This window comes from Colletotrichum scovillei (genome assembly GCF_011075155.1).
Source record: "Colletotrichum scovillei strain TJNH1 chromosome Unknown Contig00011, whole genome shotgun sequence".
In the NCBI taxonomy this organism is placed as follows: Eukaryota; Fungi; Ascomycota; class Sordariomycetes; order Glomerellales; family Glomerellaceae; genus Colletotrichum; species Colletotrichum scovillei.
Window position 1 is genome coordinate 587,750 of NW_023336269.1, and position 441,605 is coordinate 1,029,354.

At 51.8% G+C, this 441,605-nt stretch overlaps 138 protein-coding genes and 2 further genes across 138 annotated transcripts; 66 read left to right on the forward strand and 74 right to left on the reverse strand.

Annotated features, from left to right (window-relative positions):
* Positions 1-8,345: 8,345 nt before the first annotated feature.
* HER10_EVM0012578 (fungal specific transcription factor domain-containing protein) lies at positions 8,346-12,981 on the forward strand. The gene is made up of 3 exons (XM_035481971.1): positions 8,346-9,602; positions 10,298-10,450; positions 10,768-12,981. Exons 1-3 carry the CDS (start codon positions 9,298-9,300, stop codon positions 12,425-12,427), a joined length of 2,118 nt encoding a protein of 705 aa, XP_035327412.1. The 5' UTR covers positions 8,346-9,297; the 3' UTR covers positions 12,428-12,981.
* Positions 12,982-13,642: 661 nt separating this feature from the next.
* HER10_EVM0013213 (uncharacterized protein) lies at positions 13,643-16,744 on the forward strand. The gene is made up of 4 exons (XM_035482577.1): positions 13,643-15,015; positions 15,115-15,369; positions 15,453-15,745; positions 15,830-16,744. Exons 1-4 carry the CDS (start codon positions 14,186-14,188, stop codon positions 16,450-16,452), a joined length of 2,001 nt encoding a protein of 666 aa, XP_035327461.1. The 5' UTR covers positions 13,643-14,185; the 3' UTR covers positions 16,453-16,744.
* Positions 16,745-18,592: 1,848 nt separating this feature from the next.
* Positions 18,593-22,656, forward strand: HER10_EVM0000998 (high-affinity methionine permease; the record flags this gene model as incomplete). Its single annotated transcript, XM_035470762.1, has 8 exons — positions 18,593-18,869; positions 18,969-19,068; positions 20,862-21,082; positions 21,141-21,312; positions 21,372-21,830; positions 21,886-22,022; positions 22,088-22,340; positions 22,413-22,656. 8 exons carry the CDS (start codon positions 18,593-18,595, stop codon positions 22,654-22,656), a joined length of 1,863 nt encoding a protein of 620 aa, XP_035326515.1.
* Positions 22,657-23,130: 474 nt separating this feature from the next.
* HER10_EVM0008637 (uncharacterized protein) lies at positions 23,131-25,684 on the reverse strand. Its single transcript, XM_035478152.1, has 7 exons — positions 24,530-25,684; positions 24,224-24,458; positions 24,021-24,161; positions 23,850-23,967; positions 23,726-23,794; positions 23,646-23,672; positions 23,131-23,585 (listed from the first exon to the last, which is right to left on the reverse strand). The coding sequence occupies exons 1-7, from the start codon at positions 24,716-24,718 to the stop codon at positions 23,153-23,155; spliced, it is 1,212 nt and encodes a 403-aa protein (XP_035327072.1). The 5' UTR covers positions 24,719-25,684; the 3' UTR covers positions 23,131-23,152.
* Positions 25,685-26,815: 1,131 nt separating this feature from the next.
* On the forward strand, positions 26,816-28,438 carry HER10_EVM0004239 (uncharacterized protein). The gene is made up of 5 exons (XM_035473891.1): positions 26,816-27,184; positions 27,246-27,408; positions 27,465-27,551; positions 27,614-27,795; positions 27,852-28,438. The coding sequence occupies exons 1-5, from the start codon at positions 26,997-26,999 to the stop codon at positions 28,381-28,383; spliced, it is 1,152 nt and encodes a 383-aa protein (XP_035326763.1). The 5' UTR covers positions 26,816-26,996; the 3' UTR covers positions 28,384-28,438.
* A 666-nt stretch (positions 28,439-29,104) lies between these two features.
* On the reverse strand, positions 29,105-30,792 carry HER10_EVM0002891 (transferase; the record flags this gene model as incomplete). The annotated part of the gene is made up of 1 exon (XM_035472584.1): positions 29,105-30,792. The coding sequence occupies exon 1, from the start codon at positions 30,779-30,781 to the stop codon at positions 29,105-29,107; it is 1,677 nt and encodes a 558-aa protein (XP_035326654.1). The 5' UTR covers positions 30,782-30,792.
* A 2,394-nt stretch (positions 30,793-33,186) lies between these two features.
* Positions 33,187-35,331, forward strand: HER10_EVM0006392 (uncharacterized protein; the record flags this gene model as incomplete). Its single annotated transcript, XM_035475978.1, has 1 exon — positions 33,187-35,331. The coding sequence occupies one exon, from the start codon at positions 33,187-33,189 to the stop codon at positions 35,329-35,331; it is 2,145 nt and encodes a 714-aa protein (XP_035326912.1).
* Positions 35,332-36,128: 797 nt separating this feature from the next.
* Positions 36,129-37,693, forward strand: HER10_EVM0009559 (CCCH zinc finger DNA binding protein; the record flags this gene model as incomplete). Its single annotated transcript, XM_035479044.1, has 5 exons — positions 36,129-36,221; positions 36,287-36,430; positions 36,481-36,528; positions 36,606-36,903; positions 36,954-37,693. The coding sequence occupies 5 exons, from the start codon at positions 36,129-36,131 to the stop codon at positions 37,691-37,693; spliced, it is 1,323 nt and encodes a 440-aa protein (XP_035327167.1).
* A 136-nt stretch (positions 37,694-37,829) lies between these two features.
* Positions 37,830-38,714, reverse strand: HER10_EVM0007418 (acetyltransferase). The gene has a single exon (XM_035476975.1). The coding sequence runs from the start codon at positions 38,638-38,640 to the stop codon at positions 37,879-37,881; it is 762 nt and encodes a 253-aa protein (XP_035326990.1). The 5' UTR covers positions 38,641-38,714; the 3' UTR covers positions 37,830-37,878.
* A 440-nt stretch (positions 38,715-39,154) lies between these two features.
* On the reverse strand, positions 39,155-41,289 carry HER10_EVM0009318 (major facilitator superfamily transporter). Its single transcript, XM_035478808.1, has 5 exons — positions 40,737-41,289; positions 40,423-40,625; positions 40,089-40,347; positions 39,507-39,933; positions 39,155-39,444 (listed from the first exon to the last, which is right to left on the reverse strand). The coding sequence occupies exons 1-5, from the start codon at positions 41,127-41,129 to the stop codon at positions 39,248-39,250; spliced, it is 1,479 nt and encodes a 492-aa protein (XP_035327146.1). The 5' UTR covers positions 41,130-41,289; the 3' UTR covers positions 39,155-39,247.
* A 1,054-nt stretch (positions 41,290-42,343) lies between these two features.
* On the reverse strand, positions 42,344-44,062 carry HER10_EVM0002495 (amidase; the record flags this gene model as incomplete). The annotated part of the gene is made up of 3 exons (XM_035472203.1): positions 42,344-43,555; positions 43,613-43,836; positions 43,894-44,062. 3 exons carry the CDS (start codon positions 44,060-44,062, stop codon positions 42,344-42,346), a joined length of 1,605 nt encoding a protein of 534 aa, XP_035326623.1.
* Positions 44,063-44,614: 552 nt separating this feature from the next.
* On the forward strand, positions 44,615-48,581 carry HER10_EVM0010967 (chitin deacetylase 1; the record flags this gene model as incomplete). The annotated part of the gene is made up of 6 exons (XM_035480411.1): positions 44,615-44,722; positions 44,778-44,853; positions 44,906-45,768; positions 46,530-46,578; positions 46,655-47,270; positions 47,337-48,581. The coding sequence occupies exons 1-6, from the start codon at positions 44,677-44,679 to the stop codon at positions 48,579-48,581; spliced, it is 2,895 nt and encodes a 964-aa protein (XP_035327268.1). The 5' UTR covers positions 44,615-44,676.
* Positions 48,582-48,874: 293 nt separating this feature from the next.
* Positions 48,875-50,832, reverse strand: HER10_EVM0007306 (allantoin transport; the record flags this gene model as incomplete). The annotated part of the gene is made up of 5 exons (XM_035476865.1): positions 48,875-49,351; positions 49,410-49,631; positions 49,684-50,481; positions 50,544-50,647; positions 50,706-50,832. 5 exons carry the CDS (start codon positions 50,830-50,832, stop codon positions 48,875-48,877), a joined length of 1,728 nt encoding a protein of 575 aa, XP_035326976.1.
* Positions 50,833-51,313: 481 nt separating this feature from the next.
* On the forward strand, positions 51,314-53,504 carry HER10_EVM0007237 (uncharacterized protein). The gene is made up of 4 exons (XM_035476799.1): positions 51,314-52,332; positions 52,391-52,510; positions 52,563-52,818; positions 52,881-53,504. Exons 1-4 carry the CDS (start codon positions 51,615-51,617, stop codon positions 53,467-53,469), a joined length of 1,683 nt encoding a protein of 560 aa, XP_035326969.1. The 5' UTR covers positions 51,314-51,614; the 3' UTR covers positions 53,470-53,504.
* A 3,070-nt stretch (positions 53,505-56,574) lies between these two features.
* Positions 56,575-57,896, forward strand: HER10_EVM0009141 (galactonate dehydratase; the record flags this gene model as incomplete). Its single annotated transcript, XM_035478640.1, has 4 exons — positions 56,575-56,750; positions 56,801-56,910; positions 56,980-57,091; positions 57,143-57,896. 4 exons carry the CDS (start codon positions 56,575-56,577, stop codon positions 57,894-57,896), a joined length of 1,152 nt encoding a protein of 383 aa, XP_035327124.1.
* A 604-nt stretch (positions 57,897-58,500) lies between these two features.
* HER10_EVM0004896 (2-deoxy-D-gluconate 3-dehydrogenase) lies at positions 58,501-59,343 on the reverse strand (the record flags this gene model as incomplete). The annotated part of the gene is made up of 2 exons (XM_035474524.1): positions 58,501-59,160; positions 59,212-59,343. 2 exons carry the CDS (start codon positions 59,341-59,343, stop codon positions 58,501-58,503), a joined length of 792 nt encoding a protein of 263 aa, XP_035326815.1.
* Positions 59,344-60,726: 1,383 nt separating this feature from the next.
* Positions 60,727-61,499, forward strand: HER10_EVM0004992 (acetyltransferase; the record flags this gene model as incomplete). Its single annotated transcript, XM_035474618.1, has 2 exons — positions 60,727-61,183; positions 61,246-61,499. The coding sequence occupies 2 exons, from the start codon at positions 60,727-60,729 to the stop codon at positions 61,497-61,499; spliced, it is 711 nt and encodes a 236-aa protein (XP_035326823.1).
* Positions 61,500-61,837: 338 nt separating this feature from the next.
* Positions 61,838-63,012, reverse strand: HER10_EVM0008671 (dihydrodipicolinate synthetase; the record flags this gene model as incomplete). The annotated part of the gene is made up of 1 exon (XM_035478184.1): positions 61,838-63,012. The coding sequence occupies exon 1, from the start codon at positions 62,843-62,845 to the stop codon at positions 61,838-61,840; it is 1,008 nt and encodes a 335-aa protein (XP_035327078.1). The 5' UTR covers positions 62,846-63,012.
* Positions 63,013-66,308: 3,296 nt separating this feature from the next.
* Positions 66,309-67,489, forward strand: HER10_EVM0012370 (2-dehydropantoate 2-reductase; the record flags this gene model as incomplete). Its single annotated transcript, XM_035481766.1, has 4 exons — positions 66,309-66,358; positions 66,415-66,563; positions 66,654-66,856; positions 66,914-67,489. 4 exons carry the CDS (start codon positions 66,309-66,311, stop codon positions 67,487-67,489), a joined length of 978 nt encoding a protein of 325 aa, XP_035327393.1.
* Positions 67,490-69,536: 2,047 nt separating this feature from the next.
* Positions 69,537-69,920, forward strand: HER10_EVM0010133 (uncharacterized protein; the record flags this gene model as incomplete). The annotated part of the gene is made up of 1 exon (XM_035479602.1): positions 69,537-69,920. The coding sequence occupies one exon, from the start codon at positions 69,537-69,539 to the stop codon at positions 69,918-69,920; it is 384 nt and encodes a 127-aa protein (XP_035327214.1).
* A 185-nt stretch (positions 69,921-70,105) lies between these two features.
* On the reverse strand, positions 70,106-71,442 carry HER10_EVM0012465 (AkeP protein; the record flags this gene model as incomplete). The annotated part of the gene is made up of 3 exons (XM_035481860.1): positions 70,106-70,627; positions 70,700-71,174; positions 71,228-71,442. The coding sequence occupies 3 exons, from the start codon at positions 71,440-71,442 to the stop codon at positions 70,106-70,108; spliced, it is 1,212 nt and encodes a 403-aa protein (XP_035327400.1).
* A 3,327-nt stretch (positions 71,443-74,769) lies between these two features.
* On the forward strand, positions 74,770-76,467 carry HER10_EVM0010908 (uncharacterized protein; the record flags this gene model as incomplete). The annotated part of the gene is made up of 3 exons (XM_035480353.1): positions 74,770-75,056; positions 75,116-75,572; positions 75,634-76,467. The coding sequence occupies 3 exons, from the start codon at positions 74,770-74,772 to the stop codon at positions 76,465-76,467; spliced, it is 1,578 nt and encodes a 525-aa protein (XP_035327258.1).
* A 953-nt stretch (positions 76,468-77,420) lies between these two features.
* On the forward strand, positions 77,421-78,559 carry HER10_EVM0001658 (uncharacterized protein). The gene is made up of 2 exons (XM_035482867.1): positions 77,421-78,041; positions 78,091-78,559. Exons 1-2 carry the CDS (start codon positions 77,822-77,824, stop codon positions 78,486-78,488), a joined length of 618 nt encoding a protein of 205 aa, XP_035326550.1. The 5' UTR covers positions 77,421-77,821; the 3' UTR covers positions 78,489-78,559.
* Positions 78,560-86,777: 8,218 nt separating this feature from the next.
* HER10_EVM0004150 (uncharacterized protein) lies at positions 86,778-90,832 on the reverse strand (the record flags this gene model as incomplete). Its single annotated transcript, XM_035473802.1, has 9 exons — positions 86,778-87,833; positions 87,909-88,218; positions 88,283-88,924; positions 88,989-89,247; positions 89,280-89,408; positions 89,499-90,247; positions 90,303-90,403; positions 90,461-90,541; positions 90,575-90,832. The coding sequence occupies 9 exons, from the start codon at positions 90,830-90,832 to the stop codon at positions 86,778-86,780; spliced, it is 3,585 nt and encodes a 1,194-aa protein (XP_035326757.1).
* A 3,044-nt stretch (positions 90,833-93,876) lies between these two features.
* HER10_EVM0004020 (uncharacterized protein) lies at positions 93,877-95,052 on the reverse strand (the record flags this gene model as incomplete). The annotated part of the gene is made up of 1 exon (XM_035473680.1): positions 93,877-95,052. One exon carries the CDS (start codon positions 95,050-95,052, stop codon positions 93,877-93,879), a length of 1,176 nt encoding a protein of 391 aa, XP_035326744.1.
* Positions 95,053-95,614: 562 nt separating this feature from the next.
* On the reverse strand, positions 95,615-97,657 carry HER10_EVM0012755 (uncharacterized protein). Its single transcript, XM_035482141.1, has 9 exons — positions 97,462-97,657; positions 97,260-97,398; positions 97,011-97,195; positions 96,911-96,947; positions 96,775-96,842; positions 96,676-96,713; positions 96,278-96,613; positions 96,146-96,213; positions 95,615-96,075 (listed from the first exon to the last, which is right to left on the reverse strand). The coding sequence occupies exons 1-9, from the start codon at positions 97,588-97,590 to the stop codon at positions 95,624-95,626; spliced, it is 1,452 nt and encodes a 483-aa protein (XP_035327421.1). The 5' UTR covers positions 97,591-97,657; the 3' UTR covers positions 95,615-95,623.
* A 4,046-nt stretch (positions 97,658-101,703) lies between these two features.
* HER10_EVM0007259 (short chain dehydrogenase) lies at positions 101,704-102,802 on the forward strand. The gene has a single exon (XM_035476818.1). It carries the CDS (start codon positions 101,844-101,846, stop codon positions 102,621-102,623), a length of 780 nt encoding a protein of 259 aa, XP_035326970.1. The 5' UTR covers positions 101,704-101,843; the 3' UTR covers positions 102,624-102,802.
* A 1,097-nt stretch (positions 102,803-103,899) lies between these two features.
* On the forward strand, positions 103,900-106,213 carry HER10_EVM0008695 (H+ symporter family protein; the record flags this gene model as incomplete). Its single annotated transcript, XM_035478207.1, has 4 exons — positions 103,900-104,349; positions 104,415-104,627; positions 104,946-105,101; positions 105,215-106,213. Exons 1-4 carry the CDS (start codon positions 104,137-104,139, stop codon positions 106,211-106,213), a joined length of 1,581 nt encoding a protein of 526 aa, XP_035327082.1. The 5' UTR covers positions 103,900-104,136.
* A 1,490-nt stretch (positions 106,214-107,703) lies between these two features.
* HER10_EVM0008788 (serine endopeptidase) lies at positions 107,704-111,264 on the forward strand (the record flags this gene model as incomplete). The annotated part of the gene is made up of 16 exons (XM_035478297.1): positions 107,704-107,871; positions 107,931-108,263; positions 108,322-108,385; positions 108,438-108,494; positions 108,550-108,589; positions 108,649-108,706; positions 108,760-108,816; positions 108,871-109,131; positions 109,182-109,661; positions 109,717-109,837; positions 109,896-110,331; positions 110,388-110,503; positions 110,558-110,633; positions 110,685-110,775; positions 110,833-111,092; positions 111,153-111,264. The coding sequence occupies exons 1-16, from the start codon at positions 107,722-107,724 to the stop codon at positions 111,262-111,264; spliced, it is 2,712 nt and encodes a 903-aa protein (XP_035327089.1). The 5' UTR covers positions 107,704-107,721.
* A 63-nt stretch (positions 111,265-111,327) lies between these two features.
* Positions 111,328-111,856, reverse strand: HER10_EVM0003033 (cupin domain-containing protein). Its single transcript, XM_035472721.1, has one exon. The coding sequence runs from the start codon at positions 111,819-111,821 to the stop codon at positions 111,432-111,434; it is 390 nt and encodes a 129-aa protein (XP_035326664.1). The 5' UTR covers positions 111,822-111,856; the 3' UTR covers positions 111,328-111,431.
* Positions 111,857-112,592: 736 nt separating this feature from the next.
* Positions 112,593-114,147, reverse strand: HER10_EVM0007587 (amidohydrolase; the record flags this gene model as incomplete). Its single annotated transcript, XM_035477140.1, has 2 exons — positions 112,593-113,683; positions 113,736-114,147. 2 exons carry the CDS (start codon positions 114,145-114,147, stop codon positions 112,593-112,595), a joined length of 1,503 nt encoding a protein of 500 aa, XP_035327007.1.
* A 1,424-nt stretch (positions 114,148-115,571) lies between these two features.
* HER10_EVM0000906 (uncharacterized protein) lies at positions 115,572-116,380 on the forward strand (the record flags this gene model as incomplete). Its single annotated transcript, XM_035470673.1, has 1 exon — positions 115,572-116,380. The coding sequence occupies exon 1, from the start codon at positions 115,742-115,744 to the stop codon at positions 116,378-116,380; it is 639 nt and encodes a 212-aa protein (XP_035326506.1). The 5' UTR covers positions 115,572-115,741.
* A 1,915-nt stretch (positions 116,381-118,295) lies between these two features.
* HER10_EVM0002619 (uncharacterized protein) lies at positions 118,296-119,267 on the reverse strand. The gene is made up of 2 exons (XM_035472325.1): positions 118,877-119,267; positions 118,296-118,818 (listed from the first exon to the last, which is right to left on the reverse strand). Exons 1-2 carry the CDS (start codon positions 119,200-119,202, stop codon positions 118,338-118,340), a joined length of 807 nt encoding a protein of 268 aa, XP_035326630.1. The 5' UTR covers positions 119,203-119,267; the 3' UTR covers positions 118,296-118,337.
* A 1,651-nt stretch (positions 119,268-120,918) lies between these two features.
* Positions 120,919-121,367, forward strand: HER10_EVM0009179.
* A 223-nt stretch (positions 121,368-121,590) lies between these two features.
* HER10_EVM0013085 (uncharacterized protein) lies at positions 121,591-122,409 on the forward strand (the record flags this gene model as incomplete). The annotated part of the gene is made up of 2 exons (XM_035482454.1): positions 121,591-121,879; positions 121,943-122,409. 2 exons carry the CDS (start codon positions 121,591-121,593, stop codon positions 122,407-122,409), a joined length of 756 nt encoding a protein of 251 aa, XP_035327450.1.
* Positions 122,410-123,129: 720 nt separating this feature from the next.
* On the forward strand, positions 123,130-123,459 carry HER10_EVM0000285 (uncharacterized protein; the record flags this gene model as incomplete). Its single annotated transcript, XM_035470073.1, has 1 exon — positions 123,130-123,459. One exon carries the CDS (start codon positions 123,130-123,132, stop codon positions 123,457-123,459), a length of 330 nt encoding a protein of 109 aa, XP_035326435.1.
* A 1,028-nt stretch (positions 123,460-124,487) lies between these two features.
* HER10_EVM0009784 (HET domain-containing protein) lies at positions 124,488-126,188 on the forward strand (the record flags this gene model as incomplete). The annotated part of the gene is made up of 2 exons (XM_035479259.1): positions 124,488-125,464; positions 125,532-126,188. The coding sequence occupies exons 1-2, from the start codon at positions 124,568-124,570 to the stop codon at positions 126,186-126,188; spliced, it is 1,554 nt and encodes a 517-aa protein (XP_035327185.1). The 5' UTR covers positions 124,488-124,567.
* Positions 126,189-126,754: 566 nt separating this feature from the next.
* On the reverse strand, positions 126,755-127,509 carry HER10_EVM0002875 (uncharacterized protein; the record flags this gene model as incomplete). Its single annotated transcript, XM_035472568.1, has 2 exons — positions 126,755-127,010; positions 127,067-127,509. 2 exons carry the CDS (start codon positions 127,507-127,509, stop codon positions 126,755-126,757), a joined length of 699 nt encoding a protein of 232 aa, XP_035326651.1.
* A 1,733-nt stretch (positions 127,510-129,242) lies between these two features.
* HER10_EVM0008814 (potassium ion channel Yvc1) lies at positions 129,243-132,742 on the reverse strand. Its single transcript, XM_035478323.1, has 4 exons — positions 132,334-132,742; positions 131,866-132,193; positions 130,876-131,803; positions 129,243-130,823 (listed from the first exon to the last, which is right to left on the reverse strand). The coding sequence occupies exons 1-4, from the start codon at positions 132,434-132,436 to the stop codon at positions 130,122-130,124; spliced, it is 2,061 nt and encodes a 686-aa protein (XP_035327090.1). The 5' UTR covers positions 132,437-132,742; the 3' UTR covers positions 129,243-130,121.
* A 368-nt stretch (positions 132,743-133,110) lies between these two features.
* On the reverse strand, positions 133,111-134,792 carry HER10_EVM0009817 (oxidoreductase). Its single transcript, XM_035479290.1, has one exon. It carries the CDS (start codon positions 134,343-134,345, stop codon positions 133,668-133,670), a length of 678 nt encoding a protein of 225 aa, XP_035327189.1. The 5' UTR covers positions 134,346-134,792; the 3' UTR covers positions 133,111-133,667.
* A 271-nt stretch (positions 134,793-135,063) lies between these two features.
* HER10_EVM0001950 (uncharacterized protein) lies at positions 135,064-136,614 on the reverse strand (the record flags this gene model as incomplete). The annotated part of the gene is made up of 1 exon (XM_035471682.1): positions 135,064-136,614. One exon carries the CDS (start codon positions 136,612-136,614, stop codon positions 135,064-135,066), a length of 1,551 nt encoding a protein of 516 aa, XP_035326577.1.
* Positions 136,615-137,126: 512 nt separating this feature from the next.
* HER10_EVM0009308 (uncharacterized protein) lies at positions 137,127-138,311 on the reverse strand (the record flags this gene model as incomplete). The annotated part of the gene is made up of 2 exons (XM_035478798.1): positions 137,127-138,053; positions 138,120-138,311. 2 exons carry the CDS (start codon positions 138,309-138,311, stop codon positions 137,127-137,129), a joined length of 1,119 nt encoding a protein of 372 aa, XP_035327143.1.
* Positions 138,312-139,020: 709 nt separating this feature from the next.
* On the reverse strand, positions 139,021-141,321 carry HER10_EVM0007341 (urea active transporter; the record flags this gene model as incomplete). The annotated part of the gene is made up of 4 exons (XM_035476900.1): positions 139,021-140,322; positions 140,376-140,653; positions 140,714-140,975; positions 141,034-141,321. 4 exons carry the CDS (start codon positions 141,319-141,321, stop codon positions 139,021-139,023), a joined length of 2,130 nt encoding a protein of 709 aa, XP_035326981.1.
* A 661-nt stretch (positions 141,322-141,982) lies between these two features.
* On the forward strand, positions 141,983-143,455 carry HER10_EVM0009323 (alkanesulfonate monooxygenase; the record flags this gene model as incomplete). Its single annotated transcript, XM_035478813.1, has 1 exon — positions 141,983-143,455. The coding sequence occupies one exon, from the start codon at positions 141,983-141,985 to the stop codon at positions 143,453-143,455; it is 1,473 nt and encodes a 490-aa protein (XP_035327147.1).
* A 109-nt stretch (positions 143,456-143,564) lies between these two features.
* On the reverse strand, positions 143,565-145,699 carry HER10_EVM0011237 (uncharacterized protein; the record flags this gene model as incomplete). Its single annotated transcript, XM_035480674.1, has 9 exons — positions 143,565-143,679; positions 143,742-143,987; positions 144,049-144,179; positions 144,239-144,822; positions 144,878-144,944; positions 144,996-145,057; positions 145,128-145,271; positions 145,323-145,468; positions 145,518-145,699. The coding sequence occupies 9 exons, from the start codon at positions 145,697-145,699 to the stop codon at positions 143,565-143,567; spliced, it is 1,677 nt and encodes a 558-aa protein (XP_035327292.1).
* Positions 145,700-146,647: 948 nt separating this feature from the next.
* HER10_EVM0005543 (peroxidase) lies at positions 146,648-147,802 on the reverse strand (the record flags this gene model as incomplete). The annotated part of the gene is made up of 2 exons (XM_035475156.1): positions 146,648-146,755; positions 146,810-147,802. 2 exons carry the CDS (start codon positions 147,800-147,802, stop codon positions 146,648-146,650), a joined length of 1,101 nt encoding a protein of 366 aa, XP_035326863.1.
* A 2,646-nt stretch (positions 147,803-150,448) lies between these two features.
* Positions 150,449-152,299, forward strand: HER10_EVM0008942 (LPXTG-domain-containing protein; the record flags this gene model as incomplete). The annotated part of the gene is made up of 6 exons (XM_035478447.1): positions 150,449-150,580; positions 150,634-150,818; positions 150,877-150,956; positions 151,022-151,426; positions 151,494-151,813; positions 151,874-152,299. 6 exons carry the CDS (start codon positions 150,449-150,451, stop codon positions 152,297-152,299), a joined length of 1,548 nt encoding a protein of 515 aa, XP_035327108.1.
* Positions 152,300-152,531: 232 nt separating this feature from the next.
* Positions 152,532-153,035, reverse strand: HER10_EVM0004054 (uncharacterized protein; the record flags this gene model as incomplete). Its single annotated transcript, XM_035473711.1, has 1 exon — positions 152,532-153,035. The coding sequence occupies one exon, from the start codon at positions 153,033-153,035 to the stop codon at positions 152,532-152,534; it is 504 nt and encodes a 167-aa protein (XP_035326747.1).
* Positions 153,036-154,787: 1,752 nt separating this feature from the next.
* HER10_EVM0007546 (ATPase) lies at positions 154,788-158,431 on the forward strand (the record flags this gene model as incomplete). The annotated part of the gene is made up of 7 exons (XM_035477099.1): positions 154,788-156,211; positions 156,267-156,434; positions 156,488-156,671; positions 156,730-157,515; positions 157,571-157,649; positions 157,706-158,016; positions 158,084-158,431. Exons 1-7 carry the CDS (start codon positions 155,211-155,213, stop codon positions 158,429-158,431), a joined length of 2,877 nt encoding a protein of 958 aa, XP_035327001.1. The 5' UTR covers positions 154,788-155,210.
* Positions 158,432-158,979: 548 nt separating this feature from the next.
* On the reverse strand, positions 158,980-160,116 carry HER10_EVM0008848 (uncharacterized protein; the record flags this gene model as incomplete). Its single annotated transcript, XM_035478356.1, has 3 exons — positions 159,706-160,116; positions 159,246-159,638; positions 158,980-159,189 (listed from the first exon to the last, which is right to left on the reverse strand). The coding sequence occupies exons 1-3, from the start codon at positions 159,856-159,858 to the stop codon at positions 158,980-158,982; spliced, it is 756 nt and encodes a 251-aa protein (XP_035327097.1). The 5' UTR covers positions 159,859-160,116.
* A 3,471-nt stretch (positions 160,117-163,587) lies between these two features.
* HER10_EVM0005684 (uncharacterized protein) lies at positions 163,588-164,693 on the forward strand. Its single transcript, XM_035475290.1, has 2 exons — positions 163,588-164,207; positions 164,266-164,693. The coding sequence occupies exons 1-2, from the start codon at positions 163,712-163,714 to the stop codon at positions 164,508-164,510; spliced, it is 741 nt and encodes a 246-aa protein (XP_035326869.1). The 5' UTR covers positions 163,588-163,711; the 3' UTR covers positions 164,511-164,693.
* Positions 164,694-164,755: 62 nt separating this feature from the next.
* On the forward strand, positions 164,756-166,385 carry HER10_EVM0005333 (transposase; the record flags this gene model as incomplete). The annotated part of the gene is made up of 4 exons (XM_035474954.1): positions 164,756-165,365; positions 165,398-165,555; positions 165,722-165,949; positions 165,987-166,385. The coding sequence occupies 4 exons, from the start codon at positions 164,756-164,758 to the stop codon at positions 166,383-166,385; spliced, it is 1,395 nt and encodes a 464-aa protein (XP_035326851.1).
* Positions 166,386-166,829: 444 nt separating this feature from the next.
* On the reverse strand, positions 166,830-167,599 carry HER10_EVM0000877 (acetyltransferase). Its single transcript, XM_035470644.1, has one exon. It carries the CDS (start codon positions 167,370-167,372, stop codon positions 166,857-166,859), a length of 516 nt encoding a protein of 171 aa, XP_035326499.1. The 5' UTR covers positions 167,373-167,599; the 3' UTR covers positions 166,830-166,856.
* Positions 167,600-168,588: 989 nt separating this feature from the next.
* Positions 168,589-170,174, reverse strand: HER10_EVM0000567 (FAD binding domain-containing protein; the record flags this gene model as incomplete). Its single annotated transcript, XM_035470342.1, has 2 exons — positions 168,589-170,016; positions 170,079-170,174. The coding sequence occupies 2 exons, from the start codon at positions 170,172-170,174 to the stop codon at positions 168,589-168,591; spliced, it is 1,524 nt and encodes a 507-aa protein (XP_035326467.1).
* Positions 170,175-172,263: 2,089 nt separating this feature from the next.
* HER10_EVM0008961 (uncharacterized protein) lies at positions 172,264-173,405 on the reverse strand. The gene has a single exon (XM_035478466.1). It carries the CDS (start codon positions 173,314-173,316, stop codon positions 172,351-172,353), a length of 966 nt encoding a protein of 321 aa, XP_035327109.1. The 5' UTR covers positions 173,317-173,405; the 3' UTR covers positions 172,264-172,350.
* Positions 173,406-177,777: 4,372 nt separating this feature from the next.
* On the forward strand, positions 177,778-180,225 carry HER10_EVM0009296 (WSC domain-containing protein; the record flags this gene model as incomplete). Its single annotated transcript, XM_035478787.1, has 1 exon — positions 177,778-180,225. One exon carries the CDS (start codon positions 177,778-177,780, stop codon positions 180,223-180,225), a length of 2,448 nt encoding a protein of 815 aa, XP_035327141.1.
* Positions 180,226-180,602: 377 nt separating this feature from the next.
* On the reverse strand, positions 180,603-182,270 carry HER10_EVM0004101 (MFS multidrug transporter; the record flags this gene model as incomplete). Its single annotated transcript, XM_035473755.1, has 3 exons — positions 180,603-181,601; positions 181,667-182,053; positions 182,118-182,270. The coding sequence occupies 3 exons, from the start codon at positions 182,268-182,270 to the stop codon at positions 180,603-180,605; spliced, it is 1,539 nt and encodes a 512-aa protein (XP_035326750.1).
* A 781-nt stretch (positions 182,271-183,051) lies between these two features.
* Positions 183,052-184,914, reverse strand: HER10_EVM0001588 (HET domain-containing protein; the record flags this gene model as incomplete). The annotated part of the gene is made up of 1 exon (XM_035471332.1): positions 183,052-184,914. One exon carries the CDS (start codon positions 184,912-184,914, stop codon positions 183,052-183,054), a length of 1,863 nt encoding a protein of 620 aa, XP_035326546.1.
* A 1,094-nt stretch (positions 184,915-186,008) lies between these two features.
* Positions 186,009-190,392, reverse strand: HER10_EVM0004172 (uncharacterized protein; the record flags this gene model as incomplete). Its single annotated transcript, XM_035473824.1, has 4 exons — positions 190,210-190,392; positions 188,203-190,135; positions 187,979-188,145; positions 186,009-186,068 (listed from the first exon to the last, which is right to left on the reverse strand). The coding sequence occupies exons 1-4, from the start codon at positions 190,342-190,344 to the stop codon at positions 186,009-186,011; spliced, it is 2,295 nt and encodes a 764-aa protein (XP_035326759.1). The 5' UTR covers positions 190,345-190,392.
* Positions 190,393-191,481: 1,089 nt separating this feature from the next.
* HER10_EVM0004924 (TPR repeat-containing protein) lies at positions 191,482-194,539 on the reverse strand (the record flags this gene model as incomplete). Its single annotated transcript, XM_035474551.1, has 4 exons — positions 191,482-191,599; positions 192,423-192,718; positions 192,905-193,229; positions 193,521-194,539. The coding sequence occupies 4 exons, from the start codon at positions 194,537-194,539 to the stop codon at positions 191,482-191,484; spliced, it is 1,758 nt and encodes a 585-aa protein (XP_035326817.1).
* A 672-nt stretch (positions 194,540-195,211) lies between these two features.
* On the reverse strand, positions 195,212-200,516 carry HER10_EVM0000032 (GYF domain-containing protein). Its single transcript, XM_035469829.1, has 4 exons — positions 199,917-200,516; positions 199,270-199,678; positions 195,681-199,215; positions 195,212-195,626 (listed from the first exon to the last, which is right to left on the reverse strand). The coding sequence occupies exons 1-4, from the start codon at positions 200,024-200,026 to the stop codon at positions 195,301-195,303; spliced, it is 4,380 nt and encodes a 1,459-aa protein (XP_035326407.1). The 5' UTR covers positions 200,027-200,516; the 3' UTR covers positions 195,212-195,300.
* A 1,683-nt stretch (positions 200,517-202,199) lies between these two features.
* Positions 202,200-203,267, forward strand: HER10_EVM0005255 (uncharacterized protein; the record flags this gene model as incomplete). Its single annotated transcript, XM_035474877.1, has 1 exon — positions 202,200-203,267. The coding sequence occupies one exon, from the start codon at positions 202,200-202,202 to the stop codon at positions 203,265-203,267; it is 1,068 nt and encodes a 355-aa protein (XP_035326844.1).
* A 263-nt stretch (positions 203,268-203,530) lies between these two features.
* On the reverse strand, positions 203,531-203,896 carry HER10_EVM0011212 (uncharacterized protein; the record flags this gene model as incomplete). The annotated part of the gene is made up of 1 exon (XM_035480649.1): positions 203,531-203,896. The coding sequence occupies one exon, from the start codon at positions 203,894-203,896 to the stop codon at positions 203,531-203,533; it is 366 nt and encodes a 121-aa protein (XP_035327291.1).
* An 869-nt stretch (positions 203,897-204,765) lies between these two features.
* On the forward strand, positions 204,766-208,828 carry HER10_EVM0001889 (uncharacterized protein). Its single transcript, XM_035471623.1, has 3 exons — positions 204,766-207,007; positions 207,058-207,454; positions 207,505-208,828. Exons 1-3 carry the CDS (start codon positions 205,104-205,106, stop codon positions 208,009-208,011), a joined length of 2,808 nt encoding a protein of 935 aa, XP_035326571.1. The 5' UTR covers positions 204,766-205,103; the 3' UTR covers positions 208,012-208,828.
* Positions 208,829-210,720: 1,892 nt separating this feature from the next.
* HER10_EVM0006560 (penicillin-binding protein) lies at positions 210,721-212,517 on the forward strand (the record flags this gene model as incomplete). The annotated part of the gene is made up of 3 exons (XM_035476143.1): positions 210,721-210,939; positions 211,040-212,007; positions 212,058-212,517. The coding sequence occupies 3 exons, from the start codon at positions 210,721-210,723 to the stop codon at positions 212,515-212,517; spliced, it is 1,647 nt and encodes a 548-aa protein (XP_035326921.1).
* Positions 212,518-212,933: 416 nt separating this feature from the next.
* Positions 212,934-214,631, forward strand: HER10_EVM0005536 (uncharacterized protein; the record flags this gene model as incomplete). The annotated part of the gene is made up of 4 exons (XM_035475149.1): positions 212,934-213,001; positions 213,086-213,504; positions 213,558-213,828; positions 213,890-214,631. The coding sequence occupies 4 exons, from the start codon at positions 212,934-212,936 to the stop codon at positions 214,629-214,631; spliced, it is 1,500 nt and encodes a 499-aa protein (XP_035326862.1).
* Positions 214,632-215,062: 431 nt separating this feature from the next.
* HER10_EVM0008241 (beta-eliminating lyase) lies at positions 215,063-216,151 on the forward strand (the record flags this gene model as incomplete). The annotated part of the gene is made up of 2 exons (XM_035477771.1): positions 215,063-215,621; positions 215,682-216,151. The coding sequence occupies 2 exons, from the start codon at positions 215,063-215,065 to the stop codon at positions 216,149-216,151; spliced, it is 1,029 nt and encodes a 342-aa protein (XP_035327045.1).
* On the reverse strand, positions 216,101-216,912 carry HER10_EVM0000842 (uncharacterized protein). Its single transcript, XM_035470609.1, has 2 exons — positions 216,684-216,912; positions 216,101-216,604 (listed from the first exon to the last, which is right to left on the reverse strand). The coding sequence occupies exons 1-2, from the start codon at positions 216,847-216,849 to the stop codon at positions 216,189-216,191; spliced, it is 582 nt and encodes a 193-aa protein (XP_035326493.1). The 5' UTR covers positions 216,850-216,912; the 3' UTR covers positions 216,101-216,188.
* A 1,743-nt stretch (positions 216,913-218,655) lies between these two features.
* Positions 218,656-220,532, reverse strand: HER10_EVM0010952 (putative cytochrome b5-like Heme/Steroid binding domain-containing protein; the record flags this gene model as incomplete). The annotated part of the gene is made up of 3 exons (XM_035480396.1): positions 218,656-218,921; positions 218,982-219,254; positions 219,308-220,532. 3 exons carry the CDS (start codon positions 220,530-220,532, stop codon positions 218,656-218,658), a joined length of 1,764 nt encoding a protein of 587 aa, XP_035327265.1.
* A 1,274-nt stretch (positions 220,533-221,806) lies between these two features.
* Positions 221,807-222,319, reverse strand: HER10_EVM0003104 (cytochrome b5-like Heme/Steroid binding domain-containing protein; the record flags this gene model as incomplete). Its single annotated transcript, XM_035472790.1, has 1 exon — positions 221,807-222,319. One exon carries the CDS (start codon positions 222,317-222,319, stop codon positions 221,807-221,809), a length of 513 nt encoding a protein of 170 aa, XP_035326670.1.
* Positions 222,320-223,277: 958 nt separating this feature from the next.
* On the reverse strand, positions 223,278-226,144 carry HER10_EVM0011050 (cytochrome b5-like Heme/Steroid binding domain-containing protein; the record flags this gene model as incomplete). The annotated part of the gene is made up of 5 exons (XM_035480492.1): positions 223,278-223,888; positions 223,942-224,220; positions 224,302-224,529; positions 224,586-224,861; positions 224,926-226,144. The coding sequence occupies 5 exons, from the start codon at positions 226,142-226,144 to the stop codon at positions 223,278-223,280; spliced, it is 2,613 nt and encodes an 870-aa protein (XP_035327274.1).
* Positions 226,145-226,818: 674 nt separating this feature from the next.
* Positions 226,819-227,839, reverse strand: HER10_EVM0010613 (uncharacterized protein; the record flags this gene model as incomplete). The annotated part of the gene is made up of 2 exons (XM_035480066.1): positions 226,819-227,130; positions 227,333-227,839. The coding sequence occupies 2 exons, from the start codon at positions 227,837-227,839 to the stop codon at positions 226,819-226,821; spliced, it is 819 nt and encodes a 272-aa protein (XP_035327241.1).
* Positions 227,840-234,070: 6,231 nt separating this feature from the next.
* HER10_EVM0013400 (ABC transporter) lies at positions 234,071-238,293 on the forward strand. Its single transcript, XM_035482761.1, has 3 exons — positions 234,071-234,663; positions 234,949-237,905; positions 237,968-238,293. Exons 1-3 carry the CDS (start codon positions 234,512-234,514, stop codon positions 238,024-238,026), a joined length of 3,168 nt encoding a protein of 1,055 aa, XP_035327473.1. The 5' UTR covers positions 234,071-234,511; the 3' UTR covers positions 238,027-238,293.
* A 903-nt stretch (positions 238,294-239,196) lies between these two features.
* HER10_EVM0010759 (uncharacterized protein) lies at positions 239,197-243,905 on the forward strand (the record flags this gene model as incomplete). Its single annotated transcript, XM_035480209.1, has 6 exons — positions 239,197-240,000; positions 240,067-240,134; positions 240,215-240,311; positions 240,376-240,867; positions 240,944-241,144; positions 241,278-243,905. The coding sequence occupies 6 exons, from the start codon at positions 239,197-239,199 to the stop codon at positions 243,903-243,905; spliced, it is 4,290 nt and encodes a 1,429-aa protein (XP_035327248.1).
* A 684-nt stretch (positions 243,906-244,589) lies between these two features.
* On the reverse strand, positions 244,590-246,455 carry HER10_EVM0002211 (ent-kaurene oxidase; the record flags this gene model as incomplete). Its single annotated transcript, XM_035471932.1, has 4 exons — positions 244,590-245,023; positions 245,105-245,707; positions 245,791-245,859; positions 245,972-246,455. The coding sequence occupies 4 exons, from the start codon at positions 246,453-246,455 to the stop codon at positions 244,590-244,592; spliced, it is 1,590 nt and encodes a 529-aa protein (XP_035326598.1).
* Positions 246,456-248,574: 2,119 nt separating this feature from the next.
* Positions 248,575-249,656, forward strand: HER10_EVM0009973 (protocatechuate 3; the record flags this gene model as incomplete). Its single annotated transcript, XM_035479443.1, has 2 exons — positions 248,575-249,226; positions 249,280-249,656. The coding sequence occupies 2 exons, from the start codon at positions 248,575-248,577 to the stop codon at positions 249,654-249,656; spliced, it is 1,029 nt and encodes a 342-aa protein (XP_035327198.1).
* Positions 249,657-250,275: 619 nt separating this feature from the next.
* HER10_EVM0002282 (uncharacterized protein) lies at positions 250,276-252,000 on the reverse strand (the record flags this gene model as incomplete). Its single annotated transcript, XM_035472001.1, has 1 exon — positions 250,276-252,000. One exon carries the CDS (start codon positions 251,998-252,000, stop codon positions 250,276-250,278), a length of 1,725 nt encoding a protein of 574 aa, XP_035326602.1.
* Positions 252,001-254,316: 2,316 nt separating this feature from the next.
* HER10_EVM0002673 (glycoside hydrolase family 5 protein) lies at positions 254,317-256,716 on the reverse strand (the record flags this gene model as incomplete). The annotated part of the gene is made up of 3 exons (XM_035472375.1): positions 254,317-255,903; positions 256,000-256,465; positions 256,499-256,716. 3 exons carry the CDS (start codon positions 256,714-256,716, stop codon positions 254,317-254,319), a joined length of 2,271 nt encoding a protein of 756 aa, XP_035326634.1.
* Positions 256,717-257,218: 502 nt separating this feature from the next.
* Positions 257,219-258,942, reverse strand: HER10_EVM0002206 (aldo/keto reductase). Its single transcript, XM_035471927.1, has 4 exons — positions 258,584-258,942; positions 258,160-258,439; positions 257,757-258,071; positions 257,219-257,697 (listed from the first exon to the last, which is right to left on the reverse strand). Exons 1-4 carry the CDS (start codon positions 258,628-258,630, stop codon positions 257,359-257,361), a joined length of 981 nt encoding a protein of 326 aa, XP_035326597.1. The 5' UTR covers positions 258,631-258,942; the 3' UTR covers positions 257,219-257,358.
* A 1,927-nt stretch (positions 258,943-260,869) lies between these two features.
* HER10_EVM0011836 lies at positions 260,870-263,405 on the forward strand.
* A 332-nt stretch (positions 263,406-263,737) lies between these two features.
* On the reverse strand, positions 263,738-265,633 carry HER10_EVM0008828 (pentachlorophenol 4-monooxygenase; the record flags this gene model as incomplete). Its single annotated transcript, XM_035478337.1, has 5 exons — positions 263,738-264,248; positions 264,363-264,617; positions 264,670-265,020; positions 265,078-265,477; positions 265,531-265,633. 5 exons carry the CDS (start codon positions 265,631-265,633, stop codon positions 263,738-263,740), a joined length of 1,620 nt encoding a protein of 539 aa, XP_035327091.1.
* A 747-nt stretch (positions 265,634-266,380) lies between these two features.
* HER10_EVM0012167 (glycosyl hydrolase family 47) lies at positions 266,381-268,759 on the forward strand. Its single transcript, XM_035481568.1, has 2 exons — positions 266,381-268,396; positions 268,581-268,759. The coding sequence occupies exons 1-2, from the start codon at positions 266,741-266,743 to the stop codon at positions 268,698-268,700; spliced, it is 1,776 nt and encodes a 591-aa protein (XP_035327370.1). The 5' UTR covers positions 266,381-266,740; the 3' UTR covers positions 268,701-268,759.
* A 2,790-nt stretch (positions 268,760-271,549) lies between these two features.
* HER10_EVM0002018 (uncharacterized protein) lies at positions 271,550-271,735 on the forward strand (the record flags this gene model as incomplete). Its single annotated transcript, XM_035471747.1, has 2 exons — positions 271,550-271,675; positions 271,706-271,735. The coding sequence occupies 2 exons, from the start codon at positions 271,550-271,552 to the stop codon at positions 271,733-271,735; spliced, it is 156 nt and encodes a 51-aa protein (XP_035326581.1).
* Positions 271,736-273,250: 1,515 nt separating this feature from the next.
* Positions 273,251-277,327, reverse strand: HER10_EVM0010287 (uncharacterized protein; the record flags this gene model as incomplete). Its single annotated transcript, XM_035479751.1, has 1 exon — positions 273,251-277,327. The coding sequence occupies one exon, from the start codon at positions 277,325-277,327 to the stop codon at positions 273,251-273,253; it is 4,077 nt and encodes a 1,358-aa protein (XP_035327222.1).
* A 2,133-nt stretch (positions 277,328-279,460) lies between these two features.
* Positions 279,461-281,747, reverse strand: HER10_EVM0010578 (uncharacterized protein). The gene is made up of 2 exons (XM_035480034.1): positions 281,127-281,747; positions 279,461-281,071 (listed from the first exon to the last, which is right to left on the reverse strand). Exons 1-2 carry the CDS (start codon positions 281,610-281,612, stop codon positions 280,949-280,951), a joined length of 609 nt encoding a protein of 202 aa, XP_035327239.1. The 5' UTR covers positions 281,613-281,747; the 3' UTR covers positions 279,461-280,948.
* A 4,731-nt stretch (positions 281,748-286,478) lies between these two features.
* On the reverse strand, positions 286,479-288,923 carry HER10_EVM0004342 (glutaminyl-tRNA synthetase). The gene is made up of 4 exons (XM_035473991.1): positions 288,362-288,923; positions 288,049-288,308; positions 286,747-287,987; positions 286,479-286,688 (listed from the first exon to the last, which is right to left on the reverse strand). Exons 1-4 carry the CDS (start codon positions 288,703-288,705, stop codon positions 286,608-286,610), a joined length of 1,926 nt encoding a protein of 641 aa, XP_035326773.1. The 5' UTR covers positions 288,706-288,923; the 3' UTR covers positions 286,479-286,607.
* Positions 288,924-289,330: 407 nt separating this feature from the next.
* Positions 289,331-290,473, forward strand: HER10_EVM0002877 (macro domain-containing protein). The gene is made up of 2 exons (XM_035472570.1): positions 289,331-290,096; positions 290,159-290,473. The coding sequence occupies exons 1-2, from the start codon at positions 289,459-289,461 to the stop codon at positions 290,292-290,294; spliced, it is 774 nt and encodes a 257-aa protein (XP_035326652.1). The 5' UTR covers positions 289,331-289,458; the 3' UTR covers positions 290,295-290,473.
* Positions 290,474-292,568: 2,095 nt separating this feature from the next.
* On the forward strand, positions 292,569-295,000 carry HER10_EVM0008444 (uncharacterized protein; the record flags this gene model as incomplete). The annotated part of the gene is made up of 5 exons (XM_035477967.1): positions 292,569-292,728; positions 292,790-292,906; positions 292,968-293,246; positions 293,303-293,504; positions 293,563-295,000. Exons 1-5 carry the CDS (start codon positions 292,572-292,574, stop codon positions 294,998-295,000), a joined length of 2,193 nt encoding a protein of 730 aa, XP_035327057.1. The 5' UTR covers positions 292,569-292,571.
* A 158-nt stretch (positions 295,001-295,158) lies between these two features.
* HER10_EVM0012285 (uncharacterized protein) lies at positions 295,159-298,157 on the reverse strand (the record flags this gene model as incomplete). Its single annotated transcript, XM_035481683.1, has 2 exons — positions 297,666-298,157; positions 295,159-297,616 (listed from the first exon to the last, which is right to left on the reverse strand). Exons 1-2 carry the CDS (start codon positions 298,091-298,093, stop codon positions 295,159-295,161), a joined length of 2,886 nt encoding a protein of 961 aa, XP_035327384.1. The 5' UTR covers positions 298,094-298,157.
* A 757-nt stretch (positions 298,158-298,914) lies between these two features.
* HER10_EVM0010181 (uncharacterized protein) lies at positions 298,915-299,460 on the reverse strand (the record flags this gene model as incomplete). Its single annotated transcript, XM_035479649.1, has 2 exons — positions 298,915-299,329; positions 299,399-299,460. The coding sequence occupies 2 exons, from the start codon at positions 299,458-299,460 to the stop codon at positions 298,915-298,917; spliced, it is 477 nt and encodes a 158-aa protein (XP_035327217.1).
* A 2,243-nt stretch (positions 299,461-301,703) lies between these two features.
* Positions 301,704-302,586, forward strand: HER10_EVM0009079 (uncharacterized protein; the record flags this gene model as incomplete). The annotated part of the gene is made up of 2 exons (XM_035478578.1): positions 301,704-301,915; positions 302,022-302,586. The coding sequence occupies 2 exons, from the start codon at positions 301,704-301,706 to the stop codon at positions 302,584-302,586; spliced, it is 777 nt and encodes a 258-aa protein (XP_035327117.1).
* A 1,693-nt stretch (positions 302,587-304,279) lies between these two features.
* Positions 304,280-304,717, forward strand: HER10_EVM0001243 (uncharacterized protein; the record flags this gene model as incomplete). Its single annotated transcript, XM_035470998.1, has 3 exons — positions 304,280-304,449; positions 304,508-304,535; positions 304,595-304,717. 3 exons carry the CDS (start codon positions 304,280-304,282, stop codon positions 304,715-304,717), a joined length of 321 nt encoding a protein of 106 aa, XP_035326529.1.
* Positions 304,718-305,742: 1,025 nt separating this feature from the next.
* On the forward strand, positions 305,743-307,511 carry HER10_EVM0012496 (carboxypeptidase; the record flags this gene model as incomplete). Its single annotated transcript, XM_035481890.1, has 2 exons — positions 305,743-306,038; positions 306,103-307,511. The coding sequence occupies exons 1-2, from the start codon at positions 305,804-305,806 to the stop codon at positions 307,509-307,511; spliced, it is 1,644 nt and encodes a 547-aa protein (XP_035327402.1). The 5' UTR covers positions 305,743-305,803.
* A 533-nt stretch (positions 307,512-308,044) lies between these two features.
* On the forward strand, positions 308,045-309,749 carry HER10_EVM0000971 (uncharacterized protein; the record flags this gene model as incomplete). Its single annotated transcript, XM_035470735.1, has 2 exons — positions 308,045-308,210; positions 308,269-309,749. The coding sequence occupies 2 exons, from the start codon at positions 308,045-308,047 to the stop codon at positions 309,747-309,749; spliced, it is 1,647 nt and encodes a 548-aa protein (XP_035326510.1).
* A 777-nt stretch (positions 309,750-310,526) lies between these two features.
* On the reverse strand, positions 310,527-312,854 carry HER10_EVM0012090 (adenylosuccinate synthetase). Its single transcript, XM_035481493.1, has 9 exons — positions 312,694-312,854; positions 312,356-312,385; positions 312,265-312,301; positions 312,201-312,213; positions 312,096-312,137; positions 311,602-312,032; positions 311,450-311,546; positions 311,338-311,399; positions 310,527-311,284 (listed from the first exon to the last, which is right to left on the reverse strand). Exons 1-9 carry the CDS (start codon positions 312,729-312,731, stop codon positions 310,751-310,753), a joined length of 1,284 nt encoding a protein of 427 aa, XP_035327363.1. The 5' UTR covers positions 312,732-312,854; the 3' UTR covers positions 310,527-310,750.
* Positions 312,855-314,753: 1,899 nt separating this feature from the next.
* HER10_EVM0010982 (uncharacterized protein) lies at positions 314,754-315,618 on the forward strand. Its single transcript, XM_035480425.1, has 2 exons — positions 314,754-315,074; positions 315,182-315,618. The coding sequence occupies exons 1-2, from the start codon at positions 314,840-314,842 to the stop codon at positions 315,496-315,498; spliced, it is 552 nt and encodes a 183-aa protein (XP_035327271.1). The 5' UTR covers positions 314,754-314,839; the 3' UTR covers positions 315,499-315,618.
* A 3,017-nt stretch (positions 315,619-318,635) lies between these two features.
* HER10_EVM0010914 (uncharacterized protein) lies at positions 318,636-320,531 on the forward strand (the record flags this gene model as incomplete). The annotated part of the gene is made up of 6 exons (XM_035480358.1): positions 318,636-318,746; positions 318,777-319,060; positions 319,129-319,616; positions 319,681-320,074; positions 320,125-320,255; positions 320,323-320,531. 6 exons carry the CDS (start codon positions 318,636-318,638, stop codon positions 320,529-320,531), a joined length of 1,617 nt encoding a protein of 538 aa, XP_035327260.1.
* A 71-nt stretch (positions 320,532-320,602) lies between these two features.
* Positions 320,603-321,606, reverse strand: HER10_EVM0011421 (short chain dehydrogenase; the record flags this gene model as incomplete). Its single annotated transcript, XM_035480854.1, has 3 exons — positions 320,895-321,606; positions 320,745-320,833; positions 320,603-320,686 (listed from the first exon to the last, which is right to left on the reverse strand). Exons 1-3 carry the CDS (start codon positions 321,517-321,519, stop codon positions 320,603-320,605), a joined length of 798 nt encoding a protein of 265 aa, XP_035327308.1. The 5' UTR covers positions 321,520-321,606.
* A 1,077-nt stretch (positions 321,607-322,683) lies between these two features.
* On the forward strand, positions 322,684-324,424 carry HER10_EVM0012414 (uncharacterized protein; the record flags this gene model as incomplete). Its single annotated transcript, XM_035481810.1, has 2 exons — positions 322,684-323,140; positions 323,217-324,424. The coding sequence occupies 2 exons, from the start codon at positions 322,684-322,686 to the stop codon at positions 324,422-324,424; spliced, it is 1,665 nt and encodes a 554-aa protein (XP_035327394.1).
* A 2,362-nt stretch (positions 324,425-326,786) lies between these two features.
* Positions 326,787-327,637, reverse strand: HER10_EVM0006713 (glycosyl hydrolase family 61; the record flags this gene model as incomplete). The annotated part of the gene is made up of 2 exons (XM_035476292.1): positions 326,787-326,842; positions 327,001-327,637. 2 exons carry the CDS (start codon positions 327,635-327,637, stop codon positions 326,787-326,789), a joined length of 693 nt encoding a protein of 230 aa, XP_035326932.1.
* A 3,156-nt stretch (positions 327,638-330,793) lies between these two features.
* Positions 330,794-331,952, forward strand: HER10_EVM0002420 (uncharacterized protein). Its single transcript, XM_035472132.1, has 2 exons — positions 330,794-331,383; positions 331,459-331,952. The coding sequence occupies exons 1-2, from the start codon at positions 331,028-331,030 to the stop codon at positions 331,823-331,825; spliced, it is 723 nt and encodes a 240-aa protein (XP_035326615.1). The 5' UTR covers positions 330,794-331,027; the 3' UTR covers positions 331,826-331,952.
* A 393-nt stretch (positions 331,953-332,345) lies between these two features.
* On the reverse strand, positions 332,346-333,291 carry HER10_EVM0006467 (uncharacterized protein; the record flags this gene model as incomplete). Its single annotated transcript, XM_035476050.1, has 3 exons — positions 332,346-332,525; positions 332,611-332,922; positions 333,025-333,291. The coding sequence occupies 3 exons, from the start codon at positions 333,289-333,291 to the stop codon at positions 332,346-332,348; spliced, it is 759 nt and encodes a 252-aa protein (XP_035326918.1).
* Positions 333,292-334,949: 1,658 nt separating this feature from the next.
* Positions 334,950-335,868, forward strand: HER10_EVM0001906 (transcription factor; the record flags this gene model as incomplete). Its single annotated transcript, XM_035471639.1, has 3 exons — positions 334,950-335,132; positions 335,191-335,314; positions 335,381-335,868. 3 exons carry the CDS (start codon positions 334,950-334,952, stop codon positions 335,866-335,868), a joined length of 795 nt encoding a protein of 264 aa, XP_035326572.1.
* Positions 335,869-336,721: 853 nt separating this feature from the next.
* On the reverse strand, positions 336,722-337,021 carry HER10_EVM0004862 (uncharacterized protein; the record flags this gene model as incomplete). The annotated part of the gene is made up of 1 exon (XM_035474491.1): positions 336,722-337,021. The coding sequence occupies one exon, from the start codon at positions 337,019-337,021 to the stop codon at positions 336,722-336,724; it is 300 nt and encodes a 99-aa protein (XP_035326814.1).
* A 2,770-nt stretch (positions 337,022-339,791) lies between these two features.
* HER10_EVM0006719 (ipa protein) lies at positions 339,792-341,699 on the reverse strand (the record flags this gene model as incomplete). The annotated part of the gene is made up of 3 exons (XM_035476297.1): positions 339,792-340,211; positions 340,257-341,345; positions 341,379-341,699. The coding sequence occupies 3 exons, from the start codon at positions 341,697-341,699 to the stop codon at positions 339,792-339,794; spliced, it is 1,830 nt and encodes a 609-aa protein (XP_035326933.1).
* A 1,906-nt stretch (positions 341,700-343,605) lies between these two features.
* On the reverse strand, positions 343,606-345,528 carry HER10_EVM0000145 (uncharacterized protein). Its single transcript, XM_035469939.1, has 4 exons — positions 345,042-345,528; positions 344,227-344,906; positions 343,999-344,174; positions 343,606-343,941 (listed from the first exon to the last, which is right to left on the reverse strand). Exons 1-4 carry the CDS (start codon positions 345,123-345,125, stop codon positions 343,808-343,810), a joined length of 1,074 nt encoding a protein of 357 aa, XP_035326418.1. The 5' UTR covers positions 345,126-345,528; the 3' UTR covers positions 343,606-343,807.
* Positions 345,529-345,886: 358 nt separating this feature from the next.
* On the reverse strand, positions 345,887-347,127 carry HER10_EVM0004230 (uncharacterized protein). The gene is made up of 2 exons (XM_035473882.1): positions 346,265-347,127; positions 345,887-346,186 (listed from the first exon to the last, which is right to left on the reverse strand). Exons 1-2 carry the CDS (start codon positions 346,950-346,952, stop codon positions 346,116-346,118), a joined length of 759 nt encoding a protein of 252 aa, XP_035326762.1. The 5' UTR covers positions 346,953-347,127; the 3' UTR covers positions 345,887-346,115.
* A 1,055-nt stretch (positions 347,128-348,182) lies between these two features.
* Positions 348,183-348,876, forward strand: HER10_EVM0009842 (uncharacterized protein). The gene has a single exon (XM_035479315.1). The coding sequence runs from the start codon at positions 348,235-348,237 to the stop codon at positions 348,595-348,597; it is 363 nt and encodes a 120-aa protein (XP_035327192.1). The 5' UTR covers positions 348,183-348,234; the 3' UTR covers positions 348,598-348,876.
* A 281-nt stretch (positions 348,877-349,157) lies between these two features.
* On the reverse strand, positions 349,158-350,366 carry HER10_EVM0010351 (3-methylitaconate isomerase; the record flags this gene model as incomplete). The annotated part of the gene is made up of 2 exons (XM_035479814.1): positions 349,158-349,772; positions 349,833-350,366. The coding sequence occupies 2 exons, from the start codon at positions 350,364-350,366 to the stop codon at positions 349,158-349,160; spliced, it is 1,149 nt and encodes a 382-aa protein (XP_035327224.1).
* A 972-nt stretch (positions 350,367-351,338) lies between these two features.
* HER10_EVM0008678 (PhlG protein) lies at positions 351,339-354,250 on the forward strand (the record flags this gene model as incomplete). Its single annotated transcript, XM_035478191.1, has 3 exons — positions 351,339-351,759; positions 353,538-354,041; positions 354,078-354,250. The coding sequence occupies 3 exons, from the start codon at positions 351,339-351,341 to the stop codon at positions 354,248-354,250; spliced, it is 1,098 nt and encodes a 365-aa protein (XP_035327080.1).
* A 1,231-nt stretch (positions 354,251-355,481) lies between these two features.
* HER10_EVM0008778 (uncharacterized protein) lies at positions 355,482-356,723 on the forward strand (the record flags this gene model as incomplete). Its single annotated transcript, XM_035478287.1, has 3 exons — positions 355,482-355,679; positions 355,731-356,298; positions 356,365-356,723. 3 exons carry the CDS (start codon positions 355,482-355,484, stop codon positions 356,721-356,723), a joined length of 1,125 nt encoding a protein of 374 aa, XP_035327088.1.
* Positions 356,724-356,852: 129 nt separating this feature from the next.
* Positions 356,853-357,620, reverse strand: HER10_EVM0011299 (uncharacterized protein; the record flags this gene model as incomplete). Its single annotated transcript, XM_035480734.1, has 2 exons — positions 356,853-357,143; positions 357,189-357,620. 2 exons carry the CDS (start codon positions 357,618-357,620, stop codon positions 356,853-356,855), a joined length of 723 nt encoding a protein of 240 aa, XP_035327295.1.
* Positions 357,621-358,936: 1,316 nt separating this feature from the next.
* Positions 358,937-359,590, reverse strand: HER10_EVM0004543 (uncharacterized protein; the record flags this gene model as incomplete). The annotated part of the gene is made up of 2 exons (XM_035474184.1): positions 358,937-359,251; positions 359,303-359,590. The coding sequence occupies 2 exons, from the start codon at positions 359,588-359,590 to the stop codon at positions 358,937-358,939; spliced, it is 603 nt and encodes a 200-aa protein (XP_035326788.1).
* Positions 359,591-360,792: 1,202 nt separating this feature from the next.
* HER10_EVM0001992 (glutathione-dependent formaldehyde-activating enzyme) lies at positions 360,793-362,005 on the forward strand (the record flags this gene model as incomplete). The annotated part of the gene is made up of 4 exons (XM_035471723.1): positions 360,793-361,140; positions 361,211-361,389; positions 361,442-361,625; positions 361,691-362,005. The coding sequence occupies exons 1-4, from the start codon at positions 360,910-360,912 to the stop codon at positions 362,003-362,005; spliced, it is 909 nt and encodes a 302-aa protein (XP_035326580.1). The 5' UTR covers positions 360,793-360,909.
* HER10_EVM0004830 (oligopeptide transporter) lies at positions 361,981-365,385 on the reverse strand. The gene is made up of 8 exons (XM_035474461.1): positions 364,788-365,385; positions 364,508-364,639; positions 364,072-364,450; positions 363,948-364,014; positions 363,763-363,884; positions 363,588-363,703; positions 362,529-363,533; positions 361,981-362,467 (listed from the first exon to the last, which is right to left on the reverse strand). The coding sequence occupies exons 1-8, from the start codon at positions 365,103-365,105 to the stop codon at positions 362,330-362,332; spliced, it is 2,277 nt and encodes a 758-aa protein (XP_035326810.1). The 5' UTR covers positions 365,106-365,385; the 3' UTR covers positions 361,981-362,329.
* A 4,064-nt stretch (positions 365,386-369,449) lies between these two features.
* On the reverse strand, positions 369,450-371,711 carry HER10_EVM0002019 (uncharacterized protein; the record flags this gene model as incomplete). Its single annotated transcript, XM_035471748.1, has 1 exon — positions 369,450-371,711. The coding sequence occupies one exon, from the start codon at positions 371,709-371,711 to the stop codon at positions 369,450-369,452; it is 2,262 nt and encodes a 753-aa protein (XP_035326582.1).
* A 729-nt stretch (positions 371,712-372,440) lies between these two features.
* Positions 372,441-373,934, reverse strand: HER10_EVM0000490 (uncharacterized protein; the record flags this gene model as incomplete). Its single annotated transcript, XM_035470270.1, has 2 exons — positions 372,441-373,470; positions 373,522-373,934. The coding sequence occupies 2 exons, from the start codon at positions 373,932-373,934 to the stop codon at positions 372,441-372,443; spliced, it is 1,443 nt and encodes a 480-aa protein (XP_035326460.1).
* A 1,760-nt stretch (positions 373,935-375,694) lies between these two features.
* On the forward strand, positions 375,695-378,066 carry HER10_EVM0011345 (glycosyl hydrolase family 76). The gene is made up of 3 exons (XM_035480778.1): positions 375,695-376,473; positions 376,547-377,277; positions 377,327-378,066. The coding sequence occupies exons 1-3, from the start codon at positions 376,383-376,385 to the stop codon at positions 378,005-378,007; spliced, it is 1,503 nt and encodes a 500-aa protein (XP_035327302.1). The 5' UTR covers positions 375,695-376,382; the 3' UTR covers positions 378,008-378,066.
* A 353-nt stretch (positions 378,067-378,419) lies between these two features.
* Positions 378,420-379,180, reverse strand: HER10_EVM0000569 (uncharacterized protein). Its single transcript, XM_035470344.1, has one exon. It carries the CDS (start codon positions 378,984-378,986, stop codon positions 378,501-378,503), a length of 486 nt encoding a protein of 161 aa, XP_035326469.1. The 5' UTR covers positions 378,987-379,180; the 3' UTR covers positions 378,420-378,500.
* A 1,937-nt stretch (positions 379,181-381,117) lies between these two features.
* Positions 381,118-382,902, forward strand: HER10_EVM0009069 (uncharacterized protein; the record flags this gene model as incomplete). The annotated part of the gene is made up of 3 exons (XM_035478568.1): positions 381,118-381,413; positions 381,570-381,834; positions 381,991-382,902. 3 exons carry the CDS (start codon positions 381,118-381,120, stop codon positions 382,900-382,902), a joined length of 1,473 nt encoding a protein of 490 aa, XP_035327116.1.
* A 919-nt stretch (positions 382,903-383,821) lies between these two features.
* On the forward strand, positions 383,822-385,896 carry HER10_EVM0004246 (NCS1 nucleoside transporter; the record flags this gene model as incomplete). The annotated part of the gene is made up of 4 exons (XM_035473898.1): positions 383,822-384,158; positions 384,232-384,399; positions 384,471-384,702; positions 384,757-385,896. Exons 1-4 carry the CDS (start codon positions 384,004-384,006, stop codon positions 385,894-385,896), a joined length of 1,695 nt encoding a protein of 564 aa, XP_035326764.1. The 5' UTR covers positions 383,822-384,003.
* Positions 385,897-386,069: 173 nt separating this feature from the next.
* HER10_EVM0000088 (uncharacterized protein) lies at positions 386,070-387,943 on the reverse strand (the record flags this gene model as incomplete). The annotated part of the gene is made up of 6 exons (XM_035469883.1): positions 386,070-386,132; positions 386,194-386,972; positions 387,026-387,117; positions 387,176-387,497; positions 387,572-387,751; positions 387,805-387,943. The coding sequence occupies 6 exons, from the start codon at positions 387,941-387,943 to the stop codon at positions 386,070-386,072; spliced, it is 1,575 nt and encodes a 524-aa protein (XP_035326411.1).
* A 483-nt stretch (positions 387,944-388,426) lies between these two features.
* On the forward strand, positions 388,427-390,176 carry HER10_EVM0000540 (uncharacterized protein; the record flags this gene model as incomplete). Its single annotated transcript, XM_035470316.1, has 3 exons — positions 388,427-389,630; positions 389,686-389,872; positions 389,957-390,176. The coding sequence occupies 3 exons, from the start codon at positions 388,427-388,429 to the stop codon at positions 390,174-390,176; spliced, it is 1,611 nt and encodes a 536-aa protein (XP_035326464.1).
* A 479-nt stretch (positions 390,177-390,655) lies between these two features.
* HER10_EVM0007887 (uncharacterized protein) lies at positions 390,656-392,815 on the forward strand (the record flags this gene model as incomplete). Its single annotated transcript, XM_035477427.1, has 2 exons — positions 390,656-391,017; positions 391,084-392,815. The coding sequence occupies exons 1-2, from the start codon at positions 390,686-390,688 to the stop codon at positions 392,813-392,815; spliced, it is 2,064 nt and encodes a 687-aa protein (XP_035327018.1). The 5' UTR covers positions 390,656-390,685.
* Positions 392,816-392,895: 80 nt separating this feature from the next.
* HER10_EVM0008967 (major facilitator superfamily transporter) lies at positions 392,896-394,718 on the reverse strand (the record flags this gene model as incomplete). Its single annotated transcript, XM_035478472.1, has 6 exons — positions 392,896-393,035; positions 393,099-393,308; positions 393,371-393,505; positions 393,562-393,768; positions 393,828-394,035; positions 394,092-394,718. The coding sequence occupies 6 exons, from the start codon at positions 394,716-394,718 to the stop codon at positions 392,896-392,898; spliced, it is 1,527 nt and encodes a 508-aa protein (XP_035327110.1).
* Positions 394,719-395,248: 530 nt separating this feature from the next.
* Positions 395,249-396,422, forward strand: HER10_EVM0005067 (HpcH/HpaI aldolase/citrate lyase family protein; the record flags this gene model as incomplete). The annotated part of the gene is made up of 2 exons (XM_035474692.1): positions 395,249-395,743; positions 395,823-396,422. Exons 1-2 carry the CDS (start codon positions 395,627-395,629, stop codon positions 396,420-396,422), a joined length of 717 nt encoding a protein of 238 aa, XP_035326833.1. The 5' UTR covers positions 395,249-395,626.
* A 43-nt stretch (positions 396,423-396,465) lies between these two features.
* HER10_EVM0011521 (uncharacterized protein) lies at positions 396,466-397,422 on the reverse strand (the record flags this gene model as incomplete). The annotated part of the gene is made up of 2 exons (XM_035480951.1): positions 396,466-397,170; positions 397,300-397,422. 2 exons carry the CDS (start codon positions 397,420-397,422, stop codon positions 396,466-396,468), a joined length of 828 nt encoding a protein of 275 aa, XP_035327315.1.
* Positions 397,423-397,756: 334 nt separating this feature from the next.
* On the reverse strand, positions 397,757-400,260 carry HER10_EVM0010108 (uncharacterized protein; the record flags this gene model as incomplete). Its single annotated transcript, XM_035479578.1, has 5 exons — positions 397,757-398,191; positions 398,265-398,450; positions 398,509-398,943; positions 399,016-399,786; positions 399,848-400,260. 5 exons carry the CDS (start codon positions 400,258-400,260, stop codon positions 397,816-397,818), a joined length of 2,181 nt encoding a protein of 726 aa, XP_035327210.1. The 3' UTR covers positions 397,757-397,815.
* Positions 400,261-404,102: 3,842 nt separating this feature from the next.
* On the forward strand, positions 404,103-405,810 carry HER10_EVM0009787 (protein kinase; the record flags this gene model as incomplete). Its single annotated transcript, XM_035479261.1, has 3 exons — positions 404,103-404,480; positions 404,560-405,378; positions 405,445-405,810. The coding sequence occupies 3 exons, from the start codon at positions 404,103-404,105 to the stop codon at positions 405,808-405,810; spliced, it is 1,563 nt and encodes a 520-aa protein (XP_035327186.1).
* Positions 405,811-406,608: 798 nt separating this feature from the next.
* HER10_EVM0000169 (tol-like protein) lies at positions 406,609-410,957 on the forward strand (the record flags this gene model as incomplete). Its single annotated transcript, XM_035469963.1, has 7 exons — positions 406,609-407,253; positions 407,311-408,481; positions 408,713-408,736; positions 408,885-408,895; positions 408,958-409,288; positions 409,362-410,133; positions 410,204-410,957. 7 exons carry the CDS (start codon positions 406,609-406,611, stop codon positions 410,955-410,957), a joined length of 3,708 nt encoding a protein of 1,235 aa, XP_035326420.1.
* A 216-nt stretch (positions 410,958-411,173) lies between these two features.
* On the forward strand, positions 411,174-413,358 carry HER10_EVM0011518 (tryptophanyl-tRNA synthetase; the record flags this gene model as incomplete). The annotated part of the gene is made up of 10 exons (XM_035480948.1): positions 411,174-411,497; positions 411,557-411,595; positions 411,656-411,833; positions 411,919-412,013; positions 412,068-412,083; positions 412,140-412,215; positions 412,264-412,338; positions 412,394-412,599; positions 412,656-412,901; positions 412,961-413,358. The coding sequence occupies exons 1-10, from the start codon at positions 411,387-411,389 to the stop codon at positions 413,356-413,358; spliced, it is 1,440 nt and encodes a 479-aa protein (XP_035327314.1). The 5' UTR covers positions 411,174-411,386.
* Positions 413,359-413,574: 216 nt separating this feature from the next.
* Positions 413,575-414,469, reverse strand: HER10_EVM0009425 (3-oxoacyl-(acyl-carrier-protein) reductase). The gene is made up of 2 exons (XM_035478912.1): positions 414,334-414,469; positions 413,575-414,278 (listed from the first exon to the last, which is right to left on the reverse strand). Exons 1-2 carry the CDS (start codon positions 414,427-414,429, stop codon positions 413,604-413,606), a joined length of 771 nt encoding a protein of 256 aa, XP_035327155.1. The 5' UTR covers positions 414,430-414,469; the 3' UTR covers positions 413,575-413,603.
* An 864-nt stretch (positions 414,470-415,333) lies between these two features.
* On the reverse strand, positions 415,334-416,704 carry HER10_EVM0000835 (uncharacterized protein; the record flags this gene model as incomplete). The annotated part of the gene is made up of 2 exons (XM_035470602.1): positions 415,334-415,622; positions 415,683-416,704. The coding sequence occupies 2 exons, from the start codon at positions 416,702-416,704 to the stop codon at positions 415,334-415,336; spliced, it is 1,311 nt and encodes a 436-aa protein (XP_035326492.1).
* A 1,268-nt stretch (positions 416,705-417,972) lies between these two features.
* HER10_EVM0000305 (ribonuclease P protein subunit p29) lies at positions 417,973-418,659 on the reverse strand (the record flags this gene model as incomplete). Its single annotated transcript, XM_035470093.1, has 1 exon — positions 417,973-418,659. The coding sequence occupies one exon, from the start codon at positions 418,657-418,659 to the stop codon at positions 417,973-417,975; it is 687 nt and encodes a 228-aa protein (XP_035326437.1).
* A 429-nt stretch (positions 418,660-419,088) lies between these two features.
* HER10_EVM0004840 (acyltransferase) lies at positions 419,089-422,066 on the forward strand (the record flags this gene model as incomplete). The annotated part of the gene is made up of 3 exons (XM_035474471.1): positions 419,089-419,603; positions 419,696-421,550; positions 421,605-422,066. The coding sequence occupies exons 1-3, from the start codon at positions 419,446-419,448 to the stop codon at positions 422,064-422,066; spliced, it is 2,475 nt and encodes an 824-aa protein (XP_035326812.1). The 5' UTR covers positions 419,089-419,445.
* A 172-nt stretch (positions 422,067-422,238) lies between these two features.
* On the reverse strand, positions 422,239-423,439 carry HER10_EVM0004523 (pantoate-beta-alanine ligase; the record flags this gene model as incomplete). The annotated part of the gene is made up of 2 exons (XM_035474165.1): positions 422,500-423,439; positions 422,239-422,466 (listed from the first exon to the last, which is right to left on the reverse strand). The coding sequence occupies exons 1-2, from the start codon at positions 423,385-423,387 to the stop codon at positions 422,239-422,241; spliced, it is 1,116 nt and encodes a 371-aa protein (XP_035326787.1). The 5' UTR covers positions 423,388-423,439.
* Positions 423,440-431,158: 7,719 nt separating this feature from the next.
* Positions 431,159-432,739, forward strand: HER10_EVM0008680 (uncharacterized protein; the record flags this gene model as incomplete). Its single annotated transcript, XM_035478193.1, has 6 exons — positions 431,159-431,245; positions 431,291-431,500; positions 431,531-431,903; positions 431,936-432,039; positions 432,125-432,517; positions 432,626-432,739. 6 exons carry the CDS (start codon positions 431,159-431,161, stop codon positions 432,737-432,739), a joined length of 1,281 nt encoding a protein of 426 aa, XP_035327081.1.
* Positions 432,740-433,836: 1,097 nt separating this feature from the next.
* On the reverse strand, positions 433,837-434,826 carry HER10_EVM0002921 (haloacid dehalogenase-like hydrolase; the record flags this gene model as incomplete). The annotated part of the gene is made up of 2 exons (XM_035472612.1): positions 433,837-434,749; positions 434,810-434,826. 2 exons carry the CDS (start codon positions 434,824-434,826, stop codon positions 433,837-433,839), a joined length of 930 nt encoding a protein of 309 aa, XP_035326657.1.
* Positions 434,827-435,553: 727 nt separating this feature from the next.
* On the forward strand, positions 435,554-437,140 carry HER10_EVM0000414 (uncharacterized protein). Its single transcript, XM_035470197.1, has 3 exons — positions 435,554-435,955; positions 436,170-436,802; positions 436,873-437,140. The coding sequence occupies exons 1-3, from the start codon at positions 435,848-435,850 to the stop codon at positions 436,978-436,980; spliced, it is 849 nt and encodes a 282-aa protein (XP_035326451.1). The 5' UTR covers positions 435,554-435,847; the 3' UTR covers positions 436,981-437,140.
* A 22-nt stretch (positions 437,141-437,162) lies between these two features.
* HER10_EVM0005887 (uncharacterized protein) lies at positions 437,163-440,635 on the reverse strand. Its single transcript, XM_035475489.1, has 3 exons — positions 439,949-440,635; positions 437,668-439,861; positions 437,163-437,609 (listed from the first exon to the last, which is right to left on the reverse strand). The coding sequence occupies exons 1-3, from the start codon at positions 440,132-440,134 to the stop codon at positions 437,395-437,397; spliced, it is 2,595 nt and encodes an 864-aa protein (XP_035326878.1). The 5' UTR covers positions 440,135-440,635; the 3' UTR covers positions 437,163-437,394.
* Between the last annotated feature and the right edge of the window lie 970 nt (positions 440,636-441,605).

A 441,605-nucleotide genomic window follows, 5' to 3' on the forward strand; every position in this document is an offset into this window, starting at 1 on the left:
ACTTGCACTGATAAAGCATAATGGAACTGGATATAGAATGCATTTGGTGGTGTATTTGAGCCTTGAAGGTTTTCCGCCCCTCAGGGGATGGCATCTTGCACGCATGTTCATCAATAAATTTCAGTCCAATTAGTCATCTTAGCACAGAAAGTACTCATGGGGATCCTCGCCCGCCAAAGCCATCATTGCAAGGTCTTGAAGGTACGCCCGAAACCCTAAATGCAACTTGACCTTTGGCGACCAATGATAGAACTGCATGACAGAAAACCGGAGCTCCCTCATCGCCTCCACACTACCATGCGTTTCCAAGACGGCTCTATCGAGCTTTTTCTTCTCATCCTCTGTGAGCGTAGGATAGATCTCATCGAACCGCCGAAGAAGAAGCGCCAGCTCCGCCGGACCAAACATCCAGAGACTCCCTTCGTCGCCAGCCGGGCCTAAGTCGACACCTACCCCGCTGTCCCAGTCGAACTTCTTCCAAATATCTCTAGATGGCGCATGCAGAAGGGGATTCGCTCCGAATAGGTCAAAGTCCACGTGTTCCTCCTTATCAACTCGAGCCGCATTGTAAAGAAGGCCACTCAGGTCATCTCCCGAGTCCTCCTGCTCCGGTCCTTGAAGCTTGGATCCGTCGCTGACTGTGAGGAACGTCACGTAGTCTGGGTCTAGGGCGCAGTGACCATTTTTGTCAATTACTCGTTTCTTGAGCGCTTCTATGTCCTCTGGAGATGCGGGAGGACAAATGTACGTTGCTCCAGGCAGGCTTTCCGCCGAAGAGAGCAGAGCCTCATTCAAAATCCCGGCGAGCTCCGCTATAGTCTTGCTCGCTAGATTTTGAGCTTGGTCTCGTCGATGAGGGCCGGGGGTGGCCATTGTCAGGAGCAGTACAGGTGATGAAGATGATGATCTGGAAGACGTTGCCGTGTTCCCTCGCGGTTTGTGCTTTTAGCCTTCTCGAGACAATGAAACTAGCTTAGGTTTGTAAGCAAGACACTCATAGGGTTTAGTGGGTTTTGAACTGGCACTCAAGTACTATTATAAGTAGGCCGCACTAGTCTCCGTCATCAGCCCATTGGCGCAGCCTGGAGCTGAATATCCTGAAGCGGGCAAGAAGGCGAACGCTCACAACTGTATAGCGCATGGCGCACAGTAGAAGGGGACTAACAAGGCGCACGCGTACGGAGAATAGGGAAGGAACTGGTGATAGGCGTACGGGATGCAATCAAAGGAACTAGGTCAGACGAAGAACGATAAAAGAGGTAAGAAGGAGAACACACTAGGTATTGGCGATGAGTTATGGGAGAAGCTTGTAGCCACTACTTCAATCATCGATACCAACGGTGCCTGGCTATAGCCTCACCTTTTACTACTACTCTATTCTTTGTTTTATTCTTCGGCCCTTCCATAATACTGTCTAGGTTAGGGGAAATCATTTTCTTCTTACCGTAAACTCTGTCTGTATTGACGTTGCTCTGGACACGGAGCTAGACTCAGCCGAAGTTCGATTTGGGTTATGCGCTTGGTACAATAAGTTTTATAGTAAAACAATCCTATCAAGTTGAGTAGGGACCGAGAGTATATTCTATAGATTTTATAGTTAAATACTGCACCATATCAGACAATTATCTTTTTGTTTCAAAAAGATTCATCCTATCTACGGTAAGTCGAATTCTTTACTCTCTCCAAACTCACGAACGTACTCAAGAGTCCGTTTATATAATACGAGGGTACAGGGAAGATTCTCGTAGATAGACGGAACGTCGGTACTTATATCGCCGGCTCAACCCGGATATCCCGGAGCGCTGTTCCTCATCTGATGTTTAATGGTATTGGGTACATCTCAAGTAGAAAGATTGCAGCTCCCACTTTCTATCTCTGGGCGTGGCACGTGTCTGGTGGTAATAGTCAAAGTGCTTCTGCCCCAGCTTTTATAGGTAATTTGGCGGAACGCATTGCGAGTCGGTCTATGTCACGATTAGGGTGTGGGAAGTCTTCCAGTTGAGGATGTGAGGCGATGGGAGGTAAGCTGGGGAGCCCGCTGTCGGCCGAAAGATGTGGTGTACGGAGTTTATTCGACCGAATCGGATGATCGTTGCTGACATTCTCCGTAGAGATAGGCTGTGAGACGGAGACCAGCCGCCGATTCAATGGTGTTTAATCAGCCGTTAGTGAAGTATGCTACGGTAACGATTGCTGATAGTGCCGGTATTGTCGGAGAACGGAGGTCAGCAGGATCCCGCTGACATATCCGGGCGGGTGCCGGAGGGGCCGAGCAATCTTAACCTCTGGATGGCCCCACATAAGGTAGTCCACTATCGGCCTTGGTGTTTATCGCCGATCAGCTAGTTAATTCTGAGGCTTGGGATCATGGTCTGGTGCAATACTCTCACAAGCAGCTCCTCCATTGATGGCCTGAGTATCCTCTAACACGCTGGACCTACATTTCATGGCTGCACTTTTGATGCCGTTCCAGCGGCCAAAGTTGCAGCCGGAACAGCCAAAAGCGACGAGAGTTTCCAGTAATCAAAGTTGCGGGGGACAGAGCCACTCTATACGTCACAGATCAGCCGAGTACGACATCCGCTTCAGAGTGCGATTGGCAGGGGTGCGAAAAACAAGAATGCCGTTCAAACTCCGAGATTCTCTTGGCCGTCGTTGGTTGTTGGCTGTTGCTTTCAAGGTCCTAGGAGGGCGGCAGCGGATGGTGCCACACACGGGAACGGGAGTTTCTTCGGCCGTACATTGTGGAACCAATCCCGAGGTCGCGAGTGAGGTGATGTGAGGTCTTGCCATGCCGCGCCGTGGCCTTGATTTCCCTGTTACCGATACTCATCTGAGTCCATCACCAAAGATTTACTGGAAAAACAAAACAGGAGACAAATCGAACCAGAACGTCGCTTGCTGCCGTCACGCGCTGTGGTCCCGCGGACTTGAGCGACTTTGATTGCTCGGCTGCGGGGGATCGGTGTAGCCTCTCAGGCGTCTCAGCTTCACCGAGTGGATCTCGCCAGGCGCCGGTGGTCCGGAAACCGGCGGAAGTGATTCCGGAAGAAGGCTCCACCCTTCCAATGTGCCGCAAGGCCGTAAGGCCAAAACGCCACCCACCCTGGTCGGTGCACTGATCGCCGGTCGTGTGAGAGACAGAGAAATGCCATTGTTTCGTCTGGTTTGATTCACCAGCTTTGGTAATGGTAATCAGCCCAGTAGATCTGACCGCGGCGGACCGTCGATGGTCTTCCGGGGTGTATGTATGCGCTGCCCTCGGCTCCCATTCCACCAAGCGACCCGGTTCAACGGTTGATCCATTCTTTCCAACTTTTGTTCTGATGCCCACAAGACAGAGGTGACAGCGTTTACAGGAGGCTGGGTACCATCATGTCAATCCTGTGAAAGACCTACCGGTACCACACTCAGTTGCCCGTGGCCGTTTGCGAGACTCGGGGGACAGAAGAGACAAGGGAGCAGAAGCGCCGGACCAACGTGCATCTCTTCAAGACAATACGGCGCAGAAGAGCGACACCAAGGCGGAGGTGTGGTGCGAAATGACATCAACTCCGGGCATGGTAGCGCTGGGCAGAGGTTCCGGTAGGAGACGACAGGGGCAGGAAAAGTGGACGCAACCTCCGGATTTCACGGAGAAAACAGCCTGGCGTCGTCAGCGACATCAGCTTACACTGTACGGAGCACAGTCTGTTGAATTCTCGAAGCCTTGACCCGTTCGCCTCGCAGTGCTTCAGCCGGTGGAAAATAGCGCACTGTAGCGAGCTGCTCGCGCGCGCTCTCTTTTTCACTCTCTGGAACTGGGCTTTGGGGCCTTAGCCATGGCATGACGATAAAATCAGCAGACCATCAATAAGACAGTGCTACGCTGCAGCAAACGTTCGTTTGTTTCTGGAGAGAGACTTTGAGGTCACACAATTGCGTGCAGTGTGTCGGATGTTGGGTTTCAGATCAGGCTGCTTCGGTAACAGATCGTACCTTATGGAGCAAGTGTTCAAAATTCGTTTTGTTTGTGCCGCGGACCGGCACGCTGGGCTGAAGTGAACTGGCACGCGCCGGGTCGGGGGTGCGTAGCGAGGGAACCATCCGCACTGGGCAGGTTTGCCGGCAACACTACGGCGAGTCGGCGCCAGAGAGGAAGACCACCCCCCAGAAGTTCGGCCGCGAGCTCACAGAACCATGTCCGAAGTCGCACGAATGAAGCATCTCGCCAAGGAACGGGGGGATACAGATGCTCCAGAGAATGCAATCAAGAACCGGTATCCAATGTCGCGTCTCTCGTCAACCGAGGAATAAATCGGAACAAGACGCGCGAAAGGGTGGATATCAACGGCAGCCGCCAGCCCCGTCTGGATATCTGCCGAGAAGTCTGGATTAGGCTTTTCTTCGGTCACCGGGAGAGGAGTGTTCAGACGCTCCGCAGAACAAATGCGACATAACGCGCTTCCCCAGCCGAAAGAGAGGAACGTAGCGAGATCCAATGCAGTGCTCTAGAGACATCAGGCTGTTTCCTTTTGCGCGTAGAGCGCTGCAGAGCCTGACCAGCCCTGAAGAGAGGCCCCATGAACCAGAGCATGCACTGGGAAAGGTTTCGCGACCCGCCCACCGGCTATACCACACTGTGTTCTTTGATTTTTGCGCCCCCTACGGCAGCGAGGAAGCAGATGTCGCGTGTTTGTACGACGTATACCTGACGACTGTGAAAAGGCATCAGAGATCCGGCTTGGCCGCGTAGTCGGCATAGTGACCACTGACAGTGCACAAGGGCATTGTATCCGTACCTGATGTCACAGAAAGAGGTAGTGTCAACTGATTGACCCTCTGTACCTGGCTCGGTGGCTCCCAGACGTACGGTAGCCAACGTCGGTTTTGTGCCGTGCATATCCTGATATCCATTCCCTGACGTAGTGGCAACCTGATGTAAGACACAGTGGGCATGCCGTAATATGCCTTTGCTGCAGAAAATGTTGGTGATACGGACAGAAACGAAGAAACGGCCGGGTGGGGCGGGGCGTCGACTGTGCAAGTCCGCTTCAGCACGGGGAACGAGCGAGGGAAAAGGGCCCAGGTGCAGGCCCGGGCAGGTCGAGTTTGATTAAACAGAAATTTGGCGCGTCGCCGGAACGAGATGGCGCTGGACTTCCTCGGGATTGCTGCTCCATGGCGAAAACTGGGGGCGAGGGCGTGCTGGGTGGGATGCCACCGGAGCGAAGACGGAACAGCTTGCAAGTGCAGCAGACCCGGACGAGGCGGCAGCTTTTGCTGGCACAGTCTTTCGTGCACATTGCAGTGATTGCACAGAAGCAACAGCCGAGTCGACCCTCGGCCAGCGTGCCAGTCGTGTGTTCCAGGCCAGCCCGATGGCCGGGACGAGCCGTGGACTGGCTATCCCACATACCAGAGACGTACTGCAGCATCATCTTGATCATGTGCAGAGGTACGGTGTCTGGACTTGCAAATCGGCAGAGTATTGACGACGACATGGACGAGTTGGCATTGGAGGGACTCAACCGGAAAATGCGCCTTTGGAGAACTGCTATAGTCGGGAGGACCACGCCTACGTGCTCCCTAAATCATAATAAGAAGCGCATCGGCTCCGCGCAGCAGAGCGTATAGCGTCGGTTCAGTTAGAAGCCCATCGAGCAAATTACAGTTTTGCTGCTGCATCTCCGGCCCCTCTTCATCTCGATCGCTAGAGGCCGTGCCGTCAAAGAAGTGTCCAAAGGCACGAGCGCAGCGTCCAACGAAAGCGCCCTGCCGCGCCGTCACGCCGTGTCTGCGAAAATCAAATTCGGGATGGGGTCAATCTTCCGTTGGAAGTTGGCGGCGCGATGATCATGGTCAGAGACGGACAAGCTGGCGTGGCCCTGTAGCCGCCGGTTGGTTTTTGGCGCTCCGTGGAATTTGGGGACAAGCACCAAGGAGAGGAAGAAAGGTACTCCGTACTTGGAAGAGGGTGCGATACCGACTCTAGGACCAGGGGGGCGCGGCGATTCCAGGCCCACCCGGCGGTGTTTGTCGCCCACACCCCCGTGGGCCATGGACCATGGCATTCTGTGCCTCGCCATCATTCTCGTCCGCGGTCCTCTTGCCCTGTGGCCTGTACTCCGTAGGCTGTGGCTACCTCTGTTGCTGAAAGGTGCAAGTCAGGCCAGGTGGACATGGCCCGATTGCGCTGGCCGTCCCTTCTCATTGCGGTGTGGGCCAATGCCCGGCGTGCCGCGGGTCTGGCAGGGTTCGTGACTCTGTGCTGCCGAGGCGAAAGCGCTGTAGCAATCGGCGGGCCCGGCTTAATCGCAGGGCAGTGTGATGAAGGCTCGTTGGGACTGGTCGGGTCCGAAAGGCAAGCTCGGAGGAGGGGGACGCAGTGTCAGCCAAGACTATTGTCGTGTTGGTCGTGGTATCAGTACAGGAGTAGAGTCGTCTTTTGAAGGTATCCGACTTAAGCTTGCGGGAGATGGGCGCATTGCTTGTCGTAGAATTGGCGGCGCAGGTCGCAAGGGAACATGGTGAGACGGAGGAACGGTCTGCCCACAAGACGGACGGTGATGAAATTCGCTGGGCTTGCAAACAAACGGGATTGCGACCGGTCGGCGGCGGAGGCAGAGGACGGATGGATGCGAGACGCGAAATGTGTCGGGGAAGTATGCCGCAGGCACTGTGTCGAGACTGTACGAAGTATGCGCATCGTTTTGGCTTTCGGGCGACAGCCGGGCTGGGGTTGGGCGGACTTCATTTGCGCCTCTGTGGATTGGGCAGAAATATCGGAAATGTCATGATCTTTGAGTGAAGCTTCTCAAAGGTTTGAGAAGAGATAGGGAAAAAGAGGCAAACGATGGATAGCAAAGAAGGGGAGGAACACAATTACACATTCATTGTCGCTCCTTCTCATCAAGATCGAATGGAAGAATGGAAGCACAGGGGGGAGGCTCGAGGCAGGTGCCTGCCGCGGGGGTGCAGGTGTCGGCAGGGCAGCGAAGCGTGTCAGGCAACGCAAGCGCGCAGACGCTGAGGCAGGTACCGATTCGACGGAAGTTGGAGGGAAGGCAGACACTCACACGGGCAACCTGGAACCTGGAAGGAGAGAGCCGAAGAGAGGGCAGAGGGCGGTACTTGAGTTTTGGGGAGTGCGTGTCTGGGCTGGTGAGTACCGGACATGTACCTCCCTGAGGTGATGTGCGACGGACATTGACGCGGAAGGCAGAATGGGCAGAGTGGGTCCCCTCGCTCCTGGTTTCCTTCCGTCTCTCCTCATTCAGCTCCGGCACCACCAGCCGATCCGCCCGTAAAACCTCAGCAAAGGAGGAACCTCAGGCCCGCCCGTGTGTGGGCGAGGCAGGTGGCCCAGGCAGCTCCTGCTTTCTCATTTTCTGTCCTGTCCTGTCCTCCCCTCCCTTCTTGCCTGTTCATTGTGCAGTGTCTCTGTCACTCTGCCTCTGCCTCTGCCTTTTTCCCGAACGCTGTTTTTTCGCGCCTGCCTCCGAGGTTGTGGAAATGCCAGGTACCTGTGTCCCCGTACTGTTCCATTTCCCCTCGGATTGTTCTCTACGCACACACCCCCTATCCTCAGCCCTCCTCACTCTTTAGTCTTTCACCTTTTTCATTTTGGCACTTTCCACCACCCTGTCCCTTCCCAAAAAAGTCCGCCGACTGCTCCCGCTTCCGCAGGCCGTGACTTCCTAACCCGCACCGAGCTTGGCCAGCCCTCAGTGGGGACGACCATCTGGCGACATCCGTCCGTTTCGTTCGGGGCGCAAGGCATCGTCCTTCAGTTTTGTTCCGTCTCCTCCACTTGTGTTCGGGTCAAGGCAATGAAAGGAGCAGTTGGAACGGGATGATAAAATAATCAGAATATATGGCGAGAATAAAGAGGCAGAGAGAGGAAGGATGGAAGTCAGGGAGTCGAGTGCGCTGTTGCAACGAATGCGAGGCCGAGGCCCGCCCGCTTTCCTTACCTTGGGCACGCCGTGTGTGCCTCCTTCCCCCGTGTCCACGTCCCGTAACCCGTGTGCCGGTTCCCTCTTGCTCTTTCCTCAGGTCGTCCACCTCCGCCTGCCTTTCCACCACTTTGTGCTTTTCGCCCGAGTTGGTCCCTTCCTGATTCTGCTCCTGCTGTCTTTAAATCAGATGTCCAGTCTGATATTTCCTCTTTTCTTGGTAGGTACCTAAGGTAAGGTAAGGTGACTGAAGGTACGGACACTTCCTTCCCCCGCTTGCCCTCCGTGCGGCGTGCCCTCCTCCCGTCCTCACATTATCCACGGAGTAGGTACCTGCCTGAAGGTACGGTAGAGTACGGGAATACGTACTGTACAGGTCACACCCCCTCCCCCATCCTCTCCCCACCCCTCCCCTCCCTCGTACTCCACTCCTTCCTTCCTCCTCTTCCAACCACCGAAACCTGAGGACCACCGCCCGGATTTTTCGCCCACCACCGAGAAATCGCGGCCGACCCGTGCCCTCCGATTCTTCTCTTTTTTTTCGTTTTCCACTGTCCACCGCGTCCAGCACAACTTCCAACGCTCAACATCACCGCAACTCTCACATCTTTCAACACAAAAATCAAACATCACCAACCGCTTCCGACACCGTCCCGGCATCAATTCTGACCGTCGTCTCATCGGCCGCTGTGGGCATCTTCCCGCAAGCTCCCCCCGTCGCGTTCTGCCCCCCCTTCCTGGGGCCTTGACGCCGCCGCCCGCCCTCGCCCGCTACCTCCTGCCTGGGGGTCTCGCCTTTCTGGAGCCACCCTTCTCCATAATCTCGGCGCGACGGGTCGTCTTTTCTCTGCGTCACCCGGCCCCAAAACCCTCTTCTCTTCCGGAGCCCCCCTCAACAAAACACTCTTCCTCCCGCGACCCTGACACCCCCGAACTCTCCCTTCTTTTTCCTCCTTTCTTCAACTTCACCTCGTCGACTCTCCGGCTTTCTGACGCCGACCATCGCCGTGTGACTTTTGCGGACGTCACAAGTCGCCTCACTGGGATCACGACATCATCCCATAAACCAAGCAAGATTCTTCTACTTCTACCTACCTTGGGTGGATCAAGAAGCTCATCGCGTCGCGTCTTTTCATCCACCTCCGGCTGAACACACGCGCATCCGGGTTTCACCACACAAACCCTACCTACCGCCCTCATCTTGTCGTCGGCGCACTCTCTGCTCTGCAGGAAAAAAAAAAAAAGAGAGAAAAGTTCCATCATCCAGCGACACGCCGCTACTGATCATCAGCACTGGTTCGCATCTCATCCACTTGACACCAACGTCCACCTCACACACAACCTCACACACAACCGCACCATGTCGGCCAGCGTTGTGCGGTCTACCGCCCTCCGAGCCGGCGGCGCCTGCGTGCGCTGTCGCAAGGGCAAAACCAAGTGCGTCTACGAAAACGGCCGCGCTCCTTGCAAGAACTGTGCCAAGGGCATGCACGAGTGCTATTTGCCCTCCGAGTCCATGGCCCATCACCATGGCCAGTCGCCTGCCCGTCATACCGCCGCTCATCGCCCTGCGCGTGAGAGCCTTCCTGCCTCGGTCCCGGCCGGCGATGTGCGCGCCGCCAACCCGGCTTCTACCACGTCTCGTCACGTTCAGACTCCCGAGAAGTAAGTTTCACAATTTGTTCTTCACATTCTAGCATCTTCATCTTCTTCCCCTTCACTGCCTCCGCCGCCTTGTCTCGAACCTCGCGCGGCGCACACCTTTTGCGCTTGGCACTCAGTTGCCTTCTGCGCGCGCGCGCGCGCCGTGTGCCGGGTGTGCTATTCTCGTCTTTCGGCTGTGTCGCCGCCCACCGCCGCCGACCAGGGAGGGGGAGCTCGGCCCCCTACTGCATGCGGCCTGGGCGCGGTGGCTTGTTCCCCTTCTCATCCATCACACACGCGCGGTCATCTCTTGTTCTTCCTCGCCCCCCTTTTGTTCCGTCTGCCCAAGTGCCCTCCCCCTTGTTTCTTTTTTCCCCAAGATTTGGCTGCCATTGCTTCGATCTCCCGAAGACGGCGTTTCGTCTCCAACCGACGGCATCTCCCACCGCCGCTAGCCTAACCCTCGGAGCCGCCATCTGACGGCGGGCTTTCCCTTGGATCCCACAAGCTTTCCAATATCCCTTTTGGTGTACCCGTACTACTCGCTCTGCCCCCTCCCCATTCTCATTTCCCGAGTCACATCCCCGTCCTCCGCCACTTTTCACTCCACTTCTTCTCACCCGGGCCAGTCGCCGGGATGGATATCTCGTTCCACGCCCCCCGAACGCAAACACGGGCGCAAAAAGAAACACGAATGCTGACCTCATCCCCGCCAGACTTACACCGGAGCTGATCCAAGAATGCGAACGCGTCATTTCCAAGACGTACCCGGCCTGTGTTGCTTTCCACAAGCCTTCGTTCATCCAGCAGCTCAAGAACGCCTCTCTGGACCCGGCCCTCATTTACGCGCTGCTCACCTGCGCCGCTCGGTACGTACCTCTGCCTTTCGGGTCTTCCGATCCCCGATCCCAATTTCCCTCCTGATTTTGGTGTTTCACTACCTTACCCCCCGCAATGTCCGGCTTTTTTTTGTGGGTGGCGCGGCCTTCCGTTCGGAAGTCTCGTGTCGGCTCGCTTAGCCACAAATGTCCGGACTTGGGCCGAAGTGTCACCACTTTGTTTCTATTGTGGTCATTGTCATGTCTCTAAGGCCCGACTCAGTCCGCCGCCTTGCACAGGCTGGCTCTGCACAGTGGTGAACTTTACTGGACGAACACACCCGGCTAACTCCATTGTCCTCCTGCAGAAGCTCCCCCACCTTGATTAGACGCTATGGCGGGCAGTCCGGTGCGACTGGTGCTGCTGAGCACTTTGCAGCCAAGGCCATGGGCATCATCAACCAGAACCTCGACACTCCCAGCCTCGCTGAGATCCAGGCCATCTGCCTGATCATCATCCACGAGTGGGGTTCCCGCAATGCTGTTCGTGCCTACATCTACCTGGGCCAGGCCAGTCGCATGGTCCAGATGTACCGCATTCTCCACAGCCACCATGCGGCCGTCAGTGATGCCGATAGGTTCCTTCAGGACGAGTCGTTCCGCCGTGTGTTGTGGCTGTTGTACATCCTCGACTGCCTGCTTACCAGCACGCCCGGCCGCCAGCCGGCTTTGTCTGCCAACGACACGGCTGACGTCTCTCTGCCCTGCTCCGACATGAACTTTGCCTTTGGCAATGCTGTCTACGTTCAGACCATCAACCTCAGCGACCCCTCTCGGATGCCTTCTGGCTCCCGTACCGACGAGGTTGGTGAGTTTGGCCAAATTGTCATGGCCACTCGCATCTGGCGCGACGTTGTCCAGATGTTGATGACCACGACCACTGAGACCTTCAACGATAATGTCTGCACTGGTCTCATGGGCGAAATCGAGCGCCTTCGTGCTTCTCTGTCGATGCAGTACGTCGACAAGCCGGGCCAGATTAACCTTCACATCACCATGGGCTCTGGCTTCACGTATGCCATGCTGCACTGCATGCTCCACTGCGCATCCATCTTCATCAACCGCCGCCGCCTGCTGCAGTATGTGACTGCGCCTGGCTTCAACCTGGAGAGCTGGCGCCTGACCCCCCAGTGCCACGATATTATCGATAGGCTCTTTACGTCGTGCCACAGCACCATCGCCATGCTCACTGCTCTCGAGACTGGCTTTGACAAGGAGGGCATCATCTGCTTCCCCATCTTCATGCTGTTCTCGTCCTTCACTGCCAGTGCCACCGTGGCGTACCTGTCTCTCAAAGGCCTCACTCCCCCTAATGCGGTCGAGACTGCCGGGCATATCGTGCGCGACGGTCTCCACTTCATGCAGGATGGCGTTGACACCTGGCCTCTGATCAGCTCTTGGCTGCGTCACCTCGCCGTTATGCATAGAGTCCTCGGCAACGATGCTGTCGCTGGTAGCCCCAGTGTTGCAGGCACCTCCGTCCCCCCCACCAGCGCCCCGCCCGCGGACCAGGCCTCTGTTAAGGACGAAGCCGCCTCGAACCCAGACACCAACCCCGACGCGATGGACTACGACCAGACCTCCAACTCCAACGCTGGCACTGGAGCTCCCGTTCCCCCGGCTCCTGCCAACAACCACACTGCCTCTGTGAGCGAGAGTGGCCGAGAGAGCGGCCGCGAGAGCGAGCCTCCCGCTCCTCTGCCGCGTCGCCCCGGTGTCACTACTATTAACGGTGGCTCCGGCGGTGTTGGTACCCCGGCTTCCGTCAGCCCTCCTCCTCCCCAGCCGGCCGAGATCAAGCAGTCCACCGAGATGCTTCCTCAACCTCCCATTGGCAACGGCGTGGCGTCTGCCGAGCCTGCTGCTCCTGTGCCTCAGGACATGACGGCTAGCGAACTCTGCTCCGCATTCGAGCGACAGCTGCTTGAGCTTGACGATCTCGCTGCCTTCATGGGTGGCGGAGTTTGACTCACCTCTTGATCAAACTTGACCTTTATGGAGAGACTTCCAATTCTTTGAACGAAACACTGCGACGCCTCGGCACAGTCTCAGACCGACATATTGTACAGTACGACAAAAATACCCTGCGGATGCTTCTTTTTTTTGATCTTGCGTCGGCCAGTCTCTCGAACCTGTTCCAGAATGGGATAATTGTGCTTTGGCACCTAGGCGGAGTGGGTGTTGCAGAGGCCGTCGTAAGCACGCGACGACTTGGGCACTACGGTTTTCAGGGGGACCACTTTCACGAGCACCCTTTCACAGGGAGCAACTGATGTGCTTCTCCTGTGGGAAGGAAAGTAATGAGTTCTCGTTTCGGCGTTGGAGGTGGTTCGTCAACGGTAGGCTGCGGCCAGCTCTACGGAGTCGTTGATCTTTATGTCTTTGTCCCGCGATAAGGCAACATTCGAGGATTTTTTGATTGCCTCATTTGAGGCCATGCTGCGTTAGTAAAAAGCAGCCATTAAGGCGTTAGGTCCCAAGTTGCATGGTAACTTTTAATCGAATACCCATGGCACACTTCATCACTTTGTCTTTCAACCCACCTCATGTGAACATGTGCTCCTTTCTTTGCTTTCTGGCCATGTGTCGTCTGCAGCGTGCATTGCAGTTGTCGTTGTGAACCTTCTTTTCTTTGTGACATTTGGCAGTAGTCTTGCATAGGTGGTTTGGAAGAAGTGGGATAAGAATTGGGTCAGCCTGATCTCGATACCAGCAAGGCTCAAGATAATCCTCTCCCCAGATATACCACATGATCAATATGTTCGTCTCGGACTATTGACACCTAAAGTGTCTCCAAAGTTCCTGCTCGCTGCCAATAAGGCAGAGATCAAAACTTACAATCCTCCGTCATGTCAGAAGATCTAGGCTGATGTAAGATGTTTCTATGCGAACGGTTAAAGTATTCCTAGCGGGCGGCCTTGCGTTTGTTAGTGGATGAGACTTGGGGCGGGGCCGGGAGCGGGAGCGGAGTTCGGTATTCGGCACAACACATACCCCTGTCCCCGCCCACGCGCCACACGCAAGCCACACGTAAGCCTCAGGCTCACCTCCATCAGCCGCGACCACATCTGAGGCTGACATCAGTAGAACCGGCCGGACTTCAACATTTTCAACTTCAACTCCGCCTCTCGACGTACATATGCCGCAAGGTCCTCGACATCGCCCACACCACCCACGTCCCAAACCCGGCGGGTTTCGAAGCCAATCCTCCTCCAGCTCACTCCATCGCTCATTGTTCCCCCTTCCCACTTCCTAAGTTCCCTTTCTCGTTGGTCTCACACTTCCTGCACTCCATCCAAACGGCATTTGCGATACCAAACGGACATCTGAAGCCCGTTCAAAGCTGGCGGGTGTTTCGTTGGCTGCAAATATCGTGAGACACAGAGTACAGACAGAGAGATACCTACACACAAGAGACTGAGAGAGAAAGGGAGAGATTGATCGCCTGCAGCCAAAAAGCTTAGCAGGGCGATTTTTGGCCCGCCACCAACCCCGGGACCTGGCACCACCGTAACCATCACGCAACTCACACACACACGCCACTGCTCAACCAAGTCCGCTCGCCGCCCACAACCCCGGAGGAAGGGGGACTTCCGGATTCTCGGCCCGCTTACCAAAGAAAGCGAAGCCTTGCACATTGACGGATTGTACCTTTTTTACCACCTTTTTCTTCCTGTTCTTTGAACTTAAACGACAGGGGCATCCGCCTCCAGGTCTGAATCCCGGATGCCGACGGGGATCGAAACCCGCGACGCGGGGGCCGCCGAGTCGGTCAACGGCGGCATCGCCGCACCCTACGGCCGGGCCTGCACCAACTGCTCCCGCGCAAAGTGCAAATGCATCCTCCGCCCCGTCGGTGGGGCCTGCGAGCGGTGTCACCGGCTCGGCAAGTCGTGCCAGCCGAGCAACCCTATCCGGAAACGCTCCAAGAAGCCGCCGTCCAGCCGGACCGCGCAGCTGGAGGAGAAGCTTGATGGGCTTGTTACGCTGCTGAGGCAGTCGGGGAGGCCGACCTTGTCGGCTGATTTGGGGGTTGATATTCACTTGTCTGGGGGGTCTGGTTCCTCTTCGTCGACGACGGCTGCTGCTGCTGCTGCTGCGGAGGCGGCGAGGAGGCAGTCTTCTGAGATGGGAGATGTGCATGGTGCTGGCGGCGGCGGTGGTGGAGGTTTTGACTCGGCGCAGCATTTCGGTAAAGGTGATCGCAGAGACCGTGGGGCGTCGTTGCCGACGCCGACGCAGACGGCTAGCCCCGAGGAACCCGGGTACGGCGACGAGCTGCCCTCACCAGACGAGGCGGAGGCGCTCTTTGAGGCGTTCCGCGGTCAGAATCTCAAATACTTCCCGTTTCTCAACTTCAAGGCTACGATGACGGCTGAGGAGCTGCGCGGCGAGAGGCCGTTTTTGTGGATCTGCGTCATGACCGTTGCCTCGAGGGTATCAAGTCAGCAGCTTGCGCTGGGCCAGCGGGTGCGACAGATCGTGAGCCACAAGCTGCTTGTCGAGAACGAGAGGAGTATTGATTACCTCCTCGGGCTGTTGGTGATTTTGGGATGGTCAGTACAAGTCACGTTCGTGATTCTGCTCTTTTTTTCTCTTAGTGAAATCGTTTACACATGTTGCCGGTGTCGCTGACATTCTAGGTGTCTTTTCAGGGCAAATCACCAGCTTGGTAACAAGCCGTTCATGTGCTTGTTCTGCCAGATTGCTATCGGTCTCATCTTTGATCTGGGAATGTCCCGCGACCCCTTGGACAACCTGAACCCTTTCCTCTGCTGGAAGGCTGCTCAGGAGAGGGCCGACCGCGAGAAGACTGGAGCTGTGGGGCAAACTTTGTATGTCAAGTCACAGATGCCGCGGACGATGGAGCAGAGGAGGGCTGTGGTCGCTTGCTACCTCATCTCATCGGCGTGAGTACCCTCGATCTACTCAACCAGCTTATCGATTCTAGGCGTTGGCAATGACTGAGATAACAATGCTAACATCCGTCTAGCGTCGCGAGTTTCTTAGGCAAGATGGACCCCTTGCGTTGGACACCACACATGGATGAATGTCTGCAAGTTCTCGACGAGCAGCCCGAGTCGCCCTCAGACCGCACCCTCGTCGCACTGGTCAGGATGCAGCTACTCAAGGAGGAGGCCGGGAAGATGTCCGCGGCATGGCGTCCCGAAACCACGTTCGACATCGTCGATTCGCACAGGACGCCGCCTGCCATGTATGTCAAGCTGCTACAGAGGCAGCTCCAGCAGCATATTCAGAGCCTGCCGTCAGAGCTCCAAAGCACAGGTTAGTCTCCTTCCTTCGTCCTTCTTTCTCCTACCGCACTTCTGCCTTTCATATCTCAACAACTCATCTCTAACCTTTAACCAGACACAATCATCGCCCAACTTCACTGCACAGAACTCTCCATCCAGGAAATCGCCCTCTCCAACAAGACAGGCACCTGCGTGCCCGCCAACCTCCCGGACGTGGCCCGCCTCGACATCTACTACGCCTGTCTACACGCCGTCAAGGCGTGGTTTGACCATTTCCTCACCCTGCCGCCCGCAGCCTACTACACGACCCCCTTCCTCACCTTCTCGCAGCTGTCCCACTGCACGATTGCGCTCTACCGCCTCTCGGTGCTCGAGGACCCCGTATGGGACCGGGCGAGCGTGCGGTCGACGATTGATCTTATTGCGACGCTCGACGAGATTGGGGACCGGTTCATGAGGGTTTGCAGCGAGGCTGGGTTGAATGTCGATGTTGAGGAGGGAAATGCGTTTGCGAAAGCTGTCAAGACTATCAAGGGGCTCAAGGGGACGTGGGAGGCTTCTATGGCGCCGTTGGCCAAGGTTGATGCCCCTGCTGCTGCGGGAGTTGATGGGACTGGTGTCCTCGGGGCTGGGATGGGTGGTGGTGCTGGGGTTGGGGAGGTTGAGCTGGGGCAGTTTGGGTTGGATTTGATGGACAATCGGTGGTTTACGGATATCTTTACGCCGTTTGACTTTTAGGGGTTTGTTGATTTTGGTGTGTTTAGGGTGCACTGGATAGATTATGGATGGAATATATCATGGGTATATCACGGGATGGAATGGGTTAGGTTAGGTTGGGTTTGGATTGTCGAGTCTGGCGTTGGTAGTGGGGTGTGTTGGACTTGGGTTTGCATCACCGCTCCTCGATTAGTTGGGACGAGTACTTGATGTACTCTTGGGACAAAAGTAGGAGACTGGGTGTACGAGTTTGTGTACGTCTGCTGCGTAACATAATGAGATTGGATACCTTGAAGGAGTTGTTACTGAAATCTGGTGACTGTGCTTGAGTGATAGTAAAGACCGCACGATGTCGTTTGAGATCACGATGAGTAGAGAGATGTACGTGGCCTAGCCGGACTTTTATTCACCCGCCTGATGTACTCCCATCTTTCCATCAAACTTTGTTACAACGCTATTATGTCCATGTGTGGTCTCGGCAGGCCGATTAGATGATTCCCCCGAAGGTTTCCCATCGAATGCTTGGCGGGGCGTTGGCCAAGGCGCGTACTGCCCGGGGTTCTTCGATGGCGCTATTGAGCGGCCCGATGTCGACATGAAATCCCACCCCCAAGCCGGCAGGGAGACCGAACAGTCCCACGCTTCTTTTCGTGTTCTCACGGCTGGCATATGGATCAATTGCCCCAATTAGTGCTCTCGGATTGAGCTGCATTTAAGATCGCTCAACGGTAGCGGACTCTTTCGTTGCCCTTGCCAAGCTTTTCCTTGACGCGATGAAATGACAGCGTTCTGCTCGTGGCAGGTGCCGTGGGATGGGATGATTGAACGAATAGCGCCATGGATTACGTGATTTCTTGGTAAGACCGTTTGGAGATGCTATATCAAGGGGATGTTCGGCCAAGTCTTGTCTCACGCAACGGTCTTCCCGTGTTCGAGGCTTGGCCCTCCCATCTTGGGACCATAATCCGGTGGAAGGGACGTCAAGAGGGGATTGGAGTGACACGTTGGTACCAGACCATAATTATAAAGAATACCTGTCAATTGAGGCGTGGTTGAGATCGAAAGCACAGTTGTCAGATTACGCCTACGGTCCTTCAAGATCGCAAGAACTTCGACTACATTAATTATCGCAGACAAGTTCCCCGCCTGGAGAATCTTATCTCCCTGTGTATATCAGATTCTGATGCTTCAGCTGATTTACGGCTCACTGAACATCGTAGAGCACTTCAAGGCGCGGACATCCAGCTCTCCTCAATTGCCGTTCTAGAACGTTTGGTACCGGCTACCGGATGTCGTCATTTACCCTCGGTGTTACTCCATCGCCAACCTATCAACATAATCCACAAAATCAGTGGGACCACGCCCGCGCGGGGGTGGATTCGGCGCGGGTAACACCACATACTTGCACATCCGATTTGAGCGAATCCACGGACGTTCGAGTACACTATGTACAAGTAAGAGAAGGGAGAGAAAGAGACTAGGGACAAGCCGCGGTGGAAACGCACTCTCCGCGGTGGTCCCTGGAACCCGTCCGTTCCTCTTTCCGTCCCATGTTTTCTTTCTCCATTGCTGTTGGGACGTTACAATCGCGCGTCTCGGCATGTAGTGAAGGACGGGGGTGGCGACGGTTGTAAACTCGTGCTAACTTCAGCTCTGGCCCAGCCGCGCGCGCCCTGGTCGGCTTGACCGGTTGGATTTCACTCAATTGAGTTCGAGGGAACTGATCTGACCCTCCATTGCGTGCTTCTGTGCCTCTTACTGTGGAAAGGTTTTCGAGTGCCAAGATGGTTGGTGTTGACTTGTCGAGCAACTGAAGCTAGCTTGGAGGCATGGGTAAGGAATATAATGCCAAGGGATAATCGATTGTGTGATTCGGTACCCCCAGTTATAGTGCCTGTCGCCTGCGAACATGAGTCGGGGACGGAGGGTGGGAGGGTGTCACTCGCAGTCTTGAAGAACGACGTGGGAACCCATCTGTATATATGTATCCTCGCGCGACCATGGCGCTCATCTAGAACTCTCCTCGAGATCGTGCCGTCACCGCTTTGGCCTCTTCCAACTCACCCGGGTCCCCATCCACGTGCCACCTGTGGCCCCCCTCATACCTGACCGGCCGGTGAAACCTGCTCTCCACAGAAGATAAGGCACGACCACCTCGACAATGGTCTTTTCGAGGATCTTCCCGAGCGAGAAGTCGGGCGGCGCGGATTCGACTGTCCGCGCCGACCCTGAGGCCAGCGACTCTGAGCCGTCCATCATTCACGATGGCGATCTCGCGTATACCAGGGTCAAGGGAGGCAATGGCTCCAAGCCGTCGTATCAGGAGGCTGTCGGTGCGCCTGTTGAAGCTGATTCGCCGTTGGGGTACCATGTTAATTGGGTGGCTATCATTTTCTTGAATATCAATATGATGGTTGGGACTGGTGTTTTCTCTACTCGTAAGTTAGCCTGAGCTCTTTATGCTTGTGTGACAAGATGGTCAAGGCCAGACTTTGCCTTCTTGAGAGGTACTGGATACTGATATTATCCCGGTGTAGCTGCTAGTATCCTCAACAGAACGGGCTCAATTGGTCTGGCATTGATGTACTGGGTGATTGGCTTCCTCATGGCCTCGGCCGGTTTCAGTGTCTATCTTGAGTTGGCCAGTTAAGTCAAACCCCCCACTTCCTGGCACCCCCCTGTTTCTGGCACCCACAAAAACGATGGGATCACAACCCAACCTCCTCATTACTATTAACTATTGATCCTCAACCACACCCACTACAATACAACTGCCAGCCTCACTAGGGCATTCAGAGTCGCTGGATTCAGCCGTAATAACCTCCTTTTCACCCGCTTCGATTTGAGCCCGATGGATATCCCTGATGTTCGCAAACTTCGTGTTGGGATCGATCTGAACAGTCTTCCTCTTCCTAACTGCAGCGTTGGTAACTTGAGCCCTCAGGTGAGCCAGCTGCTGCTGGGCAACTGCCAGTTGCCAGGCCTGCTCTGTGAAGCCTTTTTCACCTTCCTGAACAGCAGCCGTTGAGTGCTGGTATCATTGTCGAGTTGGGTGTATAAGTGCAGTTGACCGCTGAGCTCTGCCAGCTTCCTGGGTGTCGACCAGACCACTGCAGAGGAAGCAGAATCCCATGGCTCAACAGGGTAGTTTGTTGACCATTATGGCATCGCTTTTGCCCCGACTGGTTGGTTTGGGTGTGGTGGGCAGCAGAAGGCTCAGGTAATACCATAGGGTTCATCAGGGCTTAACCATCGCTACAGGGTGTAGACCAGTCCACTTCCAACCACTTCTGATGTTCGAGACTGATAGACCAGCAAGTCGAGCCTTCTGGTAACAGTCCAGGAAGTTCCTTTTACCTATAATGGTAGAGTCGTTCCATTGAGACAAGTAACCGAGCTCCTTCCGATAGGCTGACTTAACAGGGCTGAAGACAGACTGGTCAAGTGGCTGGAGGACATGAGAGGAGTGTGGTGGTAAGAACAGTAAATGGATATTGTTAATATAGCAATTCCACATGAAGTCTGTCGTCGTATGACTCCCATGCCCATCCACAATCAACAGTCGAGCCTCGCCCTCAGCCTCGGGCATAGTCTGTGGGATAAACACCTTCTCTAACCATTCAATGGCAGTTAAGTCTGTAGTCCAGCCATTATCTGTTGCTGTAAACTCCCACCCATCGTATGGAACCAGATGTAATGGAAACCACTGTTGTTGGACCGTCTTCCCTTGAAAATGATAAGAGGACGAAGTGCCCTACCCAAGGCTGAGATACACTCAATGATAGAGACCCATGCCCTCGACCCAGGTTGTTTCTTGCGAACAGACGTCGTCTCAGCCATGCCCAGCACTAACCCATTAGCTCCTGACCCTCGAGGATGCCAGTCTCATCCATATTATATCTGTTGGCTGGTTTGATGTCCTTGATCTCAGGGATAGCAAGGAACTTAAACCAGTTCCTAATGACCTCAGTAGATGCCCCATTAACGCGTCTAGAATCGATGGAACGACTTCTCTGAACCTTAATGATAGGGTCCTTCTCACGAAGGCATAGATCCAGCCTTTCCTAATGGTTTGGTATCCCCAGCAGCAGCCAGAACTCGCTCTGCGAATTCCTTCACCTGTTGGTGCGTTGGTGCGAGGCCCAGCGAAGCCTGAATGCGAACCCATTGTGCCAGCTACTCTCCTGGTCAGGAGACAGCCTCTGCCAGTCAGCAAAGCCACTTTCCTAGTCTGACCACCTTGGAGACGTAGTTGGAGGGTTGATCGTGGTATCCCATACTCCAATGAGGCTCTCTTTGACTCTTGCCGTTTGAGATGTCCTCGAGCCTGACGAAGCTGATCTTCGGTATATTGAGGCATTAGATATAGAAGAAGGTATGTGCAAAAAATGAGCCCATTTGGACTCGAATTGAAAATGTTGTGATAAAAGGAGGTTGGGGGTGGGCATTGCGTTGTGGTGGATTTTCGCGTTTTTGTGGGTGCCAGAAACAGGGGGGTGCCGGGAAGTGGGGGGTTTGACTTACTTCCCCAACCGCAGCGGTTCGGAAGTCGTCTACTTGGAGCAGCAGTACCCTCGACCCAAGCACTTCTTTCCTGTTGCTTTTGCTGTCCAGTCTGTGATCCTGTCATTCAGCAGCAGTAATGCAGTCGGTGAGTAAAAGAGAGCATCAACGCCAGAGCTGGAGGAAATCGCTAACACGTGTGGCAGTTCTGTCTCGATACCTGTGGAGAATGGCTGATATTACGCCGTCGGAATGGCAGATGCGAGGCGTCGCTATCGCAGCTTACACCTTGGCCGTCATCTGCGTCCTCGCACACAACAGATACTCCCTTTGGCTCGTGAACTTCATTGGCGTCCTGAAGCTTCTCACTCTCGTCTTGTTAGTTGCCTACCCAATCCAAACCAAACTTTCCATCGCAGCTAACACTCATCCTCCAGCATCTCCATAGCAGGTCTCGTAGTCCTAGGCGGCAACGTCAAACACATCCCGGACCCAAAAGCAAACTTCCGCAACGCCTTCGAGGGCACAACCAGCAACGGAAACGACCTCTCGAACGCCCTCGTCAGCATCATCTTCTCGTACGCGGGCTACTACAACGCCTTCAACATGACCAACGAGATCAAGAACCCGATCCCCACGCTCAAGAAGAACGGCATCATTTCGCTGCTGACGGTCGCCATCCTCTACATGCTCTGCAACATTGCCTACTTCGCCGCCGTGCCGAAGGCCGAGTTCAAGGGCGCGAGCGAGATTGCGGCCGCCGTGTTCTTTTCAAAGTTGTTCGGCGGGAGCAAGGCTGCTGCGAATGTTTTGAATTTCTTGGTCTTGTTGAGTGCTTTTGGGAATTTGTTGGCTGTCTTGATTGGATCTTCGCGTATGATTCGTGAGATTGGCCGGTTAGTAGACTTTTCGTTTCGATTTGATGGAATATTTGCTGACTTTAGGACTTAGACAAGGTGTCCTTCCATTCACCAACTTTTGGGTCTCGACTAAACCCTTTGGAACTCCATTGGGTCCGTACATGTTGAAGTGGACAATGACCTTCATCATGATTGTTGCGCCCCCTGCTGGCGATGCCTTCTCTTTCGGTATGACCTCATCCCCAGGGATCTGCTGATCCATGCTTTGAACCCACCACTAACACCAGATGCAGTCGTTGACCTGGCCAGCTACCCCAGCGCAATCTTCAACTTCGCCATGACCTTCGGCGTCTTCGTCCTCAGACGACGTCGTCAGCGCTCCGGCATCAGCCGCTCCGAGTTCCGCGCCTGGGACTTTGTCGTCCTCTTCTTCCTCGCCATCCAGGTCTTTGTGCTGGCGATGCCGTGGTGGCCGCCAAAAGGTGGCCCGTACGCAGGAAGTGTCAGCTTTTGGTACGCCACGTACTGTGTCGTGGGTATCGGCATGTGAGTAACCCCTTGTTCAATTGTGAACCTGAAGTATAAAGAAAGCCGCTGACATATTCTGCGGTCTGCTAGCATCCTTCTCTGCATTCTGTACTACGTCTTCTGGATGTACGTCCTCCCCCGCTGGTTGGGATATGAGATCCGCACGGAGATTGTCGAGGTCGATTCCAACGGTGCCAACACGCATCGCCTGGTCAGAGTTCCCAAAGCCGAGGTTGCTGCATGGGACGAGGTGCATGACGAGGCTGGCAATTTGAGGCGGCGACACGTTACTACCGAGCTTGATTCCGGCAACTCCAACGAAAAGGGGCTTTGAGCCTGTTTTTGGGACACAAGGACGTTTGGCTAGCCTGAGGATGGAGGATCTTTCTATCTAGGTTTGCTTAGGGTCTACCCAACCAGGGCTCCAGGGAAAGGGGATGATATTATTGGTGGTTATGTAGCTTAGTCGTGGAGGGTTGACTCTATATATTGATGACACTCATCTGAGTGCCACCTAGCACACAACCCAGTTCAGAGTCCGCATAAACTTGCTCTTATTGTGCATCAAGGGGGTCACTACACTTACAAACATGATCTTACTCTTCATGCCAATGATACCACCTTTCGGACCACGAGTAGGCCCACATTTGAAGTGTAAGTATTGGAGGATGTCAGCAAAAAGAAATGCCAAAGGCTGAGCATACCTTACTTAAGTCAAGAAAGGGGCCAAACGCAATCGCTTCAAATGGAGTCAATCGTATATTCTCATTTCACCATTGTTGGGCATCGTAGCGAAAGAGAACCGGTCGTGCTGCCCTAACCGCAGGTCTTCAACGCTGGATATGAACTTCCGTCGTCCTCATGATACCCTTATTATCTCCAAACCCATGCCCGGTCTCCAGGATCAACTCTTCACTCCCCGACCTGTCGCCAAAGCTGTTCTTCTTCTGATACACAGCCACTGCCGCCGGAGTATTGTTTCCACCTTTTATGGTCGTACGGTAGAACTCTGGGCTTGGTGAAAACGGCCCATCCTCAAGTTCATAGTCTGGTGCCCCCTGACTTCCCTGTTCCCTGTAGCCCTGCCTTCGAGCAGTGCCAGTGGTGATGTTCCCCGTTCTACCGGATCGTCCAGTCGGGTATCGGTTTTCGTAGAGGTTATCGCTGTTGTAGTGGCGGCTCGATGAGATCTTGAGGGCGCGGCCGACGAGGGGTTTCAATGCTGGCGCGCAGGCGGCGATGATGCCGAGGTTGAGTTGGAGGCTGTAGAAAGGATTGTTAGTTCAACTTCGCTTTAGTCCGTGTAACATACGGATAACTTACAAACCCCAGAATTGGATACTTTGGTAACTAGAATCACTCGTCAGTAATGTTTTTTGTCGGCAATACCTCTGAGGACCTACAAGGTTCCGTCTTTGCTGCTTGGTTGCGCAATTTGATAGATGGCCTTGATGATGCCCATGATAACAGCCCTGAGATGAATCAGCCCCGGTACGCAGCCTTTATGTCGACTGGAACAAAACTTACAAGTATCCTAGACTAAGTACAACAATTAAATACACCCGTGTGCGCAACTTCATCTGCAAGACCCAAATGATGGGAATAGGCAGAGATGCGAAACAGACGTCGGTAAAGATGTTGAACGCTGAGCTGAATTAGCTTCTAAAGCGATGCAAAAGGTTAAGTATGTCGGCTCACCAGTATTGACTAGCGCAAAGTTGACGAACAATTTGATGTTGTAGCACTTTGGCTTGAGGCTCTTGTCCCAATATCCTTCCATCGGGCTGCAATACAAAAAGAAACTAAGCCATGCCATGATCGTATAAAGCACCACGAACACTAATGATATGTTAGAAAGATCCAGACGGTCACAGTGAGTGTAGGCCGGATAGGTATCGTACCGATCAAAGCCCATAGCGACCTTGAGTACCACTTGTTCTTGCTTAGACGCAGCAGCGATAGTGCAATTGAGATCTTCAGAAACGCCAGAGCAGCGATGGCGGATATGATCGATTGAAAGAAGCCAACCTTGGAAAAGAACACTTGATCTGGCTTGCTGATTGTGTCTTTGTGTCTGCCGAGTCCGTAAAACGCCTGAATAATGAAGATTACCATACCCCCACCTAGCGCACAGAGCTGTTAAAAGTCAGCATGGTCACCCTTATCTTGGTGTAATGGCAACCTTGGTAGTAATATGGATGGCTTACGGCAGACATGATCATCATGTAATCGTCGATACCTATCGTCTTCACAATAGCGGCGCGGGTATACGTTCGGAGGACGACGAAGACGAGCGCGAGCGCGTGGAAAGTCCCCGTCACGGCCAGGATCATGGCCGTATTGCTTTCCTTGGCACGCTCCGGGTCGACGGCCGTTGTGCTGGACGTCGAAGACATTGCGGCGGATGACGCGGCTGCGCGGCGTCAAGCAGACGCACAGATGGTGAGAGGGGAGTCGAAGAAAGTCACAAAACTTCAGGAGGGTGGACACATTGAGTAGCGAGAGGATCAGCGGATTCTTTTAAGCATCTTGCTGTTCCAATTTAGTACTCCAGATTGGGGGCTCATAATCTATTCTGTACCTAGGAAGAAAGGAACTGGATAGATGAAACCCGATCCACGGGGGCCACACTGCAGTAACCACGCACGCGGTACGGACGGGGCTTTCGGGAGGGATATGGATACATGGACCTCAATCATCACGCAACGAGGAGTTGGGAACTGTGAAAGGGAGCATCATTGGATGACGGGATCGGACTCCGTCAAAAGGGGAATATTCGTGCTGCCACTCCAGTCTGCCTCGGGAAGGTGATGCGCTGTGCCTTTCTAGACTGCGTTCCAGAGCAGGGAGGTTGATCCATTCCTATCAGCCCACACGGCCTAGAAGTTAGCACCGAGGTAGCGAAGTGACCGCACCATTGACTGTTTTCTTCGAGAATTCTGTACCGGAGTTTTCCTTGTAGAGAAGTGGATCGACGGATTCAATGTGCTGCACAGTCTGCACCTGCAGGATCGCCTAAGCAGGTGGTGGGCAGGATGTGGAATGAAAAGAGTGTTCAGGATCTCCTAGGGGCCACATGGATGCCTCCCACATTACGTGCCACCTTGCTGCAGTGCCGCGAGCGTCACTAGGTGCTTGAACGCAGCAGCAAGCGACCAAACGCTGCGGTAAGTCTGCCCCTGAATTGTCAATACGGAAAAGATTGATACAACGAAGCTTGTGAACACAGATATCTTTAGCAATTTGCTCGAAATTGTTTGTTGGTGAGGAGCGGCGTCAAGGAGCGATATTGATCCTGCCACCCCAATCGGGCAGTAGCAATTCGTAAGTCCTCCAAGCCACCCTGGAAAAGTGTATCGCGCTTTCGGCACGGAAGAAAAAGGGGAGAAAATACTGGGTTTCGGAGTCGGCCATCGAACCGAAGAGGGAATCTCTGCATGATACCCGGTTGAAGAACTTAGCGGCACAGGAAAAAAAAAGGAAGAAATCAGCCACCAGGCACACCAGGTCATTGTTGTTGGCGGCATCGGGTGGGAGACAGGGAGGGTGTCACCGACCCATGAAAGGATCTAGTGGCCTGCCAGTCGGAAGACATGGCATGCATGCCAAGATTAAAATGGGACAGTGGAAACCACATACACTGGAGATGTTGAACAAAACACCATACGATCTATCCGGATCGGTTGGTCACCCTCGAGATGGGGAGCGGAACTCTGTGGAGTCGGACGGTGGCCGACCAGCTGGACACTGACTGTTACAATTTACTGTTGCATGCGGGCAGTTGGGACGAACATGTTGTTGTCTGATCCTTTTTTGACTTTTAAGCTTATTGAGCTCTAAGAGCGTGTATGATGCCGCACAGATTCGGCCCACGGAACAAGGTGATTACAGTTTGTCTTAGTCCACGTACTAAGTCTTTGGCTCATTATTATCGTAAAACCATTCTGGGTCAACAAATCTTATCTTTAACTTGCCGTCTTCCCGAAGCCAGTTGCCGTTTAATATCCGCCACTTTGAACTTGTGGCGAGTTGGCGACCGATGGCAACGCATCTCCCCTGTCACCCGTCCACCGGCCGGCTCCGCGCTTGACCTAAAGAAGGTTACATTCTTCATCCCAGCATCGTGGGCCCCGGATCTGGGCTGTTGAGTCTTCGACTTTTCCGGTTTCTTGCTGCCCTATCCACAGTGTCACAGCATAAAAACCGTTCGATTAGTGACCCCTCTTCATAATTCTCCTCGATAATTCTTTGCCCCCGGCAATGGATACTAGTACCATGCTTCCCGCCAACAGCGGCGGCGTTGTTGGAATATTCCCGCTGCCCAGTGCGGTTACCATCTCCGTCCCGCGGATCCGAAGCCCTGCAGGCCGCCACGGTCGGGGGCACTAGTGCAGACAACGGGAGTTTTAATTTATTCCCAACGTCGAACAGGCATCTATCTATATAGCTAACGAGATCTGTCTGGTGGTTGATTCTCTTGTGACTGTTCCGGACCGTCCTGTCCGCTCCCACTTCCCACTTGACCTTGCGCACCTCTAGTGGAAATCCTGTCCAGTTCTCTCTGACTGTTGACGTGCCTTGGACCACAGCTCTCTCCCTCTCGGTTCCTTGCTTGCGCACGCGGCGCCCCTGCATTTTACTTATTCCATCTTGAATAAACAAGAACTTTCAGCAATGCTTCCCCTCACCATTGCGGCTGCGGCCGTGGGCATGCTGGTGGCGCCGGTCATGGCCTCGCCCATCGAGAATGGCGATGTTCTCGCCGAACTCCAGGATAAGGCTATGAGTGCTCTGACCGCATCGAGCGCGGGCAACAAGCGCAGTAGCTGCAACATCTTCAATGCTCGTTACCGTCGGGACTGGTTCGTCACTCCCACACCATTGCAGTGCCGATCTCGAATTGGAAGCTGACCCGTCTTCAAGGGAGGCGTTTTCTTCCCAGGAGAGAAAAGACTACATCAGTGCCGTCCAATGTCTCTTGACCTCGCCTTCCAAGTCGGACCCCGAATTTGCTCCCGGTGCTCGCAACCGTTACGATGACTTTGTCGCCGTCCACATCAACCAGACAACCAAGATCCACGGAACCGTGAGTAATACCAACACTCAAGCCAAATCGTTTTTCGGTCTGACATGACAATTCAGGGCAACTTCTTGACATGGCACCGCTACTTCGTCTGGGCATACGAAGAGGCTCTGCGGAACGAATGCGGCTACAAGGGCTCCCAGCCAGTAAGTGGATTCCATTGCCATGAACGGGAGATCTTCCAATGGGTCTGACAATTATATTACAGTACTGGAACTGGTTGAAGTACCAGGACGATCTCCGGAAATCCCCTGTCTTTGATGGCAGTGATACCAGCTTGAGCGGCGACGGCGCCTTTGTTCAGCACAACGGCAGCGTCAGCGGTGCAGGTGCCATTGTCCTGCCTTCTGGCGATGGTGGTGGCTGTGTCACAAGCGGTCCTTTCAAGAAGTAAGCTTTCCTTATAGATCTTTGCACCGTTGAATTGGTGACTAACATCCATCTAGCATGACCGTCAACCTTGGCCCGGTCAACCCCGGCATGGACGGCCTCGAGGCCAGCCCGACCGGCAAGCTTGGCTATAACCCTCGTTGCCTTAGTCGCGATCTGAGCAACTACACCGCCTCAACATGGTTCACGAACGAGAACATGCTCAACATCACGGTAGGCGCGGCCTCCAAGAGCATAGAGCTTTTCCAGAACGAGCTCCAGGGCCGTTTCTCTGACGGCTTCCTCGGCATGCACGCGTCCGGCCACTTCTCCGTCAACGGCGAAGCTAGCGATCTGTACTCCTCCCCGGTCGACCCCAGCTTCTTTCTGCACCATGCCATGGTTGACCGCGTATATTGGCTGTGGCAGGCCCTCCACCTGTGGGACGCTTTCAACATTGCTGGTACGATTACCATCAACAACAAGCCGGCCAGCAGGGACGCTTTGAAGACTGATATTCTTGACCTTGGCGTCAATGCTGAAAACCGCACTATTGACGAGGTCTTGAACACTATCGGCGGTTCCCCTCTTTGCTACGTCTACGCATGAGTCTAGGGACGATTCCCGTTTGGAGGTTGGGCTGCATGTGGTCAAGAGATGCCCATAAGTACCATGATAATAGCTAGACTAGGTCCAGTGCATTGCCAACCAGGACCATTGTACATACAAGGCTCTTCTATGTAATAATTGCATCATCTGTTCAAAACCGAATTTGGGGATTGGCCGCCGTAGCGTTGTAATTCTCAAAAGAGCTCTTACCGAGATTCCAAAGAGACGTCTCTCTTGAGCACGTCTTAATTCAATACATTGGTGAAACCACATAATGTTTCTTGTCTATTTGTCGATGAGTCGAGTTGAAATCATGGTTCTTCGTGAACTCTGACTCTTGGACGGAGTGTGGAAGCCGCTAGTGATGTTATGGGTGGAGTCTCGACATGGCTTAGCCCTCAATGATCCACGCACAACTCACGATGCGGCATCTTGGACCTCCAGCCGCTGGCAACTATCGCACACCTTCAATAGCCTGCCCGGCTAGCTCAATCGGTAGAGCGTGAGACTCTTAATCTCAAGGTTGTGGGTTCGACCCGTAAGTCTATCTAAACACTCAGGAACTGATCCGAGTTCAGTGTCTAACACCTCATAGCCACGTCGGGCTCAATTCCCGTCAGCGATTGACTTAAACAATTCTTTTTTGTCTATATTCTATTTCAGGTTTCATCTCTGTCCATGTTGACGCTAATTTACCGTTGCGATTGGCTCTCTAGCTTGCCTACGCGTATTGATGCAGCGAATGGTCCTTCAATAGCCGGTCCATGGCACTTCGTTGCATACATACACTCACATCAAAGTCACCGGTGTCGGCAACATCCATGATCTGAACCAGGCCGTCAATCTTTGGCATGACGCCCTGGACATACCGAGCCAACTCCCCCGTGCCCAGGAAGTCAAGGTCATAGGTTTTGGCTCTCACCCAGGATGTCACGAGGGTATGGTGAGTTCCCAAGAAGCCTTGCCATAAACGTTGAGGGCTAACCTCGTGTGCGGCGTCGTGGATGTAGGCTGCCACCACATCTGGCGTGAAGCGAGACATCATCTGCCTGATAGCGCCGGCGATGGGCCCAAGCTGAATTGAGCTCGCTTCGTTGGCGGTTTTCTCAACATATCCTAAGAGGAGAGGAGATCCAACAAACGTGTCTGGTAAGGGTGGATCGACGCGATTTCGTAGACCCAAGGTGATGTTCAGATATGCTTGTTCAAGTTTTCCTTCATGGCCGCGCGCACGGTTCATAAGAGTCCAGATATGAGCCAGGACTGCATCAAGCCTGGAAACTCGAAGTAATTGCATGTCGTCTAGCAAGCTTGCTTGCGCAGCCTCCTTCATCCGTGTCAACTCGGCTGCCGCGAAACGTATTTGAACGTGTTCGACTGGCGCACTCATATCCCAAGTCGGCCACGGAGGATATGTTGACGGACTGAGTTTGGTTGTTCTCAATTCGTCCGGTGGTGGCATGGTGGCTAGTGAAGCTGGTCTGACACCTGGAGGATATCCTGGTGCATCTTCTGCCCACCAGTCAAACCGGTGCATCGGCAATGCTCGAGCCTTTGCAACTATTGATGCGTCCGGGAGACCTCCTGGTGTGAGCCCTGCAACTTGGTCAAGCTGGGCCGGATCAAAGACAGGTTTGAATACGCTTAGACCGTCGTTTGCAGCAACGTTGCCCAGTAGAGCCCTCGACCTTGTTGCCCAAGAGTACATGAAGTTCATCAAGCACACAGCATCTGCGAGAGGATGCGAGACCATTGCGCTGATTCCAAAGCCCCCGCACTTGAACGACGTCAGCTGAACGGCCATGGCAGGCAGCCCGTCGATAGCATTCAAAGACATGAGCGCAATCTTGGTTTTTGGCAAGAACTCGCTTTGATGGAAGTTTGAGGCGTTCCACTCTTTCAAATTCGTCGCCCTCTCAGCCCGGCTGGGGACTATGTCGCTGAGCTTTGAGTCATGAGTGGCGATGGACAACTCAACTCCGGGATCTTCGGCCGAGCCATACGCAACTACTAGCCGGCCAAGGTGTCGCGGCACTGCATCCTCTTTGACCTGCTCGGGTGTAGCCCATTGGAGCTGCCCTGAAAAGTGCGGATAATAGTTTAGTGTTTGACTGAGTGAGTGGCCGAGGTTCTCGAAGAATTCAGTGCGTGACAACTGTGACGTTTTCGGCTTGTCGTAAAGCCATATCGCAGCCGTAGGTGTGAAACGGGCGACTGTTGAATCAAGTAATGAGAGTTTGGAGACGACGGGCCCGGTGGAAGGTGAGTTGGGTAATATCCTCCGAGTTGCGTCGATGTTGCAACGTTGTGCAGCGCTTGTGGTTGCTGACATTCTTATTGACTCTCGTTGGCAATGGCTGTGAAAGGCTTCGAATGTTGCAATGTCTCGCTGTGACATAGAGTGAGCTCTAACATGAACCAAGGTGCCAAGTAAGCCAGCGGGCAAGACGCTGCGTGTTTAATAGGTCCAAGTCTTTAACGCGCACAGACAAGACGCTAGAGGCGAGAGATGACATGGGTGCCCGTTCGAGGTTCGGCGAGCAGTTGATCTGGGTCCGGTATGATTCATTCTGCATCATGCCTGAAGTTGACTAGCTCATCGCTTGTTGATTGGGCGTTGAGTCTGATATGGCGCGCGGGAGGGCCCTGACCCCTGTTGATCTCGCTGCGACATGACTAACAAAGTGTTCTAGCGTCTAAGCGAGCTTCTGGTTGATGCATGTCAGATCACGAGTCCCCGTTCAAGATGCTGTGCCTCACGTAGCTTGTTGATGACGAGCTGGATGAGAGGAGAACGCTTGTTGTTATCTGTGCTACTACTAGATTGTGCTCGCTTCTCTATGCTCGCTGATTCATGAAGGTGAAGTTTGAGGATGACTTGGGCATGACATGGCAGAAATGCGAGTGCACCGATTTTGTACCGGCCCAGCTGGGCCTGATAGTGATGTGGCTATGTGCTCGACTGTGGTTTGCAGCGGAATGAGGGCCTCTAATAATGAATGAAAATGTGTGAGAGCAGTGCTAGAGGATCGTCTGAAACTCGAAAGCTATGTTCAGTTTCCAAATGCTACTCAAAATATCACTAGAGTGATGTGGAAGCTAGCTGGATCGTAGGTTCACCAATACTTCTGAAAAGATCTCCTGGCATAGAATTCACGTCTATGAAATAGAACAGCTGAGGTATATTCTGGAATAAGCAACACAGATACTTCCTCGGAATCCTTCGCCCGAGGCATGGTCAGATGGTCGGGCTTAATGTGCCGCGAATTGAAGCCAGCTTTCTCACACCTGTCTAAGCTGGCAGGAGCTCCCATGTCGAGTTTTGCCTATTGACTTGTCCAAGATATGTACACGTACATTACCATAATCGAAAGCTCATTGGAAACTTAGACGCACCCTCAGCCGCAGAGAGTGTTTCAGCGGCTGCGCTAAAGAAATCAGTCAGATGTCTTGTACTTTGAGGGAAGAAGGCGGACCAGCAACCGCGGATGTTATCATTGGAGCGAGCGGCTGGATACTGCCGAGATCGTGTGGGCTGTGGTCCTGGGACTTGTTAGTGGTGGCTGAGTACGGCACAGAGACTAGAGCTCATGGACAACGAGGTTGCTGAGACATCAGCTCTCATATCTTGTGCCCAACTCGAACAAAGGAAAGCACTGAATGGAAGTGGGAAGGACATGGACGCGGTGAGAGTGATACACGTAGCTTCTCGATGCAACCCTATGCCAAGTTTATTATATGCGATGTGATGTGTTCATCAGGCGTCTTGGCCTATCGGATCGATCATTCTATGCAACGAATCCTATTATCACCCTTCGCTAGATGCATCAAAGGTGGCTGTTCCCGACCTGACGGCTATCTGGCCGGCGGCACAGTGATGGAAGTAAGCACAAGACTGCAGTCTGGTATGAAGCACTCATTGAGGTGGTACAGCCGAGGGTGGTCAGATATTAGTGGCTCTCAACGATATTACTACCTTGACCTGCAGCAGTTCTTCCCGATCAGGGATATTGCTTTGCCCATCTATTTAGGGCCGAGCCGACTGGAGTCAACCGTAAATGCTTGCACTGTTCGTCCCCGCACTCCAAGCCATAATCGCGGTACCCAGAAGCATTGTGAGTGGATGTCACGTCTCGTGCGAATAGATGCACACGTGCGGCGGGAAGGCTGGGGGCCCTTACATCCATGCTACCTAAGATCCTTCAAGTCCTAGCTCGCTTTTCTCGGACCAGAATGCTGTGCTCGCACTTTTTCAGCTTCCACACTGAGACGACACGCAGTAGATGCAGACACCTGTTGCCCAGCCACAACCGACAATATGCACGCATCTTTTCTCCGCCAGAACCTCGTGGGGAAGCCCAAGTTGTGCGACCTTCATAGGGCTGATGTTGTGGGACAAAGATGATGCAAGGTCGGTGGGCAGTGCTGGTAAGGTAGCACTGCCCCTACGTCGGGCGCGATGCAGCTTAGGGGTTATCTGGAGATCGTGACTATTCGTCTACTCTCAAAGCATCAGGACTCTGTCTAAGTCAGTATATATTAAGACCAGCTGCTTCTCGACGCAAAATATGAATTTCCAATACTCATCATACACACACTCCAGACATTTCTTTTCTTCTGTTCTCTCGATTTCCTTTCCTACTCATTTTCCTTTTCTCCGTGCAATTCTCAAAAGCTTCAGTTTTTTTCAACCCTCGTACTCCCCATAACTTATTAATAACTCATTTTCTTATACTAGTCATTCAACCCTCGTACTCCCCATAACTTATTAATAACTCATTTTCTTATACTAGTCATTCAAAAATGCCCATGCTCACTTCTATGCGTAGCCGCTCAGGCTCTCCCCCAGCTATGCCCAGCCCTGAGCTTAACAGCCGTTCTCCTTTCCCTCTTCAATCACCTGAGATTGATAGCATTCAATTGCCGCGTTCTTGGGAAGCGGCTTGGGAGGCAGCGGGCCAGACCAACTTTGAGCGCGCGCAAGCTTTTCTGTTCTTCTACCGTGGAGATGCCGCTTCTACCAACAGCGAGCTCCGATCCATCGCAGCAAATCCCAAGCATCGAGATGTCGTCTCTCTTGCAGCTTCAGTCCAGCGAATTGTCTTTGGCAACCGCCACTCGACCTTCAACACAACCTCCCTGCTGCAGTGGATGCGTTTCGTGCTCATCAAGAGCCAAGCTCTTACGTCTACCAAGACGAACGCAGTTCGCGATTTCTTCTTTGACCCATCGGTAGCTCGTAATCTACCTCAACTCCCCCAAGACCCGGTTGTTTATCAATACCCAGCAGCCCCTTTGAAAGTCATGATCATCGGTGGAGGCCCCACAGGCCTGGCTTCTGCGATTGCTCTGGCCGAGAAGGCTGGGGCCAGAGTGGAGGTCCATCTTTACGAAGGCAGATGGATTCAGCAGCCGGGTAGCTCTTTCGTCAGTTACCCACCAGGGGCCCGTCGTCGAGACCAGGTAGTCACGCTGCAAGACACCGTGACAGACTTGATGAGCGATAGAACGAGACAAGCTGTCTTTGGCGGAAATCCAGAGCGTGTTTGGCCTGGTTCCAGCAATCTCCAGATCCGCAAGCTCGAAGACGGTCTCTTACGACGGGCACAAGACAGCCAGTTCCGCGATCTCATCTTCCTACATGCCTCACAGGTCAGACAGGACAATCTCTCGGAGTACGGCGACTTTCACCTGATGCTTGGTGCCGACGGCGCTGGTTCTTGGCTTCGCAGTGCTTACTTTCCGGGGCAAGAGGAAGAGGTTGGAAAGAGCTATGCCCTAGGGGTTGCTTTTGATCGGCCTCGTGGTCTTCCTTTCTCACAGCCCATCAACATCTTCCTCACCATGGGCCAGACTCGCTACCTCCTTAATGCTAGCGACTTCGATGGCACAGGATATCTCAACATGCAGTTGACCGAGACTGAATGGCATCAAATGGTCTCCGTTGATGGCCATCCTTGCACATTCGGTCGACCAAGTTGCCTTAAGGTCGACGACTGCCTGCCTCATGGCTTTGAGGAGAACCAGGTCTTTGCACCGTCTCAGCAACCTGACAGCCCGTTGTGGAAGGCGATACTTGATGGTCTGGAGCTTTACGGTTTCAAGCAGTGCGAGGTGAAAAACATTGTTCGCATCCCCATTGTTGTACGCAGGATCAACAAAGCCGTCGAGCAGATTCCGCAGTGCGACTCTGCAGCCCTGCGCCGACCCCACGGTCTGGTTGCCTTGGCTGGAGATGCGGCAATGACGGTGCACTTCTGGCCTGGGAGAGGTGCGAACTCCGGCATGAAGGCAGGCATCGCTTGGGCTGATGAAGTTGCTCGTGCTCTCTTTCATGGCCAGTTCGTTGGTCTTCAGACCTCTTCGCTGGGGATGTACCACGACTTTCTGCAAAAGCTCCAAGAACGGGAGCACGGCGGTCGCAGTTTGCCCATCGTCAAGCAGACCGGAGATCCCGATATGATGGCCTGGTTGATGCGCAACGCTCGACTTATCCCGCATCACGTGGCGATGGAGTGGCTAGTCGGTCAGATGCGTCGTGATGGTGTCCGCATTCAAAGGCGTGCCGACTGGGCTTTTGAGCAGGTTAACAACCTCGAACCGCAGCTTCGGGAGATCCTCGAGAAGATGGATGCCGTTACCATTCAGGAGATGGCCGCGACGTTCCCATGGCCTACGCGGGAAATGGCCGGGGCCGAAGTCCTTCCGGAGAGGTCTGTAGTTGACGCCTGCTTGAGTGGCCATAGGCCGACAGAAATTTCGAAGGTTGAAAAGCAGACAAAATCAAAAAAGCAAGACAAGAAGAAACAGAGGGCAGAAATCTCCGTATCCGCCTCTGAGATTTCGCCGGCGTTCTTGGCTAGCCTGGCGACTCATAACAAACCAGCTCAGCGGTCTTCTTGGCGTTCATTCAGCTTCAGCAGAACGCCTCAAGCTGTTCAGTCGTAGTTCTCTCATTAGGATGGCGGTTTGCGAATGGTTCAAAGTAATGAAAGTTGTTGACGGTGGCTGTCCGGGGTTTGGAAATACGGCATGAATGGGTGGTGCATTTACACGAATCAAAATTTGGAACTCGGAAAGGGAACGTTAGTTGGCGTTTTGAGTAGTTGGATTTTGCTTAGGATGGTATTGGAGTCCAATGGAGTCGTCCTGCTTGATATTATAAGAATAATTGAATAAGCCTTTATAGTCAATGTAACCAAATAATTCCTGCTTTTTGTAACTTGTTCTAAATGATGTCATTGTTGATGTAATTCATAAGTTGCACATCGATATCGAGCGGCGCAAGCTTTGTCTTGATCCCCTCCTGAAACATGACCTTTCCTGAGAAGAACGCCAGGTTCCGCTTTGATTATGCAGTTGGTAGTTCAGTCTTGCTTCTTTGAAGACTCAAAGTGCAAGTCCGCGCCAACACAAGGCAGATTTACCACGTCAAATCTGGCCAACCACTCGCCGCAGCAGGCCAACCAATATGCGGCCAGCCCCAACATCTTGAACTGCGGCGGTGCTGTTGGAGGAGGCCTGGCGCCAAACCATGTGCCACAGAATCGGCCTCTTTAATTCGCTGATGGCAATGTAGTGCAACCAACCCGTACGCCTTGAAGCCCTCAAGGCTGCGTGACCTCACCGCGTGAACAGCTTTACTTAAATAGAGGCAGTTGGCACTCCAAGAGCTATTGATTGAACTTGAGGCCATCCACAAGTTTCTCCGGATCGCATCTCACAGAAATCGGCGAGTGTTCAACATGTCCAATGCAGACAGCGAAGGACCGCTATCGCTGGAGGAAAGATGGCAAATGTGCAAAATTCAGGATGACCACAAGGCTTCCCTCGTTGAGGTATTTTTTCGTACTCTCTATCTGATTCGTGCATGATTTGTCAAGTAGCTGACCGGCTCAATCAGGATTTGTTTTCTCACATTGCAGAGCTTTCCGAGAAGCTCTCCGAGGTTAGGATGGAGCTCAAGGAAAAGAAGATGCTGGTACGGTCTTTGTTTGATACCGATGACAAGAGTAAAGATCAAATCGAAAAGCTGCAAAACGAGAAAGCATGTTGCCCCATCCGCTTTGCCAGCCAGAAAGGCACTGACCCAGCTAGGACAAACACTGTTTTGCAATGGTCCTCGTTGACGGCGATTGTATGCCAGTAAGTCAGAACTCTTCAGCCTTCTTGCTTCCTATCAACCAATATCTCAGTTTTCTAATGACTTGGCGAATCATCAGTTTCTGGGTGATCTTATTGAGCAAGGACTCGAGGGAGGCAAGAAAGCTGCAAGCCTTTTACGTCTCGCTGTTTTTGACGAGCTGAAGGCCATTGACCCCTGCCTTCCGCATCACCTGCAACTTGCCATCCGCGTTTACGCCAACTTGAAGGGTCTGGCCAAGACTTACACCGAAATGGGTATTATACCAGATCCGAGTGTTTTGGATGATTTCGTCCGAGGCTTCAACATGTGGAATGCAATGTGCGACTTTGTTGACGCGGGTAATGGCAAGGAGTGTACGGATGAAAAGTTGAAGGGTAAGTGAACTTACAAAAGCTTCCAAAGAGCGACAACTAAGACCTTTCAGCAAATTTTGAGTCGAGTGTGTCCGATGTTCACTGTCGACATGTTTTGTTTGGTGGTTCGGCAGATAGCGGTTACGCTCGCCTGTTGGGATCGTACCTCGATAACGATGAGATCCGCAAGAAGGTCGTCCTTCTCGAGGGACCTCCATTTGCGCAAGAGCTAGCGGAGATTAAAGACCAATTCCGCGTCGCTTCTTTCAACAGGGTTTTCAGGCGTCAGAAACTGTTCAACAACATCAAGCGCAAGGTTTCATATAACATCACACCACCATCGACACCCTCGCCCAACTATGCGTCAGCCGCTGCGAGAGCTCCACCAGTTCTCGCTGGAGACCTGCCAGTACGTCAACAACCCATAGTTGACTCCAGGATGCCTCTTCTAGGGCAGGTGCTGCGGAACAAAGCCGGGCAACGGATTGATCCACCACTCGATTGTACCCACCAGGAGTTCATCCTGATGAAGAACCGCAAGTTATGCAACAGTCTTCATCTTTTGGGTAGATGTCCCTATAGGGAAGCTTATGGGAAGTGTTCGCACGACCACAAGGGCAGGTTGAGCCCCAAAGAGTTGCAAGTTCTCTGGGCCGTCGCTCGTCAGTCTCACTGCCATACAGGTCTCAGCTGCTCCGATCCAAATTGCGTATTTGGCCATCAGTGTCCCCGTGAGAGTTGTAATGGGGCGAGCTGCCGCCTGAGATTCCCGCTGGAGTTGCATAACATTGACAAAAGACCTACTCGATGAAACTCGGAGAGAATGCACCATTAATGCATAAATGAGGGAGATGAAGTTATGAGTACCTCCAAATGAAGCACAGAGTCTACTAGAATGTCTAAGGGTGTAACATCTGAGATGAAATCTCCAACGCAATCAAATCTAACCTGCAATACATATACTCCAAACCTCTATTGTGTTCGTAACAGGGCCATTCAGAGTTTCTTCACCATGATGTTATCAGTTTGGATCACTGATCCAATGGCAAAGTCATGGGTACCACATTCCTCGTACCCCCATTTCCCATACGCCTTTTGCGCCCGAAGGTTCTCTTCCCAGACGCCCAACCACATGTGCTTGAAACCTTGTTCCCTAGCCATGTCTTCTAACCTGTCTGCCAGAAGCTTTGCAGCGCCCGTGCCTTGTGCCTTCGGATACATGTAAATTCTCTGCAGCTCAACAGTATCGTCGAGGTGTGCGATACATGGCTCTGATGAGCCCCGGGTGAGCATGGCGAAACCCAGAATGTCTCCAGTAGGATCAACAGCGAGTAGTGTGTCTTTGTTTGAATCGTCGAGATCTTTTGTGATAGCTTCGAGGCTGTAGGACTCCTCTAGGAACGCTTGGAGCTCATGCGGCTCGACTGAATGGCCGAATGTGACCGTGAAAACATGGGTAGCGAGTTCTGATATTGCTGTGGCGTCATCGAGAGCTGCTGGCCTGAGTGTGGCCGTCATGCGAACACCTTCTTGGACATTGGAGGACTTTGTCATGGTCGATGTAGTCAAGGTTGAGAACAAATTGTAGTGAATCGGGATATGCGTGGCGTTACGTGGCGTGCTTTTTTGGTGGAATTGATGGCCCACAACGATGGCAGATCTGATCGGATGGTGCGGATTACTTCTCAAGCCCAGCGATCTGGTCCTAACGCCCTTTTGTACGGTTCCAAGATATCGCAGACCTGCTGTCATCTTCATTTGACCCTACCTTAGCCAGAAGACTTTCCCAAAATCGATGCTTCTGGAAGACACGTCGCTAAAAACGCTAAATTCCCACTGACAGGGCGCGTCGAGCCGCGTCGGCTGTTGTCTCTGTGCGGCTATTAAAGGAAAGTCTCGCCTTTGTTAGGGCGCCTTATTGTCAAAGCCACAGGTCAAGAAGCAAGATGATTGGTTGCATCTGCTCAAGAGTCTCCATCTGGCCTGCGCCCTTGGCACGACACCGGTCATGACCGAAATCTGCACCCGTTTTGTCTCCATCACATCAACAGAACCAGACATTCTGGTGAGTTCTCGAAAATGACGTATCTAGGTGAAAGTTCTTCCGGGTCTTTGTTTTACTTGATGCTCCAGCGCAGAAATCTCAGGCGCTGAATACACTTCCGCATGTCGATTGACCTCCCTTTGTCATGACTCAGTCTACGTTCTGAGGTCCAATTTCAATCATCCAGTGATTCAGGAATATCAATGAAATTGAAATCTAAGGTATAAGCTACGGGAAATTTTGCTAGATGAACGACGAAACAGAAACTGAAGACTTAGCTTGATTGATGTTACTCATTGAAACTCCAGCAATTCCATGTGCTTAGGCGCGTTCCGACTTTTCCTCCATGTTCTTCTGTCTCGTACCAAAGATGACAATACCACACACAGCAGCACTTGAAATCGCAACGAAGAGAGCACTCACTGTGGAGAACCAACCCACACCAATGCCCTGAATACCTGGAAGTACCACTGCCGTACCGATGGCAGCAAAAGTGTACCTGATGAAGTAGTTGCCAGCTAGCAAAATACTGTCAGCTTATCTGTCACTAGGCCGAGGGGACGAAGTTCAGCATGCTTACCCATGACTTCAGCTGCCCTCTCTCTGAAGACATCTAAACAGTAACTGTTAAGACAAGGGAAGCAGACCATTTGCGCAACGCCTTGCAAGAACATGCAGATAACGGGGAGTGGGATTCCGCCCTTAGCCTTGTCGATTGCCCATCCATAGATGATTGTGGTCGCCGGGATGACGACCCCTAGCGCGATGAAAGCACTTCGCAGACGGTCTTCCGGAATACGCCGTCCTCTCTTAGCGATCCACTTCTTCACGGTGTAATCGGCATATCGGCCGCCAAAAAAAGTACCAACGAGATATCCTGCTCCAGGTGCCAAGAAGAAGAATCCTGACTGCAGAGGGGAGGTAAGGTGGAATCTCGGGTTGATAACGTAGCGAACTGGTGTCAAAAGGACCTGCATATTCCACAGGACAGACGATGCCGCAACCCCCTGGGTGCATAGTCAGCTGATGATACACAATGGTAAAGGGCCTTACCGCCGTAGGCTATAGCTACACGTCCACTAGGACGGCCGTTGTTTTACCGTAATCGGCCTGGTGTACACCTCAAAGGCTCGTTGATGACCAAAGGGGGAGGAAGACTCACGACAATGAGGATCTTGGGGTACCGGAATAGACTGATGACCCGGAACGGATTCGCCCACTCCCAGATCTGGCCAATCTTCTCTTTGGTTGTCATTCCCTCCAATTCTTCAGACCACTTTCCGTGACTTGTTTCTGGAAGGAAGGCTACTGCCAGGACCATAGCAGCGCCACCGAGAGCGCCCTGGAACCAGAAAAGAGATTTCCAGGTTGAGTACGTAACAATGACACCTCCGATGAAAGGACCAAGAGCAGGCCCGATACTTATGAAGAGTACATGTATCAGCCATGGATGTTCGGTCGACCAGGAAACAGAGGGCAAGGGGGCTAGGACTCACAGGGTGCCTCCAAGAAACCAACCCAATGCCGTGCCACGTTCAGTCGGGCGATAGATGTCACTGAGACAGGCAGATCCAACGATAAGGAAAGAGGTTCCGGCAAATGCAGTGATTGACCGGAAGATGAAGAAAGCTGGCAGATTGGGGGAAACCGCTGTAGCCAGTGAAAACGCGCAGAACAACACTGTCGATATGACGAAGATCTAGGACATTTAGTTCAAGTGTAGGGCGGGATACATGCCAAATTGGCCGATTAAGAGCTGACTGCAACTATGATACATGATGGTAGGATGTACAAAGGTGGTTTTGCTTACCCATTTTCTGCCATAGACTTGACTCAGTGGGCCCCAGAAGAGAACGCCAATGCCCATCATTAACAGGAAAAGAGCATTGGTAAAATTGATGACAGTTCCAGACGTGTTGAAAGCCGCTGCCACCTCCGGCAGCGCTGAAAGCACGAGCAGTGAAGCCAAGTTGATGCCCAAGCCAGCGAAGGACACGATGGCGGTGATCAAGCGCTTGCGACCGGGTGTAAAGCGATCGTAGACTGTCTCATCTTCACGGTACGAGTACGGTCGGCTGGGCGTTTGAGCAATGATATTTACACCCTTCTCGGCGTTGGAGGTTCTTAAGGCAAGCAGGTCGGGGGGTAACTCGTCTTTCCTCGTGGGAACCTCTGATAATGTGTGTTCAGACATGATGGACATGATGACGGTGATGATTTGAACATGGAATAGAAGCAACAGTAGTGGAGAAGCTGTATTGACAACTTGAACTTCAACTAGGCAGCTGATGAGAGCGAAGAGTTGAGAAGAGGAAGCGACAGGCTTTGCCAAGGAAATGTGTCCACCAAAATCATGAATAACCAGTCCTGTATTGTTCCGTTTTCTGAGGGGGGCAAAGCGCTGTATATAAAGCATCAAAGACCATACTAGAAAAATGTCAGAAAATTCTCGGCTGCACACTTACCCACCTCGGGATCATGATTCCGAAGTCGGGCACTGGGACTATCACCTCCGAAACGCCTTCAAAGACATCATCCATGGTCTTTGTGAGAAAAATGCCCCCAAAACCAGCAAAAATTGTTTCATTGGGCCCCCGGTCTTTGGACCTGTGTGCTAGCGGAGCGTCTCCGCAGCGGGGAATATCTGCAACCTTTTACGTCTGTCACCTCCACTTCGGGTTGGAATCAGGCTTTGATATTGGACGAGGGCGATGACCTGGAGCTCCACTAAGACTGCAAGTGTCTTATCTAACATCATTCTCCAGGTTGGAAAAGTCTGGGCCATCTTGGAAAATACGGAAATGAGCCGGAGCCGGGGCGTGGGGGTTCACCTGGCATTTCTGGCCCCTCCTGCCGGCGCCGCTGCGCCGGCACAGGGCAAGAAGGCCGAGATCGCAGCCCCCGAGGTCGGCCGGCTTTGAGGCCTCCGAGAGCCGTTCGAGGGCCGGACACGGGTCCGTCTACAGCCGGAACGTCGCACAACGGAGTGGTACAGAAGTATTGCACACCGCCTGTCTCTGAAATGAATGACCACCAGCTTGATCATTTGCAGTAAGAGATTTTATTGTATTACCGCTACATCGTGGTTGCGCCCGCTAGAGGAGTAGCACAACAGTAGCTCCGATTTTCGGAGCAATGAGACCCGAACTAACATTTCAAGTCTGAGTCAAGCAATTGCTTTGACAGGCCCTGATTTTTGTTTTCCATCAGTCAATTCTCTAAAACGCATTGAAGTAAAGTGGACTTTTAACTTCAATCACCACCCTCTTTGCAAATGTGTAGACCATGGTTCGAGATTGCCTGACCGCATTGGCTTTGAAACCTCTGACGACTACATGTGCAGTCCCCCCTGCTAAATCTCGCGAGTACATACACGCGCATAGAGTCTACGGCGTCATTATCGATCGCCGAATCCATTTATCTAGTCTTCCAATCGTACTCCAAGCTCCAGGCGTATGCGACGCGGTAAACATCTTCTTCATGCCACCACTTGCCAATGATTTGCATGCTCACGGGCAGTTTTGTTTCCGAACCTTTCAGAGGACCTTCTTCAATCGGAAGCATACCAATCGGCATAGCGAGGACCGGATGGCCTGATTGATTGAAAGGGGCGGTGTTAGCAGTGAGTCCGACTTGCTTTCCAATCTTCTCGAGCGGGGACGCATCATAGGGAGTATGGGAATTGGCAACGTAGGGTAAGTTCGGCGTCACCAAAACATCAAACTCTCGCAGAGCATTGTCATAGTCGTCTCGTAGCTTTCTGCTGAGATTCGTCGCCTTTCCGAGCAACCCTGGGAACGCTGCTTGCGCGTAGACACCGTTGAGATAGATGTTTTTTGACGAAACGTATGCGTTATCCCACTGCTCCTGCGTAAGGTCCTGAAACTTGTCCGTCAAGTCGGTCATGATATGGCCCCTCCTGCCGAATGCAAGATTTCTCTTCCCCAGATAACCTCCGCTCTTGCTGATGGCAGTCCAAACGGCTGCTCCCTTGGAGTGAAAGGAAATTGAAACTTCTTCTACGGTCGCCCCAAGATTTTTAAAACCTTGTATCGCAGCCTCGACACATGCCTTGACGCGAGGTTCCACAGATGGCTGGTTCATGCCTTCTATCAAGACGCCGATCTTGACACCTGACAGATCTTTCGGGTTTGTAAGCTTCGTCAAGTTGTCATAGTACTTGGGAACGTTATCTGGGTTCGGTGCTGCGAACGATCTGTCGTCGATATTGTCGTTGCCCGCAATGACCTGGAGCATCAACGCGTTGTCGAGAAGTGTTTGTGTCATGAGGCCGACATGGTCATTGGTAGGCTCATTTGAGCCGCAAGCGGTGTAGGGCACAAGTCCAAAGGTCGGCTTCAATCCATAGAGACCGCACCATCCGGCAGGGACACGTATTGAACCGCCTTGGTCAGCGCCGAGAGCCATGTCCACGTCTCCGTTGGCAACTAGTGCCCCTGAGCCACTTGAGCTGCCCCCGCTGCTGTAGCCTTTGGCATAGGGGTTATGTACATGCCCAGTTGAGGAAGAGCTGCTCGTAGCGGAATGGCACATATTCTCGCATACGGACTTTCCAGATATGATTGCGCCGGATTCTAGCAACCTTGTCACACACGTTGCGTCGGTGTTCTAGTTAGGTTAGCATAATTGACGAGAATACTGTTGAGTCATACTGATTTTACTTACTGGGACGTAGTCTCTAACAAAGTCGGTTCCAAGAAGCATTGGAACGCCCTTGACTGCGATGTTGTCTTTGATGGCTATCGTTTTACCTGCCAGCAACCCTCCGCTTTTGGTCTTGTCCTCTACTCGGCACCTCCAAGCCCAAGCACCCAAAGGATTCTCCGAGATATCCGGAAATCGAATTTTCTCCCTTGGAAATCTTTCCTCATCTACCGGAGGCACATAATCTGCGACGTACATTGTCATGAGTATGTCTTCAACAAAGGTCGGGACTTGAAACCTACCAGGAAGCGACATAAGACCCACTACAGACTCGTGGAAAACGGCTAAAAGCCTCTGATATTCATTCTTTTCTTCTGGTTTGATCGTAACGCCCAGTGCTTGCAAGGTGTCGTCCAGGACTTCTGCTGTCACTGGGTTTGCCTTTTCTACTTCCAGTGAAAAGACAGACATGTTGTCAATATAGTTTCAAGGGAACCAAGATTTCTAGAGTTTAAGACTCAGCCGAGCGACAAATTTTGCAGATGAGTTATGGTCTGTCGCAGATTGTGCATCTATCAAGGCTTCAAGTGTAGTTATTATGCCCGGCTTGGATCGAGTAAAACGTACCAAGATAGGTAGATCCACATCAGCATCGTTGGCCGACCTGCCTATCTCTATCGGCCTAGTTAGAAACAACTTATCTTAGCGTTTTCGGGTGTCCGAAATTACATGCAAGTTATCAAGCGATCGGAGGTAATGAGCCGGCAGTAGAACGCACCTTAGGTGCTTACTGCGGTAGGCATTCCCCGCCATCGCCTTATCTCGTGAAGGATCTCCCCACCATCAGGAATACCCCGCTTGGTATCAAGCATATCGCGATAACGCCTGTTTAGCCTCGGTGAATACACCTTAATCGAGAAATGTTACCTTGAGGTGGATGTATATTATGAGTGCGCCTTTACGCATTTATGATTCTTTCAAATGTCATGTGCCAGTTCCAATAATTAGTCAAAGCGGCCGAATCCATTTTCTTTCGTCACTGGAATCCATCATCAACAACCCGATTAATCTTTACTCTTACCAAAATGGTTCATATCGAAGAAAGCTTGCAGATACCCCGGGACTTTGAGGGTGAGTCTGTTGTTACTTCCAGCGTAGTCGCAGTTACTAATACAACAACCCTTAGGTTTCGGCGAGGAGGGCTTCGATCCAAAATGGCCAAATGGTGCTCGTATCGCGGTTTCCTTTGTTCTCAACTATGAGTATGATTGGTCTTTACCAACTACATGTTACTATTACTAAAACTGTGTATAGAGAAGGCGGAGAAAGAAGCACATTGGACGGAGACCCTTTTTCGGAACCATACTTGTGGGAGAAAGGCGCATCTGGTGGCTACAAAGAAGGCGCCAGGTACCTCAATGCCGAGCAAGACTTTGAGTATGGCAGTCGCTCAGCTTCTTGGCGTCTTATCCGTCTCTTCAAGGAATTTGGCTGGAGCTTCACTACTTACGCTGTAGCTTACGCGCTCAAGCGCAACCCAACCTTTGCAAAGGCGCTGGTCCGAGACGGACATGAAATCGCTTGTCACGGACTCAGATGGCTGGATATCTGGAACTATGCACTCGAGGAGGACAAGGAATACATCAAGCAGAACATTCTTATGCTGAAGGAAGTATCAGGTGAGATGCCCGTCGGCGCTTACTTTGGCCGTGGTACACCCAATACCCCCTCGTTATTCCCGGAAGTATGGAAGAGTCTTGGAGGCGAGTTTCTCTGGTCTTCCGAATGTTACAACGATGATGTTCCTTACTGGCTTGACTTGCCATGGGAGAAAGAGTTGCGAGAGGAGAAGCGAGAAGGCATGCTGCTCATCCCTTACAATTATGATTGCAACGATGGAAAATTCCACATGTCGCCCGGCTTTGGCAGCTCTGTTGCGGAGACGTATGAGCAGTATTTGAAGAACACTTTTGATTGCTTGTACAGAGAGGGCGGCAAGCTGATGAACATTCCATTGCATACACGTATCATTGGCAAACCAGGCAGATCAGAGGCTTTGAGGAAGTTCATGAAGTACATTGCGGAAAAAGAAGGAGTTTGGGTTACAACGAGACGCGATATCGCCAGACACATGAGGGCAGAATTTCCCTACAAGCCAAACAGGGAGTGGATGAAGGGTAAATGAATCACCTGTATGTAGTCAACGTCAACATGTTTGAGGTACAAGTGCCGAAGGCTTCGTGAGGGCGTGATGTTGACCGTGTCATGATGTTATCCAACTCTGAAATACAGAGCCTTCTCACGCTCATTGGAATCGAGAACCAGCCCGAGGATATGAACAAACAAACGTAGACTAGCCGAAACAAACGGCATAGCATGGACAATCGTCGCGCAATTGGTTGTTGACCAAACACCGCTTGTTGGTCAGTTCCCCAGATTTCGGCCAGAAAGCTCCCTGTTGAGACGGTTGAATGCCGAAAACGGCCAGTTGACACAAGCATGGTCGGAACCTCCGATCGGGGCTGGGTAGCCATAGAGTCGGATGTTGTCCGAACAGACTAGCCCTGCATGGATTAGTCCCAACAACCAACCGCGCTCAGGCGGCATCGGCAAATTTGAGGAGGATCCGACAAGTATGTAAATCGGATCTCCGCCTCTATCATCCGAACGAAGTTTTCGGGCAGCAGAACAAACCTTGGCATTGAGAGACGGGCATGACGTCCGAAACTCAGGACCCGGTATCGCCGCCCCTGGCCACGCCGGGGGCCGTAGCTGTGAACCCCCGGAAGAGGGGCAGGACTGCGTGTACGCGATGCAAAAGTCGTAAGCAAAAGGTACTTACCCAGAGCCGATCAAAATAGCACCTCAGACGTTTTCCTCTGATTCTGGCCTTAGTGTGACGACCAATATCCTATTTGCTCAAATTGTCGTAAATCAGGAGCACAGTGTGATAAGACAGATGTCGCCGACGATGCTTCATCGATTGCGTAAGTAGTTGGTCATTCAATTCCGATCAAGTTGACAAGTCTTGATTGAATGTATGTGGGCTGATCTCCGATGCAGATACACACGAGCTCTCGAAGAGCGAGTAGCTTTCTTGGAGAACAAGCTAGCCCAAGTCCCTACCCCAGAAGCAACCACAACTCCGAGGGAAACCGCAAGCAACTACTCGGTTCCGTCGGGTAGAGACAAAAATGCCCTCAGTGACGTTGTAGCACACGTCTCGCTAGGAAACTTCGAGGCGCCGGCTTATGTTGGACCCTCGTCTGGACTATCCTTAGCTCTGAACCTTGGCGAGATGGTACAGGCGACTGTCTGGAATAAGATGTTGCCAGACATACAGGATGGCACTACGGGCAATCAGGCTAACTGTATCAATCCCAGTCCGAGATGCATCACAGTGGAAGATCTTTTGGCTCATAGTGTCAAGGAACCTCCAAGTGATGAGCAGGGTTCTCAAATGCTCAAAGCGTACACATCTCAGCTGCACTCCAAGTACCCTTTCCTGGAGCCTGAGGAGTTGTGGAAGTTGCATAGCGAGAGACTGACTCTGGCTGCTAAATCAACACAAACTCTTACAAGGATTGAACGCTTCGGTATTTTCAAGTTGTATCTTGTATACGCTATGGGGGCAACTCTAGTGCAACTGACGCAAAGGGGCCCAGTATTATCTCCAGAGGTATGCATTTGACACCATTCTCCAGTACATTCATTGTGTTTGACATCGTTGACATCATTCCTCAAGGCTCTCTATATCACTGCTTTGCAGCATATCTCAGCAGCCAGGGAGTCGAGAACCGTCCAAAACATTGAGGCAATGACGTTGCTCGTGATGTTCCATCTTCGGTCAACATCTAGCCATGGGCTGTGGTACATGATTGGATTAGCAATGAGAACATCAATCGACTTGGGCCTGCATCGCGCGGCACATGAACACAATCTTGATGGCTCTATCGTTCAAAGAAGACGCAGGCTTTTTTGGTCTGTCTATTCTCTTGAAAGAACCATAGCAGTGTCGCTTGGTCGGCCTTTGAGCATCGCAGACAACCAGATCGACGTTGAGCTTCCGAATACCATCTTCAACGGGAGCCCATCTGCTTCGGTCATTGTCGGGAACGACATCACTCTGGCACTCGTTCTTTTCAAGCTTCGCAGAATCGAGTCCAAGATTCATCACTCGGTTTATCGCACGGACAAGACTTTGGACGCACTCCGGCCCAAACTAGACCGGCTGCATCAGCAACTCAAGTCTTGGCGGGACTCTCTGACGGATTGGATTCCTGCAGGTCATCCAGATCTGAACTATGCGCTCCTGCTCTATAATCGTGCGCTGCGTCTTCTGATACAGCCGTTTTTGCCGATATTACCAGCAACAGACCCGTTCTATGGACTGTGCATGCGAGCCGCAGGTGATATATGCCAAGCACATAAGAGATTGCATCAGACCCTGGACTACGGCCACAGCTTCATCGCAGTCCAAACAGTCTTTGTCGCAGGAGTCACTCTCGTGTATGGACTCTGGACTCAGGGTAATGCGCTTTGGTCGGTGGCTGTGTCAAACGATATAAGAGCTTGCTCTCTAGTGCTCTTCGTCATGAGCGAGAGGGCTCCCTGGGTACGTAAGTACCGAGATGCTTTTGAGGTGCTTGTGAATGCAGCCATGGAAAAGCTTCAGGATAGCGAGGCTGGTCTTGCTGAGATGGCCTCGGCCCAAATGAGAGCCAGCAAAGCGCCGGGTGCGGCTGATAGTCGTGGAGTACAAAATCCTGACCTCAGTGGGAACGAGGCCACGACGCGTCCGATAGATAGTACTTCCAATCAGTTCTTGATGTCTGAAGACGGTGGAATAGCGCTTGGAGAGTTTGAGGGCGCTTGGCCGATGGTTGCAGAGCTTGCAAATTGGATCGATCAGGACACGGAAGGTGGAAGTCCCGTCTGGATGCCGAATTTTGAGTTACTACAGAGTCTTTCAGGCACCTGGAACGAATAGAGCATCTGAATCATATTGGATATACAAACAATTCTTCTCAGATTGAATTCAATGGAGGTACTGTCGCCTGGTCGCTTGCCTTTTAGTAGGCGTCTTTGATGGGAAAAGGTTGTTAAAACCCTTCACCAGCTGGGATAAATGTCAAAGGTGATTTTATGGTGATAAGACAAGTAATTCAAGTTTCTTGATAATTTCGTTAAGAACTCAAACCAGTCTTTTTGGAAAACGCGAAAATCTGACGAAATGAACCGTATAATTTGGTTATTCAAGTAAGTATTTGATCACACCTTCCTTTAAACCGTATACTTCTCGCTGATAGACTCAGCACCGGCGCTCTTCCCCGTACTCTGCTGGACTTCAGTCTCCTCAAAGGAATAAAAGACTCCACGAATAGTATCAACACTCTCTCCAGGGAAGAAACCCTCTGATGGCGCCATGCTCTCAAAGCCCGTGTTTGTCTCTGACTCCAGCTCTTGTGGATAAACCGGAATGGGCCAGATAAAACAAGCTACGAAGTAGACTAACGAACCCATTGCGAGAGAAAGCAGGAAACCCAGCTTATACATGTTCTTGCTTGCCTGGTTAACGGAGTCGGGGTCAAGGTTTCCAGCAATGCCGTGTACGGTGAACGCAACGCCAGCAACCCACGCGGTGACCGCGCGCAAGTTCCAACCTTTGTAGTACGTGTACGGAGTGCCTTGTCCTTTTGTGTACAGACTTGGGACATGGAGGTTTCCTCGACGGATGATCCAGTAGTCTACGATCATGATCTGGAAATTCATCAGTACGACGAGGATTTCTTATGGGATGAGGACTTCTTGTATTTACACCACAGGTGGGCATCAGGAAAACGGTGTATGACCCCAAGAAAGTGAGGAAAGAACTGGCACTGGCGATGATCTTCCACGGTACGCAAAGGGGTGCAAGCAGAGCACATATCACCTGACCCCTGACAATATTGATATACCTCGGCCACAGCCCGCTGGTATCAGCACCGACCGGCAGAGAATTCGAGCCGGCATTGGTCGCGATAATCGCCAAAATCATGCCCTGATACACCGATTAGCAAGCCGAAAACCGCTCTGGACGATGTTCATCTTACCGCGGAAGCGAAGAACATCCCAGCGCGGGCCCCAGGACCCCAGTACTCAGTCAAGATAGCGTTATAGAGATCCCAGACGTTCCAGTAGCTCTTGCCAAGAACACCAGCAGCCGCGCTAGTTGTGGCACAGCTAAGGAACATGACGAGCACCTTGCTGACAAGGATACCGATGGCTTGTGACCAGGTTGCCTGTGCTGGACGCGTAGCGTAGCGAGCGACATCAGGTTGGTTAACAAGGATCGGGCAGAGTGCCGCCATAACGCTGTTAATAGCTTGGATCATGGGCCACACGAGCGCCGCGCCGCTTAGAGACTTCGCCCCAAAGTTGAAGCCACCCAAGCTCCCTCCGTTAGCATGTACCGCCCATCCCAGGACGCCGACTAGTCCTGCAGTTGTAGCCACTGACTTCACCACAAATAGGTGTCGAAGCATAGTCGGATGGATGAACATCACCGGGAACTGCATGATCCAGAAGATGAAGAATGCCAACAGGTTCTTGGAAGTGATCCCCGCGCTTGTTGGTAGGCGGTTAGGAATATTGTCCCACCCGGAGCCGAATATGGCTCTGAGGGCCACAGAAGTGAGCATACCGCCATAGAATGACTGAGTTGCGAAGTAGATGACGGCGACGGAGGCACGCACGACGATGAATAGTTTCGCACCGCTAACACCGGCAGCAGCGCGAACGTATACGGGGAATCCAACATGATAGCGAGTTGCGCCGCGGGAGTTGAGGATAACCACGACGCTGAGGATAGCGGAGCCGATCACTGCTGCAATCATGCCGTGCCACCATTGCTGCGCGTTGATTGTCAGAGATTCTATAAGAGAATGTAGAACATGCACTGAATCCAACGTACTAGGCCAATTGAGATGAGAGTTGCTCCAAGATTATAAGAGCCTGGTGAAAATGTCTGGGTCAAGTAGTACGTGAAGAAGTGTAAAGCTGTCCAACTTCGATGCTCTTCAGAGAGAGGTCATTTATTTGCTCATTGTGTCCAAAACTTCAAATGACAACTAACCTGGAGGAGTAGGCAGCAAGTCTTCGTTGAAGTACGCCGTCCCCTCTTCGGGATGTTCTTTGGTTTGGATGAATCGTTTGAACTCGTGCCGGGATGAGCAAGCTCTTTTGAACCTCGTCAAGAACATCATTGCTCAGTGTAAATTGTTCAAATAATTCCAAATACACTTGTTGCGTCTTTCAATAATCACAATCAACACACCTTACGAAGTTTCGTGTCAAGTTGCGATTTTTCGCCGTAATCACTTTATTTATCAAATTGAGGTTCTATTGCCTTATCATGACTGGAAGCTGCCTTTCCCTTGATGCCGCTATCCCATCTCCATCTCAGCCTTTTGATAAGAAGTAGCTTAGCTGCCAAATTGGCACCTTCTATCGACCAGACGAGCGAATGCTCTCTGATAACATGGTCTCGAGGTGAGCGAATCATGCGGGATAAATAGCGTCGGACATCCGCCGAGAATGATAAGCGAGCCTCATTGGCGACCACCCGATGGCATCGGATGTTCCGAGAAGCAACGACTTTTGTGGAGTCCATCGCTTCAAAACTTGCCGAAATCCCTTGTTGGTCTCGCCTAGCCATGACGCACCCATTTTTTCAACAGTCAACGTCGAATTCGCCCCCCTTCAACTTTTCAGCCCAATTTTTTCGCTGCCGAACCCGGAGCCGAGATGAGGCCGATTGACCAATCTTTGACGGCGGTGATCCGAGTCTTGGCTCCTCCGGACGCTGGTATCCGCTCTCAACGTCGGATTGTCTCACGAAAAGTTTTCATGCGCTGGTTCTTTTACTCATAGTTCCAGCCGCATATTCGAACTTCCTAATCATTCAGCCATAATCTACGCTGGTATTTTTGCTATCGATTTTCTTGTACTTTGTCCCAAGTGATCGACTAGACAGGGTTGCAGCATGAGGGGCGATCAGGAAACAACCAAGGCCGAAAAGGCTCTTCACGACCAGACGAATATCTTACCTTTGAAGAAACTCCTAGTTGTCTTTGCAACCCTTGCAGTGACTCTATTAGTCTCATTCATCGACCAGAATGGCATCAGTATCACTTTGCCAACGATTGCTGCGGACCTCAACGCGGAGGATACGATATCATGGGCGGGTACGTCATCGCTCATCGCCAACACCACATTTCAGATGCTCTACGGGCGCTTCTCAGATATTTTCGGCCGAAAAGCCGTCTTCTTAAGTGCCATCGGTCTTTTGTCAATTGCAGACTTGCTCTGCGGGCTTTCGCAGAATGCGACCATGTTTTACATCTTCCGTGGCGTTGCGGGCATCGGCGGAGGTGGTATCACGAATCTGGCCATGATCATTGTTTCCGATGTTGTCACTTTAGAACAAAGAGGCAAGTACCAAGGAATCTTGGGCTCGATGGTTGGTTTGGGAAACGTCCTCGGACCTTTTCTTGCTGCAGCCTTTGTTGAGAGGGCAACATGGAGAGCGTTCTTTTGGATGCTCTCACCCCTTGGTGTTATTGTCGGCGTCATCTCATACTTCTTCCTGCCATCTAAGCCTCCAGATGACGACTTTATGAAGAGTGTCAAGAAGATCGACTATGCAGGTTCATTCACCTCGTCAGCCGGCGTTATTTTGCTGCTTATTCCTATATCTGGAGGTAAGTCATGCCTCGATCCTGTCCGTTGACAGAGTAAAATACTCATTTAATGTGTTAGGTGGTGCATATTTCCCATGGAACTCAGCGATGGTCATCAGTATGTTGACAATAGGGGCACTTGCTCTCGTGTCTTTTGTCATTGTGGAGTGGAAGTTTGCCAAGCTTCCGATGATGCCAGGTAATTGTCGTCAACAAGAAATATGTCACCGAATCCAGCTAACAATACACAGTTCCCATCTTCAAGAACAAGGTTGTTGTTGTCCTTTTGGCACAGTCATTCCTCTTTGGGGCAGCGTACCAAGGATACCTCTACTACATCCCGCTGTATCTTCAGAACGCTCATCAGTTCTCGGTCATTCATTCGGCGGGAATCTACGTTTCCTTAGTTGTTTGTCAATCCGTATTCTCCATTATCTCCGGACAGTACATATCGAGAACTCAGCGCTATGGAGAAGTTATCTGGGCAGGCTTTGGCCTCTGGACACTGTGAGTACAGGGCATTCCCAATCCCGGCTACTACGTTTGCAACCGTCTGACAGATCATACAGAGGAGCTGGTCTCACACTCATTTTCGACCGAAACACCAAGGCTGGAATCATTGTTATTCCTCTACTGATCATCGGCATTGGTGTCGGTTTCATCTTTCAGCCAACACTGGTGGCCCTGCAGGCGCACTCCATCAAGTCTCGCAGAGCAGTCATTACTTCAAACCGCAACTTCTTCCGATGCGCCGGTGGTGCTTGCGGATTAGCCGTCTCCGCGGCAGTGCTTCAGGCAACTTTACGAGCAAACTTGCCATCAGGCTTCAAAGACCTCGCCAGCAGCACTTACTCGATACCGCAACTGAATGAGCAAGATAAGTCCGCGGTTCTCGACGCATACATGGCGGCTAGTCGAGCTGTTTTCATTCTTCAGATACCACTGATTGGGTTGTGCTTGGTGGGCTGTCTGTTGATCAAAGACAGAGGCTTGCATCCGATTGAGGAGGCGAAGCCAGATGATACGTCTAGCGAGAGTCGGGATGAAGAAATGGGACACCCGAGTGAGAAAGGTTCACATGATGGCAACCACGACAGCCACGGACAAGTGCTGGCACAGCGCACCAGCGCACCGCAGCAACAAGCCGGGAGGACGTGAGACTGCATGATCGTTGCAGGATAGAGGGAAAAGATGGGATCGGGATAAAATGCGGACTAATAGATCATGACTAACGTGAAAATGATAGACTAATAGACGGAGGATTAAAGAGGAACGTCAAAACATGCGTCGGCTATCAAAACTCATTGCTGATTGGACATCTCCAAAGGATCCAAGGTGTGGGCAAATCAGCCGCTTCCATAACGACGCCACTTTTCTGTCTCACGGTGTCAGTCGCCGCATAAGTGTCGGCGAAAGGCCAACTCCGATCGGGCCGGGCGGGGGAGCGTAAGAAGAGTTGCTCGAACGGCAATGAATCAGTAAGTCAAACCCCCCACTTCCTGGCACCCCCCTGTTTCTGGCACCCACAAAAACGATGGGATCACAACCCAACCTCCTCATTACTATTAACTATTGATCCTCAACCACACCCACTACAATACAACTGCCAGCCTCACTAGGGCATTCAGAGTCGCTGGATTCAGCCGTAATAACCTCCTTTTCACCCGCTTCGATTTGAGCCCGATGGATATCCCATGTTCGCAAACTTCGTGTTGGGATCGATCTGAACAGTCTTCTCTTCCTAACTGCAGCGTTGGTAACTTGAGCCCTCAGGTGAGCCAGCTGCTGCTGGGCAGCTGCCAGTTGCCAGGCCTGCTCTGTGAAGCCTTTTTTCACCTTCCTGAACAGCAGCCGTTGAGTGCTGGTATCATTGTCGAGTTGGGTGTATAAGTGCAGTTGACCGCTGAGCTCTGCCAGCTTCCTGGGTGTCGACCAGACCACTGCAGAGGAAAGAATCCCATGGCTCAACAGGGGTAGTTTGTTGACCATTATGGCATCGCTTTTTGCCCCGACTGGTTGGTTTGGGTGTGGTGGGCTTAGCAGGGCCAGGTAATACCATAGGGTTCATCAGGGCTTAACCATCGCTACAGGTGTAGACCAGTCCACTTCCAACCACTTCTGATGTTCGAGACTGATAGACCAGCAAGTCGAGCCTTCTGGTAACAGTCCAGGAAGTTCCTTTTACCTATAATGGTAGAGTCGTTCCATTGAGACAAGTAACCGAGCTCCTTCCGATAGGCTGACTTAACAGGGCTGAAGACAGACTGGTCAAGTGGCTGGAGGACATGAGAGGAGTGTGGTGGTAAGAACAGTAAATGGATATTGTTAATATAGCAATTCCACATGAAGTCTGTCGTCGTATGACTCCATGCCCATCCACAATCAACAGTCGAGCCTCGCCCTCAGCCTCGGGCATAGTCTCTGTGGATAAACACCTTCTCTAACCATTCAATGGCAGTTAAGTCTGTAGTCCAGCCATTATCTGTTGCTGTAAACTCCCACCCATCGTATGGAACCAGATGTAATGGAAACCACTGTTGTTGGACCGTCTTCCCTTGAAAATGATAAGAGGACGAAGTGCCCTACCCAAGGCTGAGATACACTCAATGATAGAGACCCATGCCCTCGACCCAGGTTGTTTCTTGCGAACAGACGTCGTCTCAGCCATGCCCAGCACTAACCCATTAGCTCCCTGACCCTCGAGGATGCCAGTCTCATCCATATTATATCTGTTGGCTGGTTTGATGTCCTTGATCTCAGGGATAGCAAGGAACTTAAACCAGTTCCTAATGACCTCAGTAGATGCCCCATTAACGCGTCTAGAATCGATGGAACGACTTCTCTGAACCTTAATGATAGGGTTCCTTCTCACGAAGGCATAGATCCAGCCTTTTCCTAATGGTTTGGTATCCCCAGCAGCAGCCAGAACTCGCTCTGCGAATTCCTTCACCTGTTGGTGCGTTGGTGCGAGGCCCAGCGAAGCCTGAATGCGAACCCATTGTGCCAGCTTACTCTCCTGGTCAGGAGACAGCCTCTGCCAGTCAGCAAAAGCTAGTCTGACCACCTTGGAGACGTAGTTGGAGGGTTGATCGTGGTATACTCAATGAGGCTCTCTTTTGACTCTTGCCGTTTGAGATGTCCTCGAGAGCCTGACGAAGCTGATCTTCGGTATATTGAGGCATTAGATATAGAAGAAGGTATGTGCAAAAAATGAGCCCATTTGGACTCGAATTGAAAATGTTGTGATAAAAGGAGGTTGGGGGTGGGCATTGCGTTGTGGTGGATTTTCGCGTTTTTGTGGGTGCCAGAAACAGGGGGGTGCCGGGAAGTGGGGGGTTTGACTTATCCACCCGGATGCGCCGCGACACACTGCTTCGGTATGAACACCGATGTGGCTCTTCATAAAAATCCCCAGGATCTTGGCATGAGCTGCCCTTCAACAGCCCCTCGCTACAAAAAAAGGTACCTCAACCTACTGAGTTGTGTGTCTGGATCACTTGAAGGAACTATGCAGCCCAGTCTATCCGTACTCCTCGCAGTCAGTTGATTGCCTCGATACCTACCTAGCCAGTCAAATAGCCATATCTCGGCAGCACAGTTTCTTGACGTTGAAGGTGATAAGTAGAGACATGTTTGTGAACTTTCGGAGCAATTCCGCTGCACCCAACCCATCAGCGGGCGTCAGCCGTGCCAGCTATCCGTAGATCCCTTCGAGTCATGACAAACCCACATCATGAATTCGGTTCGTCATAGGAACTACCATATTTGGGACGAGCTAGGGCGCACAATTTAATGTGTGGATAATAAGGTGAGCACGAGGCACGAAAACAAGAAATGCATGGCTGGATTTTCCGAGCCAGACAACTTTTGTCTGACGTGGAACGGGAACAACACCGTGTTGGGCCGCGGCCCGTAAAATGGGTGGAGATCGTGGATTTCCCCATGCATTCTCCACGATTCCTCCACGCATTGGACAATTGTGCCAGCCTCGGTGGGGGTCGTGCCAGACGTGGGGGATGAACCACCAACACCAGACGTGGAGGGCGTACCCGGTGACCCCAATCCTGGAGGCCTGATGGATCGTAATGTTACACATGTACCGCTGCATGGCAGAGCTTCACGATGCGGGGAGCATTGTTAAGAATGGGATGAATCATGAATGATTGTATGTGCTTCACCACTGCTTGGACTGTGTTGAGTTCTGTCACGACCAGCTTCGAATCATCTGAACAGCATTGAGCCATTCCCGTCCTCTAGTACATTATGGCTAAGATCACATCCGTGCGGTATTACCGCGTAAAGCCCCGTTGGCTCATGGTGAAAATTACCGACGAAAATGGCGAGTATGGTTGGGGCGAGGCAACGCTCGAGGGACATGATCTGGCTGTTGAGGGCTGTCTTGAGGAGATGATCCCTAGGATAGTAGGTCTTGAAGCAGGGTAAAGCATTCAACTTACCTTTCGTAAGACTTTGTCTGACTTCTGCCCAGCAACATTGAGCACATTTGGCAAACATTCTGGCGCCATGGCTTCTATCGAGGAGGCCCCGTCTTCATGTCAGCAATGTCAGGCATTGACATTGCGCTGTGGGATCTGAAAGGTGTGTGCAATATTCTGCACGAAGACCTCACATCGCCGAGAAGACTGTCTAACTAGCCATGATTCATAGGTCGCAACCTGAAAGTTCCAATTTACGAGCTACTAGGCGGCCAGGTCCGTAACAAGGTTCAAGTGTACTGCTGGATTGGGGGCGACAGACCATCAGATGTTGAGGCAGCAGCGTCAGTAACCCTTTCTTAGGCATACCGTCCCGATACTAACAATTCGTACAGGAAAAAGCGCATTGCTCAAGGTCTGACATGCGTCAAGATGAACGCAACAGAGGACATGAACTGGGTTGACTCTCCCAGAGTCCTGAAAGACACAGTCGAGCGTCTCAAACAAGTCAAGGCTCTTGGTCTCGACGCTGGTCTGGATTTCCACGGCCGCCTGCACAAGGCCATGGCCAAGCAGCTAGCCAGAGCTCTAGAACCATATGAGCCCCTATTCATCGAGGAGCCCCTCCTTTGCGAGCACCCAGAAGCCATCAAGCAGCTCTCGAATCAGACGACGATTCCGATTGCTTTTGGTGAGCGTCTCTACACGAGATGGGACATCAAACGCTTTCTTGAGGACGCCAGCGTCGACATCCTTCAACCAGATATCGCTCATGCCGGAGGTATCTCTGAAACGAAGCGCATCGCTACTATGGCCGAAGCCTATGATGTGGCAATTGCACCCCACTGCCCCCTTGGCCCCGTCGCCTTTGCGGCAAGCGTACAGGTCGCCCTATCAGCACCCAACTTTTCTATTCTCGAGATGAGTCTCGGCATGCATTACAATACCGAGGCAGGTGATATTGATCTCTTGACATATTTGAAGAATCCCACGGTGTTCGATATCGAGGGCGGTTATGTCAAAGCGCCGACGGGCTACGGGTTGGGCATTGATATCGATGAGGAGATGGTGATCAAAATTTCCAAAGAGACGGAGCCGTGGCAGTGCAAGGTTTTCCATGGCCCCGACGGCAGCATCAGAGAATGGTAGCTGGAAGGCTCAATGGTTTGAATCATACTGTAGTTTTAGCAACGGCATTAGTCCAATTGCTGTCATCAGCATCCCTGAAAATATGACAGCCATCTGGAAGCATATTGTTTGCCAAATCACTGCTAGTTTATCATTTCGAATAGTCCACTCAAGCTGTTGCTAACTCATTTCCGCGAATTCAGTTGTGCTTTGAGCTATTGTTGGAGGATTTTGCTTACGATACTCTTGCCACTCAACGTTATTTGGCTCTAGAGGTCACAGCATATCCAACCTTAGGCTGATGGGCGTGAACGCATGACATTACACCATCAGAGGATCGGAAAATGCCCGAACCCCCACGCCACATCACACCATGTTTAATTAGAGGAGTTCTCCCTGGCTCCACGGCGATCTGGAATCGGGCGTCAGTCAGACCTGTGGCCAAGCGGGGAAAGCAAGTGTCGTTGTTTGCAAGACACATCAAGACGTGGGGTTCACCCTGCTCAGGATGTCGTCCCATGAGCAGTGCTTGAGTTTGTAGATCACGTCGATACTATTCTGGACCAGATGTTACTTTATGTTGTATTCTCACATCTCTACTTGACTAAGAACACATCTTGAAACATTATCGACCCATCCAGCCCCCGTCGACAGTCAGCAGCTCTCCCGAAACGTACAAACTTCCCGCCCCCGCGAGAAATACCGTGGCACCCTTGAAGTCATCCGGGGTACCCCATCTCCCCGCGGGGATCCTGGCTAGAATGCTCGCCGCCCTTTCCGGGTTGTTGATCAGCGCCTCATTCATGTCTGTTGCAACATACCCAGGTGCAATGGCATTCACGTTGACGCCCTGGCTCGCCCATTCGTTGCTCAGCGCCTTGGTCAGCTGTGCTATGCCGCCCTTGGCCGCTGCGTAGGCCGGCACCGTGATGCCTCCCTGGAAGCTGACGAGCGACGCCACGTTGACGATACTACCGCGGTGGCCGTTCACCGAGTTGGGGCTGCGTGTGAGCATGTAAGCGCCAAAGTCTCGGCAAAGAGTCCAGACTGTCTTCAGGTTGACTTGGAGGACCTCGTCCCAGTCGCCCATGGGAAACTTGTGCGCGGGATGTCTGCGCTGAATGCCGGCACAAGTAACTAGAATGCTGACATCGTGGCCATCGGCTAAAATTCGCCCGGACAAGCTCTCCACCTCCTCTTGATTTGAAAGGTCTGCTGTGTAGATGATGGCCTTTTTGCCCAGGGCCTCGACTTGTGTTTTCGTTTCAGTGTTGCTTTCGTCCCTCTATCCTTTTGTCAACATCAAGCTACACATGCAGATGATAATGTTTCTTACCTGAACGAGGATGATATCTGATCCTGCCTCTGCAAGGGACACTGCCATGGCCTGTCCAATTCCCCGTGTGCCTCCCGTTACTACAGCTGTGCGTCCCTCTAGAGAGAAGAGCTTTTCCAGAATGGTTGACATTGTTGTGGTTGTCTGAACAAATGTTGCCAAACAACTTGCAATACTCCTGCCTCCTGAATATTCTTCATATGCTTATTGGAGTTACTACCCTGATGAGCTTCATGGTGATGTAAAGCCTCCCCCATCTACCTACGACACATTCATAGACCCCCACGTCGGTGCCCAGTCGTACCCGCATGATTTTCCGCCAGCTAGATCCGACTGTCGGCTCGAAACGGGGTTCTGCATGGAGACAAACTCAGGTGATTCGTGCGCCGTCTCGTCTGATGGTATGCGAGCGTAGGTACCTGCGGGGAAAGCTGACTTGAGATGCCAACCCTTGAGAGAAGAGAGGGGAGCAACCATTAGAGACGCATCAGACCATTTCCGATCAAGTACACACAACCTCTTCGCGGATTCGTGGTCTCGCGTCCGACCCGCTCCCCGCATGAATTACGGGATGGATGGGGGTCAGCCCCGCAGATCCGGACCCGCAGAGCCGCTCGGACGTCGGGCTAGGCCCCGAACAGAAACGCCAGACAAGCCAGAAATACATAGATCCCTCCGTGGGGGTCAGCTCGTTTCCTTTTCCGGGGATAGTCTGCCCTTGTTGGCACGTCGTCAGAGTTTAGACGGGTTTAGGTCGGGGCACGAAACACGGGGTTTGATGCGGGGTTTGAAGAAGCGGTATTCATTGGGTGATGGATGACAAGAATTGCCATGGTGATCATTTGACAACGAGTGCAAAGAGACGGAAGGAGGTTCATGCATGGCAACGAGGTGAATCATCGTGAGTTGAGGCGGGAATGACTGTCACGCGACACTGATCCGAAAGCGTTGGGGACTTGGGGAAAGCGGGGAGAGACGAACGGACTTTCCCAGCCTGTCGAGGCCTGTGAGTGCTTGAAAAGCTTCATCATAGCTGAAGAAGGATTGACGTCTTGAGACAAGGTCGAGAGACAGAATGCTGAAGCTCTAAACAGACACTTTGAGATTTTATTCATGAACATATCCAAGGAAAGTCTCAAGCCTCGAGTGATAAGTGCATGTGATTGTAGCACTTCGAAATCGAAGGTACATTAAGCGGGTGTCTTTCGATCCGTATCAGCTTGTTCAATTCTGTTACACGCCTTTCCGTTGTTCCAAAGGACTGTATTGTCGTTCGAAAACTTGACTGAACTCCAAGCTGGACAATAGTCAGGCTGACAGAGTGAAGTTCAAGGCCTGAGATGCAGGGGTGGTGCTGTATGCAGTTCGAAAGTGCCGATAGCCGGGCCACACCAGAAAACCTACCAAGTGACCACGTTGTCCAAAGTTTTCATGAGCTGCAAAGTTATCGCTTTGCTGCGGTGCTTCAGTCTCAAGAAGCAGCATGGTCTTGCGCTGTTTTCTCGAGTTGAGACAATGGAAACTACATCCAAAATCATCATTACGGGCTGCACTGTGGCCGACAGCCATGAGCTGACCAGAAACAACATCCCCGCCTTCTGGGCAGATTCCCACTGGCAGCTCGCCTGGCGCCATCGGACCCTCGAGTATCACATCATGCAGATAGCCAAGCGAACGCCGCGAAACCTCATTAGTGACCCCAATCCGAAGCGACATCAAAAGGCCGTGGATCCCGTCACCGGGCACATAGTGGGATATGCCCGGTGGATTCTGCCCGCATCCCGCGCCAAGAGCATCGGCGGGGCCCCGGCTTGGCCCGATGCCGTGGTTCCGTCTGTCAGTCAAGACGAAGAAGCGGAGATCCGGCGCGTTGCCGCGACAGCTCATTGGGATCCTAACGAGGAGTCGGACGATTTACTTGTCCCTATCCGGGAGGCGGAGGATGAAATTCTAAGCAGGAGAGCTTACATGCGTGTGTTTTTCCGCTACCTTGTGGCTTCCATCTTCCAAGTGCTTATTATTTTTGTCACGTAGGACTGGACTACCTGGCGGTTCACCCGGACAACCAAGGCAAAGGCATAGGCACTGCTTTGGTCCAAAGTGGCATATCACAAGCCAAAGAACTGGGCCTCGACATCTTCATACATGCTATGGAGGCGGGGGTGAGTCTTTACAAGCGACTTGGCTTTGTGATCGAGACAGATTTTCTCCAAGATGATACCAAATACGGCGGAAACGGGCGTGTTTACAGGGCTCTTATGATCTTGAAGCAAGAAAAACCGCAGTGAGCTTCTTGTCGAAGCTGTGTCAGAAGATTGAACAACATTATCTATGCATAGGCATTGAGACGGAAAGATTGAGAGGGCGCCGCGTATTGCCGGAGTCGTAAGTCTACAGCACCCATTTTTAGATTGGGAGACTCCCAACCAATCCACTGACTATCAGCCAAAGTGCATGCAGTGGGCGACAAAGTGATGGTCAATTTGTCGACGGGGAATTGGGACGCGATAAACGTCATTCATTTCATCGCTTGTCTTGGCAGTATCTTGAGGTGAAAGCTCCTTCAATGATCAATACGCTATGATTCTCTTGAAACCTAAGCCAAAACCCACTTTGTTACATGCATCTATTTTTGCAATGCCTTCTCAGCCTGAATCAACTCAGAAAATCCATCAATCTGTTTTGTCAGGCTCTCTCCCTCGAGCAATGTACAAGGCTTCCTCGGAAGCCCTCCGTAGCCGTAGTACTCTTGCAATGCTGCCTTGACTGAGACAAATCCTCCTTGGATAGCAGTCCAGTCACCGCGGGCCACAACTGCCTGCAGCTCTCTCGCTTCTGCCAACTTACCCTCGTCCCAAAGCTGCATCAGCTTCACACAAGCAAGAGGTGCAATATTTCCGGTTCCACCGATGATGCCATGTCCACCGACGACGAGTGTTTGCAGAGTGAAATCGACGCTACCGCCAAATGTCCGGAATGGTGTCGTGCTGTTGTCACCCTTCTTGGGGGCTGTAGCAGCAGCTATCCGCGCCAGTTTGCCAGTGTTACCGCAAGTCAGCTTTACGCCGACAATATTGGGGTGACTCGAGAGGTTGATGATGGTATCTGAGTTGAGATCGAGGCCGCTGCAGGCGCCAGGGTAGTTGTAAATGAGAAGGGGAACCGGACTTGCGTCTGCGACTTCGCGGAAATGTTGTAGGATGAGGTCGGTGGTGAGGAGGCCACCGTAGTAAGCTGGTGGGAGGACGAGCGCATAGTCGCCTCCTGATGCACCAGCCTCTTTGCAGAGTTGGATGGTTTCTCTTGTCGACTGCGCGCCGCAACCGACAATCAGAGGCAGTTCAGTCTTTCCGGCCGAGTCGAGCGCGGCTCGTGTGGTGCGGTTGATGAGTTGTCTCTCGTCGTGGTCGAGGTGCACTGCTTCACCGTTGGAGCCGTGGGTCACAAGGCCGGCGACGCCGGCTTTGGCGAGACGGACGGCGTGGGAGCGTGTGGTTTCGACGTCTACTGAGTCGTCGGAGCGGAAGAATGCTACTGTCGGGACGTAGAGGCCGGGAGTCAGAGCCGGCCGTGCTCCGTGCTGTGTGCCGTTGCCGTTGTGACCGGCGGGACCGCCGTTTGCTGAGGGAGACATTGTGGACTGATTCTGCGGGTTTGTGGCACGAGGGAGCAAGTAGTTTGTGGGAGCAGATTTAGGAGCAGCGGTGGGATGTGAGGGGAGTTTTGGTAGATTAGCTTACTCGCGAGCAAAGCTTTTGTAACAAAGAATCCATCCAAACTCAGAATGCAAGGAAGTCAGACAGGCCAGCGCAACATGGATGATCATGGGATCGACTTTCGCCCCCTTCCCTTGTGTCGGTGTAAGTCAGGCACGAAAATAGGTAACATAAGCCGTAGGAACGACCCATGTAACCACGTAGTCCGAACCCCCACGCCGGCACCTCTTCCAAGACGAGTCTAATGGTAAACTATTTCGTGGTCCGAGGCCATCAAAAAGCCTCCTCCCTACCCCCCACAGAACGGAGGAAACGAAAGTCTCGGAGACTAAACCCGCGGGGGGCGGTTTCTGGTACCAAATAATTATGGTTTTCCCACCTACCAACCCCATCAACTCCACTGTTTCTTCTCCACAATGGTTTGCCCAAGCAGATCATGTATCTGGACTGTTCCGGGCCAGAATCAGCGTGTTGATCAGTCGAGATGGTGACATCCGCGGTGGAAACCGGCGTGGTTTTTATTTCCTTACACACGCGACTTCGCTGAATTTGTCGCTGGTTGGAGACTCTTGTTTTGTGTGACGCAGAAAAACCACCATATGCCAGAGACTTTGCTCTTCCCCGTGGGGGTGTTGTTGTTTCTTGTTTGCACGCGACCATGCGAGGTACGAAGCCAAAAGTAGAACAAACCCATCTCGCTTCTCTTGCGCTTCCGCTAACCCTTACCCGGCCTGGCGTATGTCCGGTCAGATTTCATCTCACACTCTGCAAATGGATCGACGCTGGCCCGGCTATGTTCGGTAACCCAACCCACGTTTGCCCTCTCAACCTTTTCTTGGTGACCGCCTGTGCTCCCGACCAACCCCCAGGCGCCCCAGCGGCCCAGGGCCGCTCTCTCAGCTTTGCATGCGCGACCATGTGAGACACTCGAGGCATCTTTCCGCGGGGATGGGTTGCCATTCCCGACTTCTCGGGCGAGCCTCCCACACTGGCAACGGAAAAAAGAGCCGGATATTGCCACTTGATCCAATCGGGGAATAGCCCATGACGACTAGTGGGATAGTTGCTGAATTGGATGAACACCCTTCTCGTCCTGGCTCATTTGGGAGCCATGCTGCGCTTCTGTATCCCGCTGTATACCCTTCATGGGGACCCCGAACATACAAGGCGTGGACGAAGGGCTCGCTTGGAGCCAGACCCAGAACCAAAAGTGCCTGACTCCCCCAGTGCAGAGACAGCAGATCTCCAAGAGTCCAGAACGTCTCATGAATCTGACAGTCACGGCAATTCCTGACGGCCAATCACCCACCACCTCCGAGCTCGCCCGCGGTAGAACAGATGACCAATTGAATTACGTAACTGGGGGCAAGACTTCGGGCTTCTTCACCGGACCTTATAAGTGGCTTTTTCGTACGTTGGAGTATGTGGACCACCTGGTCCGCATCACGAGGTTGAATTCTTTTTTTCTCTCCTGGTGGGTTGTTTATTTTTCCTTTCATGTTCGGTGGTTCGCTCGGTCGGTCGGTCAAACAGCATCACTCTTCTTGATATGCCCTCATTTGCCTGAGCGTGATGGGTGATGAACGGGAAATCGCAGATATTACACTTCAACTTTTGGCAAGGGCGGGAGAAATTACACAGAAAGAACAGGCCACGATGCCTTCCACAACACTGGCATCGAGAGTCCGGACGGGAGCAGGAGCAAGCGTTGGTCAGATCAGCTCGAAGACCGCACCAGCACATAGCGGGGTAGGGAGTCGCCAAGGATCATACGAGCATAGAGGACGACACAAATCCATCAGAGACGCAGCTCCAGAAACTGCACAATATGCTGGAGATCAAGGCCTACAAACATCCAGCACGCCTACAGAGACCATGAAGGTTCTAGGTCCTCTCCCAGTACGGAGGGCCTGGAGGGTCAGGCCCGGCCGGGCATCACCAGACATCTCACAGGCGCCTGTGTTGGAGGCAGTTATGCTTCATGAACGAGGAGACCTGCAAGGCTCCGAGGACCAATGTTCCAAATGCCGAAGGGGAGACGGGATCTCACTAGAGTGCGTCAAATTGCCGGGCATCAACAACGGTGCGTGCAGTAATTGTCTGCTGGCACGCACATCAGATCGGCCAGGATCATCGGCGAGGCCGGTACGGAGCTATTCCGCCGAACGACGGTCCATCTCCGCGACGATATCACCAACCATACCAAAGGAGGATCTGATTGCTGTGTGGAACCTCATTGCGGGCGTGATCGCAACGCAACCCCAAGAGTGCTTTACTGAGGACGGATCAGAGCCGCCGGGGAAGAAAATCGAAGACGCCGCCCGATTAGTGGCGAGGTCGGCAGACGAATGGGGTCATACGATCAAGGAGGAAGAGTCAGATCCCGGAAAGACACCCAAAACGCCTTCGGAGAGAAGCAGGCTTGTCAGGCAAGCAACCAGAATCCGAGAAACAGCGTTGCAGATTGCGAATTGTGCGAGAATTTGGGGCGAAAAGTTGGAGAGGAAGAGGTCTTCTTCACAACTACGGTGAGAGAGAGTTGCGGTTAGACAGTACGCAACCACAAAATTTTAAGTCAAGCATCTAGGTAATTGAAAGCAACATCCCAATGCTTACTAGGACTACGGTCAAATTTAACATGATTCAAAGTCAAATATGCCGAGTGAAAACTCTTCTCTGCGTGCAATTACCTGGCCCGTTTTTCTCGCCGTTTTGCAGCGCAAATCCACCCAGGGGTAGAGTAGACACGATGCTACGAGCTTTGAACCCATCAGTCGCACCGATGATATCATGCTCCAAAGGACAAACAAATGGCTGAAGCCCCCCTGAATACCCCACGGACCCGAGACGAAGGTCGACCGAGATTCACCACACTGAGGCCTCCGATCACGAAAAGAAGGTTCAGTACCGGCTTCCCCGCGTCGGACCAGGACGATGGCAGAGAAATGAGGGGGAAAGATGGGGTGATGGGGCGTAACGTCGGACACCTGTCCGAACCCCTGGTCACAAGCACCGGATGCAACGCCCGGCGACCCCCATCCAACCCCCAAGGAGTCTCTCCCTCGCCCGTTCCCCCACGATACACGGGCACACGACACAAGGTTCGCCGATCTGAAGGTCACAGACGCTGCAAAGGATCAATCTCTGGGGTAAGTGTCCTGGTGGCTTCTCCGCCTCCGCACCGAACATCGGGAGCAGAAGTCAGTTGCCGGCCGGTATTCGCAGCAGGAATCTGGCGGATTAGTGTACAAATACTAGGCTGAGTGAGGGGGCCATAACAGAAGTGCATACTACAGAGCACAGCTGAACGCCAACCGGAGTCTTTGCGCCACCAGTGAGGATTCACCGAGACGAGGTCGAACGAGCACCAAGATTTCGATAATGACTGCACAAGGCCAGCGAATCGAGGTCCTCCTCTACGGGTTGGGGGCGTGGGTCACTCACCCTGAAGACCTATTCGGATGAGAAGCTGACACCATCTGCTCAGCATTGGGTCATTCTACGCGTTTATTCTCAGCAGAGTACCGCGGGTTAGATTAACGGTTGTTGCGAGGTCAAACTACAGCGCAGTGAACGAAAATGGAATCGCTATTGCGAGCGAAAACCATGGAGAGCATAACGTTCGTCCTTACAGAGGTATGCACATGAAATCCGGGGTAGCCGCTGGGGAGCAAGATCACGGCCTGAACCCTGTCAATCCAGCTGTTCAAAACTAATACCCCCAAGTCGTAAGGAATGCCGCAGAGGCGGAAGCGAAGTTTGACTACATTGTCTGCGCCCACAAAGCCATCACGCAGGATGCAGTCCCCGCGGAAATTGCCCCGGCAGTAGATGCGGAGAAATCCACGATCGTCATTATTCAGAATGGTGTCGGTAACGAAGTGCCATTTCGCAAAGCGTTCCCCCACACAACGATTATTTCATGCGTGGTAAGTCGCGGGGGAGAGTCTCCAAGAACCTGGGATGAGCTTGTGCTAATGAGGCAGACCTGGACCGGAGCCGCTCAGCCGCAGCCTGGGCACATCAAACACACAAAGTCCGAGGATATGCAAATAGGATTGTACCCAAATGATACCGACCAGGGGGTGGAGAAGCAGCGACTTGACGAATTTGCATCTCTATTGACAGAGGGCAAGACAGTATTCCAGGTGGTGCCCAATATCCAAGTACAACGCTGGGAAAAGGTTGTTTGGAATGCAGCATGGAACTCGCTCACGACATTAACACTGCTCGACACGCACTCGTGGCTTAGCTCCTCACCAGACGCTACCCCAATGACCCAACGATTGATGAGAGAAGTTATTGATGTCGCTAAGGCATGCGAGGTGCCCATCGATTACGACCTGGTCGACAAGCTGATCAACAAGATCCTGGCCATGCATCCCATCGGCAGCAGCATGCAAAACGACTTCAAAGCCGGTCGGCCGATGGAAGTGGACATTATCCTCGGTTACCCCTACCGAAAGGGCAAGGAACTAGGGATAGCTACCCCGACGCTAGACACCATCTATGTGATTTTGACGGGCACAAACCTTCGTCTTCTCAGGGAGTCCGGGCACTAGATAGTCTCCCATCTGAAAAGAGTATAGCAAAGCTGAACACGTCCACAGTCTCGGGTCAGTTGACAGACACCATGTCATCCTTATTTGGTGCCAAAGTTAATCCTCAGCCTCTGCGTGGGGGCATCAAGCTGTCAGTCCTCTCGCACACCTCCAACTTGCAAGACACCGCCGAGGTCTGTCCAGTCGAGGCCGCACTAGGTCATAATTATCCCATTTGTGTACGGTTTTATGCATGGCTAGTCAGGTAACCTGCCCTTCACCGCACGCGGACTTCTCTCCATCCCCAACATTCCGTCCCCACCTCCCGAAGGTGGGCAACGTGTGGTTCGTGAGGGGAATTAGTGCCATTTTCGTCTGGTCTCTCCACGCGGTGCCAGCCATGCGTGCCATGCCAACCTACAAACTTGCTTAGCGCGCGGTGCTGGACTGAGGGGAACGGGTAGGTCCCCATGGGGGGATCCTCTCACACCCGCCTATCTGAAGCAATTATTGGATGAGATGGTATGGGTTAGATGCACCTCGTACGGTCAAATGTTGCTCATGACGAGCTTGGCTCGAGCTTTTCGCCGAACATCTGAGCGGCCTACGACGCGGCCGGCGATACGACGATAAACAGGGTCTAGGTATAAGATGGTTGGAGATCGCCGCCCATCTTGGCTACCTGAATGTTTCGACCATCAAGGGAGAAGCCGGTTCTCTCTTCTTGAATTCCTGTCTTCTTTCTTAGTCAGCCGTTCATCAAGAGAGCAGCTTACCGCCAACAAACAACATGGACACCGCATCGAAGACTGGAGACGGTGTGTCTCAGCTTGAGCATCGCAACACCGAGGACGTCGAACAGCTCAAGCACCAGGGCCAGAACATTGCCAAGGGTGCCGACCGCGCGGCGAACCTCATTGGTGATCAGCAAATCGAGGTCACAGAGGAAGATGTAAGCCGACCCAACTTTCACGTTCCCTTCAAATTAAACAGTAGCTGACCCAACCACTGTTAGAACAAACGCATCCGCCGGAAGACCGATAAGCGAATCCTCTCGATCCTCATTTGGGTCTACTTCCTCCAGATTCTCGATAAGTCCGTCCTAGGATACGGTGCCATCCACGGCCTCAGAACCGACTGCAACTTGACCGGAAATGAATACTCCATGGTCAGCTCCATCGCTGCCATCGCCCAGCTCGCATGGCAGCCCTTCTCTTCATGGCTCATTGTCAAGGTACCGCACCGCATCCTGATGCCCTCCTTGGTCTTGGGTTGGGGTATCGCGCAGGTGTGCATGGCTGCATGCCACAACTACGCAGGTCTCTTGGCGACCCGCTTCCTGCTGGGCTTGTTCGAGGCCGGCTGCCTTCCTCTGTTCTCCGTCATTACTTCGCAGTGGTACCGTCGCGCTGAGCAGCCCATGCGCGTGGCATGCTGGTACGGCACCAACGGTCTCGCAACCATGTTTGCCGCCTCTGTCTCGTACGGCTTGGGTCAGATTAACGGATCCATCCACTCGTGGCAGATTCTCTTCATCTTTGTCGGTCTCATCACCGTCCTCACCGCCCCCGTCGTCTGGTACTTCCTCGACAGCGACATTCCCTCTGCCCGATTCCTCACCGAGCACGAGAAACTGCAGGCCATCGAGCGCCTTCGCGCTAACCAGACCGGTACGGGAGGAAACGAGTTCAAGTGGAGTCAAGTCTGGGAAGCCCTCTACGAGCCCAAGAGCTGGCTGTTCGTTGGTATGGCCGTGTGCCTCAATGTCACCGCAGCTGTGACAAACACTTTCGGCCCCATTGTCATTTCTGGCTTCGGCTTCGACAGTATGAAGAGCTCCCTGCTCAACATCCCCTTCGGTTTCGTGCAGCTCATTGTCATCTTCCCGGCTTCCTACCTCGCCCACCGATTCCGCATCAAGTCAGCCTTCCTCGCAGCCGTTCTCGCCCCTGTCCTTACTGGCGCGGTCATGCTCTATATTCTTCCCAGGAACAGCATCCCCCCTCTCCTCGCCGCGTACTACATGCTTGCCTTCCTCTTCGGTGGCAACCCCCTCATTGTCTCTTGGATGATCTCCAACATTGCGGGCACCACCAAGAAGTCCGTCATCATGTCCCTGTACAATGCCGGGTCTTCTGCCGGTAACATCATCGGCCCCCTTCTCTTCAACTCCAAGGATGCGCCCGAGTACAAGCCTGGTCTCACCAAAGTCATGGGTATCACCTGCGCCCTACTCGCCGTCATCGGACTGCAGGTCATCAACCTCTTTGTCTCCAACAAGATGCAAGAGCGCAAGAGAGTGGCAAACGGCAAGCCGAGAAAGATCAAGGATCTTAGCATGGAGCACCACTATGTCAGCGCACAGAATGATGAGGCTGGTGCTCAGTTGGGAGATAATGCATTCATGGATTTGACTGATCGCCAGAATGATGAGTTTGTGTACGTCTACTAAGACGAAAGACTGTAGCGATACTATTTAGAGCGTTCTCAAGATACCTGGTGTTTGATGATTGACAAATCCTTTCTTGCATCCTGATTAAGGCGTCCCAGCTTCAAGTCTTGGATCATTGGATTTTCAAGTGATGTATAAACTCCAATGGACCCAATACCCGAAGCTTCGTTTGCACCAGTAGGTAGTTACCAGTCACGATCCAACCTCTCCGCGATATCGCTCACATGCCAAACCCCGCCTCTACCTACGATCCATAGCTCGTGTTCGCCAAATGCCATGTTCACAGCCAGATTGCTTCCTCCACCCACACGTATAGTGCCAAGTGCGAGCCCAGACACGGGATCAATGACATCCACCCCGTCACCAGCCCCGACAAAGATCCAACCATTTCTCGAAACCCGAATACCGTCATAGAAATACGAAATCGGGTTATTCAAGAAGCGCGCATTCGTGAGAATACCTCCGGCTCCGACGTCGTACGCAAAGAGGGCACGATTGCCGTACGGATTCTTCCTATCCACCGGCTTGGCTTCGGAAACACCGGTGTCGGGAAGATACAACACATGACGGCCGTCATAGAGTGGCGAGACAGCAACTCCGTTGGCGTTTCCTGTTGTAATGTGCACAACTCTCGGTCGTATGGTTGTACCGTTCACCATGTAAACAGTTGGGTTTGTTGGGGGAGTGAAGTCCGTCAAGTCCCGGCCCTGAGATAGGTATCGTTAGCATGCGGGACTGGATATTGAACCATATACCCTTCATGATAAGTGACGACCTACCCAACCAGACTTTGAATCTGTGAACCAAAAGTTTCCATAAGAGTCAATCTCAAGATCATTGAGACCTGCGAAAGGCTGCTCGTAGTAGTTATTCAACAACACAGTTCTCTCTAGGGTTGTTGGTTCAATGCGAATGAGTGCCCCGGTCTCATCATGGCTACCGTCCGTTACGACGTGATACGCTCCATGGTAGTAAACGCAGCCGTGGGCGTTGAGGGTTGGCGGGGTTGTTGTGATCTTTCTGAGGGTATTGTTCTTGGTATCCAGTAGATACTGCCAGCTGTGGGTACCGTTGTCACCTCCAGGGGGTCCCCACTCCACGAAGAAGAGCTCCTTGGTTTCCTTGTTGAAGCATGGTGCCTCGTGACTTTGGGATGCTAACTTTTGGACCTGCTGAATTTTCGCCTTTGGTCCAAGTAAATGCATGAACTTTTCGTCATACGCTATGAAGTTGGTGGTGTTAAGGAAGGCATTCCTGTTTCTTCAGCTGGGACTCGTCATGGAAGATACAAATTTGCGGAGACATACCTCTTCTGTAATTCTGAATCGGTGGCGTGTCCTTTGTAGACAGCATCCATGGCGGAACGATTAAACGATCCTGGAAGAACAGCCACAGAAGGCTCGCCATATGACATGTACGCCCATATTGCGGCTGTGTCGTTGAAAGTGTCCGGGAGATCAGTGAAATACGCAACGATGGCGAGCGGCAAAGCTGCCAGACTCCATAAAACCAAAGACTTCATCTTGAAAAGTCTTGGCTTCTCTGACTCGCCTGAATAGAGTTTTGGAGCAGCCATTACTGGAGTTATATTGTCCACATCCGTTTGCTAACTATTCTTTACCAAAGCGACAGCGGGTGCTGTCCTCGTGAAGTCGGGCCAGTACCGAGACCGGACTACTCCGCGTTCTTTGACGATACCAACAAGATGTTGACACTCAAAACGTTCTACTGGTGGACTACTCCGCACTCTCACTTACACAGCAGCTTTGCGGATGGACTACTCCGCGTTCTCGTCAGTAAATAGCGATGTCAAATGGCAACACGTTTATGGCAACTGCGGTGCTGATTACGTCTTTGGGAACTACTTTTCCAGATCGTCAAAGCGGGGTAGTTCCACCTGAAGACTTGCTATGTTCATAGCTAAATAGTAAGAGAAGCTACGATGAAGTCATTTGCCGCCATGGTTTGGGGGGGGGGGGTGTCTGGGACATAGGTGGATACGCGGAGAAGCTCCGCCAAAAACACCCGGCGGGAGTAATGCGGGGGGTCCAAGTTTCTACCCTTCCGGACGGAGTATTTCCGATTACCATGTGGCGGGCAGGCGGTAAAAAGTAGAATATACCACTGCCGGTGAAGTGATTTGTGGTCTCTGGGGTGAAATGATATAATGAAGGGCAGTAGAGCCTACTCCTCTGTCCAGACAGTGAAATGGCATTTGATTCTAGAACCATACCTCCATCACTTAAGTTGCCGAAGCGCTATCAGACCGAGGAGTTGAGAAAGATTGGAATACATTGAAGTCTTATTTATATCTTCTGACCGCTATTTAATGGGCCCAATGTCACAAGATCATTGTCTAAACTGAAATCTGATCGCACTTATGGTCCGAGCCAAGTTGAGTTGAGCCCTCCACAGAGCTTGAAGATGAACGAACCTTGATAAACAAACTGTATAAAAGACTTTTGATTAGAATGTAATCAAACTTTTGGGTTCCCGTGGCTATTATACTGACACCAAAGGGATGTTTTCTGATCTTTTATCTGAGTTTGTGAGTTCGCGCCATGAGAATTTCCGTGATAAGTGAGTGGAAAACAAGGATGAACGATGCACGTTAGATTGCTGACGTAGATCGCGCAGACGCAACTCAGACAAGGCGAGCGCCAAGTTTTCAATGACGGATGTGCGAGCGAACTCGCTTTCATTCAGTATTAGATCAATAACAGTGGAATTTTGGGTCTCAATCAGCGACCCAGGGTCATCCGAGCAAGGCCACTGTTTCATCCTCGAATAGCCAAGCTGGATATTTCACCAGAGTACTAAAAGTCTTACTAATAACCAAATGTTGAGGAGACATGGCACATTTTCCGAATACTCGGAAGCCAACTGTCAGATCTCCGCTGCTGGTAAGTCTGCGTTTTGACACAATATCCTAAGTCTCTGTATGCTTGCCGTCCCGACTAACACTATGACGTCAGGTGGGGGAAATGAGAAGCTCGCCTTCGCTTTTTTGTCTTTGGGAGCCTACTTCACGCTTCCAGATTCGGGGGTTCGGACTGGTTGTCTGAGCTTAAGGCCGGCTGCTAGAATAGTCCTCTCCCTGAATCTTAGATCTCTTGAGCTGATGCAGACTGGAAGCGAGTTCCAATGCTATGGTAGATTATAGAGCTCTGAGTGTGCTACGAGGATACCTCTCTTCTAGCAGCTCTATTATATTAAGGTCCGGATTGGAGTAGTTTCGGTGGAGCCGGTCTGAGTTGCTCTCCTCAGGGCTAAGATAACTATCGAATGCTCCAACACGTTCCCACCTTGATATGAAGTCAAATGATGGCGATAAAGAGTATGAAGTGTTGGTCAATAGGCAAGTTTCTCACCACAGAGCCTATTGTAGAGGACATGTTCCTAAACTTCCTACCTGTAGGTAAGATTGGATGAGGAATCGAGTTGCAAATATCCTCCGAGCCTGCTGGTTCAATGTGAAGACTCTGAAGAGCGCCTAATGGTAAGCGAGTTTGCAAAAGCGAGAACAGAATACTAAGAGATTAGAAATGAACTCAAAGACCAGCGCACTTTCTATCCGATCCTAGTCTGTCAGCCCTTGGCACCTGAAAGGCCCAGTTGCGTGGTGTAACATCGACTCTTAGCGCGGAATTTCACGTACTAAGTCCGAAATACGATTAAGGAGAATGCGGAATATACGGCAATGTCAAGGATCTCCCGTACCGCTCGGTATGGGGTTCTAGACGACCTTTAAGCTTTTTCTAGGCTCGAACAACGAGGTGTGGTCCAACTAGGCGTCCTCGAAGAATTGGTGTGGGTGCACAGCCCGGCTAGCCCCTATCACATTTCACGCTTTTCTTTTCCTATTTCCCCCCTCCATGCCCGTTACCGAAACCGAGCGCAGAGACACGACAGCTCCAAGGATTTCCCCCAATCATCGGTCTCAACTTGCCGAAAAGGACTATGCTCACTTTCATCCCCTCATTCGCCATCGTAACTTCGTAAGGATGGCAGAGGTCAGTGAGGAGAACTGATGGCCGATTGACAGGGCTTCTTTGAGATGAACTTGGCTCTTACTCATCCACGCAGCTGGGAATTCTGCTCAGCGCTGGGTTTCAGCTTCTGAATTCCTCCATGAGTGTCACTTTGCGAATCTTCAAGATCATCGATGATGCAAAGCGCAACCTTCACCTCTAGTGTGTTAGTTCTCAGTCTTGACGAACATCCCCTCCATGGCCATCGTTGTCGAGTGCCGCAAGTACATACGTGCAGAATACCTACCTTTCCCAAGAATTTTGGCACGTTTTTAGCTTACCCGTTGATCAGCAGAGCCGTCATTGGACGCCAATCTAGCTAGACTCAAGTTGTTCCTCGAAACGAGGCCTCTGGTAGCTTGTGGGCCTGCCACCAGACCCCCCGGTCTTCGGTCTCGCTTTCAAGGATCACTGGCCACCTGCACTGCCTGGCCCACCGAGGAAGATCATTCTGACTTGTGCGACTTCCAGTCCGTCTCTGATAATGGCATGCAGCCAACTTTTTCCTTTTCCAAGTCCTCACTTGTCGAAAACATAGCACACGAAAGCTGACGGGGCATATGTAATTCGTTTTCATCGCTTTCATGAATCTCGGAAACGCCTAACGAGCCAGCGGATGGATCTACCAACCCGAACCCGACGTATTCCACCTTTTCTCTTACTGAACTATTAGGTCCTTTGGTGTTTATATACAACTACACGACCGCCTCTTCTGAACTGTACTGGAAAAGCCCGACTCTGCTCTATTGCCAACACCACTCATCACCTCGCATCTCTTGCCCTCCAATACAGCAGAGCAAGAGAGATCAAATATCAGCATGAAGTCACCAGTCACCGAGTCACCGCCTCCAGAGGCAGAGAAACTTCCCATTACCGAAACAAGTTCAAGCGCTGCTTCACCGAACCTACGAGGAGACGACGAAGAAGCTACAAGCGCCGAGCCGAATGCGAACAGCGTTAACACAATCGTCGATGATGCTGCTGAGCCGGAAAACGAGTTCTCTGTATGGTGGGCGGACGACCAAGACCGAGAGAACCCCATGAATTGGTCGACAAGTCGCAAATTGGGCATCATCGCGACACTTTCCTTCATTACCTTCCTCACGTACGAAGAGCTTCAAAGAATGATCCTTCTCCTTCTTATAATTACTAACCCTACCTTAGACCCCTGGCGTCGTCGATGTTTGCGCCTGGCATCCCGCAAGTCATGGCCGAATTCGGCGAATCCGACGATTCGATCGCGACATTCGTTGTCTCCGTCTTCGTCCTCGGCTTTGCCCTGGGTCCTCTGATTATCTCGCCGCTCAGCGAGTTGTACGGCCGCGTCTACATTTACCACGTCTGCAACGCCCTTTTCGTCGTTTTTTCCGCTGCTTGTGGACTTGCGACCAACATCGACATGCTCATCGCCTTTCGCTTCCTGGCTGGCTTTTCTGGTGTCGCCGTGATTACCTGTGGCGCTGGGTCGATTGCGGACATGATGCCCGTTGAAAAGAGAGGCTTCTACATCAGTATCTGGAGTCTTGGACCTCTTCTCGGCCCTGTCGTAGGACCTGTCTGTGCTGGCTTCCTTGTAGAGGCCAAGGGATGGAGATGGGTCTTCTGGATTATTACCATCACCGTGAGTGCCTCTGGTCGACTACTTCAACGCCATGAGTGTGCCAACTAACTTTCCACCATAGTCCGGTGCGGTGACTTTAGCCTCCTTCTTTGTCCTTCGCGAATCTTACGCACCAGTACTCTTGGAGAGAAAAGCCGCCCGCTTGCGCAAGGAGACCGGCAATGAGAAGTACCAATCAAGGATGAAGAAGAAAGGAACTCCACGCCAGATCTTCCTTACCGCCATCATCCGCCCTGGCCGCATGTTCTTCCGCTCGGCAGTCGTTATGATTTTGTGCCTTTACGTCGCGATGCTCTACGGCTTCCTATACATTCTCTTCACCACCTTCACCTTTGTTTACCGCGACACCTATGGTTTTGGCTCCGTCGGAGCCGGCCTCTCTTTCATCGGAGGTGGTGTCGGCAACATCCTCGGACTCGCCTACGTCGGAACCTTGTCGGATAAGATTATCCAGAGACGACAAGCCGAGGGCAAGGATCCCAAGCCCGAGGACCGCCTGCATCTCATCCTCACGGTGCCCTCTTCACTCACGATCCCCATCGGTCTCATGATGTACGGCTGGACGGCGGATAAGCAGCTTCACTGGATCCTGCCGATGATTGGCACCGGTATCATGGGCTTCGGCTCGATTGGTATTCTCATGACGATCAACACTTACTTGGTCGACGCATTCACGCTCTACGCTGCTTCCGTCACTGCCGCAAACGCCGTGTTGAGGAGTCTGCTGGGCGCTCTGCTGCCTCTCGGAGGATTGCAGTTGTACAACAAATTGGGTCTTGGATGGGGAAACACCTTGCTGGGACTGCTGACACTCGCTGCTGCGCCAGTGCCATGGATATTGTATACTTTCGGCGAGAGGATTAGAAGGAGCCCGAGATTCCGTCAAGACTTTTAGACTACATAGACCATTGCATGTTGATCATTAGCTTACATGGGAAGCCTTGCTTAGTACTTTGTATATTGTGCCTTAATAAAATTGTCACATACCCCAGGTCCTGCGTATTTCTTGCCTTGATGAGACACGGTAAGTCAGCCTACCCACTTTCTGGCACCCCCCTGTTTCTGGCACTATAAAAACAATGGGATCATAACCTAACCTCCTTATTATTATTAATTATTAATCCTTAACCTTACTTACTATAATATAACTACTAGCCTTACTAAAGTAACTAAACTCGCTAGATTTAGCTATAATAACCTCTTTTTTTTTTATTTTAATTTAAGCTTAATAAATATTCCTAATATTTACGAATTTTATATTAAAATTAATTTAAATAACCCTTTTTTTATTATAATATTAATAACTTAAGCCCGTAAAAGGGCTAGTTATTATTAGGTAATTATTAATTATTAAGCTTACTTTATAAAGCTTTTTTTATTTTTTAAATAATAGCTATTATATATTAATATTATTATTAAGTTAAGTATATAAATATAATTAATTACTAAGATCTATTAGTTTTTTAAGAGTTAACTAGGCTATTATAGAGGTAATAGAATCCTATAACTTAATTAGGGTAGTTTATTAATTATTATAATATCGCTTTTTATCCTAATTAATTAGTTTAAGTATTATAAGCTTAATAAGAGGTTTAAGTAGTATTATTGTTACGGCCAGCTAGTCGTAGTGAGTATGTTAGCAGAAGTTGAGGCTGCGATAACTAAGTAAACAGTGTCGTAGTCGTGGATAGCTTCCCTGAAGCTATGTCTGTAAATCGTAAGGTGGGTAAGGCTTCGGTGATCAATCGTAGTCTTGTCAGAAGGGGTTCTCAGTGAAGATAGCTGAAAGCGATCGTAAGATCTGATACTAAGTTGATTGCTGAAGAAGCTATGGAAGTCTGTCCTTGTGCCCGGCTCAAGTCCACACTATATACAAGTCTCGTTCCTGAACATATTCTTTGTCCGTATGTTTACCCAACGGTTCCCGTGTTCTGAACATACGGGTTCCGTATCGTGAAAGGACGGACCCCGTATCTCGAACGTACGGAGTTCCTTATCTCTTATCGTCACGTGACTTGTCCCATAGTTCTTCCGTCCCGAGAGGAGTCGCCCTGAGTTCGTGTTCCCGCATATATGGTGTGGTAGCCGCCGTAGGTCCTGTGGGGCAGGCCCTGGCCTTGTCATGCGTGTTGGGTCGTAACATCAGCTCCTCCTCTCAAAGGTCTAGTCCTCTAGGCCTATAAGTAGGTCCCTTGTTCCCAGGTTGGGGAATCATCAAGCTTGCCTTTCTAGCGCAATGTGCTGACACGATGTCAGGTCGTGTTGAAAAACGTTCTTTGAAAAACACTATCTCGAAACTTCGGTCGGCTTGTGACGACGTGTTTGATCGTTTTGGTTCTAGCGACGTTATGCCCTGCACTCGGTGTTTTCGCGCCAAACGTCCATGTCGGATGGCTGATGGCGCCAAAACGTGCCAAGGCTGCAAAAACCTGAAGCGTTCTTGCGATGGTCTCGTTGTGGCATCGAGTCGTTCGTGCTTCCGCCGTTGTTCCGGTTTCTTAGGCTGACTATTTCGTAGTGCAACGGCTGAGTGACCAGCGTCAAGAATGGGAAGAGAAGGAGGAGCAGGCTAGCGACGCCTTGCTCGATCTTCATGAAAAACTGGCTCGGATACAGTCAGAGGTTGCTGAGGCAGCGGGCCGTCTTGCTCGTATCCGGGCGATCCGAAAGAAAGTGAAGGAGAGGCATGTGGAAACTTTTGCTCGTGGTATGCAGGAGTTGGAAGAAGAGGATGGTGTTCTTCCTGCGCTGGATGCTCACGAGCGGTGGGTCGTGAGCGATCTCCAGGCTGCTGGCGTTTCTAATGATGCCGACTGGCCTTCTTTCGGGATTGGCGACGAGTTCGCGTCCCTGGGGCCGTTGGTGTCGTCTTCTGGTAATCCTCGAGAAGCTGTCGAGAGTTCTGGAGGTTCGTGACGGGTTCCCATGTGTTTTCCTCGTGTCCGTAGTTTTTCCATTTGATTAAGAATTCTTTTGTTTCGTTCCTGACTCTATGGTCGATGATTTTTTCGACTTCGTATTCTGGTTCATTGGGTTCCACGATGATGCAATCTTCTGTGTGAGCCCTTAGGTGCTGGTTCGAGAAGTGAAATGTGAAAGACTGGATGACACTTCATCTGGTAGTCTCAACTTGTAGTTGACGTTTGAGACTTTCTGAATGATTTCGAAAGGTCCGAGCTTTTTGTAGTCCAGTTTGTCGCTTGGTCGTTTTGTTTTGATGTTGCGGCGAAGGAGGTAGGCGCTATCTCCTCTTCCAAGGTTGGTCCTCCAATCCTTGATCTATTCGCGTTTTTCTTCATGCGTTGACGTACAAGCTCGAGATCCAAAGATGCTTTCTTCTGGATTTCTTTGAGTTTTGCCACGCTGGCCACTGCTTTAACAGCTTGTGGTCCTTGTCGTGCTTCTCCGTACACTGTTGGCTGATATCCGTAGTTCAAGTAGAACGGGATTCTCTTGTGCTTTCGCCAACTGCACTGTTGTATGCGAATTGGGCCATTGGTAATAATGTTACCCAGTTGTTCTGATCGTAGTTCACATAACAACGGAGGTATGTCTCGAGAATCTGGTTGATTCTTTCTGTCTGTCCATCGGTCTGCGGGTGGAAAGAGGTTGACAGTTTGTGATCTGTACCAAGTTGCGAGATCAGGGATCTCCAAAACTTTGAAGTAAACAGAGAGCCTCTGTCAGAGATAATTTCCTTCGGCGTACCGTGGTTGGCAACAACGATTTTGAGGAACGTGTACGCTAACCTCTGCGCTGCTGGCCTCTTTGTAAGGTATAAAGTGGGCGAACTTGGTGAGTCGATCGACTATAACCAAGATGCTGTCGTACCATACGTTCGTGAGTGGTTCTTGGACTTTGGTAGTTTGACGATAAAGTCCCATGAGATTGATTGCCATGCTTCCGTTGGTGGTTGCAATGGTTGCAGCTCGCCATAGGGCTTGTGCGGGCTGTTCTTGCTTTGCAGGTCGCACAGTCCTTAATTGCTTCCGCAATTTCTGCGCGTGTGGCGGATTTGTCGTAGTGCTGGCGAATCCGTTTCCACGTTTTGGTAACTCCTTGGTGACCGTGTGCAGGTGCACTGTGAATTTCCATGATGAGCTCAGGGGTCATCCTTCCAGTCGGGCTGGTACTGATCCTTCTGGCTATCATAAGAAGCTTCGTAGTTGGTACAAGGCTACCGTCTTCTTCTTGTTTGAGGATAACCTGTGTCTCCTCGGGGACCGTGACTTCGTGGTCGGGTCTTCTGCTGAGAGCGTCTGCTCTGCTGTTTTCTGAACCTTTCCGATAAATGATTCGGAAGTTGTATTCAGATAGGAACTCGCTCCATCTGACTTGTCGTTTGTTCAGGTTCTTGTTTGTCGTGAAGTTCGCGAGATTCTTGTGGTCTGTGTAGACTGTGACTTCATGCTTGGTTCCGGATAACTGTGGTCTCCATTCTCGAAATGCTTCGATGATGGCCATCAGTTCTTTGTCGTGGATTTGCCAATTCAATTCTGCTCCGTGAAATGCTTTGAGTAGAAACAACATGGGTGAAGCTTTCCTTGTTCGTCTCGTTGTCCCAAGACCGCTCCCATGGCGAAGTCTGAGGCGTCAGTCTCGACTTCAAAGGGCTTCCGGGTCTGGAATTCTGGTAACTGGTTCCGAGACGACCATATTTTTGACCTGGTGAATGCTTCTTCGCACTTGGGATCCCAAATGAATGGGGCATCCTTTCGTGTCAAGTTGTTGAGAGGTCTGACGATGTTGGCATAGTCCTTGAGAAATCGTCGATAGAAGTTGACGAATCCCAAGAATCCTTGTACGTCCTTGACGTTCTGCGGTGTAGGCCAGTCCCTGACTGCTTCCACCTTTGATGCTTGCATGGATTTGTCCTGGCGTGATGGTGTATCCGAGGAAGTCTACCTTCTGTACGTGAAACTCGCACTTGGAGGTTCGGCGTACAGTTTGGCATCCTGGAGTTTCTGAAATACCATGTGGACATGCTCCTTGTGTGTTTCGAGGTCGGGAGAGAAGATGAGAACATCATCAATGTAGACAACAACAAAGATGTCAACGAACTCCCGGAGTACGTGGTTGACCATCGTTTGAAAGGTTGCCGGAGCATTGGTAAGTCCGAAGGGCATGACGAGGTACTCGAAGAGTCCTCTGCGAGTCCGAAATGCCGTCTTCCACTCGTCTCCTTCCTTGATTCGAATCTGGTTGAATGCTTCCTTGAGATCTATCGCGGTGAACCAGTTGGCTCCGTGAAGTAGGTCTCTGAGCTCAGTGATGAGGGGTAAAGGATAGCAATTCTTCTTCGTGATTTCGTTGAGTTTCCTGTAGTCGATAACTGGTCTCGATTTTCCTCCTTTCTTTGGTACGAAGAATAAGGGGAATCCTGCGGGGGATTTCGAAGGTCGAATATGTCCCTTTTCGAGCTTCTCGTCGATGTACTCGTCGAGATAGTCTTGTTCTTCTTGATTCATAGGGTATATTGATAGAACCCGGGTTGCGTTCCTTCTTTGAGTTCGATTTCCATATCCCAGCTGCTGTGTTCTGGTAACCCTGTTTCTTCAGGTTCCATGAATAGTTTCGTGTATATCCGGTACTCCTCGGGTATAGTCTGGAGTCGTTGCGATCCTCGATCGTCGGTACCGGGTGCGAACATCCTGTCGTCTTCTATCGTCCTGATGAAGGCTATGTATCGTGTTTGTTCTTGTTCTTCAGGTGTTGCTTGAAATCCGTTTGAACCCTTTTTCTTAGGTCGTTCAGTGACTGGATTTTCCCATAGGACCTGGCCAGTGGTCCAATCTATCCGTGGGTTGTGTTTTCGTAACCACGAGATTCCTAGGATGACGTCGATGTCTCCAATCTCCGTGATGTCGTACTGTAGTTGTTCTTGTTGATCGTTGATATATGTCGAAAGGTGTACGGTCTCTCGATTGACATATCCGTCATCATAGTCAACTCTTTCTCCTTCTACCGTTTGTAGTTTGTATGGATTGTCCTTCCATACCCATGGTAGGTCGAGTTTGTTCATTACTCTTGGTGATATGAAACTTCCTTGTGCGCCGCTGTCGATTATAGCGCGCAGTCTGTGTCCGTGTATTTCGAGTTTGACCCATAGGTGTGCGTCGTTGCACTGTCTGGTTGCACATAGGAACTTGTCTTCGATTTTCGCCTTTCGTCGTTCCTTTGCGATTGGCCTTCCTAGTTTTTTGACAGTCTGTTTCTCAGTCGTGCTTCTTGTTCAATTTGTTCCTCTCGTTCCCTCCAGGCTTGGGATTTGGGAACGTAGTGGATCTGACAATGGTCGTGTCTACATTCGTCCCATTCCATGTCGTTGCTGTTCTGGCATCGCATAGGAAAGCATGGGTCTGGTTCGAATGTTGCCTTGTCGAGTCCATTGAAGTATGTGAGCGTCCAGTTCGGTAGTTGGTCGTCGACGTAGACGTCCTTGATAGGTCGGTCGTCGCGTCTTCGGGGGTAGAAGCGACTTTCTTTCTTGGGTGAGAGCCAGAGACACTTATCGTCGAGGCATTCTGCCCAAAATAATTCTTCGTGGAATGCGTCCTTGGTGTTGAGCAAGGAGCTATCTCCTTTGACTAGTGGTGTCATAGGTACTTCCTTAGGTTGACTAGTTCCGTGGAACTGTACTGTCTGGTCGTCTTCGTACGGATCAATGTTCTTACACCGTGGTTCTTCGGGTTCCTCATCAGAGCTGGTGTCGTCCACACTAGGATAGAATCCATGGTCGATCTCCGTCTGAGCACGTCGTCGAGCGACGTCGCGAGGTTCGTCCGAATCATAGGGTGATTCTTCGTCGAAGGTGTGGCTGCTGGAGCCGATCTCAAGTTCGTCCTTCTTGAGTCGAAAGTCTACCTTTCCATTCTTGATTTCGAAGTCAAGATTGGGCCTCTTGATTACTTCGATTTTGTCTTCGCGTTCTAGGTTCTTGAGTTGTTCTTTGACCTTGCGAATGAATTTTTTGTTTCCGTCGTCTCGTCGCATCACACAGATGGATTTGGTCGGGATGTCGTCCGATGGGGGTCCCTTCTTCCTAAGGGATTGTTTCTTGTTGTTTCGTCGTGCCATGTGGACGAGATTACCCATGATTTCTTCTGTGTGGGGCCTCTTTCTTCGAATTTGAGGAGTTGCTCCTTGTACTTGCCTGAAGTCTTTGCATGATTCTTTCTTCAAGGAGATGAAGGGTATCCTTCATGATGGGGTCTGTCTTGGCCTTCTTCTATATTCTGGCAGATTTGAGAGAGTATGGCGACACATTCGATGTTGTTATCCTCGAGGGTGAGGTCGGTAGATGGGTATCTCTTCTTCTTTGGTTGCCACCGCTAGGGTCTTGACAGGTGGTGGGGTGGTGTCGTATCCGGGTCGTTCGTTGTTCTTGGTTTTTAGGGTACCATCCGGTTTGTTCCTTACTGTCTTGGTGAATAAGGCAGTTGTCGTCGTAGCAAGCCGTCCATGAGAGTTGTGCGGGGAATTTCCTTGCTCGCGATATTGGCTCGTTTTTCTGGAACGGGTTGGTGTTGGATGCGTTTGGGTTGTCGGCAGTCTCTAGCCATGTGTCCTGGCTTGTCGCAGTTGTAGCATTTGAAGTCCTTCCTGGGGCGGTTGTCTCTCTTGGCGACACTGAGATCCATGGGACCGTCATGTTGTCCGTAGGCAGTGCTTTGTCGGTTGTTGTTCCAGTTGTTGCGAGGTCGCTGGTTCGCCTGGAAACTGCGTTGAGGTTGCCATTGGTACTTGCGTCCGGTGTTAGGTCGTTCCTTCCTTTCCTTCTTGCGTTCATAGAGTCGGTTGTCAATTCTGATGGCGAGTTCTCCGTACTGAAGGAAGTCTTCTGGTCTGTCGAGCTTGACCAGCTCGTCCTTGACTTCGTCCTTCAGTCCTTGGTAGAACATGAACATTTTGGTGTCGTCAGTGAGGTCCAGTTGGGCACTGAGACGTCTGAATTCGGCGGAATATTCCTTGCCGATTTGGTTTGTCGTAGCTGCGCTAGGTCGCGTTCAGCTTGTCGTTTCTCGTCAGGGTCCTGGAATAGGGACCTGAGAGCTTCTTCGAATCCATTGAAGTTACTGTAGATGTCGCGTACTTCAGTAGAGCACTCGTCAAGAGTTTCTTTGCTGAGATATTCTTCCTGGATAGGTTCAAACCACTTGAGGGCTCGTCCCCTGAGGAAGCTGGCGGCGTGCACAACTTTCTCGGTTTCGCTGGTGAAGTCTCCGTGATGGAAGTTCTGATAGTTTTTGACTTGAATCAGAAATCCCTTGAGAGTACCTGGGGTGCCGTCATAGGTGATGGGTGCGCTGAGTTTGAGTTTCTGTCGTCCTCCCTGGATGGGGGTACCAATGATGTTGGCAGCGGCTCGGAGAGTGTTGACCTCTCCCGAAGCGCCTGAACATTGGTACTTGCTTCTTGTTCTGAGTCGGATGACTTCGTTCTCCAGGTCCTGAATGCGCTGAGGGCCATTCCCGAACTGCTGGATCATGATCTTGAGGTTTTGGAGCTCATTCGCGGTTTCGTTGTACATGGTCTGTACCTTGGCGATGTCTGCGTCCTTTCTTGACTCTCTCGCGGAGTCGATCGTAGGTCTTTTTGAGGGTGACCTCATCGTCGGAGTCGACGTTCATAGGAGCTGTCTCCATTTCCTCGGCCAGGCTTCGAACAGGTTGTTTGGAAGAGGCTGAAGAGCCCGGGTAGAGATTTGGCTGAGGCGCGGGACGACATCGTTCGTACTGTTTAGTTAGTTTTTCGTAGAGTGAACTTACTGAACAGGAGCAATCAAAGTGTTACGGCCAGCTAGTCGTAGTGAGTATGTTAGCAGAAGTTGAGGCTGCGATAACTAAGTAAACAGTGTCGTAGTCGTGGATAGCTTCCTGAAGCTATGTCTGTAAATCGTAAGGTGGGTAAGGCTTCGGTGATCAATCGTAGTCTTGTCAGAAGGGGTTCTCAGTGAAGATAGCTGAAAGCGATCGTAAGATCTGATACTAAGTTGATTGCTGAAGAAGCTATGGAAGTCTGTCCTTGTGCCCGGCTCAAGTCCACACTATATACAAGTCTCGTTCCTGAACATATTCTTTGTCCGTATGTTTACCCAACGGTTCCCGTGTTCTGAACATACGGGTTCCGTATCGTGAAAGGACGGACCCCGTATCTCGAACGTACGGAGTTCCTTATCTCTTATCGTCACGTGACTTGTCCCATAGTTCTTCCGTCCCGAGAGGAGTCGCCCTGAGTTCGTGTTCCCGCATATATGGTGTGGTAGCCGCCGTAGGTCCTGTGGGGCAGGCCCTGGCCTTGTCATGCGTGTTGGGTCGTAACAATTATTAAGTTTATTAGGGGTTTAATTAGAGTTATAAAGTATAAACTAATCTATTTTTAATTATTTTTAATATTTAAGATTAATAAATTAATAAACTAAGCTTTTTAATAATAGTTTAGGAAGTTCTTTTTATTTATAATAATAAAATCGTTCTATTTAAATAAATAACCGAGCTCTTTTTAATAAACTAACTTAATTAAATTAAAAATAGATTAATTAAATAATTAAAAATATAAGAGGAGTATAATAATAAAAATAGTAAATAAATATTATTAATATAATAATTCTATATAAAATCTATTATTATATAACTTTTATATTTATTTATAATTAATAATCGAGCTTCCTTTAGTTTTAAGTATAATCTAAAAATAAATACTTTTTATAATTATTTAATCATAATTAAGTTTATAATCTAACTATTATTTATTATTATAAATACCTATTTATTATATAAATCTAGATATAATAAAAATTATTATTATTAAATTATTTTCTTGTAAAAATAATAAAAGAATAAAGTACCTATTTAGGCTAAAATATATTTAATAATAAATACTTATACCCTTAACCTAGGTTATTTTTTATAAATAAATATTATTTTAATTATATTTAATATTAACTTATTAACTCCCTAATCCTTAAGAATATTAGTCTTATTTATATTAAACTTATTAATTAGTTTAATATCCTTAATCTTAAAAATAATAAAACTTAAACTAGTTCTTAATAACTTTAATAAATACCCTATTAATATGTTTAGAATTGATAGTACGACTTCTTTAAACCTTAATAATAGGTTCTTTTAATAAAAGTATTAATTTAGCCTTTTTAATAAGTTATATCCCTAGTAATAATTAGAACTTATTTTATAAATTCCTTTACTTATTAATATATTAATACGAGACTTAGTAAAATTTAAATATAAACTTATTATATTAATTTAATCTCTTAGTTAGGAAATAGCTTTTATAAGTTAGTAAAAGCTAGTTTTTAGTTTAATTACTTTATAAACAAAATTAGAGGGTTAATTATAATATCTTATATTTTAATAAAGCTCTTTTTTAATTCTTATTATTTATAATATTTTTAAAAGCTTAACGAAGTTAATTTTTAATATATTAAGGTATTAGATATAAAAAAAGGTATATATAGAAGATAAGCCTATTTAAATATAAATTAAAAATATTATAATAAAAGAAGGTTAGGGGTAGGTATTACGTTATGGTGGATTTTTGCGTTTTTGTAGGTGCCAGAAACAGGGGGGTGCCAGAAAGTGGGTAGGCTGACTTACTGCATACATATGACTCTTCAAATAATCTCTCAACAGTGGCTTGCTCTCATAATTGGTGCTGGTTTCGCTTGCCATTCCTAAAATGCCTTTGCGTGATTTGATATTGCGGCTGGTGTGAATGTGTTTTTGTGGTGTGCAAGTGTGAGGACGATTGCAGGTTCCTTTAGCTTTTGGCTGGTTTGCACGAAGGCGTAGGACTTTTTCATTTATGGTTGGATCTCCAATGAGTCGAAAACTTACCTTAGACATTGAGGCTGTTTACAACGTGGCACACCGAGGATTATCATGTGACGAAGACAGTACTTTATGGTTCATGCCGCGGGAAGTCAGAGTAGCATAGTGAAATAGCTAGGTTTTAGTGTTGCCCATGGCTGGTGAGTCATTCCACGATCTGATCTTAATTGCATCCCAAACTAGATCTAACCCACCCTGAGACCACTACCCTTCATCGGGAACTTTAGGCGGGAACGCGGGCATCGCAACAGGATTGAAGCTCGGCTTGTAGGGATAGGTCCTCTCGACAGAATTTGCCTCCACCCATTTGGACATGGCGTAAAATCTGTAGTTGTCGGCTTTTCAGTGTAGATTGTTAGTTGCTGAGATGCCCTCCATTGTCAACCGAGGAAGATTGGAGCTTACAGTTTTGTTGCGTATACTCGCCGGGTGTGAAGTAACGATCGTAATTGGCTAATTGCTTAGCATTGCCAATACCGTAGGCTTTCCTATCCCCGCGACCGTCACTGTAGTCGACAAGGAGGTCTCTGACGACTGGTCCCGATCCCGACGATGGTGTGTTCATGAAATAATCCATATGCGTCGCCTCGTGCAGCCAATACCCTCCCCTAGCGTGTTCCCAGTTTGTCAAGTTCAGACGGTCTTCCGCAGTCTTCTCTGTGTTCATATATCTTGTTAGGTCGTCCAAATCCTTCCCCAGGGTAGTGTACTTCCTGCAGACAAGCGCCCGCGTATAGCGGTTCTCGTCCCATTTCCACGTTATCAGGGCAGCGGGACCTCCTTGAGAAGGATTTTCCTTGTCTCCGCAGTAGTTTTCGGGGTCCCCAGAACCATCGCCGAGGCTGCATGAGACCTCAATCCACAGGTACTGCCACGAGTCGATGTAATTGGGAGGACCCCAGTCTGTCCACCAATGGGTCCACATCTGGGAGGTGTAGTAGAAGATGTTCTGGATCTGTTTCTTCTTATCGTCAGACATTGTCTTTCTGTCGCCTTGTCCGAAGAACTCATTGATGCCTTGGCTGTTCCAGTCGATATTGCTCGATAGGCGGTCCATCAAACTGAGGCGGTTGAAGTCACGCCAGCCGTTTTTGATGTTGCTGAACGTCTCAGCATCGCACTGGTAAAATCCAAAGAGACGAGTCTCGCGCAGGTTTTCAATAGCAATGTCGGACTCATCCTCATTCTTGAGAGGTGGATATGGTGGGTTGCTGTCTTGGGCATACACAGGAGCATAGTCCCAGAGGATGAGCGGATCGTTGGTAGAGTATGATGGCAATCCAGGGTCGCTGACGGCGCCATCATCGCCGCCGCTTCCGTTGCATTCGTTGAAGTTGGTGTATGCTGCATTCGTTGCAGGGTCGACTTCGATGAGATCAGCTCGCCCTAGCCCGCCGAGATTTGCGAAGTGCTGAGTTCATATGCGTCAGCAGGTTCCACTCTTGATACACCTCAGTCGCGTTGGTCGAGAGAGCAAAAGCCTTACCAAACATTCTCCACGGTCAACGCCGCTGTAGAGGACACCCCGGTTTGTCCAAGAGAAAGAGGAACCTCCAGCGGCACCACCGCTCTGGTAGCCATTGTTCTTGAAGACTGTGCTGGCTCCAGTGTATTTGTTCATCCAGATGATGTCAGCCCTCCCCGAGTTCTCCACGTCGGCAAAGCGGATATTAGCGCGATCCCATGATTCTGCAAATTTGATCTGGCCAGCATCGAAAAGGCCACTCTGTCTATTGAGCCAGGCAGTCATCCGGCCACTTAACTCAATGCAAATAGGATCGGCTCGCCCGTCGCCACTGTAAGATAGTATGTTAGCGTCAGTTACAGCCTTCTGAGTGGCGATACTGGGGAAGCACTCACTCAATGTCTGCCAAGCGCATGCCTCTATCAAAGATACCCACGCCCCAGCCTTCTGTGCAGCCAGTGTTTGCAACAACGCCCCGGTTGCTGAACGTGAGTGCCTTTGCGCCAGCATCGTAGTTGTTTTCATACAACGTCAGAGCCCCGGTAGCTTTATTTTGGACAAGCACATCGCATCTTCCGTTTCCGGTCCAATCAGCTAAGTGAATGCCCGTCCGGGGTCCGGGTACTGTCAGCGTGATCGAGGTATCATGGCCCCAATTCGGCGGGGAATGGATGTTCGTGTTGATCTCATCCGCTCGGCCGTCGTAGTAGATCCAAACGAGATCATCAGCGCCAGTACCGCGCATGTCGCAGTAAAAGTTGCCATCACCTTTACGTCTTGTGCCCCCCGATCCCTTGTTTTCGAAGACAATCATATCAAACCACTCTTCTTCCTCTTTCATGTAAATATAATCAAGCCTACCGGATCCGTAGATGCGGCCAAACTTGATGTTGCCACGGACACCCGTCACCGCTTGACCAGGATGCGTGACTCCGGCCTTTCGCCAGTCAGGGACAATACCCTTCCCCGATCCGCGCTGGTTGATGTATGTGTCCACGTTACCGTTGTCTCCCACGTACAGGAAGTCAGTTCGGTAGCTGGGGAAATTGTCTCGGTCAGCATAAAGAACACAGGCTAGATACCAGACGTGGCTGGACTTACTCGCCATTCAGGTCGGCAAGTTCAACGCCCGACAACGGCCCACTCCTAGCGTTGAACACAGTTTCCCTGATACTACTAGCAGTCTGAAACCCTTGCCAGAAATGCTCGTCTCCCTTTCCACCGTTTCGGGAACACTTGACATCGTCATCACTGACTAGGCAAAAGTCGACTCTTCCGTCACCGTCAATGTCCGCCATGCGAACCTCTCTTTGTGTTCTTTCACTGGGGCCGATGATCTGCAGGTCGCGATGATTAGTAGCTGAGCGAGTCTGGGTCAAATGATGATGCGACTTGCCTGGCCGATAGATCGGAAGGCTGGTGGTGTGCCACCCTTATTCAGTGAAGCCCACACTGAAGCCCCGGGTTTGATGCAGAAGAAGTCATCCAGGCCATCGTTGTTGAAGTCTCCGAAGGCATAAGCTACACGGAGGAAGGATGTTAGTGGATAATTCTGACTAAGCCGACGTTTTTGACTCCTAGGCACATACTAGTAGTCAGGTATTAACTTACTATCGTTCACGCCACAATTGAGGTCCGTTTCAAATTCCACGGTTGGCCCAAATGAGCCCCCTGCGGCCAAGTTCCGACGATACATCCATGTAAGCTCCTGACTTGCGTCGATGGTCGCGTAGACGAGGTCATCGAGTGATGCACTACGTGGTGAGTTCGGGTCCCCCTTGACGATGTTCGCAAAGAACATATAGTCGGTGGGGGATCCTGGGGCAGATGTCCTCGTGTACTTAATGATCTTTCCTGATTCGACAATTCCTCGCTCAACACGATCGTGAACATAGTTCCCATCATCGTGGCCGCTACCTCGTTGAGTTTGAACTCGTCGAGCAGTTCCGGGAATTTTCTGGCATTTGGTCGTTTTGGTGACCTCGGCATCATTGACCGTCTCGACGTTGGGCGGCGGCTTGATCTTCTTCGCGATTCGATTGATGGCAGCCACCCACACAGAAGCAAAGAGCCTATAGCCCTCATCAGTCGGATGCGTTCCATCTCCAATCTGAGAGAGGCTTATGGCATCGTGAATGTTGGCATAAGAGATCCTGTAGCCGCGATACGTCGTGTAGACCAGGTTGCGATATCCTTGGCTCACGGCTGCAGCGCAGGCCTTGATGCCATCATCCTTTCCACTTTTAACCAGAGACGAGAGGATGACCGTTGTGTCCGGCAGTGTCTTGAATATCTCGTCAATCATTGTCCTCATATTCTTGATTGTAGTCTCTGGGTCCTGGCGGTTCTCGCAGTCATTCCTGCCTGGGGTTCAGTATGCACGGATTTCTGTGACTCTATAGAACAAGGACTCACGTTCCAGCGTTAATCAGTACGAGATTGGGCTTCTGGTAGGATGAAAGGCGAAATTTCTCATTCACTTGGTGCACCCAGGCGCCCGGATGCCCTTCGTTGTCCTAGAGAGGCGGAATCAGCTATGAGATGTCCCTTTCTCAGAACGCTTTGCGGCTCACGTTGTCAGCCATAGTGCCATCCTGCTTGGATCCAACCATGTTGACTTTCCAGCCCTCAAACCTTAGTTGTTCGCGCAACGCCTTACGGTAGCCATTGTTGTCGCTCGAGAAAACGCCCCTGGTGATTGATGCACCGAGAGGAAGGATCCGCAGGTAGAAATCCTCGGCACGCTTCTTGAAAGTGTGGGTATTGCCAGAAGAGTCTTCGTTGTCTGGGTAGTTCGTCCACGTCTCATTGCCCGCCAGCACAAGAACGTCCGCAGCGTAGGAACCGTTTCCATACAGAGATGGGCCGTCCGGCGGTGACCAAGAATCAGCCGCGACAAGACAGCTTAAAGAAGCAAGCCAGAAGATTGGGTGTAATCGACGCATGTTGAAATCGCCTCGCACAATCCACAGCTCAGTGGAAAAGAGGAAAGAGCCAGTAATGTCAGAGGGATGAAGCATCTATTGCTGAGATGATAGCGGTGTCATATTCCTCTTATACGTGGCGAGTTCACGATCAGGACCGAACTAGGTGCGAGGATGCATGAACATGGCTCTCATCGATTCCTCTCGTCCGTCTTTTGATGAGCATGCGATTTTCATGAATCCCATAGGATTCTACAGATTTCGCTTATTCCTTGAGTTCTACAAATAGTGAGAGTTCTTCGGAGATTGGTGCATAAATGGTAAAGCGTTGACAGAAATCGGAACCGACCATCCTGTCTCGTACGAATATGACCTTCGCCCGAGACTGTGATGAACTAGCGCTTATCATCCGCCCTCCCATTCTCACGTACCGTCAGCAGAGCCAAGCCGTTACATTCTCATATATCGTAAGCAAAGAAGAAGTGTTGCATTCTCATGTATGTAAGCATAGCCGAGGAAACTTTCAGCTACATTGGTTCCTTTAGTGCTCACTGCACACCAGATAGTCTAACTCATCGTAGTCTATCACTTAGAGAGGCGGGGTTTTTATTCCACGAACGATTGAGTAAGAAATACAAAAAGATCTTCTTGTGTCAACAGTGCTTACGTTGAGTCTGTTGTTCTGAATTTTACACTCCGTCCTTACTTGTACCCAGAATATACCATGGCAATCTTACCACAGTCCCGCATGATCTAACGCTTTTTTCTTCACGCACATCATAGCAAATATTTCTCGCTCAATCTGACCCATTTAACTTCTCGCGCCCTCTCCGGGCGGACAAGCAGCTGTGTTTGGCAATACATTGGTAGCCCCTGAGCCATCAAAGTAGCAGGTGCCTAGGTCATTCTGGCAAGGAGATTCTGGGCCAGGGCAGCACCAGCCATATGATTTCCAGTCGTAGTTCTACAACGGCAGTTGTTAGTAGATTGCCCCTAGGTACGAACGCAGAAAGGTAGGCGGATCCTATTCAGGTCCTCTGGATAGCAAAAGACAAGGTGTACTCACATAGCAGGGAACCGGAGATGGCGCAGCACTAGTTGAAACCGGCGCGGCAGACGTAGCAGTCTCAATGACCTCAATTGTTGTCTCGGGAGATGTTACTGTTACAACTTCCACGATAGATGACCCTGAAGATGACTCCACAGCTGATGTGATTGGATCAACCGAGCTAGAGGAGGTGCTTGCTGGTATCGAGCTAGTTGGCGTTGGTGGACTGGAGCTAGAGCTAGGACTAGAGCTCGTCGTCGTGGTCGTTGAGTCCGCTCCTGCCCCGCCTCCACCTCCACCACCGCCACCAACAGGAGGAACCACGGGCACACCACCAACTACAGGAATAGCGATCGGAGCCACAGGGACATACGGATTTCCATTAGCATCCACAGTAGTATAAGTAGCTGTCGTGTAGCTCGTAGACCATGAGACGCCGGAGGATATGGTCAAGGAAAAGGTTTCGGACGAGACAGATGTTTGTGTAGATTCCCTCCTGCTCCAAGTACTTTTGGCACTCGATTCAGTGGGCCTCGAACCTGTGCTAGATACCGAATTGGAAGATGTTCCTGTGGAAGTAGTCTCGGAGGAAGAGGAAACCGGGGTACTAGATAAAGATGTACCAGACGTGAGTGTTGAGGATGTTCGTGCGCTAGAACTGAGGCTTGAGCTAATGCTGGAGCTAAACGTGGAGGAGCTCTGAGAGCTGCTAGCCTGGGAACTCGAAGACGAAGACGCACGGGAGCTACTACTACTAGAGGACGAGGCGGTACTGGAACTAGATGACGTTGAACTCCTGCTTGAAGACTTGCTAGAGCTAGAAGACCGCTTGCTTGAGCTCTTCGAACTTGAAGATGTTGAGGACGATCTAGATGATGTCGTATTGCGATGTGTTGTTGTGGTGTTGGTGAAGAAATGAGTTGAAAATGTGCTTGGGCCCGTTGAGTTGAAAGATGGTGGGGGAGTAACTGTAGGATCCAGGGGACCTGTTTGACGCGGAATCAGGCCATTGTGCCGATGGGCGGTATGTTTGTAGTGTTCGGCTCTCTCTAGCAAGTCATGAGCTGCTGCCGCTCCGTCATGGTGTCTAGCCTGCACAGAGAGTGTCGCGACAAGGAATGTCAAAAGAGTGAATATTTGCATTTTGCAACGTTATCAGCACACAAAAGAGTGACTGTGGAAAATCTGAACGAGTGTGAGAGTTGAGCATGCCAAGACATCACGAGTCACTGATCAAAGGGCCAACTTCACCCTTTTGTATTTTCATACTATGACCTTAGTACCTTCCATATCAAGAAGCTTAACGCAGGGCTGAGATGTCAATAGAGTGCTTAAATCCACTTGAACCCACAGAGGTGGCTCGGCATCAAGACATTTTTCTTGGACGGAGCGGTAATGGCGGCAGAGCCCCTGATTCACGGAGCCTTCGGTTCGTGTTGGTCGCCGAGCGTGACGAGTCCGCTTTCCGCTTCCGCGGGCCGCCGAGAGCTATGGCCTAAACCCGATTAATAAACGCGGTAGCATTGCGTCTAGAACTCATCCAGCCAAGCGCCGCAATGCTATGGGTGTCATGTGCTTGGCAGGAGGTAAGGCTGGTGCTCGAGTCAGTGACTTTGAAACTCCTTCTTAATATCGCCGTGTAAAGATAGTGCCACGACCCATTCGCCCCTGTCTGGCAGAGAGGCTGCTCAGAGTGTGTGGATCTATAGCTGTCCTTTTATCAATGTAAATGTCCAAGCGCGGTTGTAGCATGCGGCCAGAATCCGTACCCATGACGATTTCACTGGTTCGGAATTTTAACAATTGTCCGTGATTATCTTCCAATTATTATCTGAACAATCGAATGGAACAAGTAAGCAACCTAAACAGTGCACTAAAAGAACAACACCTGCGCCATTTCGCACTTGCGAATCTCCAATAGGCCCAAAGAAACCCGTTGAGAAAATGGCATTTTGAGAGAGTTCGCTTTGATACTTGCTCGTAAATTCTGTCTGTCTAAACACCACGCATAAGCTTTCTATGTAGACTCGGTTACTATGGTGTTTATAGCGTTTTGTGTGTCCCAAGTTTTAATGAACTGTCGTAAAATGATCTCAATTTCTCGAAACAATTTTTCCCTTTTACTTTGGATTCCATTACAGTCCTCATTTGACAAATTCTCGCCATTCTCCTCTGCAAGGTTGTCCGACACGATGTGTAAATAACCAAACTTGACTTTGACGTCCTTGGCTGCCTGTGCCATGTGCCATGTTTCGCAGTCGACCCAGGCACAAGTCTCCTGCCATTGCCCTAACCATTCTTTAGTCTCGCACAACGGAGACGGAACCGAGACAAGCCGTCCCCGCAAGACTAGATCAGACAATGCTATCAACTTTATGTCTCGGAGAGGGTCGTCCCAAGTTATATCTTTGTCTTCGTCTTCGAATGTCGATCTGCATCCCGTGGCAATTCTCTCGTTGGCGGAAACGTTCTCTGCAAGAGATCCAACTTTGCTAACATAGATAAGGCACTGGATCTTCGAGAACTCCCGTAGTATACGGACTAGGGACCCTGCCGCTTCGCCCCAGAGACTCTCTCTGCACCCCAGCAGGGTGATACTTTTGCCACCTTCCGACTCAAAGGTATGCCAGGCAAATAGCCCATTTGGATGTTGCGAGCCCCATGTAATTCCAGAAACGAGTTGAGTCAGTCTGTGGACTTCACCGAAAATCACAACATCTGTTGCTCCAAGTTCTGAGAGATTCGATTGCCGGAGGACATTCTCGCTTACCAAATCTGTCGGTATGAGTGTTTCTACCTTGGTAGCTCTATTTTCAAATTGTAAGTACGTCGAGATCACTCTGCTGTAGTGTCGGACAAAGGCCGGACAAGGGAAGCAATGGATTTCTAACGTCGAGTCGTCGATAATCGTTGCTGTCGGGCGCCGAAAGTTGAACGGTGTAGGCTGCTTCTTGATTTCCCAAGAGGATATTATTGCGGGAGGGTCTCTTTGAAGTGAATCGGTAACTCGAATCGTCTGCCATTCCGGTCGTTTGATCTCTTGATGAATTCTTTGATATATGTACTCTCGTAGAGTCTTGCCCATAGAATGCTCATCTGGGATTACGGTGTTGTGTTCTTCCAGGGTATAAGTGTCAGGACTTTCCGGTGCAGGATTATCAAGCTCTTCTCGGACATGGGAAGAAATGTCCATTGCGTCTGCTGCGAAGGAGATCTGTCGAAAGAGTCGATTGGCCCATTTTGACCATCAAGTCTTTGAATGCCTCGATACTCACCAAGTCGGCGCTTTTAGTAGCTGTGGTTTCATTTCGTCCCCGGGTATATATGCGCATACCCTTCTAGTCTCCACCTTGCAATTAACTGTTCAAAATTCTTTATCTTACTTGGAGGCGACTGTCTCGACATCGATCGGACTGGGCTGAAGTCGCAATTCGGAAGATCTTGTGGGCTGGGCCACTCGCGATTGATGCTCTGCCCATGGCAACATGAGGTCGAAGGGCAGTTTGCTTTGTCGTTACCCCAACCCCAATGGTTACATGTGGCGAGAGAAGGCTTGTGGCGGTAAGCATCGAAGCGCTGTTCAGGTCAATGAAACAACAAAGCCACTTTCCTGGGCGCTTGCAACGCCAAGCAACTTGATGTTCGAATTCTTTGATCTGCACCCTCCCTGCCGTGGACCAAGTCACCACCGCCGGCAATGTTCGAGGTTTCCATTGGAGCAAGCTCCGTGGTAGGCGAGAAATTAATCTTGTATTCCTGGCTAGCTATTTCTTAATGCTCGAATCTTTTATCTGCTCCTCATTAAACGTCGTCGACGCCGCACTCGCGGACCAAGGCCCGCTGTCTAAGTCGCTACCGTTCCGCTCGATCGCCGCCTCCAAGTAGTAGGGGGATGACTTCCCCTCACTCGGCGCCGAGGACTCTATCTCAAGCGAATCCAGCCTGACGGGCTTCTGTGCCACATCCTTGGGCCACGATTGGGCGCTTGCTTGGTGGGACCTCGAAGGGTGCGAGCCGATGTTGGCCATTGCGAAGCCATGCCGTTGCTGGTGCTGGTGAGACTTGTCGCCGGCGGATGTGGCCCGGCCGCTCCATGTCCGTGAAGACACGAGGACCAGAGCTTTGACGAAGAGGGGCCGTAAGGCTGGGAGGCTACTGCACATGACGGCGGCGTTGAGCTCGGCGCAGGACCAGTCTATGACGCCGACATAGTCCCCTTCAGATTTGACACAAGTTAGCATGGAAGTCTGATGCTAATTTCATAGAAGTTCCTGTGAAGGACGTACACGTAGGGTCGAATGTATGGGCAAAATAGACCAGTTGTTTGAGTCGGATCATGCTGGCAACACATGCACTGGTTCGCCGGCGCGTCAGCTTCTGTTTCTTTACAGGCAATAGCATGGACGACGAATACTCACAAGGAGCCTAGGGCAAACATGCCGAACAAAGCGACCTTCTTTTTCTTGTCTAGCTGGAGTCTCATAAGCTCCGGAACGGGGAGAACGATAAGGACAATATCTTCAAGAATGCTGCAGGCCGCGCCGCCAGAGCTGATAGCTGAGAGGTTGAGACATTGGCTCGGAATAGCCCGGTTCCAGATGGATTGGATTGGGGTGCACTGGAAGATGACAAGAAGGAGGAACATGAGACTGCGCGTGGTGAGGAAAATTAGGAAGATGTTGATCTTGAGGCGGAAGGTCTTGCCGGTGAAGACACGATAATAGAAGCAGGCGATGGAAATTTTGGCAAATCCTCTGCACAAGAAAATGATTAGTTACTGCCTTCCCCCTTGCTTGACAGCGAGCCTTTGACGTACTGCACGAAGATGTAGAGCATCTGCAAGACGTAAATGATCTGGAAAGTGTTGTGAGCAAAAAGCAACCGCAAGTGTAAAGTAAGTTGCACAATCTCATACCTGCAGGATCGTCTTGCTGTGCGCAGGGTCGATATTCCAATAGTGGTGTCCGAATCCCAAGTCTCCATCTAGATAGTTATTCAGGTAAGTATTTATACCTCTCGTCAATGCAGCACGGGGAAGGAGCAGCATGTACTTGCGTAGCCGAGACCGGATATTACTATCAAAATTGCCTGCAAGCACCTTATTAGACTGGTTGTTCTCCTCTATATACCACACCAAGAATGAAAACTTACCATGGCCATCAAAGCCGCACCGTCGTCCCACCATAACCTACTGGCGACTTGTATGCGGGCCACACATCGAAGGAGCACAACCACGAGAGTCATGGTAGGAAGGGCAACGGAGAAGAACTTGGCAGGTCGTGATTGCTCTTCAATGGGGTAGTCCTTGCACAACTCTTGAGAGACGTTGACGGTGGCTTCATGTGATCGAGTCAGCGATAACCGCGTGAGACAGAGCTCCAGCGTCTAACTCTGACATACCAATTTGGTCGTTGAATTCGCATGACTGCTGTACACACTGCGAACTGCGTGCCTGCAACGGGATGTCGGTGCAGACGCAGTCTGTTATCTTGTCAATGGGGCAGTGGGCGGAGTGGTATCCATCGAGAAGGCATCCTATCTGTGATTTAATAGGAGGGTTAGAACATGTTCTTTTGCAGTTGTGATACCTGGGTGAACTCACTGCGCAATGAGGGACTCTCGCCATGAGGGCTGTCAGAGAAGACGAGTTCAAGCCGGATGTGGACGCCGCCTGTGCCACTGCGGCCACGAGCAGCAGAATGCCGACCCTCATGATTCGTTTCATCTTCATGATGAAGGATAGGCACTGAAGCGTTTCACCCGACGTGGTGGATAATCGGAGACCGCCCCTCTCTCTTTCCCACTCTCTGAAAAAGAGCAAACCAAGGCCGGGCACGTCAACATCTTGTATCGGAGCCAGGGTCAGGGGTTCGAATTGGGAAAACACCAGACGAACGCGGGATGCCTTTGTCGAAGTCCCTAGGCTAGCGCCGTAGCGATCGAACCATGCACTCAGCACTAGTCACCGAGACAAGAACGCCACAAGACGCCCAGCCGATGGGATGAGTGAACGAGCGTCTGAGCGATCTCAGTCTGGATGTGACAGGTCCCAATAATCGACCCCTGATCAACACGGTCCATGTTAGGAGCATGGCATGGGTGATCTAGTCGGCTCGACGGCTGAAAAGCTTGAAGTCCAAACGATCATCCAAGTATCCAGAGGATCAATCAAATAACCGGAGGTGTATTACATAACCCAGGCGAGCTTTCAGGGCGCCAGACGAACATCTGACTATTTCCAACAAGAGACATGTCATAGTGTTCCAAGAAAAAGTCAAATTACTCGATGGTGATGACGGTGATAGTCATGATCATTGCGAAGATATGACTGCTTGGTCCCGTGACGTGACAGCGCTGCAGGCCACTTACGTTTGTCTCAGTTCGGTCAACCAGGAGACCAGTTGTGTTATCGGAACGCGTTTCCGAAGCAAAGAACCTTGGAAATGTAGGTCATTCTGGAAGGGGATAAACGAATCTCCCCTAGACAAGGCTACATCTACACCTTCGATTTTGAGTTTTCGACCGTCGACGCGCCGGCCTATTTCTACACCTTGTATACCTGATAGAGCGGCCCGTGCAAAATTTGGATAACTGGCAAAGACAGACACTTCTATCCAATAAGAGGCTTCAGCCACAACTCTAAACTTTTCCCCGGTAGAGGTGCGCACGAGTCACATAGCGCACTCACCCATAGCCCGCACGGCACTTATAGCGCAGGCACGGCGATCAGTTGCTGAGGCTGCAGTTGGTTAATAATGACCAAGGCTGTCTATTCTTGGTTGTAATGAGTTCCAGGCGCAAATGTCTGTTCTCGATGATAATCATAAACAGTTGCGATTGCGGGAGGGCGACTGCGACCGTGGGTAGGCAAATATGGCCGTGGGCAATCACGACTTCAACTGCCGTAAATAGCGCTGTCAAGTTTCCGTACGTGATCGTAGTGTCGGGAGGGTTCGTATGGGGAAGTGGCCCCAGCTCAAAACTTCCTTGTAGTGCAGTTGCTGGCGATAGTTCAAGCGTTATCACAATAATCACATCCAGACCGTCACTAGCATGCAGCATAAGTAGTTAGGCAAGGTGGCAAGCAAGGCAGAGCTAAGCCCACTGGGGCCAAAATACCCTTGGCAGCTGGAAACACAGGCCTCAAAGGAGTCCGAGTTGACATGCTTGGTGAGACTTGGGTGAGACCTAACCAGGCGGCTGGAGCGGAGGGTCCAACAAAGAAACATGAGCCCATTCGGAGGAGCAAGTCTTTAAGGAATTCAATTCGCAACTTGCACGAAGCTAGAAAGTACCGAATGTTTCTCCAACTTTAAATCCGATCAAGGCTAGAACGATGTTGGACATGCGCGATATACGTTGAGGTTTGTTGACTTGTTGTTTCGTACAACTCTGCTGGCGAACGCCTGCACTCACCACCAACAACGGCCCAGCCATGGATTATAAATCTGCCACTTTTACGGTTTACGTAGTCCTACATGTACAGTTCTCTAAGAGCCAAGCTAACTCGTTCTGTCTCCATGCCCGATAACAAAATCGTAGGGTTCATCTACTTTACTCTTTCGGGGCTCTAGGCAGTGGGCGTTCCTCTAGACGTAGACGCGTCGGACAGCTTTCCCGATTCATCACATCCGCAGCTCGATCTGAGGCAAAGCCGCCCCCGCGACCGTATCTTTCGATGTTCGCTCCCTCCACGCTGCTGCAATGTTCCCCTGACTTACGTGGCCTTAATCCAATTCCAGAACATGTTCCCGGCCAGCCTCTAATCGATCTCCTGCTTATGTTCCTAGTAGGGAGGCATAGCATCTTGCCTCGTGTGCTTTGCTATGCGGAAGCTCTCGACGTTCTTCCCGAGCTCAATTGGGTGGGTCGTCGATGGAGCAGCCCGAGTGATTCACAGTCACACGAAGGCATGAAAACTCAATTATAGATGAAAGGCAGCGCGAGGCAACGCGATTCTTCGTCGCGGTCAGGCCGCAGCTCATTTCGTTGAAGAGTGGCGATGGGGCACATGTACCAAGAGGGACGACCGTGCGGCGCCGAATACGATATCAAATGCCGATAACAAGATTCTTCAGCTCGCTGATCAGCTATACGAGAGCAGAGTGGGCCGGCATGTATCTGCAACGTGCAAGTCGCGGTAGGTTTCGCCACCGGCAGTGATCGGAGGGTGGCATTTTTGCCATTGCGGTCCTCTCACTGAGCGCGCTCCGTGAGAAAGAAATTGTGTCAGCATTAGGTGTCGTTCAGGTCAACCGAACCTAGGGGACGAAGCCCAACATCAAGCAATTCCATAGGCATTTTACCTTACCTTAGTAACCTTCCTTCAGAAGACAATACTACCCGTGGCATGATCCCGGAATTTCGACTCAATGTCGCGAAACCGCATCCTCGCGCGATGAGCACATGCCTTGAAGACAGCACGACGCCGGGATTGCCCAGCATGAAACTCATCAACGGATAGAAGTAAAAATCTCTGTTTGGGTATTGCTGGTCCAGAAAACCCTTGAATTTTATCACAACCATGCCGACATTGGTTGGTCAAATCTGAACAGCAGTTTCTATTGGCACCCATCTTTTCATCAGAAGCGGTACAACAGAAGATCATACTTTCTGGACTACAAACGTCAAGACTCTTTGAAAAAGAAGATGCCAGAGCCCAAAGAGTACATTCAGGCCCGTCGGACTCTCAGCCATCATACTCGCATCAATATCCGCAATAAAACCAAGATCGAACGTCATGCTCCATCTTCAACAAGACTGGATGATGTGCTGAACATCGCAAAACACTCAAAGATGCTAATAGCTTCCTGTCGTAATGGACGCAAGAATCCTGGCCAGGGATATCACGGATAAGAGAATATGCCCGAAGTATCTTTTGCAAGAGTGCGAGATAGCGAAGGTGTTGAACGAGTGTTCATACCCAAATACTTTAGATAAATCTGCCTTACATGTTTTCATTTTGACTGGCCAAGTATAGAGCCGAGTATAGGCTATGAGCTACCTGTATGTCACTGAGATATCATATGCACCTTCCCTTTGAGAAAACCTCCTAGTACCTTTTCTCTGCGGGTAGATATTCTTTGGTAGTACAAAGAATTGCATAGCGAGAAGTGTCCACAATGTTCGGGCTCGTTGTTGGGATATTCATGTTCGTTGTCCCTTCTTAAGTGGTATTACTAGACTAGAGATCTTGTGCTGAGGATGATCGCTCCGTTGGATAGTAGGTAGTGCGCGCTCGAGATGATTGAACAGACTTACAAGGACTGAAGTTACTATTCCTCGAAAAAGTGTTGTTCATGGCACTTTATGACATAGATACGTTGTGTTCTCTTCCTAAGCCTTTGCCGCAACCCTAGACGTTGGATAGTTTTGTCTTTGCCATAGGAAGCACAATTTGCTCCCATCAGCTGATAGTCCAGGTGTGACTGGACAACGCCGGACATTTTTTTGATCCTGTCCATATTTTTGGGACTGCCAGTCTCTGATATAACATGTCCAGAGTAGGAGGTTCAGTACGGAAAGCAATTTATACGCAGGAGCAACAGTCATTACGATTTGGCACCAACAAAATTCGATATCTTACATATCTCAAGCTTTAATGAAACGATTGATTATATCACACATTTGCTAAAAGTTTTCATACTGACTTGGATCAATCTGAAAACATCACACTTCAGCAGGAAAATTTAGACGTCTTTGGATTGTTGGTGAGGTCTGTAATTATCTCAATAACGGGATGACGTGATCGAATCTCACATCCTTCGATTATCTTCGAAATCCTAACCCCACAGTTTACGCCCGAACCCGGACCCCGCTCGCGACTCGCGATTATTGATGATGCGCGGAATTAAGCTTCCAGCCTGCTTGCGCTATTACTCAGCTGGATAAGTGCCTTCTGAGACTTTACAACTGCGTCCTACTCAAGATCATATTCACCATAGCTATCTTGACAGACAAATCATTCCATCTATCATCGACAAAATGGCTCGAATCCTCATCACCGGCTCTTCTGACGGCCTAGGCGCAGTCGCTGCCCGCACCCTCCTCAAGAACGGCCATCAAGTCGTCATTCACGCCCGCAACGCGCAGCGAGCTGAAGATGCGAAGACCGCCGTTCCAGGCGCCGAGACAGTCCTCATCGGCGACCTCTCCAAAATTGCAGAGGTCAAGAAACTCGCCGAAGACGCCAACAAACTGGGAACATTCGACGTCGTCATCCACAACGCCGGTCTCTACCGCGGGCCGTACCGCAAGACCGATCTCGGACTGCCAAGCTTGACTGCAGTCAACGTCTTTGCGCCCTACATTCTCACGGCCTTGATCAACAAGCCCAAGAGGATTGTGTACATCTCTTCCGGTCTGCACAAGAGCGGCGACACTAGCTTCACTGACCCGACGTGGCGCGAACGCGGTGAGGGAGGCTGGAATGAGAATCAGGCGTATTGCGACTCGAAGCTGCACGTCACGACGTTGGCCAACGCCGTCGCCCGTCTGTGGCCGGATGTGAAGAGTAACTCGGTCGATCCTGGCTGGGTTCCCACCAAGATGGGAGGTTCTAGCGCACCTGAAAAGGCAGAGGACGGAGTGGCAAGCTATGTTTTGCTGGCGGAGGGAAATGGTGGTAGAGATGTTACTGGAAAGTACTTCAAGCCTCCCGGACAGGAAGATACTCCAGTTCCTTTCACAAAAGAGGAGAAGAGACAAGACCAGTTGTTGAAATTGCTCGAGGAGGAGACGGGATTTAAGATTCCCGTCGCCTAAGTATGGTCAACAAACATTGGCAGATTTGTCTCGTTCTATGGTAATTAATCCAATTTGATCGAGAACCTCGCTTATGGCATGATGTGACTGATTGATCCTATACCTGGAGAGCTCAAGGGTTTGACTGATGGTACCGTAGCAGTGTAGCGTGTGCTTCTTTAATGTTGGCTCATCGGCTAGGTACTGATAATCGGAATTCTCCCGGAGACATGTTAGCAATGGACGGCGACCCCCCGGCCGGTCGTCCGAGCCGCAAACGCGGCTCCGCGGCTATGCGACTCCTAAAGGAACACCAATAGCTTCGCTAACGGGCATCGAACCATGCAGAGAGCTTACCTTGCTCGGATTGCAATGAGCTTGGACAGGAAGGAAGACCGAAGGCAGCCAGTCCCACTCAACCCCGGTATGTCCCTGCCGATCTCGGCGCCGATGGCGCGGGGCAACTCCGTGTGCTTCCAGAACAACTCGAGTAGCTTCTCACTACCTTAGTATGAGATCAGCCACGGAATCATGTCAATCTGCGTTTCGTCACGTAAATACGAGAGCAGAATCACAAATTGTCGTGGTGCTTACGGCCCGGCGAACGCCAACTGACGCCTGCTATCGTGCGCATTATTAGCGACCGTCCGGTCCCTGAGCGAGTGGCGCTTGGGTACTTGGGGCCGTTGTTAAGAGCAGATAAGCTAATTCCAAGCCAATGGCGGCTGGGGTTCGCCCATGGGGGAGGATCCAGTGTCTGTTAGTGTGTAGGGTCTTTGAGGAGAATCATTTGTGTTCTGTGTGGCTAGCAGCGGCAGCCGGGGAGCCAGAGTGAGGGGTGTGTGGGTTTGTTGTCCCCCTAAGGGTGTGCTGCACGCTTGCCATTGCCGTCTTGGCCTTTTTCGATGTGATGTCACGGTCACAACGAGACGCACAGTCTCTGATATCCCATCGTTTTGCTGCCCAGGGTTCGTCTCATTTGGGGGTGACGACGCTCGGTTGGGGAAGCTGTCACTCAGCGGGTGAATTTTGCGGCCAGACTTCGGCGTATTCAGGAGCTCGCGATAGGCTTTTGTCGGATATCTCTGCTGTCGGATATCTCTGCTGGTTTCAGGGCAAGAAGAAACGTTGTTGGCCAGTGTCTTGCAGAAGATTACCAATGGGCGAGGATACTTTCTGGCAGCTTAATTAGCGGGCTTTTTGGTTCTTAGCTGTGTGCTCCAAATCTAAACACCGTGCTATCCCCATGTGTTGGCCAAACTCTCCAGCCCTCCCCTGTGTCTCCCAACATGGAGGACGGCATCCACCCTCCCCGGACTGGTGACAACCCTCGTTGGCCCTACACTACATCATTCTAGGTGTATTTGACTCATGGATAACCCCGCTCCTGAATTAGTGCTCACGGGGTTATGCCGTCGGCAGGCCTCGTTATTCGTATAAGACCGTCGCGGTGCCGTACGAATTCCCGCCGGGGGTAGCAGTCCTGATCTTCAACTGTTCAGCCTGCGTTTGCGACTGGAATCAACAGCTCATCATGGACGATAAAACACACGTTGAACCTGAGAGCCCTCACATCGAGCACCATGGGGACCAAGAGCCATGGCACGGCATGTCCGTTGGCCGCTATCTTGGGACACGCTTCACGACCCTCAAACCGCCTATGCTGAGCGCGCCGAACCCGTTGAGGCTGGTCAAGATGATCAACAGGAGGCAATGGGCATTTTTCGCTGTCGCCTTCGCTGCCTGGGTATGCCTCCATCTTCATCCATGTCAAGTTCACCACATTGCATCTTTGCTTACGCTTCTCGATAGACCTGGGACGCCTTCGATTTCTTCACCGTCTCTCTCACCATCACCGAACTCTCCGAGACTTTTGACAAGTCCAAGACCGACATCACTTGGGGAATTACACTGGTCCTCATGTTCCGATCCGTCGGGTCCATCCTCTTCGGTATCGCAGCAGATCGCTACGGCAGAAAATGGCCCTTCATCGTGAACAACCTCCTCTTCATCATCCTTGAGCTGGTAAGAAAAATTACTCGTCATCTCTTCTCTCTAACTGCGCTACTTTGATTGGCTTCAACCGGCAATTATGTGCCGAGCCTGGCCGGCGCCAGACAAGCTTTCCCCTCTCCCCTCTCCCGTCTTGGCTGCGCCGTTGGGGAATCCCTGCCCCCCTCCGCAAACCCGTTCGTTTCCCCCAGGCTCCTCTCTCTTGGTTGATGTTGTTCAGTCACCTGGATGCTAGTGCCATGCATGGCAGTGGTGACATCAGCGTCCGCTCTTTGTTCTGCGCCATCTTTGTTGTGTTGGTGTTGCAAGCTAACGAGCCGATTTCCGCAGGGGACTGGTTTCTGCCAAACCTACGAGCAATTCCTAGCATGTCGTGCGCTCTTCGGAATCGCTATGGGCGGTCTGTACGGCAACGCGGCAGCGACTGCTCTTGAAGACCTGCCAGCAGAGACTCGCGGAATGATGTCCGGCGTCTTACAACAAGGTGTAAGTCTTAATTCCCGAAACCAAGCCAACAAACTATCAATTCCCGCCACCAACGCTCCCCAAATCCTTCAGTCAGTCGCGTCACAAGACTAACCTAAGATTCTGCCGATCAGTACGCTTTTGGATACCTGTTAGCCGCGGCCTTTGCCCGAGGGCTGGTCAACACGACCCCGCACGGCTGGCGCCCACTCTTCTGGTTCGGAGCCGGTCCGCCAGTCCTGTTCATCGCGTTCCGTCTGATGCTGCCCGAGACCGATACCTTCATCGAGCACAAGCGCATCCGCGAGGCGGCCGGCCGACGCGCTGAAGAGGCTGGGCACACGAGCGTCACCTCGACCTTCTTGAAGGAGGGTAAAGTGGCGCTTCGCAGACATTGGTTGCTGTTGACCTACCTGGTCCTCCTCATGGCCGGGTTCAACTTCATGTCGCACGGCAGCCAGGATCTGTATCCCACTATGCTGACGAACCAGTTCAACTTCAATGCCGACATGGTCACGGTCACGCAAGTAGTCGCGAACCTGGGCGCTATGCTAGGTGGCACGACTGTCGGTTACTGCAGTCAGATTTTCGGTCGACGTTTCAGCATCATGGTTTGCTGCGTCGTGGGCGGTGCTTTGCTGTACCCTTACACTTTCGTCACGACCGAGGCAGTCATGGCTGCCGCCTTCTTCGAGCAGTTCTGCGTGCAGGGCGCGTGGGGCGTGATTCCCATCCACCTCATGGAACTCAGCCCCGGCGCGTTCCGCACCTTCGTGGTCGGCACGTCCTACCAGCTCGGTAATCTCGTCTCGTCAGCTAGCTCCACCATTGAGTCCCGCCTTGGCGAGAACTTCCCTCTCGCACCAAAGGGTACGACGAAGCGATACGATTATGGCAAGGTTATCTGCATCTTCATGGGCTGCGTGTTTGCTTACGTGTTGCTGTTGACCTTTATCGGCCCCGAACATCTGCGACGGAGCTTTGATGTGGCGGATGATTCGGATATGAGAGAGGTTGCTGGGGATGAGATGATGCAGGATGAGCTTCACAATCGCGAAGGCCGAATCGGTCACCTTGCGCACAGTGATGAGGAATTGGGACACCAGGAGAAGTCGGCTACTCACCGGGAATAAGGTCAAACCACAGCATAAGGTGATGTTGTAGCTCAAATTGTAGTTGAGATAATCCAGTGGTTCAATCCCGCACTAAATCAGAGCCGTTGAACGCATACACCGAAGAGAACTTCTCATGTCATCAGGAACCCATTGTCTTGGTAAACTCCGTCTCGTACCTCACGCTCAGTGAGATTTTCTCGCCTGACAAGAGACAGCGATCTTCGAGTGGCAACTAGAAACATTTGAGTTTGTCGCAGTCGGACCGGCTCGTCCAGATTTACTCCAGCTGCGGGTGTAGCGCGAATCTCCCGCCCGGGGGCTTTCCCGGCTTCAACTCCGGTAAAGTGGACCCTAGCCCGGCCAATTCGCCGAATTCACCTCGATGACATTTATGCATATCCGCGTTGGATAATCTACATGTACTCGCCGTATTGTTGCTCATCTTACTAGCCTAGAAACTCTGACGGCTCTCGGAAAAGGCCAAGAAATCGCGAGGCCGCTCAGCCGACTTCAATGCGATTGCTCCTTTTCCGGATGAGGGTTCGGCCGCTGCATCCGATCCGGTTCCTTCGGCCAAGATACCATTTCAAGGGCTGGGTTGCATGCGCACGTCGAACACGAGGTGATTGATAGAAGAATATGCAGGAACCTGCAGCTCGCAGGCGCCTGACGACGGATACTTATCAAGCCTGAGCTCACTTTCAGCCCTTCGCTATGACATGTTGGCAGCCATCGGTCTCTGCAGTTCATTTAAACCCCAGCTACACTACATGTCATGAGCCTAATCGCACTCTAAAGTAGGAATGGTGCCATCTCGCGCAATCCGCGACCGAACAGCGCGTTTTCCGAGTCACGCAGTTGGTCGTTATCGAAGAAAGCGCAACACGAGATTTGCGAGATTTCGACTTGTAATTTGCCATCAAACGCACCTTGTTCTTCCAGGGGTAGTGTCTTGGCAACATCCCTTGGGTAGCATCGAGCACTACAGAACGAGTTTACCCCTCAATTGATCTCACAGCGCATCTCTTTTGTTTGCTGTTCAACGCGATGAAGGCTCATGATCGACGTTCGTAAAATACGTTTCGAATGGCATGCTCATAGTTGCCTTTGGATACGAGATGCTACGCAATCTGGAGGGTTAATATCTTTCCTAGTGCCTATCATGAGATCTTCCTACAACCGGAAGATTGTTTGTGACCGCGAAGTTTAAAAAAGACGGTATGATTGTCAATGTCAGCGCTGCACCATCGTCCGATACCGCGTGCAACCCCGGCATATTAGCCATCCCAAGAAGGAAGCTCATTCCAACAACAATGGCGATATCGCCAGGAATCTCTACGCCCATGGCCGTATCGGCAATGTAACGCTGCAACAAAGAGTCGCAGCCGGGGTTCGGTTGAGGCAATGGGAATGTCACCAGAGCCGTCAATAAATCGCGACTATAAGAGCTTCATCCCACCGGTATGACTTTTGCTATCTAAGAGACAGAGCTTCAAGCGGCGCACTATCTTGAGTGAACCCTCAAAATGCATCTGCTGAGCATTGCCAGTCTCCTTGCGCTTCCCGTTCTGGGGAGTGCACAGTCTTTCGCTACTCGTCAAGCTCCAGAGGGTGCAGATGAGACTAATAACGCTACTGTCCCTATTGCCAAGAGCTACATCATCGAGTATGCCTCGGTATGTCAATGCCATTTTGACTCGGGAGTTCAGAAGCCTGGACTAACATTCAAGTTTAGGGGTCAGCCAAAGCTCGTCGCGACGTTGCCCTCGAGGCCGACATTAAAGTTGTCAAGAACTTTGAGAGCGACATCTTCTCCGGCGCCAGCATTGAGACTGACACCCACAACATCGACAGCCTTCAGAACCTGGCTGGTGTTGCTCGCGTCTGGCAAAACACTCGTGTCAGCTTGTCTCCCGTTGAGGGCCTCAAGTCGATTGAGGAGGCTGCTGCTGGTGACTACAGCCCGCATAACACCACCGGCGTGAGCAAACTTCACGATAAGGGCATCTTCGGACAGGGAGTCAAAGTCGGAGTTGTTGACTCTGGAACTTGGTACACGCACCCCGCCGTAAGTTACTTGCTCTCATCATCCGCTTCATTTTGTTCGAGTGCTAAACATCACACAGCTGGGAGGTGGCTTCGGCCCGGGTTTCAAGGTCGCTGGAGGCTACGATCTTGTCGGCAACGGCAGTAAGTCTCAGAGTCATATGCGAGACGCGAGCAATCTGACAAAAATGCGTAGTCTGGCCCTACGAAGACAAGACCCCAGATGATGATCCGTTGGACCAGCTTGGACATGGTATGAAGACGTTTGATGACCCTCCGTACAAGAGTCGAATCTGATCACCGCACAGGAACCCATGTTGCAGGAATCATTGCTGGAAAGAATGACTTGTAAGGCCATCAAGAAATTCCTTAAAGCTGCATAGAAAGCTAATGCCTCCCCTTTAAAGCTGGAGCGGAGTTGCCCCTGAGGCATCGCTTTACTCATACAAGGTCTTCGCTCAACTGGTGAGCTTGTCATCTGAACCCTTGCAGGCTTCATGTTTTTTGACGTGCGGCAGGATGCTACGGATGATGCTACTCTCATCGAGGCTTTCCTCCGAGCCTACTCCGATGGCGTAGGAATCCTTTAGACCTTGAGAAAAATCACGCAAGCACTGACATCGAAGCAGGTTGACATCATCACTGCCAGTATCGGTGGTCCAGGTGGCTGGTCTACGAACGCATGGGCTGAGATTGCTTCTCGCTTGGTCGACGAGGGAGTTGTAGTCACAATTGCCAATGGCAACTCGGGTGCCGCCGGTGCTTTCTTCGGAAGCAGTGGTTCCTCTGGCAAGAACGTTCTCGCCGTGGCCTCTGTGGAGACCGAGAAGTATCCTGCCTCGCCATTCGAGTTGACATCGGTTCTCGACGGTAACACTGAGACCGTCAAGGTACAGCCTTCGTTCGTGGGTCTCATGCCATGATATCTAACATCAAACAGGCTGGATACTTGCCTTCAACTTACTATTTCTCGTCCGATATCGTTGACTGGCCGGTCGTTCCTCTCAACCTTGACATTACCGACCCAGCCGATGGCTGCGAACCCTACCCCAACGGCACCCGCAGCCTCAAGGGCGTCATTCCCTTGGTAAGAAGAGGCACTTGCACTTTCGCAACTAAGCAAGCCAACCTGGTTGCCCTTGGTGCCGAGTACATCTTATTTTACAACAACGAAAACCCCATCATCACACCCGGAACCGATGACGATGTTGGTCTAATTGCCCTCATCACCGCCGCAGCTGGTAAGGCCATCATTGAGACGGTTCAAGCCGGCGGTAATGTCACCGCGGACTTTTCTCTTAATCCCGAGCAGGTTGTTGGCTTGGAATACCCCGCTGGTGGCCGACCCAACACTTTCACTTCTTGGGGTGCTTCGAATGACCTCGATATCAAGCCCGATATTGCTGCTCCTGGTGGTCAAGTCAGTCTCTACCAGTACCACCATTACCCTGCTAGACGTCCTAACGTTGCTCTAGATCTTCAGTACCTATCTTGATGACACGTACGCATTACTTTCCGGTACCTCGATGGCCACACCTTACGTAGCCGGTGTAGCTGCGCTCTACATCAGTGCCCACGGCGGCCGGTCTGTACATGGTAAGTCCATCCAATTGGCCAGAATCTTTGGACCGTGGCTGATCATTTCATCTTGCAGGTAAGGGCTTCGCCAAGACACTGCATCAAAGAATCATCGCCAGCGGAACCTCTCTTCCCTGGTCCGACGGAACCGCCACCGACTACGGCTTCTCTGCATCGGTGGCTCAAGTTGGCAACGGACTCATCAATGCCTTCAAGATCGTCAACTACACCACCGACATTGCCTTTGAGAAAATCGCCCTCAACGACACCCACTACTTCAGTCGTTATCACGACGTGACTGTGACCAACAACGGTGCCGAGGATGTGAGCTACAAGCTCTCTTATGAAGCTGCCGCTGGAGTGGAAATCCTTGGCTGGTACCCATTCGTCGCACCATGGGGTGGCGAGAAAAGACTCAAGAGCTTTACGGAGTTGACGCCCAAGAGTCTTCCTGTTGAGATCTCTTTGCCGAGAGACTTCACTTTGAAGTCGGGCGAGAGCAAGACTGTCAGGTTAGATGCACATCATAAAAGGGCATTCTATGTTTCAAAAAGCTAATGGAGTAAAGTGTCAACTTTCCCAACCCCGACGGCCTTGGTTGGAACTCGTCTGCTCTGCCTATCTACAGCGGAAAGGTCATAGTTTCTGGCAACAACGGAGAACAATTTTCCGTGCCCTACCTAGGTGAGATTGCGCGGTGATTACAACACTCTGATGACTTGACTGACTCCAACGAAGGCCTCGGTGCGAACCTGAAGGCAGAGATTAGCCCGATCTATCGACCCTCATACCCCTTCACCACACAAAGAGACTAGTGAGTCGATGCGTCCAGATCGCGGGACAAGTACCAGCTAATCTTGGCCAGTGTCTACTCTTTCAATCTTGACCCATCCGTCGCCGATTTCCCCATCATCTACTCAAAGCTCATTTGGGGCAGCAAGGAAGTCCGATGGGATGTAAGTCCTACTACGAAATTCGGCTGAAAGTGACAATGGCGGCTAACTCGTGTTCAGATTTACGAAGCTGGTTGGACCGATAGACAATGGGAATACCCGCCCGTCCCCGGTCAGAACGGCTACATTGGCCCAGCCACCAGCCATGTTGTAGCTGGCAGCGTGTCATACTTTGACCCCACTCGTTATGACCCCGATGACACCTGGACATACCCTCAGGTTGACCTGTACCGCAATGCTCAGACACAGGCGTCGTACCATGAGTTCTGGTGGTTCGGAAAACTTGGCAACGGAAGCCAGATTGAGCTCGGAAACTACACGTAAGTCACGATGAACCCGTTTAGCTTTGCCGAGGGTTGGCTAACAGTATTTCCAAATAGCATGCGATTCGCTACACTGAAGCCTTTCGGGAACCCTGCGGCTGCTGATAACTGGGATGTTTTCCAGACGCCGCAGATTCAAGTCACTGGCAAATACGAGAAACGAGGATAGGCGAAGCTTAGTAGATGAGTTGTTTTGAGAAGCTACAGGCAGGATGCTGGTGAGAATGGGTCCTATCTGTGTATTTCAGATGAAAGCATCGCCCTAGATATCCAGGTGTCAGAAACTCTCTAGAGAGCTCTCAAGATGAAGGCTTCCAAAACACAATGATGCTGAACTCATTCGGACCGCTTCTTGTAATCCTCATCGGTGACAGCCTCATGCCACTTCGTTTCTCCAATGCCAACAACAAAGTGCGTCATAATGCTTCCATCATCGGCGCCGTGCCAGTGAGTCGTGCCCGGAGGAGCCCAAACAGTGTCTCCAGCGTTGATTCGCTTCGCCTCGCCGCCCTTGTCGCAGACCCATCCGCTACCGGCCAGCACTCTAATCATCTGTCCTCCGACGTGGGTGTGCCAATGCGTCCGAGCGCATGGGGTGAAGGTAACGTTTGCGATGACGGCGCTTTCGTCGCGGTTGATGAGTTCCATGTAGACATCGCCGGTGAAAGTAGCCGTTGGCTTTGCTACTGGCGTGGCTGAGGCCGGGATGACCTTGGACTCTGGCATGTTGGAGGTTGTTTGGTGGGAATCTGTTGATTTAGGTTGATGCTGGAAAATTAAAGATGAGGAGGTTTCGGCTTCAGACTGGCGGCGGGTGCGGTAGTTATAATCACGCCATTTAGTCTCCGCTATGTTGATATTCCATGGCAAGTGGAACCGAGGGCATCATGCGAGGTCTTTGATCTGATGTTCAGTGGCAGAACTCAATCTGAGCTGCACCGAAAACAAGATGAGTTTAATGGCCTTATCCGCCTCTAGACGCAGGCAAATACCTCCGGCCGATCTCCGCCGCATCTAAGAGCGCCCGTGTCTACATATGCCGGTTGCCTTTGATGCCGAGTTATCTTGATGAAGTGGGGTTGGCTGACAGCTCCCCCGCATCTTGAGTGATAACTCCGTGTGGTGGCAACTAACTCCGTCACGATGTACTGCTCCATCAAGTCATGTCTGAGCCGGGAGCCGAATATCCGGAAGTCGACCTCTCTCACGATGATGTTTGAGGTGCCGAGTTACGGCAATGGCTGGTGGTGGTCTTGAACACCTTTGTAAGATAAGTATGGGTCCATCGTGCATGATTCGCGAGATGCTCAAAACCACTCGGATTACTTAGCGCGCCCAGCTGTATCATTGACTCCTCTAAGACGGAGTAGATATTCCGTGCTTCATTCTGGATGAACAAAAATTTGGGAGTTAGAGTTGGCAAGATACTAATTCCTTGACCATAGAATAATCAAGTGGCTACGGATCGTCAACTACATGTACTAGTATGTAACATACTCATGACTGCTCAAGCATATCTCTCCGGTTCATGTAGAAATTGTCCATAATCGTCTCTTCCACCGCCGTCATGTCGATGCCTTCTGCCTTCTTGTTCAATCTACTCCGGCACTGAATCAAATTCTTCGCAACATCCTTCCACGTAATACTTTTTCCGTGAAGACCAAGGTCACTCGCCCCCTCCACCTGACTGGTAACTGACACAGGTAGCAACTTTGCATTCTCCTTCCGAATGACGCCTCCAACAATGACGGTTTCCACATCTCTCTCACTCGAATGCAGAACCACCGCTGCAATGGGGTCTTCTTCAGCAGCAGGGAGAATGGAGGGGCTGTCAGTGCTGAAGACTACTAGATCTGCCTTTGCTCCAACGCGGATCTGGCCAACCTCACCCTCCATGCCAATCGCCTTTGCTCCGCCAATTGTAGCGAGATTGAAGGCTTGCTCAGCTGAGGGACCGACATGCCGGCTCCACTTGCCCTGTCTCCGAAGATTCTCTTGTCGTTCGAGTCGGGCATACTGCAGACCGAGTCGCATTTGACTGGGCATAAAGCTGCTGCCACAGCTGTGGCAGTCAACCCCGAGGCTGGAGTTTGCTTCAAACTCAGGCTGCAGAGCGACTGGCGGCCATCCCATCTGCAGCTCTGTGTTGGGAGTAGCAGAGATGTAGACATTGTGCTTCTTGACAAGCTCTGCGTCGCCATCCTTTGGGAAATTGGCGTGAGAGATGAGTATATCTGAGCCTAGCAGGTTGTGGTTGTTCAGGATCTGGACGACAGAAGGACCATCGCCGAAGGCTAAGCCGCCGGCACCGTGCGATGTTATGACCTTAGCCCTTGCAGCGCGAAGCTCCGAGTAGAGGAACTTCATTTGGTCGGGCGACTGATACAAGTTATCTACAGCGAAACCAATTTGCACTCGCCCGTCTCCGTATGGGCCCTTTGTCGCCAGCGATTTCCATTCTTCGAGAACATGTGAAGACGTATAATCATCTGCTGTAGAGAACGGGCTCCAGCTGGTCGTTCTGGGAACGCAGTAGCAGTAGACAGAACGAAGCCCGGAGGCTACAAGCGCCTGAATCAACGTAGGGGCTGGTTTTTAATGTCAACTACCGGCTATAATTATATCGAGTAAGGGTCTTACGGAATTCTGGGCCAACATTCAGACTGGAGTGGTCCACAATGGTCGTGGTCCCGCCATCAATAGCTTCAAGTGCGCCGCCAAGTTCACCCCAAAATGCGTCTTCGGTAGTGAACAATGACCCAATAAAGTTTCCTCGCGGCAAGTACTCAAGCAGAGTGTGGTCGACATGGCGACCCTTCAGCGCGGTTTGCCATACGTGATGATGTGTGCTTATGAAGCCTGGAGATACGATCTTGCCCTCGCAGTCAAACACTTTGACATCCTCGCCGGTTGTCCTGACGTTTGGGCCGATTTGTGAAATCGTGTCTCCCTCGATGAGGATATCTGACCGCTGAGGGTTCACTCTGTCATCCTCTCCATGGATAAGAAGCACGCCATTCTTCAACAAAATCTTGGTTGGCGAGACAGTCATGGTTTGTTTAAGATAGGAAGATACGCAGCGAAGCAAAGGTAGCTGCCGTTCGTGATGTCTGAAGAACCCTATGGCTACTTATGGCCTTTCCCACCGGCCGTATCTGGAGGGGTAATCAGCGGCACAGCGAAGGGCTTCTTGAGTCCATTGTTGTCGCGCTAAGACGAGAAACCCAATCAAATAAGAAGTCGCGCTCATTTTTAGTCTTCGCGCTCTTCATCTATAATCATAAACGCGAAGAGCGACGAGCTCTACGGCCTGTGAGAGAAGACGTACAGCTTGGTCGCGGATATTTCGGAGGCCGGATGTAGATAAGACGTACAGCTTGGTCGCGGATATTTCGGAGGCCGGATGTAGATGTGGAGATAGCTCTAATGTCCGAACTGTTTGAGAGCTAGACGCCACCCAATGATAGGATAACGTACCTTATATTACTTCTCATAGCTTCCTAGATATTGTCTCGCATCATTCTGGATCAGTTCATTCATTTAAAGGCTCTAAATATGTGAGCATTTCACAGACAGCTACCGTGGGGTGTAAAATCTATCAGTGCACGGGTTAAGTTCTCAACTTCTATTGTTGATAAGTGGACGGCAAGCATCAACGAAGTCTGGAATTGGATGAGTATCAAGGACACAACAAGGGAAAGATAACAAAGGACTGGAATCCACGTTCTAAGTTGAGAAAAGGAAGATTTCAATCTGAAGTCTAGCTTCAGATACAACAGCTGTGTCTTTGATCCTGCCACGCCAGAGATTTCGCTTGGCCCACCACACGTGCTTCTGTTCATCTTGCCAATATTTTTGGTATAAGGATCTTGGTACTTCTGTGAAGAGGTAGCAACTTCTCACCTTTGTAGAGAAAGCTCACGATTCGAACCAATTCTAGCAAGTCTCAAAGAACTTAGAAGTCAATGCGTCAATTGGCCGCCATTCTCAACACGCATGCTATGTGAATGCGAAGTTGGGCTGCTCATGAATGAGGACTCCTTTTCAAATTAATCCGACGGCATTTACTTTTACGAGCTGAGATTCCAAGCAATGCCTCCATCTCCTACATCGCCCAGAAAGCACAAACAACTTCATCCAAGTCTATTAAGATGCTTTGGATTCCCGCCCCAGAATGGGGTTCTCTATCGGAATGGTAGAATGCGTTCACCCGGCACCCATGAGTCCTTAGTATGTTAAGTTGATAATGTGCAACTTCCATCGACGGAGGACCATGAGCGCACAGAACTCTCTCGAGAAAAGCTCCCAGCGTCATGTCTAAATACTCGCAGGAAGTTGGGGTGGGGGTATGGAAAGAGGGGCCCACTCCACATGCATTAACGGAACTTTTGTTGGGGCTAGATGTCAGCTTGAACGTAAGCTTAGTAAGGTAGCCCGCGATAGGACCACTCGGACTCTTTGAACGCAAAGGGAAACCCCTCCCATCCATGGACCGTATAGACATAAGGGTAATGAGTCGGCTCAGTCACTGCACAAAGAATTGATATTCCAGACTTGAAGCAGTACCCAGAGTATTTCCCTTTATTTCCCACTGCTTCGAACATTCATATTCGTTGCGACATCACGAGCACACTTTAGCAACCACCATGCTCACTGATGATCTAAACGGCGCTTATCGCTCCGAACGGCTTATTTTTCGAGCCGTGGAAAACAACGACGAGGATAAGAAGTTCCTACACACTCAAATCGAGAATGACCCAGTCACTGTCGCCCTCTCCAACCCGATGGCACTGATGCCGAGGACTAGCAAGCACAGCGAGTGGATGGTTGAGCAAATGGCCAAATCTGTTCTCTCTGTCATGGTTTGCCTTCCAGCAGATACTTCAGGCGACGACGACGAGGAAGTTGACGAAGCGAAGACGGCTGCGCCAAAACCCATAGGATACCTAGCGATCGGCTGGGGTGGTATCCCTCCGGCAATGGCCCATCACCGATCAGTCGGCCTCGGGATCGCGATAGCACCACAGTACCAAGGAAAGGGCTACGGGGCCGAGGTTATCAACTGGGCTCTCGACTGGGCCTTCAGGTATGGAAACTACCATAGGGTTCACCTTGGCACTGTCTCCTACAATGAGCGAGCGCAGCACTTATACAAGAAGCTTGGTTTCGTGGAAGAGGGCCGTAGTCGTGAGTCTTATTGGTTTGATAGACAATGGTATGATATGATTAGCTATGGAATCCTGGAAAGTGAATGGGAGGCTATGAGGGGCATCAAGTCTGGGTAAGCAATTTGCATTTGGACCTAGGGACAAAAGCTCTTTCATCGAAAAAGATAGTAGCTCACTTAATGTCTGCCCTCGACACTGCTGCGCTTCCGGCACCTCAAGCAGTAGCTTTACCTCGTTATCAGCGCTGATTGAGAGGACAGCTAAAGGGATGGTCCTGGAACCAGTGCGCCTCTGCTTTGTGCCAAGCCTTGTATCTAGGGTAACTTGATTGAAGAATTGTACTGGGACCGGTATACTTGAGCTCACCTTCCTGATGAGGTATCCTCTGTAGCGAGTAATCTGAAATGTGGCTGTGATATTCAAGGATCCTGATAACCACTTCTGAGAAGCTCAAGATTTCAACTAAAAACACCGTTGTACAGTTACCAATGACTAAACAAATAATGAAACGATAGGAGATAACAAAAGCCAACAGCAAAGCTAACAACAACAAATCCGTAGTCCCGCCAATTTGTTGTGGGATTTCAGTTTCTAGGGCTCAACAACACTCGCTTCGAATGTGTTTACCGTGCCTACTCCCAAGCGTCGTCATGGTATGGTTGCCTCCGTCTCTCAACCCATAGAGCAGCCTTCTTTTTCTCTTGGTCATCAGGGGAAAACTGGAATAACACATGTCCAAGTGCAGTTTCAAACAGTTGTCGGTCGTTCCCACGTAACCGGTTGTAGATGACTTCTTCCCATTTATCATCTGACGCCAGTTCCGGTATGATGGCTTTCACGGTGTCTTTGATCCTATTCCATTGCACACGATAACCATCAACAGCGGCGGGCGTGTTTTTCCATGTTCGTTGAGGATGAACAAGATAAGCCTTGATATGGTCGTCCGCAATCTCGTCTCTGTTGAGCCTAGCCTGCATTGGCTTGCCTTTGACAGCGATTCCACTTTTGAGGCCATCAATGACAGTACGTTCGAAAACCTCAGCATTGGTTTCGCCTGGGTTTCTCCATTCTTTCTCGGGCGCAAATGAGATACTCTCCCAATAGTGAGTTGCATACACTCCTTTTCTGCTGATGATCCACAGTGAACTGCACCCACAAAGACCGTTCGTTCCGAGGCTAAAAGAATTCCTTCCAAATTTTCGGAAAATTGCTGTGTTGGCATCGGTTCCTGGGCTGACTTCCCAAACAATTGGTTTCGTAATTTCCGTGCGTTCTCTCATCCACACATCCATGTCTGTGTCATCACCAGGGACTTCCAATTTGACCCTTTTAGCCAAGGAGACATTGTGTCCTTGAGCATAAAGTCTGTCAATAGGCTCACGGAAGTTTTGAATCATGGAGAATGGATTGCAGGTATCTTGGATATCCTGATCATCATCGCGCTTTGGGTATTGGGTGAAAGGCTCGACATCTCGCCGGACAGGAGTAGACCGTGGCCAGTCTAAGGACGACAGTCCCATGGAATGAGAATCTAGAACCCCAGGTTAGTCTCAATTGCAAAGCATCTAGCATTATGAGAGGGGTGCTTTACGGATCACGTACCAAGTGACCACGCCGATGGGAAAGCGCTTACTGCTACTAAGAGCAGCAGCAGGCCGAAGAGCGGGACAGAGACATTCGGAGACATTTGAAAGTGGGCAAGTCTCCTCGGAACAATCATAATTTAGTAATTGTGTTCGTTTGGGTGGAGATTTGGGTGCTTCTGAAATCGTGACGTGCAAAAAATTCAAAAAGAGTTATGAGTTGCACGCAAATTGCGGCCACTGATAATTCGATGTTGATATGTTGAAAGAGAGCTTCTTGTCATAGGAATTCAGACTTTACAAGCAGAATTTGCATTGCACTTTATATCTTGAGCGACATCTTAGGTCGCATCCAGCTGTTACGGCGACTGAGTATTGAAATGGGATAGTATGTATCTAGTGAAGCCTCACGTGGCCATCTTTGCGACTGACACTATCATTGTCTGTGGGGGCTTGTTGGACAGACATTCTACCTCGTTCTTTCTGGTTCATCAAGGGGCAGATACTTCGGGGGCTGTATCTGTATTAAGCAGATTATACATATCCATGTATTCCAACTCTTTGGCTGTGTCGGCCGGCGTATTGTCCCAGTACTTGACGCTGGGATCTGCCCCTGCACTCAGCAGAAGCTGAGCAATGTCAAGTCGATTTGTACCAGCGGCAACATGTAGAGGGGATCCTTGCCAGATCTTGTAGCCTATTTTGATGTCGCGGACATAGTTGAGTTGAGCCCCTTTGTCAATGAGATATTTGACCATGTCCATCCTGGTATCTGTGTGATCAGAATCTATAGCAGACTGGAGTATGTCTGCTGGCAATACAGCACCGTGTTCAAGGAGGAGCTGACAGGATTCCAGCGATGGGTCGGCCACAGCCGAGTGAAGCGCTGTCCATCCCCTCGAGTCTTTGACATTGGGGTCTGCTCCGTGTTGTAACAGCACCTCCATCCACTCAGTGTGTCCGGTGGATAGCCTGTTTGAGAGGATCAGTGTCACGTTTCTCGAAACCTGGTACTATGGGAGGTACAAACGTCAGCAAGGTCACGCCCGGCTCCACTGTGTTGATGTTATACCCTCTCTTGAGGATTTCCTCCAACATCGTTTTGTTGTGGCGTTTAGATACAGCAAGGACAACTGAATCGGTAATCCTAGCTCCGTTGTCGAATAAGAAGGCCACAACATGTGCGTGATTGTTCCAGGCTGCCTCATTAACTGCGTGCCTCATCAAAGTGTCAGGATACACATAACGTTTCTGCTGTGCCTTGAAGTCGCTGTGATCCTGCATAATGCTTTGAGCCAGTGGTAAGTCGCCGTTTCCGCATGCTTCGACGAAGCTCTGTTTGGGGGTGCCGCTCATCTCCGTCTATGAGCGGCGAACTGCCTTTGGGTCGTGTCGGGGGAAAATGAAAGATTGGGATGTGGTCTGTTGTTTGGGTACAGAGCTGGTGTTGGAACATGAAGTGAGGGCACCAACCACGTATTTGTACCCCAAACAAGCCGCCCGCACGTTGGCTGCGGTTCAGGCAATGGGGGCCATGCTTGGTCCTTCCCGGTTTAGTTGGGCCCCCAAAGCTGGGCAATCTAACTCTCCGTTCGAATTGGCTACCTGTAGAGACACGTACTTAAGGTTGGCAGATAGGTCTAGCCCCTGAGCCACTGTTGGCAAGCAGTCAAATGAAACCAACTGACATGAATACAAACCAAGTGATGCAGCAGAGCCAGGTTCCAACCATTCGCCCCCAACAGGCAGTGATATGCACAGGCACTATTTTGATACTAACAATCGGTGCTCAAACTCGATGGGTAGGGTCAGCTGAAATAGCACAATGTGAAGTAGAGGGTTTGGCCCGTGCTTCGCCAGCCAACAACTCCAACAAAAGCGTCAGAATGACAGTCATGGATCGTGATTATTGAGCTTCATCCTGAAAGACATCGTGTGGGGGTTTTGGGGCAGCCCCAAAGCCCCCGGCATGGCGATGCCCTTCGCAGGCCCTAATGGTCGACTCTCGTCGACATGCAGATTAGCTCGGAAGTTTCAGGCCGAAGCCAACAGCTCACCACCGGCTTGAAGCTGTGACTGTATCGAAGAAGTCTTTCCAAGATGAAAGACGAATTCAATTATGGAGATAGGGGAAGATAGAGAAGGCATAAATACTCGCGCTTCCATCTCCTCTGAGGTCAGTGAAGACAAACCACCAGAATTTTGTATAACAACGCGAAAAAGCCTCTCTCTCTTCACATCCCCACCGCGAAGAATAGCTTTCTTATCTTAGTTCTATCCAGAGATTCCGTTGATATGGGCTCCGCAGTCGTCCGTTGTCTTTTCATCTGCATCGTTGCAGCAGTCTTTGCTGTAACCCAAGAGGAAAAGGTTTTCGATCTTGGGCAACTCAGTCAATATCAAGGAAATGTGAGTACCATTGTTGTCCGCCGGTCCAACTAAGAAAGCTGATACCTTATTTCTTCAAAGGGAGAACTTCCAGATCTCAGTGGTAAAGTGATCTGGATGTCGGGCAAAGAGGGTGCAGGGTTCCATGTTGCCTTGTCACCTGATGCTCAGGACGAAGTCCGGAAGACGTTGATCGGTTGCGAAAAGACTGATGACAAGTGCTACCAAGAGGTACGAGAGGTAATTCAATCGGCCAACTTTGTAATCGACGCCGAGATTGAACGTCGCCACTTTGGGCATTTCCTCTCCAAGACATTCAAGTCAAAGGGCTCCGCGTTCACAACAATTGCCATGTTGCTCCTTTCGGCCTGGAGCTTCAAGCATCCCGAGCAGCCAAGCATTCGATTTGCGGACCATATAATTCCTGATACAACGGCTAGTAGCGCGGCTGGTCTTGCGGACACGAAAACGATTGTCTTATCTGCAGAAGGGAAGGGCGTTGCTACACTCACCCCTGTGCCAGATCCAACCAGACCAGAAGGGTGATTCTCCTGAAAAGATAGTCTTAACATACGCTACATGTACGATGTTACTGACGAAGCTCTATCCAGTACTGCCACACCTTTAATCACGCCAATTGCCACCGCTACTGCTGGCTATACCCCAGGGGATCTGATGGTCACCATGGACGAAGGACTAGCGAAGCGGCTGGAAGAAATTATACGAAGGTCTACCGACTGCCTTGATGGCAGGCAGTTTGACAGTGACGCCAATGGTAAACGCGCTGCTCAGTTCGGATCCGCCATATGTGGTGCTCAAGGGGCCATTGGCATGGCAACTCCTGGTGGCCCACTGGACGACCTCCTTCTCATGAATCCCCCAACCTTACCTTTCACCGCTGGAAATGTCGCCAATGCCGCCCTCGTGGTCACGAATTTCGTCAGAGATTTCGCCCCGCTGATGAATGTCGGAGAAGGCGTCGCTCAGGGCATTGGCGAAGTTGTCTTCATGATGGCTTACAACACCCTCATTGAAAATCTACCTCTGGGGGACAAGAATCCGATCAAGCAAAAGCTATTGTCAGGCACTATCACCACACCGCCCGCCTCAGCCACAGCAACTACTATGTCTAGATGTTCACGAAGCACTGCGTGTGAGGCGTCGTGTGAGGGCGTTGGCATTATGTTTCAATATTGCGAAACATCGTGTGGAGCCGTGTCCGGATGCCGAACGGGTGCAGGGAGTCAGACATCAACGCCCATTACAACAGTAACGACGAAGGCGTGGATACCTCCACCAGCAGAGACTGGACTCCCGACCACGACTTTGACCCCATCTGCCAACCCAAGTTGCGCAATGGACAAACCTGCCGAGATTCAATGGGATGCATTTGCAGGGTCAAAGTACAACGTGGCAGCAAAGTTCTGCCAGGAAGTCGACGCCCTGGCTTCACAAGCGCTTTCATGGGTTGTCGACATAAGTGGCAACAATCAGGAAGCCAAGCTGCAGGCCCGAACTCCGCCAGTCACACTCGACCCGTACAAGGGCTATATCGTGAATCTCGATTGGAAACCAAACATGGTATTTGACGCAGGCTCTTGCCAGAAAAGCTGCCTAGACGCATTCAAGACAGTTGCGAACACATGTGAGTCCATGCCACCTCCCAATCTCCAATCTTCATTGGATGGCATTGACTAAATTACGTTAGGCGGGCACACGGGAGGCGAAGGCAATGTCATGGCCGAAAAAGGCCAATACGATGCTGGTTGCGGGACGTACTCATACCATATCACCAACACAGCCCCTCGCAAAGGCGAACTGCGTTGCAACAGCGAGGGCGACTTTCCGAAGCACAAAGATGTTCACGAAGTGACAGTCAAGCAGGGACTCAAGGCTATGTGTAATGAGGTCTTACCTGATGTTATGACACCCGGACATGAGGCAATAACCCGGATCTACTACTCGAAGTATTTCGATGCCGCGAAGTTGAAGTATACCGTGGCCTGGAGAAAACAGTGCTCGCCTGCCGTAACGGAGCAGAATCCCAAGGAACCTTGGGGTGGGGGTACAATTGGATGTCGCCAATTATTCTACCAACTTTGGACCGATTGTAAGTTCGCGACTGCCGCGGGATCTTATCATGTACCAAACGGGTGGCCTTTATGTCATTTCTAACTCGGGCCGACAGGTATTAATGGAGGTGTTGCTGGAACGCGTGATATTGGGTGTTTGACATACTCCTTGAGTCCTACGGAGGAGTGAAGAGCCTACTTTACTTAGCACACTGTCTTTCGTAAAACACCGCTCAAGGAAGTCTATGCGGGAAGGCTAGTTAACTAGAATGGAATACAACGCCTGCATATTAGTTGGCGGGTATGCAATGCTATTTGCCACTTTTGCGCTCTCGGCGGACGGGCTTTTCCCATCAACGCTTTCGTGAGAACACACCTCCCAGGTCGGTCCCACTAGAAGTCTGTCTATGGAGGCTTTTGGATGCTCCCCAAGCGCGATGCAGTTTAATACTTGTTGATCAATACTTGTTTAAGGCATTGTTTATTACTAGGTGGACCACATCCGACTCGTGATTACTAAGTCACAAACTCTTTTAGATGACATTGCTCCTCTTTGCTAAGGGGTGTAATACTAGATATATGAATTAGAAGACAATCATATCCTCCCTAAAACGATGCGACGACGGGCATCTCGAGTCAGCGTACGGCAGCTACGAGATCTTGCCACAAAGGGTTATTGAAGGCCAGGTATTAAAGTATGGTATGGCCAACCGCATGACAGTTTTGCAATCCTAGGTCAACCGGTTCAGTCAACGCCTTCTAACCCATCCCCTCGCCGCCTGACTCATAACTACCACGCGAAGCTACCATTGTCGTCCCAATCATGCAGAACTGGGCAACTTTGATTATGGCGGCTTTGGTTGCTGGCTCTGCGGCCAAGGACTGTGCTTTCTTCTACGACTCCACCGTGTCGGATCCCTTCATGGCTTCCATCCCTGCTTCCAACGCCCAATGGTATTGCAAAAACGACATTGGCGGTACGATGGAGGACAAAGAGTCGAATATCTCCAACTCGGCAACGAACCCGAACTTCAGATGCGGTATTTGTCGGGGAGCTAGGAGTTCGACCAAAGACTACGACATCCCTGATAAAATTGGCAACTATGCAATTCGATGCGGATATTATGCTCCTGGAAAGTGCACGGCGAGTTAGGAGAAAATTGTGAGCCCAAAAGTTATCAGGTTCTCCAGTAACTGATCCCAAGCTTTCCCCTCCCTTTCTGTTTACTATTATTCTAACAACGTTTAAGTCGGCCCTTCATTGGCCTGGAAGGCGAGTGGAGGTCCTAGGGACCGTATACAGCACAGCCTCGATGCCAACTTGAACGAGACTTTTGTGGAAGACCATGCTTCGAAGACAGGCCCAGGTGCTACAAGGTCGAGAGGTCGTGTTAATATGGGTAAAGACATGACTTCGGGATCGGTCACGACATTCGGTCCGGCATCTATGAACTCAACATACAGCGCAAGTATCGAAATAAATGTCGAGTTTCGCAACTCAGAAGGTGCCTACTCTAGATTCTTGCATGAGTTACTGTTTATGACTTTTTCGCTTCAATTTATTGAGAACAGTTCTCTCCGATTTCAGGCTGAAGCCAGGCTTGATGTGTTCGTTATTCTGATAAAGTTGTAGTGTTACACGTAACATCTGATTCAAATAAGCTTGATTTTATGTGAATGTTGATTTTACTTACTTCCTGTAAGGACTAATGCGTGTCGAGTCATCAAACTCTTTGAATATGCATGCCCCTAAAGAAACCGTGCCCGTGCATTCGTTCACTTTATTCGTCGGCAGAACTCATAAATGATCGAGTGAGCATATAAATTCGGCGAATTCTTCAGTGGCAATCGCATATCATTGAGCCTCAGTTCCCCAACGTATCATTTTCCGCTCGAAATTCATTCTTAGCGCCTGTGGCGTAGGACACAATCATAAAGGCGATGCGGCGCGTCCAGTCACTGGTGAGATTTTCGTCGCGTGTGCGCACTCGCGTTAAGGTGTCACATATTCTAAAGATTTGATAGGCTAGCATGTGTAGGATATGAGACACAGCTATTGGTTCTGCCTAGTTGCCTCGTTGCCTCGTAGCCTGCTGATCTGGCTTACCTATCAATTACGTCCCTTATAGGCTGATTCCGCATCAAGTTCCGCGTGAGATACGGCTCCATAATTCTGAGCCACTGCTATCTGAGTCGTTGGGAACCAACAACATCTGACCGTCGTCAATTTTTCTACTGATCAATCCTCACACAACGTCACGATGAAGCTTCTTAACTGCTCCACCCTTCGCATCGAGGAGATGCATTGGGCAAGAAAGCAGGAACTCGAAGACCAGGGGATTTCAACAGCCTACGCTATCCTTTCTCATCGATGGGAGAGCGATGAGGATGAGGTCACCTTCGAAGACATGGCCAGTGCCGACATAAGGTCCAAAAAGCTGCTTGGGTGGTCGAAGATTGAGAAAACTTGCGCCAAGGCACTCGAGATCGGGATCGGATACGCCTGGATAGACACTTGTTGCATCGATAAGCGGAACCTCACCGAACTTACTGAAGCCATCAACTCAATGTTCAGGTGGTATGCAGAGGCGGAGATTTGCTTCGCGTATCTCTCGGATGTCGGTCGAGGAGGTGACTTGGCGAAATCCATGTGGTTCACCAGAGGCTGGACCCTTCAGGAGCTCATCGCTCCGGGCAAAATGGAATTCTACGACAAGAATTGGAATGCAATTGGCAGCCGGTTCAACCTCTCACGACAAATTCAAATGCGAACATCCATCAACGCTGAAATCTTGAGACACGACTCATCGACGCACGAAAGTATTCAGGATCTCCTGGCCGGTATTCCAGTGGGCCGGCGCATGTCGTGGGCTGCTGGTCGCCAGGCAAAGAAAGAGGAAGATCGCGCTTACTCACTCTTAGGCATCTTTGGCGTCAGCATGCCTTTGCTTTATGGGGAAGGCAACCGAGCTTTCATTCGTCTACAGGAAGAGATCATCAAGGAGACCAACGACATGTCACTGTTCGCTTGGTGTGATCCCACAGTCACTTGCATAGATGACTTAGAAGAGCTTCGTGGCATCCTCACCACTACTCCGGATCATTTCCGCGGTTGTTGCAATCTAACATTCCTAAGCGATCCAAGACGTGGCCCAGAGGTCCGTTCGAATTCACAAGAAACCGTCTCAGATCTCTCTACTAACATGTGTACACCAATACTCGTAGTTTTCGATGACAAACAAGGGTCTCCGCCTTGAATCCAAGCTTTTTGCATTTGGCGAAGGCCTTTATTTTCTTGGGCTAGGTTGTCGAAAGATTGAAGGTTCCAACCATGAATACCAGGGCATTTTGCTCCATCAGCTCAGCAATGAGAGCTATGTCAGAACGAGACCGGAAAGGCTCTATGCTAGCAGCTGCGCATCCGAAAGCCGGCCATTCGAAAAGAAGGTTCTCTTCATTGCTAAGGAATTCAATATGGGCCTACAGGCAGAGAATTTGTGGATTCCTGGCCGTAATATCAAGTTCTGCATCGACGATAAGCGACCAAAATTGCATGTAATGCTGCGCAAGACTTCACCATTTTTGGTTGCTTGGATCTCGTCCACACTTACTTTTGAGAGCTGCGACCTTTGGGAATTTGAAGGAGCAGTAGAGATCAAGTCTGGGAATGGAATTAAGTTCACATTGATCTTTGGATTCGACGCGCAACATGACTTCTGGATTTATCGGGATGAAAAGGCTCTCAGTGGCCATTGGATGAAACCTGAGGATTACATGCCCGCAGGGCATGGATTTAAGGTAGAAAAGGGATTGGAAGACGGGATACCAACTATATTCATCCACCTGTTCCGTACCGAGGCTTTTGTGGAGAGATCTATTTAAGTGACATAGAAGAACCTTCGGCAAAGGAGTGACGAGCAGCCCAACGGCCAAATGGAGGTCAACTCGAGGCAAGTTTCAATTTTGCCTTTTATAAAGACAAGTTCGATTGCTGAAGATCTCGGTGGGAAAGAGATAATTTGGGAGGAACATGAAGAAACAAAGATGAATCGCTTTGAGAGAGTCTCTTCTCAACTCTGGGAGGTCCAAGGATACATGTATGACTACCGTATGTGGAACGGATCACGGGTCCCGCTATGAGCACAACCCCTTAGCGACCCAACCACTAGCATGGCGCGGAATATGATTTCTTTCATTTGCTATTGATCAAAATTCAAATTGTCACAAAGTAGCAAACATGCAATATGGTACTATGTATATCGAAGGAGTGGGCGAACCACCCATTCCATTCAATGAGAAGAAGCTCCAGGCTTTGCAACCATCCAATCCAACCTTTCGTCTCTTTTTGGTAAACCTCAACCGTTAAATGCACAATTGGTATAAACGTGATCCCGCAATCCTTCCCAGTCTTTTTCTACCTACTCAAAATAAAACCACTCCGCAGGATATTAGATGAGAAGTCCACCAACAACACCAGCGGCAGCCATGCCCAAGCTGAGCAGACCCCAGCGCACGTCGCCGCGGGCCTCGATGCCAGCGCTGGGCTGCGACGAGGATGAAGCAGAGGGGGAGCTCGAGGCAGAGCTGGGGCTACCAGTGGCCGCGGAGCCGAGGGTGCCGCCGCCGGTTGCGCTGGGAGCGACGTTGGACTGCGCGGCGGCGGCAGCCTGGGCGTATTGCTCAATAGTCCTTGCACCGCTGGCACTATCAAATCAGTTGGCAAGCTTGACTTCATACCTCTGAAAGACACAGAAACTTACGGAGCATTGATAACACCAACCATACCACCCTGGCAATGCTGCCCAGTAGCACAGTAAAACCACTTGGGATTCGTGTCCTTGACTTCAACAGTAAACACCTCAGACCCAACACCAGAGGCAACCTGAACCGGACCGCTGAAGAAGCCCGTCATGGACCCGTTGGTTAGCGGCTGGCATGGCGAGTCAAAGGCCGACTGAGCGACGGAGTGGGCGCGCGGGTAGAAGTGGAACTCGACGACCTCGCCGACGGCGGCGGTGATGCTGTTGGGCTCGAAGGTGAGGCCGCCGTCGCCGACCTTGACGACGTGGACGCCGGCGATGCTGGAGGAGGAGGAGGCGGCGGCGGAAGCGGTGTTTGTGGAGGATTCTTGGGCGCCGTAGCCGTATTGAGCGAAGGCTCCTGCGGCGGGGAGGATGGTTGCGAGGAGGGATGATGTATGCATTTTGGGTGACGTTTGTGAGGCTGTAAGATGGATGAGTTGGTGTCGAGTAGAATAGTTGATGCGTGCTGATGTGTTGTGTGAATACTTTATGATTTGATGATGAGCAAAGCCCAAATCTCACGGGAGGGATGATGTCTTTTTATACACGTAGATCTTCTTGCAGCCTTCAGCTCGAGATGATAGATCCCCAAGAAACAACACTAAACACGGCCCTCAAACGGCTTACACTCCTTGGAACATCCCAAGCCTCCCTCCTCAAGCCCACACCCCTCCACCTCCCCCAGGCACCATCCACGTTTGATCCCATCACTCCCAAGCCTTGGTCCCCAAACCATGTGGCGGCGGCCTCCTTCAGCAAGTCCGTCTCGGAAGCAAATTGACCCTTGGGCGCCAGACCCCACCTCGAACCACCGACCAAGACCAGAAGAAACAAAACTCAGCTAGGCGGTAGCCCCTCAAGTAGCGTAAGGTAATCACAATTAAGCTCCGCCTCGCGGATGGGATAGTTGCCATGGTGGCATGGTCTCCATCCCCAAACCCGCGCCCCAGCCGGCCGGGTGTATCTGACATCCGAGGTGGCAGCAGTCAGAGAGCCAGAGCCAAGGGCCAGGGATCAGGGGAGTGGCTGTGGGAACAAACACGAACAAGCGTGCAGGCCAAGCATTTTCCTGACGCATGCTGATCCTGGGGGAGGTGGGCATGGGAGGGAAGATGAGAGAGGAGAGGTCCCTCGTCTGAATGCAATCAAGTCTATTTCGAGTCCAAGCTTTTTTCCTCGCCTTCTTTTGGGCTGACAGTGGCCGTGGCACCAGAGACATTACCAACCTACACGACCAGCAACTTGGTCTACTAGAGTTGGCCCTAAGCCGAATTCGACCAAAATTAGAACAATAGCAAGGGGACCTCGCGGAGGCAGACAGCAACGCCTCCAAGTTTAGCATGACAAGCCAACGAGGCCTTCTGCGGATTGGATGACAGCAAGTCTCAGTGTGTGCCCAGCTGGCTCTGCTGTAGCCATACAGCCCAAAATGACTGTCTACCGGGATCCAACACAGCCGCTGTGCATGTCCCGTCCTTCCCGCGCCAATGTTCGGATCACGTTTCGAATAGTCGTGGCCCCCAGGCCTGCTGTAGTGTAAGCGCCTGCGAGCAGTACATCATCCAACGTGCAAAAACGTTGACAAGAGACGCAACAAGATTGTATCATTTCTAGCCCCCATAAGTAGCCGCTAAAGCCGTGTACCGCCTAGGAAAGACGGTCGCTGGTCAGCCAGTAAGCAGCCCCCTCGACCGAACCAACCATTCAGGTCTACAACCAAGCCAGACCAGAAACAATGGCCAAACCTCGTTCATCCCAAACAGAAACAGGGGAATCTTGGATGAGAGGAGGGGAGTTGTGGTCCTCCAAGGATTACCGGTAGGTACGGCAAGCTTAATCCCCTTTCACTCTCTCCCCCTTCCATGTACCTACCTCAAAGTCTCTAGCATCCAATTCTAACAAAGTACCCAATGGATACACACCAACTCACTAGTGACCTCCCCAGAAAGACGTTTGGCGTTTCTCGCTTCGAGTGCCGAGCGTTCCATTCCCAGAGTTGGGGTGGCAGCATAACCCTGTCGCGACCATCATCCGGGGTGATGATTGGACCGGGGCCCGTCTTAGGCTCTTTTGGCGCCGCAAAAGTTTAAAACGTCTTGAGCTTGAAGATGCCGCTTGTTCCAGCCCTTCACTCTCCCCCTCCTTGTTCTCATCCAGGGGTTCATCTTTCGGGATTGAAGTTGATAACTTGACTGCTTTCATATCGTATGAGAGGGGATGAATCAGGAAAAGAGAAGAAGTGAATCCGAGTCTCGATTGCAATTCATAACCCAGAAGCCCTTCAAGCTGCGCACCCGAAAACGACACAAGCCTAAGCCCCTGTTTAGAGCTAACATCAAGTCAGCTTTCCCCACGCCGTTATTCCCAGCTGGGGAGGTCAAAAGAAGACTCATCCCATCCAAAGCACCCAAAAATAAGGTTCTCCTAGTGTTCCTCTGCAGGCGGGCCAACAAAAACTACCATCTCCTCCGCATTTTTTCTACGCCAGCGGACACCACAGCCACCCTCGCCTAGCACCCGAGCCGGCAACCGGGACAACTCACTGCCCCAAGCGCTCGCACTTGTGCCTCGTACTTGTAGCAGATGCAGTAAATGACCGCCAAGTGATGATAATGGGGCCCTCCTTCACGTCGTGCCACAAGTCCTCGGCTGAACCATCGCACCGGAGCCGGTCACGGAGATTCAATCGCTTCCCAAGTGTTGGCATTGCTCACACAATCTAACCTGTCCTGGCGCGCTTTTCCACCCAAGTCGTCAAAATTGGTAATTGGATTTGCCTTATTCAACACGACGCCTCGCCTTATTACAAACCATGACTGATGTCCGACGCCAATACTTCCCTGACTCGTATCCCAAGTTGCCAGCTACCAGTTCCCATGGTTCCCGAAATCGAAACAAAACAAGTTCGTAATAGCGTGACGTGACGTGACAGCCATAACATGTACAAACTCAATTCAATAAAACACACAGCGCAGGGCCCCCACCACTGCCAGAATCATTAGATGAAAGCTCTTCACTCTTCATCGCTCGAGCTGGAGGAGGCTGCCGCTGCCGCGTCTTTGGCGTCATCGCCTGCCTTCTTCTCCTTCTTGTTCTTCTTACCCTTCTTCTTATTCTTCTTCTTGCTGGAGGAGCTCTCGGCAGGCTCACCCAGATCAATCAAGTTGGTCGAGGCCTGGCCATTACCAGCATTTCCAGCCGAAACAGCCTTGGAGATCTCGACCAACATCTTCTTGAGCTCTTCAACCTCGCTTCGCAACTGTTGTACCTCGTAGATTGTAGGATCGTGCTCCAGGTTGGTCTTGGCGCTTGCGCAGACCTTGTTCCATCCATCGGATTCGAAGTCGACCTGGTCCATCATCTGCTCCCACTCCTCGATCGTGTCGTCGTCTTCCTCGCCTCTCGCTCGGTTGCTCCTAATGTCGGCGGCTGAGCGAGTCTCGAAGATCGCGGCAACAACAAGGACTGGCGAGTACAGGATTCCCATGATGACGTCGCTCATCTTCTCGAATTTGGATTTCTCCATCCACCAGAAGAGGCAAATGACAATCATCTCAATTAGGTTGAATGGCGGGATATAGACGTTTTCATCGGGGGCACGAACGAATTGCATCGTCTTTTGAGCAAACAGCGCGAGGTACTCGTCGTTGGCGTTGTCGTAAATGTCTTCGTATGCAGAGTTGTACAGCGCAATGAGGATGTTGAGCAAGACGACCTGCGATCCGAATTAGCAACTGATTCGGAGCTCTCCTAGAACCATCTCTTACCATGACAATGAACGTGAAGCAGTAGTACAGGATAATACCGAACGGCGGCGAAAACCTGTCGAATCCGTCAAAGTCGGGGCTCTGCATGATGGCATTAGCCATGGCTGACATGATGAATGTTATATCATCAGCCACCAAGTCGTCCGCCAAGTCGAGACCAATAAAGGCCTGGAGAAATCCAATGATCAACACAGCAAGCAGGGCGAAGAAGATGATTGACTCCTTCATCATGACCTTTAGCACGACCAGCATGGCTCCAAAGAAGCGGAAGCTGTCGAGATAAAGCAAGAGGCGAGACCAAATCATGGGTGCGCTGAAAGCCAAGAAGTTGTAGCTCAATTCGCTGTACATTTTCCGCGCGGGTTCGCCCTCGTCGTGGGTAAGGCCGATGATGCGAAGAATGAGGGATAACGTGATGAAGGTGTAGAGAACGCCATTGAATGCATTCCAGAAACCCAGAATGTGGTAGCCGGCCTTCCAGAACTTGGTGACCTCCTCGCAGATGAAGCCGAGGGTGAAGATGTACAACAATACCTCAGCCGCGTCCAAAACACCCTTGGCGTTCACCGAGTTGATGACGGCAGTGTAAAGACCAATGTAGATGAGGGAGATGAGCACCTGGGTGGCATTCTGGTACATGGGAGCGCGGATGCGGTCGGGGTCCATGTGCACGAGGAATGACGGATTCGTCTTGTCCTTGTAGTCGACGAATACTGCAGGGTCGTCCTCGTCCTGGACCAGCCATCCCTTCCACAAGTATGAAATGCATTTTTGGTATCCAGAAGAGCCAATGACTCTGACGGCGTGGAGATCGACGGCCTTTTCAATAGCGTTCGCGGGCGGTGTGGCTTCGCCGTCAACAACCACAGAGTATCGGCGGAGGAGAACGGAGTGCATGAGGTATTGGAGGTCGTCTTCGGTTTCGATGCTGTATACAGCTGTTAGTCTCCCGGGAGTCTTCTCTTGAACAGTGGCGTTACAAGTTCATACATTTGCTTCGCAATAACCTCACAAGCGACGGCGCGCACTCTGTGTAGGTCGGCGTCCCAGAGCTCAGCCAAGGCCTGGTGCTTGAACCATCTCTTGCAGACAATCAAGCAGAAGACAACACATGATCCGTAGTGCGAGCCGCCAGCTTCCTTGGCGGCCTTGACGACCTTGGTCGTGATGATCTTGCTATGCGCCTTTGTGATCTCGACTTCGTCCAATTCGCAGGGGACTGCCAGCTCGATTAGGTGTCGAAGCTTGAGGGCAATCTTTGTTACTTCGGGGGCAGGAATCGCGGACTCGAGGTGCTCGCTTCGGTATTGCGGAAGGACTAGATCAGGGCAGCAGGCCCAGGTGTAAGCTGTTGTAACTGATGAGGGGGTTCCATAACGTGCAGAAGAACGACACGGTAGGAATTGGTATAGCCCGAAGGTCCAAAGAAGAAGGTGATCGATTAGAGGGGATACGTACGGCGTCTTCGGTCATCGCGGATCCAGTCCGAGTGGAAGTCGTGGTGATGGCGTGGGTGCCTATCCCACCCCAGCATACGGGACACCCAGTTGAAGTTGGCCATGGCGACCGCGATTGCTTCGTTTTTCCGGGGATATTTTCGCGTGACGCTCTGTCCGTTTGACTTAAAAGTCGATCGATCGGGGGAATCGGCGTGGTCGGATCGTGGGAGCAGGAGTCGAGCAACACGACCGAATTGACAAGAGCTCACAGGAGATGACTTCCTGGATCGATGCTGGCAATTGATCGAAGAACAAGGGGATCAAGAAGCAGGAAAGAAATCCCAGGTTCGGCTCCTGGCTCTGAGGAGGTGCAGCAGCTGCCGTCGCATTCTCGTCTCCTCTCCGCGCGGCCGGGTTCCCTGTTTTTGTTGTTGGCGCCAGAGAGAAGGTCCGACAGGAGCTTGTCCTCTTCCTGCCGCAGGTGACGTCGACCGACAGCGGGGCATTCCCTGTGCAGTGCTGGGATAGAGGTGGATTCTTAACAGATTCCCACCTCTGGTGTTCGTAGATGAGATAATCAGCGACTTTGGAGCTTCGATCTACGCTAATCTCTCTTGAGCCGTCCCCACATCACTGGCGTGGGAAAGTTGGCTGCGCTGCCACGCTTCACCAGCTGAATCCTGCCGCCGTCACTCACACACCACCAGTCTCAGACTCGGACATCTTTTTTCACTTCTTTTTCACTTGAGTCTCCAATTTCATAATGAATCTTCTAGTTTAGAATGAGAGCCCTTAGCTCGGTTGTACACCTAATGATACCCGATCATGTGTCATCTCACACTCGATTTTGTGGTTCGAAAACAGCTCAGAATCTTCACTATCATTGTGAGTGAACGGGCGATAGCGTGAGTGTATGAGTGACCAACCTCATCAAGTTCGTTCGTTTTCGGTCAAATTTCTGTTTCATATAAAGTCTCCAAACAAGACCACCCCGACGCTGATGATGTCTCACTCTCACCCGTCATCGTCTTGACCCAAGATTCCCCGCCATTCACCAAGCCACTTGACTGACCACGAAGAGCCTCTCGTGTCCCCATTGGCTTGCTCTCTGGTTTCTCCATCGTCATCTTCCTCATCTTTCATATTTCCCCACAATCATGACTGAGAGAAATGGTGAAGAGACAGACGAAGTAAGCGACGCTTGTCCTCCTCATCACGCCAATGCTGGCCGTCTCATCCCACAGCCTTGACCCCCCGCGAATGGTTGCACTATGCCCGTCTCCCTCGTGTGGTCAGACTAGGTCGTGAGTCTCTCCGGATTTCTCGCTGATGATAATGCTCTCCCATCGTCCATCACGCCGTCGCCCCCGTGGTTTCCTTCCACAAATCAATCACCATGTTCGCAATATTCTGAATAGCTTCCGGCGCGTTCGGCAGGTGATGGCCCCCCGGATACCTCACAACCTTGCGCGTACTCCGCTCAGAACACTGCTCAATCAACATCTCGCTCGCCGGCTTCCACGGATCAAACAAGCCCACCACATGAACAGTCGGCAACCGAATCAGCACATCGTCAGGCACAAAAGGCGGATACGTCCCGCACAGAAACACCCCAAAGAAGTTGTACGGCACAAACGGCTGCCGCTGCTGCTCAATCAACAGACTCGACGCCGCGCGCGCGCCCTGCGAGAACCCCAGCACCCCGACGTAGGGCCCCGTCTGCTGCATGTACACCTTGAGCATCTCCATCGCCGTGTCCTTTTGCTGCTGGAACTCCTCGGCGGGGATGGAGGGATCGTCGCTGACCCATCGTCGGTACGGCCCGCACCCTTCGAATACGGGGAGCACGCCCGGCCCGGCCTCCGTCTCGATCGGCCCGTCGAGGTAGACGAATTCGAAGCGCGGCTCGAGGACACGCGATAACCTGATGAGTTGTATCTGAAAGATGCCTGCTGAGGAGCCACCACCGTGCAGGCAGAGGATCTTTGGCCGTTCCCGCGGCGCCTCGTTGACTGCGTACGGCTGATACATGGTCTGACTCTACCCGTGTTGCTGGCGCGCTAAAGAAATACCCGACAAGCAAGGAAGGGGAGTGGCGTGTGGCGAGTGAATGTGAATCCAGAGAACGGACGAGGTAGCGAACGACAGATACGGCCTTGCGTGAGGACTGTAGAGTGAAGTGAAGGATGTTTCTTCCAGAGACCTCCTCACACAGCGTGCGTGGTGCGACTGAAGTGAAATGTGACTGACGGGGATGCAGGTGAGATGAGAAAGAAAGTGGATCATATGCTCGCTCCAGCCTCCAGTTCCCAGGCCCCCCACGGCCCCCAAAGCACTCGGCCGTTTCGGGCTTCTGCCATCTTGAACCTCCGACGCCCGGCCCCTGGTCTCATCTTTCCGGTTCGCCTTACATAAGCGTAAACCAAACTCACATCTCCCATCTGGCCAACCAAGTTAACTCTGGGAACTCTATCAGGCAGCATCAAGATTACACAGAAACGTTCTAGTCTGACTCGGGTCGTTGGCGTTGAACTCTAAGACGTGCACTGTTGGAAGACAGTTCAACACTCGCCCGGTTCGGATCCGGCTTATCCGTTTATTTGACGCGTAACCAGAGTGTAGTATTCTTAGTCTTTAGAAACCGTAAGTTTGCCAGTATCACAAGGTGGAAGAGGCGACGGAATTATTTGGAGCTATTACTGCCATCGCATTACATTGATATAAGATTAACTGCCTCGATCTAGTTGAGTTACTTGCTCTCCTCTACCGCGTCTCGTGAGGTATGTGTACCGTTATTGGTCTTGGGAGTAATTCTTGGATCTATGAAGCGCATGTAATAAGCATGCTGACGTGTAAGAATCTTGACTACCACTCGACTATTTTTGGAAACAGCTGCAGCTTGGAGCGCAATTCCTCCCACTGAATAGTTTCCACTTCGCAGATCAATCGTAGGGCACGCATCTGCGACCAGTTGCCACGGCTTGAAAGCCTCCTCGCAAATTTCCAGTTGCCAAATCGCTGCAATTGAGAGTTTCGCAGTCTGATCTTCCCCAATGCTGAATCGGAGGGAAAATACTACTAGCTCCGTGGGATTGGATACTTCCATCATTTCAAGCTTAGGCATATGGATGGCTGCCAATCCTGCTGCCATTACCAAGAAATTCGTCCTCGCAACGTTGAGAGCAAGTCCATCAGCAGGTATTGTCAGGGCCAAGTTAGTGAGGCACGGCCAATGACGTGGGTGGTTGGAAAAGAATCCCGGGGCACCAATGCGTATAGCATTGATGTGGTCTTCGAAGAAGTCTGTGGCATCTATAACGTTGGCCAATGCGACGCGTTCACATCGGTAGGTTGCCTCGACAGCAAAAGAGCCAAGACTATAGTTGACCGATCTGTGTGACCGAAGGTCCCAGGGGAAGGTCCTGGGTTGTGCGTTCCAAAGATTTAACGTCCGGATCCTGGGGCTATTGCATACGGCTTGAAGGATTTCTAGACTGGCCACCTCATCCATCCCCTGGTTGTTTCGACCAGTCATAGGCCAGTACATATATCCAAAATATCGTATACAGGGCGTACTGGAGACTATCTTTTCCAGAAATTCCCATGAGAAGCTTCGGTAGTATTGCCGGTCCATGGAGAATCTCTCAATGATGGGAACTTGTGGTAATGTCTGAGCTTGGGATTCGAAGTCCCAGAAAGTGCTGAGAAGACGCTGCTTGCCATCCAAAATCCGGTTTGCCTGTGCTCGGTCACGAGTGTATCGATGAAAGGCGTTGCAAGGGTGCATGACGTGGTTGTCAGCTTTGAAGCCAGCACAAAGTTCAAACGCGATATGATGTCCAGGTATTGCTTTTCCCCATTGTGACAGCACCTGGAATAGGGCTGTCAGCGCTCCAACGACTACCATACTGATTGCTGTTGTCCTTTCGACATCTTCTCGCAGTTCGTATTCTACGCCGGTGAACTCCGCTGTTCCGACGAGGAGGGTGATATGCTTGACAAGCTGTATCCGGTAACCTCTCACAACCTGGTCCATGCGACCGATCTCTCTTCTGCAGGACCGAATGCTGAGATTTTCAAATATCTCAGGCTCAAAGAAATATTGCCATTCCCTTGAGACGCTGGCCCAACGTGCCATTTCATGTCTTTCCTTAGCTAGCGGCGGGAGCTTCTCGAGTACCATAAGCCGGAGCTCTTTAGGCAAGGCCTTCCAGAAAGGATGGAGCGAGCTACCTGGGCTTCCAAAATTTATTTCGAGTTGCTCGTCAGAGACGAGGGTAACATTTGAACATGGCTCCATTGCTGGCTGGGAGGTCGTTGAATCAACTCCCTGACGAATGATCGGCTTGAAGTCGGAGGATAGGCTTAGTGCTTGGTCTCCACGTTTTGGTGGTGCATTTTCTTTGGTATTTGTGTGTAGTGTTTTGTTTTCGTTTCGTTTTACAATTAGTAATGGAGGAAAGTAGATACTCACTCATTCTGTGCATGAAACATTATCAGTCCGACACCCGGAAGGGCAGCAACTTAGTATACTTCGCCATATGGACGGACCCCTTAGACCTTGACGGCCAACCCGATCTCCTTTAGCCAGGTTTCGGTGATCAGTCATGCCCTTCATATTCGACTCACCTTATAGCTCTCAGCAAATCTGATGCATCAGCATTCTACACTAAAGCAGTTAAGTCACCTCAACATTAACAGGGAAACACTCGACATAATTGACGATCTGAGATATTGGCCACCTAGGGAGTCATGAAGAATTCCTAGCTTCCCCCTGCCCTCTCTGTAAATCAACTGAGTTGACTACTTGCCCTAAATGAAAGGCGCTTTCTCGAGACCTTGTCCCTGGATATGCCAAACTCTTCGACCCTTTCGGACAAGCTGATCACCAAATTTGTCAAGTACCTCCTCGACGTCAGGCACGTTCTTGCTCCTAGCCTCATGAAAGTCCTTCATGGACCCGAATGTGGCAGCTTGCCAAATCTCTTTCCAGCGATGCACGGCCTCGACGGCCGGGGGGCTCTTACTCTGAACTCTCGTGGCCACCATGTAGAATGAGGAGCGCTTGTTGTGAGCAGTCATCGGCTTGAAGACCTTCACCTCAGAGAACTGGGAAAAGCAGTAGAGCTCACGAACCGTGCCCCAAGCCTCCATCTTGTGGAAAAGTACAACCATGGTTCCTCCAGGCCTGAGCCTTTCGAGGCCGAGCACTAGCTGACTGGTGGTCAGTCGCTGAGACTCTGTCTCATTTCGATACGAGGCAAGCTCTTGCTTGTACACCTTTGTTCCTCCGCAAATGACGAGATCGAATTCTTGGTCAGGCGTGAACTGGCGAGGGAGGAACTTGGCAAAGTCTGGGTGGTTGGCGGGGATATCATTGGCGCCCAGATCCGCAGCGAGCATGGTCACGTCGACGTCTCTGCGGTCAATGTCGATATTGTCAGGTATCATGACCTTATGACCTCCTTCAGACTCGGGAAGACTGAAGCCCATCGCTTGAGCACCTGGGTTCAGGTGCATGGCCGTCGCGAGGAAGCCGCCGGGCGCCATGCCCATGTCAAGGATCTGCGTCCTGCCCCAGCTAGGAGTTTTGACTTTGAGGGCGCCCGTGTTTCTCTGCATCTCTTGACCAATTTTGTTCATCATGTCGTAGAAAGCGGTTGTAGCCCGCTTGCTGGGGTTCTCGGCAACACGACGTTGGTTCTCGAAGAAAGTGTCACCTGCAGGATTTTCCCATCCCTGCGAGTCGCGACCGGTGGTTAGTGCTTTTCCAGCCAGCAAACAGAACTACGTAAAGGTAAGAACCTTCTTGCGCAAGTCGCGGACTTTGACAAACTCTGGGGAGTTCTTTTCAAGGTAGTCATGAATGAGCCTGCTCCGACTTTCCCAGTCTTGGTCGGATTTACCATACTCTCGCCGCTCGGATGTGGAAGCGTCCATTGCCGTGTGCGAGGGGATTTTGTCCTGACTGCCGATATTTTTGGTGACTGCCGCCATTTGATGGGCCGTGTTGAGATGTAGTCTTGAGAGATGTAGCAAATAAGTTGGCGACGGCAGGAAGAAGAATGTAAACTTGAATTTAGAGGTCTTGATTCAATTCACGAAGCCGCAAGTGATACCTGTGATGCGCCTTCTCGTGCCTTCCAGCGTGTTCCAGACCTTTGTCTGGAACATACTGAGGCCTAAATGGGGCCATCGCAGCATGATAAATCAGACACAGCCATACAACCTGGCTGTTGGCAGTTAGGGTTGACGGCCTCCTGCATTTTGTTTGTCTTCAACCAATGAGGCCCGAACCATCTTTGAACGAAACGCACATCACATGTGAGACATGTACTCGAAAGAACCGGTAAATAACATGCATAGAAGTCAGGAGTTCGTGAAATTGCCGTGGTCTTAGAATATACGTTCATAGGTAGGGATATGTTATTGATGAAAGCCAAAATCAGTCTCTCTGGTTGCTATCTCGCACTATTAGCGAAATAACACTTCAATACTGAGGATCATTTACGGTGTCCTTTACTAGAGGGATACTCGAGTTTGATGCTCGTCGGGTTGTCTTATTCGGGAACATGCAAGCTTAGTCTACAGTATCCAAGCTATTGGGATTCTGCTCATAGTAGAATTACTCTTATCAGTCAACACTGATAAAAGCTCAGGCCAAATCTAGATATATAAACCTATTCCGGATTCTCGGCGTCGCAAATCAATGTTTAGACTTGAGAAGGTCCCTACTTGAATGCCAAACGCCCTTGGTGCCTCTTACAATCTCATAGCGTCCATCATACAGAGGGTATACAACAACAGCGAAGAAAGCAAAGAACTGCCAGATGATCGCCACCGTTGTCCAGCTTTTGAAGAAGGTCTTCTCAAAGATGTAGTCGCGATACAGCGGCATTGGCCAGAGAATGAAGGTAACGAGTACGATGGCGACGAACATATACCAGGCGATGCGGTACCAGCGGTAGAGCAACTTGATGGTATCGTCGTCGAACGGGTGGCGAACATCATCCAGGTTGACTTCACCTGCCAGCGAAGTATCTTTGGAAGAAACCACAGGAGGGAACTTGTTGCCTGCAGCGGTGGTGGTATTCTTCTCCGAATCACCCGATTTCTCAGGGTCAATTAGGGAAGATGCGGGTGGTTCTCCTTCCGAAGTCGACGAAGTATTCCCATCGTTGTTCGCCTCCTCTTTTTCGGTGCTCTGCTTCAACTGATTCTCTTCGGCAATCTCAGCAACAAGAAATCGTCTCCAATCGAACTTTTCGGGTTTGCATAAAGACAGAAGCACTGAGTAGAGCGCAGGCGAGAAGAAAGACCCGATTGCTCCGTAGAGAGCTGGTAAGCTGCCTTCTGTGGTCTTCATGTTGATCTCGCCGTAAATGACATGTGCTGTTCCGAGCCAGATGCCCAATCCTGTGAGAAAACCAAGGATCGGGGATGCAATCGCAGCTAGGCGTGTCTGGCCTGACCAGCACAGGGTCAAGCCAAGCGGAATGATGCCTGGGCAAGAAAGAATAGGACGGAAGTAGCCAATCCACGTCATATCGGCGCCCCCGTAGTTCAACGCGAGTGAGATGGCGGTGATAAACACGGCATGAAACACCACTGTAAGATGGCTGACGTGGACCAATTTCTTATCGGATGCCTTGGGGTTGAGATACGTTTTGTAGACGTCAAAAGACAAGATGCTGCTGACTGCGATCATCGATGAAGAGACGGTGCTCGTCAATGCCATGAATACAAGGACGAGGAAAGCGTCGATTCCCTGGTCGCCAATGAGAGCTTTGATGGTGTATGGCATGACAAGTCCGGCATTGACCTGTGCCGACGTGAACTCATGCGGGTAGCCCGGCCAGATTGGAGTGTTGTGCAGTGCTCTCGCAGTGAGACCGATGACGGTACCGAGGCCCCATGGGATACCAAAGATTGCTACTGCAGCCAGGTTGTATCCCGGAACAGTTGCGTTCACTTCCGTCGCAAATGACTTTTGCCAGAAAGCGGTGTCCTGCCATTTCTATTAGTATCAACGTCTATGATCACATGTACGCAATCACTTACCATTACGACAAGAGCCAAGTTTCCAAACTTCAAGATTAACCCCCAAATTATCGCATCTCGAGACTTCATCGTGAGCAGAGAGCCATTGTAGTTACCGTCAATCAAGTTCTCTGAAGCCGTGGCCACTACCTTGTCGTACAGTCCACCAAGACCACCAACAGCATCGTGGGTGAGGACCTTGAGTGTAAAGTAAATGATGAGAATTAGCGCGATGAGAGTATGTAAATAGTCTGTTATGAAGGTTGCTTTCAGTCCACCAACCGCGGTGTAAAGTACGACTGAGTTGGCCAATGTCAGCTCATGTTTGCATTTGGTTCAAAGAAATTGGCGCGACCAACCTCCAAGTGGAATGAGAATCGTGGCAGCGACAAAATGCATGCCCGAGATACCGTAGATGAGTTGTGACCCGGTGAGGATCATACCAGCACAGCCAAAAACGTTGTTTGTGATGTTGAGGATAATGAAGACAATGTGACCGATCCATCCGTATCTTAATCGAATAATTTCAAGTGAGGTGTGCGCGTAAGGAACTCGAATCTTTGCCAAGACGCCCAGTGCTGCCATCAAGGCAATCTGGAAGCAGAGACCTGTTGACCACCACTACTCGGAGAATCAGCGACAGCTTTGCCTATCGTCTCGTTGGGGCGAATGCACTTACAAAAGGTACGGCAAGGCCAAACTTATAGCAAAACGCTGCTGAAAATACTGTCTCATTGATCCACATCCAAGAAGAGAATACAGCCGATGCTGTTAAGCCTGTCCCAACCGACCGATTGGCCACCATGAACATCTCTGAGGTGCCGGAATCTTCTGCCAAGTATGCCTTCTGGATCTTGACGGCTGCTAAAATAACGCCACAGAAACCGATACCAAGGCCGATGAGCATGCCATAACTAGTCGACTGAGGAATCAGGGTCTCCCCTGATACACCTAGTTGAACCGACATTGTGACAAGATCTTTGTCTACAAATCCCCAGTGTACGAGCAAGTCGATTTGCGAGGCGATGAGATGGAAAGCGGAGGCTCAAACATCAAATTCAGAATCCATTGAACAAGGCCAAGCAGAACTACTTTAACACAAGCCGTTTCCGCAAAGCTTGACTTTGAACCGAGATCGGTATCAAAAGGCCCCAGTTCTTGGTCACATCTTAGCTGCCCCGCATTGCGTTATGAACTCAACCCATGTCGGCAACTACGATTACTTACTTGCGGACCGGGAACTGATAACATACGCCTGTAAGGTGGTATTTATGGTGTAGACATACTTTAGACTTTCGTTCGAATTTAAGCGATTCTGCCGGAGACATTGCTCGGAGGTTTGCTAGCTTGGCAGATCGCAATCGGTTGCGTGCGATGATGCAATCTGCAGACGAGCCACCCACAACTCATCGCGACAAGGCTATTGGATCACAGCAGTTACAACAATGCGCGCTATCGGCATTCCTTCGACTTGAGATAAGAGCATAAACTTACTTTCAGTCGGCAATGTTGAAGCACTCAAATGCCAAATCAGCTGTTTGTTGTTCTTCTTTTGACGCCGTCACCGCTGGGAACCACAGACTGCAAGACACAGTGCATCACAACCAAGACCTTGCAATAGTCGCATCATGGCCGATAACTCAAATCCTACCACAGGCCGCAATGATTCCAACGGCAAGAAACAACTCATTCTCAATGCCTTTGTCATGAACACGCCCGGCCACCTGGCCCCCGGCCTCTGGAAACATCCTCGCAACAAGACAGATCAATACAAGAAGCTCTCTTTCTGGACCGAGCTCGCCCAATTACTCGACAATGCCGGGTTCCACGCAATGTTCATCGCCGATACTCTAGGACCCTATGATGTATACAAGGGACCGGCCAACGTCGTTCCAGCCTTGGCCTCCGGCGCACAGTTCCCAGTCAACGATCCGCTCTACCTCGTCCCAGCCATGGCGCAGGCTACAAAGAACCTCATTTTCGGAGTGACTGCGAGCTTGACCTATGAAAAGCCCTACTCACTCGCGAGACGGCTTTCAACAGTAGATCACTTGAGCGAAGGACGGCTGGCCTGGAACATCGTCACCTCATACCTGGACAGTGCAGCCCGGAACCACGGCTTAGAGGAGCAGATCCCGCACGACGAGCGTTACGCGATTGCACACGAGTATCTAGAAGTTCTCTACAAGCTTTGGGAAGGCAGCTTTCGGGACGATGCGGTCTTGGCGGATCGCGAGACTGGGATGTACATTGCCAGTGACGCGGTTAAGCAGATCCACCACAAGGGCAAGTACTTTGAGGTGCCTGGACCGCACTTCGTTGAGCCTTCACCTCAGCGAACACCTTTCCTCTTTCAGGCGGGCGTGTCTGAAGCTGGAAACGGCTTTGGTGGTAAACATGGAGAAGCCATCTTCATCGGCGGCCAGACTGCGGAGGGCGTCCGAAAGACTGTCGATAATCTGCGCAAGATTGCGGCGGAGGAGGGAAGGGATCCTAATCACATCAAGATCATCCTCGGCATCAATGTCATTGTCGCAGCGACAGATGAGGCGGCCGAAGCGCAGAAACAAGAGTACCTGAAGTACGCGGACACCGAGGGTGCCCTGGCTCTTTTCGGCGGCTGGACGGGGATTGACCTTTCTGGATACCCAGATGATGAGGACTTCTCAGTGGCAGACTCTCCACGGATCCAGTCCATCATCCGACGTTGGTCAGACACCGTCCCTGGCACGGACAATCTCCCTTGGACCAAACGAAGAATTGTGGAATACCTCAGTATCGGCGGTCTAGGTGCCAAGATAGTGGGTAGCCCTACCACAGTCGCCGATGAGCTGGAGCGTTGGGTCGAAGTTTCTGACGTGGATGGGTTCAACCTGGCACACGTTACCAACCCCGGTACCTTTGAGGACATCATCGAGTACCTGCTCCCTGAATTGCGCAGGAGAGGAAGTTTTAGATCCGACGTTGAGAAGGAGGGAGCTACGGCGAGAGAAGTATTTATTGGCTCGAAACGACTACCTGAGGATCATCCTGGAAGCAAGTACAAGTGGCGCGCTCGTGAGACGGAGCCACCATTTCTGAAGCAGAATGAACAGCTATGAGGGGCCTAGGAACAATGACAGGGACGAGATTCACAGTCCAAGTAAATTCTTCAGGAGAGCCTCTGTGCGTAGTGAATCTCGATAACTATTGCCAGCATCCACCGAGCATTTAGCAAGTCGTCTGGCTGTGGACAAACTCCTTGGGAGAGAATGATGGATACATGAAACCGGAAACGCTGATCAGATCCGTGATATTACCTTCAGGGCCATGCGAAGGAAAGAAGCTAGTATCTGGTCAGTTTCTGATGATCCCATTTGAGAAGATGCCGGGTTGAGTTGGACTTACTGCGCATTGCCTGGCACTTTGTCTCGAGTGAGAGAGTTGAGAAGCTCCTGAACGGCGGCGTGATCAAACGTTTCAATGAACGCCAAGTTTCCATGGTCCGCATCAAAAACCGCCGACGAGCTTGTCTCAACTGGGCAAGATGGAATAACAAGGGCGTAGCCATGGTCTTCGGCGTGAACAGTAGCTTCCATGTCAACGAAAGCAAGCTGCAACTTGCTGTCTTTGAGCACATAGGAACCGCCACGTCTTTGAAAAACATCGGTTTTAGTTGAGGTATTCTGCTAGGAGAGGAGAGTTGAAGACCTACGGATAAGAGATCACCTGCCCTCTAGGAACGGTAGTGTAGTATCCCGCGGCGTGCTCAGGCACAATGAGCTTTGCGCCTTGTGCGACATAGTCTACTACACCGAAGGCATGATCGTGATGATGGTGAGTAGGCTGTTGTACTTGGGTCAGCAATCCGGAGAGGAAGGCTTCCGGGACAGATTATTACAAACCCAGACATGTGTTATGTTCTTTCCAAGATTTGCCTGAACCCACTCAATGACGAGCTTGCTCTGATGCGGTGGAGCATCCAAGACAATGACAGACCCATCCTCAAGCTCAACCAAGCCCTGTCGCATTCCTAGATCACCGCCAGGGCTGATGGTCCAGAATCCAGGTAGGTCTTGGAGAGGCTGAGAAATCGAAGCCGCTATGGACTCCTTTGTTCCGGTATAGGCACCCGGCCAAAGAAAGTTTGCAGATGTTTCTCCAATCTCTGAGAAGCTGTATTGAACGTTCCGAGTTGGAACGCTAGATTCGGGGACAGTCCCGTTGCCCGGTACCGCAAAGAAGTCGCTCGGTAGACTGTCGTTGATGATGGTTTGATCAGCGCGATAGTCTCCAATGAGATGCTTGCCGTTGTAGATAGTCTTAAATCGTCGAGGTATTTGGACACCGTTGGCTTCAGCATAGTCGTGAACGAGGAGGTCATGTGTGGATTCGCCGAAAAAGGGGTGGTCTTCGTAGGATCTAATGATGTAAGGGAGATTCGTGGCAGGATCGAACAGGACTGTCAACTCGAGTGCATCGTCATGAACTGTGATACAAGTTACAATCATATTTGTCGCAAGTTCGCAGAATATCTCTCTTACCTCCTTCTAGCGTTATTCCTGCTCCTGTCTCCCCTTGCCGAGATGTGAATTTGTTGTTGGAAAGGATCTTAATGTGGCGATTAGGTAAGTGCTCAAAGTAATCGCGACGATGACATACTGTGGAAAGAAGTAGTGGATGCCATTTGTACGCTTCGCTAATCAGGTAGGACGCAAGTAGGCCTGAGAAAACGATCAACATTAGCCCTTAGCCAGAATCGAAATCAAATCTAATGGATAGGCTGCTACTGACCGTCGAGGTAGCCCTGGGGCTCGCCGGAGGGATTGTACAAGTTGTAGCTGCCTCTAGTGACAGCTGCGAATCCACTTTCACCACCCTCGGCAACGATGGAAAAGTCCATCGGCGCGAGGTTTGCTCTTCCGAAGGTCCATCCGGCTGGCAAGAATTAGGTTGGGCACCATGAATCGCCTTGAAGGTAATACTAACGCCCAAGTGCCGCGATCTTGTCAATGCGTTGCTTGACGTGTGTTTCGTCAAAGGCAAAAGAAATGTTTTGTCGGCCTGCTGTTACGGCAGCATTATCCACACCCGCGACAGAGATGCTCATCATCAAAGTTCTTCCCCTGAGAATACTACGATCTTTTAGTGGCCGAACAGAACTTAGACTACGACTTAGCTCACGTTTCGCCGACGTATGTCAGGCTTTGGAGGGAAGAAATTGCTTCACGCCCGCCGAGAGCTTCTATTCCCAGAGCCAGAAGTACTGCGGGATCCTGAGTCGTGCCATTTTGTCGAGAATGGAGGTGTCCCAAGGTGTATTGCGCAGCCGCCAAGAGAGCCAAGCTTATATGTCGAACGAACATCTTTGCGATGGGATGAAGAACAGACCAGCAGGAAGCTTGAACAAGATGCGAAGCTTGCTTAGTAGTTATAGATCGGTCAACTGTAGTATCATAACTGCATCTCAAACAGACTCTGTTGATCTGTGCAAAGTATTTCGGTTGCTCTTAACCCCCCTCAAATTTGGGCTGACAGAAATGTTGATTTCAAAGCATCGCCATCGTGATTTGTTGCGTCGCATCTAAATAACGTCGATGGAATGTCTTGGACGGAATTTGATCAAAAAGAGCGGTTTCGACCTGGTCACTTCCGTGAGTGCGACATTTGCTTCCGCCCAAAGTATACCCTGAATGAAGCCTATCACGTATGATAGCTCAGCCAGGGACGGGCTACTCCGGGCCAAGTCTTAATCACAGCACCAGCAGGGCGGATAACTCAAGTCGCCTGACTGAAGCATCCCGCAATCCTTGTCAGTATTCCAATGGATGATGACTAGTAGAGTCACCTCCAGATCTTAGATCTTGGCAATATGGGGAATTAGACTTAAGTTAAGGGGTAGTCAAGATCACGGGCTGTCTGCACCCGAAACTAAGTCCGAGGAGCTTAGGGCCGAAAAGTATCTCGGCCGGAGTTACCCAGATCACCGTGCGCTGCCGACCCGGAGATAAGCCTACTTACTGACTCCAGAATAGTGACCTGAACATGATGTAAAATAACTCGAAGGAATCATCGAGACCCACTGGGCGTGCCCTTTGAAGAGGGATACAAGTTTCTTCACGATTGCACACGAATGAAGAGTCTACCTGATATCTTTCATGGATTACGTATTTCTAGGTATCGTTTATGCATAAGTCACAGATTGTGATGTCGCTTAAGTCGTGTTTCACGAGAATCATTTCCACAATCTATATCACGCCTCCCCAAAGGTCTACGAAAGATGTAATGTAGCCAACTCAAAGACCTATTCAAATCTATTTCTTGACACCCGTACCGGCGGGGAGCGCCTTGCTGCAATCAGTCAAGTCGTTGATGTTGAAGACACCAAGGAGACTCAAACGGAGATACTGCTTGGCATATGCCTGCAATTTGGTTAGCTGTACTCCTGGAACTGATGGGATCGAGGGTAAACTTACTCCACCCCAAAGCGGTGCGTTATTAGCAAAGGCCTGGAAGGCCGGGGCTGAACGGGGATCCTTGGACAGAACCGTGTCACTGGGGAAGGTCACAACCTCGGCAGGAGCTCCAGCCAAAGTTTGTCCGTAGAAATCAACATCCCAGACATTGGGCGTGGTGTCCTGCGGGGCGTTGACCTTGGATGTGTCGAAGAAGCGTTGACGGCTGGCAGTGTGCGCACCGACAAGGGCAGCAAGACCAGGGGCGGTGATGGTCTTGTTGCCAAACAGCTCGATCAACTTGTTGGCAGGGTCCTTCGGGTCCGGAAGTAAACCATCGGGAGCAGCGACAGAAGAGTCCTTGCGGCCGACGAAGGTCTTGATTCTCGGTCCGCCCGGGCATGCCACCGTCGCAGTGTTGGCGGCGAACTGGATCAAGTCTGCCATACCGGCACCATGGTCCTTGTACTTGGCGAACCACGTCTTCATCTGCGATACAATCTCCTCCAAGCCCTTGTTGAGTGGGCGCCCAATCTCCTCGGGAGCGAGAACGATGGACCCATCGGCACCACCGAGGTCGCCGGTGTTCAAGCTCCACCCAGCAGCGTCATGGAATCCGAGACGGATAGCGGCGCGGGAAGGGTCGGTGCAACCGTTGTCGTCACGGAACGTGGGCATCAGGTCCGCAGCGACATGTTGCCACACGCAGCACTTGTCCGCGTTGCAGTCAGAGCTGCCGAGCTCAGGGAGGTTGCCGCTGGCGGCATCGGACGTGGTTGGCGATCCGGAGCCCGTGAGGATGCCTTTGACATCCTTGCCGACGTCGGACAAGGATCCGTCGGGGATCTTGAGGAGATCGCCGAGATTTTGGTTGTCTGCGGCACCCTCTCGACTAGCGAGATGCGCCATCATATCTCCGTGGCTCGTTCCGGCGCCGCCCCGTCCCATGCCGGGGTAGGCAGTAGCAACGGCCACGAGTGCCGTGAGAGCAATGAGTGCTTTCGACCCGGCCATCTTGCTGAAGAGGTATGATGACTGAAGGGAGAGAAAGAGAGAGTGTTGTGAACGAGAGTATTGCCTGTGTTAGAGCGAGTGACTGAATGCTGAATGCTGGAGCGATAATTGATGGCAATGATGGGATCTCAAGTGTCTAATTATACCTGAACTCGCAGTAAGATATCAGTGGCAAAGATACACTCTGTATGCACAGAAGCAACTCATACTCACTCATGGCCGTCAGCTCGGCCCTGAAGCGGGAGGCAGGAGCCATTAGCCTGCTTCAGACATCGAAAGCACGGTTGGGATGTTTCGGTCCGCAAGCACGTCAATCTGGAGGGCATCACAGGCTGTGCATTGGTCCAGAAGAACAAACCCAACAGAAAACGTTGACGGCTTGGCCAATGTGTCAGGTAGCTCTTTGGTGAATGTCTCTGGCTGCCCGTCCGAAATGTCATCTTGCGTGGCGTTGTAAGCGTCCCGTCTTCAATTGTCAGTCTGATGCCAGCCTCCAAGTCAGGGCGTCTGAGGGCCCGAGAGCGTAAGCAGAAAACGCCTCAAACTTTGTCCCTCATGGGATTACTATCCAGCCGTTCTTTCCGACTTTTTTGCTTTTTGCATGAGCTGAAAATGGCGATTCCAGTCGTAAAGGCAACTTCATAATGTTCGGACGCCGTAATTTGACGTTAGCCTCAAGTCGGCGATCATCCCAACCTCAGCCAACCTCAACGAATGCTTTCTGCAACGAAATTTCTCGGAATAAGATGCCGTCAAAAATTGTCAGAGAGGATGAGAGTTTTATGCCGCCACGCCACTCTTCCTGAATCCTTTCAAGAAGATCGCAAGACTAACCCTAGGGCAAGACACTTTTCTATGGATTAAGTGTTTTCCCAAGACGCTTGGCTTAAACGGCAATCGCCGTTTCAGACCTTAATTGAGGATATTTGCCTCGCAAGCTACCTATGCCAAGAAACACTACAGGGTGAAAGCTGCGGGAGCTAGCTATCGAATGTGCTCAATTGGTGTGTCGAATCTGGCGGCTCACGCTGGGCCAAGATCTGGCTAAACGGTTACCTCCCACATCCCGCCAATGAGAACAGACTCAAAATAATCAAAATGTGTCGGCTGTACGGCAGACTATTCCCTCAGCGGCTCACGGTCATCAATCGGCGTCGCTAACGTGGGTGCCGGCCGTGCTCCAGTTTCTCGGACATCCGAGCTTACATGTCTGTGCCGGCGGCATCCAACCCAACCACACCCAACTCTCATTCGGGCGGCCGCACATGATTCCTCTTCCCAAAAAGAAAGGAAGAGAAAAGAAGAGGTGGAAACTAATGCACGTGTCGGCCTTTGCCACAATCCCGGGCTTTTCCATATTGGCCTAGGTGGCCGGCCTCCCGAGATCGATGTTGTACCCGTCTAGCCCCGCGCATGCCGGTGGCGTTCTTTGACAGGAACGCGATGAAATTGGAGTATTCCTCAGACGACCGATGACGCGTCTTCGCACTGCAGGCCATTTCTGAGGTTCTTTGGCTTAGTAGCATCTATTACTCGGAGTTCACCCCCGCTGGGAAAACATTTGAACCTCTATGTTTGTTGTCTTAAGCATGGACAGCCGATTGGCACTAGATCAGGTACTGAAACATCTTAAGTCTTTCTCTTCAAGCTCCTGGACCGGCATCGGAAAGAAGTAATTCCCGACACCAGCTTTGTTTTCTCAGATCCTCCCCGGGAGGATGTGGCGGAACTGTTCGCCGACACATACTCGTGGTCAACACTTTGATCCGTCAAGACACCTCATATGTTATGAAGTCAGATGTTCAAAGCATATGCCCATGTGTGTACGGAAGGCCGGAAGACTATACCTTCGGATATACCGGCAGCAATGCAATCTTCCTTCAACGTCGCAAGTATAGCCACACGATATTTAGACAGAACTTCTTGGCCAAGAATTCGCTCTCGCCGCTCAATTCACTTGCAACCTTACTTGTGCCCCTTATCCATTTACACCTCCGTCCCTCTAACTCTCGGAGGCAAGATAATTCATACAATTACATCAGGTACATATCGCATAATGACGTTGCTGCAGCATCTTCATGGTATATTATTGCGACATTGCCTTTTTGCTGTCGTCATGCGGCAATGAGTTGTGGGCATGCGGTTTATCGTTACAAGTTCTCGACATATTCCCTTGAGGGATGAAGTTAGTCAGGCTTCTATATTTACAAATTAATGGTGTTTGGAGGCTCCTTGAACTGAAGTGTCGGAATAAAAGAGGGCGCTGAAGTTCGATTGGGTCGCCACGGGCACTAAAGCAGTCAGCTTACGTGCAGACGATCTGCACACAGCTATGTAACACCATGTTACTCCAGGCTGTGCCGCTGTATGATTCAATGCTACCTCAAATTCACGGCAAAAGCGGTGGGCGGCAAGCCCAAGTCACAATGGGCGCTACATCCTGTTTTCAATTGGAGAAATGGTCGCTTCTTGCATGCTTTTTGCGACATCAACTTTCAAAGAGGACTAGGGTATTCTTGAAAGATAACGAGACAGGCGGTAAGAGGGCCGGGAAGGATACACAAGAAAAGCTTATAATACCGCGTATAGTTGATGTTACTTGTCCCTCGGACGTCAATCTGTTCAAATCTACGACTCGAATCAACAATGGCGTCTGTTGTAGATACCGACAGAATTGGAGCAGACGCGATCGGACGCAGATTAGATGGTGCCGATGAAAAGACATTGATCACACTTTCTGAGGAATATGGCGAACAACAGAAGTCATCTGGTCTCGAGGTCCTCTAACCCAAATTCTAAGCATCTGTGTTCGAAGTCTAACAGTCTCGTAGCGATACATCAACCATTCCTCTGTTGTGAACTTTGGCGTAATCATACTCGCATCATGGGAATCATTCGCCGTAACTTTCCAATTCGCACTAGCGAATGGTGGCCCTGCTTCAATGTTCTACGGCTCAATTTTGGCTGGCTTCGGAGCTTGTGCCGTCGGATTCTCACTCGCTGAGCTTGCGTCGATGTAGGCCCATTCGCCTCGATAAAGTCTCAGGATCCTAGCCGCTAACAAAGCCGAATAGAGATCCGACTGTCGGCGCCCAGTACCGTTGGTCTGCAAATCTTGCTCCTAGCGCTAATAGGTTCTGGGGTTTACTCCAAGGTACTTTACCTAGCTGTATAGATCCCTTAGAGTATCAAAGTCTCCAGACTGACTAGCTATCTAAGGATGGATTACTACTGCTGCGTGGTGCTTCGCCTGTGGAGGACCACCGTCAATCTTGGCAAACATCATCACCTCCCTGGCCATCTTCAACTACGATAACTATTCACCAGAGCGATGGCATACTAGCCTCATCATGATTGGTACCCTCGTTTTACCTTTCTTATTCAATCTCTGGTTTCGAAAGTTCCTCAACGCGTTCGAGATAATGGGTGGTGTCTTGCACATCGCTTTGTTTGTGGCCTTCATTGTCATTCTTGCTGCTCTTGGACAACGCAGCAGTTCCGACTACGTTTTTAGAACGCTTACATCTGACGTCTCGGGGTGGAATAACCCCGGAGCATCATGGGGCCTGGGGCTGTTGACGATCACATTCTCCGTAACGGGATTTGACAGCGTTATACACATGAGTATGTTGCTTACTTCAAAACTACACCAACCAAATCTTTGACTGGCAAATGTTAACCATTCGGATAGGCGACGAGGTCAAGAAGGCTAGAACACGCGTTCCACGAAGTGTCATCCTTGCCTGCGTCGTCAACTCAGTGATGCTGTTTGCGTTTGTCGCGATCTTGCTCTTCTACATTGGACCTCTAGACGACCTTTCCACAGCTCCATTACCGCTCATCTACGTAACTTACAACGCGACTGGATCGAAAGCCGCCTCAAACACTCTAGTCTCACTGGTAGCAGTCATTATCTTCTTCGCCTCCTTCAATATGTTGGCTTCAGTATCCCGTCTAGTATGGATGTTTGCGAGCGACAAGGGTTTGCCATTCTCCCGATTTTTCTCGCACGTAAGTCAGTCTGACTACCAGCTCCGCTGCCAAAGCTCTCAACGTGACACTCTATCACAGATCAGTCCAACTTTCAAGTTACCAATGAATGCTTTGCTCCTTATTGCGGGCATAGTCACCTGCCTATCCTTGATCTACATCGCCTCGGCGACAGCTTTCAACGCCCTGATTTCTCTCCAGGCTTTAGCTCTCCACTTTTCGTACTTTTTCCCGATCCTTTTCCTCTTACTACGGAAGATTCGCGGCCCGCCACCACCGTACGGACCCTTCAAGCTAGGAGCTGTAGGCGTTCCGGTCAACATTTTTGCGCTAAGCTACTTGATCTACGTTGTTTTATGGATGCCATTCCCGCAAATTTTGCCAGTCACAAAGGACAACATGAACTACGCAGGTCCGATCTTTGGAGCAGTCTTGATAGGCGCGCTTGTAGATTGGTTTGTGAGCGGAAGGAAAAGGTTCCAAATGCCCTTGAGGAAATATGAGTAGTTGATCACATAGATCGATCCTCATCTGGGTATTGTTTTTGCTGATGCTCACTGAGTGAGTCAGCTTCAATTCTGAATATCGACTCTGATTTCCAACACCAAACTTTTTTGAGTAACCACGTGCAACTTAGCAGACCAGACTGAGTGCTCATCTTTTTAAATACACCCTGGGATTCAGACAGAATATCTATTACTGAGTGCGTGTATTTGTTCCATACGACGTCCCAATTTGCTCACACACGCAACGTGCTCAGAGCCCCAATGCCGAAAGCAAGCCAGGCACCGAGATCAACTGTAACCATGCGCAACCAGTTGGCCTTCAACCACTTATCCAAGATTCCATTGACGTCGTCATCGTCTTTTGCCTCGGCCAAAGCCTTCACGTGCGGCGCAACAGCCGGAACGTAAAGCAAGTGTCCAGCCGACATGGCCGCGCCAGCAGCGTACCACCAATAAGTGCCTTGCGACCTCAAACCAGCTGGCTGGGTGTAGAGATTCGCGATACCTGTGCTCGTCGATACGGCGACGAAGCCCAGGACGAAGAAGACGCCGCGTGAAAAGAAGGTGTTAAAGTACGGCTTCAACATAGGCGCACTCTTCTTTCGAAGCTCGGAGGTATCATTGAATAGGCTGAGGAAGAAGTGCTGATCCCAAGCGAACAGCAGGGTGCAAGTTGATGAAACTAGAGGCGCGACTCGAAGTGCGACTAAGGGGTCGAAGAACTGGCCTGATGCCATGGTGTCGGTCTCGTACAATTGACTGGAGGATTATTTCGTGAATTTCTGCCGGAGATATCTGCTGTAGTAACAGACAAGACGCAATGATGGCGCGCTACTTTGACCTCAATTGAGCGGTTTTGCTGCTAACACTAGGAATGCTAATGTTGCCACGGTTGTTTTTGGGTGATCAACAGAAGTTTCGCTTACTTCTCAGCTTCTTAAAGACTCCTAGGAACGGGACTTTCGGCGACTTTCCCCGCCGAAGGATTTCGTGGCGCCATCTTCAACTCTGTGAAAGGCGGGGAATCGCCCCATCAACATGAGAATTGTAAGCACCGAGCCTTTAATCGGATACCTATGTCACTCTCGCGTCCGACCTAGCTGTCTCTCTACAAATTTTGTTTGAATCCGTTGACACTTCACGACCGGAACAATTGAGTTCACCTTCCTCCGCGGTCGGCATGACCCGGTATCTCCGAGCATACCCCACTGCTCGGCAACGGCCGGAAAGTGGGGCCGCTGCCGGTTCAAGCAGTACGAAACGATGCCCCGAGACGTCAAGCATCGAGCCCAGAAGGCCTGCCTTCTTCTTACTTATGGCCAATAGAGAAGTCATCTGCTTCCTCGCGTCACAGGTTCCGTCTGCCAGCCTTAACCACACAAGGACGATGAACCCCTATTTGCGGGCATGGGCGCCTCACTCTTCCAACGTCGGGGCTAAGCAACTTGGCACTGCTGTCTGCCATTCGTTTGTATGTCGCCCCGCGCCGTCCAAACATGCATGTACATGCAGGGCACCCAGAACAACAGTCTTAGTCGAGTGGTCACACAAATTGCGGAGATCCAGTAGCCCGGATCGTTTTCTCATCGGGTGATGTGGAAAAAGCACCGAAGCCAAGGGAGACCGAAATTAGGCAGATAAGGCGTTCGTCCGCTTTGGACAGCAAACGGTTTGCGTCTACACCCTTATTTTTAAGCGAATGAAGGCCCCTTGTCTCATTTTCTTGGAATTATGAGGCTGATTTACGCCGTACAAACGGTTCGCTTCGGCCACAAGGCTGGTAGGGTTGCTGACTTTGGTCGCATCCGCTGCCCGAGACAATTTTAGGCAGGATGAAGGGCGGAGATCTATGTTTCTAGGCATAACCTGCTGGTGAGGCAGACTTTGTACGTATCATCCAAATGACACGAATCAGCTTGATGCATAAGAGTAACGTGATGCATCTGACGAATTACTTTTGATTTCCGACTCATACCTAGCACAGGAAATACGTAAGAAGGGTGAACGTGTGTGGACACCACTATTCCTTGACTGTTTGAAGGGATTCTTTGTCGGCCGCAGAATGCTGCCGTAGTCTGGCTTCTTGCCAGCCTCAGGAATTTGTATCGCACCCTAAACGTATAGCGCGGCAGGATGATTCGAATGTAAACGGGTGGACAGCAATTGCCACAAGCCTTCAAACAAGTCGGAGTTATGATGATGCTGCCTAGAATTAGTCTCTAGGGCCTTCCAGCTATGTGACCAAGGAAGACAGCCATCGAGCTGACAGCAGGTCTAGACCAACGAGGCGAGTGTCAAATGTTTGCCTTGTCTGTCAGAGAAATGTAGATAGGGGTTGGCGTACCCAACAGGATAGCGCACTTAAATGACCTGCATGGTGCAGTGCTTTCCACCAACGGATGGGTAGACTAAGGTAGCAGAAGGCTGTCATACAGTTACTCATTTTTCCCAGGGATCCAGTAATAACATAAAGAGACGAGTCACCCGATTGCGGCTCCAAAGCTAGCAAAAAGCCTTAATTGAGATGCTTCTAGGTGCCGTCGAGCGCTTCGATATTCCATTCTCATTTTCTCTGGGCTAAGGTTCCTGGAAAGAAAGGAACCCGATTTCGCACCGTCTCAAGAAGATAATCTTTATTTCTCTCAAACATACGTGTCAAAGGTGACAACCATTCCAAGGCGAAGCAACGAGCAGCAAATTCAACTCCCCCACGACCTGCTCCAGCAGGCAGCATTTCCACGAAGAATCCTGCGAAAGTCCCGGGCTAAAAGTACCGTCGCCAATTTTGATTGCTTATAAAGTCTTTCTCCGTTCTAGAGGATTTTCTCACTCCTTCCACCACCTCATCTGCTGTCAAGTTCTGCCAAGCCATACATCAACACGTCATCAACCCCTCACCAGGCTTCATCGGTATGGCATCTGCGGATCAAGGCCTGACCGACCGGCAATCAGACATCACGCTAGCTGACTCTGCCATCGCCAACATGGATACAAGCAAAGACTCTGCCACGGTCGTCGTCGCTCCAGCCTCATCTTCACCAGGGAAGGCATCCAAGAGCGCGAAAGCGGCCAAGAAGGATAAGAAACAGGCTGCCAAGTCTAAGTCAAAGAAGCAGCTGAAGAAGGCAAAGAAGCACAAGAAAACAGCCGACCTAGACACTGATGACTCATCCGATAATTTGACTGACGACAGCGACTCCGAGACTGAAGGGATTTCTTCCGACTCGGAGGACAGTTCTTCTGAATCGTCCGAAAGTGACAGTGAGAGGAAGCACAGCAAGTCTAAGAAGAAGTTAAGCGGCAAAGGCAAGAATGGCCGATCCTCGAAGAAGCAAAAGCACAAGTCGCTTCGGAAGCGCACTCCATCCTCCTCTTCCTCCTCTTCTGACTCCGATGCTTCCGAAACTGTGGGAGACTCGGATGATGATGCACCTGGAAAAGGCGGTGGTGTTACCAGGGTCGCCATGACCCCTCATCAATTGGCACTCTTCAGACAGATGCAGGCTGGCCCCTCGCTCTATCCAAAGAGCAACAGTCCCGGTGATTCTGGCCTCATTCAAGGCTCTTCCATGATTGGCAACAAATTTGCAAAGCGCGGGAAGTTTCCCCCACCGCCTACGCCTCCAAAGAAAAGATCCTCCAGGCTAGACTTCAAGCGAGTTGATCAGGTCTGGGACACCACGATTCACAACTACAGACTCCAGGAGACATCAGCGGCCACTTCGAACTCGCAGTACGACGGGTATGTGCTGCAAGTCAGACGTACCTTTGACTGGGAAGGCAAGTACCAGACCACCTACCTCGACGTCAAAAGCAAGGTCTTGCGCGAGTGCCTTCAAGAGGTGATTGGCAACATCAAAGGAATCAGCCTGGTCGATGAGACTCCCAAGCTGAATCCCAACATGGTATTCTTGTGAGTTCAAACGGCCCAGTGTAGTTTTTTCTTTGGAGCTGACTGAACTCTATAGGTATTTAGAAGACCTGCGAAAATATCGCAAGGCGCTGAGCAAGATTTCGACCACGGACTTGAATAAGAAAGAGCGCAAGAAGTTCAAGAAGGACATCGAGAACAAGCGCCAGCATCTCAAAGTTTTGCTCAAGTATCTTGACAAGGACTATGCCGAAGTCAAGAAGAGGTACAAGTTCAGACCTCGATCATATTGAGAAGCCATTGCTTACCACTTATTAGCCTCTATCCCATGCTGGAGAATGGTCTTATCACCTTCGATCTTCTCTGGGCTCTTTTCAAGCCCAACACGCTCATCTACACTACCACCTACGGCTCCTCCGATGAGCCTCGAGTCTTCAAGGTGGAGCAGGCGGAGAAGATGTGCAGCATGACAAAGGGAGAGTTCTACCTTCTAGACGGCAAGGTAAGCACTTCTCTAAATATCTTCCATTTATCAATGTACAGCACTAACCTTCTCTCAGTACTTGGAGTATGATGGAAAGCAATTTGGGTATGGGACCCTCTGTGAGGAGATCCCGGAGTTCCGAGGCGCTCGAAAGATCAGTAGCCTCAACGCCTTCCCTCTTGACTACCACAAGGAAGAGGAAGGCATCAAGGCTGCCCTTATCGAGCGTGGCAAGAAATTTGTCAACCTCGGCGGTGTGCACTACCGAAGCCACCACGGCTTGGCGTACTACAAGAAGAAGAAGAGCATCATCAAGGTCAACATCAACGGACGCATCATGGTCGATCCCTCTGTCCACCGCAGGATCAACCCCAACTACCAAGTCTCTGCCGTCAGGCCCAAGGACCACGACATTCTCTCTGATTCGGAGGATTCTGATGGCGACGAAAACCTTTGCGAGAATGATGATTCAACCTCGGAGAACGCATGTGGTAGTGACGACGATGCGGGCTGCGGCAAGATGGTCACAAAGGTTGTTCGCGATGCCAAGGGTAAGATTCGCATGCTCCGAATTCCCAAGTCCATGATCGAGGACTCTGGTGTACCGGAGAAACCGCTGGAGCGCGTCAACGAAGCCAAGACCGGCGAGGAGTCCAACGAGGAGGAGGATAGTGACAAGACGAAGATAGCCCTGGAGTTCTCAGACGAGGACTACCTTATTGCATCTTCTGTTGTGCTAGGATTCTCCTTCTCCGAGAAGCTCTGGCTTGAGTTTACCGTCTCTGGAGTCAATGACATTCAGTGGAATGATGGCGCGTATGAGTCTCTGGTCCTTGAGCCGAAGCAGAAAGACATTGTCAAGGTAATTCATTCCATACAGGGAGGCGGTGAGAAGGAGATGGCTAACACATTGGCAGGCTCTCGTAGAGTCACACAAGTACCATGCTGCTGAGAGCATTGACGATGTCATCCAAGGCAAGGGCAAAGGTCTTGTCGGTGAGTCCTCCTTTTTCCCTACATTAAGTAATATTTCCTTATTGACGATTTGCCAGCTGTACTCCACGGACCGCCTGGAACTGGCAAGACGCTCACAGCCGAAGGCATCAGCGAGCTCCTCAAGTGTCCCTTGTACATGGTTTCTGCCGGGGAGCTAGGCACCGACTCTCGATACTTGGAGACGGAGTTGCAGAAGATCCTCGACATCTGCCACGCCTGGGGCGCCATCCTCCTTCTCGACGAGGCCGATGTGTTTCTCGAGAAGAGAAATCTGCACGAAATTTCACGCAACGCATTGGTTAGTATCTTTTTGCGCCAGCTCGAGTATTTCCAGGGCATCTTGTTTTTGACGACCAACCGAGTCGAGGTAAGTCACGCCATGGCACTCTCACCCACCACATCCCCGTATCTACTCGTTGCTCACACTCTTACAGACCTTTGATGATGCATTCCAGTCACGTATTCACATTGCCTTGCGATACGATAGTCTCACACAGAAGGCTAAAAAGGCCATCTTCAAGATCTTCGTAGAGCGGGTCCGTGTTCTCGAGAAGGTTGACCTCAAGCCCTTCACCGAGGATGACTATGAAAGTCTTGCAAAGCATGACCTCAACGGTCGCCAGATCAAGAACACTGTCCGGACTGCCCAGGCCCTGGCCGTCAACAAGGGTGAGCCGCTTGGTATGGAGCACATCTCGCAGGTCTTGGACGTCCAGAACAGCTTCGACCTCCACTTGAAAGGTGGGGAGTCGTACAAAGATGCCATGAGAAGCTACTACTAAAATGTTTGACACTGTAGGCGTAGACCGTGGAAAGTTATGCCGGGTTGTAGAGAAGTGAGGTAGTTTGCAGACATTGTCCATGTTTCTTCTTTCAGTCTAACGTAAAAATGACACTACCCTGCATCGCTGCTCGGCTATCAAAACCTACCGTTATGTCTCGTGATCAACCTTCTTGAAGCATTGAATGACTTAGGTGCATTAATCTCCATCTATGGGAGCGTGGATGGCCGTGTTCCACGTTAGTACACTATAGGAGTATTCTGATATTGGCAACGATGAGTAGCTGCAGCAAACGACGAAGTTGAACATTCACGACGGCTCTTCAAAACATTTGAGATTTAGGAAGATGAAATATGAATATAAATTTCAAAAGGTTGAGGATGATCCTCAAAGAAGAATGATGGGGTCACTAGACTAGAGCTACTGGCTAACTATTTGCAGCTTACACCCTTTCAGCAATCTTAAACGCTGCCCACCAGGGGCCTTGAACAACAAGATTCGTGTTCCGATCCCCGAATCTGTATACGAGTATCGATGATGATCACATCTTATGCCTGGAACTCGACCTCGCGCTTGGCGGCCGGAGCAGCGGCCGGGGTAGAGTTGGTGGCGGCACCGCCAGGGGCAATCTGGATGGGCACAACACCTCCGAAGGGGCCGGCGCCGTTGTTGTTGGCAATCTTGACCAAGCAGACGTTGCTCTGGCCACCCATGGTACCAGTGCAGGTGGTGCCAGCGGGCACGGAGAAGGCCATGGGCTGAGGGAAGCTGTGTTAGTGAATGGTATCCCAACGTGGAGTACAGTGCTACTTACGAAGTCCATGTTAACGTTGGAAGCACGCTTCTCAATGACGCTCATGGCACGCTCCCAGAGGGAACGCTTGCCGCCAGGAACCTGGCCATTGGGCCTGATGTTACCGTTCTTGCCGGGAACTTGCTGAGTGACCGAGAGCTCAGTGCCCTGGGAGAACGCGCCGGTACCGGTGGGGTCGAGAACGGCGCGGAGAGGACCGGCACCGTCGGTGGTGACGACGTGGAAGGTACCAGAGATGCTGCCGCCAGTGGAGGAGACCTGAGGCAGGGTGTCGCCGGACAGAGCCATGGCCTGGGAGATATCGGCAGCCTGGACCTTGCCACCACCAGTGGTCTTGCCCATGCCGTCGGTCATGATGTTCTTGCTCTTGAAGACAGTGGTGTCGAGCTCAGTCTGATTTGGGATAAGTCAGTCCTCTGGGCTCCTGGGTCTTTTGGCTGTGATGGGTTCGTGAACTTACCTTGCGGTTGGGGCCGGGGCCGGGAACAACGCCACCCTGAATAGCGAGAGCAGTGCCGTTGCCACCGAGATCACCAGTGACCTGTGCAACCTTGCCGTGTGCGGCAACAGAAGTAGCTGCTGCGAGAGCGAAGATGATCGTCTTGGAAACCATTTTGAGAGAGTTGTGGAGATTTGAAGTATGAGCAACTTGATTAGAGCGATGATTCGGATCCGAGCCGGATTAGATTGGAATGAAGGTTCTGAATAGAAGTGAAAGAGTTGGAAATAAGTTTAAATCCGCACGAATCAATCGGCGATGAGATGAGAATGGAATACAAACGAAGAAGTGAAGCTGCTGAATGGAGAAGCGGAAACCACAACCTAGAGGCGGACGATCATTAGACTTTATACTTGCCTCTCCAGACCTCGACGTCCATGATGGAGAAAGTCTGCGAAACAGCAGTACAGGCAGGCCCCAAAGGCGTACGGTGAATGTCCGCGGCTATTCTTCGTATGGGTTCGGGTTGGTGATGGCCATGGCTTGGGACTGCGTTCGCTAGCCAGACGTCGTCCCAAACGCGACCCTATCCCAAAGCAGTAAAGATCCAGGAACGAGACGAGCAGCCCCATCGACGTCTGAGGCAGGTGAAACGTCGCGACACCTTCACCTCCCTTCGCGACGTCCAACGTGTGGTGGGGCGGGGGGCGACAATATTCGGTGTAAGGCTTCAATAGCGACCAGGTGTCGGCCAATGTCCGCAGATTCGGTCAACATTGGACGACATCGATAATAACGCCCGACGTAAGGAGCAACTCATTGGATGACTTTGACACTGACAGGGCATAACACTTCGCTCCTATACGGCTTGACCTGACAACTGCAGGTCTGAGTGTTGAGGAGCGAAGCCTCTCTCCCACCCTCACTCGCCTTTGGGTGTGTCACTCGGACTCAGAAACATGGGAATAGCGACACCGCGAAAGGCACATCTTCGGTCGATTGCATCGGGAGGTTTTCCAGCACCACGACTCGCTTGACGTAATTCAGTTGCGAGCACGCGAAGAACTCGAACCAACTTGTGCGCATTTCACAGAGTTTTTCCCGACATGTAAACGTATGCGTCTCTGAACTCAGTCAGCCAAACAGATCTACCTCAAGGATGCTCCATCTTGATCTGCCCCCGCTGCCCACGGCGGCTGCACCACGCGCCCAACCGAACCGAGAGCATCACTGACAAAGGCACAGTCACCGTCGGCTGGCATAACCGACTCGGGTCGCAGCCGCCTAACATGTCGGCCGCGGCCACCGCGCAGCCATCTCCCCTGAAAAGAAGGGGAAAAGAAGACTGAAAAGCTTTGTGAAACCCGTCTTGGGCCCGTCTGGACGTGGGTCACCGCTGCAGCGACCACGCCGTGATAGGCCCGAACGCTTGATGTTTCACTTGCCAAGGATAGGATCTCCCTGCGCGCCTGGTTCGCGTCCGCCACTTGCGGCTGATGTGGCTGTCAGTGGTGAGCGTAACGCTGACACATGCATTCGAGATGGGATGAAGCTGAAGGCGATGATGAAAACGAAGGTGCAACGCATTACACGAGGGGAGGATTGGACGGCGCTCGCGTCTGGTGTCATCTGTCACCTGCCATCTGTCATGCCCAGAACTCTGTGCAGGCTTCTCCTTGAGATGGCATGCTCTCAGACATTTCGCGGAGTGAGACTCGGCGGTAGGCTTCGTAAGTGGTCGGGCTCCTCCGAGGCTCAAATGGTACTGGCGTACTGGCGATCGAGTGTCGGGGCGGTGACACGCATCATCCAAAAAAGGGAAAATCATCGTTGAAGAAGTTGAGCGGACTACCTCAGATTGAAGAAGCAAAAAAACGTAGAAGCCAAGTCTTGGTGTTTAGAGTGTTCCCAACCAGCTTGCCACTCCCGTGTCTTGCCAAGGCACGGGAAGCTCATTGTTTCCATCAACTTGAGAATGCAAGAAAGGCTTGTGTGGTTTTGTCTCCCGCATTCGCACGCGACCTCACATTCTTCGGTTCCCATGCGGCTGATCCCCGAATTCATCCGCCGATCTCCCAAAGGAAGAAGATCAAAACACCAGTATCTTTTTCTTTCGTCTTTCCAATCGGTAAGACTTACCTGCTTGAATGATCTAGCCCCATCCTTGCCGCGGATGGATCGGCAACTTGATACACGTGGAGACAATTCTGGTGTAAAACACGACCTCGCGCCTCGCGCTCCCTTGCGGAGAGGTATGTCGGCAATTCCGCCCATATCATCATCGTATTGGCCGGGGGGATGAGCCAAAATCCTTCTTGCAATGCTATAATAGCTACGAAAAGGGGGCTAAAGCCATTGGTCATATCCGATGGAGGAGATTCTAGAGGATGAAAAGAGACCCCCAGCCTCTCATCCCCCGCAACTGAAGCCAGGGGTCGCATCATCGTCCAGCGAATGCAAGACAACAGCCAGCCAGCGGGATGAGAAATTCAGACGACTTTGGCGCACGCATGAGACCAAACAATGTGGGCTGTCTGAATTTCCCCTGGTGATGTCGCTTTGTCCGTGCAGGGCATCTCTCATCTGCCTCCTGAGTCCTGGACTCCTGGGCTGTCTTCATCACAACGCCATTTTCGATGACAGTCTCTGCCGGCACTTTCACTTAGCGCCGCATGCTCCCGACTTCCTCCTCGCCCAGTCTCCTGCAATCTCTGCTTGCGACGTTAGATCTATCTGATCACACCGAGAGGAAGAGATAATCTTTTGGAATGGCTGGCTGATCTTAGTACCCGAGAAAAGGGAAATTGTCCCGGTAAATTGGGTTCGAAAGGCCGGGAGCAAGCCGCGGCAAAAGCTGAATGCCCTAAAAAGGGGTCAAAGAGTCAGCAACTCAGGTTGGTGATCCAACGCAGTGCGCACCTTGGAACGGCCTGCCGCCCTGCATCGCGACCATCACAGGACTATTGTTTTAAGTTCACCGCCTCTGACCTACGAAACCTTCTGGACTATGATCTCGTGAAGAGGGTAACATCCAATTCGGGATTTGGCTGTGGTCTCAAATGATGATCATCGGCAACCCTTGCCAAGCAACCCGCGAATCCGCTGATCTCTGGGGGGGCCCGAGCCTCCGAAAGCCACGAAAAGCTCACTAAAACATTGTTTCCGGCCCAGAAGCTCAGCGACAATCTCGAAATTGGGTTTGGTTTGCTTTGGTTCACAAAGCGGCGCTGAGACAATTGCCCGCTAACAAAGTCGACCGACTTTGACTTTTGATTTGACAACCAAACTATCGACTTCAGGTGCGGATAAGCAAGGGCAAACTTTTCCTTCTAGTTTTTACTTTGAGCTTGCAGGACAACGGTCGAACGGCACCTAGCAAGCATGCCAAGCTTAATTTCATCGTGTCTCTCCCTACATGTGGCTAACGAACGTTTTGACGTCGTCGCGGAGCATCCGTGGAGTAACGATCGTCAACGTCAAGGGTTCTTCATGGGGACGTCTCCCACTAAAATCCCCGAAGCAGAATAGCTGCCCTGCCAGGTCAGCTCTGATCGTCAACTTTTCACATTTGACTAGCCGGGGGCACGGGAGGCTGTCTGCCGCCATGACGAACTCTCGTCAAGGGTTTGGAAGGATGATTAGGAAATAGAGGTAGCCAAGGAGAGGCTGATGGAACAAACTAGGAAACGACCCATGATCTTGCACCTAAAGGGATAATTTCGAGCTGCATTGGGAAACCTTGTGGAGGTTTGCGATCGGCATCCTCGGGGAATTGTTGAGGGTCATGATTCTCTCCATGAGGATGTCATGATAGGTGTTGTTCGTGCGTCGACCTCACGTCCTCCAGGTACTTAAGCCTTTGACAACTCCGCCAGAATAGAGACCTTTCTTCATCCAGCTTCAGCATTCTCACTCAGTCACTCTTTTCAGACTATCCGGCTCTTTCAGCTCTGTCTCTTCGTCATTCTTTAATCCAACTTACACCACACTCTTTAACTAATTCGAACCAAACCCCCCAACCGCAAAAATGAAGTTCCTCAACCTCGGCCTTGTCGCCATCTCCTCCCTCTTCGCCACTTCCCTCGCGGCGCCTGCCATTCCGGGCCTCCCTACGGATGTCACCGACGTCGCCAAGGTCCCTGACGTCGCCAAGGTCCCCGTCGTCCACATCCCCGTTGCTCCCGAGACCGACGTCCTCGATAAGCGCACTGAGGTCGTTTACACCAAGATCCAGTACACCATCGTCGAGGTCAAGAAGCACTGCTCCACCATCAACTCCACCGTTGACGGTGTCACGAAGGGCCAGATCGGCCAGAAGAAGGCCGACATCATCAAGCTCGTCAAGAGCGAGGTCACCATCATCATCAGCCTGATCCACTCCCTGGTCGGCGACATTGTCGAGTGCCTTGGCGAGACTGTCGAGATTGTCGGCGAGGAGAAGGAGAAGATCATCTCCTGCGTCCTTGAGCTCATCTTTGACATCATCTACTGCCTGAAGCATGTCATCAAGGTTCTCGGCTGCAGTAAGTTTACAAAACAATTTACGACCATTCAGAGTGACTCCCGCTAACCATTCAATAGGCATCTTCGAGCTCCTCGGCCCCATCGTCTTCGTCCTCCTTACCGTCGTCTTCCACCTCCTCTGCTCCCTCAACGGCCTCATCGAGGGTCTCTTGCAGCTCGTCTGCTCCGTCCTTGGCAGTGTCATTGGCCTCCTCCTTGAGGTCCTTGCCGGCCTTCTGCCCATCGTCCTTGGCCTCGTCGGAGGTATCCTCAAGGCCATCAACCTTGGCGGCCTTCTCTGCAGCGTCGGCAGCATCTTCTAAGTTTCTCTGCTTACTGGCAACGAGATTTAACCACAAACGCTCTTCGATTGGTTTAGTACATGGTAGCCGGCGAATATGGATATAAGTCAAACCCCCCACTTCCCGGCACCCCCCTGTTTCTGGCACCCACAAAAACGCGAAAATCCACCACAACGCAATGCCCACCCCCAACCTCCTTTTATCACAACATTTTCAATTCGAGTCCAAATGGGCTCATTTTTTGCACATACCTTCTTCTATATCTAATGCCTCAATATACCGAAGATCAGCTTCGTCAGGCTCTCGAGGACATCTCAAACGGCAAGAGTCAAAAGAGAGCCTCATTGGAGTATGGGATACCACGATCAACCCTCCAACTACGTCTCCAAGGTGGTCAGACTAGGAAAGTGGCTTTTGCTGACTGGCAGAGGCTGTCTCCTGACCAGGAGAGTAAGCTGGCACAATGGGTTCGCATTCAGGCTTCGCTGGGCCTCGCACCAACGCACCAACAGGTGAAGGAATTCGCAGAGCGAGTTCTGGCTGCTGCTGGGGATACCAAACCATTAGGAAAAGGCTGGATCTATGCCTTCGTGAGAAGGAACCCTATCATTAAGGTTCAGAGAAGTCGTTCCATCGATTCTAGACGCGTTAATGGGGCATCTACTGAGGTCATTAGGAACTGGTTTAAGTTCCTTGCTATCCCTGAGATCAAGGACATCAAACCAGCCAACAGATATAATATGGATGAGACTGGCATCCTCGAGGGTCAGGGAGCTAATGGGTTAGTGCTGGGCATGGCTGAGACGACGTCTGTTCGCAAGAAACAACCTGGGTCGAGGGCATGGGTCTCTATCATTGAGTGTATCTCAGCCTTGGGTAGGGCACTTCGTCCTCTTATCATTTTCAAGGGAAGACGGTCCAACAACAGTGGTTTCCATTACATCTGGTTCCATACGATGGGTGGGAGTTTACAGCAACAGATAATGGCTGGACTACAGACTTAACTGCCATTGAATGGTTAGAGAAGGTGTTTATCCCACAGACTATGCCCGAGGCTGAGGGCGAGGCTCGACTGTTGATTGTGGATGGGCATGGGTCATACGACGACAGACTTCATGTGGAATTGCTATATTAACAATATCCATTTACTGTTCTTACCACACTCCTCTCATGTCCTCCAGCCACTTGACCAGTCTGTCTTCAGCCCTGTTAAGTCAGCCTATCGGAAGGAGCTCGGTTACTTGTCTCAATGGAACGACTCTACCATTATAGGTAAAAGGAACTTCCTGGACTGTTACCAGAAGGCTCGACTTGCTGGTCTATCAGTCTCGAACATCAGAAGTGGTTGGAAGTGGACTGGTCTACACCCTGTAGCGATGGTTAAGCCCCTGATGAACCCTATGGTATTACCTGAGCCTTCTGCTAAGCACCACACCCAAACCAACCAGTCGGGGCAAAAAGCGATGCCATAATGGTCAACAAACTACCCCTGTTGAGCCATGGGATTCTGCTTCCTCTGCAGTGGTCTGGTCGACACCCAGGAAGCTGGCAGAGCTCAGCGGTCAACTGCACTTATACACCCAACTCGACAATGATACCAGCACTCAACGGCTGCTGTTCAGGAAGGTGAAAAAAGGCTTCACAGAGCAGGCCTGGCAACTGGCAGCTGCCCAGCAGCAGCTGGCTCACCTGAGGGCTCAAGTTACCAACGCTGCAGTTAGGAAGAGGAAGACTGTTCAGATCGATCCCAACACGAAGTTTGCGAACATCAGGGATATCCATCGGGCTCAAATCGAAGCGGGTGAAAAGGAGGTTATTACGGCTGAATCCAGCGACTCTGAATGCCCTAGTGAGGCTGGCAGTTGTATTGTAGTGGGTGTGGTTGAGGATCAATAGTTAATAGTAATGAGGAGGTTGGGTTGTGATCCCATCGTTTTTGTGGGTGCCAGAAACAGGGGGGTGCCAGGAAGTGGGGGGTTTGACTTACTTGTAGGCGGCTTCGGTACCGGCGCGAGATCGGAGAAGGAAGCTTTCGGCGAGGCGGCCAAGGCACGCAGGGGGCTCTCGGCTTCCGATATCACGAAGTTGGGAGACGATTTCGCGGACAAGGATCAAAAGGTACAGAGGATTGTCAACGCCTGTTTGAAGGTTTAGTGTCACATGTAGTAATTTCATTCTGAGAAGCATCATGGTAGACTATGATCCGCAACTATGTAAGGTAGTCAATGTCTATAATTTGTCTCCCCTCGGTAATCATTTTCACTGCAAACCTAAAGATTACTACTAATTATTTGACCATACAACGATGACTCGCAGTTCGTGACGTTGGCATCAAACAACCTCGCATAGTTTTGATTAGAGCTGAAATCACCCTTCTAGGTTACGGCTCATATGTGTTGTCTGCCATACAGCATCATCTCGATCAATATCCAAAACGACGAATCCCTGCCGTTCCCAGAATTTGATCGCTCCTGGCAGGAATGGATGGGTATGAAGATACAACTGTTTCAGGCCCGCTTCTCTCGCTGCCTTCTCCAAAGCCGAAACTAATCGGGATGCCAATCCGCCGCGCCGCCAAGCTGGGACCACGAAAAGTCTCACGACTTCAACCACGCCGTCGGGCAGTGGAGTGAGCTGCGGAAATCGGTAATCGTAGTGTTGATATCCAACTGTCGCAATGATTTGGTTCTCTGATCGCGCGACGATAAAGGCGCCATCTGGGTGATCGAAAAATGTCTTCTGGAACGTTGCGAGATCTTGCTCAGCCTTCATGGCACGCCAGTGCTCGTCCAGATGCGGGTACATGTCCACGCGTGCTTTCTGGGTGAGTTCCAGGATTTCTGGGATGTCATCTATCGTCGCTGGCGAAATTTGGATATCCATGATGTTCTTCTGGGTGGGCTGATCTTGTCAGCTTATCGGGGCTGGTCGAATGAACGGATGCTAGAGTGGTGATCGGCGGGTTTGTCCGAAGCAATTCGTGGTCGGCGAAGTGACAATGAGGTGTTTACGTGTAGGAGAACTTGAGACAAGACATGAATACAGATCAAAGAGATCTACAAGTAGACAGGCCTTCTCTTGATATTTAAACACAGTGCTTAGTAGGTGATTAAGTTTGAGAGATTGATTAGATATAGCGAGATCGGCGTCTTCATTATCTCGGCGTGCCCCACAGAGTGTTCGCTTGACCTCAAACCACAGGATAAAAGCTGACTAATAATTGCCTCACAAGTTTGCCAAGGCGCAACCAATGTTGTTGAACTAGGTTTCCCTTGCCAGATGCTGGAGTTCTCGCAACGAGTAATTTCGCGATATTACCCATAGGACTCTTTCACAGAAGAACAGACCATATCGCTCATACGAGTGTGAACCTGGATGACTATACTGCCCACTAACTCAAAATCTATAGTCCAGTTTTGTGGCCTATTTGTGATTCACCGTTTCAGATTGTAACAACTTGGAGACAATAGAGCAGCCAATGACGCCTTCCCAAGTTCCCATAGTGCCATGATATCGCAGACTACAGGGAACAATTTTTAAAGAGCGGACCTTCTCATAATCCAAATAATCATTAAATACAAGCAATCAGTCTGGGCATATCTTCACTGCTCAGCTTCTATCCATCGTGCTCGGGGCACACCCGAGCGAACCTAGCATCAGATTCGGAAGGTTTGAGCGGAAGTTTAAACCATCCCCGAAATCAATTTTGGCTTCAAACCCGAGTTCAATCCAAATTGAGGATTGCCCTCGGTTTACGTGTTAGCTGTTGTTTCGAATGTTAGTCAGATGCGATATAATTATTTTGGCTGGTCGCGAGATGAAAAACATCCATCCAAATCAAGCACCAGCCTCTTTATTAGCAAGCTAATTGAGGCCAGTCTACAGTACATCACGAGCCAACATGGCAATTATGAGTTGACTTTCCAACATTGTGGCTATGGGAAAAGCGGATCTTGTGAATGCAATTAGCATCGTCGATGCATGTTGATCGTGCAAAGGTATAATGTACCTACATGGGTGGAATCATGTACAAATAGTTGATTGAAAAGATTCGTATCACCAAGGAGGCATGTCTGGAAACTTCAAGAACCGACAAGTCTTATGCCTTGAAATATCCCCTCCATAGCCTTTCCAACAACCTCTCCGGGTCGTAGACATCGGAAACTCTTCTCAAACGGTCGTGGTTCTCGGATCCATAGCCTCCATAGACATCCTGATACTTGCCCGCGTAGTTCATGTAAATGTACTTTGCGGCAAGGCCTCTCGCCTCTGCAAGAGTATCAATCTCATCAATCAGCTTTGCGACACTTTCCTCCACGAGGCAGTCCAATTTAGACGTCTCCCAGTGCGTGGTGACCTGAATATGAACGAGCGGGCCACCTTCAGGCGCGAGCCCGAGGGCATTGCCGCCATTCTTCTGCATCGCCTCGATGATGTTGGTTGAGATCGGCTGATACACGAGCAGAGGTGACAATGTTGTGTTTGTTTTGCCGGCGGCAGCCATAAGATCCTGGGCATGAGCCTGCCACAACGGGATGATGTCCTGAAGGAACTGGGCCGAGCCCTCTTTGAGGAAGATAGAAGTACCTGACCACGACTTGCGCATACCGTAGGGCTCTGAAAGGTTGATCGTATGAGTAGAAACGTTGGCCACTAGTGTCGTTGTCGAAACAGCCCCGGGAACGGCAATCGCGTCAGCGAAGACGGGTGGCACATCTTCTGCAACCACTGGAGGTTTAGCGTGATACATGTAGTTCGCAATGATGTCGCCATAGCCTGGAAAGTTCGCAATCACGAAGAACGTGTGTGCATCGTGGTCTGATGGTAGACCATCAACAACCAGGTCGACGAATGCCGGCACGAGATCTGAACTGGAAGCTAGAGTGTAGATGGGGTTGTAAAGCCACACATCTCCCTGCTCGAAAGCGACGAGGTCGAACCGGGTCACGACGCCAAAGTTAGAGCCTCCACCCCCACGAAGTGCCCAGTATAAGTCGGGGTTCTCAGACGTGGAGGCGTCGACAATCTCACCCGACGCCAGGACGACTTCGAAGTTGCGCACGTTGTCGCAAGCCCATCCATACTCGCCCGAGAAGAAGGATATACCGCCTCCTAGGATGAGCCCACTGACGCCAACATCATTGACCCTGCCCCCAACGACGGCGAGACCCAGTGGATCAAGCACCTGTGAGACGTTGTACCAGCGGTTTCCGGGTCCGATGGACACGGTCCGACGGTCATCTGACACCGTCACCTTGTTAATGCGTGCGAGGTCGATGGTGACACCGTCTTCGATATTCGATCCTCCTGCGAACGCCGTGTGGCCGCCGCTCTTGACTGTGAACTGTGCTTCGAGAGAAGTGAGGATTTTGATAATTTCGGAGACATCTTCCGCGCTTTCAGGCGTTGCAAAGCATGCTGGATGAACTTCAGCTTGAGGTGCTGACCAGTAGTTGTTGGAAATGGCGTACTGCGTCGAATTGGGATATGACACCTTTCCCGGTAATCGATCAGAGAGAACCATGCACTAAAAGTTGTTTAACATTAGCTTGGTTTCCCCCGATTGATTTTTCTGGAAAGCCTACATACTGCGTCGTCAGATCTCATGCGCAAGTTAAGAAGTTCGGCCGTAACGCCTAGCTGCATCGCAGCAATAGACACTGGTCCGGCGAGTGAGGTTCTCATCTCGTCCGAAAGATGCCCTCAAGAGCGTTGGGATTACGGAAAGGCGTCTTGGTCCAAACGCGGTCTGCTATCCTTGTACAATAGGAAACTAAACTTTTCCACTCCTACGAGGTCACTCTCCATCTATATGGCTCACTGGAAAGAAAAGTCGTTGTGTCTGAGATTAGCGAAGTAGCGCGTGGTCAACAAACATTCCAATGGACTCCGCCAAGCCCGCCAGCGACAGAAGGACGTCAACGGTTCCATAACCGCGTCGATGATTGGTGTAGCCATTGAAGCTTAACACATTTCGCCCGCGACCAACGCAGCAGTTCACAAGACTAACGATTTAGGGCTGGTGCTGATGGTTCCGGTCTTGGGTTGCATTCGCGTGGCGCGGGTTGGAGTAGCTCCGGCACGCGCCTCTGCCGGGGTTAATGGTCGAGTCCCAGGGGTTTGGCAAAGAGCAAACATCGGAAATCGTACCATAACCAACGGTTGGAGCCCTGAAGCGTTCATCTCGGATAGATGTCATCCGGCGCAAATAATTACACTCTGTGGGTGGCATTTAGTCAGGTGGGCGGAGCAGCATATGCTGTGCCGTTGGTCCGCGTTGTCAACCATTTAACAGGGCAGGCTTTAAACGATAGCACGTCTGCCATGAGTCTTTGAAGATGTTTGCACTTGAGTTTTGACAAGATTCCGTGCAGCGCAATTCAGTCTCATTTTTAGTCGGGTTTCCCGTGCGTGGATCGCCTCGGTTGGTTGGGAGCGTGCGATTTGATCTGACTGGCGACGAAATCGAAACAGCAAACCGACTGACCAACGAACAAACGAGCAAATATGTGAACGATTTAACAATTGAGCAGACAACCATGCAAACACTGGGCATGGGAGATTGCAACCCCTGCATTGGGCACTGCGATTTACATCCTCCAAGTTACGGATTGGACGCGGACCGTTGTGGTTGCTCAAGCGTCAATTTAGTCTTAGGCGGACCGCGCATTCACTACATCTTCTGAGAACTGACTTGTGATGTAAGACCTTGGTGAAAAACGACTTACTCTCTAATAGATAGTCTGAATTTGTGCGTAATGTGCCATTTTAGGACTCAATCACTGTCGTTGGAGTAGCTCCAGGCGCCAATAGCACTTTGATGATATCTTAAGGCCTTCGGGCCACATATTGGAAAGGCTTAGGAGACGGATGGCGCGAAAACAGGTAGGCAGCAAGTCTGACTTGACCCACGAAGAATCCAAACCTTTTTCTGCCACAGTAAAGAATTCGCGATCCCAAAATCCGACAACCATACATATGAGCACTTTCTACTAGAAATACTTGGACTTTTTAAGATGCCGGCAGCTGAAAAATAGAACAATTGTCAGGACCCAGCATCATAACGTTGACTAAGGTGCATAAAGAGGACAATTATCATGTCTTTGCGGGGGCCGGAAGAGGCTCTGAAGATAAGTATGGAGTTTCTTAATAGCTGTAGCCGAAGTATCAAGTGTAGTCAAATACTCTCGATAAAGAAAAGAATTGCCTGGATTCTCTCTCTTCTCGTTGGCCTTGACATCGTTTCCTTGATCATCGCTTAGATGTACCAGCAATTTTAGTCTTGAAACAACCCCGCGGGTTGCCACGTCGTTTAGATCAGACGACAGCGGGTCCCCGCTGTACGGCATTGATAGCCTGCCGCTTGCTTTACCTCAAACTTAAGCATAGAAGATCTTATTGGGAACGCTGATTATAGCGCACGTCCTATAGGGAGAGTAAGGGAGGCCCCGATGAACAGTCTTTTCACAGCCCGCAGGCTTTCATCAGGTTTTGCAACCGAGTTGCAGCTTTAGCACCTTGCGTCATGGTCATCGTGTGGCCAAGCCGCTCGGAGAGTCGATAATTGCCGACGCCAGCAGTTCTTATTCACCTAGTTGTTTTCGATAGACTTTGAGAAAAACTTAACTCGGCAAGCGTGTCACATGTATGGTGGGCAACGTAATGGTCAAAAATTGGGTTTTTTGTATACCGGTGCAAGTAGTGCAATCAAGCCTCTACTGCGCTCTCCAGCTGGCTCAACAAGCCAAGTATGTTCGTTCCTCTAAAGTAGGTAGTATGATACAAAGAAGTGTCCGACACGTGATGGTCTATGTACAACAACGCCGCTGCTCAACTCCACAAATGCTGTGATGCTCTTGATTTATGCGCGAACGAAACGCGACTTGGTGGACCAACCCCAGGACTCAACGTCACGCTTGCTCATGGCGGCAACGCTCTCGGCGTAGTCGCCGGTGCCGTGGGAGGGGTCAGCGTCGGTGGCCGTGCAAGTAGGGCCGGAGTTGTAGGTGCCGAGGGCGCCGTTGACGGAAGAGAACTTCTGCTTCTCCTTGGTGGTGGCGAGCATGTTGGTGGCAGCCTCAGTGGTCCAGCCGTTGATGAAGTCGCCGTGGGAGCACCAAGCAGGGCCGCAGGCGAGCTTGAATGGCGCGGTGCCGCTCCAGCCGTTGGGCAGAACCTTGCGGAGGTCGTAGCGGATGGAGAAGCGGAGCTGAGGCATAGACTTCATGCCGGAGGGGCAGCTGCCACCGCGCTTGGTCTTGTAGGCGGTCTCGAGGGTCTCGGTGTTGACGCACTGGGGGAAGTAGAGGAGCTGCTGGAGGTGGGTGCCGCAGGTGGAGGAGGGGAAACCGTTGGCATCGGTGCTGCCGCCGCCGCCGTTCTCGCAGGCCCACGAGGACTGGGCGTCGGCGATCATGTCGCCCTCGGTGGTGGCGGTGGCCTTGCCGGCAACCATCTGGAGGTTCTGGGGGATAGCGACCTCGGCCTCAGTCTCGCCAAGGTTGTAGTAGGCGCTGAAGCGCGAGAGAGGCATGGGCTCGTAGGTCTTGCCGCCGTCGGTGGTGTAGAGCGGCGTGGGGATCCAGTAGACGGACAAGTCGTTGGGGTTCTCGGCGTTGGTGCAGCCCTTTTGGAGCTCGGCGCTGGTCTTGGTGTTGATGGTGACGGCGTCGGAGCCGAAGAAGGAGTGCAAGTGAGACTTGTCGTACTGGCCGGGGTAGACAATGGGATCGATGTTCTTGGTCATGAACGGGGAGGCAACGTTGACCTGGGTGTAGGCCTGGGCCAGGCCGGCGAGGAGGCCGGTAGCGAAAAGAAGGGAAGACATCCTGTGTCTGTAAAACGAACGAAGAAGTTAAAAAAGTGAGTAAAAGGTAGGGAAATAAGGAGGGAATGCGACAAGGAACGAAACGTTGGAGAGCAAGAGAATGACCGAACAGGAAGCCATATGAGACGAAAGCCCTTCCAACTTCTTATAAAGTATTCTCAGCTCAACTCTCAATACTGGACCATGGCCCATCGCTGTGCCTTGTCGTCCAGAAAGGGATACTCGACGTAATCAAGCCCCTTCTAAATTTCCGACCAAGTTTCACGCCATCGCCTTTGGCAGCGGCATGCAGCCGAAAAGGGAACCACGTTCGTGGGGCATCCCGTTTTGTCCAAAGTGAATTAACTTGGCAGAGCCGCACGATGCCTGCCATGGATTAGTTTCCAAAAGTTGATTGGACATGGACCACACTCAAGTTTACTAGCGTCTGTGTTATTCCATTGTTATCCGCTTTTTCGTCCGATGCGACGATGAGAACAGTCCGGGAGATCAGCCCATTCGTAAATTCCCAGCAACAATAGCCGGGGACTCTTCTATTTTCCACCACGATCTATGACTTCTGCACCTTCTGTTGGTCGCACACACTCAAATATCAAGCTTATTGTTCATCCAGATCATAGTACTCCGTACGGTATCCCACGCTTGAACATTTTGAATGCGTTGTGTCTGAACGTACGACTGTTTCCCACTAACAATCCTCTATCTGAGAAGTTGGCAACCTTATCAGCAACTCTAACCCCCTGGCTCGTATCAACAGGGATGGCTGAGCAGAGGCTCACATTTACAACGTGGTCCACCCACCGGAGATCTCAAGTCATGCAGTAAGCAGCAGACCCGTCAGGACTAGAATGTCTGCTATTCCCCAGTCGTTCTTAAGATCAACATTACAGAGGCTAGATCCCCAAATCTTAAATGGTGAATTGACCACTGGCTGTATCAGAGATACAAACAATCAGGCGTGCGTTTGATCTTGACACCACGAAGCTGATGTTGATGAGGTCGGCACTCTTGGACAGCATTGGACATGTATTTTGAGAAAGCGGTGGACGTGACTTCGATGACACCCTCCCACAGGCAAAGTCAAGGTGTTCCTTCGTATTCCGGCTGGGACCTTCACCTGAGAACCCAGTTTACCGAATCCGACAATCGGCGGAAAGGGATTTGCAGACGGGTCATGATCGTTCAGGGGCTCGTGTTCTTTTTTTTTTTCTTAACCTTAGGTAAGCGGTATCTGGCTCCCGGGTAAGTCGGTATGTGGGCGCATCGAAGGAACGCTCTTCTAAGCGACGTCGGCTAAGATATATGAAAATTTGGTCTGACGACTGGGCAGAAAATAGACATGTCGCGTCATCGATAAGTCTTCATTCATTTCGGACCACAACGTCCTGGGAGGGGCCATCGAGAATCAATATGGACAGCTCGGTGAAGACATAGTAAAATAGGATGACTTTCCCGAACTTCGGGGCCGGGCAATCGGCACAGAAGAAAAGTTTGGACTCTTGGATGGGGTTGCTAGGGGGTGCTTGTCTGTCAACAAGTGGGGATAATGCGACTTGTAGGCATAGACCATCTAGTTGGGTAGGCCATCCCCCTTTTTACACGACAATTCTCGGCGGCTATCCGTTCAGTCAGGTCTGAAAGAATCCAGAATCTTTAAGAAGCGAGGAGTAAGCTTGCCTAAACGCCAACCGCAAGCCCCTTTAATTATTGGACTCGATGTTCAATCCCTGTCTGCACATGGGTCTTGCGGACGCTTTCCTTTTTGCGGATAGCCACCACCCTACACTCGTTGGCCTGCATTATCGCCCGTTTCAAAACTTTTGCATCCCTGAAACAGGATGCCTTGTCGCGACCATGTTATTCAAGAAACGTAAATCGATTCTGTCATGAACCAAATTTTTGCCACTCTCCTCATGTTACCAAGTACGATCACCGTAAAGAGTGTTAAGGAAGATTGCCTCCCGTCAGGGAAAACAACAAGTAGCCGATGACGGCATTCGCGTCCAAGGCCTCCCGCGGGTCTATAGAGATACTGCGACGGAGATTGAATCAACAAAGAAAAGCAGTAACTCAACACGCTTAGGTGCAGCGAGAACACATGACTCAGCAATACAGATCTTGTACGATGTACTGCGTTCTCACTGAAAGTCATACGCGGTCAGTTACGTTGAGTGGGGGCCATCGAATGAATAATGATTTTGACTCTCTACTCTTTAGTCCAAGAAACCAGAGGGTGCCTCGACATGTAATTAGATATGCTGTAGGGAAATTGGAACATCCGACGACCGTGCTCAAAGTAAACAGTTTTCTGAAAAGCCCACCTGATGATTGCGGAATAGAGAGCAAGCCAGGAGGACACTTGAATGATGTGTAGAATATCCATTGAACACCCGCAGTAGCAAGTAACTTCCGAGTTACTGGACTTTGCATGCAGCATCGCCAGCGACGCCCTGTACCCAGTGCACATACTTGTAAGCCTGCTGAGACCGCCTGCAAGGCGGAGCCGCCTGCTCAGGAGGGCATCCATCGACAAGGATACACGTCGGAGGAGGACCATTATATTTTCAAGTCAACTCCGTAAGCGTGGGGAGAAGAAACGTTCACGAGACCCGACAGAGACTATCACTGGGGCATATGGGCCTTCGCATCCCTTAATCAAATCCGAGTCAGGGGCGTTACAGTCTCTGTACAGATATCTGTACAGGAGATTACTTCAGGGATTTGGTCTCTTTGATCGGTACAACCTACACCAAGCTTACTGAATGTCCTCTCAATTTATCAATGTAGCAAGTGATAGCGAGTCTCGGTTGTCCATGGGAGATGATCCCAAAGTTATCTCTTACTCGGGAGAGAAATACATGATACTAAATTTCCAGCCTGATCAGGCTGGCACCATCATGGTGATGCTTGGCCAACCGAGGGCGCAGAATGAAAATAGATGACTCGCTGTACGACCCATCTCATCTCATTCCTTGCTCAGAATCCGGTTGCACGATCTTTGGGCGCGATTTGACCGGTGTGTGCAGACACCGTCACACAGCTCATGCGACTAGTTGAAGCTGTGCTAAGCTTTGAGATATGTCTGTTTCCCGTCTGCCTCAGTGGACGCCTCCTCAGCCACTGTACTACCGCCGCAGGGTCAGTCACGCCACGAACTTACCCCTGGGATGGTATCATCGAATGAGGAAGCGTCAAAGACAGTCTTGCGGCAATCAATGACGAGACCTGTCTCTCAAAATCCCAGCTGAATAGCCGGCGTGGCCCGGCAAGGCTTCGTTTGGCGCCTCAGAAGGCACGCTGTACAACGCTCGAAAAACAAGACTTCAATACGGTAGGGATACATATGTAGCGTTCGGTCCGAGTTCACGTGGAATGTTTGTAGAACGCTCTGCCAAGGGATTGTTGTGAAATACCACGGGGTCGGCACAAGATTGATTCCCAGGGCTCCCAGGGGAGTTTCTGCATTCCACGCCCGCAAATGCCGGATAATCTTAGACATTACGGCGCCAATATTGCCGACATCATCCGGCAATACCACGCTAACCCTTTCCTCACGGGACTCAAGGTGGCGCATCCGAGTAAGACAATGTCTTATCCAGGAAAACGGCACAAGTGCGGAGAGCGCGGTGAGTTCCAGACCGCGATTAACAGTAATGACCCAGTTCTACGGCCCGAGGCCGCGTCGACACATAGCTGGATATGTCGGATTGTGACTCGGCATACGCTCTTTTGAGAACGAATGTCCGGCTGAACATGACGAGTCTTTCTGAATTTGAAGTTGCTGTAGACTCCGTTCAAATTGGGATGTGCAGTTGAGAAAATGGTATTTCCGGTGCTTTAGGCTTTGTTCAAGGGAATTAAGGTGGTTAAGGTTCGTTTCCGAGAAACATCGCACTCCATTCTGAGCCCTTCGTGCAACAATAACACGAATCGCCTCTCTTTACGCGACTGAATTCTGATGTTTCTTGGTGCCAACCAGCATAGTCCGAGCCAAGCCAAGGACTTTCCTGGCCAACTATCCCTCTTCACCCTTTGCAAGGAGAGGTAGGGCTAGATCATGATGATCGGGAGCTAACGTCCGCAGGTAGACCCTCGCACAACAGGACAGAGGCGAAGCATCGCCTACTACTAGGCTCAGATGAGGCATGAAGAGGACATTGCTGCATTCTTCGAGGTGGTTCCGTTTTTCAGGGGCGACTATGGCATCGAAAAGCTTCAGAGAGCATTCTCAGTCTTCTATTTCCAGACAATGTCAACACGATGGCAAACGAAATCCGAGATAAAAAGACGGCAATATTGCCTCCTCAGACGTCTTTCTTTTCACTCTCATCATCACGATAATCACGACATTCTTTCCTTGCCCTTGGGCCACATTCATTCTTTCAGTTTGACCTCATTTCTCTCGCTAACCGCCAGAGGTCTAGTCACTCTTTAGTAATCACTCTTGTCACTCTCTTCGCAATGGCGCTCCGCTCTATCGCGGCCGTTGCCATCTTGGCCCAGGGATCTGCGGCTCAGGTTCTCGGACTCCCGATTCCCACTCTTCCCATTAACGTCGGTCTCACCACAACAATTGCAGGCGTGGGCGTCGGCGCCAATGTTGGCAACACTGTCAGTGTCAGCATCGGCCTCGGTGGTGTTGCCACCGTTGTTGCTGGCGTTGGATCCACGATCGCCGCCTCTGTTGGTGCCGCCGGAGCCACTGTCACTGCTGGTGTCAACTCAGGAGGCGTTGCAGCCTCAGTCGGTGCTGGCGGCCTCCCGGTCACCGTCGGAGCCGGAACTAACGGAGTCGGTGTCGGTATTGGGGGTGTTGCCACTGTCGGCATCGGTGGTGGTGGCGTCAGCGTTGCTCTCCCCGTCGGAACCCTCGTTCTCAACCCCGTGCCCGTTGTCTCAACCCTTCCCGGAGGAGGTGTCACGACTGTTTTCCCGTCTACAACAGTCAGCTCTGTTGCCTCAAGCGTCACCTCAACTGTGGCCGTAGCCACCTCATCCTCAACGGCCGCAGGTAGCACAGGTGCTTCCACTGTCTCCTCCGCCACCACCGGAGTCACCAGCGTGCCCTCCGTCTCCACCAGCGTTGGATCTGCTACGACCTCTGTTGGCACCACCAGCGTCGCCTCTTCCTTCACCTCGACTGTCCTCTCTACCTCCAGCTTCGTCAGCGGCAGCAGCACCATCGTGACTACCCTCTCAAGCGTCACCTCGGGCGTCACCAGTGTCCCCTCGGTCACCACGAGCATCGGATCAGGCACCTCTTCTGTCATCACCACCAGCGTTCCTTCTTCCTTCACATCCACAATCTTGTCCACATCGAGCTTCACCAGCGATGGCAGCACCTTTGTCACAACCATCAGCTCTACGTCCGAGGGCGTCACCAGCGTTCCCACCACGTCCACCATTGACACGCAATCCTCTTCCTTCAGCTCTACCTCCACCTCCACCTCCAGTGCTGCCGCGTCTTCCAGCGCGTCTGTCAACCCTCTGACCGTCGGTGATGCGAGCTACTTGGGCTGCTTCCGCTCTCCCACAAGCTTCCCGACCTTTGTTCTCACTCAGTCTGCTGCGTCCATGACCATCGAGCGCTGCGTTGCTGCTTGCCCGTCCAGCAAGTACGTCGGTCTCTTCGCCAATGATTGCTTCTGTGGCTCAACTGTGGACTCTGTCAACGAGATCTCCGTTCCTGATGACCAGTGCAACATTCCCTGCGGTGGCAACAGCGCTGAGCGTTGCGGTGGCCAGGTCGGACTGACCAGACGTCAACTCATTGGCCTCAACGTCCGCTTCACCATCTACATCCGTCTCGGACTGGCTGGTGGAACCACCGCGTCTGCGACTGTTACTACTTCTTTCACAACCACGACTACTGGAACCGTCACTTCTTGCCCTCCTGGAGTCTTGACTTGTGCCATCGGATCTCTCACCACCGGCGTTACCACCGTCACAACCACCTACTGCCCTACCGAGACTCCCGCGCCCAACCCCTGCAGCAACGGACAGTGCTACGGCCAGCCCTGCTACGGCGACGACTGCTACAAGAAGCTCGTTTGCTACGGTGACTACGTCAGCTTCGACTACCCCTGCTACGGTGATGAGTGCCGCCGTCGCCTTGTGTGCGTGGACGGACTCTGCCACCCGGAGACTTGCAGCGGATACGACTGCGGCCGCAAGATCATCTGCAAGAGTGGACTTTGCGGATACTCTCAGTGCCAGGGAGACGAGTGCATCAAGGAGAAGATCACCTGCTACGGCAACGCCTGCAAGATCGAGACCTGCTCAGGAGACGAGTGCTACAAGAAGTACGTCTGCACTGGCGACATGTGCGAGCACGAGACCTGCCCGTACACCGACGTCAACAAGAAGTACGAGTGCACCGACGACAAGTGCAAGGTCGTCACGCCTTGCAACGGTAACTGCCCCAAGCCCCAGCCGCCGAGCACCCTTCCGTACCCCACCGGCACCGCCCCGGCCATGCCTCCCGCCAGCCCTCCGGCCAACCCCCCGGCTGTGCCTACTGCTACTCCCCCTGTCGGACAGCCTCCTTTGAACCCTACCGTGCCGGTCTCGCCTCCCGTCAACTCTGCTCTGCCCCCTGTTGGTGCACCTCCTTCAGGAGCGCCTCCTTCCGGCCCTGCAGTTACGCCCCCGGCCGGCCAGCCTCCTTTGAACCCTTCCGTGTCGGTCTCGCCTCCCGTCAACTCTGCTCAGCCCCCTGCTGGTCAGCCCCCTGCCAACCCTCCCGCAGGCCAGCCCTCCGTCAACCCCACGGCACCCGGCGGTGGTGTTCCCACAGGAGGCGCCAAGCCCCCTGTTGTTACCGTTGCCGGTTCCAGCAGATCTTCTGTTCCATTCAGCTTCGTCGGCATGGCTCTGTGCGCGGTTGCTGGAGTCGTCTTCCTGTTGTAAGAGAATCCGGTGATCAAAAGACTCTATTTCTCATGTACTGGCTCTTCGAATCGAGGGGCTTGCTTATTCACTTCTTTCAACGGGCTCTACATATGGGTTGCGTATCTTACAACATTGGGTTCATGGTTGACTTCAGGTCTAGCTAGGATGGTGGTCGTTTCCAGACGGCCGTAGTAATTGTTCTTGGTCTATTCCACTGCTTTAAGTTCGGGTGTTCGTTGTGAATCTAGATTAATCGGGGATCTAATGACTGGAGACATGATGAAATTCAACGCATTCTGCAAACCATTTGCGTACACTGTTCCTAAGACTCCTGATATATCTGATCATCATCCTCTGTAATTGGCCATGGCGATACCTGCAATACCTAAAAGTACTCAATTTTGAGCTCCTCGTCCTAGAGCCCGTATCTTCGCGCCCCAAAGCCAAAGAAAGATGGGGCATGGCAGTCCAACTCCTATAAATACGAATGCCAGCAGACTATTGCCCCAGCCATATCCGAGCCTGGTGAATAGTTGCGGGGCGAAGATGGGGAAAGCGAAACCAAACACGTTGGACAGCATACGTGCTGCCGCGCTTGCCGATGCAGCGTGTTTGAACTCGTCAATCAGGTAAGCGTTTATTGCAGACCCCGTGATGAACGTTCCGCAAGTAAAGATAGCGGCGCCGACATCCACGAATGACCAATGCATGCCCCTCTCTGCCGCCCATCCATACCAGAATAAACCAACGGGGAGGAGAATGACTCCAATGATGAGGTAGGGCACTCGAAATTCTGGGGTTGTCTCGCCATTGGATCGGTCTTGGAGGCGTCGGAACATGTAGTCCATGAGTGGACCTCCAGCCTGCGAAGAAACTGTGATCCCAATGGCTAGAGCAATGTAGTTGAACGTGCTTTGGGTCTCCGATTGGCCGTATCTGTCCATCCACAGGCTGGCAAATGACGAGAGAACGAGAACGTAAAGACCGAAACTAATTGCCCAGATCCATGATATCATCAGGATGATCGGTCGGTGAGTAAGAATTTCGATCGGTCTTAGAAGATGGATTGATAATTCCTTGAAAAGCCCCCTTTGAACGACTCCGTTCCATGGAGGAGCGAAGCGACTGCGGCCGCTCGAGGACTGGCTTTCAACTTTGCGCTGAAGCAATATCGGCGTGTAGGTCTCGTCAACCAAAAAGTATGCGACCAATGTAATCCCCCCTGAGAACATGGACAATATCCAGAATAGCCAAGGCCATTCGATATGATCCGACACAAGCCCGCCGACGATGGGGCCGAGCGCTGGGCCAAAGTATGGGATGAACGATGCGATCGCAAGAGATTTACCACGGTCTTTGGCCCGGTACATGTCAGCCATGATGGGACCTGTCAACTATCGACCATCGTCAGTTAATACCTATGTAGGAATTAGTGAAAATGCAATAGGGGTTCAAATACCACTACACCAGCACTGGCTCCGCAACCGGATAGGAACCTTCCGGCAATCATCAACGGCGCACTCTTTCCGACGGGACAGAGTGCATTCCAAAGCTGATAGAAGCAACACGAACCAATCCAGACAGGCTTTCTCCCATACATCTCAGACAAAGCTGCGATCAGGAAAGGGGCAAATGCTTGGCCCAAAACGAATAGCGAGAAAGTAGTTTGTGTTGTGGTAGCACTTATACCAAGATCTCGAGATATTTGTGGTAGAGCGGACGCCATCATGCTGGTTGACATGAGAGTGATCAACTGCCCAGTTGAAATCAGTACCGCAATTGTAAGCTTGCGATGCGTCGGCCAGTTGTATGGATCATGGGGGTCTTCTAGGCTGTCCCAAGTCGCCTTTTCCCTCGGAATAGGGTTAGTGAGGAACTTGGAGTCGCAAGAATCATAGCCATATGCTTACTCCATACTTCTCGTACAGCTCTCGCAATACTGGTCGACACGAGTTTGGTCCTGATATCGCTTCGGTATTATGGTTCATGTCGTTATTTCTTACCGTGTTCTGGGACATTCTCCCCGTAAGTCCAGCGTGCTTCTCGACATCTGTGAGACTCATGTTCCGAGACTGAGTTCTCTTAATTTTGACAGAGGAAGTTTCGCAATGAAGTCAGTGTCCTGATCTTGAAAACTGCGGCTGGGTGACGTTTTTTAAACCGTGATGATGACTCCTACTGACCTCGTCTAGTCGATTGCCGACTATTACTCGGCTCCGAGGCCCAGGAGTCGGAATCTGGTAAAGCAGTCCCTGCAGTGCCTAGCTGAATGCAGTATTACGAACTGCAGAGCACGAATCCTTCGGAACTTTTGAGGGACACGTGCGACGAATCACACCTCAAGGGAGATATCATTCAACAAAGTTGACTCCGGTTTTGAGTCAACGTCAAATCATCAATCACCTAGGTGAGTTGACAAGCGCCTCTTCTGCTCTCGGTATTTTCGTAGGTGTTGAATTCGTTTGAGCTCATCCGGCGAATTGTCCTAACGCTTGGGTTTTACACTTGGTAGAGCAAAAGCGAATATACCTAAGTTTGCCAAGGGGGTGGGGAGTGGTCTCTGAGGATGCGATACGTACATTCATGTACACATGCAGTGAAGTGTCCCAAGTGCACTTCTCATCGCGTCATGAGCAGCGAGCATCCTCCAAGGCATCTTCCATAAAATGGAGGATAACAACACGACTGGCCTGTACCTGGAATCTATCACAATGCCGGAATTCAATCTATCATGTCCGTAATTTGATCTTCGTCCCTTGACAAATGGATGTGCAATATATTGCAATCACGGTAGGTGACAAGCAATGATTGATATTCGTGACGAACGTGGAACAAACATTCTTTCTAGTCGTGCTGAGCGCCTGGTAAGATGATGTAGACCGTTGGAGCATCCAGCTTCAACTCCAATCTCCGACCCCACCCCTCTTTGGTCAACTTGTCTAACCGTGCAGGATGATCAATACTTGGGTCCGCAATGTCTTCAGCAACCATTGCGGTGCCTACTACCTGAAGCTTTGCGCCACAGTCCGTGTAGCTGGGCTTACGTCCCCAAAATGTGGAAACCTCTGTTGGTCTAACGAGCAATGCCGTTTTGGTGCCCTGGACCCAGAAAATAAGATCCCCCCCTGCTGCTTGGCCCGAAGCAACCCCCATCTTCCATGATGTCGGATTGTTTATTGAATTGCCAGTGTAGAGCTGATACAACAGAGCCTCTGCTGTATTTTTCGTTCTGAAAGTAGTTTCGAGGTAGATGGAATCCTCACTCGACCCAAGTCTTGACTTCTCCTTTGTTGGCCATGTCAGACATTCCCCTAGTATAGTTCCTTCCATGTACCTGTCATGGTAACTCCATGAGACGGTACTTTTATGATTGAAACAAAGTTTTGATACTTCCGCTTCTGTCTTTCTCAAGATGGCCCTTAAAAGGTCGATGCTTTGCGCAAAGGCAGAGCCAAGATTATGTCGGTAGTTGTCTTGCACTCTGGAAGACCATTCATCAACTTCGCTCAGTTTACCGACGATATCTTTTGCCGAAGGCCCAACAGACTGGATACAACCAATCAAAGACCCCATTATGCGGAAGATTCCGGGTTCATCTTCATTTGTGTCGAATGAAACTACGCCTCCTGTGGTATATGGCCGTATCACTTCTTGAAGTGGTGTGCTCTGCACTCCCATCAGAAGGAATTTCACCAACGTTCCGTATTCGATAATGTCATCCTCTTTTCCTTCCTGAAACATTTGATGGCTGTTCATGAACTCCATAGTGTCTTTCCAGATCTGGAACAGTGATTTGTTGTAATCGATTTTCGGAAAGCCGTGGCCATCCACCGCAAGGCCGATCAACCCATAGATCTTGTCCCTGGGGTCCTTGCAGAGGGCGTGTTTGTGCTGGGAGAGGAGTTTCTTGAGTCTATGAGAGCCTTGAAATCTCTTATCAATTTCCTCATCCAACAGCATAGGTCCTTGCAAAGGAATCTTATGCAGCGTCATCGTCGTGATAAAGTCATTCCAGTACATGGCTGTAGTACCGAAACATACGCGTCTATTCTGGGCAAGCCCAATCTCTTGAATAATCCAGACTCTCTTCCAGTACTCGTCCTTTGCCAACTGAAGCATCATCTTGCGCTGAAGAATCAGACTCGCTGAATCATTTTCACCACGTGGGTGGGAGGTGGTGAAAGAGCGCAAGGGGGCGTCTCGAAAAACGTCGTCAGGCGTCACGCTCGAGACAAGAGGGCTCGTATTTCCACCGTGTGCCGAATAAGCGCTTCCGAGCCAGATCACGACCGTGTCTGCTCTGAAGTATATGTGACTCATGATGGAGACCTGTCTATTGCGCTCCTGTATGTTTAATTGGTTGATACAGATTGCGTCAACCCACAGAAGGCCAACTTCTCCTTGATTTCGGAGATAGAAGAGGGCATCGTGGAGATTCTTGCCCACGGAGAAGGGACGGCCGTTTAGGGCGATTGACTGTGTAACAGCCTCCTCGCCCCATCTGTACGACAAGGCATCATAGGTTGGCCTTGCGCCGAATGCAATGTGCACCAAGTCGCAGCTGATAAGATCCATATCATCGCTTGCAGGGTTGATCCTCAAAAATCTGGTGCAATCGATTCCTTCGTCCAAGGGCTGATACTGGAATGCTTCAGTCTCATCCAGTGGTCTGAATCCAGAACGACGCTTCGACTCGTTGGCTGACATTGCAGATGGAATGTCCGTGACAACTTCTTAGGTCTTCTCAAAACTAGGTACGAAGGTCTATGTGGAGAGGTCATGCGTGGTGACTGAACAAGATTAAGTGAGAACTGTTGGTATTGAAGAGATATCTCTCCAGCTGATTTAAACTACTTAACGAGAAAACGCAATCAGCATGAGTGTCCCTTGTGGAATCAATGAGTAGATCTTGCATTACCCCTCAATTTGGCATCGCCTCATGGAAGCCTTACATTAGGCAGCAGGGCGCTTGATGACGAACTTCGATTGGTGTGGAAGCTCGACCTGCATGAAGGCAACCAACGGCCATTAAATAACACAGCTGGCTATCTGAGACTAAAGCGCGACAGTATTTCATTGGTTTACATAGCCAATCAAGTCTCGATCGAAAATGCTGAACATTCATGTTCTTCGAGATTGACTAGAGAAATGGTTTTGTAGAACAGGTTACACATTCTGCAAGGCTACAACCTGTCGATGACACAAAACCTCCAGGCTCTGGATGTCTAAATTATCTCACGGTACTCATTTAATGTATGCCTGAATGTACATGTATTGTTCATACGGTATTAGGGTTAAGGCTGGGCCATCTTCCTTTCTTGACGTCCTCTTGATAGTCTAAAGAATCGTCAGTCTGCTTCTCGAAGATAAGGTGCTTGAGAATGCCATATACGGATACGTAGCCGAGACTTGAGTTCGAATGATAACCTGATGCTAATAGAGTTATCTTAACACCTATCATGGTCCCTGAGTCAGGCGACTGTCAGTATCTGTCTCAATTCGACCTTCCCCATACATGTGCGGTTTTCAAACTCAAAATAAATGAAAGTAGTCCAGGGGGTCCCATGCAGAGAATCAAGTGATTTGGAGGTGAAATCAAAAAGAAATCCCAGATCACTAGAAAATGATGACGTTGGGATGCCATATGCTATACAAAAGCAGGAGACTTGACTGGCATGAATTTCCATGGCTGGAAGCTTCATGGTTCGAAGTAGCCGATATAGCTTTAAGGCGTCAGAAACCCTCATGAGTCGAATCTCTCGGGATTAAAGTGCGGTTGAAGGTGGTTCCTGGGCTCAATCCTAGGCTGACTCGTGTACATCCAGACAAGCTTCAATCTTCAACCTCAGGGTTCTTAAATCCTACGGCCCTTGCTTATCTGACAGCAATTTCGGACCCCGGATCCATCGTCTAATCAAGTTAGCTCTGATAACGAGGTTAGGCAACTCCCCGTCCAAGCACTTCATTCCAACGACGACTTGCCAAGAGGCCAGAAATATCGAAACTATGGGGTTCCTTTTGTTCTTTTCTTGTAGCTGACTACATCTCACCAGACACAATGGTAGTCCAACAAAAGACAAAACCTTGGATTCTCTACGCTGTGCCCCCACGGGAGGGGCACATGCGACCAGCGCTCCAAATCACCAAATACCTCATCAGCAGCGGCTTCGACGTCACGATATTGGGAACAAAACGGTGGAAGCCGACGATCGAAGCAGTCGGGGCCCATTTCAGTCCCATCATCGGGCTCTGGAAAACCCTCGACGATCCATCTCGCTGGCCAGACATCGCCCACGCATCGGATCCAGCCACGAGACTTGCCGCATCTCTCGATGGGGGATTCATCTCACTGCTACCAAGCGGGCTGGAGTCAGTGCGGGTGGCGTTGGCGGGTATGAGGCGACGAGAGTCCGGCTGCCAGATCATCGTTTTGTCAGATACGTGCTTTTCCGGGACGCTGGCGTTGAAGCTGGGCACCGACCTCCCTGAACTGTTTGAAGAGGATGAGGTTCTTCGGACTATTGGGATTGGTGTCGTTCCAGTGTTCTGGACCAGCCCTGAGCGGCCACCGTGGGGATCTGGACTCCCTTTCGACGACAGCGAGGAAGGGCGGACAAGGAATGCGAAAGCGTTCAAGGAGACGTGGAACAGCTCTGCTGAAGATCGCGCGAGATGGGTTCTGGGAATGATGGGATGTCCCAAGCCCGTTGATTGCCTTTATGATGGGCTCGCGACGAGTTTGAAACATCCATTTTGGGACGCATCGACAGTCTGTCACGACACAGTCCTGCAAATGTGTCTCCCGAGTCTTGAATTTCCGTCATCCGACTGGCCAGAGAAGATCAAGTTCGCGGGCACACTCCCAATCAAACCTATTCCAACTGACCTCACATATCCGACGTGGTTCAACGACGTCCTCTCAAACAGCTCATCTCTTCATGCATCAAATCCCAATCGCAAGAAGATCGTCTTTGTAGCCCAGGGAACGGAAGTCCTGGACCATAAAGAACTAATCATCCCGACAATGAAGGCCTTGGCTACACATCCAGATGTTCTGACCGTCGCGTGTCTTTGCGTGGCCGGAGCAGCGCTCGATACCAGCACTTTTGAAAACGGAGAATTGCCCGCAAATGCTCGGGTGGTGGATTACTTCCCATACGACGCGATCTTGGCGCACGCGGACGCCTTTGTGTCGAACAGCGGGTACGGAGGGTTTCAGCATGCGGTTTCGAATGGTGTGCCGATGGTGCAAGCAGGCAACACTTTTGACAAGCCAGATATTGGGAGAAGGATCGAGTGGTCTGGCTTGGGGGTGTTTCTGGCAGAGTCACCTCCATCGGCGAGTGCCGTTGAGCAAGCAGTGACACAGGTTCTGGGTGAGGAGAAGTACAAGAGGCGAGCAGAGGAGCTCAGGAAGGAAGCCAGCGCGTATGATCCACTGCGAATGGTTGGAGAAGAGATTATGCTCCTGGCTCAGCCAACGTTGTCATCTTCAAGCTAAGCAGGTCGTATCAAGTGTAGAGATAATAGCAAGGGCAATCAGCGGCTCGGCCGTACACCCGAACGTGAGAAGAGCGCGTGTAATTATGGACCATTGCTATCATAACAGTACTTATGAGCTCCGAGGCTGGTTGAGGCCCAGCAACCGTGAGCCGTCGCTATCTACTCTTCATGGTCCATTTCCTCATCCCCACTCTCAAAATCTGCCTCATCCTAGAAGATATTAGCTGCCTGTCTACGGCTATGTCATTCAGGACCAGAAAATTCATACCCCGAGTCCCCCATCCGTGTTCTGGAGCTCCGTCATTCCGTACACAACCTCCGGCAACTCAAAGTCTTTGGGAGCGGTAATGATACCAAACTCAACCAAGCCGTCAAAGTTGCTACCCCACCAGCTGCGGCCGTAGAAACCGACAATACGCTCGTTCACTTGCGCCTCTGTTTGTAGTATCGAGTCAGTGAATTCACGGGAAACCCAGACACTAGATCACTCACCAAGAGCCGAGGTCTCGGGAACATCCTCGTAACCCGTCAAAGCACCACCAGACGAGCCGTCACTCAGATGAATCCTCATACCGCGAAGGGTATCCTCCTCCCTAGACACCTCAATCTTGACAATCTCTGCACCCTTGGGGATATTAACCTCCTCAGAGGCATGCCCCCCAAACGTATGCTCACCACCACCCCACTTCCTGATCCGCGGACCGCAGTTCACACGATCGCCGCCAGGGAAATGCACATACGCGCCGTCGAGAATGCATCCAGTCCGCACATCAACTGCCTTCGCCCGCACAACTGACCCATCGCTCTTGCGGCGTGTAAGCAGCGTCGCCCACGACCAGAACTTTTCACCCTCGCCGTCGTCGATCGACTCCTCCAGGTCCTTCGTCACGACGGATCGCTTGCGCAGAAGAACGTCCGACCCGGGAATACGGATATACGTGGTAGACGAGAAGAGACGCCAGAGGTCGCGCACCGTCTTCGTCTTGCCGTTCATACCGAGCACGTAGAGCTTCAGGCTCTCGTCGCGGGAGAAGCGGGCTTCGAGTTCCTTGAGAGTGTAGGAAATCTTCCACGCCGGGCAATCCATGGATGGGAGAAGCTCGGATTTGCCGTTGAACTCCATCCGGGCAAGGTTGGCTGCACAAGCAATCTCAACTCCGACATCATCAGTCTCAATGTTGATGAGCGAGACGGTCGGGGCGCTTGATCGCTGCGTCGCAGACAGCCTCGTATCGCCGGGCAGCCAGAAGTGGTTGAGAGACCGGAAGGACAGGGCATCCCGCAGATCCCACCTGGCATCGTTCTCCGTCTGACCGTCAACCACGACGAAACCCTCCTTATTGACCTTCTGAGAATACGCCGTTTTAACCAGGAAGTTCCGCGGCCAGTGGCCAGAGTACCCGCGCGCCATAATACCAGTCGTATGCGGAGCCCCAAAAGCGTGTCCGACCTCGTGCAAGAACGCGCCCTGGCCGATCGAACAAGCCTCCCAAAACGTCCCGCACTCTCCGTTGTCGTCACCGACTGTGTTGCCCGGTGCGCGAGTATCGAGAAGACAGTCTGAGACTTCTTCCAGGAACCGAGGCCAGGAGTACGTTAGGTGACTGCCCATCATGCCGAGGGACACACCAGATGGGTTGTGGCATCCCAGTGCGGCGTGGCCAAGGATAAGCTTCTTGCTTACAGAAAAGTGCGAATCAAGAATCATGCCCGCGACAACCGGATGCGCCGACGCCTCGAAAGGCGAACCCTGGGCCGCAAGTGCCTCTAAAAAGTAGTCAAACAGTCCATCTCTTGACTTTGCGGTCTCGTTCTGCTGCGCGACCTCCGCGTCTCGGATCTCTGCCGTCGTCCTCTCGGATCGAATGACATGAACCTTGGCAGTAGAGCGCATGGTGCCACTGTCAAAAAGAGCAGCCTCATGAAGTCCGTTCAGAAACTCACGACTAGTCGTGTCGGCGGCCCATTCCTCGTCCAGCCTAAAGGAACGGCGTCCGAGACCCTTGAGTCGCATGTCCTCGGCGGTAAGGGCCTGCCACATGTACGCCGACATGCGGAGCTTGGCGATGGCGGCGTCGAGGGAGGAGTGAGCCGTGGAAGAAGCGCCGTATTTGAGGGGTGGGCAGTCGATGAGGAGAGGGGAGTCTTTAGAGACCATGATGGCGAGGTGGAGAGGGGGCGACTGGAGGAGGGGGATGTAGGTGAGGTTGAGCTCGTTGATGATGGTTTGAGTGCCGAATGTGCGGGTGATTGTAAGTTTGTTGAGGCCTGGGGAGAGCAGGGCTATGATTTTGATCCTGCTGTCTGCGATGGGCCAGGTTTGGGTTGGGAAGGTTGTATTTGTGCCATCAGTGGCTTCAACTGTTGCGAAGTCATCGCTGGGGCTGGGACCGGTCGTATAAGTTCCTTTGATGATTACGCAGCGCTGGTTGAGGATGACGTTAGAAGAGTCTCGTTCAGATGATGCACTATTAGTAACAGGATGCGTTGATCACGTACCTGGTGAACCGTCTCACCGTCGGTGAAGTTGTTAAATCTGAGGGACATAGTGGCGGTTTCTTGAGCTGAAACGGGAGGCATTTGAGTGGGTGAAATATGATCTGAAGGATTCTTCTTATCGTAGAGAATGTACATATCCTATACCAGTGTTGATGTAGGTTGTTGATGAGGATAGGCGATAATGATCTGCTTGAAGGTGATGAATCTCCTAATGTGAATTTACAATGGCCGTTCCATCTCATCTTTATATTCAGCAACTGCACATGAACTTCATATAATTCCAAGCATGAAGTCAAATGTTGAACCTAACTCACATGGCATCGGACGGGGATGGATTCCAGGCAGAACTGCCACTAACAAACGCTACCGAGCACCGTGCCGCTCGACCCGGGCAGTCTGCCTGATTTCCCCGGTCCCATCATCCCCGCTTTTCCGGGTCACCCCTGAACCGGGCCCGTTCCCCCAGGCTAGACTCCAGGCAGCACGGCGGTCGAGACCTCTCGATTCTTGAAGGAGTATTCGCGGAGTGAGGCAGTCTAAGAAGCTTATCGCATGGAAACTCGTCCCAAACATTTCAGACACGATCAGGAAGGGGCGCATTGATGGGTGACTCATATCCCCAATTTCAGGCTCTTCTGCTTCACTGAACGCTCATCCGAACCTGTGGTTAGTTTTGGGCGATGAGATGAGAGGATGTCGTGAAAAGATTCACCGATACGAGATGTTGAGAAGTCTGCCGAGCAGGCTTTCGGATTGCATGCATGTTCGGGAAGCTTTTGATCTGAATGGAATTCTAAGCCATCGCTAATGTCGATAATGTTGCGTGGAGGACCTGAACGGGCGTGCTCTTGAGTTCGCTCACGCTGTGCTGTTTTGCAGAGTGAATTTTGGTGGATCGTCGTGGTGAAATCATCTCATTCTTCAAACCATCCTGCAATAGCTCGCCAATCGTGATGGATCGGGGGAGTTTTGGGTTTTACGAACGAGTATTTCTAGCGCGTAGGCACTGTCAATCATCACTTATGAAATCTACACGGATCTTCGAGAAAGGTCATTTATGCATTGAAGATGATCGTCATCATGGTGTTTGGTTATCACCCATGTGCTCTATTTATCTCATTCATCCACCGTGTGATGGACATCTATCTCAACGCGCCGTCCATCGCCATCACAACCTCAAGCCTCACAACTTCAACCCCTCCATCATCCCCTCCAACAAAACCCACTCCTCCGTCCCCTCCCACGCCTCCTTGCCTCTACTCATCACACTCCTCACCGCATTCCTCGCCTTGCCCCTCCACCGACTGCCCACACTCTCAACCTCGCTCCCAAAGTTCTCCAACACACTGACAAGCTCATCCGTCCTCGCAACAACAACCTTCCACGCCCCCTTATCCGCAAGCCAGTTCCGGCTCAAATCGTCCCCGGCACCCCCCGACCCCGCCGAAGAAGCCTTCAACCCACCGCCCGCACCGGCACCCATCGCCGCCCTCCAAGCCTTCTCCGCAGCATCCACGGCGCCGGCGTAGTCGCGTCTCCACACCCGCTCCCGAACAATAAGCTCCCAAAGCTCCGAGCGCGTCGTGATAAGCGGCACAACGCTCTCTTCAAAAAGCGCAATGACGGCCTTTTCAATGGTACCGCGCGGCGGGACGTATACCCCTGTCTTACTCTCGTCATTCTCCTTCTCCTTGGTAAGCACGCTCTCCTGAAGCAGCGCGCGGAGAACGTCGTCGTCGAGCGCGTCCTCGGTGTTGCGGATGCGGATGATGGCGCGGAGGGCCTGCACCATCTCCGACACGGCGGGCGGACGCATCCGTGAGGCGAGTGTGAGGACGTTGTCCCAGATGCGCCAGTTATCCTGCGCGATCGAGGCGCCGCGCTTGTAGGCCGCCAGGGACTGGGATAGCAGCGTCGCCGGGTCCTTGGCCTTACTCTCCCGCTTCTTCGGCTCCTCGTCGTCTTCTTCCTCTGCTTCTTCGGTTTCCGCCTTTGCCTCCGCCGTGCCATTCTTCTTCTCCTCGATAATCTGCTTCTTGACCTCCTCCACAGCCTCGAGATACATGCTCCAAAGCGAACTGCCCAAGTTACTCCACGTCCTGGCGTCCTCGCCACCAACGACATCCCCAGCGGCGCCAATCGCCCGACTATACGCCTCCGCGGCATCCGGGAACTGGCCCAGCCGGAGACTGATATCGCCCAACCGGCTCCACATCTCGGGACTCAAACGGTTACACTGTGTCGCGAGTTTATACGCGTCCTGCGCCTTGGTCCACTCCTTTTGCGAAAGGTACCACTCTCCCAACGACTTTTGCGCGCGCGCGAACCGCCTGTTCGAAATCTGCCACGCCCGCTCCCAGTGCGCCGGCTCATTCTCCAAGTCGCCCAGGATACAAAACAGCCTCGGCGCGTTCGGCGGCGGCGGACTCCGTTCGGGGCCGGTGAAGTCGGCAGGGTTAAGGTACGTGACATCCCGCGCGTCCAGATCCTCCGCATCGGCATCCGCGTTCTCGACGAGAGGCTGTCCCGTGCGATGGAACAGCCGCCAGCGCACGAGCGCCTTGGCCTTCTCCTCGCCGCCGTTGCCGCGGCCCGAGTCGTCGTCGTTGGAGGCGCTGCTGGCCAGGCAGAGCGCGACTTCGGCCCAGAGACGCAGGCGCTTGAAGATCTCGAGGGCGGAGACGAGGGAGCCGACGCCAGCCCAGGAGTAGGCGAGTTCGGACTCGAGGTGCCATTTGGGAGGGGAGGAGAGCGCGTGGATGTACTGCAGCCGGACGTGCGCGGGCGCGGTATCCGTTTCCTTGGCGGCGGGGAAGAAGGATGTGGGTTTCTCCGTGTCGACGGGTGCCGCGGCGGTGGTGTCGATCTCGGGCTCGCCTGGGGCGGAGACGGCGATGGCGGGGACGTCGGCGGGTTCGTCGTTGGCGACGTCTTCGGCTTTGGGGCGGGGTGCTTCCGAGGTGTCGACGACGACTTGGTCTACGACGGCTTGCATTTGCAGGACACCTCTCTCGACTGTTCTGCTGCGGTGGACCTCGATGCGGGAACGGACAAGAAGCGCTTGCGAGTAGATTTGCCAGTTCGTCGCCTTGTCTGAGACCACGCGCACGGCGTACGGGAGCACTTCCTCCGATGTCAAAGTGTCAACAGGAGAAAAGGTGTCCTTGAGTGTTGCTTCAGTAAGGAGAATAATCTGATCGAGGGGCGACAGCTGCGGCTGCGCCTCGGGAGACAAATCTGCCAGCGCCGCGGGAAGCCCCGAAGACGTGGCAGCGAGCTCTCCATGCTTGCCGCTCGCCTCCTTGGAGAACTGAATCTCCTCGAGCAGGGTATCATCATTGAGGGCAACAGCCTCAGGCTTGGCCTCCTCCTCGCCGTCTGCTGCCGTTCCCTCGCTCTCGGTCGTCGCATCGCTCTTTGCGAGAACCACAAGCTGACTGGTGCTCTTCTCCTGGAACTTTGTCCTCTTTCCCAGGGCACCAGAGAGCGCATACGCAAAGTTGTTTAACTTGGTCGCCTCCTCCAGCGCCTCGCGCGCCCGGTCATCGCGGCCGAGCATGATATGCGTGTTGGACACCTCAAGCAAGAACTGCACCTTCTCCTCGCGCGACCAGGCTTCCTCGCCCGTCGACCACACGTCCTCGTCGAGGATTTGCTTCCTAACGGTATGGATGCCGAGGTTAATCTGCTCCGCCAGCGTCGGGACGTCGATCCATTGCGACGCCTTTGCAAAGTTGGCGCCGGGGCCGAGAGACGGCTGACTCAGGAGCTTGAAGTGCCATACGTTGACGCGCAAACGGGTCCAGGGCAGACTCAGGCGGGATGAGGTGGAAGAAGAGAGCTTCACGACGGCGTCGCTGGCCGAGGAAGCGTCGTGGAAGACATAGCGGGCGAGCGCAAAGAGCTCGATGTGCGGGATGTAGGGATACGGTGAGACGCCGTCGACTTCGAGGGCCTTGAGACTGTGTTTGCGTAGCGCCTTGAGGGTGTCTGTTGATTCTGCTTTTCCGTTGTTGCCTGCCGTGAAGGCCTCGGTGAAGAGAGCTTCTACCTTGTGAGCGTGCTCCAGCACGGGACCCGTGACATTTGACTGCAAAAACGCGTTCAGGGCAGCAAGACCTATAGCGATCTCATCCTCAGATAGTGACTCTTTTGACGCCGCTGTGGGGTTGGCGTTCCCTTCGGCGGTCTGAGCTTGAAGACTGGTGGTGAATTTGGTGATGAGATCCTTGGCCACTGAAGACGTCAAGACATCGATGTAGGCGCCGTCTGTGAAACGAGAAAGCAGCGAGGCCGGAGCCTGAGTGCCATTTGTTTGCGCGTCCGCCATGGCTCGGATGATGTGTTCGAATGTGCAATCAATGGTTGCGCCTCGCTTGTGATATCGAGGGGTTCTGGGTCGCGATAAGTGACCTTTTCTTTTCTGCCCCGCGCGTCGCGGGGTAGTTTCGCCGGAAAGAGATGTTCACTGACGTCCCTTTTTCTGAATAGAAAGTATTCAGATATAAAGAAACTTGATTCTCTCGTAGTTCGAATTTGTCTAGAATATCACAACTGACAATGCTCGTCTTGATGCAAGACCAAGTGACTCAGACGGTGAATTCGGCGTGTTTCGATGCCCTGTGAAATCGAAATTTCCATGGTGGGGGCGGGGCAAATTTTCACCTACCGCCTTACATAAGCCACTCACCCTGCATCTCACCGAGAACATCTCCACCTTACCTTAGGTACCTCAATTTCGACTTCACGTAAGGTACTTCAAATACTCACTCGCCATGGCTCATCTCATAAAGCTGCAAGTCAGCCAAAAGTGGAATCACATTTCAAGATGGTACACGCTCTGACAACAATGCTTTCTGACATGCTACCTATCGCTACAACAGAGCGCTTACATGACGCTGTGAACCAATTACAGTAATCCTGAGCCACAACTTCGCCGTCTAGACATGATCGTCAAGCATCGCTTAATCAGGGAGTCTCAGGCCATCTTCCGCCGCGAGTTTCCCACAGCATTTTCTAATTGTTCCTCTTTCTCGCATTTTTGCGGGTGCCTTTGACACCAGCGTCACCAGCGGCAGCGGGTGGCTGCTCCTAGTTGCTCTTCTTTCCCGCCTTCTTGCGCGTGGGCACAACCTTGAAGCCTGCGCCCTGGATACCGGCATCTCCGGCGGGGGCAGGAGGCGTCTCCTTGTGGCCGCCCTTCTTGGCGACCTCGTTCCATCCGCTGGAAGAGCTGCCCGTCTTACTGTCGACAGCGCCTTGCTTCTCAACGATACCCTTGTCGGCGAGTCTCTTGCGGCGAACAAACTCTTCAGCAAAGTGTGCTCCGTGCATCGTCTTGGAGTTGGCGTAAACGGCGTCTGCAATGATGCCATCCTCAAGGGGAAGTTCAACAAGGATGCCAGCAAAAGTGTCCACTAAACACGACGTTAGCACTGGATTTTGGGTCTGGATTGAAATGGATGACTTACCATCAACTCCGTTAAGGCCGCGGGACAACTCGTGGTGGAGCCACTTGTTGAACTCATCCATGGCAACGTTGCCCTTGGCAGGAGCGGCCGCGATCACGGTGGCAACAGGCTTGACAGCCGGCTTCGCAACGACCGGGACCGGCTTTACGCCAGCAGCACTAACGGATCTCGTCTGAGAGGCAGGTCCGGTGGGCACCTTGACCTTACCGCCGGCTCCGACGGTCGCCCAGCCGGGACCAGGAGGCGGGGCGGGCGTGCTGGATTGTCCGAGGCCAGGAGCAGCATTGGGCTTGGTCGCAAGGTCGGCATAACGCTTGCCGGCAGCAGCAGTGGCCAGTCCAGTCTGGATGGCAACCTCCTTAGCCTTGAGCTTTCTCACTTCCTCCTCACGCTGAATGTCCGCAAGAGTCTTCTGCTTGCTGGGGGTGCTGGTGCCCGGAGTGGGTTTGACAACGGCGGGCTTGGTCCAAGGGCTGGCGGCGGCAACAGGGGAGCCGTTACCCCAAGTGCTGGTGGTAGGCAGGCCGGTAGCAGCGACAATAGCCTTCTCACGCTCGCGAAGAGCCGCAGCCTCTTGCTCAAGCGCCAAACGACGACGCTCCGCGGCAACCTCCTCAGCCTTGGCAGCCTTGCGCGCTTCAGCTTCCTGAATCTCCTTCAGGCTAGGTCCCTTGCGACTAGCGGCCTCCTTGGCCCAAGGAGCCAATGGCGGGGGCTCAGTGGCGGACCCAGTGTCGGGAGTTCCAGTCTGGGAACGATTGTACTGCTCGGGCAAGTTGGAACGGACACGCTGGGCGGTGGGGGCCGGGAGAGGTGTGCCAGCTGCAGGCAAGGGGGGAGGGAACGGCATCGGAAGGCCGGCAGCAGCGTTCTTCGCAGCTTCGGCGGCAGCTTGAGCTTGCTGGACCCGTTGAGTCAAGGAGAGCTGATGCTCCTCCTCCATAATCTCCTTCATGCCAGGGGCGGGGGACTTGTGGTGCTCGTTGCTGATAGCCTGAGCCATGGCAGGAGCGGAAACATCTTGAACATCTTCCTGAATGCTCTGGCTGGTAGTGGCATCCTGGGACTGCTCGGAGTCGCGTTCGGCACGGATATCCTCAAACTCCTTCAGGCGCTCACGAAATCCCTCTTCGTCCTTGTCCAGCTGCTCGGTACCGGGAAGGTGGTTCCGGAGGTTGCCCTCATTCGCGGGAGCGCCGACCGGTTGCTGAGGAAAAAGACCTGCAAGACTAGGCGGGACTTGAACATTCGCAAGCATCTGGCGCTCGGAAGCGTTCAGTGTGGCAAGTTCCTCTTCACGAAAATGGTCGAGGCCGGAACCAACAGGGGGTTGAGAAGATCCCTGCTGGGTAGCCGAGTCAAAAAACCCAGACGTCGGGCCAGCTCCACCTCCAATCGGCGGCTGCTGGGTGTGAGGACCAATAGGCGAGGAGATGCTGCTGAAGCTAGGTTGGCTCTGCAAGCTGTGAGCGCTGTGCTGGTGGTGCAAAGAACCTGGGACACCACCTGGGCCTTGACCTTGCAGTCGGGTGATGGCTTGCTGCCTCATCATAAAGTCTCGCTGCTGTGCCATCGCTTGCTGTTCCTCCTGCTTCCTTCGCTCGAGGTTGTTCTGCTCCTCTGCGGTCAAAGTCCTACCAAAGCTGGGGAAGACACCACTGAGAGGAGGAATGACACCGGTGTTGCCGCTGGGAGAGAATGGTCCAGCCTGAGACGGTGGGCCATGGGCGATGCCGATCTGGGGAACTAGGAAAGGCTCGCGAGAGTTTCCGATGCGGCGGATGAGCTGTCCAAGAGGCTCAAACTCGGGGTCTTCAACCTTCTTAACCCGAAGATCGGGAGTGAAAAAGTTGGCCTTGTACCAGTCGTTCATCTCGAGACCACTAAAAGGGCCCTGAACCTGTCCTTGAGGATCGAGATAAACCCAGCGCATACGGTCAGGCATGACCATCTGGCGCACAGGAGTCGACCCAAACTCGCCACCGGTGGAAGCTCCAGGAGTGAATGCTTGGGGGTGGCCGATGCCCGCAGCGCCAGGGTGGTCAGCACCTCCAAATCCGCTATGAGTTCGGGTAGGGTCAGAGGGGAACATTTCCTCAAAGACTCCTCCACGGCCGCTGCGGAGAGGGCTGCCGGTGTCTCTGGGCGCGACACTGAAGTTGTTACGGCCGATCGCACCGAGAGGGTTGCTCTGCCGAAGGTCGGGCAACGAATCACTCAAGTTCTCCTGCTCGTGTCCTTGCATTTGTGCTTGCATGGCAGCTGGGAAGAGAGAACCCAACTTACTGCGGCCAATAGTGCCTGGGCCACCGAGGCCACCGGTACTAGCCGGGCCGAAGACGCCACCTCCGATGCTCGACAATCCGGGAGACTGGAGATCAGTGCCCATAGGACTGAAGAGAGCATTGCCGAAAACTCCGCCGCCGAACCCGGCGCGTTCACGGTCGGGAGTGCCCGTAGACAAAGGGACGGGCCAGCCTGAGGCGTAACCTCTAGGTCCAGCGCTACTGGTCTGACTGCGATCGCTGCCGTCAAAGGCGTGTGTCGGGAAGCCGCGCGACACGGTGCCAAAGCCAGGATTTTGTTCAGCGCCGACAGCCGCCCCGCCGGGATGCTTCTCACCCGATCCTTCCTCCTGCGATTCGTTTCGGTCGGCCGGCGGGCTGCGATAAGGGTTCGTTTCCGACGGGCTCGCTGGGCCAGGCTCGTTCTCCGAGGGGCGTCCCAGGTTCAGTCCAGACATGCCAAAATCCGAAGTTGAACCTTTGACCGGGGTCTCGAACATCCCGATATTGGTAGGGTTGGGGATCGGCGGGGGACTGGTATCTCGAGCACCTCCGAGTGCGGCGCTGCCAGATAAGTTGTCGTCTCCGCCGAAGGGATCGGTATCGGTTCGGGGCCGGGATCGCCAAGATCGGGTTGCTTCTGGGGTCGAGGCTTCATTAGGCTTGATCGCGGGACTGTCGGTGCCTTCCTTGTTCATAAGGTTTGCAAAGCGACTTCCACCACGGTTGCCACCCCCAATAGTCGAAGTCGGAGTTGGCAAAGCGAATTGGCCGAAGCTACCCATGCCACCGCCGCCGCCGCCACCAGCAGCGCCCCCAGCCGGAGGAGGCTGAGAAGCTCCCCAAAGAGAACTGATATTGGCACCCATAGAAGGATTACCCGCCGTATTGCTACGCGTCAGGTTTCCAAAGGGCGGCTTGGACTGAGGCTGTCCAGCACCTTCATCCTCGCCTGGCTCCTGCTCCTTGACGTCATTGTTCTTGCGACCAAACAGGAAAGACTGTTGGTCATCGCGAGCGAATCGTGTGGCGCTCGGTGAAGCGAGGGGACCGCTGCCAAAAGGGTTGGAATCCGTCGTCTCTCGGCGCCGGGTACCAGGTCTAGAGGCAGACGAGGGCGATTGTAATCCGTATCCGGCAGCGCTACCGTGTGATAGCGACGCCTTCCGTCCATTCGGTCCCGGTCCCTGGGTGCCCTCCTGTTTCTGGATAGGAGGCTTCAGAGTAGAGTTGACATCAGATGCGAATGCCTGTCTCATATTAGTATTGTTTACCTGGTGACCTGCTCTTAATGACCGACGCACCTCCTTCTCCTCTTCAGACATGCCATTGATAGCAACGGGGTTGTTGTCACCCCGGTTGTTCCAACAGGCAGCAGGATCTTGCGAATTGTGATTATTGTTGGTTTTTCCCCAACCTCGCGCAGCGCTTCCGTTTGTGTGTCCCGGAGTCCATCCCGATTCAAAAACATTGGAAGCGTCTATTTCCGCCGCACCGTTCTTGTACACACCGACAATTGAGTCCTTCTGGTACTGTGAAGGGGCTGGATAGTCGTATGTCGCAGCGCCAGGGGTCTGAGGAACTGCGCCGGAATCGAGCGGTGTCGAGGGGAAGGCGTTTTCGGACGAGGCTGCGGGTTGGGATGGCTGCCCAGGCGTCGTCGAGGATCGTCGAAAGGTCAGGGTTCCGTTAACTCTGCCGTCACGTCGAGCCCTGCTTGCGGCGTTAGTATAGGCTCTCAGTCACATCCTAGCCGCGCTGTGCATCCTGATGTCTGGCGATATTGCGACAATGTGGCGAGAATCCAACGAGGTGGCGGTCTATAGAGTCACCATCACCAATATCACGCGAATCCCAACTTTTCTCCATCATCTCCAGACGCAAACAGAAAGCAAAGGAAATAGCAGGGCAGCGATGGGGGTTGTTGGGCGAAATGCGGAAAGTCACTAACCATTCCCCGCTGCCAGCTCCACGTCCGTCCTGTCGACCGCCTCTCGCGTCGCGGTTGGCGTTTTGGCCGGCGGCGGCCGAGGCGAAGCTTGATGGTAGATTCGAAGGCATGGTTAATTATGCGCAAAGTAGATATCTGGCGATGAGCAAGTGTCTGGGGGTGTGCAAACAGCGCGCAGGGGTGGTGGTATTTTTTTGGTGGTTCGGTAGTTGCTGATCGATCTCTCGTGGACAGGTCACGAAAGGGATTCTGTAATTGAGTTGTGGGTGTGTCGGCGCGCGACTGGCTGTAGATGATGATACACGTGAAGTGATGCGAGATGCAGGTAGCTGATGTCAGGCTTGCTAAACGATGGATTGATCGAGATACCGAGAGGTCGGTTCGCGAGCGTATGCGGTTCGTCGTGCGAGGGTGGGTGAGGAGGGTGAGCTGTCTCGTCGAAAAAATCAAAGGTTTGAAAGGAAAATTGCCAGCTAGGAAGGACCCACGATGGTGTGGACCAGGGAGGAACTGTGGGGACGGGACAGCCGCTAAGCCCCCAAAAGGTGTTGCCCGTGGTTTATCCGGTCCCGGCCACACGTTTTTCTGGATGGAAGTACCGGGGAAAGGAAGGTAAGAGCGGATGACGTTGGAGACTTGGCCTTGTGTTCGAGGAAGGTACAGATTAATATTCAGGTACATAATGCTACGCAGCTACTGCCTGTTTTCGTGCTTTAATGCAGTGCTCCTGCTGACTTGTTGCCTTTGCCGTTTCCCCTCGCTGCCTTCCATTTTCAGTTTGTGATACCCTACCTACTCCAGCAACCCAAGGTACCCAAGGTGCCTACCTTAGTGAGGCAGGCACCTTCCACCAATTGTCAGGCCGGAGCTGTGCTGCAAGACAGCAATGACGATGGTTGCATCACGTGCGTCACACGTGACCCCACCCTGGGGGCGTCCACACTGACGTTGAACGCAGGGCAAGAGCTCGGACAATTAAGGCAGGGCAGCCAGTCACCCCATACAGGGCAGTCCAACCTCGAGCCATCGGGCTTTGCTGCAGGGCTTGGGCTGGGATTCGCACTTGGATCGGATGCTAAAATCTGGCTAAACTTTTCAGGGGTCATCCCCTAGAGCTCACTGACCTTTTACACTAAACTCGGCCTCTCTGCCTATCTTAGCTTCTCATCTTTCCTTTCCCTCTTAAGAGCTGTCGGGCGACGATCAGTAAGATGAGTCGGGTTTCTTGACCAAAGTTGACATGAAAGGGCAGCATTCTCAATTCCAGGTTGTCGTACCCGCAGAAGAAAACCACTGCGTAATAAGCGAGAGAGAACACGCTTGCCAAAAGGAAGAAGACAAAAAAAGGAATGCCACTCACAGTCCAGCCCTTCCGGGTATCCGCATCTCATCCAATACCTCCTAGTCTCTTACCTGTTCACTCATGCTCATGCACTCACTCACTCACTCACTCAGTCTCCACGTCGCCCGCCTCCTCATCTCATCTCATGTCTCGCTCCCCAGTCTTACCTCACCACGACTCGCATCCCTAACCCCCTCCATTAGCCTCATTGGCCAAGAGGGTTGGAACAAGTTCAAGGGAGAGTTTAAACATTCTGGTCTGTTTCATGCGGTCAAACGGTATCTTAATGGCAGCCGTTTCTGCTCAGGCACAAACCAAACGAGGAGACGATCACACGCCAGAAAACGAGACGACGTTAATGTTTGGTTGCCCCTCGTTCCTGCGATATTCTCACCTTCCTGGTGCGACGCGCGAACGTCATGCTCGTACGTTGAGACGACCTCATGGTGTTCTCATCAGCCTCAACATTACTCAGTCGCCGCAAATAGATTCTCTGAGCAACCCTCTTAACCGCAGCCAGTTATCGAATGATATGCTGTGAGAAGGTTCCATCCAGGCGACACCGCGACTCAAACCCACGTTTAGCAGATCATAAATCTCCCATGAATGAGCAGCGCTATCCTGCCCTTCCCACGTGCTGCAGCTCCCACGCATGCCTTGTCATCTAAACTCCATTCTTGTGAGATCTGAATAGTGATTATCATGATTCCCATCACGTTGTATCGGCCGAGCCGGCTCCGACACGCTAGTGTTAGATTGCCTGCCTAGTCATCTCAAACCTGGAAGCTCAGACAGCTCCTTTTTAGACTTTAAGTCCAGTCTTATCACGGACTCCTTCCCCAGCGTTTCGTCCGCACGGTATGAGCTTGTCGAACGACATCTCATCAATTTCAACGACAGAGGAAGACAAGATTGAAGTAATTGACTCGCTACAGATGAAGATGTCGCAGTCCGGACTGCTACCCCAAGATTTTGCCGACCATGGCGCTCCTAAACGAATGTTCATCGCATTCTTCAAAAGTCGACAAGTGAGGTTCTTCGCCCTCTTTGGCGTCGGCCTCTATCTCATCAGGGCATTCTTATTGGACTCATCCAAGCCGGGTCAAGAAGACTACGCAGCCACAAATCCCTGGCGGGACCTTCCGACTGACTCGGCCGTTCACTCAACCATCCGGGAGGTGCTCCTCATCAGCGACACGCTCCGGGACGGCATGCTCCCGACCTCGCTCCCGGGTGACGATTACGACACGTACTCTGCCATGCTACGCAACCTGGAGACGCGGCAAGATGTCACTTGGCTAGTCATCCAAGAGACCGGCGTCGACAGGACCATCATGGCCATTGCCAATCGTGGCGGACATCATAGTCCTATCCCAGAAGAGCCCCACGACTTACATGAGCGTGCCAAGACGCTTCACGGTCACTGGTCGGCGCTCGCTGGGGCCAGCGACAAACCAGAGCGATGGGAAGCTCGGTTCGACACAACTTGTCTTCCGCCGCTGGCTGCCAGACAAGGCAGCGCATCAGGACAAAAAGCCGGTTCATCCAAGCTGGACTTGACTCCCGCACAGAAAACAGATGCGGAAGCCAGGTACAAGGCCTATCGCAAGCGCAGGGATCGCGCGGTATCGTACCTCAAGGACCACCCGCCCAAACCGATGGCCTGGGCGCCGGTACACACGGACACGGAGAAGCAGCGCGGTTTCTGGGAATCGCTGTTCAGTGACGGTGTCATCAAGGCCGGACGCAATGTCGAGGGAGGAAAGCTGGCGGGCAACCCGGGGTTCAAGCCTGTCTACCGTGATCTCATTACGGAGCGTGTCCCTTACGACTGGGTCAACCCGGATGAGCAAGTGAAGGAGTACACTGAGACGGATCACTTGAAGGAGATGGAGGCCTTCAGGGAGGAGTCCCGCATCAGAAAGGAGAGGACGGACAAGCAGGCGGCTTACCAGGAAGAGCTCAGAGCCGAGGAGAGACGGAGGCGGGGTGAAAAGGAAGAGCTTTGATGCCTTGGCTCTACCGTTAGCACGGTACCTACTCATCATACTGCAGCGTTGCGAAAATCATCGAATGGCCATTGCTTTCTATCAGGTAGTCGCTAGTAGTTAATACAGTAGATAATTCAAGACGATATCTCCATCCTCTCCCAAGGGCAGCAGCTTCGTCAGGTTACACAAAGTCGGACCTCCCACTACGCCACTGTCTCACTCATCAGTCAGCCTCAGCTTCCTCCAAACCAAAACAAATCACCACCTGCCTGTCTGCAATCTTAGTAGCCCGAAAGAACGGCACCGATGGAAGCCAGTGCGGGAACGGCCTGGATGAAGAAGATGTGCGGGTTCGCCGTGGCGCCGCCGTACGCGCCGGCCGCGACGATGCAGCCGAGGAAGAAGAGCTGGAGCTGGCGCCCGAACTCGGGGACGGGGTGAGCGATGCCCCAGGCGAGACCGGCGGACAGGAAGCCGTTGTAGAGGCCCTGGTTGGCGGCCAGGGTCTTTGTCTTCTCGGCAAAGTCGGCGGTGAGGTTGAAGGCCTTGCGGCCGCGGGGCGAGGTCCAGAGGAACATTTCCAGGACGAGGATGTAGCCGTGGAGGCCGGCCATGAGGCCTGCTGCCGTCGCGCCGATGAAGCCCATTGTTGGAATGATGTGGTCTTTGAGGGAGGTAAATAAGGGTGAGGTGAGGCTGGTGGCTGATGAGGTGTTGTTGAAAGCTTGTTGTGTGGATAGCGAGGGGAGGCTGAGACGGGGCAAGGGCGAGAACGAGCGGAGGTGGGGAAAGCGGCGTTATCGTCGGTGAGGACTGAGGGCTGATGATCGTCACTTGTCTCAGACAAATCTGGCAACAATTGAGTTTTTATCCAAAAATCCTCACATGGGCTGGGCCAAGACAAAATGCTGGAGAAATCAACCTGCGGAACGGAAAAACAAGGAGATCGTGAGGAATTTGGATTGCGCCTCGGCAACACCGAATACGAATTGGGGAGGTCGCGAGTCAGACGCCTTACCGTACACCGGTTACACCGAGGCTCACCGAATTCTAAGTGGGATGCCGAGGACCTCGCGTTCGGGGTAGCACATCTGCTGTGTGCCTGCTTGACTTTACAGGCTTTTTCGGTATGCGTATCATGCTGAGAAAGATGAAATCTCATGTCATCAATACGATTGTGACAGTGTGTTACCTGATTGGATCCTTCTCGTCCCTCACTGAAGTCCTTGGCAATGATTTGTAGCTGATCTTGCATCCTGCCTTGTATTTCGAGCAGAGCCTCAGACCCTGAGCACTTTCCTGCTGTCTCTGTCCGGGGTTTACCTTCCATTTGTTGACCTGCTGTTCAGATGAGCAGAACTCGCAGCGGAAAGTACACGTCCGTTGCGACGGCATTCCGAGTTCGACAATAGCAGGAAGCCACGACCCGCCCTGGGCCATTGACCAATCAATCACGTACCTATTGAGATGGATGAGGGCACGTGATCTGCCACTGCCGAAGCAATCATGGGAAGGGGCCCCTTCCTGCGTGGGACGACAGGGGTACGTACAGGGATGGCGACTTCCATCCTTCCAGAGGTGTTCCTGCCCCGCCCAAGCCCAAGACGCGAAAACTAATTGCTTCTCGTCCCGTCGCGTCTCAATAATTACGACTGTCTAAACCGCCACGATCCGTCTAGGGCTGCTTGACGACATCTAGGCTCGCTCGTGCACAGAACTCCATGAATCAGATTCTCGGTCAACATCACCTGCACTTCGGCCTTAGCTTCTGTAGTGTCGACCTACGGTAGCTTGCCTCACATGTCGACCACATTGGCTTAGTCACCTTTCACGCCACTCACCACCAACCTGACGATGCCCCGAATTAAGATGGAGGGCGTCAAGGCCGAGCCGCCGAATGTCAACTTGCACGAACTGCCCAGGGTCCCCGATACGGTCCTACAGCAGGCGGCAGGAAGTTCAAATCCTTCAGCATCTACCGCTGTCCCATCTTTAGCAACTGCCCAACCCAATGCTTCTCTTCCTCATATCAAGCCTGAACCGGGCTCTGCGGCAGTCGTCAAGGAAGAGCAAGCCGACCCCGTTCTCAACCCCGCCAGCCCAACCAACGAAGGTCTAACTTCTGTCGAAGAACCTGAGCAATCTACCGCCCAAGATGAAGTCCCCGATTTCCTGGAGCAATGGACAACAGAAACCTCCCCTGAGATACTTGAACAAGGCGTCAAGATCGGCTTAGAGGTCCTCGAAAGCCTCAAGGTTCCCCTCAGCCTCACCGCTTCTCTCCCAGGCACGCAGGCTATGACATGGGTCAGGGCAATTGAGGACCTCAAGGCCCGCTCTCGGCCGTCCAAAACCATTGTTGGCGTCGTGGGCAACACAGGTGCTGGCAAGAGCTCTGTCATCAACGCCCTGCTCGACGAGGAGCGACTTTTACCGACCAACTGCTTGCGCGCCTGTACCGCTTCGCCCACTGAGATCTCCTATAACGACTCCGAGAACCCCGAGGAGCTCTATCGCTCAGAGATTGAGTTCATTTCCGTCGAGGACTGGAAGAAGGAGCTCAAGATTCTATTCACTGATCTTCTCGACGATAGCGGGAACATTTCACGCGAATGCTCTAACGAAGACAGCGAGGCAGGCATCGCCTACGCCAAGATAAAGTCTGTCTACCCTAATAAAACAAAAGAGATGATTGCTCAGAGCGACCCTGACCGTTTGGTCAATGAGCCTGCTGTCGCCCGTGTTCTTGGCAGCGTCAAGAAGCTGCGAGCAACCACCGCGAAGGACTTGTACGCAAGCATGCAGCGCTATGTGGATAGCAAGGAGAAGAACCCGCACAAGAAGGACGTTCCCATGGAGTTCTGGCCCCTGATCAAAGTTGTCCGGATATTTACAAAGGCAAACGCCCTATCTACTGGTGCCGTCATTGTCGATCTTCCTGGTGTCCAGGACTCCAACGCAGCTCGTGCTGCGGTCGCACAGAACTACATGAAGGCATGCACCGGTCTTTGGATTGTTGCTCCTATCAACAGAGCCGTCGACGACAAGACAGCCAAGTCACTCCTGGGTGATTCGTTCAAGCGCCAACTCAAGTACGATGGTATCTACTCGGCTGTTACGTTCATCTGCTCGAAAACAGATGACATCTCAGTGACTGAGGCTGCTGAAAGTCTTGATATTGAGTCTGATATCTCTGCTTCTTGGTCCAAGATCGAGAAGCTACGGGGCGAACTTCGAGAACTCAAGCGAAAGCTCAATGACGCCAGGGAAGAGAAGTCGGACCTCGTCGACGGCCTGGAGCAAATTGACACGCTTTGGGACAAGTGGGACGACCTCGCCAGTAAATATGCGGATGGAAAGACCGTCTTCGCCCCCTCAGAGAGCAAGAAACGCAAACGTGGAGCTACCACATCCAAGAGCCGGAAACGCAAGTCATCTTACTCCAGTAGCAGCGAGTCAGATGATTCGGACTACAACTCGGATAGTGATAAGGAAAACGACCCCGACAGCCAAAACCGGCAGCCTTTAACAGAGGATAAGATCCATGAGAAGCTGGCGGATCTGAAGAACCAGAAGAAGGAAATCCGACAGCGACGCAAGGAGGTGGATGCCGCGCTGTCCAACATGCGGCAGGAAATCAAGAGTATTCAGGCAGAGGAAGAGCGGCTGCTTGGGGCAGCCAAGGCGGTGTGTATCCAGGGGAGAAACAACTACTCCAAAGGCGCCATTCAGCGTGACTTTGCCATGGGTATCAAGGAGTACGTCAATTTGGGGCCTCGCCGAAATGAACACAGGCTAACTTGCGTAGGCTGGATCAAGAGGCTGCAATCGAGGAAGACGAAGAAACATTCAATCCCGACGAGGATATCCGTGACTATGACGAGGTCGCCCGCAACCTGCCCGTCTTCTGTGTGAGCAGCCGCGCTTACCAGAAGATGCGGGGACGGTTGCAGAAGGATGATTTCAACAATGATGGCTTCCGGGATGTCAACGAAACAGAGGTTCCTCAACTTCAGCAGCACGCTAAGAAGCTCACCGAAGGCGGCCGCGCTGCTGGTGGCCGTCGCTTCCTCACCGAACTCAGCCAACTCCTCAACTCAATGAAGATGTGGGCTGCCAACGATGGATCGCGGTCTCACTTAAGCCAACGAGAGTTGCAGAGTGAGGGCACCCGTGTGCGAATGCAGCTTGCTACACTGGACAATGTGAGTTCCCACTCATTCTCATGTTATACCCCTTGACTGACACGCGACAGGACTTCGCCAAAGCTGTCGATAACTGCATCGTTTCCGTGAAAGACGCCCTGTCGGAGAGCATCTACGACTACTTTGACCTATCGATTCCTATGGCAGCCAGCGCGGCTGGCCCTACGGCATCCGGCTGGGGTGCCCATCGCAGCGAAGGTGGAATGTTTTGGGCCACGTACAAGGCAACATGTCGCCGGTCGGGAGTTTATTCGGGCGCATCTGGTCCTCGCGACTTCAACGCAGAGCTGCTCGAGCCGATCTCTCGACAGCTAGCGAGTGGTTGGGAACGGGCTTTCCAACGTCGACTGCCATCGGCCTTTGAGGGCTTCGCTATGAGCTATGAGCGCTCGCCTTCTACTAGAGGGCTTCCATGGCAGCGTCATTGCACGATCCCAAGAACTGGGTGCCGATTACAACGGCATCAACATGCTCAGTACGCAGCTGCGAGCTCACACCGCCCGTCTCAGAGAGATCCCTGGGACACTTCGCACAGTCGTCCAAGAGTTGCAGCGTGAGGCTAGCCGCGGCTTCCACCCTGTTGTTCAGCGGGAAATGCAGCCGGCTTACGACATTTGTGTCGCCGAGTCAGGTAAGCCAGCCTGCCACCGCTTGTTTCCAGGTATCCGTCAACTAACTACCAATAGGCCCTGGCTCTTACGCTCGCATGAAGAATCATATGGTCAGCCACGTCGAGACCTCCAGCGCTACCATGTTCCGCTACTCCACTGATAGCGTCAAGGAGCAGCTTGAGGCGTTATGCCGACGACTTCAGGACGAATTGACTACGCAAGTTCAAGACATCTATAGCCTGCTCGCCCGCGACTATCTGCATGTCCTCATCGGTGTCGACAAGGATCCCAAGCCTACCGGCCTCTCCCGTGCTGAGCGACTGCTTCGCGCAGAGATGTACCATAAGCTGGAGCAGACAGCCAAACGCTTCGCCAGACCTAGCCAGGACGCAGGCGCAGATTCCGCAAATACTCCCGGCGTGGGCGAAAGTGACGACCCGTTTGCAGACTCGGCTATAGCTGATGTGGACGATCTTTTGTTAGCCCAGCTCTGCGGTGGTACCGTGGAGGGTGTTGGTGCCCAAGAAGCCGTCAAGAGCGAGCCTTCTGTATGATTCATTCTGGTGCCCATTTGCGCCATCTTTCGGAGGGAAAGCGACGGCGGATTTCGGGACTCTTGTACATTATTGGGCCTCGAGGCGTGGTTTCCTCGTGTTGCTCGTGTTTTATTAGCTACCTCTGCAAAGTAGCTCCTCTAGCGTGAGATGGATACGGCAATGGGAGTTATGTGGTCCGGTTGCATAGATATCCAAAATGATTACCTGCTTTGATGATACCATCAACCCGATTTCCCGAAGTGCGAACTGCCGAGAGTTACTTTACTTTATTAGCCATTCTCATCGTCCTACGGGGCAATTATATCTCTCGGATATTTACTTAAGTCAAGGGTGAATAGTTCTACAGCCTCGACACCTAACACCCTGAGCCCTATTGGCCAAAAGGTCCACGTCCTCATCAGATTGTCATGTGATTTGAGGAGGCTATGGGCGCGTCCCCTCGAGCCATCATTTCTAAAGGCATCTAGCCCTGTACGCTCACAGCCCTCTTGGGGCCCCAATACACAGGAAGGGAACGAGAAACTTACAAGGAAATTGAGGTCATGAAAGCTAGTTTCATGCAATCATTACTACTTCTACTCTTTACGTCCCCTAAATACTAAGTGCCCTGCAACATGGACGCTCGCTCTACGGTCACCCCCCTGCCAGGGCGCGTTCAGCCATCTTCATAGCCTTACCCTTTGTTTTCGTTTCCCTCGGTTGAGCAGACCATACCCTCAAAGTCGTATCTCAAATCCGACAGCCCAGGCCCCTCAGAGTCCAGCTCGTTTCCATCCTCATCGAGATAGATGTAATCATCTACCGAAATTCTGACGGGCTCTTCGAGTTCTTCCGTCTCACTATCATCCTCGAGTGACTCTCCCGAGTTTGACGACTCTTCTGACTCAGACCAGTACTCACTTCTACACATGCGAGCATGATCCGCGCAAAGCTGATGATCAGTCCGGAACATTGGATTGCCACCAAAGATGAACCCGTGAAGCGCTTCTTGGGGAGCAGAGCGGTCGGCGGGGTCGGAGGGGACACCAGGGGAATTGATGGAGTTGCAAGGGCATGTGGAATCATTGCAGAAATTGCCTTGTTCTGGGTGGTCCTGGGTGTCGAGATTGTCTGAAGGTACGGCCACGTCGGTGCCCGGAATTGGCTGCGCTTCTATGGGGGTAGGCATAACACTAATCCCGCGAGAAAACAGGCGAATTGTGGCCAGAAGCGCCAATTTTCTGATATCGGCTTTTGAGAGGCTGGCCAAGTGTCGCTTGTCTTCTTCACTGAGCTGTTCAAATAGGTAAGCAGCGTTGCTTGCGTCCATTTTGTCTTGCTTTTGGTACTTTGGAGGGGAGAGTAAGGTTCTGGAAATTGGTGTTTCGGTCTGGTCTTTCGGTGGGTTTTCTTCTCGCGTAAGTTTTTGAACTTGTTTTGTCGGGAGTTGATGCGTTGTAGATGAGTCTGATGACTTCTCTAAACTCGTAATATGACTGCATGGTGAGTGCACTTAAATTAATCAATTCTCGCGGTGCCGAGATGGTTCAGTGTGGTCTCATGGTTATCAAAGGGCTCTGATATAAAGAAAGACTTCGGAACAAAAAGATCCTCAGGACAACGACATTATCTCGAGAAAGTCGAGGGGTGGCCGAGGACGCCAACAATGAACGGCTTTGTTTCCAGAGTGACTGAAAGCCCTCATCTATACGATGACAAACCTGATTCCATGTTTTGTCCCAATTTTTGCCATTGTTTCGTTCTCTTTCAATCTTTTTGTGTCTGGTGCATAAGCTTCCGTTCCCCGGTCTAGACATGGATTGCCATTGATGAGTCTGGTGACTCAGTGTCGACGTCGCTGAGGCCTCACCTCTTCAATGAAGTCAATGTGGTGAACCACCTTCCTAAAGAGGCAATGGGAAGTCCGCACCAAGTATTGGTCCCGAGACATATCTTACGGCGTAGCTAGACGCCTGGTGAGGGGACTTTCTTCCGGGCTTACATACAGGGGCTTACGGCATCTGTTTGGCTCTCATACTTAAGTCGCAACCCAGCTTCGTGGCATTTTCAACCCTTTAATCACACCTTCATTCTTACTGAATGCGATGCACTGACTGAGATGAAGCATTTCCGATTTCCAATCGCGGCCCTATGGGCAACCCAAGCCTTGGGACAAGACATAGCACAGCGCCCCCTCCACGATGAGTACCAAGCTATCGGAGATGTGCCTCGCGTAGTGTCAAAGGATCTCGACGAATTCATTGAGCGAATTCGGGAGGAGTGGCATGCCCCAGGTCTAGCCGTTGCAATTGTCGACGGGAACAACACTTGGGCAAAGGTAAAGATCGCCCCCCCCCACCCCGTTTCAACTTCGCGTGGTCTCGAGCGCAAGAGTTGACAACACTTCAAAATTGGCAATGGTGAACTGATGTTCTTAGGGTTATGGCTACGCCGTTCTCAATTCTACACCCGTCACTCCACACACGCTTTACTACACCGGCAGTACCACCAAGTCCTTCACTGCCGCCGGTATCTCCCTCCTCATCGACAATGCGAGCGCGACCTCGTCAGTGTACCCTGGACTCAATTGGAAGACACCGGTGTCCCACATTCTCCGCGATGACTTTGTTCTCAGCGATGAGTGGGCTACGGCTCACATCACTCTCGAGGACGCTATGAGCCATCGGACAGGCTACCCTTCCCATGATTTAGCACCAGCCACCACGGCCCAGGGAACTACCCGCCTGTTAAGGCATCTACCAATGGCTGCGGAACCACGCACGACCTTCTTGTACAACAACAAGATGTTCGGGGCTATGGGCTATCTCATCGAGGTCCTGACTGGGTCATGGCTGGGCGATTTCTTCCGGGAGTACTTGTGGGAGCCTATGGGCATGAACGAGACGTATTTCTCTCTGAAAGATGCCGAAAGAAGTGGCTTGGTTCTCGCTAAGGAGTACTACTACGATCCAGATGACGGAAGCTACCTGCAACTACCGCACGAACCTTCTTCTGGCGAAGAAGGCGCAGGTTCCATCATTTCAAACGTCCTCGACTATGCCAAGTACCTGCGCATCATGATGACTGAGTCTGCGCCGATCTCCAAGGCGGGACATCGAGAGGTGAAGACGCCGCGCACTTTGGTGGCTCCTGCGATGGCACCGTTTACTGGGCCTGTGAGCTATGCCTTGGGGTGGAACACCGCCATCTTGGGGGGCGAGCAGGTGTATTTCCACACTGGTGGAGTCAACATGTTTATCTCGATGATGATGATGATACCCTCGCAGCAAATAGGCGTGGTTGTCTTCACTAATACGGATGTCAAGGCTCCGCAGGTGATTGCGACCCATATTCTCTCGGAACACTTAGGAATTCCTAAATACAAGAGACCGGATATGAACGAACAGTAAGTTTCCTCCAAGGTCTTTGGTTATTCGGAGGTCTGATGAAAGAAAGGTACAAAGACAGGAAGAAGGCTGAGCTGGAATATTTGCGGACTTGCGCAAGCGAGCTGTACCCTTCGCTTCCGACCCCGCCTTTGTTACCAACATTGCCCATCCCAGATCACGTCGGGGAATTTCATAACACTGGGTATGGCACTCTCGAGGTAGTCTTGGATTGTTTGGATTTCGTTGAGATATGCGAGCTTCGTGTTCTCGGAATGGGAGGGGAGGCGTTTGCGCACCTTGCACCGATGATATACCTCGAGCCAATGTCTGGCAATCATTGGCTTGGTCGAGGATACATGGGAGGAAAGAAGGCACAGACAGTTGGCATCCCGATACTATGCGTACCCGTTGAGTTCAAAGTCGATATTCTTGGCAAGGTCTCGCAAATTGGTGTCGGGCTGAGGTTGGAGGGGGGCGATGCGCCGCTTGTCTGGTTTGACCGCGTCACTGTTCCGTTAGAGGCATGATCAATGCTTTGGTAGATCTCAGGACATGCTTCGCGGAAAGACATGTAATATTCTCCTTTATTTGTCTGGATTCGCTAGCTTTGGCGGACAACATCTCGTGTCTTTTACCGAGTCCCGACACGACTGGGGAGACCTACATAAAAATATAGCATTTGAAAACCTATCCAAATCGATGCAACTAGCCCTTTAACCATAAGGAGTCCCGATCGCGCCCGAAGAGCAAGCTCACCGTGCCACCGTGACGGCATTCCCGGCACGGAGCATTCGGTGGTGGGGCCGACAGCAGGTCTCCACGGCGCCAGTAAGGTACCTGATCGTCTAGTGTGCGACAGAAATGAGTCTGCGACTTTCCTCCTACAAACTCCCAACTGAAGAATGGAGTTGAGAGCTTTGAGTCACTCAGCAATCTGCGCATGATGCCGCCCTCCAGGAACACTTCCCACGAGGAAGATAAGAGCTCTTCAATGAGTGAACAAGAACGAAAGTAGGTGAAGTTAGGTGGTGGACGCCAGCACCCACCCCGTTACCCCCAACGAAAATCGCTAACGAGGGGTTGCATCAACCTAAGACGACTGCGCAACAGATTGTCACAGCAGGCTTTCCGTCGCAGGCAAGCGGAGCGTATGAGAGAGCTTAGTAGCAGAGTGAACACCGACCAGAAGTCTGACAATGAGCGGATCGAGGATCTCCAGCGTGAGAACAGGCAGTTGCGGGCGCAACTCGTCGATGTTCAAGCAAGGATGTCGCGACTGCTTGCCAACATTCAGGGTTTGAGCGACTCTGTGTCAAAGACTTTGAACGACACGGGATCTCAGGGCAGTAAAGTTTTTGAGGAGACAGAAGATCATGCGTCACAGCTCTCAACATACGACAAGAAGCAGACTTATGATGAAGGGCCTCCTTTTCCAGGACCATCTATGCAATTGGAACCTTTCGACACATCGTCACTGAACTTTGACCCGCCGCTTGCCCATCATCCTGGTCCAGGTAAGCGATTCAAGATCTTGAAATTCATCGATCAGCAACTGACGGTACTCCAGGTCAATCTGAGGATGCATTTCTATCATCGGAGCTAATCAATGTTACCGGAACCAGTCCCCTCTATACCCAGATTCCCAACATCTGGAGCTTCGAGTACCAAACTGGGATAGAGCCGTACCTGACTGCCATGGCTGCATCTCAGGAGTCGAGCATGGCACTGAGAAAAGACATGCCGATATCAAATTCGCCGTTCTCGGACCACATCAAGCTCCTCCAGCATCTTCTGAAGAGCAAGCTGGCGGCAAATGGCTTCGATCCGGATAGCCAACCGTCGATGCAAAGGTGAGTAGACCTTATGCCACAAGGTCGCAAGACTGACACCTATGTTCAGCATATATCAACCAGTTCTCATGGTCTTGTCTATGTTTAACAGCATGACGCGACCGGATGTCATGGCATGGTACGCCAAAACGCGCTTTTTCCACATCATCGAGCTTACGGCCTGGCAACTCTACCCCTCGCGCGCAACATTCCAAAAGTTACACCAGCGGTATCGGCCTACCGACACGCAACTGAAGCACCCGCACCCGCGCGTGATAGACTGGATACCCTTCCCCTCGATCCGGGACCGATTGATAGAGCTCCACGCCGCCAATCCTCTTATCGACCAAATCTTTTGCGACGCCGTCTCGGGATACGTGGTGGAAGCGGTCATGTCCGAGTTGATAAGCGACGCGCCTCAAATTACAGTTTACGTCCGGGTGACGGACCTTATCGCAGCCATGTCATTGTCATCCGGTGCCGGCAACAACGATACCCCAGCCAGTCTCCCCGCCCCGGATATCACCACTCTCTTCTCGTCTCCGTCTCATGCTCGCGCAGCGTTCAAGCTGTTGAACATGGATAAAGGTGCATCGTACTACAAGATCGACCCAGCCTTTTACGCCAAATATCCGGAACTCTACGACCAGTCAAACGACCTCACAGCAAACGGGGTACCTCTCAAGCCAAGATCGCAAAAGGTTCTTACGTACCCGAAACCCCTCGACGACTCCATGGTTGAGACCTACCGGAGTTTCATAGACTTTTCCATGGATGCCACCAGCACCATCTCCTCAACGACGGCCTCGTGATGTGTGTCTTGGGCCACCTCTTCCCCCGCATTGTACTGCACTGCACGGTTAACCAAACACTTCATGCTTTCCCGAACACCGGAACCCCGGACTGTCAACCCGCACCTATCCGTTGTCACGCCGCATGTAACCGTCAAGTCTTGCAGGCAATCTCAAGGACCATGACATCCGTAGTTTCGGGAAAGTCTGATAACGCTTTGTTTTTTTTTGTTGAGCGCTGACCCACCGCGATCGCACTGACTATCGTTGACTAACGTTCCACTTACTAACGCTCGGATTTTGTCATCGTCTGAAAGCTTCGGTGGGCTTCGCGGTGGGGATGGGGAATTCTATATAGAATTACCGGGAAACTGGATCAGGTTCTCATGATTCCAGTGACTCATTTGAATATCGTTTTCGTTTTTCGTCTCATCGCCTACATACAGCATAACATGCCTTCACAATTCCCCGCTCCCACGGCGACTGCTCGCTACAGCTTCTTGGACGATTACAGCGAAGGAGCTCACCCGGCCCTGCTCAAGGCCATTCTCGCCGGCAACACCTCTCAAGAAGCTGGCTACGGAGGCGATTCATACTGCGATCTTGCCAGGCAACGGATACGTCGGCACTTGGGCCGCGATGATGTTGGAATCTTCTTCGTCCCCAGCGGGACATCAGCCAATGCCATATCCATCGCGGCATGTTTGAGACCCCATGAAGCTGCCATTGCCGCAAGCTCGGGACACATTGTCACAAGAGAGACTGGTGCGGTGGAAGCCAGTGGGCACAAAATTATCAACGTCGCGCCTATCAATGGCAAGTTGACACCCCAGAGCATTCAACGCGCGGTGGACGAGAACTGGCATTTCCCCCACATGGCAAAGCCGAGGTTGGTGTACATCTCCAATGCGACAGAGATTGGGACGATATACAAGAGAGATGAACTTGCTGCAATCAAGCAGGTTTGCGAACAAAATCAGCTCATACTCTTCCTCGACGGCGCACGCATCGGTACGGCATTGGCGTCCAAATCAAACGACATGACGCTCCACGATATCCTGGAGCTGACAGACATCTTCTGGATCGGGGGCACAAAGAACGGAGCGTTGCTTGGAGAAGCTGTGGTCGTCAAGGACGCTCGTCTAGCGACCGAGTTTGAGTTCTACGTCAAGCAGCATGGTTCGTTGCTAGCCAAGAGCAGAATCATGGGCGCGCAGTTTGCAGAGCTTTTCAGAGAAGACCTCTACTTTGACCTCGCGCGGATAGCTAATTACTGCGCCGAGACGTTGTCCAGCGGTATCGCAGCGGCCGGGTTCTCGGTTCACGCAGTGACGGAGACGAACCAGGTGTTTGCGGTGCTGCCCATGAGCTTGATCAAGGTTTTGCAAGAGCATTTCATCTTTTACGTTTGGGAGAAGCGAGGTGATGATGAGGCTGTGGTGAGATTGCTCACGACGTGGGCGACGGAAGCAACAGAGGTTGAAAAGTTTGTCGGTTTGGTTCAGGGCTGGTCCGCTGGAGCTGCCGAAAGTCGGATTTAATGTGACAAAAAATGAATAATACCAATTAGAACATACACTACTTCAGAGTTTCGATGGCCTTTTCAACGTCGGGAATCTCAGAGGCAGTCGTGGCGGCACCGCCCCACGTAACCTGGCCCTTCCCATCAACAGCCCACGCTCCGGAAGTCTGCCATCTGTTGCCGCTCTCAGTGGGCCTGTTGGCGATTCCCTCTTCACGAGAGAGCTTGAACACATCCGAAAGCGCCCAGGGACTCAGTACGTGCCAGAAACTCGATGCGCCGAGTCCCCATCTGGCGTACACGTCGCGCTCTTCGTTGGCGATGACTTGGACCGGGTTCTTATCGCCGGGTCCGCCGACCTCGGACAGCCATTTCTGTGTGTGCGACTCTGACGAGTGAGAGACGGCGATGAAGTCGATTTCGGGATGCTTCGATGCTGCTTCGCGGAGCGTGATGAAGGTCTTCTCGGCGACTGGCGGGTGAGGTATGTAAGTCTCACTGACGATCCTATAGAACGAAACCCCCCTCCATCGTTTGGGTCATTGACTAACATGGGCATCCACAGTGCCGCAGGAAAGCGATTACAGCGGGTTTACCACCATCCCTGGGCAATGTGAGCTGGTCGGTGCTCGGGGCCGCGTCGCCCGCTTTTGGTGGGCTGGACAGGGTCAACGATGTTGGGGACATCCATGACGTGAGCTCCTGCATGAAAGACATGGTGCAGCTGAGTTCTATAAGTGCAATTATTGCAATTGGGACGATGTTGTTGAGAGTATGTGTAATCCCCAAGAATGAAAGGCCCCAATGTCCATGTCGGTATTGGACCTCGAATAGAACGACAACGCTACTCCATCACGTCATGGTTTGTCATCACTAGACACCATTCAGACTAGGCCGATGCTTGCGCTGGCCGGAGTGGAGTAAGGGGATCTCGGCCGAGTCCGTGGCTGATTTGCTGCGGAGCTGTCTTTTCAGCATTCAAGTTCAACACGTGAACATTGTCACGAAAACTGAGTGCGAAGAATTCAGCTCTCCTAGACTGGTGGTTATATAAGAAACCTTATCATAAAGTACACAACCATCCGAGCGCAATGAAAATAGTTATTTGAGACTCCATCAACGAGGGAAACAACCAAACCATTTCGGCGCCAACAAGAAAAACCCAGGGATACTTGAGATATCGGCAATGTCAGAAACTAAAGCAAGCTTGGTATGTGAATACAAAGCAGTATCTATCGTCGTTTCTTCGGAGGGCCCTCATCGATCTCGAACACAGGCTTGCGCTTCTTGGTGACCTCGAGTGCTCTCCTCGACATATCGGGCGGAGCGGCGTCTTGTTGGGTGCTACATTCTCCTTCCTCTGATTCTTTCTCTTGAAGCTCACCACCAATTGTGTGCTTGGCGCTTTTCTGAGTCGGGTAGGCAACCGGTAAGGTTGATTCATCTGAGGCAATCACCTCTTGCCATGTCCTGGCTATCTCCCTCATGACCTTCTCGTCCTTGCGACGTCTGAGATCCCCCTCCATTCTGCTCAATTGCCGCGTCTTTGAACCGCTGGCCTTACTCTCCGGTTCCTTGCCTTTCGTGTTGCTGTTACAGCTGATTCGAGATTCTTCGTCCTCGAGCTTCGTAGCGAAGCTGGGCTGATTGACCTCGTCAAGTTGATTAATCATGTTTTGAAGAAAGGTTGCCGTCGGAGTGGGCTCGAATACTTCCCTCTTCTCGAAATGCTCCTCTCTTGCAACTTCTTTGGCCTTTTCTATGGTGTCGATGTGAGGAGCAATCTCATCCTCTGCCGGTGGTTTCGGAACCTTTCGAGGGCGGTTGGCCCAGATAGGCATCTTATACCGGGCTACAAAAGGAATCAATCACATCTCACCCAAACTGATTGTAAGACTCGACTCTACTCACGAGCAACCTTTTTCCTTGGGTCCCAGTTGATAATGCGCCTCCCATCCTCTTCGTTCTTTTCCTGGACTAAAACAGCACAGATAAGATTTTCGCAATGGGTGTCCAAGTACGCCCTCAACTCCTCATCCGCTACGATACCTCCGAGGAAGGGTTTGAACTTGGAGTAAACTGGGTTACAAGATCCGTAAAGCATCGCAGCTTGGTTTCCACGAGTTAGCAACTTGTGAGGTAGACTTAAAAATAGGGAAAGTATGAATTATCCTCACCCGTCAAATCGTAGACGAAGCCATCTGAAGCCACGAATGCGTCGTATTGAATATCACGGCCTCCGTCGGTATGTCCATCAAACATTCTGAGCTCCTCTGGCTCGATTTCTGGAAGGCCGTAGCCTATGTCCTCAACTGTTGCTACAATGTAGCCCCTGAGACAAGCAAAGCGCATGAGAGGCCCGTCCTCATACTCTTCTGCTTGTAGAGCTTCAGTGGCGTCGAGTCCGAGGTAGGGAGAAAGAGCGTCTGCAAGGTCGGGGAACTTTTCATGCTCCTCTGAGTCTTTGAGAGCTTTACCATCAGGAAGTCAGCATATTTTCAAAAGCCTGATTTCGTAACGGTATCATTCAAGCTCACCTTCCACCGAGTAAACCTCCCTGCCGAATCTGATTTCATGTGGAAGCACAGGTCTGTCATTGGCAAGACTTTCCACATTATCATCTGCATATTCTTGTCGCTGTTCGATCAGATTGCCGATATACAACTCCTGCAGACCTTTGAGCACCCGGTCGCGGTTCGTTTGATGATATTTGTTGAAGAGATCTGTAATATCTCGTCCACCATTCTCGACCAAACACTGGAGCCCTCCTGGATGTGTTTCGGCATAGTCTTCCATGCGATCAGTCATTACCCTCTTAGTTCTTCAGCCTTGGCTATCTATTTACTTACCGGTGATGTTGTAAACCTTGTTTTCAATCGCAACGTACATCCCTGTCTCTCTGAATTCATGTCGTCTGAGCGATTGGGGCGTGAAGGTTCTGACGGAATGCTTGTCGGCAACTACGCCTGGAGTTTTGGCCGTCATGCCAATTCGCCACGGTGCAAGAGACTTCTTGATCTCGTCAAGAGAATACCCATCTTGTAGTAATTCAAGGGATGGGTCTCCACCTGGGTTACTCGCCAAGAGCCTCCGTAGTGCCGGCTCTGATAAGCACTTCAAGTCTGTCTGATGTCAGCGGGTGATCAATGTACGTTATGTCTCCAATACTACGTACGAGTAATATCAAAAACGCTGTTGTGTATGCGGATCCATAACGGGTCCCCACCGGTTCCATCACACTGAGCAATGTCATCTTCCCGCAAGACGCGAACCACTCGCCCCAAGGGCAAGGAAGGGATGTCAGCTTCGTAGAGACATCCTACTCCGTAATCAGTCAACTGGGTGCCGTAGAAAGTGGGCTTGGTGAACTCGGGCAGTTCGTCCTCATCAAGCTCAAGCGATCGACAGATGGCAGAACATTTGTGAACATCCAGGTGATGCCCATTCTCGACCAGAATCAGCTCATCTCCGAGTACTTTTGCGTGATCGTACAACTCAGCCACTGTGTAGTATGGTAGTTGATATCGCTGATGGCTCTCACCCGGCTTTGAAGGTACAGTGACAATGCCAGCCTTCGCAAAAGCCGGCAAGTCTATCGAGGGGTATTTTGCCGGGTCTTCTCCGTGGAATATCTCGGTAGCTCTGTCTCCACTGTCCTTGTCTGGAGAGTTTCCAGGATTCGCACCTGACCGATGAAAGTCCAATAGTGAAAGTGTCCTACGATCGTACGTTTGCCCAGGGTATTGAGGCACTTGAAAACGGAAGTCAAGCCACGAGGTGTAGCCGTTTGCAAAGTCGGCATCCAGTTGGGCTCTTAAGCTTGAACATTCGGCTACAAAGGCGTCTCGCAAACCGGCTGGCTCTATGCAGAGTGACGTGTATGTATTGAATGCGGTCTCTGCTAGATCAATGTTACTGTGGCGATCGCTGCGTGCCAAATATGGGTCGTTGGGATCTTGCAAGTGTCGCCTTCGTAACTTGAACGTCGGGTAGAACCATCGTTCCGCACTTGCTGTCTCGACCTGTGCCTGGATAGCGTCTTTTGTTGACTGGCTGAGCGGGAGACTTTGGGTGGTAGTCCAAGGGTTCGATAGCAGACGTTTTGGCTGTTTCGCCGGTACGACTTCCTCTACTCGTACAGGCAGCGAGGCTAGCAAGAGAAACCCTATGGCCCGCCAGAACCACTGCGTCGTATTCTCATCATGAATGCGAGCTTGAAAGTCTCGATGACGAACTGCATAGTCGAGTACGCCGTATTGGTTATAGCCCACGCATAGCGGGTAAATCAAGAAACCGGCTAGACGATCTGTGTCAAATTCGTCACGTTGGTTCCTGCGAACTAGCGAAATTGTTAGACATGATAGTCTGTGCCGAGGGTCGACCTGGCTGTAAGGCGTCATCTGCCACATTGCGAATGTGTCTTTGAACCACGGACGCATTCTCTGATACTTGAGCCGCCGGCTGTGCAAACTCCTCGCTGACATCTTGAGCTCATCGGCCTGAAAGTTTTGAGGGACGAAGTCTTCCTTGAACCAAGCCGACTTTTCGATGGGCCAAAACCAAGGTGCGTCAAAGCCTTGGTTCCCGTACTCTTGCGTGACCTCGAGCATTTTGGGTGCCTTCAGGCTCGGATAACCATACTTGGAAACGATTTGAGTCCAGAAAGCCTCGGAAGAAAGGGAAGTATGCCAAAGCGATGGCAGAGGCCAACTCGTTTTGATGGTGGGGCTATCCAAAAGAAAGTCATAGGTAAGTGTAGGATCAGATACATGGGGAAACCTGTTGATGGATAGAATCAATGGCGCATAGTTTATGCTGAGCAAGTTTCTATCGCGTTTGGGGACAAGTCCAAACACAGTGCCTCCAAATGCATGTTGTTCAAATGACCACCCGAGCTCGCATTGGTGTTCCTGTGGGCCGAACTGGCAAAAATCATTCTTATCAGCAGATCTAGCAAGTAGAATGTTCAGGTTACTTACGATCTCAAAACCGTGAAGCGGGACTCCTAGTTTTTGTTGCAGGACCTCACTGCTTAAATTCTGAAAGCCGATCACATGCTATAACGAGGGTGTCCCAGCGTTAGTCGATTTCGATACAGGTCTCTTCAGAAAAAACACCCAAAATCGGTGAGGGCTTACCATGAGTTCGTGAAATAGCTGTTAAAAGGAGCGCATTAGTAAATAGCAATTAGGAGACTCGCGAGGTCGCAGACTGACAGTGTCTGCAAGACACACCAGCGCCGCACTCTTGGAAGATTGAGTGACGTTTGCATCTAAAAGCGTCTTTATCCCAGAAATGTTGACGAATATCGTGATTGGCCCTTCCGATAAATCGTATGGCGCTGTCAATCCCTTGATGATTCCGTCCGGCTGATATGAGTTCAAGGTTGTTTTGTCGTTGAAAGTCCAAAATATTCTTTTCAAAAGGGAAGGGGAGGACAGCAGTTGGATCAATTCTTCCGCAGGTTTGCGAATGACGGGAGATGATTTCATTCTCCAGATTTTACCGACCTTACTCGAACCTGACAGAAGTGTCGTTTCATGACTCTCAAGGTTTTCCGGGATGAGCAGAGATTGTAGCCTGAAATGAAACGCACAATGTTAGCTCTGTCTTGATTCACGCCATACCTTGCTCTTGTCTACAGTATGATGTCAAGTCTTTTGGGAATTCATGATTACCAGTCTCCTTCGAGGGATCTCCGTACGATGTTATCAGCAATTTGTATCGCCTTTCTAAGAACACCCCAGATGATCGGATCGTGCGCGCTCCAGAGACGCGATCCAGACCAATTGGTGGACGAACTGGGAGGCGCAGTGAAGTCAATCATCCAACGGTCTCTTGACCAAACAGGCAGCCAAGACGACTCGTCTACTTGAATTTCGTTTTTAATCAGGACTTGCCCCTCGCCCGTTGCAGTATAGGCTTCCGTCTTTGCCAGTACCGCAGCTTCCCAGGTTCGCAACCCCGAGAACCTTGAAAGTTGCTGGCGCTCCGACAGGAGGAGATCATCCAGCTCGGGAGGAGACGGTTGTGGAATCATTTCGGAGTGCGGTTCAATGATCTCGAGTGTCTGCGGGTCAATAGATGGGAAGATTGGGTCCATCCATGATCGGCCATTCCGTCGCAGCGGGTGTGTCTCGCCAACGCCATAATACCTTTCCCAGCGACTTCCTGAAGAGTCAGACATTCTGGGGATGTTCAGTCTGCGACAGAATGAGTGATGCCGGAGACCAGTCTGCGTCTGAGTTCAAGACAGATTCGAGTACTGAACAGGTAGTGGAAAAGTAAGTTGAGCGGTTGAGTGAGAGCCTTGCAACCCAGAATAGAGCTCAAGTCTTTTGGTAGATCGGATTAGAATGGAAAGACGAGCGAGAAACACAAACTCCTCTCAAATGACTGAAAACAGTTGAGCGGTACAATTTTGGATCACGCTCAGCATTGTAACTGAAAAAAGACGAGCAGAAAGCCAAGGGGTCATAATACCTTGGTCTTGGACGCAAAAGAACTGTTCAATGAATCTTTCGGCAAGGGGTCAACGTGGGCTTCCTGTTCCTTTGTGTCCCGCCGATGGGATGCGTGGAACGGGTCCTGGTCCCTTTCCGGATTCAGCGAAATGGCACTGCGTATTTTTGCTACGTTTCCAGAACAATGAATTGCAAATACTTCGGATCATTTCAGATGTGTCATGAAGGGATCATGGGCATGGTAGCCGGAACTGACTTGCGAGACGCATAAACCTCAGAGTGGAAAAGGAACTATCTACTGAGACCACGGGTCTGGTACGGCCAAGGCCTGGTTCTCAACCTCATGAAAGATATTGAACATGATATAGCTTCTCTTTAGTGCTCTCAGAACATCCCAGCAATGCCCATGTCACGCGTTGGTCGTTTGAAGAGGCGTTGGAATTCGGCACCGTATTCTGACGTGGCGGATTTTGACACTTCTCGTGAAGGCGGGGATCATGACTGTCCGGCTTTGATGCGGGCAAAAAATGTCTGGAAGATGGACTACCTTAAGTTCGAACACAAAGATGCGTCATGAAATCTCGAACACACGATCAGCAACCTTTTACCGCGTCATCATTCCAATCAGTTCTGTTCCCTCATCAATCCGGCCTCAATCTGATACACGCGTCCTTGCCATCATCATCGATACATGTACAAGTCCTTCCACTCCCATTCTTGCCTCGGCTTCTCTGTTCCTCTTGAACCTGTTTCGCTTGAGCCTTCAATCCTAGACGAAGGACCACCAGCAGAGCCACGAGATTCTTTGACTACCTTCTTGTACGGCCGGACCGGAGTCGGCGAGCTCTTCCGTTTCACGCCTGCAGCTACTTGTTCTGGCAGTGCAAATCGGCTTGTATCAACAGCCTTGATGCTCTTTTTCTGTAACATAAGCTTCCCATTCCGCTTGCGTTTCGTGCCGGCCAAGCTCTGGATTGGTTGGATAATCTGGTCTGAAGCACTACTCGCATTGCCCTTTTCAGCAGCTTGAGCAAACGACATAGCAGGTGTGACTTTCGAAGTTCCACCACCTGTGAAATCAGGCATCTCTTCGGGAATCGGCCTGAAAGACCTTTTCCAATCGAAATCAGCATTATTTTGATTCGGACCATGCTGTGCTATAATTCGATATTGGAAGTCTGACCACAGCCATCGCTTCAGTTCTTGGTCTTGTAATGAGTGTGAGAGCGTTGTTCCGGCACGAGCTTTCAAAAGCTCATTGTACCCGCCAGGTTTTCCGTATCTGAGGTACGCTGGTGGAGTTTAGTCACTCTCGCAGACAATTATTGCCGACGGAACTACTCACAAGTCAAGTTGTATATGTACTTGCCATCAGAAACATAAGATTCATGGAAGCCCCAAGGCTCAACTTTGCCGTCCATGCGCGCCAACATTTGATCGTCCATGAAAGGCAGTGCGTCTATTGGCGCGACAACCTTGGCGACAACAAGCCGCTTTGTATCAAATAATGTGCAAAGTATTCGTGGCGGGCTTGCTGTGTCCATCTGGGCCGTCACATCCTTTCCCCAGTATTCTTCAAGTTCTTCGGATGCCAGGAGACTCCGTAACCCGTCTAAGTCGGTACCTGACCACCTTGAAAGATCCGCTAAGCGACTAGTGTCAGTATGAATTTCATCTTCAGTCTGGAACCGTTTTCTATGCTCACCCTTTCGGCTGAAGACTTGATTTCGGATTACAATTTGATCCGGAGATATGACGCCTGGGCTTTGCTCAGGGACAATCTGACCAACCTGCAGCCTTTCGAAATAGACATGGGTAGTAACACCAAGGAAACCCGTCGGAACTTGATGGTACTGCTCAAATTCCCGTGTACAGTCTTTTCCGGCGACGCTTTGCAGAATCTCCATACCACCAGGATGAAGTTTCATGAAGTCTACTTGATCAGCACTGAGTGCTTGACCTGAGTCTTTGAACCTGTACTGAACTTACCTGTAAGATCGATTACCGTATCCCCTTGGAAGACGGTATAGATGCCTGTCTCTGGGTAAACGTGCCACTTGACTTCGTTCAACGTGAAATGGCGGTATCGAAACATGCTGTGCCTCTCAAGTTCTTGCGTCCTGATTCCAATCTGATAAGGCCGAAGGAAGTCGACAATAACATCCGGATTAAATCCTGCACGAACTGCGTTGAAGAGAGGATTCCCCTGTCGTTTTGACTTGATAATCACCAGTAAAGGATGCATATGTTGTGGCAATTGGAAGTCTTAAAAATCAGCGTATAAGCCTATGAGCAAGTCTCGAGAATTCCAAGCCAGGAATAAACTTACCTTTCAGATCCCTTGTCAGATCAAACACGTGGTTACCAAAGGCTACACATGATAAGGGGTCTCTGTTGTCAGCCAGTCTGATATTCTCCGTGCGCATAAACCGCATCACTTGTCCAATAGGCCCATTTTGCAAACACAATTCGCGGGTCTGCTCGTTCATGTTTCCCGTGCGAAGCACTCTGTTTAGGATGGTACTGGAGGGACCTGGCCTCATTGTCAGCTGCTCTCGAGTCGCATCATCCCACCCATGTTCCGACGACAATATCCCACTGAAGTCGTAGATCAAATGCCTGTCATCACCGTCGGTTTTGTGGACAAACCACTTGACTCCGCTGCCGACGCGTTGGTGATCACCAATCTCGCCTACATGGTAGTGGCGAAGCGGAGGGGTGATCTCAGCAGACTTGCCTCGCGACGGGACTGGCGCCTGAGCGATCACTGGTCTCGCGACTGCCCACAATGGAAGATCGGCGTCGTCAAGGTCAATTATGTTCGAGACGATTCTTTGACCCTGCGATGCTACGATAGGGTAACGTATCTCGTGATTGACGAAAGGGGGCAAGTCTCTGTAATTGTAAGTTAACCACCCATGGTCATAGGGAGATTGATCCATCATTCTCCTTATATCACGCCAGTCACGCTCGAAACCTTTAGCGACCTCATGTGACACGTTTCCGTAAACTTTCCATCGTAAAAACGACAGTTTGGCGTTTTCCATGCACAGCTCTTTGTCGTGGCTTGGGGTATAGGAGTTGTGTAGGTACGTGCCCGTCGCTACTGATGTTATTTTCCTTTGACCAGTAGCAAGGTCAATGAGCTCCTGGCCTCCAGCAGCTTTGGGTATGCTCAGTCTTTCGGGATGCAGTGGCCTTGAGGTCGGACGAGTGGATGGCGTAGGCTTCTTCCTGACGGGCAGCGTTGCCAACCACAGATATGCATAGGCGTGGTAGAGGAACCTATGTGACGTTTTGTGTACAATTCTGAATTTGGCGACATCTTGACAATGGTCATATGGCCACAAGAGGCTCTTAATCTCGTGCCGAATATCAGATTCGTGTGTGTCGTGATGGGATTTAGACGAAAACCCAATGTCGATCAATTTGTATCGCAGTTGAGTCTCGGCATATACCGTAGCATCCCATTTGGTGTATTCTTCCTTGAACCATGGCCTCAGTCTTCGGAGATCCAATCGTCTTAACCTCAAGCGCTGAGCAATCATTTTCATACTATGATCAAGGCGGCCGTATTCCGAATAAGGTGGGTCAAGAATCTTGGCTCGTGAGGTTCGCGCGGCGTCTTGATAATGGCTCTCCCAAAGCCGTTCAGAAACACAGACCCCCTTGTATCTCAGTGCCTTGTATCCGTATTTTGGCACATGCGTCTCCCAGAAGTCGGACGTTGTCATCGCGCAAAGAACGATGGCAGGTATGCCGGGCAGATTTTCCCGAAATGGTTCCGTGAGAGGCCCTCCGTCGTAGGTATTCATGTGACCGACGTTTGACATGCAGAAAGCTGGCCAAGGGGCACGTATGCCGAAGAGACCATGACGAGACTTTTGGAGACCGCCAACGACGTCCTTCAAGGAAAATCCAAAAAATGACATTTCCCAGGAAATGCCCGCCTCTGTATACCTTTCTTCGTCCCAGAACTTTACTCGCGGCCACATAAGCAAGAGCTTGCGCAATAGAAGTGTCAATTTGTACTTACAACTTCGGTCGCAAAAAGGGGCTCTCTGGGATGCTTCTCTTGGTACGATCTCTGCATGTGGCCAGATATACCATGCTATATTCTCAGTGTTTAGTGAAGTTACTTTGGCAGAAGAAGATCTCGGCACACTACCATTAATTCATGCAGTATCTAGCCAAAACAGAAATTAGTCAATACCTATTAACATCAGAGGAAGGTTGGAATGGAGATCCAACTCACAGTCTTGGTCACCAGAAACGTCGCCTGGCGGCCTTCAGGGTCCTGGAACATGATATTTTGGAATATCGGCTGGAAATACTCGATACCAACACACATCCACTTGAGCTGCCTCCCGTTCTTATCAAGGAGCCTCGTTGTCGTTCCAATAGCTGAAGGCCATTCATCTCGAAGATAGAATCCCCAAAAGAAAGTGTCGGCGATGTCGTCCAGAACCTTTCGAGCTTCTGTTGGACTGAGGCGGGATTCAGGGCTGACCGGCTTGACGCGGAGGATGGTACCCTTCCGAGGGGTTTGATGTGTGGACCCTATCATGACATCCCGTCGAACTTCACGGGAATCCTCCTTTAGAAAACTTGCCAACCTAGCGGATATCAAGCGTCAGTGAAATGTAGAGATGCTACAAGTCTTTCCCCCACCGGAGGACTTCGGTCTCTGCGTTTTCTGGTACGGGCAAGGTGAAGACATACCATTCATGACTGACTGCTTCTTTCAGAATTCTATTTGCAATTTCGATGACTCTGCTTAGCTTCGCCCAGGTGGCGTCGTCGTCGATATCGATCGACAGCCCGTTGGGGTCGGGGTGCTTGTAGCTTGACCATCTCTCCCTTCGGAAGATCTTGAACCACTTCGTTTCGTCCACCTCGACAAACTCACTGGCGGCCCAAGATACGTACGGATACAGTGTCAAGCCGTCCATAAAATTGGAGAGTTTCTCGCGTGGATCGCCTTCGTCTTGAATGGCACCTGCCGCGTCCGAAACGCGGCAAGATGGTCCATATGCATCAATGTCTTGCAGAGCCCTGAGTTCTGACATACGTAGCCCCCCAAGGTATCTCATCTGAGTAGTCTCGCTGTAAAAAAGCCAGTCTATTATCTGGGAGGTCGGTCTCGGTACTGGGGTTTTGTCATCCTCGAAGGCTTCCTTAGTTGTATCCCAGTTGGGATGCTCTATCGCCCAGATGCTCGATCCGGAGCTAACGCGAGCCATTGTGTCGTCAGATCGCGCAACTCGAAAGATAATAGAGGTACGGCTGGCGGAAGTGTGACCTTTCGCTGCGGCTTCCCCTGGCGTTCTGACAAGGAAATGAGGAAACGAGAAAGAAGCAAAAGTGAATCCGGAAATGACTGGGACACGTCAAGTTCTTGTCATGTTGAGTGATGTAGAATTATTTGAGGTGGTTTGAACTTGGACCTCGACATTTCAGTTTGGGGGAAATCGTTTCAGAACGAAAACAACATATTGTCAGGACTCCTCGGACGAGGGCAGGAAAACTCGTGAGTCGATCGAGGATAATGCGTCAAGGCTCGCCTCATCAATGGTCCCTTGAGTAAAGTTTGTGCAAGCGGCTGCCTAGCAACGTCCCTGTCAAACCGCCAAGCAAGAGGGGCCTCTATAAACAATGGAGAGATTCGTTGTCCATGGACAGTGCCTTTGGGAGCAGCACCATAGTCATGTGTAATCCCCAAGGGATAGAAACCGAGGATCCACCATGGGCCTTACAATGAACATTCTGTTTGTTCAATCTGACTGTGTAACTAAAACATGCGGATTGGATGAATGAATCATGACCACGGAACAATGATTGAGAACCAACGACTCTGCGGCACGATGATTGCAGAGACCTCTGTTCAATCGGCTGAGGCCAACATGTGAGATTCGTCTAGCGGAAGACCTAAGACATGGGCCAGATGTTGAGAAGGATGAGACAGGCTACATACGACATCCTGGATTCGACTTTGACAGCAGGTTTGGCCATCCTTGCTCGACTATCATCTCGGGTTCATTTCTTGAGGCAGAATATCCCGCAAAGAACTCTAAAATGGGGTAAAGTCCGAATAACTGGCGATATTGGGTCAGCAGCTAGGGAGATCCTTCTTCGACGTTGACTTGTAGCGGTACCCAAGGTAGGCTGAGAAGCAACTTCGTATTGTGTCTACCACGGCGTGGTGCGATTTGTCGTGCACGTTTGTTTCCAAGACCTGCAATCAACCTCAATGCGGTCAGCGTGCCAATTAGACCAGCTGGATGCCCCGGTCCGCAACTGAGCGGAATTGAACGATTCGGATCTGTGAATAGATTGAATGAGAATTGCCATCAGCTCTGTTCACGAGATTGCGACGTCAATCCCGGCGACGATTAGTTTGCTCACACGAAACGAGGCTCATGATCATGGCTCCACCAGTTGGCGGGCAACACTTAAGAACTCGGCACTCCACGGATAGTTGAAGTCCAGATGTCATCTTCTCTTGACTTCAGGGTCTTCTCTATTAAGAACATAAATCTGGCCGACAAACTCAGGCTCCATTCTTCTTCTTCTTCAGGATGCGCGTCGCTCACATCATCCGGTTCGCGGCAGCGATGTCCCTCGCCTTGACTGCTACAGCAGGCATCGCAATCAGGAGCGCAAACACGACAGAACTCCAAGTCCCTCCAACCGACAACGCCCCTCAAGACTTTGAATCCCTCCGGGGCGGAGCTTCAGCCACCTGTCACTCGTTCACGATCAATCCGCGCTACTTCACCTTATTGTACGCAACCTGCCGTGACCACCTGGGCTTTGAGAAGATAGGCCATCTCAACTTGAACCTTTGCCTGGCAAATTCTTGTGGCAACCTTGAGGGTCGCGCAAGGTAAGTCACTGCCTGGCAGCAAAGCACATGCTACAAAGCGGCAAGACATTGTGTTCGCTCAAAGCTAATGACATCGATTTTCGAAAACCAGAGGACTATATGCGAATAGCTGCTCAGCAAGGACCTGTCAGCTCGACGGGCTCACTTTGAAATGCAAATGCGAAAATTGCTATGGCAGATATAGCTGGAGTTCTTTCAATCTGAGTAAGTGAATTCCAAAAGTGGCCAAGGGCCATCGTCGCTGACTCGATCTTCTCAAGACGACATTATTGGAAACGATAATGGAAGTCTCGTTTGCCACGGCCTGATGGGGCTAGGTTAAGATTCGGCATTCCTCGGCGAGGTGGGGCCGCGATGCCGGCCCGGAGTTGAGTTATTCACTTCCGGTTGCTGAAGATGGGACCTTAGAAGACACGGGCAACATGTAGACCCTTGTCTCCACGTCAGGAAACGGTCACGGCATATATACAGAGGTCACCAGGATCTGTGCGGGCCACCGACTCTATCTTTAGTCCATCAGACGTTTATGTTACCTTGTTTTGGCATATCTCTTAGCCTCGGCCCCCAAAGGCATGATAGTGACATTGAACGGCATCACCGGCGAGAAGCCTATTATATCATAGTGTCTATCTCCTCGCAGAAAAATCTAATGCCACGTGGGTGCTTTATCTAGTTATAGTGAGCATGTGCAATGCTCTCGGAGCCTAGCAAGTCACCACTTCTGGACCCGAACAACATGGGCGGAAGTCTGCCATCCTCTTCAGTATTTAGCTGCAAAGCATCGGTCGGTGGCAACTGATTCGGGGGCCAGAGAATGGGGGTCTTCGTGTGCAATTGCTGGGCAGATTGCATTCCCGTTCTCAACGACGACAAACATGTGAACGCAGATGTAAGCTCTATAATATGCTGCAGGAGAACTAAGGCAGTCAAGGCAATGACGCGCCCGCTGCTAGGCGGGCCATTGGTCGCTCGGCGGCAATATTGTCACGGGAGGCGGTTATCGAGATTTAAGACAGGGTCGGCATCAGGTTTCGGAACTGCGAACGCGAAGTATCAGTAAGGTTGTTGACGTCTTGCGGTTTTGGTAGTAGAAGGTTACTGACTCTCGTTATACGACGCTACCGCGTGGCCGGAACAACGTAATGACAGTAGTAGGTAAGCAGTCTAGATCAATCAAAGCGGGAGTGCCGTACCGTCGCCAGTGCTGTTTACCAGTGATTGAGGGATGTCATCACTGCGTTGGCCCAGGACGGGTCGGGCCTAACCATCTCGGAAGATACGATGAAAGCAAAAAAGGGATACGCAAGAAAGGACACGAGAGTTCAAAATTGTGATGTCTTCGGATTGCACCGCGACATCAGACGCCAAACTTTGTCGGCCATGCCGCATGGATGGAGGGCAGTTCGCGACGATAACGTCACCGCAGGACCTAGATTGGTCTCTTGGAGGGAGCCAATCGGGGATTGGCAGTTCGGTGATAGCATCCGAATAAAAGCCGATGGTAAAAGCGGGTCGGCAAAAATTGGCATCAAATGTCCTTTTGGCCTGAGGTGTTAGGCATCTGCAAAATAAGGTACCTTGCTGCAGGGACAGATTGAAAGAAAAAAGTTTTTGCAGGAGAAGGGTAAACATTCAAACATGTGAAAAGCCATCAAACCCTTCGAGGCTTCAACGCCCAATGTTCGGGTCTCTGTTGTTTGAAGTGAAAGATATCTCGCAAAACTGACAACCGTATGAATATATCTGCCACCACAAGCAAAAGCCAGGCCATCAGGCGGTCAATAAAGCGGGAGGGCGTGCGACCCCTGCAGTGGTCTTGATGGTCGTTGCCCAGGCTAAGAAATGACGGGCTTGGTGAAGGATCGAGAGAAAATTCTACGGGGGCCCCACGATTTTGTGGAGTTGGTAAGGGAGCGCAACGCCGCAATCGCAATCAACGGCTTATCACCCCGCCATCAATCGTGATGAGCTGGTGGCCTGAACGTATCGATAAGAGCAGATAACAGAAGCTACCTTATGAAGCTCAATATCAACGACATCGAAGTTGAGGGGGAGAACGGTTGACGGCTGCAGCGGGTTGTTTGCGCCTCTCCCGTGGGAAACCCACATCGAAAATGCTTGAGGGTTGCAGGTTCTTTCCAATGATACCGTCTTTTGATCCCAGAAGGGCGGTGACGAAATGTGTGGTACCATAGCATTGAATCATCCGCAACTCCAAGTATCTGGAAGCTAAGGGCACATTATTGACGACGTTCACCGTCGAATGCGGGAGGACAGGAGTGCAGATTATCGATCCGTCCAGCCTCGGAGGTCTGACCTCTTGCATGCCTCGCAGCCTGGTCTAGACAGCCAGCCAGTCTCAGCACTGGCTAAATGTAGCGACCTCAGCCTTCCAAGGACTCCTTTCGCCAATCCGCTCGCTCTCTCTGGGAGGCGTTGGGGGCGGGACAAAGAACCAGATGGAGTCGGACCTAGTGGTCGGCATCTCAATGAACCAAGGTCAAATCGGGCAGGCCGTGGCAAAAAGGGACGATCCGAGTGGTCCGGAACGCCAGCGAAGCCAGAACCCGGCTTCCATGCCAAAGAGAAGAGTGACAAGACGAGGAAGAATTAAAGGAAACGAAAGAAGATGTCGGATGAAACTGGGGATGGGAGGACCACCTCTCTGCTAAGACTTCGGCGTGTTTTGTAACAAGAGAAATTTTTTGGAACGGATAATAAGGGACGGTCCTATGGGAAAGTCAATCTCTTTCCTTCTTGCTCTGGCTGGTTGTCAGAAATCTACGGAAAGGTACGTAGCGCGGTACCTCGCATGTGCTTCCATGCGCAGGAGTACCTAGCAGTTCGGACATTGCGCCTGCCTCCAGGCAAAAGGTAATTGGGGTGGCGAAGCCGAGGCGCAGAAAACTGTTATGTACCGTCCAGACTTTGGGGTGCTTTCCTGTTTGCGTAGTTGCCTACGTATCTGTAAAGATACCGGTACACGTGTATTGCAACTGACATCTCACGCTGCATATGTACTCCGTACACTCTGGCGGTCTTTGGATGGGATGCGATGTTCATCCCCGGCCGAGACGACTCAGACGGCCTGGAAACGACAGGGTATGGGGGGTTACACATGGACGATGCCCGTCTCACCCCCTTTCCTCCTTTGTCCTCTTCGATTCTCACCCTCTTCCCCATACTACGCTAAGCGCACGGGATAAGGCAGGGCTTATCGTGAACTGAGCCACTCAGCCGGCACTGAGTTCAGAGAAGTGAGATTGCTGACTAGAGGTGCGACTGGAAGGTCGTTCAGCAGCGACGTGGATGGATCCGCCACTGTGGGGCAGCTTTAGGTGTCTGTAGTGACGACACTTTTATTGATATCAAATGTGTATCCATAGCGAATGGTAACATAGGGAGGTAGACACGTGGAAGGAAAGGCTTCCACGATGGAAAGAAAACAATGCCGATATGGCCCGAGGTTTGGCGACATGGAATTGCTGTGACAAAGGCAAGAAGGAAATTGACCACAAGGGAATATTTCGGAGGGTTGCTCCGTGAAAATAGCCTGGACCTTCTATGAAGTACACAGTAGGGGAAAGACACTAAGCGCCATGTTGACACCTTTCTATTTCATGGCTCTGAAGAGAGAGTATCGGTGAATCTGCACTGACTGACTGAGAGAGACTAGGGACCCCAGGTGTATTCAACTCAACAGATTGGAAGCCACTGTCGAATATCAGAGTCAGGAACCGGGCCTGAGCACCGTGTCGCGGTCAAGCACCATACAAAAAAAAAAGTCGTCAACCAAGGCAAATGGCAAAGTGTCCGTGGGCCTCACAAATGGCTGAAAATGCATTGGTGCATGAACGGGCATTTTCCCTCTCACCGCCCTTCTCGATAACCCTTTTGAGGTTAGCGCGGGGTCAGATAAGCGAGTTAACCCCTCCGATAAGACATGAGTCGTCGGGGGGGTGGAACACAGTGACACCCAATCAAGGTACCCAACACAAGCACAGGGCAGGTGGCAGCGAGGCAAGCACCAAGTACCTACACATTTGCAGGCAAGAGGTAAGGTAGGCAGGCGCGAAGGAGACACTTGGACAAGTCTTGGAGGGAAGGAGGGATGGAGGAGAGGGAGGAAGGCAGGAAGGAGGGGTGGTTTCCGCAGTTTCTGATTTTTTTTTCTGTGGTGGGGCTACCCTTGCCGCTAGCGTCGCCGTCGCCGGGCCAGAAGTGACACGCCGAAGCACACAGAGCCACACAGCGCACACTCTCTGCCACTTCTGTTGGTACCGTAAGGTACGGTCGCTGACGGAAGGAGCGAGAAAAAAAAAAAATAAAAAAAAAGTTTTTGGTGGGCGGGCGGCGGGACAAGGGGGGAGAATTACACACGTTGTAAGGCGCTGAACATTTTTGACCAGGCACCAAATGGAGGGGGAGGTACTGGAGGGGGAGGGGCTGTACCTTAGGTACCCAGGGAAGGGGGGGCAAAAGAAGAGAGCGATAACACAAGCCAGGCCTGAATTTTGGCGCTAGACATTAAAAACTCCCAGCCCGCCGCCCTCACCCTTTTTCACAATCTTTTTTTCCCTCTTCTTCCTCCTCTTGAACCTCTTCCTCTCTTCTTCCTCCTCTTGAACCTCTTCCTCTCTCCATCCTCCCGTTCCCTTTCTTCTCTCTCCTCCTGGTTATCCGTCTTCCTCCAGACGCATCTCCAATCAATCATTTGATTTTCTTCACACGTCCTGTCTGCGACGGTTTATCAAGTGCGATATTCGCCTAGATCGACCCCGCCTTCGCAAGAAGTTCAGAGACTATCACACCCCACGAATCGCCATACTAGAGCAGAAGAACTACGATCCTCCAGTCGTTTGTCTCTTCTCGCGGGCCTTTCCACATCTCTCAATCGTCCTTTTTCCGGTCACGATAGAGTTATAGACTTCGCATCTAGACGCTTTAGACGTTCAAGAATCGCGAGTTTCCTCCCCACACGAATATCTCAACAAACACCCTCCCGATCGACATAATACCAACCGTCATAATGTCTTCCGAGAACGCCCAGTCCGTCAAGGTTTTGGACGAGCTTTTCCAGAAGCTCACCGTCTCCAAGGAGGCTGCCGACATCAAGGAGTCCTCCAGCTCCCTGGCTTCCTTCATGAACGGCCGCATTGAGGATCAGGATGTTCCCACCAAGTAAGTTGTTACTGCTATCATATTCACTGCCGGCTGTACCGCAACGTTGCCTTTGGGGGGAGTGAGATTTACCTCAAGCGACCGTGTCCACGGCCTTGGGAATTTCTCCAAAAAAAAAAACGAGATTTTTTTTCTTGTTCCCCTCGCCTCTTCGGGCGGCTTTTGCACCGACCCGCTGCGACGCTGAGCGTTCAGCCACGCTGGCCACTCAGCGGCGAGTTATTTTCGGCTCACACAACTTTTTTTTTTCTGGAGCATCAGCGCTGACAAGGATTTTCCCCGCAGGACCATCGAGTCTATCCGCAAGCTGTTCAACAACAAGAAGGATGCTGCTGCCCGTGAGAAGGCCGCTGTCGCCATCACCGCCATTGCTCAGCACTCCGAGGTCTCCGCTCACGTCGAGCCCCTCCTCGTCGCTCTCCTCCCCGATGTCCTTGCCGCCGCTGGTGACAAGATCACCGGTGTGAAGAACGCCGCCACCGCTGCTGCTCTTGCCATCGCTGAGGCCATCAACCCCAACGCCGTCAAGGGTGTCTTCGCCCCCGTCAAGAAGTCCCTCCTCGAGGCCCAGAAGTGGCAGGAGAAGATGGCTGCTCTCGATGTCCTCGAGACTGTCATCCGCACCGCCCCCGCCCAGGTCGGCTTCCGCGTTCCCGACTTGATCCCCGTCGTCTCCGAGTCCATGTGGGACACCAAGAAGGAGGTCAAGGAGCGTGCCTACAAGACCATGGAGGCCATCTGCCAGCTCATTGTCAACCGTGATATCGAGCGCTTCATTCCCGAGCTTATCAAGTGTATCGCCAAGCCCGAGAACGTCCCCGAGACCGTTCACTTGCTCGGTGCCACCACCTTCGTCACTGAGGTCCAGGAGCCCACTCTTGCCCTCATGGTTCCCCTGCTTGATCGTGGTCTCGCCGAGCGTGAGACTGCCATCAAGCGTAAGTCCGCCGTCATTGTCGACAACATGTGCAAGCTCGTCGACGACCCGAACATTGTCGCTCCCTTCTTGCCCAAGATGATGCCTGGTCTCCAGAAGAACTACGACAACTTGGCCGACCCCGAGGCCCGTGAGAAGACCAAGCAGGCCCTCGACACCATCATCCGTGTCGGTAACGTCGTTGACGGCAAGATTCCCGAGGTCCGCCACGACTCCGACTTGGAGGTTGTCCTCCCCAAGCTCAAGGAGTCCATCCCCTCCAAGTCTAAGGCCAAGGCCGATAAGCTCGACATTGTCCTCCAGTACGCCTCCAACATCGCCGGTCAGCTCATCGACGAGAAGGAGATGGAGTCCGCCGTCTGGACCGAGGCCCTCAAGCCCTACATCGCCGTCGTTGTCGGTGATGATGATGCCCAGAAGGTCGTTGACGACTTCCGCAAGCGGGCCGCTCCCGGTGCCGCCGAGGAGGAGGAGGTTGACCCCGATGATGAGGAGGGTGAGGACCTTTGCAACTGCACCTTCTCTCTCGCCTACGGTGCCAAGATTCTTCTCAACCAGACCCACCTCCGCCTCAAGCGTGGCCAGCGCTACGGTCTTTGCGGTCCCAACGGTTCCGGAAAGTCTACTCTCATGCGTGCCATCAACAACGAGCAGGTCGAGGGTTTCCCCAAGCAGTCCGAGGTCAAGACCGTCTTCGTCGAGCACGACCTGGACTCTGCTGACACTGAGATGACCACCATTGAGTGGACCATGAAGAAGCTTGCCGATGCCGGTGTCGAGACCTCTCAGGCCGATGTCGAGGCCAAGCTCAACGAGTTCGGCTTCACCGAGGCCATGGTCAAGGGTGAGATCTCTGCCCTGTCTGGTGGTTGGAAGATGAAGTTGGCTCTTTGCCGTGCCGTCTTCGAGGCTCCCGATATCCTGCTTCTCGACGAGCCTACCAACCACTTGGACGTGAAGAACGTCAAGTGGCTCGAGGACTACCTCATGAACTCCCCCTGCACTTCCATCATCGTCTCCCACGACTCTGGCTTCCTCGACAACGTCTGCCAGCACATCGTCCACTACGAGCGCTTCAAGCTTAAGCGCTACCGTGGTAACCTCAAGGAGTTCGTCAAGAAGAACCCTGCCGCCAAGTCCTACTACGAGCTCTCCGACTCCGAGATGGAGTTCTCCTTCCCCGAGCCCGGTTTCCTCGAGGGTGTCAAGACCAAGGCCAAGGCCATTCTGCGTGCCAGCAAGATGTCCTTCCAGTACCCCGGTACTACCAAGCCCCAGATCTCCGACATCTCCTTCCAGTGCTCTCTCGGCTCCCGTATCGCCGTCATTGGTCCCAACGGTGCCGGAAAGTCCACCCTTATCAACGTCCTTACTGGTGAACTTATCCCCACCGTTGGTGAGATCTACCAGCACGAGAACATCCGTATCGCCTACATCAAGCAGCACGCTTTCGCCCACATCGATAACCACTTGGACAGCACCCCCTCCGAATACATCCAGTGGCGTTTCCAGACTGGTGAGGATCGCGAGACCATGGATCGCGCCAACAAGATCATCACCGACGCTGATGAGGAGGCCATGAACAAGATCTTCAAGATCGAGGGTACCCAGCGCCGCATCATCGGCATCAACTCCCGCAGAAAGTTCAAGAACTCCTACGAGTACGAGTGCTCCTTCGCCATTGGTGACAACGTCGGCCAGAAGAACGAGCGCTGGACTCCCATGATGTCCGCTGACAACGTCTGGCTTCCCCGTAACGAGCTTCTGGCTTCTCACCAGAAGATGGTTGCCGATGTCGATATGAAGGAGGCCCTCGCCTCCGGTCAGTTCCGCCCTCTGGTCCGTAAGGAGATCGAGTCCCACTGCGCCAACTTCGGTCTCGACGCTGAGCTGGTTTCTCACTCTCGCATGCGTGGTCTGTCCGGTGGCCAGCGTGTCAAGGTCGTCCTTGCTGCCTGCTCTTGGCAACGCCCCCACTTGATCGTCCTTGACGAGCCTACCAACTACCTTGACCGTGACTCTCTCGGTGCCCTGTCCAAGGCCCTCAAGAAGTTCGAGGGTGGTGTCATCATCATTACTCACTCTGCTGAGTTCACCAAGAATATCACTGAGGAGGTCTGGGCCGTCGTTGACGGTAAGATGACTCCTTCCGGTCACAACTGGGTTCAGGGCCAGGGCTCTGGTCCCCGTCTCAAGGGTGACGAGGGTGAGGAGGAGGAGAAGTTCGACGCCATGGGCAACAAGATCGTCAACACCAAGAAGAAGGTCAAGTTGTCCTCTTCCGAGCTCCGCAAGAAGAAGAAGGGTAAGTCTATTCCATCGATCACTTGATGCTCTACATGCAGAATGCTAACATCTCTCCTTCAGACCGTATGGCCCGCCGCAAGCGTGGTGAGGAGGTTTTCTCCGACGAGGACGACATCTAAACCAGTCGCCACGAGATCGCTTTCCTTTCCATTTGTCACGAGCCTTACAAAAGTCTTTTTTCGGTAACGCGGGTTGCATGGTTACGGGCCTGTTTATGATTTCTTTGACGAGCACCCATGAGATTCCCCTTGAAATGAAATCGCCGGATGAAGGAATGACCATCTCGCTGCGGGATTGGAGGATCCCGCGCGCGAGTGTGAGAGAGGTTCCTGGCGACAGGGAATGAGGGGGTAAGAATAAGAGAGTAGAAAGAGTAAATAGACGGCAATACAAGCCATAGACACTTCAACTTCTTTTCCTTGACTGATGCATGTGACGTGATGTGTTTGATGCCTTTTTCTCCAGGAGATGGGAGACTATGTTCCAGGTGGTCAGTTCTACGTTCCGACTGGCAGTCAAAACCAAAATCCCATTCCCATCTGTACCCATCTCATTTGACCCATTTCCGAGGTTGAACGTCAACCTGATGCTTTGGTCATTCTCAGGCCCCGATCTTGTGTTTGTGTGTGGTCATGGTGCTATTGTACTCGAGTGACTGGGATATGCTACTTGGACAATACCCCGGGATACGTGTGATACCAATCGTGCCTTTGTCTCAACTCCCTCAAATGTCAGTATCCCTTACAACTTCCTGCACATTGACGCTCAGCCGGAAATACTGCATCTATTGACCGGTAATTGTAGATTCCTTTGTCACCATGCTATGCAGGTTCCCTCTAGCCCATCAATAGTCTCAGGGGCTTCAGGTCTCGCCGGAGACAGTTGAGCCCCCAGAAGCCATATCTGAACGTCCGAGGTCAGAGTGCTCCTTTGAGAGATCTTTGGAGGGATGCAGGTTGAATGCGTCTGCATGTGAAGTCAAAGGACCAGCTGTGTTGATTGTGCTCGACATTGTTCAAAGTTGAGGGAGCTGCCGAAGACTACTATTTGTGTCCTGCTTGTCTTCGAGATCAACTCCAAGTCTTCGAGAAGACAACGTAAAAGATACCAAAGTGTGTTTTGTTCTTCCATCCGTGATGGCCCCCTCGGCCGAGAAGTGTTTTGATATTTCTTTCTCTTCATTCTTCGGTTTCCTCTAGGAAACCCTCGTTATCTCGACACCCTCTACGTTATCAAGCCATCCAACGTCCGTTCCAACCGACGACACCACCACAGGTGAGGCCATCACCATGGCCACCTCCCCAGACAAAGACCTCACCCAAGAAACAATCTACGACGAAGAATGGTGGGTGAAAAACACCCGCGAACACCCAGACAGCCCAATTTCCCTCCCCCTCTCCCCGTCACCACAGCCAGCCTCCTCGGGAGACTCAAACGACACCGACACCTCCGACCACACAAACACCTCCAACATCTCCATCCCCGCCACGGCAATCCACACCCACGACACAACCGCCGCGACCATCACATCCCTCCGACCGCCAGGGAACCCCCACGCACCCTTATTCCTCGGCGCGCCGCCCGTGAAGCCGGCAAATAAAGGCCAATGGGCTTACGTGGAGTACATCCCCGCCTGGACGGACCCGCTCTGGAAAGACGGCGATTCGAGAGTGCAGGACGAGAAGAACCCGGCGTACGTGGTGCGTAAGCGCGACTGGACGAAGACGATCCGTCCGGCGCAGCTGCCGCAGGATAGGGCGCAGAATCCGAGCGCGTTTGCGTTACGGTACGGGGTGTATCCTGACAGATTGGATGGTAGGTCGCGGTTGACGCCTACGAGGGGCGCGTTTCGCACGTTCAAGTATGATGGGGTCGAGGTTCCTGGTGTGACGGCGGAGGTTGTGATTAAGCAGGCCGAGGGGTTTGCGAATGCGGCTGGGTTGGCTGGGGTGGATGGGTTGTTGGAGGTGTATTCTGGGATGAGGGGGGGTGGGGGTGATGAGAATGAGAGGTTTGTGTTGAGGGCGTTGGAGGGGATGAGGGATGATGAGGATTGGCAGATGGTGATGTTTCGGGGGATGACTTCGCATGAGGTATGTTTGATGCTTTGTTTTTGTGAGTGTTTGTGAGGGTGAGTTGAGGTTGATGAGGAAGTGTAGTTGATTGAGGGGGGGATGATGTCGATGAGGAATGGGAATGCTTGTGATTTGAAGAATGATCTTCACAAGTAAGTTCTGGGACGGTTGCCCCTATCTTCTCCATGTTATCTCAGCTGACCTGTTTGGATGGATGAAGGTATCTCACGAGAGACAAGTGGGTTGAAAGCACATGGCGAGGATGCGACCCCGAAAAACCAAGACTCGTCTACCAATCCGGCCAAGTCAAAGGAGAATGGGACCCAAGAGTGAGAAGAAGAGAGACCACCCCACTCGAGACCATCACGAACATCAGAGCTGACACGTATCAAGACCAACGACTACCTCTGGGAAAAAATGCAACCCGCCCTCCTCCTCGCCTCTCGCATCCTAACCCACCTCGATAAAAACGACCCCTTCTGGCGCCGCCTCCACGACGTCCTCAACCGCCAGACCATCGGCGAACCCCACGACTACCGCACACCCGAGATGCGCAAGAAGAACCCGATCGTGAAGTTCACACTCCACGACTACGCCGACGGCGGCGGGCAAAACGCCATCGTGGACGACGAGACTCGCAAGGACATGTTTGACGTCCACTTTGAGGTTCTCCGCGTCCTGCAGACGAGGATGCGGTTCATGGTGTGTAGAGGGTATAAGGACGAGGATGGCGGGACGGCGGGCGTGACGTGTGTAGCGGGCTCGTGTATCGATGTGCATATTGCTGCGGATGCGTTGTGGCCGTTGGTTGTGCCTGGGTATAGTGATGATGAGAGGTTGATGCAGGGGTTCTTTCTGGCTTCTACTATTGTTCATGAGATCGCTGTAAGTTCTTGACCTCTGTCAGGACACCTTGGAATGGTAATTTTATCATGAAAGTTGCTAACGTTGATGTGGGTAGCATGCGGTCAACTACGCGCACCATCTCGTTCTCTTGCCGCCGGCCTGCTTCGAGGTTGAGACCTGGAAAGCTACCCCGGACAAGGTCAAGAAAGCTTCGGAGATTGGATCAAAGATGTTTTCCAAATTTTCGGATGGCCACATTGAGCCGTTTTTCGAGGATGAGCCGCAGGCTGAGCTGGGGTTTTGTATAGAGAATAGAGTGAGTTGATTCTCTCTATGTTTCCTTCTTTTCCTTGCTCTCTTCGCAACTTCCACTGCCCCTTTCTCACTCAGAACCAATCGTCATGTAGATAGTCACAAACCACACTAACACATCACCTACTACCCATTAGCTCTTCGGCGGCGTTACCTGGAATATCATATCCCCCGAAATACCTTACCTCTTCTTTCTGCCTGCCGCCATGGCAATGGAGAGGTGGCCACGGCCCAAAGGCGATTGCCGCCGCCCCTCCCTCGAAAAGCTCCAAAAAAGTCCGGAAAGACTCGTTCTCGACCAGATACCGCTGCCCTCGGACCAATACTTCTCCCCCACTCGCGTCGTCCACATTGTCCGCCTCTTCACCGAAGCCTTCTGGGGCGTCGAGGTGAACAAGTACGGCCCCGCGGCGCTGCGCTTCGGCGGCTTGGACCCGGTCAAGCTCCCCATCCTCTGGCCGCGCATCCAGCTGAGCGCCGCGCTGAGGGGTGTGCTGGCGCCGAGGGGCGATCGGGCTCTGGAACTGCTGCCGCGAAGCGACTCGGAGGAAATGCTTGACGCTGGCCCTACGCTGCATCGTTTCTTGTACCAGGTCGGGACCGAGTTTCTGAGGCCGAATGTGGTGCGGTACCGGTGGGAGAGAGACCACAAACACTTTGTTCACACACGGAACGGCCAGATGATCTTACACATGTTTCAGTTGGCTGTCATCGTGATTGAGACCGATATCGCGTATAATTTGCGGCAGAATACCGAGGATGTTGATAATAGGCGAAAGAGCAGAGCCTGGCTGAGGAGCTGGAAGAAAGCTGAGACTCGAAGATGGGGGTCGAATCTCGACAAGAGTTTACAACATGCGCAATCGTCATCGAATGGCAAGCTATGCCCTTTGCCACATCGATCGGTTCATCCCCTCCAAGATGAGGACTATTTCTGGCAAAATATTCCCGACTTAGGGACGAGAGCGGGACAGCGGACAGCGGAAGTGTTGAGACGGGTATACGAGATGATCATCTTCGAGATCGCGTGCTTTCAGCAAATATTTATCGACATTTACCACCTCGACGACGCAGAGCTCGAAGCGTTCCAAGCGACGAAGGCGCCCGAGGACCTGGACTGGCGCCTCACGTTTACAACCGATCTGGGAACGGAGGCACTGCGACAGGCCACGAGACTCGTGGCAGACTATGGCGGGACCGGTTTCATACCCGCCGTCAACATGGCGGTTCTCCACGACTTTGTGGGGAAATTCACCAACATGAGGGCGCAGCTCGAGGAGATGAAGCCGTGGGCGGAGAATCTTTCCGAGATCAATCCTTCCAACTATAACCTCCTGCAACCTATAATACCGAGGCTCAAGATCGCGCGGCGGCCGGTGACGGCAAGGATGGTCAAGATTGTGCAAAAGGAGCTCGGGATGCTTCCCGTGGAGACTTTGGTGGTTGTTGAGAAGTTTCTGAGCTTTGTGAAGACGACGGTGAAGGCTGCGGGCCAAGTAAAGATCGATTTGGCAAGGGATTATGAGATGGATCTGGACGAGGTGGTTACCGAGTTCGAAAAGAGGGATAAGCTTGATCAACCTGACTTGGTGGAGGATGCTGCTGACGAGGACGACCCCGAGGACGGCCTTGCCGACAATGATCCGCTTACTGAAATCATCAGGAAGAGGAAGCCTAAGAACCCCTGGAATGGAATGAATCATCCTCCAAAACGGCTCAAAAGACCCAGGATCGCGGCACCGCAGCTCGTGCCCCAGCCCCTGGCGCATCCCACACCCTTCTCAAGATACTCTCCGCCCAGGCATAGGTTTGGGGACACCACCAAGGCCAGCCGGTTCTCAAGACGCAACATAGTCAACGCCGTCCCGGACCCAATGTCCAAGATCCCAAACGTATTCGCCAACATCCCAGACATATCTTTCCCTCTATCGCAATCTCCTTCCGGGTTCGCGGGATACGGTCCAGGCCAACAGCAGCCGCCGCCACAGCTCCCTACTCACGCTTCAGTATTCGGCAAACCTGGGATCCGGATCGCAGAAGGCCCGGAGCCGATGGGCATATTCCCCCACGCGTATGCGTTATCGGCATCCTTCACGGAAGACCTTGAGCACGAGGCCAGGGCCCGACTTATGCTCGCGCAGCAGAGCCCCGCGAATTCCGCTTTCGGGTTCAGAGAGAGGCACGGAGCGACGCTAGCGAACGCGTATCGTGATCCTTTGCCCGTGATACCGGATTCTCCTGAAAGGCATACTACCGGCGCCGCCCCAAATTTCGGAGTTGGTGGGGGAAATCGACGGCGAAGAATTCCGGATCCGCAGGATTACTCACCCACTACGGAAGAAGTGTCCAGCTTATCAAGTTATCCAGGTTCGACTCCGAGAAACGTAGTCAGGGGGAATGGGGCGGTGGGCCCCAGGGACGTGGATGCTGTAGATGAAGACGAGAGATGGAGGATAACTAGCACAAACAGAGCCAACGCACTCAATATGCAGCGAGAAATGGATATAAAGCAAGGGGCGAAAGAGAAGATTGAGGAGCAAAAGCGGCAGCAGCGGGAGTGGCTGAATAGTCTTGCAAGACAGCAGGCATCGACCGGCATGTTGGAGATGGACATGGGGCCTGATTTCGGTACAGGACCTTTAGGAGAAGGATCAAGTGCTAGTACTGGTGGGTTGGATGAGAGAGTCGGCTCGGGGCCATCTACTGCTTCTCATCGGCAGCAGGCGAGGTATCTGCCGAACGATATGGACTGGGTGCCTGGCTGAGGATCACTTGTTCAACCAGGCTCAGCCTTTAGGGCAGGGGAAACAAAGTCTTCTTTGCCAGATAAGCTGAGTCAGGGAGAGGAAGCTGGATATGTCGATGTGTTTTGGATGGAGGAGTCAAGGAGTCCTTTTAGAGGCAAAAGCCTGTTTTCCATCTGCTTTATTTAGCAAGTAGACATACTTGAAAGGGAACTCTATTCAACAGAGTATGCTTGAGAAAATGCGTCTCAATCAAGCTTCCCAGATTCTTTACTGCAATGAATGTCTCACCTTACGCCTGGAATCTTTGTAATCTTCACCGTCAAATACTATATGCGTATTCGTCAACGAAGCCTGAGGTATCACAGGATAAGGCGGGGCCCGGGGCATAGTTTATAACCTGATTCACCTCATCCGTTCTCAACAGCAGTAAAAGGGACTCCTGCCCAGAAGCTTAAGATGGTTATACCCCTAATCCTGAAGTGCAGAGCTACCGAGCTGTAGTTTGTGGGTTCGAATCCCACAAGCGCCCTTCATGTTTCGTGTTTTTGTTTTTCTTCCTTTTCTTTTTCTTTCCTGGCTTGAGGCCAGAGTATCTCGCTCTTGGGAGAGTCATCTGAGTGGATTGAAAACCAACATTCGCTCAAGAATTCACTGCTGTCTCCTCTGTACAAATGCCACGTATCAGCAGACCTCAATCCAACCTCATATCGCATCAATATCAATCTCCGGCGCCTCCCTTCTCCTAAACAATAACTTCGCCGTACTATCCGAGTTCCACGCAAATCCCCACTCCTGCCACTGATGCTCATATCCAGGCGTCAACTTCCAGTCAAACTTCATCAGCAAATGCGCCAGCGCAATCTTGAGCTCATTACCGGCGAAGAAGCGACCCGGGCAGGCGTGCTGGCCGTGGCCGAAGCCGAGGTGTGAGGGCGATGTGCTGACGAGGTGGGCCTGGCTGTCGAGCTTCGGGTCGCCGCGCATCTTGACGAAGCGATAGCCGTTGAAGGCTTCGGGGTCCGGGTAGATGGAAGGGTCGTGCATCTTGCCCAGGTCGCCGACGCAGCGTTCTCCTTTTTGGAGTTTGAGGCCGTTCGGGAGGGTTACTTGGCGGGTTGCCATGCGGGCCATAATGGCTGGTTGACGTTGTAAGCAAGAAGTCATATTGATAATAGGTCCATGTCATTATGGAATGGAATAAAGAGGGAGATGCTCACCGGATGTGACTGGCTTCAGTCGTTGCGACTCTTTAAGGACGCTGTCCATGAGTTTCATATTGAAAAGAGCCGTCTTCTTCCAACCTTCAGCGGTGAGAACTTCAACAATTTCCTTCCTCAGGGCATCAAATAACTCCGGGTTCTCTGCAATGCGTAGCATAGTCTCCACGAGTAGATCCGTAGTGGTATGAATCGCGACGACCGACAGACCCAGCTGCGCGCCAACAACATCATACTCCCGCCCCTGGCTCTCCTCTTCGAACCAATCAATGCCATCATTGAACTTCGGCACCGGTTCGCCCCTCTCAGTAGCCCGCTGTCGCGCATCTCTACGCTTTTGAAGCACCGGCTCAATGATGTCTCGAGAATCAGATACTTGCCGTCTAAGAGTCTTGCACTTAGGGAGAAACAGGTTGGCGGCATAACGCAGCCAGTATGGGTATGGACGCAGGATCTCAGCGCCGAGGAAGGCGTTGACGGTGTAGGACTTTGTTATAGCGAGCCAGGCTTCGTCGCGGCATACTTCATCGCCGAGGAAGACGCGGGATGAAAGGCGGCAGATGAGGTCGAGGATGGTGTCTTTGGTGTTGTACTCTTGCCATTCTACGTAGAGCAGTCATAAGCGTGTTAGCAATGTGAACAGATGACGAGCGGCTACTATGCAGTTGGCGTATCAAGAAACGTACCTGTGGGCTTGCCGAAGATGTGATCGACAGCAAATCTAGTTTCCGACGCAAGAGGCTCCGTGATTTGGTCTGTATCATCGTGTAAGTATCGTGATGGTGTGCTGGTGTAACGTGGGGTCTCAATGTGGGGTGTGGGGTAAGAAAACGGCAACTTCGTGATGGGAACGTAGTGAAAACCTACTGAGCAACTTGGTGATGCGCTTCTTGATGACAAGCTGAAAAAGTCCGTCCGGTCTGTTGCCAACCGCAAACCCTTCGAACCCATTCAGTTGAGGGTGGAAGTTGTCTGCGAAAGCCTTTGAGAAGCTCAACCCTGGCTCGTTGCGAATATCGTGAACTAGATCCGGCGGAATGACAACTGTCTCACCAACGTCCGTCATGAGTCTGTAAGGCTGGCCGGGAAATTGAGTTCGGGCGTCTTCCATAATACGACGAGCATTCATCAAGAAGCCCTTCTTCCGTTCTTGGTCGAAGAAATCGAATAGTCGTCCCGGGTTGACGGAGGGGAGTTTGCGAGAAGGCTTGCGAATGTGGGGTATTATCGTGAAGACGCTGATGAGGACAATGCCGAGACATAGTGATGTCCATAAATCCAGCTTACGGATGAGTGATGAATCGTCGGCCCATGAGCTTAGAAGATGTTTGGGGGTTGTTATGGCCTCCATTTCGGCAGTTCAAGGTGAGAGAAAGTATGAAGCAAAAGCTGATAGACCAAGCTTGGAGATGGTGAAAGGTGTAAGTGCGTCCGTCTACCATCAACTTATATACTCTGCCCAGCCTTAGAGGGGGCAGCTCGGCGGTGAACAAATAATCATCTTCGGTTTCACCATTACACGAGAGATTTCGTATTACAAGTCAAGAATTACTCAAAGCCATCTCCACGTTGACGTTGTTTCTAGCATATCACGGTGCTAAATCGCTGCCCGCCGGCCAACACTCCCGTCGTTGCAACTCTGCGCGACCCGCCGCCAACCCTGTCCGTAGCCGTCTCAGACGAATCAGCGGCGTTTACAACTGGGGACTGCGTCTCTTAAGTTCCGAGTCATGCAGATCATTGTAGCAAGCTTCGGAAGCAGACAAGTGCCCGACAGCGGGACGGGTGGATCTCTAAAATCTGGGATAGTTTTTGATGCCCCCCGGGGAACCGTCCTCAAAAGCGACGACCATCCTCCTCAAATTCTTCTCAGTTTTTGGATCTTTTAGTGCGAGGTCTTGTTTCTTGCCACGACTCCCCGCTTAACAAGACTGTCCCCACTTACATCGCGCAAATTCTTCCTTAACCCAAGGCCGACGATGCGGGGGTTAGCCTGGTGTTTTGACGCGACACGGACAGTGATGGGTTACTAAAGTTCAGCAACGCGGCGTGCGAGGGCACCGTTTGTCCGTTGTGGCTACGCGCACCATACATATAGGACGAAGTCTTGGTTCGCGCCAGGCATGACATGCGATGACGGCAACTTGGCAGATTCCGTGGTCCTGCACAACATTTATGTTGTGACGGCAAGTAGAGCAACATCTGACACCAAAGGTAACAAGGACTCCAGTTCGCCAATGAAAGGATACATTTAGGTTATGTCTCCTTGAGGCTCTAACCAGCACAGCATGAGTGATTGGCACTGTGCATCTAGGCGAAAGATAAGTCCTGATAGCGGGTGATGGCTTGCTTTGACAATGTCTTCCCAAGGCCGCCTGCATTCGTCAGTCTTGACGTTAAGTGCCATCTATCAACTGAAAGTGACTAAATGATTCCAAGTTGCACAGTGGAGACTGTCGCGTCGAGAGTGCAAACTTGACTCATCTGAGCAACTGAGCCTGTTGTCGTCATAGGTCACGGCCATCAGCCATCGGAAGGCCAGAACACATCGCAACAGTACGAGGCATCAATCTCTTGAACTTATGAGCAAGTACGACTACAACTGAACTCAAAGAAGCCCTCGATTCATGATGTTATTAACTAGGCTTTCCGCTATTAGCTCTCGGATCCGTCAACAAAAGCAGCTGCCAACTCGCTACATAGAGTGACCTGGAAGTTGACTAACACCCTCCGTCAGCGCCATAGCTCACCTCATCAGGTCGAACAGTCGAACTCTATGCCAGATCCTCAGCATGACTTTGGGTAAGGAAAAAGGAATATTGTAATACCACGATTATTCTAGGAAAGATTTCGCCGGATACCTTCCGACTTATGTGCACGATGTGATGGCGGCTCGGCTCCCACATACCGGATTATTCGGAGCCGGGGCCCCCTATATTCTCTTCCGTTATGATCTACAGATAAACCGAACTCCAAATCAACCCCAATGATGATTACCGCTTCGAAGGACGAACAGAGAATACTCGCATTCGTAAATCGTAGTTGATCTACAGTGAGCGGTTCGCGGCCCCCATTCACCCACATTCCGATTTTTCAGTGGAGAAAAGTTGGAACAGTCGTCAGCCTCTGCGAACGCTGTGGCACCGTAAATACCTATTTTAGATTGACGATATGCTACAAGCTTGTCCGAGCTTGTAATGGCATGACTGTGATTCGTCATTACATTGCCCGCTCTATGGGCGAGTACCCAGTTGATGTCGAAATGCCGACAAGTTGTTCATCCTCGGTGACGCGTTCAGGGGAACCAGGTCTTCGACGGAAGGTGTCGACATGGCATTTCCATCAAAGGTAACCACTTTTTCGAAAGATGGTAAAGATTGAGACAGGTATAAGATAAATCGAGTTCGGATGTTTCTCAGCGTCTCGTTCATCCAAACTGTCTCTCGGCAGCAACCTTCTCTCCACACATCATGAAACTCTCAACCGTTGCAATTGGCGCGTTCGCCTCCTTAGCCCTTGCCCACAAGGAGGTAGCCCCCGGAGTGGTCAAACGCCACGCCGATCTCTCTAAGCGCTGTGCTTCTGGAGCCGCAAAGTTTAAGCAGAAGCGATTCGAGAAGCGCCAGGAGGAGGCCAGCCTGAACAAGCGATCCGGCAACAGCTCTTACACCATCGTCACCGAGGGCCCCTACTATGACACCCTCCAGAACGACACCTGCGTCCTCGCTCCCGATGTCACTGCTGGTCCGTACTACTGGCCCCGGTCAGAGACCTTGAGGCAGGACATGACCGAGGACCAAGTCGGCGTTCCTCTTATCCTCGACGTCGGTGTTCTTGATATGGCCACCTGCGAGCCTCTTCCCAACGCACTTGTTGCGTTCTGGCACTGCAACTCCACAGGCAGCTACTCCAGTTTCACTGGTCGTGACCCCAACACGGACTTCCGGGAGCTCCTCGAGTCTCTCAATGTCACCGACTTTGAGATTGGCACCACGGATCTTCACACTGATGACACGACATGGCTTCGTGGCATGTGGCCCTCAAACGATGAGGGTATCCTTGAGATGAAGACCATCTTCCCTGGTTTCTACATCCAAAGATCCATCCACATCCACGCTCAAGGTACGCCTAACTATTTGTGAAAGTAATACTTCGAAGCTAACAGATTCAACTAGTCTTCACTGATTGGGTCCTGCACAGCAACGGCACCGTCAAGACTGGCAACACTAACTCTATTGGCCAACTGTACTTCAACGAGTCCGTCTCACAGGAGATCATGGCCCTGGAGCCCTACGTCAGCCACACCGAGATCAACCGCACGACCAACGACGTGGACTCTGTCTACTCTTCAGGCCTGGCAAATGGCTACAACCCCGTCATCGACATCGTCCCTCTCGATGGTAGCGACATCACTCAAGGCATGGTCGGCTACATCACCATCGGTATCGACACGGAGAACAGCCCGTCTTTGAGTGGTCCGGAGAGCGAGCAAGGTGGCGGAGGCGGTTCTCCCAGCGGAAGTGCCATGCCTAGTGGAACCGCCCCGGCATAAGGATGAAAGGATGGCCACTGATGCTGCATACATTCGGAGTTCAGGGATTATCAGTAGGAAATAGACAGTCAAAGCATACAGGATGGGAGCCAATATGATTGCGAGCATTCAATACCGCATTCCATTTAAACATCAGCGAGGTTTCCATTGAATTTCATGCTCCAAGGGGTCTTTAGTAAAGATATTCTGTTTTCGTCGTTCAAGACTACAAGTCCAAGTGCATCAGTCAGGTGGCGAAGTTCAAAAGGTCGACGAATGCCTGCAAGGGTTTCCATTGCGTATTTTCGCCTACCTACCTGCCCGAATACACAACCGCCAACCCAGCCATACGGATACACACCGAATGAAGCCCATATAGTCCCCTCAACTCCATTCACGTCCCAGTCAGCAGGCGCCCGTCTAGGTCGACAGGTCGGGTCAAAGTGGCCGGTGGTGGAGTGGTCCATGGTAAACAATCAATTGTACGCCAACCAGTCTACCCGACGACAGGCTTAGCGAGAGTACCAGAAGTCTCCCAGTTTGAGCACCAACAGATGTATCTCCCAGTTCAGCACCGGGGGAGCGAACTCTTTTGTCATTTTGGTCCTGCGAACCTTTTGATAATGCCACTTCCAATTTGTTAAATCAGCATGAAACGTAACTTTTCGGTTGTTGCCACCCAGTCGGCGCGGTGCATTAGGTGATAGCTTCCAATACGCCGGAACATTGGCAGTTGCTCATCAGCCCCCGCTCCGCTTGTATACACAACAGTGTCGTTCTCCGGCGAATGCGGCACAGGCTCAAGAAATAGTCCCTCAAACCTCAAAACGCGGTCTGTATGGTTGACCAACGGAAGACAAACGACCATATCTCCTGTCGGTGTCTCTTCAGGCGAGTCCCAACCGTAAATTTGCGTCCAATCTGAGTCAGAGTCTGAAATCGTCTGTTGGAGCATCGTTCCTAGCGCTTTCCGATCTTTTGTACTAGTGAATGCCTGGAGTTGAATGGGCTCTTCATCTCTGCCCTTCAGCTGCGAGATCATATGCTTCGCGTCGCCATCGTCGTTAGTCTCATTTCTATAGAACACCACCTTGAGGACACCCTCTAGAATCAACCCGTCATTTTTCGCCTTTCCGATCCTATTCATGACACCAAGGCCAGAAGTGATGAGACCAACAGCCTTAACCAGCCCCGTCCCATGCGGATACCAGTTTCCGAATGTTACCGGCGTGTTCAGTGTCATCCACGACCACGATGGCGCCAAGTAATCAGTCGGCCGCGCGCGAACCTTCTCCTGAGCACTCCAAAGCAGAGCCCATGGCAAACTCTCGTCTATCCATACACCATAAGCTTGCTGGGTATCTCGCTTATCCTGCAACTGACCGGGCAAGCCCGAAAAGGCCACTTGCCTGTCGCTAGGGAACGTAAGCTGTGTCTTTGAGTACATCTTCACTGTTTCCGACCACGCAGCCTCAAAGGGCTTGGTACCCGCGCTCTCGAGCAGCATATCTCGATAACGTCTCCGGTCGCCGATAAACTGCCACCAGATCGAGGCCGGCTGCGACGGAACCCCTTCAGGAAACGATTCACAAAGCTCGCGCTGGCCGCATCCCCAGAGGATCTGCTGCCGACCAAAGTAGAGTGTCCGAGGAGAGAGCAGTCGCTCCTGAAAGACCCAAGCTCGCTTATGCAGCGGCGCCTCTGGAATGTCTGACTTCCATCTGGCATCTAGGTTTTCCCCGTGAAGAAGAAATGGCGGAGCCTCAGAATCCGTCGAAAACGGCGATGGTATGACGCAGGGTAAAACAGTCCAAGGGTCTCTGTCCGAAAAACAGCCGCCTGATCCGTCGGCCGCATGGCTTGCGGATATAGTGCAAAGTGACAGGCTGTATACCTTGCCCATAGTAGGAGCCTCTCGCCTCCAGTCATCTTCGCTCTGCTGAATGATGCAGATGGAATCTATCCATATGTATCGGACTTCAAGTCTCCTGGCGATGATAAAAGCGTCGGAAAAGGTTTTGGAAAGCTCTGAGTACGGTATGCCTATCATAAACTGCTTGATGTTGCTTTCTAGGAGAATGCACGGCTGCTTCAGGCCCCAGCAGTGACTCAACGTCATCCATCGAACAGGGCGTTGCAGAGATTGCGAATGTACCAGCTTGGCTACGTCGGAAGGGGACTCTCCCAAGTCAATCAGGCGTGTAGGGGCCCATCCGTCTTCGTTTGGCATTGAGCAATCGTGTGATGTCAGGCAATCCGTAAGAAACTTCTGAGCTAAGCCGAATGCTTGTTCCGAGCCAGTATTGGTGTTTAGAGTCAGAATTGACTCTTCCCTTGGAATTGAGGCTGTAATTTCCGCTGTCATTCTGCATGAGCTTCTCATATCATAGCAGTATAATTACTCGGAAGCATCACGAACCTGTTGTTTCTTCGACCGAGAAAAAAATAGTTTGCATCCTGTTGGCATTCTCTTCGTCTAATCTCCACAGACCCATGTGAATTTCGTAGCCTTGCGTTCCGCTGGCGAAGCCGTATCGAAGCTCGAGGTTGTCGTCCTGATCCAAGTCATTCCAGTCTGGCCATGGAATCTCGTGCTTTCCCCCAAAGTTCAACCGCCGGAACCATATGAGATTACAGATGCGACATCCATCACCCTTTCCTTGTTCTAGGCTTTCTTTTGTGTGCGGGAGCCGATAGCCATCATTGTTCGGAGAGTACAGACCGGATGAAGAGACTTCTCTAGCTTCAGTGAAAATAGTCAGACAACGGCTACATAGATGAGACCAGCGACGGTCGTGAAACTGAGTCACCATGGCTTAAAGGGTTGCCGATCAATGTTTGGCCCTGAGCTGGATTGCTCGCAGGTGTATCCGTAATTAGGCAGCTGAATGCACCTCACTTTTTGCTGTTACGTAGATTGCGAATGAGGATCACGCAGACCAAATTATAGCCTCCAATCACGTGACGTAAGCAGACTTGGGCTCCTCCCGGATTGCTGTTGTTCATTGGTGATTACCTCTTACCCTAGTTCTGTATAACGGCTCGAAGGTTGTTCACAATTCTACAAGTAGCCAGACAAGACAGTAGTTAGAATGGAAACGATGTAATGTTAGCTTTCTCAGACCATCACCTGTAATACCACGTGAACACTATACCAGCGAGTATGAGGCCTCATCTAATTAATCATGGTAGCTCCCGTCCCCCAAACTTTCAGAAGCCTAATACAAGACTAATAACATCCTTGAAGAAGTCGTAAAAAATTACTGCTCCTATCAACATCAAAACGTCCTACGACCTGTTGAAAACGCCTGATTAGCCAACGCATCAGCCTCAGTATTTTCCTCCCTTGGAACAGCCCAAAACAGAATCTCCCTTCCCCCATCATCTCCATACGTCATCTCATCCAACTGCTCATGCAACTCCCTTAACACCTCAAAATGCGCAACCCTCTTCCCTCTCGCATTCAACCCCTCGTTCTCAATCCATTCCGCAATCCAAAGCGCCATAGCATTCGCAAGATACTCCGAATCCGTCGCAATCGTAATCCGGTTTAACGAAAGATCCCTTCCCGTTATCTCACAAATAATCCTCACGGCCTGCACCAGCGCCTCAATCTCGGCCCGCGAGTTCGTCTGCGGGAGATCCCTCGCCAACAACCCGCACGCGTTATACCGCGATCCGGGGCCAAAGTAGACGCCCCACGAACCCTGCGCGTCGGGAAGCCCGTTGTTGCGGCAGGCGCCGTCGATGTAGACGACCAGGCTGCCACGTTCGGGGACGGGGCGTTTGGTGGCCCAGGAGTACATCTGCATGCCGAGGAGCTGGGTTTGCGGGTTGTAGATGACGAGGTCTGCTTTTGGGACCATTCTGTGGGTGTCGCTTGCGCGGTGGTCGAAGAGGCGGCTTCCCATGCCGTCGTCGTCGTCGTAGCCCATCATCTTTGCGGTGATATTGAGTCGTGTTCACGACGACTGTTGGAAGCAAGGTAGGAGCCGAGTATTTTCCGTTACAGAAGAGGATACACTCCAAATTTACGGATGTTGCTGAATAGATAGTGGAAATCTTTTCTGATAGCCTGATCAGCATACTACTTTCTCAAAGACAGACAATGATCTCGTGGGTGATCTTACAAAAGTATGAGATATGCTGACAAGCCGTTGTTAGTATCAATATGTAAGTCACTCATGCTAGGTTGCTCGTCGGTCGAATGAAGTCTGATTATGAGCTCAACAGAGGTTGACAGAAGCATGGGCAAAAGAGGGGAAGGGGCAAAAGCTAAACCAATTGACTTGACCTGAAGACGGATAAAAGTGGTCCCTTGCATATGAAGTTCAGATGCTTCTCTGTTCTGATATCTAAAGCATGTTCATTCCGCTCTGTCTTCCTCCATCTTGAACTCAGGCATGAGAGTCTATTTCTTGTATAGGAATAAGGGGGAAGATCGGCGGTGACAGATACCTCATAATCTTGCATTTTAGAATAGCTACTATGGTATTTTCACGCAAGTGCCTGGTCAGCTTTCGATTATGAGCAGCGTACTTCTATTCTTTGAGTCAAACAGACATGAACCAATACTCATCCCGTTGGCCTTGGGCCTCTTGCAAAGCTCATCGATTTCTAACCTCAACAACGCCACACGTCTACCACAATCGCTTTGCGACGGCAAGTTACACCCATTCTATTAGACAAACATCGTCACAATAGCCAGCAAAATGACAAGCAATCCGGGCAACAACATCGGCATCATCAACTCCTCAATCGCAAGCTCCGTGCTAGGAGAGACAAGACTCAACGGGAAACTAGGCGGGAACGCCCGCCGCCTTCTCTCAACAGTCTCCATCAAATGCCTCGGAATATTCGTAATATCAATCGTCAAGCGGTGCGTGCTCTTGCTTCCGTCATGTTGCACGTACAACGTCGCTAGATCCGGCTCATACGACCACTCTCCGTCGCTGACCTTGATGTCGATGTTGCGCTGCGCGTAGTGGTACTTTGGCACAAATATCTCCGTCGTACGGGACTTTTCGGGTTGACTTTTGCTGTTTGTGGCGCCACGTTCGGCCTCTGACGTCCACTCGAACTCGTAGTGGAGGGTCCGCGGGTCCCAGTCCGAGCGAACGGGGCGACCTGCAGTCTTGACGGCGTAAGGACGAATAATCACGTCCAACACCCTCCCACCGCGGTACAGCTCATCATCCTCATGCGCCTCGTTTGCATAATCTGGCAAAATGTGGCCCGGCTTCGCTTCACTGTCGCCGTTAACGACAGAGAAATCCTCCTTGTTCCACCCATCGCCGTACTCCACTCGATTATCAGGGTTATAATTCCACAGCGTAAAGGCGAGGTTGTTATCCTCCATGGCAGAGACAAGCGCATGCATCAGCTCCCGCAGCTTATCGTAGTTGCCCGTCTTAAACGCCTCGCCGCCGTTGATGTCGTAGGGTATGCCAACCTCGCCAATGAGGGCGGGCACGTGGGTTCCTAGCGACTTTTGCCCGTACTTGAGGATGTTGGCGAGCTGCGTGCGGTAATTTTGTCGAAGCGCCTTGGCGCCGAAGTAGAGTGCCTTCAAGATGAACATGCCCCTGGAGAGGCCTTGTACGTTCACGCTCATCCATGAGTGATGCTTGCTGAATAGTACATTGAGGTCGTAGAAATGAGGAGCAAAGACGAGATTTTCTGGCCTCGGTGTGTCGATGATTGTCTTGGTTGCGTATGTCTGCTTCTGTCCGGCTTCGTCCACCTTGCCGTCCTGGCCGATCCAAGGTGGCACAAACTCGTTCGGTATCGGCTCAAAGAAGCAGAACTGGCGGGGCGATTTCCGTGAGACACGTTCCGAGAAGCGCTTGAGGAAGGGACCGTAGAAGTCGCGGTACCACTCCAGCGGCTTGCCTTCACGACCTGGCCGATGGTCCACCTCAAAGTAGTCTTGCTGCAGGACCTTTGGGCCCTTTTTCGCTTCGTCCCATTCCCAGACGCCGTGAGCGCGCCATACACATTCGCCAAGACCATAGTTCTGTGGTTTCGATGCAGTTGGCTTAGCCACCAGCCAGGCAGATCTTCCCTTTGGATCGACAACAGTTTTGTGGGAAATCCGAGTAGGGAACGGCCAAGACTTGACGTAGTAATTGACCTCTTGAGCGTAGCCACTGGCAAGTGCGAGCGCTTGTGTCAAGGACGGGTAATATCCGATGTGAAGGTCGGTATCGTAGTTCCAACCATCGAACCCATGAAGATTGACAAGACCTCGATGCGGCTCATTCAACGGCTCAAATCCGACACACGCCTCGAGACCAGCAACTTCATCCGCGAGTCGGCCAAAGGCTTCGATAAAGGCACTCTGGAGAAACTCTTGAGCCGAAACAGTCTCATCCCTGCCATCTTTCGACCGCTTGCATTGCAGCTTCGGCGCCAGAGCGTCGCCGGCCCAAAACAACGTCGCCATCGTCGACGCCGCAATTTTCTGGTACCCAGACGGCCACACAAACGGACCGCTCGGTTCCTTCTCATTCACAGGCGCAGTGGCTCTCCTCAGCTCATCCTGCCCATGCACATATGCGGCACCAGTCTCGGTGAACGCTTCGACGTCGAGCCCAGCAACCTCAAATGTCCAACCGGGTGCACCGCTGCCACCACTGAAGCGGCTCCATACGTCCTGGTGAGCGCAGATGAAGCACTTGACGCCATATTTCGGCATGGTCTCAATTAGCTGGCGCAGGTAGTCGATGTACTCTAGATCAACATCGGTCTCCGGGTCCGGCCCGGAGTGTCCAATCGATTCCCACGTAACAAGCAGTCGTATCAGCGGCAAGCCCCAAGCCTGCAGCCGTCTGAAGTGCAGCGGCGCATCTTCGAGTGGGAACGGCCGGCCGATGAAGGTCACTGTGCGGTGCTCGAAGAAGCCGTCGGTGAGATGAGACAGGCCATTGGGCGTCGTGGGCAGCTTGCTGGCACCAGAGATGTTGAGGCCGTGTAGCGTGAGAGTGCGACCGTAGTTGTCGACAAAGTAGCCATCTTTAAGGCCAATTGGACCTCCTAGTGCCGCGTCGGAAAGGTCCTGCGCAGCGTACTTGGCCGCCATGGTGAAGGAGCGGTGAGATGGTCGTTGAGAATCAAGGTGTAAGGTGAGCTTTTTGGCTTGATTGGCCGGGGGGAGCTCCAGACGTTACGCGTACTGGCAGCTTCTCGTCAGGACAGATAACCTGCTTAGTCAGCGACTCCCCTTCAGATGTCATGTCAGTCGTATTTACCAAGACAATAAGTTACTAATTCATCAAGGATACTGTTAGTGAGCTTAAATCACCTATGAAAACTACGTCAATCCCATGCAAGAATGTTGTGGGTTGAGAAAGCCGAACCATTTTCATCTTTTCAAGTCCTGTTGAAGAATGCCCGGGAAAGTCGGGCCCCGATGTGTGGATGCTGCGCCAAGACTTGTGCCTCATCAATTGCTCAAGGCCGTCGAACAATTTTCACAGCCTAGGCTCGTTTCATCGAGTCTTGACATCAGGATCAAATCATGTCAATAATCTCAAAAATCTAAGTACGTATTTATAACAATTGTCACAGACTTGTAAGGGATTGGCAGTGTTCTTATTTGTTTTCATTATTCATAGAGTCGTCCATCTATGGCCGTCTACGGCTTTTTCTATATAAGGCCCGCATGGTATCATAAACTAGGAACGCGGTAGTTTTTTCTTTCCTTTATCAACAGCACACAGACTTAAAGCTTGCGAACGACCTTGTTGGAGGCCTCCTTCTCCTCCTTCTCGTCCCAGATGTTGATGTTCCAGCGGGGCTTGTAGGTGAAGGGGATGTTGTAGCGGCGGGGCTCCTTGCCAATCTCGTTGATGGCGGCAACGTCCTCGTCCGAGATCTTGACCTCCTGGAAGTTGGACTGGATACGGCTGGGAGTGACGGACTTGGGGATGACGGAGTGGCCGCCGACCTGGGACCAGGCGAGGACAACCTGGGCGGGGGTGGCGTTGAGCTTGGTGGCGATCTTCTTGACAACGTCGTTCTCGATGAGGAGGGGAAGACCGAAGCCGTTGTTACCAAAGGCCTGTGCTTGTTAGTCATTGCGTCACTGAAAAGAGGTGGTGGTGCGAGTGGTGAACATACAGAGTAGGCGGTGATGTGAATGTTCTTCTCCTTGGCGTACTTGATCAAGGTGTCGTTCTGCTGGAGGAGGGGGTGGCGCTCGATCTGGTTGACGGCGGGGGTGACACCAGTGGCGTCGATGACGGTCTGGAGGTCCTCGACGGTGAAGTTGGAGACACCAATGTTCTTGACCTTGGACTTGGGAAGGTCGATCAAGGCCTTCCAGGTGTCGACCAGGGAGACGCTCTGGTCGAGGTCGACCTCACCCTCGGCGGCGAGGGGGAAGAGCTTGTCGCCATCCTTCTTGAAGGCAACGGGCCAGTGGATGAGGTAGAGCTGTGAGTGGGGGGTTAGCCGGGTATTGCTCGCCCGTCGATATCCACCCGACCTAGTACGCAAGGAGGGGTATGGGAGGAAGACATACGTCAAGGTAGTCGAGCTCGAGCTCCTTGAGGGTCTCGTCAAGAGCAGCCTCGACGTTCTCGGGCTTGTGGTTGTTGTTCCACAGCTTAGAGGTGATCCAGATGTCCTCACGCTTGAGGCCGGGGATCTCGGCGAGGGCCTTCTTGATACCCTGGGCAACCTCGGGCTGGTTCTGGTAGATCTTGGCGAGATCGAGGTGGCGGTAGCCGGCCTTGAGGGCCTCGTAGACACCAACGGAGACTTCGCCGGGAGCGGACTGCCAGGTGCCGTATCCCAGAGTGCTAGAATGGCCAAAGAGTCAGTTGAATCTGTGTATTTTCCGTTTTGCAGTTTGGGAGGGAGAGAAATGAGGCAGAGCGCGAGCGCGAGAGCGGGGTATCGCGATCGGCAGGGGAATGGATGGAGGGGTAATTATTTAGACGTACGGGATCTCGGCGCCGGTGTTGAGCTTAGCCTTGCTTCCGAAAGACATTTTTGCTGGATTTGTACGAGGATTGATTTAGAAGAGTGGAAGAAGAAGAGTGTAAGTTATCGTGAGAATCACCAGCAGAAGGGAAGGTTGAATGAGAGAGCTTCGAGGTGGCCTCCTTTTAAACAAGTGAGGGGTTCCAACACGCAATTGCATCATCGTTTGTCAGGATGAGCTGCGCACCCTGATGGGATGGGGTACCTCGTACTTTCTCTCCGTGACGCCCACTGTCGGACCCGCTAAACATCACTCGAGTACCAATTGTCGATGGAGGACGGTAGAGATGGAGGAGGAGACGCGGGTTGCCCCAGGACACGGTCGTGACGCTGCCACCGTCGCCAACTGTTAGGATTGCCTGTGTGGGTTGGCCGTGGCGGGGTCGTGGTCGTGGGTGTGGACCGTGGGCGATGGTGAGACTGGGGGACCCCGCGCTTCCACCTAAATCTCCCGTCTTCTGTCTCTTTCGGCTGCGGAAGCCCGAAGTCGGCCATCACGGAGGGGCTCTCGTTACGGCGTACAGATAGGCTCGCTTGGAACTGAGACGTGAGTCCATTTGGGTCCGTCTGGGTCCGTCTGGGCCCGGCACCGGGTAAGCACTACACGCTGACCCGTCCCGGCACATAGTAACATCTTCACACATCTCTTAGAGTATCTTAGCTTGAGGCCTTCCGGTTCATATGAGATGTCCTCCATGAGATTTATGGTATCTTGGACACTGAGACTTGCGTTGTACTATCTCACTCTGTGAACTCACTCTATGACCTCAATCTTTGAGATGAAATCGAATCCGTCATCATGACTTTTGGTCACGTCTTATCTCTCACTCATGTCGTCTTGATCATGTCAAGCATCGACGAAATGTCGTGCAGTGACGGCACAGACGGCGTCGATGGCGATCAGTGTAGCTCATAGAAATGCCGCAATTGCCACTAGACTTTCTCTCGGCACATCTTTACACCAAGCCCCGAAAGCGTGTTCCACTCAAACGTTCTTCATGTTCCACACAACCTTAATCTGATGCGATCAAATGAGATTTCGCCCTTTGAGGTATGGCAAATTGAGAATGCGCGGTGCACCGCGACTACAGAATGAGGTCCCACAGAATCAACTGCACACTCTCCTCGTTTGTGTAACAACCGTCAAGTATTTATACTCATGGCTAAACACCACGAAGTAGGATAACCTTTGTTGATCAGATGAATGAGAGTACAATTGGCGAAGACGATTGAAATTGTGAAGAGAATCAGTGGTGGCCGTGCCCTAATGACGTGAGAGCGGGCAGGTGAGCTCAATGTAGGCGCTGTGAGTTGAACACAGCAGGACTAGGTTGCTGCTCACTTCTAAGTGCCTCGCTTGACTCTGAGGCTTCGTCCTGGACGATCAAAAGTGAGAACAGCTTAATCGTTATTGGCAGGGGGCACTGCGCCCGTAGTGATTGAGATGAAGCCGCCTGTACTTATAGGAGTTGGCGATGAACACCACTGCCTCAGATCCAGCAATCTGCCTCGACCCCCACGTCAATTATATCCATGCAAGCTGTCATCCACGTCGGGAAAAGAATCTCACATCCAAAGCCAAGTTCCCGACCGGGTAAGATGGACACAGGCGCCGGTTCCTGCATCCTTCACAGGCCAATCACCCAATCATTCCCCCAGCGAGACGTCTCACACTGCTCGCTTACGCTCTAGAAGCGCGTTCTGTAGCGCCGCCCGAGTCCCGAGGGGATCATCAGGGGGCAGCTCTCCAGGGCCTGACAGGATGCGGCCCGCAACGGTCCACTGTGGGGAACCATAAAATTAGAATGCCTCAAGCGACCGTGGCTGCCGACTGGTGCATTCTGACGTGAAAGGTATTCGCAGCTTACTTGACCTCGCATTTTGTCCAGTCATAGTTATGAACGACGAAGCTCAGCATATGCGTTAAAATATCAATTGGTTACGAAGTTTTGAACACCTTAGACATGGCGCGGTAGCCGCTCCAGGCTTGGTTACTCATGTGAGGTCGTAACGCTGGATTATACCGGAAACTCTGTAAATGCCGAAATGCCGTGACATCGAATTATGGGTCTCTGCTCGGCGCCGAAACCATTAATGATCTCCTTTCATTTGGCCTGTCTCTTCACACTATGGTAACCATTGCTTGGCTTTTTCACATTCATCTTATGCGTCTCGCCGAAAAGCCGACAAGAACACGGCCCCGGTAGCTAGCCGTCTCCCTGGAACGGAATTGTGTACCGGCTTACATGGCGACCGTCGCCGGTACTGGAGTAGGCGTAGCGCGACTTAGCAAAGCGTGCACCGAATGTCACTCGCGCAAGGTGAAGTGCGATGCGCCTATGGTCGGAATACCCTGCGGCCGTTGTGTCAGTAAGGGAACCTCCGAGAGTTGCAAGTTGGTCTCTCGCCAGACACGCAAGAGGTATGTGAAAGCAATGGGACATCTCGGATAACATCTCGGTCCTCTGACGATGGTGCCAAAGGAAGAGAAGAACAGACGATTCGATTCAAGATTGCCACGGCACCCAAAATGTGAGAATGTCATGTTGCTTCCCATTGATCCATCCGGGCAACTCAAGTTCGGCCTATGGCATATCAAAGCTGTAGAGATATAGCAGTGATGACTGACTGGAACAGAATACTGAGTCTACACCCAGAGAATCCTCGTCAAATCGTGCTTTAGTGGACTCATCAATCCCTTCCGATTCAATTGTGCCGCCGTCTTCCATCCGACGCACCCACGGTTCCCATGGTCTTGGTGAATTTGGGAAGACGAGCTCGATAGGCTCAGGTCGCACGCCCGAAAACATACGAGACGTCTATGCACTCCCACAGGCGCAAGCAGAGTACAATGGAAGGACTCATTATCTCAGCATATTGAAGACGGCGATGAATGGCAGTGAGACGAGTGAAAGTCCCGGACTCGGGTCTACTGCCAACAGCTCCACCGACAACACTCCACACTACCCAGAAAACACACAGGTCGGCATGTCTGGTTTGGATCCAGTGGATCTGGAGTTTCTCATGAAGAAGGGCGCATTTGCGTTGCCGCACCGGGATGCCTTGTAAGCCGTCCACTCAAAAGATGACTCCTATGACGGACCTATAAAATCTGACAAGAAGACGTGAGAATGATGTTTCTGACTGCCTATTTTCGCTTCGTTCATCCATACTCCCCAGTATTGAACCCAAATCACTTTTTACAAAGTTACGAGTCGGGAACCTATTCGCCGTTTCTCATACAGACGGTCCTAACGAGTGCTACTCTCTACGTGCCGGCTGACCTCCTCACCTCGTGTGGATACTCAAACGTCACAGAGGCGCAGACTGCATTCTTCAGTAAAGCGTTGCTGCTACATGACTTTCAATGTGAGAAGAGTCAATTATATCTGCTACAAGGATCCCTCATCTTGGGGACAACTGCCTTTTTCTACCCCATTGACCGAGATGTTCAGTACTGGTTCTTCAACGCCGTCCGACTTGCCACGAAGCTAGAACTTCAGAAACTGTGAGGATATCCCATATCTTATGTTACACCCATGTTTCGGTATTCCTAACATCAGAATCTGAAGGGATCAACTACGAATCGCGGACGCCCAGCTTCGCGGGCTGTATAGAAGAATTTGGTGGGTCATCTACGTGAGTTCATCATCTGGACCCCGTGAACAGAAGTCACTTGCCATTAATATTGACTCATCTCTGTAGTGTCGAGATGTACTATTGTCATTTCTGGGTCTGCAAAGTATGCCTCTAGTCAGCGACAAGAAGAAGCTGCCAGCATTGCCAATGGCGGAAGACTGGGAGGTTCTGAGTGACGACTCGAACGCTCTGTCTCCTTTCACGATAACTCGTGAACAAGAGCTTCACTTTATAGATTACTGCAAATTGTCTATGCTAGGTAGGTTGTCAGTAGTCAATATCCGGGACAGCCCCTGACACTTACTTATGATGACAGGAAGGAAATGGCTTGTCAAAATATCCGAGCCAGATCAGGTCGATGCGGAAACCATGGCTCACGAGTTTCGCACCTGGGGAAGTCAGCTTCGAGGAGCATCCTACGCAGACCATCACCTCACCGACGGCCCCTACCTCACGGCCCTCCTCGCAGCCAGTTACCGGTTCGAGTGTATCTTATACAGAACGATCAAGCTTCATTGGAAGACTGTCGACACTTCCCGGTACGACTGGGCAAGAGGTCGGCTTCGATGCTCTTTGTTTGAGCTTGACACGCTGTTCGGCAGAGCACTTGCAAATGGCGAGCTTAGGAGCCTGCCCATGTCTTTGTACGTCTCCCTCAAGAGAAGAGGGTGTCCTGAAATCGAGAATGAATAGCTGACGATTGAGCCTGGCAGTAATTCAAATATCCCAATAGCACTGGCCCTCCACATAGAGACCGCTTTGGATAGTGCCGAGTCCAACGCAACTAAGTCCATGTCGCTCATCTACATTCGTCAAGGGTTGCTAATTCTAGAGCAGCTTCAGGACTTACCAGTTATGAAAAGGATATCTTCCATATTTGAGTGGGCGTTAAGTCGGTTGGATTTGATTCCTGAGGTTTCTCAGGACAAGCAAGTCAGTGACGGTATTCGTGCTGGTATGGAGCAGGACGGTTCTGTGGACCAGATGGGAGCCTCGACGGATCATGAATTTGGAGAAATGCTCGATCAGGTGGAGCCGTGGTTCGGCGATTTCCTTGGGCTTGAATTCCTCGATAATTTGAGATCGAGTGGCGACAGAGTTTAGGCTTTGAAACTTGTCGAGCATGACAATGGTCGAAATGAGAATCATTTGACGTGGCTTCGCAAGGAGAGTTTCGACATAACATTCACTCACCCATTCTTGATGCTGATAGTGAGGCAGTCCTTTGGCTCTACACATGTTCGTAAAATCAGGTATGTCGGTGAGTCTTTTGGCTTGCGGTTACCGATGCCTCCAGCGAAAAAGGCGGCAGTTCATCATATGTTCACCACACAGGTTTTGAAAACCCAGTCGTGAAGTAAGATGCTTTCAAGCTGTGGTCATCATAATTTCGCGGTCAAGTGGTACGAGGGTTCTATGTCAAGGTCTATATCTATTCCGGCGTTTAGGATATTCAAATCTAGCTGATTATGTCTTCAAACAAGAGGGAGTGTCTTGGTGCTACCAGACCAGAAACCCTTGAACAAAAGTCCCACCTCCTGCACATTTTCGGTCGGGTAAATGCCAGCTAGGATGCCGTCTGGGCGCAGAATCACGAGCCCGCCGGTTGTGGCTGAGATCCCAAAGGTATTGTGTCCCTGTCCGTCGACATCACAAAGCACCAAACTAGAAGGAAGTCCATCATACACATCCCACGTGTTGGTAATAGTACCAGTGACAATCGTCGTGAAGCTAACCATCTGGTCGTACTTATTGACCGCGTAGAGAGACTCGAGAGTCCTACGCAGCGCAGCGACCTTTGCTGTCTTCTGACCAGGGCGACCAGCAAAGATGAGCATATTCCACTGCCCAGTGTTCTTGTGGATAATGCTTTGCAGGCGGATGGGAACAGACGGACCGGGTGCTCTGAGAAGGATGTCAGGACAGCGATGACCGACGGCCAAACTACCAGTGGTAGCCTTGTCGACCAAGACGGAGGGCCCATAGCTGACGCCAAGACCAATGTTGAAGCTGGCGTTGGACGTCAATATGTCGCCCAGCACCTTGCTCGGCTCGGGCTTGCCACTGCATCCGTTCCACGTCTTGGGCACGTCGCCAGACAACACAGCCGCTAGGGTCTTGTCGATATCAATGACCTTTTGAGCGACGGCACGGCGCTCCTCGGAGTACGTATCGAGCACTTCCGTTTGGTACCATCCTCTAAGGACTCCAGCGAGCTTCCATGAGAGGTTAATGGCGTCATGGATTCCGGTGTTCATGCCCTGGCCGAAGCCGGAGGAGTGTGTGTGAGCAGCGTCGCCGGCAAGGAACACGAAGTCATCCTTTCGCATGGTCGCCGCTACCTTTTGCTTGATTCTGTTCTTGCCGTCAGAGATGTAACTTTCGTAGTCTCAAGAGTTATACTTGCGTGTAAATGGTCCACCAGTCGACTCGCTCGAACTCAAGATTGAACGGTTTGACGGACTTGATCACCTCCTCCATAGCCTGTTCTTTGCTGAGACCTTGGGGATACTTGGCCTTGAGCGTCGGAGTGAAGACGTATCCCAGGCGACACGCATCTTTATCAAGCCGAGCTACGAAGGCATTGCCGTACTCGGCGCTGTTAATTGTCACGAACCCAAGGTCGGTCGCAGGAATGTCGGTCTTGACACGGCCATCAAAACGAACCCATTCGTATGCCGTTTCGTCACCAATCATTTCAATTTTGGCAAGTTGTCGGACTTGAGACGTGACTCCGTCAGCGCCGACCAGGTATTTACTTTGGAGGATTAGCCAAGTTCTTTCTCATTGGGGCATGTATGAGAAGGGGCTATACCATCTGATCGAGCGTTTTCCGTGCTGAGGATGTTGAAGTGTAGCTGTGAGATTGTAACCGTCTTTGGGCTTGTCGTCGATTTGGTAGTCAACAAGTTCCCACTGGTATTGGACTTCGTTTCCTGAAATGGCCTTATACTTGGCAGCCAAGATGGCCTGGGAAGACTTTTGACGGATGTTGATGATATAGTCGTGGAAAGTTCCGGTCATGGCAGTGAACATTGACTGCTGGCCCACGGCCGACACTCTTTTACCGCCATGGAAGGTGGCAATCCCCCGAACAATGTTGCCTTGTTGAACTATTTCCTCGGCGACGCCGACCTGTTCGAAGAGCTCGAGAGTGCGGGGGAAAAGAGTAATGGCTCGGCCAAAGGACTCCTGGACCTCCAACTCTCGTCTTTCTTTGGTTCAACGTCAGATCCGCCCAACGTCAAAGTAGCCTCTGCCAACTTACCAATGATGATCGTGGGGATGCCTTGCTGGGCCAGACCGAGGGCAGTCACCAGGCCGACCGGGCCAGCACCGACAATGAGGACATCAGTCGGCTCGAAATCCATGGTAAATTAAGGTAGTCAGATGAGTTGTGGGATATTATCAAATGGTTGATGGTAGATAGAAAGAAACCAGAAGGAGTTGGTTGTTCTGATGTCAGTCTTATATGTGGCCGGGAGGATTTCGGTCTTCGAGTGCACGGGATGATCTAAATCACCGTCTACAATTTACGTTGCATCTTTGCATCTTTGCCCGGAATTCGGGATTATAGTGACAGGCCGAAAACACTCGAGATAATACGCATCTTTTTCTTGATATACAGGAGGCTCTCTATACCTAGTATGCTGCACACGCCTTACTCGGTGTTCAAACTCCGTAGAGAGATAAAGGCTACACAATTCCGGCGCCGAAAGAAAATGTGGGTCATGTTCGGCACCGAACGACGAGAATCAATCTTCAATTGCCCGCCGCGTCTTGGCCATCCCATCAAACTGGCCATCATTCTATCTCGGTGAGTAAACTCTCGACAGGGATAAAGCAAGGTTCGCCAAACACAAACGACCCCAAATTTCGATGGGTCGCTATCACATTTGGGGCACTGAAATACGCGGGAAATGGGGCACGTGTGTTTTGACTTTCAGCTCCATGTCTCAACCGTCTCGAAACGTCGCTCCAAGTTCCATGGAACGCCACAAATCTAACCAAGAAAGCCGCCGCCCGTTGGCTTGGCTTGGCCCAGGCTTGCTCGCCAAAAGTCAAAGTTTGGTTGTGAACACCTAACCGCCTTTTCTCTTAGCCTTGCACCTGTGGCCCTTACCTCACCTCAACTCCAATCTGGTGAGATTTTGCTATGAGATTCTCATTCAGGGGCTTGCGACAGCGACACCCGTAGACGGTTCCCTCCTTACAGACCGCAGCCTTTTCTTGTCGCATCTTGCTTGGTCGCAGTTCCTTTTTCTTTCTCGTATTCGATAGAGGGCAGACACTCTCATTCCATCGCCGTCGCCGAACCGTTTCCATGACTCGAACCTAGCCGTGTCACACAGCCCTCCTCCCTTGCCTGGCCTCAACCATCGAGAAGGCCTCATCACGCTCCGGGGTCACCACGCCGCCTCTCATTCACGCGTCTCTCCACTCACATATACTCACACAGACAGACACAAACATTCGTCATGGGGAGGACATCATACCGCTGGACGCGGGTGCGCTCCACCGTCCTCACCCTCATCACAATAACATGTGTCATCTACATCCTCGACACAACATGGCTACACCCGCGCACAGAAACAGCCATGCTAGAACGCTTCATGAACACAGAAAGCCTCGTTCGGCAACCGGCGACACCAAAATCCAGCTTCGACTGGTCCGCCGTCGACCTAAAGTACCCGCCCCAAGACCCGCTCACCCGCGTCCCGAACGGTGGCCGCGGCTCCCTGCCCCGTGTGCAACACCGGTTCCCCTCCGAATCCCTCTCCGCTTCTCGGCGCCGGGAAGCCCGCCGGCAAGAAGTCCGGCGCCTCTTCCAAAAGAACTGGGCGAATTACAGAGAGTATGCCTGGATGAAAGATGCTCTCAACCCAATCTCGGCCACCGCAAAGGACCAGTTCTCCGGCTGGGCTGCCACCCTCGTTGACTCCCTCGACGTGCTGTGGATCATGGGCCTCAAGCCAGAATTTGAGGAGGCTGTCGCGGCCGTCGCGAAGATCGACTTTAGCATTTCCACATCGGACCGCGTCAACACGTTTGAGACAAACATCCGCTATCTCGGCGGTCTCATGGCCGCTTACGACCTCAGCGGGCGCCGCGTCCTTCTCGACAAGGCCACCGAGCTCGGTGATCTGCTGTATGGCGCTTTCAACACAGAGCACCGCATGCCGGTAGACTTTATCAACTTCAACGACGCAAAATCAGGCAAGGGCCTCATCGTTGAGGGCTCCGTCGTCTCCGCGTCACCGGGCACTCTATCCCTCGAGATGACGCGCCTGTCCCAGCTCACCGGCAACCCAAAGTACTACGACGCCGCCGCAAAAGTGATGGATCTCTTCCACGACGGCCAGCAAAAGACGAAACTCCCAGGCATGTGGCCCATGTTCGTCCACATGGCCGACCGCGACGTCGTCACGGGCTCAACCTTTACCATTGGCGGCTGCGCCGACTCGCTTTACGAATACCTCCCCAAGATGATCGCCCTCCTCAACGGCGCGGAACCAAAATACCACACCATGACGGAGAACTTCCTCAAAGCGGCCAACGAGTCCCTCTTCTTCCGCCCCATGCTTCCTGGCGGTGAAAACGTCCTCATCTCGGGCAACGTCGACGTCGACGCGGGCGGCAACCACTCCCTCGACCCAGAGAGCGAGCACCTGTCCTGCTTCATCGGCGGCATCTACGCTCTTGCCGGTCGCGTGCTGGGAAAAGAAGAGTGGGTTACCGTCGGCGCCCGGCTGACGCTGGGGTGCTACTACGCCTACCAGGCCATGCCGACGGGCATGATGCCGGAGCGGTACAACATGGTCAAATGCGACCGCCGTGACGCGTGCGCATGGGACGAGGACAAGTGGGACGCGGCGAAGAAGTTGAAGACGGAGTATAAGGAGCACTTGCCCAAGGGCTTCACGACGGCCAAGGACCCGCGGTATATCCTCCGGCCCGAGGCGATTGAGAGCGTCTTTGTGCTGTATCGCGTTACGGGCGACCAGGGGTTCCAAGAGGCGGCCTGGGAGATGTGGAAAGCTGTGAGTAATGGGACGCTCGTCGAGCACGGCAATGCTGCGGTGTTGGACGTCACGCAGAAGCAGGACCCGCTGCCCAAGGAAGATTACATGGAGGTGAGTTTCCTCGTCATCTTCCTTTTGATTATCTGCTGCTCTTCCTCCTCTTTGCATTCTCCTGCCATGTCAGCATGCCTTCTGGCAGGGATGAGTTTCCCGTTCTAAATTGGGAGATTGCGAAGGGGAGAGAACACAGAGAGAAAAGTTCCGCTTGACTGACACTGCATGACCACCCATTTAGAGTTTCTGGCTGGCGGAGACACTGAAATATTTCTACCTCGTCTTCTCACCGCCCGATCTCGTCAGCCTCGACGACTATGTGCTCAACACAGAAGCGCACCCCTTCCGGAGGCACCTTTGAATTGGAGCAAGGGGCTTGGTTAGAGTTAAGGAAAAGGCGGCATCGTTCACTCACCCCGGATTTCGTATCCCGAACGCTTGGGTTTGGATGAAAAGGAGGTGCGCGGACAGCTCCGCTGATCTGTGCTCTCTTCTATCCCACCGGGCGAGTCTGATACATGACTTGCTAAAAGCGGCACTGAACGTGCGATGGGTTTACATATTGCCGGACTGGTGTATTTGTACAGAGTATGAGCGAATAGATTCGCCGAGTAATGACATTTTGAGCTTTGATACCTAGCTCCATCTTGGAAGATGATCGTGAGCAGAAGATCGGCCTATGAGTCTGGTGTCTTTACGATGTCACGAGTCAACCGCTACTGATCCGTGGTGAAGCGTCATAGCTAATCGGTGATGATGACTGATCGCTGTTCAATCGTGTTGAACCGCCACCCAAACAGTAAACTTCATTCTTCAGATGGCTCATCGCCCTTGGCTACTGTCATGAAAGATACTGTGAAGCAGCGGCTCTCTTGGAATTCCTGCGCCGTACGTCACCCGAAGCAGCCGCAGTAAATCGTGACGAACCAACTCATCACGGGTGTATTTTGCCACTCTTGGCAGCCATGCCACAATCATCGGGTCTGTTTACCCAGATCCAGACGTCCGTCGAGGAGCCAACGTAGCAGGGATGACCATGAGTCGAAAACATGTCTTGGCGGTAGATACTAGGAGATCGCATCAAAGATGAGCACTCTGGTTGAGACAGGCCAGTAGTATGTGGGCTTGGACCGAGATGACTGGGGTAGTGCACGTTGGGCGAGGTAATGGTATAGACGTTATTACTTACTACGGTCTTGGAAATTCGGCCTCCGGGTGATCTCTAGAAGCTTGTTTTGTAATCGAGTTCTAGGCGGCTCGCTGGCTGGGAAAAGGAGATCTCTGGGCGTACTATATCGTAGACTAATTCGTAGCCCTGCTCTGCTTTCTCGCAAGAGTCTGTAGAATAGAGGGTTGTCTCCGAGATTGAGTAGAGTCTGGGAGCCCGGTTTCACCATCTGCCAAAATGCTCGTGAAGACTAATCATCGAATGAACACCTCCTTTCCCGCCGGGGAGAATTTTACAGGTAGACAGAGGAACAAATCCCTTAAACCCTGTATGCTGTCAATCTATACGTCCACTCGCCTGGTCCAGTTCCTACTGCCGTGCCTCACTCTCGCTTGCGCACGTCAATCTGTCAAACCCAAGCAGACGGAGTAGCCCATATGCCATCGCACTACTACGTACAGACACAGACTACGGATACACACGAATGTCAAAGCCACGCCTAGCTCCAACAGATTCTAGAACTCAAACCCCCCATCAGCAGGGCCTGTACGCCGGTTGACTCCACATAACAACCATAAATAACATGCGACTTCCCAGTTGCAATATGAGGCTTCAGGATCTTATCTCATCTTGGTATGTGTTGAGCACGGCCGTCCACTACGAGTGACTTACTCGCGATCCCTAACCCCGGGTCGAGGGCGCCTGAGTCGTGTAGCAGTGCCGTAGCCAAGGCCCTCTGACGGGAGAACAACGCTAAGCCACTGGGGAAGTGCGTCTTTTGCGCCCCCCTAATTCTCCATTCTTGTTGCCTCTCTAGCCTATGGAATCTCTCAATGTACGAAAGTTTAGATTTCGACGGGCGCGAAGCACCTATTGCGGATAGTTGCCAACTTACAGAAAGAATGCCAAGACACGAGAGTCTGGAAGAAGGAAAAGACTCACGCGACACATTACCACGTCCATCAAATCTCCCAAGATGAAATTCCCCGGCTGATTACCCGTTAAATTGCCCGCCCATCATCGCCATGAGGCAGCAACACATGGCTAGCCAATGTGCCCGTAGAGATGTATCCGTACGAATACTCCATACTGTAGGTAGCGGACTTTGAACTGAGCAGCTCAGCAGCCCACCTCCTAAAGTCTAAGGATACCTAGCCAACGGAAGGCCCGCCAAGAGGTGGATTGGAAACACCTCATCGCCAAGAGCACAGATCAAGCTCATATACTCGATGGGCTTTTAATAGCCCCAAACACTGCCCGCGCAGGCGCCAAGACCACCCCCAAGCAAAGCCGGTGCAGCAGCAGTAGCGAAAACTCGCGGACAGCATGCCGGCCCCCGTCCTTCGCTACTCCGTGGACTTTACGCCGTACTCAACCAAATAGGTTATTCAGAGTCGACAGTATCGGATTTTGCCGTACGCCAAGTAACGCAGAACGGACCTCCAGGTGAACAACCTAGGCCACCAGCCAATCCACAATACCACAGTACTCCGTATACTACTCCGTACACTTGTAATTTTGGCCGGTCTTTGAGGCATAATCATGTGCCTGACCACTTTTACCACCTGCTCACTGACCAAGTGGTTCAGGACAGCTCCGCTACGGATACTAGCAACCTCGAAAATAGCATCCTCCTTGTAACCACATCGAGCAGATCTCGAGCACTTTCCAAGAAGTCGCAAACTCTTGGTTAGTCTTGGTTAGCCAAAGTCTTGGTATTCCTCTTGCAAAGACACACCAGTCAACCTAGCAAGTCTACGGAAGAGGGCGGTGTCAACCTCAACAGACCCTTCATCCATGCCCCCCAAAGGCCTTGGCATAATGTTTCCAAAGTTTATCGCCTCCATCCCGTAGAATTGACTCAAGATGCAAGTTTCCGTGTAAACTGCTGTATAAGAAGAAGCTGATCATCCCGCCTTTTCTCACTCCTGTCATCCCATCACCACCATCATCATCCCACTTCACCCACACAACCCTCAACTCAACCTTCTCCCACAACCATCCAAACTTCCCTCCACCTCACACAACAAAAAACCGCCAAAATGCGCGCCGTCTTCGTCATCATCTCCCTCCTCGCCGCCACCGTCGCCGCCCGCTTCGATGGCCCTTGCACCGACACCATCTGCGGCGACTCCAAGGTCAACTGCGAGGCTGAGGGCCGCATCTGCGTCGGCTTCCCCAGCGTCGACCCCGAGAAGCGCCTCGGATGCACTTGCAGCATTGTCTAAAGGCACTGCGAGGCATTTCTTAGACATGATTTCCAGTTTCTACGCATGGTATGTGTGCCTTTCAAGTAGATTCTTCTTCTTCAAGGACGCTCATGGCTAACTCGATACCCATCAGATCAGCATTTGAAAGGTCTCTCATTTTTGGAAAGACTTGGAGTTTTTGGGAAAGATACAGGGACGAGGAACGTGAAAACCCATCATGACATGGCACAATACACAAAGGCGCTCGGAGAGAAGCGACGGAACCCACACAGCATGATATCCAAACAAAAATCAGCATAGAAAAATCTCACATACTACTTCTTCCTGTCCGTAACGCAACACATCTCTTCCATCCCCAAAGCCCATGATGCAATCCACGATCGCTCATCTGCCGTGATGTCCGTCCATCCTTCCCGGCGCCACACCCGCCCGCTTCCAATCGGCTACCCTTCTAGAATTCGCATAACCCGCCAAGACCCCAGACGCGATTCGAGGCGCTCGTCTCCCGCAGCCAAGACTCGTCCACCTCACCACCACCACCCCAACTCCCTCCTTCACACCCCCTTTCCATTCTCTTTCTATCGTGTATACACTCACATATACCTCCACCAAACAAACCCTCCCATCCCCAAATCCCCCTTCAAAATCCCCGACGGCTCCTCGGTCCCATTGAATCGGCGTCCTCCCCATCCCCGCTTACCCCCGAGACCCAACGCACCCGAGGGACCCGAATGCACGCAGCACGAAACCCACTTTGCCGAGATCGATCGGCACCGGGATCAAGACTCATCTGGCGCTGGGCACTTTACGGTAGGCGAACTAGCACACGGGACAGCGAAAGCCTTAGTAGAAGAGCACTTATCGTCGCTGGCACCGCCACTGCTAAGGAAGTAAGTGTTGGTGCTGAGTCCACTCCCCAACGACTGATTGGTAGAGAGAGGAAGCCTTATGGGGAGAGAGAGGTTACATTCGGGACCGCTCTCTGTATCGGTATCTCAATCGCATCTCTCTAGACAGGTGGAATCACTCTTGCGGGTAAGATGTATGTTATCGCAATCGGATCAAGTCTCGCGAGGTCGAATTCTTCCACACTCTACAGTCGTGATTCCTTGCTGTCACTATAGACTTGGCATCACAGCGACAAGAATCCGAGACAGCACTCAAGGGGGAAGAAGTTCCCCTTGACAACACCGCACATCGACCGTGATACTTCTTCTACACGTCGCAAGGAAACAAGGAATCCCATCCAAATGTGTAAACATTGAAGAGACTAAAAGTACTAGTACCAAATAAAAGTACATACAAATGAAAAGAGACCCACGATCTCAAATCCGAGACTCCCCATGGTTCCCGTTTTTCCCATTTTCTTTCTCCCAAAAGATCAAGTCTCGCGTGTGGTATCATCCCGCTCCCAAAAAGTTCGTCCCAGGACAAACGAAAACGCCAAAAAGGTCACAGGGTACTATACAAACCAACCAGATGTAATACAAGAAGAAGAAGAAAGAAGAAATCGGGTGATGAAGGAGAAGGAACTCACATCTTCCCCCATCCCCTAACAAACCCCCTCTGCGCCCCATTCACCCTCGCCAAGATCCCAAGCCCAACATCCTCACCTCCACCCCACCCGCCCCCGCGCTTTACGTTGATGCCGTACGCCATATCCCCGTCTCCCCTCACTCCATTGACGTCTTCCGCGCCCCTACGCTTCCTCACCCGCTCATACCCAATCTTGAACCCCATCAAGTGGCTCCCGTCCATGAAGCTGCGCTTCATCTCTTCCGTCGCCTGCCACTCCGCCCCACGGCCCAAGAACCCAAATACATTGCCGTCGGCCAGCAGCGCCGCCACGGAAGCGATACTGCACGGGTTCCGCGGGAGGATGGTATCCGTCCCGGGCGTCAGAAGCCACGCAACGAGCGTCAAGGCAACAAGGAGACCGAGCACGGACTGGATGATGCGTGTCGAGGCGGTGTCCTGCACCAGACGGCGCAGAGAGGTGACAGACGTCGATTCGAGCATGGCGGGGATAATCTGCTGCGCCGTCACGTCTGGGAGGCGACGACGGGAGTTGACGTTGAGGTTCTGAGCGCGCAGGATGCCGTGCTGCCGGACAATGGCATCCGCTACAAGACCGCTCTTGCCCAGGCCCGGATCGCCTAGGTTACCCGCGGGCACCGCGAATCGCGATGTGACGAGGGAGCTGAAGAACGGATCAAGCTGATTGCCTGTGGTGAGGTTGGCGAGGAGTCCGTACTGCAAGGGGAGCAGTCTTAACTTGATAGGCTTGGCGGTGTTTTCCTGGACGATGGGCGGGTAGGTGGTGTCCACGTGCAGCGAGGCGCCGGTGAGGCGGATCTTGGTAGTTACAGTCTCGAGCGTCTCGTTGCAGCCCATGGCTGAGATATAGCCCACTTGCATGGGGGTGCTGTCGGAAAGCTGACCCCAGACATAGGTGAAATCGGAGCACTGCGATGAAGCAGCGGACCGTGGTGTAGCGACGCCGAAGACGGAAGAGGGGGAGACGCCCGGCGGTAAGACGGCGTTGGACCGGATTGAAGGATCGAGGCACGGCTCACCGGCGATGTCGACCTTCATGTCCTGTGAAAACTGATTCGGCAAGTCAGGGACAGTAAAGTTTGTGTTGATCTCGGATTGCGGGTAGAGTCTGCAATCGAGCCGCGAGCGAAGGGCAGGGACCGTTACGATGATGGTTCCGGCGCCGTCCTGCATATCAAGGGGCTCCGATAGCTGCAGACTATTGAAGTTGAGGTCCTCAAAGGTAAACGATGGGAAGGTCAGGTTCGCGTCGAGAATCAGGGAGGCCAGAAGAGTATCGGTTGTACAGGTCGGACAAGGCGAGGATGCATTGATGAAGCTGTCGAGAGTCTGAAGGTTTACTGGCCGCGTAGATGGGATTGGTGTTGTACTGTAGAGGGCCCCAGAAAAGGTCGCCAGGAGCGAGGAGACAATCAGAGCGGTGGTGGTGAACACGACAGCGATATTTTGCGTTTTGACGGCATCGAACAGGATTCTATGTTTGGACTTGTCCATGAAGTCAAGGCGAACCGTCGTTTCAAAGGACCCCCCTTCTTTCAGCTTCGCATACGGCGCAAGGCATCGTGTCGCGCAGTCCGCGGCGGCGAGGTACAGCACCACAAGACCAAAAATGATTCCAGTCCCTGTTGTCCATAGAAAGTGCTTGTCGGTATTGGCCTTGGTCGTCGCGATGCCGGCGTGTGCGTTGGAAATACGAAGCACAACTTCAAGGGCAACAATCATGCCAATCATAGTCACCACGGCGGCGAACCTTGCCCATGGATTCAGCGGCAGCGGATGCTTCCAGTCGGCGTTTCGTACAAACTCAACCGGCTGGTTCTGAGGGGGCGGAGCCCCCCCAAAGATCTTGAAGTATCCTCTCGCCTCCTTTTCGGCCTTTTCGTAGGGCTCGACGCCGGTATAGTAGTTCGTTCCGAGCAGCTTCTCTCGTACGACTGATGTGTCGGCAGCACCCGTGCCGCGTAGACACTGAAGAAGCTGGCGACTATGAGCGAGGAGGGTGGCCATGTTGATAATGGTGTTTGGGTCGCGGGGCAGAAAGCCTCTTGCTGGCGCGAGGGCAATTGCAGCCAACACCAACATTAGAACGAAGCCCAGTAGGCCAGAAAGGAGATGCGCTGGTATTTGGCGAACATTGAGCCGCTCTCCAATAATGATGGCCGTACCGGTGGATTTCTCCTGCGTCTCGCCCATTAGTGAGCTACGTGCGACGAGAGCAGTATACTGCTTCCAGTACGCTGTCGAGATCTGGGTCAGGTTGTCCGTCTTCAGGAACGTCTCGATTGGAGGAAGCCCGTAGTCCTTGATCTGCATAGCGACAGCCGAGTTCATGACGGCGTCGGAAGCAACAATGGCGATGCCGGGGTACCGACTGTTGATGTTTGGTATCGCTGCGAGGATCTGCGAATCAGTGGGATAGGAGTTGAAGTGTCCTTGTACAATGTCCCAAGGATGGACCAGCTCGAGGGTCTTGTTCGCTGCAGAGCGGTTTCGTTCGATCTTGATGAGTTGCGTGTTGTTCTTTGTGACATGAACCCTCGTGAGGAAGTATGATGGGCGGCATATCAGTGCTGCAGACCTTGAAACAGCACCCGAAATGGGCACATTGAAAATGTCGCTCTCCGTTGGCACACTGGATTCGTTAATCTGAATGGCTCCCGTCATGACGACCACCCTTCCATCGTCTGGGAAGGGTGAGTTTCCGCACGTGCCAGCCTGGAATGCCATGAAGAAGGTAGGGAGCGTGAAGCCAATCAGCGCCATATTCGGGATGGTTTGCGTCAAGGTGCAATTCGGAGTCGAGACAGTGGCGTTGAGCTGAACGTCCGAAGCTTGGATGAACTGGACACCGTTCAAGGTGAACTGTGCTGGCTCACACTCGATTTCGGATTGGAAGCCGTCGACGTTGGTCCTCAGCTCAGCAGTCGCGGGCAAGTCCGCAGAAAACGACTGGAAGGCGAATTCTTTGGAAGTACCATCCGGGAAGTTGAGACCTTTCGTCTGGAGAGCTGTCATCGTGAAGAAAGGCAGGGCACCAGCATTCCGTAGCCCGGTGGGATCGTTCACAAACGTGTTGTGTAGGTTCAAACTCGCGCCCCGGGCAGTCACAATCTGGAACGTTGGGCTGACGAGCGCCACGGCGATGACGATAATGAGTTTGAGCGTCAGACCGACAGACGCCGTGGCTGCAACGAGCCAGTCCCGGTTCTTTGTCGCTTTCGCAATGGTCCATGGCTCAAACATGAAGACGTAGTCGAGCATCAGGGTCCTGTCCACACTCGCAGGTCCCTTTGCCATCCGAAGCCACGGCGCGCTGGCTTTTGCCTGGTGTTCGGGTCTCGCCCATAGTGCGGCGATACAGGTGAAAATGAAGGCCGACCCGTACTGCCATAGATATCTGAACCCATGGTCTGGCGAACCGAGTCCTCCTCTTTTGTTTGATAGGTCCAACACGGCTTCTACGGTTACCATCAGCCCGGCGAAGAGGACCGCAAACGAGCTGAGAACCCTCCTTTGGAGATAAAACGGTCGATACGGCAGAGCGACGTCGATTAACCCATTTCGTTTTCGTACGTCATCGGAATCGGCCGTGGTTGGTGGTGTCGAGGCGATTGGTCGTGGTGGTTGAACTCGTTGTATTCGTGGGGCCGGTGGTATTTGTTGCGCGGGCGGAGGTGGCCTGACTCCTGGCACCGCTGGCCTTTGGGCATTTATCGGAGGAAAAGTTGCCTGGCGAGGCGTTAATGAGTATCGAGGGTTGGCCCTCGGCGGTTTGCCTGGGCTACTGATGGTGATTTCGGGCACCGGTAGCGGTCTTGGTCTATCGGCATCGCTGCTGCTACCTGACGAGGACGGTTCTATTATTGAGGGACGCGGCGTGCTAAAGGAACGGGAGTGACTGGTATACGGCCGGGCGACGACGTCCCCTTGCGGCAGCGGCGGCGGCGGCGTATTTGATTCTGCTACATAACGATGATAGGAGTCCATGCCATTCGTGGTCTGCTTGCCTACTCTGCGGGGCACGTTTGCCCTAGCCCTTGCCTCAGATGCCATTGATCAGAGGAGACGAAGGCAGGCGAGATTGTCTTCTCGAGCAACAGACAAGTCCAGTCGGGGGAGCTGAGGGAAGGGAGACGGGGTCTAGCGTCAACTGAAATTCATCGTCTTCCGAGTGTCGTTGTGGTGTTTGGTGTCCCAAGCGGCTCTGTTTGTTTTGTTTCTCGTTGGGTCGCCCCCTTAGCGGGAGGAAACGAAGATCAATGGTCGGGGTGTTTGTCGATCCTCTTGATTAGAATTGGGATTAAGAGCGCGCTTGTTGCGAGTAAATTGAGGCGAAGAACGGTAGACAAGAGCGGAGAAGGCGGGCAGTAAGATGGTGGTAGCTAGCAAAGCCAGCAAGCCAGCACGGAGCGAGAGTGTGTGGTGGCAACGACCTAGCTTGTCTGACGAACTGGAACCTTGGATGAGCCGCAGGGAAGAGTTGCCCGGCGCCGTGTTACTCTATACGCGCACTTTTGCATGAATAATGTTTGGGAATCCGGATGGGATTTTCTCTCAAGTCGGCCTCTCATTGACTGGTACCAGCCCAGGGTGAGGCAAGTCGGTAACAGTCGAATAAGAATATTAAGAACAAGGGAAGGGGGGAAATAGAGACCCAATCTAAGGGCTCGGAAGGAGAAGGGAAGGGAACAGCCTTGCTCCAACCCCGCGGACGATCACAGGTTCTCGCATGATATAAGAGAAGTAATCAGGAACCCGAACGCTTCTTAGACGGGAAGAAGGGAAGAGGGGTGGAGGGGCAGCGGTGGGCGGGGAAGACGCCGCTCGGCTGGTACGCCAGTCAGTCCTGCCAGCCTGCCCATCAAAGATCGTGCCGAGCTGTCTTGTGTCGCTGTCTTCTGTCACCTCGGCGTTCCAAGTTCTCTGATGGTGGCTTTCATCCCAATACGGGGTTAGGAGGGATATGTTACTGCCGCTTGGCAGACAACGACTTGTCGACTTTGCCAGGAAACTTCAAGCACGGCCTGGGGAGACAGACGTGCAGAGGCAACGGGCCAGTTTCAGAAGCAGGTTGGTCGGGCGCCCGTGGGGGATGTGAGGCTGGCTGAACGGGCGATGTTGAGGAAGTTGAAGATGATTGGACAAAGGTCATGAGAGGTCGTCGGGAGAGGCATTGGAGGCTAACGGGAGGTTAATGTTATTGGTCCCGACTGGGCACGGTGAAACTGCCGCGTGTGGCGGCTGTGTGACAGAGTGTCACAGACCCCGGTTTCGACGTGTGCTTGTCTTGTCCCCTCGACTCCTGTCGATTGTGTTAGAGTGTCCAAACTGAAGAAAAAGAGTCCACTTAGACTTCTTCTTCTTCTTCCTCTTCTTCAGTTCTTCCCACCTGCTTTACATTAGAGTATGCTGCCCAGTTGCCGTGCGGCGAAACGGACAGACCCGACCATGTTGCGAGCTGGGTGTTGCTTCCACTCCACCCAACCAACAGAGGAAGAACGTGGAGATTGGAGAGTGATCTGCAGCTAGCAGGGACACGCAGACGAGCGTAAAGAGACCACCCAGGGTCAACAAGGGGGTGCTGATGGTTTGTCCAGAGTTTCCCTTCGATAGGAAATCGTCCAATTGGAAACGTCAGGAGAAACCACAATCATCATCGAAAGGGGGTTTGACACCGTCCGGATGTATTGACTGAAAGCAGTGGCAGTTTGCGCTCAACTCAACGGAGGAGAGTCGTGCCCTGAGGTGTCACGAAAAGAAAAGATGAAACAGGAACATCTCTTCCGGCGCATTCGAGGAGATGAGGTCGGATCGGAATGGACGATACGTACCGATTAATCCGATCCCCCGTCTTCTCGGTGGGAGGTTTTGAAGAAATACGTACCCGCAAGCTGCAGCCAGACCTGCGAGCAAAGCTTAAGGTACCTTAGAAGTTAGGTACCTTACCAAAGTGCATGCCTCAGTCGCTTCACTGCTCAAAGTGCCCCATAGCTGCACATCAACCTGCAGAAAGACGCACCTCAAAATAAGCCTTGTCGTACTCGCATTCAATCAAGTATAACCGTCCGAACGGCCATTGACTAAAGTACGCAGGCGAGCGGTCTTGTGGATTCATCATGAAAGCGCAGTGTTTTCTTACGCGGTGCTGAGCGTTGAGCGCCTCTAAAGGTATGGGAATCGATACTACTCCGTATGGTTACTATCATCACCATCTCCCTAAGCTACCTCCATAGCCCATCCAATTGAACTCTGAGTTTTCGGTATCGCTTTATAGCTCCTACAAGAATCGCATACACTGCTACCCTTAAACTTCTCCCCAAGTTTTGGCACTGTTGCAAACGCCCACCAGGCAGAAAAGGGAATTGTAATCAGGAGAGTTATCCTGCCCACCCGTGATCTTGCAATTTTGCTGGCCACCCGAACCAACCAGTCGGAATATCAAGTCATGTCATCGGCTCCCTCGTTGATCCGCGTATCCCACGGGCAGAGTTCGCCATCTTCGCTGCCATGCCTCGCCTGGGTCCCAAGTCCCGAGTAATCTGCCCGATGGGATCTCTTCAATCCAAGTCTCGAACCCCCCAAAAACATGGACCACCTACAGGAGTTCGCCAGTCTGCTGCACTGGTCCAAACCTTTTTCTTCTCACAGGGCGGACCGTCGCAGCCGATAGAACCGCTCGCCACTCGTCCCAGTGCCTACCTACCCCGCGGGGTGACACGTGCATACCGAACCCGACACCATCGCCACTTGATAGTTCGGTCGGGCGTGAACAACTATGACGGTCAGGCCATTTCCCAAAGGCTTTGACGCCCCGTAGTTGGACGACAACAAGACGACACCGCATTGCTGACTCGTCGTCACATATTGAACTCTGCTCAGCTTCTCACGCCATGGCCTTCGTGCCCATCTCCATCAGAAAGGATAGGCAGCAAAACACCTAGATACTGGGCAGACTGGGCGATGATCAGGTCCGATGAGAACTGACGAGGACCAAACCATTCCGAAAGGGTGGAGATCGGATTGACTGACAACCATGAGACACTCCTAATAATACACACACAGACTAGGTATACATAAGTAAGGTGAACTTGACCAGACCATGGTGACACACGGCCTCCGGCAGTCAATCATCTGTGTTTCGTTTCTTCTCGGCCCCCTCTTCCGGCCCCTCGTCTAAAAATCCTGACTGCTTTTGTACAAGATAGGATGCAAATGGTAGGTAACGAAAATCAGTTACCCTGGGTATATAATGCGGAAGCCCTAAGTTGTTTCGAACAATGGCGACCGTCGCAATCGTGCCATCATAATGCAGTCGTCGCCCGCAGAACGCCAAAATGCCTGTGTTTCGCCAGTCGTTAGGTAGTAGTGTGTTTCCTCCCTCCCAGGCAGGGCAGGGCGGCCTCTGAGTGCTCCTGCTCTCCTGGCTGATACGCTCTTCACTCGGATCGTTGCGGCGGTGGAGATTCCATGACTCGCTGGAGCCGCTGGGGTTTCGCTGGGTCTCGCTCGATCTCTCGCCCCACGTCGGATATCCTGGGGCATCATCGGCCGTGGAGGTGTCCCATATTTCACTCGTTTAGCCTGACCCTGCCGTCGCTGAGTGTCATCGAGCAAAGCTCGCCGTATCGTGGCCATGTTCATGTAATCGTCGTTCCAATCCTCACTTTTCCATCATCAAATTCCGTATTTCTCCGGGTTCCAGCTGCGGGCATCGATGATATTCTTGGCTTCGGCCTTGACAAGAAAGCCTGCATCGCAGTAGGACATTTCTGGTCGGGCAATTTCGGGCGGGTAATGCTAGGTCAGCCGTTAGCGATAACTCCGAAAAGAGTAGTGTGATGTGTGAGCATACCAGTCGCATGCAGCACGCGTCCACCCAGCCCGTCGCGCAAGTTCCCAGATCCTGTCCAAACTTTGTCTTGTATTTGCCTCCGTTGGCCAATTCGCAGTCGGTGCCTACTCTCAGCTTGTTGTCGATTGAGCCCTTACAGCAGTGCGGCTGCAGGGTGATGAAGGGGCTGGCGAGCTTGTCGGCGGGCGGGTACGGATAACAGTGGAACGGCTCGCTCTGGGCGAGGATGACGGGTAGTCCGAATATCAAGAATAACGTGACCAGAAAGGCCGAAAAGCCCAGCGGGCGATGCATCTTTGCAGGGATAAACGAGTGTATGCGAACGACGATAGCAGAGGATGCGACGGCGGCGAAGAAGCGCGCAATGTGATTGTGAAGCTTTTGAAGGACTTCGTAGATGGGCCGGGGGAGGTGTTGGGCCAGCAGGTGTAGATAAGTGGCCGTAATGGCGAGGATTGGGGGTGGCGACGACGACGAAGGTGGCATTCTAGCTACCTAAATGGACTTCTATTAATGGGACCCTCTTTGTTCGACGAGACCAGCTGACAGGCACGCAGCCAGATAGATTGACTGCGACCAGCAATACCTAGGCCGGAGTAGGAGCGGGTCGCCAGAAGGCCTGTTTGAGTGGAACGTCGAGGTTGCAAGGGCGAGCCAAGCAGGCCGCAGGCGTAAGCAGGTGTGTGCAGGCTGACTATCCGTACCTTCCAGCTTCGACTGGGATCTCCAAGTCACCGTAGGTATATCGCGGCGGGCGATACGACGTGGACTTTTTCCCTCGAGGGACCAAAGGGGCCCCGGGATGGAGACTTGGAGGGCGTGCTAGTGCTGCTTGATGACGCCGGGACTAGTGAGTGGCCTCTGCGGAAGGGAGGGGAGGGGAGCGTCGCAGCGTTCTGAGCTTAAAGTGTGGCGCTGCCGGGACTATCGCCGTTGAGAAGGGTGTGAAATGCGCAGCGAAGTGACGGTGGACGCGTGGAGGGGTGGTGAGCGCGGCCAGGATGTGGTTGGCGTTTGATAAGACGTTTTGCGGAGTACAGATGCTTTCTCGAGGAAATCGAAGAGCGCGACAACGGGAACGACTGGAGTAATTGGAATGACTAGAAGTCTGGCAGAGGAGGAGTATGGCTTCGATGGAGGGAGGATCGCTGGAGTGTGGTCGAGTGCCGGAGAGTTTCGCGTTGGGAAGGGCGCAATCCAGGGAGATGGGACCGAAGTGGAAACGGCCTGATGGAGGGGGATCGCAGTCGATGAGATGCTTGACGTTGCCGAGTTGCGATGAAAGAACGCGCAGTCCACCCTCTACGACAAACTGGAGAGACAGACAGCGAGAGGCTACCGTATGAAGGTTTACGGATACAGGTGTGTAGTGTGTACGGTTTGAAATGAGGATCAAGTTTGTGGAAGTCACGAACATTGCAGAGAAGGAGGAAAGGATAGGAGCGCAGTCACGTTTGTTTGGATGAACCCCAAAGAAGAAGCCACGGCTAAAGGTGGCCGTCAGCCAAGCATTCACGGCAAGCGAGAAGGAGCCAAGGCTAAACTAACAGGAAGGAACCACACAGCATTGGGGCCACGATGGGAAGGATTCGCGGCGACACAGAAGGAAGGAGGCGAGCACACGAGGTAGGTACCCTGGGGAGAAACAAGCAAAGGGAAAGAGCAGCGGTCGTGAGGCAAGCACGCAGGTATGGTGGAGACTGGAGAGAGAGGTAGAGAAGGCAAGAGCACTTCGTACCTTCTCCCAAGTACCCAGGGCGAGACCGGGCGACAAATGCTGGGCGCGCATGAGATGAGAAGGCAAGAGAAGAAGAAAAAAAATGGCAGGGACGAAAGTTCGGTGCTACAAACAGCCGAAAAGGGACAGACAGAAAAGTCTCAAATGGCTGCCTGCTGGTGTCTCTTTTTCGAATGTCCTTTTCAGCCATATCCCGCGATTAAAATTGCGCCAGTAAGCACCAAGACGAATTGACAAACCAACTGCAAAGTTGACCCAGAAACTCCACACAAGGTCACAATGCGTCGTCCAACGAGAAGTCATTACACGAAAGCTCCTTCGAGTCTCCAAATCAGAAAAAGACCCAATTTGATGCGTATTTCCAACTCGTCGTTGCCAGGTTGGCCTCGGACTAGAACCCATTTGGAGCTCTCGCATACCTCTGCCCGCTTAGCCGGGCGTTTTCCCCCGCCTGTTGCGCCGCACGCGAGCCGCCAGTGTCCATCGTGCACCACCTCACCACATCGTGGTAAAAAGTGACATTGGGATTTGCGGCACAGCAAGCAGGGTCCAGCATTTTTTTCTTTTCTCGCTTTTTTTTCTTTCCTACTCTCCCTGTGTTAAACGAAAGTTCTTTTCGGCCGGTGGGTGGATAATCTCACTCAACTCAAAAAGAGAGGATCATCTCATTCAAATGAAGCGGTACATCTTAACTTGAGCCAATGACTCGATTAAGGAACGAGATTAATAGGGCGTTCAATGTTGACTGAAATATAGTTGCCCAAAACCCCCAGTTCGCCGCATGTTCTCAGATGACAGTTCAAATCTTCCGAGCAAAGGGCAACAGACCGCAGCAACTGAACATTGAGAAGGGGGGGAAAGAAGAAGAACACCGCATACGTTGTCTGTTCTTCTCTGGACACTTTTTCTCTTCCTTCAAGGGGGTTCCCTGGCGTCACTCATTCATCCCTGGTCCTTCCATGCAAGGGCCAAGGGCCAGGCCGAATCCCACCAATCCACCTCTCTAATCCGTCTTCTGAGCACCGTCATTCTGATTGGTTATCAATCACATGTGGATAGGGACTAGCAATCCACTCTTGTGCCCTATCAGGCGAGCCACGAATCAGATGCGCCCGCCTCACTCCCATTTCCCTAGAGGCACGGGCCCGTCTGCAGACCCGGCCCCCGATTAAGGTTATCCGGCCGGCCACTTCTCACGCTTCGCCGGTGACGCCGGAAAGAACGCCAAGACCCAACCTTTTGGGTCCGGCCTTCCCAACCTGCCATCGGGCGAATCGGCCCTCACAATTGGTACCTTCCGTCCAAAGATTCCCTGACGCTGATTACGTGCTATCTTCAGCCACACACCACCAATTTCCACGATCACTCTCTCCGCCTGCGCTCTTCTCACTCACGCCAACTGACCTCGAACTCAACGAACAATCCTCGTCGTCCGAAATAATTACCGGTGTGATGAGCACCTCTCTACGGAGTATACCAAAAGTCTATCGCCCATGAATTGCAGATAACATCTGGCCATGCCCGTTCGCTGTCACTTATCCCAATGTGACTGACCATTTTACCAGTGAAATGATTCAGTGCAAAGACGCCATTCACTCTTCGGCCTGCAGCTTGTTCCGTACTCCGACGCAATCTTTCTGACGGATATAATGGAGCTGATTATCCCATATCATCCATTAAACTTTTTCTCGATATTTCGAGAGAAAACTTTGTTGCAATCGCCAGCGCCGATCCGAATTTGTCTGCGCTGGAAGCATCATATTGATTGTCTGTCATCAATCCAACGCAGCCAGTACCACGACTTTGGGGAACCAGCAATCTAGCAATGCCGTCATGATTATGATAACCAACAAATTCTTTGCCTCGGGACGATTTCCCGCCGGTGCAACGATCCACCCACAGGAGAAACTGTCTTTAAGTGAGGAACGGGTTTCGGTCAGCTGAATCCGGCAACCGGTGTAACAAGGGACACCCTGAAATGGGGGCGGCCCTCCAATCGTCAGGGGTCCTGAAGCTGACGATAGCTGACTATCCGTAGGTCGTGCTGACTGTACGCTTGTGAAGGGACCCTGAATGTCACATTTTGTATTGGACGGCAGTCCTTGTTAACTACCTTAGAGGCCCCTCTATCTGTCTACGCATCCCGTCTAGGGCAATGAAGGGACGAGAGCTTTGATTAACCAACATCCGTGTGGCCTCTACCTCGCCGGCCCAGCATTGGCCGTTATTATCCTACACGCCCTCACATGCTCAAGCTCTCCCGGTTACAATAATGAGAATTAAGTACTGGTGGATGAGGCGGAGCTACGTGTATTCTTGAAAGCCGGGACACTAGCAAACCGAATCCTCTGAGGATACAGGTTCCTGTCCATTATCTTAGTAGAGGTTTCCGCGGGCAGCAGGTATTCAATATACAAAGAAGTCCAGTTACCACCCGAACTTTCACGAGAAACTCCAATGACTCCGCGAACGCCTTTCCCTCCGTCTTATTCTGACCCTACCACCAGACAACACACCACCCAAACCCCCTACCCCCAAAGCAACCCCCCCCCAAACCTCATCAACAACCCACACTCCAACAAGCACAACAAACCCAAACATCGAATCCCTCCTCCCCCGTTCCGCCCCCTCCCCACTCTTCTTCCCAACCCTCACCGGCCCCGCACCCCCCGTCACCGGCGGCACAACCCCACCGGCCCCCGAAGAAACCGGAGGACCCCTCTCCTTCGGATAACACTTCCCCATCCAACACTTCTCATCCCGACTACACCCGCCCTGAACGCCGCAACACTCTCCACTCACGCACATCCCGCCGCAAAGCTTCTTGCCGCGCGAGCAGCAGACCCCGATGGCGGCGTCGACGCAGTCGAAGCCCTGGGCGCAGCAGCCTGGTCCGCAGCAGGGCATTGATTTTGTGCAGCAGTTCCAGTTGCGGGGGAGGTTGCAGGATACTATGAGAGGTGTTAGCGTGGTGATTCTGAAAGGCAATGTGAGACGGATGTGATGGGAATAAGATACGGAGAAGGGAGGGAAGGGGATATATACCTGTTCCCTTGGGACATGTGTCTGGGTCGTCGACGGAGCGCGCTGCATAGAGGGCCGGGCTGCCGACTTCCCATTCTATGATGGAGACGGCCGGGTCTCGTCCGTAGGGAGTGTGGCCACATGAGGGCGTTTCCCGCGGTGGCTGTTCGTATGAGGGCTCTCTGTACGAAGGTTGTTCGCGTGGCTGCTCGTAATGCGAGGGTTCTTCCGGCGAGTCTTCGCGTGGCGTCTCACTGTAGGGTGTCTCTTCGTAAGGTGACTGCTCATACGGTACCTCGCCAACTCGCGGTGCTGATGGCTGGTAGCCCTGCGATGCCTCTTGAGGCATGGCGAGACATATCGAGCCAACGGCCAACGCTGCCCCGAGTATCCGGGATGATCGACTGAACTTCATTCTTTCCAAAGTATTATTCGCAACTCCGTCGTGGAGAACCTGATGATTTGGTAATGGTGGTTTGTGGGGTGTGCAACGACAATCCAAGGTGTTGTGTTGTTATAAGAGCCCGTATCGTGAAGTGCAATGAATCACTTGAAGGAAAGTCCAATCAATAATCTTTGCGACAAAACGATTCTGATTCACCACATTGCTTGTTGTGGGATTTTGTTTGGTATTATCAAGCCCGCCATCTATGCAACTCCGAAAGCTCCCCAAATCCCATCCATCCACCTTTACGTCCAAACCCGGAGATAGCTGTAACTTAGACCTTTCCAGCATCCTCCTTCAGCGACACAATACGGTTGAGAATAATCTTCTCGTCGGTACTGTCAGAATCAATGGCCTATTGGGGGTGTTAGTCCGTCTGTTAAAATTTCGTTATTCACTCGGGAGTGGCTTACAAAGTAGGCAATGCGCGTCGCCTGAAAACGAACACTCTCAGGTCCGCCCTTGCCGAGCTCGCTCTCACCCGCAGCCTCAGGCCAGGGTGCACGTCTCTTGACCTCATCGAAGCCGCTCTCGATGAGCGCATCAGGGTAGATGACCTCGCTCTCGGGGTTGATATCGTTGAGGAAGCCGCCCTCGGCGTCGTCGGGCTTCTCGCTCTTGAACAAAGAGTTGTGGATACGGGCCTCTACCTTCTTGGTACCCTCGGTACCAACCCAGTTGATGAAGGCCTTGGGCTTCTTCGTCTCCTTGTCATAGACAGCGCGGATCTCGGTCACCTTTCCTGTCGTCTCATCCTTGGTGTAGGATGTAGCCTTGATGGGGAAGGGGGCGTTGAGCAGACCGACGGTCTTGTTGGGTGCCAGACGGAAGTAATCCTTGCTGTCGACCTCTCTGAAATCGGCGCGGTCGATGTAGACAGTCGGGGTGAACTTGATCGTGTGCGAACCCATGTTGGGGTCCTTGGGAGAGAACGCAAGTTCCACGTCAGTAGCCTCAGCGTCTTCGATGACAACCGGGATGGGGTCCAAGACCATCATCAATCTGGGAACGGTCCGTTCGAGGTACTTGCGCACAGTCTGCTCGAAACGCTTGATCTGGATGACAGAGACAGACGTCGTGACTCCCAGCTCGTTAACGAAGTCGAGAATCGCGCGAGGGGGCACACCACGGCGCTTGATACCGATCAGAGTGTACAGACGGGGATCGTCCCAGCCACGCACAATCTTCTCCTCAACCAGCTTGAGAATCTTTCTCTTTGACAAAACGGTACCCGTGATACCCAGACGACCGTACTCGCGCTGCATCGGCTCGTAAACGCCGAGAGTCTTGTTGAGCCACTCGTACGAAACACGGCTCTGGACGAATTCTGTTGTACAGAGTGAGTGAGTGATGCCCTCAAAGCTATCACACAAGCAGTGCGTGAAGTCGTATGTCGGGTAGATCTTCCAATCCCATCCTGTGCGGTGGTGAGGCGTGTCGGTCTTAATGCGGTATGCGGCGAGATCCCACATCTGGGGGTTGCCGTCGGTGATATCCTGCTTCATGCGCAAGAAGGCTTCCCTAGGCTTGTACTTGCCGTCCTTCATATCTCTGAACTTCTGCAGGTTCTCCTCGACGGTGTGGTTCGCGTGCTCGCATCGGAATCTAGGAGAAGCGCCCTTCTCACCGCCACGCTGGAGCTTGATCTCGGTGTCTAAGGTTGACTGATTAGCAAACGGAGAGCAGGTAGTATCTGATGCAGAAGATGACCTCACCACCGCAGTAGCATACGTATGCCTTCTCCAACGTAATCATCTTCTCTGCCAAATCGTACAGCTTCTGGAAGTTGTCACTCGAGTACGTGATCTTGTACGGTGTGAAACCCAGCCAGCTGATCATCTCCTCAATGGCCGTGAAGTATCTCTCCTCCTCCTTCTCGGGGTTCGTATCGTCGAATCTCAGGTAGCAGACACCTCCGTGGTGCTTGGCGAAACCGAAGTTGACGGCGATGGCCTTGGCATGGCCAATGTGCAAGCTAGGGGAAAGACGTCAATGGCGTGACAAAGATAAGCATTGGGGCTCACGTACTAGCCATTGGGCTCAGGAGGGAAACGCGTCACGACATTCTCAGACGGCCTCTCCTTGTACACCTCCTGGAGGAAGCCCTGCTTGAACATGGCTTCCGGGTCGAGGACGACCTCCTCAGGCTTCGCCTTGGGCTTTGGGGCGGGCTTGCTGTCGCCAGCACCAGCCGCCTTTGCGACAGCATCCTTGGCAGCCTTTGCCTTTTCCGTGGCGGCCTTCTTCGCTCGCTTTGCCAGTCTCTTCTTCAGCTCGCCCTTGCTGACCATCTCTCCCGTCTCCTCGTCGAGCTGGAGCTTGGCCGTCGACTCGGCCAACTTGGCGGTGGGGTCCGCAGCAGCGTCCGCCATGATTGCGGTGTTCGGTCGGAGGTAAAGGGTTTTTGATAGGTAAGCTTGGTCAAAGATAAAGAGAACCTTGCGGTCGTTCAATTGTTGAAATTCGTTCAATTGGGTTCCACGAGATGCTCACGTCGTGGAAAATGTGTGGTTGTGGTGGCGGGGCAACACTCCAGGTCTTCTTTTGCGGCGGGGATGACTCAAATGGACCCAACGAGGGGTCATTGCACTGGCACAGCGTGCCTCCCTCAACTTGGGCCTGCAACACGCGACAAAGAACCGATAAGATAACGAACACCCGTATCTTACCTTATCGGTCAGCGATAAGGCACCTCGAAGGACTTGGGGTCGCTGAGGTTTTACGACCCTTTCAAAATGTCTCGATGGCCAGCTCTGAATTCTCTCGCCTTCAACTCAAAAAGGCAATGCGGTTGTGTTATGAATAGTAAGATTCATCCTTTTCAGCATTTCACACTCTCGGCTTCCTTGCATTCCAAGGAAACAACTCATTAAAGATACACGTTCGTGACCTCAGGGGTACATACCCCACTGCCGATAACAGTGCGATAAGCTGCCAACAGCTTTGGACCAAGCTCCCATTGAGCTCGAAATAGCGCGGGGTCTTTCGTCATGGGCTCCCACCTCTCCTGCTTCCAGTCGGCTGCTTCTTTGTCACCAACACCTCAAAAGCAGCCCGCCGCGCCCGCTCCTAGACCTGCCAAATTATCGACACCAAACCCGAATCAGCAATTTTGAAATTCGCCTATGCCAATCCGTCAAGCAGTCAAAATGGTCACCACCGCTGTCGCCGACATCCCCACCGTCGAGCTCCTCTACAAGATCGGCCAGATCCATGCCACCTCGAAGGCCATCTTCCCCCACAATGCGTCGCACAACCAAAAAGTCGCTGTTGTTCGAGGCGACATCACCACCCTCGCCGTCGATGCAATTGTCAATGCCGCGAATAAGAGTCTTCTCGGAGGAGGCGGCGTCGACGGCGCGATCCACCGCGCAGCCGGCCGAGGACTGCTCCAGGAGTGCAGGACCCTGAACGGATGCGTCACCGGTTCCGCCAAGATCACAGGCGCCTACAACCTCCCTAGCAAGAAGATCATCCACGCCGTCGGCCCCATTTACGACGAGCTTAACCCCGACGACTCCGAAGCGAAGCTTGCGGGTTGCTACAGCACCAGCTTGAAGCTCGCTGTCCAGAACGGCTGTCGCAGTATCGCTTTCAGCGCGCTGAGCACCGGCGTCTACGGCTACCCGAGCACGGAGGCGGCTCCCGTTGCTGTTGAGGTTGTCAGAGAGTTCCTTGACGGAGAGGATGGCGATAAGCTGGATAAGATTGTCTTTTGCACCTTTGAGATGAAGGACGTCAGGGCCTACAACGAGACCCTTCCGTATGTGCAGATCTTGAAACTCCTTTGCATAGTAACTTGTCTTGCTAACATTCGTTCAACAGTGTCTTCTTCCCTCCCGACGACCAGCCAGCCACCAAGGAGAAGACCGAGGCCGGCCCTTCCAAGAAGGAAACAGAGGAGGCAAAAGCTATCGCGGCTGAGTTGCCCAGCGTTCCCAAGTCTGACCCTTCCCAGTAAAACGCCGTTCACGCCGAAACACACCTGCAGTTGGCCGGCGCGTCACTAAGGTACTCACGATACTACGACTGGACACCATGATGGCTTAGGGAGTTTGTGGAATTATACCAGGAAAAAGCGAGCCGCTTAATATACCACCGTGCATCGATACAGAATGACTATGACAATAGAGTTTGGGGGCCTTTTTTGGCAACTATGATCGACCTCGAACTTTCTTTGGGTTCGTGTCTTCCCTGTAAACCTTCGTATCCCGTCGGTCAAATACTCAAATTGCCCACGTGACCCACGTAAATCCAACTTCAATGTCAAAGAAACATACGATAGAGCTCTAACATACGATAGAGCCTCGGTTCCAAATTCATTCTTTCGTGTTGTATGAGCAAGATGCACCATGCTTGTCCTGCATCGAGGGATTCCTACAGTTGCGACATCAAAAGTTACCCGCAGAAATATCAGATTGAAAACTGCGAGTTGAGCGGTTCCGCGAGAAACTTTGATTTAGCTTTGACTTCCCTTGTGTTTTCTTTATTAGACCCATCCAGCATGGAATACGCGTATCTTTTACCAATGCTAAAATAGGCAAGACCAAATATCAACCGAGGCAGAGAGTGCAAAGAAGTTCGTTTAAAAAGGTTGCTCAAAACCTAATTACTATTTATTAAATGATTACGAAGATATGAAATTTCGGAGCAGGCCATTCGAACGCGTGCTGCTGTATCATATTTGATGCTAACGAATATCATAAATGTCGTAAATGAGCCTGAATTCATTTTCGCCTATCTAAGTACGCAACATGTGATGTCTCAGGCAAGATCGACCTTCACTACCTTATCCATTGCAGTCTAGAGACACTCGAGCGAGTGTAGTTGATCCTCAGTGTTTGGTACCACTGTTCATTGGATATTCAAGGACAGCCTCCATCAATTACAATCGGAACTAGAGTCAAACCAGGGTCTAAAACACTAGTGTTCTTTAGGTAAGTTTAAACCGCCGTTAATTGCGAGGACTTTTGTCTTTGACCTAACTCCATTTGATGCATGTCACGAGGAAACAGTTAAGTAATAGTCTAAGGCACAGGTAAACAGCAGCTGAAAGCTCACATGCAGATTGAACTTTATGCCAATGATACCTTTTTTCCATGCCTCGACGCTGTGCGATTGTTTTGACAATCGGAATGCCAGCAGAATTCGATGAAGGCCTGAATCGAACAAAATGACATGGACAAGATCAGGGTGGGGAATGCCCAGATATGCTCCCCATTATCGCGTGGCCGGGCCGAGAGCATCGCCAGGCACAGATGAGATGATGAGATCACCGTTGACCGTTGCCAATGGTGTGAATTGCGACACTGACACGGCACTTGTTTGCCGCGGGACCAGGGACCTTTGCCTACCGGTCTAACCTATCTTCAGCAGGTGTTATTCCCATGTGCCCCCGCAACCCGGAGCTAGAGCAAAAAAAAAGTTCTTATGCTGACCAAAGGTCCCAACGGTCTACAGACCAACGGGCCAACGGTAACGGTAGGATATCACCCCTAATTTGATAGATAAGACGAGCGCTGCCGATCTTTGTCTTTTCGTGCTAATAACAAGGTAGCTTCCCGTCTCGCAGCTCGTAACCCCCCATCCGTTGCGCGTAGACCCCTCTATTCGACCTCTGGGCGAGGAATTGTCAGACTCTTTGAGTCTTAGTCAGGTGGTTGACTAAGACTGACTCGGGCTCGTAAGTCGAGTCTCTAAGAGGCCCTACAGCTTCTTAGACTCGACTCAGACCCGGAGTAACGGACTTCAAAATTCATCTTTAGTCAACGACTTTCCAACTTCGGCCGCGTCCAATATCGGTAGGAAAACGAGTGAGGCACTGCTCCCCGGCCTACCGCCGCTCGGGTGCAGATATGCAGGCCAAGAGTTGCGGCAACTGGGGTCGCGCCCCAGTCTTGTGGTAACCTCGTACATGCGACCTGCCATCTTGAGCTAGCTCCTCCTGTGATGAGAGCAAAACAAGCTCATGCGATTGGGATGAACGCCCACTCGACATCCGATGGTGACATCGACAGTCTCCAGAAAAACGACAACGGCTTGTCCCTCGGGTCGACTGTCGTTGAGAAGTGGATGACGACTACAATGGGGGTCTCGATGCAGTACCAGAGTGGTATAAGAGACGCGCCGCCGCAGTCTGCGGGCGGTCGGGCATGCGTCTGTCGAGCTTGAGACTGCAGCCCAGCTTTCGACTCAATAGCCAGAGGTTGTGTCGTGTTACTCTCGTTCAATAGGCAAGATGCGCAGCTCCTCAATTGCCGTGCCGGCTTTGCTGGCCAGCGCAGCTGACCTCGCTGTCGCGCAATTCCCCAACTCGACGATCCCGGGCAACAGCTCTGAGCCTTGTGCTGCCGTGAGCGCTGCTTGGGCTTCTCAGCACGCGCGTGCTCCGACTGGTATTGGAAACCCGATAACGATATGCCCCATTGACGTAGACTGACAAGGGTGGCGCTGTAGTTGTCCCGACTGTACCGGCTCAGTTGGCTTACGACTGCCTCAACTCCGTCCCTCTCGGAAAGGAGGCTGCCATTGAGCTTGTGGACTCTCTGTTCCCATACCTCGAGTGGCAGAGTGGTGAGTCCATATCCCGACGACTTTGTTGGAAACTTTGAACTCTCAACTAACTTGGCTCTAGACGCTGCTTACAAGGCGGATCCCCCACCAGAGTACGACTTCCCGGCATACGACCTCTTCGCAGCCGCCTCGAGCATCAGACAGAACCTGGTCGACGATGTTTACACCAGCGAATACGCCTTCCAGTCTGCTCTCTACGAGGAGGTGTTTGGCCCCGGCCACGACGGCCACTTCGTGTACTATCCCGACTTGCTCACGGCGGTGTTTGAGTGGACCCGTCAGCGGGGCTTGGTCTCCATTAGCGAGGATGGCTCATCTTTGCCCGTGATCAAGATCTACGGTACGTTCTGACTCGACGGTGGTGAATCTATTTAGGCTCTTCTAACTCGTTTTCAGAGGAGGTTATCTCTACCCCCGAGACTGCGTCCGCAGTAAAGCTTATCAACGGCATCGAGGCTTCCAAGTTCCTCGAGGACACCGTCAACAAGGCCAACTGGAACCGTGATGCCAACTCTGCCTACAACTCCATGTTCTTTGAGAAGTCTGGACAGGCTACCGGAATTGGCAACGGCTACTTCAGCTCTGGCGGTCGTGTTAGGTAGGTTGGATGAATTCAACAAATGAGTTACTGGAACGTACTAACATGATTAATATAGATACATCTACCAAGGCGCCAACACCACCCTCACTTTCGAGAACGGCACCGAGGTCACCTTCGAGAACCATGCACGGGTCAAGAAGGATCTCACCGGCATCGTAGACGGCCCCTCCTTCTACGCCAAGTTCTGCAACCCTCTCAGCCCGGCCTCCGGCACCCCGTCCGGCACCTCTCCTTCCAATGCCTCCACCCCCATCCTTCCAGGCTACCCGGAACCCGTCGTCACCACCAGCGACGGCGTTGTGTCCGGCTACTACCTTGAGGGCGAAGGCTTTGAGGACGTTGCCGTCATTGTCCTGACTGCCTTCGAGAATGAGAGCCCTGCCGAGTTCCAAAAGGTTGCCCAGGACTTCTACACCGCCGCCCTCTCCGCCGGCAAGACCAAGCTCGTCATCGACTTCCAGCAAAACGGCGGCGGCTACATCCTCCAGGGCTATGATTTCTTCCGTCAGCTGTTCCCCGAGACAGACCAGGATGGCTTCTCCCGCTGGAAGGAGAGCGACGGCTTCGTCGCCGCAGCCCAGATTGTCTCCGACATTGTGGCTGATGTGGACATCTACACCAGCGATGATGAGAACCTGATTTCCCTGGCTGAGAGCTGGTTCAACTGGCGCTACGACTACAACCTCACCAACCAGCCTTTCACCTCCTACGAGGACAAGTTCGCGCCCCAGGTCTTCCAGAACACCTCTTACACAGACCTCATGCGCTGGAACCTCAACGACCCCTTGACGACCACCAACGCCACTTTTGGTCTTGGAATCGAGATCAACGGGTACGGCAACCTCACCGGCCTTCCCCAACCCTTCGCCGCCGAGAACATCATCATTCTCTACGATGGTGTCTGCGCTTCCACCTGCACCCTCGCCTCCGAATTCCTCCGCCTCCACGGCGGCGTCAAGTCCGTTGCTTTCGGCGGTCTCCCTGTTGAGGGACCCATTGAGGGTGTCGGCGGCATCAAGGGCTCTCAGGTCCTTGACTGGAGTAATATCTACGGCTACACCGAGTTCCTCCTCCCTTACGCCTCCACTGACGAGCAAAAGGCCGCTTTTGCGCGCTACACCGACCTGCCCTTGAACCGCAGTCTCGCGGCAGCCGTCAACGTCCGCGACCAGATCCTGAGGGACAACGTGGACGATGGTATCCCTGCGCAGTACGTTCGCGAGGAGGCTGACTGCCGTCTTTACTGGACTCTGCCCATGATCAAGGACGTCACCGAGATCTGGAAGGCTACTGCGAACGCTGCTTTCAATGGTGGCAAGTGTGCTTACGGAGGCATTGCTAAGCGCGATGTGTCTGCTAAGGCGGCTGTCAAGCGTAGCGAGTACTTGGCTGCTTCGAGCCTCAAGCAGAGGGATGCTCCTGTTCGTCGTGATGAACCGGTTGCCAATGACCGTTTCTGGCAGGACAAGTACGTGCTGAAGGCGATTGACTAATGTACTTGGCGATTTGTACTGTAAAAGAGATCTTGAAATGAGTAATCCCAGGACTAAAGCTGTACATCCGTATTTTCTGTGTATCGAGGGTTGAAAACAGGTTGATATCAAGGCAATTTTCATTGTTGGCTGTAGAATTCCATGATCATACATTCTATTTATCTGAAGAAAGGTATGAACCACCATCTTGGTCCCTCGACTACGGTGGGCATTCCTATCGCTTCTGGAGGGAAAGCCTCGCTTAAATCGGAGATCCCTTTTTCGGTAAAGATTTCTAGACCTCGGATAGCTTCGATCGTTTCCCGACTCGTCGGCACCGAGACATAGCTGTCAGCCTCCGCTTCATGTTCGAGATCTCTGCGGCTCAGGACTGCACCGCACTCAATCATTAATTTGCAGGCTTCGAATGCATTCAGCGGGCGACCCAATCCACGATCAATCTTCAATCCATCAAGAAACATTCCAAACTCAGCCAATAGTTCAGGCTGCTCGTCGGGAAGTTCGACACGAGAAAGAAGGTAGCGGAGAAGCGACAGATCTACCAATTTCGTCCAAAATATCTCTGGGGGGTCACCGGCCTCTACATGCCATGATCCTTTCAGGACGCTTCTCACCGCAGAAAAGAGATGCTTTCTGTGCGGCAATCTCTGCGTAGGTGTTGATAAAGCGGCTTCCACCGCAACAGTTGTTCTTGCCCAGATCTGGCATGCTAGGCGGAAAGAATCCAAAGCACCTGGACTGTCGAGGCTGGTCTCCAATTTGTCCATCATTTTCCCACAGATATTGAGAAGCCCCGGGCCTGAGGCTAATATGTCATAGATATCCGCTTGCTCAATTGTGTGAAGAGACCTGTTTACAAAGCCCATGCAGATGTCGACATTACTTTCGTCCAGTTCATGTTGTTTTCCCAGTTGTGGACCGGATTCTGCGAATGACCTCGCAAGCCAATAACGTTGGTGTTTGAGTGGAACCAGCGACTGATAACTGTTGGAACGCTGAAGAAATTCTGCCACTGTTCGGTGGAGAAATCCAATTCTCAGATTGAATGGCTCACACGCATCCACCTCCCAGCTTTGGACCAAGTCGCAACATCGAACCAAAATCTGATCTCTCTTTCTTGGCCCGTCCGAATGAGTCCACATATGAGTCAAAAGCTTCTCTGTACTGAGCTCACGAGAAGTCTTTGATGGTACGCTGGAACCCCGATTGATCGGGTTTTGATCTCCCCGGTAGAGAGCTTCTTCGGCATCCGGTTGGATTTCGACCGACGAGTTGAAAATGCTGTCCCAATTACTCGTCAAAGATATGCTTGTTGTGTTCAATGATCTGGATACTTGCTTTGTAGACTTAGAGTTCCACATGTCCTCAAAGTAAGTATCCATGATCATGAAGCAAATCACGGGAATAGGCATGTCTGCAATCAACAGCGCGGAAAAGATTCTATATGCGGTTTCCTTGTAGACGTCTTCGATAGAGTCAAGCATTCGCTGGAAGAATTCGTCGAGATCAGAAGGAAAGTCTGCAACTCTCCTCTGTAATATTGCGAGGTCGTCCCAGTTATCTAATCCGCGAGCGAGAGACTTGACAACCAGAGCAACCCAAAAGAAAACGCCTTCTGACTTCTGCGAGATAATCTCGATCAGATTCGTAGCCTCCATTTGATGAGTTTTCAGTAAACTTTGATAATGGTCATGCTGTCCTAGGACATCGCGCACGTAGATTGCCATATCTTGAGCTGTTAGCTGGTCCATCCTGATGCGGGTGAGGGAGTTGCCGTAAGCATCTTCGAATATCCGCCATGGCCGGCTTGCACAGCAAATCTTTATGCCAGAAGTGTGAGCCATGTTGTCGAGAAACTTGAGTAAGTCCTTGTGGTCGCCCTTGTACTCATCAAGCCCGTCTATGAACATCAGGATGCGCTTCGTAGATAACGAGGCGCCCCTGAGACGTTCAAAGGCACTAATTAACTCCTCGATTGTCCAAGGTTCAAGCGTGTGTGTCAGACTGGCGTACCTCTCCGGGAAGACATCAGGTATGAGTTCCGGGCATTTCACCGTGATCTGGAACAGCAGAGCTCTGAGAAGACCTTCTTGGGAACTTTGAAGGCCATTTCTGATACTCCAAAAGAAGTGGCTGGCAATGACAAGTTGATGCGGGCCTGCCCAAATGTTTCCTAGCTGATACGTCTTTTCGTGCCCAGTTACGAACTTCATCAGTGTCGATTTCCCAGAACCCGGTTTTCCAGTAATCCAGAATATGCCATTGGGGCTTTGGAGCCAGGAAGAGAAATTGACATTGGTGGATTCTTGAAAAATCCATTCAAACGTGTTTTGGTGAGCTTTGGGGATCTCGGTCCGTCGTTCAATTATCTGTGCAAATCGCAGGCTTTTGAGAATTTGCAAAATATTGCCCTGATGTTTCGCGTCCTCTACGAAGCGGGAGAGCATCAAAGAAAATGCTTCCAACTCTATCGTAGATGAGACCTCATTCTCAGACTCCAAAAGTTTGCCAATGTCCTTAGACATTTGGTCGAGCCTAGCATTGGTGGCACGGTTCCAGGCTGCTGAAGCATCACCCAATGACCGTACATGGTCAGATACCTCGGAACGATGCTGGCTAGAAGACGGTCTTAGCTTTGCGAGGTTTTTAGAGAGACATGACTAACAACAGAAGTATTTGAAGTCCCTCAAAGATTGCGGTCTTGATTTCCCGTAGTCTCTTTTGAATGTCGATGATACTGTTTTCCTTGAAATATGCTCGGACAGAGAGTTTGGCCTTTGTTAACCTTGGGTACTTGCAGTCGATAGCAGTCGTTAGCCCACTGGCCGCATTAACAAGTTCTTTCGAAGTTTTTTTGCAAAGCTGCAGAAGGCTCTTCATGCCATCATCCACCTTGATGGTGGCGTCTGCTTGTAGTTGAACACAGCGGCGCTGCAAATCTTCGGCCATGGCTTTTAGTTCGACTAATCGTGGTAACAAACCATCGTCGGTGATACTGCGGTATGTACTCATGATGGAGGCGGAGACTTTGAGCCCAAGCTCTAGGAATTGGATGATGTTGGCTGCAACGCCAAGTGCCGCTAATTCGGCCATGATGAGAGCGACTTAGCAGCGAAGGAATGCTTCTCGTCTTGATATTTCCAGCGACCCCGCTTTCGTACGGATTGTGAAGCTGAAGAGATCAAATCACAAGAGGCTGCATGATTTGAGCGATAGGTCAGGCTATCAGCTGGAAGATCTTGGCAATGGCCACGCACGCCGACAGCCCGCGGCACGTTCCCGTGAATGTTGCAGGCGGCTGGAAGCCCAATCAGAGTAGCGAATCTTCTTATGCAATGCAGGCTCCAGCTGGCGAATTGCATGATATCTACGACAAGTCACGTGAAGCGAAATTCAGCGCAAAGGACGCTGGTTGGTTAAAAGAAAACCAAGGAGCCTATTTATATTCGCGCGTCTCAGTGAAGGACCAGAAATCATTGAGTAGAGAGAGGCTTGGCAAGTACTACCACCAAATACATTTCTTTCCCCCGGGCTCATCACCACGTCACATCTTATCCAGACGCATCAACTTTGAACTAGCGAGATGTTGTCAGAGTAGCGTTATTGGACGTTGGGAAGTGCATGTGCATGTTGGCTTGTATGCCGCTGCCCCTCATTCCATAGGTAGTTACCTATGAAGTGTCCTGTAAAGTCCGGGGGAGGCGACTGGTTAATCGCAAATTGCTTGCATCAACATACTAAGTACTAAAGTACTGGGAAATGTTTTTGAGACAGGAGGCAGAAAGTATAAAGTAGCGAAACGTTGTTAAGTTTGATATCCTAGAAGCTCATCAAATGAAATGAAAAGATGGGTATCTCATGAACCACTGGCTCCTCCGGATTATCGCCATGGGCCAGGTTTCCGGCACCTGCCTCTAGTCCAGCCTCTTCCACCAGAGCTCTCCGCGATTGCCGCCATCTCGTTGGGAAGAGATGCGCAGAATCTTTCCATCCTCATAGAGTGTGTAGTTGCGCGCTTGGCTGCCTCCGGCCATAGATGGGACGTTGGCGACGGTCAAGGGTCCGTGGATGACTTGGCCGAAGGTTGCGTTCGCGGGGAATGCGTCGCTGATTCTGAGTGGCCCGGCATAGCCGATGCTGTGCTTGCCGACAAGGGCCCAGTCGGCATCTGATTGCGAATCTTCGAAGGGGAATGTCAAATTGGCGGGCCGGTCTTCGGGGTCTGTTGATGTGATCGTTGCGGACATGAAGCCGGACTTGCTATAGGAGAGGATACCGACGGGGTTGGAACCGTATGTTCGGTCTGGCACAGCGACTCCATCACGTGTACTGCACAAGTCAAGTGTTAGATCTCGATCAATCCTGTACTTTGAACCAGCACATTCGAAGTCAACTTACGCTGAGGTGTTGAGAAGCTGGTATGTTCCCGCCAAGACGGCGAGGATCTCCGTAGGCTGCATTTTGACGTGTGAATAAGGTATTTTCTTCAAGGACGATCAAATGGAACTAGCTCAAACGGTCTCGGTAGTTATTTGAGAGAACGAAGGATAAGGGTCTTTAAGTGCTCAAGTGCCATCGGAAGGAACACCGTCCGTCTACAGCTTTAAGGGCTCGCCCAAATCCAAACATGTCCGCCTCTGCACGTCCATCCGCGCGGGTTTGCCCCAAAAGGGTGTGCTTCAAGCGGTTACGTGATAGATCACGACATCTTAAAAAGCCGTTTCTTCGGAAGCTTGAAGCAAGGGTCTCCAAGCAACTTTAATCAACCTGCTCAGGCACGCCGCACACAGTCTTCATGCCATGGATTTGGAAGTGGATCGCGTGCCAAGCAATTAAACTTACGGGAATTCCCTGGGGTGCCCCCTCTACCCAAAGGTCCAAAGGCTGTGGAAGCGCTGAAAGCACCTTCCTTCGCTATCGCCATGGGTGTTAAGCGAGCAGCGGGACTGACTCGCAGATTGATGAAAAAGGTCTTTTCGCCGAGATGATGGCGAGGAAAGGGGTGGCGCGCGGCTTGAGATTGATGTTCCGGGTTTTCACGATGGAAAAACGACGCAAGAAACGCTTCGTTTCGTCCAAAGTTCCTTCTTTCTTGGCCTTTGAAGGCTGTGTTAACTCTGAAGAACGGGTTACTAGGGATAAGTTGGGGAAATCGAACCAAAGAGCTGGAGATTTGGCTTGGCCAAGCTTGGCAACTTGGCGTAATGGAACTGTCACCGGGCGATTGTGGGGGACGTCGTGCGGGGTACTTCTTTAGTTGCATTCTTATTTTCGAAGAAAAGCTGAAGCCCTTGAGTGATTATTACTGAACCCGACCACTCCGGAGAAGAAGCACGAAGGTGGCCTAAGAAGGTTATGAGCCCCGAAAGCTACCCAGGTGACGGGGGAACGGATGAACCGGAAGGCGACCTGCCAAGTTTAGCAACGTGCCCCTGTCTGTCACGAGAATGTTAATTAGTCGCCTATCCCGTGAGGGGTCACTCAAATCGGAGGAGGGTGCACTGTGGACACTTTTGTTACGATATGAAAGACAACTCAGTTGAAAACATCAACAAGCACCTAAAGCTGAGGATTTGCCGGCGGGTCTATCTGATCTGGGAAAGACAAGAGGGACTAGGCCATCTTTCTACTACTCGCACTCAAAGCACGTGAAAATGCCTGCAGTCGACGTTCCCAGAGCTACCATACCCGGAGGATGGGGAACATCGCCGGGAGTTAACCAAAGTTCCGGGCATCGATATTGGGCTGACGTTTGGTAACGTGTTAAGGATCAACTTCTTAGTTTAGAGCGCAATAATATACCTCAGATCCAGCTGCTTCATATTGCGTAACAACCTGATATGTTGCCGCCATTTCAACATTCAAGTGGGACTTGCATTGAGTCGAGGGATCTCATCGCGTCTGGATTCTCAGCAGTGCTTGGCTTCTTGTCTAATATGCCCACTCTCAAGATCATCTTTTGCGAGAGAGCTATCGCTCCAAGCCTTTGGGGAGGTGCTCCATATATGGGAAAAGGACGGCGGAAAGTTAGTGACTTAAACGTAGCAATAGGTGCTGAATGACCTAGGGGCTACTTGAAAAAAACCATGTATGGACAAAGAAGAAAGGAGTATGGTGATTCAAGACTATGAGCATACGTGTTGCGACTCCTTGCGCGCATGGCAGAGCCCAAAATTCTCATCCCGAATGCGCACCATGACGGGAAGAGGGACAATGAGATAATGCCTCAAGATCACCTTGAAGGATCTCAAATTTGGATCCTCTGAAGATCAAAAAGGCTCGGATGACGGCTAGTGCCTATGAGTTTGCTATGTTAGATCGTTGCTAGTCGCGGCGATCAATTCCACGCCAACTCTAATCCCAAAATGATTGGACAGTAGGTCGCCCCTAGCGGCTATTGACATCAGAGACTCAAACGCGGCCAAATAGGCAACTTGGCAGTGAGATTTTAGAGTCAAGTTCTTGTGGAATGAGACAATGTCGTCGATTCCGCTCAGGTGAACTCCGAACGTAGTCAGAGGCGGGAAGTGCCAATATGGTTGCCTGATCTCAAGGTCAACTTCGTATATCAGTAGCGTCCTGGAACCCTTATATATGATCCCAATTCTTTCTCAATTAATCTGTCGTGTATTCTGAAAACTACACAGTCTTCTAAGCTTTCTGAAATTGAACAACTGAAACGAATTTGCCGACATTAGACACAATGCCGTCCTCGAGGCTATGCACAGTCGTCGGCGCAACTTTACTCATTGCTTCGTTCGGGCTTCTACTTGCCGCTTGCATATCTGTTCCCAATACAAGTTTGTCAATCTTCACGTTGGAAGCGACCAGGCGAGAAGCACGTGGGTCAACCGGACCATCCATTGTTCTTGACTTCGGGCTTTGGGGTTGGTGTCAAGCAACGGCTGCAACATGGTAAGTCACGAGCATGACACCCTACCTTGTAACAGTTCAGTATGGCAACATTTGTACGAACTACATCGAAGAAGGTCGCAGTACTAACAGACCATCTTTTATCTAGGTCAAGATACCCACAGGGATGTCTTAGAGTCGGAGGCTCGGCGAGCTATGATCCAGCTGCCATCATCCGCCCTATGATAAGTACCGGGTTTTTCTCATCGATAGAAAGCAGAAAATTGCGCGACCTGACACTAGGATTTCCATTGCCTGCCGTTGCTGCTGCTACAGCTGGACTTGGTTTCCTTTCTGCGCTTGCCAGCGTCGCCAAGCGTAATCGTCTCACAATCTTAGCCAGCGCAATCTTTTCGGCTTTATCATTCATATTCGCCGTGTCAGCGCTTGGCTGCATCTTCTCACTGTTCGAGAAAATAAGAAAAGATGTGCCTAGAAGTACAGATTTGCGGCTGGCTACGAACTTACGAGTTTTCCACGATATATCAATGAGATACGGGGCTTCGACTTGGACTTTGGTTGCTGCTTGTGCAATGTTGTTGCTAAGCGCAGCAGTGTTCATTTTTGCGTGGCTTGCTGAAGCGCGACAGACTCGCCAGAAATCGATTGATGAGAGCAAAGAAAAGGCTAGCTACTCGCCATCAGAGGGCAGATCATCGGTCGCGGGATCTTGAGTGTTCGCGATGTTTGAGAGATAGCCGTCGCTGTCAGATTCGATGTCTCCTCGGCCCGTAGATCAGCTGGGCCATAGGTTCTGCATAGATTTCTAAACACATCCAAACCCCCCACTCTTTTCGCAGCATTTCGAAAACTGTCTTAATTCTCGCGGGTTCCGATAATTCAGTGGACATGTTGTGCCGTTCCACTGGCCTCCCGCAAGATAACAGCACTCGTAGCTAGCAACGCGATCTGCATGAACAGGATTCCATTTGTTGACAATCAAAATACAATTGCAAGGAAAAATATCTTGTTCTCGGATTGGGACGGCAGTGGCCACGGACAACGTGGTTCCACCAAGAATGGCCATCATAAAGGAGGTTGGCATCATCTTGACCTAAGGTAGAATTGATAAGTCTTGGTCTGTAAAGAAATTTGGGAAAGGTTATATCGTACCGCCGGATTGAAATGATGTGATATGCAGTGAATCTAATGGATGACAGGTGGATTTGATCGATGATCGCAGGAAGATATAAAAGGGGGCTATACAGGGTGGGTCGGTGATGGATGGCAAGTATCTCGAGTGAGATCGTTACTGGTAACTCCGTGTTCAAACGTCGGGGAGAAAAAAATAGTACCGAAAATTTATAGGATAATTTTGATGCTCATAGGTAGCCAGCCAGGTTACGTCGGGGGTTTTTAGTGTCCATACACGTAGGCAGCACAAGGTACTGAAGTTTAAATTGGGTTTAAAGTCTGTTCGGTCTTCCATACCTTTTACAGACCTTAACAATAGCATAAAAACACCGTTGCTTCTACCTAGGCTGATTGTAAGAGTCTTCCAGCGTATGTTGTTTCATTCTGCGTTCCTAGCACGCTGTTGATCGTTGTGCCTGCGATGATGCAGCCCGTACCAATATACTTATACTACAAGGCGGTGATACCATTGCTAGAACTGTTTGGCATGTATTTCATGACTGTACCTTCTGTTTTTCTAAACCGTTAGGTAGCCGGAAATTCCTTGGGAAGCTCGGGTTCTGCACCTAATGACCTTGCCTACCTTAGTATTTTAAGGTCCTTGACGGCATGCAAAATAAGAGCGGTTCTCCCAGAGCACCCGAGGCTTTATTGGCAGGGTTTACTTATCATCGGCCGTTAGCGACACTTTTGCAATGTTTTAAGTAAGGCCATTTAGCAACAGGTATCCGTTCAACCTGAACTTATCGAGGACACAGTCGTTTCATCGTGGGCGTTCCTGCCCGATCGATCAATTTAAAGAAGGTCATGATCATATGTTTCTTCAAATACCTACCACAGAATTTCATTATTAAGCAAACCATACAATGAATAAGATCAATTGTAGCTGGCTCAGTGACCGAAGACGGTCAAAAACAAGACAAAGCAAGGATTGCCCTCGTTGAAGCAGGGAATTAGGCATCCAAGATGACATCACAAATTGGGTTCGAATTAGTACAACGCATAACAAGAATTTGCGTACTAACTAAGCTGTCTACACATCCGGTCAGACATCAGACGTTTCATCCTCTGAGCTACCGTCGGTCATGGCCTCGGATTGTCGGGGCGACTGTTATTGCGGACTACTTAAAGGCCGAGCTCCCCGGGATCAGAGCTTTGCAGCTTTGACATCAGCGCATCAGGCTTACATCCGACTACCATCGTTCTTCAGCACTCAAGCAGAACAAAGCAGCCATGTCAACGGTCTTTCATGTCACTGTTCACGTTGCGCCGCAGGATGTCTCGAGATTTCTGCGGGCTGCGGAGCCGACAATTGAAAAGATGAAGAAAGAGTCCGAGCTGATGTATTTCGAAATGTATCAAGTTCATGACTCTCCTGGTACGATTACGTGGATTGAGAAATGGTATGCTCGGCCCAAGCTCATGAACGACGTTGGAGAATGTTTTCTGATATTCTTCTAGGTCAGAGCCAGTAGACTGGATAATGAAGGTTAGTTGGAGTAGCTTCCCGTGTATGGTCTTTGGCTGATGGGTGCGATGAATCCGCAGCACCAAATGACGAAGGACTATTACAATGACTACTTTGACGCTACGGAACCGTTTTACATTGCACCGCGGGAGCTGAGAATTTTGAGCTCTCTTGGACCTCGTCATACGTATCAGAAGTCGTGAAACAGACTGGGCGCGCGTTGAAGCAGTCTGGAAGCGGACTGGCGTCGAAGATGAATGTGAAATAGAAGAGCTGAAAACTCATAGTAAGGAAGTACCTTAATCATTGTATCAGTCCGCTTCCGAGTCTTGACTTGAAACGACTATTAACGTGTGGAGCGATGATGCATGTCTTGACAGGGAACAATTCTTCCATTCAATCTTATTACTAGACTCCTGGGTATAGACTCCTCAAATCGTATCGCCAGCGGATGGGCCTAGAAGGAATATGTCACGAAAAATAAGTGAGGTTAATGCTGCCAAAATTGGGTGGGCCCAATTTCTGTGACAGAATCATATTCGCGCGGTCAGAAGAAGTATTGAAACTTGAACTGCAATTTCATGATCTTGCCAAAAGCTCCGTGAAGACGTGGTGTTGTCATAGTTTGGATTAGACCACAACAAAGTTATATTGTTACTGACTCTGAGCATTTGTAAGAGGCTTAATCTCATAGAAACCACCGTCTCATAATTCTTGTGTGCATGTCAGCTTTCAGTCATCGATATTACTTATGGTCTTGCCGGCTTGAAAGTTATAAGTCGAAAACCAAGACTTCGCCGATGAAAGGGTCGAAAGTGAGTAGTCCACGAAAGGAAATCGATGAGTAGAAATGCTAAGTAACATGAAGTTTGATTGCACAATTGCTCCTTGGCCCGGCGGCCTGGTCCTTTGGGGTCTTGGCAAGATAACACCTCTTGGCGAGCGACATCGCTGGAAGCTCCGGAGGCTGTCCCAAGACTTTTCCACCCCACACTTTGAGGGGCCTCCTCCACACCGAAGATAAACACATTCCTATTTCCGCATAGTTCGGGGACAAGTACCGTGATCATCGTACCGCCAGAGGAAACATCATGACGTCTCTGGGCTTGGGGCAGCGTAAATGAGGCCTTGGCAACACTATTGGTGTCGGCTGGAGGCCGAAGTGCCCCGAAGAGGATAAATAGAATAGCAGACATGGTCGCATTCTGTGTTGCCCGCCGTTGGTCCTGATCGGCTTGCGCCTTCAACCTCAAAAACCTCTTAAAACTACGGAGCCAACTCCGTGCCTGATGATGCACGTTCCAGAGATTGCGGCTTTCGCCCTGCTTCGCGCAGGCCTCACTGCTGCTCAGCTCACGTATGCTAGCAACCAGGTTGAGGTGATCCCGGATAGCGAAGCAGTAGCGGCGAACTTCCCAGAAGTTGAAGATGTTGACCTGCGCTCGCCCGCTTTCGCCAACCCGGACAGTGTCCCGGCCACCTTTGCCAATGGCACGAGCGGCCCGACAGACCAGGCAACTCTCGGTGAGTCGAATTGAACTGAGAAGCTTAACTCTGCTGCGTAAATCTAACGACTTTTAATCGATAGACTATTTCCTCCAAACTCTTGCCGCGCGCAATGAGTGGATGACCTACCATAGCCCCGACTTCAAGTCAGAAGAAGGCCGCTCGATTCCTTACGTCTACCTGTCTACCTCGAAAGGCATCCCGACGGATACCAGCCATAACACTTATGGCAACGCCAGCGCACCTGCGAAGGTGCGCATCTGGATGCAGGGCGGCGTCCACGGAAACGAACCAGCTGGTGATCAGGCTCTCCTCGCCCTCCTTGGCAGGTTCGATGCCAATGCCACCTGGGCGGCCTCGATCCTCGAGAAAGTCGACATCATGATGTTGCCCCGATACAACCCGGACGGTGTGGCGTACTTTCAGCGCTACTTTGCGACCAGCTTCGACCCCAACCGCGACCACACGAAGCTCGCGCGCCAGCAGACTCGGGACATCAAACAGCTGATGGTGAGCTTTGCGCCTCACGTTGGTGTTGATTGCCATGAGTACAGTCCTACTACGCCCTTTGGAGCCAACGAGCAATGGGTGGATGCACAAGACGGCCAGTTCTCGGCCATGAAGAACGCAAACATCCATCCCGATATCCGCAATATCTCTGAAGCTGTCTTCGCGAACAACATTGCCGCAGCCATGGAGAGACGAGGCCTGAGATGGGGTCCATACATCGTCGGTCCCTCGGGCACAGACGATCTTGTCCTGGAAGAAACCACCGGTGACGCCAAGATCGGAGATAGTGCCGTTGCGCTGACCCAGGCCATCATGTTCCTCACCGAGACGAGGGGAATCGGATTGGCAGACCAACACTGGCAGCGCCGCGTCGCAACAGGCCTGACGATGGTCGAGACAATCGTTCAGACGGCAGCTGACAGGGCGGAAGAAGTATACTCGACAGTAGAAAACGCGCGGGCAAAGTTCATCGCCAGCACCGACGACATCATTGTGACAGAGTCTGCTCGCCCGACCAACATCACGTGGCAATTCATCGAAGCGACGACGGGAGAACTTGTGGACATTCCCGTCCAGTTTCTCAACACCACGCCCGTGGTAGCAAACCTCACCCGTGCTAGACCAGAGGCCTATGTCTTTTCGCGCGCGTGGGCTGATGTTGCTGAGCGTCTGCGCGTCACTGGCGTAGAAGTAAAGACGTTGCAGTCTGACTTCCAAGGCGAAGTCGAGGTATTCAACATCACGAGTGCCGGTGTGGCGCGTACAAAGTATGAGGGAATCGCTCGCACGACTGTGACGACGGAGACCATGGTCAAGGAGGTTCGGATCCCGGCTGGCGGGTTCTGGGTCAGTACCAGGCAGAAGAACGCGGCGCATGCGTTTGTGACGCTTGAGCCTGAAGGCATCGACTCCTATGCTACCTTTAACGTTTTTCCGGTGAGCGTTGGTGATGAGTATCAAGTTTACCGCGTCATGGCATAGGCGGCAGAACACGCTTCAGAGAGTGATGCGTTCAAGCACGTTAGCTTAACAATCTAATCGTAATGAACAATATTGACGGTCAAGTACCCTGTCCTCTAAGTTTCTCTATTATAGAATGGGCAAGTCATTTAGGACTACTTTGGTCACATAAAGTACTTACTACATAATAGCGATTACTATGTCAGGACCTAGTGCCTAGAAGTAAGCTGTTCACTGTCGATTCGTCATCAAAGCACGATCTCCCAAGCTGGCAATTCGACATGAGAAGTTCTAGAAAGACTAGATAAGTACTAGCCTGGGAAGCTTCTCTAGACCAACATAAACCGGAGGATTGCCCAACATGCCTAATTCTCCGCGGCGAATTGTCAAATTCCCACTGGGTCTTTACGGGACAAGCTGCGGGTTCCGGTGCGGGGGACGGAGACAATGCCCCGTCCTGCTCGGGCCATATAAGTGACGAGCAACCCGCGAAATGTGATCAAAAGCAGTCATGATACGACTAGACCTATCTGAAATTCACTTAATAGTTGAAGATGGCAAATATGATGAAGTTTCAGAACCCCATCATTCCGGGCTTTGCGCCAGACCCCTCAGTCGTCATGGTCGATGGGACCTTCTACCTCGTCACCTCATCCTTCCACGTCTTTCCCGGCCTACCAATCTACGCCTCCCGTGACTTACAGAGCTGGAAGCATATCGGTATAACGTTGTTTAAACGCATCAGAGAGAACAATTCCTGGCTAACTCGCCGCGTCAGGTAACGCAATCAACCGCCCAGAGCAACTCACCCTTGCCAACGCGGGTACAAAATCCTTCACCCTAGACACCGGCCACACAATGATCGCAACAGGCGGTCTCTTCGCCGCCACGATCCGTCACCACCGCGGGAAATTCTACATTGTCTGCACGAACTGCGGTTCTTCAAATGGATCGTCCGACCTAGAAAACTTCATCATTTATACCTCTGACATCTGGGCCGGAGAGTGGAGTGACCCTGTGTCAGTAGACTTTCACGGCATCGACCCAAGTCTCTTCTTCGATGACGACCGTGTATACTTCCAGGGCTGCTTCGTCATGGATCGCTCCAAGCAGCCGAGTTGTACGATCAAGCAAGTTGAAGTCGATGTTCTCACTGGGAAACAACTCTCCGAGCAACGTGAGATTTGGGGCGGATACGCGAGATACGACACCGAGGGGCCGCATGTGTATAAAGTTGACGGGTGGTACTACCTCCTCGTAGCCGAAGGCGGGACTTTTGAGCACCACATGCTTTCAATCGCGAGATCAAGAGACATATGGGGACCGTACGAAAGCTTCGAAGGGAACCCGATCATGACTGCGGATGGCAAGGACGAGTACATCCAGAACATCGGTCACGGGGAACTATTTTGGGATGCGGAGGGAGCGTGGTGGGCTGCAGTACTCGGCGTCAGGAGGGATGGTGGCGGATGCGCTGCCTTGGGACGCGAGAGCTTTCTTACGCCTGTTGAGTGGCCTGAGGGGGGGTGGCCGCGGATACTTCAGCCTAAGATGAACTTTGAGAGGGAGTTTGGGGAGGTTGTGTCGAGCCTGGATGTACAAGCTTCGAAACCACCCGCCGGTGTCGCGAATGTCTTTATCAGGGACCCCGACTTTTCCAAGTACCGACTCTCTAAGGATGACGAACACAGAGTCACACTCTTGCCAAGCCGCAACGGATTCTCAAGTCCCACCGGAACTTGCACTTTTCTCGGGAGAAGACAGAGATCTTTGGCAAGTTACGCCGTGGCTTCTCTCGACCTAGATAACGACACGAAGTCAGCAAGAGGGCTTCGAGCAGGTTTGGCAATGTACAGAGACAGCGTCCGTCACGTCTCGATTGCTTACGACTCTGATGCTGGAGCCGTCATCTGCCATGCCTTCAATTCTGCGACTGGCCTCGATAAGGTCTTCCCAAAAACCCTTCCTCTGGGGAACAAGACACGAAAGATAAGTTTCAAGATCCAAGCCTCGGAAACTGAGTGGAAGTTCTATGCTGTACTGCATGACGAGGATGGTGCTACTTTTGGCAGCGAAAGTCTCAGCCTTGATAGTTGTAATTGTGGAGAGCTCGGGGTTGTTGCAGTCAAAGATCTTGATGCCCGGGACTTCACGGGACCCATCCTGGGCATCTTTGCTCAGGCTTCAGTCGACGAGACAGAAGATCCACCGGTTACGTTTTCTCACTTTTCAGTGGAAGACGATGGATTTAGTGTGTAGTTGGCATTGACGCATCAAAAAACAAGCTCATGGCTTAAGACAAAAGCAACTCCATGACATAGTCTAAGGTACTTGGAGGTGTGCTATCTGTGTCGTGGGTTTTCTGGTAGAGATGTAAGAGAACAAATCGGAACAAATTGGATAGAGCAATGATATAACAAGAACCTGAAGACAAGCAAGGATAAGGCAAGAAGACAACGCACAATCAAGGATCGGAAACGCTCCTTGTGTCAATAACACAACCAAAAGGCAGCCCAGCAAAAGATTTTGACCAGCATGGGGGTCGAACCCACAATCTCCTGATTCCACGGTATATCGTAGTCAGACGCCTTGCCATTGGGCCAACCGGCCAGACAATTCAGAACATCTTTGATGCTCGTCTGTGTCGGGTTGTGCCGAGTTTGGGCTTCAAGTTTCGTTGCGAAATGGGCGGGCGTGGTTGGCGTTTTTGCCGTGGCAGATTGGAGGTCTGTGATGTTGTTGCGGCGGGCCAATGGCGACCACCCAATTTGGAGTAAAAGTGAAAAAATTTGCTAGCTGCTTTCTTCGGCGGAATTGAGGAGGGGGGCCCGAGGGGCAGGCTAAATGCCTCAGCCCCTCCCGATGTCGGGGGGTAAACCGTGTAATTGGCGTTGGTATTACGAATTTCCTCGGCCCCGCTGGGAAAGGATTGTGATGATGGTATTGGCATTTGACCAGTGTGGTTGAGTGCAATGTGAGTCACTGTCCCAATCCATCGCCTCTCCCTCCTGCTGGAGCGTTATGAACAGTCTGTGGGTGCTTTACATCCAGCTGCCAATTTATCAGATGGGGCAGTGTAAGAGCTGCGATAGCTCATTGTAAGAGCGAGTCTCGAGAATTGTGGTCTTGTGTGCGATCTATTGTTTTCAGGTGCAAATGGAAGTTCTATCGATAATTCCATGGGGAGACTCAATGTCTCATCTTTTATGTTGTAACCCCTCTGGGTCCATTTTCCTCCTAAAGCACAGGGACACCTGGATCTAGTATCCACGGAAGATAAGGTCCTCTCTCTTGGGGCCAGTGCCGATCCAGACAACCTTGACACCGACAAACTTCTCAATGAACTCAACGTACGCGCGAGCCTGCTTGGGCAGGTCGTAGTACGTCTTGGCGCCCGTCGTGGGCGTGTTCCAGCCCTCGAGCTCCTCGTAGATGACCTCGGCGTCATCAAGGGCCCTGATGTTGGCAGGGAAGGAGGGGAACTCCTCGCCAGTGTGCTTGTTCTTGTAGCCGACGGCAACCTTGATCGTGGGGAAGGTATCGAGGATGTCGAGCTTGGTAAGGTTGAGAGCGGTGTAGTGGTTCAGGTCGTGCGAGTACTTGATGACGACCAGGTCGAGCCAGCCGCAGCGGCGAGAGCGACCAGTGGAAACACCAATTTCGTGACCAATCTTCTGGAGCTTCTCGCCCGTCTCGTTCAGCAATTCCGTGGGGAAACCACCACCACCGACACGGGTAGTGTAGGATTTGACGACACCGACGACGTTGTTGATCTTTCTGGGGTTGAGGCCGAGCTAGTGATGTGTCAGGGCATGAGTCTGTTGATTCGAGCATCATCTTAACTTACACCAGTGAAGACACCGCCGAGGCCAGTGTTCGATGATGTGACGTAAGGGTAAGTACCGAAGTCTATCAAGATTAGCAAGGCCATCCATCATCCTGCCATGGTGTTCACATACTCAAGTCAAGCATGACAGCCTGGGCACCCTCAACGAGAATCTTGTTGCCGTTTCTCTGAGCGTCAGCGATGATGGGGACAGCATCGACAACAAAGGTCTATGGGGTCATGTTAGTCACCAATACGGCATTTCATCGTTGCAAAGAAACTCACGCGAAGGTCCTCTCTGTACTGCTTGAAGCGCTTAATCTCGTCCTCAACATCGTAGACAAGAAGGTCGCCGAAGCGCTTCTTGAAACCCTGAGCGAGCTGGCGAAGCTTGTGCTCAAAGAGCTCCTCGTCGAACATCTCGCTGATGGTGATGCCGTTGCGGGCAGCCATGGTGCTGTAGGTTGGGCCAATACCGCGCTTCGTGGTGCCGATGCTGTTGCCGCCAAGCTCTTGCTCCTCCAATCCATCGACCTGAATGTGGCAGTCGGTGATGATGTGGCAACGATCGGACACCAAGAGGCGCTCGCGGATGTTCTTCAGGCCCTTGGCCTCGAGATCGGCCATCTCCTTGAAGAAGGTGGGGACGTGAACGACGGCACCGGATCCGATGAGGCTGATGCACTTTTGGTGCAGGAGACCAGAGGGAAGAAGGTCTGCGGATGGTAATGATCAGCATAAGGGGGTTAAAGGAGCGTTGCAATGGGATCGAGACGTACGGAAGTCGTAGCTGACGCCATCGACGATGACGGTGTGACCGGCTGTTGGAGGTCGGGTTAGATACTACACGTCGCGATGGCTTCGGGAGTTGGAGTGACTCCTACCATTGTGTCCGCCCTAGGGCCATCAGCATGCCATTGATTATCCAAAAGGTACCAAAAACCCAACCTGAGCTCTGGCGCAAATCTGCGCGTCTTGTCCGAGGCTATATCGCGGATGTCAGAAGAGGGGCCCGGGGGCGTCAATGGGCATAGCTTACACGTCGACCAGCTTTCCCTTACCCTCGTCACTATTTGAGCGCGATATGTTAGTTCGTAGTTCTGCGGCAGGTCTTCAATGGCGCAGCAGAGTTGAATTTTTGTCGTTGTGTCGCGATCCATCGAGAGCATACGCATACACGGCCGATACGTGTACACCCTTGAGGTCCCTCTCTGTCATGTATCACTCTGCTGGCCTGGGATTGAGAAGTGCAGCCAGTGTGCGATAGCACAAGATGGACAAAGGAGAGAAGCGGGAGATTGTGAGGTGAGAAGACGCATGTATGTGTAGAGCAAAAAGGTAGAGCAAATTTGGGCCGCGAGAATGTTGACAGCTTACCCCCACTGGGCGCCGAGAACGATATCAATCGTAGCCATGGCGTCCGGTATGGATTGTAATGTGTGAGAGAGTGAGAGAATGTGTGTATAGCAACAAGCAACTTGTTTAGCGAATTGTCCAAAGTATGGGTTGCTGCGATCGCAACGTCGGTCTGCGATAACTTCACAAAAACAATCAGAAGGGGAAGACGCGGGGTTTAAAAATCGGCCATGGAGGGGCAGGTTTTGCTTTGGCGGGGTTCCAGGTCTGCGGACCAACGTGACGACGGGCCCACTTCTCTGCTGCTTCCTTGGCTGCGATGACTCTTTCCCGCAGGGCAGCAGCAGGGCAAGGCTCCTTCCATTTGGTCAATTGCTGCTGCCCGCTGGAGGTGTGCGCTCCAAAACGATTGCGTTATCGGCCGCTTGTCGGGACTCGGTGAGTACGTACCACGGCAATGGTGCACCAATCGCCGGCTCAACGGGACGGAATCGTCCGGAGTGGAAGAATCAGGCAACGCCGGACGATACTCCGTCATGTGGCTCACCCGAGGTATCGTCAGCCACAAAACCACAGCCACAGATCCATAACCATTTCAGCCACATTGTGCGTCTCTAGCCACACCTTGGGAATTTCTCAATGGGGAAAATTCTTCTCAATCAATCCCCTTTCTTGCGCGTCTGTTGCTCGCTAGACCTAGCTCGCTAAAGGCCAGTTCTCGTCAGACAAGGACTCTTCAATCAAGGACAATTCTTCTACTTCCTGAGGTATTTAGAGCATCTCAGCCTGATCATCAATCAGAGACTTTGATAGACCAGCCAGCACAGGCACATACCTCTCGTGAAGGTGCAAGTCAATAACCAAAAGTTCAACTCTCGCTGATGGTATGCCCAAGTTCGTCCGTAATACCTTGCGCTTCCGTTCATCCACCGTCCACGTGCTGTCGTCCGAATTGGAGCAAATCGGCCGAGCCTACCTTACATATTCATTACTGGACCTCGTCGCATCAAGCTCATGAACCCGGCGCACATCGCAACCCCTGTCGATTCTCCGCTTTGCTGGCATGTTTTCATCGCCGAAGACCGAACAAGCTTTTTTCCCTCCAGCTACGGGAACTTCAAGTTGCCCAAGAATCACGTCCGTTTGGATATCATCGCAACTACCACAGTGTATAGATCATCACGTAGCGAGAGAACAAGAATGCAATGATTTCACTTGATCAACATAACTGCTGCGAATCAAAGTACAACCTATAGTGGCTTTGCATCAAGTTGTAGGGAGCGAAAACACACACGAATGACCACACTCAAAGCCCTTCACATGCCTTTCCGAGCTCATCCTCGGGCTGAGCAAAAGTTCCTTGCCTACCATGGACCAACATCGTCAATATGACCGACCAGATGGAAAAGCGCTCACTGATCGGAACACCTACCGAGCAAGAGCAGGGGAACCCATGAGGGACTGGGACTAACCTGGTGTAATTGGAGCACACCAGGGCCACAGCTGAAAACTTGCCTAGGCCTACCGAGAACGCCGACGCCATCCAATCTTATCTGATGGATCAGATAACTTTCTTCGTCCCCTACCCCACGCCTCCTCTGCAACCTTTATCAATCTCTTCACTCCCCTCCAGCCAATGGCACTTCTCACCAACGGCCAAGCTAGCGTTTCCTTCTCCACCTCGCCGTCAAAAAGGCCCTGGACGCGACCCGAATGAAGCGAGAGAGCTCTAACCGAGCATCCTGATCTGGCATGGCTGCCATGCATAGCAGTACAACCCCTTGTCAAGTTGGCCGGACCATCTAACCGACCCTGGCTTCGAATGCACCATCGGATCACTCAACACGAACGCCTTATTCTAATAACGCTGGTGATGGAGTGAGGGAGGGTCTATCTGCCTCGCGTGCGGACGCCACATGCAGAAGCCTGACTCTCACATTCTCCAGGAACATGGCCAGCCCTCCAAGGTAGGCGTGGACTTGGAAGGTGCTAAAAATGCTTCTACACATATATAACATCGCATGTACATCCGGCACGAGCTAGACGTGCTTGAAGTTCCTTCCTTTTTTCCGCGCGTTTTACTTGTCTTCTAATTCCTTGGTTCAGATCGCTAAGAAGTCAGTCTCCTGTTTTGTCTCAAGCCGAAAATATTAATATAGCCATCAAGATGAAGTATTCATACGTTCTCCTGGCTACTGCCGGCCTTGCCGCAGCCCAACAAAAGTTCACAGACGTCGTTCCCAAGTGCTCCATCGAGTGCCTCACAAAGGCCGTAAAGGACGGCACAAAATGCAGCAGCATCGACGACTCTGCTTGCATCTGCGAGGCGGACAACTACCGCAGCATCTACACCGTCGGCGTCAACTGCGTTCTTCAAGCCTGTGGCTCTGACGTTGCTATTGGTACGTCAACTTCACTTAATTCCTTTTCTCTTTGCCACCTCCATTACCGCTTCACAATCTCAGGCAAAAGCCTCAACGCCGTGACTGACACTTGCTCTCGATAACAGGTCAGCTCCTTCCCGCCGCTGGCAAGTTCTGCCGCGAGGTCACCGGCGGCGCCTCCGCTCCTCCCGTCGACTCTGCCTCCGCCTCTGCCTCCGCCGTCGTTTCCTCTGCCATCGCCTCTCTGTCATCTGCCGCCGTTTCTGCATCTACCGCTGCCTCTAACGCGACTGCCTCCGTCTCGATCACCGCCACGCCGACTGCCGGCGCTAGCAGCACGGCCGCCGCGGCTACCACTGCTTCTCAGGCTGGTGCTGCTCCTGCTCTGGCTTCTATGGGTGCCCTTGGCATGCTTGCCCTCGGTGGTCTTGCTGCTTTCTAGAGCAATGTTCTCTGGGAAAGGAGTGACTGAGGAGCAATGCAGAGTGTCGGAAACAATGACTGTTACCGAGCCAGGCTGAGCGATGTAACGGGAAATCACTAGGCACCTGAAATGTTCACCCCTCATCTGGCGAGAATTTGAACTGATTGAAAGGATCTGGAGATACCTACTCGTAATAAACAAACGAATTACCATCTATGTCTTTGAATAGTGCACAGAGTCGATAACGTGTGATCTTTCGGGGCTCAAAGCCTCAGGACGAGAATTGAAAGTCAAGCGAACCTCCAATCTTATCATGTCCTGTCCAACCTTCATCTTCCAGGCCCGCATAATCCACACCGTGTCGTATGTCTTGCTCATAAAACTTGAGCTCCACTCCCAAATCCACTAGTTGTCGTCTAATCACCAGTTCTTCAGGGCTCATTTCTACCGCGTTGGTTTTGGTGATGATGTGTAAGGAACGAAACTGGGGAAGCTCTCCTCTTTTGATACGTTCTATCAGTCCTTGTACATTGTCAACCAAGAAAACGGCTCGGAAGCCTCCCCCAAGAGATAAGCATCGTAAGGAAGATGGCAGCGACGATACCAGGTCATTGCCATTGTATAGCTCACCCCGAGACTCGAGTCTCAAAACTTCGAGCAGCTCGTACTCCTGAAGGTAACTTCGTGGGTCTGTTTCCACGTCACTCCCTTCGGTAGAACGATCCCGGGTGACGTCACCCCAGTATTTCCCAGAGTTACCACCAAGGCGTAGACGTTTGAGGGTGGGCGCGAGGTCTTTTAGACGCCTGACGCAAGACTCAGTCAGGTTTTGGCACGCCTCCCATTCCATGTGGCCGTGGCTAATATACTGTATTTCTTCCATGCCGCCGCAGCGTATGAACATACAATCGATTGCAAGATCACGCAAGTGGCGACCATCGTCGGAGGGCCATCCGTAGGGTCCGAAGCAGCCGGTTCTATGCCGGTAAACTTGACGGGGGACATATGAAGGGCTGTCGAAGATCAGCATCGTGGGAATGTCCATATTGCGCCGAATTTCCATAAAAGTCAATTTCTCGATGTCTGGATACCCAGGTAAATGTAGTTCGTGTTGATGGTACACTGATACTGTTTCTAGGGCTGGTGTTTGCAGCATCAACCACTGGTGCCACATAGTTGTCCATCGGAAGAAATGCATGCCCCACAACCTTGTGCCGATTTTTAACACCGGCTTCAGTTCATGGGTGCTAAGAGAGGCATGGTTCATAAAATTTTCAAGACTTCTCGGACGGCGGAACTTTGGGATTTCCACTGCCTCAGGTTCGATTTCTCTGAATGAAATTGACTTAACGTGTTTGACGAGATCGGGACGTTCAAACAGCGTGTACACCAGCAAAATCGCTTTCTGACGCAGGACGCAGAAATGATAGAGGTACGGAGTTGCAATATCTCGCCAGTGAGTGTCAACAAGACAGAGATTGAAAAGCTCGGCGCTATTGGTATGGCTTGGTTGGTCTGGGTTGGTGAGACAGCCCGTGCAGTGCACGCAGAGATTTGAGGCTATCATGTGATGGACCTCGTTTGGTAGGCTCGTTATGGTTACTGGAGGATGTTTCCTGTCCACTGCAAGAGAGATATTATCTGATGCATTTGTGGCTGCCGGATTGCCGGAGGTTTGTGCGGGATCCATGGCTGGTATGAGAGATGATTTCTCATGCAAATTTGGTACGGGAGGGTTTCTCGACTCTTGATCGCTGTAGGCGGGGGTGACTGTTGAGACAGGTGAGTGTTTAGGAGAATTCGACACTCTTCAAGTTCCAGGCAGCAGGGCTCTCGACTATATCTATGACCACGGCCTACAACGGTTGCCAATGTTTGAAAGACCTCTCGCGATTAAGATCCAAAAGGTTGCGGCCTCACTCCAATCTGACTTTGGAGCCTCAGTGTGTCGTGTGAGGTTGGTGGGGTCCAACGGCGTTTGTGGACATGGTGCGCATGATACAAAGTTTTATTGATCTCAAGGTGGTTTCAATGGAACGTTTCTTCCAACTCTTCCGACTGCTCAGAAGGGCTGCATCGCTGAAAACGCCAATCCTGTTGTCTTCAAGTTCTGGACGGTATTCGACTTAGAATGGCGACATGCCTGCTTTGCTACGTGTTTATGCAAACATGAACTAAAGCTTCGATCAAGTGCCAATTCTGTGATGCCTGACTCCAACTACTTCTCGTCAAGCTATCTAAGAGAAGATAGAGCTCAGATAATCAATCAACGATCTCTTCCCGAAGATGGCAGCATTTCTCATGAGTGCTTTCCGTTACATGTAAGGAGTGTTTAATGCTCAGTGAAGCAGGCACGCACGCCCCGTCTAGATGGATTAATCTACATCTGTAAGAACAGTGATACAGTGACGTAGAAGAGGGCTGGTCAGAGGGACTGCAGCACGATCAGGGGCTTGCATTAAGATCCTTGAGGCTGCGACCGACGCCTGTAGGAGTGAGGTTCTCATGACATAAAGTGGAAAGTCTGAGATCAGTCCTTCCTCACTGGACTCTCATGGCACCCTCGGGCTGCATGTTGGTCAGGAGATGCAATACCCCTCCTCCTTGGCACATTGACAACCAACAATTTCGGCCTCCCGTGCATGATCGCTGTCGTGCTTCATCCCTCGGTATCTCAAGTAGCTCAACTTGAATTTTTGAGTAAGAAGTTTTGCCTTTTTCCTTTCTCTTGAAAACCTGCGACCTCATTCATTTCGCCGAATTTGAACAATTATGGGAAGAGTGATTGGAATGCGGAAGACAGATGGAATCATCTTGATCATGATTGAGTGAATCTGGGGACCAGGAAATGATTACCCCGATCTTCCCAACCCCATTTAACCGGTACCAATAGGATCTGCTATACCCCTAAGCATACAATTACTCTAGACTCCCGACGCAGATCTCGTAACCCCACGGGGAAGAAATCAGACCACATCTTACACCCTTGTCAGCCGTTCCCCCGGGTCAAGTAATCCGAGGATCAGTTCTGATACCCAGATGCACCTTCAAAAATCCCGATTCATATCAAACTTGGGAGACCTGTGTATTGATCACGAACAGACCTGATACGAGATCTCACTTACCCCTGGACAACCACTTCACATGCACTGAAAATGGCCACCGCTGTAGCCAAACCGCCATATTTTGGGCTCAAGGGGAAATGGCTTACTTACTGGATTACGTTTGCATGCAGTGTAGACATGCTCATGTTCGGCTATGACCAAGCAGGTAAGCCATTGTTACTGCCGTCTGAGCCGTATGCTAACACGGGCAAAGTCTTCAGCGGCGTCATCGTGACTGACGATTTTCTCGAGCTTCATGATCTCGTCGGCCCGGAGAAGACCCGTATGCTATCGACAATCACAGCAATATACGACATCGGCTGTTTCGTCGGAGCGATTTTGGCCTTCACTATTGGGGAGTCACTGGGTCGAACGAAGTCCATCCTCATCGGTACCGCGATTATGAGCATCGGCGCCATCTTAATGGCATCGTCTTATAGCTTGGCCCAGATGTTCGTTGGGCGCATTGTGCTAGGGTGAGTATCAGCTCATGGCCTCGCTCATTCCACATCGAGGCAAAATTAAACTGATGTTTACACAACAGAATCGGCAACGGAGTCAACACGGCTACCGCTCCGATTTGGCAGACCGAGACAGCTCCCGCTCACTGGCGTGGGAAGCTAGTCATGTTTGAGATGATGATGAACATTGTTGGATTCTCCCTCTGCAACTGGATCAACTTTGGTTTATCATACGCAGGCGGTGCCGTCGCCTGGAGGTTCCCCCTCGCCTTCCAATTTGTCTTCATCATTGCGCTTTTCGCCGCTGTGCCATGGCTGCCGGAGTCGCCCCGATGGCTCATGTCACATGGGCGGGAGGAAGAAGCAACACTGATTCTTGCCTGTCTCGAGGCAAAACCAGAAGATGATGCGTTTGTTATTTCTCAGAAGGAAGAGATACGCTTCAGTATCGACTACGAAAGAGAACATCATATCCGGTGGAGAGATCTGCTGCGACCCGATCCTGGGGCCACCAAACCACTGCGCAGAATCATCTTAGGGGCTGGCACACAGTTCATGCAACAGTTTGAAGGTAAGGTGAATCTCGATTCTGGACGAGATGGCGCCAAGTGTTTCTAACATATCATTGCGTGCAGGTATCAACATCATGAGTTATTATATGCCGGCCGTTTTAATCTCTGCGGTTGATCTATCAAATGAGCTTGCACGTCTCCTAACGGCTGCCAACTCGCTGACTTATCTGATCTTCTCATGTGTATCTGTGACACTTGTCGAGAGATGGGGACGGCGCGGACTGATGCTTCTTTCCACTGCCGGCCAAGGCTTAGCATTCCTCGTTATCACGATTCTTCTCAGGTACGGTGGCCCGGGAGGAAACCGAAGAGCTTCAGAGGGATCCATTGTTTTCTTCTTCCTATACTTCATGGCATTCGGCCTGGGAATGCTGGGCGTTCCCTGGCTTTATCCCACTGAAATCAACTCGATTGCCATGCGGACGAAAGGTGCTGCAGTTGCTACGGCCACCAACTGGTACAACAAGTCCTCGGTCATTATTTCTTGAATCAACTAACGGCTTTCAGGATGACGAACTATGTGATTGTCCAAATTACACCAATCGGAATCCAAGATTTGGGGTGGAAGTTTTGGATCGTGTTTACAGTCTTGAACGCTGCGTTCCTGCCTGTCATCTACCTCTTTTATCCAGAGACAGGTAAGAGCCAATCCTAAATCCAATCATGAAGGTATCCCGATGAAAGTACGTCTTACACACATCCCAGCAAACCGAACACTCGAAGACCTCGACGAGTACTATCGCAACAACCCTCCTCTCTTCGTCATTGGCGATAAGGACGCGATTGCCAGTCAAAGACCCAAGAAATACGTCGATAGACAGGAAGCACATGTTCAGCGGGTTGCTCACGAGAACGAGATCACCGAGACTAGCGAAAATGCGGTTTTATCTGGAGAAAAGCACCAAGCAACTTGAGAGTAGCGGCTTCTTTCGGGCAGGGCAAAGAGACCAAAGGTTCAAGATGTACTCATTAATAGTATGTCTTTCTATGTCAGGGTATATCCCCCATCAACGATGATATCGGCACCAGTCATGTAGCAGCATGCATCGCTTGCCAAGAAAACATAAACCTATATCTTGTGGTTAGCAAACACAGACCGACCGTGTGACTACTGCACTCTGTCTTACGCCTTTGAGCTCAGATGTCTCTGCCATTCGCTTGCCGGGAATCATCTCCATCCACTTATCGAAGCGCTCCTTTGGTTGAACATACAACACTGATGTGGATTTTAGTCAGTGCTAGTTCGAATTTTATGGGAGGACAGGCCATGGACTCACTCTCCGTTTCAATAAAGCCCGGAGAAACACTATTGACCCGTGCGAAGTCCACCCACTCTACCGCGAGACTCTTGGCCAAGTGTACGGCGGCTGCCTTTGAAGAGTTGTAGGCAGCCTGTCGCTGAGGAACATTAACGAGTGTAGCACTGACTGACGCAGTGATAATCAGATTGCCGCGCCCCTGTTGCTTGAAGACCTTCCCGGCAGCCTGCGCCGTCCACATGACGCCATCGAGGTTGACACTATTGTTGTCTTTCCACGTCTCTTCGGTGTACTCAAGGCTGGGAATATCAGCGCAGACGCCAGAGTTTGCAACCATAACATCAAGGTGCCCAAAGTCTTGAACAATCTGGTCAACCGTGGCAGCAATTGAGGCTCGAGACCGAACGTCGCTCTGGTAAGCGCGAACGCTCACACCCGTGTCCTTGGCAATTTGGCTAGCGATGTCGACGGCGTCTTTGCTGGTCGCGTAGATGAGAGCTACATCAGCGCCGGCTTCGGCGAGGCCCCGAACGATCTCAAGGCCAATGCCTCTGGCGCCGCCCGTAACGGCTGCGACCTTGCCTTTCAGCGAGAACTGCGAAAGGACAGGTGCACCGGGATTGGGTGGCTTGTACAGTGGCATGGCGGATGATGTGTGATTGGGACGCGTTCAAATAATGAGTTCAAGCACCGCACTTAAGATGCAATAGTCAGTTGATACCTAGGCAGGGAGCAACGAATGCGAAGGCATCGGACATTAGCCTAGGAGGGGTAATTGAGGGGTTGGAGAACTGCGCCAAGATAGCTGAAGTAATCATGCATGGGGATAGGGCGAGGGGCTTCCTCGCGACTGGATAACTATTATTCAGGTGGAAATCAAGCAAGTTGCTCAGTCATTTCTCTTTGAATGATTTGACTTGTAGTTGTTCTTTTTCTCTATTCACTCCTTGCTTGAAAGACAACTTATTGTGTTTGACATTCCTCTACTGGGAAACCTCTATTTGAAGTGGTAGTCCACCTACTTGACTTCGTACCCTGTGTCGAGAAAGACACGAGGTCACAGGCTGGGTGATCTGATGGAATGAGCTATCATAATCAAAGAGACTACCCCAGAGTCGGCTTCGCCGGTGCTCGGCTTGTGAGCCATTTCTGGGGAGCATGGATTACCCTCCGGTCTAGTCCGCGGCCCGCGGCGCATCAAGGAAGGGCCCAGGTGTGCTCACTGCCGTTACCCGTCGTAAACGCGACGCTGAGTTCCTACAAGCGCCGGGATGGTAACGACCGACCGTTGAATTGGATCTCTGCTGCGGGTTCGCGACTGTTCGCGACTCAACGCCCCGAGGATTGCTGCCGATCGCCATCAGGCGACACTAATGCTTCCCCGACCCTGACTTAAGAAAGCTAGAAAAGCTTCATTTACTCTGTGGGGAAGCGGGTACCTTAGATCAGATTGGGGTAGGTCTCGTGGAGTGGCCGTATGCACCCCAAAGACGATGATTTCATTTCCGAACCCGAGCCCCGGCCAACCCCATGAATACGATGTTTCATTGCAGATCCCATGCGGCAGGTCCTCTCTTAAAAGCGACCGTCTGCCGGCTTCGCTAACTTGAAGCGTCCTAGCCACCATCGTCTCTATTGGCGCGCAAGTCCATCATCGTGCGGTTGAGTTGCCGCCGTATTTTGGACTTCGCGACTCTTGAAAGTATTTAAGGCGACGATGGGAATGTCTAACACTGAATCGCGTCAAGAATCGAGCGCTGCACGTCTTCAAAGCTAAAGCGTCTGAGTCTCATTTTCCACACTCATCATGGGCATCTCAAGCTTCCTCCTCCTCGGCCTCGGGGGTGCCTCTCTGGCCGCGAGTCAGTCTTTCCAGTCGACGCCCGTGATGGGATGGAATTCGTACAATCAGGTCTCCTGTAGCCCGACCAATGCCGGCATCACAGCTGCCATCAATTCCTTGGCTGACCGAGGCTTCGTCACCGCGGGCTACAAGTACTTTCAGATCGACTGCGGCTGGGCCTCCAGAGATGGCCAGCGAAATGCCACATCGGGCGCGTTGAAGGTCGACACCAACGCGTTCCCCCAGGGCCTCAAGCCCTTGAGCGATCTTGCGAGGTCTAAAGGCATGAAATGGACCATGTACTCCGACGCTGGCGTGCGCATGTGCGACCCGCAGGTCCCAAGTCCTGTCTTGGGCTCACTCGGTCACGAAGCCGCCGATGCCGACTTTTTCAAGACTCTCAACACAGAGTATCTCAAGTGTGAGTTCCGCAGGCCATAATTGGCAACTGTGCCACTAGTGCCACGCGGCATGCGCTGACTACGATTTGCTCTCAGATGACAACTGCTATGCCGACGGTCCCAACGGATCGCAGAATGCGCCGAAGGATCCGCGAACCGATTTTGTCTCGCGCTTCACCGTCATGTGGAAAGAACTTCAACGAGTTGGCATTCCGGGCATGCTGATCTGCCAATGGGGAACCCCCTATTCGGCTTCCAGCGGCCTCCAGGGGCCCGCACAATGGACGAAGGGCATCTCGACCTCGTTCCGACTGTCGGACGACATTGCCACGGGCTGGGGCAACGTTTACCGAATCTACAACCAAGCTATTCACATTGTCAAGTCCGGCATCGTCGGACCGGGCAACATCGCTGATGCTGACCTTCTCGAAGTCGGCAACACGGGCATGACTTTCGACGAGCAAGCCACCCACTTTGCGTCCTGGGCCATGCTCAAGTCTGCGCTCATGATCTCCACCGATCTTGCCGCTCTCTCTAATCAGGCCGTGGCCGTCTTGCAAAACAAGGACCTTATCGCCATCAACCAGGATTCAGCCGTCAAGCCGATCAAGCTAGTTCAGCGCTGGACCGGTAACCGCGACCTCTGGGCTGGTGATCTCGCCAACGGAGATGTCGCTGTCCTTGTCGTGGACCTGAGCAATGCCGCCCGCACGCTGACTGTCCAGCTCGCCGATCTCGGCATCACCTCCGCCACGGTCAAGGACCTTTGGACGTCAAAGTCCGTCACCAACGCCAACAGCTACTCTGCGCAAGTCAACGCACACGGTTCCCTTGCACTTCGCCTCTCCAACATCCAGCGCTCAACTGCCGCTGGTGCGAAGTACAACTACGTCTCTGTCGCCACCGGCTCGCTGTCATCTGGCGCAAACCTGCAGTCCTGCTCTGGCTGCACATCCTCGAACAAGGTCGGCAACCTCGGCGGCTCCTCCAATGGCCGCGTTGTACTGTCCAACGTCTCAACGTCCAAGGCCGGCACGCAGACCGTACTGTTCGACTACATCAACGGTGACGTCGGGTACCTGGGAGGCAGCAACAACGAGAGGCTGGCGTCCATCAGTGTCAACGGGGGCGCCGCGCAGACGGTCAGCTTTCCTCTTAGCGGTTACAACTGGTCCGCGGATGTTTTCAAGGGATACGCAGTTGAGTTGACAGGTTTCACGGCCGGCGGCGCCAACACCATTAGCATTTCGGGCGTGGGAAGTGCTTGGGCGCCGGACTTTGACCGGGTAGGCGTGGCTGCGTAGACGTTGCATGCACATAAATCAAAGTTGTGGAAATTTGCATAATGTTTGCCATTCATGATTAATGGTTCCCTTTCCACCCTCCAGTGAAAAGCATTGTACCTATCTAAGATAGTTCACAAGTGTATGTCAAGACTCAGAAGAGGAAATCGGATTCACCAATCTGATGAACTGTCTGATGCATGAACCGAATTCCTTCGCAATGCATTGTCGGACATATAAGCTGCCTCTTAGCCGTTCGCCCATATCTCCCTATTCTCCTGCCTAGAGTAGTTTCCAATTCTCAACATCCAGAGCAGCAAGGTCACCACCACACAATGTCGCATGATGCTTGTAATGAACAACTTCGACACCTAAATCCTCAAGTTGTCCGAAGAAAGGGGATGGAGCTCGACGGCTGCAAGCGATGTGCAGGGTTCGGAGTTCCGGAAGATCACCACGTCGTATTCTTGTCACCAATCTCTCCATTGTGTGGTACTCACGTCGGATCGTGTAGTTCATCGGGTTTCTAATGGCCCAGTTGCACCCTGGCAAGAATAGTGTACGTAGTGAAGTCGGCAATGAATCGAAAAACTCCTCTGTTCGGACGGGCTCGGATGGAAAGGGCGTGACATGGTCGCGACAGAGGGCGTGGTTGAAATCCAATCGCAAAGTATCCAGGCAGGTGAGCTTTTGCAACAAATTCAGGCCATCCCACCTCCACAATGGAAGCTCGATAGGCGTAGTACCTATATCGATACTCAGTCGTAGCCGTTTGAGAGTAGCTGCGAAAGGCTGTAACGAGTCCAGCAAATTCTCTAGTTGGCCCGGGTGCTGCGGCAGGATGATCTGAATCTCTTCTAGAAATCTGCAGACTCTAGAAACCGACTCAAAGTGGTCTACGAACGATTGAGTATTACGCAAGCTTCCACCAATTCTTAGACTCGTTAGGTTTGCGAACAAAACCTGAAGACTAGGCTCTAGAGTAGATTTGATTGGAAAGAAGTCGAAGAGAGCGAGAGAGGTCAGGTTCGGCGCGAGTTGAAGCGCGCACCAGTATTCGCTGGTGTCATGGAGGAACTCCCACCCTCCTCCCCCTGGAGAGTCCGGTTTGCCAAGGGTCAAGTGTACTAGATCTTTGAAGCTGGTGCGTGGGTTTTGTGGCGATGGCATTGTTGAACCGTTCCCAGCAGCCACGAGGTTCCTTAGGACTTCACCCGACCATTGTACTGGCAGCTTTACATGCTTCGCCCGAGGCGTGTGTGCCAGCAACATAGTCGCCAAGAATGACTGCACTTTGTTGCTTGTGACAATCCACTGCGGCAGATTCATCGTATCTTCATCGCGGGGAAACTCGATTCCAAGCTCTTTACTTCTTTCTTTCAATATCATCGCCACTTCTTGATATCCGCGGAAGGTATCATAAGAGAAGCTGTCCAGAGAAACAGACTCCACAAGTTCTCCAAGGTCAGGGAACTCAATAAGAGATCTGACAAACAGCGGTAAAGTTTTCGTCGCCCTATAGTGTCGGAATAGAGATACCTGGCCAACTGCCCGCCATGCTGGGCCAACAAGACAGAAACTCGAAAGATTTCTCCAGGCAATCAATTCCAGACCCCTCTGCCAATCTGCCAGGTCTGAAGACTCATAGCCGGATTCGAGATGAGGAGCGATTCGAAGTAGAATCTCAACTGGCAAGTGCGAGCTTCTACGTCCGGTTCGAGCGCCCAACATGCCACTTGTACAACGAGATTCGTAGGACATGTTTGTTTCTGTTGGTTCGGGTGTGGTGAAAGTTCTTAAGTCCGCTGTGCTTTGCAAAGCTAGGGAGGAAAAAGCTATGCCTGGTAGTCTAAGCTTGGAAGAGTTCCTTGGGCGCTTGTCGTTGAAGTTTCGCAGGAATGAAGTGCTTGCCATGTGTTATTGAAGAAGAGAAAGCAGACAGTGACCTATCAATACCAATATGGTGTTGTATCTCCGTTACTAAATGCAGCAGACACCGGAAGAAGGGGGGGGGGGGGGTCCGTTCATCATCATTTCATGACTTGGACTGTGGCACCTTTGTAGTTCACGATATTTTGTAGTCGCTTAAACGGAGATAGAGACATCTACACGCATCAATGCCATGGCGAGTGAATTTTTCCGAGCGAAGGCCCAATATCGCTGTCATTGATTTTTTTCGTCCTTCTTTAATAATTGATTTGTTAAAAGTCTCACGTCAGTTAGGAGTGAATGACTTTTCCGGATCTTTTATCTTATTCAAATGATGTAGGCTTTCTGCCACCATCACTAGAGAAAGTTGGATGCGACTAGTTACAAGTAAGATAGCCTAAATCAACCAAGCCAAGGTCCCATCCAAGTTATCCGTGTATCCAAGATTGCTTATCTAGCACGTGAACAGGCTAGGGCCGGGAATCGTGTAGGACTCAACCGGGGGCCAGTCTAGAAACGTTCTTGTCAGCTGAAATGTGGTCGATGAATGCCAAAGAGAGAACTTTGGAAGACTTACAGATGTTGATTGTGACTCCAGGGTCGGTACCCTAAGGATAATGTAGTTAGTGGTTATACTCGAAGTTAAGATATTTAATATCTAGAAGCACAACCGCTAACCTTGTACGCGCCAGGCAAGCTGACAGTCGAGGGAGTCTTGGTGCCAGTGCCTCCAACAACGTTGATCTGAGCACATTCCATGTAGAATTGGGCACCCGGGTAGCTGCCAGCACCGTGCAGGGCAATCATTTCCGCGCGAAGGAGATACTGTCCAGGAGCGATACACTCTGGAATCTTGATGCTGTGACGTCCCTGGCCGTCGATGACCTTTTCGGTCCCCCAAACACCACCGCTGTAGCCGTCCTGCTGGATCTTGAACCAGCCATCTCCGACGCCAGAATCGGTAGTAGCGTCGCTGACCTTCTTCAGATACGCAATGGTCGGGCCCTTGTGACTGCTGTCCATGACATCCGCGGGCGCAGAGCCGGTGGAGCTGAGCATGTAACGCCAGATGGCGGTGACGTTCTGCCCGGCCTGAACGATGATGACCTTGGAAGTGGGCGTCGTGGGGTTGGGAGCGCCGTTGCATGCGAGAGAGTTGGAGGTCACATCTTCGATAGGGCCGTTGTAGGAGGGAACGCGAACGCCGTTGCCGACGCCCTGATTCGTGCCGCCGACTTCGAGGGACGAGAAAATGGTGTGGGCACTAGCTATGCTGGCCGTCAGGAGAGGAATGAGAACCTTCATCGTGGGTTTGGGCTAGGCGTTTTTTGGTCGGAGAGTGGCTGGACGAAAGAATGAATATCTGCTCAAACGCGCTCGGCTTGATTAAGGTAGTGGTCAAGTAGAGTTAAAGCAATGAACTGGAGGGATATATATAGGAGTTTCTTTCCTTGATTGAACTATCAGATGCTGACATCCCGAGTGTTCTCTTCTTCCCGGAGGGTTTCCCGTTGAAGGCGAGTTGGGCCAGCTGACGAGAAGCCAAGACTGCCACGCCGGCGACACACCGGCCGTGATGTTGCTATGTTACGACCGATAGGCGAATCGTCAGGCTTTTTGAGGTCGGGAGGATCACCAGCCATGGCTCCGGGTGGATCGACGGAGGATGATGGTCCGGATTACACAGCAATGTTGGTCGGAACCGGTACCGAGATTCCCGTTCGCCGTGACCCAAGGCTCTGGGCGTTCATTTAACTGAGCTAATCTAATTCGTGCTTTTCTACTCGTCCCTCTCTGCAAGTGGCACGTCTTCACCTAGCTCCCGGTCTTGCGTCTTCTTATGGGTGCGAAGATCCATGTCGTCTGAGAGAACGGTGTCAACCGTCAACTGCCTAAACCAGCAGGGCATAAGCAACAATTGATTACCCTGTAGCATCGATGTTTTCTACCTAGCCCGACGACTGAATGATACATGTGATAGGCACACTATGAGACGTCCGCAGACTCTACATACTGTTCTAAATGCCGTGTCTGCGACGTCTACCAATAACCGATCTTTAACTTTACTCCAGACGGGCTCAGCCACCACCAAAACCAAAGCCCCCAGATTATCGGAACGATTTCTTCTCACTTACTCTATAAACTGGCATTCCAGTAAGCACCCGTTCCTGTAGATGGCATTTTCAGTTGATTCTCAACATTAAACTCGCATTAGACGTCGTGATAACGGACTGCCCATAGTAAATCCACAACACCGAGACTCTTCAGCTTGACCGTATGTGAGCAGGGGCTCTCAAGTAATCAGATTGATCAAATACGTACTTCTGCGGGAAATGTATTCTTGTTCGGTTTCCGCGAGGGATGCGCATTAACGTCTCAGCATACCGCGGTCTGCCATGTGTTTGAATAATGATCATGTTGAGTCGACAATTGAGAGGAAAGCAAATTTATTGTCAGAATGAGGGTAAAGGTGTACAATAACAAACACGAGCGTTTGGCATCAAACCTATGGAGCTTCGAGAGGCCAGACAGGACGAGGAAGTCGTCTATAGCCGCAATTCGAACTAAGAAAATGAAAAAATAAAGGAAAAACCACCTTGCTATGCACTACTTCATACTACTGCGATTGCAGAGGCAATGCAACTTGTGTTGTTTGCATGCATAGCATCAACTTTACCCAATGAAGATATCCGTGCAGATCCGACTCAATTGAAGAACGTTACAGTTACCCGAGATCATAAGTCTTAGAGGTTGCTTAGGTCATCTTTAAGGCCCAGATTGATCTTTTTGGCTTGCAAAAACGGTCGTCTAATGCCTCACTAGGGTAAGCCACAAGGAAGAAAAATCTAGATTGATCAACGTCACCAACTGGAATTTTTCGACTCTTCCTTCCCGGGTGGCTTGCTTAGTAGATCCACTAACTCGCTGGTTCCTGCACTAGACCACGCAAAGAGTCCTCGAAGCCCTGGCAGAGTGGGTATTTTGACTGAAGGATGCGGTGTTAGTGCGATCGATGATTACTGTTTTTTTGACAGAAATTCTCGGCCGATCTCCCGGCATCTTTGCCCAGATGGATGTGGACTTTTGCTAGCAGAACCAGACCATGAGATGGCCGCGTGAATAAACCGATTATTCTAAGCATGGCAGCCAACGAGAACTTAACTATTATGTCACCCTTCATGCGATGCCAACAGTCTCGGGTCACGTTACCTACAAGCTTGGCACTAGAGATGCGTTACGTAACACCATTTCCCCCTTTCTTCAGATTGTCGTCTTGGCAAGCCAAGTGAGATTCCCAACTTCCTAACCGTGGACAGTGGAGTACTTCATCATCCAAAGAAGCTTTACCAAGGCGTTACATCTTGCAGCGCGCCTAGAAACAACTCTGCCGCGCCTCCGCATCGAGCCCTCTTAAGACGGCAAAATGGAGTCTTGATCATGACTGCTTCCATCACCAACATGCCCTTGAGAAGTGACGGGGCAGAACTTCCCAACTTCACATTGTTTGCACACGAAAAGAGCCACGAGTCCTGTGGGTACCTGGCAGATTTGCTCCCCGCTTCTCCCCATAAAACCAGGTTCACTCAAGGTGAACCGTTGGACCGTAGAGCCTCACGCGAAAAGAGGAGGTCAATGCCCTCGCAATCTACCAATCATCCTGCCTGAAACCAAGCAGCAGCTGCCAACGAGAACGGGCTCGCGGCAGTGCAAGCTTTAGTGCCGAGGAGAGTCACGGGAGGATTGTGTAGATCCGACAATCCAGTCCGCGGTGTGCGCGGGAGCTCTCACCGGGGGAAAACCGAGCGGGCCTCCGGGACAAAGGTGCCCACTGTTTGTGACGTGACGATCGAAATGAATCGGACCTTTAGCCAAACCGAGCGAGCTGAATTACAAAATAGAGCGCGGTGTCTTCGACTGTCCGCTCCAAGTCCTTCCAAACTTCCAAGGCTATTCAACAACGGGTTAATTCAACGGTGTCTCAGTTCAGACCACTACAAAAAAGCAAATTGCGGCCCGGTGAGAGACGTGCCTTAGCTACGTACCTAGTCTCAGGTAGGTAGGTAAAGATAGAAACGAACGTACACGAGAAACCACATGCATTTTCTTTGTGTTCCCCAACAGCTTTAACTGGAGGGTGCCAAATGCACCTCTCGGCGGCATGCCTGCTTTAGTGGCGACTCGAGTCCTCGAAGCGAGAAGAGAGATAGAGAGAGAGAGACTGCGAGACTGCGAGTGGTCTGGCCTGGGCCGGCCGGACAAGTCTGCGCCCCTTTCTCGAACCCACTTGGGTCGGGGGGAGGGTCGCAGTTTGGCAACCAAGAATTTCGACAAAAACTCCTGATTTGTTTGCCATGCGAACCCACTTGCCGCGTGGGAGGTTGCATTGTGCAGTCCCATCGAGAATTTCGATAAAACTCCTGGGTGTTTACCATTGCGCCAGTGGTCCATTTGCCTCCGTTTCTCTCTTCCCTTACCCGTTGCGCGCGTAGTATCTTCTTTGCGAGTTTCCGGCCACCACATTCTTTTGATCAACAACTTTCCCACCCCTTCCACTCTTTTAACTTAGACTTATTCGTAAAGTTTAAGATCAGCAAACAACGATCCAGTTGATTATCATAATCGTTATTCAACGTCCGCTCTTTATACCGAATTTACAGCTATAACTACCTGTAAACCTATACCAAGTCCGTCATAATGGCCGTCCGAACCGCCGAGGTAGCCGCCCCTGCCGTCACCACCGCACCGACCGGCACTCCCGTGCCCGTCGCGACGGTGGCACTCACGACGACCTTCACGCCGCCCGCAGAATGTACCGAGAACCACTTGACCATGTTGGTCGGCGCCCTCGAGAAGATCTGGATTAACGAGCCCGTACCTCTGCCCAACTCGACCCTCTCAGCCTGCCATCCCACGCAATGGGTTAACGGCTACTCATCCGCCCTATCCGCCTCCAGCTCCATCGCACCCTTCATGAGCCCTCTCGTTTGCCCGAGCGGATACAGCACAGAGAGCAGCACCTGGTCAAGCGGATACATTGCCTGCTGCGCTTCGTAAGTTCCCCTAGCCCTACGATCTGAGCCAAGAATAGCCAAGATTATGTCCAAGATGCTAACTCTACCTAACAGCGGCTTCACCTTCGCTGCACCCGCCAAGACCGCCGACGCCGATCGCCCGGCTTACGGCGGCACTTGCTACAGCAACTTTGACCTGAGCCAGACCGCCACCGTCACCGTCTACAACCCCGAGGAACTCTCCACCACCATCGCCTGGGTCGCGACAACAACGCCCGCACAAGCCTACGCTCACCCCATCGACGGTATCGCAGCAGACTACACACCGGGCGCCTCCACCTCAGGCTCATCCGGATCAACAAAGACCAACTCCGCCGGCGTGGCTGTCGAGACGGACGAGAACGCGGCGCCTAAATTGGGAGGCAACTCAAGGGCAGCATTCATTGTTGGATTCTTGCTCGCGAGTGTGATGATGTGGTAGATTCCCCCCAACTTGCCAATTCAGGCTGCCGGTTGTAATCAGCGACTACAACCATTATGTTACGACTTAAGATTCTGCTTCTTCAACTACCGGATTATCGAGGGAAAACGGCACTTCGCCAGGTCATGTCATTTTGCAATATTACGAAAGAATATTCTTTGGGTCTACCTTACCTCTCTAGTAGCCTTTTATACTACATAATTTTCAACCAAGCTCTGCGTAGCTCATCCTCGTCATCGCGTGGGATTATGGGCCAACACCACCCCGCACTAGCTCGTACACAAGCCCTGCTCGAATTTCCTATGTGTGAACTGACTGAACATGGAAGAATGTGTCAATGATTTGAAAAGTACTCTGAATGCGACTAACTAGGTTTCAACAACTGCGGTGTCCCACGTTCTGCTACGCCAATTCGACCAACTCGAGTTAAGGTACATGCACAGTTTAATCAAGCCTTGGAGATATGACAGCTCGGTGTCAAGGGTCAGAAACCTTCGATCGGGGTCAGGCATCGCCTGATTCAAAGCTCGTCTTTTACCGCATGACGATGGTCATCAAGCGCTTCTCTCAAATTCTCATCCGTCCCTGCCATCTTATGCAAGTCCGCCCATCTTGCATCTTCGTCTTCATGGTCAACAAGCACCGCCAACCTGCTGACGAACTCGATGAGAGTCTTCCGGTCTGTGTTGAGCCAGGCAGCCTTGGTCATTCAATCAGCGGTTGTTCTCTTCATGTCAACGAGACGCTAAGACTCTATTATGGCGCTCAGAATATAGATAACTTACTTCGGCGTTTTGGATCACGATCCGCCTGGACTCATACATGTTTTGTGTCTCTTGCTTCACCTTCAGAGTGCCCCGAACACCAAAGATCTTGCACAGTGCCTTCCGAGCATAGTCTTGCTCCTCTTCTGTGTCTAGCGATGCGTCGAGAAACGGCCTAAATTTGGATGTCACATAGGTGAAATTGGTCGCCTCGACGATTTTCGCCCATGTCGCCTGTGTCTCGTTGAGGGGCTCCATCTCGTTATGGAACCTGTCGAAAGCTAGTTGCAATTTGTCGCCGGCGTCTTCCCATCCAGCCTCTTGCAACCGGATCTGGAAAGTTCAATGGTGGTAAGTTACACGTACAAGAAGAGAGACATACCTCCTGTCTCAAGCTACCGAGTCTCTTTTAGTCGGCGTATGGGATAGACTTACTTCAATCACATCACGCGTACTAGCATATCTGCACAGGTCCAACCATTGGATGTCCTTCCCTTCTTGCCTCAAAACAGTCCCATAAGCTGTATCAAAAACAGCCTTTGCTATTTCAATGTCACTGAAGGAGTTTGAAAAGGCTGTGCCATTTTCTTTGGACATTGACTCGTTCCAAGGCATGTACATGTAAAAGGCCTGGTAGAGGTGGAAGAGAATATTGAACAGAAGGGAGAAGACATGCTTGAAGACAAAGCCGCTGGTCCCCATGGTGAAGTTGCGGAGATGCTGTACCAGGATCGAATTGCATCAAGCGACTTTCAATTGGAATAGAAAAGGTAAGGTTAAGAAGCTGGTTGGGTGCAGGATTTTATCGCAAACACGACGGACCTTGGGGCACTTAAGTATTTGGTATGGACAGTGTCAAGCAGAGCAAACTACTTCTTTTTATTTTGGCTTCTGAGGCTTTGGGGCGTCAAATTGATAGGAACTGGCTTTATTCCCACGCCCACTCGAACCAACAGACGTCCACTTTTCCGTAGCATCCCAGCAAGGCGGCGCCCCTTATGAGGCACACCCGTCAGATGTAGTTAGCTCAAGGCCCTCTGCAAGCATCACAGGAAAGGTTGGCGGCTTGTCATTGGCCCACATACATTTGTAGGAGTACAATCCTGGTATCTCCAGGTACGTGACTGTCAGTAAGGCAAGCGGGAATGATGCGGTTTGTAGACAGTAGGCCAGAAACAGGCATCTGGTCGGGCACATAAGACGAATGCAAGTACGTACCTCAAGATCGACGGGACACCTCATGGCTTAAGGAGGCTGTCTGCCATGCACCGCTGCCTTGGCGTAAGACTCGGAGACAACCGACAGCAGATGGTCCTTCCCAACTTCGGTGAGAGGCGCTCGATACGCGCCACCGGAAAGGGCAGCGACAAAAGGATCTTACTTGGACTCACCTGCAAGTAAACCAGCATTATAAATATAGCGAAGACAAAGATTAATGCATGCAAGCAACACAACGTTATAGGCTCTCGTCACCAACGGTGGGCGGACAACATGAGGCGTAATTTGTTCGATATTCACTTTGCTAAAAATTGCTAGAGATTGGCCCTCGCGATTATTCGGTCTTCTCCTTTAAGCCTCACAAGTGACCCTCATATTCTACGCATGCCACCAGCAATTTGCTCAATCTGTGATCACCAAGATATCCGGTTGCAGAAGCTGAAGCAGCGGACGTGGCTGTGCTTCAGTATGACGCCTCACTCCACGCTTGGCAGAAATCTCCCAGTCGGAACTTCGGTTGTATGCCTAGCTCTTACGCCCAGGACAAAGTTCCTCAGAAGTATGAGCCAACTCACGACTCGAACATGACGTCTCTAATGGATGCAATGAAGATATACTCTCACAGTATGCCACCTCCCATAATATGACAAGACGGAATGCTTCAGAAACCATTCTCAGAGTGATTCCCACTTCCCACCTTCGCTCTTTGTCCTGCACTTCTCTACTTGAGCCGCACACCAGTATAGTAGGATAATGCCTAGAATTCACAACACCCGAGGAACCGGGAATTCACACACCCAGCTTGAGCCACCAGTGTTATCCCGTAGGTGAAAATATACGGGCCCGGGACTCGGTAGCGCAATGCCATGACCCGGCCCGGGTCAGAAGCTCCTGGTTCGACTACACTAACCCCCACTCCGAATGCGGGGAAACTTGGCAACCTAACCATGCACAAATTTTGCGGGGAGCAAATGGGCAGGTCTCAAATGAGGTCAGCGGTCAGTACCACAGAGATATCCTTCGTCCATCCTGTGCTTGAAGCAGCCTTATACGTGGAGCATCACTATGACCCGGGATGCGATTTGTCTATCCAAAAGAAGCCGTTACCGCCGACAACAAGACAAACCTGTTCTGTTGCTTTCATGTCTGTAGAAGACTCTTCGCCATGCTCCCCGCGTGTCAACGCCACCACACGACCACGTAAGATTTGGACCCCTGAAGAAGATGTGACATTGAAGACGCTCGTTGCTCGCTACGGAGACGCACGAGGCCCCCAGGGACACTGGAAGGATATTGCCGCTGCACTCCAAGACCGCACTGCCAAGGTTAAACCCACTCCACCTCCCAGAGGCAATATGGCTATGAGGGCTGACAGACCACAAGGACTGTCGAAAGCGATGGTTTCACTCTCTTGATCCGTCTATCAAAAAGGGTCGATGGACAACACATGAAGATCAGATTCTATTGTCGGCTTATGCCCGGATGGGCCCCGCATGGCACGACATCGGTATGCTAGAGTTCTCTGATCCCTGAGTGTTATGTCATTCACTGATACCCGATTTCGCATGCGAAGCCCTCCTGATACCTGGGAGGAAGGATGACCAATGTTCGAAAAGATACATGGATATCTTGAGTCCAAAAGTCAAAGACCGCCTTAGCGGATGGTCACTACAAGAAGACGAAATTCTACGAGAAGGTGTTCGGACGCTTGGTCACCGGTGGTCTGCTTTATCGGCAAAGCTGCCAGGCCGGCCACCTCTCACCTGTCGTAACAGATGGAGAGCACTATCAAAAACATCGAAAAGGCCTCTAGATACAGGAACACCTTCCCCACGGTCACTTGCCACAACGAATCGTGGCGATGCTACGACATCAGATGCTCCCGAACCCTCCTTAAACTCGCTCCGAGTAGCAACTGAAGCTGATACCGACATCAGCAACGTCATCGATATCGATGATATAGCCACATCTATGGTGGATTTGAGCACAGGGCTATATACGGACGACTTTCGCTTTGTCGGCGATGCAGCGTCATACGATTCAATCCTAAACCATTCCTAACTCAGCTCGAATCTTCCACCAAGCTTAGATCTTGGCCACGTATCCGAGCCGCTGCACCAGGCTTTGAGGGACCCCACCTCAAACAGTCACAACAGCACTCCTAAAGTATGGAGATCGAACAGGTTTGATACAAGGATACCACAAACACATCAGTCTTCTACAGTGCGCAACTTAGAAACATCGTTCTCGGTTCCAAATATCACTTTGGAGACCCCGGCTCTCCCACCAGATCCAATCTGCTCAAAGGTACCCCCATCGCAGTACCTCTACGCCTTCTCTGATGACAACCTGCCAAGTCAGCCGACGGGTCATGCTATAGATGTAGGACCACCACAACAAGTTGTACACCACCATCATCATTATCACCACCACTACCATCATCATCACCATCATTATCATGAGACGGAGGATAACTTAAATGATTCTTTGAGGCAATTAGAGATAGAAGCAGAGATAGAATCTTTCCAGTCTTAAATTCGATTTTTGGGTAGCCATCTCCTGCTGAGAGGAATGCACAAGAGTAGCAATGAAGCATGTGAATATGCGTCATTTCGAGGTTAATGTCTTCTCTAGGAGCAACCGATTGCATTTCGACTCAATGGATGAACGAAAATGTGTCTAAGTGAATGGGGAACGCTTGACAAATCTTGCGTAGAAAGCAATGCAAACAAAGTATGAAACCCATGTCCATTTTCACGATGTGAGTTCTCATTAATTTCTCAAGAATGATAGGGTAAAACCGGAGACCATAAAGCTGCATTATTTAAGGGCTCCTGGAAATTGTGCTGTGATCCTTGTCTGCACTACCATAGAGCATCAAGCGCCATTCTGCGATGGACGACCGGGTACCATCCTATGCCTTGAAAACCCCAACCTTAGCTCTACAACTAGAGTCTCCAGGTGCGCCATTCTTGTTGCATGCTTTTCTAAAATCGCAATTGTTGATGGCTTTAACGACCCAGAAGTAGTTATCGTAGTGGTTACACTCGGCATATCCATTGTCGTAAACATACGGGTCGTTACCACATACGGTAAGCGTGGCGCCGCTATTTGGCGTTCCATCAGCGTTGGTGCAGTGACAGTACTTGTACGTATCACAAGCTTGACTGGCCAGAGCCAAGGTCAGAACTGAGAAGACGACTGATGGCTTCATGGTGTGTGAATATGTATTACTGGATATGTTAGCTACAAGCACATATGTTTAGGGAAACTTTGTGATCGAGACTGAATATACCGTCAACTGGGTCTTGTGTATTATGCTTCTTTTGATGGGCGGTGCTATGTTGAAATAGGTTCTTCAAGTCTAAAAGGGTTCACAACCACCATATACTGGCATTCTGGGAACTACCTTCTTTTAAAGTTGAACTTATTGTTGGGACTGGCGTCCGTGGAAAGCGCGGGGTTCTTATCGGTATGACCGATTCTGCGATGTGGGTGCCACAATCTAATTTAAGTTCCTATAGTATATTCGTGTTGCGAAATATCACCGAGGCGTCCATCAACTTGTCTTTCGCCTGGCAAAGCCATCCATTAGAGATGGAAACAGAGAAGAAAACGTCCGCCTAAACAGGAATCGAAAAGACCTAAACTTTAACTCGAAAATGTGCAGCCATCAGAATCCTCTCCCCCGAACTAGCTGAAATAGGCGAAGAATAGTATGCACGGTGATCCCGTCAGTCGATTATGGTTACTATGGGATCCACTATCACTCTCATGCGCTTTTACCCCCTTCTCCAGGAACTAAGAGGAAACAGATCTCTTATCCATAATAAGAAACAATAAAATATCTGTCGCCCATTCAAACACTTGCAATCGCGGGACAAGGCGGGCAGGTAAATAAGTGCCATACAGTGAACCTGGTTGAACAAAATCCAAAAACATACAACACCAGGTATTCGCTGATCGTCACCGACTCAACTACTAATCTGGCCCTCATTGGCTTGTCTATGGGAGAGCGGACGGGATCCCGAATTTTCCAATGGGTGTGGTCGTATGTGCTTGGATGGGAAAGGTAGCACGGTCATGTAGCAAGTGACTCGAGGTTGGGTGTAGACTTCTGTGGCTGATGCAGTGTAGGGCTTCACACGCTCATGATCTTCGGCTAACGATTTCTCGAGTATCTTGGTCAGACAGAAAGGTTAACTTTAGGGGAGTAGTGAAGTTGGCTCATCACCTGCGATGCGCAGGGTTGGTTGAGGTAATTTGCTTCAGCCGCGGCGTCAGCCAACCCAGCCAGCTTCGTCAAGTTGATTGAGGACATGATGGGTGTCGAATCGACTAGATTATTGACACCTTGTGCCGCACCAATGGTGGGACAGATGAACTTGGCCGGGAAGTGGGGGGATTGCCTGACAGCGGAAGTCAACACACGGAAGTACAATTACCTAGGCCAGAGTTTACAGATACCCCGGTTTGGATTGTGATTCATGCTGGTGTCGAGTGGTACTGGTTCAAAGATAAATCATATCATGTGACGTCGAGATAGCATGTCCCGCACGTAAGAACTGCAAAGTGACATGTTGACATCCTGTACCAAGTTCATACGAAGTTCTGCGGATGCGTGCATAGCTGTTACCTGGCCTGTCACGAGTTGTCACGTAACAGGGATAGTAACCGCAGACCACGAAGTGCCCGTCACGTGCTATATCACGTGTATATCACTTACATGCTGTATATAGACCTTTTCCTTTTGTCTACTTCTACTTTGATAGGTTAAGCCACTTTACCACACTCCGTATGCCCATTGCTGTGTGCCATAACTCGTGACACGAGTCTTATTGACACACTATCGGACTCGGGCCGCGACGTATCATTCAAGCTCAACATTGTCGAATACCATGGGCTTATAAACAGCTGACAGTATTGTAGTTGCAGCTTAGGCGAAGCCGATCCAAAAGCAGCGGTGTTACACATGGAATGAAAGAGAGTACTATATCATCATAAAACGCGACAAACCGAAGGAACAGCTGCTAGACATTCACATAGCTATAGAAAAAGACGCAAGACTATTTTCACGATGTCTTACGACCCCTAACCGAAGTTGACTTATCGAACGTATTCCAGAGGTAGTTCAATCTGTAATATAATGATACCTCAAGAGCCGATTATCCATCAAACCAACTTACATGCGCTCGCATTCCACTCGTGAGCCTTCAGCAATCTCCGGGCAAGTATGACAGACTTTCGGCCAGAGACTTCCGACTTGTACGGGTGTTTGATAGCAAGCGGCAGCTCTGCAATGTCCTTGTCTGCAATGAAGTAAGTGCAGATCCCGTATATAGACCTCGACGAGAACCCGATTCTTTCCAACGAGTACTCGAGATCTTCCCATATGATCCGCTTTCCGGGTTTGGAGTTCCCAAAGAGCTTCGTGAAGGTTTCAAACGCAAGCGAGTCAACGTGAATCGAGCCTGGGGGAGAAAGATAGAATCCGGTTTCGTCCAGTTCAGCAGCCCACTTGTTGCTATGAATAATATCATAGAGCTTGAGTTTTGCTATTGGCGCAGTACCGTTTGGCTATTGGGGCAGTAACCCACTTTTCCAGCCAATTAAAGCGCTTAGACAGAACTTCAAGTCCAATAGCCCTACTGCGCCTGCCCACGGGCTACTGAGCGCACGTACCTACTACTAATTCCGTACTTACGTAAGGTACGCACTACTTACGGTCGTAATTACTTAATTATTGCGATTATATAATATAAAATTGGGCGCTATTAGTGATTAATTATACCTATAAGTAGGCGTAGCTAGAAAAAGCTACGACCTTCTATGGGTAATTACGACCGTAGGTACTATAAGTAGGTAAGTACGACTATTACTTCTTAAAATAGCGTAGCTAATAAATATGTAGGGAAGTAGCCCGCGCGCTAATATAAAGCCTCCTATTGGCCAGAAAAGTGGATTACTGCCCCAATAGCAAAACTCTAGAGCTTTGTAGGCTCAGTCGGGTCTTTAGCGTTATCCTTTGCCGAAGTTCTGCGGAGCTCAATAACCTCCTCCCTAGTCTTGGGCGTATCGATCGGTAGAGGTGTCCATTCCATCTTCCCTTTGGCCTTGGCGTCTCTGTGCTGCTCGCCAAAGTAGGACCCGCATTCAGTCAACATAACACTGTACAGGTCGCTCATCTTAGCACCGGCCTCAGCAACAAGAAATTCGTCGAGACGCTTCAAGGCCCCCTCTGTTTTGCCTTGCTCTTTGAGCTTGCTAACGGGGACGGCAAATTCGCTCAGGTCGAGATCCTTCTTGAGTTCGTTGATTTCAGCTTCAAGTTCCTGCGCCCGAATAATCAACATCTGGCCCTTTCTGCGCGAAGGAGGAGGCATCGAGATAGCCTTGGTCGCGTTCTCTATAAAATTGACGATGATTGCGAGGCTTCCCAGCTAGTCGACCACTTCCTCAGAGAACTTCTCACGTTCGAGGGGTATCTTTTGGTACAAATCTCCCAGCTTCTTGAGCCACGAAACGGCTTTGGCTGCTGTGGTCTCGGGTTGGCAAAGGGTCAAGAGAATGTGAAGCTGTGGATCACTCTTGATGAACTCCTGGGGCTTGCCCCTGAGCTTGAGTGCATAATTTCCAGCGGGGTCGAGGCCGTTGGTTACCCTCTTCATCAGCTTGGATCCCTTAGACAGATTCCACCTTAAAAGGGATTGAGTCCGGGTGTACTCATAGTTACAGACATTAGAGAGTTCCTGGAGACAGATCGATTGATAAAATTTATCGTAATGTTCATGTTGATTCTGATCACGTGCCTCGGTGACTGCGTAATCGAGGTCAGCGATCTGAGACTCGATCCACGACCAAACAATGACATTCTTGACCGCGTTATGAGCCGCGTCCAGAACCGCGCCGCTGCTGTGTTTGTCGGCCTGTAACGGAAGAGCGCGACCCTTGTCATCAGCCACAAGCTCTGATCGACTAGAGAACCATCGGTGAACATCCTCAGCGAACATGTCCTCTTCCGTTGCGAGCATAGAAAGATACACTTCATGAGCCCTCACTTGTTCTTCCGCAGCGTTGTTTAATGGGGCGAATGGAGACTCGTCCGCCTCCGATTCTCTACCGATGTTGAGCTTCAAGAGTTCCTCTATGGTTTTCTCCGTGATCTCCTCTGTGTCTGTGCTGCTCGGCTTCTTTGGACGTTTGCCGAAAATCAAGTCGTCAGTCTGCTGTTGCGAGGTCTTTGACTGACGGCTAGAGCCACTTCTGGCAGCCTCGCCCGCATGAACATCGGCAATAATTGTATCCACCAAGTCATTGAGCGATTGCATGGTCCATAATTGCCGGAGCAGAATCATTTCTCCAACATCTTGGGGTACGATGTTTCCCATGCTGATCCCTAATTGCATGGCATCTCTCTGTTCAGGTGTGCTCAGTTGGGTGGCCGTTCCGTACTGCGAGCTGTCGACGAACATAATGTAGCAAGATTTCGGGAAGCGTCCAGGAACGTTGAGGCGATTATCACGCATACTTTTCTCTATCTATTCCTTGTCGCCGAAGCCAAATAACCCGACCCGGTACTGATCAATGAGGTCCGGTTTGCTGCGCTGGTGCATGAGGTCAAACAGGTAATCCGACCCGGGCTTGCACAATTCGCGGAGGTTCCACTCGGGGAAAAACATGTGGCGCTTGTAAGACTTGTCCCCTCGATGCTTTAGGGCATTGTCATCGGCGTTGGCGGCATTGACTAACCTCTCTCGCTTTTTCTGGTCGAATGTGCGCCAAAGAAGCTCGAGTTCCTTGCCGTATTTGTTGACGTGTTGTCTCAGCTTTCGATGCTCGTCCATGAGCTGGAGGTTGTTTGGCCTTCCGCCGTACAATGGATTATCATCCATCTTGTCGTATGCTCGCAATGTGGGCACCGGTATCTGTGGTAGGGATCGCTAATCGGGTGTCTGTTGAGAAGGGGAATAGAGAGGAAACCTCACGATGGGTGGATCTCATTCGATGATGTAACCAATATCACGTCATAAGTGGATAACAACTGCCACTATGCTATCATGTTTGTCGTGTTTAACCGTTACGTTTCAAGTTCATCGGATGATTTGAGGTAATTCATGGATTCAGGAAGTGGGAATAGTGCGTTGGCCCTGTGTACAAAATCTCGTAGGCGTATCCTCGAAACGTTACCATCTCGCCGACCTCTATGAAGAACAAACCCTACGTCGCTCTACTCCGTATGAGTATGAGGAAAACCCCGCTTCGAAACATTTCCTTTTTCAACTTCACAGAGAGAAACTCGTGATCAATGACGGAGGAGTGGTGCGCATTGCGGTTGTCTCATTTTCTGGAATCTGATTGGTGAAGAACTCCTAGTTGTCATCCAGTGAAATCAAGTTGTGCGTTTCCGCCAGCCGAAACTTCGCTGGCAGCGCAGAACACTCAAAGTAGCATCCCCGGTTTCTTTGTCCACGTAAGCTTTAGTAGATACGACGGCTATCTGTTTAGGAGAGCATCCCATATCGTCAATGAAATAAGACTGAGAGATTATTTGGACTTATTGACCTGTGAATTTAAAACTCAGCGTCTTATTGTGCCTCGGTACTTGGACGAATCAACGATCCTTAATTTTGTCGTACTGCTAGGAATACAAAATCGAGAGGCTGTGATTATCGCCCCAGGTGAGGTCCTGATTCATTCTAGGTACCGTAGATATCGGATGAAAGTCGCAGAACAGTGATATTCCAAGTCATGAGTATGAATACGACGCGGCGATGGGGTGGGGGGAGTCTTGTGGGTATCCAAACGCCTCATACTTGTTCCCAATGACCTTTCTTTGAAACAATCTATGTTGAAATGGGCGTTTTGCCATCGTTGTGTGATTCGGAAGTCAACAGTATCCTTGTCGAGCTCGCCATAGAGAATCTTCCTATCCCGAACCCATGGAAATTGGCAAGATCCACACGGACTTCTCCTTCCGGACGGGTTAAGCTCAATCAGTTCAATTATCTGAGGAGTCTCATCATAAAGAACGTCAAATGACATTCCCTAGAATTTCAGCAAACTATCCGTGGGATCCGTTTGTTCCAAACTTTCTTTGACGGAATCTCTGATGGCCTGTAATCCTCCTCAAATCACCTCAATATGCTGATCTTGTTCGAGACCAGGGCGTTCGGAAAATTTCCATGACATGTGCCCACAATACTGACTGACTGCCGTGCACCTACGGTCTTTGGGTGGGCAGAAAAGTCGGTACTCGTGCTCGACTGCCATTAGTCTATAGAAGGGCAGGAAGAGAAGCTCAACCGACTTCTGGCCTTTCAAGCAGGTCGTCAACTTGACAAATATTCAGGGGCTGAGTGGTTCCACTCGCTTCTTCGGCACACCCCTTTACAGACTCTAAAAGCCAGGAGATCTTCGGTTTAGACCCTGATACTTGAGTAGAATACCGCTCAAGGTTCGAGAATGCAATTGCCTAGCATTCTCTCGGTGATTCTTCCCATGGCTCTGGTTGGTCAGGCAGCTGCCCAGAAGTCCTACCGCAGAGCCTTTGCCAACAATAACGTAAGCTTAGGGTTATTTTGGACACTGATTCTAACTGTTTAACATTCCAGACAGCTCTCAAACGCTGGGTGCAGAGGCATCGAGGGGCTTTGCACGACGGCTTGTCCGCGTGAGGTGAGTGATTTGTCTACCTGAAAAGATGCATAGTAAGACTGTTGCGTTACATGTGCTGACAAGAAGGACAATGCGGGGCTGATTTTGTGCTTCAGAGTGTGAACGAGGCTGGAGGCAAGTGTGGCTGCTTCTGCAAGAAATAGAGACTCAAGTAGGACCCATAAGATGGATTTGGTTCCATCGATTCATACGATACAAATACGTAGTACAAGCATAGCAAAGATACATTTTCGAACTTCGCTCCTTCGAAGCCTTTCCCATGTCACGGCATACCGTCTAATGGCTCCCCTTACAGCCTCAGCTCACAACGCTGTGTTATCATCTCTCACAGAGAAGCGCCAACATCAACCAAAACCTTGACTTGGTTATCCTTATCCGTAATCAACGCCTTGATACCATGCTCTACAAGATCGTCCAAAGAAATCTTCCTCGTGATCATGGAGGCAGGCTTGAGGGCTCCTAACAACCTATTAGTAAGTAGCGGTTCGCGTAATCGGAATGAACGAGACTCCTTACCTGTTCTCAAGTTCTCAATCACGGCCTGATAATCTTTCTTCTGATATCCAAGTACAGACTTATACGAGCTTTCTCTCCACGTTACCCAATTCGGGTTGAAGGGAATTTCCTTCTCCCAGATCGCAACATTGATGACCGTGCCGCGTGTCTTGACGGCCATGCACGCAGCTTTCACACTATTCCAAGCGTTAGCAAAAGGACTGCAAGAAAAGTGGACAGACTACACACCTAGCCGGTACACCTGCGCAGTCAAGTGTGACATCAGCGCCAATGCCACCAGTAATCTTCATCACCTCTTCCATAACATCTTGGCTTTTGGGATCAATGATGTGTGCTGCTCCAAACTCCTTTGCGAACTTTTGCCTGGCGGTGGCAATCTCCGCTACCATGATATTCGAAACCCCCTTCGCCTTCAAACACAGCACAGCGGCCAGCCCGATCGGACCGCCTCCCATCACCAAAACGTTGGACTCTGACGTGACGGTAGTGGCAGAGACGGCATGCCAAGCTACCGAAAGCGGCTCCACCAAGGCGCCCAGCTCGAGAGGAATGCCCTCGGGCAAAGGGAAGACCTGATCCGCGGGGACCGACACCGCCTCGCTCAGGCCGCCACCCCAGCCGCTCAGTCCGATGAAGCCGCCGGTGTGGCACGCATTCTCAGCACCGGCTTTGCAGGCAGCACACTTGCCGCAGTAAATGGTGGGCTGCACGGCGCAAGGGAGACCGATTTTGAGATGCTCCTGCTTGACATCTGAGCCTATCTCCTTGATGATGCCGGAGAATTCATGGCCAAGCGTCACGGGGATCTGGTCGCCTGTGACCGGATGTCTAGAGGAGGGGCAGAAGTTCGGGCCGCCGAGGTATTCGTGGAGATCAGTCCCGCAGATACCGACGAATGCCGGGGCAATCTGGGGGAAAGGCGAAATGCGTGTCAGTGTCAAGTCTGAACTCCAAAAGTAATGCTACAGTCCCTACATCTTCCCCGCGCGGGGTAGATGCCGGGCGGACCATGTACTGAGGAGGAAACACTGGGGAAATCTCACCTTGACCTGATTAGGGCCACATGGTGGCTCTGGAACCTGCTCGATCCTGATATCCTCCTTGCCGTAATATCTTGCGGCTCTCATGGTGGTAGGTGTAAGTATTGCCGTCGAGTGTTATTAGAAACGATTTATGCTTCTGGTAATCAAAGGGATGGGTGGGAACATGAAGCGGAAGCTTGAAGATGGGGAGTCGCACTTATGTAGTTGAAGGCTGGGCGAACGGAAGCCCGGTAAGTGACGACGTACTGTGCTTTTCTCCTCTCGTGGCGTTACTTTGTCGTCCCAAAGTTCCCGGTCCCGAAGGTATGTCGGCATCACTGCGGAAATAATGTCAGTCGGGTCATCGTATGATCACCAACTGCATTTAGCACTTCCCACTGCCCCGCACCGTCAGGCCACGTGCTTAGCGGCTGCCATCAGGGATTCTTTCTTGTTTGGGGTCTTACTGGTAGACTAGGCGCGCTGTGAGGAATACGATACCCGGCTGATACCTAGAGTGCTTATGGATGTGTGTCGATATATCTTGACTGGCACAAGCTATCAGAGTCGATTTTATCTTACCACCCAATGTGGAGCAGGATCCTTGCTAACCATACTGGCCTTAAGCGACCCTTGAAGGTGTAATGCCTTGGGTAGAATTAAGCTCAAGTATTACATCGGGCCTTCATTAATCTCGAAGCTTCATCTTATCTCTCAAAGAGCCTTGGGGCGAATTCTTATCGTATAGCACACATTGGGGACTGATGGCTCTAGAATTGGGACTACAAGCGGGTGGGAGGAGAAACTCCGACAAGCAACCGATTCGCGAGTAGCAGTCACGGCCAAGCGCAAGATTCAGCTTTACAAGCCGCTCTTGTACTGAAAGTAATTATTCTCAGATTCCATCATAAGTCAGATTGCCATCGACATAAAACCCCAAGAAACCTCTATCTACAGAAGTCTTTCGTTATTTAATCGCTGCTGTGCTCGAAATCATGGGTATCTCTACGCCACTCGTGGCCTATCCACTAACGTTGCTGCATGGGCAAACACTTCAGGTACGTCAGGCACATAGTCTGCGCTATAAGATCAACCCTAGGCTCCGCCTAGCGCCCAAGTGTTTCCCAACTTGTTTCTGCTAAGGGCGATCTTTGAAATCTCTTTGACTGCGTACATGCAGAAATCAGTATGTGATTGTGCAGGATTTTCAAGCGATAGACGATGCTGGGGATCAGAACACTTACAGTCTTTCCAGGTCATGGGGTCTTTGGTTTCATCAGCTGACTGCCTCCAGAGCCTCGCCATCCAGCTTGTTACCAATAGGTCCAACTCCTTGTGGTCCATGGGAAGTATGACATCCAACTGGGGCATGCCCAACAGCTTTTTCTCCTTGTCTCGTTTCGCAATTGACTCAATAGCGACAACCTCTCCCTTCATGTTCTTCCAGTGGATCTCATCTTGGTGCTTCATCTGGTGCACCGCGCTGTCCCCGACTTTGAAGTGATCCTTCACCTTCCACCCAGAGACGCCGGGCATGAGGTAAACTTCTTTATACGTCCTCTTGGAGCTCATCTGACCCTGAATAACCGTGACATCGTTGAGTTGCATACTAAAGCTTTCAAGTCCCTTGAGCGGGTCCTGCGTGAAGTCGTAGATGTGGTCTAATCTCGTTCTCACTTTGTCGCTGCCAGCTTCTGAAGACACTCTGTACACCACTTTCTGAACCCCGTACACCAATGACTTTGCGTCGGTCACGACGTTGCTCAGCTCATAGAGTGCGCGAGGTGGCGAGGTATGGGCGAAGATTGTCGTTTTGTCCAGGAACAAGGTTGGTGTCTCTCCACAGCTAAGCTGAGCCCTGGAGTCGCTGACGGTGTTGTCATACGTCGGCGGTTCCACATCAACATCAAGCATGGAAGGTTGTGTTGTCATCTTGGGCGGTAGGTATGAGTTGCGATTGCTGACTGGGTCGTTTTGGTTACCGCTGAGTATAGTACGGTGCAATCAGAGAATGAGAGACTAAGTTGTAGGTGAATGCCGTGCAGTCAAAGACTCCGTGTTGGGTGTTCCTCGGCGTGGGGTGTATGATCCTCAAATAAGGAACTCGTAGGTACCTCATTTCTCGCCGCAGCGATTGTAACCCGTTCGCCAATTTAACCAACAACCACGAGTGGCTGAGCAGGGTGCAGAATGAGGCCACGCCCAGCTCAGGTGTTCTCACATGCTGCAGCCAAGGAGAATGTTGCGCCCTGTGATAAGGGTCTTGTTCTGGAAGCTTACTAGGCACCTAAATTTCGGGCTCCAAAATGGGGCATGATTTACAGGCCTTCTAGGTCATTGGTTGTGTCTTCGCGAAGGATGTGTAACCTTGTCTCGGAGAAGCCCTGATGGGGTCTTGGTCAGTAAGGCAGAGCGGCACAGCCACTATTACAGCGGTGCCGTCTGCTCCGATCAAAGGCTTGGAATAAGCTATGTTCGGCTCCGTGAACGGATATGTTACGTCACACGCATCGCTTTGCTGTGTAGCTGAATGTTTCCTCTTTTTAGAAGGCGATGTTTTCCCTCGCTGGGAGACCTGAAGTTTCGAATCGCATCCCTGTGCAGATCGAAAGTGTAAAGGACCCCGAGGGGCTTGTGATCACCAGCGCGACGAGACGCTACCCCTTCGAGCGACGATGTACAGCTCATAAGGATTATCGAAACCGCGAAGATGCGCACCTTGTAGATAGTCAATCACTCATTCCTTCGTAGTGACTCCCCTAGACCAGAGTTCCAGGTACCAATTAAGTTGATTTCGTGTGTTGAGGATCAACAGAGTGTGTAGTTCTTGTACATAGGTGACCGATCCTCTGAGCACATTACATAAGAAATCTATCAATCGGCCCCAACAACGGCTGTTCGTTTGACTGACGGAGCATAAGGACCCAGCGGGACATCCAAATATAAGTCACCTGAAGTTCTCACAAAGACCATGTATGAACATGCCGAAAATAATGTAAAGTTTGGTAAAATGCTTGCCCAATTGTCTGGTTCTTCACCTATCATTCCCCAAGATGTCGGTGGTCTCTCGCTTTCTGTTCAGCCTCTGGGGGACGCATGGGCCATCTATGAAATAAGCGTGACGAAAGACGACGGAAATATACAACTGCATCCTTTGTTGAACTCTGACCTCACCAACTTCGCTACTCCCAGACGATTCAACCACAAGTATCAAATGCTACAGAAAATCATCGCCGAACCGCCGCTGAGATTGCTCACTCCGACAGCAAGACGCGTGTCGGCCGCGTCAGGTAGAACAAACGCGCTCAAATTCTCAACGCGTCTGAGTACCGCCTCGCCACACACCGCAACTTCCAAGACGACCGCTCGCAAAGACACAATAGAAACCACATCGCCCGTCGATGCCAATGCACAGTCGAGAAATAGGAAGAAGACTATAGCGGAGCAGGATGAGGAGCTGCGATTGAAGCTCGAGGGCATCTCAGGAGACGGCGGCGCATCTGGGGTTGAATACGAAAGCGGAAAGGCCGAAGGATTGAAAAGAGGTGTCAAGGAAAACATGTTCCGGGTCATATAATCCCACCAAACACTTCCATGGCAGATTTCAGGATTTTGGAAAGCTGGCCGTTGGGATCCATCAGTTTCGTCTTCCTAGCTTCAACTGACCACATCAGCGTGCGATCCATGCAGCCGACAACATGAAGCTGTCAGGGCTTCTGTTGCGGTTGAGCTGCCTAAACATGCCTCTTTGCCTTACTTTACTTTCTTCGGGCAGTCGAAGCAGATTATCGTACAATGGACTGGATACTGTGGCAAGAAAATCACTCCCATCTTACTACTTACTTACTAAAGAGCTGTCAATTTGTTGTTTTGTCAATTCATGCCTGAGTGCTTACCTTAAGGAATCGAACTCCTCGTCACTGGTGGTTTGATGGAGATATTGCATGTCCAAATGTCTCTTGAGTGCTCAAATGCTTCACATTCAGTGCCGACACACGAGCGTTGCACAGGATCGCCATACTGTACATCTTCTCAAAGAGCCTGAACCATCCACCTGACCATCTAAATCTTGAACGTAGATGCTATACTTGGCATGAAATTGTCTCAAAGACATGAAGAGGGTGCAAGGAGCGCCTCCTAGATGTCGCTGGGAACAAACAGTTGCCCCTGGAAGATATATCTCGCAGTGCGGACGAAACCCAAAACGCTGAAAGCAGGCAACTTTTTCCTTTGCCCTGCAGCTATGGTTTTGACAGACATTGGGAGATGGCCCGCAGGATGTTGGATCTTGAGAGTGCCACAGGCTAATGTGGCAGGACTCAACAGGCGATTGAGGACTGAGCCTTCGATTCGACTCGCAGCAGTCGTACAAACCCCTCCTGTGCCGGCCATGCTTGGGTGACAATGATTATCAAGAAACAGGCGTGCTTGAATATGTCCCTCTTCTGAGGTTGGCTTTGAGACCAAGGCAACCATCGGAAGCATTGGGGACTGTCCATCAACCTGATCCCAGTCTTTGCATTTGCCAAGCTTCTCAGATATCCGCCCTCTTACTTCTCGGACGCGAGCGATGAGTTCAGAATTGCTGTCAATGGCGCTCACTATCTCGTTGCCCTGGATGCCGAGGTCCTGCGCGGCGATGAACGCGATAGCGTTGCCAACTTCGCAGTACGTAGCTTCGACTGTGCCAAATGTGCATTCGAGTGTATCTGTCGGGTTGCCAGTGGGTAGCATTCGTTCAGGTGTTGCTGTCTGCGGCTCGGGTCAGCATCGCAACGTTTAACTTGAATCTGGCTTTACGGCCAAACTTACCTGCGAATAATCCATTAAAATAGGAGCACCGGTTCCAGGGCATCCGGATATTGAATAGTCGCCCTTCTCTAATGCTCGTCCATTTGAAGCATCAATCGGAACATGGGCAACCAAGATTGCATCTGTTCCAGTGTTGTAGATTTTGACCACTCTCTTGCGATCTTGCCAATTCTCTGTCTTCAACAGCCCCTCATTGATTGCGAAAGGACCAACACCAGCTGAGATATTCCCACAATTAGCGTCATATAAGACAGATGCTTCATCGAGACCGACTTGAGCAAATGTGTAGTCAATGTCTGCATCAGGCCTCTCTGAAGGCTGGATGATGGCAACTTTTGAGGTTACGATGCGTCCGCCGCCCATTCCGTCAATTTGGCCGGGATCAGGCGATCCCATGACACGTATGAGAAACTTATCTCTGGCTGTGCCTGATTTGGGAAGGTCCTTTGCGTGGAAAAAGAGTGCTTTGCTAGTGCCGCCCCGGATAAACGTGGCGAACACACTGGGAGCTTTCAGGAGTTTTGCAGCAGCCATAGTTTACGTTGCAGCTCAGATCAACAATGATGAAAGTCCAGAATGGTGGTTTACCTGAGAATGTCCTGAGAATGGCTGAGGCGTGGTATGAGAAGTATGGTGTGGTCAGCTTTCTTATGCTTATGTGACTGAAGCAATGGCCCGTACGTAGGATGGATCGTCCCGCGCTAGTTACTGCGGCAGCAGCACCGGAAGATACCATAAATTTCACCAGCCGCTGACGACAGAGGCGTCTTCCATCAATTTCCTCAACTGATACCTTGACAGCAGTAACGGATGAAGGCCACGATGTGAGCTCTGCACCTACTTCATTGTGCCACCAGTTCAGGATACACAACTAATCAAGAGCCCCAGAAGTGTTGCAACTTCGTCAGATCCTTAAGTCTTTGGCATTACTGTGCTCAATAGAAGACGATAAGACTGTCACATGACCATCGTACAGCAAAGCAAGTAGGTGACAAGTAGGATGATTAGAGCAAATATCAAGGCAAGTTGCAAAGATCCAGGATGGTCCGGCTCAATTATACCACTGGAGTCTGTGTAAACCTAGACAACACATTGACCTTTTCAACAAGATTCTCCACTGGTTCGGGACCTACCCCGAGAATCTGGACTAAGAAAAGTCACAGTCCTTGATGATGAGCAATGTTTCCCTACTTCTACTGGCATTAAATCCCGAAGGTAGTTGATGAGTGGCATGTCTTTCTTGTGCAAAACTGTGAAAGTCCGAAAGATCCAATCCGATAGGTAGGTCGTTCGTACAATTACGGGGTTTCAGCAACACGTGAACCGAGCCGAGGTCAAGGGGCGCACTTCAGATGGAAGTCAAACCTGGGGGATCTCCGCACAAGCCTCGACGGCCCTGGCGGTTAATATTAAGCTCAGCGCCATAAATGTCGTACTGACTTGCCCGTCTTGGTTTCTCTCCTCTACTCGACACCAAAGCCCAGAAGACGGTGCAAAAGTCGCATGATGGAGTCTGGATCTGGATCCCTGCGTCAAAGGTCTGCGGCGCGAATCGCCGCACTAAGAGGCCAATTAGTGACGGGAACGGTGCCCAGTAGAAATGACACCCAAACACCAAGCACAACGGCAACGGCAACGAACCAAAGTCACAATCCCGACAAAGATGGCTACCCAGAGAAAATTCCTCTTACGTACTATCCACTCGAAACACAAAAGGCATTCACCTACAATGAGAACCGGATGAAGAGCAAGCTGTATGCGAAATACTGCAACAAAGATCTCTACCTCTACGCCGACATTCCGCAGTATAAGTCAAACCCCCCACTTCCCGGCACCCCCCTGTTTCTGGCACCCACAAAAACGCGAAAATCCACCACAACGCAATGCCCACCCCCAACCTCCTTTTATCACAACATTTTCAATTCGAGTCCAAATGGGCTCATTTTTTGCACATACCTTCTTCTATATCTAATGCCTCAATATACCGAAGATCAGCTTCGTCAGGCTCTCGAGGACATCTCAAACGGCAAGAGTCAAAAGAGAGCCTCATTGGAGTATGGGATACCACGATCAACCCTCCAACTACGTCTCCAAGGTGGTCAGACTAGGAAAGTGGCTTTTGCTGACTGGCAGAGGCTGTCTCCTGACCAGGAGAGTAAGCTGGCACAATGGGTTCGCATTCAGGCTTCGCTGGGCCTCGCACCAACGCACCAACAGGTGAAGGAATTCGCAGAGCGAGTTCTGGCTGCTGCTGGGGATACCAAACCATTAGAAAAGGCTGGATCTATGCCTTCGTGAGAAGGAACCCTATCATTAAGGTTCAGAGAAGTCGTTCCATCGATTCTAGACGCGTTAATGGGGCATCTACTGAGGTCATTAGGAACTGGTTTGTTCCTTGCTATCCCTGAGATCAAGGACATCAAACCAGCCAACAGATATAATATGGATGAGACTGGCATCCTCGAGGGTCAGGGAGCTAATGGGTTAGTGCTGGGCATGGCTGAGACGACGTCTGTTCGCAAGAAACAACCTGGGTCGAGGGCATGGGTCTCTATCATTGAGTGTATCTCAGCCTTGGGTAGGGCACTTCGTCCTCTTATCATTTTCAAGGAAGACGGTCCAACAACAGTGGTTTCCATTACATCTGGTTCCATACGATGGGTGGGAGTTTACAGCAACAGATAATGGCTGGACTACAGACTTAACTGCCATTGAATGGTTAGAGAAGGTGTTTATCCCACAGACTATGCCCGAGGCTGAGGGCGAGGCTCGACTGTTGATTGTGGATGGGCATGGGAGTCATACGACGACAGACTTCATGTGGAATTGCTATATTAACAATATCCATTTTTACTGTTCTTACCACCACACCTCTCATGTCCTCCAGCCACTTGACCAGTCTGTCTTCAGCCCTGTTAAGTCAGCCTATCGGAAGGAGCTCGGTTACTTGTCTCAATGGAACGACTCTACCATTATAGGTAAAAGGAACTTCCTGGACTGTTACCAGAAGGCTCGACTTGCTGGTCTATCAGTCTCGAACATCAGAAGTGGTTGGAAGTGGACTGGTCTACACCCTGTAGCGATGGTTAAGCCCTGATGAACCCTATGGTATTACCTGAGCCTTCTGCTTCCACCACACCCAAACCAACCAGTCGGGGCAAAAAGATGCCATAATGGTCAACAAACTACCCTGTTGAGCCATGGGATTCTGCTTCCTCTGCAGTGGTCTGGTCGACACCCAGGAAGCTGGCAGAGCTCAGCGGTCAACTGCACTTATACACCCAACTCGACAATGATACCAGCACTCAACGGCTGCTGTTCAGGAAGGTGAAAAAAGGCTTCACAGAGCAGGCCTGGCAACTGGCAGCTGCCCAGCAGCAGCTGGCTCACCTGAGGGCTCAAGTTACCAACGCTGCAGTTAGGAAGAGGAAGACTGTTCAGATCGATCCCAACACGAAGTTTGCGAACATCAGGGATATCCATCGGGCTCAAATCGAAGCGGGTGAAAAGGAGGTTATTACGGCTGAATCCAGCGACTCTGAATGCCCTAGTGAGGCTGGCAGTTGTATTGTAGTGGGTGTGGTTGAGGATCAATAGTTAATAGTAATGAGGAGGTTGGGTTGTGATCCCATCGTTTTTGTGGGTGCCAGAAACAGGGGGGTGCCAGGAAGTGGGGGGTTTGACTTATCCGCGAGCCAATGCCAGTAGAGGGCATTCTCCCAATCACAGAATCGCGCCGCCTCCTGGAACCCGGCTACCACGCCCACGAGAATGGATGGCGTTCCCTCCCTGACGGGACAGCGTACGTCACGTCACGGACTCGTTTCCCTGGATCGACAGGAGACATGGTCCGCTGGTGGTTCTGGTGGCACAGCGTCGAGCCCGAGCGCTATGCCCTGTGGTTTCCGTACGACCACCTGGCTGCGCGGTCGACTTACGCGGACCGGCTGCATCGCACTGACCTCTCTCACACGCAAAAGTGGCTCGGCTCCACGCACCGTGTAACGGAGTTCATCGGTGCAACCAAAATGACCGTGAATATCCACTTTGTCGACCCGGCTCAGTACGGCCTGCCGTGGGAGGAGCTCAAAGCGGCAGGTTACGAGGCCGCCGTTTGTGCGGAATTGCGCGATGGCTTGGTTTCAAACCTCAAGATTGGGGATTTTCTGCACCTCTGGCGCAAGACTGAGGATGGCCTCGAACTGCGAAGTCGATATTGGCTTGGTGGGGGCATTCACTACAAAGTTATGGGTATGAAGGTTGGGATCGACTACCTTGCTGGCGCGCTGGGTTTCAAGCATCGCATGGCTGGAGACAACATTGCCTATGAGCATTTCATTCATGATCAGACCGAGTTTACTAACTTGGCTTCTTTCTTGCCGGGTTTGTACGCAGATTATATGGACGGGAAGCTTTGATCAGGATATACCTAGTAATACTGCCCGTGAATCAGGATTTAGTCTTCTATGCCCCAGAGTGATGTCAAAGGTCGAATCAAATGGGAACGGTAGGAATAGTCTGCGTGTAGTTCTGTAGTAGCCATTGCTCATCGGTGTGCTAAGCCAAGCCTCATTCGAACTCACAATCTCTGAATCTCGAGTATATTCATGAGATATGTCACAGCCTAAAGACTATAGGGCAGTACCAATAAGTATAGTAGTATTGACGGCTAGGCTTATGATGCTAATGCAGTGCCACGAACGACTTAGCAAGGATTTGAAGTCATTGCGCATTGCAGTCGCTATGTGGCTTACACGCGTCCGTCTTTCGGGTCCCCTGTGTCCAGGTTCATTTTTCCGATGTCCTTCAAAGATAACTATCGCGTCCAAGGTTTTTGGCAGCAGCAAGCTGATATGGGTGGTCGTCTGGGTGATGACTCTGCATGGGATTGCGAAAGTTTCAGATACCGGCTCCATCAAATCAACATACCTTACTCAGGTACTCACTGTATTCTTCCGCTGCAGTCGATCTATGCGAAAGACTTTTCGGGCTACTGTTAATCTTGAGTTGTGAATGTTCCTCTTGAAACGTCGCTAAATGAGAAGCAAACGATGCTCAACATTGAAGTAGTCTTACGTGGTCGTGTGGTCGGATCATCTACCCCTCTGATGACGATGTCGATCGTGGACCTTCACGTCTTGACAGAGGAGGTATGAGCTATATAAACTGCTCTCGAGGTTACATTCAACCCTACAATTTCAACAAAAATAACTACAACAGCCCGACCTACGCAATACGGTTCTGGCGCATCTCTCAGTCAGTTGTGCATAACAGCCATCCTTGCCCCGTTCCCCCACATTCCGGGCCGTCACGAATATCACAAATTCCCGCTGTCGTCTGCATCTGTTGGCCCCCTACACCACACCTTCAGCCAATCGGGTCGCTGTGAAACCAAGCATCGTCACTAGGAGCTAGGATTCGAGACCCCAGAAGATCGTCAGGGCCTCCCCACCAGCCATGGAATAAACGCGTAGGCATATCAGAAACAAACTAGAGTAGGGATACTGTCAATCTATTTGACTTTCTTGATCGGTGAAGGGGCTAATCTGCCAAGCCACCGTATAAGACGCGCATGTAGTCCATCCTAGGTAGCTGTCGAGAGCAACAGCATCTGTCGCTTCAACCTCCTCAACTTCTCCTTCGTCCACCATGTTTCCCAGCTTCGTTAAGTCGGTGCTCTTTGCATCAGGTTTCATGGCAGCTACGAACGCCCTGAACCATCAACTGATTGTCAGAACGTTCGGTACACCTTACCTGTATACCTTGGAATTTGAGGATGCTGCCCGCACGCTCACCTTGGCTGCTAACACGTCTGTGAACGTGAGCAGCTCATGGATCTCTTTAAGCGTTAGTATTCCGGACCCTTTTGACTAGCCACTGACTCACGCGCGCAATCAGCATGACAAGAAGGTCATCTATGGAAATGCTTTTGAAGATACAGGGAGCAGCGTCTACGTGAGCTATCCTCTCACCGATGATCTGCAGATCTCTCCCGGCAATACGGTGACTTCCCAAGGAGCTTGCAAGCAACTGTCGATTTTCGTCAGGCCATCGCCGGTCTCCCCATATGCAGTCTATGGTCAACCATTTGGTGCTTGTGGAACCGTCATGTCGGTAGACTCGGATGGTCTTCTCGTTGAGTCGATTCAGGAGTACAACTACTCCTCTTCCTCTGGAGTTCATGGTACTGCTTTCGACCCAAGCGGAGCATTCATGTACTCGCTCGACGACACGGGGAACGCCATTTGGGTACACTCTGTCGACAACACCACGGGAGAGTTGACATATGTCGCCAATGTTACTGCTCCTGTTGAAGGCGCCGATCCTCGGCATGGCACTGTTCACCCCACGGGCAACTATCTTTACGTCGTTCACGAGGGAACAAATGAGGTCGGAGTTTACAAAATGGACACCAGCACGGGTATTCCAGCATATGCTAATATTTCATACCCTCTGATTCCTGATGGTGAGTCTGACTACGGCTTCCTGCATCCTTGAGAAGCTTCATGTTGCTAACAGCCTACTTATCAAGGCGCAAACGATACCGAGTACTGGTCGGATGAGGTTGCTCTTTCGTACAGCGCAAAATATCTATGGGCTACCTCACGAGCACGCAATACCAATAGCACTGGGTACATTTCAATCTTGGCTCTCAACGACGACGGATCTGTAAACAAGCAAAACTTCCTGACTCCCACGACCTCCAGCGGTGGAAGCGCAAATGCTGTCACGCCGAGCGACTTTGGCGATCAGTTCGTTGCTATCACCGACAGCTCTGCCGGTTTCGTGGAGATCTGGGAAATGGGCGATGATGGTGCCTCTGCCGATGTTGTGGCTCACTTGGACCTTAACGACGGAGGTTGCTGCGCAAATGCCGTTTGGCTCCCCTGAGGAACTGATGAGGGGCACTGGTCATGAGAGGCTTTATAATCTTCCAGGTTAAACTTTCTAGTCTAGTCTATGTAGGTACGCGTACGAGCTTGCTCGGCTCTGTCAATCGCAAGGCCATAAACCGTTGATTTACCACGGCAAATGAGTTCCATCATGATTCTGAAAAGTTCCGCTCACATCCCTCGACGCGGTATCAACCCTCTGCACAATGTTTGAAACGCTTTGCTCCACAGTTATAGCTCCGAGATCTTCAAGCTTCAAGTCGGTCCCCTCGATTACGGAATTCACCATGTCTGTGGCGACAGTACCGGGATGCAAGACGAAGCTCGTGAGCCACGTCTCCTCGAAATGCAGTCTCCGAATGAACCAGTTCAACGCAGCTTTGCTGGCTCCGTAAGGGCTCAATGCCGGCGGTAAACTCTCCAGGGACTCCATACCGGAGATGGTACCAAGCATGGAGGTAACGGCGACGAAGACCGGACGACCAGTCTTGCTAGCTTTGAGTAGCGGGGCTGTCGCCTGGAACAACAAGAGGGGTCCAATCGTGTTGACAGCAAAGTGATCTCTGATTGCAGTAGTCGAAGTCTTGATGACAGGGCCACTCGAATGGGCAATACCGGCATTCGCGATAACGACGTCTAAAGCGTCGATGCTATGATCCCGCTGTAGTGTAGAAACGGCTTCCGCGGGGTCGGTTTCGGCGGAAGAGTCGATCTTGACGACGATGATTTTGGAACCTTCGCCCTTTGGTAGGTCGAGTAGAGCTTGAGCAGGCCCTTTTGGAGGATCTCGGACTGCAGCTATCACTGTTGAAGATGGTCTCAGCAAGAGACTAGCGACCAGTCCGGAGCCAATGCCGCGACCAGCACCGGTGACTAAGATTGTGGTAGGGCTCATATTGGTTCGAAATTCGATGTTGGAAAGTTTGAGTGATGAATTGATGCGATGTTAGTGAGATATTGAAATGGCCGTGGTGCTTATATGTTTAGATATAAGAAATGGCCTCAATACTGCTATCCACATAAAACTTGGCTTTGCAGCGCCGCTTGCAATTACTGTCACGAAAATGCTACTTCAAGATCTCCGGCACGGACTCATGAACTCTCCGATAAAACATGAGATTGCGTTACGCTCTAAGTTCAGTCTAATCCGCAGACATGGTGAATCCTAGTCAGTTCGGACTAATCAAGTAATGGTTGTGACGTATACATTCAGCCAGAAGTGTGACTTGAGCCGTAAAACGTCCTCGTGATTTGAACGCAATTCCATTCACGTATGATCCAACTACATCGCTAAAGAATGATCCAAAAAGTCCACCGTTGGGTATTCTATCTTCCCGAACTGACACAAAGTGCTGAAGACTGGGTCCTGCAGTCAACTTCAGTGACATACAATTACTGATCATTACCCCTTCCTTGAGTTGATTGGACCTTTGTCTATAGGCCATTGTTTTGAACACCCCTAGTCAGCCGTCGGGCAAATTGTTCCCCCGCTCGCTCGTCCGTCAAGGCGACAACTTTGTTCGAAATATGAAAGGTGCCGCCCTGAAATAGCGACTTCACGTACTCGACCTCACTTTCCTGAGGTCGATAACGCGCGCCTATAGGGCATCACCAAAGCAATTCTTATGCCTGAAAACTTGATCTCTCCAATGTTCTTGGCGTCTTTTGTCTAGAGGATAGATGCTTCGTATCTCAATATCCTAGCTGTGCGACTCGATTGAGACTTAACTCGACAAATTGCCGAGCCCCTAGTCTCGTACCAAGATACGCGCGTTCAGCAAAGGTAGGACAGATGGTCTCCTAGAGAGAGGTACATATCCATATTCTATATTTAAGATGCCTACTTCAGGTTTTAATCTTTCGCTCACAGAGAATGGCTTCATAATCTGATAACGTGGACAACAAGCTCGGATCTATTTGAGACAGATGCCGGGTTTACGGCTTCCCCGATATCAGGCGTCAAATTGATAACCACAAGACAGCGCTCCTAAAGATGCGCTGTTTATGCATAGGTCTCTGAGACCGCTGGCTTTGCTCCTTTGGGTGTCAGCAATGAAACCATACTACTCCGGTTGCGCAGGCTATCAAGGTATGTAGGGATTCGGGCAGGACTATCAACTTGAAGCCTTGAAGTAGACTCCGAAAACAGGGGAACCAGGAAAGTACGGTCGAGCCATCAATGTCATTCACACTTTAAAGTAAGTAAGTTACCTATTCCCCTTTCACCCAGCCCTCTTTCTCATTCTGCTCCTTGCTACGTTGACTCCATTCTGGGGCCACATCAATGCCATCCTCTTCTTCCTTGTCGCCTTGTTCCTTGGTTTTATGAACCGTTGTTGGCTTGTGCTCAGCTGGAGAGTAAACCGTGTACAAAATCAATGGTGTCGGCCCCTTGTTCAAAAACTGATGCTTGGTTCCTGCCGGTACAATTACCATGTCTCCGGCTTTGACTTCTTGCTCCTTGCCGGCAACCTGCGCGAGACCCTTGCCCGATGTGAAGGTAAGGATTTGATCGACAGTATGAACCTAAGGCTTTGTAAGTCAAATTCATGGTAGAAATGGAGGTGAAACTTGTACCTCTTCGCCAATATCACCATCAACAGGCACAGTCATCAGGACTAGCTGGGAGTACAAGCCTGTCCAAAGAACACGGCGGAACTCTCCAGACTCGGACGGCAAGGCCGCAGTCATATCGGGGAAATACTGCATCTCCTTCTTGGGAGGATCACTGGACGGGGTCGGGAAGGCAGACATTTTGGTAGTCGAGAAAGCTTTCTCAGCCCGAACTAGTTTTGAGGTGAGGGGTTGAATAGATACACTGCTGCAGAGAGGGCGTACAACGCGATAGAGCTTGGAAGAAAACATCTCCGATATTTGTGCTTATCGCGTGGATGGATCAGTATTTCGCTTCCCAATAGGAAACCTTGGATAGAAACGCAGGGCTGTCAGGGATTCATATGATGATGATACTATGATTCTTCGGGGATTGATACGTCATCGATCAACCAGACCCCGTAGCCACCCAAACCCCGTCAGTCCCCCGAATCGATGAGTAACTCACAAGGGTGCGTGGGCCACGTGGATTGGCCCTTACTCGCTCAAAATGGTTCTGGTCGCACACCTTGAAGTTGATCAAAGGTGATGATGTGTGCGGTACCTCCGGTCGTTCGTCAATAACAGCGGGAAGTATACTCGGCTGGGCCACCTTCTCCGGGACAACGCCAGAAACCCGGAGGTCGCCGGACGGTCGCCGGAACTAGTCAGTCCACTGCTTGCGCTACCATCAGTGATCACTGGTTCATGGTTCCTTCCATATAAATTTCTTTGATATGATCAGTTAACCAAACGCATAGGTGAGTTTCCAACTGCTCAAACACTTGGATGAAAGCGAAGGCATCTTGTCGTTTCATTGATCAAGACAAATCTCTGCAGCGCCGTTGAGGGTGCGCAACACGAACCCCGCTGGCTGTATCGAATCGATGATAGTCAACATTTTGGCTACTGCTACCTCCTTCATCGCCATAAGCGTCCTCATTGCCTCGTCCAGTATCCCTGTAGAAATATCAAGTTCAATTACATCAAGCCTTAAATTCCAAATGCATGATTTCATGCTCGCCATGCTAGACTTCGTTCTACGAGGGAGCTGCGGGGACTAGCGGCCTTCGATGGTCTACCTTAGACCCCGCCCCAGTAGTCCTTTAAGGCTTCTCTTGACGACCACGCTGTAATCGAATGCACCCAAATTATGCGTCACAGCCGGCGTCGACTCTCCATCCTATGGCACGTCCCAGTCAAGAGTCGGGCCAAATTACTCCCCGATGTATTGAGTGACACTCGCTGCTCCTGCGACGTGCTAATCTCGATCACCTTCTCACAATTGGAGTCTTGTCGTATAGGTCGCGTGCCATCGTGATGCATAACATGTCATCCTCCAAATGCGGAGCAAGCGATGAATCGGGCATAGTAGCAGAAAGATAGCTGTGCCGATAGCCGCCCACGTAAGCGAGAAGTTGCTGGTTGCTGCCTGCTTCAGTGCTTGCAGTGAATGCAGACCCTTGGATTCTGATTTCATAAGTACTTAACTTCACTCTTTTGAGCCACGCTTCTATCTTGGTGTACACCGAAAACCTGAGCCTTAGGCACATACTTACACGCCCCCTCATAGCCATCGTACTCGGAACGCCATGGAGGCTGCACTAAAAACCTTCCAGGGTAACTGCCACTGCGGCGTGAATCGATACGAGGTCCAACTACCAGCGCATCCGTCTTTGGTGATCTGCGACTGCTCGCTGTGCGTGAAAAAGGGGCATGTCTGGATTTATGATGCCGATGATAGCCTGAAAATCACAAAGGGGTGCTCTAGCGACACATTGACAGCTTACATCGGGTCGGATAGTGAGGCTTTGAGGCATGAGGTACGCTCATCTTAGTAAGAGTAGTTTCTTGTTTGTCTTTTGGGGCGACTAGCTGATGAGGAGACGCCAGTTCTGCAATGTCTGCGGTACCGCCCTCTTCGGAACACACGATTCTGGCGTTCAAGCTGGGAAGAGGGGCATCAACTTCCGGGTCCTTGTCTCTGATTTCCAACAAGTATTCATCAAGGGAAGAAGCGCCGTGACCAGCGGTACCACAGATGAATATTTGCCGTATCCCGGCTCTCTGAGGTGAGTTCCTTGAAACTCAAAATGGTACTGGACAAGACTGAATCCAAGATAGCATCGTTGAAAAGGCATCTATATCTGCGCCGGCTGAGTTCCGCGGTTCGCTACCCGACATTCCTGGAGATGACCTCACGCTCTACACCGGAGGCTGCGACTGCGGTGCCGTTCAAATCGCGCTCAAGAGCAAGCCTCTGTCTGAAGTTCAGATCAAGGAAGATAACTGTAGTATATGTGTTCGCGTATGTGTAGAGTTCATGATCCGACTCATCGTGTTCAAAATGTGCTAATGTACAATGGGAGCTAGAATGGCTTCATCGGTGTGTATCCTCATCAGTCTGAGGTAAGTATCGTCGGTAAAGACCAGACTCTGGACTATCAGTTTGGCCGCAAATTCAACGGGTCGCCTTTTTGCCGCACCTGCGGTGTGCACTGCTTTGGCAACCTGTATGGGCCGCCGAAGGAGCTGGTGGCCAAGCTCCCCGAGGCAAGGCAGGAGTTTGTGCGAAAACAGCTCGAGATTCAGCCGTTGAATGTTCGTGTTCTTGAAGGCCTGGAGTGGGACAATCTCAACATAGATTGGAGCAACGACGGGACGGAGGGTTATGTTGTGTCGGAATGAGCGAAACCACTTGTGTCATGCTCTTAGTAAAGTGATTCTTGGGTATGATAATGACCTCGAGGGGTTCATCTTTGTATTACAATATTATAACTCATGGCTAACATCTTCAATCATATTTGTAGAGGGCAGTGCAGCTCTGGATGATGGGAGTGAAACTGGCCTCGGACTGAGCTATCAACAGCTCAGTCAGAGCGGCTCAATGATACACCAATACCAAGGACCGGACTGAAGACCAGGCTCCTTGGAAAAGGTGACGGCCTCCGGCCTTCATACTCGTCCAACACCCGACAGAGACTATACGTGCTTCTAACAACTTTTGCCAGTTTAACAAGCATTATCGGGGCAGGCCAGACCTCCAGTACCATATCTGTCACTAGAGACGTTGCCGAGTTGAAGGGCAGCGCCAATAACACCACCCATACCCTCTCCGGCGATCATACCCGCAGCAATAGCGTAGCAGGCCTAGTAAATCATTAGCTTCTGTTTCCAAGTAACAACGTGATATAGTCAGATCAGCACTCACAATTTCGAAGGAAGCAGGCTTCCAGCGGCGCCAGATGAAGGCAATAATGGCACCGACAAAGGCGGCGTTGACGAAGACGGGACCGGGAATGACGAAAGACAGGGCAATGGCACCCCAGTTAGGAAGCCACTGCTGGTACTTCTCGCGGGATCCAACTAGGTAGTAGTGGCGGAAGATGACCTGGAGAATAGAGAAGATACCAAGGCAAATGGCGAAGATGCCGGAAGAGCGAGGGATGGGGACGTTGGGGCTGGTGACAACCTCGGCCACGGCAGCCCAGGCACTGACGGAAGGAACCAGGAAGGGGCAGTGCTCTGCCTCGGCGTCCGTGATGCAAGGGTAGGCAGTGGTGAAAAGAACGAACAGACCGGGCGCGAGCCAGACGGAGACGAAGGTTCCGATAGCCTGGGCGATGAACTGCTTGTTGGGAGGGGTGCCGAGCAAGAAACCGGTACGGAAATCGGACGTCAGAGCCGTAGCAACGTCAGCAGCACCGGCGGCGAGACCGGCGGAGATGAGGTTGATCTTCTGGGCGTGCTGGATAGTGTAACCGGCGCCAGTGGTGGTACCACCGATAACAAGCTGAGCGGCCTTGGCAGCAGCGGTAAGGGGCGTCTGATCAGTGACACCACCGATCTGGATGGCGAGGAAAGAGAACAAGAAGGCAAGGACCAAGGCGAGGATGGTGACACCAACGTTGACCTGCCATTGCAGACCCATGACGATGCAGGCCAGGATGATGGAAGCGAAGAGACCAACAACCCAGATCCAGGTCTTGACCTGTTGCTCGGGAGTCGCGGGGTCCTCGACAGCATCGACCTCGCGCTTCTCTTCCGCCTCTGCGTACTTTGCGAAGAATTCGATGCGCTTGCCCTTCTTCATCGCGGTCTCGTGGATGGAGAGGCAGATTGACCTCCAGCCGGCAGCAAAGCCAAAGTAGATGATCTTCCAGTGGACGATAAGCTCACCCATGGAAGAGCACACCATGATCATGACACCGGGCCACTGCGTATTGTTAGATCATGGTTGGCCTCGTGAGGGAACCAAGTATAGACTCACCAGCAGCCAGTATCGGGGGGATGGCGGGCCTTGGCCGATGTGCTTCAGGGAGGTGAAGGAGTAGAGACCGGACCAGTTCGGGTCTTCGGAGGCCTGGACACCGATGCATTCGCCGTCTGTTGATGACTGTTAGTATCTAACAAGTAAGAGTATCTAGAGGCTCCGAGAGGCTTACAATGAACGAGGACGGGCCCGATAACTCCCCAGGCAAGAACGGCTCCTCCCATCATGGAGCAGGCAGAGTTCATGCCAATAAGCATGCCGGAGCCAATGAAAGCGGTCGTCCACTCAAAGTACCTGCAGTTCGGGGTCAGCCAAACATCACCACTAACACCACCTCCAGCCTCAATCTTCACTTACCATCCCCATGATTCGATATTCATAGCGGAGCTCGTGTAACCCGACCAGATGTGAATCCATGACATGACTAAAAAGGAGTGTCAGTCTAACAATGATCTCTTGTATGATAAGAGCGCTGACTTACTGTGCCAGTCGTAGAGAATTCCGATAGCGTAGTACGATGCCACGCGGTGCGCGATACAGACTCCAAAGGCAATTCCCAAGGCCTTGAGCTTGATAGCGGCCTCACGGGCGCCATTGACACCAGCGTGCATGGATCGAATAGTCAGGGCCGTGGCGGTCGAGGTCGGGAACATGAGCTTGAGCTCGCGGGCAGTGCGGATGATAAAAAACTTGCGCAGCGGCGTAACGAAGAAGAGGCCGAAGAAGGAGCAGCAGAGAGTCAAGGTGAAGATCTTGCCAATATCACCAGCCGGCGTGCTAGGCATGAGATCGAGTCTGTACATGGCAGGGATACCTGCAACGAAGATACCTGCGATACCTCCGGCACCGGTGGCAGCAGCCTAAGTATGTTAGGTTTTGCGGTCCCACCAGTCATTGTAGATTCAGGTCATACTCACTTGAACAATTGAGTTCTCTTGAGGGCCAAAGGTTCCACCGAGGATTGGAAGGCTCGTTGTCGAAAGCATCTTCAAGATTCCGTAGCCAAAAATGGCACCAAACATCGAGGCCACAAACGTGAAGCCAGTTTTCTTCAAAGTGATTTGATGTCAGAACGATTCACAATTGTAGGAGTATCGCCAAATTTCGGATTTCAAAGTTCGTGATGTGATATCTCGGCCACTCCCAGGAAGGGCTGAGGGAAGGCCACTTAAAGCCCAGAAAGAGGAACGAACTCACCAAGCCAAGATACAAGTTGGACGCGTTCACCAAGGATCCCAAAATACAGCCAACAACAATAGCTCGAACGGTCAAGATGTTCTCCTCATGTGGAATATTCTCATCCATCTTCAGCGGGCGGTAGAGATCCTCCTCCTTGTGCTCTTCGGTCTCGGGGACCTTAGTGTCGACGATGGGCTCCGTCCATTCGCCGCCCATTGCGCCCTTCTCATCGGGGTGGACGGTGACGCTGCCGGTGTAGGAAGGGCGGGGCTCGGCGCTGTCGACGCGGGTAGCCGGGGCCACGGCCGAGGCCGGTGCTACCTTTTCTTCGGTCATGGTGGGCGGCTTGTACCTATTGCTCGACAAAGGGCAACTGGAAAGGTCGTGAAACACAAAGCGCGGGCTGAAGGGGGTGGGAGCTGGAGAGAGTTTGAGAGGGCTCGCAGTCGTTATATGTCTCGACAAACCCTCCGTCGCATTCGCTCTGCGTGACTATCCCTGCCGACATGAATCTACCTGGAGCGATATGCAAAACCTCTCCCACTGGTTGGACCGTTGGAGAGGTTCTCGCGTCGAGCACACAGTGGCACGAGCTTACAGCAAAAGGACCCCGGACGAGACAGCTTGATGTGGCCATCCCTGCTCTCCCGATGTACAGGGAGCAGGCTAGATAAGAAAGCGGTACGTTTGTTCAGCGGGGGTCTGCATGTCGCTCCGGCCAGGTCGAAATTCGTCTAGTCCGAGTGAGTAGGCAGGCGACATGCAGACCCGCGGCGCATGGCATTTGGCCACACCAGAAACGGGTGTCTGGGACGACGGTCAAGTCCTGTGGCAGTCGATCCGCGTTGGAACTGCTGGGTCACCAGTCTGCTCTCGGGATTTGTCTCGCCCGTCTGGCACTTTTGATGTAAGCCGCAACTGTTCATCGATCCTCAATTAGGAAGGTCCTTGACGATGTTACTCACTATGCCCCAAACTTTAGGCAATCCACCAACGATTCTGAGGAGGAACAGTTCGGCTAATGGCTGGCGCGAGGGCCGTGAGATTATTGGCCGACGAGGCTCATCAACTTTCTAGTGGCGTTCTAGAATACAGTATCATCGCATTGTTGTTAACAGCTTCGACCTGACTGGGCAGTCGATCGCTGAGGCTGGAGGCTTCCCCCAAGAAGTACCCTCGTGTTTGGCTAGATGTTCCCGTGGGATCGGAGGTAACACGACAAAGTGATACAGTCTAACCATCGAAAATGACCACTAGACGCCACTAACGGCGACTAAGAACCAAGGGATCATCAAAAGTGCCAAGTCCTTAAGCTTGATTGAAGGGTTCCTCGTAAACTCAGCTACAAGGCGTGCGGGTTACATTCCGCCCCCATCTCGTCTGCTAGCCTTTAGATAAAGTATGCGAAAACTTTGGGATCGCAGGTTCGAAGCAAAGCAGAGATGCAGATACCCTTCTTCGCTATTAGAATTGGGTAGCTCGTGGCCCGAATATCGGCGCCGCCAGTTATCACGGGTGAGACAGGCTCGGAGCAGAAAGAAACCAATCTGCCTGGTTGAGCCGTCAAGATTCGCGGCGAGCAGGCCAACAAACTATGTACAGTACCATGCCCGTGGTCTTGGCGACATAAAGCCTCCTGCAGCTTCCGCAACAGGTGATTTAAAGTCTCTCTGCTAAACTGGTCCTGATTGTCGTGCCATTCGTCGGAGGGCAACAAGACACGCTACAAAAGGTCCTCCCCGATATTGGACCGCAGGGGTCCCGATTGGCAGATGCCTCAATGGGGCTGCATGCCCTGAGCGGGATGCGTTCCAGTGGAATTGGAGTAGGCAACCGTAATGCGGATGCTTTGCCTTAGCCCCCTATTCAAATTCAACCTCGCCTAGCCTCAACCTTGGTGTGTCCGATCATAACTCTCTCCAAACCGCGGAAAGCCGCATGAAGCCGTTCAGATGGTATATGTCTTCTGCGCGAAGCTGTCTAGAGCCTGGAGAGCTTGAGACTCTAGAAAGTGGTAAACCGCGATTCCAATTGCAACCGACTTCGGACAAAGAACATGAGGCCCTGTTGCGTAACTACGTTTCTATGTGTCAGGTCAAATAAACCCATGTTCAGCACCATGCTAGAGCTGTCAGGCCGGTTCTACTCCCCGCAAAATGCTCTCCACAGGGGTCTGCCGTCTCCCGACTTAGCATTTGGGTCTGTGGCAAGGGTGCATCGTGACAGTTGTACGGAGTAGCACCATGGTCTGCCGCCCAAAAACCTATGGGCTCTTCTTATCATTATAGGCACTTTCTTCATACACTGCTAATCCGATATTTGTCGAAGTATATCCTCCACGTGAACTCATGCGTTTAGTCCTCATCATAATATGCCATGCTACCAGCACTTGCTCCAACTAACATTTTTACGAGCGACTTTGAGTGAATCTTGACGGACATATTGACACCATGAAAAGGGAAGGAGGATGTGTTAGCGGACATTTGTCGTTACCCACTTGACTCGGCTAGGCTTACCAGCCGCTGGGGATTAAGCGCTTTGGGAAACTGATGCCGTTTCCCATCGATCAACTACTATGGCGCTGCGGAGCCGCCAAGACCGCAATTGATGAATTGATAACGAAAACTCTTCACTGGATCACTGACAATTCACTGTCGAAAGGATACATCGTGGTCGTAAAGCAGGACGGTTTCGAATTTGTAAGCCAATCAGACGTCCGTGTCAATTCTGTCTGTCATCTACACCACAAATACCATATACACACAAACACACGATGAGATTGTTCGAGATAAGCCATTCGAGACACAGGCTTCCTCGCCAAGTCGCCGCCCTCGACCATCTCGACAAAGGCAACAATGTTTCAGGCGGCTATCGTCCTGCCAAGCAAAGCACATGCAAACAAACGTCTACTGAAGACTGGTCACAACTGCTACTGATCTACCTTACATATGCCTTGCCTAAGTGCCTACCAGCCTGCTTGACAAATTGGCAGGTCCCTCGCCGTCAACAGCTCACACGGCGATTCTCACACCACTCGCTCCAACGTCGTTCAAAGTGCCATCCGGGATGGCTTGATCAGCTAGGACGAGGGTGTGAATGCCCAGAAACTAGCGGGCCATGGCGCACAAACAGCTGCAGGATTCCGCCGCCCGCCGCTGGCCACCTAACCCACCAGGAACCCAGCTCTGGTCGCCGCTGCGCTCTGCTGACGGTGGCCTGGTGCAGTGTGTTACAATGCAGTCCTGAAGCAGTCGTGCTCTCCGCCGCACCCAGGCGATGGCCAAGCCATCACGGTAACTTTGCCAATGCTTCCAAGCCGGGCTCAAAAGCTTTGGTACGTTGGCGTGGCCTTCGCAAAGCTTGACTCTCTCCCCTGATCGCTAGTGCCCGAAGACATGTAAACCGCGCCCTTGACACATGACCGAGATGTTGAAGGACTTCTGTTCTCAGTCCAACACCAAAGAAGAAGCTGCAGAGAGTAGCCGAGATCATTTTCCATGCCAGCTTACAAACGAGAATGACAGTTTGACTTGACAGCTCGCCGAATCCTTCCTGAGACTAGGTCCGCTCGATCAACAGCAGCTGGCGAAGCTCCAGGCTTGTCGTATCATTCTACATTCTATCGCCGTCAAAAGGAGCCTGGTTTGAGCCGCCGGGGCGGATTCCGCGCGTTACCTCCCGCACCCAATCCTTCCTCGCGGTGCCCGACTTACTCAGACCGCAGACCATTCGCAAATGGGAACTGGCACTGCCGTATCTAAAGTTCTGACAGCCGCCCGACCAGCACGAGCCACTTAGCAGAGGTGAGAGAATGGCCAGGAAGGAAATCGCCCCAAATCCAGCCCCCGGACATTGACTCCCAAAAGGGCTTCGCGCCGTCCCTTTGAGCAGCCAAATCGTGGCCTCCGCAAACCACCCCTGGTTCCCCCCGCCACCCGTCCACCATTCAACCGAGCTCTCGAACGCGCCTGGAACCTTTGAAATCGGGCCAGGGGGATTTTTGCAGAGTGCCAAGGCTCTAAGTCGGCGCACACGCGCCCGACCCGACGCCCTTTCGCGAAGCCTGTTTGGGCCAGCTTGTCAGTCCTGTTCGTCAGATCTCGGTAATCATTAACCCTTTGCAGCAATCAGCATCTACGACTCTTTGGCGTGTGCCTCGTTCGCTAGCCTTACAGGTCAGCGCCCGGCGCCACACGTCGACCTTTGGCCTGTCTATCAGCCTAATTGGAGTCATGACTGCAAGCAAACAGGAAAGCGAGCTCGAAAGTAGCCTATCGTTCTTTGACTATAACAGTTGTCGCGCGATAAGACAACGCGATCGGCATTGAGCAACTCGAGATATGCTCTTTTGTTTGTCAACTTCGCCCATTTGGAAAGATTGCTGCCACATGCCGAGGAATAAGTGTGACCATAACCAACTCACACAACCCGGTGATAGCCCAGGTTGCTCTCGACTTGGACATTCAGACAATCTCATGTATTAAACTACCCGTCAGATAAGAGATACGACGCCACCATCGTTGTGGCGAAATCTTACATGCTAGTTCTATTGCTGACATCGCTCATAGCCAAGTTCTAGAAGCTTTCGTAGCTGATTATCGAATCCCGGCGCGGAGTGAGGATAACGTCTGTTGTGCAAACCCTCGGTGCATCTTTTCAAATTGAACTTTACTAACAACCTCACACAACCTGAACGTCCTCGACAGTTGAGTTACTCGAGACAGACCAACTCCCATCCATCAGACCGTGTACATAAGCATCCCCAACCAGCGAGAACCGCTTAGCATCCTCTATTGGTCTCATGACGTATGGAACCCTACCACCAGCAAGGACCCAAACTTCATCGCCTACGCGAGCCGATAACTTTGCCAATCCGATAAGCCCTTGATCAGTAACAAACAGTCGTCTGTTCATAATGATAGGTGTCATCAAAGTACGGTATGACCTGCCGAGTGGCCCTTGGACCTGCGATGGATGTCCCAGTTGAGGGTGTGCCAGTATGTAGTGAACGATGTGATGAATCTCATCCAGGGATGGAATGAGCTCGCTATGAGCTTTCTGAAAGTCAGACGAAAGGATACAGCCGAATTCGCGGCTCTCGTGTTCTTCCAAGCCATGCCCATCCCTATTGAGATACGTCGTCAAGTCAATCGTAAACCACTGCTTGAAGCCTTGTGCATGCTTCGGATCGGCTCCTGCTTCGGCGGCTGCCCCCGTAGATGTCGTGGGAGTTTCGCCCAAGTCGTAAATCAAAGTCCTCCACAGAGCTTCAGCGCTATCTGCGGTACCTGCCGGGTACTGTTCGGGCAGATGAGGAATGCAGAGAGCAACTTGAAGCGCAAAGGGGCTAAATTTGCCGTCATTAGGCGGGATGAATGCAATTTTGCCAGCCCTTTTCCCCCTGAATGCAATGCATTTACCGTTACGACGGGGAAGAGGCTCTGCAGAAATACCAGCAGAGGCTTTGAACTTTGTTACGGAGGAAAGTAAGTGGCCTTGATCTCCTTTGATGGCAAAGTCTGGCACCCAAGAAGGCATACCAGCCGTCTTGATAAAGGTCCGATCTGTAACGAGAGACAGCAGACTCAGACCTCCGCTGTTGCACAGCAAGAACTGGGCGACATCTGTAAAGACTTCGGCGGCGGGCCGTGAAAAGTCAACTTCTGGGAATCCGCTGGCTTCTGGTGGGCTAATCATCTTGGCCATGCCAAAGGTCGAGTAAACTCTGTCGACCGTTACAGTGCAATCCTTTGACGTGGCAATAAAGAGCAATAACGACCACGTTTGAACCCATTGTTCGCGACTTTCAGCTCGGAGGCAGCTTGAGAAGGTACTTCGAAGGGGAAATATCTCGGTCCAGCCTCGAATGAGACGGATGCCTCGCAACTCCGGAGCAAGTTCTTTGTTGTGCATTGTGAGTTCTGATAGACCGTTGCTCCAAGCCTGGACGATTCTTCTCAAATCCCAGGTATCAGCCCAGCTCAAGACATGGAAGTCATTGCCAACAACAAAGACCGGGTTGCTGGCGACCACAGCCTCCTGCAGGGTCCAAGCCCTGAAGAACCAGGACCTCGTCGCGAAGAACATGAGATATGTGATCCACTGATTCTTCAGCGAGGTATTCTCGAGCTTGAGCCCAAGATCTACCAAGAGTCGTTCATCGCCCGGTCCATACGACTGAAGCCACTTGAAAAATTCCTGAAATGAGGACAACTGTTTCTGACGCTCTCGGATTGCCGGCAACAGCTCTTTGTATATCCAGTACAGACCCTGGAGGTCTCGGTCGTGCTTCCCTAACCAAATGTACACCGCCGAAGCCTGCGCATAGATCTCACCCATGAGTGGGATCTGGACGGCCTTTTCTTGAGGGTTCGTCTGGTCTATGCAGATGGCATCGATCCAAACGAGAGGTATGTGTGCACCGCGTTCCTCGGATCGACTCGTCAAGCTTAGAAGAAAGTCAGATAGGTTCTCAGTCATCTCATACTCGGAGAGCCGCGATGGGTCGACCCAGCTACAATCGCTGATTTCATTGTCGTCGCTTAGCATGCGACGAAAATCTCCGGGTTGGACCAAAATGAGTCTCGCTTTGGCGATCGTCTTCTCAGGCTTGACACTGTATGGGCCCCATCGCTCTGTAGACGTGACTGGATGGCCCCATGTGTAGGACAAAGCCGCATACTTCGTGGTTGTCTTTTCGGTGTCGCCCAGTACTACCTGGTGCAGTGTAGCAAAGATCTCGAGGTTTTCCTCGTTGAACTTGAAGATCTGGACTACTCTAATCGAGCGCGGTGTTCTCAACGGTTCGTATGTGAGTGGCTTCAGGTTCGTAAAGTAACGGGTTGATCTTGGTGGTGATTGTGATCGATGTCGTCCACGAGACGCAACCTTGGCGCTAGTGTTCGAAAGTTGCTGCTTTGGTTTGAAGTATCGTCGGTCCATCGTACGTTAGATGAAGCATTTACTGGTCTTTGAATGCTTACCCATGTCTGCTCTTTGCCCCTGTATAGTGATCGAATGGCTAAGATTTATGTCGGTATGCGAGAAATTAAGAGCTCTAGGCACCAGGCTCCGGTTGTCGGCATCGGTCATCCGGCTCCAAAAGTCTTGTCCAATCGTTGAGCTGACGAGAGTGTGACCCTAGTCCAGCCCCATCTCAACAAGGTGGCTTGATGGCTTCAAGTCTTCTTGTTGAGCGAAGTTTTCATGGACGAATATCTTTCTGAACTTGATTCAGATTCAATGATACCCCCCGGAAGTTCATCCATAAGGTATGGGCAGGATTCTAGGTGTTGATTCAGAACAATTGTTGTCGAGATCGATTCGCCGCATCAAGCGACTTCGGTGAGTTTTTAGTTAGAGTAATTATGTTATTTTTATGTGTTCTTCTTGCGTAGCTCAATGCTGCTGCTACTACGACGCCGAGGGTTGAAATTGAGCGAGAGCATTTGAATTTCGAATATGTCATCTGACTGAGTGTTGGCAACTTCGTCTCGTTTCGTTGGGACAAAGTGAAGATTGTAAGTCCGATGCATCATCGTCATGTGGAAACTCAACGTAAATGTGATAAGCTTTTGTGATCCATTAACTCTTAGAAATTCCATTCGACATCAGTTTTGTTCTCTACAGTGTGATGCGGATATGTTTATTCTGGCTCTAGTCTACAACGTCTCAGGCAGCCTGCCGTCGCCTTCCCCTCTCCCTTCCAAATACCTTGTGCCCCGAGAGACTAAAGTTTTCCAGGGTATCCGTCAAAGTATCTGCAGAGCCCAGCGTCATGGTTGACTCATCTGATCCGCGAGAAGAGAACGACCCTTCCCTCCCGGGCCGTCTTCTGTGATGAGCGGGATGTCCACACCTACGCCGACTTCTCAACTTATCTGGCTTCTCAGAGAATTGAGACGCAGTATCTGCAAGCGATTCATTAATGCTGGCACTTCGGCTGAGCATTCCAGTGCTCGTGTTGGATGATGCCTCGAGCCCCTGATCCGCTGAAGTGCCCGGCTTTCCGTGCCTTCTTCGTCTGTGAAACTTCTCCGCTGCTGCTTCTGCTGCTCCAAGGTGTTTGGGTGGACGCCTGTCTAGCTTCTTGCGGGATGATGTCCTCTTTGCCTTTGAATCGTCGAAAGTTTCCGGAGTCTCTGTGTCCCTTCCATCTTTTGAACCAGAAGCTCTGAGTTGCTCTACGTGCGCCACAGCCTTGTTCTGATCTACGTCCTTGGGTGGTGTTGCAGGCGGCGTATCAAAGTCGGTGGCTTCTAGCTCTGGTCGTAATGTAGTCGCCCGACTCAACGATGTCTGCAAACCCAAATCCTTGGGGGAGAAATTGATGAGATCCTCTACTTCGGCTTCTTCCTCCATGACTGGCTCGAGATCTGATGTCGCAACAGGCGACTCGTCCGCACTCTGCTCGACTGATGAGCTGGTACGCGTGCTGAAAGAGGCATATCTTTGGAGCGCTCGTCGGTATGTCTTAGTGTTGATTAAGTCGTAGTCAAAGTCAAACTCTGTGGTGCTAATGACTGAGTCCCTGTTCCTCGGGACACCGACCACGCTGCCTTCATCCAAGGAATCGGGACTCGCTGGTCGGAAGCCAGGGACCTTTGGATAGTACGCCGCAGGTTCTCGGACGTCTTGCTTTGCTGCGTTCAAGGTTGACTGATTTTGGATCAACAATGTCTTTATGTCCTGGGTTGATCGACTATGGTAAGGTTAGTAGACATAGAATAATATGCGACGGATAGTCACTTACAGGTTCAACGTCTGCGTCAATAGCGTCAACGTAGCTTTCTTGCGGTCTAGTCGTCCAAGCAGCCTTGTCATCTCTCCCTCCTTCCACAGGACTTTGATCTTGGTCTTCCAGTCAGTCCGGAGAAACAGATCCTCGTACTCTTTGCTGATAGACAAAAGCGTAGCATGACACCCGTTGACGGCCACGGTAAAGACATCCTCCAAGCCTAGCCGGTCAATGGCTTCTGGGTCCTGAAGCACGACGCTCTCAACCTGTCGGAGCGCTATTTGTACCGCATGTGCCTCTTCAGCAATGTCTGCTATATTTTGCGGTGCGTCGTCATAGGCGTCGATGGTCTCTTTAACTTTCCAAGAGGCTTTCAGGACGGCGCCTGCCAGAGAAGCTGCAGCAGTGACAATGGTTACAGGATCCATGATGGTGGGTGGAAGAGTAAGGACCCTAATTTACGGCCGATCTTCGAAAATCAGGGTACTGCTTTGGTTTTGTTCTCATCCTTTGTCCGAACTTTGTTTCATCGGGCCGTGCATGTTGCGATGGAGATGCAGTTTTGAAACACCAGGCGAGGTGGAAATGCCGAGGTTGTTCAACTTAAGCTTCATTGCACATGCATCATGCTCTGATTCGCTCTAGTTTACCTATAGAATTTGAGGCCAGAGATGAGGTCTTAATGGCAACTTGTGAACTTTTGACCGAATCTCATAGTACTTCATGTTTCCATGTCAGTCCCTAGAGGTACGCAACCTCATTGGAACTTTTGTGCCTAAAGCTCCTGTGGTTTTTCATGACTTCAAGAGGAGGTCCAGACGGCCCAAAATAAAATACGAAAGGCCAAGAAAGTCCGGAGTATTATTCAGAAATAAATGTTGATTACGTACCTACCTAAACTATCGTGTCGGCCATATGCTATACCTTAGGTAGTTGACACCTTGCTAATTATGCCGAGTTTAAGAGCAGAGTGAAAGTTTTGAGCGTATCTTCAAACGAATAATTTGGGCACTGGCGAAACAGTCACCTCATATCTACTGGAATGTTGCGGACATTCTTGAATTGAAAGGGAGTCGAAGATGTAGTGAGTCGCATCAGGGGTTGGATACTTCTCGCCAAGCCAAGGTGGCATTTCTCACGAAGCATGGATCTGCCGTTGTGTTTGATCGCTACTGTCAATCACTTGAACAGTGGTTGAGTGGATGAAAAGCGGCTGCGTCGCTGTCCTTCATTTCAAGTAATGCGCTGAAATGAGTGCCGAGACCTTCATTCTTTAATCGATAAGATAGGCCCACGAGATATGAAAGCTACTGCTTCATGATGTCTCTCAGCAACGGCGGTGCATTTAGTGATTCTGTGCTTGTGAGCATCCGTTGGAGCAAGGGGAAGTCATTACGCTAAACCGAATTTAGGGCCTTACGAGAGACTTTCAGCTCGGTTTACGGAACCGAGCTAATTAATCCATGATCCCCGCTCTTGCATAGCTGAGTGAGCTGTGCTTCTTTGGCTGACTGGTTACGGTGCGTCTGAGGTCACCCCGCGGTGGCTCCCAACGGTTGGCCCCAGGGCCCTCGAACACGTCTAGACTTTAGACACTATGGCGGGCTGTTTGACGCCGTCTTATAGCTAATGTTGACCTCGGACTACATCATACAACTCCGCACAGCTCTCACTCACCCAGGCATCACCAAACATGAGGAGCCGGTGAGCTTTCGGGCCACCTGAAGTCCTGAACAAGGCGGCAAAGGAGCATGGTGTGTCAGCGCTGCGTGTGCTGGCGGAGCTTCCAAGAGCCCCCAAGAGACCCCAAGACCCCCTGGCCCGAGAGTCCGGTGGATGATCTCACAGGTTTGCGGATCAAGTCCAGGCTCGTCGGACTCTCAAGTCCAATAGATGTTTTGCCCAGGCCGCCCATTAGCCCCCCTAGGCGCATTCCCGTCGTTTACTTTCGTATTTGTCTTGGCGACGCACAATCCATCCGCCAAAGGGACGAGTCGAGATTGGATGGCAGGATGGGTAGGCCCTTGCACCGCCCCAATGCCCAGGCGAGCTGTGCCTCTTGGTGCCTCTTAGTAGCTTCTTGGTGTTGTTCTTCTGGCTTTTACACCGCGTCATTGTCCTTCTTGGAAGCATACCTCTTTGGCCTGGCTGGTGTGGCCCTGTTCCAAGGTTCAATATTCTCCTCTTGTGCACCCTGACGGATGAAAACCCGGTACCATCTCGTTCGCTTCCAGTTGGAACTTTGTCCCCATGTCGCCAAGGCAAAGCCATGAATCAGCAGGAATCCTGAGAGGATGCTCGCGAGGAGCCCACATCTGCGCCAAGATGCGCGAAGGGGGAACAAAAGTAGCATGACTGCCGCCAGTATGCTCTTCCCCGGATTTTCTCCCAGATTAACTTGCTCTAGCTGCTTTCCGCATCTTCCGGTCGTTCGTCTGCGCTTCTCCCTAGATAATTCCAACTTTGCTGATCCTCCTTCTTGTTGATTCTCGGGGTTGTTCTCGTCCACATGCAGCAGCCTACTCCCAAGACGTACCAAGTTGAACTATAACAACGTCCAAAACTCGACCCCGGCGGTAAAGATCAGTTCGCCCGCGTTAAGCGAATCTTCCAGGAACTGAGCCCTTCTTATTCCCAAGCGGAACGGCTGTAATTACACGAGATCTTCCTCGTGTGCATCTCTTCGAACCAGCACGCGGGCCATCGGTTTGGAGGTGTCGAAATCTGCGCCCCATCTTCCTCAGCGACACTTGCACCGGAGAGATTCCGACCATGAACCACTGATCGTACACTTACCGCTTGACCAGTCGCTCGTTTCGCTTTTCTACCATAAAAGCCCAGGCCAGGGCGTATATCAAGTTGATCACTCGCTCAAAATGCTGTCATCCCATATCCCGAGCGCAGTGCCGCTGGCGTTATGGGCATTCTCCAGAGCTGCCGATGCGGCGTACTCAATAGACACTCGAGGTACGCATAGGAAGGACCAAAACGCACCGTAACCCGTGTAACGCGAGAGAGTCTAACAAACCTCACTGCCTAGAGGATATCCTCACGACGGCCAGCACACTCGCGTACGATCTCATGAAGTTTTACGAAGGAAACAAGACGGGAGAAATCCCCGGTATCTTGCCAGGACCACCAGATTCGGGCGAAGGCGATTACTACTGGTGGCAGGGCGGCGCTATGATGGGAACGTACGTCGACTACTGGTATTACACGGGCGACGAAAGTTACAACCACGTCGTTACCGAAGGAATGCTCCATCAAGTCGGAGAGGGCCGTGATTACATGCCACGGAACCACACTGCCTCTCTCGGCAACGACGACCAAGGGTTTTGGGGCATGACGGCGATGCTCGCGGCCGAGAACAAATTTCCCGACCCCCCAGAAGATAAACCGCAGTGGCTTGCACTCGCACAAGCCGTCTGGACGACTCAAGCGGATCCGGAAAGACACGACGAGACGTGCGGCGGCGGTATGCGGTGGCAGGTTCCCAGGACTAACACGGGGTACGACTACAAGAACACAATTTCGAACGGATGCTTCTTCAATATCGGTGCTCGACTCGCTCGTTATACCGGCAACGATACGTATGCTCGCTACGCCGAACAGACATGGGATTGGCTATGGGCGGTAAACTACATCGATCACGAGAACTGGCGAGTCTACGACGGTGCTCATGTGCCGAAGAACTGCACCAACATCTTCAAGGCAACCTTTTCATACAATATTGCCGTATTGATGCAAGGTTGTGCGTTTTTGGCGAATCATGTAAGTGACTCTATGCCCATGTATCAGCCGAGATGCTGACCCTCCACAGACGGGAGAGCAGAAATGGTTTGACCGCACCGAAGCCCTCGCAAACCGCGCCATTGAAGACTTCTTCGCCGATGGCGTCGCATACGAAATCCCCTGCGAATTTGAGACCGGCCGCTGTTCCCAAGACATGCTTAGCTTCAAGGGATACGTCCATCGCTGGATGACTGTGGTAACGCAACTCGTACCCTCGACCCGCGACCTCATCCTTCCGGTCCTGCGCAACTCCACTCTATCAGCCATCAAGCAGTGTACAGGCGGTGCATCGGGTCGCGCCTGCGGATTTTACTGGAACAAGGGCGTATTTGTCGACCCGGCTGTCGATAAGACTTCTGGCGCGGGCGAGGCTATGAATGTGTTGGCTGCGGTGCAGAGTCTGCTGGAAGTGGCACCTCCTGCTACGAATACCACTGGTGGCACTTCAAAGGGTGACCCCAATGCGGGAATGAACTCAAATCCGTTCAAGGAGTTTGACCCCCTGACTACCGGTGACCGTGCTGGCGCCGGCATCTTGACGTTTGTGGTTCTCTCGAGCGCTATTGGGATCTGGGTGTGGATGTCGCTTGGGTACCAGGAATGGACTGAAGGAGAGAAGGGTAAAGGGAAAGCTCCCCCCATGACTGAGAAGGTTGATACCTCGGTGGAGAGTGTAGCACCGGCGAAAATGGTCAGCTCGCAAAGCTAGAATTGTATTGAGGAAGAAGCCCGTCAACAGCAGGGAAAGTTTTACGAAAAACACTCTGTTAGCCCTGCGGCTTGTGGCGACATGAGTATCTACCAACAGCATATGTATGGCGTTCAATGCAATGAATTTAACAAGAGAGATTCAATCTAGTCGTTTGCTTCCTAATCTTCTTATAATTCTAAACCACACATGGGATTGTGCTTCCGCTCAGCAATGACGTCGGTTTGCTTTTGAGGTCATTACAACCAAACATGTACTTATGTGCATTTCGGTCTTACCAGACTATGGAAGAATAAATAGACCTCGATTGCTTATGAGAGATTTACGACTGCAAAGAAATGTCATTAGGTACCTCCATGTATATGTCTAACTCAAGATGTATGATATTAAAACTCATAAGATCGTGGGTATCGCACTATAAATACAAAACATAATCGTGTCATGTACAGCAACTATCCTCGTTCACTTGCTCAGTCTTCTTTCATACCATCATTTACTTCGTGTGCGTGACATGGTCGGCGGTATAAGCAGGCGCCATCGGGGCTACGCCGCCGTTGTTCGGTGCCACGTACCCAGCCTCACCAGGCTGAGCCATGTGCGCATATCCGTAGCCCTGGTTCTGACCTTGTCCGTAACCTTGGGTGTAGCCATAGCCGTTGTTGGTGTTGTTGTTTCCGTATCCCGGGCCGGGCGGAGGGGCGTCAGTGCCGATGCTGGATCGGCCGTCGCCACCGTAGTATTTGTTCATCTCCTGCTGACGTCTCTTGCTCTGGGTCTTGTGTCGGCGGAAGAGACAGATGCCGATGATGACAACGGCGAGGAAGATGACTACGCCGACGACGATCGCTGCGATGATGCCGCCTCCGATTACCCGGACACCGCTTCGAGTTCTGCCGATACGAGTCGAGGTTGTGACGCGGGCGACGACCTTTGCGACATCGCGAGCAGCGTTTGTGGCTTCGACTTGGATGGCGGGCATGTTGGTGTATTAATCCTTTGACTTTGATTTAAGATAAATGGTTTGTGATACTGTGACTGTTGTGATTTGATAGAGACTTCTTTTCGAGTTGACAACTTGTTGCGATCAAATTTAGTGAAGGAACTGACTGAGTCTTTATCACTCAAAGTTAAAGCACTGGACTTCTAGAACGTCATCCCAAGTGCTTCAAGCCACACGGCAGAGACAACAGCGTTGATCACCACCCTAGTGATCTTCCATCACCGCCTCAGATGGTGCCAAACCAGCGCGATGCCAAATGACATCGGCTGTGGCACAGCATAGATCGAACCATCCCAATTAGGCAGTACGAGTGGCTGTCCGTTGCTGTCACGACTGAAATCATTGTATTGACACGTCTGGCTGCCTGATTCCAAGTCGTTGTGTATGGTTGCAAAGTTGTAGCGGCCGCAGTAGCGCAACGCCAAAGTCGCGGGATCGGCCGTTGATGTCATCGGTCTCACTGCCAAGGCGAAGGAGTGAGACCAGCCACAGCGACGCTAGACTACCACCAGCACAGAGTAGACCTGTATTTTTGCTCGGCCGGTCGGTCTTCCGCGGGGTAGCAGGCATGAAGAGCGCACACCGTTTCAAGGCGGCTCGAGTAGGCTAATAGGCAAAAGTCCCCTAGAAAACAGGAAAATGGGGCATTGTGCTGCGACTCCGCGGATTGAAACCGGATGCAGTCGTGGTGATGCTTGAGGTCCGTCCACACCAGCGCCGGTGAGGAACCGGCTCACCTGTTCCCCCGCTCGATTGAGCGAGCAGCGTGGACCCTGAACATCGGCAATTTTCCCGCAAGGAGATCTAGCGAGTGACCTGCCCGGTGAGACTGCGGCTGTCTCTGGATTGCCGCGATTGATGTATAACCTAATCACCATTGGAAGACTAGGCAAGGTACACACCAAGCCAAGTCTCAAAATTCGCCCGACTGGAGTATTTCGAATGAATGAAATGAGCTCAAGCACCTTTCTTCACTGAGAGAGTCCTTGGCACTTCAGACGTCATAGCACAATGGGCTGCGATCTCATAGTAGGGAACTTTGGGCAGGATCTCACAGAGTCATCACTATGAACTCTCATCGCGAAAGGGCTCAAGGTCATCTGGCTCACTACCGATGATGAAATAATGAGAGCCCACCCAAAATTCTTGAAGATTTTGGGTAATTTGTTCGTGGTGCTTGAAAGAAATGACTCGCTGGGTTGACGGCGCATTTGTACGTAAAAATTTCCAGGGTGTTGACAATGGCGACCCTCAAAAGCGGACACTCGCCGATGACAATAATTATCTGGCTTTCTAATGTAGAGAGAGTTCAATAATGATCAGAATCTTTCTATACCGACTATAACATATCATCGCATTCTCTCGTCGGTCGTTAGCCAGCCTAAGTAAGTAACCTGTAGCAAGTGATGTGACCAGGCTCATTGAATGGCTTGTGTGATCAGACGTACATATGCCGAGGCCGTGATGGATCGATCTTCCGGCGGACTCCTCTGAAAAATTGCATGAAAACACCAGACGAACCACAGTTACTACTCCATGCACACAGTACACCCGATCAAAGTTGATCGCAAGCTCCGATGTACCGCCGCAAGTGGCTCTCCTCACCCCTCACTAATATCGGGAAATCCCTGCAGCTCGCGGGGGTTGGGCTGGATCGTCTAGATGGAGATGATCTGATAAGATAAAAACTTATTGCTCACCACACTCACGCAGCATTCTGCCGCCCATCCATTCATGTTACAACTACACCCTTGTCTTCTCTTTTGAGCAGCCAGCAGCCTACTAGGGCCCCCCAAATTTGGCGAAAAAATTGCTGCAGAACTGCAGAAAATCGCTCGCTCGCTTGAAGGAGGGGCGGGCGGAAACGTAATAACGAACGTTGGTTCTCGCCAGCCACAACTCTATCCCGAATCCGAGCGACAGCAAGACGCCCGTCAACGGATGTAAGGCACAATCCAGGACCCTCTCTATCTCACAGTCTCTCCTCAGTCCTCATCTCTCTTATCTGTATCTTTCTCACACGGCCTTGCTTTTTGTTACTGCAGCTGCTACCCTGGTTACTCTCTGCACACTGGAGTTGAGTTAGCCGCGACGATCCGATCCAGTTCAGATGCCGCCCTTGGTCCCTCCTACGCGACGCTCGCGCAACGGCTGCATCGACTGCCGCAAGGCAAAAGTCAAGTGCGATGAGATTCGCCCCTCATGCGGAACTTGCGCTCGACGTAGGCTCGTGTGCCAGGGATACAAGACGCAGCCCGGCGCTGCACAGCATGCCAGGCACTCACCCTCGTCGCTGCTGGCTGCCGGTGCTGGTGCCAGTAATACTGCCGCCGGAGCAGCAAAGGAATCAGTGCCGGGATTTGCATCAAAATCTCCGGACCTCCTCTCCGTAGCCGTCTCCGCCGGGTCTACAAGCAGCAGCCCAACGACGCCGGCGGCGCAAAGAGCACCACCGACTTCAAATCGGCAGACACTGGCTCTAGATACACGCACTTTCTCTCTGCTTCCTCCAGGATCGGTGCCTGTCGCAGACCAGCCGTATCTAGAAGTCTACTTCAACAGACACCCCTTCGAGCTGCTGATAGGTCACGAGTTCGTGTGCGAGATGAACGCCAACATCGTGATGATGCTGCAGCAGGATCCGGTGGTGATTGCTGACACGATTTCGGCTATTGGCTACTCATATGATGTCGGCAGCTCTTCTGCGGCGCTGCTGCCGGTACTGAATCGGAGGGCAAAGATCCTCGCTAACCTGAGGAATATGAAGCCCTCGACTCACTACTTCGAAGAGGCGCTCTTCCTGCTTCTCGGACTGTGTGCAATGGAAGTGAGTCCATATTCTCTTTTTCCCTCTTCCTCCTGCGCGGGTCGGTCTTCATCACTACTGCTCGGGACTGGACCATAAACCCGTGGACCTTGCATTAGATCGATGGATGGGCCACTACACCCCAGTGACCCGATTCGCATTGCTCACAGGGTCTAGCTCGTCACTTTGGCACAACCTGGACACCATGCAACCATACCCACAGTCCTATCAAACGTGGCCTCACTTATCAGTCACCACGTCTCTACGGGGGGCGACGTATCTTCCGTCGCGAGATACTACCTCAGAGCACTGGCGAGACAAGACCTTGTTGTCTCCTTGATCCAGCTCCGGCGTCCTAGAGTTCCCAGCTACGTTTGGCTGGAAAACGAAGCGGCTAAACCAGACCGTCTTCTTGGGTATACCGTTACCCTCATGCCGTTGCTAGAGGAGCTCTGCACTTTAGCCGAAGAGGTCCGCGACCAGATCCTTCAGCCTGCTTTTGGAAATACCCTCTTGGGTGGTGGCAGCGCAACATCGCCGACAGGCACAGAGGAACGGGGTTCATCGTCTCCGCCCGTATGCGTCGACAGCTGGCTCGACGCCGGCTACTCCAACCTCGCCTTCCGCGCCGACTCCCTTCGCCTGCGCCTCGAGTCCTGGAAGCCCACAATCTCAGACAGTCTTTCCTTCCGCTCAGCGCGCAAATTCCGCGCCCAGGCTGCCTGTTACCGCGCGGGCGCTCTCCTCTACCTGCACCGGCTCTTCTGCCTCCCCGGGTCCACGGCGGACGCGGACGGCGAGGCGTTGAGCAAGGCCCACGACGTGATGCTGTACACGAGCGGACCGCCCTCCGAGTCCAAGATGCTGCTGTGGCCCGTCTTCATGGCTGCTTGCGAAATGCTGGACGCGGACGACCGGGCTGCCGTGCTCGACGTCTTTGACTCGATTGGCACGCACCGCAAGACGGTTACGGTTGAGCGGACGAGGATGTTTGTCGAGGAACGGGTTTGGAAGGCGAGGGATCAAGGGAGGGAGTGGAATTGGATGATTTTAGCGCAAGAGTTTCCGGGGGAGTGTTTGCCGATCTGATTCGATATCCATCAACTGGGAGGTCGGCCGGCGTGTGGGTGAGGTAATTAAACAACTCACCCTGGGTTCGGGTTGTGGCGGCGGCGGCACGACGGGCGGCATTTCATCATGAGCCGGCCCTTTTTCTCTCCCTCCACCTCATAAGCATGATTTTATGAAACAAAACGGGTGCATTAGCTTAGCTCGCAGAATTGTCTCCCAAGGGGACATGTTTGACGTTGAAATAGGCTTCACTGCAAGCGCATCCAGTTGTTCGTGGATCGGGTCCCACGCGGTCTAGTCCTTCACGGTTCACCCGTTGTCTCGGATTCATAAGCTCTGAACCTGGCGACCACGTTGCGGCGCAGGCTTTGGCTATCTTTGCTATCATGACAGGCTATCTTGATAAAGCACGTCAAGAACGTCAACCACAGGTTCGAAGCCTTGGGCACGGTGAATGAACCAATCATCATTCAATGCTGTTGGCACACTTGGCATTCCCGCATATTTCTCTAAAGCCTTTCTTAGCCAGCGCCAAGAGCGGATATCTGATCGGCCAGCTTGTTTCTACCATCGGTCGTCTTTTCCTCAAGTGGCCTTATTTCCATCTCAAAACTCAAGCTACTACTCTTCCAGTGTCTCCTAACAAAAATGGACGGATCAGGTGCGGGGTCCAATGTGACCTCGGAGACAATCGGCGTCACGCTTGGTGGCAGCGGGTGGAAAGTGTGAAAAGTCTCTCGCAGATCCCTGGGGTGGTCTTCAGGGGTCTATGAATCTGATAAGGTCGAGCTGCAGATGGACTCGCACCACTTGATCAATCTGATAAGCCGCTGGGATGGAGGGTGGACTATCCCGTGTGGGGGGTGCGGTGTTTTTATTACCGACATAAGAGCCACATCTGCTCTTTTAGACCGAAGTATTCAGCAGAGGTGGAAAATTTGCACCAGCTACCGGGACGGTTCTCGAGCTTCAACTTCTTGTCCGAGTTCCTCAACGAACTTGTCAGACATTGACGATTGTTGTCTGAACAGAAGATCTATTACAGACTCTCATCGTGTGTAGAAACCGAGTGGGGATCCTCTTTCAACCCAAGACCCGCCGTCGACTACATCAGCCACAATGGCGAAAAGACTACTCGAGAGATTCCGGGTGCGAGATGACCATGAGCACGGATACGAGACGACGAAATGGATCAATCCTGATATCGCTCCTCTGCCTCCCAACAGAAGAACGTGGGGAATGTGGGCATTCCTGGGTTTCGGATCCATCTCCAAGTAAGTCTGGTAGAAGCTGCATTAGCTCAATTCACTGCATTTATGTCCAGATGTGCTAATCATATTTCTACAGTCTTTGCATTTCGGCATGGACAGGCGCGGCTTCTCTGCTGTCGCTGGGTCTCACCATCCCGCAGACCATCGGTCTGATGATCCTGGCCAGAGCTCTGATTTGTCTGCTCGTCATCGGAAACGGATGGATGGGCTCCGAATGGCACATTGGGTTCACTGTGTCTCAGAGGTAAGCGCTGCAGATTGTCACTATTTTTTTTCTATGTTAAAAGGCACGTGAAACTAACCTGGATCCTGCAGAATCATTCTGGGTATGAACGGTGCCTACATTGGCCAATTGATCCGAATCATGCTATCCATCGTCTGGTACGGCTCTCAAGCCTGGCTGGGTGGTCTCTGCGTGTCTGCTATGCTTAGCAGCTGGAGCTACAACTTCTTGATGATGGAGAACACTCTCCCAGAGAGCGCGCACATGGTCACCAGAGACCTTGTGGGATTCGTCATCTTTCACTTGATCTCGGTTCCATTCCTGGTGAGGAAATCTTGCTAGAGCTTCTGAGGCCTCTTACTAACTCTCTTCTTGTAGCTCATCAGGATTGAGAAAGCTAAGATTCCCGTCATCACAGCCAACCTCATTGTCTTCGTCACGATGATGGGCATCACTATCTGGGCCTGCACTACCGGCGGTACAGGTCCTCTCTTCGAGTCCGGCGCCAAGCAGCCCTCTCTTCTCACAAAGGAATGGGCCTGGGTCTACGGCATCATCGCCTCAGTCGGCAACATCTCAGCCGGTATCCTCAACCAGTCCGACTTCACGCGTTTCGCCCGCAAGCAAGGCATCCAGGTCCCTGGCATCATCTTCTCGCTCTTCATCCCGGGCATGATCGTGCCAATTTTCGCCATCCTTACTGCCTCGGCCTCCATGGAGATTTGGGAGCTCGAGGAGCCCATGTGGAACCCGCTGACCGTCATCACGCAGTGGATGATGGACGACTACAGCTCCAAGGCCCGCGCCGGTGCCTTCTTTTGCAGTTTGGGCTTCGTTCTTGGTCAGATTGCGGAGAACATCCTTGGTAACGGATATGCTGCTGGTATGGATCTCGCTGGCCTGCTCCCTACCTGGATCACCATCAAGCGTGGCGCGCTTCTTGCCGCCGCTCTATCCTGGGCCGTTCAGCCGTGGGAATTTTACAACACTGCTAGCACGTTTGTGTCTGTGGCGGCTAGTTTCTCAGTCTTTATGGGCCCCTTGACTGGCATCATGATGACCGACTACTTTATTGTCCGCCGGCAGAAGATTGAAATCAGCCAGTTGTACACTGGGTCCAAGGAAGGGGCTTACTGGTACACCTACGGATTCAACTGGAGAGCCTTTGTCGCTTGGGTCGTTTGCTTCGTCCCCGCCATGCCAGGTATGATTGCCGCCGTCAACCCCAACGTTAAGATCAACGACGGACTTTACAAGTATTACCTTGGCAACTACATCTTCGGTTTCCTCGAGGCTGGAGCACTCTACGCTCTCCTAACCTTTGTCTTCAAGCCACAGAGACTTGGATGCCAGGATGACTTTGATCTCTACGGCACATTCGAGGATGATGTTGCGATCAGCAAGGGCATGGCGCCTTTTGAAAGACCCAAGGGGATTGATGGGCCCATCGAAGGAAGATCGGTACATCTCCAAGACGACGGGTCCAAGAACAAGCCCGGGCCCTCGATTGCTGTTTGAAAGCTTTGATACCCATACTTACATGCAGAAAAGGGAGGATGTACTGGTGAACTTATATCACTTGTTGCAAGTCGCGTAGAAGGTGGATTATAGCTAGCTTAAGTCTAAAACGTGAAATTTCTGAGCAATAGCAAGCATCACTTGACTAGACCTATGCTGGCTGCTGCGCCGTTCTATTCCCAATACTTCGCTATCACCTTTGCGAGACGCGCGACCCCGGTGCTGATTTCTTCTTTCTGCAATGAGTCAAATTAGTAATCTCCCATATCCTGAGGGCGTTGAAATCAATCGACTTACTGTCGGCGTCGCGAAAGAGAACCGGAAATGCGCCGTACGTGGATCAGCACCTCGAGCGGCAGTAGTCATTTTGTCAGGCCCCTGCCAGGCATGATAGTACGATCCCGGAGTGAGAAGAACAAGTTCCGTCGCCCACGCCTGCCACAGCTCATTGGCAAAGTCCTGCTCTGGATCTTTGCTCTTTCCGGCCTTCTCAATCTCCATGAAGCGGTCGATGCCGTCAAAGTAGAACTTACACCAGACGAACATACCAGCTCCAGGGTCAACGAAGCTGAAGACAGGTTTCACCTTGCCATCATGGGAGCTCTTGACACACACTACAAGACCCTGCGCTTCAGGTATAGGCGACTCCTCCGCAGGCAGAAGGTCAAAGTGGGCGCTAAATGCGTCCAGAAGCCAGTCTCGCCTGGTACGGTACTGAAACTGTAGATTTTGCAGCCAAGTGAGATAGCCGTCGATACCCCATTTCTGAAGGAGACCAAGAACGAAGGCCTGACTCAACCCTGCTGGGTCCTGTGTCTCGACTTCAGTTGCGCGGAGGAGACGTTCGGTGAAGACCGGGTTGGCGACGAAGTATCCTAGACGGAGGCCGGGGAACAGGGTCTTCGAGAAGGAGTCGAGACGAATGACTCTGCCTTGGGTGTCCATAGAGAGGAACGTAGGCACGAGGGTATTGAGAAAATCTGGGATGGATTTGGGCGTGAAGGTTGTTTCTATGGGCGATCCGTAGCCTGGGTATTGGAGGAAGTAATAAGGATCATCCTCGACGATGATAACGTCTACTATCTATCAGCAACTTCTCTGTAGGTGAACCTGAGCAGCTCGAGCGTACCAAACTCAACGCAGATGTCGTAGATTTCTTTTCTTCTTTGTGCTGAGATAGTGATTCCTGTCGGATTTGATCCGACAGAAACAAGATAGAGTCTGTTACTCATTAATCATTCATTGGACTCATAGTGTTGAGGTCTGCAGGTACACTTACACTCTTGGTCTTCGCGATCCTCTTTCCTGCTCATCCCAACTCGACAAAAGATGTCTAAGATTCTTCGCCATGATTCCTGCCGCATCAGCAGCAACTGGAACAGCTTTGATGCCCATTGGGATCCAGAGAGCCTGAGCTGAAGGATATGTAAACTCTTCGACGATGACAAAGTCGTCGTCCTCGCAGAGTAGTCCCACTATCTTTGCCCATGCATTGGTGTTACCGGGGTGTAGTAGGCACTCATAATCGCAAGGGGGCGAGTGCACTCTTTCTGTTAGCTCCTTTGCGAGGGCTATTAACTGCCGATTGCCGGCACCAGAACCTACGGCGAAGTGTCAACGTGACCATTCGGTGGTGAAAGTATTGGCTGAAGGTTATCAAAGCGGGAATACACACCATATTGCAGAAACTGGGTCAAGCCTAGATCTCCTGTAGACAAACCACGTCCGAATTTCAGGCTCAGCCCATCTCTTTTGTCTTGTTCGAGAGAATGCCGGTTGACTGAAAGTGGAGCTTCGGGGGACAAACAATCGAACTTGGCTTGGTCAAGCGGAAAGAGAGACGGATGAGGTAATCCTATTACCGTTAGTTTCATCCCATCCCAAGTATTCGGAGCTTTGGCGTTTTACCTCCGGCAAAGCTCACCATGCCATCATATCCCATGAATTTGATGATGTCTTTCAATGGCGAGGGATGACGGACTCTGCTCTTGGCATTGATATGATGTGAAAGGTCCACCATAGTAGAGCTGTGGCCAAGGCTTCCCATATTGTCGTCTGTCTTCGTGTAAGCTATATACTTAGTACGAGACAGTTGATGCGAATGCAAGCTCAAGTAGGAGTAATATCAATAGTAGATGAAAGGTTCACTCAGTCATTGTCGGAAGCATGAGAACCTTGACCTCCTTGCCGAAGCTGTTTGCATCTTATCTAAGCTAATGTCCATAGCATATTTACATCCTTGGGCCTACGGAATCATTACACTTGACATATCGAGAGTCGGTTCATCGGACGGAGATCCGGCCGAAACTGGAGAGGATGTCTTATCAGTTGGCTGCCCGCGGGGAGGAAATCAAGCGTTATCGGCCCCATAGCGGAACGGATCTCGGAGCCCCGCCGGAGCCCAGTTCTGTCGCCGAAACCGTTACAGGAGGTGTCGATGGCATATTCATCAGTCAGTCATCAGATGAGAATGTTTGCTGGTTGACAATACTCGTTGCACACATCATAGTTGTAACAAAACCATCGCATCATGGGTAACACCATCTCATACCAAGACACGCCAGTCGAGCTCAAATTGGGCGACCGAGGAACGATTCGCGGCCTCCAGTTCGATGATAAGTCCAGGCGCTTCACTGGCGTTCCCTACGCACTGCCACCGACTGGCGAGCACCGATGGCGCAAGCCGCGACCATTACCCGCATCATACTCATACACCGACGAAAATGGAGGAGCATATGACGCAACCAAGTTCAAATCTGTATGCCCTCAGAAGGCCTTCCATGTAGTCAAGCCTGACGGTGGAGGAAACGCCTATGGGGAAGACTGTTTGTTTGTCAACATCTGGACCCCGGTTCCCAAAGAAGGCGAAGAAAACAAGAAATGGCCGGTGCAGCTTTGGATTCACGGCGGGTGGTTCCAGATGGGTGATCCGTCGCAGGAGCCGGGTATGGATGCAACGGAGCTGATTACTACGGGTGGCCTCAACGCCATTGTCGTAGCTATCGGATATCGACTCAACGTATTTGGGTTCCTTGCCGGCAACGACCTTCTGCAAGAGAGCAACGGTGAAGCGGGCGGTAACTTTGGTCTTTGGGATCAAAGACTGGCCGCGGAATGGGTGAGAGACAATATTGCTCATTTTGGGGGAGACCCGGAGAACGTGACGCTTGCTGGCCGGAGTGCTGGGGCATACAGCGCCGAAGCTCAGATGCTCTATGATTTTCGAAAGACTGGGAGCGACTCTCCGCTATATCACCGCATCTTTATGGACTCAAACGCGATTCCAGCGCAACCAAAATCTTTAGCCGATGTTCAGGGCCAGTTCGACGAGCTTTGTGACTATTTCAAGATCGATGCCGCAGTTTCTGGAGCGGAGAAGCTCTCGATTCTCCGCGGTAAAAGTGTCGAAGAGCTTTTGGAGGCTATTCCCCAGCTGAAAAACCACACCTTCCGGCCCGTCACCGATGATGTCTTCATACACTCCGGCATGATTGAGTATCTCCAGGGCAAGGAATTCGCAGATGAGTTCAAGCGAAGAGGGTACAAGTTACTCATCGGCGAGGTTCGCAACGAGGAGACTCTTTACTCATCGTACAATGCACCCACTGAGCCCACGCTGGAAGCTCTGCGCTTACAGGTCTCAAACTACTACGCTCCAGACGTTACAGACCGCGCAATTCAACAGTATAAGCTGCCAGAATCAGACAAGTTGCAAGACTGGCAAACAACATTTGGTAAGCTGCCTCTATTCAATGCGATTTGTTTGTTTTCACTGACAACATGCCACAGGATCAATCGTTTCGGACGGACAAGTGCGCGCACCATCCAGGGCACTTGCGAAAGCGCTAGTCGACAACGGCGTCGATATTCGAGACGTGTGGCGGTACCAGATCGCCTACAGGCTGTCCTTCATCGACGAGAAGGTGGCTCCCGCTTCCTTCGGGGTGGCGCATGCCATGGACAGGCCCATCTGGAAGTGAGTTTTGACTCTCTCTCTTTTCTTATTTGGACTCAGTATCTATTGGCTACGCGCTTTTGCTGACTTCTCGACGCAACCCAGTTTTTCAATTACCCACGGTCCGACCCCGACCGAAAGACAATTGATGGAAGACTGGATTCAAATCTTGGTCAACTTCGTGAACGATACTGAGGGCTATGAGTACGGGACGAAGAGTGTTGAGGAGATAAGGGTCTTGACTCCGGAGGCCACGATTGAAGTTCGGCCTGATGAGCGATGGAGCGAACTGGTGAAGTTGGGGAATATCTTTGCTGGCAAGTAAGCTTCTAGAATCCGAGGCGGCCAGTGACATTAATTTGAAGACATTCCAACGGTTCGCTGCGAGCTCGTGAGGAATGGATACTTGAGGCGCAAGGTGTCACACGTTTGTTCGCTAGCGACGCGAAACGGTGGCTGGAGCCCAGAGGCCAGTGATTTTGCTTCCCACGCCGCTGCTAGGCCAGGAATAGCGCCTCGCGTGAGCTAATACTGTGCCTTCGGGGTGGAATCAAGAATTTAGCTCGTCGTATTAGGGCTGACGGACATGGATTTGGATCCTAATGCTTACTTCAATCCACCCGACACCACCCAAAGTGAGACTGATCTCACTCTAGACGTGAAGTTGCCTCATGTAGTCAGGGGTTTTGCCGCTGAGAACTGGCAATCCCAGCTGCCTGGCGTCCCTGGGTTGCTCCCGATAGACAATATGTAGTTCTGCCATTGCAGATTTGAAATCTCAATCTTCACTTCGCGTCATCAGAACTTCAGTCGCAGGAGCAAACTGCACCTGTGATGCTTCACTCACTACGATGGTCGGCCTGGGGCCCAGAATACTGGGCCCTCGTCGGCGGCATCATCTCCTTCACAGCAATGGTGGTGCTCCTTGCCTGCTTTGACGGCAAGCCAATCTTCACATGGAATGGGGTGACACTCAACGCGGTAGTCTCGATCTTATCAGTAACGATGAAGGCTGCTGTCGCATTTGTCCTCTCAGAATGTCTAGCGCAGTGGAAATGGATACTGTTCACTCGCGAAGACCGGCCGCTGATGGACTTCGACCGTATCGACGCTGCCACCCGCGGCCCTCTTGGAAGCTTGCGGATCATATTCCGGACGCGAGGCGCGTGAGTTTACCCCCTCCACCATATTTCAACATCTCATAAGACAACCACTGACGACTTTGGCACCAGTTACGCTGTCCAACTTGGTGCTATCCTGACCCTCCTTGCCGTCGCTCTCGATCCCCTCGCCCAGCAGGTTATTCAAGTTCGAGAAGGCGTTGTCTATATGCGTAGCACTCAGACGGACAAGGGGCCGCTTGCGCTAAACTCCGGCACGCAGACCTACTCCATGGGCACAGCGCAAGTCACACAATCGTCGAGGCAAAACTCGACCACAAACGATTACTGGGTTTCAACGGACACGCCGCTGTCCATGCAAGGCGCAATCTTGAATGGGCTATCCAAATCACGCTGGGAAGTGGAACAAGAGGCCTTGATCCAATGCCCCACAAGCAACTGCACCTGGGACCAATTTAAGAGCCTAGGGATCTGCCACAAATGCAACGACCTCACATCAGAGCTCAAGCAGGTCGGGGGGTTCGGACAAGCAATTATTGCATTGGCAAACACCACATTAGCTGGCTACAAAGTCCCCGGAACAGCATTCGTCCTTCCAAATGGTCACTTTATTGCCAACATCGATGGCTGCCCACCATACAACGGGCGTTACGCAGAATGCGAAAACAAACAGCCATTGGGCGTCTACTCGAATGACAAGTATACGACCACATCATTCGGAACCGGAATCCCAAGTAAAACCAACTCCATGAAGGATGTAGACACTCTCTTGTGGTCAATGAGCATCATTCACCCAGACATGGAGGCACTCAACAAGTCGTCCGGCTTCACTCCCGGTAAGTCGGACACGGGCTCTACCTCAGGACTTAAACTTTGGCCAGACATACCGATGCAAGCCACAGAGTGCGCGCTCTACTACTGTGTCAAACGGATTGACTCAGCGGTCGAAGGCAACCAAGTCCAGGAGAACGTCACGGAAGCCCTTGATTCGAGACGAGATCCGGATTCGTGGAAACGCTCCTCAGAGTACGAGGATGGCCAACCGGAAAATGTTATCTCAAAAGAAGCGAACGGCACGCTGGAGTTTGACAAATATTGGTCTGCTGTTTACAACACTGACTTGAGGCTCGAATTTCCCAACATCAGTAACGAGGGCTATTACCGAATTTCCCAAGACTCTGTCAAGTCGATGAGCGCGCACATGCAGGACTTGTTCCGCACCAATCTTTCAGGCACTACGGATCAGAGAGAGGAGATCGAGAAGGTACTGGGATCTGATGCAGTCGGGTTCAATGGCGCGTCGTTCGGGCCGTTTGAAGCGGAAAAGTGGTCGATGAAGGCTACGCCGCCGGCGTTGAACGGTCTCTGGACTTGGACCAGGCACAATATCACCAGCATATTTTACACTCTAGCGACAAGCATGACCAACGAGATGCGGAGGAACTACGCACCGGATCAAAGTCAGAAGAGTGGCCAAGATACGGATCGCTTTCAGGATGGTTCTTTGAGTTACTACGGCAACGTGGGCAAGTCCACAGTGCTGTATCACATCGAGTGGCCGTGGATCGCTCTTCACGGCGTGATGCTCATCTCGGCCATCGCATTCCTGTTCACGACGCTTGGCAACTCCAACAGTCGAGGCAATGTACCTTTATGGAAGAGCAGCTCCTTGGCCGCCATAAGGCATGGGCGTGACGTTGGTGGTGTTTTGAGTTGCACCACCACCATGGGCGAGATGGAAGACACTGCGAGGAAGGTTCGCGTGAACTTGCAGGGAGAAGAAAGCGAGGAGACTAAATCTTGTATTGACCGTACAACTGGTTCGACCCCGTCTGAACCATAACATTCTATATTAAATCGATCATTTACTCAAACTACCCCATTAATCTCGCGACATGAGACGGGCTATATGTCCAAAACCGGCTAATACTTATATCTAAAGTGAATGTTCTCTCGGTCCGTCATATCTGCCTCGGCGTTCAATTTTCCAAGACGCTCACTCTCCTCCTTGGAAATCCCTTGCTCGCGAACCAGCTTATCCCGCCTCTTGTTCTCCCAGATGTCTTAAAGTAAAGGTTAGCTCTCAATTTAAGACCGATTGACATTAGCATCGGACAGATACTTACAATAGAAACGCCAGGTAGCCATGCTGCAGAATTCAACGCAGTAGAGAACAGCACAAGCAGTAAGACCGCGAATGTACTTCGGAGCGTCGGACGCCACGAACATTTGGGCACCCACTGCGTTACCAACACAATAGGCCACGAACAGGACTGTAGATGTGACAGTTTTCTTCGTCCTCCCTGCAACGTTAGAGGGGAGGAAAGTCCAGATCACTGAGTTGCGTTAATACGTAACATTGACAAAGAACACGATTGAGAAACAGCAGGATACTTACTCAGACCTGGCAGTGATCCAAAGACTTGCAGGATATACATCCCCCATCTCGTCCATTTCATAGAGTCAGTCGGAAGGAAGGCCAGAGCCATCATACCGCTGAAGGCTGGCACAAGAGAAAACATCATCATCAAGACTGAGAAAGCAAACTGTCAGATAATACAAGTTTAGAGCTCGTTGTTATACACTTACATCTCAGATTCGGCTTCTTCAATGTGACGAATCCAACTACCAAAAACCAGACAATGCTCACGCAGTAATAAGGAGTGGAGCCCTTCAGCAACGTCTCTAGCGGGGTGAACCCAAATGACTTCCAGATCAGTTTCGAAAAGGTCGTGTTCGCTCCGTTCGGTAAGGCATTGATGATGGTTACGAAGAAGAAGAAGTACGTTTGAGGATCTGCAAACTCAAGTGTCAGTTTTTGCTCGTCGTTGTAGGTATCTGCGGGCAATTCTTACCCCTGAATGTCGACCACACTTGGTCCCACTTGAACTCGGATCTCTTCTGACGATCAGAACCTGTCTGGTTGACAATGACGCGGGCCATCGCGGCTTTCTTCTCTTCTTCGTTGAGCCATCGGACTTCGCGGGGTGTACCGAGGATAAACCAGACGAGAATTCCACACGCGATGGTCAGGCCGCCGAGGAATAAGGAAATTCCTTTCCACTAAGAATGGTTGTTAGCCAAGGATCGATCGTGAGCAAGATCTGGGCTTAACTTACTGCAGCCAAACCACCCGGGTCTTTCTGAGCGTGCAGTCCGATTCCATACATGCAAAGCCCGGTAATGATATTCATTCCGGCATTGGATGTTCCCCAAATCAGAGACCTCAGGGTGTGCTCTTGGGAAGTGTACCAGGCTCCGGTAATGAGCATGAATGTCGGAGAGATCGTGCACTCAAGAGCACCCTGTAGCGTTCGAAGAATCATGAGGTGCGCAAAGTTCTTAGCAAAGGCGATGCACAGAACAACGACACCCCACAATACCATCACAACCGACAGGAACTTGCCGGTATGACTCTTCTGTATCAACCAGTTTCCTGGGAACTCGCAGACGAGATAGGAGAGGTAGAATATCGTGCTGAGCCAGTTGAACTGTTCGCCCACGAGACCGGTATCTTCTCGCAGACCGAAGACGGCTTGAACACTGAGAGACGTCTTGTCGGCTTGCTGCGTGCCATAGCACACCCACATCAATGGGAGGAGCCATAAGTCGATCTTGAACCGAAGTTTTCGGAAGTAACGGTCGGAATATTCGGTCGCATCTTCGATAGTGCCCTCAAGAATGTCGTCTGGCTTGCTGGTCTCGTCGACTTCGGGAAACTTTTTAGTATCGGCTGTGGAAGCCATCTTGAATACGGAAGTTGGTCGAAGTGCGGCGGCTAACAATATCCGGATGTGAAGTTTCGTCAACAACCCTGGTCGGATTTCCAATTCGAGATCAACTCAAGGGTCCACCCAAGTACGAAGAGAAAGTCATTGTTTATATCTATGACTGTCTTCAGGACCGATTAATTGGCCCTGGTTCTACTGTTATCAAATCGACTACTGGTCCTTTGGGCTCCTGGTTCTACCTCAAGGTATTCCGGCCGGATCTCTTCCGGGCGACTCCAACTAAGGTGCCTTAGTGCGGTGGCCGCGATACCGGAGATAACGACCAAGGCCACATTCCTGGTCACAACAGCCATTCATCGATAAGGGTGGCAGCATTGTACAGAACTAGTTATCTGCTTGGCAAAGCTCATCTGATTGTGAGCAAATTACGGCCCGGGATCCGGCCGAGCTTACATGGGATCAGTGATATGATCGATCTCGCGAACGACGATCGTAGACAACTTGATCAAGAGCCTACTCACGTGTATGTAGTCGATCAGGGTTGGTGAACTATCTTTTCTATCAAGTACGATATTACCTACTTACCGTCGCAAAGCAGTCGAGTCGCAAAAAGTCTCGCAACACAGGCTCCGAGAACCACATGAGGAGACATCGCACCACGGCTACCAAACAAATCCAGTCGTCCGTCATGGATGTATCAGGGAAGACAAAACTACGCGAATCTTTAGAGCGCGCGAAAGGAGGCAAAGGGCCCAGTATCGGCCAATGGCTGGAGTTTCCGGGCTATTCTCTTGCGAGGACAGTCGCGCCACTGGGTGAGGATGTGAGTGAATGGTTCTAACATCCACCAGTCATACTGATTGAAGGGTACAATCTAGTGGGTTCTGATCGACACGGAGCACGGAAACATCGATGACAGCCAGATGTATCTCCAAGTCGGTGCGATCTCATCCTCGGGGGCGTCTCCCATTGTGCGGATACCAGCTTCAGAACATTGGATGATGAAGAGAGCTTTGGACTGTGGAGCGCATGCCATCATGGTTCCAATGTGCGAGACCAAGGCAAGTCTCTGTCGTTTTGCGCCAAAAGCCCGTCTTGAACTAATGTCATATCATTCAGGAGCAAGCTGAAGCCATCGTTCGCGCATGCAAGTATCCCTCCTCGCGCTGGCCACAAGGTCTTCGGGGCGCGGGAGCTATGTTTGCCCCCGCAGCTTTTAACCAAACCGGCCGAGAGTATCTTCTTACCGCCAACGACAACGTTATGGTTTGCGTACAGATAGAGAACCGAAAGGCCGTAGAGAACGTTGAAGAAATCGCGGCTGTTGACGGCATCGACATGTTATTCGTCGGACCCAACGATCTTGCTTCATCCATGGGTTATGTGGCATTTGACCATGCCTCAATATCAGAAGTCCAGGAGGCGTCAGCACGCGTGCTCAAAGCAGGGCTTGATGCTGGGAAATATGTCGGTCATTTTGCACTTAGTGCTGATGCTGCGGCATTGAAGTACGAGCGAGGGTTTCACTTTGTAAACTGCGGAGCCGATATCGTTGCCATCACAGCTTGGATGTCAGGGGAAATGGCCAAGTTGAAGGACTTGGTAGCGGCTATGGGGAAGCAAAGAAGCGAGATGCAACAAAAGATGGATAGAAAGCAGGGAAACGACGATTCAGAGAACAAGTTACCCTCAACCCAGAGCAATATTGGCTACAGTTGAGGACTTAAGGTAGTCAATTCATTCATAACTAGAGTCACTCTCTCTACACAGTGGCCGGTTGGTTATTCAGCACCCACCTCACTCCGTCAACAACAATCTCTGGCTGTGTCATTTGCACGAAATGCCCACTCTCCTTCGCAAACACAATATCACTCTTTCTAGAGAGCTGCAGAAACTCCCTCATGAGCTTCTCAGTTTTCGCATCAACGCCCTCAATCATATCTCTCACATGCTTCCTCTCCTCCTCCGTCCCATTCCCCTTCGCGACACCCGCAGCGTAAAGCCCGCTCCAGTCTCTGCTACGCGTGCCCACAATCACATACACTGGCTTGTCCCCGAGAAGTGGTTGCCTCTTTGCCAAGCCCTTACTCCTCAGCGTTTCGAAACTTTGCGAGTAACCCTCGGAATCCTCCCGCTGCGCAATCAGTTTGTGCTTCTCTGTAGCCTCTTCCGCGATGAAAGCGTCCCATTCTTCCTTCGTGAGCTTATGCGACGTCGTCAACCCCCAGCCGTCGTATGTCTTGACTCCTGCGGCAATCTTTGTCCAGAGAATAGGGTCGTTGACATCTAGCACGAGCGGCGCCGTCTCATGGTTCGCATCCACAAGGACCAGACCAGCGACCTGACTGGCGCCCTTGAGGGCGAAGTACTCGTGCGTGAGCACACCAGCCCAGGAGTGTCCCACGAGAACGAGCGGGTTGGGGATGGGCGCATGCTCGATCAGGAGGGCGAGTTCTCGGGCGATGTTCTCAGCTGTTGGCGGATTGGGTGAGGGGTCCGAGTGGCGGTTGCCAGAGCGGTCATACGTGTAGCTCCGCAACTGAGAGGGGCCGAGAAGTCGCACTACGGCTTGCCAGTTGAGGGCATCGCTGGCTACACCGGATACAAAGAGTACAACGGGATCGGCCGGGCTATTAGGCTCTGGGCCGTGGGCGTAGATGGCTAGAGAGTGTGTGCCAATATTGACGAGGCGGCCGTTTGGGGGGAGGGTTGAGGCCATTGCTGGAGAATTGATGTAAGACGCCTAGGTGTTCTGTATGATCTCAACAACTCGCGGGTGTGATAAAGATTCGAAAATCACAGATCGCATGTACGTGTGGGACCAAGTGTTGAAAGAAGGCAAGTTGATATTTGTAATGACGATATTGAAGATGATGATGAAGGATGAAATGGCTTTGTAATATCACCAATCAGCGCCCTTCTGAATACATGTGAAGCCGCGCTGTGCTGCACGGCCCACTATTGCTTACATTCGTGATTTCGTGCTTACTTCTACTTCTTCTTAGCGAACTGCTCTCCCTGCCAAACCTCCACGCTCGAGATCGCTCAATCTTGTGACATAGCTTACTTCGGTCATTCCTTTCAAGTCATAACTATGCGAGCTATCATGGATTTATCCTGTCCACGAAGCAAAAAGCATAGGATCCATACAGCCATCATATTGCGTTGTCTCTGGCATCGAGCTGGTGGTGCTGGGATTCCAGATTCCGCTAGCAACGTCAACCAGAGAGGATGATGCGACCTCAACATCAGCAAAGGGTCTTTTGTTGGCCCTGCGGGCGTTCTCGGGTGAATGTCGGCCTTCATTACCACGACAGGTGGGCAATTCTCCAGCAATCTCGCTGCGACGTCGAACAAGCAATTGCTCAATGATTTCTCTGCTTCTTTTGGCTCCAGACCACCGAGGCTCTAGGTCTTTGAGCGATCGGGCACACTTTTCAGCATCTTCCAAAAGAGCTGAACTGCTGCGATCGATAGGCACTCGGAGACTGAAGTTGAAGCCTTGTGAGCATTTGCGGCCAATATGATAGAAATTGCTATCATAAGTAGGCTTCAACTTACAGGATGATACCCGACAGCGTCAGGTAGTGGATGCAGATAGCCAGATGGTGTGAAGCTGGCACCAAGTCTCGAACCATATCAGCGACGTAGATACAGCCTCGTGCAGCATTAATGCATTGATCGATGGCTCCCGAGACGTCCACTTCGTCTCGTTCTGCGGAGTCTTTGGGATAGTTCAAGAAGTATCTGCAGTCTATCAGCAATGTCGTTCTATGATCACATATCAGGAAATTGTTTCACCTACCGGTATAAGCTGATGAGAGATCCTGCGTGTAAGAAAAACGTAATCACACAATGAACCATGGATATATCACCATGGCTCTTGTTCTTTCTGTTTGCTGAGAATTGGATTTCCCCGGGCAAACTCTCGAGCCACTTTCGAAGAGCCTGATCATGAGCATCAACGCGAGCCAAGAACCTATGAGTTTTTTCTGCATCTGCAGAGGCCACCTTCTGTAGTTTCAGGGGAGAGCTAAAGTCTTGGATCTTGCCTGCAAGCTGGCAGAGCTTAGCAAACGCTAAGAAGCCGCTCATGGGGCTCGTTGTGGCTTCTTCTCCGACAGCGTGTCCGCTCTTGATCCCGGACATTACATCCTCATCGCATACGTCCAATGGCAGCTCACAGTAGCAGTCTTCATCCTTTACCGCGAGAGGACGTCCAAGGCAAATCGATGTTGTTCTGGAAAGAGTCACGGGTTGTGAGCCAAGGACCATGCGTTACTAGGGTGTAATAAAACTGGAGCTATGGTACCTGTCCAGCGTGTATACACACCACCACACTCTGCGAGACTGCTCCTGAAGAGATAAATCCCTAGATTCAATATGGAGAGATGACTGCTGATTTGCGACAGCGTTCTTTCCCATCAGCAGGCTACCGACAAACAAACGGAAAGGAAGTCTTACGGAGTGACCATTTATGTGTAGCCCCATGTCGATTGCCGCCCTCACGGCTTGTCCAGCTAAATTCCAACTTTGAGATAGAGTATTCCACCCTGCCGAGCACATAGACAAGAGTCCAAGACACTGAACTTTTTCTATGGAGGACTCTCCAGTTGATGCAGACAAGATGAGCAGGGCCTTTTGGTAAAAGTCGATACCGGGTAGCCCGCTTTCCAAGTTGGTCGGTAATAGCCCCGACGCACAAGCGCACACGGCGAAGAAAACCATAAGAAACCTTCCTCTCTTAGGTGAAGAAGAGTCTGTCCCGGCTCTCAGAAGCTTCTGATAACGATTCATAAAGTGAGGCTTGATGAGAATAGGGAATATGTAGTGGAGCTTGTCGAAGTATAGGCTCACAAGCAGGTCAGAGACATATTGTGGCGGGCGAGACAGGCTTTCCGGTGCAGGTATGTACGGAAGAGGAGGCCATATTTTTCCACGAACAAATGAAGGTATCTCGAGGTCTGGTAAGTTTGGCGACTCGTGACTGGCTCCTGTAGAAGAGGGCGTAGTTGTCGCCAAATTCGGCAGAAGACTTTTCGCGGCCTCAACGATAAGGTTATTCGCTGCACCACCCACAAAGCTATATTCATGGATGGTTAAACCCTTTGTATTGGAGATCAGATTTTCCAAGTGTAACATACCGTGGGCGGCCGTAGGAATCTCGTACTAAGGCGCCTGCTTGGCCGAGATTCTCGGCGGCCGATTTTGTCAAACTGAAGGTACAGACTCCTGGAGTAAAATCATCATTATCATCCTTGTTGTTGGATGAAGACGTGTCGGATTCAGCGTCTATTACTCCTGTGTTGACATCCAATTCAGCAACGCTTGCGTACGAATTTGGATTTGCAATCGCTCTTGATTCCTGTCGAGGAGATGCGGTTGCTTGAGATAACAATGCAGCAAGTTCTGGCAAAGACTTGATGATTTCAGCTGCTGAGACACTGTCAGAAGGCTGGTTGTGGTTCGCTAGCGCAGGTGATTGTTGGCTGAGGGCGCCGATAGACTGTGATAGCTGCCCAGTGAGCACTTCCAGCCGTTGACACAGTGTATCCATCTGTTGGCATCGTGCTTCGAACGATGTCACATAGCTGCTCCAAAGTAAGACCTTGATTTATGTAGAAAGGTTCGAGTGACAAAAGTAGGCCTAACTTACTAACGACTGGCAGAAGCATTGTCCTTCGTTCCAGGAAACTCGCATGACTGGTCACGAGAGCTACAGTTGTGACAAGGTTGTTTACCGTCGCATTTGATCTTCATTACCTCGTCAGCTTTCGAGTCTTTCCAAATGTATGCTTACGTAGTCGTAGTAATGTTGCAGCATCAAAAGACAGACCTTTTTGCGCCGGCAGGCAAGACAAGCTTGCCAGACCCGGCCGCCGGCAGAGTCAGCAGCGGGTGGGCCTTCAGGCTCGATGCCACTCAAATCTTCTCGGACGGACATGACAGATTTAGTCAAATTTGGGAAGTTTGAGTGAGGCTCTATTGAACAGCATGATATACGTAGAAGTTCCTAGCATGTCGTGTATGCGTATCAAGAAGGAGTGGGAAACCTACCGCAACTCGGGGACCGACCGGAGAGTCGAAGATGATCGGAAAGGTATTCGGCGGCCTTATCTGCGATTAAAATAGCGCCGACTCCACTTTACCCCATGCTCCACCTTTGCTATCTTCATGCCGTGTGACATTTAGTTAAGGTAAGTAGGTCAAGATAAGTATCTACCTATGGATCAAGGTCTGATAGACATATGAAAGGGGGAAAAGGAGCTTGGCCACTGGATGGGATTTCATCTCTTGGTGCTCATGCTGAAAGTCGAACACGGATACTCGTAGCCTATCGTTCAATAGGCTGTGGATGTGCTGATTGGTGACCATGACCTACGTAACCACCCGGTCAGTTTGCTGCTTTCTTTCGGAATTATTTCATGAAGTAGATGAGGGTACAAAATATGCAGTAGATGGGATGAGATCCCGAGTACTCTAACTAGAGGTGGTCTCAACCCAAGTAGTCATTTCAAGGTACTAACTCGGCCTTCTCCTGCCCCCATCTCATTCTATTAAGGTAGTCTTGGTGTAAGCCCGGTTTGGTATTGTCAGTTAAGGATCCATTACACTCTCACTATCAAAGAATCACACGACGTTAAGCAAATCAAAAGCTTTGGATACGCAGTTAATAATTCAAGATTGCACTAGATGATGCTAAGTATCTACGTGATACTTTCACGAGACGATTGTTCAAGCGAAAGCATAGTCACCACCAGATTAATGATGGCGAGTATTTTTGTTTAAAATCCCAAACCCTGACAATCTGCGAAATGTCCAAGTCACTGCAACAGCTTTGGCGCCGTAATAGAGATAGGTATGGCCCATGGTGTATATGTATCCATCATATAGTTCCTACATGTACTAAAACACTATGGCAAATGAGCGAAAAGAAATACCACCAGTACAACAGCCTATCTCCCGGCTGAGAAAGTTCACCGACCATAACTCGTGACTGCAGTGTTGGCGAGGCAATCACGGCCTTTGTCAGCGGAAACGGAAAGTCTACGAATACAGAGACCGTTTCCTGCCACGACAGGCTCGTTTCTATCCTGCTGTTGAAGTAAGATAGGTTTCAGAAACGAAGGGGCTTCAGTTACCCAGCCTGCCCTTTCCCAATCCCAATCACGTGCCATGTCCTAAGAAGTAAATGCGAATATGTATTCTGATATTGAATCTAATATGAGACCGAGAAACCTTGTGATCATAGTCCTCCTCGAAATTGTTTGCAGATGACGTGTTCGGAAAGAAAGCAATCGTGGTTGAATGGCGCAACGTGTACAAGGGTTCCAGTGAGCGGCATGGTCTTTGCTATAACCAGCATTCAGGCACATTGGGCTATTTCTGTCTGAAAACCTCAGATCAGCAACTTATTCAAAGAGCGCACGCTTACGAAATTACAAGATTACTCACCACTGACAGGCGTCTAGGGGCTCGAATTGTGTATACATTGTGCATCATCTAAGTATAGGAAGGCCTATTAGTGAGCCGTTGCTGGCTATGGGAAAAGTCTCTTATGCCTGGTAGGTTCACTCTTACATGCACATTGTATGAGCCACTTCCAAACTTGTCCCTCAGTAAAGAGGTCAGTTTAGCGGGGTTGATGCCTCTAGCAGAGATATCCTGGGATGGGGGCTCTTCATTGTCGAAATCATCATGGGCATTCAACACTACCATCGGTGCTGAGATATCGCACATGGCAAGTGTTTAAACTGAAAATGATGGGAGATGTTCTCAGATCGTAACTGAATGAGAACTAAGAAAGTCCGGAAAGTAGCCAGAAATTTCCAGCAGCTTTCAGCGAGAAGGCAGGGACTTGAGTGCTTGATATAGGGGTGTCGGAGTATGTCATCCTTGAGGACTGGTGCTAGACCAGCTCCGTCATGTTCCGCAGTTCTGTGACTGGACTTACGGAGGTGTCTGGTGAAGTGTAGGGCCAAAATGCAAAATCGGTCCTTTCTCAGACCCGATCTGCCTTGGGAGGTTGAAACAGATAACAGGCGCCGTGGGTAATATTGTGGTGAATGGTTGGTGGAAACCGGGGTACACCATCCAGCTCACTGCCGCGCAGACAAATCAGGCTAGACCAAGGAGTGACCTGTTTTACTTTTTCCACTTCAACCTCACAGGGCCACCATCTCACCGGGTCAGCAAGGCTCTGGGAAGGGTGGTTCAGCTGACAGGTTTAGAAGATCCTGTCAAGTAATTTCCAAGACAAGGCGTCTCCCCCGAGACCCAGTCCACCTGATGGGCTGCTCGATATTATGAAAAGACATAAGACAGTGCCCCAGCTCTTCAGGCCCCTCCAATGGTCGCATCTTCAAGGCCCGAAACCTATCATTTTCATTCCCAATGATTTGAGAGGTGCCACCTTCATCTCTCACGAATCAACTTAGCAACATGGACACAATAAAGAACGTCGGGTCCGCATCATCAAGTCCAGACTTGCGCGAAATCAGCCGCAATGGACTTGATGCAACTTCAAACAAGTCTCGTCAATTCAAAACATCAAGGTCTTCAACAACAGCGTCTTCTGTTTCTCCAACTATTCCTAGAACCACATTCAATGCCATCATTGATAATGGAGTGAAATGCAACGGCGCGGTCGACTCCAATTTTTCGCAGCATGGCCTCCGAACTCAATTCGACTTTTCGTCGCCCTCAAATTTGGGAACACCACATCAAAAGCAGGAAAGCCCATGTCTCGATGAAACTCCATCCGCTACTATAGAAGAGTTGACGCAAGGGGTGGGGCTTGGGATCCCAGATGGGCGTATGGTTTCTGCCATTATCAACGCTGAGATTTCAGACCTGGTGAGACATGATCTCCAGATCGTTGCTGGTTTAATATACACTAATCATCTACGACCTCAGGATATTCCCTACTATCCTAATCGCAACGATCCTATTCCCACTCCAGGCGCTGCTCTGGCCCCGATCACTGGTAATGGCCTGCCGCCGGAATCCGCTCTGCCTCCTCCGGCCGTGCCCTTCGAACCCAGCGAAGTTATGGACCGCGGAGATCAGATGTATACAAAAGCGGTGGAAGAAGGATTGCTTCCTGTATCTCCAACACAAGAGGATGCTCTACTCAATTCTTTCGAAGATCGTCTATACATGTCTTTCAAGACCAACCCCCAGACTCATAGACAATTTCTACCCAAAGGACAATTGAACAGTCTCATACGCAAGCAACCTGTCATCCAAGAGCTCAAGAGGAAGGTTCCTGGGGTCCGGAGGAGTTCCTATGAGCGACTCGCAAGCACGATTTGTGATAACCACAATCCAGCGAAGGAAAATCCCGATCCACCAAGCAAGTCGTACCAAAAAGTCTTTGCTATACTAGTGTTGATTGATATGGTGCCATCTATTCAGGGCTTTATAGATGAGGGCATCTGCGATCAAGATCTTCCCCTTGTCAAAGCTGCCGAAAATGGCGGGCTTTTCGAACTTCGAGTTGAAACAAGACGCAACGATCGATTGAAAACATTCTTGTCATGGACCAGAGTGAGCATCAGAAACTTTGAGGAGTACCAATGGACCATACTGCCGCCATTCTTCACCAAAGGTAAAAGAAAGAACGTCAAACACTATGTTCTGGCGCCTCATATTGTTCTTCCATTCACTTCGACCAGCAATCACGACGACATCGGAACTGCTGAGATGTGTGGGGGTGGCTTCAGTCGAGTCTTCAAAGCCGAGATCCACCCTGACCACCATGACTTCAGCAGCTCAGCTTTGGAACCAAGTGTGAGTCCTCGAGCCCGCGAAACTAGAATCACCACGAACCCAAGGAGAAATATTGGTCTGACAGCCACAGGTGCGGCCAAACACTTTCGCAGTGAAATGTCTCAACTCGCCGAGTAAGGAATTGTTTCAAAAGGAGGTCCAGGTGTTGAAAAAGTTCAGCGGAGACTCGCATCCTCACTTGATCTCACTCTTAGCAACGTACGAGCAATCAGGACACTTCTACCTGATCTTCCCTTGGGCTGAGGCAGATCTGATGAAGTACTGGAAAGAGCTGAATCCACGGCCCATTTTAAGCTTCGGGACAATATCGTGGATGGCCGAGCAATGTCAAGGCATCGCGGATGGCCTAGTACGGCTTCACCAATACGACTCCGACTTGCAAGAAAAGGCGTCCCAGTCCACTGGTCTTTTATTAACACCACTGGATGCTCTCAACAGAGACCACGAAAGCTCTAAGCGACGCTATGGCCGGCACGGAGATATAAAGCCTGAGAACATACTCTGGTTCCACGAAACATTGGAATCGATTGACCAAGGTATCTTGAGACTCACTGACTTCGGTCTAGCCGAGTTACACAGCCGACTCAGTCGGTCGAACCAGCACGGAAGCCAGATGGCCAATTCTCCCACATATAGACCACCTGAATGCGATCTTCGTCGGCGTATCATCAGACAATCGTGCGACATATGGTCACTTGGTTGTGTGTTTCTCGAGTTCATCACCTGGTCACTCGGCGGCAAAGACTTGCTGCTTGAGTTTGCCCAGTTACGATTTTCGCCAGATCCATGGCTATCTGGAATTGATTCGGACACCTTCTTCACAATCAATACTTCTGAAGTAAAAGATTCGTCGACGGCCTCGGTGAAGCCAGCTGTTGTTCGCGTAAGTCGTCGTCAATTCTTCGGCCACTGCTATCCCGATCTTGATCTAATATTTGAGAAATGGTAGTTCGTGGACAGACTGCATTCTCATCCTGCCTGTAGCGAGTACCTGCACCACTTCTTGAACATGATTATGTTCGGAATGTTGGTGATTGAGTCGGAAGATCCGAGGAGTGGTGACAGACGTATTACCTGCATTGAAGTCCTACAAAGGCTGTCTATGTGGCGAGATATGTGCGTTGTGTCTTCAAGATTTTGTTCAGAGCCGGCTCAGAGACCTTTGGATGATCAAAGTTGGAACTCTCATTTCCCTCTGCGCTCTCCTCTCAGAGTGAGTCAATTGGAAGACCATGCCGGACATTCGAGCAGAGCCAAGGGCGGGGTCAAGGCCCATCAGAAGCGATCGGGCATAAGGAGAGGTTCTGGGCCTTGAGCATGTTGATAGTGCCACACCTGCGGCCTGCTCAAAGAGGTGATAATGTTACATCGCGAACCTCAGCCTTCTTCACGTTCAATGAGCCAGGGTAGTGATTGCTCAGGAATAGCGCGGCGTCTTTGGAGCTCGCAACCGAAGTGCTTGATTGAGCAAGACAAAGGTGTCCATTTCAAGATGTCAGCGCAGGAGAAGAGATTGGACTTTAGGGGTGGCCCGGCAGGCTGAGTGCCGATCCTCTCAAATCCCTCCGCCTGTAGTCTATCTACACAGCCAAAGCTGCAGGACTCGGCGCCAACGTTAAAATGAGACACGTGGTGCGGTCATCACGCAGATACATCAACCAATGGACCGGGTCCAACTTCAGCGCCTGGATGCATGCTAACCCGTATGCTGCAGGCTGCAATGTATGTTCTCGAAGCACGTCAATATTCCCCCTCAAAGCAGCAGGCTGGCAATGCACGGTTGCCTCTATGACATCGGCCAGTCGCTTGATAGGTCGCCTGATTGACGCTCTAAAAGCTGCTCAGCAGCCATGGCTTGGCTGCCTCAATGGTCCAGGATTTTCGAGAAGGCAGTGAGACCATTGGTTTGTCTCTATCGCCAATGCGACCATGCCCGTCAACACCTCCCACATATTGGATCCTGAAGATCGATTGGCAGTTGAAATCCCAACAGTGACTTGCTTCTTGTGACTTGATATCCCTTAATCCCCCCTCCTATCGTGTTTGGTTCAGCTCAGCTCCCGCTCACTGTTCTTCTCCTCTGTTTGGGGTAGTCCGAGCATTCCTGCCAAACATGTCGTCTTTTGACCAAAATCATATCGAGGAGTCCTCCTCACATGAGGTCACTTTGGATCATCAACTGTGCCAACGCTTTGAAACCAGCAAGTTTGATGAGCGAGATCCAACATTTTTGCCTGAGGGCAGTATCGAAATTCTCGTTACTGAGCGAACTATCTCTAGCGAGCTCTTTGACGACGAGGTGCCACGGACTCCAGAAAAAGCAGTCATACGTTTCGTGCAAGAGAAGGCAAAGAAAGTCTTTGCAATTGCAGTCTGCTGTGGAGTGAGTGGAGAAGACCTAGTGACGACTATCAAGTTCTTCAGAGACGTTGTCTTCTTTAATGACAGCAATCTTCCTATCGAAAAGCCTGAGACGCCAAAGAGAGACTCCCCAACTTGGGCGCTTCCTTTCCCATTCGACCGCTTGCATGGAAAACGCCTCCCAAAGATTTGGTCAGGAACCAGAGTTAAGACATTCTATAGTCAACAATGGGGGTTCCTGGCCCCTGTCTTCTCAAAGACCAAATTTCAGCACAATTTATCTCCTGATTGTATCTTTCCGTTCACCTGGGTTAACAATATCGTCAAAGGAGGCATGTTCAGCCGGGTGTACGAAGTAGAGATCCATCCTAATCACCAAGAAACCCCAGAATTGACAGTGAGAAATTACTTCCAAAAGTCCCTCAAGTGGATAAAAAGCTCAAGCATAACTTAGGTAGATGGGCATTTGGCTCACGTCGCCATCAAAGAAATCGTCGTTTACAACGACATGCGTCAAGAGATCGAGAAAAATTACGAGGACGAGCGGACGGCACTCTCTGAAATTACAGACCTCCGACACCCCCACATCATTCAACGCATTGCGGCTATCTCACGTGGAGAAAAGCGTTACTTCATGTTTCAATGGGCTGATGGCGGCAATCTGAGGGAGTTCTGGCAGGAGCAAAATCGGCCATCACTCACGCCAAATCTAGTGAGGCAGACAATCGCACAGCTTTGTGGACTGGCTGATGCTTTGCATGACTTACACAATTACAAAGGACAAGGCAACTACCGACACGGCGACTTGAAGCCAGAAAACATCCTCCGATTCAAAGACAAAACCTACGTGGGGATCCTCAAAATTGCAGACATGGGCCTTGCGAAACACCACAACGACGTCACAGCAGTGAGAAAGAAGCCAACCAGTGCCAAGTATGGTACGGTTCGATACGAACCGCCCGAAGTTGTGACCAACCGCCTTGATAAGGCGAGATCTAGGCTCTACGATATCTGGTCTATGGGCTGCATCATGCTCGAATGCGTCATCTGGCTCCTGTACGGTTACGAAGCGTTGGAGAGGTTTGATGATAGTCTCAGTGCCGATGGCTATGATTGCAGTTTCTTCAAGACCAAGGAGACCGATGGAGGACGGGTGGCTGAAATTCATCCTGTTGTGGTACGATGGATGGACTACATCGCTACTGATGGACAGTGCGGCAGAGATTCTGCTATCGGCGATCTGCTCAATCTCGTTAGGAACCGACTACTTGTCGTTCCGTTACTGATGCAAGCAGCGACAATGAAAGGATCTCAGACAACAACATTCATTGAGGACAATCAGGATAGACGTATATCCGTGACCAGTGCCGGCCAAAGCACACCTGAAAGTGGCCCCTATCGAGCTGACGCCAAAGCTATGTGGTCTGGACTGAAGAACATCCTACGAAAAGCGGATGGCAACGACTCTTATCTCTCCACAGCCCAGGACCGTCGAAATATCAATGGTCCCTCATTGATCGTACCAAGATCACAATCCACCAACTTATTATCGCCTGGAGCGGCCGAAAAGCCTAGGGGAAATACCCCTTTCCCTTTCCATGGCGCATTACAGGCACAACATGTAAGTGCAAGATTCATGCCACTGGAGTCTCACAAACTGACTCCCCCATAGTCTGTATGTACTCTTGATCAACGTCACTGTCGCAACACTAATTCTTGCATCATAGCATGACGTGAGTAGTTGATTGTGATACCTGGAGACGGCAGTAGAAGCTGACTTCAGATGTTGAGTATGTGAGTTGAGTACTCTGGTTCCCTTGTTTAGAAAAGTATGACATTACGCATTTCACTGACAGTTGTGAATAACCTGAAGGAGGTAAGTTGGTTGAGTGTTCAATGTCGTTTTGAGACCAAATATGTTTTGACTAATGCACTTTGGTTCGATGCAGCACGTAAGTTATCTCTGGACCCGATGGTCAATCCCTTTCCGTCAAACCTGCTCTAATTTTAGTGGCTAATATGATTGAGGACTCAAGGCGGTAAGTCAGATTATTTCCATTCTGGGGCCTTGACTGGTTTGCTGACTTCAATAATTTGTCAGCTCAGCGACCACTGGCGTTTTAGTAGAGACAATAGCTTCGCCAAATTGTATATCACGAAAGTCAACAAGATTACAAATAACCTCTCGCTTGCCCGTACCAAAAAGCTCTGTCAACGTTGTGAGAAACTAGACATTCTGGCCACCGGGTTTTATCTATCCGATACAGTCTCGGATCTACAAAACAGAGCAGGCGCATGTGGTTTCTGCAAGTTGCTCTTACAAGCCTGCACAGTGTTCCAAAAGGCAGGACCTTTCCAATTGAATAGAGAAGGGTCTGGTCTAAGAATCTCTGGGATAAACAATCCCATCTTGAGTATCGTTCATGATCCAGGTCCGATGAGGTTTTCTTCGCTCCTTTAATTTGCTTTACTTGACCGAGTGAACTAATTCACAGTTGATGGCAGATTCTAAATCGACCCAATACGATAGCATCGGACTTCAAATTGGGTTCCCGAGACTTGCACCAGGCGGTCATCAGTTGCACTTCGAAGTAATACGACAGTGGCTCCAGAGCTGCGATCAGGGCTCGGGGCATGGAAATTGTCTGCAAGCCACTGAAGTCAATCTTCCCACAAGGCTTCTTGACGTCTCCAGCTCGCAGATTCGTCTATGGGAAACGGACGGTGCTCGTGGAAAGTACCTAGCCTTGTCTCATCCCTGGGGAGATCCCGCGGAACATCGGCATTTCTGCACCTACACCGACAACATCGAGAAGCACAAATTGGGAATCGACTTTGAAGACTTGCCTGCTACTTTCAAAGACGCCGTCACAACAACGAGAGAGCTTGGCTTCCAGCATCTATGGATAGACTCCATTTGCATTGTACAGGGACCCGACGGAGACTTCAAAGAAGAGTCCAAACACATGGAAGACGTTTTCAGCTTTGCGCACTGCGTCATTGCGGCAAGTCGCGCTACTGGGCAAGATGATGGCTTTCTTGGACCACGACCCGATAGGAACTACGTCACTTTCAATCGAAACAACAGTGGTAATTATCATGTGTGCCAGCAGATTGATGACTTCGAAGGCGATGTAATAGAAGGAAGGCTCTGCAAACGGGGATGGGTCCTGCAGGAGCGAGCACTGGCGCACAGGACGATTTACTTCACCGAAAGACAAACGTACTGGGAGTGTGGCCAAGGGGTGCGCTGCGAGACGATGACAAAGTTGGATAAGTAAGTCAACTTGCTGTGTATGCCCGTATCTAACAAGACCTTGGCTCATGCTGACACTTCACGTCCAAAGCAATGTTGCCGCGTTCCTCGGTGATCCACGATTTCCCACAATCGCCATGAACTCGCCAAGGGGCGCCAAAATCCATCTTTACCAAGACTTGTACAAGCAATACTCCCGTCTGCAGTTCTCTAGAAATGAAGACAGACCATTCGGTATAGCTGGTCTTGAAAAGAGACTCATCCAAAGCTTCAAGACTCACGGCGGCTACGGTGTCATTGACGATGGCGGTGGATTACTACGACGCAGCCTTCTTTGGCAGAGAGGATCCGATTCAACCCTCGATAGAATCATCTTCCCTGCCGAAAGAGACCTCGAAGTTCCTACATGGTCATGGATGGCCTACAAAGGAGGAATCGACTATCTGGAGCCTCCGTTTGATGGCGTGGACTGGGAGAAGAGTGAGATCCAGTCGCCATGGGCTAACAAGTCGCCGGATGGGTTTTATCACACCTCGGACAAAAGCCTGGGAATCAGCCTCAGCGCTGTTGCTCGTGAGTTCTCTCAGCTTGACGGCCATCACTCGGCGAGCAAGCTCATCTTTGACAACCCGGCGAAAAGTGATGGCCAACTACCAAATGTGAGAGTGATTGTAGTGGGAAGGTCTAGAGATAGAATGCAAGATGAGCGGAGGTGTTTTGTTTTGCTAGTCACCCCCAAGGCATCAAAGAGTGCTGGTGGATTGATGGTGTATGAACGAACTGGGGTGGGTTACATGCCTGACAGTTGCATCTCGCAGAACGGAATTCCGGTCAAGATACAGTAACGGATAGAGAATTGCATTATCATCTGACACTTTCACCTTCAACTTGAGTAACTGGCCACTTATTCTCTGCAATCATGATACCTCAAGATCCCTCAGAATACCAGTGGCGGTGCATTCGCAATCCGAGAGCGATGATGGCCCCCACCGCGTCCTCACCGAGAGGGTGAGAAAGGTAAGTCGGTGACTGCGGGGTAGCGGGGTACACACCGAAATCGAGCCGCACTTTGACTCGCAAAGGCAGGTGCACACCCTCACCCCGCCATTGACTCACGCTTTTCGGAACTTTTGCCCAGACAGCTCTGTGTCATCAAGCAATTCGAGTCACCGCGAGAGGCGTATAGAAGACGATTGACCAGTCGCCAAGACCCCGGATTCTTCTCACTCTCGTCAATCGACACTCCACACCATCGACTGAGACCACGCGACACAATGGCATCCGCACCTGAAGCCCCGACCGCCGCCATCCCCGCTGAAGCTGTCGGCGACGCGCCCGCCGCCTCGGGCGGCCAGAAAGTCGACCCCTGGAACGTGTCTGGAGAAGTGGGTTTGCGAATAGTGGCGTATAAGTGAGAAGGGCATATACTGACTCGAGGAAATAGGTCGGCACTGATGGCAAGGTCAAGGCCATTGACTACAAGGTAGGAATTCCAGTCCCCCTGTCAATGGAGAGCTCTAGCTGACTGTTGACTGTCGCACAGAAAATTGTCGACGAGTTCGGAACGAAGTTGATCGACGATGCCCTCCTCGAGCGCTTCGAGCGCGTGACTGGTCACAGACCTCACCACTTCCTCCGCCGCCAGATTGTCTTCTCCCACCGCGACCTCGACCTCATTCTCGACCGCGTCGAGAAGAAGCAGCCTTTCTTCATCTACACTGGTGCGTTGCCTCGGAGATGTTCCGAAGTCCGAAGGACATGAAAAGCAGTGCGGACCAGGACGATGGCTGACAAGATCGTATTAAGGCCGTGGACCCAGTTCCGACAGCATGCACGTCGGACATGCTATCCCTTTCCAGTTGACGAAGTGGTTGTCAGACGTCCTCGATGCGCCACTAGTGGTACGTTCTCTTGATTGACTCCTCTTGCAGTATCAGTCGCTAACTCTAGCATAGATCATGATGACCGACGGTAAGAAAAAGCGCTGAAGAATTATCCCGGAACTCCTTTCTGACTCGAAGGCATAGATGAGAAGTTCCTCTTCTCTGAGAAGAGAACGGTCGAGGAGGTTCAGCACTATACAAGAGAAAACGCCAAGGACATGTAAGACTTCTAGCACTATCCGCGAGTATGCGCTCTAACATCGCGCAGCATTGCAATTGGCTTCAACCCCGAAAGGACCTTCATTTTCTCCGACTACGACTACATGGGCGGCAACTTCTACAAGTACGTTCCAGGCTGTACAAGGCGGGGTCGAGAACGAATGCTGACTTTCCTGTAGGAACGTCACGCGTGTGGCCAAGAGAATCACGCTCAACACAGCCAAGGCCGTCTTCGGCTTCGACGACAGCTCCAACATTGGCAAGGTTCACTTTGCCAGTATCCAAGCCAGCTCCTCCTTTGGCAACTCATTCCCCCACATCTTTGGCGACGACGAGGCGAAGACTTCCCAGATTCCCTGTCTCATTCCTTGTGCCATTGACCAGGGTTTGTCTTTCCTGCCTGCTGGCTCTAGAAACGAGACGAGACTAACATCAAGATAGACCCCTACTTCCGCGTGACAAGAGATTGTGCCGCCGGCCTCCGCTATGCTAAGCCCTCTCTCATTCACTCCCGTTTCCTCGATGCTCTTCAGGGCCCCGGCTCCAAGATGTCGGCGTCAATTGATTCAAGTGCCATCTTCTTGAACGACACACCTAAGCAGATCCAGAACAAGATGAACAAGTATGCCTTCAGCGGCGGCAAGGTTACCGCCGAGGAGCAGCGCGCTGAGGGAGCCGACCCGGATGGTAAGACCACAGACTCAGACCGCTTCCTTGTGTGCATAGTAGCTAACATCAGTATGCAGTCGACGTCAGCTACCAATACCTGCGCTTCTTCCTCGACGACGATGAGGAACTCGCCAAGATCCGCGAGGACTACCGCACAGGAAAGATGCTCACCGGCGAAATCAAGAAGAGGTGTGCCGAGGAGCTGGCCAAGTACTGCACTGCTTTCCAGGAGCGGAGAGCCAAGGTGGACGAGGAGACCGTCAACCTGTTCTTCAGCCGCCGGCCGTTGTCCTGGGGTCTTGCAGAGAACCTCAAGTCCATCCCTATCCGTGAGGCTACCACCGATGGCCCCGCCGAGGGTGCCGACGGCAAGATGACGAAGAACCAGCTCAAGAAGCTGGAGAAGCAGCGCCAAATTGACGAGAAGAAGGCCGCCAAGGCAAAGGAAAAGGAGGCTGCCAAGGCTTCTGCTTAGAGGCTTAGAAATGACGGATAGGAAAAAGAAATATACCCAAGATTTATTGCTTGCGAGAGATCCCTCAACTCTTTTGCTGATCAATGTGCAACGTCTTCAGGCCGAATAGGTGATCTTTTCAGGAATTCAATGCCCGAACAGTAGGTCCCTTCCTGATAAAGGCTCTTCATTTGGTGATTTTAACGGCATTACCATTGCAAACCCTCATCTACTCTGCCCTCTTGTACAAACCATGCGTGGCCACCTCAATACATCACCCAACCACCACTAGCACTAATAACCTGCCCACTAACCCACGAACTCTCAGGACCAGCAAGCCACGACACAATCCTCGCAACCTCCTCCACCGTCCCCGTCCGATTCTCCACTGGCGTCTGCCGCCTCTGCATCTCAACCAGCTCCTTGGGGATCTTATCCAGCATATCGCTCTCCACCGGCCCCGGCGCAACACAATTCACAGTCGTTCCGTTCTTCCCCAGCTCCCGCGCCCAAACCCGCGTCAGGCCCTCAAGCGCAGCCTTGGAGGAGCAATACAGCCCCAACCCAGGGAACCCCTGCCGTCCGCCTACGGAACCGATGTTAATGACACGTGCCTCCTTAGGCGCCAGGCGCGGGAGGAGGGCTTGGGTTAGGAGGAGCGGCGCGCGGACGTTGAGGTCGTAGACTTTTGCAAAGTCGGCGGTGGAGATGGTGCCCAGCGGTGCGTTGAGCTCTGTGCCGGCGTTGTTGATTAGGATGTCGACGTGGGCGTCTGGGCCGAGCCAGGCGTCGAGGGCGGCGAGGACTATTTCTGTGGCGGTTTCTGAAGAGAGATCTGCTCTGCAGGATACTGCGGACGGGTGGTGTGGGAGGGAAGTGATTTCTGTGATGAGGGATTGGACTTTGGGGGCGCTTGAGTCGGAGGTGTAGAGGAGCATTACCTATTGTTGGTGAGCGGATGCAGTGGTAGGAGGGTGGGACGATGGAGGGGCTTACGGATGCGCCCTTGCGCGCGAGGTCTAGAACCATGCCTGCGCCGAGACCGCGGGATGCTCCTGTGACGATTGCCGTCTTTCCTTTAAGCGGTGTCATTTTGGAAGTGTCTTGGTGATGAAGTTATGATATGTTGGTCTTGATGAAATTGATAGTGTAGTTTTGATAGATGAAATCAATCGAGGAACCACTGATGCTTTATATAAGATTCCAATAACGACCGTTTTGAATGCAGCTTATTCTCCAAAGACGGCAGTCTCATTCGTGCAGTCCCGTCTCACCTACCGTGTAAGTCGGTATCACGGCCCGTGGTCGTCGTGTATCGGCGATCGGGGCTCCGCATCCCCGACATTGCTTAACGCCGATCGGGATCTCACAGTCCCCTCGCCGCATAACCATCGGCGAAGGAAGAGGAGGATCGCCGCCCTTGACGGAATCCTGCATGTGGCGCCTAAGTACCTAAACTAATCACTTGTTAGCTGAGAGTGATGGTAGATCAGTCAACAGCCAGCGTTTCTGTGGTCTGGTGAGTTTTTGAAGGGATCCTTATCTTCCATCCTGGACTTGAGTAAATTGGGCTTTTTTACAGGTGAAAGAATATTACCCCCAAGAGCCTAAAGTTTCTTCAAGGTTATTTGCGGAAGTTCCCCATCTGATATTATTGGAAGTCTTCAAGAACTGCGGAGAGTGCTTCTTCGATGAATCATTACGGGTGGGAAAACTTCAAACAACAATGGATTGATGTTTGGCGGTGTCATAATAAACTCTAACTACAGTCACTCCGATGGGCCGGCCAAGAGGATTCTATTCAGCGTAAAATACTGCGGGAATGAAACACTTGGTTTGGCATATTGAGATAATACTCTGTTACCAATTACACCTTTTGGCACGACTACACTGAACAATTATCAAGGGCTTTCTATCCCTTGCGCGCCTCCAAATAAGTTCATAGAATACACGGCGAAACGCCAGCTTTTCCAATAAGAAGGTAACGTGATCAAATTCAAAAGGTAGTCTGCAGCTTCGGATAGTCCTTGGCCCGCGCCTGTAGATCAGCAAAGATGGAGGCCGAGTCGTCACCAGAGAGGTGCTCCATGCGCTTTTCATCCTCGTCGGCAATTTCCTCGAGAACGTCTTCTGGATTCTCCTTGCCAGCTTTGACGTCCTTGGACTTTGGCTCGACGGCATTACTAAATTCGGACTGGCCAATGAAGAGAAACTGGGCATAGGGGTAGTCGAGATGCTCGGGCTTGGTGTTTGTCCACCGCAGGTCGCGGAAGTCGTCCTTGATACTAGATGTCATCCTGTTAGCACTTCAACTCAACTGAAACGGCGACGATCTTATCATGTACCTGTCTGGGAAGTCGGGAGTCTGCTCGAGACTGGCATTTGCAGGGCCCTTCTTGTACGGGTTCTTCGTGCTCAAGATGAAGCTTCCCTTCTCCTTGAGCCCAAGCTCCTTCTGCACCTCGCCGAGGTCAGACGGCAGGGTGAGCATGTACGCGAGATGGCTATCGCTTCCAGTAGAGGTGATAACATAGACTCCCTCTCCAGCAGGCGTGGCAGCAGGCGCATGCGACACGCCAGACTTGGTCTGATTGTCAGCACCAGACAGGAACTGCTCCTTCAGCTCGGCAAAAGAGGCGCCCGCCTTTTCGACAAAGACCATGAACTTGTCGCGGCCGGTCTCGGGAAAGACCTTCTTCGGCAGGGCGAGCAGGCGCGTGTTGCCCGCGTCGCCGATAGGACCGTCGCCTAGCTTGGAGTCTGTGCCGATGGGGCGGAGGATCATGTAGCTGCGGGCGATATCATCTACTTCCTCGGCCCCATCGGTGTTGACGCGGGCACGGAAGAAGAAGTAGATGATTCCCTTTTCGAGAATGGTGGAGGGGACCTTGTCCTTCTCGCCCGTCTTCTCCGCAGACTCTCCTTCCGTTGCCTTGGCTTCTGGCTTATCCTCTGTCGTGGCTTCTTCCGTCTTTTGCTCTTCATTTTCCTTTTCTGCTTCCTCTACCTCCTCCACCTTTTCTGCCATTGCGGCCTCTTCTTCCTTGGTCGGCTCCTCTGGCTTCGTCGAGTCGTTGGTGGCCTCTTCTTCGCCATCCTTCATCTCCGTGTCGGCGGTATCTTCCTTTGCTCCAGTCTCTTCTTTGGTCTTTCCGGCTTCTGCATCGTCCTTCTTCTCAAAGGCCTCGTCAATGGTGGTCTGACGAGCGGAATCATCATCCGACTTCTTCACACGCTTGGCGTCGGGGGATTCGCTGGTAGCGTCTTTTTCGATGCTACGCTTCTCACCAGCCGCAGTGGAAGAGTCCGCATGGCCATTGGCGTCGGCGGCGCTGTTGGCACGCGATCTTGTTCTTGTAGTGACCATGGTGTAGATCGATGGAGGCAGGATGTGTAGTTGGATGTTTTGAAAGGATTTCTTTTTAGGAGAACAAAACTTAGGAGAGGTCAATTGGACTTGTTTGGTTTGTTAATCGCAGTAAAGAAAGAGGAGAGAGTTGAGAGGGTAAGAAAAAGTATTAGGAAGTACTGGTTGCTGCGGCGAGCAAACAGCTTCGAGGCGGAATGCGCGACCGGGCCAGTCCCGTCTAATCGAGTCCTGATGTCATCGGCGTGCGGTCGCACGCGTCGCGTTTCTTTTTAGGATAGGCAAGTAGCCGCCATTATGTAACCTCGCGCTCTTTCTGTGACGTACCACGGTTCCATCTCGCGAATTCGTCGCTTTCGTGTCGTTTCTTCTGCCATCAGGGGCGCTGATGATTGTTGTTCCATGTAAGTGGAAGGATGTCGCTGTGAAACTTTTGTGTAAGTCAACGTCGCCCCCACAAACGCGATCATCAAGTTGAGCGTCGCACGCTGTCGTCTACTAATCTCAGGGTCTCATCAGCTCCAGAAACTCCAATGGATACTTCAGATCTAATTTCGAGTTCGAGCAAACTTGAGAACGAATCTTCTGAACGACGAAAGAGATAGTAAAGCGGCGTGCCAGGTATTCCGTTTTGGTGATTGCGAGCTGACTTCAAAGGCGCTCCCAAACATCACCGGCAGGGCAAAGACGCCCAAAATTGCGTCGCAATCGACCGAAGATCAGGTGAGGCATGCCGCCTCGCGATCGCAGCTTCGAAGGACGAGCTGGATCGACATCGAGGTCGCCTTGGTCGCGGTCAGCGCTCGCTCAGTCGCGGGCGGCCTTCGTCAGGGGCGGGGCTCGAGGGCTGGGCCCCGCCTTAGGCAGGGAACTGGCCTCCATCTTCAACAACAAGCATCTCATCCCCGATGGCACAATTGGCTAGCGCGTCAGACTGTTAATCTGGAGGTTGGTGGTTCGAGCCCACCTCGGGGAGTTTCAGTGGTTAGAATCCACAGCTCAGAGTGCTTCGCCTTTTCTTTTGCACTTTTTACAGCGCATTAGATTCCTTTTGCACACGCTTGACCCCCATCTTCCTTCCACTGAACGGCTATCCCGCGCTCTTGTCTCCTTCCATTCCTGCTGGACCCAGCCTTCGTACCATTAAGGCGCAATTGATCAACTCGTACTTGTTCCCAGCAATTAGGTACCGGCTTTTTCTTTGAGCCATCCAGTCGATGAATCATGCCTAACGCATATCGTCGCTCGTTATGCACCGAATGCATGCCTCATAAGTTTTTGAGGTAGTGAGGTTTGAACTTTTTGTTTGCGCGATCCGCCCCGCGCATCAGAAATTGGTCACCGAGAACCTCGAAAACAAATTGGCGTGGGGTACCTTGTGCGGCTGCCTCCATATCCGGCTCCTTGACGGGTATCTCGAACTTGAACCATGTCCCTTCCTTTGGCACAATCTTGATGTCGTTTTTTGGTGTTATAATTTCGAACGCAAACTTGCCGTCCTTGATGATAATGCCCTTGATGCCGACTCTGCTCGGACAAGAGCTGCGCGACACTTCAACCGCAGCCCCGTGGAACTCGGCAGCGCTTAGTTTTGCCGACGCAGAAGGGCCGCCATGGTAGAGCTCAGAGCCCAATATTTCCTCAATGTAGCCCAGCCAAAGGCGGTGGAGGGGCTCGAAGATGGAGTATTTTTGGCCCTCGCGGGGCACTTCGTAAAGGCCCCGCCTGTGTCTTTCGCGCGCCGAGAGTGGCTTCGGCTTGAGCTTTCGTTTCCTTTTTGATTCTTCGCGGGCCTTGCGACGGGTCTCACGGGCGTTTGACGGTGGTGGTGGTGAGCTTGGTCTGAGGTAGAGCGGTCGGTACTGGATTTTCTCGGAAAAAAGGCGGTTGGCGCTGTCGGGAGAGTGCGCCCGGGCAAGAAGAGCCTGTGTAATGGGCTGGTTTGAGGGGGCCATTTCGTTCCCCAAGTTTGATAGAAGTTGCACGCTTTCAATAAGAGCGGGATGGTGTTGCCTCGCGGTGTAGGTGTGCTGGCGCAAATGGTCGCGAACGTGGTGATTGCTTGTCAAAAATGAAGAGCCAAGGTTGACGCTGGAAAGATGGAAAATTAAATGTTAGTGCCTCCAGATTATGGGTGGGTACGTACCCATCTCCAATTGGTGAAGGCAAGCACCAGAAGCAGGGTGGCTCCTGCAGCAGCAACATGGATGGTTAGTGTTTGTTCACATGCCGAAGCCGCTAAATGCCACTTGAGCAGGAGCTCGGCTTAACAGAGGCGGGCAGGTGGCACTTGACCTCAACGGTCCACCAAGAATTCCCCCCCCCCCCAGAACCCGGAGGGCAATGACAATGCGACTTGGAGGCTCTCCGGCGCATCTTCCACACCACACACATCACCCAGTCTCCTTTTCTCCAAGTTCCAGCAGTCCGTCACTTCTCCAACGCCATCTTGCGACTTTGATCGAGGGACCCGAGACACAAGAACGATAGTCTTAATCCCCCGCCGTGTTCTTCCACTGTCGGCAATGGCAAGGGACCTTTGACGGACTGTTTCGGAGCATCCCAGAAAGACCAAGCTAGCACTGATATCAACAACCACGGACGGACGGGCCGAGGTTCGACGATCTACAATTCCCACGCGCCCTCTCTCCCCGACCTTACCTCACACGATACCCCACGAACACCTCGAAGACGTCACAAACTGACCAGACTCGCACCACATTCTCGAATCCTCGCCAACAATGGCGAAGAACGACGACTCCGCGCCGGATCTGAAGATCCTCGGCGACCAAATCACACTTCAACCTAGCGGCTACATCAAGCCCTCCCAGCCACGCGATGACGAAAAGGAAGAGGCTCTGATGAAGCACATGGCACGCTTTCGCCAGGAACCGCTGCAGTATGTAACATCTGCGCACCGGCCCGTCTTTCCGCTGGTCTCAGCCTCAATGTCGATCCAGGAACAAGACTAATTGGTTTTCTCCATGCTAGGTTCCTCCGCGAAGTCTCTCTATATGTCTCCGGTACCGGCTGGCGCGCCTACGACAATGCCATAGGCCAACCCATCTTCTACTCTGGCTTTAGCGACAAGATGAAGGAAGCCGTGCTCTCGGCGCCCTTGCTGCAGTCGCGCATTGCGGATCTCGCTGAAAAGCGTGTCGCTGTCGAAGAAAAAGAAGGGCTGTTGAATAAGCAAGATAAAGACTTTGCAATGAAGCGTGCACGCAGACGAGCTGTCATTGAGTCTGGTATCCAAGAGGTGGCTGACAAGATGACGGACGACATGATTTGCAAGTTTGAGAGCAAGACCTTCATCAGGAGCGCATACTATCTCGTCACGCAGTTGACGTTGCGGGCCTATAACCAAGGCATCCACGTCTCTAGTGAAGAGGTTCTGAGACTGAGAAAGGTTGCCGAGGAGGCCGAAAAGAAAAAGCAGAGCATCATATTCTTGCCTTGCCATCGATCACACGTCGACTACGTTTCTCTGCAGCTCATCTGCTACCGTCTTGGTCTCGGCCTGCCCGTCGTCGTAGCTGGCGACAACCTGAACTTTCCTCTTGTAGGAAGCTTCTTGCAGCATGCTGGTGCCATGTGGATTCGGAGAGCTTTTGGTGACGACATTCTGTACACAACTCTGGTGCAAACGTATATCGACACCCTCCTGCAAGGCGGCTACAACTTTGAGTGTTTCATCGAGGGTGGTCGGTCAAGGACAGGAAAGCTGTTGCCTCCCAAGTTTGGTATTCTCAGCTTTATCTTGGACAGTATCCTCTCAGGTCGCGTGGAGGACGCCATCATCTGCCCAGTGAGCACGCAGTACGACAAGGTCATTGAAACCGAGGGCTATGTCACAGAGCTGTTGGGCGTGCCCAAGAAGAAAGAGAACCTAGCAGACTTCCTTTCCGGGGGCTCTTCAGTCTTGTCTCTGAGACTTGGCCGAGTCGACGTCAGATTCCACGAGCCCTGGAGTTTGCGCGGCTTCATCAACGAGCAGCTCACGAGACTAGAAAGATTACCGACCGGCCTCAACATGGATACAAAGAACCCCGAAAACACGGCTATCCGACAGAAGCTTCTTCGAATCCTAGGCTACAAGGTCTTATCGGACATCAATGATGTCTCTGTCGTAATGCCTACAGCCTTGATTGGTACTGTCTTGCTCACTCTGAGAGGCAGAGGTGTAGGCAAGACTGAACTTGAGCGACGCGTTCTGTGGCTTACCGACCGTGTGCGGGCAAAGGGTGGCAGAGTCGCTCACTTTGGAGCTGCGCCCCTCTCTGACATTATCGAACGCGGTCTCGATGTTCTGGGCAAGGAGCTGGTTGGCGTCGTGAAAGACCTTCCAGAGCCTACCTACTACGCCGTCGATCGCTTCCAGCTGTCCTTCTACCGTAACATGACTATTCATCTGTTCATTTCGGAGGCTATTGTCAGCGCCGCCATGTACATGAAGGTGAAGCAGGGTGGTGGCCCGGCCATGCAGGATATCTCCTTCCAAGAGCTGCAAGACCAGATTCAGTTCCTGTCATCACTGTTCCGTGGAGAGTTCATCTTCCCGAGTGAAGGTCTAGCTGCCAATTTGGAAAAGACGCTGCGAGACCTGGAAGCGGACAAGGTGCTGAAATTGCACCGGGATGATCAGGGCAAGGTGATTGTGGTTGGTCTTTCAGATCACGAAAGAGCTGTTGGACGAGAGAACTACGACTTTTACTGCTTCCTCATCTGGCCTTTTATCGAGGCCAGTTGGCTCGCAGCTGTCTCGTTGATGGGCTTGTCGCCGCCTCTAGGCCAGAAGGATGATATCTGGATCGAGGTTGCAAAAGCCCAGAGCAGTGCACAAGTGGTAAGTGGACTGCTATAGGTATTCAATTTGGTATATGTGGCTAACACTCTCCAGCTTGGCAAGACACTCTACCACCAAGGTGATCTCAGCTACTTCGAGGCGGTCAACAAGGAGACCTTGAAAAACGCCTACCAACGATTCGAAGAAGAAGGTATCCTCCAGGTTGTCAAGTCAAAGGACCCCAAGGTTCCTCCACGTCTGCGTCTCGACCCAGAATGGCGCCCCTCTCGCGATCCGGAGACCGGCACTCTTAACGCCTCTGGCCGCCTGTGGGACTTTACCGAGAAGATCGCCTCCAGTCGTCGTGAGGGAAAGAATCGTCGTGATGGTGCTACTGTCAGCACTCGGGTGCTCCGTCTGACGGACTTGCTGGGAAGCAAACTATTTGATGCTGCCAGAAACATTGACGGCAAGGGGGTGTCGCCCCTGTTGAGTATCGAAGACGCGCGGCAGCTGAAGAAAAGCGTCAAGGAGCAAAGGAGGCGCAGATCTCTGGAGAACCGCGCGCACCTGTAAATGATGTATTACTGTAATCGTGTCAAGCGTGATGATCTTACGATAGTATTTGTTAACTGCAAAGCATGGCATTCTTGGAGATTACAAGAAGTCTATATAGCATTATGCGGTAAAATAGTGATAGTACTTCGCCTTCGATTCTTATCCAAATCCAACCCTACCAAGTCGCTCCTTACTGGGTATTAGGCTTGAGAATGATGTTGTCAATGAGACGTACTGCAGGACCGTCGTTATGACCAAGGTCCTCGCCGGGCTGCGGCTCCTCCACGGGCAGCATCTTCACAGCGCCGCTGAGAATACCGCCCTTTGTCGGCACAACAGTGTCTATCTCTTGCATCGTGTCCGGGTCCGCCAGCGAGATGTAGTCCACCTCAAACAGGACCCTATCCTTTGGCGCCAGCTTCGACTGCTCCGCCAAGACGTCAGCCGTAACCTGGTTCGCGGCCCCGAGAATCGTCTCCCGGTCCAGCGCGCCGCTTTGTTGGTACTTTTCTTCCGCCGCCTTCAGCGCGCGGTTCAGCACCGTCGCGACCTTGCGTCTGCGCTCGCCGAGGTAGACGTTCCGCGAGCTCAGAGCCAGGCCGTCGTCCGCGCGCGTCGTCTCGCCGATGACGACGTCCATGGGGAGCATGAAGTCCTCCACCATGCGGCGGATGACAACGGTTTGTTGCACGTCCTTTTGGCCAAAGTATACGCGCTCCGGCTGGACAATGTTGAACAGCTTCATGCACACCGTCGCGACGCCCCGGAAGAAGGTCGGTCTGCTCGCGCCCTCGAGGACCTCCCCCACAGGTGTAATCGTCACGAAGCTGCCTTTGCTGCTAACCTCTTGCCCCGGGAACCCAGAGGGATACATCTCCCCCGTCGTCGGCGCAAACACGGCGCTCACGCGGCCGAGCATATCCCCGTCGCCGGCTAGCTCGCGGTCCAGGTTCCGGAGGATCTCGCTATCGCGCGCCCAGGTTACCGGGTAAGACGCCAGGTCCTCCGCGATGCCGAACTGTGCCGGGTTGACGTAGATGGAGACGACGACGTGGTGGTTCTCGCGGGCGGCGGCGCGGATGAGGGAGAGGTGGCCCTCGTGGAGGGCGCCCATTGTCGGGACGAGGCCGACGGAGCGGTAGTTTAGGACGTGGGGGCGGCGCCAGTGGCGGAGGGCGGAGACGGTGCGGAGGACGCGGATTGGACTTGAGGGGAGGGTTTCGGGGCCGCGTGACGGGTGGGAAGAGGAGGAGCATGCTGTTCGGAGCTGTTGTTGGGCGGCGGCGGCGGCGGGACTGGTTGTGCTTGCGCCCGCGGCGCGGAGGGTGCGGGCGAGCATTTTGGGTGGTTTGAGATTGGGGCAAATGATGAGAAATGAGAGATGATTTGGATTAGGGAGGAAGAAAGGGGATTGCGGCCATTGTGGAGGCGCAATGGCTTTGTAGAGTCATCCAAAGCTGTGATGGTTTCTGCGGCGGATTTTTGGGGACGATGGGAGGCTTGGTGGAGATTGAGGCGGCGGTGTCGGTGTTATCGGTGAGCTCGGTGAGTGAAGGGGGAGCTCTGGAAGCTTGTGTGGGGCCCCTCACATGACTGAATGACATAAGCGGCCTGGAGGGTACTGTGTGTGTTGTATCCGCCGAGAACCTTGATGGTTTCCGTGTGGGAGTTTCCGGAACCACAGACCGAGAGCCTCACCGAGACGGGAGCCGAGCTTAATCAAGGTGAAGCCTCGGTGTGTACCCGCGTCGGGGAATTCGCAGCGGATATCCACTGAATAACCTCTCCAAACTTCCCGCTGTCACGGCCCTCCTCCCTGGTCTCCCATGCTCTCACCCTCCCATTTCCCCATCATCTCCGGTATCCCTTCTTTCCCATCTTCTCTCTTATCAGCCGGAAATACCGAGGGTCGCACGAATGGCCCTTTGTTCAAAAGAAAGAAAGCCAATCTGCAATGCTACACGAAGATAAATGGCCAGGTCAGTGCCTCGTACAACATGGCACCAGAGAACTCTCGTGCAACACGAGCATGCGAGATACCCGTCGACCTTTTCATTCTTCGATATTGGCTTCGATGTTGGCTAGATTCACTCTGTCCCGCGATCTAATGCCTATGAAATCGGCGCTACTTTTACTAGGTCATGCCGCCTCCCTTTACAACCTCCCTCACCCTCACTTTCACTTTCACTTTCACCGTCACTCTCACTCTCACTCCCATTTTCGATTTGACTTTTCATAACCCTTCTTCTTTCTCCAGATTTCTCGGGCGGGAGAAGGCGGGGAGAGAAAGGGGACTATGAGCGTCCCATGGCCCGGTGGTAACTCTGACAGAAGAGAGTCCCAGAGAGAAGGTCGACGGCGAGAGGTCGGACGAAAATACTGCGAGGAGAGAGGGTCAAGACGCTTCGAAGCTTCGAATTGGCACACCTTAATTCTACCCTCTTGGGCTCTGGAGACCACCAAAAAAACTCAGAAGGGCAACGAGACCCGATGGGAAAGGCGACCTAACTCTGAAATGTGCTCTGAACTGTGTTTATTCTGGGAGAAAGAGAGGGATGGCAGCCTGTGGTTGGGACACTTTGGGCGTGGCGTGAAGACCAAACGAAACATGGGCAAAAGCTTCCCCGAATGGCCCCCTCGCCGAGACCTTGCTTGCTTGGGCCTATATTCGCAACCACTGACACTGTTAAGGTGAGGTGGGCGAATACGGTTGTAGGGTTTCCATGCTATTGAGCAGGCTGGATACACTGACAAACTGGGCTAACAACTGGGGTGGTGTCGCGAGACACTTTTCCCACTTCGGCTCTACTCGCCCCCTCCAACAACTGTGACATGAGCAACGACTCGCTTCATTCGGCTGATGCTTTCCAATCTCGCTCGGTCTTGCTAATTCTGTTCGACAACCCTGTTGAGGCTCTGGCTATAGTTACCAGCATAATAAGTCTGGTATACCATACGGATTTCCTAGCCAATTACGTAGTTTTTCGTCGACTGTCGTCTCTCTGTTTTGGCGCGCGGCCGGCACCGCCTATGGGATCGACGTACCCGGGGCAAGGGAGAATTGAGGTTGCGCCGGGGCATGGCGATCAAACCGTCCCGAGCGGCCTGGAGCAAAACAACTCGGCCGGCGGCGGCGGGGAGGGAATGAAAATGTTGGGGTGGTCCACTGAGTTACTGGAAGCGGACGGGCAGGCAAGGCAGGCATCCTTGAAGGGCAGAGAGATAGAACATGAGATAATCGGGAGCATCTGGCATGATGGTGGACGTCAAAACAAACCTGGGCGAGAATACGACGTTCCGCGACTAACATACGCCAGCTGCTGGCGAAGGCCGCGAATCACCCTTCTCGAGTCCCCACACTCACTACGCAGCAATGGAAACAGAAACCGCAACAAGAAGCGGTGCTGGACCTCTGGGCTCTGCTGAGAATCAGGCGGAAGCATCATCAAGCGGATGCAACTGCAACTCGTCCCGTAAAACGATGCCAATCATGCCAGGGCCCAGGGGCTAAGAGGGTTATAGTTGCTATTACGCGGCCTTGACGCTGAATGATGACCATTACCAGTGGAGTGCGCGCGCGCCGAGAGAAACTGTCATAGTCAAACAAGGGCTCATGATGGGTCAATAATTCCAAAAGAATCCACGGCCAAGCCTTCTCTTGCCTGGTTCGACGGTTGGCCTCGAGGGACGATGATACAAAGACGCAATAATACTGCGTACGCACTGACGATGGCCACAGTGGAATTTCTGGGCAGAGTTGCCAATGGATGGTCTCGGCATTCTGGGAAGCAAGAGAAGCCGAAGCAGTCCTGTGACAGTGACAGAGAAGCTCGAGAGAAACACGGACGGACGGGGGCTCTGTTCGAGCTCAGGAGTTATCCCTGAGCTCAAGAGAGAAAACCATTCGTCTTTCGCCGTCGGAGAATATTTGACTTCTCCAACGGGGGGAATTAGGATGACGAACTTCCGAATGATTTGAGGATGGAAAAGAAGCGAGGAAACATCACAAAAGGAAGCATTTGGGATGGAACAAACCTGTAGATGACAGGGTCCAAGTCACTTCACCATCAGGATTTAGGTAGGGACCGGGAAAATGGTGTGGGAAGCTGGCTGTGCTCTTTGGCTGAGGCAGCGCTCTTCCAGCCCTTCGACCATGATTCTAGCGGCACCTGGAACCCCGGAAAGGCGGATCTGCAACACCAGTCCCGCGCAAGGTACGGGCATGTGGGAGTGGGAAGTGCATGAGGGAGATGAGCGAGGATGATTGGGTGAAGGAGCCGTGTGCTGTGGCTGTGTGTGTGCGCTTCTGCTGCATGGTCCGAGAGACGCGGGTCTCGGAACAAGGATCGCGAGTTGATCTGGTCCTGATCCCCGTCATTCTTCAGTGGCATCTTACTGTGTAGTGTCGACTGTGTAGGTTATGGAGAACTTGGCTGAGTAGTTATTGCTTTGAGTGTGCAACATTGGCAGGTTTTGGAGAACCTGCATTGCCACTAGTATACTGGAAAGGAGAGAGGGGGCCCGATCTTGTGCTGGATACTGATCTGGTTTTTCGTCTTCATCGGCCCGGCATAGTCTCTCTCTTTCAGCTGGCCAGCAACTCGATCAGGAGTTTAGAACGGATAACCGGCGCCGAAAGGCGGATATTCCGAGCTCAGGCCAGGTTAGATGATGGAGCACGTCGGACCACGGCCGTGTTGCTCAAGAGAAGTCTCCTCTCTTCGAGTCTTTCTCAGTAGATGTTTTCTTCTCTGACAATCACTCGCACAACGACACACTCACGACGTCAACACATGCTCAATCCCAGCTCTCTAAAGCCAACGTGATCGTCACTATCAAAACAGGTACGGGCCTCTGAACCACAGACTTGCTGTGGCTGTCACCATCGGCAAACGCTTCTTCCATCTTAAAAAGTGGAACCAAGGGACCGCTCCGGTTTTAGAAGATCCCACACAAAAAGTGCTAAATCAAGCGAGAGGAGGGAACGTTTGGTTACGTTGTGGATGGTGTGCTGAGATCGAGACACGCCCGTGTGGTGCGTCCATCGCACACGTCCTACGCGGCCGCTCTTCGTCTGCCCAGCTCACTTCTCTCCTCTCTGCATCTGGGGACACACCCACAGGTCGTCCATCATCGCTCGCACCGCCCTCCTTCGCCTCAAGTTGTCACTGTGTCACTGAATCTCGCACTCTTCCCACTGTATCTTCTCCCCTTCCAATCCAAAAGAGTGACATAATCATTTGCCGCTGTATCCATATGCCCCAGCTCTTTTTCTGCGACTCTTCTGAATGTGCTTTCTTCCAAGAGTGCTCTCTGATGAATACATAGAAGATATAACTAACAGCAGAAATAGAGAGTAAGAAATGATAAGCAGGCAGTAATTAAGTATTGCAACCTTCGATTGACCGGCATCCAATCTCTTCACCCACTTGCCTTCCCAGGCTCTCATCTCTCCCTCCCTTTCGTAAATCTTCAGTCTCAGCCTCCCCGCCTTTGCGCCCACACTCTCATGTATGATGTACCTGCCTCTCAGGCATGGGTAGGTGATTTGTTTTCTTGCTGCTCTACCTTATCCACGCCCCCGTTCCAGTAAAATCCGTACCTGGTGTGAAAGAGGAAGAGAGGGGGAAGAGTTCTGGACTCACTCAATTCCGACGTCCATTCATTATCCATCCATCGGTCACTGACCGACTCCCTTCTGTGCCTGTATGTATCTGGTTGCCGGCCTGCCCACTCGCCCGAGAACCGGCGTCACTCAATCTCTCTTCGGCTTCGACTACCCACTCTGTCTGCCCTACTACCTAAACATAGCATAGCCGGCCCGTCAACGCTCTTCTCCCGCAGCATCTCTATTCCTTTTTCCCCAAGATCCTTTCAACCCAAGACTTTCTTCCTTCCCACCCGTCGACTTGACACTAGACGGAACACATCTCAATACAAAGCCAAGAGCCGTTGAGGTTTTGAGGCCAAGAAGGATCACACACGTAGTCTTGACCAAGACTTTTCCTCCATCACCAAGTTTGCGCCATCTGCGACAAACCAGCGTACTCGCGGCTTTTCGCGACGTTTCTCCATCCCAAGACTTTGTTGTCTTGGCTAGAACACTCCCTCACAACCATAACCCAGGGAGGGAACAAGACCCCCAAGGGCCACACCCCCCTGTCTCCTGGCTGGCTCCTGGAGTCCTGGCACCCCCGATCCCGACCTGAGGTACCCTCTCAGTTGGGAAACCCATCCCGCTTGATCCCGCTCCTTTGCCGAGAGATTTCAACTCTCGACACTACCTACCTTACCTGTCTCCATCCTCCGCCGCCCAGGTTCTCATGTCGTTGTCGTTCTTGTTCGCATCCCTTCTGCCTCGTTGTCCTGCCCTCTGATGGGAATCATCAGCGACATCGTAGCGCGATACAAGTCTTCCCTCCACCCTTGACTATCTTGAAGCAGATACACCCAAGGCCGGATAGGACCGGGGAGATCGCAGCATCAGAGACAAGACGACACCACGCCGGCAAAAGAGGAACGAGAACTCTGTTGCACCCACTGCCCACTCGTCCAAGTCTCTCCAACACCCACGCACTGCCTACTCGGTACAGCGCCTCGCCCCAGACTGTCCACAGTCCGCCCACCCATCGCCCGGGATTCCTGCATATGTAAACGACCTAGCGGGCACGAGAACAGACCAAGTCTCACCCTTCCCTCCACCTGTACCGTCCACACACACACTCGCTCGCACTCACTCACACACACCATCCACACCTTACCACACACCGTAAGGTATTACCCAACGTAACGCCCTGGCCTGAAAGAGACGGAGCACAGAGCACACACAGCACAGAGAGTGAGAGTGAGAGAGACAGGGAAAAGGGGACCACTCTTCACACTTCACCATCTTTTACGCTAGTCAAGTCAATCCCGTTCCATCCCAGGAGGCGACTAGCAGCTTGTGACTTTTACATCTCGACTTTTCACTCTCACAAACCGCACTCCATTCTCCGCTTTCTCTCTCTCACACACACACTACACACTCACAACTCGACTCGACGCTCAACTCACTCACCGACACACTCTCACCTCACACCTCACCCCCTTACCCGACGCCCTCAACGCTGCTGCATCGCGCGCACCGCATAGCCGACAACCCGTTCGACTCCGATCGTCGTCTTCAATCTCACCACCACCTAGGACCAACATAGTGTCCAGTACCGAGATAGCAAACTCGATAACCCGCAGACTCCTCTCTCCCTTCCCCGCGATAGGCTGCCTCTTCCTAGTAGCCCCCCATTTTCGGCTCCGTACATTTGAGAGAGAACACTTTGAGAGAGAAGAGAGAGAGAGAGCCCCCTGCAGCTGCGCGCTCTCACTCACTCGCTCACTCACTCACTCCAATCCCCGCCTACGCGCCTCTTTTCACTCTCATCGTGAGAGGGCCGAATAATCTCATCCAACGACCGCTCATCAGCGCATTTTCTCTCTCACGACACAAAACATCGACAGCGACATCACCAACTTCCAACAACGTCAACCAGCGTTTGATGCCCACGACGACCTCCCAATCGCAACCCACTTCACCACAATCAGGTGTCCCGAGCAATCACTGAAAGAAATAGGCCGCGCATCGCTCCCACCCTCATCGATCCCCATCCGTCTCTACTCGCCAGAGACGGATCTTTCGAGTAGCCCTGGAGGCATACGACGCCTCTGCAGGCGTCCTCGTGCCAGGCTTTGGCCTCGGTTCGGCGGTGCTGAATCCCTTTGAGCATCCGCCCCTCGACTTCGTCCACGATCCTTACCACCTAGTAGGAGGCGACAACGACGACGACGACGACGAGGACCAGGTCTCCTCCCTCTCCTTCGGCTTCTCCTCCGACTTTACGCCAGACTTTACCCTCGGCCCCGACGCCGACGCCGCCTCCAACTCGGAATCGGCATCTTCGTATCTCGGGAATCATCACCAACACCACCAGTCCAACTATCTCAACCAGCAGCATCATCATCACCATCATCAACAGCACTACCAACACAACGCCGCAGACACCATGAACTTGCCCAGCTCCCACATCCCGCCCCGCCGCAGCGCGAGCATCCACTCCCTCACCCCGTCGCGCGACCTGCTCGTCAAGCCCAAGTCCCCAGAGAAATCCGCCGCCGCCGCCGCCGCGACCGCCACCAAATCAAAACGAGTGCGGACGGGCTGTCTAACGTGTAGGGAACGGCATCTAAAATGTGACGAAGGGTTACCAGACTGTCTAAATTGTCGAAAAAGCAGTCGAGAATGCAAACGCGGCGTGAGGCTTAATTTTATAGACGTGCAGGTCAAGAAACCGCCGTACATGCCACCCACTGTTGAGTGGTCAGGTGAGTTGCGAATGCCCTCATTTTAATCGATTGCTCATTTCCGTCGGCCACTCACCCCCTCTGTGCATCACTCATCATCTCTTGAAGAAAGAGGATTGAAAACGGTCAGGATGAAGTACTTGGACCCCCATGCTAACGAACCTACAGTTCAATTCCAAGATGAATCGAGGCTCATCGCCTCAGAATACGTCGGAGGCCTCGGCCGGTACGCTCATCTTGATAAAAAGGCCGCCGTCGCCCCTCCGCCACGGCATCTAGGCCACCTAGAGCCGACCCTCCGGCATCAATCCCACCTACTCCCACACGCAAGAGCAAGCGGCCCAGACGCCTCCGTCTCACCGAGAACTCACCTCCTCCACCACCCACCACCGCCGCCGCCGCCCCCGGCCTACAGCCACCACCCGTACTATCGCGATCCCCCTCCCCCGCGAGCAGGAGTCGGAGGAGGACCCATCGAGTCATCATCATCATCATCAGCCTACCCGCGCCGCGAGAGCGAGTCCGCCTACCTCACGCCCCAAAACTCGGCTCACCCAGCGCAGACGGCACCTCACCACCCCTACAGCCTCCACGAGCACTTCGCCTCGTACCGCGACACCGGCGCCGGCGGCATCCCCAACAGCCGCGCCCACGGCCACCACCGCGACAGCGACGCCTCGAGCGCGGCCTCCATCGTCCCGCAACCCACCGCCCCGCCACCGAGCTACCGCAGCAGCGCCGCCGCCGCCGGGAACCCCCTGGCCGTAGACGGCATGATGACCCCCCCGCCGAGCGAAAAGGCCACCGCTGGCGAGAGGGAATACCTCAACTCCCCCGAGGAGATCCTCTACATGCAAGTCTTCGTCGAAGAGGTCGGCGTCTGGATGGACTCTCTCGACAAAGAAAAGCACTTCTCCCGCCTGATCCCCTACCACGCCCTCAAATCCCCCATGCTCCTCAACGCCTTCCTCGCCTGCGGCGTAAAGCACCTCACGCTCGTCAACCCGGCCTACGAGGACGACAAGGCCCTCTTCTACTACGACACCGCCACCACGCAGCTCCTCCGCAGCCTGCAGAACCCGGATCGCAACACGGGCGAGTGCGCCACCACGGCCGTCGTCCTCAACGTCTACGAAATCATGTCCGAGAAGCCCGCCCAGCGCATGAACCACATCGCCGGCGCCCGCGCCCTCGTCCGCGAGTGTAAGTGGGACGCCCGGTCCTCCGGCATCGGCGCCGCGTGCTTCTGGCTCAACATCGGCATGGAGGTGCTCTCGTGCCTCGCCTTCAACTGGCAGACGTCGTGGGATCCCGATCAGTGGGGTCTGGATATGAACTTCACCAACGAGGGCTGCGGTCCGGCTGGATCGGCGGCGGCGGCTGCAAGATCCGGTGACGGCTTCGGACAGGAGGAGGTCTGGGTCCATCGGATTCTGTACATCGTGGCCAAGATTGCAAACTTCCGCGCCACGATCCCGCGGTTCCAGGAGCCGAGCCCGCACGACGAGCAGATCCGCCTGGGTAATAGGCTCCAGCAGTGGCAGGATCTCAAGAAGCTCTGCGACAAGTGGAACAACGCCTGCCCGAGGACGATGCACCCGTTCGGATACCTCTACCCATCGCAAACAAACTCCAAATCCGCCTTCCCCAACGTCTGGTAAGTCTCGCCCTCCTCACGTTCTCTCAAACTTTCCCCCCTCAGCCATTCTACGTGAACTAACAAACTCCAAAGGCTCATCAAGCGCGCCGCCATCATCGGCCGCCTCTTCTACCACACAGCCCAATGCCTCCTCGCCCAGACAAACCCAATGGAACCAGGCCGCGCCTCGGAAGAAATGCGCGCCCTCCAGCTCCACCACGCCCACCAAGTCTGCGGCATCGTAGCCCACACAAAAGACCGCGGCGTCGCCTCCGTCGCGATCCGCTCCCTCGCCATCGCCTCCGCCGTCCTCACCGACCCGCGCGAGCAGGAGGAGGTCCTCGAGATCCTCGACAAGATCCACGCCGAGAGCGGGTGGCGCCTCGGCAGCATCCACGGCGAGCTCAAGAAGGCGTGGGGCTGGCCTTCGCCCGCGCCGTCGCACGCTTCGCTTAGCGGTCCGTCGGGTGGTGCTGCTGGGGACCATCGAGGTTCCGTGGGGAGTTATGGTGGTGGGAGACCGGGTCCGCCGGGGAACCCGCCTGCCATGGCGACTTCGAGCGCGCCGTCTGCGTCGAGCGCTGCTGCTTCTGCGCCGATGAAGGCTCTCGTGAACCCGCTTTCGTATGCCGACTTTAGTTTGCCGAATGCCCCCTACAAAGACTGGTGGAAGCCGCCGAATCGCCATGATTCGTATAGCTACCAGGGTTTCCCATGATAACCTCTTCCTTCGCTTCTTTTTCTATTCTTCTTTTCTCAAAGTTGGCTTGTCTTTTTTCTTTTTCTTCTTCTTTTTCTTACTTTACTCCACTGTTCCAACCTGAGCCCTTGCAACGAAACCGTAAGAGAGGGAAAGGACGGGTTCATATATATAATATTCTTCAAGAAAACAGGAGGCGGACAGTTGCTCTCCAAACGTTTCAACATCGTGGATTCACCGAAAACCCAAAAGAGGGCTGGCACTGGTTTGCTAACCCACCCTACCTTACGATTACGACTCCCTTTATCCTCTTTTATCTTTTTTTTGGTTCTTCTTCTCTTCTCCTGCATCATCTTTTTCATACAAAGGCTACAATTCGGAGAGGAGGGCACCACGGCTTTACAGGACGGTCGGCAAAGCATCGCGTCAGAGTCCATGGTTCAGAGCACCATGAGGGTTGTTGGAAGGAATTGCAAATGGACAATGGGACATGTGGGCGTTCCGGCACTTCACACAGACAAAGGGGGAAAGATGGTTTTTATGCTGAGATGCGCTCCAGCACTTGAAGAGGCTCCAATGGTTGGGAGACCCCAGATTGCTCTGCAAAGGGCACCGATACCATGAGATATTTACTATTATTCTATCTTGGGCACACACTTTTGCTCCTTATTTACTGTTCTTTCAGTTCGTCACACACAAAGTACTCTAGGTTTAAGGAACCGTTTTGGATCGTTATCTGTATTATCTGGTATCTTGTTTTATTCGAATGGGGAAGGGGATGCTGGGGCTCTGTCTAACGCGGGAGGGAATTTATCGCAATGCCAATGCTCAAAAAGCAAATGTCAAGCGCTCAGTGTCTTGACACCAAGAACTTTCTATGGAAAAAAGTTGATTTTCCTTCCCTTTCCAGACTCATCTTCTAATGATGTGCCCAAAATCCATTGACCCATTCGTCCAATCGTCGTGAAATCCGTTTGTCCCATCTATCGCCGTTTCTTCGTGAAAATTGCTCAACAAAGAGAAAAGAAGGCAAGAAAACTCATAGTCTGCGGGGTCAAGCTAGGAATTATGCCAAGCCACGTTGCAAGAGTTTCTTGCTTGCTGAAAGTAGTGCATTAAGCAGAGCCGTTGGTGTTGGCGACGACGCTGCCGCTGACGTTCTCCTTCATAAAGGGCTCGTTGTCGACCTCAATGGTAGGGATGGTCATGCCAAACTTCTCGTAAGGGAAGTTCTCGAGAGTGGGCAGGTACTCGGCCCAGCCGTCGTCAATCTCGCCGACCTGGTGCATGTCGACCTGGCCGGCCTCGCCAGTGCGGCCAGCGAGGACCTCCTTCTCGCGGCCGGCGTACTCCTTGAGGAGCATCTTGTGGGGGCACCAGATAACACGCATGCCGGCGCGGCGACCAGCCTCGACACCGGGAACAGAGTCCTCGAAGACGAGGCACTCCTCGGGGGTGATGGGCTTCTCGCCCTCGGGAAGAGACTCGTTGATGGTCTTGAGGGCCAGAAGGAAGATGTCGGGGTTGGGCTTGCCGCGGCCAGGGGCAATGCGGGTATCGTCACCCAGGACACGGCGCTGGGAAGGGAAGACGGAGAAGAGCTCAGTCAGGTGGTCAGACTTGAGCTTGAAGTTGGCCTCGTGAGAGGAGGTGGCCAGGGCAATGTGAACGCGCTGGGCAGTCTTGCCGTCAGCAGTGGCGGGCTTGTGGTCGAAGTAGCGGGTGCGACCGAGGTTCTGGAGGAGCTGGGGGATGCCGGGGAGAGGCTTGGTGGAGGGGAAGATCTGGCGCTGGAGAGCGGACAGCTTCTGGTGGTACTCCTCATGGGTAATGGGGAGCTGAGCCCACTCGTGGAAGATGCGAGTGGCGTCAGGACCAGGGCGGCCCTGAAGCTTAGCCTTGATGTTCCAGGGAAGGAGAGGGCGGCCGTACTGCTCGAGGACGATGTTGATGCAGGCGGTGTAGAGGTCTTCGGTGTCTAGGAGGAGGCCGTCCATGTCGAACAGGCAGGCCCGGACGGGAGGGAAGCTAGATAGGTCAAGATCAGTCAATCGATTCATTGAGGCCGAAGGAGGAGAGAAGACTTACTCGGTGCGAGGAGCCATTGCGACGGTAGGCAAGTTGTGACGACGGTGGGATGGATGGGGAGTGCGAAGGTAAGAGAGAGGAAGAGGAGGTAGCAATTGAGTATCCTCGAGACAATTGTCGAAGGAGGAGTGGTTGAGGGTGGAAGAGGGAAAGGTGATGGAAGAGGTCTGAAGAAAAAGAGAAATCTCCAGTTGGGGTATCGCGAGGAAAGTTTGTGGAGGTGAAGAAAAAGGCGGAGGATTTTTTTTAGCAGCAGCCAAAATAGGCCTTTTGATCCTTTCTCGGAAGGACCTGAGTCAACAAAGTGAACTTGAGGGACGGAAGGAACAATGGACAGGAAGCCAAAAGGTCAAACGGGCAGGGGCGTTCAGGAACAACGGCGGGGTGAAAACGGAAGCGGAAGGCACCGATGGAGGGGTCGCTCAGCTCTTTCCCGAATAAAATGGCGACCAGACGGGGAAGTGGGGCCATGTATCCCCGTACACTGTGCTTGTACCTTTTACCTTTGGCATCACACCTTAGGATGCCGCATGGGTACCTACGGTATGAGGGAGGAAGTCACCGTGACTAATACAAAGAAGAGTCGAATGTCTCTAAGATATTCTCACACTGAAATACTTCAACATGGTGTTCTCGTCGGGCTACCTATTTCCGTAATGTAGACAGCTTGATTCTACTAAATGCACCTCAAACCTACGAACAATAGTATAGCCATAAGAGGAGTACAGTTCAAGCGACAGCGCATACTGTACTCACTCATGGTAAATCGATTGGATCCCAGCCAGGCCAGCCGCTGAAAGACCCCTAAAGCGCTGTATCCGCCAGGTACCTGTAGCGAATTGGGTCAGCAAGATGTGGCTTCCACCGCCCAAAAACATGTGAACAGCCTCAACGTCCCACCCGCACCAAATCCACGTGGGGACGAGACACCTCAGTGACGACATTCCTGGGGCTGCCTTGCCTGCAACCTCTTTGGCTCAGCTTGACATCTACACTCAACGTCAAGCAAGCCTACGACAATTCACTGTTACCGTCAAGATGGCGTCCAAGGGGACAGAGATGGATGCCCAGGGCAAGGGCAAGAGTACGTCGGTCAAGGATGAGCCTGAAGAGGTCCAGGAGAAGTTCTCTCCTGAAGAGGAGGCGGTAAGGCAAATTGTTCCCTTGCTCTCATTCTATGCATTTTAATCTTCTCGAGTAAGCTCTTCAGGTATACAAATGAAATCACATGAAGCCATGGCTGGCAAGTGCCGGATCCCTCAATCTCACTCCACCTCTACGATGAGCTCAACTCTCACCTCATGGACCATGAAAAGCTACTCCGACCTTGATCTCAATCCCCTCATCTAACACACCGCAGTCCCTCCTATCCGAATCCAACACCCACAAAACCGAAGCAAACGCCCTCTTCGCATCCTCCCAATACACCTCCGCCATCGCAAAATACGACGAGGCCGTCTCCGTCTGCCCAAACTACCTAGACTACGACCTCGCCGTCCTCCGCTCCAACATCTCCGCCTGCCACCTCAAACTCTCCCAGTGGAAAGACGCAATCTCCTCCGCCTCCGCCGCCCTCGACTCCCTAGACCGCATCGACAAGGAATCCGCCCTCGCCCAGGAACGCCGCGAGAAGCGCAAGGCCGAAGAGGAAGAGGGCGTGGAGGAGGAAATCGTCAGCTCCGGCGCCAGCGCCGCTGCCCCCGCGCCCGTCACCTCCGCGGAAGATGAGGAGGAAGTCGCGCGCAGGAAGAGAGCGGACGACGTCCTGCGTATCCGGGCGAAGGCGCTCATGCGGAGGGCGAGGGCGCGGAGCGAGGAGGGCGGGTGGCAGAACCTCGCGGGCGCGGAGGAGGATTATAAAGCGCTGGCTAAGATGGGGAACCTCGCGGGCGCGGATCGCAAGATTGTGCAGACGCAGTTGAGGGTGTTGCCGCCGAGGACCAAGGCTGCGCAGGAGGCGGAGACGGCGGAGATGTGGGGGAAGCTTAAGGATGTGAGTCCCTGAACATGAAAATTCAAGAGATTGCTGTGACAGTGTTGTGCTTGCTAACATATGGGTATAGCTGGGCAACGGCATTCTGAAGCCGTTTGGACTGAGTACGGATAACTTCCAGATGGTCAAGGATGAGAAGACGGGAGGGTACTCGATGAACTTTAACCAGGGTCAATGAGCCTGGCCATCATCACATTTGGTCTGAGAAGAAAACAGCATTTTGATGTAGGCATGGAAGAAGCGATGGCATCATAGAAACACAGGAAGCCCATAAGCATAGCTCATTCAGGCGAATAACCTAATTTCTCGTCCATGATGGTTCGGGGACGATGATCACTCATCTAGTAAAAGTTCGTAAAGGGTTGGATCGCTCAACTCTGCAAGAGTGTCTATCAAAAGGGCACCATTCATGTGCTAGTACAATAACAGTAAGCACAAGCCAAAGTGGCCCTTGTTGGTATTAATGCATTAATTCACGTTATTCATAGGGATGTTTTTTCCAAACTCCTCCAATATCCATCTGTTCCCCCCTATTCCACCATTTGGCCTTTCATCCATAATAAACCAAGACAATATCCAATTTCCTGGTGTCTTAGGTGTAGATACTCTCGGTAATCTGATTCACCTGCAGTCCCTTCTCCGCCATCTCGGCGTCCCGCAAAAAGTCGAGCGGGAACCAGACGAGGTGGCCCTTGATCTGGTCAATCTTTTGCCGCGCGTCCGCCGCGGGCATGAACTGATCGAAAATATGGCCCGCCTTGACGCCCTTTGGCGGCAGGTATCTGTCGTAGTCGTCAAAGGTTTTGACTGTAGGTAATGATGTTAGCTCTGATTCAAAACCGCAAAATGTGAGAGGAAAACATACTGTGGTCATCAGGATCGGCGTGGAACAGGTGACGGTACAGATCCGTGTTCCGCGTAGCGTTGCCCGTCCACATCTCCCACAGCTCGTCGTTCATCGGATCCTCGACAAACTTCCACGTCTCGTCGCGGTCCCACGGGTCATTCTCCGCGTGGCCCGGCGGGCGCGCGTTGGGGTCCTGCGACCCGTCCAGGTCCTGCGCGGGCAGAAGGCCAAGATGCTCGCGCCAAAGGTACCGGCGCAGCGAGGTCGCGTGCCACCCGGCCTCATAGGGCTTGCCGTCCATTGTACTCGGCACACGCTTCGTGTCCTCCATGACGATGCTGAGCTCGCTGTCGTGGTATCCCAGCTGACTGCGGTCGTTGAGGTTGCTGGAGCCGCAGACGACGATGCGGTCGTCGACGATGAGCAGCTTGGAGTGGATGTAGAGCTCCTCCTGGATCCAGTTGCGGATCTCCGTCTCCGGGTCCTCGTCCTCCCACGGCTCGTCCTCGATGGATCCGGAGTTGGCCATGGCGTGCTGCGCGACTGAGGTCTTGTTGCTGAGCTGCGCGTCGCCGAGGCTGGCTTCGAAGCGCTGCTTGGCGTCGATGGCGTTTTGGGCTTCCGTGGTCTTGCCGCCGCCGACCTGTTCGGCCTTGGCGCCCATGTGCTCGTCGCGCTCCTTCTCGGTGGGGTCGTTGATGCCGTGGATTCCCGTGCCCATGACCTCTTCGGCTTGCGCGCGCTGCACCTCGGCGTACTTGACGCCCGTGTCCTTTTCTCTCTTCTCCACGGCGGATGTGCGGTTGAGACGGTCGTAGGAGCGCAGGTTGAAGAAGAAGATGTGGTTTCTGGGGTCGATGCCCTCCTTCTTGACCTGCTCGAAGATGGAGTGCTCGCCGCGGCAGATTGATTTGTACTGGTAGTCCATGATGGCACGGGTACCCGTGGCCGCATCATCTCGGAGGTCGCCGGCGAAACCGGGAATGGCGGGGATGAGGACGATGACGCGGAACTTGCGACCCTCCTTGCCAGCCCTCACGACGGCGTCGACAATAGCTCGGCCGATTCGGTTGTGGATCGGTGCCTGCTGGTCGCCGGTGGCGGTGATGAAGAACTGGTTCTCTATGTAGACAAAGTGCTCGGCCTTGCTGATGATCTCGCAGTAGGCGTTCTGGATCGAGTGATCGGTCAGGATACCGCTAGACCAGTCGGCGCTGGACCGCACGATCTGGGCGTGCATGGATCCCTTGTTCTCCAGGTTCGACAGGCTCTTCTCGTCCAGAGGGTGGGTGAGGTACTCTCCGACAGGATGCTTAGGCCGTTGGACTCCCACGAGGTCCTCGTCTTCAGCCAGGCGGCCGCGCAGCTGGATCCAGTCGAAGCGGTCGTCGCGCTTGTACTTGTCGCGCTTCACAAAGTTCCAGCGCAGGACAAAGTGCTCTGCGATATCGTAGACGCAGGGGCCGACGACACCCATGGATACGTCATGCCAGGGCATGCGCCCGTACTCGGCCTTGCTCAATTCATTCTGCTTCCAGTCTTGAACGTTTTGGAAATCCATGATTCTGTTGTTGTTGAAGTCCTGTCCGGGCCAGACCTCGTTCTGAACGCCTTCGGGATGCGCGTCGGCAAGAGGGTGGGTGTGGCTGTCCCAGCGACCGAAGCACAGATCGAGACCTCCGATAAAGGCCATGGCATAGTCAATGACGATGAACTTTTCATGATGGGCCCAGTAGAATGTCATGTCGGCGCCGTTGGAGAGGACATTGTGGTCGGGGTGGCGCATAATCTTGATGTTGCCGTAGCCAGGCGAGCCCTCGGGGCATAGAGCCTGCAGAGCATGCTTTGTGTGGGCAGAGTTGCACGTCAGAGCGGCCTCAACTTCACGGTAGACAATGATGTGAATCTGGACGCCGGCCTCGGCGCGGCGCTTCAGGACCTGATCCAGCCTCCATTCCTTGTTGTGGTGAGGGGGGCGGCGCAAGAACAGCTCGGGGGACAACCACCAGTCGCAAATGTAGATGGTCTCCTTTGCGGTCTCGAGAGCCTCGGAGACGGCCCAGAAGTAGTCGCGTCCATCGACGTACCACTTGATCAGGTTGCCGTCGCGCTCCGGGAAGAAGGATTTGAATCGGTGCTCCTCTCCGATCTTTGTCCGCTTGTCGTCGGTGGCCTTTTCGTGCTCCTCGTCGTGGCGGTGGTTGGCGTTGAACTGGGGCGCAAGTCAGTTGTGCTGGTCGCTCCAGGCAGCTAGCTTTCCATGTTGGATGAGCTTCAATGGGGAGGGAAACGGTCTTACAAGGTTGGCCAGCTTGCCAATCTGGTGCTTCTTGTGCACAAGATGAACTTTTGCGTCATGGAGATGGGTGCCCTCGAGCTTGTCCTCCAGCTCCCGGAATGGCTTCTTCAGCTTGTCCATGAAACCGCCGCCGCTGCCGCTTTCCTCCTTCTTGTGGCCATGGTCGCTTGTGGTCATGAGCCCCATGATTACGGTTGGTTGCCCTGGGCTTTGAACGGAGGGGGTATTCGAATGGGAGAAGTGCGCAAGCTCTCAAAGTTGGTATCTCTAGATCATGAAGTCGTGGGGAACGGAACGGATTGTTGAAGTTGAAGTTAATGGGTGTGGCTGGTGTGGAGGGGTATCATAGGATGCGCGGGGTACACTGGATGGCGGGGTGAACAAGTTGAAGCATTCCAGCCCGAGTATGCAGCACTCGGATGGGGAAAGGTCAGTGGAAAGTGTTTAAGCTTCGTGTAGCTTGGACTTGTAGGTGTGGGAATGGGTTCAGGAGCAGGGAGAAGAGAAGACGAGACGGAGGAAGAGAAAGAAAAGAACGGTAATGGAGGGACGGCGCGTGGGAAGGGGAAAGTAGTAAAGCTTGGAGGGAAACCTTGAAATTAGAAACCCCGGGCTATGTCATTCCCGTCACTCGTGCGCCGGCGGGAGAACTAATCAAGCAGGTTAATTGGGGTGCGAGGATCGAGAGTAGTTCGGCCGGAAGCAGGATCCAAGGCCAAGGAAAGCGAACAGAAAATGGAACTCTCACTCGCGCACTTTGGGAGAAAAGTGTGGGCGCAACGCTGGGACGGGGGGGAACGACACACACGACGATTGTTGGTGGTGAGACACGACAAGACTAAGAACAGGTACTTTTGAATAGCGTAAAATTTGTATGCAGGATGAAGTACCTCCCACCCACCTCGGTATCGGCCCTGCGTAGGCGCAAACAGGCACGCAGCCACGGATAATTACAGTCGCACTCGATTTCAAGGCGGGGCAACTGTGACGATCCGCTGGGTCGAACGACTCGAGTCTTGGACGACAATCATCCATGCTGACCAGCCCAGTGAGGCCCTGGTTGCTTGTGCCTGTGATGATCCGGATGCAAGAATCCAGCCCCTGTCTGCCCGTCAGGGACACCATCGAATCCAGCCAAGCTCCCACCCTCCATCTGCGTGCCTCTGAGAGAAAACGATCCCGAGGCCCAAGAGGAGCATGTCTTGGGACCAGTAGGCCAGTAGACCAGCAAACCGAGCATGCAATGCCACGCGTCTCGCGCCTCCTCTTTCAGCCGTTGGGACCACAGCTTGGAAGGGTGGTAAGAGTCCGCAGCTGAACTTAATTTGCGAGGCTCCATTGCTCAGCTTAGCAAGGGCTCGCGTGCCCCTGGATGATGGGTCATATCACGGTTATGAGACTCAAGCCAGGCATTTAAAACACCAATCTCGCCCTCCTCTCTGACAATGTCAGTAGAATGGGAAGCATCTGGTGAGCTGAAAGCTGCAGAAACAAAAACGTAAAAGAACGCCTGCCCCGCGCTCGGTGCGCCGGTCACAGGGAAGGTCCCGTCCGTTTTGGCGGTTTGAATTGGTCAATGGAACGCCGTCATTGGTTTCCTCCCTGAGAGGTGGGGCCTGCTACTCTATTTTCGTCTTGACGTCATCTCCAGCACGTC

Bases quoted from the DNA above. Each gene is read 5' to 3' on its own strand.
- HER10_EVM0012578 (XM_035481971.1), top strand. From the start codon at position 9,298: ATGTCGGCCAGCGTTGTGCGGTCTACCGCCCTCCGAGCCGGCGGCGCC. The intron at 9,603-10,297 runs GTAAGTTTCACA...CATCCCCGCCAG, and splicing joins CACGTTCAGACTCCCGAGAA to ACTTACACCGGAGCTGATCC. The intron at 10,451-10,767 runs GTACGTACCTCT...GTCCTCCTGCAG, and splicing joins CTGCTCACCTGCGCCGCTCG to AAGCTCCCCCACCTTGATTA.
- HER10_EVM0002619 (XM_035472325.1), bottom strand. From the start codon at position 119,202: ATGAGCGGCACCCCCAAACAGAGCTTCGTCGAAGCATGCGGAAACGGC. The intron at 118,819-118,876 runs GTTTGTACCTCC...CCTCTCAAACAG, and splicing joins CCGGGCGTGACCTTGCTGAC to GCTATCCACCGGACACACTG.
- HER10_EVM0012090 (XM_035481493.1), bottom strand. From the start codon at position 312,731: ATGGCTACGATTGATATCGTTCTCGGCGCCCAGTGGGG. The intron at 312,033-312,095 runs GTACGTCTCGAT...TACCATCCGCAG, and splicing joins TGGCGTCAGCTACGACTTCC to ACCTTCTTCCCTCTGGTCTC. The intron at 311,285-311,337 runs GTAAGTTAAGAT...ACACATCACTAG, and splicing joins TCGGCGGTGTCTTCACTGGT to CTCGGCCTCAACCCCAGAAA.
- HER10_EVM0008814 (XM_035478323.1), bottom strand. From the start codon at position 132,436: ATGGCCAACTTCAACTGGGTGTCCCGTATGCTGGGGTGGGATAGGCAC. The intron at 131,804-131,865 runs GTATGAACTTGT...AGCTGTATACAG, and splicing joins GAGGTTATTGCGAAGCAAAT to CATCGAAACCGAAGACGACC. The intron at 130,824-130,875 runs GTAAGAGATGGT...TTCGGATCGCAG, and splicing joins GCTTCACGTTCATTGTCATG to GTCGTCTTGCTCAACATCCT.
- HER10_EVM0005684 (XM_035475290.1), top strand. From the start codon at position 163,712: ATGAAGTTCCTCAACCTCGGCCTTGTCGCCATCTCCTCCCTCTTCGCC. The intron at 164,208-164,265 runs GTAAGTTTACAA...ACCATTCAATAG, and splicing joins CATCAAGGTTCTCGGCTGCA to GCATCTTCGAGCTCCTCGGC.
- HER10_EVM0000877 (XM_035470644.1), bottom strand. From the start codon at position 167,372: ATGGATATCCAAATTTCGCCAGCGACGATAGATGACATCCCAGAAATC.
- HER10_EVM0000032 (XM_035469829.1), bottom strand. From the start codon at position 200,026: ATGCCTTCGAATCTACCATCAAGCTTCGCCTCGGCCGCCGCCGGCCAA. The intron at 199,679-199,916 runs GTTAGTGACTTT...CGCCGCAAGCAG, and splicing joins GGAGCTGGCAGCGGGGAATG to GGCTCGACGTGACGGCAGAG. The intron at 199,216-199,269 runs GTGCGTCGGTCA...AATATGAGACAG, and splicing joins TGTCTGAAGAGGAGAAGGAG to GCATTCGCATCTGATGTCAA.
- HER10_EVM0002420 (XM_035472132.1), top strand. From the start codon at position 331,028: ATGGCCGTCCGAACCGCCGAGGTAGCCGCCCCTGCCGTCACCACCGCA. The intron at 331,384-331,458 runs GTAAGTTCCCCT...TCTACCTAACAG, and splicing joins TACATTGCCTGCTGCGCTTC to CGGCTTCACCTTCGCTGCAC.
- HER10_EVM0008637 (XM_035478152.1), bottom strand. From the start codon at position 24,718: ATGTCTTCGACGTCCAGCACAACGGCCGTCGACCCGGAGCGTGCCAAG. The intron at 24,162-24,223 runs GTACGATACCTA...ACATATCATTAG, and splicing joins GTCGCTATGGGCTTTGATCG to TGTTCGTGGTGCTTTATACG. The intron at 23,968-24,020 runs GTGAGCCGACAT...AATTCAGCTCAG, and splicing joins CTTTGCGCTAGTCAATACTG to CGTTCAACATCTTTACCGAC.
- HER10_EVM0009318 (XM_035478808.1), bottom strand. From the start codon at position 41,129: ATGTCCATCATGTCTGAACACACATTATCAGAGGTTCCCACGAGGAAA. The intron at 40,626-40,736 runs GTAAGCAAAACC...TAAATGTCCTAG, and splicing joins AAGTCTATGGCAGAAAATGG to ATCTTCGTCATATCGACAGT. The intron at 39,934-40,088 runs GTGAGTCTTCCT...CTATGCACCCAG, and splicing joins ACCCCAAGATCCTCATTGTC to GGGGTTGCGGCATCGTCTGT.
- HER10_EVM0007259 (XM_035476818.1), top strand. From the start codon at position 101,844: ATGGCTCGAATCCTCATCACCGGCTCTTCTGACGGCCTAGGCGCAGTC.
- HER10_EVM0010578 (XM_035480034.1), bottom strand. From the start codon at position 281,612: ATGCCACCTTCGTCGTCGTCGCCACCCCCAATCCTCGCCATTACGGCC. The intron at 281,072-281,126 runs GTATGCTCACAC...CGGCTGACCTAG, and splicing joins ACGCGTGCTGCATGCGACTG to CATTACCCGCCCGAAATTGC.
- HER10_EVM0013400 (XM_035482761.1), top strand. From the start codon at position 234,512: ATGTCTTCCGAGAACGCCCAGTCCGTCAAGGTTTTGGACGAGCTTTTC. The intron at 234,664-234,948 runs GTAAGTTGTTAC...TTTTCCCCGCAG, and splicing joins GATCAGGATGTTCCCACCAA to GACCATCGAGTCTATCCGCA. The intron at 237,906-237,967 runs GTAAGTCTATTC...TCTCTCCTTCAG, and splicing joins GCTCCGCAAGAAGAAGAAGG to ACCGTATGGCCCGCCGCAAG.
- HER10_EVM0001658 (XM_035482867.1), top strand. From the start codon at position 77,822: ATGTCAGGTCGTGTTGAAAAACGTTCTTTGAAAAACACTATCTCGAAA. The intron at 78,042-78,090 runs GTTCGTGCTTCC...ACTATTTCGTAG, and splicing joins TCTCGTTGTGGCATCGAGTC to TGCAACGGCTGAGTGACCAG.
- HER10_EVM0009425 (XM_035478912.1), bottom strand. From the start codon at position 414,429: ATGACACCGCTTAAAGGAAAGACGGCAATCGTCACAGGAGCATCCCGC. The intron at 414,279-414,333 runs GTAAGCCCCTCC...CACCAACAATAG, and splicing joins TCGCGCGCAAGGGCGCATCC to GTAATGCTCCTCTACACCTC.
- HER10_EVM0009842 (XM_035479315.1), top strand. From the start codon at position 348,235: ATGCTACAGAAAATCATCGCCGAACCGCCGCTGAGATTGCTCACTCCG.
- HER10_EVM0003033 (XM_035472721.1), bottom strand. From the start codon at position 111,821: ATGCCAGAGTCCAAGGTCATCCCGGCCTCAGCCACGCCAGTAGCAAAG.
- HER10_EVM0011345 (XM_035480778.1), top strand. From the start codon at position 376,383: ATGCTGTCATCCCATATCCCGAGCGCAGTGCCGCTGGCGTTATGGGCA. The intron at 376,474-376,546 runs GTACGCATAGGA...CTCACTGCCTAG, and splicing joins GTACTCAATAGACACTCGAG to AGGATATCCTCACGACGGCC. The intron at 377,278-377,326 runs GTAAGTGACTCT...GACCCTCCACAG, and splicing joins GTGCGTTTTTGGCGAATCAT to ACGGGAGAGCAGAAATGGTT.
- HER10_EVM0004230 (XM_035473882.1), bottom strand. From the start codon at position 346,952: ATGACAACACAACCTTCCATGCTTGATGTTGATGTGGAACCGCCGACG. The intron at 346,187-346,264 runs GTAAGTGTTCTG...GCATGTACGCAG, and splicing joins CCCCATGACCTGGAAAGACT to TCAAAGAGATTTCAAAGATC.
- HER10_EVM0000842 (XM_035470609.1), bottom strand. From the start codon at position 216,849: ATGTCTTTCATGCAGGAGCTCACGTCATGGATGTCCCCAACATCGTTG. The intron at 216,605-216,683 runs GTTAGTCAATGA...CTCACCCGCCAG, and splicing joins GCGGCACTGTGGATGCCCAT to TCGCCGAGAAGACCTTCATC.
- HER10_EVM0004239 (XM_035473891.1), top strand. From the start codon at position 26,997: ATGCTTCCCCTCACCATTGCGGCTGCGGCCGTGGGCATGCTGGTGGCG. The intron at 27,409-27,464 runs GTGAGTAATACC...ATGACAATTCAG, and splicing joins CAACCAAGATCCACGGAACC to GGCAACTTCTTGACATGGCA. The intron at 27,552-27,613 runs GTAAGTGGATTC...ATTATATTACAG, and splicing joins GCTACAAGGGCTCCCAGCCA to TACTGGAACTGGTTGAAGTA.
- HER10_EVM0013213 (XM_035482577.1), top strand. From the start codon at position 14,186: ATGCCGACGGGGATCGAAACCCGCGACGCGGGGGCCGCCGAGTCGGTC. The intron at 15,016-15,114 runs GTCAGTACAAGT...GTGTCTTTTCAG, and splicing joins CTGTTGGTGATTTTGGGATG to GGCAAATCACCAGCTTGGTA. The intron at 15,370-15,452 runs GTGAGTACCCTC...ACATCCGTCTAG, and splicing joins TGCTACCTCATCTCATCGGC to CGTCGCGAGTTTCTTAGGCA.
- HER10_EVM0007418 (XM_035476975.1), bottom strand. From the start codon at position 38,640: ATGAAGATGACAGCAGGTCTGCGATATCTTGGAACCGTACAAAAGGGC.
- HER10_EVM0012167 (XM_035481568.1), top strand. From the start codon at position 266,741: ATGGGGAGGACATCATACCGCTGGACGCGGGTGCGCTCCACCGTCCTC. The intron at 268,397-268,580 runs GTGAGTTTCCTC...CCACCCATTTAG, and splicing joins CCAAGGAAGATTACATGGAG to AGTTTCTGGCTGGCGGAGAC.
- HER10_EVM0010982 (XM_035480425.1), top strand. From the start codon at position 314,840: ATGAAGTATTCATACGTTCTCCTGGCTACTGCCGGCCTTGCCGCAGCC. The intron at 315,075-315,181 runs GTACGTCAACTT...TCTCGATAACAG, and splicing joins TGGCTCTGACGTTGCTATTG to GTCAGCTCCTTCCCGCCGCT.
- HER10_EVM0008961 (XM_035478466.1), bottom strand. From the start codon at position 173,316: ATGTCTTCCCTTCTTTTCGCTACCGGCCTCCTCGCCGGCCTGGCCCAG.
- HER10_EVM0009817 (XM_035479290.1), bottom strand. From the start codon at position 134,345: ATGTATCAGCCGTACGCAGTCAACGAGGCGCCGCGGGAACGGCCAAAG.
- HER10_EVM0007237 (XM_035476799.1), top strand. From the start codon at position 51,615: ATGAGGGGCGATCAGGAAACAACCAAGGCCGAAAAGGCTCTTCACGAC. The intron at 52,511-52,562 runs GTAATTGTCGTC...AACAATACACAG, and splicing joins CAAGCTTCCGATGATGCCAG to TTCCCATCTTCAAGAACAAG. The intron at 52,819-52,880 runs GTGAGTACAGGG...CAGATCATACAG, and splicing joins GGCTTTGGCCTCTGGACACT to AGGAGCTGGTCTCACACTCA.
- HER10_EVM0012755 (XM_035482141.1), bottom strand. From the start codon at position 97,590: ATGAAGATGAAACGAATCATGAGGGTCGGCATTCTGCTGCTCGTGGCC. The intron at 96,948-97,010 runs GTAAGTTTTCAT...AGGTGCTTGCAG, and splicing joins GTGCGGCTTTGATGGCCATG to GCAATTTTGATAGTAATATC. The intron at 96,214-96,277 runs GTGAGTATTCGT...CCGGCGAACCAG, and splicing joins ATGTTTGCCCTAGGCTCCTT to TGCATGTGTTGCCAGCATGA.
- HER10_EVM0001889 (XM_035471623.1), top strand. From the start codon at position 205,104: ATGCCCCGAATTAAGATGGAGGGCGTCAAGGCCGAGCCGCCGAATGTC. The intron at 207,008-207,057 runs GTACGTCAATTT...TAACTTGCGTAG, and splicing joins TTTGCCATGGGTATCAAGGA to GCTGGATCAAGAGGCTGCAA. The intron at 207,455-207,504 runs GTGAGTTCCCAC...GACACGCGACAG, and splicing joins AGCTTGCTACACTGGACAAT to GACTTCGCCAAAGCTGTCGA.
- HER10_EVM0002206 (XM_035471927.1), bottom strand. From the start codon at position 258,630: ATGTCTTTCGGAAGCAAGGCTAAGCTCAACACCGGCGCCGAGATCCC. The intron at 258,072-258,159 runs GTATGTCTTCCT...CCCCACTCACAG, and splicing joins TCGAGCTCGACTACCTTGAC to CTCTACCTCATCCACTGGCC. The intron at 257,698-257,756 runs GTATGTTCACCA...TAACAAGCACAG, and splicing joins TTCACATCACCGCCTACTCT to GCCTTTGGTAACAACGGCTT.
- HER10_EVM0000414 (XM_035470197.1), top strand. From the start codon at position 435,848: ATGGCGTCCAAGGGGACAGAGATGGATGCCCAGGGCAAGGGCAAGAGT. The intron at 435,956-436,169 runs GTAAGGCAAATT...AACACACCGCAG, and splicing joins TCTCTCCTGAAGAGGAGGCG to TCCCTCCTATCCGAATCCAA. The intron at 436,803-436,872 runs GTGAGTCCCTGA...ATATGGGTATAG, and splicing joins TGTGGGGGAAGCTTAAGGAT to CTGGGCAACGGCATTCTGAA.
- HER10_EVM0005887 (XM_035475489.1), bottom strand. From the start codon at position 440,134: ATGGGGCTCATGACCACAAGCGACCATGGCCACAAGAAGGAGGAAAGC. The intron at 439,862-439,948 runs GTAAGACCGTTT...CTTGCGCCCCAG, and splicing joins TTGGCAAGCTGGCCAACCTT to TTCAACGCCAACCACCGCCA. The intron at 437,610-437,667 runs GTATGTTTTCCT...CATTACCTACAG, and splicing joins CGCCGATCCTGATGACCACA to TCAAAACCTTTGACGACTAC.
- HER10_EVM0002877 (XM_035472570.1), top strand. From the start codon at position 289,459: ATGCCAATCCGTCAAGCAGTCAAAATGGTCACCACCGCTGTCGCCGAC. The intron at 290,097-290,158 runs GTATGTGCAGAT...TTCGTTCAACAG, and splicing joins GCCTACAACGAGACCCTTCC to TGTCTTCTTCCCTCCCGACG.
- HER10_EVM0004830 (XM_035474461.1), bottom strand. From the start codon at position 365,105: ATGACCGAAGAAAAGGTAGCACCGGCCTCGGCCGTGGCCCCGGCTACC. The intron at 363,534-363,587 runs GTGAGTCTATAC...AACAATACGCAG, and splicing joins CCCCCCGATACTGGCTGCTG to TGGCCCGGTGTCATGATCAT. The intron at 362,468-362,528 runs GTGAGTGCTGAT...ATGATTTACTAG, and splicing joins AGCCTGCTTCCTTCGAAATT to GCCTGCTACGCTATTGCTGC.
- HER10_EVM0004342 (XM_035473991.1), bottom strand. From the start codon at position 288,705: ATGGCGGACGCTGCTGCGGACCCCACCGCCAAGTTGGCCGAGTCGACG. The intron at 287,988-288,048 runs GTGAGGTCATCT...AGTCAACCTTAG, and splicing joins ATACGTATGCTACTGCGGTG to ACACCGAGATCAAGCTCCAG. The intron at 286,689-286,746 runs GTAAGCCACTCC...CACCCCCAATAG, and splicing joins CGACGCGCATTGCCTACTTT to GCCATTGATTCTGACAGTAC.
- HER10_EVM0000569 (XM_035470344.1), bottom strand. From the start codon at position 378,986: ATGCCCGCCATCCAAGTCGAAGCCACAAACGCTGCTCGCGATGTCGCA.
- HER10_EVM0000145 (XM_035469939.1), bottom strand. From the start codon at position 345,125: ATGAGAGCCGCAAGATATTACGGCAAGGAGGATATCAGGATCGAGCAG. The intron at 344,175-344,226 runs GTGTGTAGTCTG...CGCTTGGAATAG, and splicing joins TGCGCAGGTGTACCGGCTAG to TGTGAAAGCTGCGTGCATGG. The intron at 343,942-343,998 runs GTAAGGAGTCTC...ATAGGTTGTTAG, and splicing joins GATTGAGAACTTGAGAACAG to GAGCCCTCAAGCCTGCCTCC.